The sequence below is a fragment of the Pipistrellus hanaki genome (assembly GCF_964339955.1).
Source record: "Pipistrellus hanaki genome assembly, chromosome: 1".
Classification (NCBI taxonomy): domain Eukaryota; kingdom Metazoa; phylum Chordata; class Mammalia; order Chiroptera; family Vespertilionidae; genus Pipistrellus; species Pipistrellus hanaki.
This window is the reverse complement of record NC_140503.1, coordinates 189716014-190292729: the sequence shown is the minus strand read 5'-3', so window position 1 is coordinate 190292729 and position 576716 is coordinate 189716014. Positions and strand designations below refer to the sequence as shown.

At 42.1% G+C, this 576716-nt stretch overlaps 4 protein-coding genes and 1 long non-coding RNA gene across 9 annotated transcripts; 3 read left to right on the top strand and 2 right to left on the bottom strand.

The window, feature by feature from the left end:
* Positions 1-159124: 159124 nt before the first annotated feature.
* Positions 159125-171067, bottom strand: LOC311631389. Its single transcript, XR_014796567.1, has 3 exons — positions 170926-171067; positions 165920-166019; positions 159125-159857 (listed from the first exon to the last, which is right to left on the bottom strand). It is a non-coding gene; the product is annotated as an uncharacterized lncRNA (long non-coding RNA).
* Positions 169806-303959, top strand: NWD2 (NACHT and WD repeat domain containing 2). Of its 2 annotated transcripts, XM_084900295.1 has the most exons (7): positions 169806-170495; positions 220151-220239; positions 235442-235558; positions 286575-286778; positions 290040-290184; positions 295023-295612; positions 297753-303959. In XM_084900295.1, the coding sequence occupies exons 1-7, from the start codon at positions 170345-170347 to the stop codon at positions 301689-301691; spliced, it is 5235 nt and encodes a 1744-aa protein (XP_084756421.1). In that variant the 5' UTR covers positions 169806-170344; the 3' UTR covers positions 301692-303959. The 2 variants fall into 2 exon arrangements, with proteins under 2 accessions (XP_084756421.1, XP_084756422.1); XM_084900296.1 differs by lacking the exon at positions 169806-170495 and having other exon boundaries at positions 220216-220239; positions 235442-235544.
* Positions 303960-306548: 2589 nt separating this feature from the next.
* On the top strand, positions 306549-375768 carry PGCKA1 (PDCD10 and GCKIII kinases associated 1). 4 transcript variants are annotated; one of them, XM_084901162.1, is made up of 4 exons: positions 306549-306646; positions 363110-363159; positions 372231-372298; positions 373590-375768. In XM_084901162.1, exons 3-4 carry the CDS (start codon positions 372267-372269, stop codon positions 374524-374526), a joined length of 969 nt encoding a protein of 322 aa, XP_084757288.1. In that variant the 5' UTR covers positions 306549-306646; positions 363110-363159; positions 372231-372266; the 3' UTR covers positions 374527-375768. The 4 variants fall into 4 exon arrangements, with proteins under 4 accessions (XP_084757288.1, XP_084757290.1, XP_084757291.1 ...); XM_084901164.1 differs by lacking the exon at positions 306549-306646 and adding an exon at positions 306838-306891; XM_084901165.1 differs by lacking the exon at positions 306549-306646 and adding an exon at positions 338415-338494.
* An 8933-nt stretch (positions 375769-384701) lies between these two features.
* On the bottom strand, positions 384702-446249 carry RELL1 (RELT like 1). The gene is made up of 7 exons (XM_084901232.1): positions 446023-446249; positions 414231-414452; positions 412212-412283; positions 407072-407129; positions 403390-403626; positions 400456-400594; positions 384702-386680 (listed from the first exon to the last, which is right to left on the bottom strand). Exons 1-6 carry the CDS (start codon positions 446108-446110, stop codon positions 400459-400461), a joined length of 813 nt encoding a protein of 270 aa, XP_084757358.1. The 5' UTR covers positions 446111-446249; the 3' UTR covers positions 384702-386680; positions 400456-400458.
* Positions 446250-528718: 82469 nt separating this feature from the next.
* PGM2 (phosphoglucomutase 2) lies at positions 528719-561051 on the top strand. The gene is made up of 14 exons (XM_084900917.1): positions 528719-528868; positions 534276-534443; positions 538354-538460; positions 542563-542647; positions 545101-545184; positions 545312-545505; positions 547465-547654; positions 548362-548459; positions 549854-550034; positions 550127-550220; positions 551449-551578; positions 552486-552675; positions 554158-554291; positions 559000-561051. The coding sequence occupies exons 1-14, from the start codon at positions 528779-528781 to the stop codon at positions 559100-559102; spliced, it is 1848 nt and encodes a 615-aa protein (XP_084757043.1). The 5' UTR covers positions 528719-528778; the 3' UTR covers positions 559103-561051.
* The last annotated feature ends 15665 nt before the right edge of the window (positions 561052-576716 follow it).

Sequence of the window (576716 nt, the reverse complement as noted above, 5' to 3'; positions counted from 1 at the left end):
GCTCTCTGTTCTAATCTCCCTGTTTCACTCCCTCCTTTCACTCCTGCCTGCTGAGTGCATCAGCCAAAACCTGTGTCAAATTCTCGTCCCAAAGACTGCTTCTCTAGAAACCTCAACCAAGATATTGGCCTAGTACATAAGTTGCTGAGCGGGAGTGGAGAAGAATGCATTTTAACCGGCCAATTCTTCCTCAACGTGACCTTGAAGAGCTGAAAGATTCTCATTGCTCTCTTCATAAGGACCCCTGGTTTACAACAAACCACCTTCAGATGAAGCAGGGAGACCAATCAGAGCTGGCCTTCCACAGGGAGGTATGGGAGGGTTAGGTTACAAAGCAGTGGCGACTGATAGAAAATAAAGGTTATGCTTGGCAGCCTTCCCCCTCCCCCTTTGTATTTTCAATGGTTCTTTCTTCCCCACAGATAACTGCAGCGCTGTCTCCCGCTCTGGCTCTCCTTTATTGTAACAGATTCAATCTTTAGTTTCCATGAAATATTGATGTGCTCTCCGAGAAGGGCGGCCCAGACATCCACACTCTCTCTCTGAATTATGTGCAGGCCACTGTGGAGCTGCAGCGCTCCTGGGATGACCTCCCGTGTGCCTCCTGGAGGAGGGCGGCTAATGTGCCTTCCAATTTCATGGCGCTCTTACTTTTATTGACATTTATCCTGGGAGCCGGAGAAAGTTACATGATCTCACCAATGACAGAGTCACCCCCTGAGATTGTGCAGGACATAAATATTCATTAGAACTAAGCCCTGTGTCTTCCTGAAGTTTTGACGAGGTAAGGTCAGGAAGAATTCATGTTGGAAATGCGTTCATCTGCACCAAATAATGAACCCGTTTGTCATAATGATTAACTTGGTGACAGCAATTAGAAAGGAGAGACATGTTTTGCTTTCTTTTGATCAAACTTTTGTTTGCTTACAGTTGGTTTATCCTACCAATCAGCCGCAGAACTCATTTGTATGATAATTACCAGGAATAGAGTTTTCAGTAGACGGAACTTGATACTTTCTCATAATTTATCATCCCTTAAGCTTTCTGCAAAACCACTACTTATCATTTGAAAATCCCCATCATTTCAAAAATGGTGAGGGGGAGGAGACATGATTCCTTTATTGGAAAATAATGGAAAAGCAATCACTTCCAAAAATAGAAAGGAATCATTTTCATAGACTTTAAGTAATATCTCATGAGGGGAAAATGTGATGCCAAAATGCCCTGTTGAGAGAATTCCAATAGCCTTACAACATCCGATCAATAAGTGAATGTTGAAACTATGTCCTTTTTACAAAAGAAATGTTTTTCTACTTGAGTCATTTATACATTTCTGTTGTAATATTTCTAAACAGGTTTTAAATCTAAAGGTTTTTAAGTTTCTTAAATACCTCTAGCTACAGGTTTCAATAGCACTTTCTTACTCACTGTCGCTCAGAAGCAAACATGCATCTGACAATAGTGAATACTATGTCATGCCTTAAAAAAATCATAGAGTTTTGCTATTAAGTCCATATGTATTCATAACAGAACCTTTCTGATCATCTAAAATATAGATTAAAGCTTTTTTGAGGCAAATTTAACCCTATTTAAAGGGGAAAATATGCCTTTGGGAGAAGTAAACATGTTGAATTGATTCTTAAGAGACTATGATTTCCAAGCTTAGAACATATAGAGTCAAGTCTTACAGCTACAATGTACAGAATCAAATGGAGATTGTAGAGAGAACTAGGAAGATACCTTAATGACAGATATTTATTATCTATATAATAATTTCAGATTTTTCTCTTTCCCCATCTTATAGCATCTAAATTTTGCCATCCCTCAAGGAACTTCTAGCAGACATTCTAGTAACTATTCCCTGTGAAATGTATGACTAAATTTCTGGAAAAGAATGGACAAGTCTGACTTCAAGTTCTGTTCACCCCAAATTGTATCCATTAACTGTTGTTCACACTCTGTCACATCTACTGGAATATGGAAACGTTGGTTTTTAATATCATAGAAATCAGTTCCTTTTTCTGCATTGTACAGTATACAAGGTGCTTGTGACATATATTGGTATGGATATTAATTTACCTGTTAGTCATATAATGTTCATGACACTGTAAAAGCTGTTTGATTTTGTCCCCATTTAATTTAATGAACCTGTAAGATATTCTTAGATCATGTAGAATTTGCAAGTGCACCAGGGAATTTTGCCCTTTCTTCCAAATCGTTAGTGGTCTGCCCATCTACTCTGCATCATCTTATCAATATCAATATTGATATATATATATAGAAATGTATCAATAATGATATATATATTGGCAGAGGACCAATTTTAAAATATAAGCATTTTATGCACAACATTTTTGTAATTATTTGCATTCTACACATTACTATGACACTAGAGTGAGTGTCAGTAACAGCAATGTTTGCTAGCAAGTAGAGCACTGTGGTTGTTCAAATATTGATTATGTAATCCTTTATTAAATCATAGTTTTTCTTCGTTTTCAAAATGAGTGATTATTCCATCAGTAGAAATGTCTGTCATTACAAATTAGCCAGCATTATAAGGCTTTTTTCCCCTAAAATAGAGTTCACATGACACAGGAAACTGCCCCGTAGTAACCTTTGTGATCTAATCTTCCCAGGGTATGGCACTGAACTCTCATGAGTTAAGATGTCCTATTTTCTAGCTGTTTTATACATATAATAACAGTGAATAGCATCCATTTCTAAATATATTGAGATGAAGTGTGAGTGATAAATTTTGCAATTATGTTTTAGAGTATGTTAAATAAATTTTGCTTCTCAGAAAATTATTCATATATATAAATATAGTAAACCACATATTAAGTGATTCTATGAGGGAAAAGGTTTAAGATCAAGAATTCATATTAAAACAGAACGAATATAACCTGGCCAGTGTGGCTCAGTGGTTGAGCTTTGACCCATGCACCAAGAGGTCACTCGTTCGATTCCCAGTCATGCACGTGCCTAAGTTGCAGACTCATTCCCCAGTAGGAGGCATACAGGAGGCAGCCCATGTATTCTTTCCTCTCATGGATGTTTCTGTCTCTCCCTTCTCCCTCTCCCTACCTCCTTCTCTAAATATCAATAAAAACATATTTTTAAAAAAGAAAGTAGATAATATATATGAGATTTGGACCCTGGAAAAATTATGACATAGCTGAGAACTCTCCTTGAAGCCCATCTTCCTCCTTCTATCCATGTCAGCTTCAGGATCCCGCTCCTCTCTCATTTGGAGGTATCATGGTGCTCCCCAGTTCAGTCTCAATAATGCTAAGTGATCCCACCAGACTAACCTACTCTAAAGTTGCAGGTTGAAAGAGAAGACACCTACTCCAGATTACAACTTCTCAAATGTGCCCCAAAGATGCTAGCATATTGATGGCTAGAAAACAATATCCAATTTCTTATCATTTTTCTATTCAATAAAATGTCACTATAGTCTACAAAATAATCTCTAACTTGAAAAATATCCATTTTTTCCTACTGGATTCAGTATGCCTATTTTCATCTTGAATGGGAAAAATAAGGCCCATAAAAATGTTTATATTTTTAAATTAGCTCTCATTCAAATATAGATAGATAAACATACAGAAGATACAAAAGCATGTAGGTATGGATATATATATATATATATATGTGTGTGTGTGTGTGTGTGTGTGTGTGTGTGTGTGTGTGTGTAGGTACAGGTATAATTATATGTAGAGGGATAGGCATAGGAATAGGTCACTATTACCCTATAGGGGCTTAATCAATCACAAGCAACAACAGCAGCCTATAATTATTGGAATCGAGAGTCTAGGTCAGTGGTTGGCAAACTCATTAGTCAACAGAGCGGCCAACCACAACTCAAAAGCTTCATGTGGCTCGCGAGTGGCAGTTTGCCGACCACTCCCCTATACCATTTTATATAAGGACTCCTCTTCTCTTTTCCCAAAACAAAACTCTCCTTTTCAGGGATATCTGCTCTCAGCTAGCAGTACTAGAAAAAAAAAAAAACTGTCAAGAGGAGTTCATTTTAAAAGCAGTTTAAGAGGGGGGAAAATGGATATTTTAACTAATGGAATTTGAAACAGCATGACAAAATAAAGTCAATATTTAGATTACTAGGCAGTGGAAAGCCAGTATTTGGGTAATGGGGCCAGTATCTTGCTGTTCAAATCAAGCTTCATAGTAATATAAGCATGAGCATTGGACTATTACAGAGATGTTCAATCAAGTGCCAGAATTCTATCATTCTTAGCTGTCTGCTTGTTACAGGTAAGGCCAGCTCTTAAAATTCTCAAAGATTGAAAAGGACAGGGCATTAACATTCACACATTAGGGAGAAAACAGTTTTCTTACATGTTTTAAAATATCAAGTCACCCACCCACTTTAGACAGGAGATATCATTTGCAAAACATGTGGTTGGAATTGAAATGTTCATTTTCTACCCCTTTGTGAAAATGCAGATGGATTAGCATTCATGGTCACCGAGTTTGGTTACCATAGATACAGTTTCAGTTGTGCCAACCAGGGACAGCTTGTGTATTTTATTACTTTGTTTAAAATATCAAACATTTTAAAAATATCTCAGCACCACACAATATCACATATGAACATGATGGTAATATTTCATCTACTTTAAACATTTTAAGGCCCCTGTGGCATTTAAATAAAAATGTGTACCTAGATTGTGATGCTGAAAACCTATTCATCTAACTCAGCCTATTGACCTCCTGGGAACTCCTTAAGAAGCCAGAATGAAATGAATTTGTGATTTCATTAGAGAAAAGTTAACCAGCTAACCAGATGTTTCATTTACTATAATTCTAAAGAGCCTTAGGAGAGATAGGAAGAACAAATGTTTTTGCCTGAACTCTTAAAAAAGAAAACATACTATTTTATTGTATTTAGTTTTACAATGGGGAACTATAGCTAGGAAGAAGAAACTCACCAATCAGATAAAGGTGGAAATTATGATATTCTTCCTTAGTAGACTAATAAATCTGAGAGACCAAGTTTTTATATCATTATCTTTTTCACAAGACAGGGGTTTGAATCTACTAAGTACTTAATATATAATTGCAATTTTAATGGCGTATATAAGTTGTTGATATTTTATTAAAATCTACCACTAAGTGACTCTTAAATAATGAATCCTGAACTCTATTGAATATGCATGCTATTTGGGGGATGTGCTGAGAGATCCCCAGTGGCATAAAAAATTATATGTATATAGGTCATAACCTGAAAATTCAGTATGTAAGGATAAGCTTATTTAATAATTCAATCCAGTATACTTTGTGTACATTAGGTAATAAAACAGTAAAAAAAAATCTCTTATGGATCTCATATTCTAGCAAGAGGACACAACCAATAAATAGCAGAAATAATAAATGATGATGAAGTGTTTAAGAAAGTTATAAATGCTATGAAACAAAAGAAAAAGCAAAACAAAATAAGAGGATTTAAAATTTTGAATGGCGGGGGTGTGGATCATTGTGAAACTGCAATATTAAAAGGTATGGTCAAGGTAAGTCTCATCCAGGTGAATTCTGAGCGAATATCTGATTAGGGGCATTGGCCAAGCAGATGGCTAAGAGCAGATTCCAGGCAGAGGCAACATCCAGAACAAAGGCCCTGAGGTGACAGTGAGTCTGATGTGCTCAAGGAAGAGCAAAGGGGTGAATGTGGCTCTCCGAGGTAGTGGCAGCAGGAAGAGTTTTTGAAAATATGTCAGAGAGGAAGATATTATGGGAGCAGGCTAGATCATATGGAGCCTGATGGGTGATTATATGAACTCTAGCTTTAACTGAGTACAATGAAGAGCCATTGCACAAAATTCTGAGCAGAGAAACAATCTGCTCAGACATAGGTTTTGAATGGATCACTCTGCTGCTGCATAGAAGACAGAAGGCAGACAAGGATGAATGCAGGCTGACCAATTAGGACACTGTTGCAATAATCCAGTGTCAACAACGGTGGATCAGATCAGGATGGTAATGGTGGAGAGGTGCTTAAAAGTGGCCAAATTCTGAATATAGTTTGAATGTAGGATAAAAGGCCCTTTCTATGGATTTGATATGAGGTACATTATGAAAAGAGAGACCAAGAATAGCTCCAAAGTTTTGGCCTGGGCAATTCCAAGGATGGAATTTCCCACACTTAGCATGAGGAAGATTAGAGGAGGAAGACCAAGAATTCTGGTTTGGACATTAAGTCTATCTAGGATGGTTACAGGTTGGGCATTGGGATATATATGAGCCTGGAGTTCGTGTGAAAGGTCTAGGTTGGATATCTAAATTGGGGAGTAATCAGCATATAGATGATATGAAAAGTCACCAAACTGGATGTAACCAAGAGTTAGTGCATGGATCATGAACTAAGCCTTGGGCACTCTAGTACGAAGAGGCCTGTTTGAAAAGGAGGTGGAACAAAGCACTTGGGAAGGAGCAACCAGAGATCCAGAAGAGAAGTGAAAGTTCTTAGAATCCAAGTAAAGAAGGCACAGCAAAGAGTGATCAACTTGATCAAAGCCTATGGTAGGTCAAGTGAAATGAGGATGCAAAACTGGCTATTGGATTTAGTGATACAGGCTTATGTGTATATTAAAATGCTCATCGGACAATGCTAACTATTTTCTGTACATTGCCATTTTGCTGTATATGTAAAATTTTTCTCCACTCAAGATTTCTGTCCTTGACCTTAGTAGTGTCTCTCTTTCTTCTTTATAACTGTGCTTTTCTTTAGAGTATGGGTGAATGTTGGCTTTCTCTTAAACCTTTCAATGTCTTATATTTGTTTTATATGCTTTCTCTGCACATGCTTTTTAATGTCCATAATTTTTTTTTATTTTAATTTCTCTTCACATTATAATATAGAACTTCTTTTGAATTCACCAATTACTTTTTTATTTCTTAGTTTATCTTGATTTTTTGTTTGTTTCAGAATACTTGACATACATGCTTTATTTTTACATACTTTATTTTAGCTGCTAAATTTTACTGGTTCTCTAAATGTTATACATTTTATGATCATAGGCACTGGATTATAACTATTATTGACAACAGAAATCTATTTCTCCCTAATAGTTTGCCTGTTAGTGTGACAACAGCTATTTTCTTCCTATTTCATTCATTTACCGTATTTTCCGGCGTATAAAACGACTTTTGAAACGAAAAAAAGCCTGCTCAGATTGGCCAGAGTCAGAGAGGCGGTCTATTAAAAAAAGAACTGGTGTTGCCTCGGAAGTGGGATGTTGTTTTATACAGCGAATATAGGCCTGAACCTATGTTTTAACTGTAAAATTAGGGGGTCATCTTATACGCTGGAAAATACGGTAGTCTATCTGAGAAAATAGGGTGATCCCTACCAAAGTTTTGTTTGGAAAAGATCAATAACCTCCACATTACATGCATTCCCTGATCCTTTTATTTTTATTGAAAATTGTATTCTTTTTTTTTTTTTTCATTTCTTTTATCCCTGGGTGTTACTGTGTTTTTATTTACCAGCTCTGACTTTCATTCTGACTGACCTTTGTAATTTCTTATTTATTTGGTTTTGTGTCATCCTGTTATTGTAGGTGCCTTTACACATATTGGAATTGCAATCTAATTTAGTCAGTGTTCTCAAGCCAATAAATGTCATGGCCCACTGTGAAAGTGAAAGTGATATAAAATGACTCTGCGTTAGCAATTGCAATAGGTTTCAGGATAGAGGTTATCTGTGAATTGACAGTTAGGAATATTAAAAATAGAATTAACAGGGGGAAATTTATCAGCTAGCTGACAATAAAAGTGTGGGAAAGCTAATACAAAAATCCTTTTACTATGCAAGCCCAAGGCACTATTTATCCAAATCATATCTTATAGAGTTCTCAAATCTTTCCCATTTGAATAGGTCAATATGCATGAAACACACACATACTCACTTAAACAGCCTGACACAGTAATGAAGTGCAGCAGCATAAAGGAATGGTCATCTTGCTCTTATCCTTTCACACTGGCTATGTTTATATATACAAGTATTTTGACTTTTGATAGACCATTTATTTCAACAGATTGAATTATCAAGTTACACAAGGTAGTCAGATTGGTTTGAAAAAAAATCTTGAATGTCATTGAACACCTCACTGAACAAATTATTTTCAAATGGTTTTCATATACAACCTATGTGGAATATTTTATGGTAATATTTGCTGTGTTCTAAAATATTAATAAAGGGGAAAACCTCTTGGAAATTATTAATGCTCCAGAGAGCCTAGAGCCTTCTAAGGATTTAAAACATCTTAAGTGGCTCTTCTCCTTTAAAGGAAACAAAATAAAATATTAAATTTTATCTGAATAATTACTCTGATAAGCTCAAAAGTATTCTAACTATGGTAAAAACTTAGAGAAATAAAAGCCACCTATTTATATGTGTGTTATTTTCAGTTATTATCACATTCTTGAAGAATATTCTGAAGGCCCAAAATGATGCTCAATCTCACAAAATGACAAATTATATATGAAATTATTCCAAGTATTTTCATAGAATGTTCTAATTTCTTCAGGGTGTATAGAATTGTTTCTGGAGTAAGAGGGTAGCAAAGTACAGTGGGCATTAAATTGGGTCCTGAGACATAAATTCTATCCATAGTTGGTACAACTGGCTGATTATTTTTTGCTCCTCCACTATCATTTACCCATCTCTTAATAGCCACTCCCTGAATTCCCTGTTGGGAAGGACTCCTGTCACTGAAGTTTATAATAAACTAGAAGCCCAGTGCACAAAAAAAATGCATGTACTGGGAGGTCCCCTCAGCCCAGCCTGCTCTCTCTCACAATTGGGGAGCCCTCAGGGGATGTTCTACTGATGGCTTAGGCACAGTCTGACCTCCCCCTGCAGGGGGCAACCAGGCCTATCATGGGAAGGTATTGCCCCATCCCCCTGCTGCTGCTGCCACTGCTGGCTGCCAGGGCTAATGGCCCTCCTAGAACCCTCACAGTTACCATGGCTGACAGCCCTCCCTGATCCTCATAGCCACTGCAGCTTTGTCTGGAAGGACATTCGGAAGACATCTGGTCTATCCAGTCTTATTAGCATATTTCCCTTTTATTAGTATAGATAGCATTCTTCATGTTGCAAATGAATAAATACCCAAATTTACTTTCCCCCTCATTCCATCATATTCTTGCAAGTTTAGAAAAGGGGATGCCCCATATGATGTACTTTGAGTTATAAGACTTACTACATTGGAATTTGTGTCTACAGTCTGGAAAGTAATGAGGGATTACCTTTGTGTACTTTGTTCATTGTTTCTTGTGCATACATTTCCCTTCAGTTTTGTCAGAAAGCATGGCTTGGTCAGACATGGTGTATTTCTGAATGCAAAGTTATAACACCATTTTAATGCCAAAACAAACATTTTATCCTGTTTTCTAAAAACTGCAGGTAAGGCTGACTTCTAACTTTTGGATGTGATATATACAGTCTTAGATTCCCCTCCCCCTCCTCTAAAAATAGATTAGAAATATTTTTGAGAATTCAGTTCTGAAATGAGAATATCATATTTGTGTTACACTCCCTCTGAAGAGATTGAATATATCCACAAAGCACTGCCATGGTACTGAAATGTCTGAATGTATTTGTAGAAATTAGCTTCGACATTGAAACTTGTTCTTTACAGCCAGAAAATTCATATTTAGAACATTCTGGGCAGATGGAAAATCCTAGCAAGTGTTTACTCTTTACAGAGAGCAGAGAGCATGTTTTAGAAATGGGAACCATTTCAAAATAATTTAAAACTAAATGCCCATCACTAGAGTTTCAACTTTAGTTTCTAGGTAATTAATAAGCTTTTACATTTTACCAAGGTTGTTTTTTCTTTGTTTTAATTTTGTGGTGTTTCACCCTCTATTTACCGACCTATATAAGAAGGCGAATTGTTTAAATCAATACTGTGATTTATATTTTTGTGATAAGATCTGTCATTGAAGGCTAGTGCAGCAACTTTTGATTTGGGGATAAAATTCATTAATTAAATGAGAATGAACTTCAGTTAACAGTAGAAAGGAGAAATATCTCTGAATGTTGAAGAAACTCATTTACAAAAACTTTACTTTTTTAAGGTATTTATATTCCCTATAACATGGCAGATGAGTTTACTATTTAAAAAATAAAACTAAGCTGCCCTAGCAGGTTTGGCTCAAGGGATAGAGCATAGGCCTGCAGACCGAAAGGTCCCAGGTTTGATTCTGGTCAAGGGCACCTACCTTGGTTGTAGGATCCTCCTTAGCCTTGGCCCTGGTCTGGTCATGTGCAGGGGGCAAACAATGTGTGTCTCTCACATCGATGTTTTCCTCTTTCCCTCTCTCTTCCACTCTCTCTAGAAATCAATGGAAAAATATCCTCAGGTGAGGAACAAATAAATAAATAAATAAACAAACAAACAAACTAACTAACTAACTAACTTTAATTGGGAAAAAAAAAACAGCACAGACTTATATACAGCCTTGAAGGAGTAATTAACTCTCTATGAATCTTTCTAGGAGTGATGTATTGGAATTTGTTTCCACTATGGTATGAATCAAATGACTTCCATTGCAAACCCATTTTTGTGATCTAGGAATATTGGGAGTGTTTTTCTGACACTAAAAATACTTTTGCTAATACTTAAGCAAAATCTTAGAGTAAGTCCTCCAGTCTCGTGCAAACTGAAAATTTTAAAGTTACTGAAGCCCACTGTGAAATGATGGTTACCAGGTTGATACTATCTGAAAAGTTGGTTCTTCTATTATTAGGAGAAAGGCTAATATGTTTTGAGCTATAAAAACTCTCTAAACTATTTTGAATATATCTAATAGCCATCAAGTTTCCTTAAGGAACTTTTTAAGTATAGATATCAAATTCTTCTCTGAATTAAAGTAGATTGTCTGAAAATGCTACATTATTGCTAGTATGGTATTGCCTTTTTGTATAACGATGTTGTCCTAAATTAAGGTGCTTTATAAAGAACTGGCATGTGAAATCATTTTACTTACTCTGGGTATATTATTGAGGACACTTCTGATTTAATTAAATAGTTTTGTATTTTTTAAAAATATATTTTATTGATTTTTTACAGAGAGGAAGGAAGAGGGATAGAGAGGTAGAAACACCAATGAGAGAGAAACATTGATCAGCCCCCTCCTGCACACTCCCCAATGGGGATGTGCCCACAGCCAAGGTACATGTCCTTGACCGGAATCAAACCCAGAACCCTTCAGTCCACAGGCCTATGCTCTATTCACTGAGCCAAACCAGTTAGGGATATTTTTGTGTTTTTGATGTCTGTCAAAACTCACCCATCAAGTGATACCAATAAAACACCCAAAATCACATCAAGTATGGCGCACTTTTGTAAAGATACAGAGTACACAGTTGTTTTAGTTAGCCTGCTACAGCAAGGGAGAAGGTACCCAGGGGACCATTAGGAGCATCTTAAGTAAAGTGAGGTGAAGAGGGGTTTCTTATGGTGTTTGGGCACATGCCGGACAATTCTGAACACAGGTTAGAAAAATGGGTCAGATGTTATCTGGAGGCAATTCAATAATGGGTATCCTAATGATTTTTCCCCAGAAAGGGGATAATTAAAATGAGGATTGTAATGTTCTTGTAAGGAAGCAGAGATCACTCAAAAAAGGGGGGGGGGGGAGCATGCATCATGTTATGGTTGCAGTACAGCCTTGTCTGTGCTTGGTTAGAGAGGTTCCACTGGCCTGATCTGGACCCACTGCAAGGGCGCTTGGTTTTGGTGCTTGATTTTGACTGTCACTGGCTGAAGCAGGGCACATTTTTATTTCCTGGAATCTATGAAAATAATTTTATTTTTTTTTTTTTTTTTTTTAGTTCTTACTACCAGAGATAATTGTGTTTCTTCCTGACCACTGGTTTATTTTCATTGAATGAGTGCTGGAAATTGTATTAGGGGCAATGGCTCAGTCTTCTCAGTAATTGCCAGAAAGCTCAGTGATTGATTTTTAACCCCAATAGGTCAAGTTCATGACACAGCACATGTATTTACACCAAAGTAACCACTGGCTTCATCTTATTTTCTTACTCTTCTTCTCTTTTTTCTTTTTTCTTTTTAGGTCTGAACATGTATATTTTTATTGTTTTTGAATTTATCTTTATGGTTGAAAGTATTACAGATGTCCTTCTCCAACCCCCCCCATTCACTCCCTCTACCCTACGCCTTTCTGTTTCCCAGGCCTTCCCCATCCTATTGTCTGTCCCTGGATTATGCATATATGCATATAAATTCATTGATTAATATCTTCCTGCTCCCCCACTCTCTCCTACTCTTCTTTCCTACATATAAGTAAATGTAAGCCAGAAAATTGGGTAAATTTTCTGGCTTACATTTACTTACATGCATTGAAAATTTACTTACATGCATTGAAAATTCTATCAAATATTATTTAATCTGGAGGCAGGGAGTAAATAAAAATAATTATTAACTCATCAGTAGCAGGAAGGAGACAGGAAGCTGTTCTGGATGTAGATGGGGTCAGTGAAGAATGCTCTAAAACATGAGCCTATATCCAAGTTCGACCTGGTTCTAGTCTAGATTTGATTATGAACTGGACTTTTGACCTGCAGTGCTATTGGACTTTGTCAAGCATTATTTTTCTCAACGTTGAATTAGAGATTATTATGCCAATACAATTAAGATAAAATGAGAAAAGTTATCTGAAAAACTTATAGTAAATTTACACAATCCTATATAATAAAAGGCTAATATGCAAATCAACCGAACAGCGGAAAGACCAGCCACTATGATGGACACTGACTACCAGGGGGCAGAAGCTCAACTGAGGAGCCACCCCCTGGTGGTCAGTGCGCTCCCCCAGGAGGAGCACCACTCAGCCAGAAGCCAGGCTCATGGCTGGCAAGTGCAGTGGTGGTAGCAGGAGCCTCTCCCACCTCCTCCACAGTGCTAAGGAGCAGCGAGCCAAGTGGTAAGGAGCAGCAAGCAGGCAGGTGGTAAGGAGTGAGAGGGATGTCAGACTGCTGGCTTAGGCCTGCTCCCAGGGTATTATATGCTTGTAAGTTCATTGATTAATATTTGGCAGTCGGACATCCCCCAAGGGTTCCAGACTCTTAGAGGGTGCAGGCCAGACTGAGGGAGCCCTCTACAAGTGCACAAATTGTGTGTACTGGGCCTCTAGAAATATATGAATATGTTGTTAATGTTGTGCCAAATGTTTTGTGCAAAGAAGGAATTTTGTTTAAACAACTTTGTAGCCACTTGTTTTAAATATTTTCATTATTTACAACTTTAAAACCAATTTGATTATAATATACAAAAATAGAAAGAGAATGGGTTTCCAATTTTTCTAAAGATAGTATAATAATATCCAGTTCTTAAGACAAATGAACGGCAATTGAGTTTTATTATGGCTTTGAAAATAATAAAAATGAAAAAAAAGAGGAATAAAAAATATACTTTTTCTTAAAGGTAACTATAATAAAATATTTTATACTTCATTTTAGAAATCAAGAGTCACAATTATAGATCAATTATGAAAAACATCACATCCTCATAAATTCTAATTTAATGAGCCCTGATTCAGATTCCAAATCATCCAATTATGTGGTAATTTACTCATTCTCTTTTAAAGAGTTTACAGTATTCTATCCATTTTTTGACCTTTGGACATATGGAGAGCACTTTCCTTGATAAAAAGTAATACTGCTAGATTGTGTGTGAGCTCCTCATGAGAAAGTAACAGATAAACTGTCACAGAACATTATGGGCAATGTAGCACAGCAGTATCTATAAACTAATGACACATACTTTTAGCATATACATCTGGATTATGCATTAAGGTATAAGAAAGAGTCACTAAAGACATTGTGCTCATCTCTATACTGCCATCATTGATCAAAATTTGCATGCAGTTCATCTTTGGTAAATGCCTTCTGAAGCAATTTAGAAACAAAATATGATAATCATTTTTATATCAAACTCTCATCTCCATATCAGCCACACATAGCATTCTTTCCCATGGTCACACACCTCATTCAATTAAACTGGTTCTGAATGGGCCCTGGCTAGGTGGCTCACTTATTTAGAGAATCGTCCCAATATCCCAATCCACCAGGGTTACAGGGTTTGGTCTCTAGTTAGCACACAGACAAGAATAGCCAATGAATGCATAAATAGTGGAACAACACAGCCAATATTTCTCTCTCTCTCTCTCTCTCTCTCTCTCTCTCTCTCTCTCTCTCTCTTTTTCTCTCTCTTTCTGTTTCTCAAAATCAATAAAAATAAGTAAATAAATAAAATGGATCTGAATGAATGAATGCCCTTTGATTGTTTTCAAATACCAAATCTCCCTTTAAGATATTAAGATTTTCCACCATTAAAGACATGCAGGATGAGGCTCTGAAATGCTATGGTTGATTTCTACACATTTCATCCTACAGCAGAGCTCTTAGGAAAGGGTTGGCTATCCCGCATGAGGCATTACTCACCAGGATACAAACATCCTCTGATTGGTAGTCAGTCACCTTGCTTCAGAGTCGCAGTTTGAATATAACATGTTCCGTTTATGCTTACAATGAATGCAAAGCATTTGCAATGACACCAGATAGTTTTTGTTCTTTGGCTCAAGAATTCAACCCACTTTGTGTTATTAAAGAATATTAGAATGTTCAGTTTGCTGAAGCCTAGTATTACAAAAACTAATATTCAACAGAAGCAACGTGAACTGAAATGGTAGAAAGTTGTTTCCAATCTCTTGCTCCGTTAAGCCAAGATTCTGCAGGCTTACCTAGAGCAGTGTTTCCCAACCTTCTCTCATGATGAGAATCACCTGGTGGAGTTGTTAAAACACAGATTCCTGAATCCCAACTAAGAAGTGCTAAACTAGAATTTTTGAGAACATATAGGTAAAATTGCATACCTAACTTAGTGCTCTGTATATAACATCTGTGTTAGAGCACTAGTTAAGTATACAATTTTACCTATATGTTCCCAAAAATTCTAGTTTAGCACTTCTTAGTTGGGATTCAGGAATCTGTGTTTTAACAACTCCACCAGGTGATTCTCATCATGAGAGAAGGTTGGGAAACACTGACCTAGAGGATTTCACGTCTTCCCAGTTAATCACCTTAGAAGGTAATTCACACTAGCGTTTAGATCTGAGTTCATCTTTCTGTCCAGCCACTTCAGCTTCTGTGAACATGGTGAAACTAAGGAGAAGGGAAGGTTGTTTCACCAACCTAGCCTACAAAGTCGAGGTCATTTAGATAGTATGATGAAATGTTAGATAGTTTGGATTCTGGGTATGGCCTAGCTAGTTGTAAAGCCCAGAATGAAACACGCATCCCAGGCAAGATGAATTCCAGAAATCGCTCTTTTTGGCTCATTTTTCAATAGGTATTATCATTGTGATGGGAAGAAGTATTGGAAGGAGACTCTAGAAGATAATAAAATGATGTGCCTTCTGAAATCTTGGTGAGATTTTTCCTGTCTGAGTAAGGCCTTGAGAGGGACCTTGCCAGATTCTCATGGCCTTGTGAGGCCAGGTGGTTACAAACTTTCAAAGTGTCTGTGAGCCACACCAGCATCCAACCTCCTCTCAGAAATGCTGGTTTCTACAGGGCCATGGCGACTAAGTTGATGGGCCCTGGTGTCCTGGTGCTGCTGATGCATTTTAAGACCAAGGCCATTTTGAGCATGTGCCTGTAAGCGTGTGCACATATGGTTGAAATTGCTGTTTTCATTCTGTCTCCTAGAGCATGTTGAATGAACATAAAAGCAACTCTTCAAATGAGCTCAGAGTATTAACTAGGCTTATCAGAACATAATTGGAAAAAAGGATGTATCTACATGTATCTATAATTATATCTATAACTATATATATATCTATAATTATATCTATAAATATATATATATCTTTAGCTATATCTATAGCTAATATATCTATAGCTAACATATTATCTATCTATATAGATATATTGGTAGCTATATGTAATATATCTGTATCTATATCTATACCTACATGAAAATGAATCCTGCCATCAACCAAAGTGCACTTAGAAGAGCATTCTTCATAGTTGGGCTTTCAGATGAGAACTCAGCCCAGCCAACAAATTAATTACAGCCTGGTAATACTCAAAGAAGAGGTTCCAGCTAACCTGTTCCTGGGCTCTTGACCCAAGAAGCCATAAAATAACAATTGTGTGTTGCTCTCAGCTGATATGCTTATGGTCACTTATTATGCAGTAGTAGAAAGCTAATACATTATTTTTTAATTTCTTTCCTTAAAGATCAGTTATGCAGCTTATTGCTTAATATTTGTTCCATAAGTTTTTATTTTTATTTATTTATTTTTTTTTTTTTTTTTTTTTTTTTTTTCATTTTTTTTTAATTTATTTATTTATTTATTTATTTATTTTTTACATATTTTCTTGATTTTTTTTTTATTGCCCCCCTCCCTCCCTCCCACACATCCCCTCCCTCCCCATAGTTTTATGTCCATTGGTTGTACTTATATGCATTTATACAAGTCCTTCGGTTGATCTATTATCTCCCCCTGATATCCCTACCCTCCCCACTGTAATTTGACAGTCTGCCTGTTGCTTTACTTTCTCTATATCTGTCTCTTGGTTCATCAGTTTATAAAGATCTTTATCATCCACCGATGTGTGAGGTCATGTGGTGTTTCTCTTTCGTTGATTGGCTTATTTCACTCAGCATGATGCTCTCCAATTCCATCCAGGTTGCTGCAAATGATGAGAATTCCTTCTTCTTTATGGCAGCATAGTATTCCATTGTGTAGATGTACCATAGTTTTTGGATCCAATCATCTGCTGACGGGCACCTAGGCTGTTTCCAAATTCTGGCTATTGTAGATTGTGCTGCTATGAACATAGGGGTGCATATATCCTTTCTGATTGGTGTTTCTAGTTTCTTGGGATATATTCCTAGAAGTGGGATTACTGGGTCAAATGGGAGTTCCATTTTCAGTTTTTTGAGGAAACTCCACACTGTTCTCCACAGTGGTTGCACCAGTCTGCATTCCCACCAGCAGTGCACGAGAGTTCCTTTTTCTCCGCAACCTCGCCAACACTTGTCGTTTGTTGATTTGTTGATGTTGGCCATTCTGACAGGTGTGAGATGGTACCGCATTGTTGTTTTGATTTGCACCTCTCGGATACTTAGTGACTTTGAGCATGTTTTCATGTGCCTTTTGGCCTTCCTTCTGTCTTCTTTTGAAAATATTCTGTTTAGGTCCATTGCCCATTTTTTAATTGGATCATTCATCTTCCTTTTATTTAGTTGTATAAGCTGTCTGTAAATGTTGGAGATTAAACCTTTATCAGTGGTAATATTTGCAAATATGATCTCCCACACCGTGGGCTTTCTTGTTGTTTTATTGATGGTTTCTTTTGCTGTAAAAAAGCTTTTTATTTTGAAGTAGTCCCATTTGTTTATTTTCTCTTTAGCTTCCATTGCCCTAGGGGCAGTATCAGTGAAGAAGTTATTTTGGCATACGTCTGAGATTTTGCTACCTGTGGATGCTTCTAGTATTTTTATGGTTTCCCGTCTGATGTTTAAGTCCTGTATCCATTTTGAGTTTATCCTTGTGAATGGTGTAAGTTGGTGATCTAGTTTCATTCTTTTGCATGTGTCTTTCCAATTTTCCCAACACCATTTATTGAAGAGACTGTCTTGACTCCATTGTATATTCGTGCCTCCTTTGTCAAATATTAATTGAGCATAGTGATTTGGGTTGATATCTGGGTTCTCAATTCTATTCCATTGATCTATTTGTCTGTTCTTGTGCCAGTACCAGGCTGTTTTGAGAACAGTGGCTTTGTAGTATAGTTTGAAGTCTGGTATTGAGATCCCTCCTACTTTACTCTTCTTTCTCAGAATCGCTGTGGCTATTCGGGGTCTTTTATTGTTCCAAATGAACTTTTGGAGAGTTCTTTCTAGGTCAGTGAAATATGTCGTTGGTATTTTAATGGGGAGTGCATTGAACCTATAGATTGCTTTAGGAAGTATGGACATTTTGATGATGTTGATCCTACCAATCCATGAACATGGTATGTTCTTCCATCTCCTTACATCTTCCTCTATCTCTTTTTTCAGTGTCGTGTAGTTTTCCGCAAATAGGTCCTTTATTTCTTTAGTTAAATTTATTCCTAGGTATCTTAATTTTTTTGGTGCGATGGTGAATGGAATTGCTTTTTTAGCCTCTGTTTCTGTAGTTTCACTATTGGTGTATAGAAATGCCATGGATTTCTTGGCATTAATTTTATATCCTGCTACGTTGCCAAATTCATTTATTAAGTCAATTAGTTTTTTAATGGAGTCTTTTGGGTTTTTTATGTACAATATCATGTCATCTGCAAATAAGGATAACTTTACTTCTTCTTTTCCAATTTGGATGCCTTTTATTTCCTCCTCTTGTCTAATTGCAATGGCTAGTACTTCCAGAACTATGTCAAACAGGAGTGGCGAGAGTGGGCATCCCTGTCTTGTTCCTGTTCTTAGAGGGAATGGTTTTAGTTTTTGCCCATTGAGTATAATGTTGGCTGTGGGTTTATCATATATAGCTTTTATTATGTTGAGGTATGATCCTTGTACTCCCACTTTTTTAAGAGTTTTTAACAGGAAAGGGTGTTGGATTTTGTCAAATGCTTTTTCTGCGTCAATTGATATGACTATATGATTTTTATCTTTCAATTTGTTTATGTGATGTATCACGTTTATTGATTTGCGGATATTGTACCATCCTTGCATTCCTGGAATAAATCCTACTTGGTCATGGTGTATGATCTTTGTGATGTTCTTCTGGAGTCGATTTGCTAGAATTTTGTTGAGGATTTTGGCATCTATGTTCATGAGGGATATTGGCCTGTAATTTTCTTTCATTGAGTTGTCTTTATCTGGTTTTGGTATTAGGGTGATGTTGGCTTCATAGAAGGAGTTCGGAAGTGTTCCTTCCTCTTGGATTTTTTGGAATAGTCTGAGGAGGATAGGTTTTAGTTCTTCCTTGAATGTTTGGTAAAACTCTCCTGTGAAGCCATCTGGCCCTGGGCTTTTGTTTGCTGGAAGCTTTTTGATGACGGTTTCAATTTCTTCCCACGTCACTGGTCTATTGAGATTTTTAGATTCTTCCTGATTGAGTTTTGGCAGTTTGTATTTTTCTAGGAATATGTCCATTTCCTCCAGGTTGTTTAGTTTGTTGGAATAGAGTTGTTCGTAGTATTTTGTAACAATCTGTTGTATTTCGGTGTGGTCTGTTGTTATTTCACCTCTTTCATTTCTGATTTTGTTTATTTGGGTCCTCTCTCTTTGTTTCTTGGTTAGCCTGGCTAGAGGTCCATCAATCTTGTTTATCCTTTCGAAGAACCAGCTCTTGGTTTTGTTGATCTTATGTATTGTTTCTTTGGTCTCTATGTCATTTATCTGTGCTCTGATTTTTGTTATTTCCTTCCTTCTGCTTACACTGGGCTTTTCTTGTTGCTCTTTTTCTAACTCTTTGAGTTGTAGAGTTAGTTCATCTGTTACCATTTTTTCTAGTTTTTTGCAATAGGCTTGTAAGGATATGAACTTCCCTCTCAAAACTGCTTTTGCTGTGTCCCATAGATTTTGGATTGTTGTGTTTTCATTGTCATTTGTTGCCAGGATGTTTTTAATTTCTTCCTTGATTTCTCTGGTAACCCAGTCCTTGTTTAATAGCATGTTGTTTAGTCTCCATGTATTTGATTTCTTTGGATTATTTTTATTGTAATTAATTTCCAGTTTTATGCCACTATGGTCTGAGAAGATGCTTGATATGATTTCTATCTTCTTGAATTTGAATAGACTCTGCCTATGTCCCAAAATGTGGTCTATCTTTGAGAATGTCCCATGTGCACTTGAGAAGAATGTATATTCTGTGGCTTTGGGGTGGAATGTTCTAAAGATGTCAATTAATTCCATCTGGTCTAGTGAGTCGTTTAGGATTGATATTTCTTTGCTGCTTTTTTGTTTAGATGATTTGTCGAAGGGTGACAGTGGGGTATTAAAATCTCCTACTATGATTGTATTGCTATTAATCTCTCCCTTAATGTCCTCCAGCAGTTTTTTTATGTATTTGGGTGCTCCTGTATTGGGTGCATATATATTTACCAGGGTTATTTCTTCTTGTTGGATTGTACCCTTTAGTATTATGAAGTGACCTTCATTATCTCTTGTTATGTCCTTCACTCTGAGATCTAATTTGTCAGATATAAGTATTGCTACCCCAGCTTTTCTTTCCTTTCCATTTGCCTGGAAAACTTTTTTCCATCCCTTCACCCTCAGTCTGTGTGCATCTTTTTTTCTGAGGTGGGTTTCTTGTAGGCAACAGATGTAAGGGTCTTGTTTTCTTATCCAATCTGACACCCTATGTCTTTTGATTGGAGCATTTAATCCATTTACATTTAAGGTTATTATTGATAGGTACTCATTTGATGGCATTTTTATTCTATACCCATGTTCCTTCTTCAATTCCTATTTCTTTATTTTTACAGTAGACCCTTTAGCATTTCTTGCATTGCTGGTTTGGTGGAGATAAATTCCTTCAGTCTTTTTTTGTCTGTGAAGCTCCTGATTTCCCCTTCAATTTTGATTGATAGTCTTGCTGGGTACAGTATTCTTGGATTCAAACCCTTCCTTTGCATGACTTTGTATATTTCATCCCATTCCCTTCTGGCCTGATATGTTTCTGTTGAGAAATCAGTTGCTAGTCTGATGGGGGTTCCTTTGTAAGTAACTTTCTGTCTCTCTCTGGCTGCTTTTAAGATTCTTACTTTGTCGTTGTTGTTTGCCACTTTAATTATAATGTGCCTTGGCGTCTGTCTTCTGGGATTCATTTTGCTTGGGACTCTGCGAGCATCTTGGATTTGTGTGGGTTTTTTCTTCTCTATCTCAGGAAAGTTTTCTGTCATTATTTCTTGAAATACTTTTTCCACGTCTACCTCAGTTTCCTTTCCTTCTGGAACCCCTATTATTCGAATATTATTTTGTTTTGTAATGTCCCAAAGCTCCCGTAGGCTCTCCTCCTGCTTTTTAATCTTTTTTTCTAGAAGCTGCTCTAATTGGGTATTTTTTTCCATCTTGTCTTCTAGCTCACTGATGCGGTCTTCCGCTTCATCTAGTCTACTCTTGATGCTTTCTATTGAGTTCTTCATGGTAGCGATGTCATTTTTCATTTCTTCTTGGTTCTTCCTCAATTCCTGATGGTTCTTCCTCATTTCTTCTTGGTTATTGTCAAATTTCTCTTCCATTCTTTTTAGCCAACCAATAATCATTATTCTGAACTCTTGCTCTGGTAGGCTGCTTGCCTCTGGCTCGTTTACTTCCTTTTCTGGTGATGCCTGCTTTTCTTTCATTTGTGGGGTGTTTCTTTGTCTTCCCATGGTATCTCTTTTCAGGATGTCTGGTTATGTGGTGTTCTTTCTCTTGCGTTAATTTATAGGTGCAAAATACAACACTACCATGTACAACACGAGAGGCACTTAACAGGAATGTATTTACAATATTAATAACCTCTAATAAAGGTAACCCCTAGCGATAGGCAAATTAGGGTATAGGAGAGAAGGAAGGAAGGAAGGTAAAAATAAAATAAAGAAAAATTAAAAAAAAAAAAAAAGTCAAAGAAGAAATAAAGTAATGACAAAATGAAGTTAGAAAACAGGGAGAAAAAGAAGAGAGAGAGAGAAAGAGAGAGAGAGAGAGAGAGAGAGAGAGAGAGAGAGAGAGAGAGAGAAGAAGCAAACTAAAAAAATGGGAAACAAACTATATATATGTGGAGAAAATTGCCATAGATCAACCACTGAGCCCAGCCAATGCCGGTAACAATACTTGGAGATTAATACAAACTACAATACAATATCCACTATTATTAAGTAAGGTTATGATATACAGAAGTCAAAGAAACAAACAAAAACAGAGGATTTAAAAAAAATTACAAAGCAACAATAACAACACTGGAATAAGCATAACAATTTCACTGAAAAGCACCAATATTCACAATAATCAACCTTCACTCAAACAATGAGAAAAGGATAGAAAGTAGAACCGTTTTTTTTTTTTTGTGTTTTTTTTAACTAGTTAATATAGTGCAGAGAGTGATATTTATACACTTGTATCAGGGGTTGGAACTTAGATCTATGAGTATAGTGAGAGCTTTAGCAGGGGGTATACAGAAAGAATAGAGGAAAAACTAAAGCCGGAAAGGGATAGGATAAACTGGAGACTAAAAGGTTAAAGTTTAGTAAGAGAGTGATGGGGTAAAGGTCGAATTGAGATAGGGTTGAATGATGCTATAGTAGAGATTAAAATAGAATGAAGGTTACTCCCAATGTAAAATAAAGACGAAGTAAAATGGTACTGGGGAGGAAAAGAAAAAGAAAAAAAAATTGCAAAATAGCAGTAGTAATAGTGAAGATAGAGATTGAAAAATGTAATAATTGAAAAGGTAAAATCAAGTAAGGAAAAAAGAAAAAAAATCGTTTCTGAAGTAAAAGATGTAAAAAATGAAAATTAAATAAAAAATGTAAAAAATGAAAATAAAATAAAGAATAGTATAATTAGCATAAAATTGTCCAGTAGAGTTCAATCACTTCCTCTGTTATTGTATTTGGTATGCCTGGTTCTTGGATCAGAGAGTCTTGCAGTTCCCAGCTTTCCACTGCACCTCAGTTTTGTAAGGTAGTCCTTAATTTTAGGCAGGCTATATCTTAGTTATTTGTGTCCATTTATTTATTTTTGATTAATTAAAAGAAAAAGAAAAAGAAAAAAGAAAAAAAAAAAAAAAAAAAAAAGGCAGTTTGTAGTTCAGCCCTTAGGTGTCAGTGTTACTGGTTTGACCTCCCAGACTTTGGTTGCTCTGGCCCTCTTTCTCTCTGGGGGCGGGCCCTCGCAGCTCTCCCGGGCTACAATATAGGCGGGGCCACGGCCGCTCTGGGGGCGGGGCCTCGCGGCGCTCCGGGCCGCGGTGCTCTGGGCCGCTCTGGGGCCGGGGCCTCACAGCGCTCCTGGTGGCGCGCTCAGGGCCGCTCTGGGGGCGGGGCCTCGCGGCGCTCCGGGCCGCGGTGCTCTGGGCCGCACTGGGGCCGGGGCCTCGCAGCGCTCCTGGTGGCGCGCTCAGGGCCGCTCTGGGGGCGGGGCCTCGCTGGAGCAATGGCGCTATCGCAGCCTGAACTCTCAGCCTAGCCACGCAAACTCTGACCTTTCTGTGGGTGGTTGAAGAGCTTCCTTGAATCCACCCGCTTGCTCCGATCGGGGCGCCACAGGTGCTCGATGGACTCCTCGGCTGTGGGTTTTCCAGGCCTCAGAGAAGCTGCTCCCTTCCTGGTAGGGTGGCGCCGCCTTTGCGCTGAGCCCGGAGCTCCGGGAGAAGTCGGGAGTGCTGGCCGCTTGGTCAGGAAAAATTGTCCAGCGGACACTTCCTTACCTTCCTAGAGTGATCCGCTGCCCCTTAGCTGCTAATCAACATTCCCTGAGCGACTCAGATGTTGCTTCTATCTGTTTTGGGACCGGGGTCAGAACAAGTCCGTCTGTTCGGTCGCCATCTTCAAGCTGGTTTGGCTCAGTGGATAGAGCATCAGCCTGCAGACTGAAGAGTCCTGGTTCAATTCTGATCAAGCTGTTCCATAAGTTTTTAGAAAGCCTGACATAGAGAGTTTGGAACTGAACTCTCTGACCAATTATGCATTTATATTAATAAAACCAAAAAGTAATTTATAATCTTATTAAATATCTGAGGGTAAGGAAAAATCATTAAGAAATCAAAACACCATCCTTCTCCCTGGTACCCATATTGAAACTCAGCTAGTTGCACTTTGACTGGGTGCGGTATCATTGAAACTTGAAATGCCATAGCCACACTGGAACATCCATTGGTCCTCATTAGAAAACACAGAGTATTAAATCCTGCAGTCTTCAAAAGCCATGACCTATGCATTCCTACATTAAAAGCTTTTAAAGGTTAATTAAAAGCTGTGAGTAATAAAAATTTATAAGCTTTTGCTTATAATTTTTTAATGGTATTATTTCTGACCTTTTGATTGGGATCCCATGGTGTGCCATCCAGACCCCAACTGCTCACCATTCCCATCAGTTTAAAGAGGAAACTCAACAGACCAAAATGTCCTTAGCTCTTTTAAGACAGATTTTCTCAAGGTCTGCTCTGTGAGCACAACTTCCTCAAGCTGTTAGTAGGCTTCCCGTTGTCAACGAGATGTCCTCTTTTTGGAGTGTCACAACCTACATTAGCATTTTATAAACTCCTAAAAGTTTCACAGCTAAGAAAATAATTAACTTTTTAAAACACAGCATCATTTATACTTATTTACCATCAGACGCCTTTCTATTCTTCAAACATATTTCAATTTGAATAACTTCTTCTGGAGAAAAAGGATGTAAGAAAAATAACCATTGAATCCTTCTTCAAAGCAATATTTCTAGTACCCTTGGTAGTTAAAATTTGAAGCATCAGATCTATTACATAACAAAATAATGCTATCACATAAAACTAAATGTGAAATAATTTTATTATAAAACATTGTCAGATATTAAATAGTGATATGTAACACTGACTGGTCCAGACATAAATGTGGGCATGTTAATGTTGTTACGTGTAGTTTCTTGTGTCTCAACTTTAGACTAAGAAAGAATGAGATCAGCATTAGCAAAAAAGCAGTAAAAAACATACCAATATATTCACATTGTCAATTTAGATATTTTACTAGAATACTGGTTAATGATATCCCCTTGAATGTTTAATAGAGTTAAATTGCCTTCTGTCTTCAAATTTTATCTGCATTAATTAACACTGATACTGCAGGAGTATGTTCCCACACACTAACCCAGCTACAGGGACCTCTTTGCAGCTTCATAAATATATTAACTATCTCCCACCTCAGCACTGACTATTTCTTTCAACTGAACTTTCCTTTCTTCAGATGTCTAAATGTATTGCTCTTTCATTTTACCCAGATATTTGTCCACATGTCACTTTCAGAAAGCTCTTTCCTGGCTACTGTCTACAAAAGAGCATATCACACAAGCCTTTCTTATAATATACTCATTAATATTCCCTTCTGTATGTTTCTTAATAACACAGTACTTTATATAGTTTATATCTGTTTAACTTACCTTAGAGGCTCTTTATTCAACTATTGGGTCGGCAACTAAGTAATTGCGGGTTTCACACACATATGGCTTCAGTTGAATTTTTAGGCTTGCAGACGCAGTACAAATGTAAAACACATTTTGTATTTGATAGTTGGCTATTCAGCTGTTAATCAGTAAAAAAAGTTTTTTGATCTGTTTTGTAGTTTTTGTTTGGCGTTCGTTGAAAAATGGAAAATCAAAAGGAACATTTTCGTCATATTTTGCTTTTTTATTTCCGCAAGGGAAAAACGCATCACAAGCTCATAAAAAGTTATGTGCTGTTTATGGTGACGAAGCCTTAAAAGAACGGCAGTGTCAAAATTGGTTTGCCAAATTTCGTTCTGGTGATTTTTCACTCAAAGATGAAAGACGCTCTGGTCGTCCAGTTGAAGTTGATGACGCCCTAATCAAAGCAATAATCAATTCGGACTGTCACAGTACAACACGTGAGATTGCAGAGAAGCTTCATGTATCACATACATGCATTGAAAATCACTTAAAACAACTTGGCTATGTTCAAAAACTCGATACATGGGTTCCTCACGAACTGAAAGAATCACAGTTAACGCAACGCATTAGCAGCTGCGATTTGCTAAAGAAACGTAATGAAAATGATCCATTTTTAAAACGACTGATAACTGGCGATGAAAAATGGGTTGTTTACAACAATATCAAGCGGAAAAGATCGTGGAGCAGGCCAGGTGAACCAACTCAAACAACATCAAAAGCTGAAATTCATCAAAAGAAGGTTTTGTTATCAGTTTGGTGGGATTACAAAGGAATTGTCTACTTTGAACTCTTACCACCCAACCGAACGATCAATTCTGATGTCTACATTGAACAACTAACGAAATTAAACAATGCAGTTGAAGAAAAGCAGCCCGAATTGACAAATCGAAAAGGTGTTGTATTCCATCATGACAATGCAAGGCCACACACATCTTTGGTCACTCGGCAAAAATTAATGGAGCTTGGTTGGGATGTTTTGCCACATCCACCATATAGTCCTGACCTTGCACCATCTGATTACTTTTTGTTTCGATCTTTACAAAACTCCTTGAATGGTAAAAATTTCAATAATGATGATGATGTCAAATCGTACCTGATTCAGTTTTTTGCTAATAAAAACCAGAAGTTTTTTGAACGTGGGATTATGATGCTGCCTGAAAGATGGCAAAAGGTCATTGATCAAAATGGGCAATACATTACAGAATAAAGTTATTTAGTTCCATGAAAAAATTGTCTTTGATTTTTTTAAAATCCGCAATTACTTAGTTGCCGACCCAATAGAATATGGTCTCTCTTACATCACACTTTGTTCTGTTTTATTCACTGTTAAAAACTCAATGTCTAGAATAGTATATAATCCTCAGAAGACACAAAGTAAATAGTACATCTGCAAGTAGTTGTCTAAGGTAAGTTTAACATATGAGGATCAATGCCTTTCATTTTACTAAAAGAGACTACCCCAAAACCGTGTATAATTATCACAATAGATGCAGAAAAACGTTTGACATCCATCCCCAATGAAAACTCTGAGAAAACTAAAGATATAAGTGAAATTTCTCAACCTGACATTTGTATCTACAAGAAATATCTTGCTAATATGCTAATGGTAAAAAGACTGGATGCTTTCTCCTAAGGTTGGGAGCCAGACAAGGATATCCATAGCCAACATCTATTCAATATTCTGGTTAGTACACTAACACCAGAAAAATTAATAAGAGGCATATAAATTGGAAAAAGCAAATAATACAGGCTTTATTTACATGGCAGCATTGTCTATATAAAGCATTAAATGAAATCTATTAAAATGCTATAGAACTAATATGTGAAGTTGGCAAGGTTACCAGTGTAAAAATTCTAATACACATAATCAACTGTATTTCTATAAACTAGCAATGAACAATTGGAAACTCTAGGGATGATGGGTACAGTCATTATTTTCATCATGGTGATGGTTCCTCTGGTATATAACATATTCCAAAGCTTACAAAATTGTACTCTTTAAATATTTACAGTTTTTTATAAATCTTTTATATTTCCACAAAGTTATTGAAAGAAAATGAGAGAGCAAATTCATACAGACAGGAAAAGAATAAAATTTCTTTTTGCTTGCTTCTATTAAGTTGACTTCATTCAATGAGCTGGTTCTATTTCCTCAAGGTTTAGTGTGGGATGGAATGAGAATATATATAAAGTGATTAGCACATGCCTCCTGCCTCTTACTTTCTTGGCCATTTCATAAACATGTATCTTTGCTTTAAATGATTCCTAGCCTGAAATAGTTTATTGTTAGGACTTCTTAACCTTAACTATCTTCTCTTTGAAAAAAACTTATTTATGAAATTGTCTGACTTATTAATAATAATCTCAAAAGAGAATTGCCTAGTGATGTCAATCATGGTTCTCATTTCTAGGCGACTAGTTACTGTATCTTGATTTCAAGATACAGAGGTAGATGTTTCCAACACTCAGTTTATCTTAATCACTTAACCATAAATAAAGTCTAGTTACAGTGCTATTGCTTCCAACATATATTTCACAACTGATTAAACTCCAACCGTGCTTCCTGTAATGATCTTTAAGTGCTAATGAGCAATGATACTCAAACCAGTAGCATATTAGGATCCTCACTTTCAACAGCTTTCTAAACATATGCACCTAGATATGTTCTAAAATTGGAGATGTTTAAAGAACAGTGATTATATTCCCCTTCCAAAATTTTGTTCTCCTCTGACTTCCTTACTTTTAAGTGATTAATTGCAAAACCAGAACATACACCTGGTGTAGTGTGATGAAAAGGAGGAATGACTAAATCATGTTCAGGGCATGAGAGAAAAGTGCAATGGAGCTGTCTGAACTGTGTCTTGCAGGAAGAGGAATTATTGTCTAGGTAGACAGGTAGTTGCATCCAGAACCAAAAAAAAAAAAAAAAAAAACAACTACATGAACCCGTGCCTGAAATACAAGTAGTGGCATGGTTCCTTGGAACTACAAGGAATTCAGTACAACTGTTACATGGCTTAGGGTCTGTATGCAGGAGGACAGCACAGAGTCATGGGGAGGGCAGGCGGTATATTTTTGTCATCTACTTAAATAATTGTGTAGATATAGTAGGGTATATATGTTTGTCTGCAATTTACTATAAATCTTTACTCTTGGGTGAAGTGCTGGAGAATTCCAGGTTAGAGCAGTAATTCAGTTTGCTAACATTTGAAAGTACTACTCCTAATAATGCAGGAAACAGATTCTGAGGCTGTGAGATTGCATGCAGGAGATTGTGGGGTGTTCTCAGGACCCACAGCTGAGAGAGGCGATAAAAGCACCCCTGTGATGCACCTGAAACAAGAGGCCTTAGTCTACCCTATGAGGAGCTCAGGATCTGGGACCTTGCTCTAGAGTTATGTTAACAGGGGCAAGCAGGCTGGGCCAGGTATTTGTGCTGCCAGCATTGAGCAATCATTGGAATCCGCTCAGGACAGGTTTGGTCTTCTGTTATATGGCATTGTATTGCAGCTTGATTTCTCCAAGAGGCAGAGGCTGATACCTCGTTAGGAGTGCTCAAAATTTATGAGGGAGTATTGCCTGTGGGAGAAAAGAGAACAGGGGGAGCCCACCATGCAGAGCTGACTTGGTCTCTGCCAACCCAGCCAAGAATATCAGGGCAAAGATTATTTATTACAAGAGCCATGATGGTTGGAAATAGCCCTTAGACCACCACCTTGTTCAGTCATTGTCCCAGAGCCACCATTACTACCCTGTTTCCCTGAAAATAAGACACTGTCTTATATTAATTTTTTCTCCAAAAATGCGCTAGGTCTTATTTTCGGAGGATGTCTTATTTTCGGGGAAACACGATAGTAAAGAGTCTAACTGCTGGATGCTGGCCGACATTTAATCCTTGTGGGTCTTAATCCAGCATTTAGAAGGGTTCAGGAATCTGGAGAAGGCTGTGCATAGATTAAGAGTCCAAAGACAAAAGATAGTTTTGAAAGGCATTGGGGGTTAGAGGAACTTTAGTTAAAGGAGCTAAATTCTCCTTGTCACAGGACCCCATGCTTTTTATTAACACAATTTGTCCTAAGGCAAGGTGAAGATACACACTTCAAAGGGTAGGGTTTCTTTCAGAAGCATTGTCAGATTGGGGAATAGCCTAAGGCTGTTCAGGTGCTTGATCAGTAGGAGGCAATAACATATAGACTGTGCTGCCCTGAGCTGTCTGGCAGCAAACAAATCATCCTATTCAGGTTTGGGGGAATGCCTTTAGCCATTCCAGACAGGCAATAACATATGTGACTCAGCCCTTGTTGAGTTCCCAAATTCCATCAACCTTTTGATGAAACTCTTACGATTATGACATGCTGGAACTGGCTTCCGGCATATAACCTTGGTCCAAAAGCTGATGCAAGTGCAAACTGAAAGAGCCAACAGTGGGAGGCTATCCACAAATCACACTCCTTGCAGCCAGACAAAAAAATGCTTTCTTGAAGAAAGATCTGAACTGCATGTCTCCTGTGTGCTACATCTTCCTACCACATCCGCCCCATTATCTTCTACCATCCATGGTTTGGTTATGAAGACTCATCCTTCTGTAGGTCCAGTGCATGAGGACATATGTCATCTCTAGGTCCAGTGCATAAGGATATATGAAAACATTCATCATTTGCTAACCATTCTTTGATGTTTCTTCTAGGGCTGGGATTCTATTATTTTACTTAGGTTGCCCTGAGATACTACTAATGCATATGCCAAATGAACATATGATATAAAAATCACCATTTTTGATCCCCAAATACTGCACACACTGGTATCTCTGTGGTCATTTGAGCTTCTGACTAGAACCAACTTTCATGTTTCCAATTCTTGCTGATGGAGAGCAACTATTGTCGCTATGTTAATGTTGAATTTTAAAATGTATACAGTTGCCCCTTGAGCAATGCCAAGTTTAGGGGTGCCAAGCCCCATAGTTAAAAATCTGTGCATAACTTATGAATCCCAAAATAATAACTACAGTCAGCCCGTAGGCCCTTTGCATCTGGGTATTCAACCAACTAAAGATTGAGAACGGTGTTTTTCATCCAAGGTTGCAAATCAGCAGTTGGGAATGCAAAAATAGTTTTCCACCTTCAGTTGGTTGAATCTTTGGAAACTGGAAACAAAGCTACAGAAAGCCTGGTGTATTTATTGAAAACAATTGGCATGTAAGCAGACTCGTGCTGTTTAAACTCGTGTTGTTTAAGGATCAACTATATTTGTTTTAAAATATTGTTAAGTATGTTTTAGGTTTTAAATAACATTTTATCTTTTCCATTATGATAAAAAGCAATATTACAAGGAAATCAGTCTCAGAATTTTCTCTTTTACAGTTAATTTCCATTGAAAAGAAAGAAGACTGTATCACTGAGGAGAAAAGGAAGCCCAGTATGGATTCTGCACTTTGTTATGGGTTACTCAGTGAGACCCAGGCATGACAGAGACACACCAAAGTCTGCATTTCTGCTCTTAAGAACCCACTTCCAGGATGAATACTGGCTGTGGACACCAATCGCCATAATTTAAGGTAAGCTGTTGGAATAGCAGTACAGATAAGATGTCATGGGAATGGAGGAAAGGAAGGATTCAACTGGACAGGGGGAGTGCTGGAGTATTGCAGGATAGAGCAATAATTCAGAAGTATGGGTAGAAAGACCATTTGTATCAGAAGCAGCAGATAAGAAGAATGACACCATCTAGCAACCTGCTTGCAAGGACAAAGGGTCATTAAACAGGCAAGGAGCATGGTTTATTGCAGAAAGCCATGTGTAGTATAGTTTACCTTTCTTCAATATCTATTTGTCAGCCTCCTGGTGTCTGAAAATCATTTACAAGATAAGACTCCATAGCAGAGTAGGGATATCAGACGTGTTCATGGTTGTCAGATCTCTGATGTTTTCTGATATTAGTATTAATGAATCACGCTTAATCTAAGATAATTGCTGCAAATAATGTTTTGGATCAATACATGTATTAAACTCCAGAGAAAAGTTAAAGGCCCAAGAGCCAAATTTGGGAATGTGAGATCAGGGCAACTTAGACAATACACTCTAATTAGGAGGCATCCAGTCAAGCCTCTGGTGGCAAGGACAGCTCTGAACTCTACCAGCTTCCTGAAATTAGCTCAGTTATCATAATCTCAAGAAAGACATAAAATAACCCAATTCCACTAGTGGTTATTGGAAGAGAATTTTTCCCAAGTTTGAGGAGGTGTTGGATGTTGTTGATTCACTGTCTCTAAATACCTTAAAGCACTCAGAGGCTCCAATATCCAGATTCAATCTCCAGGTGTGGGATGCAAAAGGAAGTAAGTTACTCCTAGGTGCTACTTGGCACATGTCAAAAATAAGTCACTTCTTGAATCTCTGAATTTCCAAGCATTTCATACATTACACGGTCATAAAACTGTGTTCTTATTGCACATGAGAAACTATTAAAATGCTAGAAAATTATGTTTGTATAATTCCAACTCCAAAATGAACTATATTTACTGTTAAAAATCAAAAAACAGAAATAGTAATCAATAATTGGGTTTTCTTTCTGGTAGTCCTAAAGAGCATGAAAATAATATTTTTGATCAGTTGTTTTACTAAAATTTGTAACTGTTGGAAGCAAATTCTGAATTTATGTAGAAATAAGTTGAAGGGAAAGATGTAACTGTTGTGCTGGAAGATGATTTAAGCCTTTGGATTACAGAAGGTTTAAGATGATGCCCTTGTGGTTATGCAGTGTTTTAACTCAAGGGCCATGGTGAACATCAATTTTCCCTTATGAAACAAATCGCCAGCCAACCAAAACCTCCATTACTTCTATATTTCCCAAAGGACTCTTCCATTCCCAAATTGACTAGATGGATTGCAGCCTCCTAAAGGTCCTATAGATGTATGGCAGTCTCATACAAAAGCAATAGATCTTTGGATGGTGACTCAGCCCAATACATCACTGAGAGGGAGAAGTGAAAGAGACATTGGAAACTATCCATCCCAGTGTCAAATGGGAAAAGCAGTTCTTTGTCAATTGTGAGAGTAGTAAAGTTTCAAGAACTAAGTGATAAAGACGATCAGGTTTTAGAAAGTGCGAATTTCATATTGTTGAAAATCTAGTTAAAAACTTAATATTTTCTGCTTTTAATCACTTTTTTGTATGTTCATCTGTTTGCCTTACTGAGTTGAATGAATTAACTAGCATTTAAAGTCATGCTCTTTAATTCATTTAATGTTATGTTTTTATAAGAAAGTCACCAACTAGCAGTAACTAATATATAACAAAATTGACTCAAATTTATAATAAATATAAGTAATATTTGCCCGGCTGGCATGGCTCAGTAGTTGAGCATCGACCAATGGACCAGGAGGTCATGGTTTGATGCATGGTCAGGGCACATGCCCAGGTTGCAGGCTCAGTCCCTAGTGGGGGGTGTGCAAAAGGCAACCAATCAATGGTTCTTTCTCATCATAGATGTTCCTATCTCTCCCTCTCCCCTCCTCTCTGAAATCAATTTAAAATTTTAATTTAAGTAACATATAAGCAAAAATGTACACCTATATGGCAATATCATGTTAATCTTTGTCTCCTCAGTGCCTGGTATCATGCTCCAAATATTTGATCAAAACACATGACCACTCTAAGAGCTCACACAAAACTAAAGTGATCAGATCCTAGAATGTGACTACCTAGAATGTGTATTAGAGCACGGTTTAAATATTATTGTCCCATACACTGTTATAACCTATCCGGTAACTATCTCCCCACTTATTACTAAAACTGAGGTTTTGACTGGGGAAGCAATCAAAGTTGGGACAGCAAATAGTCCAGATGGAAATCTTACTTCTCTAACCAAAGAGATGTAAATTCAAGTCCATAAGGAGAGCATCCCTCTAAATACAAAGGCAGACTCTTTGCCTTGCATTCTGCTCCTTTTTCCTACGTGGACTATGGGTGCAATACCTGGTGATGGGGCAACCATGTTATAATCATGAGGGTGAGAGCTTCATGCTTAAGGTGGTGCAGTGAGAAGTTAGGAAGAGGATAAACCCTTGATAATACTGCAGAGCTACTGCTGCAGCCATTGATTACTTCTAGAAGCTCTTTGGGTAAAATAGACTCATTTGTTTAAGCTATTGTTTTTGTTTGCTTGATGTCAAATGTATTCCCTCTTTGTGTGAGCTTTTAACAATGCTTTCAAACTAACAAGTTATAGAAAAACATAACTTTTTATCTTTATTCTATTGAAATGTCACCTCAGTGCCAGAATATTGAATTGGAGTGAATGAATGGTTAATAATGGTAAACTTGCACTAAGTTTCCTCTAACAAGGGCCAGAAGAAAGAATTGCTTAAATGTTATGTGTATCTTGAACCAGATTTCCAATTTTACCAGAACTAACTCATTACTTGTTGGTTAGTAAGATTCAGTTTATTAAAAATATATATATACCACAGGCTCTTTATTGCAAATAATATGTCAACTTAAAAGTCACCACCTCTGCCCTAGCCAGTTTGGCTCAGTGGATACAGTGTCAGCCTGCTGACTGAAAGGTCCCAGGTTTGATTCCAGCCACACACCCCAGTTGCGGGCTTGATCCCCAGTGTGGGCATGCAGCGCGCAGCCAATCAATGATTCTCTCTCTTCACTGATGTTTCTATATCTTTCTTTCTCTCCTTTCCTATCTGAAATCAATGAAAATATATATTTTTTAAAAATTCACCACCTCAAAGGGTCCTTTATTCATACTAAGAGCCAACCCAGTCATTCTCAATCAGGTCTTATTTTCAATCTCAATATATCCCTTATAACTCTCTGATATTTTTCTGATTTATGTTTGTATTTATTTACTTTTAATATTCTCCACCTTACACTAGGAAAAGAGCAGAAAATGTGCCTGATGTAGTCATAAATATATGTAAGAAACAAGTAGACATATTTGATGAGTATTTTATTGGCTGACTGAATGGATGAATCAGTAGGTACTGTGAGAGAAACAAGGAATTGTTAGATATAATCACTGAACTGCAGGAATTTCATATGTAAAGAAGGAGATGAGAGACTCACTTGGAAATAGAAAAATGTGGAAACTGACCAAGTAATCAAGTGGCAAGGACAAAGGTACCGTCAGAGCTCAGTGAAAACAAGCAATGACTTGGACTGCTTAGTAGCTCTGTGACCAAGCCTTCCACCTGGAGAGAAGTGACAGTGACAGCCTGAGATGAAAGCTGGAGCAAGGCATGTTGGAGCACAATGTTTATAAGAGTTTACCTGGGAAAAAAGGGTGTGGGGTCTCTTTTTGAACGTTGTGTTGTGGTCAGAAAAAAAATGCAAGATTTAGTTCGAATATAGGTTTTAGGATTGGCTGTGTTAAATTTGCTGACACCTAGCATCACTGATCCTCAAGTTTCTTATTTGGAAAAAAAAATGGATCTGAGGATGCCTGTGTCAGCAAATTACAATAAGAATTAAAGAGAACCTTATGAAAGCAGTTTGTGAAGCCTGAATGGTTACAAAAATGGCTAACGGTTCTGGAGTTCTTATTATGTGTCAGACACTGGAATAATCATTCACACAGATGACTCCTTTTAACCCTCAAAACAACCAGGAGGAAAAAGGAAGAGGCTTTAGGCCAGGTTTTAACACCAAACAGAGAGAGCCTGGAGGGGGGCTTGGTATAGGGAAAGGAGAGTAGCTTTCACTAAAACATGCCTTCTTTCACCAACTGTCCTAACAACCACATTACCTTGGCTTATTTCACTCCTGAACTAGGATGATGACACCAAAATGTGTAGTCACCTGGTGAGACATGTTCACCTCCCCTTCTCACCAGTCACCTCCAACTGTGCTTTAACAAAGACTCCATATTCAAGACCTTAGAGCAGTGGTCGGCAAACCTCAGCTCACGAGCCACATGCGACTCTTTGGCCCCTTGAGTGTGGCTCTTCCACAAAACACCACGGCCTGGGCAAGTCTATTTTGAAGAAGTGGTGTTAGAAGAAGTTTAAGTTTTTTTTAAAAAATGGCTCTCAAAAGAAATCTCCATCATTGTACTATTGATATTTGGCTCTGTTGACTAATGAGTTTGCCAACCACTGCCTTAGAGGTATTCCCTAGTGTCTTTGATGCGGGAAGCGAGCCGCTTAGAATTCACTTTATATGTCCAGTTGTTCACATAAAAGGTAGATTTCTTCAACTGCTATCACATGGAACTGCCATCACATGAATTTCTTCAACTACTATTACCCCTAAGGAAATTACACGGTTGCCAAACACGTTCCAGAGACTTGGGGAACTCTTGCACAGAAAGAATGTATGCCCTGAATTAGAAAATGCTCAATCGAACTGCAAGCATTCCAATCAGGATGCACCAATGCAGCGTGGTACAGGGAGTAAGAGCACAGGCTCCAGGGCTCACGTGCCTTCTTATTGCCTCACTCTGCCACATATACTACGTTTTATGTGAATTTGGAGTGTCTGTTCACTGCACAGAGCCATTCTTATCATGTGTGAAATGGGAAACATAAACGTGTTACTCGAGTGGTGCTGTGACAATAAAATAAGATGACATATATGAATCAAAGCATAGTATGCTGCTCAGGGAAAGAATTGGGAATGCCAGTTTTTATTATTAACTTGTTAAGCCTTTTAATTTTAAATGTTCTTACTTGATATTGAGAAATTACAACCTTTATTATACACCACTAGTGACAAAAAAAGTAAGATCATGATATAACCTGAACACTAGAAAATATCTAAAACATGTGACCTCTTTTGGTAGCTTTCCTTTCAGCCTGAGTTATCCTTCAGTCCAAAACGAAATTACAAAAATGCTAAACGCTAGAATGAGTTTCTTTAAAAATTAGTTTTCTGTGAACGATGTGGTATTTCTCATGCTTTGCTATCAAATCCCAAACAGAGATATTACTTGTGATTTCCTTATTCAGAAAATCCTAGCAAAAATCTCCTATTTAATAATAAATAGTATTCAGTACATCTGAATAGTTCCAATCAGCATGGAATCATTAAGCTTTGATGTTCTCTTATTCTTTATGTAGATTTTGTTTCCCTTCTCAATAGGGCTTTTTAAAAAATCATCTGAGGATTCATTTCCTCATTTTTTGAATCAATATATGCTAAAGGGGTTTTTTTTACTAGAAAATTTGCATAGCATATTATACTTCTAATTTGCAATTCTCAGTGCCTGTGGGAAAATATAAAGGAAATTTTAATTTAATTGTTCTAAGGAAATAACATTCATGCTTATTACTGATGCTTTCCTATGGGTAATTTTAAAAGTAGAATTGGTACCTTAGTTAAGCTCCAATGTTTATTTACTCTCCCTTAAAGAGACAGATGACTCCTAATTGAAAAGTAAAATTGCAACCTAGTTACTCATTCAAACATTTGATAGGCTCTGCAGTGTTAGTTTTGAAACTTTGTCCTAGCATTGAAAAAGTGAATTTTATATCTCATCCTAATTGCAATCATACCTGTGTTACTATATTTTTAGTAACTCATACCTATTTCCTCAACTAGACTGTGAATGCTTTGGGCATGGACCATTTAATTAATCTTTGGCACATCCACCTCTGCCGTAACATAACAGATCTCTACATACACTAGAGCAGGTGAATTAACTTCCGGGTGTGTGATTTATACCCTACAAAGCCATTTAGAAGAAAATGTTCTGTTTAATCAAATTGTTCTCCACAAGTGTATTTCTGCAAACAGTCAGGAGCTGTGGGGATGGACTGTGGTCTGCATAGTGTTGTGTTTCCAATTGGGCATCACACTCGGCAGAAATTCCTGTTGCAGCACTTAGGCAGATATCTGAGCAAGTCATCTAGTCCCTCACCTGCGACATGGTAGCCACCTGTTTGCTGGAATTTCTTTCCATTGAATTCCTAGGTTTAGCTGCTTTTAGTCTCCTATATTTTGCTGGGATTCAAACACAGGCATTATTTCAGCCCCTATTCATTTACCAAGTACTTACTTGTATAAAGCACCTACACTAATAAAAGAGAAAGATGCAAATTGACTGTACCTTCACGAAGCCCACCAGCCAATCAGGAGTGAGTATGCAAATTAACCCTAAAAGATGGCAGGTTGATTTGCATACACAGGTGCTAAGTGGCAGGCATCCCACACCTCCCCAGCCACTCCAGGCCTCTTGGCAGTGTGGAAAGGCAGAAAGGCAGTTCCAGGTCAGAGCAAAAAGGCGGCTCCAGGCTGGAATGAAGGTGGTGCTGGCAGCCAGGGGAAGGAAGGCCTATTCTTCCATGAATCTTTGTGCATGAGGCCTCTAGTAGTATTATAACCTATGAAAATTCAAAGCAAATCAAAAGTTTATTTTATACCAAAAGAGTTTACAAACTAAGATTTAAATACACATATAAATAATCACAATAAAAATAAAAACTGTGTTGAAACTGGTTTGGCTCAATGGATAGAGTGTCGGCCTGCAAACTCAAGGGTCCCAGGTCGATTCCAGTCAAGGGCATGTACCTTGGTTGTGGACACATCCCCAGTAGGGGGTGTGCAAGAGGCAGCTGATCGATGATTCTCATCAATGTTTGTAACTCTCTATCCCTCTCCCTTCCTCTCTGTAAAATATCAATAGAATATATTTTTTAAAATAATAATAATAAATAAAAACTGCAATTAGGATAACACAGTAGTGAAAGGAATAGAGAAGGAAGAATATAAAAGAATAGAGGGGGATGGGTTATAGAGGGGAAGTGAGAAAAGGCCAGAGTAGAAGTTGCATGAGAAGGGAAGAAGGATCTCGCCATGTGAAACAACTGTAGTGTAAAGACATAAGCCTTCTTGTAGAGAAAATGGTAACTAAGTTGTGAATAAAAAGTTAAAGAACTCTTAAGACCAAAGAGGAACTAAAACCAAGTTTGTCTACTTCAAAAAAAATAATAAAACTAAGAAAACCTATTGGATATAGCCAGGTCACTCTCAAAATAAAATCCACAGCAATATATGTTGCATTATTGAATAGCAATAAAAATTGGAAAAATAACCTTAGCAGTCACCTCAAGAACACTGAAATATATATGTTACATATTCACCAAATATATGAGAGTGAAAGTTAATATAAGTAAAATATAATGAATAAAAAAATAAAATTGAAAAATAAAGCCAAGAGTGTTTTTTTTTATTATTAGAATAGAATAGATACATATTTAAAAGTTTAGGATATACTTAGACTGAAAATAAAGGAATGTGAAAATATATTATTGTATGGAGCAGTTATAAGGTTAAGCCTCTGACTGACCTGCTGGCAAAGTCGCAAACAAGTCCCAGCTTAGAAGGCACAGTCCTCTAAGCATTAAGCTTGATCTTGTGGCTGCTCCCTAGATCTTTCTTGGGTAGCTAATGGGCTGTGGGAGGGGCAGCAAGTGTAAGAACATTGTAAATTACCTTGTTTTTCCCTGACTATAAATAAAGCCTCAGCTTTGCAGTCTGGATCTGTTCTGTGGCCTCAGCCAGGCACAGAAGATTCATCTCAACCCAGCTTATTCTTTATCTATATTCTTCATCTTTCAGCAGCCCTCCCTCAGGCTCACCTTGGTTGTGCTGTCATGGCACATATTACATGCAAATAGAAACCAAACGATTATAGAGGCAGCTATTATTATGTCGTGAAATAATAGACTTTAAGCTAAAAACTGGAACAGAAGACAAAGGAGGTCATTATATAATGATAAAGGGGTCTGTTCATCCAGAGAATGCAACGGTTGTAAATATTTATGCACTAAACATTGGAACAACTAAGTTTATAAAGCAAATACTAACAGGTCTGAAAGGAGAAATAGCAGTACACTAATAATATGGGACTTCAATGCCCCACTTTTAATAATGGATTATCCAGATAGAAAATCAGCAAGGAAATACTAGACTTACACTAGAGCCCAGGTGGATCTAACAGAGATATGTAAAACACCCCATGGAACAGCAGCAGAATATATATTCTCAAGTGAACATGAATCATTCTACAAGATAGGTCATACATAAGGCCACAAGATAAGTCTTAATACATTTTAAAAGGTTAAAATCATATCAAGCATCTTTTCTGACCACAGTGATATGAAACTAGAAATCAATAAGAAGAAGAAAATTGGAAAATTCACAAAATAGGTGGAGATTAAACAACCTGCTTCCAAACAAGCAATAAGTCAAAGAAAAAAGAAGTAATAAAATAGTTAAGACAAATGAAAGTGGAAACACAAAATATAAAACCATGTGATGCAGGGGGAAAAAACAGCTCTAAGAAAGAAGTTTATAGAAATAAATGCTTATGCTATAATTCTTTTTTTAATATATTTTATTAATATTTTACAGAGAGGAAGGGAGAGTGATAGAAAGCTAGAAACACTTGCATTTCACGTTTTCCATTGGCTGAGAAATGTCTTTGGTAGTCATGAGCCCAACCAAAGATCAGGGGTTTTATTACTATGAAAGAATGGATATATGAGGTTATGTAGTAGTCTACACTAATAGCAGAAAAGAATTATCAAAAGCATGTTAACTTACATTATCTCTGGAAGATATTATTAGCTTCTTGATTCCCTCAGGCATGGTAAAATCTGTTAATATAGATTCTCAAGGCTTTTTTTGACCAAGGGTTATATAATTTATACTGTAATCCAAATTTCTCAATTCCTTTCATTTTAGACATCTCTCTGACTACCGTAACAACTCACATTATCATGAATGAGAAGATGTGTACACCTGCAAATTTAAAGTTTGTGCCTAATTCAGCAATCTTTGTTCTCATATGTTCTATCCAATAGTGATACCTTCTTATTGGTGACTGGTAGAAGCCACATGGGCAGACCATAGCATTTCCCAGATGTACTCTGGTGCTAATTACAACATTCATATCCATAGTCTTCTCACCATATTTCTGCATCAATAAACCAAGGTAACAAATTGTGGAGAGTTTAATTATCTGTGATCTGCCCAAGTCCTGCAAATTTTAATTATTTATTACTAATGTTCTGAGGGGGAGGGGGGAAGAATGTAGTTTTTCTCCACTCATATATAAAGAAAATGTAATATATTTGAAAGGTATTTTTATTTTAAAATATTTATACATTTTATTGATTTTTTTACAGAGAGGAAGGGAGAGGGATAGAAAGTTAGAAACATTCATCAGAGAGAAACATCTATCAGCTGCCTCCTGCACACCCCCTACTGGGGATGTGCCCACAACCAATGTACATGCCCTTGACCAGAATCAAACCCGGGACCCTTCAGTCCTCAGGCTAATCCTCTATCCACTGAGCCAAACCAGTCAGGGCATATATTTGAAAGGTTTTAAGAGCTGTCCAAAAACTCTCATGGAAGAAAAACACAGGCCAAACCACAGTAAGCGCATATTTCTGCCTCTTGAGTTCCAATTCCACTTGTCCCCATAGTCAGCCCATCTCAAAAAATATTTTCTCCTCATTGAGCTTCTGAAAGATTGAATATCATTTTCAAAGTTGTATATCTAACAAACAGCAAGTTAGAATTGCTAATGTGTGTCCTCTTAATTAAAAAACACACCATTTTTCCACTACCAGGAGACCTTTTTTTTTTTTTTTCTGTTTTCTTTTGTGTACAGAATTTGAGGACATTATCATTGATCGCAATGATACTTTTGTTTAAGAGGTATTAATTAAATTCCATCTTATTTATATTTAAGTAACTTGGATGCCAGAGTATTAGCTAAAAAATTTTGCTTTTAAGTGTTACTATTGTTGCTGGCTCATTTTTTAATGTCACTTTATAGCATAATATTTTAAAATGAAGAATAAATAATTTAAAAACTGGAATGGATGTGATGTGGCATGCATATGTCTCCATCCATAACGGTTCTGAATGCCAAAAAAAAAGGGGGGGGGTGCAGGATTAGGGCACTGAATTATTCTGTCTAGCTGACTGTGGGTCCCTGAGTGACTCATAATCTTTTAGGTCATTGCACTTAGCAATGCTAGCTGAGAAGGATTAGTTCATTTTAATCCTCCCTGATGTAGTCTTGTTTTTCTTCCTGTTCTTGCAGCTTGACTATATTTTTCAGTCTTTAGTACTTTCCTTTGCCTTTGATTAATTTCAACAGATCATATATTCACAGATCTGTGAATCTTCCCAGGGTCTCTAAATCTCTTAGTATTGTTTATTTTAAAATGTTATCTTGACAGGACGACAGTTTCTTTGCTTATTTTTCCCTTCAATTGTGTTTACTTCTATGCTAATCTACTGAAGTATATTTTGATCATATTTTCCAATATAAAGTTGAAGGAGAAAGAAAAAAGAAGTCATATCAGACCTTTTATTAATCTTGACAGTTACATAGTCAAACAACAAAGCTTCTGTACAGCACAGGAAACCATCAACAAAGTACAAAAAAGACCACCTATGAGATAGGAGAAAATATTTGCAAATTATGTACCTAATAAGGGATTAATGTCCAAATTATACAAAGAACTCACACAACTCAATAGCAAAAAGATAATCTGATTAAAAAATGGGCAGAGGAACTAAATAGACATTTTTCTAAAGAAGACAGCCAACAGGGACATGAAAGAAAGCTCAACAACACTATCAGGGAAATGCAAAAGGAGATATCACTCCACATCTGTTAGAAGGGGTATCATCAACAAAACAAGAGATAGCAAGTGTTAGCTAGCATCAAGGAGACCCTTTTTCACAATTTGTGGGAATGAAAATTGCTGCAGCCACTCTGAAAAACACTAGGGAGATTCTTCAAGACTTAAACATATACAACACCATATGATCCAGCAATCTCACTTTTAGATATACATCCAAAAGAAATGAAAACAAAGAGATATCTGCACTCCCACGTTTATTGCAACATTATTCACAATAGCTAAGATGTGAGAACAATCTAAGTGGTCCTCAATAGATAAGTGGATAAAGATATGGAATAGATCATAGGTAGATAGGTAGGTAGATAGATAGATAGATAGATAGATAGATAGATAGAAAGATAGATAGATGATAGATAGATGCTACATGATAGATAGGTAGATAGATAGATACATAGATAGATACATAGATACATAGATAATACATAGATGATAGATGATAGATGATGATAGATAGACTCACCATATAATGAAATATTATTCAGACATGAGAAAGAAGGACATTCTGCCATTTGCAGCAAAATGGATAAACCCTGAAGACATTATCCTAAATGAAATAAGCCAGAGAAAGACAAATACTTCATGGTATTAAGTAAATATGTCGAATCTTAAAATAAAAAGTTGAACTCACAGAAACAGATAGTAGAAAAGTATTTGCCAGGAGCTGGAGAGAGGTATTAAAAAAAAAAACAAAAAAAAAAAAACCTTTTAGGAATACTTGACTCTTGCCTTTTAAAGGAAGTGAAGTTATAGAAGCACTAGAAATGTGAGCAAAGCAGTTTTAGACTATAGAGTAAATTTTTCTGAGGTGTTTAAAATGCCCACACACAAAAGCCTGGAGAAGACACCTCCTCTGGGTTACTTACAAAAGTGTGTACATGTGTTCAGCCCAGTAGGTACTGTGGTGAGCAGCTTTCTGTGTTTGCAAAAATAGATTTAACATTTAGATATTGTTAAAGAGAATCAGAGTTGAACAGTAAAAACAGATTAGGAGAGACTATACCTCAGTATAGAATTGGGCTCAATTCCAAATACAACAAGGAAGAGTAGGGATTTATAGCCAATAGAGTGAGGGATCAGTGGATGGAAACTTACTAAGAGGAGAGATGTTAGGGTGGGGGGATTCTTATTAAACTAACCTAACAGGATTCTTGCTGCAGGCAGGCCAGAGTGACCAGGTTAACTGGTGTTGTTGTGTTTAAATAACTTCAGAGCGCAAGGGGTAGTTCTCACAGCAAAAATGACAGCATGCTTGGGAATCATTTAAAAAAATGCTCTATTGTTTTGAATTCAGCTAAACTCATGATTTTCCATTTTGCAATAGACTTTTAGTATCGCCACTGAATTGTAACCTACATAAAATTTATAAATACCTTGCACCATATACTACACATCTACCAGTTTACAGAAATGGTTCTTCATTCTTTGCTTAACTATTGTCTAAAATGCACCTACATGAGAATCACCTGAGAGACTTATTAAGCAGTCATATTGTTGGGCTTTATCAAGCAACTGATAGTGGTACTCAAGAATATGCATTTTAATAAGAATTCAGGCCTATTCTTATACACACTGAAGTGTGAGAACTATTCAACTATGCAGTAAATACTGGTTAGATTTTTAGATAAGACTTGGAGACTAAAAATTTTTTATACATATGGTTTTCTTTAGATGCTCTATACATCCAGTCTCATTTAGTTATCAAAACAGAACAATGAGACAACTATTTCCCATAGATTACAATGCTAAGATGAAATCAGAGAGATCTAAATCATACACTCAAATCCACACATCTGGGGAGTATCCAAGCTGAAAGGAAATCTAACTGACACTATAGCCCATGACCATCCTAACTCTACCACGCTACCTCCTTCCCCCTGCTCTTATTTCTTGAAATTCTTCATGAGAACCTTTCATCCACAAAAGCTTTTTCTAAAATGTTAACAATACTAATTTAGATTGGAAATGCTATAGTATATACAGCTGAGTTGATCCCTGACCTCAGGAAAATGTCAGATGTTTCCCAGATGATCATTTCTGTATAAAAGGTGGTTAATGCTGTACATCTTCAACCTGCCTCTCTAACTGTGACTAAGAAATCCCCCCAAATCTCAACCATCTGAGCCAGCTGACCACCTTGCTTTAAAATTCTGACAGTTGGACTAAAAGGCATTAAGGTAAAGGATATCTAATTTCCTTGACATCTATGAAGAAAGTGTGCTGACTTGACTCTTATAATGTGTTAAGTAAAGTAACCATTCTAACGATAATAAGTCTTTTATTATGAATCTAACTTTTCTGGCATTGAACCAAGCACAAAGGACTCTTGAGAAACCTCATTGTCCAGATGGCCTGGGAGACATGAAATAGTTACAGTGCAATGCATTACATATGCATATCTATGAAGAGGTATGTGCAAAGGGATGAGCTCTGTCTGGGAAGGTGGTGAATGAACACTGCACAGAGAAAAGGCGTTTGTGCTAAGAGATCACCCAGCAGAGAAACAAAGGCCATTCCAAGAAGAATAGCATTATTCAGACAGAGGCCCAAAGCTGTATAGTGCTTGTCCTTTAATTCTGCCTCCATCTTCTTCACCCAGCCCATCAGAGACCCAGAGAAGAGACTTTGTCTGCTGTCTTTTTAAGGATTAAATGCAAAGTCATAATTTTTACTTAGTGTATTAAATAGTATCACAAGTTATTCGGATTTTAAAGAAGCTATTCCTGTGGTCAACCCTAAATCCATATACTGCCTCCACAGTCTATAATCACACTAGAAAACTTTGAATTAGAATCTGAGAAGGATTTCTATTGGGACAATGGGGAAATATTTGATAAATAGTTGAAATCTCTTTCTAGAAATATTTTGAGAAAAATTATAAAGTGTTGTTGCTGAAACAGGAGCATGAAAGCATATGGTCTCTTGAGTGTTTATTAATTCATAAAGGAAGCTATGCACTTCACATCAAACTGCCTTCATTAAAAGGAGCATTAGGGTGAGGGTGCAAGCATGTTGGGGTTGTCTAAGGTCAGCCTTGAACATTGTGGCAGCATGCTTTGGTAACAAGGGGTATTTGCCAGTTTTCTCTGAATTAACACATTTCTATTTGTTGTGGATAGTCCTATTCTTTCAGCTGCAACTGTAATTGCCTCCTTTTTTAAAGAGTGTTTTTTGAAATAAATACTGGTGTTACTATTTAAATTATAAAAAATGTCTCAGTGTTAGCACTTCTACACATTGATCTGTAACTATATCTCAAAGCATAATAGCTTTCTTCATAACCTATAAATACTTAAACTATTATTTCATAAAACTATGACAAATGATTTCAAGTAAGTGAGACCAGAGAATAGAAAAATATATTCTCAAGAGAAAATAATTCATTAAGATAATCCACTCACTCTTATTTTGGAGATAATATTGTTATAGTATATTAAAAATTCAGAAACACTAAATTTCAGTCTTAAAAAAGCCTGTCCATCTATAAAATCTCTGACTGTCAACATTCACATTATAGTTCCCATAGTACAAATTTTAATATAAACTTAATGCTATGAAGGGAAGAATGAGGTATTTAGACCCATAATTAGGAAAGCTAGGAGTCAAAGAAACAGTCTTAAACAACTTAAAATCTAATTTGCAAAGATATAATGAGACTGACTGTAACAGTAATAATGTGTATCCCTTAATTTACTTTCTTCCTCATGACATACTAAAAGATGTTGGGCATCCATATAGCAAATTCATCCAAAGTTCTACCCTCACTATTTCTCACCACAGTTTGCTTCCACTTAATTCCATTTTATTAACACACTAGTGGCCTGGTGCATGAAATTCATGAATGGGGGTGGGGGGTTGTCCCACAGCCCAGCCTGCACCCTGGGACCTCTCAGGGGATGTCCGACTGCCAGTTTAGATCCTAAACTCTCTGCTGACTCTGTCTGCTGACCTGCTCACCCCCAACTGCCTCCCTTGCTGGCCTGATAGCCCCCAACTTCCCTCTGCCAGCCTGCTTGCCAGGTGGAAGCTCAGAGGATGGGCTGAGACCTACCTCTGTGCCCACCACAGCTTCATGGTTCATAGTTCATTTCAAAGTGCACAAATCTGTGCCCTGGGCCCCTGGTTAATATATTAAAGTCAATGGCTATCTTATGTTCCAAGAATAATTAAATGAAAACATAATGGAAAAAAATATCTTAACAATTTAACATAAAATATCCCCAAATATGATTAACAAAAATATGTATAATTATTTAAGAAAACAATGCAACTATTCTGAAGTATATCAAATAAAACTTTAATCTATGGTGTCCAGACAAGAGTAATTTTTCAATGAATATTCATTCCCTCCCTGTTGAGGAATTTAATTTCAGGGATGATAAAGTGAGTGGAAACACAGTTTGCCACCTCAAAGTATGCCTTTTGGGATATTCATTATTTTAAGATGGTTATTTTCAACAAAATGAAAGATTCAGGAAACACTTTGACACTTTCCCTAACTGCCTAAATGCATGTAGATAGAGAACCTGCTCCAGAAAGGGAGATATCTCATAGATAACTAGAGTACAACATAAACTAGTGTAGGATAGACAGGGAAGAGCCTATTAAGACTTTTTGTTCAAAGTTATCTGTGTCCCATTGGTAAAAATGGCCTAGCAAACATTTGGACCAAAAATCTGCTTTTTCATCTCTATATTAATTGCCTTCCTCACCTCTGACATCCCAAACCATAGCACCCACCTAACCCCTTCCTCCCCCCACCCTCCCCACTTTTTATCTCAAGATATAAGCTTTAACTGCCAGATCTGTCCTCAGGTCCCATATTCTTAAGGAACCCCAAAATATACATGTATAATAAATGTGTTTACTTTATCCTAGAAATCTGCCCATGTTAATTTGATTATTAGTCCACTCAAAAGAACTTGGAAAGGTAGAAGAAAAATTATTTTCCCTCTCCATAAGGGTATAATGATGACAGTACTACAATCCCCTGCAGTCTTTTCCCCAAAGCAGGTAGGACAGATAGCATCAACTGAGAAGCTGGAAAGTACCAGAAACTTTATTTGTAGGGAAATGTCAATGAATGAAAATTTAATGTGGAAATCAATTAAAAGGCCATTATTGGACATTTCTTACTAAAGAAGATCAAAGGAAATCTAGAGACCAACAACCTCAAATTGACTAGAGCCAATGATTAGATGAGAGATGCATCAAGCTCTAGCTTTCAACAAATTGCTCAGCCCATGTTTAAGGACAGGTGAGGAGTTTACTTTTCTGAAAATGTAAAGTTCAGGGGGACAACCCAAGCAAATAGAAAAGAATAGTGTTCTTTAGACTTGCAGAGGAAAGGCATGCACCTGCTCAGGGAGTATTGGATTCATTATTAATTGTTTTCAAAGGTTTACATCTGGCTTAATGATATGATCTTGATATTACTATGGTAACAGGATGCATTTGCTATGTAGCTGCACAAGGTAATTATTGGTTGGTTGAATCTAAAGCCTCAGAGAAAAATGTTTATCATATACTAACTTGATCATAAATATTCACCTTGGAAAAGTTGTAATAATAGGGCTTTGGGTTTTCAGAGTTTTAGATTGGAAAGAAAATGATTGGCTTCCCACAGAGTGATGGGACATTTGACTGATTTATAGATCAATCACATTTTTACACTTCAGTAAAATTTTGTTTTGCTCATCCTTTGTGACAGCACTTGGTATTCCTCTTCCAGTATACATATTTTTACTGATTTTTAGCTTTGGTCATGGCCAATGGGGAAAAAAACACACACACCATTTCCCAGCATCCCTTGAGTTAGGTGTGGTCATATGACTAAGTTCTAGTTGATGTCTTTAAATAAATGCCATGTGTTTAACTGGTTGTGCCCTCCTTTTTTTCCTTCCCTCATTCTTGCTAGCTGGAAAATTTCTTTCACACACATGACAGAGAAATGAACTGATTTTGAGTGTTTACTGTCCCTCAAGCTAACGTAGTACCAACTAAAACAAAATTAAAAATTATAAATAATAATAATAATAATGTCACCTTCATGTTAGGAAGAGAAATTACATAGAAGCAAATTATTTTTAAATCTTGTTAAAAGTATTTGGGGGGAGGGGGATTCTACATTTCTCCTTTTTTTGGTTTATTATCTAAATTGCTTAAATTTATTATTCATTGCTGATATGGCTCAGTCAATACTTATAATAACATAATGAGAAGCCTCATGTTGAAAATTACTGCAGTGCACACTTGCAGCCTTTTTTTTTTTAAAGAATCTTCAATTCTGGCACAGGATAAGAACAACAAATGGGCTAGATGAAGCTCATGATATGCTAAGCACAATTAATAAATAAGGGAGTAGCTCATAAAACAGGAAAAATTCATGCATTCAGTAGACAGTATATTGTCAAAGAAGTTAGTAACCCCGTAAACATACAAGTCTGTGACTTACTATATCTATATAGTTAAGTGAAAACATGAGTGTTCAATTTTGATAGAGAGGACTGAAAGGAACAAAAGATACTTAGTATTCAAAATCAGTGAAGAAATGTCTTGAAAGGGTTATCTGGATGCTATTTAACCCTCCAGTTATTCTCCGTTTGCTATAATTAAACTTCATAGTCCAGTTGTACTGACTTTTTTTAATTTCTAGAGAGAAAATAATAAAAGCTTCAAATATAGACAAGAGTAGGCATCCTGAGATCGTTGCCATGACCCTTGTCACAGGTCCAGATCTCTCTTCACTTGGCTGAGCATTCCTTTTGGAAAGTCTCCCTCTTCCCTTTGCATGCAAGCCTCAGTGCTGTGGTTGGCTTATATTTTGGCACTGCCTGATAGTATCCTGGGAAGTGTGTGCCAATTCTATTGGCTTGCTTAAAGATCTTACCAGTGAATTTTATAAAAGCAGTCAAGTTTTCCATGGGTGCATCTGTGCCCTCACTTACCATGGCTCCTTGCTACAAACTTCAGACTTCCAGAACATTGATGTCTGATGAACATGCTGATCCTTGAGTTGCAGGAAGCATTGTAGGACTAATAGGCTGCCTGTAATGAATGTAGCTGTCACCATCAACAGAACAATGAAATATTGTAGGTCTAGATGCACTGCGTTAGAGCAAATAACAAAGTGAATTAACTCTTCCGAAGAAAATAAAAACCATGGCCTGATATTTCATTCTCCCATCATGCCACCAATTGAAATGATAAATAATTTAAAAACAAATTTATCAGTAGCTTGGGAGAAGAGATTAATATCCTAAACATTAATGAGTTAAAATGAAAAGTTAGCCATTTTAATGATCCATAAATAGAAACAAAAAAAGAGATTTCTAAATAGGTCCAACACAGAGTTGTGAAAATGTTCATTTTAAAAACATGTATGGTTGTTTTTATCCTTAGGGGAAAAATCTATTGGCTAGCTGACCTATACTTATTATTTTTTTATTTCAAAATTCAATCATGTGTATAGGAAAGGGCTGCCACTGCCATACCTCCAGTTTTTATGAATAGCTCTGTTTTCCCTGTTTCTGGTCTTTCTTTTCTCCAAACTGTTTTCTAACCTGCCACCAGATAACTTTACTTTCTCAATTTTATTGAAGTACTAGAGGCCAGGTGCATGAAAATTCATGCACTGAAGGAGGGTCCCTCAGCCAGGCCTGCCCCCTCTCAGTCCAAGAATCCTCAGGGGCGGGAGGTGACCCAGCGATCAGGAGAAGGAAACACCCCATCACACCTCTGCTGCTGCCATTGCCCACAATGCAAGCCTCAGCCAGACCTGGTTACCTGAGCCTTGGGTGTCAGCTGGGCAGCCGCCATCCAAGGCTTGCCTGTGCCATAGGCCGGCTCGAGGGAACTGGGGGAATCCAGAGGCAGGCATGCGGAGTGGCTGGGTCCACCTGAGGGCAGACCCGGCCTTAATGTGCGCCTGCCACCCAAATGTGGCTGAGGAGACTGGGTGCCAACATCTTTGAGTGTGGGGCAGTCAATTAGCATATTCCATCCTTATTGGCTGTGGGTGCCACCATATTTGAGAATGGGGCAGTCAATTTGCATATTCTCTCATTGGCTGTAAGCACTGCCGTCTTTGCGATTGCATGAGGGTCAATTAGCATACTCCCTCTTTATTAGATAGAATAATTGCAAAATAAAAATTGTATATATTTAAGATATGCAAATTATTATTTTGATATTCAGACACATTGTGAATTACCACAATTATGCTAATTAACATATTCATCACCACCAGATAATTTTTTTTTAATTAACAATGTGATTGCATCTGTCAATCCTCTGATTTAAACTCTTCTGGGACACCCTACAGGATAAAACCCAACGTCCTTTGCATGGCACATCATCCCTTATTGCCCCTCTCTTGCCCGCGTTCTCCAGGCTCCACTCCCATGGTGCCCTGCGCTGTCAGCAGCTGGGTCACTAGCTGGTGAGGACTCCTAACCAACATGGTCCTTTCTGCTTGCACACCCTCCCTCTTAAAAGTGCTTTTGCCCAGCACTCCCCAGACAACAGCCTCACTCTCTGTCCAGACTTGCAGCTACGAGACCTCTAGTGCTCTTGCTCCTCCTTCTTCCTTATCCCAGTTTTTCCAGCATTCCCTCCACAGTCACCACCGAAAAATAAAAAGCACTCTAAACATATCATTACATCAGATGTTTTCTCCTTCCTTAAGGACTGAGCTTGTCTGAAAAATAAATAAATAAGGTAAAGTAATAACACACATCTCACACACACAGTTCCTCAATTTTCATTCCTTTGCTGCTTGTGTGGATGATAGAGTAGGCGATATCTGCCTAGTAAATCAGCAAAGACTGAAATATACACATACATATACATATATATACATACACACAAAAAAAATATGTATATACACTGATTATTTATATATTGTTACAGAGGTAAATATTGTCAAATGATGGGAAATAAAGAGCCAGAGAATGAATTTATAGGAACAGGCAACTTTCTCATTCATTCATTTGGTAAGCATTGTTCTAGCAGTAAACAAAAGGCAGACAGAATTTACGTTTTAGAGGAAGATAAACAGAACACACAAATAAATACAGGAAGCTGGTGCTAAATACCAAGCAGGTACATACAGCAGGGTAAAGTGACAGAGAGGGGCATGGCTATTTCAAGTCTATTCCTCAGGAGGCTTCCCGGATGGTAAGTAGCCTTTGACGAAATCTGGAAGTTGCCTCTGACTTCTGGAGGATAAACCTGGTGTATTTTTGTTTTGTTTTGTTTCAGTATAGCATTTCCATGTGTATATTTATGAAGTTATAGTGCAACTATTTTCATATATATATATGATATATGGAAATGGAGGTACAAAAATGTTAAGTGTATAGTGCAATTCTTTTCGACATTTTGATACAGTTTGCCATTTCACTCCAAAAATGTCACACAAAACACTGAAGCCCATTCATAGAGACCGGAAACACAAAAGGGAAATGATAAGGAAGGAGGTGGGGCTTTAAAGAAAGGCGTGCTAATACCTGTTCCAGCCAACCTAGGCTGCAGAGACTTTTCCCAATGTAACCAAGTTGGCTCAATAGACCAGGCAAAGAAGAGAACTGGAGGCTCCATGGCTCTCCAGGTGGGAAGTAAACGAAGTCGAACCAATTTCTTAGGCTTTCCCTTAGTAAAGTTTTCCCTAACCCAATGGACCTGCAGTCTTAGAGAAATTCATACATGGGTTGTGTGTGGGCTTTTTTGCATGAAACAACACAATAAATAATATTCAAACATCTTTTTTCTTTTGATCTTAACTATTTTTTATTTCTTTATTGATTAAGTATTACATATGTGTCCCTATTCCCCCATTACTTCCCACCTCCCATTCATGCACCCACCTCCACCCCCTGTTGTCTGTGTCCATTGGTCAGGCTTATATGCATGCATATAAGACCTTTGGTTGATCTTTCCCCTTATCCCCACTGTCCCCTACTTTCCCTGAGGTTTGATGGTCTGATTGATGTTTCTCTGTCTCTGGATCTATTTTTGTTCATCAGTTTATGTTATTCATTATATTCTACAAATGAGAGATCAAGTGATATTTATCTTTCTCTGGCTTATTTCACTTAGCATAATCCTCTCCATCTCCATCCATGTTGTCTTAATCAATCCTCTATAAAGGCTAAGGGCATAATAGTTGGGTGCAACTGGGTAATAGCCCCGCCATGGCTTGCTTTATGAAATTTCTGGTTTTCTCATTATATACATATGTATTTAGGGAAAATGTGACATATTTTAAACTTTCCACTTGGAAATAATTTTGAACATGCAGGAAAGTTACAAAAATAGCACAAAGAACACTTCTATTTTATACAGATTCACTCTTTGTTAATATTTGCCCCATTTGCTTTATCTTTATTATCTGTTACCCATCTAGAGTTTTTCTGAACCACTTGAGTATAAGTTATATAAATATGAAACTTTACCCCTCCATGTTTCAGTATATATTTTCTAAGAACCAGGATATTCTCTTACATAATTATTATATAGTTTTTAAGTTTTAGTGAATTACTTAACCGTGCTTCAATTTTATCAATAGATGAAACGGAGACCTAGGTAGCATTTTTTTCCTTCAGGTTATACCTTAGGGACACAGATTGAACTCAATTTCTCTGAAACAAAAGGCAAGAGGGTTTGCTTTTTTCATCCTCACAGCAGAATATGTGGGTCAATTTTAGAGAGAGGGTAAAAGAGAGGGGGCGGGGGAGGGAGGGAGAAACATTGACCCATTGTTCCCTCTATCCAAACACTTGCTCACGGGCTGGCTGATTCTTATATGTGCCCTGACTGGAGATCAAACCCTCAACCTTGGCATATTGGGACCACACACTAACCAACTGAGCTACCCAGTGAGGGCTCTTACTCTGCCTAACCCATCAGTTAAACTGTATAATAAGTATGTATGTATGTATTGGATAAAACAGTACATATAGGGTTTGGTCCAATCGGGAGTTCTGGGTATCTACTGGGGGTCATGGAATGACTCTGTAAATATACAGACTGCTATATCTGCATTTTAATGTGATCCAAAATGCATCCAAGGGAGATGACTTATGTACCTGTTTCTTTAACAGCACCACAGAACCATATTTAAAAAACAAACAAACAAACAAAAAACCTTGTGTTTTTTTTTTTCTTTATTAAGGTTTTACATATGTGTCATTATCCCCCCAACCTGTGTTTTTTGGGATGTTTAAAACAGGTGGCTGTTTTCGGAAGGATTCAGTTACCATTTCCAAACAACGGGAGTGCCCGCAGCATTACTGAGCAGGGCCTTAATCATACCCTCTCTAGTGAAGCCCTCAGGATTATGGGAAGCATAAGAGCAGGGCCTGCTGAGATTTTAAATGCAGCCTCAGCTACTGCTGTGTTCTGAAATCTACAAGCATTGAGCTAACAGCATTTGCATTAATTACCATTAAAGTAAAACTTTAGCCCAACTAGACTTCTCCAGTAAGCCTGTGATTTAAAAAAAAAAAAAAATCACAAAATGCTTTCTTTGGAACATGCCTGGATTCTGCCCTAGGGTGATGGCAATACATCATTTTAGGGAGGCTTATGGCACATGTTCCTTCTTGAAAATTAGTTGGAGAAATTAATTGTCCCTGCAATTATTTTAAATAGAATTAAAATGAAAAAAAAATACCCACTAATTAGTATCAGCTACATAAGTCAGTGATTGGTGAGAAAACCTTTAAATGCGGCATTACTGAGAAAATTAAAGTTTTACTCAAAGACTGTGGGGATCACAATAAAAATAATTTGCAATGCTGATTAAGGGCTTTACTATGTTCCAGACACTCTTCTAAGTGGTATTTCGGCATCATTTAATTTAATCCTAATAATGGCCCCATGAAGGAAGTAATTATTATCCTTATTTTACAGATAATAGGAGCAGACTTCAAAAGTGTGTCTGTGTTGGGGAGGGGAGGGAAGTCCTGATATCAGAGTTAGCACTGATGTAATACTTTAAAAGGGTGATTCCCATCCTCCAGGGCACATTAACAGTATAACAATGTCTGGAGACATTTGTATTTGCCCCAGGAGGGGCAGAGGGCATGTGTGCTACAGGCACCTAGAGGGCAGAGGCTGGGCAAGCTGTTAACCATCCTTCAATGATACTCAGAACAACTCCTACAACAAAGAATCACCCAAGCCAAAACGTCAGAAGTGCCAGGGTTGAGAATATCTCTAATGAAAAGCCCACAACTAATGTCCATAGCAAACTAGCTTGGTGTGTTGGACATCCTCAAGGATTTTTCAGGCCTAATGAGTTAGTGAGGACCTCTCCCATCAAATAAAATCTAAGGAGCTGTAAAATCTCTGATTATTAGTGGCAGGGTAGGGTGGATATGAACACACAAGTAGCATTTTCTTTTTCTTTTGAGGGGAGTGATTGCTTTTGAGATGGATCTTTTCATGTAAACTAAAGCAGTAAACTTAACTCATCCTATATAATAAAAGCCTAATATGCAAATCAACTGAATAGCAGAACGACTGGTGGGACGACTGGCTGCTATGATACACACTGACCACCAGGGGGCAGATGCTCAATGCAGTAGCTGCCACCAGCCCGCAGGCCCCAGGCTAGCCAAGAGGGAGGTTGCTGGTAGAGGCATTGGGTCTGTGGGCCAGTACCCCAACCCCCTCACCCCCTGATTGCCCCATCAGTCACCTTCCACAGAGAGAGGAGATCAGCAACAATGGGGGGCAGGGCCAGCAAGCGGACAGCACCAGGCTGGCCAAGGTGGGTGCCAGCAACAGCCCCCATTAACCCTGCTGGTCACCCAACAAATTGACCCTGACTGCCATCCAGGCCTAGGTACCAGACCTGTGCACCCATTTTGTGCATCAGGCCTCTAGTTAGAAATAAACCTTTTGGGTTTAATATTTTATGGAAAAACTATATATGTGTATATATACTTCATTTCCTGAGAATGTCTTGTGCACTGGAGACAAAATACTATACTGTCAATTTCAAGCTCTTTGCAGTAATAAGAACCTGAAAGAAACATTGGGGGGGGGGGGGAGAGAAGGCTGAATATCTCTGTAATATTAAATATCTTTATTTTAGTTGAGTGTTTCATCAAAACTGCTTGCCAGAACGATTGATTATAAAGGTGTTTTCTTCCACAAGGAATCACTGAGTCATCCCTGCCAGATGTTCTATTTCAATTATAATTGTTTTCTTCAAAGATATTTTTATTTCAGAGCAAGATACATTGAAATGTTAATTTCTGTGAAATTGAGATGATTTAGGTAACATACCTTTAATGTTATACTCATTAAGAGCTAAGATTCTATATAATTGCATTTCAGATGATGTCCCTGAATTAAAGTTAAATTTGGATAGAATTAAGCAACTCAAATATGACAAAAATCTTAAAATGTTATTTAAAAATCAACATAATTTTATATTTCCTTGCTTGATTTTTTAAACACATGATTTAAAATATACTCCAACTGGAAAAAGGAATAAAGGTGAATTAAAAGCCTATCAGAAATTAAATTTAAACTTTCTTTCTGAGGACCAACTTTGGTAAAATATGAAAGGAATATTTAATATTTCTTTAAATTAATAGACTACATGAATACTTCTTTCTCTAGTCATATGTCAAGTCAATAAACATAAATTGCATACATTTAATATATATTTTAAGTGTTTGAGTGACCTTTTTTTAACCAACATATTTGAGGTCTTTGAAACAGATGACAATAAAATGAAATTTTTTTTTGCCGAAACCGGTTTGGCTCAGTGGATAGACATTGGCCTGTGGACTGAAAGGTCCTGGGTTCGATTCCGGTCAAGGGCATGTATGTTGGTTGCAGGCGCATCCCCAATAGAAGGTGTGCAAGAGGCAGCTGATCAATAATTTTCTCTCATCAATGTTCCTAACTCTCTATTCCTCTCTCTTCCTCTCTGTAAAAAAAAATCAATAAAATATAAATTAAAAAAATGAAATTTTTCTAATACTTCTGATAATTATATCATTTTGCAAGGAATCCAGATATTTTTAAATAAATCTTTCTAGTTGTTAACAATAATTTCCTATACAATGTAAAATGCTGCCTGTAAAATATTTTCCAAATTTAAAATTTTTATAAATAAGCAGTTAATGCACATTTTCATTTGTCAAGAGAAACAAAAGCAATTTTAGGACAAAGAGGGTTTAAAAATTTACTTAGTGACTTCAATTCCTTTTAGAGCTAGGAACAATGATGTCAGAGAGTGCGACTTTCAAAGTAACATAGAGGAGACTAGAATTGGATGCTGGTTCCTAATTCCATTCAACCTCTTCCACTACTTAGGCCACTATTCCCAAGAAATACAAACTAGATTCATCACCATGAAATACCTACAATGCCAAGTATGGTAAAATGTACTGAATTGATTGTTATGCCATCAACAGATGCCAAGGAGTTTATAATGTCACTAGAGGCCTGGTGCACGAAATTTGTGCACTGAGGCGGGGGGGGGGGGGGTGTCCCTCAGCCCAACCTGCATCCTCTCCAATTAGGGACCCTTTGGGGGGATGTCCAGCTGCCTGTGGGATCGGGCTTAAACAGGCAGTCAGACATCCCTTTCACAAACCAGGACTGCTGGCTCCCAAGTGCTCACCTGCCTGCCTTATTGCCCCTAACCATTTCTGCCTGCCAGCCTGATTACCCCCTAACCACTCCTCTGCCAGCCTGATTGACACCTAACTGCTCCCCTGCCAGCCCAATTGTCCCCAACTGCTCTCCCCTGACAGCCTGGTCACCCCCAAATGCCCTCCCGTGCATATTCTCTCTTTATTAGATGGGGTTTTTTCTTTAACATATTGGACAGCCCTAACTGGTTTGGCTCAGTGGATGGAGTGTCAGCCTGTAAATTCAAGGGTCCCGGGTTCAATTCTGGTTAAGGGCATGTACCTTAGTTGGGGGCACATCCCCAGCGGGGAGTATGCAGGAGGTAGCTGATGAATGTTTTTCTCTCATAGATGTTTCTATGTTTCTAGCTCTCTATCCCTTTCCCTTCCTCTCTGCAAAAAATCAATAATATTGATATATATATATATATATATATATATATATATATATATATATATATATATTTTTTTTTTTTTTTTTTTTTTTAAAGAAACATTTAAGATTCCTCCATATGTGCCTGGCTGGTGTAACTCAGTGGTTGAGACCCCAGGCTGCCGCTGGGATGGGATCACTCCATGGGGGTGCGTGTCCCTCCCAGTCTGAGACTCCAGGCTAGCTGCCACCTAGGTGCTGCCATCTTATGGCTATGGGCACTGCCATTTTTGTCATGGAGTGATGGTTAATTTGCATATTACTCTTTTATTAGATAGAATTGAAAAAGTAACAAATAGAATAAATGGTGAATGGTAAGTAATGTAAGGCACAAAAAATAGTAGAGAAAGAGTTTTTCTAGTTGGGAAGAACAGCAGCATCTTTAAGGAGAATGGTTTTGTTGCGTCAGCTCTTCAAGTTGAGAGTGAGGTTGTAGGAGAAAGGGTAGAAGGACTTTCTGATGGACTCTAAAGGACTTCCCATGTAAACATACCGAAGTAGGAAATTATAGACATAGTTGGGGGATGGAGGGGAGAGTGAAAAGACTAATTTTTTCCAGGAAAGTGATTTGCATTCAGGATGCAGGGATAAAGTTAAGAAAGATGGTTGCAGATTAATGGCTCTGGTGCACTACAATTAGTACATAGTTGCTGCTAGAAGCTAATGATGAACAGAATTCACAAAAATGTCTCCATAAATGTGATCCTCTCTAAGGCTGCTCTGGAACTAGAGCATAAGCAAACAATATGTAATATGAAAGAAATTTTGGTTTGTATATTTCTAGCTTTTTTTTAGTCAGATATTGTGGTATCCAGGTAACAAGATGAAACTTATGAATCTACTAAAATTGGTCTACGTGAACTTTAAAAGTGAAGGTATTTAGTTTCTGATGATTCTTGATATTAATTTTGCAATATTCTTGGCATTTGTAAGTAACTTTTGGAAAATCAAACTGGAAAACTACAGAAGTAATAAATTAAAGTTATAGTTCAAGTAACTTTAAGTTGTTAAATATTTGAGGTTTAGCAGTAAAGCATTTTGTGATAGAAAAGTAATAATTAAATGTCCAAGAAAATAAGTACTTAAAATTGAATTTTATCCAATTCCAATTTGATAAAGAAAATATATTTGCTATTATTCCGCCTTTTATTAACCCTATATAATAAAGAGCTGATATGCTAATTAGACCAGATGGCAGAATGACCTTCCAGAATGACCAGTGGGCACGGCCGTGAGGCAGCCAAGACTGCAAGAGCATGGGCTGAAGCAGCCAGAGCCACAAGGGCCGAGGCAGTTGGGACTGCAGAGGCCTTCTCTTACATGAATTTCATGCCTATACTATTTTTACAGGAATCCAGGGTTTCTATTACTGTGCAGTTTTGATGCCACCTTACAAAAAGTTTAGGATTCTTTATCCTATTAAAACCATATTCTTTTGTCACAATGCTGGCAAAGGGGATTGTCTACATTGGTACACACTTTTTTCTATTATAGTTCAGCTTTATTGAAATATAAAGCCTAGTCTTCTTCAATCACCATGTATTTGAACCTCCTTACTCTCTACATCCTTCCCATCACACTTCCCCCTCTGGTAACCACCATTTTATTGTATGTATCTATGAAGCTAGTTTTTTGTTTGTTTGTTTGTTTTGTTTTGTTTATTCATTTGTTGATTTGTTTGTTTCAGATCCCACATATTAGTGAAATTCAGTTCTTTCCCTTTTTCATTTGACTTATTTTACTAAAGATTAAGAATAGAACTGTATTATGGTACTCTCAAAATCCATCCAGGTGGTTGCAAATGGCAATATTTCATTTTTATGGCTGAGTAGTATTCCATTGTATAGCTGTCCAACACCTTCTTTCTTTATCCAATCGTTCGAAAAGGAAAGACCCTTAGGTTATTTTCATGTTTTAGCTATTGTGAATGATGCTGCAATGAACATAGGGATATATTTATCTTTACAAATAAGCTTTGTTCAAATTTTCCAGGTAGATATCCATAAGAGGGACTTCTAGGCCATATGACAGTTCTATTCTTAATCTTTTGAGGAACCTCCATAGTGTTTTCCATAGTAGCTATCCTAATTTACATCCCTACCAGCAGTATGTGAAGGCTCCCTTTGCTCTGCATCCTTTCCAACACTTATTATTTCTTGTCTTATTGATAACTGCCACTCTAACAGGTGGAGGTAACATCTCATTGTGCTTTTGATTTGCATTACCCTTAAAATAATTATGTTGAGCATCTTTTCATATTATCTGTAAGTGTTCAGGTCCTCTGCTCACTTTTAATTGCATTTTCTGTTTTGTTGTTGTTGTTGAGTTGTATGAGTGCTTAGATTTCTGAGTCAATCCAGGAGGCCAAAGGGTTTAAGCATGAAAATAAAATGAAGATTTTCAAGTTTGGAGGCAATATTTCAATTTGAATCCATGGTTTCCTATGATAATGTAAAGCATATAGTTCCAAAATTAATGAGCTAATGTTTGTTTAGCTTAGAATAAAACATGATCCTTAGAGGGTTACATGTACCTATCCGGTACTTGATAGAGAAGGAAACTGATGCATAGAAAAATCGAGCAACTTGCCAAATGGTGTAGCTAGAAAAAAATGTAGGCAGTCTGAATATGCAGCACATTTTCTTAACCACTATTTTATGTTGCTTTTTGGGGCGTTGTGGGAGAAAAGAACAAGGGAAAATTCTAGCTCAAAGGAAAAAGTGGGAAGAGGGCAGGGAGAATTATTAGATTAATGAACCTTCATGTTAAAGCAAGGCCAAAAGAAACTTAAACAGCAAAGATAGAAATTGATTACAAGTCAGGACATGAATGTGATTTGTGTCATTCCCCCTGAACATAATCAGGGCTCCTTGGAGAGTAACTGACTCTATTTGGATCAGAAAAATCTCAGAGTTAGTATATATTTTGTCATTGCAAAACAGCAACAATAATCAAGTAAAAAACCAAGAATACTTCCAAAACTGTGTATGACTAAGCTAAAGAAGCTTGATCCAGTGGGCTTCCATTGCTACACTGTCCCAACCAGCACACAGCAGTGGTAAGTACCATGAGAAAAGCAAAACTCAGGTGGAGAAGCAGCCATTAATTCATAACGATGCTCAAAATGAACAAACTATATAAAACATGCCAGGAAAAAAAAACATCCTATACAAGTTAGAGTTATTTTATGAGTAGAAAATTACCTATAACAAGTATATGCCAGTGATGGCTGCGGCAATGACCACATGACCTTTCCATCAATGTCCAAGTATGAACTATAGTGAAATGATTTTGTGGCCTCGCTCTCAATATTTAATATAAAAAATATCCCCAATAAAAAGGCATTAAATCAGAGTTAGGAGATTAGATTTATGGAAATAGGCTTTCTGTCAGAACACAACCTTGATTTGTATGGAAAACAAGGACCAGAAAGGTTTTGGATATGTGTCCATATAGGTGGTTTAAGGTGCAGATTTTTTTCTAAGTTCTCTCTGAATGGTGATGTGTGTCATAATAACAAATGACCTTGGTAGCAAGAAACAAATAGCTCATATCCCAGAATCCTTCCTTACTCCTACAGTATCACAGGCACCATGTGTTCCAGCAAAGACTTTGCCAATCAAGGGATGCTGTGCTGTGTATCTCTTCTCTGAGTGGTTTGCCCACTTCCAATATTTTTTTATTTTGCATCTTTGGTTAATTAAATAACCAATATAATTAAATACTACAATGAATGTGTTATTAATATCTTCTTTCCAATTTTCAGGATTATCTGAACTAATATGATGCCTGATACACCTTAGTTCCTTAGACCTGGTAGACTTTTTACATTGGTCATATTTCTTAACCTTCTGTACCTCCATTTCTTAATTTGATAGATCCATAATTATATCCTGAGTATATATTTATAATAATACCAAATTTATCAGATTATTGAAGATGATGCCTGGCATATAGTAAGGTCTTAAAAAAAATGTTATCTGTTACCACTGTTACTATTGTTGTTATTGATTGTGTCCCAAATAAGTGTTATCAGTCACATAACTGTAATGATGGTGCTTTCTTCTATGGTTTTTCCTAAGCATCAAGTACCCCTTTATCATCTATATCAGGTTATGTGACACAAAGCTATCCTCTAGTTAATGAGGTTGTTTTTGTTTGTTTGTTTTTGTTTTTGTTTTTGCTATTTTTTTTTTCAATAAATGTAGGGCTGGCTGAACAATATGAGACATATTTAGGGAGTAATATTTTTCTCTTTCATTATTTCTGAAATATAGGCAGTTTCTAACTTAGAAGCCATTTGTGTTTTATGAAACTAGTAGACGTAGTTCTTTTGAATTTATAACATATCTTCCTCTAGCATCAAGGCAATCAATGAGAGACTCTCAACTCAGTATATTAGGGGAAAACAAAGAGGGTCAACATCATATGTCTCGAGCCCCTTAAGAACATACCATAAAGGCCATTGAGATGAATCTTGTAGGAAGGAGAGTGGATCCCTGTCCATGGCAATAGAAAATCCTTGTCACTTAGGGTGCTGGAGTTTCTCCCACCTCGGAAAACTGGTTCTGCCTTTCAATCTCTCTCAGCAATTCTCAGCCTCGTGGAGGAAAAATCAGTGATGGGAGAAAAGAACATAACAGAGATGACATTTTAAAATAAAATTAAAGAGATGACATTTGGGCAAAGATTACAGGGAAGATGTAACTACTGAAAGATGACAAGAGAAAGAAAAAAGTAAATTATTTTGAAATCATGTTTAAGTAAGAATGAGCCAGAACTTTGCTTTCTGGCTTGGGACATAAGGAAAGGAAAGAGAATACATTCTGGTTCTTATTTGTTCATCCTTTTGATATACATTTGGAGCACCTCTCACTCAAGAGAGCCTCCACAGACACCAGGCCAGCCCAAATTAATGTAACTTATTTAATTCATCATTTACATATACTGTAAGCCCTGAAAACTCTTTCCCTCTCCCTCTCCCTCTCCCTCTCCCTCTCCCTCCCCCTTTCTCTCTCCCTCTCCCTCTCCCTCTCCCTCTCCCTCTCCCTCTCCCTCTCCCTCTCCCTCTCCCTCTCCCTCCCTCTCTCTCTCTCTCTCTCTCTCTCTCTCTCCCCCAAGTTCTGAGTCAATGAGTGAGGAAGAGCCACCTTGTAGGTCACCATCACTAACACTTTGCAGATTAAAGAGACCAGACAGGAAGCGAAGCACCTGTGCACACATGCTGAAGGGAACCAGGAGAGCAGGTGTTTGGAAATTAGGAAACAGCACCTTTAGCTACTCTAATAAACTCCAACATTGACTATGACTCTGTAGGACATACATTTATTTGCACGCATTTAAATTTCACATAGGTTTCCCTAATCTGCCAGTAGTTCTCCAGTCAGTGAGCCAGGGATTGGGGCTGTGTGCTTCCTGTATCCCTAATATCTCTTCAAATCCTGATTTTCAAGGTCGCCATGTGTGTCTGCCTCAATCTTGAAAGAGAAATAACATGACATATCAATCACCCATGAAGGATTTTGACATTTAGACCTGGAAATAGAACATATCACTTCCATTCACATTCCTGGAAATACAGTCATAGGGCCACATCTTGCTGCAATGCCTAGAAGAAGAGCAAGTAGATTTGGCCAATTGTTAGCTACAGACCTCATGGGAAAATTAAAAAATATATATATCATACATTTATGTATACATATACATATGTATGTATTTTTTAAATATATTTTTATTGATTTCAGATAGAAAGGGAGAGGGAGAGAGAGATAAAAACATCAGTGAGAGGGAATCATTGATTGGCTGCCTCCTGCACACCCAACCCACCATTGGGTATTGAGCCTACAACCCAGGCATGTCCCCTGACTGGGAATTGAACCATGACCTCCTGTGTCAAAGGTCAACATTCAGCCACTGAGCAACACTAGCTGGACTGTATGTATTTTTAATTCTCACAATTAATTCTAACAATCCATACTGAAAAAGCCAATCTTAAAATTCATCATGGATATCACTTGCACTAGAAATCACACTCATCAATAACTAAACAGCCCTATTCGAGATTGTTTATTCAGGCATGTTCTGTACACTAATTCTGTAGTATGTCAGTGTACTAAAGTATAAAAGGACTGTATTCTAAAATACACCATCTTATTCATTTTTGCTAGAACTTGGCAGGCATTAGCAGGGGCCCCGTTAGAGACGGTTCACACGTGTTTTTAGCCAACCCTGAGGCAATTGTAGGGGCTAACTGGAGCAGAATTCTGGGTACTCGGAAATGCAACGTGAATTTCTATTTTAATTAATGATCAAAGTAAATTTCATTAAGAGAATGTACAAAAGACAAGAGCACCTGTCGTAATAATAAAAGGTTTTTCCCATGTTTGTGCAGGATGTGCCACTCAACAGTCCTGTCAGCAGATTTTAATTTTGTGTTTGTTTCTACTCTTCAATCGTTTTATCAGGTTGTTGTATGCATACAATACCAAGTATGCATACACCCTTACTAGGAAGTATAAGTAGTTTTTGATCCACTGTTATTACAACCTGCCTTGTGAAGTGACTTTAGAAACACTCTATCATCCCATCATCCCGTTTCACAGCTCTGGTGTCCTTAATACATTTCTGGTTGAGGGAAACCTGCAGAATCAGAAAACTACCTGACAGCCAGCCTGGCCTTGGCAGAAAGCTCAGTAGGGTAAGAAAGTTGTCACTGAAAGTGACCCCTCCCCAGCTAGGAAACATTCCGATTTAAAGATTGAAGGCAGCCAAAACCGGTTTGGCTCAGTGGTAGAGCGTCAGTCTGTGTACTGAAGGGTCCCAGGTTCGATTCCGATCAAGGACATGTACATTGGTTGCGGGCACATCCCCGGTAGGGGGTGTGCAGGAGGTAGCTGGTTGATGTTTCTCTCTCATCTACGTTTCTAGCTCTCTCTCTCCCTTCCTCTCTGTAAAAAATCAATAAAATATATTTTTTTTAAATTAAAAAAAAAAAAGATTGAAGGCTGCTCACCAACCCAAATCACATATCACGTGAATGTGTTAATGACCTATCAACAAATTCTTTCAAATGCCACCTCAAATCTCCTCCAGGGAAAGAAAGAAGTTGGGGTACTCCTTCTTAATTGGCACATTCATTAGGTGTCTCTTCGTGGAAAGCATTCAGCTGGCTTCTGTAAGGCAAAGATCAGCAAGCCTTGGCCCCTTCCTTACACTAACCATCTGTTGAGAATCACAAGAAAGTGGAATCAGGGATAAAGACAACATTCAAGTGGGAATGTGGAGGAGGTTTGTGCCTTCTCTTATGGTAGAAAAAATATAGGTAAGGGTTTGAGCAAAGAATGAGTATGGATGTACTTACATACACTGTGCCAGGATTCTAGAATTAGTTTCATCAATATTTGCTTAAAAGCAGGGAGTTCAATTAAAATATATACCAACTAGTACAATTCGGGCACCAAGTGATAAATAGTTCAGGTTCGGAGTCTAAGCCACTGATCTGGCTTTACCAATGAGTTCCAGCAGGGGGCGCCCTGATAAAGAGGTAAATTGAATACACAGTGTGGCAAGAGAAGGTAGTAGAACAGAGACTACAGGAGGCTACATAGGCAAACTAGTGGATAAGAAAACATAAAAAACTTGAAGATAATTTTTGTCTTTGTTTTGCAAGACTAACCCTGTTGTTGAATCAGGAGATGGGGCCTCATAAAATAAAGCCACTCACAGCAATTGAGATTGCCATGCTGTGATTTCTCATGATATTAGGGGTGTTTTTAAAACCCTGGGGTTTGAATTGTAACTGAATTATTGAAAATGTTGAGAAAATGGTTGCAATGACTTATTTTAAAAGAATACAAAATCGGAACAAAGAGGAAATGCTGAGTTATGCATGTGGAAACATTTTCACATGGAATGTGAGGTGTCCCATTTCTTGGTCATTCAGTTGTTCTGCGCAAAAGAAACAGTGATTACAGGCAGCCCCTTACACCCCCCCCACACACACACCCCTTCTGCTGCATGCACACACAGCAACTTTCCTCAAATGTTTTAACTCCTCAACTTCTCTCCGGTCTCTCTAGTTGTCTCTGTTGTTTTCCATGATGTATATCACTATACAAAATTGTATACTCTGTTATTTTTTCTCCCTCGTTAGAATATCAGCTTTACAAGACCAGGGCTTTTTTTAATTATTGGTTATTATTCATTGCTGCATAATTCTTCCCTCCATACCTACAGCAGTGTTTGACACATAGCAAACACTCAATACTAGTGTATTTACAAATAATCAGTAAAGAGTTCTTATGCTTTAATAGTAGACACTTTATATATGTTACTTTATTTACCTTATTCTAGCATGAAGGTGCTTACAAGTTTGGGAGTTGAAATAGGGTAATATAAACAATAATAACCTAAATTCTGACACTCCCTACCCCAAATCCGATATTTTCACATCCCATTTACACACAATTTCATACTAATCCTAATATATATAAAAGCCCAGGGTTGTAACAACCAATCACCACTGAAGGCTGACCAACCCGAAAGTCCTTCAGTCAGCACTGGGTTACCGGGGCGACCCAGCACTGACTGCCCTGTAGCAGCCTGGTGACCCAGCACTGACTGCCCAGAGGTGTGAGAACCAGAGAGAGAGGCAGGGTCTAATCCACAGCCTCAGAGGTAGCTGGTGATCAGTACTTGCCTCTCTCTTTCTCTCCCTCTTTCTTTCTGATCTTCACCAGCAGCCACCTTTCTTTCTCTCCCAGCCTCCATGGGGCTGCTGTTCAGCCCCTTCTCTCTGATCAGCCCAGAAATAGGCCCAGAAATGCTGACTGGCATAGGAACCAACCAACCAGAACCAAATGTGGGTGCTGTGAAAAACCAATGACTGTCTAGGAGGTAGGGTTTGTGATGATGTTGGTTGGCATAGGAACTGACCGATCAGGATCAAATCTGGGTGCTGTGGGGAGTCAATGGCCACCTAGGAGGCAGAGCTTTTGACACTGACTGGCATAGAAACTGACCAATCAGAAACAAATTGGCCAGCAGAGGAAAGCATTGGGGACAAGATCAGGCCTGCAAGGGAGGGAAGTTGGAGGTGAGATTAGGCTGGCAGGGGAGGACAGTTGGAGGCAACCAGCAGGGGAGGGCATTTAGGGGTGATCAGGCTAGCAGGCATAGGCAGTTAGGGGCAAGCAGGCAGGCACACAGGTGAGCAGTTAGGAGCCAGTGGTCCCAGATTGTGAGAGGGATCCCCAGTTGGAGAGCTTCAGGCTGAGCTGAGGGAATCCCCTCTCTGTGCACAAATTTTGTGCACCAGGCCTCTAGTCTCAAATCATTCTGAGGCAAAATTCTCTGTTTTTTTTATTGCTCACACCCCTTTTCCATCTAAAATCCACTTTCTTCTAAGCCAGTGATTTTCAACCTTTTCATCTCAGGGCACACATAAATTAATTGCTAAAATTGCATGGCACACCAAAAAAAAAAAATGATGTTTTTTTGCTGATCTGACAAAAAAAAAAATTGGTGTAATTTTTATTCATTCACACACGGCAAGCTTTTGTTGCACTGGCTGCTGTCATTTTTTATTTGACAATCTAAGAGAAAAGAAGTCAGTGCTCCTGACTAAATAGTTAAGGATTGCATGTTTTAAAAAAGTCTTGCAACGCTCCGGTTGAAAATCACTGCTCTAAGCCCTGGGGGGATGCTTCCAGCTGCCACAGCAGATTCTTTACCAGGAAAACACCTTCTTAGAGCTGCCTCCATTTCTCTGGAGCCAACAGTCTTCTAGGTGCCAGAGTGGTCCTGAGGCCCACGCCGGAGCAGGGGAATGCCTGCCTCTCAAATCCTGCCCCACTGCAGCCTCAGCTCTATTAACTTTGGGTCCCAGTTTCTGTCCTCAGCAACCAAGATCAAGCTATAGGACTGGGAGGGTGACTAAGAGTTTGACACCCTCTCCATTTCACTCATCCAACTCATCTTTCCCTCTTCCTGCTTATTAGGCATCCCTGGAATTTTATTTTCTCTACTTTTGGCAAAGCCAAGTCTCTTTTACAGGAGTCAGTAACTCACCATTTCCACAAATATCATATTCTGTTTCTCACTTTAAATTCTTTCCAAATACCTTAGTACCCTACAATGACACTGTCAGATAAACAATATTATTCCCAATTTAAAATGAAAGTTTGGTGCCCTAGCCAATTTGGATCAGTGGATAGAGAATCGGCCTGTGGACTAAAGGGTCCCAGGTTCGCTTCTGGCCAAGGGCACATGCCTGGGTTGCGGGCTTGATCCAAATAGGAGATATGCAGGAGGGAGCCGAACAATGATTCTTTCTCATCATTGATGTTTATATCTCTCTATCCCTCACCCTTCCTCTTTGCAATCAATAAAAATATCTATTTTTTAAAAAAGAATAAAACTTGTCAATTATTGCTTGAGGTAATAAAACTAGGAAGTGCTGAAAGATCAAAGTGAAATGCAATCTCAGAATTTAACCTCAAGCCTGTGCACTGAATGGCTAAACTCGAGCTGATTAAAATAAACATACTAACCAGCATAACTCTTTCAGGAGACATCTAATAGGGAAAGAAGAAAGCCAGCTGCTCTTATAGGGCCAAAGAGAGAGGCCAAGAAACCAAAGGATCGGGGTTAAGTTGTAATCATTTCACTCGGACAAAGCACACTCTGGGTTTAGCTTCTAGCCTAGCCTCTCATCTGTCTCTTAAGCTATTAGCAAAGCCAGGGGACAAACCCACACCTGCATGCTTCTGAAGGACCTGCCACCTCAACCGTCATGTAGCCCTCTTCCTGTTTAAAACACCTGGCCCCATTGTCAGGCTAATTAAAAGCTGTTACATCCCATTATGTGAAGGATCCTCTAAGAATAAAGCCCAATGGGTCCTACATTGTTGTTAATTCATTTCTATAAACTGTGTAATCTCCTCCTTTGGACATCTAGAACTGAGTAGTAAGTAATTAGTGAACAAGGGGACGAAAGTAACATTTGTGAAGCTGCTAATCTAATCAGGAGAAATAGTTGGCCATCCCAACCCAGAGAGGCAATCATTCTGGGTCCATTGAAAGGGGAAGAGGGCTTGAAGGTATTGAAACCAAAATGTAGGGTGTATGAGGAGTTTATGGTCATGAAAAACCAAAGAATGGATTCCTGACAAAATCAATTAGCAGAATCAAAGTTGATTGAAAGAAGCCAGGCCTGGAAAAGCTAGGGTTCCAGGAGCAAGCCCGTGTCCAGAGCTTCCTTTCTATGTTACAGTCATGTGTTAAAGTCTATTAATCCACCCCTGACTGGTTTGGCTCAGTGGATAGAGCGTCAGCCAGCAGACTGAAAGATCTCTGGTTCGATTCTGGTCAAGGGCATGTACCTTGGTTGGGGCACATCCCCAGTAGGGGGTGTGCAAGAGGCAGCTGATGGATGATTCTCTCACATTGATGTTTCTAACTCTCTATCTCTCTCTTCCTGTCTGTAAAAAAAAAAAAAAAAAAAAAAAAAAAAAGAAAATTATATATATATTATTTTTAAAAAGTCTATTAGTCCATGTGTAGGCCATAAGCCACATGGATGCATGGATGCGCTCCCCACCACAGGGACATCTGAAACCCATTGCCTCCCAGGAGCTAGAGAGGGTGAGAGAAAGCACATGAGAGGACTCACGGACTTTTTAATCTAGGGAGTAGATACAGCCTAGCTAGCTCCAGATTGCTCTTTTCAAAGAATTCTGCCTTAGCAACTCCTTGGAATTAGTTTATATGCCTATTGCCTTGCGGTTGGTTATCGGCAAGCTGCTTGTCTTAGCAACAATCCATCCATTTTTAATTCTTTATTGTTTAAAGTATTACATATGTCTCCTTCCCCTCCTCCCCCCATTGATCTCTCCCTGGTCGTTCTGAAAGGATTAGCTAGCTAACTTAATTAAGAAGGTTTAGGTTAGGAAGAAAAAGGGATCTATAGAAAGAAATACATAATGGAGACTTGAAGATGCCAGGGTGTTTACCTTACTTGTACAGAGAGTAGAGAAATGAAATAGGCAATTAGAAATATACCTGGCCCATGCAATGGAAGACAGCCATAAACCAAAAGGCATCTTGGGCCTGAGCCATTAAAGTGACAGGCCAAAAGTAGCCCTGACCTGAGTAGCTGGGAGGGCCATAGATAAGGCTTTCTCTGCCAACCCAAATGGGAGAAGAATAAGATTAACCAAAACTCACTCCAAACAACAAGATAAGGGGGAGAGAAGGTGGAAGACACCATGTGGGCTTTGAGCTTTGAAAATTAACTCCGTGTAACAGAATGACCAATAAGAAGGGGTCAGGTTCAAAGAGCTGCAGCCTATTTAATGCCTCAAGACAAAGAAGCAGTGGTCACCCTTCACAGGGGCCCCTCTGTCCATCCAGGAGGGACAGAGTCTTAGGCTAAAAATTTAAAATTAGGTTTCATAGATAGTCTCTGCTTGCAATAAAGTTTCTGTACTTTACACCTATCACATTTGTCCATGGCTGCATTCTTCAAATCCATCAGGACAAGAACCCGGGAAAGAAATCACCTTTGCTTTCCAGTTCAATTTTCACATTTCAGTTCTCAGTGCTGCCTGCCCCCCCTCCCAGAACATGCCATCACCCCTCTATTGTTTTGTGTCCATGGGTTATGCTTATATGTGTGCATACAATTCCTTTGGTTGATCTCCATACACACACACACACACACATACACACACACACTGCCTTCCCTCTGAGGTTGGATGGTCTGTTTGATGCTTCTATGTCTCTGGATCTATTTTAGTTCATTAGTTTATGTTGTTCATTATATTCCCCAAATGAGTGAGATCATGTGATAGTTATCTTTCTCCGACTGGCTTATTTCACTTAGCATAATGGTCTCCAGGTCCATCCATTATATTTTATTGTTTGAAGTATTACAAATAGTAGTACATATGTCTCCTTTTTTTCCCCCTTGACATCCCCCCGGACCTCCCCTACCCCCCAGTACATGCCCTCACCTGCCCTGCCCCCCCCACCCCAGTGTCTTGTATCCATTGGTTATGGTTATATGCATGCATACAAGTCTACGGTTGATCTCTTACAGCCCCTACCCCCAACCTCCCCTGCCTTCCCACTATAGTTTGACAGTCTGTTCAATGCTTCTTTGCCTCTGTGTATATTTTCCCCCATTTCTCTTCTTTAAAAAATCTTCCCTCTGCAGACTAGAAATAAACATATATTTTAAAGTTTATCTCTCTTACGTACCCTCTTTTACACATGCCGTTGAGTTGCCTTAGCAATTCTGCCTAGCTGGGTTCCCAGGTTTAACTTCCTCCCTCCCACTGCCATGTTCCTGATTCCTGACTGGCTAGCATCCTTCTGTCTCCTCAGTAGTACATCTATTTATACAATGGACATCTCTATCAAGTTAGAGTCCTAGCACAGTCCTTCCAACAGTTACAAATGTTTTAAATTAATTTAGAAACAAGCTTTAATCATCTCATCCTTCTTTCTGCCAGTAAAAGATAGTCTCTGGGTTATATTTCTTTTTGTTTTATGACTTTAGTGTCTCAAATTATGGGCAGTTTAACAGTTTCCTTAGAAGTTATATTAGAGAAGGGGGGGTGGGGGAGGGAGAACAAAGTAATTAAGCTTAACTCCAGCCCAGTTCTTCATAAGTCTCCTAAAATACTTTGCAAATGCTATATTTCAGGCAAATTTAGAAAGCTACTTGTACCACTACATATTAAAAGAGTGTCAAGGGAAAATGCAAATTTGTATGCCTGAGGCGAAGGCTGTGCCAGAATGCATGGAGGCTACAGAGAAATGTTAAAGCCTTAACAGATTCTAGATTGGGCATATTAGCATAGAGCTTCTCTAGTGCCTGAAGAGAGGAGAGGAAGGAATTAGGACTGGGACCTTTTTGTGGCTGACTCTCCATGAACCTTCCTCTTACCTCTTGTAATACCTTCACTGTGCTCTGATTGGCTCCCATTGGTTCCACCTCTTTTCTCTTCCTCCCTTGCTTTTGGCCCCCCTCTCTCAAGCCACAAAATGTTACAAGAGCAACTAGCAAGGGAAGATGGTAAAGAAATTCAAGTCCCATTCCTGCCTCAGACCCTGAGCAGAGTTCAGGACTGCCGAGCTACTTCAATGAGGATGAGCCTTAAAAATTGGTGCAGACAGAAATAAGAATCACTGTATGGTATATACACTGAGTGGCCAGATTATTATGATCTCTGAACACATAATAATCTGGCCACTCAGTGTGTATCCTATATATAATAAAAGGCTAATATGCAAATTGTCCCCTCGACCAGGAGTTTGACCAGCAGGCAGGCCAGCCAATGCCCATGTCCTCTCCAAAGCCAGGCTGGCCAAACCCCACCCATGCATGAATTCATGTACTGGGTCATATATATATATATATATATATATATATATATATATATATATATATATATATATAGAGAGAGAGAGAGAGAGAGAGAGAGAGAGAGAGAGAGAGAGAGAGAGTTTCCAGGTGAAAATTCTAGGGTCCCGTCTGCAAATTTATCTTCATTGATAGCAGAGAGTACATTACATATGTATAGTAGGACCTCATTCAGAAGTCTCTTGCTGATAACTTTATTGTTTATTTCTTCTTTTCCCAACTTCTTCAAAGGCATTCACAGCAAAAAGATGCTGAGCCAGTCCTTCCTTTTCCACTGGGTGAAGGTGCTAAGAACCTCCAGTTTCCTAATGCTCATGTTGTCCCCAGTGGCTTATGTCAGTACAACAGCCTTGGAGCTGCCATCTTTTTAGTTCCTTACACCACGTACTAGTACTATACAGAAAGTCTCACCAAATACAAGGCTGAACAAATGCCACATTTACACACCTCGTTTAAATCTCCTATGGATAAAGCATCTCCACACTGTTAATAATAAATCACTTGATTTGTTAGCTTACACCTCATAGAAGTAAAGACCTAAGTACCAAGAAGGACATGAGAATACATGCCTCCTTCTTGGAACTGGTCAAGTCCCACTTTCTAGGTGAGGCTTTGCTACTTAATAGTCATATTTCTTTGAAGAAGTTTTCCCCTCACTTTTTTTCTTCTGTAAAATAGAAATACTAGTAATAATAAGAGTATTTTCAAAGGCCAGAATTTTTCTTGGGACTGTGATGAAGTTCTCATGAAATGATGTCTATGAAGCACTGGTCCCAGTGTCCAGTGTAGAGTGAGAACTCAATCAATGACACTGATGAAGAGAGCCTAAGAGTCCTGCCCAAGACCCTACCACGAATACTTGGGTGGGCAGAGGGAGGGGAGGGGCTGAGTAGAATGATTTCTTGTCTCCTGGTGAGGTGCAAACCCATTTGCTATCCTGGCCCGCAGATGGTAAAAGTACATACAGATGAGGGAAAAAGGTAAAACCAGAGGAAAGAACCCTGACCCCCTCAATTGTCTCCTCCCCACCTCTGGAAGAATAAGTATAGTGCTTGAAACTACTGCTCTGACACAGGTAGAAAGCTCTTTATTTAAAAGTTAACAGAAGGGAGAAGATCTTTCAGAATTGTGCTTATTAGCCAAAATAAAAATAGCCCAGCCATGCCAAGCTAATTTTGGATTTCTTTCCCTATCCTGCCTCTCTCTCTTGTTTATCCAGGCCCTAGCCATCCTTTAGCTCCACTTTCAAAATTCCACTGGGAATTAAAACTTCTACTTGAGAACTGAATTTTGGCATTGCTTAAAAAGACAATCAACCAGTTTGATAGAGTGTCGGCCTACAGACTGAAGGGTCGTGGGATTGATTCCAGTCAAGGGCACATACCTTGGCTGTAGGCTTGATCCCTGGCCCTGGTTAGAGCATGCAGAAGGCAACCAATCAATGCTCCAATGTATCTCACATTGATGTTTCTCTCTCTGCCTCTTCCCTCTCTTCCACTCTCTCTAAAAATCAATGAAAAAATATCCTAGAGTGAGGATTAACAACAACAACAAAAAAGACAATCAGAGCTATTGTGACACCTTTAGACACAGGAGGGAAGGACAGCCCTGGAAGTAGCCAGCTGGGAAGGGTTCTGGGATCAGCTCTAACTCGGGGCTTCCTGTTCAGCCCTTAGCATGGTGCCTTCCTTAGTTCCTTTGCTTAAGGTTCTTTATACTATTATCACTCATAGTTCACAGAGACTTGCCCCTTATCCTATATAATAAAAGCCTAATATGCAAATTGTCCCCTCCACCATGAGTTCGACCAGGAGTTGGACCAGGTGGGGCGGGGCCAGCTGCCAATCGCCTGTGGTCTCTCTTCCCAGCCAACTCCACTACCCATCCAGCCCCCCATACCCAATCAGAGTGGGCCAGAAAGACCCCACCCATGCATGAATTTATGCACCGGGCCTCTGGTAACTAAATAATGGCAACAGGAAGAAAGTGGCTGCTGCCACCGATGAGGCCCTTCTGTGCAAATCTGGAGAAAGCACCTGCTGAAGTCAGTGCAGCCCCACAGCAGAGCCCATGGTTTAGAACAATGTGAATTTCAGCTCCCACATACACTGTCTGGGGGGGAAAAAAAAAAAAAAAAACAAGAAAAAACAAAACAAAACAAAACAGTATTGTCCTCATATTAATCCCAGTGCTCAGTAAGTATTTATTTATGATGCAGGTAGGCTGTGATTGTAATAAGAATCTCAGTTAAGACAAAACCGGTTTGGCTCAGCGGTAGAGCGTCGGTCTGCGGACTGAAAGGTCCCAGGTTCGATTCCGGTCAAGGGCATGTACATTGGTTGCGGGCACATCCCCACTAGGGAGTGTGCAAGAGGCAGCTGGTCGATGTTTCTCTCTCATCAACATTTCTAGCTCTCTATCTCTCTCCCTTCCTCTCTGTAAAAAATCAATAAAATACATTTAAAAAAAATAAAGAATCTCAGTCAAGTTTTCAGTGGGGTGGGGAAGGAACAATTTTATAACTACAATTACAAATTCTGTGTTTACAATAACATAGTAGAGTGTGGAGAACATAATAACAGGTTCATTTTCCCTGAGCACTTTCAAATGTGTTTGTTAAGAGCCTTTCATGTACCATCACATTCAATATTAACAACAATCTGAGGTACATTTCCATTTTGCAAGTGTAAATCTTTGTGACACTAAATATTACAGATGTTGCTCCTCCCCTCCTTTACCCCATCAACTCCAGGCCTTCACTGCACTATTGTCTGTGTCCATGGGCTATCCACATAGTCATATAAGTTCTTTGGTTAATCTTTATTTTTAAGAGAATAACACATTGGTTAGAAACAATACCAAAAAGTCACTTGGCTAATTAAAGCATATGAAACCAAACAACTGTCTTGGGAATTGATCTTCTTGGTTTGCATGCTAAAAAGAAGTACTTTTCATGTTTCCTTCAACTGAGATAAAGTTAGTGAAAAATCTGGCTAAGGGAGGATGAGCAGAAGTTGACATATTTGAATAGTTTTGCTGCATATGTCACATCTTTAAAAAGTGGTAGGGAGGCTGGAGTCTTCTGGGAATTACAGGCAAGCAGAAAACAAAACAAGAGTGCAGGATTAGGGGTTAGAGACAGAGGCCACATCCCTGACTCTGAACCTTCTATAGCCAGAAGATCTCCAACAGCTAACTTCTGTTTCTCTATTTCTTCTTCTAAAATGAGTGTTTTACTTGGTGGATTATGTTATCTTTCTCAAGTCCTAAATTGTGTGTTTCTGTGTAATATTTCCTCTTCTAGGCTGAATATAGGCCTTTTCTCTTTGAATATTATTAATAAGGTAGCTGTGAATTCCAGAGCTTGGTCAAATTTGTCCTAATGGGTTCACTGGTTGCTTCTCTCTCCAGTTTCATTCCATTCCTTCCAGCTGTGGTTCCTTCTGTCATTAAGAAAATGCAACTAGAACTTCTGCTATGAGCCTTTTATTATATCTAAAGGCAGAGAGCTAGTCAAAACTATATATAGCACAAATATAAAACAATAAAAAATCCAGGACACTGGTCATACAGATACCTGCCTAAAGCTAGAGGCAAACTTGCAGTTTAGATGAGTTTAATAAACATTTGTGTTCTTTGATGTATGTGTACTTGTACATACATACATTTATTAAAGTTGGTTGCATTCATTTCAAAATACACTTATTGTATAAATTGAATTATCTTTAGTTTCAGTTGCTTAAAGAGATGAATAAATGAATAATATTCACTAACACTGAACAGAAAGGTATTTATTTAAAAAGCAGATAGATGAAACACAAAGAAGCAAGTATGAAAAATTAGAAAAATTGGAAATAAAAAAATTATAATTGAAAAAAAATTTAATACTTATTAGGTAGAATGAACTCTAAACTGAAAACAAACAAAAAATGAATTCATGAATTGGAAGGTGTTGGTAATAATTGCACCCATAATGTATTGGAAGATGAACCAGTGAAAAATATTAGGAGACAGGGAGAATAAGCAGGCAGTTCTAATATAAATCTAATGTCAAATCTAGATGAGAATGAGGGAAGCAGAAAAAACATAGTATTTTAAAAGATAACAGCAAGGTATTTCATAGTTAAGGAAAGATATGAGTCCTCAAATCAACAGTACAGTATGATTATAGAGCAGGGGGAAAAATAAAAGAAATATAAATAATCTATACCTAGATCTATTTTACTGATCTATCTTACTGATGCTACAGGACATCAAGGAAATGGGATAGAGGGGAGGAAGTCAGAAATCTTAAAGTTTACCAGAGGGAAAAGAGAAATTAACTATAAAAAGTGACAATCAGATTGATAGCAGACTTTTCATCAATAACAATAGATGCCAGAAGGCAAAGAAGAAATACCTTCAACATGTTGAAGAAGAAATAACTCTTGACCTTGAATTTTATATCCAACCTAATATTATTCAATAGCAAGAACAAAATAAGGACATATTTAGACTTACAAAGAGAATTTACCTACCAAGCACTTTTATCAAAGGAATTAATAAAGGAGGAATTATGTTAAGAAGAAAACTGACTCAGAATGAGGAATAAAATTAAACCAGGGAACATTGTAGTCAGTAAAATAGGCCAGTGGGTTTAATTTTTAAATCGTACTTTTTGTGTTAAAAAGAGAACAAGTAAAATTCTAGAAAACAATACATTAGCAGATGGTGAATGAGCAATTAAGTATGCTGGGTCATTGACAAAAATAAAAAATTATGATTTAGTATACATTTTTTTAAAAAAAAGGAGGTTATCACAAAATAATAGAAATACAATCTATAACTTCCAAACCATAAAAAGGAAGAGAAAGAAACATGAAATTATTTACCATACAATAGAAAACATAAAGGGGATTTTTAAAAGTAAAAAAGAGAAAGGTTGATAAATGAAATATTTACATTAAGATGGTTAAAAAAAAAAGCCATAGACATATTTTTCTCTTAAAGTCAATAGCCTGTCTTTAATATCAGATATGCTACATAAAACTCTAATCAGAAACCCATCTTGCTTTATTTTAAGGGGGGGAAAAATGAAAGTAGTGTAGTTCAAGTAAAAAATTCTCAACTAATTTATATTTTTTTCTAAAATAAACCTAAGACACAGTAAAATGTCTCTTTGTGTAAGTAGCAAGTTATGATAGGCTCTGAAATTGTTAAAACATTACTTACTAATTATTAATTAATATGATTATTAGCAGACAATTCCTTTATAACCAGTGATATAGTCTTCCTTGGAACCAGGAACTCTGAGTCATGATTCCCCTTTGTTGATGTTGTTGCGCTTATCAAAGTGTTGACAAGAGGTCTGGACAGTGTGCTAAGTGGTTAGAGTGCTGGCTGCACACTGGTCACAGGTTTGATTCCTGGTCAAAGGCACTTTGACCCAACTCAGGGTGCATGTGGGGGCAACCAGTTAATGTGTCTCACACTGATGTTTTTCTCTCTACTTCCCTCCCTCCCATCTACTCTCTAGAAAAAAAAAAAATCAATAGAAAAAATATCCTCACATGAGGATTAACAACAATAAAAAAGTCCACAAGTGATTCTGAAGTTCTACTTATTGAATTTAAAATATAACATATGACTATACTCATACATCAACTTGTTAAAAATTTAGGTATTGGATTAAATGTAAATATAAATTTTTCATATGTAAACATCATCCAGAAAACATAGCATTGAGAAATATGAATGTTTTAGGAAGGCATTGGTAGAAAATTTTTCTGGAAAAACATCAACAGAAAAAGTGTTCTGTGGAATAGAATTAAAATAAATTATAATAATTAAACATAGCAATTAAAAGACAGAATATGAAACTGTATATATAAATAAGATAATGTCTAAGTTAATATTGCAGAAAAAATTATTCACCTGAATCAAGCACAAAGATGGTAGAAAATAACAAGATGAGAAGTTTTATGTATTAGATGGACTACTGCTATGAGTGACAGAGAAGCCAAACCAGTCGTGAATAACCAAGTTTGAACTCTGTCTCTCTTAATGGAGCCTGGAGACCAGTTTCTATGTCTGCCAAAGCAGCTTCTCTCGGTGGAATCTCAGTGGCCCAGGATCCTCCCTCTTCACAAGTTTATATTCCCTAGACTGGGGCCCTTGCTCTTAAGGTCCCTGATGGTAGAAAGTACCCTGTTTCCCCGAAAATAAGACAGTGTCTTATATTAATTTTTGCTCCCAAAGATGCGCTAGGTCTTATTTTCAGGGGATATCTTATTTTTCCATGAAGAAGAATACGGTACACATTTATTATTAAATGAAAATAAAGGAAATTTATTACCTGTATACGGTACGGTAGTATGGTAGTTGTCAACACAAACCAGACAAACTGTGAATCCTACAGTATCAAGAATTTACTCATTTATTCAATGACAATCATGTCATCATCTTCTGGAACATCATCATAACAATCCAATTCCTGAATTTCCTGGTGAATTTTTTGTGACTTGATTTCTTTCAGAATCAGTGGACCAAATCTCTCATGTTTAGCCTGGCGGGGGGGGGGGGGGGGGGGGCAGCTTATTTTTGGGGGGTGCCTTATATTTCACTCAGAAGGAAACCTGTAAGTAGGTCTATTTTCGGAGGATGTCTTATTTTCGGGGAAACACGGTACATTCTAGGTGACAAGATTAAGGAAGGGATGAAGAGATAAAAGAAATATTCCATCCATTTTAAAGAATGCTTCTCATGTGCCGAAACCGGTTTGGCTCAGTGGTAGAGCGTAGGTCTGAGGACTGAAAGATCCCAGGTTCGATTCCGGTCAAGGGCATGTACGTTGATTGCGGGCACATCCCCAGTAGGGGGTGTGCAAGAGGCAGCTGGTCGGTGTTTCTAGCTCTCTATCTCTCTCCCTTCCTCTCTGTAAAAAATCAATAAAAATATATTTAAAAAAAAAAAAAAAGAATGCTTCTCATGTTTTACACATATGAATTCACTTAATCCTCCCAAGTAGCCCTCCTAATTAGAAACTACAGCTTTTATCATGGTTCACAAGAGGCAACAGAGGCCCAGAGAGAGGAAGCAAGTTGCCCAAGTTATATTATATGACTGTAGGCAGAACTGGAAGCTAGGGTGTCTGACTCCAAATCTTGTGTTCTTAAACACTAGGCAATATTTATAAGTAGCTTAACTTCTCTGGACCTGTATTCCCCCATCTATATATATAAAAGCCTAAGTGACCATCGCTAAAGAACAGATGACCGAATGGGCTGCATGGGGTGACCAAATGACTGAGGAGGGGGGTCAGTGAGGGGCAACTAAATGACGGAGCAGCAGGCTGCCTGGGGCAAACAGGCACACAGGGGAAGCAGTTGGGGGCTAACAGGCCAGTAGGGGTTGGGGGAGCAGTCAGGGGCAACCAGGCTGGCAGGGGGGAGCAATGAGGGGTGACCAGGAAGCTAGGAGACTAGTGGGGGTGATTAGGCTGGCGGGGGGGGGGGGAGGAGGGGCGCGGGGAGGTTGATCAGGCCAGTAGGGGGCAGTTAGGAGCGATCAGGCAGGCAGTTAGGAGCCAGTGGTCCTGGATTGTGAGAGGATGCCCAACTGCCGATTTAAGCCCTATACCCAGAATCAGGCCAAAATGGGCAGTCAGACATCCCCCAAAGTTTCCCAGATTGTAGAGGGTGAAATATGGGCTGAAGGGACTGCCCCCACCCCCTTGCACAAATTTCATGCACCAGGCATCTAGTCTAGAAAATAAAAAGATGGTCTAAATCGGTGGTCAAAAAAAATGATGTCAATTGGGCAAAATAAGGTCTACAAAATAGTTTTGTTTGTACACATTATATTTTTAAATTTTTTATTAAAATGCCCTTAGATAGTGTATACACCACCCAGTTGTCCAAGATCCTACAACCTCCTTTTGTTTTCTCTAATATTAGTTTTTCACATCATTATCCTTCTGATGCTAGAAGACATTGAAGTTGGGGTCCCCTAGGTAAGATACTTTCCCTTTCTAGCTCTACGATGCTATCATCAAGGAAGGAAGTACTTTTCTCAGGGATGTTTACCAAAACTATCCATAGAGTGCGCTTGATTCAGGCATACATCACTAAAATAGCTCACAGAATAACCAGAAACCTCATTAAAATGAAATAGAATGAACAAGGCATAAGCAGTTTGAGTATCCTTTATTAAATTTATATATACTAAATATACCTGCAAACTCTACTCTAGAGGTTAACACAACATGGTTCTAATTATTAGTTTTCAATCCACCCTCATTACAGTATAGAACTGGTTGGCAAATAGTCCATTCAGATGTGTTTTGTGTGGGTTTGTTTTGCTGTTGTTGTTGTTGTTTTTTAATTTTTATTGACTTTATTTTTTAAAGCAGTTTTAGATTCACAGCCACACACACATAGCATTCCTCATTACCAACAGCTTCCACCAGAGTGGTTCATTTGATGAACCTACAATTGATGAACCTACAATGACACATCATAATCACCTGAAGTCCAATGGTTCACTCTTGTCCCCGTTGTTTTATAGTCACTTCCTGCTTCATTGCCTTGATCTCATGTTTCTGACCTAAGCTAACTGAATCTGCTTCCTTTCGTCCAGTTGGTTGCTTGTTTCAGGAGCAATATGCTAATTGAGATTCTCAGTATCTGTATCTGCAATTGCTTAGGGTTGAGTAGGACTACAAGGTCATGGCTCATGTGTTCACTGTTTTGACACTGGCTGTTTCTTTCCCTAATGGCTATTGCACCTCATTTCACAAGCTATTTGGGTACAGACACAGAGAAAAAAGATGGGCAAGTTTACATAGCTTGTAGCTTAGCTGTAAACTGAAGGAAAAAAAATGACAACAGGGAAAGAGAAAATTGTGAATGCATCCTTTTAGTAACAAGTATTAAGTCTATGTTGGCAAAGAAAGAAAAAAAGAAGGCTGATAGGCAGGAATAAATTGGGAAGCAAATTCTGGAACGGCTAGATTACATGTTACTTCTAAAAAATATTCCTTTTTTTTTCTGTGTGTTGTGAATTAGGACATTGGTGAAAGCATTGGAAGGTAATCTCCCACAAGGAGAAGTTATTTGAATTGACGGTACATTTTCTTTCAGTAGAAATGTTGCTATTAATGCATAAATCAATAAAATGCTAGGAATGATGGAAATCACATTGGAAATAAAATAATTAGGATATTTTAGATAGGCTAAAAATTGAATTATGATGAGGAGGCAAGTTGTCCCTTCTTATTAAGTGCCTCTATGTTTTTGGAGACAGAACTGTAATGCTAGAATTTTATCCAGGGCGTGGAAGATAGCAGCTGAAAAGAAAATAAATGAATATTTTCTCACCTTTAATCAACCTCAAAGACAATCATATAGTAATGGATCATTCCATTTACTTAGCATGCTCCAAACAGCGGAAGACCAGCTGATTTCCTTGAATGTTTGCATATCTAGAAATGTTTGGTTTGTTACGGGAAAAAAATAGCATACCATCCAATATTTCTTTCTCCTAAGGAAATGTGGCTTCTAAGTTGTCATGTGATACAAAAAAGGGGGGAAATAAACAGATAAGGAAGTTTAATATGTCCTAAAACTTTTAATGATAAAAAAAAAAACTAAGTATAAGGGGCATGTGTAGTCAAAGCATGTACATCTGAGTAATCATTAAAAATATGAATATGTCCCACTCCTCCTGATTTCTTCCTAAGGCTCTTTGTTGGACCACCTTGCCCTTCCTCATTCACACTAGATTGACATCCCTCTTGCCACCGGGTAAGTTATAACAACTGAACAAATCACATGGGAGTCAACTCCATGATGTATGAATAATCTGAAGTCTTAAAACTTACAGCAGAGGCACTAGTTTGAAAGAAAATATGTTTTGAGAATCAAAGCAATGCCCTGAAGGATTTGAGACATAAAGTTAATGCCATAAAAAATACATTTGGGAGAACAGATGAAAACCAGGATGACCTCACCCCTGAGTAAAGATTCTATAAATTGGCAGAGGAGGAGTTGTTGCCAAGGCAAAGAAGGGAGACCATCAGTGTGTCCCTGATGAGTCTGCTGTGTCTCACCCCCTCACCTGAGGTTCAGAGCAATTGAGTTTCTCAAAAGTTTATGTAAAGTAGTAGTGCCCCAGTGCCCTGATTTGTGCACATTGAAAGGAAATTAATTAGAAGGCGGCTGGTGACGACACACCCTGGAGCCAACCTCCCATGGTTCCTCTCCTGCCAGACGCACCTGGGGCTGCACCATGGCTCAAAGGGCATCTACAGAGTGAGCTGGTTCCTTCAATAGATGGGGTCCCTCAGCCTGGCCTGCAGGTATCAGGCCGAAACTAGCTCTCTGATATCCCCTAAGAGGTCCCGGATTGCAAGAGGGCAGTTCTCAGGTGACACACCCCAGAATCGGGCTCCCTCCTCTGTTTCTGGGGTGCATCACCCAAGAACCACAGCTGCCAAGTCACTGAAGCTCAGCAGCTCCTGCATTGAGTGTCTGCCCCTTGGTGATTAGTGCACATCATAGCTACCGGTCGGATGGTCTGACGGTCGCTTAGCCATATATATATATCCATAATTTCAATTACATATTATATGCACTAAAAGTGTTGGATTTTTAAAATCCTAGTTTTTATAAGGGTAGAGATTTGAAAAAATGAGAGTATGGAACCTGTGCCTTGCCTTGCAGGGAAAAAAAAATGCTCCCCATGACTGAGGAACAATCTATTGAAAATGGCTACAAAATGCAATCAGGCAAACACACCAAATGCAACCTCGTAGAGTTCTGCTTCCTGATGTGGCACAGGAACTTTACAAAATATAATGAGAGCATTTCTCAGGGAGCTGAGAGCCATGGCCCCTGGAGGCCCTGCTGGTGGAGATGGGGAGAACACTGAAGCAATCTACATGGACCAGCAAGTGAAGGATGGAGGCTGCACCCTCAGCATGGATGCTTGAGAACCAGATGTTCCTGAATTCCTCCAGGCCACATCTCATCCCCATACCCGGGCACTAGGTCAGATCCTCAGGAATGAGGCAAACTATTGACATTGCAGTAAGTAAAGTTAATGATTAACTGAGAAAACCAGGAATTGATCATCAAATCCAAGAACCAGAGTTAATAGACATGAGATACAAATTAAAATCTTCCTTAGTAAACATGAAGTAGATTTTTGTTGTCTATTCCAGTTTGTGCTTGAGAAGTCAGCAACAGCTTTGAGTGCATGCAAAATCCAGATCAGTAACAGAGACACATGATGGGGTGAATATTTATTTCTGTGAAAGAATTATTTACTTTATAAAGCAACACACCAGAAAGCATTTTTTTAAAACTCCAACACTCAGTGCATATAATGTATCATTGAAATTATAGAAACGTAATGTACATAAACCTCAGAGGAAATCATCAATTGTCCAAAACAAGCCTTTTTGAGACCTGCCATTCTTTGTATTACGAACAAAACTCAAGTACCCGCATTCTTGCGGAGCGGAGGTTACTGGTGCCTTTCCGTTAGGATACAATCAGAAGTAGCTCACCTTAACATGAAGGCCCAATGGACAGACCCGAGGGTTATGGGAAAGTGGGAGCAACCTGCTGAGATGTGATGGCGGTCCTCAGCCTTCCACTGCTGGCATCTGAAAAGAAGATCAGTTGGAGTGTGGAAGTGACCAGTTGTTGGATGAAGACGTAAGAACCACATTTAATGCAATGTTCGTTCCCTGACAGCGAAATACAAGTTTCTATGTGACCACATCGGAGAGGCACTCCACCCGATGTTAGATAGTCAGAGGAGTCTTCTCTGGAGAAACAGCACTGAAACAGAGACTTAAAGAATGTACAGAAATTAGCTAGAGAAATGAGATCATAGCAGAGAGTGCTCCAGGCAGATGGAACTGTGCAGAGGCAACAGTAGAATTCACCTGTATTTGTTGAATATGCTAGGCCCTTTGCTTTACACACGATTTCATTTCATCCTCACAAACACCCCAATGGGGTGCAGAGTATTATTAATTCTATTTCCCCACATAGCGAAACTGAGGAGTGGTGAGCTTGCCCAAGAGGATATAGCTGGTAAGGAGTTGAGCATAGACTTGAATAGTCCAGCTCTCGAATTCCCATGCTCAACCACCGTTCTGCACTGCTTCTTACTGAGACCCAAGCAATACACCCAATGGCTTACTCCAAGATCTGAAGTAAGTTCCATGTGTTAAGAGCTGAGGATAAGAAGGTCAGGGAATTAGATTCAACAATGGCAGGAAATGAAGCAGAAGTTAGTATTGATGACCAGATCATAATTATATATACACCCAGTATTTAAGATCTCATCAGTCTTTGCTGAGGATTTGGAAGCTGTGGGATTCAGTGGAATGGGCCTAGGCTTTGGTGTCATGCAGACATGAGTTCCAATCCTCCTGCTTCTGTTTAGAAGTTAAGCAGTTTAACTTAAGCAATTTCTTTAAACTCCTTGTATATTTTCTCCTATGCTACCATCTGTGTCTTGGAGATTATAATAGTGACATTGAAGAGTTGTTGTGAGGATTGCATGCTGCAAAGTACACGAGTATCTGGCTTATAGTTAGTAGGAACTCAAATGTTCAGTATCTTCCTTTGTTTCCGCTATTGAAAAAAGCAGAGCAGATGATCTCTGCATGGTTCAGCCAGTCCAGAGGAAGAACTTGAACAAAAGTGAAAATTGACCCACAAATTTTAAAATACTGCCCTTGATTTAGAATTTAAACTCAAATTTTATTGAACCAAAATGTAAACGCCAAGGATAGTGTGTCCAGAGGAAGGCCACTAGAGTAGGAATCAGGAATTGGAGAGCTCCACCACAAGAAAGCGTGATGCCCCTTTCTCTGAGCTTCAACTTACCCATCTGAAACAAGAGCAGATTGTACCTGATGACCTGTGTCTATACTCAGAGCTTGAAGCTAAGCTCACTCAATGTCTTGAACATCTGAGCAGAAAGATGACTAGAAAATCAAATCGTTCTCTAAATAAAGCCAGAATTTTCAGGTAAAAAAAAAAAAAGGTAAAAATGATTCTTAAAACAAAAAAGAGATATATAACATAGCTTTCTTGGGCGATGCAAAGAAGGTATGCAGGAAGATAGATGATACGATGCATGGGCTTTGAAGCAAGTTAGACATGCATCCTACTCTATCTATTGTTTGCTATAAATCATCATCTCTTTAAATTGCTATCTTCATCTATAAAATTAAAATTATAACATTTTCTTATAGAGTCATGTCCAAATTAAAGGGCACTTACAACTTCCAGTGTAGTCTTCATCCACAAAGAGAAAAATAAAATTTCTATTGATCACATTCCTCCGAGAAAAGTTAAGCACCTCTTCCTTTTTTGCTCCCATCACTTAGGGTCCACATGGTGCATCATCAGAGCATTTATTTACCCCGCTGCCTTCTATGTGAGTGATGTCCTCTACTTTGAGCTCCTGAAGACAGAGACTGTCATATTCACATTTCTGTCTAACTAGAGCCTAGAATAGTGCCCAGCATATGGCAGTATTTCAATGAATGTCCATTGTTCAAACTAATATTACCTAATAATAGACAAGCATGTAAATTGACCATACCTCCGCTACTCCCACAGCCAATCAGAGTGAGTATGCAAATTAGAAGGTCAAAAATGGCAGCCACTCAGCCACTCCAGACATGAAGTGACCAGGTGGGGCAGGAAGCCTGCTATGAGAGGGAAGGGAGTGAAGGGATCTACAGGAATGGAATGGAGTGCTGCAGAGAAGAAAAGACTATAGACTCCAGCAGGAGTCTGCAGCAAAGTAGTGAAGACAAAGATGGCAGACTCTGGCTGGAGCGAAAGTCTGGGTCTCAGGTGCTGAGGAAAACCAGTGCTGCAAGCCAAGGGAAGGAAGGCCTATTGCACAAATCTCTTCATGCAATGGGCCTCTAGTAAAGAAATAAAATGAAAACAATGAAATTGTATTTTTCACCTAGTAGCTTGGTAAAGATTTTATAAAAGATTTACACTTAGTGCAGTCAAGTGCACATGAACTGAAGCAACCTTCTTTGAAATCAATTTAGTAATATGTTTCAAGATGCTTAAAACCTTGGGACCTTTAGATCTGCTAATTCCATTTTAAGGTCTTCATTCAATGGAGAGGATAGACTGTTTGCCAGGTGAAAAGGCAATGCATGAGAGGAAAGGGACTGTACAAAAAAACACCAAAACATTAAAGGTGACCTTAATTTTCCATTTTAAGCTTCTCTATATTTTCCAAAATGTATTTATTGATCATGTAAAATTATATAGCAAGATTATATAGTACTTTTATTGTTATGTGGGATATTTTTACAAGTTTAAATATGTAATCCTAGATATAATAAAAAGATATTAATGTTCCTTAAATACAAAGCTTCATTTATTAGCCCCAAGATCCAATGTAACATCTTGCATGTTGTACATACCCTATAAATTCATATACATATCATGATTCTACGTAAGTATCAACCTGGTCCTTAATTAATCTTTCTTCACTCTCTAAATTTAGAAGTGTCACTTACATATTTTTTCTGGTCATTTAATTTCCAGAGATATGCAAGTGTCAGCAGATTTATTTTTCTCCAAAATAGAGTAATGCTCCAGTTAACTGCTGTCCAGATAGTTTTTATTAAAAAGTAGCACACTTCCCCCTGTGAGATTTCAACATCACATGCCAGGAGGGACTGAAAAGTTAACTAGGTTACAAGGATCTGTTGGAGTGTCTGCTCATTGCTGTGTTGTTGTTGAAGTAAACACAAATGAAGTTATTTTTTTTGTTGTTTCTTTATATTTTATTGATTTTTTACAGAGAGGAAGAGAGATAAGAGTTAGAAACATCGATGGGAGAGAAACATCAATCAGCTGCCTCCTGCACACCCTTTACTGGGGATGTGCCCGCAGCCAAGGTAGATGCCCTTGACCATCCACTGGGACCTTTCAGTCCGCAGGCTAATGCTCTATCCACTGAGCCAAACCGGTTTCGGCACAAATGAAGTTCTTAAGTGAAAAATAAATCATTATTGTGGCTTTTTAGGAAGAAAAAAATACACTAAAATTCTTTTCTTTGTTAAAATGGCCAGGGTTTACTTGGCCAGATTTATTTTTGCTTGGAGACTATTTCAGCCTTTCAACAGAATTAGCCACCATTCCATCTTTTTAAATAGACATTTTCCCTGTCACCTCATGGCCTCTTCATGAAGTTTGTTACATCAAGTATCCAACTTCTTGTATTTTCATGAGATTTCCGCTATATTCTTACTTCCCTCAGGCCCCAACACGATAAGTCTCTCCTCCCATAATGAAAACATTTCCTTCTCTATTATTCCTTTGAGCTGTGGATTCTGCTTATCTCATTGCCTGAAGTAGCAATGCCTTAAAAAAAAAAAAAGTAATTTATACTCTGCTGAGTACATTTAACAATATTTACCACCCGCTTCCTCCAACTTCTGAACTCCTGCTATGGGAGTGAAAATATTTATTTTTTGAAAGTCACCAGTCAACTCTGATTACCCACGCAATGGCTCTTTTCCATTCTTCAGCTCCCTTCACTTTTCTTTGTTTGCTTTCTATCTCATGGGAGTTTAGCTCTTTTCACAGATGTTTGGAAAAGTAGAATGTCAGTGACCAAGGAGTTGAAACATCACCCTTGTCCCCAAAAGGCTATGTCAGTAGCAAGCAAAAATTTAAAAGAGTATATAGTTTTATAAAATGTTTACACAAGTGAAGCACAGGTACACTTTCACTGTGATGTGAAAAATAAAACATGTGTACATGAAAGTGTTTTTATACTCTGCCCTCTACACCAACCCATCCCACTCCTCCTCATTTAGTTAAATAGCCTGGTGGGTATTCTTCCAATGCTTTTTCTATGTATCAATATTAATACATCGGTACAAACATAAATGATACATACATAGGTTTTTATAACACACGAGCTCATTTTTTTCTCCTTAAATCTGTGTATTGCTTTAAAACTAAACGGAAGTGCCACTAAGAGTAGGAAGAAGAATAGCATGAAAAGTGGGGAGACACAAAGATGGACAGATGGCTTGCCTTTGTGCTTAAAATATCTCATGAACACACAGGCATAGTTAATGTTCATGCCACACAAAGCTTCTTAAATTTAGCAGAGGATGATTAAGTGCAGAATTTTGGGTTTCTTTTTTAATAGTCTTTTCGTTGCTGTTGAAAATGAAACCACGCACGGGGAGCTTAATTTCAAAGGCATCCGTTAAACTCAATTCCAGTTTTTATGAGACACTTGAAGAAGAGAACTTATATCTATATGTCTTTATTTGGATAGAAGGCTTTGCTTTTTAAAAGGTACGTAGTTGAAAGTAGTTACAGTCAAGGAATAGAAAGAGAGCATCATAATTTTAGTACTCGTTTTTTTCCTCCATATTCTGGCTATGTTGCCCAAGGTGACTAGGTTTCACAATCCACACAAAAGCTATAAATGTCTTTACTTGTGTTAAGTCTTACCTAGCTCTGTGGTAACATGCCTTATACAAAGTAGTAAAAGCTTTGAACAAGATGGCATCTGAGAATAAGGAGATTTACTAATCGTCTAGAAAAATGAAACATCCTTTGAAATGAATTTCAGAAGATGAAGGAAGATTTGTACTACACAGAGGATTTCAGGTGCTCAGGTTAAAAAGAAACTCATGTTGAAAAGACTTTAGGGGATTTTTCTCTGAACTAAATAATTAGAGATTGATATCTTGTCAAGCACTCTGTTAAGAAAAAAAGGGAAAGGGTATAGAAATGTTACAGAAGACCAGAGAAAAACCAAGCAAGGCTTAGAGAAAGGGAGTTACATTTTATTATTAAATTCTACGCAGGTCCAGAGAAAAATACGTCTTTCAAATTCTGGGCCCCCCAACATGGAGGAAACGTTTTCTATTTATACTTTTTCTAGCTCTTTGTCTCCCAAATTTGGAGTGAGACTTCTGGGCCTTCTGAGTAAGAAGGCCTATGTGCTGGGAAGGGACCATGAGACCATATTTCAAGGTCTGGCCTGGCGCCCGCACTGACAATTCTGTGATTATGGCCTCTCTGGAATGGTAGTAGTTTTATTTCCCTTATTATTTAAACAAGCAAGCATTTACAGAAGCCAAAATAGCAGGGTTAAAATTTCAAACAGCAGTTTTTATATAAGATGGGTGCTTCAGAAGGACAGATACTAGAAAGGGCAAGGGGGTTTAAAATAAGAATAAGCAATATTCTATTATTACTGAGGTAATAGTTACCAAAGAGCCAGAGTGTATTATTAATCATGTTGCATTGAAAGACATGAACAGATGATGTGAAGATGACCATTAGCTATTACTTGCAGAGATTAGAAAAGAGAGATTTAGATGCAACATTTTATTAAGAAGGACACAAAATGAAAAATACTTTAGAATTTAGGGACCATTAAAAATAATTCATTAATACATGTTTAATGAAGGACTGAGGAAATTGGAAACTTTTGCTAAGGGCTTGAAGACTTATGACGGCCTAACTCTCAGATGTATTCAGTAAAGATAGCATTGATTGATATTTTTCTCTCATTTTTTCCTATAAACATGGCTAGAAAGACTTATAATTAGTAACCTTAAGATTGGTAATTCTCATTTTAATCATTAAAGTTGATCAGTGTATGTACTAAGAGCATTTTAAAAATATGTCAAATAATTGATTTTAGTTTTAATGATGTGTTGCTTGCAAGGCTTTGCAAGGCAAGTGCTGAGAGGCTATTTATTTCTTCCCAGGAAGGCCCTACCTGCTACCTGCCATCTATAATAATAAAAGCATAATATGCTAATTAGACCGGACATCCGTCTGTATGGCCTTCCGGATGTCTTATTTTTCTATGAAGAAGAATATGGTACACATTTATTGTTAAATGAAAATAAAGGAAATTTATTACCTGTATATGGTACGGTAGTATGGTAGTTGTCAACACAAACCAGACAAACTGTGAATCCTACAGTATCAAGAATTTACTCATTTATTCAATGACAATCATGTCATCATCTTCTGGAACATCATCATAACAATCCAATTCCTGAATTTCCTGGTGAATTTCTTATGACTCGATTTCTTTCAGAATCAGTGGACCAAATCTCTCATGTTTAGCTTCGGGGGGCCTTATTTTCAGGGGGGATGCCTTATATTTCACTCAGAAGGAAACCTGTAAGTAGATCTTATTTTCAGAGGATGTCTTATTTTCGGGGAAACTCGGTATATAAAAATATTTTGTGCTATATTTCTTTATCCTTAATGGGTTATTTTGTTGTCATGTAATTTATTGCTCATCAGCAAAGCAAAAACTTCTTCATTTACATTGCTTAATCACATATTAGTTATATGCTAATAGTTTTTATTCAATATTGGAATTGTATTTTAAATTTTTAATTTCCTGGTACAATATGTATCAGTACCTCTCAAATTTATCACTCACCTGGAAATCATGTTAAAAATGCAGATTTTGATTCAGTACATCTGGGGTGGGACCTGGCATATGGTATTTCTTTACTTTTTTAACATTTACTTTTTTTTTCTAAATATGTTTTATTGATTTTTTACAGAGAGGAAGGGAGAGTGATAGAGTAGAAACATTGATGAGAAAGAAACATCGATCAGCCACCTCCTGCACAACCCCTACTGGGGATATGCCTGCAACCAAGGTACATGCCCTTGCCCGGAATTGAACCCGGAACCCTTCAGTCCGCAGGACAATGCTCTATCCACTGAGCCAAACCAGTTAAGGCTTAACGTTTACTTTTTTTCAGCTTCATAATTCACATATAATACTGTGTAATTGAGAGGCATACAATGTGATTACTTGATACACATCTATATTGTGAAGTGAATACCACGATAGGGTTAGTCAGTGCCTCCATCATCTCACATAATTAACATGTATGCCTGTTGAAAACATTTAAGATTTACTCTCTCAGCAACTTTCAAGTATATAATAATACAGCATTTTCAGTTGTAGTCACCATGCTGTGCATCAGATACCCAGAACTTCATCTTCGCACTAGAAGTTTGTACCCTTGACCAACATCCTTCCATTTCTCCACCCCATAGCCCCAGGCAATCATCATTCTACTCTCTGCTTCTTCTATGAGTTTATCATTTTAGGTTACACATATGTTAGATCCCATAGTGTTTTCCTTTCTCTGTCTGACTTGTTTCACTTAGCATAATGCCTCCAAGGACCATCCATGTTGTCACAAATGGCAGGATTTCTTTTCTGTAAAAGCTGAATAACATTCCATTATTATATGTATCCATTAGTAGACACTTAGGTTAAGTCCATGTCTTGGTTATTGTGAATAATGCAGCAATGAATATGTGGTACAGATATTTCTTCAAAATAGTGATTGAATTTATATTCCCAGAAGTTGAATTACTAGAGCATATGGTAATTGAATTTTTTTTAAAGAACCTCCATACAGTTTTTCATTTCCTTGATGATTTGTGATATCAAACATCTTTTTTATGTACCTGATGTCTATTTGCATGTCTTCTTTGGGAAAATGTCCATTCAGGTCCTCTGCCCATTTTTATTTATTTGTTTATTTATTTATTTAAAGGTATTTGTATTTATTTCAAAGAGGAAGGGAGAGGGGAGACAGAGAAACATCCATGATGAGAATCATTGATCAGCTGCCTCCTGCATACCAGCTACTGGAGACCGAGCCCACAACCCAGGCATTTGCCTTGACCAGAATCAAACCCAGGACTCCTCAGTCCACAGGCCGATGCTCTGTCCACTGAGCCAAACCAGCAAGGGCCTCTGCCCATTTTTAAATCAGATTGTTTATGGAGTGTTGCTATTGTTTTTTGCTCTGATTGCTAACTTGCAAATATTTCTAATAAGCCCCAGGTGACAGCTGCACATTTAGGTGACAGACCAAATTTGAGCACCAAAAATCTCCAAAATAATATAGGCACAAATGCAATGAGCTGTGAGTTGAAAGATTTAAGATGTAGCCTTTGTTTTCTCATTTTAAAACCTATAAGGTTATTACAAATAGCTCCCTGTGCAGGAACCAAAACCTAACATTGTCACTGGTAATAAAATGTAAAAAGAGCTAGTCAGGCTTGATGGCTCTGAATGGTAAGAGCTATTAACTCATAGTCTAGTTGAGATAGTGGTAGTTGAGGCAACTTTAATTTGTTAATCATATGTAAATGTAAGTTGATTTTCTGTTGTTGGAACTTCCCGCCTAAGAGATGTCTTTGTTTCAGAATCTCAATAAAAGTAATGGTAAAAGGCCAGAGCAGGGGTTAGTCTTCCCACTAGAGGTGGACTTCCTGCCTGGCTCCCATTCTCCCAAATTAACTCTTTTCCAGTTTCTCTCTTCATTTTAGTGTGCGGCCTTCTCCAGAAACCGGACCCTGAGTGGGCCCTGAACCACGCGGGTCGTGTTAAGGGATCCCACATCCCTGGGCTTTTGCTTCCTCTCCTAAGATGAAAATGTTAAAATTTATTGTTCAATAAATATATGCACACAGCGGATAGTTAATGAGTTATTGAGTGACTGACATTGGAAAATACCAAAGAATCCATGTCTTAGGATTTTTTAGGACCTATAATTCTAAATGGAAAGAAAGGGAATTTTTTTATTAGATAACTGGCAGTAGAGCTTCCAGGTTTATATTCAATCTTCATTTCCATATAATGGTCAATATGACAAACACATGTATAGGATCCTGTCATTTCCAATAAAGAATTGAGTCTATAATTGAGTTTTGTTCACAGTTGAGTGCTCTGGAGTTCATACTGAAAAGACAAGTTGAAATAATAGGTGAGTGATGAAACACATTTCTGACCAAATGACTATAAAAATATACACTGTGATTGTCAGTTAAAGTGGCTTCTTACAAGCAGCCTACTCTAGAATGGTGTCCACATTTCCTTTCTCTATCCCTTGCAGTGCCTCTGCAGGAAAGTAAACATATCATTTTAATATAAAATAGACATCTCAGTTCAAAAGTGGTAGTACATAGGTGACTTTTTAAGCCAAGAGGCATTGTATTAGGCTGACAGACAACATTATTTCACCAAGATATATACAAAATTCATCAAAATTCAGCCATGAAATTTCAGCTAAGGAGTATTCCTTCAGAGCATAAAAGATTTTGATAGTCTCCGTATAAGAGACTTTTTAAAGTCAGTAATTCAGTGTATTTCACATAATATTGCAGTAATTGATGGATGTGGTTTTTCTGTCCAAGGTAGACTATCAAATGTTCAGTTGAATTGTTGATAGATTGATTTGACACAGCCTTAAGGACGTGCCTGAAAAACCGAAATTATAAGATCAACATTTTCCAGGGTTTTCTGTATTTTTGTTGTTCTTTTGGTGGTGGTGGTGAGTGGTGGTCATGGTGGTTTTTCTGTCCCTTGATCAACTAAACCTATTTTGGCTTTGAGTTGCTAATAAATATTCTACTAATGCCCACTACAACAATTCAAAAAGACAATAGAGCTTCATAAAAAACAATTTGGTTGATTTTTCCCTATGTTAGGAAATGTGATCAAATGTATTTTCATCTTGTGAAACCTCAGGTGGTTTTTGATTTTGAAGTTTATGTGCAGGTTTTTTATGAACCTGAGTATTTTATGCTATCAGCAACATTTCCGTGAACAAAAGGAAAACCTGATGGTTTAAGATCAGTATATCATTTTAAGTTTAACACAAATTCTAGCACAGCCCTAACTAGTTTGGCTCAGTGGATAGAGCATCAGCCTGTGGACTCAAGGGTCCCAGGTTCGATTTCGGTCAAGGACATGTACTTTGGTTGCAGGTACATCCCCAGTAGGGGGTGTGCAGGAGGCAGCTGATGGATATTTTTCTCATATTGGTGTTTCTAACTCTCTATGCCTCTCCCTTCCTTTCTGTAAAAAAGCAATAAAATACCTTTTTTTAATTCTAGAACAAAGTTCTATTCAATTTGAAAAATAGATGAACAGTCTAGGAAAATTACCCATATGGTATAGATGAGCCTGTGTCCATTAAGCTTCAAGTGCCATGATTCCTAAGGAATTCCCACAGAAACCATTATTTTAACTGGTGGTTTTGGAAATTGAGAAAGAAAATGCATTTTCTAGATATTAGTAGCAATCCAGAAAAAGATTCTTTTTGTTTTGTTTCTTTCTTTTGTTGTCTTTTGGTTTGAAGAAGAGAGAGAGAAGGGAAAGAGAGAGAGAGAGAGAGATGGATGGATTCATTGCACTTATTTAAGCACTCATTGGTTGCTGTTTATATGTGCACTGACAAGTGATTGAACCCACAACTTTGGTGTAATTGGGATGATGCTCTAACCAGCTGAATTACCCTGTCCAGACAATGGCACAGTTATCTTTGATATTTTCAAGAATCCTATTATTTTTGCTCTATGTTGCCTCTCTCCCTCTCCCTCTCCCACTCCCTCTCCCTCTCTCTATCTCTCTGTCTCTCTCTCTCTCTCTCTCTCTCTCTCTCTCTCTATATATATATATATATATATATATATATATATATATATTATATATATATATTTTATATATATATATATATTATATATATATATATATATATATATATATATATATATATATATATGTAGAGGCCCAGTGCACAAAATTCGTGCACAGGGGGAGAGAGTCCCCTTAACCCAGCCTGAACCTTCTCCAAGCTGGGACCCCTGGGGGGATGTTCGACTGCTGGTTTCAACCTGATCCCACCGACAGTCAGACATCCTCTCACAATCTGGGACTGCTGGCTCCTAACTGCTAACCTGCCTGCCTGTCTGATCGTCCCTAACTGCCCCCTCTTGGAGCCTGATTATCCCTAACTGCCTCTACCTGCCTGTCTGCTCACCCCTAACTGCCTTTCCCCCACTGGCCTGGTCGCCCCCATCTGCCCCCCCCCCCTGCTATCCTGGTTGCCCCTCGTTGCCCCCACTGCCAGCCTGATCATCCTATACAGCCTGCTGTTCAATCATTTGATCATCCCTGCCGGCCTGGTCACCCACTCCGTAGCCCTCTGGTCAGTCGTTTGGTCATCCCTCACTAACCCTCCTGCCAGCTGGCCACCCCAGGCAACCTTCTGTTCAGTTGTTACTGTGAGGGCATCATGACCAATTTGCATATTACCCTTTTATTAGTATAGATTGATTTCAGAGAGGAAGAGAGAGGGAGAGAGAGAAAATCAATGACGAGAATCATTGATCAGCTGCCTCCTGCACACCCCCTACTGGGGATAGAACCTGCAACCTGGGCATGTACCCTGAACCAGGAATCTAACATGGGTCCCTTCAGTCCACAGGCTGACGCTCTATCCACTGAGCCAAACCTGCTATGGCTATGTTGCCTCTTTTTAAATCACAATTTTGAAAGGGGACTGCTGAGTTGAAAGGGGAAAAAAGATGTAGGAATGAAGTTTTGATTTTAGTTCTATATGGAAACCTCCCTTATGTATCGCAGTATATACCATATATAGATTAATAATTTAACTTAGAATAAATAGGATGATTGTTATTGAAGTATAAGGATAAGTAGTGAATATTACCATATTGCCCAATCCATGAAAACCCAATCCTTTAAAATATTAAAAGTAACTATATATTAGGTAAAAGCAGTTTTATGTTTTTTTCTCTAGCCTTTTATTATTTGTGTTGTTATTGTCTGAAGATTTGAAGTAGATTGCTGAATCTTTTGTAAATTTCTTAATCAAGGTAATCCCATGTGGAATTTTTGTCACTTTATCATTATCTTGTCTGAGAAGTAAATAAAAGGCAAATAATGTGTGAGGCATTTAGCATGATACCTGGCACTTGGCATCCATTTAGCATTTGCAAAATTATGTATAGCATGCTCTATAATTTCTACATTCAATATTGCACTAAATCAGAGACATTTTGCATGTAAAATAAAATGTCTATAATCACCAACATAGAAAAGTAGGTTTTCAGGCCAAACTTCATCATGATTATGAAATATTTAGATTTTTTTTTTAAAACACTGATGAAGAAACTCAATCTTTCCCCCTTTTAACAGATATGAGTGATTTTCAAGACAGCTCTAGTGGTAAGAATTGGGGACTTACTCCTTCAACTTACGTGTGCTGAAATGTTCTGTTTCCCAGCTTTATAATTAGAGATTATTTCACAGTAGTTTTCAGCACAGATAAAATTTAGCTCACTTAAGATATGACAGCCATCATCTCTTATTTTCATTAAACATGCACTAGACCGGGTAGTTATAGAAATAAGATGGGAATTAGCATACGAATGTTTAAAGATGATTGCAGAAGCTCTTCCTTAGAAAATTATGGGTTTCCCTTGGCTTAGCTTTCCTAAAATAAATCAGCATTGCTCCAAGTGGCAGCTTCTACTGCCTGGTATTATCACACTTGAGCTTTCATCCATGTCCACACAAAAAAAGTCTTGATTTCAGTAGTTTCAAAATATAAGCTGTTTCTCACTTTCGAGATGTGTGGACAGTTGGCTGAGTGTGTTACCAAAGCTCACATTCCCTTGCATCATTTGCCTACTTTTCCCTCTCTGAAAGCATCTCTGCTTACATGTATATGCCCCCCATACAGGCTCTTCAATGTCTGATAATTTCCTATGCCTGGTAGCAAGCCTTTAGAGTAAAATTTATTTTTAAAAATGTAGCAAACTGTTTTTACTTCTGTTTAAAAATAAATAATATGTTATCTATGTAAATCCATCAAACAAATCAAGCTATTTCTTTCACTGATGTGTCGGGAGCCGAAAAAGAATTAGTGACTACATCTTAAAAGACACCTCCATCTTAGACACTGAGTTTCTGACTTACCAGAACTCATGTGACAAGCTGCGGTGTGGCAGTTAACTAGAAACAATCTAAATGCCTAGCACCATATCTGGCCATTCAGCAAGGCACACCTGTTGTGATAACTTGCCCAGCCCCGGAGAATCTCTGCTGTAACCTCCCCCGCAGACATGTCCTGCTGATACACAACCCTCCCCGCCCTGGAATGTCTCCGCGGGGCAACTTCCCCCTACAACCTGTATACGTATATTGCGGCTGCAACAAATAAAATTTGAGGCTTGATCAGAACCCTGTCTTGCCTCCATTTCTCTGCATTTCCTGTCCTCCCTCATTCCCTTCCAGGTGTCTCCTCGCTCCCACGTTGCTGTCCCGCTGGCCGGGGCACTGATGAGCATTTCCTGTAGGTTCCACTTACCACAAGGAAGGCTCAGACCATGTTGGCTGGCTGCCACATTCAGTGGTAGTCCTGTCGGCGTTTGAAGTTTAAGAGTTCTTGGCTTTGATTCCTTGGAACCAAACACTGATGCTCTGTAGATGACACGAGGTGCTTAGGATAGGAAAATTCTCCTAGGTCTTGCTCTCTCATGATAACTGATTTGTTTCTATGTCTTCATTGCTGTGATATTGAAGGCTACTCCAAGGATATTTGTATCTGGCATGTCTCTGATGGAATGATTCTTAAAGAGATGTTAAGGCAAAAATTATTCTACATTTTATCTGAGTGTCACAACTCCTTCTATTGGCTTCTGGAAAACTAAAGGGGTAGCCATAGAAATAAGGGCACACAGCTCACTCTTCTTTCCCACTAATTTCAGTATATGAAGCCAGGGAATAGCTCACTGGTGTATCTTTAGCAATAGAAAGATAGTTGGGAGGTAAAATTAATAGGGTTTTGTGTTCAGCCATAAGGGGGAAAAAATAGACTGGCTCTTGGGTTTTTGGCTTGAACAAATAATTGGTGGTTGGTGATACCATGAATTGGTTTGGGGAGCAATGTCAGAAGTGTAGGTTTTACACAGATTGATGAGAAAGATGAATGCCATGTTGAACATCTTGCTCTTGAGATGCTTGCAAGACACTCAATGGAATTTTCTAAGCAGCTCTGGGGCTTACGAGAAAGCAAAGGGTGAAGTTAAACTTTCAAGAGTTGTTATGAGAAACGAATTAGACAAAGCACATGAAGAGCTTAATACTGTACCTGGAACATTGCAATCATTCCATAAGTGCATTATTATTGATAGTATTGTCATGTAGATGTCTGTGTATCATGAACAACGGGAGGGGAGAGTTTCTAGAAGAGCTAGTGGTCAGCCATATCAAATGCTTCTCTGAGTTAAAGTAGATTGAGAATCAACTTTCTTCAAATGAATTTGAATATGGGAAGGTCATTGGTGATCTTGGGAAAAATTGGTGGAGTAAAGCAGTGAGGAGAAATTGGAGTGGGTTGGGGATAGAGAATAGAAATGTAATGTTCAACAACTCTTTTGCAAAGCTTGGTTGCAAATCGGAAGAGCAAGGAACTATAGCTTGAGCAATGTATGTATGCTTTATTATTATCATTATTGTTTAAGATAGGAGATAACTGCTATGTTTAAATGTTAATTCAATAGTTAAATATCAGTCAAGGAAGGGTGAACTTGCAGGATAAACAGTAATTAAGAATTAGGGCAAGATCTCCCAGAGGGGAGAAAGAAAAAAATGATAAACAAATAAGATAGCTGACATAGCCCACATAAGAGCTCACTGATTCATTTAGTCATTTCCTTTCTGTAAGTGGAGACAGATGCAGGGGTCCTCAAACTTTTTAAAGTGGGAGCCAGATCATGGTCCCTCAGAGAGCTGGAGGGCCGGACTATATGAACTACTAATTCTTACTGTAACACCTCGGCTGCGCTCACTGCCCAAAAAACCTGGCGGGCCGCATCAGACTCCTCTGCGGGCCGCATGTGGCCCGCGGGCCGTAGTTTGAAGACCCCTGGTAGAGTATAGTTTCTAGGCATTTAGAAGTGAGGCATTGCCAAAGGGAGTCCATGCTTGTTTTCTGTTTGTCGTATTCATATATGAAGGGACATTACAAGTCTCTTTTTAGGACTCCCTTCTCAGATATGGTTTGTGTTTTTTGTTTGTTTGTTTGTTTCTTGTGGGTTTTTTTTTTTTTTATATGATCTCACTCATTTATGGAATATAATTAACAATATAAACTGATGAACAAAAATAGATCCAGAGACATAGAAGCATGGAACAGACTGTACAACCTGTGAGGGAAAGCGGGAGTGGCAGGGGGGAGAGGGGGAGGAAGAGGTGCTGAGCAAAACCAATGGACACAGGCAGTAGTGGGGGGAGGGCTTATGCTTGGGGAAGGGGGTGACGGGAGAGAGGTCAATGGCAGGGGGGGAGAGACTCATGATACTTTAAACAATAAAGAATTTTTTAAAAATAAGGTTTATTTTAATTCACTTTATGAGCTGGGGGAATAATATGTGTTCTAAATCTATATCTTGCCTGGGGCTATGAAAAAGAGAAGTAACGGCTCCTGTTCATAATTGCTAATACATTCCCAAATTTATTTGCACATTAGGAGGGGCAGAACTTTGAAACATTTCTTAATGTAGTAAAGGGCTTTATGAAGTGTGTGAGAGGGAGTAAGGGGAGAGAAGGGTGAAATCATAGGCAAATAGCTTCACATTGCCTTGTTACCAGGAGGTTAGTAATGGCGGAGGGAGCTGGAGTAGAGGGAAGAGAGTAAGGCAAGGATGCCACTGACCAATTGCATGGTGTTGAGCAATCTAGCTAATGTTCACTTTCATATAGGTTACCCTGAGGATTAAATTAGATAATGAGTGTTCAGAAATATTACTATTATTACAGTCGAGTATTTACCTTTGCTAAATCTGTGATATGAAAGGGCTCTTTATTTTTGTAGTCACAAATGCACCTAACCTTAATTATCTTAATTACCTAAAATTAATTCAAACTCATGGCAATTGGCTTTAATATCTAAAATAACTGAGCAGTAAAGCGTTCTCCCTTTTGTTCCATAGGGCATTGTCCCCTAAAACCATCTGTCTAAACCCTAAAGACAGGAGAAAAATTATGCAGAAAGGGATAGAAACTTCCTTTGCTTGTCTGTTTGGAGGCCTTTTGTCTCCTATCCTGGTGTTCTGACCTCTCATTTATTATCTCTTTCAAGAAGAAAGCATGGAGAGGAAAACACCAAAGTGTTCTCAGTAGAAATATTTGACAAGAAGGGAACCATAGCTTGGTTGTCAATGCCATATATTGAATAGCCACTATCTTTTGGTCATCACCTTGGTATTAAATGCTTTTGATAAAGACACGTGGACAAGAAAAAAGTCAGGAGCAATAATGACATAATTGATGTGGTCTGTGTTTGGAAGAGCATGAGCAGAGCAAATGCCATCACCCTGCTTTCTTCAGAACCAAAAACTAATGAGTCAGATTCACCTCCTTGATTCCAACATGCCTGGGCTGAAGGTTAATCATATTAACTCCTGTGAGTCAGCATACCATTATTCTCCCATATCATTTTAAAAATGTCAACCATTTCAATACTTGTAGACCCATGTAATAATATTCAAATTTTTCCTCAATCGTAAGAATCCTGCCAATTTGATATGTCTTTTTCGGTGAACTCTTTTTCTACCCAAAACATATTAGGCTGTTGAGAGCTAGGAAGTATTGCTTTTGCCAGTCAGGGGTTTTAAGTTGAGAAGCATGGACCATTGCAAAAGAAAAGAGGAAAGCCAGATTATGACTACAAAGAAAATAATACCAGAATTGTGAATGAGTGTTTACGGGGACATAGTGTTTACGCCTACTCACATCAGTCTAAAATAAAGTGAGACCTCAGGTCTTTTACCCCATTTTCCTTCCAAACTAGCCTTTTAACCTAAAAAAAATCAGGCATCAATGTTGTCAGTTTATCTCTAAATGGCAAACATAAAAGCCACTGGGTGTTGTATCTGAACTCGCATTTAAATCTGTCATAATACTGAATTTCTATAATGATTACCTAAACTAGTACTTCTCAGACTGCAATAGGTATATAAATTCCCTGAGGACCTTATTAAAATGCAGATTCTGATTCAGTGGGTTTGGAATGATGCCCAAGATTCTATATTTCTAACAATTCTATAGCCTTTGGTCAAGGTGCACACGTTGCATTAATAGGTTCAAAGTAAAATTGTTTCTTAGGATTCATCTCATTGCTTAACTATGTCAAAATTTTGTGATTCAGGTTCCAATCTTCAATTTCAGTCCATCAGACTCATAATAAAAGTAAGTTTTTTCACAGTATATTGATGATTAGCTAATGTCTAATTAAACATGAATATTATTCAGAGCTAGTCAGTTACCCAAGTCTTAATTATTAAAGGTTTTTTGTGTGTGTGTGTGTGTTTTAAATATATTTTATTGATTTTTCTTACAGAGAGGAAGGGAGAGAGATAGGTTTTCTGGGATAGGTCATTATGATGAATGCAGAATTTTATATTTAATTGGTTCCTATTCTTCTCAGATGCCAATTTTAACTTGTTACATAAGTGACATAAAGGAAATCTGAAAGTAATGAAAAATATGACCTGTAACCAAGAAGGAGTAAATAGGTAAGCCAGAGCAAAGCACATAACGATCTAAAACACCATTTTTTAGGTGAAATATTTGGTACCAATGCCATTAATAGTAGATAAATAGCAAAGGCCTTGTTCAAAATATCTAGAATATAGTAGAAAGACTAGCATAAAATTCTCTAAAACAGTCTTTTGTCAGGAAAGACCAGTCAGAGAGAAAAAACATTACCATAGTAGAAAGAGGTTTTTACCAAGAGAAATATATTTCCCTAAGCCTCTTTCCCTGTAGAACATTGCAGCCACCCACACTCTCGATTGTCTTTTTGTCATTCTGCCACACTTGATAAGTCCTAACCTTAGAAAATCCCGATAGTTTTGTCTTCTCAGTGCCTACATTTAAGTGGCTGAGGTTCTCTGGAGCAAATCATATCACCAGGTTGATTGACAGCACTTTCAATTTGTAATTCCCAGTCTCAGCTGAGCTCTTGACATCCCTTATGATCTTATCACAGTATTACAATCAGCGCTTTCTGATCAGTATCTGCAATAACTCTTCTTGCCTTTTGCTCTCTTTAGATAACTGACCCTCCTATGTCCCCGTAAACATCAGTGGAAGGCTTTAGCTAAATATCGGTTGTATTTAGGATTGTTGGCTCTGAGAGCAGACTGTCTAGATTTGTATTCAGATTCCAGAAATTTATCTAAATGCAACTTATGAACAGTTCTATGCCTCAGTTCTTTTTTTTAATTTCTTTATTGATTAAGGTATTACATATGTGTCTTTATCCCCCCATTATCCCCACTCATGCCCTCACCCCCATGTTGTCTGTGTCCATTGGTTAGGCTTATATGCCTCAGTTCTTTATTGGCAAATACAGAATAATCGTTTCTGCCTCTTCAGGTTATTGTAAGTCATAAAAAGTACACATAAATCTTTTAAAACAGTATCTGCTGTCAATAAACCATCAATAAAAAATTTACTAATTATTCTAATTATGTTTTCTCACACACATACACAATAGAAGCCACTGTATAGAGAGCGCCGAATCCTAACCACTAGACCACCAGGGACGCTAAAGCCACTGTATAGAAATTCCCAACACCATATCAACAAATTTATCTACACATAACATTTACCATAAAGCACATCATCCTATGGCATTAAGTAAACATTGTTGTACAACCATGACCACCTCCATCTCCCGCAATTAAAACAAGAACTCCACTCTGGATCCTTGTAGTCAAGTCACCCTGGCCTTTATAGAGTTCCTTTATGTGCCAGACTTGTTCCTTTCTCAAACCCTTCAGGCATGCTTTTCAATTCTGTTGAAAGTGCTCTTTCCACCCATTTTAGTGGCTAAGTCCTATTCATTATTGAAGATATAGCTCAAACATTAGTTCTTTTTCTAAAAATGGATACCACACGAGGTTGCAGCTCCACGTTCTTGTTATACCCCCTACTTCTGTATTTAGAGGCAATAAATACAGAAGAAGGGGGTATAGACTGCCTGAGTTTGAATCTGGGCTCTGGGTAATTTTGGGAAGTTACTGTATTCCTCTGCATCTCATTTCTATCTGTAAAATGGGGATAATAGACCTGCCTCTAGGTCTTTGAGAATTAAGTATTTAGAACATGACCTGGAACTTGGTGTTACGAAAGGATCAGTAATTACTACCCTCGTTTTCTAGTACTTGTGGATTTTGTGGAAGTTTTATTAAATGTCTGTCTGCCCCCATGTAGTTTCTCTTGGTTAAACACTGAATTTTCAGAGCTTAGACTGGTGCCTGTCACATCACATCATTGCTAAATTAATATTGATTGAAAAATTGAATGATGCCCTCAGGTTTCTTCTTAAATATTACCAGCTCAGATAATTTTTGTTGTGAAGATCAAATTAAAGAATTCATGGGTATTCTCTTTCTAAGCTTCAAATCCCAATGTACACCAAGATACTGTTATTGCAACTATCAGGCATAAACAAATGAAAATAAAGTGCATTTGAAATGAAGAAGAAGCACATATTAAATTGCCACAATACCTAAAACATATTTGTGTATCCCCAAATGAATTCCTTGACATGCTAGTTTATGAAATAGTCAAAAGAAAAAACAGGAACTTTTTATTTAGATTAATAAATTTGGGAAATGCTTCAAATAATTCTTTCCACATTTGTACTTTCACAATATACATTACCTAATGGACCATTGGAAAATAAAATTATCTAACTTATTTTTAACCCAGAAATTTACCAGCTTATATTTTCTGTCCATAGAACTTACTTTTTTTTTTGCATTAATTAGCCATAGAAACTAAGCTTTATAAAATTTAGCTGAGTAAACTCTGGGATAAAAGTGATATGGTTTCATCAAGAGCAGGATCACTGTAAATGTAAGTGATCTAAGAATGCTTCTGGAACAAGTTGAAAAGTGAGCCAGAAAATCAAGAGAATAGAATTTGGACACACAAAGAAAAAGGAAAAAAGCATTCCACAGATAGATAACAAAATGTTAGCCACAGAAATGGGATTAATTTAGTAAATAAATGTGGCCAAACTATATCTTAATATCAAATCTCATGGTCTTGTCAACTTTTTAAGCTCTTCAGCAAGAACTATAGAATTATTTTTTTAGGTCTCATGGAGAAGATGAGAATTGAACTAGGTAGAGGAGGTTTGGATAAGTGGTAGGGAGAAGAGAAGAAAAAATTTAAAGCGTTCTGAGAGGGAGAGGAGAAACAGGCAGGCAGATTGGCATTCATGGAAAGCCTCCACTCAGTGCTTTCCTATGTATTTTATCATTCAGTTCCTCAACAGCAATCTTCTAAAGTGGTTATTACTAACTCTCTTTTATAAATAAGTAACTTGCAGCTCAGAGAGTTTATGTAATGTGCCCAATAGCAGCCAGCAGAGTTTCAATCATAGTCTAAATGACATAGTCTTTCTATTACACCACCCTGCCTCCTAAGTTCCACTAGACATTGAAATTATACACACTCTTCTGTCTTTGCTTGCCACAACTATCATTGCTTCACACACCCATACCGCCCCCTTCCATGTCATATCTCCACACAGACATACAGAAAATGTGCGCATTTTCTTAGTATAATTGTGCTGTCCTATATGGTATCCATAGCCTTATATGGCTCTTAAGCACTTGAAATGTGGCTCGTCCAAGTTGGTATGTGCTGGGAATATAACATACACTTCAGATTTCTAAAACTTAGAACAAAAAGAATGTAGAGTACCTCATTAATAATTTTATATTAATTATACATATAAAAGATAATATTTTGAATATATCAGGTCAAATATACCATTGTTAAAGTTAATTTCTCCTGCTTTTTTTTTCTTCCTTTTTCAAGTACTTACTAGAATTTTTTAAATTACCTATGCAGGTTATAGTTATGGCTCATTATTTCTATTGTGCAGTTTTGGTATATAATAAAGACAATGTTTGGTCCTTTTGTACAATAGAATGTGCTAGAAATTCCCCAAATGTCTCCTACCACTGGGATTAATCCTTTAAAATGCAAACCTTCTTAAATGTCTGACACATTAAGTCATTATCTTTTATTAGTGAATTTATTAGAAATTAGCACAATTATCTGGAATGGGGCTGAGGCAGGGGAAAGGTTTTTCTTTCTTTTAAAAAAATATATTTATTGAATTCAGAGAGGAAGGGAGAAGGAGAGACAGACAGAAATATCAATGGTGAGAGAGAATCATTTATTGGCTGCCTCTTGCACACTCCTTACTGGGGATTAGGCCCGCAACCCGGGCATGTGGCCTTGACTGGAATCGAACCCTGGACTCTCAGTTCACAGTGCTCTATTCACTGAGGCAAACCAGTTAGGGTAGTTTTCGTTTCAAAAGAATCAAGTTCATGTAGAGAAGAGAGGGAGTAAATGAATGGGTATTGGGTCTGGTGCTATAGAAAGGTGTCTTGGTTAGCAAGTTGCCAGAAAATGAGGAGCCCAAGGACATTAGAAAGAAATCACAAAAAGAATAACTGCCACCCCGACCGTGTGTCCAGGATGGGCCCTAAATATCCATTTTGGTGACTTTTTTTTTCCAAGGACCAAATTTTGTTCTATGAAAGTTATGATATTAATCTCAAAGACAGATATAACTTCATTCTCTGATCCCATAACTCTGAGGAAAGCTGCATCTCTGCAGTCCGACCAGGGCTTCTAGCAGCCCTCAGACTCATCAAACACCATTGTTCTCTGTGGGTGTTTGAGTTATAGGTCAGCAGCAATGGTCACACCTTTGAAAAATAATTGCCAAGGCTCCGTGAAGCTGTTGGCTCAGTGTCTCACGGCCTGGAAAAGGAAGAATAATTGCAAACAGTAGGCTCTCACATCAGTTATTTTGAAGAAAATGGTCACTGTTGCTGGTTTAGAGACTTCTCATTCTATCAGTTTTCAAATAGCTGTTTCATTAGACCTATACGTTTATCCCTGCTGTCCAGGCATTTTCTTGGGACATTCTGAGTGAAGTGGAGAAACTCAGTGTGTGCTTTAATTGCAATGTTAAAACATGTAGCCAGTAGTAAAGAAAATGGCACTATTTTAGTTCCTTTTGTTTTATGTAATTTAGCACTTCTCCTCTCTACTTCTCAAATAAGGGGCATTTAAAAGACAAAATGTGATCTAAAAATGGGGGCCTGGAGTCTTATCTTTGGAAATATTGTGTTTACAGAAATGACAATATGCTTTGCATGTTGTAAAAATGAAATGAATTTAACTCATTTAAGTGATAGAAACTGGTGGAATAAGGGTCTCAACCATACATTAACTGTGTCACTTTGGGTCCATTACTTTATGAAATTTGTTTCTCTTCTATAAAATTATAACTAAATCTCTCTCCTCAGGTTATGGTGGAGGGGAAAAAACTGATAGACTACAAGTCATAACCCCTACACCACCTGGAAGAGAATAGGCGATAACCTTCTTGGTGTTCTCACTCAGTTTTTAAAGTAAAGGGCATGACCTCCTTCACCCAAATATCTTGATTCCTGAATGGAATGTCCTAAAACAATTCAAAGTCTTGTTGTTGAATTCCCAAATCCATTGTTCCAGCCTCAGAGCATCCTTCTCTGGGAGTCCTGTTGGAGCACCCAATGCCTGTACCCCAAAGGCACTCCTTTTGGCCTCTCTTGCTTGCAAAATAAGAAAAAGGCAGCCGAAACCGGTTTGGCTCAGTGGTAGAGCATCGGTCTGCGGACTGAAAGGTCCCAAGTTCGATTCTGGTCAAGGGCATGTACCTTGGTTGCAGGCACATCCCCAGTAGGGGGTGTGCAAGAGGCAGCTGATTGATGATTCTCTCTCATCAATGTTTCTAACTCTCTATCCCTCTCCCTTCCTCTCTGTAAAAAATCAATAAAATATATTAAATTAAAAAAAAGAAAAAGGCAATGTCAGCTTTACTCTTTCAGCATTTGCAATCCCATCTCTATCTAGTAGCCCTTCTTTAAGAAAGAGGTCTTGCCGAAACCGGTTTGGCTCAGTGGTAGAGCGTCGGTCTGCGGACTGAAAGGTCCCGGGTTCGATTCCGGTCAAGGGCATGTACATTGGTTGCGGGCACATCCCCATTAGGGGGTGTGCAAGAGGCAGCTGGTCGATGTTTCTCTAGGTCTTCATTTTGCACTGGTATCATTCACTAAAGAGCCTTTAAGAAAGATTCTCCAAAATGTGTGTGTGTGTGTGTGTGTGTGTGTGTGTGTGTGTGTGTGTGTGGTGGGGGGTGGGGGGCTGGGCGGGGGCGGAGAGGGGAAGCCTGTATTACTGACCTTTCCAGGAACAGTTACAGTTTAATTTCTTTCCCCAACCCCCACCTCCATAGTCACAAAGACAAAAAGTTTCTAGTAGAGAGAATGATTCTTTTTTTTTCTCTAAATAACTAACTTCTCATAAATATAATAATAGTTAGCATTAATTGAACTTTTACTATGTGCCAGAAACATATTAAATATTGCATGAATTGCTTAATTTAATCCTCATGTGACTGAGAGGTACATGTCATTATCATCATGCTCATTTTATAGAAACATAAACTGAGGCTAAGAGAGATTGAGTAACTTGCTCATTTGATGCAGCTAGTAGTGATAGAGCGAGGGATTCAGACTCAGAATTTTGATCTCTGCACATAGGCAGAACTTAAACTATCTGTGCCAGCAACATCTGAAGTACCTCATAAAGATTAAAATTCATCAGGCCTATAGAACTGGAATTTCTACGAGTCCATGAACCATTTATTTTAATCACGTACCCAGAGTGATTCTTATAAATACTGAAGTTTGAGAAACGTTCAACTCCCTCTACCATACCAAAAGATACTAAATTGATTAAATTAACTATGCTAGCCCTCTAAGGGGGAAATTATCTAAGGTAGGAATATTATCTTTTTCATCTTTGAATGTGATTGCTTAAGCAGCAAAATTGTCAATCTGATGAGGTGAAACCTAGCACTACTCACCTCAGTGCTATATAAAGGGAGTCATTTAATTATCTGGGCCTCAGTTTTGTTATTTGTGAAATGGGAATAATAATTCTCAGGAAAGAGCTTTATGGAAAAAAAAAATAGGAAAAATTGCATCTGATATTTTATGTGGAACTGATCTATTCTGATTCCTAATGCTTAAGAGATGTTTAATAAATGGTGATGGCACCCTAGCCAGTTTGGTTCAGTGGATAGAGAGTCAGGTGGTGAACTGAAGGGTCAAGGGATCACTTCTGGTCAAGGACACATGCTTGTTTCAGGCTTGTTGCATGATTGATTCCAGATCTCTTGCCTCAGGTAGGAGAGTGTGTGGGAAGCAACCAATCTATGTGTCTTTCTCACATCGATGTGTCTCTCTCACATTCATGTTTCTTTCTCTCTCTGTGTCTCTCCCCTCCTTTCTACTCTCACTAAAAACCAATGGAAAAATATATTTGGGTGAGGATTAACAAAACTAAAGAAAAAAAAATGGTGATGGCAATTTTACTAGATAGTCCAGCACCCTGGGCTATTCATTCTATTATCTGCCCAAGTTCCAGATGGTGGACAAAGATCCTTGGTTTTTTAATAGTCAGGTGTGGGCTCAAGACCGTACTCTGTCAATCACTAGCTGTAAGACTTAAGGCATATAACCTAAACTCTCTAACTTTTACCTTCTCATTCATAACACAGGGATAAATATCTACTTCTTATAGTTCTTTTAAGAATTCAAAGAGAATATAGTCAATAATCTATATATATATATATAAAAGCCTAAGTGAATAGCTGACAGGCTGGTAGCTCTGATACACAATGATCACCAGAGGGCAGACACTCAATGCACAGGCATGGAAAAATGGAACAGACTGATGAATCTGAGAGGGAAGTGGGGAGTGGGAAGGGCGGGAAGAGATTAGCCAAAGATCTTGTATGCATACTAGAGGCCCGGTGCATGGATTTGTGCATTGATGAGGTACCTCAGTCTGGCCTGCAGGGATCAAGCCAAAACCAGTTCTCCACATCCCCCAAGAGGTCCCAGATTGCAAGAGGATGCAGGCCAGGCCAAGAGACACCACCAGCCTTCAGTATTGTAATAACCATGTATGGTGCCAGGTGGGTACTAGAATTATTGGGGGAATTGCTTTGTATGTTATATAAATATACACCTAAACTAATATAATGTTGAATGTCAACTGTAATTGAAAAATAAATATAAATAAAACAACTGCTTTAAAGCACACAGTATAGTGTAATTCAAGAAAATTAAAGTAAAGTACACAGAGTTTCTCCTCTCATTTTAAAGCAATCTCAGAAAGCAGTTTTTATCATTTTTGAACTGTGTGTTTTATTGAATTCTAATTCTTTTCAAGTCCGTAATATATCGTAATTTAGTAATTTCTTGACCAGAACTCAAACATTATCCAAATATTATATATGGAGCATTTTCTCTACACTTATTTCTAGTCCTTCCTTATTAGTCCAAAGGTAATTTGGCCAGAATATTTTCCCTTGGAGAACTTATAGCTGAAGCTGTATCTTTTCCAGGCAAGATATTGGCAGCCAAAAGAGGTGAGGTGACAGAAAATTTAGGTCAACTGCAAAGAAGATTAAGTAGTTGGAAAATGACATGAGGGTAGGGATGATTTAAAAAAATATATAGGAATTGTTTCTTCTAGAGATAAGGAGGACAATTCAGTGGTGATCATCAAGCACTCCAATGTTTATGCTACAAGATACATGCTAAAGTCACCCTCTGCTTCCACGGAGAACAAAGGGCTCTGGGCCTAATCATAGCATGAGGGATTTAGAATAAATATTGAAAGGTGATAGTGAGAACAGAGCAGGCAGGTTCCTCTGAATTATTTTCCATTATCTCTTATAAATCTTCCCAAATCATAATTGAAATGTCAGGCTTTGGCCACATGTAATTTCTAAGCTTCATTCATTCACTCAACATGCAATGAGGGAGAGCTATTTCTGCACCAAGCGTAGTGTGCTCTCTGGAGATACAAGACCCAAATGGACATGGTCCCTATACTTGTGGCATTATAGTCCAACTGAAGTGTATGTTGTGAACAAGACTTTAGAAAGGAACTTTTCAATATCATTTGGGAACTTTGGAACTTTCTACATCACCCTACTTGGTAAAGACAGTTCTGAATTCCATAGTATGTCATTCAAGTCCATTCAAAGATCTTACCCTCCTTTCCTAGACTTATCCCTCAATATCTCCATAACATGCCACAACTACACACAGTTTATCTTGTACCTTAGGGTCTGGCCTAAGCTGTTTCTTCTGTTGGCATGCTCTGCTCCCTACATCACTGAGACACAGGGAACACATAGGATCCTCCTATCACCTAATGGACACATGTAAATTCTGTATGTCAGTATCATTTATAGATTGTGAGCCCTTAGAAAGTAGGAATCATGGAACATCATAGTGCTCTAGTGGTTAACAAAGGGTGTGTTTCGTATTACAAGATCAATGTGCGGAAGATCAAGATAGGAAGAGAGAGAGATGAAGAGGGAAGGAGGGAGAGGGGGCAGAAAGGAAAAAGGGAGTCTCAAATGATAGGACAATATTTCTAAATCTTAACTGGATTTCTTTCCCAAAGGCCTCTTCCACCCCTTGCACAACCCACCCACCTCTGCCCTCAACTTGTAACCCAGTATAGAAATTAAAACAAAAATAAAATTGGCTTGAGTCAGAAAAACTCAGATACACACCTATAGATCAAGTGTTTATACTAGCAAATTCAGGTAAATGACCCTGGCTGAGAAAAAAGGAAAAGGTGTAGCTCTCAGATCAGAGAGGACTACACAGAAAAACCTTAAGACTAGTAGGACTAGGGTTTAGAAAGGGAGGTGAGGCAGGACCTTTCTCTGAGTGTACCTGGGAGCTACAGCCAAACTGACTTAGTTCTAAATCGTTGGGCTTCCTCACATTTAAGGAGAACCAATTGTCCAGAGTCAGTCTCCTGCCCAGAGTGCATTTGTTTGGAGATAACTGGTCAGGGTAGTGAAGATGCTGCCCTGGCCTCGGCCCACCTAAAGCATCCTGGACTTTTGCAATCCAAAATCTTGCATGAGAGACATTGTAGTGTCAACCCCGACCGTTAGCTTTTCTTCTGGTAATGCTGTGTCTGACTTATGCTTTTATTGTGAGGCATCTCCTTCAAAAAGGCATTCACTTCCAAGATGAATGTCTTGAATAAACACAAGACCAGCCACAAGACAAGGTAAAGGCCCAGGTGCCGCCCCTCTACCCCGACCCCCATTCTTGGTTTTAGAGATCTTTATTGATTTCCATAACTGATCAGGCCTGATTGAAATTCCCACTCTTGTGTTTTAAATTTATCATTAAAGATGAGCCCACAAAACACTGGGCCCCAACCCTTGACCCCAGTAAAAGCAAAACCCTAGGCCTGCACTGTACCTGTGACCTTGTTATGTGACCCCAGGTAAGTCATGTAAGCATCTTGAAGTCTTAATAAGAACCATAAGGGCTGGTCCAGTCACAATATTGGTTCTCAACAGGCTGAGATCAGCACAAAACAGGCATGGACCCCTGTGGCCTGAGAGTGGTGTGAAATAATCCAAAACTGTCCATCTTGAGTTGAATTCAAAATACTTCATTTTTAAAATATATTTTTTAATTGATTTTTCACAGAGAGGAAGAGAGAGGGATAGAGAGTTAGAAACATTGATGAGAGAGAAACATCGACCAGCTGCCTCTTGCACACCCCTACTGGGGATGTGCCCGCAACCAAGGTACATACCCTTGACTGGAATCAAACCTGGGACCCTTCAGATGGTAGGCTGACACTCTATCCACTGAGCCAGTGTGACCTCATCTTAACTTGCATCTTAATTACATCTCCAAAGACCCTATTTTCAAAAGTCATATCCACAAGTACTAGGGTTTAGAAATTGAGCATGTCATTTTGGAGGACATAATTTAATCCACAACAGAAGCCTAAATCCTGTTTATCACAGCCTACAGTGAAGTGGCAGATTAGATGCTGCTATGTGATAATTTACTCCAACTCAACTAGTGGGAAAATCCCCATCCAAAAAAATGACTCAACTGCATTAGAATTTCCCAATGTTCTGCAGAGTACTGTTTCTAAAGATGTAATTAGCTGTGCTGTGACTCAAGGGTTATGTTTCTACTAGGATGCCAAATAGAGATGCAAAGCCAAATTGATGAGTTATACTATGTTTAATGTTAGATATCATTTATTAAATATCATATATAAATATCATATATTATATGACAAGTTTATATACAAGAGATTTTCTCTTATGTAATTATGGGAACTGTTAAGAAATATCTGTAAAGTTGTCATCTTGTCTGTTGTTGAAGTTCGAAGTCCACAGACCATGTCATCAGGAAGGAGAGATGGATGGACAGTGGAGAGAATAAGGATTAGCTAAAATCCCTTAGCACAGCTGAAGCCCATGTTAGTTCTTACTGCCTCTGACCTTGATAACCTGGGCATCTTCTAGGAGAAGCTAGTGCCCTTCACCTTGGAGCTAAACGTACACCCAGCCCAAGAGTTGGAAAAGCTGAAGGAGGGTTCATGTCAATGAGCCAGCAGAATGTGTGAGATCTCAACAATGTGTGAGAGCTTACAAAATGACTGCTGGTTAATGCCTTCCTTCAAGTCTTTCACAAGAATGTCTGTGTGACCTACTTAACAAAACCACACAGAGAAGGGAATTCTGGGATATGTAGTTTGGCCTAGCCAAGTTAACACATTACAAAGCCACTGTAAGTTCCTTAGCCAGCAAGTTAAAAACCATGACCTGTTATATTTCTGTCTCTGAGAGACTCATAAGCACATTAGTATATTAAAGGCTCAGCAGCATCTAAAATAAACTGTTGAACATTTATCTAGGAGATCACACACTTAGAATCGCTGATTTTAGAGATTATGATTAACTTATTATGGAAACTCAGTGACTGTTTTTGGGTGTGATGTCTGTTTTTTTGGTATAGTTCCGTGATTAAATCCCAGAAGCACTCTGTAATGAAATGCTGTGTGTCTTTAGAATGTCAGTGTAAAAGCTGGGTACTAAGTGAAAAAAAGTTTCTTCAATTTACTCTATTTGAAATGTCGCTCTGTTTATTTTTATTAAAAGCCTAACAATGAGTAAAGGTTATTTGATTTCATATATGAAAGTGAGTGTAGTTAAAACTCCTACATAATATACACACACCCACATCTTCTGACACACTCATTGTATTAAACATTTTAAAACTACATTGTAAAAATAGCTACCATTTGAGGCAGTATAATACCAATTAAGAGTTTGGACTCTGGAAGCAGACTACCTGAATTTAAAACTGTCTGAGTATATTTGGGCTGTTATAACGGCATAACATAGATTGTGTGACTCCTAAACAACAGAAATTTGTTTCTCACACTTCTAGAGAGTGGGAAGCCCAAGATCAAGGCACCAGCGGGCTTGCTATCTGGTGAGAGTACTCTTCCTCTTTCATAGACCACTGTCTTCTCACTGTGCCATCACACGGTGGAAGGGATGAGGGAACTCTCTGGGGTCTCTTTTATAAGCACTAATCCTATTTACAAGGGCTCCACCCTCATGACTTAATCCCCACTCAAGAATCTCAGTCTATAGCATAAACTTTGAAACCAGACTGTTAAACTTGAAAGTCAGTTCTGCCATTTATTAGCTGTGTGACATTGGATAAGTTAACTGCTCTGAACCTGTTTTCTCATATGTAAAATGGGATACTAATCATTCCCCCTTCATAATTTATAATGATTATTAAAGGATTTAATATTTGTGAAATGTTTTAAACTGCTTGGCATATTGCAAAGAGGTGTGTGTGTGTGTGTGTGTGTGTGTGTGTGCACGCGTGCACTCATCCATCCAGCTCCTCACAGCAACCCTTGCAGAGCCTGTGCTATTTATTATCCCAATTTTATAGATGGGAAAACTAAGTCACAAAGAGGTGAAGCATTCTCTCAGGTCACACAGTTTGAGGCAGAGTCAGGACAAATCCCCAGAGGCCTTTGACCAAAACAGCATCTCATTTCCCAGCTGTTCTGTCACATTCTGAACTTTCTTCCCCGAAGTCTCAAAAGACAAGATAAAATTGATTAGGTCCCGAAATGGAATTAGTCCCTCTCCCCAGGGGTGCCACAGTTGTTGCTGTCACTCATTCTTGACCTAAACTAGATAGGAACACAGAGCTTAGAATGAGAGGCTCCATGGGTTCTTTTGTCCTGAGCTTACACAGTCCCTAGAAAGTTCTTTAAATAATTTCAATTAAGGGCTCAGAAACATTTTTAAAAATAACCTTGCACATATAATTAGAAACTGGCATGTGGAGAATTAAATATAAGAGGTAAAATTATCTATTATTATCAGGGACTACTGTAAGGGAGGTGTGTTGAAGAAAGTACCTCTGACTCTCAAAACCCCTTCCAAGGGGTCTGGCATGACTTGTTGATGACAAAGCTCACGTGAGCTCAAGGGCAGAGACTCTGAGCCAAGAGACCCTCCTCTTCAAGCAGGTCAGAGATGGAGAGAGACCAGGCTGGGAAGGTCTGTGTTCTTATGATTCTATTATGACTATTACAATCACTTACATCAGGAAATTACTTTAAAAGCAGAGATGAAATAACCCCTTTCACTTAAAAACCAGGCATCTATGTACATACATCTGAGAAGCAGATTAAACAAAAAGATTTTCACACACGTCTACTACAGGTCAAATAATTTGCAGGACGCCTCAGGCCACCAGATCACTGTTTCACTGCAGGAGGTGAAATGGTAAAGAGGAGAAAAGAGGTTTTGCTTCCACTTCTCCAGGAGGCTTTCCTGATTCCAGCTGACCTCTCACACTGCTGGGCTCACGGCCAGTATGGTTCATGCTGCATGTTTTGAGTTTGTGGTTGTTCTACTCATTAACCGAGTGACCTAAGTCAGATACCTATGTTTTTCCATCCTCTTCCCTCAGTGTCAAAATGAGAAGATGAATACCAACCTCACAGGGTTACAAAGAGAACTTTCCTCTGGCAAAGGCACTTAGAGCAGTGCTTGGCATAGGATAAGAGCCCAGGAAGTGGTTCTCGGGCTCCCTGCATCCTTGCCTCCTGAGTCTCATACAATGGAACTCGACATGCCCATTGTAAGACCCACAAGGACTTGGAAATATGTATTTTGAGATTTCAAGTGTAAAATTATCACAATGTGGATCAAATCACAGCTATTCAAAGTCAGCCTGAAGATAGAAAATAACTCTCAAGGCAGAATAAGTCCCGATTTAGGGTACTAATTTTCTAAAAGAATAAATGCCATAAGCATTCTTGGAAAGTAAGTTGGTGGCTTCATTCAAACTCATTTAGATTCAAGTGACAGAAGCCCAACTCAGATAATAAGAATGGCAATTTATCAGTTCGGGTAGCTGGAAAATGAAAGCAATCTTATTTCAGGTACTTAAAAAATCAAGTGCTCAAACAATGTCATCAGAAATGTTTCTCTGTTTTGGCTTCACTCTAAGGCAAGCTTTCATCAGTTCACATGGCCTTGGCTAACAAAATTATTATCTAAGTATTTACAGTGTTCAATCCACTGACCTGGAATCCCTTATAATATTTCCAAGGAGCCCACTTTACAATAAAGCAAGCAATGCTGGCAAACAATAACGAGATGCACTGGTCCTGGTACCTACCATGATGACTAGCAGCAGCTGCTCTGATAAGCAGTAATATAGCCATTTGAAGGCACTGCTGGGGCATTGGCTTGGGATGATACCTTGCACGGATGGAAGGCCACCTGATAAACACTGCATTACACCTTATATGCACTAAATGGATGACCATTATGGGTGCCAGTGCTAGCTCTCTTGTCAGTAGAGTATATGCATTTGGGAACCATGTGTAGAAATAGAAACGGCCTCTCTCACAATCACTCCCAAAGACCCATTTCAGCAATGTGTGCTTCCTGTCCCACAATGCTAACCTCTGTGCATTTGAACGATCTAGTTCCCCAATAGTGCTTGTGCTTCCTCCCTTTCCCATACTTTCATGCTCTATGGGGTCTATGGATGCTGCTATCTAGAAGGGAATGCTCCTACCAGAGGATAAGCAAGGGCCCTTGTTAAACATTAAGCTACCGCTTCCGCCAAATCACTTCAAGTTGTTCATGCCAAATGACCAGAAGTCAAGTAAAGGAGGAGGCAAGGGTTAGGAGGAGGTTGTGCCATACGGGTGGCAGGGAAGAATACATTGAGCACCCAGGTGGCCACAAGGATGTCTCTTGGGTTTCTTCTGCCCTGTCCTGATGGCAAATGGACTAGGAAAACAGCCTTTGGTCCAAGATGGGCATGGAAATAAGGGATGAAGATCTGGGCTGCCTACCAGGTATGCCACCTAGACTAGGAGAGGTACAAACTGAGGGTGATGGGACTCTAGAATGTGTCCCCTCCAGAAGAGGGAGATGAAGAGTATCTGTTCTGGCCTGGAGACAGCTGCAGTGGTAACAGCTGTAGTTTATCTCACTAACCTTCCTCTTGTATGTTTCCCATGGGTCCCCATTCCCCACCAGAATCCTGGAGGCACTGATCCTAGATGGCATGAACTTCCTGTGTGAAACAAGCGAATCCAGGTCTACCTGGATGAGCTGTGGTGGGTACTGTGGTGAGCTCCCCAGCTCCCCAGGACTGAACGTGCTCAGAGCTGCTGGGATAATTGTCTGCTCATTTCTCTCCACTGAATTACTTTCTGGGGTTATCCCTCAGCAGAGAGAGCTATCTTGCCCAAAATTACCTCTACTTGACTCAAAAGTGGAAAAGACCTGATTTCCTTGCCTCGTTCAGGACACTCTGAGCGGCCATCTCAGCACCAGAGGTCCCTCCCCATGGGCCTCTGTTGGCAGCCACGTATTTGACTTCTTCCTCTGTCCAGTTGTGCCTTTTTCATTCGCTTATAGGTGATGTTCCTGAGATCATGCCCTGAAACAGCTCCTGCCTCTTGGGGTCTGTTTTCTTATGCTCTTGACCTGAGACAATAGCTAACATCTATGGAATGCTTAGTACCTGCTAAATACTCTGTGCATGTTAACTCATTCAGTGCTTACCAAAAAATAACTATTACCTCCATTTCACAGATGAGAACCTTTAGGTTTAGAAAGGGTTAAATGACTTACGTGAAGCGTAATGTGATGATTTGAAAATTAGTTTTGGAACAAATATGTATATCAGGTTGATTTCATATGGAAATTTGAGATTCCACTGAGGTTTTCATTATCTGCAAGTGTGTCTTATGATCTGTGATGTAGTAAATTGGTTTTTATTTTTGTAAGCATTACCATTTATTTATCAATTAAGTGCCAAGCATTTTGCATGCATAAATGTATAAAATTTTCTTTATCTTTGTTGTTGAGAGTATTACAGATGTCCCCCTTTTAATTTCCCTTTGTCTCCCCCCACACACCCCTCCTAGGCCTTCTCCCCACTATTGTCTGTGTCCTGGGGCTGTACATATAAGTTCTCTGGTCAATCTCTCCCCAGCCAGACATGTAATAAATTGTAATTGCTAAAGCTCCATTTATATCACACATGCTCTGGGTGTCTGGTGACAGTGCCTGGGAAACTATCCAGCGGCCACATCTCCATGGGGCCTTATTGTACCCTTATGAATTTCAAGAATCAATTGTTCTTATTGTGACCAAATTCCAGTATACAAGCCTTGTAACAGGTGAAATAAACAAGGAAAAGAAAGATGTTAATATCTATTGAATATGATCTTTGCCCTATATTGGTGTTCTTCAAACTTCTTTTAAACCCAACCTATAGTATGAAATACATTTTTCATAGTGGCTGGTATATACATGTGTATGTAAGTATGTATTAGAAACTGAAGCAAAAAATGTTTACTACCAAATAAATACCCCTCATTATTGTGACACATTCTGATATTTTCTATTCTATTTGCATATTTTTAACGTGGTCACTACCCACTATATTAATTTCATACTAAATGATCATGGAGAACTGTTTGAAAAACACTGCCCAAGGTTAAGAATCTTCAAGTGCATTTACTAACTTAGTACTTGTAACAACTTTGCAAAGAACTTACTATTTTTATCATACCATATTTTTTTCCTAATGAGGTACATTTGATCAATTATACTAAGATCCTACAACTCATAAATAATTGAGCTGTAACTTAAACAGATTAAACTCAATTGTTTTATACATTTTTTTCAATGTCTTGGTCAGCATGCAAGATGCTTTAAAAGAAGAAAACAAGAGGAAAAAATGAAAAAAATATATAGGTGTTCTATCTCCCCCCCCCCACCTTTATACCAGCTTTGCCATCAGTTCTAGGAAAGAGGTCAGAGCTAAAAAATTGCTCCACAGTCAGTGGAGGTTCCAGTAACTGACAGCAAATGGTAACCACCTTGCCATCCTTGTGAGTATTTGTGGAATTGAATACACAGCTTAAGAAAACTGATCTTCTTATCTAGCTAATGTGTTTTCTAATCTCTGTGCAGCAAGACAGAGGTAAAGATGGTGTTGCTTCTCATCATTCTAGTTCTAAGCACCATTTCTTTTGCTTCTTCAAAAGTAAAAGAACTGTCAAGTCAATCAATACTGCTATTGACTTTTTTCTAGAAATAAAATAAAGTGAGAACATTTGCCCTGATGGAACATAGGCACTTTATTCACTCTGGAGACTTATGGATAAATTCAAGTAAATTGTGATGTATTCTCTGAGCAAACACCAGTATTAGTTTTTATTAGCATTTATGGGAAAGATAAATTTGAGGAACAAAATTCCTTAATCAGTCTCCAACTTCTTTAACAACACAGTTCATATAACCAACACACTGATGTAAGATGAACAGAACATCTTTCTCTCCAAGCAATGTGTTTAGTTTTCTACTATTCCTCAAATGGATATTTCACAATGAAAATGTATACCATGGCAACAAACAAGAGCTATCATTTATGTTTGTTTTTTTTCCCATGTAGAGTGGTGGGGCAGAAACCAATTTACAAGACAAAGAAAGAAAACTTAGAAAAATTTTTACAAAATAATGTTTGGATTTAATGCCACTCCAATTAAGTCCCAACAAAAATCATGTAAAACTGACAGTTTTATTAAATCAATTAGGAAAGCGAAAGGCAAGAATAGCCAAGTCATTTCTAAAGAATGACACATATCTGCGTATTGGGGAAGGGAAGACAGTTGCCCTGGAAGGGTAGTTCTCGAACATTGATTGCATTCAATCACCTGAAAGCTAATAAAGAACATGGAGGCCTAGTTGTGTGGAAGTAAGACCCACAACTCTGCATTTTTACTAAGATCCCTGTTGGAGAGTGGGGATTTTTGAGCATGCTTCCAGAGAGGCTGTGGACTATGCCCCAGAGTTGTCAACACTGACACCAGGCCAGGCCTTGAGATAGGGTCTCATGGCCCCTTCCCAGCATGTAGGCCTTCTATAATAGATCACTGTCAGCTTTCTGAAGAACAGGATGACCCTGTGAACAACATGGTTGTCAATAGCATGACTCTGACGTTGCTTGAGAAAAACTGTTTTGTCTTGGGTTACTTGTTCTGCAAAAACAGGATGTGGTTAAAAGCAGTCCGACTCAAAGGGTCGCTGCATGGAGAAAGGCAGAGCAGTCTTCCGGCTAGTCGCTCGCCCAGATGGCTAGTCCAGAAGGCTCTTTGCATCCTGCCGCTGCTTCAGTAGAGGCAGAGAGACCAGGCTTGAGCTTGAATAAAGGCTCTTTGCTTTTGCATCAGACTCGGCTCCCTGGTGGTCCTTGGGGATCTTGAAATCTGGACATAACAATCCCAGGTGATTTTGATATCCATCAAAGTTTGAAAATTATGTAGTGGAGTTCTGCCAAAGGCAGATGGAGAGGTGATTGCTTCCTGAATAGTCAGAATCTCCCTAGAATTTACAGTTTAGCTTCTTGTCCCTTTGTCCAACCCCCCTTCTCAAGAATGTGGAAGAAAGGACAGGAAATGCAGTAGCCATTGTGCAACTGTGAGGCCACAAGCCTGAGAAATTAAAGTCACATTTATGGATGTCAGAATAGAAATATGAAAAAAGATAGGCTTCCTGATACTATGCTGGAGTGACCCTGCGTGGCCTCCCTCCCAATCACACAAGACAAATAAACTGCCATCTGTTTAAGCTGTTGCTATGACAGGCTGTGACAGAAGAATGCCCTGTGTCCTGTAAAACACAGCGGAAGGGGCAAAGAGAAGTTTTCACAAGACACGCTGGCATTTGAAATTTGGTTTCAGCTGTGTGGAAGGAAAGAGGAGGCAGTAGAGTCTAGGGGTTAAAGGGAACTGGGGTCAGAATGCTTGAGTTCATGAGTTTCTGCCATGGACCTACATTTGTCTAACCCTCTTATATCTCAGTTTCTTCTTCTATTGAGAAGAGGTAACTATTGTATCTACAGTGTAGCATAGTTATAAATATAAAACAGTTATCACTGGTGATGCTTTTAAAACAATACTGGGCCCATCATAATTGGCAGGTGCATGTGGGAGTATGGAGACTGGGCTGCTGTGCTAACAGCTCCACTCCCAAAGGCTGTTGTACATTGTGGGTAGCTGGCTGCCTGTTAACCAGATTTTTCTAGAAGGGTCTGTATTTTCACTTAATCCACTTAGATTTAAGAAGGACTGGTGAAAGAAAAAAATTTTCTTTAGGATTTGATTAAGCAATATGCAGGTTGACAATTTTTGCAGCTATCAGATATGGGCCATAAATGGATGCCTGAGTAGAGCTGGTTTTCATTTTGGTGATTATTGATCATCCACGTGCACCTTTCCTCTCTGTCTCCTCCGTTCCCTTATCAGGCAGTTCCTGTTCCATGGCTCTCTGTTCAGTTAATTCCTCTATTTGACCAAAAGTGTTTCTAACTAATTCTAAAGCTGACTTCCTGCTGAGATCCTGTGAGTTTGTTTTAAAATGTACCCAGGTATTTGTTTTATTCAGGGATGGTGAGGTCAGTGGGTCAGGAGGTCATTGTCATTGAAAGGAGGTTCTAATTTACAATGCCCAAGTGGAGGGGGCATGCCACAGGACTCACATGGGGAAGCATCAGGGCCAGTAAGGATGCAGAGGGAGTGAGGGGAAGGCATGGGCAAAAGCCTTTATTGTGTTTTTTTATGAGAAGGAATAGGTGAGGCAGGTAAGAAGATCAGGTTTGGCTAGTGTAAATCATTACTGTGAACTCTGAGCTATTGAGACAGTCCCTAGCAGTCTAGCATTCTGCCCTGAAATGGTCAGTGCAGGAAAATACTGCCTCCTGGATATAGAAGCCAGGTAGAGGAGGTGGTTTGGAGTATGGGCTCAGGATTGGTTTGTTTGCATATCAAAGGTGTGCTCATGTCACACATTATTGCTAGAAATTTGCTCATCCTGAGAAGTGCAGAGCCTTCCTGATCAACAAGCCCCTCAAGATATCAAGGTTTCATAAAATACAGAAAATAAAAACATGGTTAATACAGGCTTAGGCTTCAGTTTGTTTGATTTGCAGTATTTCAATCATGTGTGTTTTAAATTTTTGTCTGCATCATATAAACATCCAATTGCAATAATCTTACAAATAAATATGTTACACATGGTTAAAAACATTTTTTAAAAACAAAATTACTGTAATGTTCAGATTGTTTTGCTTAGACTGGGGATCTTTATTTTCTTAGTCAGTGAAGTCTTTGGATAAACAGATACTTTCCAGTTAAATAAGGTTAATTGTAGTACCTATGTAGTTACAACAATTATTCTAATATATATATATATAATTATTTTATATCATACACATACTGATCACCTTACCATCTTGCTCCAAATAACTCCATCTTTTAAAAACAATATTGTATTTTAATAGGGGGAAAGGGTATAGCAAATCCTAACAGACAAGTATTTTGTTTTGTTTGTCAGTAAAACGCCATCATTTTTTAACTGCCCTTTAATCTTCACTTTCTCCAGATATGTAAGTACCCAGAAAATATGAAACATGCCTACCCTATGTCCTAGTATATAATTCAAGGCTGACATATAGTAGGAGCTCAATAAGTACTTCATGAAAGAATGAATATTAATTTAAATAATGCATTAATTAATATAATATAAATTAATGTAAATATGAACATTAACATAGTCTTTGAGGGAGAAAAATCTCTAGAATTCTGTGAAATCAAGTCGCTAAAGTTTACATCTCTATTTCTTGCACTTACAGGAAAATATGTCAAGCAGTCACATTAAAGAATTTGGTACTACACGAATCACTGTTCATAAGATTTACCCAAAACTCCCAGACTTCCAGATCACATCCAGCCAAAACTCTCAACTCACCAACACATATTAATTTGGCCTTGGTTTCTATAACTCGATAGTTTGTAAAGCTCTGTTAGGACCCTTGCACACTATTAGTAGAACTGCAAATTGGTGCATCCACTAGGAAAAACAGTGTGAAGATTTCTCAAAAAATTAAAAATAGAATTGCTATATGACCCAGTGGTTTCACTTCTGGGTATTTATCTAAAAAAATGAAAGCACTAATTTGAAAAGATATATGCACCTTACTGTTCATTGCACCATTAATTACAATAGCCATGGCATAGAAGCAGCCTAGGTGTCCATCAATAGATGAAAGGATAAAGAAGATGTGGTACATATATGTGATGGAATATTACACAGCAATAAAAAAAGAATGCAATCTTGGCATTTCTGACAACATGGATGGACCTAGATGGTATTATACGAAGTAAGTTAGACAAACAAAACAAATACCATTTGGTTTCACTTAACTGTGAAATCTTAAAAACATGATAATAACACAAAGGAACAAACAGAACAAAAACAGACTCATAGAAAAAGAGACCAAGGTATGATTGCCAGAGGGGATGAAGGGAATGGGTGAAGGAGGTGAAGGGAAATATAGTCAATAACATTGTGATAAGTTTGCACTGTGACATGAGTACTAGATTTAGTGGGATAATAACATTGTGGTATATAAAAATGTTGAATCACTATATAGTGCACCTGAAACTATTATAACATTGTATACCAACTATATGACCTCATTTAATCTTTACAACCATCTTCTCTCAGAGTGGGAATTGGGCTCTTCATTAGGCTACTGCACTCAGAAATCTCAAAAATGTAAGAAGCTGCTCAAATTATCCTGTCTTTCTACACTTTATGTTTAAATAAATAAATAAATAAAATACTTCTACTCTAAAGGTTAAATACAAACTGTCAGTAAGCACCAAGCATAATTAAAGTACAGATTGCCTGGTTGAACGAGATCGGTTAGAATTAATAAAATTGCTGACCTTGATTCTTTGAAGTCTTTGGAATAAGAATTTAGCCATTTTGTGCCCTTATTCCCTGTGTGTTTCTCACCTTAGGGAATCCCTATGGCCCCATGCCCTCAGCTCTTCTTTACCTTCCATAACTCTTAAAAGCAACCTAATAAAATCACTCACTGGCTCTCCACAGTAAAAGCCTTCTTTTGTAGCATTTGCCAGTTTCTGTGACGTAAACACTCCCTCCACTGCCAATTTCAAGGATGGATGTCCTTAACAGTGGGATGACAAAGTTCCTGAGAAACTAGCCATCAGTGACTAAGTCAATGGCGAAGAGATTTATTACCCCCTGAAAGCCATTTGCATTTACGAAGGCAATGCTACTCCCTAAAGTATGGTCCCACTGGGAGCATCACATCACCTGGAAAATGATTGGAAATGCAAATTACTGCACTTCTCTCTGAACTTAAATCAGAAACTCAAGAATCTCTATTTTAACAAGCCTCCGGGTCATTGTTATGCACATTAAAGTTAGAGAATCACTGAACTACTTGATAGTGCAATACCTAATATATAATTGTTGTCTATATGAGTTTGTTAGGTCTGTCATAACAAAGCACCATACACAGGGCGGGGCTTTAATAAACTACAGAATTTCATTTCCTTGCAGTTTTGGAGAAGTCCATAACCAAGGTACCAACAGCGTTGGTTTCATTGGGATCTCTTTTCTTGGCTTAACATCCTTGTAGATGGCTCCTTTCCCCCTTTATCTTTTTATCATCTTTTCTCTGTGTGTGTCGGGATGCTAATCTCTCCTTATAAAGACAATAGTCATCTTGAATTATATAGCCTGTGCCAATGATCTCATTTAACTTTAGTTACTGCTCACTTTCATACTTACTGGAGCAGGACTTCAACATATGAATCATGGGGTAAACAGTTCCGTCCATAAGAGTGTCCAATGAATATCTGCTTCATAAATGAGTAAAAATAAGGTAGAAGGAAGAAACAGAATCAATTCGTTGAAAGACAGAGACCACAATGCTAACCTAACTACTCCTGAATGTGGGCTTCATCTGTTGAGTTAATAGACAAAAAATGGTAATTCTAATCAAAAGTGCTCAGTAGTATGTGAAAATTTTTATACCAGGGTGAGATTTTAGTTGTTATTAATTCATCTGTTTATCATTCTTATGAAGTCCAGAGTTAAATATACCACTTGGAGATTCTTTTTTAAAAAAAATATATTTTTATTGATTTTTTACAGAGAAGAAGAGAGAGGGATAGATTTAGAAACATCGATGAGAGAGAATCATAGATCAGCTGCCTCTTGCACACTCCCTGCTGGGGATGTGCCCGCAACCAAGGTACATGCCCTTGACCGGAATCGAACCTGGGACCTTTCAGTCCACAGACCGACACTCTATCCACTGAGCCAACCGGGTTTTGGCCACTTGGAGATTCTTGCATGGAGCAGATTTAATTGATAGTTAAGATAATCATTTTGGTGCCCAAATTCGGCAGACCAAGTAAGCCAGCTCTATGACAGAACAGGGCTAAAAAGAGCCTCTTTCTGTTTGGTATCTTTCCTCTTACAGTGTCAAACATCAGGAGCTGTTTTGCAAGATCCAGATATACCCGAAACAGATACAAAAAGTAAAAGTGGGAAGATAAAACATTATTGCTTTTTAACGTAATGAAGTCTACTATTTAGGGTCATTACTTAATAATTAAACTCTGATTTTGGAATGTTTATTAATTCTATTTTATCAAAATCATTGAAATGTGTCCAGCAGGGTGTTTTGGGTACATTATCCTAAAAGAAACAATACTGTAAACATATACTTAGCATTGCATTAGCAATCTCACGTTCTTTATTTAATTTGTGAATGTATCTTGACTCCTTGAACATATATAATTATTCTAAGTCTTCATGACACTAATATCTTGAATTTTGTCATATTTTGTAATGAAGGAGGGGAAATGTAAAATAATCATTTATTTTTAAAAGTTAAGGTAAAATTACCAAATATCACTCTATGACCCCAAATTTTGACCCCCAGATGGCTTCAAAGAAAGAAAACAACATTATCATTAGCAAATTTCTCAGGCAAAAGCTTTGACATCTTGCCTTTGATTAAATCTAATGCATCACCTGCTTTTTGTAACTAGATCTGACAGATCTGGCATATCAGCCCCCAACTAGTCAAATACTGCTTGCAGTGCAACGCGCCTTTCTGAATTTAGGAAACCAATTTTCTCAAACAAGAAGAATACAGTGTCTTCTGATTCTCCCTAGGAATTCCTTGAAAAAGAACCACGGCATCTCAGTAGTAAAAGAGACATTAATGTTCACATCCCACTTCATTGGGAGTCCCTCTACAGGATCCCTAACAGGTTGTCGCCAGTCTGTGCTTGCATACTTCCTAGGACAAGGCATTTGCTGCCTTGAGTCAGCTTCCATTGGAGCTCATTCTGCACTGCAGGGCAGCACTAAGTTGCTGACTCTCTCACAAATTCTAAATCAAATACTTGGACTCCACTATCAGAACATTATATGTCTTCCCTTCTGAGTTAAGATTTTTAAAAATCCCTAAATATTCCTCAGATGACTTTTAACGCCTCTTTACCCTCAATGCAGATACAAAATTAAAATTAAAAATAATCCTTGCCTTGACCCTATGTCTTCTCATGCTATTATCTCTGTTCTCTTCTTCCATAACATCAAGTTTCTGGAAAAGAATATTGTACATTTAATTCAACTTCCTCACTTTTCATTAATTTTAAAGGCAATTGAGCTTCCAGACCTATAATAACACTGAAACCATTAACTTCAGTCCTACTACTCTACAATTCTAAAGCATCTGAACACTCCTGATTGTTCATTTCTTTTTAAAATTCCCCTCTCTCTTGTTTTGTTTTGGTGTGTGTGTGTGTGTTTTTTTTATACAATTCTTTATTTAATTTCACCTAACTCTAGTTACTCCATTAAAGTTCTTTTGGACTGATCTTGCTTGCTCACTCCTTTATACTTACCCAAGTTTATCTCTGTTTTCTTCTTATTTTTAAGAAGAAAAAAAAAAGGGGGGGGGGCGCCTTCAGGATATCTGTAAACCCAATAAAATTTTGTCCAAAATTTTTATCTGTGTGTGTGAATATTCTGAGAACTGAATATTTACTGAATACTCAGAGGCTCCTTGAAATGAAGCTCTACATTGTTCTTTGCACAAGTACACCCATATCTATGATATCACTTGCCTCCAGTACCCATCCCTAATCAGCTTCACTGATATTTCTCAAGTGCCACACAGCACAAAAGCAAATCAGAATGTTGCCACCACCACTAAATTTGTACTTTACCTCCTGTTTTTATGAATTCCAACACTATTCCATCCAGTTCTCCCAAGTATAAACCAAGACTAATCCAGAACCCCATCCCCCACTCTCCAAATGCAATTGATGGTAAAGTCCTCTCAATTAGATTCCTTTAACATCTTCAGAATTCATCTCCTGTCATGCCTACACAACTGCTTTAGTTCAGGGTGCCATCATTTCCCAAGTCAATTAATCTAACAGATTTCTAGCTTGTCTTCCTGTCTCCAAATTTACTTCTCTCCAATCCATTCTCTATACTTCTGATAAGTATTTTATGCCAAAACCTAAATCTGACCTAGACATTTAGCTATTTAAATTTCTTCTATAGTTTCTAATTGTCTTTAGGGTAAAATCCATGTCTTAACATGGTGTACAATGCCTTTCATTGCTTCTGCATGAGTGTCCATGTCATCTTTTTCCATTGTCATCTTCCTATGCTTTTCATTCTTCTTTTATTTGACTAACTTTTACATGTCCTTAAAAAATCAACTTAATTGTCACATCATCCATTCCTCTATTTATCATCCACCAAATGTGCTTATTAGGAGCAATCTGTTTGCTAGACATCAGGTAGTTGCTGAAGGCGTATGAATAAGATAGTCATAATATCTGTCCTCCTTCTGTCTATAAAATAAAAGACTAACATGCAAATCAACCTAATGGTGAACAACCAGTCGCTATGGTGCACACTGATTACTAGGAGGCAGACGCTCAATGCAGAAGCTGCCCCCTGGTGGTGAGTGTGCTCCCACAGGGGAAGTGCTGCTCAGCCAGAAGCCCTGAGCTGGACTCACAGCTGGCAAGTGAATCAACAGTGATAGGAGCCTCTCCTGCCTCTGTAGCAGAGCTAAGGATGTCTGACTGCTGGCTTAGGCTTGCATCCCCTGAGGGCTCCCAGTCTGAGAGAGGGCACAGGCCAGACTGAGGGACCCCAACCATATACACATTGGGGTGATCAGGCCAGCAGGGGAGGCAATTAGGGGCAACCAGGCAAGCAAGCAGGGGAGCAGTTAGGGGCATTAGGCAACTACCTGATGTCTAGCAATTAGGGACAATCATGCAGGCAGGGGAGCAGTTAGGGGCATTAGGCAGGCAAGCAAGTGAGTGGTTAGGAGCCAGTGGTCCTGGATTGTGAGAGGAATGTCCAACTGCCATTTAGGCCTGATCCCACAGGGACAGTTGGACATCCCCTGAGGGGTCCTGGATTGGAGAGGGTGCAGGCTGGGCTGAGGGAACCCCGCCCCCTTGTGCACGAATTTCATGCACCAGGCCTCTAGTATATACTAATAAAATTAAATCAAGTGCATACTTAATTATTTTATTAAAACTACAATAAGTGATTTCAGAATTAAATATAAGCTACTAGTATTCTGAGCTAGAATATGGTATCAGGGGAAACTTTCCAGTGGAAATCACATGTAATCTGTGACCTGAAAGATTTATGAATGTCTGTGGGTGAAGGAGGAGAAGGATTACAGGTGAAAAGAACAGTATGTGCACCTTGCAGAGATTGTGAAGCAAGAATATTCATGTTATATTGGAGGAAATGAAAGAGGAGGTTGATCTTAGCATCATATATGGTGATTGAAAACTACTATAGGATTGTGAAGGTATGTAAACTGGTATGTTAAATGGTTGGTAAGAAATATTATATCCAGTCAATTAGAAAATAGTACTCTCGTGCCTTGTTTATATGTCATAATTGGGTTAGCGTTTTTGACTTTGAGTTTGGCCTTTGGACTGGCACTGCCCTTGTGTGTGTGTGTGTGTGTGTGTGTGTGTGTGTGTGTGTGTGTGTTAGAACACAACATGAGATATACCCTTTTAAAACATTTTAGACTGTAAAAAGAGGAAATGTTAACTCTAATTATAATGGTGTACAGCAGAACTCTAGAATATATTCATGTATAATGTGCCAATTGAATAAGAATATCATAATTTAATTATTATAAATCCCCTACCAATTTTTACTTAAATGTCTGTAAAGATGTCATGAACCAACATGTGCATATGCCTTTGTTCATCTTTCCTATGATGTCTTTTTAATAATTTTTAGAAAAACATTCATTTTAAAGGGATATTAGGATCAGTCTTATATCTTACATGTTTGATACCTCCCATTATTACACATATATGCTAAAAATATCTTATTTTCTCAAGGCTCAATTTGAGTTTCTCTCCTTTCACAAAGCTTTCTCTGACTATGACTCACAATTTTCCTTCCTTAAACTAAGCAGTGTAACTGGGTTATAAACTTCTGTTTATTGTTCTGTTTCTCACATATTTTTTAATATATTTTATTGATTTTTTTACAGAGAGGAAGGGAGAGGGATAGAGAGCTAGAAACACTAATGAGAGAGAAACATCAACCAGCTGCTTCCTGCACATCCCCTACTGGGGATGTGCCCACAATCAATGTACATGCACTTGACCGGAATCGAACTTGGGACCTTTCAGTCCGCAGACTGAAGCTCTATCTACTGAGCCAAACCGCTTTCGGCTATTTCTCATATATTAACAGGTTTCATTGTGCAGCTATTATGTAAACCTCTGCAAATTACAAACATACTTTCTTTGATATGACCCAAACCCAGTAAGGATATTAGGCAAAATTAGGCCCAGTTACAAAGGAAACAAAATTAGTCTAAAACCATCTTCACAAACTGGTACCATTTGCTGCCCTTTTACCTGACTTATTATGCATTCCCTGACAAGGAGAAGGTAAAGACATTTTAAAACCTCCAAGACAAAAGGTTATTTTAAAGGTTAACCAAGCAATAACAGGCCAAAGAGCATTTTCTACAAGTTTATTCTTAGCTCTTTGGGAGAGATCTGTACACACACCCACCATGGATGTAAAGAGAACCAGGTGGCTCCTGCAATCCTGTAGGGGCCATGGCGATGGTTGGCCAGATTGGCTGCCAGGTAAATAAATATGCTCATTGCAGACTGTGGGCGTGTGAAGAGAGTGCCCCGACACTGTCAGAGGCGTGCATTTAATTCAGTTAGCCTTTCTCTGACTATAGTTAAGTTTCTTCTATATACAATGTTATACAGGATGTAGGCACACAGGTTCCCAAATCTTACTAAAGTTTAAGATGCTAGGAGTCATACTCCCAATTTTGACGTGGTGTTGCGATTAATTTACACATGCAGTTAAAATATATGTCTTGACTTTCAAACATAATTTTTCTTTAAAAAAAATCTTGCTTAAAGTAATGCCACGATGCAGGAGAAATCTATAAAATTCAAATATTATGTTGAAATGAGATTATTCAATGTTTTAAGCGTTTTATGCATAAGGCCTTAATTTTTATTTAAAATGCAGGAATTTCAAGTATATAATTTTGTTTGGACCTATCTTCCAAATTAAGAAGAATGTGAAATGCCTTTATTTTTGCCTGCAGTATAGTTTAAATAAGGTTTGTGGGCTTTTCAATGGAACAAGTACCCTAGCTGATTGCTTCTACCATCCAGGAAATGGTGTATTTAAAGTCTGTGGAGACAACTGCTGATAAGCAAAGCTGTTTCCTTGGAAACGTCCAAGCAGCATCTGACAGCTTGCTGAACATCTGAAATTCACAGCAATTGATCTTGGTAGCCTCTACCCAGACAAGCTGGCTTATGAGGAGGGAGTGGTAAGCCGGGGTGAAGAGCCAAATCTGAACATAAATTGGATAGTAAATTTCTCACTGACAGTTTTCTGCAAAAACTTTATTGGGGCTCATTTTATTATCTTGGAATATATTCAGCGACTGATACATTATATTAAAAATTGGAAAATTTTAACTTGGAAAATGATGTTTTCTGGTTTATCCTTTTAAAATATGAATTGTTGTAATGCCTGTTGAGGACCTAGTCTCCCACAAATGGGAAGCCAGTCAGAGTGCAATCCCGGCAGACCTTGGGCATCATTGAAATGGACATTTACCACTGTCACTTCTCCACCCTAGAATAGAAACTGAGGAATTGTTGAGACAGAAAAAGAATCATAACTAACCCCCAAGCAAGTATTATGTATCAACATAGTTCCCCTTTAAATAAATTTTTAAAAAGTGCACACTAAAACATGTCTATCATATGCTCTCATCTACCTGAACTTTATCAAGCACTGCCCATTTGTGTCACCGGCTTTGCAAAGCATGTGAGGAAGGCAGCTTTCAACCCTGAGTAAATTTGGGCATGGCAATACAGAGACTATAAGACTGAGTGATGATTTTTTCCTATGTTCTAGCTGAATGGTCCTCAGTATATGTTCCCTGGACTAGCAGCATCAACAGCACCTTATGCAAGTTTCCAGGCCCCAATGAAGACCTACTAAATCAGAAACTCCAAGGTAGTGTTCAGTCATTTGTGTTCTAACAGGCCCTCCAAGGAATTCTGTTGTAGATTCAATTTTGAGAACATCTGCTCTAACATGTAGATTGTGGGGTGGTTACATACACCTGAATATTGTTCTCCCAGGTAGCTAGGAGGACTAACCTACCTACAGATTGTTGGACATGTTGATGACCTATATTAAATGTTACAAAGGCATCAGCACTTTCTTGGCAGAGTATTGAAAAGAGATCTGGAGGCTCAGAGCAGTGAGCAAACAAAGGCACATTATTATGTGAGACCAGAGAAACTACAAGCTGCATGATCCTGAGGAAGTGAGAAAAGCAATGACTTCACTGAGTCAATAAAGGAATGCATTAATGAGAGCAACTCTGGCATTGTTGAGAATCTCAGTAATGTCTGTCTTCTGTAGCCAAGGTCGATGGTAGGATGTGTTGCTATGAAACTGGGCTCCCTACCGTCAAAGGGGCAATGTGGGTGATGTTTTCTAGAACATCAGAGGGCAGATTCCACACTTACTCATCAGAGGCAAGATGGATATAATTACTACAACAGGCGGAAGCTAGAATGGCAACATGGGGCTAATAGACCTTTGGGTTCCTAAGGGCAAGATAAGTTGAGCAGTCAAGAAGGACATAGCATAACTTATACAAACAAAACTGGTTAAGAGCTGATGAGCTGCTGCTGCTGCATGGAAAAAACATGGTCCCTCTTTTACTTTCTGGACCTGTTTTTAGTTCCAAAGATTATTGATTGAAGAGGGATCTGAGCCCCCCTTAAAGTAAGACTGTGTAGGTATTTATGATTAGTATTCCCAAAATCTTTCCTCAAAATTATATATAGTCACTTATTAGATGAACCAAACTAAGGAAAGAAAACTAGCTATGTTTTCAAAACTAGCTTTTGAGGATTGCTATGTACCTGATCTAAGTGATAACACCAAGGGAAGTAAAATGTCACCATGACTCATCTGTTTAAAGAAAAGGACATGCAGAGGCAGGATATGAATAAAGTCTCAGCCCATGTCCATATCATAATAGATCCAGTAGTTCCAAGGATTCATCTTGTTGTCATAGCCCTAGTCACTGAAGGTATAACTGGGTTGGATACTTGTAGCTGCAATACAACTTTCCAGGTAGATCCCTGGCCTGCAGAGTAATATTATTTATCATGATAACAATAGCCAAACCCTTTGCCAAGATAGTAAACCAGAAGCAGTACCCAATGCTGGGTGGATTATCACAGGTTAGTACCACTCTCAAAAATATAAGGATATGCTTGGTAGCCTCTGCATAAACCCAGAAATCATGGCAGATGATTGGGGACCACCATGTGGTAGCCCTTATTGCAGCTATGGTACCAGATGTGATATCTTCACTAGAACAAGCCAACCAGGTCTTTGGCACTGGTATATGCCAATGGGTGAGGTATATGTATTATTTTCAATACCATCATGAAGAGGGTCAAACAAAGTTCTCATCAGCACAGGTCTGATCAGCAGTTAATTCATTCTCTTGCCTCAAATGTGTTCCTCCATTACTGCCAAAGTATAGTCTGAAGAGAACCCCATCATTTCAGTTCTGGAGAAAACATCACATTGGTTTTGAATAATGCACCAAATTATTTTTATTGACTAAAATGTAATCAAAATATAGTACTTGGGCCATAGGATCTTTGACCAACAGCAAGAAAAAACACAACAACAACAAAACACCCTGATTAAACAGATATAAATGGGTGAGGATATTCCAAAGGGGCAGTTGTGATTAACCTTCCCTGAATGAGGATTCTCTCTGTAGTGAACTTAGATGAGACCATTTGAACTATGACTTTTCCACTGGAAACTTCAGGAGCCATCATGGCTTCTCTGTGTACTCTTTCCCCCTCTGCCACAACAACTGGTATTGTTCCAAATAGAGGCTGGTCCACCAGGCTGGGTCCCAGAGTGAAGGTGAGGTGGAGCAGTCATGATGGACATTGGCCATGATGGACATTGTTGTCGAAAGCCAGAGATTTTTGGTACCATTTATTATACTATGTAACCTAACATCTCATGGCCAAACTAATATCCTTTTGTAATTATGTTTTCAAAGACCAATAGGAAGGAAATGAGATGCCTATGGAAAACCTTCCCAACTGTAGTCATCATATAGTATCGGTTATGAGAAAGCCAAAGACTTACCTATATTTCAACTAACGAGGTGATCAATATAAAATCATAACATGACTTGAAAGTCTGCTGACATGATGGATGCTGCTGCAAAGTCATCTCACACTAAAAGAAGCAGCACTCCAGGAATCTGCAAAGAGTAGAGGTATTATCTGTTCTCCCAAATACATGGTTTGAAAGAAGTTGCTCTATCTGGCTGGCAACTAACAGATGCCAATACTTGAAAAGTCTTTCCATTTAGTAAGAAACTGGTGAAAACCTATAACTCTGGTGAAAACATCCCTTAAAACTATATAATTCTGTTTTCCCTGATTATATATTTCCAAACTATTATCTTTGTTTCCAGTTACATATTAGAGAGAGAATACATTAATGAGCCAACAAGAACATTCTGACCACTTGGCATCCTTATAAACAGTGTGTTGAACTCTGTATCTGACAGTTTGCTTATCTCCTTTTCAGTTAGTTCTTTTTCTGGAGTTTTGTTCTATTCTTCCATTTCAGAAGTGTTTCTTTGTCCCCTCATTTTGGCAGCTTCCCTGTGTTTGTGCCTATATATTAGGTAGAGCTGCTATTTCTCCCAGGCTTGGAAGAGTGGCCTATTGTAGCAGGTGTCCTGTAGGATCAGTACAGTGACAAAGCCTCCCTGAGCACCCAAGCGGGGCACTCCAGTTGTGCAAACACTCCTGCTGTCAGTGTCGGACATGGAGTACTCACACTTCAGATCTCTCTGACTTCTGCCACATCTCTCGTGTCTCCTTTTCTGCTTTCCTCTTGTGTGTTCCTCTTCTGTTGTTAAGCGCTCATGTAAGCATGAGCATTCTTAATTCCATCTGCAACGTCCCCTCCCAGCAGTACCTAGATTGCTGTTTGATGGGATAACCAGGGCATGAGAATCTTGAAGAGTGCGTGTCTAGAATTCTGCCTCCTGCTGTTACTCTCCAGAAACATTGAACCAGAGAGACTCAGGAGTCTGAAACCAAGCACAGTGAAGGACAGGAAGAAGCAAGGGGCTAAAAACAGGGGGATAGGGAAGATCTTTTCCTGAATGTCCCAAATACTTTCCTCCACTCAGCTTCCAGAACGATGGAAGCAAAGCAGTGACACCCCAGGCAAAAGACTGCAGAATTTCTCCCTAGAGAAAAAAACAGACATAATAGCAGAGACCTGCACCTCTACATTTCTAGACACATCCTTTCGAGTCTTGGTTCAGATACTCACCAGCTGGCAAATGCCAATTTATCATTTAAACCTCAGCACAAATGTCACTTTTTCTGTGAAGCTTTCACCAACATTTTACACGAAATTAATGGCATCTTTCCTTTTCTTCTGGCATGCTTTATTCATACCAGCATTTAGAAGGCACAGTACACTAACTTTCACAGTACACTAGCTGCCTCTGTCGAGGGATTTGACTGCTGATGGACAACCCTATCCCAAAGAATGAACACAAAGGATTAGGATTCTGGGCTAATTATGGCACAAGCTAAGATCTTACAACAAAGAGAAAATACATGCATTCAGTTAGAGAGTTCATTTCTTTCCCATGCAATGGCCTGGGAATTGTAGACAAGAACTAAAAGAGGAACTCCACCATTGTCAGCATGCCTCCTCCATCTCTGCTTCCAAGGAACCAATCCACTGTCATTGTCATGTCTGCATCCAGCAAGGAAGAGTGAGGTGAAATGGACAAGCATGCCTCTTCGTTGACAGGGCATTCGGTAGAAGTTGCACAGATCACATCTGTCACATTTCATTGTCCAGAGCTGAGCCAGATGGCCCTATCTAATCACGAGAGCCTCAAGAATTTACTCATTACCTGGTCAGCAATGCTCCCAGTAAAGTCTGAGAGTTCCATTACTAAAGAAAAAGAGGGAGAAATGGATTGTGGACTTAAGTTATCAATTGGTGCCTCAAACATGAGACATCATTTTTTTTAACCTACATATTAGGCATGAAGCTATAAGGTTTCATAGGGAAACTGTTGCATTGTTGGTTACAGTAAGGTTTCTGGTTACTCATATGTTAGTCGTTTATGGACTCCTTTATTGTTGTTGCTGCTGCAGTTTATTCTATGACATCTGGCATATATATTATCACAGTTTCTCAAATCACACAAAAATCCTGCTATTTTATGGGACTCTGGGTCAACTTGTGTATATTCCTTTTTTATATAGACAGGGAAGTAAATGAAGTCAACCTTATTTTTCTTATTTTCACTCCTGCTTCTTCCTACAAATAAGCCCTTTTCCAAAAACACAGGTACCACATCCCTTTATAAAATTGTATGCATAGCTCTAGAATCATTTACACATTCTACCTTAAATCGTTTAGCTGACTCATAACTTCTACAACATGACTTCATTTAGGAATATGATGCACTAAACCTGAGCAGGAAAGTATTGCAATCAAAGTATGCATTCAGTTTGCTAAGCATCAGTTATATTTTTCTTTTTAAAATTATTTTTATTGAGTTTAGAGAGAGATGAAGGGAGAAGGAGAGAGAGAGGGGAGCATTGATGAGAGCGCCGAATCCTAACCACTAGACCACCAGGGAACCTAGAGAGGGGAGCATTGATGTGAGAAACATTGATTGGCTTCGTTCTGCACACACACCCTGACAGGGATAGAACCTACAACTTGGATATGTGCCTTGATCAGGGAAGTGAACCAATGACATTTCCATGCATGGAACAATGCCCAACCAACTGAGCTACACTGCCTATTTATATTTTTCAAACATTGCTCTCTTGGGCATAATAGTAAAATCTATCAAGCTTTCCATCTGGCCTCAGATTAATAAACACTTGCTTTCAGCACTGAGCAAGACAGCAGTGACGCTAGGGTTAAGCAACCATAATGAGAAACAATTATGAACTGTAAGTGTTTGGCTTGAAGCAATAATATATTATGAGAGAAAGATACCTTCATTTTTCCTACTGGGGTTTTTTCTTTCTGGACCACTGAGTATGAATTACTTCTACCTGTCCCTCGGTGAATATTTGAACATGATTGAGAGCTGCCTTGGTGAGCCTGCTTACATTAAGAGCATTCTCCAGTGCAGAATTAAATTTGAACTAATAGTCTGTCATGATTCTCTGGATGATCAGAAACTGAGGGCCTGCATGTCAAAGATGGCAAGCTGGTTGCCTAGTACTACCACAATGCTTTCTATGCCATATGTGAAAGCAACTCCCATTCCAGCCCACCCCTTCACTTCAAGGATTGGTGGTCAGCAAATGCTTGTGCTATAAGACAACAGTTATTAATACAAGACTTTTTCCAGGGGTCTCCTTGTGCAGTCTACTAAGGAAGATTTGTCCTTGACCATCTCACTCTATTTGTGTCTTCCTTGTGAGAGGGGGAGCTTTCTGGGGGCAGAAAAAGGATTCAGAGGAAAAGGACAAGCATGCATTGACTTGGGCTAGAAGTCACAGAGGGCATTTTGAAGACTAAAACATGGGAATGGCTACAACATATGAAGGCAGTGAAAGGCACAAGAAATTGGAGATGCTTAGAATCGAGTGGAGATTCCAAAAATCATGATGCATAGGAAATAGAGCAATACATATAAAAGACTTAAATTGCTTTTGTTGACTGAAAATTTGTTGGCTGAAATTGCACTAGCATTGAGTAGAACAGGTGCTAACTTTAAGTTTACATACCTATTTTCCCTAAGCGCCCTATATTACAAGAAGAAAGAAAAGGATAAATATTGACATAGTAATTTTTCAATATTGTCAACTCCTGATCTCAGCATTTATTACTATTTATTTATTTAATATATTTTATTGATTTTTTTTTACAGAGAGGAAGGGAGATGGATAGAGAGTTAGAAACATCAATGAGAGAGAAATATCCATCAACTGCCTTCTGCACACCCCCTACTGGGGATGTACCCACAACCAAGGTACATGCCCTTGTCCGGAATGGAACCTGGGACCCTTGTGTCCACAGGCTGATGCTCTATCTACTGAGCCAAACCAGTTAGTACCATTTATTACTTTTAAAAATCCCATTTTAGGTAACTAGGAGAACAGAGTCTCCATTGGTTATATCATATTCAGTGGTGGCATCCATGTTCAACAGGAGTGGCCAAGTAGCATGCCAAGAGTCAGGACCAGGAAAGAGCTGGAGATTCTCCATGCTGATGCGTTAAATAAACAGACCCCCAGGGCTGTTTCACCTTCCTCATACAATCTACTGAAACCCTCTGATATTTATGCATTCTCTTAACTGCCCCAGCTTCGTTCCTTTGCTGTCTCATATCTGATCTCTGCACTCTTTTGAGAAGTCCAAGGGCTCTTGCAGCGTCATTAATATGGAGACAGTACAGCAAAGCCAGGGAGAAGGAGCAGAATTCATAAGCTAGCAGAGCTGGGTTCACATTGTGACTTGACCATTACTTCCTCCCATTGACTTGAAATTGAGAAACTGCAATTTTCTTGTGGATAAAGTGGGGAGAATGATAGAAACTGTCACATATGGTTATTCTGAAGATTAAAAGATAAAATTTAAAGTACTTATAACACCCAACTCATAATATATCCTAAATAAATGCTAGCCATTTTTATTATCATTAGCACATCATCATGTGGTTGCTCTATATTTATTCACTGTCATTATTGTTGGTGTTGTCTTTCTAAGTCACCTTCTAACTCTTCTTACCCTCTGTACCCTGCCTTCTTCAAGGTCATGTCCTGAACGGAATCTGCCTGCCTATATATGTGCTGGCACATTTTGGTGTGGTCAGCACCTATCTCAACCAACATTTGAGGCAGGCCTTTAAGGCAGTATTCCTGATGGTATGTGTTCTGCCCAGCCAACAGTTTCTCACCTGCATCTCCTGGTCTATGTCTGGTCTGAATTCACAGCTCTTCCTTAATACCATTGAGTCGAGCCTCCAATAGAGCAAGTTCAGATTTTAACAGAAACATTCTGTTCCTGCTTTTTAACACTGTATTTGGACTCCCAAATAAAAACTATTGAAATGTTAACTTTTATTACATTGTTTTCTAAGGACTTCTGAGAAGGAAGGAACTGAATTTTTCTCTTAAGTCTGAAATATTTCAATGAAATATAATTTTTAAGTAACTTTTAGAGAACAATTTGAAAAGAATCATCTCTATCCTGGGAAATCTAAATGGCTTTAACCACAATTGCTTCCCCTCTACGGAGAACAAAGATACCCCAAGGAAAAGAGAAAATAAGAATGCAAATACGTCTCAAATTCTTACCATTGTCTATCCTCCCAAAAATTTTATGCAATAAGTAGTACCATCTCCATTGCACAGACAGGAAACTGAGGTTGAAGAAGTGGAGGTGAGAACTAGGAATTGTCAAGGTTGGAATTGAAGCCCAGGAGCCTTCAAATATCCTACCTAGCAGCAGACCCAACCCTGTGATAACTGTTTCCCCCCACACTCTCCCTCACTCCCTTGTGAATATCACATTCACTGAATGTCTCAGTAATCCAGTAGCTACATATAGAAAATCACATGTTATTAGCTAATACTTCCACATTGAGCCATTTATCTACCCCCTGGTGTTCCAACAACTTGTGCACTGAGTCCACATGAAAACCTGGTGTTCTGAGTCATGGTTCAAATCAATTCTATTTACCAAACTCCCAGAGACTTTTCTAAATCACTTTACTGGAGTTGCAATGATGAGAAAACAAGTTACACAGAAGGACCTGCTGAGAGGGCAGCTGGAGAGTATCCTGAGCAATTACAGATCAGCAGCATTTTTTCCTATTTTATCTTTAGAATCACAGCAGAGTATAAGTTTAGAAGAAAATCAGCAGTGGGTGAATGAGAATGTGTCCAAGTTCCACTGTGTCAGGTAAGTCACCTATCTCACATCTGCTTTCATACCAATCTCTAGCAAATTCCATTCGGAACCAATATCACGTAGGACAGATAAGAGGGTGGTATTATTTACTCTATGGATCTGGAAGGTTTTGCTTCTAGCACACTTATTTTATCAAACTCTTTTAACATCTTTGCCTGGCCATGTTTTCAATAACATCATTCCCTTAGTTTTCAAGTGATAAAGATCTCTCATGTATGGTAGACATTAGTGCTACTCATCCAGGCTCCTCTTTCCAGGTACATAAAGATATTGTTTTTCTCTACCCTCTTGAGGTTAATCCTGGCCAGGTGATTTGGTTTGTCCAATGCAATGTGTACAGACATGAAGTGTGTCTCTTTCAGCCACAATACTTAACTGTATTTGATGGACTCTCCAACTCTGCGCTTTCGCTAGCTGCAGAGATCAGGACACATATAATGACATGGAATTGCCATCACTCATCCTGGAATTATGAGCTAACACATAGATATCAGCTTCTTAGAGAGTCGCCTAAAAATTACAGCAGATGTACAGTGAGCAAAAAACATCTCTTTTAATGGTGTAGCCATAGAGATGTCCAGGTTGTTCATTGACATAAAAGCATAAAAACAGCCTGTCCTAATGCAAGACATTGTATCAGTTCTGTTTGTCTTTGGCTAAAATGAGCAGAAAGCTCCACTCTGTTGGCTTAAACAAGTTAGAAGATTATTTGGTTCACATTATAAGAAGATCCAAGGAAGACAGTCAGGATGGTAGGACAGCTCAGAGGTATCTCCATGACCAGTACCCTTCCATCTTCCTACTCTGCATCTCTGGTTGTGGCATTAGTCATGGTATCCCATGGCTCCTGCTCTGACAAGCATCATGCCCAGGATCCAAGCAGGAAGGAGAGGCAAGGCTTAGGCTTTTCTTTGGGAAGGGAAGCCCTCCTCAGAGGTGTTTGCCTTTGTCTCATTGGCTAAAGAAGTATGGCCAACACATGCTGCAGGGGATCTGGGAAGATGTTTCAGCTTCCTAGTCTCTAAAGTAGAGGAAGAAAAGGGAAGGGAGGCTCGGCGAGAGCCAATCCACCATTTCTGTTACTCTGTGATTATGAAGACTGTTGGGTCTTTTCAAGTAGTATTTAAATGCAGGTTGTTTTTAAAGAGCCAATAGCTCACAAAATCAAAATTCAGACACTGTAGCATTAAGAGAGATATTTTATGTAGTAATAAAGTTTATGTTACAGCAAGATATAAACATATCTTGTATTTTTGTATGGCTCACTATGTATCATCCATTATCCCAGGTTCAGGGACAGTATCACAGAATCACAGATATCCCTGTATGCTAGACTAGAATATCTGGAGAAGGTAGGGGAGAATTCTACAAAATATAAAGACTTTATGAATTTTCTAGTTACATGCAATTAAATCATGAATTGATAGAAACAGGCCTTTATCTCATGCCAACTATATACATTTTATTTATTTGCACCACGTATGATAGTCTTAGCTTCATACCCTTTACGTGAGTGAAAATTCTGATTAAGACAAGTGTCTTGCAAGCTCCACGAAAACATAACCCATGTTCTCTTTGCCTTTACACATTACTGTAACCAATGTAAGACATGTGCCAGCTGCATCATAAAAACTGATTGGCTGGTTGGTCATATTGAGTTCGTAAATGAGAATAGAAGTTGTAAAGTTTAAGATAAATAGCAGAATCTCATTTATTCCAATGATTTGCATTATTGCAAAATCCTATAGGAATTATTTATGAACAAAGAAAATACAGTTGTTTCCTTGGTATCTGTGAGGGATTGGTTTCAGGACCCCTGCAGATACCCAAATCTCTGGGTGCTCAAGTCCCTTACATAAAATGATGTAGATTTGCATATAACCGATGCATACATCATCCTGTATACTTCAAATCACCTAGAGTACTTACAATACTTAGTGCAATGTAAATGCTATATAAATAATTGTTATATCATATTGTTTACAGAATGATGACAAGAAAAAATCTGTACAGAAACAATCATCATAGGCCTAACTACATGTCAGCAACAACATAACATTTTTTTTCAAATATTTTTCCATCTGCAGTTATTTGAATCTTCGGAAGCAGAACTGACCAACAGACAGATGCAGAGGGCTTATGTAACAACTTCAACAACAAAACTTATTAGGTGCCAGGCAGGCATTGTTCTAAGTGATCTGCATACATTTATACTAACTAACTCATTTAATCTTCCCAGCACTTCCGACGAAGTATGTATGGGTAAGATTAATCAACCAGTCGAATGTCTGAGAACAAGGGAGTTTTATTTCCCAAAAGGAAATTAGGGCTCTGAGTAATAGATGCTTGGGTGGAAGCCAACAAGGGCCCGCCACATTCACAGAATGAGCAACATTCCTGAGACTGAGCCCCCATCTTCTGCCTCAGACTAATGAGCACATCCTGCAATGCACTTCCCGGAGCAAAAACATATAGGGTGAGTCACTAATGCATTAGCATTCTCTCTCATTCATACACTATTTCATTTGACTAATGTTTGTTAAACAAACATTATTTTTCCTTTTTTACATATATCAGGAAATTATGCCCTCAAGGTGTTTCTCACATGAGTCAGAGAGGATTTTACAAGAAATTCCCCAGTTTACTGAAAACCTCATCTTTTCTCCCTGCAGTTTCTTTGAAGTGGCTCTACTTCAAGCTCAGAGGGACATGATGTTTACAAAAGTGGGATGGATCTTTGTCAATGATATTAGGGAAAGACCACCGCAACTAGACAGTTGTTATCACTTCATACGTTAGGCTGCAATCAGCTTAGAGGATAAGAACCTCTTAAATTCTACCTGAAAATGAAGCAGCTTCGCAGACTTCCTCCCTTAGCATTTCCTTAGGGAGCAGCCCTTCCTGAGAATTCCTCTGAGATATTGCGATTTACTATACCCGAATAGGTGGGAGCAGGAAGGAGGGATGCTGCAAGTTCTGTACATGAGCATGAAGATGTGGTTCTATGCCCTCTTTCTCCTGTTCTTTGCACACCTTTTAAAATTCTATGTCCAGCCCTGGCCATTTTTGCACAGTGGTTAGAGTGTTGGGTTCGATTTCGGTCAAGGGCATGCACCACAGCTGTAGGTTTGATCTCCTGCCCAGGTCAGGGCACGTGCAGGAGGCAACCAATCAATGCGTCTCTCTCACATCCATGTTTCTCTCTCTCTCTCTCTTACTGTCTCTCTCCTTCCCTTCCATTCTCTCTAAAAATCAGTGGGAAAAAATATCCTCGGGTGAGGATTAATAAATAACAAAAAGCACTTTCAACAGCAATGGTTTCTGCCAGAAGAAAAAAATATTCTATTTTCAGGTAAAGAAAAGTGCAGTGGGACAAGAATAGAGGGGGAATGAAAGGGTGAAAAAAGTGATAACAGCCTATTAAATAAGACTCACTTCTTTCTTTTATTTTTAAACCCTGTTCTTCCAACAGTTATTCATCACATACTTTACATGTAGCAGTTCGATTCTGCACAAGTGAACAAAATATACATACAAATTTCTCCCACCTGTAAAACCAAAGTTCTAATGGATTTTATCCTATCTAATAAAGAGGTAATATGCAAATTGACCATCACTCCAACACACAAGATGGCCTCCCCCAGGTGGTCAAAGATGGCCTCCCTCATGAGGACACAAGGTAGCCACCACAAGATGGCCAGCAGTGGAGGGCAGTTGTGGGCAATCAGGCCAGCAGGGCAGTTGGAAGGGACCAGGCCTGAAAGGGAGGGCAATTGGGGGTAATCAGGCCTATAGGAGAGGGCTATTAGGGGTGTATAGGCTGGCAGACGAGGGCAGTTGGGGGCACCAGACCTGCAGTGGAAGACAGTTGGGGGGACCAGGCCTGCAAGGAAGGGCAGTTGGAGGGGACCACCCCTGTAAAGGAGGGTAGTTGGGAGGGGACCAGGCCTGCAGAGGAGGACAGTTGGGCTATGACCAGGCCAGCAGGGGAGGGCAGTTGGGGGGACCAGGCCTGCAGGGAAGGGCAGTTAGGGGTGACCAGGCTGGCAGGGGAGGGCAGTTAGAGGCAACCAGGCTGGCAAAGGTGGCCAGTTAGGGGTGGCCAGGCCAACAGAGGAAGGACAGTTAGGGGCAATCAGGCCAGTAGGGGAGAGAAGTTAGGGGCAATTGGGCTGGCAGGGGAGGGAAGTTGGGTGGACCAGGCTGGCAGAGGAGGGCAGTTAGGGGTAACCAGGCTGGCAAAGGAGGGCAGTTAGGGATTATCAGGCCAGTAATGGAGGGCAGTTAGGAATGACCAGGCCAGCAAGGGAGGGCAGTTGGGGGTGACCAGGCCTACAGGGAAGGGCAGTTAGGGATGACCAGGTCAGCAGGGGAGGGCAGTTAGGGGCAATCAGGCTGGCAGGGGGGCAGTTAGGCATTGATCAGGCTGGCAGGGGAGTGGTTAGGGGGTGATTACACTGGCAGGCAGAAGCGGTTCAGGGCAATCAGGCAAGCAGGCACGCAGGCAAGTGGTTGTGAGCCAGCAGTCCTAGATTGTGAGAGAGATGTTCAACTGTCCGTTTAGGCCTGATCCTGGGCAGTCAGACATCCCTCAAGGGGCCCCAAATTGGAGAGGGTGCAGGGTGGGCTGAGGGACACACACACACACATACCCATGCATGAATAACATGCACCAGGCCTCTAGTATTCTAATATTTGAGGAACACTGGCTGAGGTAAAGACAATTGAAAGGCTTTATTAAGGCTTTTGTAAATTCAAAACTCAAATTATCAACAATGAGTCTTCTCTATCCACACACCAACCATCACCAGTAGCATAATGATAGTCTAAGAGAAGGGAAACAGTGCATCACAGAAGATGATGCAAAAGTGTGCCTTCGAGGTCAGAAATTTCAAATTTTTGTGAAGAAAAAATTGGGAAAGAGTAGGCTTTTTAATAAATAAATAAATAAATAAATAAATATAAATAAATAAATAAATATCTATGCCAACTCAAGAATTAGGTTAAAAAAAAAAAATAGTCCAAAGTCAGCGAGTCATACATACTTTAAGTGTTTTGGGAGAGAAAAAGACTGGGTCAGAGACCCTAATGGAAACACATCCATTACCCAATAAAGGAAAACCGAATACTGAATTATATTATGTAAAAACAACAATGATGAATTAGATTTCAGGGAAGTTCTGGCTCATTGTTAATGCTCCCTAACAGCCTCTGTTTAGACCTAGAGAGCTGATCAATTGTCCAGACCCTGTCAGAATTTTATTCTTATTTTGAACAGATGCCTCATTCTACATGGTAATTTATTTAGCATTATCACTGAAGGAATTAACCAAATAACTCATGGAATTTGTAATGAGCTCAGGAGCTCTCACCTGTAACACCCACAAACAAGTCATCAGTTTGGGATTCAGGTTTGCTAATGATCAGATGTTATTAATCACAAAGAATACATTTCCCAGATTTTAGAACCAGAGAATAAAATGCCCTTTAATTCCCATGAAACCAAAGGGTAAAGTCTACTGTGCTTCATTAAATACAGGCTCAGAGTAACAGCAGCAATTCAGGAGAGCAATGTCTCACAGTCATAATGTTCACCAAATCACCATCATTGGCATCATCATCGTGAGTCACCTTTTAAAAGAGCCATTACTGCCGAAACCGGTTTGGCTCAGTGGATAGAGCATTGGCCTGTGGACTGAAAGGTCCCAGGTTTGATCCCGGTCAACGGCATGTACCTTGGCTGCTGGTCGATGTTTCTCTCTCATCAATGTTTCTAGCTCTCTATCCCTCTCCCTTCCTCTCTATAAAAAAAAATCAATAAAATATATATTTTAAAATAAAAATACCTTCCCAATCTCCAAATGGGTAGAGGAAATTTAGTCTCCAGCGTCCTTGATCTCTGCAGTTCTTAGCATCTTCTGGACTGTTGCTTGGATATTGAGTCTGCTCTCCTTCTTCCTCCAGTTTTTAGACCTGCTGGAGGACTTCTCCAAGCTCCTGAATCTCATTGTCAAATACTCTATCCAACTTTTAAAAGAAGCAGTTTGGGGACTACAGTGCATGTTCCTAAAAACAAGGACGAGCATCTCAAAGAAAAGTCCTTTCTAATAGACTTTTATAGAAGAGTTATCTTTACTGTTGAAGTATTGCAGATGTTCACTTTTCCCCCCATTGACCCATCTCCCACTCCCTCCCCAGGCCTTTATTTATAGATTTTAGAGAAAGAGAGAAAGAGAGAGAGGGAGAGACAGAGAGAAACATCACCCATTGCTCCACTTATCCTTGCATCCATTGGTCCATACCTATATGTGCCCTGACTGAGCATTGAACCCACAACCTTGGCACATCAGGACGATGCTCCTACCAACTGAGCTACCAGCTCTAATTGGCATTTTTGTCTGCCACCTTAGTTCACCCAGTTTTCTGTTTGGGTCTGGACCCTACTAGAAACAACTGCTGCCCATGAATTATTCTGAGGATGACCTCTGCCTTTGAGGGCATCCATTTAATCCAATTTGTCTCCCAAGCATTAAACATGCTTCTTTTAATTGGGTTTAATTGAATTTAATTAAGAAGACTTTGTTGAAAAACTTTGCTTCAGCGACAAAATTAGTTTAAAGGTGTGAAGTTTTTCTTTCCTTCAGAAGGTATTTTTTAACTAAATTGACACTCAGCCACCTACACTGTGTCTATAGTAATCCCTTATTAACCAGGGTATCTTCAATCCAAAAAACAAAGCACATAAATCATCAGCAAAAAAAAAAAATTAAAAATTATCATATTATATATGAAGCCATATTTTTCATGGTTCCCTGGCCTCAGTAATTTGAAATTATTGCTAAGTGATTCAGTGCTTCTTCTTCTAAACTTACTTGCTCGGGGGGAAAAAAACGGCAGTGTATGCTGTAGCTCAGGATATTATATCAACATTTGAGAAAAGGGAAATTATGGATTTGGCACTTTCTCCTCCTATTTTGGGAATCCATATGTAGAGCTATGGAATATTAATATAACATTCCTATATTCCACTAGACTTTTGCTTTCCATTGATTGCTCTATACCAAAGAGACTAGAGCAATTTGCAGAAAGGTAGTGTCAATAAAATAAGAGGAAAATGTCATAAAATAATTGAATGAAAATAGCTGCATTATGTAATGGATCAATATGAATTATAAAACCAAAATAAATCTGAGCATTTGGACAAGAAGATAAAAACATTTAAAAGATGAGCACATAATTTTTCACCCTAAAACCATTATATAACTCAGTTCTTAAAAGTGTAAGGGGAAAAATGCAAGAAGTAAGTGTTATTGAAATTATCCTGTCTTTCAAGATGTGATGATACACAAAGAGGGAGGAAATGGGCCTTTGGAAATCTGTTTATCGTCACCTGCATTAAAAACCATTTTTAAAATTTTTTATTGATTTCAGAGAGAAAGAGAGAGGAAGAGATTGATGGAAATATCGATAGTGAGTGAGAATCATTGATTGGCTGCCTCCTGCATGTCAGGAGATCAAGCCTACAACCCAGGCATGTGCCCTTGACCAGAATCGAACCCAGAACCCTTCAATTCCCCAGTCTTATGCTATATCCACTGAGCCAAAACAGCTAGGGCTCAAAACCATTTTAAAGAAACTGCCAAGGATGCTCAATCTGAAGGGCCCTCGCTATCCTAAGGTCAGAAAAGCAGAAGAGTGTCTTTTCAAGATTCCAGTTGAGTGGGTGGTGGTAGACTATGGAGCTGGGTTGAAAAGAACTGAGGCTAAGTCTGGACTCCCTGGGAAAGTCTGCTAGAATCAATTAGTGGTATCTGCCATAGATATTTAGTGTGATAGAAATGATGCAAAATATGTGCCCATCTTAAAGGTGAAGGCATGTTTGTGTGACATGTGTGGAATGTGTGAACATTCCTATGCATGTTTCATAGTTTACATCAATATGCTTCAAGTGGCTTGTGATGAATGCAGATATTAAACTTTGCAAGATAGCACCAAGTTGCCTTTCAGAATGCTTGTACTAGTTTGCACTTCTACTCTCAATATGGACCCTCCACCATGGAGAAATGTTTCTAACATCCCTTGGCTATATGTGCTGGAGATAGATTTGTATACAAGCATATTGCCTCCAGAACCTTCTCTGTTTACAAATGTATTGACCACAGACCAATATATGTTTACTTCATAAGACCTAAGGAAAAGAAACTTGCTAAAGAGGTGTTGAGTAGAATTTAAGATACAATAGAAATCCAAGTAAAGTTCTAATGGCAATAGAACAATTTTGACCAAAATTGAGGTTTATATCTAACGCTTATGACAGAAAGAACAAGAATTCTGGATTTGAGAACTAAATATCCAGTTCGTGGTGAATGAATCCAGCCTTAGAGAATGAATTATATACTTTGTACATTAACTACCAGTGTCCACCTTAAAGATCATTTGCCTTGAATAAAGGGAACTTGGCATGCTTAAGAACTTTGCAGGTAAAATGAAGTTACATAGTCCTCAGAAGATAGAGGTGAAGCATGTTATCAGAAGCCTGTTCTGGAAGGATACTTCTGACCCATTGCCTAGGTGGAGAATTGCCCTACATTTCAGGATATAGTGATTGGTTTGGTTGTAGTGATGAGCCCCATCATTTTAGATTTATTAGATAGGGTTTTCATTTGGTCTACAATACGTAAGTGAGGTGAGAACACCTAAAAATGTTGTAACCTGAAATATACTAATAATAGACAAAATTGGAAAGTTTATAGGCTAATTGCCTCTCATTTATACCTTACACTTATAAATATCAACTTATATGTATTTAAGCTGAATTAGGAGTTTAATATCTCTTGACATCAAAATAAAAATAAAAGCAAACTTTCTCTAAGCCATAAAATATGTATGACATTTTCTAAATTGCTTCTTTTGTGTTGGTTTGATTTTTTAAAATATTGTAACATAGGCTATAAAACACACTGACAGCAGTCAAAGGGCAGTGGGAGGAGGACTGGATGAAAGAAGGTGAAGGGATTAGCCAAAGAACATATATGCATAACCCATAGTCACAGACAACGGTATGGTTGTGATTTCGGGGGAAGAAGGGGGAAGGACAGAGGGGAGGAAATGAGGACATCTGGAATAGTGTAAGCAATAAAAATAAAAACATAAAGGACTAGAACTAGGCCTAAGGTATATTCACTTCTCAAATTACTTGATTCTTGAATCTTAAAGTGAGTTCCAAGTTTTGAAAGGAAATTGCCAGACTTGTTCTTAATCTCAATCTTAGAGCAACTTGTCAAAAATCTGTTATCTCACTGAATTTATTTCATCTCAATTTTTTTTTATCTTTAGAGCAGTTCAACTTTACATTAGAATTTGATTTTTATGAAATGTGCTGGAATTCTTAACTTCTTTATAGCTTTAAAATTTTAGAGTACAAAAATAACAGAATTTTCTTAATACTGTCTCCTGAAAAGGTAACGTCAGGCTGAGTGCTACTATTTAAAGATAACGTTTCAAAGAAAGCATTCCTAATTCTGCTGATCTTTATGGTATCATGCTCCCTTGATGTTCAGCCAATAACATTTTGTTTGGTCCAGAGTGGCATTTGCTTTCCTTTAAATGACATCATTTGGTTTCTTCTCTTCGTAAGCTGGCATCAGTATCTCCACAACTCCAGTCTTCTTAGTGTGTGTGTGTGTGTGTGTGTGTGTGTGTGTGTGTGTGTGTGAGAGAGAGAGAGAGAGTGTGTGTGTGAGAGAGTGTGTGTGTGTGTGTGTGTGTGTGTGTGTGAGTGTGTGTGTGTGTGTGTGTGTGTGTGTGTGTGTGTGTGAGTGTGTGTGTGTGGAAGGGTATGAGTTACTGTTGAAGACAGGGTCCTTATCCACGTTTGTAAGTAGCTAACAAGATGCAAAACATGGGGCAGGGAGCATGCAGGCTTTTGGAAAGCAGGGCCTTTATCTCAGCCTGTGCCTTGCCCACCCCTCATCAGTATCATAACTCTGCCTCTTCCTCTCATCCTGTTTTGCACAAATTAATCTGACCCCTCTTCTTGGAGTCTGCAGGGCAATTTGATTTTGGTTTCATACAGTTGCCTAAATAAAGTTCATTCACATGCTTTAATTAGTGAAGTGCTTTTCTCTCACATACCCCTTGACCACCGCCCCACTTCCACCAGCCACACAATATCTTACCTGCTACAAAGAAGAAGAAAAGATGTAAAAAAGAAAATCACAAGTAAATCCAAAGTGTAGAGCTATTCGATAGTTTTGATTCTGATTCCAGTGGTGCTCTACTCAGGAGCCGATGATAAATGAGATAGGGTGCCCAAGTGGCATGTGGTCATTTATCACTCATTAGTTAAGACCTCTATCACAACTGTTATCACGAAAGGTTTCAGATGATGAGAGTGTCTGTCCAGCCTCCCTCTCTAACCTCAAAGGAAGCCCTATGCTATGATTCTGGCTTGTGTACCAATTAATAAAATAAACCACACTTTGATCCTTTCAACTGGGCAGATGGCCCAGGAATAAAGATTCTCTGACCTGTTGTAACTAATATCACCACCCTTACCTCTTCCCTTCAATTATTCAGGCTTCCTCCAGGCCTAGACTGGATTCCTGCTGACAGTAAAGTAAAACGCACTCATTAATCATATCCCTGTAATCATATTGTACTCTCGGGTGGGGGAGAGAGGGATGCTCCAAAAATAGAATGTCTCCTATTTATATCTATCTATCTATCTATCTATCTATCTATCTATCTACCTACCTATCTATCTATGATAGACCTGAGAAAACTCTGTAATGAACATGTTATCTTGTCATGGAAGATTCCTTCTTCAATTATCTTGAGAATAAGCCTATAGCATTGGTGATGTGTGTCTGTATATTATAGACATACAATACTGAAGATCTAAGTAGATATTAAATTAAAATAAGTGCTTTCTAAAAATTACTATGCAATCATAAACTCTCAGTTATGCTAATAATTTCCACGTCATGGAACACTGAATTTTCTAAGCAATAAATGTTTGGTACACGAAGGCAGACATTTGTTTTTATCACTTATATATGTGAAAATGACCCACTCATGACTGTGTATATGCACATGGAAACAGTTTTATCTTCCTACATGAGTTTGCAAGACTGTCATGCTGGGTCACAGCATTCAAGGGTTTCTGGAAGATTGTCTTTGCTCACAAATCCAACATAATGATATCATCAAGTCTAGCATACTTTATGCAATGTTTAAATATATATTTTTATTGATTTCAGAGAGTTAGGGAGAAGGAGAGAGAGATAGAAACATTAATTATGAGAGAGAGAATCATTGATCAGCTGCCTCCTGCATGCCCAACAGTGAGAATCAAGCCTGCAACCCGGGCATGTGCCCTGACCGATAATCAAACCGCGACCTCCTGATTCATGGGTTGATGATACTCAACTACTGAGCCATGCTGACGAGGCAAGTCTAAAATCACTGGTAATGAATATCAAGTCCCTTGTCTTTATTTTACAAATGAAGAGGTTGAATCAGAAATTTATTATTCTAGAGCTTCCTGACTCTTGCTCCCATGTAGATTATTCCCAAACCCTTTGTATAAGTTACCTAATGAGAGGTCTCATGGAGCAAAGACAGGAGATAGCCAGTGCTCTCTGATCATTCTTTCAAACCCTGCTGCACTGTGCTTTGAGTTTAATGAAGGAGCAGTGTCCCATTTTTCAGCTGAGAGAGCAAAATTAGAGAAGCTGACTTAATTAGAGGCAGACTAGTTAGAGTCTAGCAGAGTAGGGATTGCTCCCTGATATCTAACATCTAAAAGCAAGTAATATTATTATTTTCAAGGGCCTGATATTTAGCTCCATTTCATTTCTTTTATTCAGAAAGAAAAAAAAAACATTTCTTTTTTTTGGTGTACCTGTAAAACTGACTGTTTGTCTTCATACAGCTGTCAGAGAAGGGCTGAAAGAGCATTGGAGAGGCATGACACTGCACACGCTCTTGGAATACTCTCCCAGATGTCTGTTTACAGTCTCCCTGAAGGTTTCTGAGAGTCGCTCTGGATTGCATAGTGGAAGGATTGTCCTAGAACTAGTCCAATTATCAGTATAACCAATCCATCCATCTCTTTTCTATAAAATAACAGAGTAAAAGCAAACCACAAATATGGTTTTCAACATAATTGGCCTGTGGATGGAAAGTGTCAGCTAATCGATCTAGTTGATATATGCATAGTGAGAATGGCTTAAGGGAGGCCAGCCCTCCCACTGTGTCACACAGTAAAGTCACATGGGAAAGACTAGGCAATCGCTATTTAAAAGGCACCATTATTCTGTAAATTGTTTTATTCATTTTGTCCTTCTTCCATCCACCCTTTCTTTCATCTTTTATCTTTTATGACTTTTCCTGCACAGAGCATTCTCTCTCACAAAGCAGAGAAATCAAAACCTATTCTGTCAATTAGCCAATCATGTTACCTAAATTAATAACTTCCCATTGATGAGATGAACCACAGATTGACAAACCTGAGAATATAGGATACATGAATCTGGGTTTGCCCCAAGTAAGAATAAGCTGAGTTGTCTTGGGTAAGTCACTTGACCTCTCTGAGACAATTCTGTTACCTCTAAAACTGACATCATCAGCCAGAGTAATTGCAAAATACAAGAGAGACTATCCGTGACAGTGCTTTAGTAAATTAAGTTCCATGTAAATATTATTTTTTTAAATATATTTTATTGATTTTTTTACAGAGAGGGAGAGGGATAGAGAGTTAGAAACATCGATGAGAGAGAAACACTGATCAGCTGCCTCCTGGTATTATTTTTAACACCATCAGATTTTAATTAGTTTCTAACCTTGTTTTACTTGACAAGATAAAATCAAGACTATTGTATAGATTGCACTCTAAGATTTATATATTCAAATTTTTACAACAATATAACTTAAGATAGGAAATTCTGGCCAAAGCCATTAGATATGATTTTATCCTTTGATACCTAAAACTTGTTAATAAAATAAATCACTATCACCTATAACTTAATTCACATCTTTGCTGATTGGCTTGAAAGAGATCTGCTATTACTATGGAAAGGAGTTCTGCCAGCAGAACTGAATATTGAGGGGGAAATGGGCCCAAGTGTAAATGGTATTTATAAAGTTTATCTGCCATCAAAACCTATCTAAACTTTAACTAGAATTTATGGCACAATAGGTTACACCATCTCATTAGCGCTCCAAGTGGGACTGGGTATTCTTATCTGTGTGTGTCTTATCTGATTGATTCTGAATTGTGTTCTACTTCCTGCTGTCCTATCTCTCTGAGCTAAAAGTCTTTGGCCCAGGGTTGTCACCACAAATTTTTGACATTTGTCAAAATCATTAGAGTGTCTTTGCTATGTAGAGATATCCTCAAGAGTTTCTCCAGAATTCAGGTTCAACAAGTTTCCAATATTTTAACAAAAAAGAGTTTGGTCAACAATAAAGGTAAATAATAAATAAATAATAAATAAATAAATAAATAAATAAATAATAAATAAATAAATAAATAAATAAATATGCAAGCTTGGAATAGTAGCATATCATCAAAAGTAAATGGCAACAGGCAGTTCTAAGAGAAGGAGAGGAGCAAAGTCAGGTTAGAATTCAGAAGTGATAGCAGCATTTGAAAAAGTGTGGTAAGGGAAGTGGTGAAGGTCAAAATGAAATGAAAATGAAATTTATAAAGAGGAAAACATTGTTCATGTTCAATAAAGCTCCTAATACATTTTAAATAACTTTCAATGTCTCCTCTTTCCTCTCACTATAGAGTTCAAACCCCTGCGCAAAGCATGATTCATTTGACAGTAGTTATGGAATAGTTACTCTGGGCCAGGAGGTGAAGAGACCACAGCAAACACTCCAGGGTTTTGTTCCTCATACCTTATTTATATCTTGCCCAACATAAAAGCTTCATACTAGCTTTTGGCATTTCTGGGATAACAGAAAGCCAGGCTTGGAGCCTTTATGGCCAAATAAAGTTCCACAACTGTCCACTAATCTTTCTGCTTCCTTACATTTGCTCATCCAAGAATGGCCTTCTCCTTCCTTTGAAACCTTTCTGTTCTTTCAAGGCTTAGGTGGAAGTCATTACCTCCATGAACCCTTAGCTAATCCATGAGGCCAACTTTCAAAGCATTATACCTCTGTCTTAGTCCATTAGGATGGCAAGAAAAATACCATAGACTTGGTGGCTTATTATAAGTAATAGAAATTTATCTCTCACAATTTTGAAGACTGAGAAAGAAGTCCAGGGTCATGGTATTGACAAATTTAGTACCTGGTGAGAACCCACTTCCATATTTTGCTATCTTCTCCCTGTGTCCTCACAATGTGGAGGGACAAGGAAACTCTCTGCAGCCTTTCTTATAAGGGCATTAATCCTGTCCACAAGGGCCCCATCCTTCCAAAGACCTCATCTCCTTAAACTGTCAACATGTGAATTTGGAGTAGATACAAACCTTCAACCTACAGCAACCTCTATGATCAGTTACTTGATAAAGTACAAACTAATTCATTGAGTAGCATGTCATAAATGGAGGTAAAGTACACTTTGGATACATGCTCACAAAGAATCCAACACCAAGCTATTCACATGCATCTAAGCACCTTCTCTCCCAGCCATGATCCCTCTATGGAGAGGTTACACCCCTAAAGTCTGCCCATTGTGGCAACTGAGTCAGCAAGGTGGCACCCACAGCACTGCTGACAATTAAGATAGAGGAGAAGGAAAGACAAAATTATGAAACTTTGGTTGTGTTCACAATCTATTATGAAGCCAGACATGTAAAATAATATCTCACTGATAAATGGTGTCAATTTCTGAAAAGCCTTACAAATTGACACAGTGTATACTACTTTTTTAAATATTTTATTGATTTTTTTTTTTTTACAGAGAGGAAGGGAGAAGGATAGAGAGTTAGAAAAATTGATCATCTGCCTCTTGCACACCCCCTACTGGGGATGTGCCCACAACCAAGGTTCATGCCCTTGACCGGAACCTGGGACCCCTCAGTCCAAGGCCGATGCTCTATCCACTGAGCCAAACTGGTTTCGGCTATACGACTTCTTTAAAAATGGCATCAAGAGAAAGCCTTTGCTCCGTGGTGATTGGCCAAATGCATCAGTTGACTTTTTCCTTTTGTGGCCAAGGGGTCACATCCTGAGGCTTTAACTAATCATCCGCTTGAACTTAGACCCCAAAGAGAAGGCCTCCCTTGAAAAAAGCTATAACTTGCATTTGAGACTTGGATTTATCAGGCCTTTTCAGTTTTCTCTTGAGAGAAATCTATTTAGAAATAATTAATAATTAAAATTAATTTTTAAAAGGCATATTCTTAAAGCTCATTGGAAGTCTCATTTTCCCCCTATTATTTCCCTACATTTATAATAAGTAACTACCTCGGACCCAGGGAATTGGGAGCTGATGGCATATTCTAAGTTATTATTACTCACTAGGATTCCTCACAAGGGTAGTTGGTAAGGGTTTTTTCACTCATTTCTTTCCAATTTCCAATTGTAGTGGGAAAAATGCCTACAAATATTGGTGATGAGTCACAAGTGACACATTCTCTGGTAACATCAGTAGGAAGCTAAGTACCGAGTGAACACTACCATTTGCAAAGTAATTTCTGTGAAAGATCCCCAAACCATGGTTACATGTTTTCACTCTGCTCTCTATTTTGGTGAGAAATTGCTTTCAGCACCAGGCAGGGCTGTCTGCTTAATTTGTAGCCCATGGACAAATTTCACTTTGCCTCTTCTTACAAGAAATACCTTAGGCACGTTAAGCAGCTCTCAGGTTCTATTTTATAACGGGGAGGGGGACATTCGGCAGAACTTCCAGGCACGTGGGGGCAGGAGAGGGTCTTCTGAAGCCACAGCCTTTATAACCTGGATGAGGAGTCTCTCTCCTCAGATTTCTTCAGCTCAGTAATTGCATTCCAAAGAACACAGAGGTATCAGTCATGGTTCATAAGGAGTCAACAAAACAGAACCAATTGATTTAAGCAGAAAACGAATGTATTACAGACACTGAATAGCTTTTGGTATCTCTAGGAGAACAGAAAACCAGGCTTGGAGCCTTGATGGACAAATAAAATGTTCACTTTACTGAGAAGCAGGGCCCTAACAGACACTCGGCACATATGGCACCAGCAACACTGAGCCCTGGGCACACCTTCAGAAGTTCCCTTCTGCTGCTTCTGGAAGCCACCTCCTCACAATGGGTTCTTCTCAGCACCTGTGTCTCCCCAGGATGCCTCCCAAATCTGTGACTAACATGTCAAACTCTGGTTAGCAGCACATAGGTCATATTGCTTATACCATATCTGCAAAAGGCTGGAAAAATTAGTTTCTGATATTTTTCAAAGGGATATACAGAGTCTTAAAGTAGATAACTCTCCAAAGCAGGCATGCTCAAAAGTGCCAGAGTGCTAAAAGAAAATGACAAATGTCTACTCTCTTGGTTTCTTGGCAGAGCTAGAATCAGCCAACATTCTAGGTCAGGAAGAACATAAGAGCTAGGAGGGAATGGTGTGTGTCCACTCCTCTATTTCCACTGACCCCATGCCACTTGTTTTTGGTTTGTTCACTGAGTGCCTTTGAGCAAGTTATTTAACATGTCTAGTCTATGCCATTCACCCTACTGGAGTCCCTAATTGCATTCTTGCCCTCTAACTGAGCTTTTTCCAACGTAAGTCTGATGACATTCTTTCCAGGCTTATGACTCACCAATGCCTGCCAAAACGCCTTACCATCTCCTGCAAGACCCTATAGGAATTGATCTCTGCCTGGATTCCCTTCAAGGCATCTTGGACCATCCTTCCCTCCATAAATTGTTCCTCAGCCCCACTGACCTCCCAACACAGGCAAGCTGGTTGAAATGCAGGGCTCCTACACTTGTGGTTTTCTCTACCTGAAATGTTCTCCCCCTAAATTGCTGCATGGGTGGACCCTTTTCATCATTCAGTGGCTTAGATGCCACTTCCTGAAAGACAACTTCCTGACCACCCTGTCTAAATTGAACAACCCCACCACCACCACCACCACCACCACCACCAAACTCTTCATACAATAGCCTCTTTTTAAAATCATAGTTCTTATCAATACCTAGATTATCTTATTGAACTATTTATCAACTGTTTCTTTTCTGTTTGCTCTACTAAAAAGTAAGGTTCATGCTCATCTCAGTATCCCCAGTGCCAACAGTTGTGCGTAGATAATTAACAAGCCTTATACTGTGTCAAATTTCTGAGCTTCTGGCTCCACTCCTTCCACTCTCTGCCTAACTCAAGGCTTCCCTTTGCCCCACTTCCTTGTACTCTAACTGGGTTTCCTGTCATGTGTTTGAGCAGATGGGTCCTCCCACTTCCCCTGAAGCAGACGGTATCCTCCATGGCAAGTGTAAGCAGAGTATTAGTAGACTGGGAGTTGATCAGTGTGTACAGAGAGGGCTGTGGAGTTTGGAAGAAATTTTGGAAGAAAAATCGGGGTTGTCAGGCCAGCCAGAAGTGAAGTGGGCAAAGTTATGACGAAGGTGGCTACAGAGAGCAGATTGATAACAAAAGTTGGTAGACTTGCTGTCTGGCCAGGGCTTAACCTCAGCTATCATTCCTTCCTGGATGAGTACAACAGAGAGAATCAGACAGTGCCAGGCATATAAACCATGTGTCTCATCAAAGTTCTTTTTCTTAGAGACACAGTCAGCAGGATTCACTATAACATCCATATGCTTGTTAATGCTTTGTTAATACAGAGTCTCAAAAGCAGGGTTAATCCAAATGGAAGAGCTGTGCACTGGGACCTGAATGACTGCAGTGATGTCTGAGTTATCTGCGCTTCCTCAGCTATAGCTTCAAAAGAAGGATGGCATTTTTTTTCCCCTTCAAGGAAAGTCCTATTCTAATTGTTTCCTCTTAACAGTTAGCTACCCTGGCTCTTCTCCAGATACACCTGCAAATAATCATGTCCTCCAAAAGAAGACAGGCATCCACTGAGAATCCCCACCTCAGAGACCTTGACCTAAATGTTGTGATGAGTTGGGAAATAGTTTTCAGTCTTAACTACTTTCCTCTTAATTATCTGAAGTATCTAGATAATCACTTCATCTCATTCTGCTAATGGAGAAATAGCCATCATGCTGTACTCTGTGGTTTGTATTAGTTATGACCCAGCTCAACCCCACACAGAGATTCAATTCTACTCTCTAATCAAAGGACTTGCCAGGACTTAGGACTATTGAATGGCAGGAAATGAATGAGGGGGAAAAGAAAGTGTCAAACCTTATTTCTTCCATTCTGCTCTTCGTCCTCCCAACTAAAGTTTTTACCCTAGTCCCCCCAAACCATCTTTTGTTAGGTAAGTTTCTGCCTCCTCTCCCTTCCTCCAGGGGCCATGATATCTAATCACTCCTTGTGCCTAGAACTGTGCACAGATAATTAACAAGCCTTTACATGGTGCCAAATATCTGAGCTTGAAAGGAAAGGCCCTTCAGGCAACCTTCTTTTCTGATACGTAGGTAGAGGACTGGTTTAAATCGTTGTTTCTGCTTTTCTGTGAGGTGGTGGAGGGAGAAAGTCCCTTTTGGATCAAGTGAAAGAGAAAAGGGAGAGATAAATGTCCATGAACAACCACATGATGGCTTGGAGATATAACATTGAAAATGGTTGAAATAACAGAAACCACTTGAAGTACGTAGATAGATAAGGGAGACTTCATTGTAGAGAAAGGGTTTCCCATGGGGCTGTGAGGCTGGGATGCAAGCAGAGCACAAGGGTAGCTGTGACATAGGGATCCAAGCTCTTGTCTGCACCTGTTTTCTACCTCTTGTCTCTTGCCTGAGTGCCGTTGCATTGCTTTTCCTTTCTCTCCCTCTCACTGTCCTCTCTGTCTTTCCAGCTATTTCTGTCCTTCTGGTGTTTACTCTAGTTTTTGCCATCATCTGACATTCGGTCTAAATAAGCTTCCTTGCATCTCAGTGCGTGTGGAAGAAGCATGACCACTGATGCCTCCTGGATTTAGCTGTTACAGACCCAGCCTCCCAAATTTCCAGGAAAAAGACTTTGGGAAGTCCACTCTTGAACTAACCAATAGAGGACATAGTGAGTGGGCATTATATCGACATGGCAGCCAGAGCTAGTGCTAGAACTATATGAAAGGAAGGCTCAGAGCAGGGCTGAAAGATAAGGGACACATATAATGCATATCTACGGCTTCATTTAGTTATGCCAAAAGGGACTTTCTCCCTCCACATACCATCATTAAGGTATGCCAAATTGTCTTCTTAGTTAATGAGTAGTATACCAGTTGGCTAGTGGATTTCATCTCTCTTGGGAACAAAAAAAAAAAAGAACACCAGACACTTATAAATATTTGCAAATTTATCTATTCATATAATAGCAATCTTCCAGAAATCTGTATCAGCTACATATAACTCAAAAGGGGATCCTGCTCTTGACATATCAATTGTGAGACATTTCTTGGTGCTCTGTGTGGTTGCCAGCAAGATTAAGTGCTTTAGTCTACATTTGTAACAGATGGAGAGCTTTCTCCACTCACAATAATTCTCATTTCATTGAGCCAGATGGGATTAAGGGAATTAGAAAATAACAATACATAAAATAAACATTAATGTTGCTCCTTCTCTTCTTTCAGGATTACAATTTTAATGTCATTTTTCTTCTCTCTGTCTGTCTTTCTTCAATGTACTAATTCAAAAGTCTATATTCTGTGGTGACATTTATAGTATGCACTTCACAGTACAAAGAAGGTAGCACGCTCTCAGGAAAGTTTTGCTGAAATGAACTGTGTTTATCAAATAGGTGCAGAATGTCACATGACTGACTTTACCATCTCTCCTCTAATGGAACAAGCAAAAGGGAAGAGATAAATGTTTAAGTAGACATCAATATACTTGGGAAGTCCCTTATGGGCATTTCTGGAGTATTATTAACTGTTGTCTTTGCAACTCTAGGCTGTGAAGGTTGTTTTTTTTCTCCTTCTTTTTTTCCCCAGAATTAGCAGCAGGTGGGTTCCCTTAGGAAAGTACTAAAAATATTCCGCTCCACATATGGTTTTCCAGTGCTGTGCAGGTATGTGTGCCTTTGCCAGATGCAACAGCCTATCTGCTGTTTTGAATATATTCCAAGATCATTTGCCAGGTATTGGCAATTCATTCTAGAAGTGTTCCTTTAAGCTCCTCCACTGTGCTAAGTGCTGTGTAGTTCTAATAAATAGAAAGCTAAGATGAATGGTTATGCTAAGAAAATGACTTTATTTTTACTTCTAGTGGACATTCTACATATTTCCAAAAACAGTAACTATTTAGTTTTCAAAAATTGAAATCTTCTCCCATATCACCTATTTTTTCTCATTTTTAAAATAGCTTAAGCTAAGAATTACATGTGCTAGTTGTAAGTGATTTGATATTTTGTTTGTTTATTCTGTGTGTTTTATTCCCCATAACTTTTAAATTGATATTCTTATTGTTCCCTTCTATGGTAGAGAAAAGTAAACATTTTTTACAGAATTTTTTTAATGAAAGTAAAGCTTTGACAGTTTATGTATTTAACACATTTTTATTGATTTCAGAGAGGAAGGAGAGGGAGAAAGAGATAGAAACATCAATGATGAGAGAGAATCACTGATCAGTTGCTCCACACTGGATTGAGCCCGCAACCCAGGCATGTGCCCTATCTGGGAATTGAACAGGGACCTCCAGGTTCATTGGTCAATGCTCAACCATTGAGCCATGCTGGCCAGACTTAACAGAATTTTTTAATTAAGATTTTTAAAATAAGGAATGCTTTCTAAGAATATGTTAACTCTTCTCTCCATGTTTAGAGCTGTCTACAAACCAGCAAATGAAGTGTAGCCACCCTCAGGTTAACTTGATCACTGTAACAACCAAAACTGAAAATGAACACCTAAGTGGCTTTCTTGAGGGAAAAGCTCCTTTTCCTCAGAGATTAATGAAGGTATATGTCTAACAGGAATATGACAGGAGTGGAGATTTTTATATCTGGCAGCTAACACAACAGTCAACTCTTGCTTGAAAGTCCATGTGGAATGAAAGAATGGGCAATGCCTTGAAAGCACTCCCAGCACTCGTTTAACAACCTCTCCATAATGTAAAAATGACTGCAGTGTGTGTATAATTGTGTTGCCTAATGAATTTCCAGAAAGAAGGGGACCTTCAGTAAAACATTCCCGTGAAAACTCTGAATTCAGCAGAATGCAGGGTTTTCCTCCAGAATGGCCATTACGGCTTTGACATATTCAGCAACTCCATACCCAGGAAGTACCATTTTGCTCTCTGATAGGTTTAGCACAAAGCACAGATAGCATCTTTTATCACAGGTCTTTGGGTGTCCTCCGGCTGCATTGTACAATCGTGGTTTGCGGAGTGAGACTCAGAAAGGTTAAGTGATTCCGGGTGCTATTCTTCTCTGCCCTCATTAGGTCTGCCGGGCTCTGCCCGGGACCTGCCTGGGAAGAAAACAAACCGTGACACAGATAGCGCCGTCCATCTGCGTCAGGGCAGCCGTTCGCAGTGATCCATCTGCACGGATACACGGGACGCAGGCTGGGAGCACCAATTACTGTGCCGCTGCCACCTTGACTCACCTCCATCTCCTCTTTGCTGAACTCCCGCCGTACCCATCCTCCAGTCACACCTCGGGCTCTCAATCGTTCACCTGTCTGCGCTGTTGCTTCATCATTTCATGTTCATTTATGCAGCTGGCACACAGTTATGAAGCCTATCCTGTGAAGAAAGCACTATTCTAAGTTGATGTGTGTATGTGTGTGTGTGTGTGTGGGGGGGGGGGGGGTAATGTGTGTTTCTCTTTTTTCAAACCTTACTCATGTAAATACTTCCATCTTATTCAAAAAGAAAGACAGTTTAAGGAAACTTGGTTTTCTTGCAGTGAGGAGTCACTGTTTTCAGGAATGAAAACCTAGGAAAGAAAAAAGGACTAGTGTGGTGTTTGTTAGGACCCTCCGCAAATATTCTAGTCCTTCTTTTCTCTTACCTATATGGTTGAGTTGAAATTCCTCACCCTCTCTGAAGTTAGAGGTGATCATGTGACATATTTTGGCCAATGAAGCATGAGTTCAAGTGATCTGTAGAACTTCCAGGTGGAAGTTTTAAGGGCAAAGAGGCAATCCGCCACATTCTTTCTGTCTTACCTTATGGATCATAGATGTATGTGGTGAAGTATAGCTGCTAACAGCGGGGGTGTGAGAGGGAACACTACTAGCCAAGCCCCTCCCCCAACCTCCAGTGAATGTGCAGCATGAGTGAGCAATACACTTTGGCTGTATGAAACCACTGTAATTTTTAACAGCTTCATTGAGAGGTCATGAGCATATCACAAGATTCTCCTGTTTAAAGTGTGCAGTTCAATGTTTTTTCATATGTAAACTTGTGTAACCATCACCATCATCTAATTTTAGCACTTACATCAGAATCATTTAGATTTCATGCACAAGAAATCTTATACCCATTAGCAGTGGCTCCCCATTTCCCCCTCATTCCTTCAGCCCTAGGCAACCACTAATCTACTTCTGTCACTATAAATTTACATATCCTGGGCATTTCACATAAATTGACATATACAATATGAGTTATTTTGTGATTCCCCACCCTCACCCCCCAGCCCCCACTGAATGTAATATTTTGAGGGTTTGTCCATGTTGTAGCATCTCTCAGTGATGCATTCCTTTTTATTGCTGCATATGTTTTACATATCTACCACATTTTGTTTACCCATTCATCATGTGGTGAACATTTGTATTGTTTCTGCTTTTTGGCATTTATGAATAATTAAAGGCCTGATGCACGAAATTCATGCAAGGGTAGGCCTTCCCTCCACCGGCTGCCAGCATTGGCTTCGCTCAGGCACCAGGTCCCGGGCTTCCCTCACAGCTCCAGCTTTGTCCAGGTCATCCAGTCTATTGAGCATATTATGCTTTTATTATTATAGATGCTGTTATAAACAGTTGTATACATATTTTCTGTGGATATATATTTTTTTGTTTCTTTTGGAATTTTTTCTAGAAATTGCTGGATGATATGGTAACTGTGTTTATCAACTTGTGGAACCGCCAAACCATTTTCCAAAGTACCATTCACATCAGCGATTTAAGAAGGTTGCAATTTCTTCACATTCCCATCAGTAATTGTCTGGCCTTTCTATTATACTCATTCAAGTGGGTGGGCAGTAGTGTCTTACCATGCAGCCCTTTTTTTCTAGAGTATCAACTAATGTCTTATCATGTGCAGTATGTACTTGTTTTATTGGGTTTGCTCATGTTTTAAATCTCTAAACTGATTGATGGTTATCTCATTAGACCTCCCCTCATACAGGCACCATCTTTTTGGAGTCCCGTATTGGATTGTACATCTCAAAAAAAGGGTTTGTCCTCAGGTCATGTAAGTGCTTAACAAATATTTAATGAATGAACAAATAAAATGGCTGCATATATGAATGGACAAGTTTAATAGCTCATTCTCACAATCACCATCCACATCATTTGCTGGCAATGTCACTCTGTAGCAGAAAGAGTATGGAGTGAGGCATGGAGACTTAGTCTCAGTTCATTGTTTATAAGCTCTGTGAGGATGGATATGTTACTTAAGCCTCGGACTGTTCATTTGCAAGATGAAGAATAATATCAGAGATTGTAGAAGAGGCCACATGAGACGGTGAAGGTAATGGATACACACAGAGTAAACACTCATTGAATATTCCCCTCCCTTCCCTTTAAGACAAGTGATGCAACCTGAGTTTCTTCCTGGTTTCCTTGTCTTGAGCTGGTACTCCTTCGCCTGGAGTATATCATACCTAGCATCTAGAGATGGAGTATATAAAATTTGAAACTCATATTCTGGAGCCAGATTGCCTGCATTAAAGTCTAGACCCTACCACCTTCTGTGTGATCTAGGAAAGTACCTTGACATTACCTTGCCTCCTCATCTGGAAAATGGGAATAATAATAGTGACTTCTTTTTTAGAAATGCCAGCTTGGAATTAAATACGATAATGTCTATAAAGCTAATAGGAGACTACCTGGCCCAATGAAAGGCTTCAAAATGTTTATTTTATTATTGTTGTCATTGATAGTATTACTATTCTTATTACTGATACTATTGTTATCACTGTCACTTCAGGCACTTAAGTAAGAGACCCTCCGATGTTCTACCTGAATCTCATTCTACTCCATGTTTACTACTGGATGTCATGAGTGCCAACGGCCCCTTTCTCTAAACTCTATGATGAGTTGTTTGCTGCTGAATGTTGTCCCCAAATACTTGCAAAGTGCAATACTCTCAAGTTAGTCTGTCTCTACTTCAGGATCTATTAATTCCTTGTCTGCCCCATTTTGAAATAGATGGAGTCCTGTTATTCCAAAATTAAGTGGCCCCTAGATCACTGTGTGTGTGTGTGTGTGTGTGTGTGTGTGTGTATGCAAATACGTATCACCTCTGCTGTCAAATGTTTTCTGACTCTTGCTGTGACAGTCATTTCTCATTTCCACAGAGCCCCCCTTTCTCTCCGGATTCGTTGTCTAATCTGCTGTGGTTTTTCCAAACAGGAAAAACCAGCTTGTTGGAATTGTGTATACAGTAAATGTGAAGAGACCCTGACAGAAAGCCCCTGGGGGGTCTCCCATGAGTCAAAAAGGGAGTGTCAGTGTGTGAACATTGTAACACATAGTAAAACACAAGTAAACCCAGTAAGACAAGTACATACTGTACCTGATGACATTAGGTGACACTTTAGACAAATAAGCTGCATGGAAGCAGAGGGTCACAATGACCATCAATATAAGAGCCAGGGTTTGATGAGTTCCCTTAAAAAGTCAGTACGCTATAATAGAATCTTAGAAGATTCTTTTTAGATCGCACCCTTATTCTTGGTTGTGATCTAGGAGAGGTGAGTTTTGCCAAGCATCTGAGGCTGAGAGGTAGAATGTCATCATCCTAATTGTATTACAAGGAATGCAAAAGCATCCAATTCATTTCTTGTCCAGAGCATTAAATGTTCTGGGCAATAAATGAACCGAAGTATACTATACATGTGCTACAGGGAGGTCTGAAAGGGTTTTTTGTTGACACTCTTATCTCTGATCCTCCTTGCAGTGTTCAGAAAATTCTTCACAGCCTAAGTCTAGCTATAGATAGTCCCTCTCCCTGGATCCCTGACCCCTGAAGCCACAGTGAAGAACAGGGCAATACTAACAGCCATATCTACTGCTCAGTGGCAGTGGTGCCCATGGCAATATCCGGCGAATGGCCCTGTGGTGACAGGGTGGCACTGCGTGCTCAGGCTTCGGCAGCAGGTCTAGGCTCTCCTAGACATCTCTTCTGGTGACGGTTTAGCTATGGACCGATGAGCTGACCTCTTCTTTTCCCCTCCCATTGTCCAAGACTGGTTCTCTATTCCTGCCTACAGTACTGTTAACACCTAAGAATTTCCCAGGTAATTGCTTTTATGCTTAGTTCTTGTCTTCAGCCAAGAACTCTATATAGGACAGATGGGTATTTATTTTTTTTAATCTAAATCATATACAAAGCAAGCATTTGATATCAAAAGATAGTTTAGCCATATATTAGATACGTTCTGTACATTTTATTGTCATATCCTTATTAACACAATTATTCCAAGAAGGTGGCAAAACTTTGACCACTTTCTATTTAGTTTTACTCCCAGAGAATCTTATAACTAGCAATTAGTGTTTAAATCATCTATAAAAATCACTTGTTTTCCCTGTTTTCTTCTAGGAGTTTTATGGTTTCAGGACTAATATTTAAGTCTTTAATCCATTTTGAGTTAATTTTTGTGTATGGTATAAATTAAAAAACAGATTTTATTCTTTTTCATATAGGTATCTAGTTTTCCTAACAACATTTATTGAAGAATCTATATTTCCCCTATTTTGTATTCTTTGCACTGTTGTTGAAGAGTTGTTGAGCATATATTTGTGGGCTTATTTCTAGACTCTCTATTCTGTTCCATTGGCCTATGTGTCTGTTTTTAATGTCTACCACATTTTTGATTATTGTAGCTTTGTAATATAATTTGACATTAGGAAGTGTGATACCTCCAGCTTTGGCCTTCTTAATCAAGATTTGGGGTATTTCTGGATCTATCTGAATTTTAGGGTTGTCTTTTCTATTAGTCTTGGCAATAACTTTTTTGCATATGACACCAAATGCACAACCAACTAAAGCAAAAATAAACAACTGAGATTACATTAAGCAAAAAATTCTTCACAGCAAAGGAAGCCACAAACCTACAGAATAAGAAATAAAAACATTTGTAAACCTATGTCTGATAAGGGTTAATATTCAAAATATATAAGAAACTCATGTAACTTGATAGTAATAATAATAACCCAATTAAAAGGTGGCAAAGGATTTGAATAAATATTTCTCCAAATATGACATACAAACTACCAACAAATAAATGAAAAGATGGTCAACATGACTGAACATCAGGGAAATGAAATCAAAATCATAGTGATATATTACCTCAGGCATATTAGGAAGGTTACTATTTAAAAAAAAATTTTTTTAAAAAAACATGTTGTCAAGGATGTGGAGAAAAGGAAGTCCTTATATACTGTTGACAGACCCTATGTCGTTAGAATCAGAATGTGTTAATGTATGAAAGTGCTTTGTAAAAAGCAATTTTGCAATGAAGTATCAGATAATGGAACAAGAGAGGAGAGGATATTTAATGGTGTTGTGTTTATTTTAACATCATGATGGAGAAACAAAGTTGGCAATCATAAAACAAGACATTTAATTTAGAAATATAAAATAATCTACAAATTTTTATAGAAAAGCGACCTTACTTTCTCCTAATTTGTGTGGTATGCACAGTGCTCTCGTAACCATGTGAATGATTAGGTTGTAAGAGGCAGACAGATTTAAAAAATATATCAAACAGCCTTGTAAGGGGGTGGATATAAAGTTAGCATTTCTGAGTCATGGAAGCATCAGATAGCAATTTCAGAAAGGTGTAACTTTATTTAAAACTGAGCTACTGTGAATTCTATCATACTGCAGACACCTCTGACTCAACAGTCTCTGCTGGCATATTGCTATGCTGACAAATTCTCACATAAACTGAAAATTTCCATTTTGTAAACAAGTATGTGGGTTCCCGACAGCCTAGCTTCTATCCTGAGATGGAACTTTGGAAAGTGGACTCCTTACTTGATTGACCCTGTGTAATCCACTTCTCACATTAGCAAAGCAGATTCAAATATTTATCACTCTAATCGAAGAGTCAGGGTGAACAACAATGTAATATTAAATCTGGTACTCTTCTTCAAGTTTGAGAAACACAAAACACATCCTTGGCCTCCTTGGCTAGATTTCCTGAGATAGTTAGAGTAGTAAGGTGTGTTAATTTGGTCATCTTTATGATCCCGGGGGCTCTATTTCCACTTCCATCCACAGTAGGACAAATATGGTCCACTGGTCCAGAAGCAGCTGAGCCAGGCTATCCGATGTACACAAAGGTGAGTGTACCTGCAGGTAAATGCAGAGTGGGTGATGGATCTTCCTTCTTCTGAGGCCGAGTCAGTCACAGGGGCTTGGGTCATACACTTTATGAGCGTCACCCCATCATCTAAGAAGAATGAATTGGACATGTGATACAACTCTCAGATGGATGAAAAGGTACAAACTATTGCAGGAAAGGGACTAGGTGAGATACCATGTGCATATCATGGACTTTGGATCAGGCAACCAGCACATACATCACAAACAATAATGAGAAGTGTTGGATCCACACACCCGATATAATAGGAATAAATGATGCACCCATTAAAGGCCTAATACAGTAGCTAGCTTACAGATGCTCACTATGTCAATATTACTATTTGTTTGTTTTCCTTCCTCTTATTTTTAAAAATTACTTTGGAAGGGGTTTTACTTATAAATCAGGAGGAGTTGGATTCCATGATCACAATGTTTCTTCTAGCTCCATGAGTAGTATGAACCTAGCAGTGAGCTTATCTTTGAACAGCCCTGCTTTTGCAAGAGCTGGTGGCAATGTTTTATAAACATAGGAGACCTCTCTGTGATCCTCTGGCCTGCTAGTTGGGGTGAGGGAGAGAATGGAGAAGGGAATATCTGTTTTTGTCACATTTAAGATCTGTAGCCCATTTCCCATGTACTTTTATTCTCCTACTAAAGGCCTGGTGCACAGATCTGTGCATCAGTGGGTCCAGCCACCGACCCTGATGGGGTCCAATTTGGGGCTGGGCTGATGTGGGGGCAGGGAACGCGGGAGGTTGGCCAGCCAACCCTGTCCCCAATCGGGATTTTTGCGGGGGAAGGGGGGGAGACTAATCAGGGGGCCAGGCTGGCCAGGGAGAGGGGTCACAGGAGGTTTGGGAAGCTGATTGGGGCCCCCATTGGGCCAATTGGCCGCTACAGTGCGTGTCATAGCAACCTATCATTCTAGTCATTCTGATTGTTCTGCCATTCCAGTTGCTTGGCTTTTATATATACAGATTTCTAGATGTTTTTACAAAGATTTCTTATTGATATTGAGAGAGAGAGAGAGAGAGAGAGAGAGAGAGAGAGAGAGAGAGAGAGAGAAGAGAGGGAGAGAAACATTGATGTGAGAGTGGAACCTTGATGGGCTGCCTCCTGCATACCCCCTACCGGGGATTAAGTCTGAAACCCAGGTATGTGCCCTGACCAGGAATTGAACCAGCAACCTTTTGGTGCCCAACCAACTGAGCCACACCAGCTATGGATATTTCTACAATAGATGCTTTAAATTGCTCAACCAACTTCAGTGATGAAATGGGTCTGCCTGTGGTCTTATGAGGAAAGAACAGGACCCAAAGAAAACAAGGATTTGGCAGTCTTTATCATCCAACCAACTTCTAAAAGTGGGAAGAGTCTAGTCCTGCGTGATCCTGTGGACACAGACCTTCCTTCCTATTGGGAAAGCAGAAGTGGTAACCAGACTTCCACACCTGAACATCTATTTTCCAGGGTATTAAAGAGTCAGCCAAGGCCAGACCTAGGCAACATTAGAATATAGAGGTGCTGTGTTGCAAAGAGTATTTGGACGGGCCGCAATATCTGGATCCTGGCTCTATCATTCACTGGTTCTATGACCTTGCACAAGTCATTTCTCTTTTTTGAACCTTGGTTTTCTCATGGGACATAAAATGGGAGTCCTAATAACACATTCAATATTTACCTAAGAGGAGAAAATGTAAAGTGTTTAAACAGATATAAAAGCAAAGCTCTAAGTCTGGGCCTGCCTCCCACATTTGTGCCTGCTCCTTCCCTTCCCTTCTCAATTTCTTCACTCCCTCCGATAGCCAACAGTTCCTCGGGGTGGGAAATAAATCCAGTTAATTCATAACAAAGTGTTACCTCCAAGGGTGACTCCTCCCTATGTTATCTGCATGCTAATGAATGAATCTCTGGCTTTAGAATATCAGATGTTAGCAAGGGACATGGAAGGAAAGAGGTAGGAGAATGTATATATGTGTAAAGGGGGTGGGTGGGTGGGTGATCAGGTATCCTCAGGTAGAAACCTCCCTGATAAACCAAAGACAGGAGCCTGCTCTACCTGAAGCGAAACCGGCTGTGCAGGGAGCCTTTTAAAGTACGGTTAACATAAAATTCTCTCTCTGCATCCTTGGTCTGCAATGACACTGGCAGATGCTAAACTTCGGCCTGTCTAGAACAGTTAATTAGGTTATAGAGGCTGCCAAAAAACCCCAAAGTCATCCTCAGGAAGTGCAACCTTTTGAGATCTGAAGCAAAGGTCAGGAGACATACATACTAAAGTGAATTTTAAGAGAGAAACCACCAACTACATAGCGGGTCCTATCAGACTCTCATAAACAACATTGAGATCAAGCAGAAAGTGGTCCTGGCTCTTTTCCCAGTAATAGGTACAGTATATTCATAAAAGATGATACTGTAATAGAGACTGTATATGCCTAACCTGTTCCTGAGCTCTCAGCCCAAGCCTCCTGGGACCTCGGGAGGTCTTTTGGAGACCTCCTTCCTGCCGGAGAAGTTCCCGCCTGACAGTAATGAGGCTGTGCAGGAGAAGGAGATAATTTGCTAAATGGAATCAGTTGAACACAAGCCTGGGCGGGACCAGGCTTCTTCATTGCTTGCAGCACAGTGTTACAAAGTAAGCATTGCTGTCTGGCCCCGGTGCTCAGCGGCGGCTTAAAAACCCAGAGACGCAATTCTTCCAAAAAGATTACTCCAGAAAGTGTGTGTTGGGGATGGGGCGGGGCAGCAAAACCAGCAGCAGTGCCTAGGCCTTCACTGCCACCAGCAGGGCCCGGGGGAAATGCAGGCCTGCAGAAGCGCCAGGTGGGAGGATCAAACTCACAGCTCCCTTCACCCTGCGCCCACCCACCCCTTCCCCAATCCCAATGATTTGGAAAAGCTGCTCTTCCTCTCTCTACAAGTTGAGCTCCTGCCCTAAAGCTCAAAAGAAAGGGTTTGGAGAACAAACTCCAATTAAGAAACCAAACATTCCTTCTTCCCTTCCCCCCGTTGTCCTTCCTGTCCTGGGATTTGCAGTGTTTCCATGGAGTGCGGCCCAGAGACGGCAATGTTACAGCTGGGTCTACTTACATCTTATTTCACCCGGGACGTGCACCAGACCCTCCAGCTGTCCACCTTAGGGTAGCGTCAGGTAGAACCAACTCACCCTAAGCATGAATTTGAAACATCGGCCTAAAGCCAACTTGATCTCTCGCACCCCGTCTCAGTCCGTGACCACCTGCATTCTGCAGGGCCTTTGGGCTGGACGGCGCAGGGCGCCCCGCATCTTCCAGGCCGAGGCCAGGAACACTGGGAGGGCGGAATGGCCCAGAAGTGCGCCCGGGTGGGCGCAGGAAGGACCCCCCTGGAGCCTCAGAGGCCTCCGGAGGGCTCCCCGCAGAGATCCGCTTTTGGAGAGGTTCCAGGACCACGCGGCGGCGAGCACGTGAGCCGCGCAGCTTCCCCTATAAAAACCGGGGCTCCGCGGCGCGTCCGGAGCGGGAGGAGCTGAAGGTCCGGACCCTCTGCGCCCCCAGCTAACCGGCGGCGGTGCCACTCCCTTCGGGACGCCCGCCCGAAGCGGCTCTGCCCTGTGATGCTTCCCACCCCGGGGTCCGGACTAGGCGCCAGTGTGCAACTTTGAGGCCGTGTTCCCGGCACTGGGGCAAAGACGCGCAGACGCCGCCGGCACGCGTGCATTCCCGAAAACCCTCAGGGCGCCCGTGACCTTTAGGGGAGCGGGCAGAGCAGCAGGAGTCTCGGGCTAATGTCTTTCCTGCCTTCCGCCAAGGAGGCAGCCGCGAGCGCCCGGGATCATCATCCCCGGTGAAGCCCAGGGAGCCCCTGGATGGCTCTTGGGTAGCCCGAGGCCCCGGCCCCGCGGTCCTACAGGGAGGCAGCTCCCGACAAAGTCCCGGACACCTTTCCCAGATAAAGTTTGCTCCTCCGCTCCCATCGGCCGCTCGGTCCCGCCCCTGCACGGCCCCCTCCTCCCTCCGGCGGCGGCGGGCGCGGGCGGGGAGATGGCCGCGGACCCGGCGGCGGGCGCGGGCGCTTCCCGGCGCAAAGGGGCGCCGCGCTCGTAGCCGCGGGCGCGCTGCCCTCCGGCTCCCGCTCCTCCCGCTCCTGGCGCTGCCGCACCGGACTCCGGCCGCGGGCGCAGGCGGCTCCCGGGGAGACAGTAGGAGGCGGCGGCGACCGAGGCCCGAGCTCAGGTCCGTCCGGATGGCCACGCCGCGCCGGCCGGCGGGGTGCGCCGGGGAGCTCGCCCGCGGCGCCTCGGGCTCGGAGCGGCTCTGAGCCGTGCTGCCTGCGGAGATCGGGATCGATCGACCTCGCCGTCCCGCGGATCGGATAGCGGGCAGGACCCCGAGGAGCAGCAGGCGGCGGCGGCGACTGTCCCTCCGAAGGGCGATGTGGCCGGCCGGCGCGGGCACCAAGCTGCCCTGCCCCCGCGACTCGGCGCTCCGGCGGGCGGCGTTCTCCGGGAACCTCACCGCCCTGCCTTCCCACCTCGTGCCCGCCGGCCGCAGCGTCCGGGTCTTCATCAGCGCCAACCCCGAAGGTGAGTCAGTCCGTCCCTCCTTGCTCGGATCTGCCTGTCCCTCTGTTCTTCTGTCCTTCCGCGCGGCGGGATCATCAGCGAACCGGGTGCGCCGTGCGCCCCCCGCGCTCCCTTCCTCCAGCGGGAAGCCTTGGCTGCTCTGAGCGCTTGGGAATTACCCACCTCGCTCATCCCCTCTGCCTGCCGACTCCCCCTAGAACACTCATTTTATCCCGCCTCACGCCTCTGGGCCAGCTAAGTAACGTCCCGGGCATTGCGAAGGCTTCCGGGAGCTCCAAACCTGCCACTGCCACCCTTTTCCCGGCCTTTTAGCGGGTTCTTCTCCCAGGTTGTTGCAGGTGTAAGGAATAGCTCTCCTCGCCAGGCTCCCGAATAGGGCACCCTCCCTTGCTGTTGCTCAGGCCGAGGTGAAGTGTTCCCCAAGACTCACCTCTTGGGGGGTGCGATGGCACCCTTTCTGCCTAGGAGACCCCTGTGAACGGAAGGCCCGCGCAAAGGTTGGGAAGATCTTGGGGTCCTAGGATCCGCCGGGGGCTGGTTTCCAGGCAGAGCGCTCAGGGTGAGCCCGGCTCTGGTTGGGCGCTGGGCTTGAGGTCCCCGGTCCAGCGCCTGGCCTCTCAGTGGTGTCACTGCTTTTAAGGCTGGGTACCTTGGTCAGCGCTAAGTGCAAACTTGTTGATTTATTACTTTCACAAATCACAGCGGCCGAGTGCTGGGTGGTGAGTCCCCTGTTCATCACAGCTTTTTTACTTCTCATCCTGGATATTAACTTTCTTTCTCAGTAAGTTAAGAAAAAGTAGGATGCATTGGACGTGAGCTGGATAACACTGCAGGATGTGCCTTTTTCCAGAACAATAAATGTTCAGCCAGGAGATGAGTTTTTAGGAGCCTGGAATAAACTCCTTTCGAGATACGAAGGGAACGTTTTCTGCACTCTATAACAAGTCCGGAGCCTGACAAAAAAAAAAAAAAAGTAGAAGGAAAAAAGAAAGTTGACAAACATCATTGGATAGAGAATAATTTGAAAACTCGAGGCTCTGATTGCTTGTTAAAAGCATACAGAGAGGACCAAGAAAAAAAAGAAAAGAAAGAAAGAAAGGGAGAAAAAAAAAAACTTCATTAAAAAAAATCATGTTAAAAAAAATAAAACCACTGGCAGAAACTAATTCTAATTAGTTTTAGAAGTACTTGTACTTGTTAGAGTGGAACTGACTGGCCTTTCATCAGTTTACAACTTAATTTCACAGACTTTAATAAGCAAGGAAGGTTTTAGAAAGCTTCAGTACACTCAAAATCCTTTTTCATCAAATATGTCTCCAGGATTTCACCTTAATCTTGATAAAGAAACCATGGAGATAGGCAGCCAGCCTGTTGAAGGATTAAGAAATTCTGCAACTTAAGTTTCCATTGTTGTTTTCAAAAATATTGCTAAAACATTGTCAGTGTTTGAGAGAATTGTGTTAGAAAATGATTAGTCTTAAAATTTTCAATGCTCCTGAGCATGGAAAAAAAATCTCAAAGTATTTACATCTGCTGATGTAAAACTAGATAAATTATTGTTTTTGTTTAAATAAGTTGCTTCTAAACCACAGTGAAATTGTTACTAGCACCCATAGTTAATTTTTTCATTACATTTGTAATTTCTAGGATAAAAACCGATAATGAATTTAAATGGAGGCAGCTAAATGTTCAATTAATTTTCAAGATGAATTTCATTTTTCTTAAGCCTGTCCGAGTAATTCTTCAAATTCTCTAGTTTCTTGAAATAAACCTTTAGCATCTATTAATCTCAGGAAAGCAAACCGGAGAGAGTTGTTCATGCCTCCTGGTCACTGTTTGAACTGAGCAACTTGCACATTGATCTTAAAAGATCAGCAGTGTGACCCTAGCTGGTTTGGCTCAGTGGATAGAGTGTTGGCTTGGGGACTGCAAGGTCCCAGGTTCGATTCTGGTCCAGGGCACATGCTCTGGTTGCACGCTTGATCCCCAATAGGGGCATGCAGGATGCAGCCAATTAATGAATCTCTCTCATCACTGATATTTCTCTCTCTCCTTCTCTAAAATCAATAAAAATATATCGTTTTAGAAAAAGATCAGAAATCTTATCTGAAGAGTTTCAATAGGAGCAGGACCTAAGCTTGTATCGGGTATCGGGGGAGCCGAAGGTATGTTGAACAGAGAAGACAGATGAGTATTTTTTACAAGCTTGATGTGAAGGCTTGCACTCTTGGTAAAGGCTCTCTCAGAGGCAGCATTTTACTGTGAGACCTTTATGGATACAATTCAGGAAGCCAGTGGTGTGTGTTGGTACAATCCAATATTAGATTCTTGGCCAATACTCAAGAACCTTTCCACTGTCAAATTAAGACAAAGAACACTACCTCATGCTCTCCTTTACAAGTGGAAATCCAATTTATGCTCTAAATAAAAGCTGCTTTTTGTGGAACTCATAGCAGAACTTTTAAGAATCCTGCCAGGGTCTCTCTCACTTAGATGATTGTTTTAAACGGCATTGCTTCACAAGGCTGTGTGGAATTTCCCATCAGTAATAAAGATATTTTTAGAATGTAAAACTTACTTTCCCATATATTGGCTCATTCAGTATTTTAGTTTTGATTTCCATCCTCAAATCCGGTGAGGATGGTGGCCCATAGAGTGTTGTCCCTATTTTACAGATGAGAAAACTGAGGCTACACCAGGTTAAGCTACTTACCAGAAATCATAATAGCAAAATGAAATAAGGTAGAGCCTACAGGGGACTCAAAACATCTCTCTTAGTACTATTTGGCCCAAGGCTAGGTTTATGCCAAATTCCTATGAGATAGCGTACCTCCATATAGATAAGAATATAAGCTAAATATTGTGGATCAGTGCTGTCCTTATTCTTTTTTTCTTAAATATATCTTACTGATATTTTTTACAGAGAGGAAGGGAGAGGGGTAGAGAGTTAGAAACATCAATGAGAGAGAAACATAGATCAGCTGCCTCCTCCACACCTCCTACTGGGGATGTGTCCAAAATCAAGGTACATGCCCTTGGCCAGAATCGAACCTGGGACCTTTCAGTCCGAAAGCCAATGCTCTATTTACTGAGCCAAACCAATTAGGGCACTGTCCTTACTCTTAAAGTCTGACATCCAAGAGAACCTAAATAGTAGGAAGGGAACTTTGTCTGTCCTGACCCAGCCTTCAGGAAAATTTCAGAATGTTCTGAACACTAGAGGACGTGGTTCTGTCTAAAAGGTCTGATCTGCATCAGACCAATCCCTACCAATGAAAGAACCAGTGTGGGAGAGGCAGTAGCATTGTCCCAGTTCATGGATCTTCCACTGTGAGTCGCTTGAATTGTCCATGAACACGCAGAGGAGAGGAGCCTACACAATGCTCTTCCTACTACTGGAATTCGAGGAGGCCTGATAAGCAATATTCCTCTTCCCTGCCTCCATTTTTGACCAATTTAGAATAAGGTAATGTTTTAGCTCAAGATTCAACAATAGACACTTATTTCTCAGCTCAAGCCCAAGGTCAAGGTGCTGGCAGATTCCGTTCCTGATCAGGGCCCCCTTCCAGGTTCTTAGCTGGTCATCTTCTCATTGTGTCCTCAGGTGGCAGAGAAAAAGAAAGGAGTTTGGGTCTTTCTTCCTTATTCCATTTCTTTGGAGGATACTAATCGCTTAATGGGTGCCCCACCCTCATGACCTCACCTAAACCTAATTACCTTCCAAAGGCCTCACCTCAAAATATCAAGCTGAAACCGGTTTGGCTCAGTGGATAGAGCATTGGCCTGCGGACTGAAGGGTCCCGGGTTCGATTCCAATCAAGGGCACCTACCTTGGTTGCAGGCACATCCCCAGGTGGGGGTGTGCAGGAGGCAGCTGATCCATGATTCTCTCTTATCCATGTTTCTAACTCTCTGACCCTCTCTCTTCCTCTCTGTAAAAAAATCAATAAAATATATTTTAAAAAATATATATCAAAGCATTTGGGATTAGGGCTTCAATATATGACTTTGGACCATATGAACATTCAGTCTGTAGCTGGTAAAGTCTAAATCAGAAGGAAGACCAAAATATTGCCTTTATTACTGATTAAAAACAGATCCTTTGTACCAGATGTGATTTTGGAATTCCAAATATTTGAGATCAGGGGTAATGGTGCGTACACTGCTTATTATATGGGTCTGGAGTAATACCCCATAGTCAAGTAGAAAAGGTCTCTAAGGAAACATGTACCCTCTCTCAGTGCTGTACAATAGAATGTTCAGCAGTGGCCGAAACTGGTTTGGCTCAGTGGATAGAGTGTCGGCCTGCAGACTGAAAGGTCCCAGGTTCAATTCCGGTCAAGGGTATGTACCTTGGTTGCAGGCATATCCCCAGTGGGGGATTTGCAAGAGGCAACTGATAGATGATTCTCTCTAATGGATGTTTCTGACTCTCTATCCCTCTCTCTTCCTCTCTGTGAAAAATGAATATAGTATATTAAAAAAAAAATGTTCAGCAGTGTTGGAAGGGCCTTCATCTGTGTTGTCCTATATGGTAGCACTGGTTACAAAAGGCTTTTGAAGTTTTGAAATGTGGTTAGTATGACTAAGAATCTGAATGTTTAGTATTTCATTGAAATCTATTTACATTTTCCTAGACCCGTGTGATTACTGGCTGTTGTGCGGGACACAAAGCTCTAAGGGGCACAATAAAGCCTAAGTAGCTTATGTCAGTTAAGGCCAGTTTTGTTACCAAGGACTCAGGTCACTTCCGCTTTGGCTGCCAGATGAATTGGGGGAAATTTTTTGTTCTCAACACTGGGAATTTTGGAATTAAGAGTAAGGACAGTAGACCTTTATCGGGGGGTGTGGCTTTTACCTAGACGAGTGGGTTTCCAGAATTGCAAAAACAGCCTCCCAGTCAGTACTAGCAATGGGCAGGGCACAGACCTGCCCTCCACCCCATCAGTGGACAGAGTTGACCCCTTTAACATTTAAGACGTGGAGGAGCAGAAAAGAATGATAGGTTAACTTATAAGAGAGAACAAAAGGACTGGGCTCTTTGTGCTCAGATTTTCCTTCCCAATGCAACCATCAGATTAAGACCCTTGTCCCCCAAAGAGTAAGGGATGGCTGCCCAGGGCCCACTATACTCATGGATCTTCCTCTGTGAGTCAACAGACACCTGGGGAGGAGGAGAAGACTCTAGCACCCATTTCTGTGCTTTCCCCTGTGCAGACTTATGCATCATTGAGGGTTTGTGGACTTTGTCCACAATGACAGTGATCAGATGCTCAGTCAGTTCCCAAGTACATTTTTTGTTATACATGTCTTTGCATCTTCCCGGAAAATCTACCCCGTGTCTTTGGAGTCCCCATGGAAAAGCTTGTTCTCCATTTTTGCAGAAGCCACAGTGAAGAGAGAAATGTTTTCCCTACCGTGGCTGCAACCTGTGGCCATTTGCTCTAACAAATACTCCCAGACAAGAGGCAGAAAGGTGTGCTGAAAAAACTCATATGAAACCTATGTGTGTTCTTCACCATGGTTTTTAATATATATATATATGTGTGTGTGTGCGTGTATATATGTGTGTATATATATATATATATATATATATATATATATATATATATATAGTTACTGATTTCAGAGAAGAAAGGAGAGGGGGAGAGAGAAATATCAAATGATGAGAGAGAATTGTTATTGGACTGCCTCCTGCTGGGGATGGGGCTGGCTACCTGGGCATGTGCCCTGACCTGGAATCAAATCATGACCTCCATTGAGCTACACTGGCCAGGCTTCACCATGGTTCTTCTGACTTTTTCAGCAACATTATTTCCAACTATCCCTATTTTATTTTGTTCTTTCATTTTTTTAAGTAATTAGGGGGAAAAAATGCAGTTGAGCACAGCAAAAAAATGTTTCATGCCCCAGGAACATCTTTAAAAGGTAAGATTCCTGAAGGAGAATACCCTGAGCTATTTTACAATAAATGCAAATAGGATATATATATAATAAATGAGTTCTAAAATTATAGAGGCTATATTTTCAAATCCTTCAGCAACTATTTTTCAGGCAGGAAGAGAATATTGGCTACAAATACAGACTTGAGAGCCAGACTGTCTGGGTTTCACTCTTAGTCCACCATTTAGAACTGTGATTTCTTGAGCAAGTTGCCTAACTCTTCAGTTCTCAGTTTTCTCAAGTATAAAAGAGGACAGTAACAGCACCTGCCTTGTAGGGGTATTCACTAGATTAAATAAGTTAATAGATATAGAAACATTATATAAGCACTTACTATTGTTCTTTTTATCATTTTTTATTATTAGTTTGTATTGTGATGCAGACAGTGTGCAGGTGTGAGTTTGAAAAGATGAATAAGGCATTTCCAGCCCTCCAAGAATGCTGTCTATGGAGGCTATCAGTTAGAACTCAGTAGAAAAGCAGAATCACTCCAGTTAAATCAGGGAACTGGGTGCTCTGAACAATCATTGTAAGGGTCTGAGGAATGAAGGGGCATCACTAGGCACTTACGTGGATTGCCAAAGCCGTCACCCAGAGGGCAGGGAACTGCAAAAGCCACAGCTGGTATCACAGTTGATACTGGGTAACTGGCCAGCTTCTACAAACAGCACATCTGCTAGAACCAACTATTCCGCCTACAGCTGGTGGCCAAGGAGTTTCCTCGCCTGCTTTGCCTCCAGATCTCATGCAGCTACATCCCTCTGGCAGAACCAGAAGTGCATTGGGATCCTGATTAAAAGTAAGCCCGGAAACTGAAGGCTTCTGGCCTCTATGTCACAAGGAGAGAATGGATGGAAGTGGTAATGGGTACTCAAAACCAAGACATAGTATCTAGCCAGGGGAAGCAGAGGCATTCACTCATTCACTTGTTCAACCAGTAAAGATGCATGAAGCACCTACTCCAAGTGGAGTGCTGTTCTGGTGCTTAGAAAACAGGCAGGGCTTAGCTCTCATGGGACTGACATAAGTGAGGTAACATGTGATGAGCTCTGTGCTAAAATTTGAGCAGAGCGTTAAAGAGACACCGAGGAGTTAGAGGGGTTGGGCGGATGCTTGGAGGGAATGAAGAGAGAGCCAGGGTGTAGAAACTCCCACACCATCATCAAATATGAGGCAAAGCAAGGATGGCTGAAGACTCTGCAGGCAGTAGAGAGAGATCGTTCAACAAAGAGCTTTTACCCCATTGGACAAGAATGGAGCTGTGTTTTGCGGTGATATTATCCTTTGTCTTTGAAGGTGCTCATTTAGAATGACATTTAAAAGAAAGTATGACTAGGACCATATAGGCATGCTATATACAAATGGATCATGACTCTACGGTTTAATAAATCATCAACAAATCTTTTGAAATTCTTGTCACACTGCGGCAATGACACAATTTGCCATTTTAAAGGGCTGATGTCTGCAGGTTTGAATTGTATTTCTGTGTCAATGGTCTTTTGCTGGCTTAGTGACTTAAAGATGTATCACTTCTCACAACTGAGAGCCTGGGAGGGAATTGGGGCTGGGCTTGGCCTGCAGAGGAAGGGAGAGACTCCCATTCCACAGGCACTGGAAGTCACTCGGCTTCATCTGGCTGGCGCTGGTGGTGGAAGGAGGTCTCACCCCTCCTTGGTGCTCCTCCATGTGGGATCGCTCTCCCCAGTTTTTCTCTCATCATTCAGGATTCTAGCCCAGGTTCATTATGTGGGGGTGGCTTCCCAGAAAAGGGAAATGGCAGCTGCTGCAGGCCTGGGCTTGGAGGTCCGCAATGTCACTGTCACTGCATTGTCTGTGCAGGGCCTATGGTGAGCTTAGATCCCTGGAGGAGAAGCAGCCCATCTCTGGAGGAGAGGGGAGGCATGTATGCTCAGGGAAGAGCAGGGATAAGTGGTGACCCACTTAGAAAGCCACGAACCCCAGTTATGGTGTGTGTGGTTTCTTGACCTTTGTCATAACTAAAGTAAATGGTATAATGCATGGCAAGTGAGTCAGCCAGAATCCCGGCACAGTGCTAACCCAGCATTAATCCTCACAGCCGTCTGTGAAAAGGTAAGCTGTTGAGGGTGGACCCTGACTTCGTAAATGGCACCCTTCCACAACCTCCTAAGTTCTAAACTGAGAAAAAGTCCCAGGGAGCTTGCAGATAGGAGATCAGAATACCCTGTTTTCACTGACCAAGGTAACAATGGAGAATGCCTTTGTGCTTCCTCATACTAAACACCAGAATTAGACATTCTTCTACCCACACACGGGGGCTGGGGAGGAGGGGGAGGGGGCGACTCCAGACCTTCTGCCCCCTGAAACATGGAGCCTGGAGGGAAGAGCTAACCCACCCGCTCTGTGGACAGGACAGTCCCCAGAGGAACGAGAGAACAGGCGAGTTGAGCTTGTGGGTTGATTTTTCCAACGTTTTCCAATCAAGTAAGTCCACCCCTTATGCCCCCGACCCCAGATTTAGAAATGGCAGGTGAGGAGGTAAAGGGGAATCCAGGAGTCTGATGCTAGAGGAAGGAAGGCTTCTCCCCAGCATGGATAGCTTGAGAGTTTTAACATTTGTGCACCGTGGACTCCTTTGAGTCCTTAGGATCCTTTAAATTAGCTATCCAGTTTGACATAACCCAAATTATAGCACAACCAAGCATATTAACACATTGCAGACAAATCATGAGAATTTGCCAGCTTTGTTTAGTTCCACTTCATACTGCACAGTGTTTTACAATGTATCATATTTTAAAAAGATATTAGCTTATAAGAACATGTAATAAATATCCAAAATGCAATGGATATTTGACTTTCAAGCATGCCTTTAACATTTATGTAAAACTTTTTTTTTTTGTACTTGTTCCATAGAAACCTCTGGCCACTGGGCAAAGCTAGCAATAAAACTACTGGTCTGCAATGAGTTAACACAGTTATAAGGTAGTACGACCTACCTTATATATAAAAGCAAGACCTGTACTAAGTATCAGCATTAGAATACTTTTATAGGGGAAGTGCTCACACAGCCTTGGGAAAAGTCATTTCATCTCTCTACAAATAATGAGTTGTTCTAAACCATTGAGTTTTGGAGTAGAGTGATATGCAGCCATAGACAACTAAAAACATCAAGTGCGAACTCACGAACACCTTTTAAAATGGGAAATGATGCAGGACCTACAGAGTAACAGGGATTTATCTACAAAGTAATTGGGAAGTTCTTTTCAGCTCAAAAATTCCTTTAGGTTTTGCTCTTAATGGTCATAGGATTTAAATAAATGTAAAACTTGTAATGGGTGTCTCAAAAGTATAAAGTAAGTGCTGAGTTAGGTACCATCAACCTAGAAGAATGGTGTTTACTTCCTTAAAGATAGACACCTTGGTATTGTTTCTTCAAGCTTTAATTTTCATCATCTTTTTGGTTGAAATCAAACAAGATTCATTTGGCAAATTAAAGTATGTTGGCTGATGCATAATTAGAAAAAGATGTTGTGTGATAGAAAGTTAATAAAAGGAAAAAATACAGCAGCTTTGGATACAGTTCAAACAGAATAATAACCACTTCTAATGAAATACTTCCTTGAAATCTCATTTTCAATCCAAAATATATCAAAGACTTTGACATGGGTACGCTCAAAGCAGAGAGCAAAGCCCGGATGTCAGGTGTCTTATTCCAAGAGTGATTACGGCATCTAACTCGGAAATGAAACCACAGAATTGAAAGGGTATCCTTCATAATGCTTAATCCGATCCATTATGTGTCATGTCATTCAGAGAGATTCTTGCCACTGAATATATTTCCTGCAGCTTTTATTCTAAGCATACGCTGCAATGTTTTTTAGATACCCACTGTGTACAACTAAACTCCTAACTGGTTGGTGTGGAGAGTTAATAAAGGAAGTAAGAGATACATACCGCTGTCTTAGGTCTTTAGACTCATCCATCCACAACTACTAAAAATACAAGCACTGTGCTTGTGAGAGGGACGCTTACATGCAAAGGCCAATTAGAATAATTGGAATCAAACTGTCCAGCCTGACTCCCAGTCAGGCATGAACTGGTCAAATTCAGTCGAAAGGCCTAAGACCAAGATGCACCAAATCTGGAAATAGACCTGTCTACTCAAATAGCTGGTGGGGAGCTGGTCAGGCGGTGGGTGATGAGAACCAGTCCAGGTCCAAAAGAGGAACACTGTTTTTTGAAGAGAGAGCATGTGGTACCAGAGAATCTGATATCAAAGATTACTCAGCAAATGAGAAAAGCATATGCTGAAATGTAACTTCCTTGATTATCAGAAGAATAACTCGGGAATTTGCTCAGCTAATAATTGGAGGAGGTTGGGTGGGTGCAAAGCATGATGGAAAATGAGAATGTGGGCACAAGATCCCCATCCTGAGATGAGGAATATGGGGATGGAGGCAGAAAACAGGAAGCATCTGGTAAAATCAAGGCAGAATCCCAGCGCCTAGTCATAAGGTGGAACTGAGACAAGATACAAAGCTGTGGTCAGGACTAGAACTCAAGGCCAGGGCCAGAACTGCTGCCTGAGTAACTTATCCCTGAGTCTCAGAGGCTTGGGTAGAAGTCATATGAGACATTTTCATCTGAGGTCACTTTTGGGTCCAGGGACTGGGAGCAGCCAGCATAACACATGAAGTGTGGCTTCAGGTATCAGAGAATAGATGCAAGGGCTGGGCAGCAGGAAGGGTTATTTAATAAAAATAAGGTAATAGGGTCCGGCTTGTGTGGTTGAGCGTCGACCTGTGAACCAGGAGATCACAATTAAATTCCCAATCATGGCACATACTGGGGTTGCGGGCTCCATCCCCAGTAGGAGGCGGCTGATCAATGATTCTCTCTCATCATTGATGGTTTGTTGTTGTTTTTGTGTGTGTGTGTGTGTGTGTGTGTGTTTTTAAATATATTTTATTTATTTTTTACAGAGAGGAAGGGAGAGAGATAGAGAGCTAGAAACATCGATGAGAGAAATCATCGACCAGCTGCTTCTTGGGGATGTGCCTGCAACCAATGTACATGCCCTTACCGGAATCAAACCTGGGACCCCTCAGTCCGCAGACCGACGCTCTACCACTGAGCCAAACCGGCTTCGGCTCATCATTGATGTTTTTAATCTCTCCCTCTCCCGCCTTCTCTGAAATCAATAAAAATATATTTTTAAAAATAAGGAATTCAGAACAGTATTTGAGAGATCAGAAAGATTTGATTATCCTAACAGAAGATGAGGTGTTCCAAAGAGAGAGGGAATTGTATCTATCCCAGAAGGCTCATTCCTTGATCAGTAGTGGCTGATTAAAATGTTTTACAGCCACAAGTGCTTGGGAGTCAAATCCAGGCTTGAGAGAGAGAGACAGACAGGGAAAGATAGAGAGAGGGGGGAGAGGGGGAGAGAGGAGGATTGATTAGGGATATCTGCTAGTGAGGACTGGTGTCTGCCTTAGTTTATGCCGAGCATTTGCTGCTGGGACCAGTGCAGGGAGGGGGTGAATGGGGCAATGTCAGCAACAGAGAGCAAGGAGGCATGAGTTAGGTGTTGTTTGGCCAAGACAGAGAGGACAAGCCAGAGTGAAGGGAAAATCTTGCCCGAGAAATAGCAAATGAGAAGTTTTCTTGACCAAATAACAGAACTGGTAGAATCATCATTTTCAAAAGGAGGAAGATGAGTTGAAACTATCGCACAGACTGAGGATCTACTTGGGTGTGGCAGAACCTGCACACTAGTTGGCTGCTAAGCAAAGAGGAGCTCCAGCAGATCACACTCAGTTGACAGTGTTTTAGAAAATTTTCTAATTAAAATGGAGTTTCACAAACTACTGAGGTCACTGTTGGATAAAACATGGTAAAGTTAATCAAAGAGATCAAATATTCAAAAGAAGAAGAAACTGCTGAGAACACTGAAAAGAAAACGTTCCCCTTTAAGCCAAAGGTCTCTATTCAGAAGCTCAAGTCAACTAATAGAAAAGGAATTGCAACAACCGTGGGGGAGAATTTGTAGGAAAAATGAGGAAAGACCCAGATCTTCCCACCTCCGAGAAGCTAGTGTTTGGAGGTATTTATCTGTGAAGTCATGGGGATAGAGCACTCATAAAAATAGGAATTTCGCAATTTAATGAAATCACTGCTGAACTGGAATTCTTAATTTGAGGGAACAATATAGGTGTTCCCATAGATGTTGGTGCTGAGGGTGAAGGGCAGAAAGATGGGAAAAGAAGGGAGGAGACAGGTCTCTTGACTGACACAGCGCAAGGCCCAGAGATCGATGGATCATAAGTTGAGTCTACAAAGCATTAATCATTTGTTGGCTGATTCTACCCTGCAGATCTGAGAGAGGAGTGGAATGAGAGAGAAGGCCCTGGAATCTAGGAGCTGGGAAACTAATAGTGTTTGATTCTTAACTTTGGAGGGTGGTGCTACTTAAAAACATGTAGATGTATTCATGGAAAAGGGTCTATTGGGAGCACGGGCCTCAGGGGCTGGGTCTCCTCAGCCATCCCTCCACCCCCTTGGGGAACCTTTGGCTTCTGGGTGAGGCCCTACCCGCCTGGGAGTAAAAGAGTTGAGCAGCCCCTCAGGAGCAGTTTGGGTGTATGACTGGGGGTGGGATTGGGAGATGGCAGGGCAGGACCATGGGGATGGGTTTTGTGAACTAGAGTTGGTCCTGGCAGGAGCGGGACCTGCAGGAGCACCTGTGAAGGCCAGGCCCGGAGGAAGACTGCCCCCACCCCAGTTCCCCCTGTTCACTTTTGTTTCTTTTTTCATTGATTTTGAGAGAGACAGAGAGAGAGAGAGAGAGAGAGAGAGAGAGAGAGAGAGAGAGAGAGGGAGGGAGGAAGGGAGAGAGAGAACATAGATTTGTTGTTTCATTTTTAAAAAATATATATTTTATTGATTTTTTAAAAAATATATTTTATTGATTTTTTACAGAGAGGAAAGGAGAGAGATAGAGAGCTAGAAACGTCAATGAGAGAGAAACATCGACCAGCTGCCTCTTGTACAACCCCCACCGGGGATGCGCCCGCAACCAAGGTACATGCCCTTGACCGGAATCGAACCCGTGACCTTTCAGTCCACAGGCTGACTCTCTACCACTGAGCCAAACCGGTTTCGGCTATTTTATTGATTTTTTTTACAGAGAAGAAGGGAAAGGGATAGAGAATTAGAAACATCGATGAGAGAGAAACGACCAGCTGCCTCCTGCACAACCCCCACTGGGGATGTGCCTGCAACCAGGGTACATGCCCCTGACTGGAATCGAACCCGGGACTTTTTAATCCAGGGGAGGGGCTGCGGGGAGAGGATGGTGTGTTCCTCCCGGGGCAGCGGGGCCTGAGGGATGCTGTTAGAAGAGATTTCCGCCCTGAAACTAGAGGAACAGCAGTGCGGTTTTAAATTTCCATGTGTTTCTCACACACACACACAAAAAAACACACACCGAGAAATCAGATACTGCTAGCATTATTATGGTCTAGCTGCGTGATGGCTCTGGGAATGGGTTGGGAAGCCTGTCACTCCCTGTCACACTTCTGTGGCAGGTTTCATTGTGTGCTCCATTTCAATCACGCAGTCAAGCTTGGGTAACCACTGGAGGGATTGGAGCCTTTTCACGAGAGAGCTTCCTCCTTGTTCTCTAATATCAACCAGACATGCCAACACCGTTAGGCTCAGTGGATAGAGCATCGGCTTGTGGATTGAAAGGTCCCAAGTTCGATTCTGGTCAAGGGCATGTACCTTGGTTGTAGGCACATCTCTAGTAGGGGGTGTGCAAGAGGCAGCTGATCGATGATTCTCTCTCATTGATGTTTCTAACTCTCTATCCCTCTCTCTTCCTCTCTGTAAAAAAGCAACAAAATATTTTTTTTAAAGAGTTTAAAAAAAAACAGACGTGGTGCCCTCCGACATCATGAGGTGCTGTAGGGGCTTGAGGTGGCCTGAACCCACCTGGCTTCCCCGTCTGGGTGAGGCAGCAGCTCTGTGACCTTGGACATTCTCCCCGGGACTCTCCTTCTCACCTGTCCAATGAGGTGGATGAAAAGCTAGACTTTGGGGGCCTCTTCTAGCTGCAGTGTGACATTATTTCATTTCTTTGAAACTCCCAGCAGTTCCATTTTGTGTCATTTCCTTCAAAGGAGAGGAGTGTTGTGTCTGGGTCTTTGGTCTGACTCCGTGAACGTGGCTACACCATCGTCTGAAAATATATCCCCTGGATCAGCTCTGACATTCATCATGATGATGATGGAAAAGCACCTTTGCACCTGCATCGTACTTTTTGAATGAGTAGCAGAGCACAGCGAATCTAGGATTCTGTTGACTATTTGAATGAGTAACAGAGCACAGCGAATTTAGTGGGAAACATCAGGACTCGGAAACTCTTCCCAAGTGTTCAGTACTGGAGTCAGAATGGGATTAGGTTTACAAACGAGGCTTCCAGGGTGATAAAATCCATCACTGGGCCTCTGGGGAAGGTGGTTGCTGTGAACCGCTGGGTAGAGGGATGGATCTCTCCCCTGAGTTGTGTGCTGCACTCCCATCATGTGTGCACATACAACACGTGCTACACACCAGAGCTGGTAAGTCATAGAGTTGGAAGGTTCAGAATCTGGAGTTGGAAACGTGGGTTTGAGACCTTGCTCAGTGCCATTATCTGACTCGGTGACCGTAAGCAAGTTACTTAAGTTTCCTCATCCTAGATTTGCTTCTCCCTATATTGACTATCTCATAGGATTCTTAGGAGACTTAGAGGCGACGAAGCTTGTGAAATGTGCATCATGCGCCTGGCACATAATAAGCTCTCATTAAGTAGAACGAGGGCCCTGACTGGTGTGGCTCCATGGTAGAGTATAGGCCCGGGCACAGAAGGGTCCCAGGTTCAATTTCCAGTCAAGGGCACGTACCTGGGTTGCAGGTTCACGTGGGAGGCAGCCGGTGTGCCTCGGTGAGATGAATAATACTTTCTGAGCATCCCTGAAACAAAATAGCAGTTGAAGAGAGCACTGGGGTTACAGCGATGGCTGTTAAGGTGGATGGGCACCCGATGCCGTGTGCAGATGGTGTTTCACCAAGTTGTACATTTGAAAGCCACCTGGTTTTGTGAACCACTGTCACCCCCAATTAATTCAGTATAAATACAAACAAAATTGATACCCCTAAGAAATTGAAGGGAGGGGGGGTAAAAAGAATGGAATTCTCGAATGGAGCAATCCCATTCATTTCAGGTTGAACTAAGTAAACTATTTCAAACCAAGGGAGAGTTTAGACCAAGACTCCTTCAGTCTGTCTATCAGCTCCCAATAATAACAGGTAACTGTCAGCTTAATTTAGTGCCTGGCTGAATTCATATGGGATAAGTGACTTTTTTTTTTCTTTTTTAAATCAGGCCCTTCCTGTATAATGGGAAGTCGTGGGGAATTTGAGTGGCTTGCTGATGGCTAAATAGCTGACGTGAACCTCACATGTCCCTTGCTTGACTTGCGGTGGACATGTGATTTGGGTGGTCCCTCCCCCTTTAGGTAAAATGATGTTTCTTTATCCTCTCTCATCCTAGACTTGTTTTGCTTACCATTTTTACTTTTTGTAACCAGCTGACCTTTTTCCTAAATAGGTCACTTTGTTACACAGCCAGTCAACTCAATATTCTGTGGAGCTTTGCCCAAGGAGGTTAAATGTATTTATATCTGGATGTGTCCATGTGTCAAACAGATATTTCGATATGTATTCAGAGCTGTTGAAGTTGTAGCACGCCATGACATTCCCTGCTCCATACAATAAAGTAAAAAACAAATGCCCTTAACATATAACCAGACATTTTCAAAGGCTCAAGAGATGTAAAAATGAAGCTTTATTCCATTAGAAATAAAATCAGAAGCAAAAATAAATATAGGATCTATAGTCCCTTTTTATTAATGCAGTTAGATTCCATGTATACATGTTAATATTTAAATTCTCACTTGCATTCTATAAAACACTGATTATATGTTAATGTGTATAGTATATTTTTAATATTTTAGGCATTGAATACTATTTTTGAATCAAAATAATATCTGCAAGCTAACAAAGATATATAATCCAGAGTATCTGTTTTGGACATAACTTTTCTGCTGTAACAGTTATACTATCAAAATATGTTGGAGCGTGTTTTTTTGTAGAATTTGTAAGATAAAATGAACCACAAAATATATCATCCAGCCATTAGAGGCTTGCATTGACATAAATTTCAACATGAAAACCAGACCAAAACAAACTATCACATTTCAAGCCCAAGAATAACCTATCCATGACTTGATTGTAAATTTTTCTACCCTCCATACAAGTAGAGAGGCAAAAGGAAAAGAAGAAATATTTTGTGATGGTCATGAAAATGCTGAGTAATTCTTTTTAAGGAAAGGTAAGACCTTTTTGTATATTAAGATGTAAAGTGATACACTTCTCATAGAGTGACTTGAAGTGAATTATACACACGAATGAGATTAAATTGACCCTCCTCTGCACAGTCTCTGTGTATAGACACACAGAAGTAAGAGATATGGAATTTACACCTGGGAGCTTACATACAGCTACTGACACTGACATCTAAAGAGTTAGAAAGCATCTAGCAAACATAAAACATTGGTATTTATTTCCTATTGTTTCTATAACAAGTCACCACACTTAGTGACTTGTATTAACACAGATTTATTATCTTATAGTCCCATAGATCAGAAGACTGGATTCAGTTTCACCGGCCTGCATTCTGTCTGGAGACACAAGGGGAGAATCTGTTTCCTTGCTTTTTCCAGCTTTTAGAGTTGGCCGGCATGTCTTGGCTCGTGGCCCCGTCTTTCATTTTTAGAGCCAATAAGAAGCGCCTTCCACATTTCCCTCTAGGACCTCTGCTTCCATGTCATATCCCCTCTCTGAGTCTGCTTCCAGTCACACTGCTTTCAGTCACTCTAACCCTTCTGCCTTCCTCTTCTGAGAACCCCTGTCATTATAGTGGGCCCTCCCAGATCATCCAGAATAATCTCCCCATCTCAATATCTTTAATTTAGCTTCACAGTCAAGTCCCATTTGCCATGTTAGGTCACATTCACAGGTTCCCATGGACTAGGATGTGTACATCTTTGGGACTCACTAATCGGGCTACCACAACATTGGAGGTTTTAGGAAGAAAATGTCTTTGCAGCCTCAATTTTAAGATTCTTATAATAACGCCACAGTTTTCTAAGTTTCATATTCCACCAAACCTCTAAGTGCATCCTTTGGCCAAAGTCCTGTCCTTTCCCTAATCTCTGCCTTTGTGAATGCACTGGCATCCTGTTCCCTTTTCGGAATCCTAGCCATCCTTCAAGGCCACTCTTCAAATGCTCTGCTCTCCTTTCAGTATTTTTAATGTTCCCAAAGGAGCCAGGACCCTTTTTTTGCAGGTGACAGAAACCCAGTTCAAACTCCCCTAAGCAAGAACTGGAGACTTGATTAACTCAAGTAATTGATGTGTAAGGGAAATGCACAGGTGGATCTGGCCTAGAAACGGGATCAGTGTCTTAGTCAGTGCAAGCTGCTATAACAAAATATCATGGACTAGATGGTTCAAACAACAAACATTTAATTCTCAACCTTTCAGAGTCTCAGAAGTCCAAGATCAAAGTGTCAGGAGGTTTGGTTCCTAGAGAGAGCCTGCTTCTTGGATTAGAGATGGACCCTTCCTTGCTGTATTCCCACATGGCAAAGAGAGAGAGGGCTTCGGTCACTCTTTCTCTTCCTAGAAGGACACTAATTCCATCATGGGATCACCTCCCAAAGACCCCTCTTCCAAATACCATTACGCTGTGGATTAGGTTTTAACATGGATTTGGGGCAGGGGAGGAAAAATGGGATGCAAATATTCAGTCTCTCGGGGACTTAAACACCATCAGGACTGTCTGCTTGCTTTTGCTTCTCTCTGTATGTCTACCAGATTCTCTCAGACCATCTTTTCTAACTTTGGCAAAAGTAAATATGGCCACAGATTACTTCACACTTATAATTCTATGGCTTTAACTAGATTTGGGGGGGCGGGGGGGGGGATTTCTGAGAGAAGGACTCCGATTGGCTTGGGTTAGGTCACCTGCCCAACCCTTAGCCAGATCACTATGGCCAGATGGTCCTGTATTGAAGCTGGAGGGCAGAAATGGGGAAAATAATTTTTTAGCACATGAAAGAAAGGGGAAGGGTTTGGATAGAATAAATAATACTTGCTGTAGCAACCAATCTGGTGTGACTTCTTCTCAAACCCCATTATATTTTATTTCTTTTCAACTTAATGTATCGCATTGTTAATCACAACATCTTTATTTTTATCTTCTTGTTCTTCTTTCATGGCATTGGTCACATATGCCTTGGACTGTTGTACTAACATACTGAATCCTTAAAGCTTGCTTGTGTCTTTCTCATTTTCACCCCACCCCTCCCACCTGGCACCTAGAAGTGTGCAATGCTGATAGTAAATGTGTTAGATTGGGTTGAAAATAAAACACTGTAGAGCAAGTGAGATCTCAAGGCAGCTTAAGGTTAATTAAAATAAGGACTAAATTTTCAGAGAAATCAAGTGTACTTTAGAGCTTGATAATTTGAGAAAATGTCATAGCTTGAGCTGGGACTTAAAAGATGAGTAGAATTTAGATAGAAAAAGGAAGACAGATTAGCAAAGAGTATGAGTTGTTCCAGAATGCATGCGGCCACCCAGGAAATTTGTAGAAACAGATAACTCAATTCTACACAGAATTGCCTCCTGGTTCTCAGACCTCCTCCTATAGCTCTGTTGCTCTAATTCATAAGTATTTCATGTTCACACTAATTAGAAATTGTCAGTGCAGAATAGCTGTTTCTCCGTATCGTGCAATGATTCATTTAACTAGTCATTCATTTCGTTAGTTATTGGGGCTTGCTATGATTATTGAAGCATAGTGAGAACTGTCACTCATGCTAAGGGACCTACTAATGCCTATGGCGGGAGGAAAAGAGCTGTGGGGAGAGAGTGCAGGGGAGGAATTGGAGGAAAGCAGTGCTGTCTCTGATGGCGTCAATTCCACTGAGTCTACAACTTTAAGAGTTCATAGGAACCTGTCAGTCGGGACAAAAAAAGTATCTTTAACCTCTAATGCAGACAGCAGAGGGCCCTGTATATTCTTTGCAATGCCCCTTCTCTTGGAAATGCAGTGCCCGTGAGGATGAGGCTGTGGCCTTTGAACCGAAGACTTCACCCAAGGATGCATCTAGCCACAATCTATAGATCTGCAGAAGTTAAAGGCTATAAATTAGGAGTCATAAAAATCTTGAGATCAGGGTTTGGTTTAAAAAACAAACACATTAAGACCAAGAGGTAGTTCCAGGTCTGGAACTACCTCTTGGTCTTAATGTGTTTGTTTTTTAAACCAAAAATCTGAGGCCCTATCATATGCCAGGAATTCATATTGATTGGTATTACCACATAATTAAAAAAACAATTGATAAAGTTAAAACAATAAGAAATAGGCTCTGCCCACAAGAACCTCGTGTCATCAGAGGGAGAGAAACACAGAAATAGAAAACAATTGCATGCATTGAGAATTTTAAAAGCCGTTTGACCCATGTTAGGAGACCACTGTGTGGATAACTCTGATCCTGATTCCTCAAACACTGTCTACTTACTCTTCTTAATCTGCTTCTACCCCTACCTGCTCCCAGGGCCTGTCTTATTTCCTACAGGAGTCCTCTATATAAAGAAATAACTTTGTATTTTTAAAAAACCATTTCCATATACTCCTTCTCAACCAGGAACATCTGGCGAACTATCTCTCACCACCTGTGGAGTGAAGTCTGCACTCAAGAGCCTGATTTGCCAAAACTTCCATAATTGGGCATCATCCTACCAGATTTCTTCCTGTACCCTACCCTCACATATTCACACGTTCAGTTTTAAGGTCTGCCTCCTGCGGGAAGCTGTCCTGAGTGAACTCCTAGGGGAATTAATGCTTAATTAATGATTTGTAATCGGAGACCTTTCACGTTAGTGCTTCCATTGTCTAATGTCCATGCCTTGCTTCCTAAATTCATTGTTAACTAATAAATAACTGTTCTACTCCTCTCTTGATTCTGAGCACCTTGGAAGGGTGCTTGGCCAGCAAGGCACTGGTAAATATGCAGTATCACAATACGTACATAGCTTGGATGTTGCAATTACAAATGTAGATTGACATATGGTACTTCTATTCAGTAAGATCACTCATTGGTATGAGTAATATCCTGTAATTTCTAAGATCTTTTAAAAAAAAAAAAAAGGGCTGCTTGGTAACGTTAAGGACAAACAGACTATTGGCCTGAGAAAGTCGGTTTTTAAGGAAATTATTCCAAGAGCCATGTGCATGATGGGTTGTTGAAGTGAGGGAGACTGGAAGCGGGTAGACAAGGTGTATGCAGTAATCAAGCTTCAGAGACAAGTGAGTGTCTGTGCTGTGATTCTCCCAAACACCTAGCTTTACTCATCAGCATCCACCGTTCTTTAAATGTTGTTCATTTGACAAATAGAAATGAATCATCAGGCCCTATTTCCATTCATAGGTGAAAGAAGAGTCCCTTTTTAGCCAAGTAAGGTCAGTGAGAGTGAATTCCTGATTTGTCAAAGCGCAGTGACTTTTAAGCCCAGTCTTTGAAGAATTCCTTTGCCATTAAGAGTCTTATTTTATTAGTATTATGTAGATGTGTGTATTGGTGTTTTTATTAGAAATCAAATATAATGGCTTGTACCTTTGGCTAGAGGAAAGAACACATAATGGAATTGCAATCACAAATAAGATTCTTTAAGTCAACAATTTTATTATCCCTCACATATTTCATAGAAAAGAGAATGTGGCAAACGGGTCAGGGTGGGATGGAAAATCAGATGGCAGTTTGGACATGTTGCTCTACGTACATCTGGGAGAAGGGTCTCCTCCGAGGTTCTGCCCAGCAGCTGCACTTGTCGGTTGCTACTTTGCAGATGCAGCCCTGGGAGGCGGCAGGAGCAATGCTTCTTGCAGGAGGTGCATTTGCTGTCTGTGCATTTGCAGGAGGCAGCGCAGGTGCAGGGTCCACCAGCTGGGCAGGAGCATTTGGGATCCATTTTGACCAGATGTGAGGCAAGAGGTCTAAAGCTGGTCAGGCTGGCCCAGCCGGTGTGGCTCAGTTGGCTGAGCATTAACCTATGCACCAAGAGGCTGCTGGTTCCATTCCAGTCAGGGCACATGCCTGGGTTGCAGGCTCCATCCCCAAGAGAGGATGTGCAGGAGGCAGCCAACCGATGTTTCTCATTAAAGTTCCTCTCTCCCTTCCTCTCTTTCTAAAAAAAATAAAAATAAAAATCAATAAAAACATTTAAAGCTGGCCAGGCTGGACCCACTGTTGTGGCACCACTAGACTCCATTGTGCACCACACGGGCTGCACCTGATCACACGGAGAGACTTGTGTGCCTGTTATGTAGCACATGGTATCTGGCCTCCAGGCCCAAACTTCCCTAATTCTCAACTGGAAATGGAGATGCCAGACCGGCCGGCGTAGCTCAGTGGTTGAGTATTGATCTATGAACCAGGAGATCACATACTCAGGGCATATACTCAGGCTTCGGCTAGATCCCCAAAGGGGTGGGGTGGGGGGAAAAGGCAGCCAGTCAATGATTCTCATCATTGATGTTTCTATCTCTCTCTCCCTCTCCCTTCCTTTCTGAAATTGATTTAAAAAATATATATTTTAAAAAGATGAAAATGGAGATTCCAGTCCTGATTTGGTTTGATTGCAGACATCCAGATTCTTGTCTCTATTCATGCTACTCTCAAAAATTGTTATATTATTAATTAGGAAGGGTGTGTGCCATGCAAAACTGATGTCTAGAATGTTAAAAAGTAGAAGGTTAGTCCACAATTTTATTCCTACTAATTCTTTTGTGAGCAATGAGATGCATAGATTCACAGTGCACATTGGATGAGTTTTGACATTATACCAACCCAATGAAGCTATGCACACTTCCATTAACCCACTCCTGTGTTCCCCACCCAACTGTCCATCTCCACCCTGCATAAGTACTCTTCTTCTGATTTCCATCACCAGTTTCATCTTTGAACTTCATTCCAAAGGAACCATACAATAAGTACTCTTTCATCTCGGTTCTGCCATTTAGCAGAAGGCTTTGGAGATTCTCCAGTAATTATCTTGTAAATTCCTTAGCATTTTCTAGATACTCAATCATGTCATCTGGAAATAAAAGTTATATTTCTTTTTGTTTAGGTTTTTATATATTTTATGTCTATTTCTTGCCATATTGCACTAGCTTATTGTACTCCAGGATTAGTGCTTGAACACAAGTGATAAGAGTAAATATTTTTTCCCTGTTTCCAGTCTTAAGGAGAAAGTGTTCAATGTTTCACTGTAAAGTATGATGTTAGCCTTTGTTTTCTTTTGCAAGGAACCAGTTTCTAATTTTCTGAGGGCTTTTGTTATGAATGGGTTTGAATTTTATCAAAGGCCTTTTTGCATCCTTTGAAGTGATCACATAGGTTTTTTTTTTCTTTTTAAGTATGTTATTCTGGCAAATTACATTGTTTTCAAATATTGAACCAGTATTTCCTTCCTGGGATAAACCTAACTTGGTCATAATGCATTGCCATTCTGTATAGGAAGTCCCCCCAAAATGTGTGCATACCCTTAGAATAATTATAAAGCCAGTGTTTACCATTTCATTTTTATAATTGAGCTATCAGCTGTTAAAGTGTATATGCATTTTTTGGGGGGGGACACCCTGTATATTGATGAAGTTGAGTTGCTCAGGTTTTTTTATGTTTTCATTGATTACTTTTGGAGAGAGAATGGAAGAGGAAGGGAGGGAATGAGAGAGAGAGAGAGAGAGAGAGAGAGAGAGAGAGAGAGAACAAAAGAGAGAGCGATAAATATTGATTCATTGCCATACACACACACACACACACACACACACACACACATATATATATATATATATATATATATATATATATATATATATATATATATACCTTGACCACTGGGGAACCAATTTAGGTATGTGCTCTGATTGGGAATCAAACCAGGGATCTTTTAGTGCATTGGAGGATGCTCAACCAACTGAGCCACACTGGCCAGGGTGAGTTGCTCATATTTTAAAGACCTTCATTCTGTCTGTGCTCATGAAGGGTATTGATCTGTGGTTTTCTTTTCTTGCCTGCTTTGAGTATCAGTACTGCTGGTCTCACGAATTGAGTTGAGAATTGTTACCACCACCTCCATTTCTAAAATAGTTTGTGCAAGATCAATATTATTTCTTCATTAAATGATCGAAAGGATATACCAATGTACATGGCCAGTGTTTTCTTTGAGGGGACATTTCATAATTCAGTTTTTAAAATAGATACAGATTTTCTGTTTTATCTTGCATCAATTCTGATAGATTGAGGTTTTCAATGAAGTTAATGAATTTATTAGTATAAAGCTGTGTGTATTGTTTCTGTTATTTTATCGATAACTGTAGGATAACCTCCTACTCCTGATTTTGATAATTTGTATTTCCTATCCTTTTTTTAATAACTCTAGTATTAATCATTTTAATGTTATTAATCTCATTAGGCAGACATCTTTTGAATTGGTTAATTTTCTGTTTGCTTTCCATTTCATTGCATTCTGCTCTTACTTCCTGTACTGTACTTATTTTGGGTTTAATTTACCCTTTTTCAATCATCTTACAGAAAAACTTAAATTACTGATTTTAAGCCACTCTTCTTTTCTAATATAAGCATTTAAGGCAAAGCATGATCTGTCCTGGGGAATGTTCCATCTAAGCTTGAGGAGTACGCATAGTATGCAAACATTGGGTGAAGTGTTCCATAAATGTCTGGTTGAGTTGGTTGCTAGTGTTTTATATCTTTAATACTGTTCTGCCCTATGGTTCTATCAATTATTGAAATCTCCAACTAATATTGTGTGTTTTCCTTCTGTCAGTTCTTGCTCTGTTGTTAGGAACATATATTTATTATTGCTAAGTCCTCCCAGTGTACTGACCCTTTTATTTAAAATATCTCACTTTTTATCTAATAACTAGAGGCCCAGTGCACGAACTTGTGCACTTGTGGGGTCCCTCAGCCTGACCTGTTCCCTCTTGCAATCCGGAATCACTCAGGGGGCATTAGACTGCCCGTTTCAAGGATCAGGCCAAAACTGGCAGTCCAATGCCCCCTAGGGATGTAGTAGTGCAGGAAGCAGCAGGTGGCTGGGGAGGAGCCTGAGCTGGGGCTAGGTGCCACTCCTGCTCATCCCAGCCTCACTGTGCTTGCCACTGCTCAGTAGTGCTGTCTGGGAGGCGGAAGAGGCTCCTGTCTCTGTAGCTGTGCTTGCTTCACTGCAGCTGCTCTTCTACCCTGTTTCCCCGAAAATAAGACAGTATCTTATATTAATTTTTTTCTCCCAAAGTTGCACTAGGTCTTATTTTCAGGGGATGTCTTATCTTTCCATGCACTAGGTCTTATTTTCGGAGGATTTCTTATTTTCCGGGAAACACGGTACTGAGCTATGAGAGTGCACTGACCACCAGGGGGCAGATGCTCAATGCAGTAGCATCATAGCGACTAGTAGACTGGTTGTTCTGTCATTCGGTTGCTTAGGCTTTTAGATAGATAGATGATAGATGATAGATAGATAGATAGATAGATAGATAGCTTGCTTCTGTCATGGAGTCTCTTTTTCCTGATGTTACTCTAGCTCTCTCATTGTTGTTTGCATTCATATCTGTTTCTACACTTTCACTTTCAGCTTAGTTATATCCTTGAATCTACCGTGTATCTCTTGTATGTAGCATGTATGTGGTCTTGCTTTGCTCAATCAAGACTGGTAACTGCTGCCTTTTGATTAGAGTTTTTAGACCATTCACAAAAAATGTAATAACATGATTGGATTTAATATAGTTCATCTTTCCCATATTGCTATTTGTTTTCTGTGTGCCTCCTGTCTTTTTGGTTCCTGTTTCTCCTTGACTGCCTTCTTTTGTCTTAAGTAAATATTTTAATTCCCCTATTGATTTTTAAACTATATTGTAAAAATTATTTTCTTAGTGATTCTAGGGATCATAACATGCCTCTTTTATTTTTTTATTTTTTTACAATCTCCTTCAGATTAACACTAATTTAATTCTAGTAAAACGTACAGAATGCCTTCCCATTGGTATTAATATTGTCATGTATAGTAACATCTATTTAAGTAATAAGCTCAATAAAATAGTCTTATGAGTATTGCTTTATATAAGTTATGTCTTTCAAAGAATTTAGATGGGAAATGAGAATAAAAAATATGCTGGTAGAGTACTTCGTATTAACACATATCTAAAGTTCTGCATTTTACTCAGTGGATTCGAGTCACTATCTAACATAAGTTCCTTTCAGCGTAAAGGACTGTCTTTAGTATTTCTTACGAGGCAGGTCTACTAGCAACAGATTCTCTTGGTCTTTATGAATTTTGCTCTCATTTTTTTTGAAGGAAAACTTTTATGGATATAGAACTTTTGGTTAACAGGGTTTTAAATTTTTTTCAGCATTTTGATTTTGTCATTTCCCTGCCTTCTAACCTTTATTGTTTCTGATGGGAGGTCAGCCAAGAATTGTATTGAACCTCTGCTGTATGGGGTGAGTTGTAGTCAGGATTTTCTGTCCTTGGTTTTCCGTAAGTTTACTATGATTTGTCCAGGTATGACTCTCTTTATATGCATCTTTATATGCATCTGGAGTATCGTGGCTGCATAAATTAAAACTCTTCTTCCAATTTGGAAGTTTTGTCCATTATTTCTTTAAGATTTTTCTGACCTTGCCTTATTCTCTCCTGGGACTGTTCCATATGTTAGCATGCTTGATGTGTCCCATGTTCTCTAAAGCTCTTCTTTTTTGCCAGTCCTTCAGATTGGGTTATTTCTATTGGACCAGCTTCAACTTCACTGATTCTTTTTTTCCACATTTCAAATCTTATATTGCACTTTCTAGTGAATTTTTATTTGTTATTGTACTTTCAACTCCATAATTCTTTTTTATAATATCTCCTTTTTGATGATGCATTCATTGTGGTCATACTTTTCTATAATTTATTAAAAATATTTTCCTTTACTTCTTTGAACACAATCGTAACATGCACGAGGAATGGTCACCATCCACCATTCCAAATCAAATGAGCCCCTTTACCTGCAGCAGAGAAAATGCCAACCACGTGGCCTGACCTGGCCCTGGTTTTCCCTTTCCTGATGGAACCTCCATGTCATAGTAAGTGTCATTTTTCTTCAAATATGCAAGTAGAAATTGAAGAAATATGGTTATATCCGTTGGGGGGGAAAGCACTAAAATGAATCCTGATGGCCTTTGTAAGGTTTTGATCATCCCGCCATTCCCTGAACCTTCATGAGAGCCAGCACTCCCTTCCGAGGCCGTTGATCAGTGTAGTACAGCTTCCTCAGCGCCCCCTGCACCCCAGAACAGATCTTCTGACTCTTACTGTCAGCTCTGTCAAAACATGAGGACGAGGCTATTTTGTATAACACCAAAAAGGAAGAGAGAATGCAGAAGAAATGAAAATAAGATGGAGAAATTGTATATCAAACCATACTTTTAAATCGGGAAGATGTAGAATTCACTACTAGACATTTCTGGGTTTTAGATCTGTTTGTGTCAAGGAACTTTATTATCCATCTGCTTTCCTTTTGAGTGCCAGTCCCTTTCGAAGCCAAACTAAACAGAAACTTTTGTGGAAAATCCTCCTTCCCGGATGGAGGCGTTGATTTACAAACAACAAAAAGAGACGTGTGACACCTGCAGGAGTTGTCAATAAGATGACACCTGCAGGAGAAAATGCTAACACAGTAATTTGCTATTCATTTTCATACTTCATAGTGAAACCTCCAGACATAAAATGTAGAAACAGAAGTTCACTATAAACAAATATCAGTTTCTTATTCCCAAAAGTGTTTTGACGTTGCTTTAACATCTGAACTTGGTTGCAAGAAACACACAGTGAAAAATAGAACCATCTATATTTATCTGCATTATCTCAAGAATAATTTTATTTTATATTATATTTCCTAGTAATGGCATGCTTGTACATGTATTTAAAACTCCTATTCACTTAGTTCCTGAAAAAAATCAGGTAAGAGCAGTTTCATTTGAAAAATTTACTGCTTTACCTTTAGATTGTATCATCACCTATGACTAAATTTAAACATGGACATTAGAATATAATCAAACAAAATGATGCCTCTAAAAAGTACCAAACAGCCGAAACTGGTTTGGCTCAGTGGATAGAGCGTTGGCCTGCGGACTGAAGGGTCCCGGGTTGATTCCAGTCAAGGGCATGTACATTGGTTGCAGGCACATGTGCAGGAAGCAGCTGGTCGATGTTTCTCTCTCATCGATGTTTCTAGCTCTCTATCTCTCTCCTTTCCTCTCTGTAAAATATCAATAAAATATATTTAATATATATATATATATATATATATATATATATATATATATATATATATATTTTTTTTTTTTTATTGATTTTTTAGAGAGGAAGGGAGAGAGATAGAGAGCTAGAAACATCGATGAAAGAGAAACATCGACCAGCTGCCTCTTGCACACCCCCTACTGGGGATGTGCCGCAACCAATGTACATGCCCTTGACTGGAATCGAACCTGGGACCTCTCAGTCCGCAGACCGACGCTCTACCACTGAGCCAAACCGGTTTCGGCCAATAAAATATATTTTTTAAAGTACCAAACAAAACCAAAAATAAAAACAAGAAATAGAAAATTATAAGTTATGGCGGAGGTCTTTTCTCTTAAAATACCAGTAAGTCCTTGAAGGAGAAGAATGAATACAGGAGCCTTTATCATTTCAGAATGCATGAAGAGATCTATAGGAGTCATTGGGGAGCCCCGAGGGGGAAGCATTTGGGTCCCATTAGACAAAAGAGAGGAAAAGAAGTTGCTGACTGGCTGCCTGGCCAGAGGAGACGTGACAATTGTTTTATGGTCCCACTTTTAATATCTGGAGTTCTGTACCAGTCAGAGATCCAGCGGGAAACATGGTACTTTCCAACTAGGTTATTTCTACAGGGTTTAAAAAAGGGACTTTCAACAAAGCTGGGAGGAAAGTGGAGAGAAATTACAAGGGATAGTGCAGCACCCTGGTGCCTGTAATATTAGAGGTACAAAGAACCCAGAATAAAGCACATTGACAGTCAGATGGCAAAGGCCCCTTAAGGGGTCCTACAGGCCGTGGTGGAATACAGACCCTAACTTCTCTTTCCTTTCACTCTCTGGCCTCATGCTGTGGATCCCAGTGTCCACACATCACAGGAAGCTAGAGGATGGGGGTGGGGTTCGGGCTTTGACATGCCTGTTTTCTACAGATCAGCCTCCTGCTAGGGGAGAAACCAGGTGGAGAAGGGTGGGGGAAGGAAGCATTTGGAGGGGCAAATGGGAGGAAGTTGACCCATTTGCTTGCTCTTAAGGATGCTACTCTTATGGAACCCACAGGTCAGTGGAAAGATTTGGGCAAACACAACTACAGCAAAGTTAAATACGAACACCAATGGGAAAAGCATGCACGGCGATTACAGGACTCTGAGCCAACATTTTTAATGACGGATTTCCCTCCCATCTCATGGGGCAGCCTGTGGCCCCCTCTCTTTTGGATCACACCAAGTATTTCTGGGATCAACAGAATTCTATGTGTTTGTTTTTTTTAAAGACATTTTGTTAAAAGTGGTCTAGACAAAAGGGGCTGTTCACCTGCATGCATCAAAGCCCAGTCAAATGAAAACAGGAAAAACAGGGGTTTGCAGCAAAGTGATGGTTTATTCGTTGATGGAATGGCTCCGAGCCTGGAGGCACTGGTGAGCTAAAGCATAAAGACCTGGCTCCCCAGTGTCTTCCAGGGGATGAGTTACATAGAGGGGAGAAGCCATTCATCATGATGGTTAATGGAGTTGGGGTCGTGGGCTGTACTGATGGGTAGGGGTCAGGGCAGGCAGTTGTGGATCATTGTATCAGGTCCTGACATTAACCATGGTGTTGTGCTGTCTGGTTTCTTAAGGCTGTTGTCTATAGGGTCTTTCACTTTCAGGGACCTGGGGCTGAAATGCAACTGAAGTCAAGATGTTATCTTTAGCTGGACCAAAACTGTCTCAATGGGCAACTAATCTGGGCTTTGTTCTGAAGAAAGATTAAACGTTGCTCAGCAATTTCCAATCATTTACAAGCAATGGGAAAGATTTTAAAGGAAGGAAAATGGGTACCACATCAACTGAACAAAAGACAAATGGAAAACCAAAAAGTCATCAGTAAAATGTTACTTCAATGGCACAAAAGGAAGTCTTTTTTGCATTGAATTGTGACTGCCAATGAAAAATGGATTTAGCCAAAACCGGTTTGGCTCAGTGGATAGAGCTTCGGTCTGCGGACTGAAAGGTCTGCGGACTGAAAGGTCCAGGGTTCGATTCAGATCAAGAGCATGTACCTTGGTTGCAGGCACATTCCCAGTAGGGGGTGTGCAAGAGGCAGCTGATTGATGTTTCTCTCTCATCGATGTTTCTAACTATCCCTCTCTCTTCCTCTCTGTAAAAAAAAAATTAATAAAAATATTTTTTAAAGAAAAGAAAAGTGGATTTATTTTAAGAATCCCAAATGCACAAAATCATGGGTTGGTCCAGGTCAGCTATCAACATCAACTGCAAGGCCAAATCACTTTGGAAAGAAGACAATGCTCTGTGTTTGGTGGGATCAGGAAGGTGTGGTATATTATGAGCTTCTAAAACAAGGTGAAATCAGTTAATGCTGATTGCTACCGACAACAAATAATCAATTTGAAACATGCTTTGATGGTAAAACGACCAGAATGTTCCAGGAGACAGGGCAAAGTAATTTTGCTTCATGATAATGCACTATCTCACACTTCAAAACCAGTTAAGGACATGTCAAAAGTTCTTTTCTGGGAAGTATTAACCCACCCGCCATATTCACCAGACCTTGCTCCTTCAGATTACCTTTTGTTCTGATTGATGGCACACGCACTTTCTGAGCAGCACTTCAAGCATATGAAGAAGTGGAAAATTGGGTCTCTGAATGGTTTGTCTCAAAACAAGAAAAGTTCTATTGGGATGGTATCCACAAATTACCTGAAAGATGGGGGAAATGTGTAGCTAGCGATGGACATTACTTTGAATAAAGCACTTTTGATGTTTCTCTTGAAATTATTATGTTTTCTTTTATTACAAAATCCACATTATTAACTGGTACAGCTAGTAAGTACGACATAGGGAATATAATCAGTAATATTAATGACCATGTATGGTGCCATTAATATTTACTTAAATATCGGGACATTGGCCTGCAGACTGAAGGGTCCCGAGTTCAATTCCGGTCAAGAGCACATGCCCGGGTTGCGGGCTTGATCCCCAGTGTTGGGCATGCAGGAGGCAGCTGATCAGTTATTCTCTCTCATTAATGATGTTTCATATCTCCCTCATACTTCCTCTCTGAAATCAATAGAAATATATTTTAACCCTTTGCACTCCGAACCATTCTGGACATTGGCTACCAGCTACTCAACACTACTTTGCGGCGGAAATGTGTGTTGAAATAACTCAATTCTCCGTAATCGCTAATAAACTGCAATGTCCCCTGAGAGGGGACATCCGAGTGATATGCTAGAATTCCGATGTCCCCTGAGAGGGGACAGCGGAGTACAAAGGGTTAAAAAAGAAAATAAAACAAAAATAGGTGTTTTCTATTAAAGCGGACAAACAAATAAAAATTCTGACAGCTTGTACATTGCTGGAGAGTTGGCTCTGATGTCCCTGTCATTGTCCTTTGTGATCTGTGCCAACTTGTCAGTGGCATGTGATTGGGCTGCTATGACACATCATTTCAACCATACACATAAAATATACACACAAAACACACACACACACACACACACACACACACACACACACCAAAAAGTAGTCGGACTCAGCATAGCTTTGTAAACCTTTATGATTACCTAGGGAGAAATAGAAAGATCTGGCTTTTCCATGCAAAACACTGTCTTCGGTGTTTCTCTTCAGGACACTGAGTAAAATGTTGCTTCTCTCTGGCAATATGTAGATAGCTATGCACACACTGTTAGTGTGCAGTAATATAAGTTAATAGTCTCGCAACTTAAAATCGCCAGCATATTTCTTGTAGAAGCCATAGTTCTTTCAATAGAAGGCTGTTAAAGATACAGAGAAGGAAACCAAAACATCCCTTATGATCTTAAGCATAAGGTGTGTAATTAACTCTAAGATTGAAAAATATCTATATGGCTAGTAAACTGTGATTATATTTCAGCCCTATTTCTGAGGTAGGGAAAAAAATGCAGAATGACACTGGGTTTTCTCCCCTGAGCCTGCTTTATTCCCTGGCCCTGAAGTGATTAATGTAGGTGCATGTTATGACTTTGTCTACTCAGATTCTGTTTCTTGCCTGGTGGATGCAGTTTGTGGCTGTAGAAATACTAAACTCTCACTCTGTGAAGCAGTAAGTGAGACGCATTGACCTTCCAGTCATTCTGAATCCTTGTGAGGTTCATGTAGTTGGAGTTGTAGAAATATTCAGGGGCAGTTCCTCCTGAGCGCACAGAGGCACCATTTACTGGATTTCTATTTGTAATATGCTGAACCTGTTTGCATAGTATGTCTCTACTAGAGGATTCATGCACCGGTGGGGCCCCGTTGCCTGGCCTGCAGGGATCAAACCAAAACTGGCAGTTCAACATCCCCTGAGGGGTACCCAACTGCGAGAGGGCACTCTACAAAGTTGCTGTCACTTGGCAGTCCCTGTGTTGAGCATCTGCTCCTGGGTGGTCAGTGTGTGTCATAGCTACTGCTCAGCCAGTCGACCAGTCACTTAGGCTTTTGTATATATAGATTAGAGGCCCGGTGCACAAAATTCATGTAGGAGGAGGGGGGTATCTCTCAGTCCAGCCTGCACCCTCTCCAATCTGGGACACCGTGAGGGATGTCTGACCTCTGGATTGGGCCTAAATGGATGGTTGGTCATCCCTCTCACAATCCAGGACGGTTGGCTCCCAACCGCTCACTTGCCTGCCTGATCATCCCCTAACCACTCCTCTTCCAGCCTGATAGATGCCTAACTGCTCTGCTGCTGTCTTGATTGCCCCTAACTGCCCACCCCTGCAGGCCTGGTCACCCCAAAGAGCCCTCCCCTGCTGGCGCAGTAACCCCTAAATGTAAGGTAACCAGATCAGCCCACTTTTGGTGGGATAGTCCCGATTTTCAACAATATTTCCCATGTCCCGTGGTGTTTTTTTTTTAAAAAAAAAAAAAGTCCCAATTTTTGGAAAGATTCTTTCTTTCCAAAAATAGGGACTTTTTTAAAATGCCACGGGACGCGGGAAAAATTGTTGAAAATCAGGACTGTACCACCAAAAGCGGGATGATCTGGTCACCTTACCTAAATGCCCTCCTTTGCCAGCCTGGTTTCCCCAACTGCCCTCCTCTGCTGGCCCAGTCACCCTTAACTGCCCTCCCCTGCAGGTCTGATCACTCACAACTGCCCTTCCTTGCAGGCCTGGTCCCTCCCATCTCCCCCCCTATAGTCCTGGACCCTCCCAACTGCCCTCCTTTGTTGGCCCAGTCACCCCTAACTGCCCTCCCCTGCAGGCCTAGTCCCCACAACTTCCCTCTCCTGCAGGCCAGGTGCCCCCCAACTGCCCTCCCCTGCAGGCCTGCTCTCCCAATTGCCCTCCCCTGCAGGCTTGATCCCTCCCAACTGCCCTCCTCTGCCGGCCTGGTCACCCCTAACTGCCCTCTCCTGCTGGCCTGATTGCCCACAACTGCTCTCCCCTGCCAGCCATCTTGTGGCAGTCATCTTGTGTCCACATGGGGGCAGCCATCTTTGACCACATGGAAAAAGCCATCTTGTGTCTTGGAGTGATGGTCAATTTGCATATTACTCTTTTATTAGATAGGATTTTAGGTTTTGAGGCATTATCTTCTCCTTCCCTGAGTTCTGCTTATATAGCCTTTGCTGAATATTGTGGGTATAATTATACCACGAGTAATTACTTAACTTCTTAATGCTCTCACTTTCATAATTCTAAAACTTGTGTCAACATTCCTTCTTTTAGGGTTGTTGTAAGAAATAAATTAACAGATATCAGTAATGTCATTATAATAGGTACCATTTAATTAATACCCAGGAATTTTCATGATTACTAAGTTATTTACATAATAATACAGATTATGATGATGCCACTATTATTATCCCTATTTTACTGATGAGGAAACTGAAGCTCAGAGAGATTTGGTAACTTGCCCAAGGTCACGCAGCTACTGTGTGGGGAAGGCAGAACTTTTATCCTCTTCTGCCTGACTGAAGCTCCAAGCTACTGGCTGTGTGGCAGTCACTGCAGAATCATTTACTGAACTTGCCTCAGAGGCAGTCTTCTGTGATCAATGAAAAGCCTTCCCCCACCCAAAATGTACAAATTAGAATGCATATCAGGGATATTTTCATATGCAGCAATCTGTTTTATCCAAGTCTGGAGGCATCTCAGGCTCAATACTTATGGCTTTAGGAGAAATTCTCTATGAAGACGAAGCCCATTTTTTTTGACAGCCAAAATAATTTCTAAAAGATAGTACTTACGTTCTCTTTAATGTGTGTGCTTAATTTTTAACTCAGTCTGCTTATATATGCCATTAAGAGTTCTTAGTGACACTGGACAATTTCAGTTCTATCTTACAGTAACTGTAGGTGAGGTTCACATCTCTCTGGCCAACACCAGTGAGACCTTGATAGCCCTTGTGGCTGACTGTCCCCAGAACAAGGCTGCACATTTGTGTCTTTGTAACTACCCTCCTCGAGTACCTTAAGTGCCTAGAAATGGTGGGGGGTATAGACAGAAATGCTAGGTAGGAGCCTGTTTGCCTTCGGGGATGACACTCAATAATCCATTCGTCAGGGAAGTGCCTCTCTCACCAACTCCACAGTGAGACATTTATTTCCATGTCTAAAAGGGGGGATTGATTGTTCTTTTAATCTGGTAACTGCATATGACCTTGGATACCACATAATTTAACACTCCTTCCTTCACACAGCACCCCACCCACCCACCCACACACACACACAGAGACACTGATTTTACCAGTGAGTACCAGAAGCCCAGTCAAGCTACCGTAAGTACTGGAACTCGATTTTAGTCCATGTGTCTCCCTTTCCAGCCAACTGTACAGCAGATTATGTAACTTTGAAGGAAATAGACTATTTTGTGGGGTTGTTTTTTAATGATCTCTGATACATGTTCTTTGTGATTCAATAACATTTGGTTATTTTTCCAAAGCTCTGGAATTCTTAGGGGGGGAAAAACACATTATTGTTTACCAAAACAAATTTGTAAATAATTATCTTAAAAGTTTCCTTCTATATGGTGAAGTAAGATTTCACTGGCTGATCTCTAAGACCTTCTGATAATGCACAATATAATAATATATTTATAGTAGTATAGATAAGAAAATAAGGCCATACTGATTTACAATGTTTATAAGTACCCAAGAATCAAATGAAAAGGATAATTAGGCATTGTCTTTACAAGTTCATTTTTATTATACTGACATTGTTGACATGAAAAATGATGTTTTCTAACATTTAATTTTCCTTGAGAAAGCATATATGTTTTGGTTTCATTTGAACCGAATAATAGTTACCAAATTATCTTTAGTTAATTTATTTTTACTTTATTTGGGATTCTAATATATATCCAGGTATTTTCTCTTCACATTATTCTCTTGAAAGTTTTATGTAGAAATTTACAGTAAGCTGCTTTTTCCTCATAAAAAAATTTTATTTGCAGAAAATCCTGCCCTCTTTAACGCTCAGAATATAGGGTATTCTGTTTAAAAGTATCAACTATTTGTGCCATCCAAATGATAGAATTTGGGAAGGGTAAAGGAGGGGAATGGGGAGATAAATAAGGAGGGAAAGAGACTTGACTTGGGATGGTGAACACACAATACAGTATACAGATGATTGTCTTGTACCCCTGAAACCTATATAATTTTAGTACCCAATATCAACCCAATAAAATAAATGAAAATATAAGTTAAAGAGATTGCTTTAGCATCAAACCTGTGCTAAAAAGAATGTCACTCTGATTTTTTGAAGACTCCTCATATGCGTACCTATGAGGATCATGAAGCATCTTGATGTTGGGATCATGGCATCAGCTGGCCTTCAGCATGTGTGTGGCGGCAAATCATCTAAAGGTATCGCCAGTAGAAATCTACAGAGAACAATGTTCCTGTATTTAGTTGGCTGAACAAAAAAGATATAGCATCACCGAGTATCACTTAATGCACAACTGTTATTTCCGAATAAAAATTTTATTGCCATCTGTAAAAAAAAACTTTAACTCTCTAATATGATTGGATACATTAATCATTTTTATGTACTGTTGTGTTTTATCTAGCATCAGCCTTAGCAACTCTTTAGTCCTCAGCACTTTTATTAACAGTAATAATAGTGATCATGAAATCCCCAAGATATCCTGGTGTGGAAGTATCCAAATTACACTTGGGCTCATTGGAAAAGCACATTTAACAGGAACTCTTTTCTTGCCATGTTCCATAACTTTGAACCGGCCTTTCCATCCTGGGATGGGAAAGTACCTTCAGAAGAAACTAAGGAAGATATTAGTCAAATCGAAGTATGCACGTGCAGAGACAATTGCATGGGGTCCAGAGGGTGAAGGATTAAGAGTCAGTGTTTGGGGCTGTGGAAGGAATGTGGACTCTGGAATGTGTAGTGCAGGATTAGTCATGCATTGACAGTGAAATTTGTATGCACTTCAGCGAGTTACTCAGCAACTTTGAGCTTCCTCGTGTGTGGAATAGAGACCATGATGCTGTGCACGTGGTTCCTGTGAGGTTTAGTGGGACAGTGTCACGTGCCTGGAGCATCACTGAGCAGGGCCCTGTGAATGGTACTTGCGTATGAATCTCGACTGCTTGCATTCTCACCGAGCTTAACTTAGTTTCATGACACTGAAAGAAAGAAAAAAACAGTATTAAGAAGAGAGGGTATCTTTCTGATGTGAATTGTTTTATGTGGATCCTTGATGTCCACAGGAGTAAAGCCAGTGCAAGAAAATTAATTTCACACATTAGCCTTCTGCAAACGCCGCCTCCTGTTCCCGGATCACTTTAGCCAGTATCACTTAACCCCGAGGTGAAAATGAATATAGCAAGAGGGAGAAACCATTGTTAAATTTATTACAGTAGCCAAGCTATCAAATTAAACATGTTATTTATCGTGTTCCTAATTGTCAGCCTAATTTATGTATTAATGTTTCAAGATAGCATGTGTAGAGGCTTAATCAGCCACTCATTATTACTGCGGAGGTTTAGTGGTTATGTTCTGGCATGGAAGTCAGACATCACAATCTCTTCTGCCTCCTCGGGCACAGCCCATATGCACAGCCAGCAGGGTTTGTGGAAAAATAGCAATTGCTGTGAGCCGCCCATTTTCATTTATTACTCAGTGCTAAACAATAGGACTAAATTAGTGTTTGGTTTTCACGGGATTAGCTGCTGCCTGCTGTTAGGAACATAAAGAAACAGGCATGGACACATGGGGTGAATCATATGTGTTAGCAATGGAGATATATAATATTGTGCTGAATTATCAGTAATTGGTTGCTTTGTATTGTATTTTTGTTCATTCCACATATACTTTACATCGGTATTTTAGCTTTGCCTTATTTTCCTTTTAATTCCTGAGGTGTCCAATGGCTTTTCGTAACATATTTCTTAAACTTAGAACTCAAGCTGTTGCCCAAATATTGATGGATTTTGGGACACATACCTTCAGCATGGTTGCAATATTCCAACTTTACTACCCCAGATAATCAAGCATTGGGCAACACACATTAGAAAATCCCACATAACCCCTGTATGTTTTCATCATTAGCAAGCAGTTCTCATTTGTAATTTGCACATACCACATATTAGCACAGAAGCACCATTTTTTAAAATATGTATTTTATTGATTTTTTTACAGAGAGGAAGGCAGAGGGATAGAGAGTTGGAAACATTGATGAGAGAGAATCACTGATCAGCTGCCTCTTGCTCACCACCCCCCACTGGGGATATGCCCGCAACCAAGGTACATGCCCTTGACCGGAATCGAACCTGGGACCTTTCAGTCCCCAGGCCGACGCTCTATCCACTGAGCCAAACCAGTTTCGGCAGAAGCACCATTTTTTAAAGCAATTTACTAATCAGTGATTTAAATCAACGTGTTAATTTATGTCAGAAATTACAATACTAGTGAGTATTGTTTCCTGAATAAATAGGGTCATTTCATTTTTCTCCCAGTACGTTGCTTTATAGGAAGGAATACTTCCTGAATCAATTAGGAAAAACATTTTTACCTAGGAGGTATATTATTATTTTGATAGTTGCATTTGCCTTTCATTTTTCCCCTCCCAACTAAGTGCATTACAGAGAACCCCATATAGTCTGTGGTTAAATGATGTCACTGGGACTTTCATTTATGTGTCAACATTTTTTTTCTATAATTTAATTATGACATTTTTAATTCTGAAAAAATTTTTAAACGTGCAGAAAACGCACCACCCGTATATAACAAATATTTTGCCATACAGGCTTCAGATTTCTTCTTGAAAAAAGAAGTAAGTAATTTACGTGGTTGAAATCCTACCTCCTTCGCTCGAGGGAGCAGGGCGGGAGTTTGTAAGTGGTGTGGTTATGTCTGGTTTTACTAATAAAAGGCTGTAGAATATAGGTGTTGTGTATATTGGATATGATATAGTCTGCCTGGAGCAGACTGTAACATAAGTTAAGAAAAGCAAAGACCATAATTTTTTCTAGTTTTGCAGGGCAAGCTAATGGACCACTATGAAGTAAAAGTGGTCTCCGGTGAAGGGACTAGTGGATTGCCAGCACGTTCCAGTTCACAGCGCCCTTATGCATTTTATTTTATTTTATTTTTATTTTTTAGTACCTGGTAATCATTCATTTATGATGTTCAGAAAATACCTCCTGAGCCTCTCCTATGTGACAGGCAATGGGGATACAGCCCTGAACCAGATAAGATGGTTCCTGCCCCCGGGAGCTTCAGCCGAGTTGAAGGCCACCCTTCGTAATTATAACTGTGCCGAGGATCACAAATCCCAATGAAGTGTTACAGGACTGTATAGTGGGAGGCTAGAACTTAGGCCTTAGGGGAGGATGTAGGTAGTCAGAGAAGGCTTCCTGGAAGAAATAGCTAAAGGGTAGGTGGGAGTGAGCTAAGGGGAAGAGGGCATGCAGGAGTTAGATTGCAGCCACGTGGAAACAGAGCGAGAAAATGCCTGGCATGTTGGAACACTGGAAATATAAAGAGCAAGGAGGAAAGTGACAAAAAGTGAGGCTAGAGGAAGAGCTGGGGTCAACCCCGTAGATTCTTATCATGGGAAGGTAAGAGTATTTGATGTGAAGAGCCACCATCATTTTCACTCTTCACACGCCAGATAAATTACCGATTTATTGGATTAGCTCTATGAGTGTAATCTACAATAGAACTGGCTGTGCTACTGTTTCAGAAAGAAACAAGGCTAAGAGCAGGATTTAAAGGGTCCCACAGTGAAGGAATGATAGGAGAATATTGGGATTTAATCAGACTTGTTCAAATATGCAGCTTTGTCTCATCTGGGGCCCTGAGAGCAAACCTAAAAGCAATCACGGGGCTTCTTTGAAGTAAGCCAGTCAGAGAAAGATAACTATCACATGATCTCACTCATTTGTGGAACATAATGAACAACATAAACTGATGAACAAAAACAGATCCAGAGACAGAGAAGTATCGACCAGACTGTCAAACCTCAGAGGGAAGGCAGGGGAGAGTGGGGGTAAAGGGGAGAAATCAACCAAAGGACTTGTATGCATGCATAAAAGCCTAACCAATGGACACAGACACCAAGGGGGTGAGGGCATGAGTCGGGGGAGAGGCCGAGTTGGGGGCAGATTTTGGGAGGATGAGGACACATATGTAATACCTTAATCAATAAAGGGGAAAAAAGACCATACCCGAAAAAGAAAGGAAGGAAGGAAGGAAGGAAGGAAGGAAGGAAGGAAGGAAGGAAGGAAGGAAGGGAGGGAGGGAGGGAGGGAGGGAGGGAGGGAGGGAGGGAGGAAGGAAGGGAGGAAGGAAGGGAGGAAGGAAGGGAGGGAAATGAAAAGAAAGGAAGAAAGAAAACAAAGGCTTGAATTTAGCCTTCTCCCTCTGAGGCCCCAAGCAGCCCAGGGCATACTGCAGTGATAACTACACTTACTAGCAGTTAGTTAGTAGTTAGTTCAGTAGTAGTTAAGTAACTAAAGGTGGCCAGATTCTTACCTTCCTATCACTTTGACTTTCTTGCATTATTTAGTAACTTGTAATAAAATTAAGTTGCTGTAACAAAAATAATCTAAGGATTGCTGTGAGACAAAAAAAAAAACACAAACAAATAAAAAAAAAACCCTAACATTATGTTTATCTCAAATAAAATTATATAGGGGGAAAATCTCCAGTGATTCAGCTGCTGTATTGAATTGCATGCCATTGCTGATAAAATCTCCATTACCTTTTTGTAAATTTAATTTTAATTACATCAGTCTAGTGGGCTCCATGCAGATATTTACTTTTAGTATAATGGATTTTTAAGGTAAAATGTTCCATGAAAGCATTGAGCATTGAATATTTCATTTGAAAGCAAATGCTGAAAGTATTTTTGTAACGTTCAGTATCGATACTTTGGAAAAAAGAAACGTGAAAACATCCTGTAATGGATTAAAAGGAAACATATACAACTTTTAGCTCTGAGTAGTATTTAGAAGTTCACACTAATAATAATAATATATTATTCATAAATGCATTAGCGTGAGAGGATAACCTTATTAAAACTTTTGTTTTGCTGTTGTCTTCTGTGTAAACTGTATTAATGTTCTTCTTACGGTGTGATGTCACTAAGATAATCGTCCCCATTAGTGATGAGACCAGATAAACACATCCATAAATCTCCAACAATCAAGGTATTCAAACTCTTTTCAAAACATTAAAATTAAGACCACTGGACTAGGTTATTCATCTGAACAGGATCACACAGCTTTCGTTTGTTTTTAATGTCACTATCAGATCTAACAATCCTTGAATATTTCAAAGGGAATACATTTTAACGTACTTTAGTACATTTGATGACTTCTCCTGTTAGCCCCAGCAATGAGGTTCAATCCCTTAGGACAGTGGTCGGCAAACTCATTAGTCAACAGAGCCAAATATTACGTGATAGTACAACAATCGAAATTTCTTTTGAGAGCCAAATTTTTTAAACTTAAACTTCTTCTAACGCCACTTCTCCAAAATAAACTCACCCAGGCTGTGGTATTTTGTGGAAGAGCCACACTCAAGGCACCAAAGAGCCGCATGTGGCTCGAGAGCCGCAGTTTGCCGACCATAGCCTTAGAAGATCGAAGTAGAGGACTGGGGCCAGCGAGTCTTACCTGGCTCACCTCCTATCCCAAACTCCCATCTGAGCAGGTATCAAGACACTGAGGTACCCTGACATACATGGAGTTCCAAACTGAATTCTACTCACTTTCAAGTCATTGCTTCCCTGAAATCTTTGCCCAACTTGGGACTCAGAATTAGCCTTGCGTCTAGAATGTGCTGCATTCAGTTCAATGTGGGATTGTTTTCTGTGTCCAGTAGGGACCTAAGTTTTAACTCTGTCTAAAATACAAGTTCCTTTGGGTTGGAGGCCGTGCTGTGTTTCCTTTGATGTCCTGACACCCCTGAGTGTTGGGACCAGTGGAGGACTGGCTCATTGATGAAATACCCCACAGCGCAGGCCAGCCAGGGGCAGGTGGCCCTGTCAGTGAACGGACAGCGGCCCTGCGACTGACCTGAAAGATCTTTTTCTTTCTGTTCACTGAAACGTGGGCTGGATTGCTTTTGTTCTGTATGTTCCTCTGTATGGATTCTGGTCTTTCCCATTTGATTATGAGAGAGAATTGCTGTTACAACCCCAACTCCCAGTACACAGAGGAACCTCAAAAGACTATCACTGTCAGACTGATTATAATATAACCCCACAGGTTATGCTACGTCAAACTGTAACACTCGAGGTGCCACAGATATATAATGCACTTTTTAAGCCTTTCTCATTTTGCTCATGCTGCTACGGCTTCTACAAGGTATTTCTTCCTTTCTGTCTGACAAAAATCATGGCTATCTTTCAAGTCCTAAGCTAATTGTCATCTCCTAAGTTCAACTCTCCCCGACTATCGCACAAAAGCAAGAATCCCTCTCTGTGTGCTTCAGTAGAATCCTTCGTATACCTCTGTTCCAGAACCATTAGGGATGCCATGCTTACCTGACTGCTGTTTGGCCCCAATATATTTGAGCGCTGAGGGCTAGGCTGCATGCGCCTGTGTGTCTTTTATTTTGAAAGAAACACTAGCAGTCAGTAAATTTTAATGTGGCAACAAGCCCTTGTTGAGAACGGTATGTGTGTGAAATCATACTACTGGAGTGTGAAATTCAGATTATATATTAGTTGAATGAGTAGATCTGAGGTGCCATGTTTAGCTCTAAGTTTTTTTTAAAATAGACTTCAACACGAAAGGAAGAGAATAATTAGAGATGAATTATGCTAATTTGAAGAATTTTTTTTCTTCTGAAAATAGCAAAGTGTGCTGGGACTTTTATAGGGAATGTACTGGATCTATACATCCATTTGGAGAATCTCAAACCTGTAATTGGTGAGGATTTCCAGTTAGCCATCTGGAGTCTTCCAGTCCATGAGGACGAAATGTCTCTCCCTTTTGATCTTATTTCTTTCTGTAAAGTTTTATAGTGTGTAATTTAGATCTTGCACTTCTTTTGTTAATTTTTTTTAGTGTTTTATTATATTAATGCTATTGTAAATATAATTGTTTTTTATTTAATTTTGGGGTTGTTTTATTATGAAATACTGATTTTGTATAATATATTCAATGACCTTGCTGAACTATGTGGGAACCATACCAGAGTATGCCAGATGCTCAAGGCCAGTTGGAATATTGAGGCCTTGTTTTTAGTACGCCAGATGTCCAAGCCCACTGTGAGCATGGAAATCTTAATCAGGGTGTCCCAAGGACTGTACACAGGTGCAAGGCCACAGTAATCTCACGGTACTCTGCAAAAGCGTGCCCTTCCATCATCTAACATAGTGAGGTCACTATTTTGGAAAGAAGCCTCTTTTGTCTGAGTAGTATTAAGGTACGTTATTCACCAATAAGGTGAGTAACGTTGGTGAGTCAAGGTTCATTTTCTATGCTTCTTCATCCTGTTCCCTTCCCCCTTAATATTTTCCTCAACACACTAAATGTTTTCTCTTTGAATGCACCAGCACTTAAGACTTATAAAAACTATTTTGTTCTATTGTTCTGTTTCAAAAATAAATAAATAAAAATACGTTATGGAGGCTACTGAAGTTAGAGAACTCAGATGGGCTACTATGAGAGGCGGTGGGTCTAGAGGCAGTGGACAGCTGCTCAGATAATGGCTGTGGGGACAGGGACTACTGCTTTGTGGGAAAGATGATTTGTTACCTAGCTGGTGTGAGGCTACCTGCTGTATAGGACTTTGCTTTGAAGGACTGTTTTGTCTAGTGGCTCCCTGTTTACACTGGCTGCATGGCCACTGGCTCTTACGATAAAGACTCTCTTGTATATCCACAACTGCTCATATTGTCTGTACCTTCTGAGTCTCAACAACTTATTGATTCTTGGTTGTTTTTCCCCCCTCTGGGTTCCTCAAGATTTTCTGAATATAAGATCTTGTCATCAGCAAATAAAAATTGTTTTCTTTTTCCCTTTCCAATGAATAGAAGTGACAAGAAAGTGTTTGATCATAGGTAGGGAACCTTCATGTCAGACCATGAAGTATGGTGCTAACTGTAGGGTTTGTCTAGATGCCCTTTATCAGGGTGAGGAAGTTCCTTTCCGTTCCCTATGGCTAAGTTTCTGTCTTGAATGGGTTTAGATTTTACCAATTTTTTTTTTCTTCTGCACCATGGAATGATTGTCTGGTCATGGCCTCTTACTAATGTGGCATATTGCATTAATTTTTCTCATATGTTAAACCTCTCATTCTTGTAATTAATCCCACTTGGCCTTGGTGTGTATGTTGCTGGACTCAGTTTGGAAGTACTTTATTAGGGATTTTTGCATCTATGTTCATGAAGAAACAAATGCGAAGTTTAGTCATGTTTAAATCTGCCCCAGCTTTGACGTTCCACTAGGCCTTCTCGTGTTTTCACTGCCCATGGACACAGAGGCTCAAAGCCAGCCAGGAATATGCGGATAGTTTTTTAGTCTTCTCTTATATTTGTGGGTAGCCTTCCCATCAGCCAGGAATTTGCGGAGGACTTATCAAGGCCCTTGATGGCTGTTTATTTCCTTGATGTCCTTATTAAATATGGATGAAGCCACAGACTGGCTGAGTCACTAGACTTCCCATTTGCCTCCTCTGAGACCACTACCACTACTAATAACAGCGATGGGCATGGAGATTTCCCAAGCTCAGCTCCAAATCTGACAAGTCCTCTCTGGCAATGAAGTCATTGATGTTCACAGCTTGACCTTTTCTAAGATGAGAGTGGGTAATGTAGTTAATGAGGGATGGGCGAAGCCCAGGCAAGAATACCATAGACTCAACTGTTCTTACCCAAAATTCAGTTGTTTTTCATGAATAATTACTTTCTGATTATCTGCTTTATGCATTTGGTCAGTTTACATTGCATTTAAATGCTTATTTTGACAATTTTGTTCCATTTTATTATTGCTTATTGGGAAGAGGATCTGCAAGTTCCGTCATATATTTTCTATAACACCACCCAGATTCACACAGACTATTAATGTTAAAATAATCAACTAATCTTTGAAAATGACAGTGGATTTTGATTTATGTTAGCTTGAAGGAGACAAATTAATTCTTTGGTTGGACTTAATTAATGTTTTCATTAGAATAGCATCTGTTTGCTCAATCCTTTATTGAGCTCTATCAATGTTCTGGAATCTGCTCTAATTTCTGTAAAGATGTGTATGAGAAAGGCCCTGTCTTCCATGAATTCAAGGTCTAATGGTGGAAACAAAAGAAAAATAAATAATTATAATATAGTACGTGCAGTACATAATGTTACGTAGAGGTGAGCAGGGTGCTATGGGGTCACCTAGAGATGGCATGTCTGTCTCTGACTTGTAAGAATTCACAGTGTGCTGCCTTTGATTGGGACTTGGAATGATGGGAGTTTAAGCAGAGAGAATGCAATAGATAGGGAGTTCTGAACATGGAAAGTAGTAGGCGTCGACACATACTTAGTTCAGGCTTAACTTGTATTTGAAAAATACTCTGGAGGGACTTGGTGAAGAGCAGAAGATGGAACTTAGCTAGAACACACATTCACACCTGCTGAACACCTATCCTTGGGGCCACCAGATGCCAACATCCATCTTCAATGAGTAAATTAGTTCATGTTCTGTCATGATGAGGAGGGACAGATAATGAAATGAAGGAGGAGTCTTTTTTAGGTTCTCCGGGTTTAGAGACGGTAAGGGCAAAAATAGAGTGGCCAAATTCAAAAGATGTTTATGATTAAATTGACGGAGTTGGTGATACTGAAATAAGGACAGGTGACTGTGGGTGGTTGGGCACAGAGGACTTAGAGGGAGAAGAGACAGCCTCTGGGAAGCTGCCAAAAAAGAAATCAACCCAGACAACAACAACAAAAGCCAGATAAGTGTCCAGATGCGTGACTGGCTAAGGGTTCCAGGTAAAGAGGGAGAACCCAGCAAGAGCAAATGTGTAGAACCCCGGAGACCAAGCTGCAGCAGCAGCTGTAAGCAGAGGGTGTGTGGTGGATCCTAAATAAATTTTCTGAGCTGCCACAAAGGAAAAGACTTAGTCTGTTGTCCATGGCCTTAACTTTGCATGAGGGAGGGACAGTCAGAGGTTCCAAACCAACAAGATCACTTGGGCACCCTTATTTTTTTTTAAATATATTTATTTTATTGATTTTGTACAGAGAGGAAGGGAGAGAGAGAGTTAGAAACATCGAAGAGAGAGAGTCATCGATCAGCTGCCTCTTGCACACCCCTTATTGGGGATATGCCCGCAACCAAGGTACATGCCCTTGACCGGAATTGAACCTGGGACCCTTCAGTCCCCAAGCTGACGCTCTATTCATTGAGCCAAACCGGTCTCGGCTGGGCACCCTTATTTTTAATACAAATTTGGAATTAGCCCAGACACTTCTTGAAGTAGGATGATGATATTAACATTTCTCCCCCAAGGAATGCTCTACCTATGGGTAGCGCAGATACTGACAGAGACCTTCATTAACTCTGAAATCATTGAGGAATTATTTAGAAAGCAACTCCTGAAGAACCTAACCGTGCTGCCAAAGTGCTAATGTGCCTTTTCTCAAAGCATGAAGGAGCTAGGCAGATACAAATGGATGCATGACTCTGTATAAAGAGTAAATGATGACATATCTTGTCTCCGATCCTTTCTTTTTAAAGAGGTTCCTTTTCGTCGGTGACATTTTGTGACTTAATTTTTCCTGTTCCTGACATTCTAGTGTTTTTCAATTGCCAACATCCGGATTTGCTATCGGTATGAATCAGGCTTTTTTAGGTAATGAAGCCAGCTTATCTGTCACCCATCATAATTAATCCATTCTATCTTAAGTACTGTTCCATTTCCAGAGCCAATCATTATCTAATAAAAATATAAGGGACACTCTGAGTCATTGTTGTAACATTATTAGTAACAGAAATGCCTTTCAAATACATGAACAGGTTCCCTTCACATCCTTAGATAGGGTCACCGTAACTTGGTAAAGTGTATTCCTATTCTTCCAGAAACACGAAAAAGAAGCCAATATTGCAATTTATTTACTTACCTCGTGAAACCAACTTTCTAAATCCCATGGCTTTATTTCACAGCATTTCACTTAGTCTTGATTCTGTATTTATTCAGAATCAAGGAAACCTTTCTCCTTCTGGAGGTAATTACAGGGAAGCATCGCCTGTCAGGTCATTTTTGTCACTGTGCCTGTGTGGGCTTTCTCATTCACTCATTCTTTAATTGAGAAGGACTTTAATCACTGGGGATGCAGCAGTGAATGAGAAAAAAGAAGGTCCTGACTCCCTTTGAGCTCCCGTTGCAGTGGGAGATACAGATAGTAAGCAAACAAATACCAACAGTCGTGATGAGTAATGTACAAAGCATGTAAAGAGGGTGATATGAGAGAGAGTGGTGCTGTAGAGAAGGTGGCATTTAAGTGGACAGTTGAATGACAGGTGATGTCATTATGTGGTCACAGAACCAAGAACTAAGTGTTCCAGGAGGAAGTCGCAGTTAGAGCAAAGGCCACAAGTGACAGAATCTGGAGCCAAAGCTGCGCCAGTCGGGAGTGACATGAGCTGGGAATGTGGTGAGAGATGAGCTCAGTGAGAGTGAGAACTGTCAACGTAGGGAGTGTGGATTTCATTTCCATGAAGAGCTGCTGGCAGGACATAAGCAAGATAGCAATGTGGTCTGATTACATTTTTAAAAGATCAGTCTGGTTGCTCTATGGATAAGGCCTGAAGGAGCAAGAATGGAAATAGGGAGGGAGAGTCCGGATGAGAGAAGAGTTTGGCCTTGCACCAGAGGTGCAGAGAAGTAGACTCATTCTGGATTTGCTTAGAGGAGAAAGACAGCTTATTGATGAGTTGGCTGATGATGGATATATTATAAAAAGGGATACATCCATTCAGTGGCAGGTTTTATTTGTTTCATAAGGACTTCAGCATCCCCTAACCATTCTATGAAGTTACCACATTAATCATTTTCAAAGACTAATTCTTTGCACAGTTGTATATTTTCCATGGTTAGAGCAAACTATGACATGACTCTTTAGATTCCAATCCATTTTCTCTTAGTGGTCAGCTGACCTTAGGTAAGTATCTTAACTATTCTATTTTTCTGTTTCCTCTTATGAAAAATAAGGAAGAACAATTTTACCTGTATCAGGGGTGTTGTCAGAAGTGACTAAGAAAATGCATGTAGAAATGCGTAGCACACAACTAGACTCTAAGCACTCAGTAAATGTCAGTAACTATAAACTATTTCTGTCTTACCTCCACATTAAGCACATTCAGGTCTCAGTATCTAGTGGTAAAGTTACTATAAAAAAATTAAGAAGCAAATAATGTCTATTCCTTATTTTATATTCTTGCATGTGTTATTTTGATACCTTTCAAAAAAATGTCAACAATAATTCCTGCTTAATTATATTCCCAACTTCCACATCTGATTGTGTTTATTTTTATAGTGATCCTTTTGTTGTTGTTGTTATTTTGGGTTTAAACATCTGTAGCCTTTTAGAGAGAATGTTTGAATACTGTCAGCTTTCATCACTTAAAATGGGGTGAGGAAGGATGGCGTTTGATCCCAAGATTTTATAAATTATGTAAAGTCATAATAGCTTGCCCTAACCGGTTTGGCTCAGTGGATAGAGCGTTGGCCTGCGGACTGAAGGGTCCCAGGTTTGATTCCGGTCAAGGGCATATATCTTGATTGTCAGCACATCCCCAGTGGGAGGTGTGCAGGAGGCACTGATGGATGTTTCTCTCTCATTGATGTTTCTGACTCTCTATCCTTCTCCCTTCCTCTCTGTAAAAAATAAATAAAATATATTTTTTAAATAATGATAAAATAAAATAAAATCATAAAAGCTTAAGGCCCTGTCTTGGTAGCTTAGTCCTGTCTTGGTAGCTTAGTTAGTGCGAAATTTTCATATGCCAAGGTTATGGGTTCAATCCCGTCAGGGCACATACAAGAAGCAGCCAATGAATACAAAAATAATGGAAACAACCAATTAATGTTTCTTTCTCTCTCTCTCCCACCCTGTCTCTCTACCTTTCCTTTCTCTCTTTCTAAAACCAATAACATTTTTTTAAACTTTAATATACTGCCTCCACCAGTGCCATCACAGCGTGTGGGCAATGCTTAAATGTCCAGTCAGTCCTCAGTTTGGGCCACCTGCTTTCCTTTGAACTTAGGCCCATGCAGGAACTGCTATTGGAAAGACCCCTTCACTGGGATCAGAGGATAACCTGCAAGACTTTGTATTGAATCTTTGGTTTCGGTGTAAACACTGGATCCTGACACCCTGTCAGGCTGCAGCTGCTTTGCAGATGCTGGAGATTGGTTACTTACATCTCAAAACAGGCTTCAGAACAGCGGGGAAAGTCGAGCAGGTTAACACAGCATCTGGCCAAATTTGCATGGACAGTTCTGCTTGAGAATAATAAGGAAATTCTTTTAAATTGGTTCCTCAGCTATAAAGGTGGTAGACAAATGTTTCCTTGTTATGGCTGGGATTGAGGTAAATTGAGAAAATGGTACTTTTCATGAGATACCACATTAACCTCATTTTGCAAAGCTCCGCATCTCATCTTGCACTGAAGGTTGTTGGGCGAGGAGCCGCTTCTCTGCTGTAAGAATCTTAGTGTCGTCTTTGCTGCAAAACATCTTCCAGCGCTGGCTGTGGAATCTGTTCTGTGCCAAATATTCACCATGAAGGGCATACACAGCACATATTGCTTCTGGTTCCGGTTCTCTGTTCCTTCTTTCATTTTTGATGACATGGAAAATAAAAAAATATTTTATTTCCAAGCTGTGACATAATGTGGCACCTGTAAAACAATCCCTTTTCTGATATAATTGAAGTCCCTCAATCCAAGGTGGGAGACATTACTCGGTTTAATGCTGGCTGATTGACTGTACAGTTTGTGGAATCTGCTAGTTTGAGGCATTGGCTCCCACAATTTGTCTTTCCTAATTATAGTGCTAATTGCATAGATGCTGTCCTGATTTTTTTAAAAGTCGTAGTATATCTAAATATGATAGGAAATGGTGATAGAGTCTAGATTTTCTATAAGTCAGAAACTAGATTAATCTGTGTGTGTGTGTGTGTGTGTGTGTGTGTGTATGTATGTTTTGAAAGTTATACTTATTGGGGCTAGAACACCTGATAGCCCTGTCATTTTTCCTTCTACCTTGTCCAAAGACAGTGGGGTATGGCTATTTAAGAGCTCCATGTGAGGGTCTACATGGGCATAAAGAATCATCTGTGTCCCTGGCTGGTGTGGAGCGTCATCCCATGCACTGAAAGGTCATTGGTTCCATTCCCATATGGAAGGCAGCCCGTTGATGTTTCACTCTCACCTCGATGTTTCTCTCTCCCCCTCTCGCTTTCCTCCCTCTCACCCATGTCCTTGGGTGAAGAATTAAAAAAAAAATAAGATCAACTGTGAATTCTCAGCTCTGCAGCACACACAGAAGTGAGCAGTGGGGCTCCCATCTGTCTGATGGGTTTCTTGTGGGTACCTGCTCCCCCTGCTCGGTGAAGAGCAAGTCCCCTCTCTGCCCCCATTAAAATACCCCATTGTTTCACAATGCAGCACCCCAGCTTGATCATACTATTGTTAATGTTTATTTGTAAGCTTTCTTTTCCCCAGAAATATTTATATGTGGACATAATTCACTTTCTATGTGTGTGTTTTTGTTTTTTTCTACTACAGACACGGGAGCAGAAAGACAGGCACTAAGAGAAAATGTGTATCCTAAATTGAGAGAATTCTGCAGAGAAAATTATGGATTAGAATTTCAGGTAACTCTGATGTTATTTTCATTCTTAATTATGTCAGCTAATTAACTGCTGTTTGTATTTGTTTCTTGTCACAATGTGGGTGCTATTTAAGACTAATTTTAAGCCCTGAAGAAATTCCTCTAAGTGTGGGTAAAAAGAAACACTGGAAAATCTAGATAAATTTTTTTGTCATTTTCCATGTTCTGCACTGTTATGCTGTTTCTTGGACCCTGCCTGTGATTGACTTGTCTTTCTCTTCTAACCACGTTTATATGCTTTTTTGATAATTTTCACTATTCTGAAAAAGGTGAAGCTTGTTGAGCACATGCCTTTAAGCTCTGGTCTCTAAAAATGTGCTTGGCATCTGAAAAATTGGGATCAACTTTCTCACAGGTATTTCCTTTCAGCAGTCTAGCCAGTCCCTGCCTTCTGTCTTGCCTTCAGCATTTCAGGAATTTGCCATTTACAAAAAAAAAAAAAAAAAAAAAAAAAAAAAAAAAAAAAAAAAGTTTATGAAAACACAAGAGACAGTAAGTGCGCATATCATTGCTAACATTATGAAAACCCTAGCATCTGTGGACATCATTGATGTGACCGCCTAATAGAAAAGCACTTGAAAACTCGGATCTCTTGGACATCCAAAAATTGAAAAAAGAAATGACTCCTGCAACAGATTAACATTTAGGCAGACTGTTTTGCAACCTCATTTACAATGGAAATCTTCATTCCCCTTGCTAGGTCTTAACTATGTATTTACATTGTTAAGTGAGGAATGTGTACTAGAGGTTTGTGGGGCACCATTGTTAGTGGAAGGAAATTTCACCCTTCATTTGTTTCCTCCTGATCATGTATATTGTATCTTGTTAGACCTCATGATGCCTTCTGTTATGTTGCATAAAGTAATATCTCAGATTACTTCAATCTCAATACATACGAGTAATTAGTCAGCCATAGGGCTCTGACATATTAGTACATATTGAGTAGTTATCATTTTCTTGATAACTTGTGAACCTCAATTAGATTTCTTGTTGTAAGTTTAGCATTACTTTCTTTGGGGAATCTGGTTCTGCTGATAATACTATCGCAACTCTAACAAAAATGGCGATCTGTCAAGATTCCCAAAGACAGCCGTGGAGGCTGTTACTATCAAGGAAAAAATGTGTGCAAGTATATTAATCCCATCATTGAGGGAGTTTGGGTTTGTGTCATTTTTGCCAATAGAGGGAGGAAGTCTTTGAGCTACAGAACACCTTCCATAAAACATGGTATTGATTAGGACTAGTGGAGGAGAAAAACAGAGAAATACATTTTCTAAATCACAGGCAGGCACCGGAAAAGACAGAGAATGCCAAAGGAAAAACTGTAGCAAGAAGATTCATGGAGTAAATGGATGGCAAAGATCATTCGAGGCAGATGCAATGAATCAGTTGATGAGATGCTGGACAGCAGTGCAAACAGTGGTGAGCAGAGCAGACTCGGAACTGAGCCCCAACTGTCTACACTGAGTGACTTAACCTGCCAGTCCTTCAGTTCAGTATCTAAAATGGGGATGGTGACAACTTGTGGGTCTCAGGTTGTGTTTAGATTAAAATATGCAAGGTTGCATTGGCTTTCCAGCTTCTAAGCTTAACAGGAGCCCAAATAATATAATAACTGAACCTCCTAAGAATACACATCTTGGTATGGTCTTTTCTGGTAGATTATTGATCTCTATGATGATATGTTTTCTAGAGAGATGGTTCTCTTTCCAATTGCAACAAAATATGGTGCCAGAAGCTTCATGGGAAAGAAAACAAACCAATTTACCCACACAGAAGTCTAGAATCCATCCTTGGCTGTGCAGTGAACCCAGGAGAAATTAATTTCCTTGAGTTACTCAACCATCCCAGTCTATGTCATGCCCCTTGCCACCTACAGTGTTTTTCAATTTGGTTCTTCCCCTGTATCACCTCCCAAGTCTATTTACTCCTAATACTCTTCATATCTGATCTTAAGTCATGCCCTCTCCTCTTGCCTGCTGCCCTGCAGATACGTGTCCTCCATCTGGCTCCTTGAACACTTGAAGCCCATTCCCACTTAAGGATTTTGCCCTTGATGTTCGTTCTCTATGGAATGGCTCATCTGCTCATCTGCTCATTTTCCTGTTGTCCTTCATGTCTCCACTAAAATATCACTGCCTTAATGACTCAATCTAAAGTAACCACTTAGGCATGCTTTTCTGTCATCCTATTTTAGTTCTTTGTGTTGCATGTGTCAATGTTGGATTTTTTTTCTTGTTTGCTCATGCATTTACTAATTTGTTGTCTTTCTCCCTGTAGAGTGTAAGTTCCACAGAACAGGGACTTGTCTGCCTTTGTGGCGGTCATTTTCCTGGTCCTAGAATAGTTTCTCTCACAGAGGAAAACTCCATACGAATGTGTTGAATGAATGAATGAATGAATGCATGAGCATGTGAATGAAGGAAGTCTCAGCCCAATATTACTTGCTTGTGGGAGACTTCTCTGGTCTCCTGTCTCTCCCAGAATATGCCTTATACCTTTCTCTTTGCTCCCCTAAAATCCTATGTATAACTCCCAACCATTCATCCAGTTCATTCAAGACATATTTGTTGACCCTTGACCACATGGCAGTCAACATTGCAAGTGTTGGAAATACAAGAGCAAACCAATATTTTTAGAAGAGGTGAACAACAAATAAATTTCAGTGCTAATAGATGCTTTTTTTCCAGTAAATGTTTCTAATAAAGTAAAGCAGTTATAAGGGGGTAAGGCATGCCAGAGAAGGACTCAGTAATAATAATACCTTTGAGAAGAGATCTGCAAAAAGTGATAGAGCAAGTCATGGAGACATTAGAGAAGAAGGTGCTGGGTGTGGGCAACAGGGCCTAAGGGATGAGCATATTTAGAATATTCCAGGAACAGTAAAGAAGCCAAGCAAAGTGGAGTAAGAGAAATTATTGTAGGAAGTGGCATCAAAGTCAGATCATATGGGACTTTATGGGCCAAAATTAAAGGACTTAGAATTTTACTGAGTAAGAAAGAGTGACATTATATGACTTATGAGTAAGAGTCACACAAGTTCTGTGAGGTGCTAGAATGGGGTGGGGAAGAATGGTAGTAGAAAGGTGATTCGGTTAAGAAATGGTCATGATATGGACTAGAGCAGTGGTCAGCAAATTCATTAGTCAGCAGAGCCAAATATCAACAGTATAACGATTGAAATTTCTTTTGACAGCCAAGATTTTTAAACTTAAACTTCTTCAAAATAGACTCTTCTAGGCCGTGGTATTTTGTGGAAGAGCCACACTCAAGGGACCAAAGAGCTGCATGTGGCTTGTGAGCCGCAGTTTGCCTACCATGGGACTAGAGCAGGGAAGACAATCAGACACCTGGTTAAGGAAACTTTTTCATCATCTGTCTGTAGGATCAGAAAGTTATCATGGGTTGATGTGTCTTATTCATCTTCTCCCAATGATTAATCAAGTATCTGGCACATAGTAGGCTATTTGGTTAAATCTTTAATAAACTAAATTGATAGGATATGGAATTACACATACTTTTATCTATCTGTCTATGTGGCAGTCTGTTTTCTAGTATGTCCTTTTTACTTTTCAACTAAGATGATTAATGAAAATGCTTCAGACCTTCAATTCTGTGTGTAATAAATATGTAGGCTGACTGCTCAGAGATGGAAACAACTGAATGGAAAGAATAGCAGCCCCACTCAGAGCAGAGAACACACACGGCTTCAGAAAAAAGCAAGACGTTTAAATGATAGGTTATTTCACTTACCAATGTTCAGTAAGTGCCCTTACCTTTGTCAACATGTTTCTTAGAAGTTTGCCTTCTCTTTCCATGTCACTAGGCTCTGTCTTTACTCAGGCTTCCTTCTCTTAGCAGCTGAATGACAGTGGCAACCTCTTCCTACCTTACCTTACCTTGGGGTGTTTGTGTGTTCTGGTCCAGATTGTTCACAGATGCTCAGATGATCTTCCTTAAACAATACTGACCAGATTTCAATCATTGTAAGAAGCATGCTTTTTCCCCCATTTTGACATTTCAGAAATCAGGATTCGTCTTACAAATTGTTTTTGTGTCATATGTGATGATGTAATTGGCAGTGCATCTTTTTTAGTGGAATGTACATTATTGGAGCATCCTACAACTGATATTTTAGATTCCATAAATTGCTACACATTATTTCATTATTAGGTCTAGAGGAAACAGCATACATTTTTCTGTTAGACAAGGATTCAGAATCTGGGTCCACAAATTACGAGTCCTGTGACGCTGGGCAGAGAGCTTGATCTCAGACACATTTTTAGAATTTAAAGAAAATTTATTAAAAGAGGTTTACTTTGACAATAATCCATTTTACAGTTGACCTCTCTGTAAAATGAGTAGAACAGTGTTTATTTCCCAGGATTGTTATGAGAATTCAATGCAACAACACAAAGTGTCTGGCACATGGAAGGCACTCCACCAGAGGCTGGGTGGAGACTTGGGCAGGAAACCCATACTCCTTTTAGACTAAACAAATAGTTGCATTCTCTATGCACATCAGAGTTCTAGGTTAAGTTAAATTATGTGAGTCTTATACTAGCTTGACCTTGCTAATATTTACTAAATTGAACAATTAGTCTCACTCTGAAGGTTCTTCATGAGCTGTTTCCACCTACCTTTTCTCCATCGCTTCTTTCTTCTCCCACCACATCCTTCCTGGTTTAAAAGGAGCCCCGTCTCCTCCTGTGCACACATTTTTCCTCCCAACTGCCTGTCTACTGAGGAATCTCAAAATGCATTTGCCTCCTGCGTGGCCAAAACACACCGTTGGCTTTATAATTGACAGGACATGTTGTGATGCCCTTGGTCTTTTCTCCATGTTGTCAACTAATCTGCCCTTTTCCATTTCCTAGTAATCAAATGTCCGCTTCTTTCTCAGGCGAAAGGCATATCCTCTCATTGAACCACACATCATTTCCCTCAGACCAGCTCTGCAATTTGTCTAGCTCACTGCGTTTCGGTACTGTCTATCACAACTCGAGAAGGTTTTGCCAAGTTAATATTATGTGAAAATGTAACAACATCTTTCTCTCATCCATGAGTCAGTTTATAAAAAGGGGGAAGGAAGAGGAAAGAGATGGAAGAAGGGAAGGAAAATATTATGTCATAATTGACCTTCAATTGCTCCATTTTAATTGAAAATAATCAGCTCACTGCTTTTGCATCATGGAATGGCTCTTCTGGAATTCTCATGCCTGACCTCCCAAGATAGCATTGTTGTTGTTCTGTTCCTTGGTGTGTATAGACACTCTTCTGCCTAATATGTTTCTAAGTAGAGAGCAGTGGCATTGTGGGAAGATTTACTGGAGGAGCTGTACTTTGCTGAATGTTTAATTCTGCTCAGTTGTGGCTGATTACCCCAACACTGGAAACCACCCAATAAGATGAATCGTTTAATAAACAGAATCCCATTTACAGGTGACATTTAAGTGTCCCTATTGGGTACAGTCATCATGAAGCTTTTGTCAAATTCTGAACACAGGGTAGCTATTTCTTTCCATTCTCATTTTTTTTTTATTTCTTACAGGAAAGAGAGGAGAGCTTTTAACAAGTATTTGCAAAGTAAAAAGAAAATTCATTAAAAGAGGTTTACTTTGTCAATAATCCTAATATATAAAATGCCAGGGGCCATCATGACCTAAACAACCAGATGGATGACCAAACAGCAGGCTGTATGGGGTGACCAGGCTGGCAGGGGAGTTAGTGAGGGATGATCAAATGATTGAACAGCAGGCTATATGGGCCAGCCAGTCCAGCGGGGCGGGGGGGGGGGGGGGAATTTGGGGGCAACCAGACTGGCAGGGGGGGGCAGTTATGGGCAGTCAGGCAGGCAGACAGGTGAGCAGTTAGGAGTCTGAAATCCCAGATTGGAGAGGGTGCAGGCTGGGCTGAGGGGACCTCCCCCATGCACCAATTTTATGTACTTGGCTGCTAGTCTTCTATATATATATAAAAGGCTAATATACAAAGTGTCCCCTTGGGAGTTAAACTGGGAGACAGGGTATTGAATCACTTGCTGTGATGTGTGCAGCACAGAATGAGGGAAGGCCCTGGCTGGCAGCTGGAAGGCCCCGATCAGCCCTGATCGCCAGCCAGGCCTAGGAACCCTACCCATGCATGAATATCGTGCACTGGGCCTCTAGCTTTTTATAAGCCATTGAAAAGTAACTGAAACTCTTTTCTTCTACCTGATCGTTGTTTCCATCCAGCTCCCAGAATTATGATGCTGTGACCTCATCTCCCAATGGGCAGGCCATGTCACATTTGTGGTGGTGTTCTGTCTAGAAGTCCCTCTTACCCTGTCTGAAGATCAGTCTCCTTCAGGCTTGTGTCTTTCTTCCTCACTAATGTCTGTCCTAGTTCCCCAGCAGCAGATTAAGGTGCTTGGTCCAAGGAACTTTATTCATTTATTCACAGACTTTCTTGATCCTCTGATCTGCACCAGGAAGAGTTGTGGGGGTGTGGTGGTTACCAGAGTCTTTAAAATAGGCATGGTTCCTGCCCTCATGGAGTTCGCAGTCTCACTGAGAAGACGGTCATAAACAACAGTGAGCAGGGAAGCACAGAGCCACTGCTGGGTTTCACTCAGTCACTATCCTTTGTCGGAGGCCAGATATCCTACCTAGCTGGAACCTGGCTGAGCTTCCTTTGTGCAGTGAGTTCTCCAGCTTATCATACTCCACACAGGCGCCCTGTGGATTCTGGCTTATGGCTCCTTCTGTGCCTCCAGCAACTCCTGGTCCCTTCTCTCTGCCTCCGTGTTCATTAAGCCTTTCTAGGCAGGGAGCCTGCCTTAGCTGATGGTCAGATTTTCCTGACCATCAATAATTGTTAAAACTGCCCAGAGGCTAACTCACCCAAGACAGAGAGGCATCAGGTCTGAGCCGTTTGCTGCCTTCATGAGACTCTGAATGAAGCATCATCCCACCTCATGCTTTGGGACCTTCTTTCCTTCTAGTGATTATATATGTCTATTGGGGCCAGGCAGTCCTTCCTGGGCTCTATAAAGGACCTGTTTTTCCCAGAAATGTGTGTCTTAGTTATGATCCCATATACCCCATGACCTACAGGTGGCCTAAAGTCAGTATTTGCAGTAGTTGTAGTACAACCGTGGATATGGGTGAGTAGACCTGAAGTGGGAGTGTGTGTTTTCTTATATACCATTAATCTGGGGGAAGGCATCCTAACTAGAGTGAGAATTACCATTTCTATAAAGCATAACTCACTAGAGGCAAACAGTATCTGACAAACCTAGTCTGAGGTTTTAGACTCTTCGTTGCTCACCTAATTCTGTAAGATGAACATTCTAGTCATGGGACACAACTGCCTAAGCCAATTCAAATGAGTGCTGACTTCACCTCTGTATTGACCTTGAAGGTCACGTCCATAGCACAAGAATGTTTCTGTCCAAATCTTTCTGAACCTGCTCTGTGTTGTTCTGAATATTTTTAGTAGTGGCAGATACAGTCCCTTTAAGAATAGATTGGATTTTTTAAGAGTGAAAGGTCTTTTCAGAGCCATGTCTTATAGATTTAAAGGCCATTAAAGCAGGAGCAATAACATTTGTAATAAAAACAAACTCCAATGATAAAGTGACAGGAGTTGTTTTTGTTTTGTTTGTTTTTTCTCAATATCAAATGTGATGATTCTTACAGAGAATATGCCCTTGGCAGTGGCAGGATCATTGGAATGAGTGTGTAGCTTTCCATTGTAATAACTTTGAGGAACAACCTTCATTTCAGGATTATCCTTGTTCAGAAACTAAATCAGGGCTATTGTCTCTATATTTACATTTTTGTTCTCTTCAGTAATGTCATAGGGCATGAGAAGATATTTTGGAAAACATTTAAATTGAAAAGCTCTTTGAAGAAATAGTGTGAAGCCATATGAATTCAAATCTGGGTTTTGTTTTCTTTCTCAGTAAAGCATGAGGTTATGATTTGTTCCGTATAGTTTGCTCTATTGTTTGTTCAGTAATCTTCATATTTAAATTATTATGTATGATTTCAAGCAGTTAAAATTTGTTAGGGCTTGTATCTGCTGCATTTTTGTTTGCAGACCAATTCAGCACATTATCATAAGCATGATAAATTACCTTCCCTAAGAATAGTTTAAAACAAGTGAGATGGTTTTAAGTAAAAAGAGATAAAATCAAATTACTTTCCTGAGCTTTTCTACTTAATGATGAAATAAGTAAAGGCACATAAAATGTGCTGTCAACAAGTTAGTATTCTAATAAATAGTAAATTAGATTCCAGTGTCTGCAGTGCCTGGACATTAAGCTAAAAGCTAAAACTTAATTTTTTAAGTATATAATAAATCTTGTCTTGTTGAGCACTTTGGGTTCCAGCCACTTTGTGCCTGTTATTGATCATGTGAATACATGGAGTATCGTTTGCCCAAATGGTGTTTCGTGTTGCATAAGTCAGATGTCTCATTTATTTATTTCTTCTACTATCTTCACGGTTGCTTGATTTTTATCTTTTTTCATCATGGTCTGCCCATAAAGATATTTGAGAGAGAGAAAAAAAACACACCTTAAGGGAGCAAAGCTGGGAGGAGAATATTTAAACAGAACTCCTGAGATGAGGAAATGAGTTATGAAGGCTTGGAAGAAGACAGGGCTGACCAAACTCTAGGGGAATAACTGGTGCAAAAACTATTACTAAAAGACTCACATTCACAGCAAATAGTGTGGCATTCAAGCTCCTATTTTAAAATATAAGTGAAAGCCTTGTTTCAACTTTTGCCCTGGTCATTTGTTCTACACATATTGGTCATTAGATCTCACCATCCAGCTCTTAATAGACCAAGTGCTTGACTTAAACTTACACTATTTATGCACTCAGTTCTACTATGAATAGAGGATGTAAGGCCTGTTCAAAATCACAATACAAATTAGAAGTACAAAGTGACCCACGTCAATTTTAGAATGTTTTCTTCACTCCTAAAGGAAATCTGTGCCCTTTCACTGTGCCTCCCTAATTGCCCAATTCCCCTTCCTCCCAGTTCTGGGCAACCACTAATCTACTTTTCGTCTGTATAGATTTTCCTGTTTTAGACATTTTATATAAATGGAATCATTTCTATAAATGGTCTTTTATGACTGGCTTCTTGCACTTAGCATAATGTTTTCAAGGCTCCTCCTTGCTTTGTGGCCTTGGGCCAGTATTTCATTACTTTTTATTGCCAGTATATGTATGAATATACCGTTTTATGTCTCCATTGATAACTTGATAGACATTTATATTCCACTTTTTGATTATTATAAGTAATGCTGCTATAAATATTCAAGTTCAAGTTTTTATGTGTACATATGTTTTCATTTCAGTTGGGTATATACCTAGGAGGATTGCTGGATCATGTGGTAATTTTGATTAACCATCTAAGGAACTGCCAAGACTGTTTTTCCAAAGTGGCTGCATCATTGTATAGTCCCACCATCAATGTATGAAAGTTCCAATTGCTCCATATCCTCATCAGCACTTACACTGAGTGGCCAGATTATTATGATCTCTGAATACATAATAATCTGGCCACTCAGTGTATATCCTATATAATAAAAGGCTAATATGCAAATTTTCCTCTCGACCAGGAGTTCAACCAGCAGGCAGGCCGGCCAATCCCCCATATCCCCTCCCTGTGACTCCCTGGCCAGACCCCCAACCCATGCATGAGTAGCCAGATTATTATGCATTCAGAGATCATAATAATCTGGCCACTCAGTGTATGTCCATCCTAAGGGATATAAAGTGTTATCTTTTTGAAGTTTTAATTTGCACTTCCCTGGTGAGTAATTATATTGAACATTTTTTAATATGTTTATTGGCAATCTGTATATACTCTGTGAAGAAATGTCCACTCATATTTTTTGTCCAATCCTTTTATTGAGTTGTAGGTGTTCCTTATATATTCTAGATACAAGTCCGCTATCAAATATATAATTTGCAAATGTTTTCTTCCACTCTGAGAGTGCTCTTTTGCTTTCTTTATGAGTCCTTTGAAGCACAAGAATTTTTTAATTTTGAAGAAATTCGATTTATCTTTTTTGTTTTGATCACTTGTATTTTGCTCTCATGTCTAGGAAACCACTGTCAAATCCAAAGTCACAAAGAGATACCCTATATTTTTAAAAAACTAGAGTTTTATAGTTTTAACTCTTTATAGCTATGATCTGTTTTGAGTTATATTTTGTATATGGAGTGAGGTAGGGGTCAAAACTATTCTTTCCCATGTGAATATCTGGTTGCCCCAGTACCATTTGTTGAAAAAAACTATTCCTCCTTGAATTGTTTTGGCACCTTTGTTGAAATAAGTTGGCCCTAAGTGTAATGATTTATTTCTGAATTCTCAATTTTATTCTATTAGATATCCTAATGCTAATACTACCCTGTCTTAATTATTGTAGCTTTATAGTAAGTTTGAAATCTGGAAGTTCGAGTCCTTCGACTTTATTATTCTTTTACAAAAGATTATTTTGGCTATTCTGGGTCTCTTGAATTTCCATATGAATTTTGGGATCAGCTTGTCAATTTCTATAAATGTCAGCTAAGAGTTTCATAATGATTGCCCTTCGTCTGTAGATAAATTTTGTCAACTTAACACATTGTCTCCCAATTCATTCACAAGACATGTTTTTTAGTTTATTCAGATCTTCTTTGTGTTTTATAATTTTTAGATTATAAATTTTACATTTCCTAAACTAATTTTTTTGTTCTTTCTGATGTGCTTTTAAATGGAATTTAAATTTTTTAATTTCACCTTTGATTGCTCATTGCTATTGTATAGAAGTACAACTGGTTTTTGTATATTGATCTTATATTCTGTAACCTTGTTCAACTCACTAGTTTCAACATATATTTAGTGGTTTCCTTAGGATTTTCCATATGCAGTTGACCTTTGAACTACATGAGTTTGAACTATGTGGGTACTATTACACTTGGATTTTTTTTCAATAAATACTGTAAATGCATTTTTTCTTCCCTATGATTTTCTTAACATTTTGTTTTCTTTAGCTTCATTGTAAGGGTACAGTATAGAAAACACATACAAAATGTGTTAATCAGTAGTTTGTTATCAGTAAGGCTTCTGGTCAACAGTAGGCTATTAGTAGTTAATTTTGGGGGGACTCAAAAGTTATATTCAGATTTTTTACTGCATAAGGGGTCAGCACCTCTAACTTCCATGTTTTTCAAGGGTTAACCACAAAATCATGTCATCTTTGAATAAAGATAGATCTACTTCTTCATTTCCTATCTGGATGTATTTTATTTCTTTTTTCTACCTAATTGCCCTAGCTGGAACCTTAAGTACAGTATTGAATAAAAAGCACTGAGAATAGACATCCTTCTCACATTCCTAATCTTAGGGAGAAAGCTTTGTCTTAAACGTTATATTAGGTGTAGTTTTTTCATGCATGCCTTTTATTTAGGCTTATGAAGTTAATTTCTATTCCGAATTTTGAATGTTTTTATCATCAAGGGGTGTTGGATTTTATCAGATGTTTCTGTCTATTGAGATTGCTCATATGGCTTTTGTCCATTATTCTATTAATATATAGTGTAGTGTATTAGTTGATTTTCTGATGGTAAATCAACCTTGCATTGCTGGGTTCAATTTCACGTAGCTGTGTTGTATAATCCTTTATATATGTTGCTGAATAGGTTTTCTGGTATTTTTGTTGAGGATATTTGTTTTATATTCATAAGTGATATAGCTCTATAGTTTCCTGGTTTACTTATCTGACCTTGGTATCATAGAATACATTGGAAAGTGTTCTCTTCTAATTTTGGGGATGCTGTGAAGAATTGGTATTAATTTTTTTTTTATAAGTTTGGCAAATTTTTGTAGCACATCTACATGGAACTAAGCTTTATTTCTTGTGCAGTTTTTAAAAATTACTATTTAATCTCATTAAAAATGTCTTCACATTTTCTATTTTGTCCAGAGTCAATTTATGTAACTGTGTCTCTCTAGAAATTTGCCAGTTTTATACATTGGCATACAGTTGTTCATAGTATTATTTAATTTTTTTTCCTGCGAACTCAATAGTAATGGCCTTTCACTGCTGATGTTAGTAATTTTTGAGTCTCCTGGCTCTTGTTTTTTTGTTAGTTTCTGTTTTGTTTTTGGTCAACCCAGCTAAAGTTTTGTCTATTTTGTTGATCTCAAAGAACCAACTTTTGGTTTCATTGATTTTCTCAATTGTTTCATTTGGTTTCATTGATTTTCTCAATTGTTTCATTAATTTTCATTTTACTCCATTATTTCTTTCCTTCTGCTTGCTTTCTGCTATCTTAAGGTAAAAAGTTAGATTAATGATTTGAGATCTTTTTTAATATAGGTGTTTACAGCTATACATTTCCTTTTAAATGCTGCTTTAACTGAAACCCATGTGATTTATTCTTTGATTTATATGTTATTTAAAATTGTGTTAATTTCTATATATTTGTGAATTTTCCAAATTTCTTTCTATTATTGATTTCTAACATCACTGAATTATATTCAGAGAACATTTCTTTATATAATTTAAATCTGTTGAAGTTTATAGGGCCTTGTTTTATGATTTATTTTGTGTTCTATCCTGGAGAATGTCTTGTGTGTACTTAAGAACAATGTATATTCTGTTGTTATTGTTGTTGGGTACATTGTTCTATGGAAATGTTAGGTTATAGTATTATTCCACTCTTCTAGTTTTGTTGATCTTCTTCCTAGTTGTTATTGCCATTATTGAATGTGAGATATTCAAGTTTCCAGCCATGATAGTTGAAATGTCTGTTTCTCCCATCATTTATGTCAGTTTGTGCGTCATGTATATTAATGCTTTATTGTATTTAGTAGCAAATACATTTATAATTTTTATACCTTCTGATGGATTGACCCTTTTATCATAAAATGGCCCTCTTTATTGCTATCTCTTTTGTTTGATATTAGTATAGGCATGCGGTTTCTATGGTTGCTGTGTGTGGTGTGTCCTTTTCTACCCTTTTACTTTCAGCCTATTGGAAGCCAAATGTGTCTCCTTTAGATTACATATAGGGGGGTCTTGTTTTTACATGGTCTGCCATAGACATGATGATTTAATCCAATCATGCTTAATTGTATTATTGGTATAGTTGGTTGGATTTACATTTGCCATTTGACTTTTTTTTCTATGTTTCATGTCTTTTGTGTTCCTCCTTTACTTCTTTGCTTTGTACTAAGTGAATATTTTATGGTGTAACATTTTAATTCCTTTTATTATTTTTTCACTTTTTTAAATCCTTTTCTTTGTAGTTATTTTACATCTTATCAGAATCTACTTGTAATTTATGCTAAGTTAATTCCAGTGAGCTATAGAAAGATTAATTCTATGTAACTCTATTCCCTTTTGTACTATTATTACATATGTGACATCTATATATGTTACAAACCCACTGACATACTGTTATAATTATTACTTTATATAATTTTTTCATTAAAAGAAGGTGAGAGAAGAACAGGTGTGTGTGTGTGTGTGTGTGTGTGTGTGTGTGTGTGTGTATATATCTTTTGTTCTATTAATCTTCATATTTACATATTTCCAAATTCATAAATACATTTTTGTTTCTCTTTATTTGTTCTAAATCAGACTTTTCCTCAGATATATTCAAACAGTGTCAGCCAAAAGGATGGAGACCATGCTCTATATGTAGTTGTTAGCTCATGCATGGCACAACTAAGAGTTACCATTTGCATTGCAGTCAGCGTGTGTTTACTTTGGTAGTTTATTGGCAGATGGGAGATGGCCGAAGTATCTTGTTCTAATTATTTCAGTATATGAATCTCAGTAATTTACAGTTCAGTCCAATTAAACTTTATATGATGGTAAAGTATTCCATATCTCTGCCTTCCAGCATGGTAGTCAATAGCCACATGTTACTATTGAGCATTTGAAGAGCTGAATTTTTAATTAATTTATATTGAATTTTAAATAGCCACTGCTAAAGGCTCTCATATTGGACAGTGATGGTATAATTTCAGATGTACCCTTCCTTAATATTGTGATTAAATCTTCTAAGATAGATTAAAGGGAAGAACCCAAAGTCAGCTGATAGTTTCATAAATTGTGAAATTCATGGATTGGGCTGAGGGAATATTTTTTAAAGAAGCTGTTAAATCTCTAAAACCAAAAATGCAGGTAGATAAAAACACCTGTGTGGGGCCATGGCTGGGAAGCACACAAAATCCCCAGCCTCTCCTTGGAGTGCTTCCATCTCATTGAATGCCACACGAACAAACAGTAAGGAGGGGAGGGTCTTTTCCTGCTGTGTGAAATAAGGGAAGGAAAAGAAGAACTCTTCAAAGCTACGACTGGAAACATTTACCTTATGCAGATAGCAGTTGAGTAAAGGGAGTGAAACCCATACTGCTCTCCGTAGTGAATTTTTCAAAGCGTGTACTTGCAAAAGTTCTTACAGACTCTCAGAATCTTCCCTGTAGCCTTTGAAGTGAGGAGATAGAAGCTCCTATTATCCTCCCTTCTTAGTAAGCCATACCTTTCATTGCTTCCCAACACATGGTTTTCAGGTATGTATTGATGAAAGCAAGGTTGCTCATAGATAGGACAGATGTAAACAAAATGTTTGTCCCCGTGTGATCAACCATAATAATAACAGGTTCTTTTTTTAAAAAGGAAGTAAGAAAAGAAAACAAAGAAATGTAGATGTTTAACTTCAGGTCAGTGTGTATATATATATATATATATATATATATATATATATATATATATATGGATGCCCATTGTGGTTTTCCCTTCTCACATTAAAAGACATTCAGTAGCGTACTTTGTTACTTAATTGTCTCAGATAATGTATAACCATATACCAGCTGCTTTCAAACATTTTTTGAAGTCCTGTTCCCATTTCAATATGATGAAAGCCTTCACTGACATATAACATTTCATCTTCTCGGGGCCCATGTCAACAGTGTAATCAGAACATAAGAAATGGTCATGTTCACCCCAAACCCATCATGGGATTAAAAAAATGGATCTGAAAAATCATTTTCCTTCTCTCAGGGGAAAAAATGCTGCAAGAAGAAAAGTTAAAAGTGTTAGCTTAACACTGTGCATGAGAATAAAGCCCGCAGGTAAATAAGGTTCCCCCAGGTGAATTAATGCTGCCTCCTCTGTTGGTCCCCAGGTCATAGATCTGTACTGGGGCGTGGACGAAGACGAGTGGGACAGCCCCGAGCTCCAGAAGGCCCGCATGAAGCTGCTGGAGGATTGTTTGAAAACTTCTGCAGGTCCATGTTTTGTTGTGGGTATAAAAAAACTAATGCTTTATATGAAATTGTGGATGAATGTGAGAATTCTTTCTGATTTGTGATTCTTAAGGGGCTTTTAAAAAGGGTGGGGATACTTGCTTTTCTGTTTCTATTTAAAATTTTCAAGCTGTCTTCTTGACCTCAGTGTTTGAGAAGGAAACCCTCAACTTTCCATAAGAGGGACTGCACATTAACGGTGAATAATCTGAACTGGGAATGGGAGGGATGACTTGGGCTTGACAAAAGGTTCCTCCATGCCGGTGATCAGCAATAGGGATTACTGTATCAGTCCTACAATAATAATCCTGGATATTCTTACGTTGTATTTAATCATGGCATCTCTATGTCTCAACATTAGAATGCCTGGCATTTTTTAAGCACATTTGTTGAAATGTACAAGTAAACCAAATAGGCTACGTCAGATCTGCCAACAGGAGATGATGCTCTGTTTAAAAAAAGATTGATTATGCAGAGATTTCCAGCCAGACATTCATTATAAGCTACAGATTCGAGTGGAACATTATTATTAATTCATCATCATTTTTTGAACAATACTTACTCCTCTGTGTAAACACAGGGTAGTAAGATCAGAAGGTCAGTCTCTGGCAGGTAACTGTGCAGAAACTGTCTAAAGCACTTTATCTTGAATCCAAACAAATCCTACCAGTTGACGGGAAAGTTGCCCCTTGCAACACAGGAAGCTTTGATTCTGACGGTTGAGGGGCAAAATTACTATTGAAGTCTATGAAGGAAATACCAAGTCTTGCAATTAAAAGCTTGTCTCAGTGTATCAACACAAGTGCTCCTAATATTTATTTGCATATCCCTGTATTCAACTCCACAGAGGATCAAGATGACAGGGATGACACTAGAAACCTGACCAGTTGATTAAGTCCTTGCCAGAGATAATAAAGTACATGAACGCTCTTAACAATATTTTTAGTATCAGTAAATGAATAACTTATTTATTTTTCACCAACTACCTACTAAATGCTACTCTGCACCAGGGGCTGCTCTCAGTGCTGGGGGCATGGTAGGTTGACCCATATGCTGTAGTAATTTTGTGGGCCAGTTTCACATGATTTAACCTTAGAACCAAACTTAGAAGATAAAACACTCTACCCTCACAGAGCTTGCTTTCTTATAGGGGGGTTAAGGGGAGAGAGCAAGCACATATCGGGTCTAGTAATAATTAATGTCGTTTTTAAACATTCATTTAAAATCTTGCTTGGCGTTGACTTGTATTGACATAACCTTCAAACACGTGGTATCTACAGAACGTGTGAAGTGCAATTAACAAGTTTTGCTTGAAAAAGTTTGTGTTTGGTTTGGTTTTTGTTGCAAAACTAGGGCTAAGAAGATGGCGGATGAAGAGCATATTTGGCACTGCATGCTTTACGAGTTCCAATTAGGAAGAAAAGCAAGTGAGGCTGCAAAAAACATCTGAAGTGCTCTTGGTCAAGATGCAGTTAGCGCCAGAAAATGCCAGCGTTGGTTTGAGAAATTTCGCGAGGGAAATTTTTCGTTAGATGACAAGAGTAGTCGAGGCCGTGTGTCCAATTTTGATCACGAAGCTCGTCAAGCTCTTTTTGGTGCAAAATTCTCAAATTACCCAACAAGAGCTTGCGACAACTTTAAATTGTTCACAAAAAACAATTTCCAATCAATTGCGTGCACTTGGCAAAGTCCAAAAGTTTGGAAAATGGGTTCCTCATGAGTTGACCGACAACAACCGTAATCAAAGAGTCACAATTTGCAGTTCGCTCCTCTCTCATCAAAACCGTTTGCCGTTTTTAGAGCAAATTGTTATCGGAGATGAAGAATGGGTGCTGTATGTTAATTTGAAAAGGCGGCCTCAATGGTTGGACAAAAATGAGGCTCCGCAGCCCACGCCAAAACCTGACTTGCATGTGAAAAAAGTGATGTTGTGTGTTTGGTGGAATTTTAAAGGAATTCTTCATTATGAACTTTTACCATCTAACCAAACCATTACAAGTGCAGTGTATAGTGCCCAATTGGAAAGGTTAGCCCAAGCTTTAAGAGAAAAAGAACCCGCGCTGATTAATCGGAAGGGCGTAATTCTTCACCACGATAACGCACGACCGCATACTGCAAGAATCACTGCTGAAAAACTGCGCCAGTTGGAATGGGAAGTTCTCCCTCAACCTGCATATTCTCCTGATATTGCCCCTTCCGATTACCATTTGTTTCGTTCTTTGCAAAACTTTCTTCTTGGAAAAAAATTTAATAATGAAGAATGCCTCAAAAATGCATTGACCGAATTTTTTGCATCAAAATCACAAGAATTTTACAACAGAGGGATTAAAATGCTTCCTGAGCATTGGGCACAAGTAGTAGAAAACAACAGCAACTATATTGTTGATTAAATTTTGTTGTATTGTTTAAATAAATTCGATTTTAAAAAGTATTAGAAAACGACATTAATTATTACTAGACCTAATATCAAAGGAGTAAGTAAAAGAAACAAGTCAGATGGTGAGAAGTGCTATGGAGAGAAATACAGAAAGGATGGAAGAGCGGGAACAGCAGTGAGGCGACAGGTTTCCCGTAGAGTAGTTGGGAAAGGCCTCCCTCAGAAGGTGACTTTGGAAGGGAGACAGAAAGAGAGTTGGGAAAGAAGCCAGTGGATGTTCAGACAGAGCCTTCAGGGAGAGGAGTTGGGAATATGATTGGCATGTTCAGGGACCAGAAAGCAGGACAGTTAAGTGTGCAGACCATATCATGGGTGTTATCTCAAAGTTGGCTATAAATACATTATTTTTACTTTGAATGATATGAGAAGCACCAGTGTTTTAAGCTGAATACTAAAGTGATCTGACATATTTGAAGACCTCCAGTGGCTCCTGAGTGTATGGCAGAAGACAGAGCAGGGAGACTCGTTAGAAAGCTGATGTAATAAGCCAAGCAGGACACACACATGGTTTAGAACAGGCTGGAAAATGGACATCTGAAAACAGCACCAGGTGGTCTGAACAGAACACAAAAGGTCCTGAAAGCCATGTTCGCAAGCTGAAGAGCTAGGAGTGGCAGAGGAATGAAGACTTTTCCATGGCCTTGAGAAGGTAGAACAAGGACCAGTGGATGGAAATACAAGGAGACAGATGTCATCTCCAAGTGAAGAAATCAGGATGTCACACTTTCAGAGGACGTCACACTATCTCAGGTTTTAGGGTCACGTATCTCTGGGTCCTGACGAATATGTCATAGCTGTGTGATTTAAATGAGTTTCTTTACAAACTACCCTAGTTTCCTTACCTGTGAAACAGAGATGATGATAATAGTTATGTACCTTCCCAGGTCATTCATTCTGAGGCAGAAATGAAATTACAGGGCACTTACAGTGTCTCACGTAGAGTAACCCATAATAAGTGTTGGTTCTTATTTGTTATGAAATCACCTGCCTTAAATTGTAATGAGTGTGTCACCAATGAAGTTGTCATTACAGTAGAGACTGCAATCCACTCTGGCAGGGAGTGGTGCTATGGAGGAGATGCAAACGTTGGAAGGCAAGTTGGAACAGACTTCATCATGCTTAGAAAGCCTGCTTTGGGAGGTAACAAGCGCTGTGGGTATGTCCTGGGGGATCTCATTTGCTATGATCTCCCTAGCGCTACCCTGAAATTCAGGAATGAGAGAGACATTCTCCCCCTTTGATCACCCTTTAGTGTGTTATACCCAAACTAACCATGGCCATTAATTCCAACAGTTTGCTGGCAGGGGGGTGAATAATTTGAAGACTTTGTAAGTTTCTGCACCTTCTGAAAGCAAAGGTTAACTGATAGAACATCAGTAACAACTTCATTGAGCAAAAAGAAATCATTTATCCCTCCTTCTGCTCCCTGTTACATGATGAAACTCATGGCAACCATAAAGAACCCCTGTGGCTAGAACTAGGATTATTCACCCCAGTGATTCTAAACCACCCAAGGCTAATCTCACTGCTTATAGTGGAAAGTACCGCTCTGATGGCCTTTCTCGTCGTAACTATGGTAACAATGGGCATATATGTGCCACTTTTGAGCTCCAGCTTCCTTGCCCAGTGCTCTCTTGTGATACTTCTAGAAGTCATAATGACCCCTGTGGGCGGCAAAACGTGGCTTATTACTTCACTTGATGGTAGTGTTATTGGCAGGAAAACTCACTCTTGCTGGATGAATAAATGTTTTTATATCTTTAGAGGCTTCACAGATATTAGCTCTTATGTTAGATACAAATAAATTCAGGACCAAACAAAGCTTTCATTTTAAAGTACCCAGGGAATTGGGATCCAGAGAGAACTTGGACTTAAGTCTTTCATATGCTTGGCTTTTTTTAACTTTCCTCCCCACAAGTTGTGCTTTGGGCTGTGGCCCAAGGTCCTAGAGACGTGCCAGCTGTGCCTGCTGATCCTGGCCAGGGGGTTGAACTTGTGCTTTTTGGTCACAAGGATGAGAGGGTGATGGAGTAAGGTGCCCACACATGTGTCCAGGTTTCACTCTCTGAGAATTAACTCATGAGACATTTTATGCTGAGAACACATCATATCTACTAGGGAAGAACAGAACTTGTAGAGGAACAAACATAGTGGAAAAGACCCAGAAATTCTATTTTACAACCTGAGTTAAAGCCCTGGTCCTGATAGGTTAGGTCACTGGCCTCACCATGCATTACTGACCACACTCATGAAATGGGGAAATAATAACAGGTAAACTAAAAGTAAAAGTATATGTTGAGCAAATATCAAGGGTTTGTTGTGGGGTCTATGTGAGAGTTCTTTGTAAACTATAAAGGGCTACACAATCATTAGTTTCTAAATCACTAGAGGCCCGGTGCATGAAATTCATGCATGGGTATGGTCCCTGGGCCTTGCTAGCAATCAGGGCAGATCTGCAGGACAACCGGCAGGGCAATTGGGAGGCTCCCACTGGCACCCACCTTGTCTGGCCTGGGGCCTGCGCACTGGGGGCAGCTCCTGCATTGAGCGTCTGTCTCCTGGTGGTCAGTGCTCATCATAGCAACCAGTCAGTCTGCCATTCAGTCAATTTGCATGTTAGGCTTTTATTATATAGGGTGGTTTAAATTATTTCAAATAAAAACAAAATATATTCGTACTAGACATTTATGTGATACTGGAAATTTTTTCCCTTTGGATACTTGATAGGCTAAATGTAGAAAGTATTAAGAGATGATTCAGACAGTCAAAAATTAAAGTAATATTTCCCCTTTTATTCCCATTGACCCCTTTCAACAATAAAGATTTAATTGGGGAAAAAATTGTACTATACAGTTTTATAAAATGCTTTTTAAAGTTAAAAATTGAAGTCAAAATAAAGGGTTTCTAAGTTCATTCTTAACAAACATTATAAAGTGTAGAGTATTAATTGGCTAGATATGAATTTGCTGGAATTCAATTAGTAAGACCTCTTCCCAAGGAGGGATTTTTGACCAGGATGTGGACTCACACCTGAGTCCAAAGTCACACCCCACTTCTCCTCTTAGGTGCAGAGAATTGCCTCAGCTTCACAGAGTGGGAATTCCAGCAGAATCTTCTCCACCAACCAGTTCCACCCACTTAGTCCATTAAAAAAAAAAAAGAGCTGAAACAAATATTTTTACATATAAAATTATATCTCTTCTAGTTGAAATCAACAGTCATCAAAGTTCTAAAATAGGTTCCAATTAGGTTCCCAGAATAAATTGGTTCCAAAAATAAATTACTTATCACCAAAAGAAGTTAAAATGGGCAAACATTGAAACTATTGTTGAAAAGAGAACTATTTATCACTGACAAAAGCCAAGAGAGAGCCATGTAGCTTAAAGGTGGCTAATATTTAAAGTGTTTTCACAATAAGTTTTTATGAATGCAGAAGCTACTTCCACAGTTCAAGCCATTGTTTCACAGTTCACATAATTCAGCATATTTTTGTGTGGTAAAGAGAATTATGGAGACAAATTGAACTGGAGAACAATTAAATTTTAAAATTTAATTTGTAAGAAAAATGTTCACTTGACTATAGTCCTAAGAACATCTGCTTCTGAGTGAAACTGCAACAACTTAAAAAAATAAATTATAAATATCCTATTTTTAAAGAAATAAAGAGCTGTAGAGACAAAAATAATTAGACAAATTTAATCTTCAGAGATGAGAGTTCTTTCTTGGTGAGCTGGCTTTATAGGTAGAGGAGCCCCAAAAGAATCAACAGTTTTCTCTGTTAGATATTTGCTGACCATTGGCAACACAGGATGGTAGAAATCTGAGATAGAAAATCAGAATAAAGTCTTCAATAATCTCTTGATATTCAGTAGAAGTCAAAGTTCACTGGAACCTAACATGAATATTCAACAAGTATTACCATTGAAACAGTTTTATTCAAAGTAAACTGAATCCAACTAAAACTACAACCAGTTGTATGGATTTCAAATACTGAAGGAATTATCCCTTTGCTCTGTCAGTCAGCATTGGAAAAGGAACTCTTAAAATAACATCTCCTTGAAATACAATGCCCGGAATACAATGACAATCACAAGACATGCAAAAAATCAAAAAATATGATTAGAGGAACCAAGATGGTGGCATGGGTAAACATCTGTACTCACCAGCTCCTACAACCACATCAACATTACAACTAAAATACAGAACAGTCATCATCCAGAACCCCCGGGAAGCTGGCTGAAGGAAAGTCCTACAACTAGAGAAATTAGGAAGAAAGCACACTGAGACCGGGATGGGTGCAGAGGCGCCGAAGGCTGTGCTGCTTTTTTTAATCAGGAGGGAGATCATCTTTGCAGAGAACATCCAGCCTGTCTTTGCTCAGACTAAAATCAGCTGGGTCAGGAACCCCAAACCTATCAAAGGCCCAAGACCTGGCACCAGCACCTTCTCTGTCTAGCTTCATAGCTGGGCCTCATCTGGGCACTTCCAAACCCAATACAAAGAGGAGGAATCTGCAGATCTCCCTGTAGCTTCTGCTGGGTGGCCCCAGGCAGTGGCTGACTTGGCACCTCCCTGAAGACACAAGAGCCAGTGTACGCAGTTGTCAATGTCAGACCATACCAGATTACAACTCTACATATCCATAAGTGACACACTCAAGGGGTACTCAGTGAGCACCAAAGCCCCACTGAAGCAAGTCCTGCTCCATAGGGGTGTCTCCTGCACAGTAGCTCTCCCACTGTAGTCACAACTGGTCCTCACAGCCAATTTTCCTGGAGTGACACAAATAGCAATCATGTCTCAACCAAAACAAGACTGTGCTCACAGCCCACAAAGGGGTGTACCTAGAGCTCCCAGCTCAGGTTACCAGGGAGGTTAAGCCACTAGGTTCTATGGGACACCTGGTACACAAGGCCACTCTACCAACTCAAGACATGGCAGCTCTTCCTAATATATTTAAACAAACACACGAAAGCAGCCAAAATGTGGAGACAAAAAAACATGTCAGAAATGAAAGAAATGGAAAAAAGCAAACTACTGGATATAGAGTTCAAAACCAAGGTTATAAGGTTACTCAAGAATCTTGTTACCCAAGAATCTGGTTTCTCCAAGATTAGACTTTCAAGGATCTTAGTGAGAATGCCAAAAAAAAAAAAAAAAAAAAAAAAAAAAAAAAAAAAAAAAAAAAAAGGAAAAGGACCAGTCAGAAATTAAGCATACACTGCCTGAAATAAAGAATAATATACTGGGATTCAACAGTAGAGTATTTCAAGAATCAAAATCAACAATTTGAAATATAAGGAAGTAAAAAAAACACCTAACCAAAAGAGCAAAAATAAATAAGAAGCCAAAAATTAGAAGATAGTATAAAAAGCCTCTGGAAAACTTAAAGCATACCAACATTTACATTATGGAGTGTGAGAAGAGAGAGAGCAAGATATTGAAACCTACTTAAAGAAATGACAGAAACTTCCCCTAGCTGGTGAAAGAAATAGACTCACAAGTCCAGGAACAACAGAGAACCCCAAACAAGATGAACCCAAAGAGGACCACACCAAGACACGTCATAATTAAAATGCTAAGAGCTAAAGACAAAGAGAGAATCATAAAAGCAGCAAGAGAAAAGCAGTTACCTACCTACAAGGAAATGCCCATACGACTGTCAGGTCTACTATATTTTGGTATAGTAGATCTGGACCTTATACTGTCTCCATGTGGGTCTGGAAATGTACATTTTATAGTGTTGTTCAATAAAATAACCAGCAAATCAATGTTGTGTCTACCATGCATAAGACTATGCTAAGTTCTCTGAGTAATACCCAAGTTCTATGTGCTGTGGGTACAAAAGTAAGTAATCATCTATCTCTTAAGCACCTACCTAAACACAGAGAGATGTGTATGCAGTTAAATAGGATTCAACTTGACCAATGCAATAATATGGTGTTGTGCAAGTGCTATGGGAGCCAAATGGAGACAGTGACTCTCCATTTTATTCTGCCTTCCTCCACTCTTCTGAACAGACCTCCAGAGGATGTGATGTTTGCACTGAAATTAGAAGAACTAAGAGCTTTCTCTCTGTAGATCTAGAGCAGGGGATGTGATGGTGTCATGATTGTCCCAAGACCAGCAGTTCTTGAATTAGTTAGAAAGCAGGGCATTGAGAAACATGAGACCAGAAATGTCCTTTGAGGCCCATTTCAGAAGTTAGGAGAATACTGTGGAGATTTGTAACTCTGGAGGTAGCATTGTGAAGAGGCCAGAGATGAGACACCTAACTAGGAGCCTACCTAATGTCATGATCCAGGCAAAAGATAACCCAGAGGGATGAAAGGTGAAATGCAGAGGTGGGTATGGATTAGAGCACATATGTCAAACACAAGGCCCGCGGGCCAAATCCAGCCCGCCAGGCCTTGCAATGTGGCCCGCACCGCACTGTCATCACTGCACTCCGCTGTCAGTTTATGACATTGTCAGTTTATGACTGTTCAGTAAACCATTCGGCCTGCGATTTAGGCTGGATTTTAGATTTTGGCCCCTTCTCTGATTGAGTTCGACACCCCTAGATTAGAGTCAGTTGAGAAATAGAACTTCCCAGCTGGTGTGGCTCAGTGATTTGAGTATTGACCTATGAACCTGGAGGTCACGGTTCAATTCCTGGTCAGGGCACATGCCTGGGTTTTAAGGTTGGTCCCAGTAGGGAGCATGCAGGAGGCAGCCAATCAATTTCCTCTCTGCCTCTCCCTTCCTCTATATGAAATCAATGAAAACATATTTTTTTTAAAAGAAAGAGAATTGATGTTGACTATTAAAATGTGAGGGCAAGGTTCTGGCCGGATGGCTCAGTTGGTTGAAGCATTGTCCCATACACCAAAAGGCTGTGGTTTTATGCCCAGTCAGGGCACATACTTGGGTTATGGGTTTGATCACCAGTAGGGGCATGTACGAGAGGCAAATGATTGATGTTTCTCTCACATCGATGTTTCTGTCCTCTCTCTCACCCTTCCTCTCTTCCTAAAAATCAATAAAAACATATTCTCAAGTGAGGATTTAAAAAAAAAAAGTGGGGGTGGCTCTCTCTCTTATGAAGACACAGTGAGAAGTTAACAGTCTGCAACCAGAACCTCCATGCTAGCACTCTGATCTCATACATCCAGCCTTCAGTACTGTGAGGCATAAATTTCTGATGTTCAAATTAAATTTAATTAAAAATTTTAAAAGTGGGGGGAATAGGATGATTCAAAGGTGATTATGTGAAAACCAGAGTCTGACCTTTTCCATCCATCCCATATTCACACAAAAACACCTATTGTAGAGTAACCCATAATCCAGGTTTACAAAACATAATTATTTGCTCAAAATAAAATCTGTATTAACCCACAAGCATGTGTACTATTCTTCATTGCTCGCAATCCCTGCTTTTTCTTTCTCATTTTTTTCTACCCAGTAGTATGGGAGGAGAGTGAAACCAAGAGTGAATAAGAGGCAAGTTGGATTGCAAAATCAGTGTGGGCCATTACAATGCTATGAACACTTCCCCTACCAGTTTTCACTTTCAAGAAGAAAAGAAATCAGGGACAGATCGATTCTGTAAATGTCTGTCATGGGCAAATGCAAATTCAGTGCTGGGAGTGGAGGTCAAAACAGGTGTTCTCCCAGCTTGGCAATATGCTCAGACATGGCACCATTTTGGCAAACGTCTCTGTCTCACAGCTCCTTCTGTATTCTCAGCTGTGCATTGCAGCCCCAGGAGGACCAGGAGGCCCTTCTCTTCTTCCTGCTCCTTCTCTGCCTTCCTTAGCATCTGAGATGCTGGAGGATGTGCAGACCAAGTTGTGGGGTTACCTTTGCTCCTGACCCCTTTCTCACTTTGCTGTTAAGTTGCAAAACCATCTCCCCAGCCCTTCTGCAGATATGAACTAAATCGTTTAGACAGAGCAATTTTAAGTTTTCAGCATTTCTAATTATTTAAACACTAGAGGCTCAGTGCATGAAATTTGTGCACTGGTAGGGTCCCTAGCAGCTGTCAACTACTGGCTGGGTTCTTCCTCCCTTCCCCTGACTGCCTGCTGCAGCTGGCCAGGGCCTCCCTCCTTGCCCCCAGCTGCCTGCCAGGTTCTCCCCCACCCCCACCCCTCAGTGGCCATTGCTGGCCGAACTCCCAGAAGACCTTCCCGACAAGGGGACAATTTGCATACTACACTTTTATTATACAGGATGGTATCTCTGATTATAGAAGAGGTAATAGTTTTTACTATTTAGTTTTAACTTGGGGAAAGGAAATGTGCTTTTTTTTTACTTAGTTCAGTATTTATACATTGTCTATTATACAAGAACACAATTGTTAATAATGGGTGCTTTGGTTTTTTTAAGCCTATCAAGATAAGCGTTTCTAGACTAGAATCAAATGCTCATATACCACCAGCAATATTACACACAAAAATGTATCTCTTTATGAAAATGCATTAATGATGGTGCTTTCCCTTAACTATAAAATTATTTTCTTGACCAAAAATGGGTTCAGGCTAATGGATTTTTACCTGGCGTTGCAAGAGGCAGCTGATTAAGCACTCAGAAGAGGCTTTAAACTGTGTCCCTGTGAAAATGGATATTAACTGGTCTCCAACTTGAATCAGTAAGAAATATAGAGGTGACCCTGATTAACCAACAGCAGGAGAGCAATTGCATCTTAATTACTTACAGCAGTCTCGGTGAAGTACTGGACTCAACCTTCTCCAAAATGTAGCAGATGAGTTAAGCATAAGAAGTCCTGAAGAGCCATTAAATCCATCTCTAACCTCATTTCTTGAATACAGGAAGAATAGTGATACTAAAGCTTAATTATAAAATGTTCAGCTTAGTCTTAGTTTTTACTAGTTTTGTAATTATGTTATGTGGTATGGACAAACCTACAGATTAGTTTTTTAGTCTACCTGTGGGACCCTGCACAGGGTAAACTGAGGTTCTTGCTACCCCTCCCCCATGGACTATCACATTTACCTTTACTTTCCTATTAATCATAATCACTGTGTTTTCTAATTTCCTCTTAAAAGGTGGCCAAAATAGACTTTCAAGTCGTTTCTTTAATGAAGTTTAGATGAGAAACTGTTCCTATTAATTTTTAGTGATGATGTGATAATTATTTTCGCTACTCTTCTTGTTAAATTGAGAAGAGTTGATCAACACACAAATGGACAGAGATCAGGACCAAAGAGCAAGCCAGACATCCTGTATATTCACCAATATCTCATTTGGGGCTGGGGGATGGAGAGGGGCATGCTTTTGAAAAACATTTTACAGATTTAAAAAATGAATAAGAAGAAAATAATGTATCTAAAAATGATTTGCTACTTGGCATCTCAGTAGCATACATAATATTCTTTTGAGGTTAAAAATCATATATGATGAGAACAGACTAATGTGGGGGGAAACCTAAATGGTAGTTGGTGACGCACAAGAAAAACCAAGAATAGTGAAAACACGGAAAACATCATCATTGATGCAGGAAATAAACATGGTTTTGAGATACAGGGCAGCCAATGGAATCCTACCCTAGAATTACAGGTATTTCCAGAAAAACACTAGGGTCAGAAGCAATAATCAGAAACATAATTGGAGGGGGAAATTCTGGACAAATGATTTTCACTAACAAAAACAAAATAGGGAAAAGACATAAAAGGCAAAGTTAGGAATAAAAAGGTGATTTAGCCACAGATACAGAAATAACACCAGCAACAACACTAACACTCAGCACTGACTAGGTACCATGCGTCTAAGTTACATATACAAATTGTAAACAGTTATATCACAAGTAAGTTTTGCAAATGAAAAGGGGACAGTATGTAAAACTTGAGAAAGTTTCAAGACTGAAGGATATAATTTTCTGAGAAGTGTTTAATACCAAAATAGATTGAAGAGGATTCAGATAAACGGATAGTTGTAAAAGAACCCGAAGGTTCACCAAAGCATAACTTAGAAAAGTAAGCTTCCTCTTAGTTTCAAAAAATAGGCAAAGTGGTATTATCTGTGTCTTCTAGACTTTCATGCTGAATAAATCATTCCATTGTGAAGGCAGACAAAGCCATATTATAAAAACCATTTTATTCACTTTCCAGGCTAGCCTAATCCTCACCCCAAACCTGAGAGAGCACAAAAATCAGTGCTCCTTGATTTTAATACAGATTCAGAATTCATTTTTATTTTAAATCACCAAACCAAATTCAAAAGTCGGTTTAAAAAGTATCCGCCATACTTACTTATCCCAGAAATGTAAAAAGGATTTATTATTAGACATAAGTTAATAACATAAGTTAATAAAAATATATTAATCTCAATTGATGCCAAAAAAAAGTCATTTAAGACCCATTTCTAACCAGTGATGAATTCTGTAAATTTAGCAATAGAGTCTTAATTTGTAGTTTAAGAATGTCTACCAACATGTTAGAAACCAACTTGGTGATTATTATAAGCATGCCTATTATAAAATTAAAGTTTATTGACAGGAATTTTGAAATTACAGATTATAAAGAAATAAATATAAAAATATTTATAATCATTTCACTGAGAGATATTCACCATTAATAGTTTACTATTATTTTACACATGTGCCAGACCCTATGCTAAGCACTTCTCTGCATGGTCTCATCATTGATGTTTCTCTCCCTCTCCCTTCTTCTCTGAAATCAATAAATATATATATTTTTTTAAATAAATATAATTGCTGTTGACTATTAAAATGTGAGGGTAAGGCTTTGGCCAGGTGGCTCAGGTGTTACTGTTGTAATTCCCATTTTCCTGATGAGACTGATGCAGAGAAAGACAAATGGTTCCATAGGTGAGATATAAACTCAGGGGACTGCTCTAGAATTCACTCCCTTAAACCACTGTGTTCCACTCCCTCTTCAGAGAACTTTTTTTCCAGTATTTAATCATGAGATTTCCAATGATACATGTTTTAAAATGATTTTAGTGATATTCTAGCATATGGATGAGCTATATGTGTCTCAACATTGCCTACTTTTAAATATGTAGATCATTTCTCATAAATTATTATAACTATTAATGCATTTAAATTTTTCATATAAATTCCAACCGCTCTGGACCTTTCAACTTTTAAGAAATAGATCATTAAAAAAAGAAAGAAATAGAACATCACTGTACTGGATACATTGTTGTCACACAAGACTGACTTGAAAAGTCATCCAGTTATTCCTATAGATCTAGGCCAGTGGTCGGCAAACTCATTAGTCAACAGAGCCAAATATCAACAGTACAACGATTGAAATTGCTTTTGAGAGCCAAATTTTTTAAACTTAAACTTCTTCTAACGCCACTTCCTTAAAATAGACTCGCCCAGGCCGTGGTATTTTGTGGAAGAGTCACTCTCAAGGGGCCAAAGAGCTGCATGTGGCTCGAGAGTAGCAGTTTGTCAACCACGGATTTAGGCTAATCCTGATCCCACACACCTTAATCTCACTAAACTTGAATCTCATTTTAAAGTGGCAATGTTGATGATAATACTGACTGCTTTATTTTCAATAGTAAATATTATAAGATGATATATGCAAAGTGTTTCGAATACAAAAAAGTGTCTAGCCTCCAAATAGTAACTATTTTTAAATATTGCTCCATGCTTTCATGGCACTTACTTGGACTCTATTTAGACTTGTTTTAAAGTTTGGTATGTACCTATCATTCTCCCACAGTAGATTATGAGTCCCCAGGAGGAATTTCTATCTTTGTCCTCTGTCTGCAGTACCCAGCAGAAAGCCTGATGTGAATTAGGAATACACAGCTCCTGTCCTGGGCTGAATGTGAGTTACTTCCAAAGGCCACTCTGTGATTAAATGTCACAATTCCATCAAGCTAACCTCTTCTAAAGCATTGTATCATTTTCCTATTGCAGAATTTTTAAAAATAGAAATCATCAAAATTAAGTTCTCATAGGCAACTTTTGGCGTTTTTACTATTTGCTTGACACTTTTTTAAATATATATATATATATATATATATATATATATATATATATATATATATATATATATATTATTGATTTCTTATAGAGAGGAAGAGAGAGGGATAGAGAGTTAGAAACATCATCGATCAGCTGCCTCTTGCACACCCCCTACTGGGGATGAGCCCACAACCAAGGTACATGCCCTTAACCGGAATCGAACCCGGGACCTTTCAGTCCCAAGGCCGACGCTCTATCCACTGAGCCAAACCAGTTTCGGCCACTTTCTTTAGGATAAACTGAATCCCAGGCCAGTGCCATATAGACCAAACTCTGGAGGAAATGCAAGAGCAGGGACCACCCCAATGACTGTGATTTGATTAATAAAGCAGGGACCATAGTGGGGACTTCAGCAAGTGCAGAAGTTCTGGCCCTCTTCCTTTCCTTTCCATTCAAAGAGAAATGTTTTCAAAATACCTCTCAATGTTTGATACAGTAAAACAAAAACAAAAAATGAAGACCTCAAAAGTCAACATCCAGTTATTCCTATAGATCTATGATTTCTTAAATGATTTTTAATGTCAGACCAAAGTTATTACAAAAAATCAGGGGAGAAAATATTTCTAGGATAAAATAAAGCCTATTTTAAGTTAGAGCATCTTTTTATAATAAAAATATATTCTTGTACACCTGATTTTGATTAAAATGATTGAGAAGATAAATTGTGTACGGCTCTTCATGACCCAAATCCACCCCAAACTCACCCTCTAAACATATGTGTACCAAATCTTTGTTAATAATCATTTTACAAAGTATGAACAACAGTGACTTTGGTTTGGAGGACTTTAAGTGTTCTGTTATTATGCTCTGATGTCTGAACTGAAATAAAGGACACATACACCAGTTACCTTTTTGAGGCAGGTTTAAGTTCAATTTTATTATCTAATCTTTCTCAAGGAGAAGAATGAAACACAGGCCAAATAATAACAATAAGCCTCTTGGTTAAAGAAAGTAGGCAGTGTGACAGGGTGCCATTGAGTTCATTTAGCTGTCATTCATGTTAGGTGACAGACCACAATTTCAAGGAAGTTAGGAGGGAACTTCATTTTCCCTTACAGCCAGGCTGAAACCAGACCAGACTCTAGACTAATTTTGCCAGGATCTTAGGACAATGCCTTAGCCTGTTATGCAATTACCTTTCTGCTGGCTCTTGTGTTTTGCCTTATTTCCCTGAATATGTTTTTGTCCTTTGTTTTTTTTTTAGTCTGAGTGACCTTTGAGTCACATGGACTTATAATGGGGTGACTGTTGTAAAAATGTTTTCTTTCAATACACCCCTCTGAGTTCTCTCCGAATGCAATTTTATAAATCGGTTTTTTAAAAAAAGAAACCTGCTTCCACTGTGATGCTGTGCTCAACAACTGTTTTCTTTTAACATTGAGACATTTCAAGAATTGGACATTCCACTGAAATTCGCAAGGACGTATTTGTTGCTTTAAAGCTGAGGGGTTGGACATTTGCTTTTATGGTTTTTCCATTAGAAACTCTTAAAACTAATGGAATCGTTTGATTTAATTTGTGTGGAGACTATAAAGCTGGAAATAATTCCCATTCACATTTTATAACTCAACTTTCAGCCTAGTTGTATTAAAGGAACGCTGAAGTTTGGCAAATGCTTGCTGACTAGGCTCCTTGCTGTTCCCATTCTGCCCGCAAACACTCTTGTACTCCCCCAGTCTGGGTAATGCAGTGGACATCCTTCTCACAATCCAGGACTGCTGGCTCCTAACCATTTGCCTGCCTGCCTAATTGCCCCTAACCACTTCTGCCTACCAGCCTGATTGCCCCCTAACCACTCCCCTGCCGGCCTGATTGATGCCCAGCCTCCCCCCTGTCAGCCTGGTTGCCGCCCATGGCCCTCCCCTGCTGGCCTGCTGGAACAACCACATGACAGGGACCATGAACTTGCCCAATGTTTGCTGTGGTTAGGCCCCGAAAAAGACAGCAGGTTCTGGCTTGTTTTGCAGGATCTTCACTGGAGGAATTGCGATGGACAGAGCTAATAGAGTCGATCAGACCTAAGCATACCCTGTGGAGCAATGTTTCCACATTTTCCACCATTTAGTCCTCAAACAGCATGATGAAGACGGAACTGTCACCTCCACTTCATTGAGCAAACCAAGGCACAGAGAGGTTGCCCGGCTTGCCCAGCGTCACACCGTAAGAGCCAGTATCACAAGCCCTGATGTTCTAGCTTGGGGTATAGTCACCCTTTGCTGTGCTTTTGTGTCTCACAAAATACATCTGGTGATACGCTGTGTCACTTAATCCTTTTAGTAGCCCCAGGAGATATTAAGGTTTTATTATTCTCGGTGTTCACAGATTAAGCAGACATTGAGGCAGGAAACAGAAGTGACCAGGCCTCTAATAATTGTAGAAGTTGTCTCAACCCCAGGCCTCCTGACTGCAAGCCTCCTCTTCCTCCTTTTCCTCCTCCTTCTCTCTCTCACCCCTCTCTTTGTCTCTCACAGAAGTTTTTGTTTTTGTTTTGCCATGGGACATTTTGATTCAATGAAAAACTTAAACTGTCTCTTTATAATATAAACTAGAGACCCAGTGCATGATATTCATGCACAGTGGGAGTTGTACCTCAGCCCAGCTTACACCCTTCCAATCTGGGATCTCTCAGGGGGTGTCTGACTGCTGGGGGAGGTGGGGGGATGTCCTAAACCAGCAGTCAGGTATCTCTCTCACAATCCAGGACTGCTGACTCCTAACCACTTGCCTGCCTGCCTAATTGCCCCTAACCACTTCTGCCTGCCAGCCTGATTGATGCCCAGCCTCTCCCTTCTCAACCTGGTTGCCCTCAACTGCCCTCCCCTGCTGGCCTGTTAGCCTCCAACTGCCCTCCCATGCCAGCCATCTTGTGATGTGAGGGCATCGCAGGAGAGGGCAGGGGCACCTAGGCTTTTATTTGGTATATAGATAATGGCAAAAACTGCCTTCATTGAAGCAAGGTGGACACGGCTCTTAGCATTTCCATTTCACCACAGACGCCCATTAAATGGCTCCATGGAACACAAGCGGGACTCCATTACCTTAACCCACAGTATCTTTCAAAAAGATAAAGAATGATCTTATTTCACCTGGAAGAACTGAGTGGTTTAATGGAAATTAGTGCTAGAGGCCAGAAATTAGTGGAAACAGGAATAGCACAGAAGAAAAAGCAAGGTTTTTGTATAGGTTTTTGCATAGGTCTGGGTTTGAACTTGGCTCTGCCATTTGTGAGTTTCAGCCTGTCGTTTTTCTGAGAAATAGGAATAAGAATTGATGCATTTCATCAAGTGCTTCTGGTGAGCCTAGTATTAAGCATTCTGTCACTTAACCTTTACAGCAAACCAATGAGATATAGGCATTATCATCCCCAATGTATAGATGGGAAAACATGAGTCTCAGAAAGGTAAGCTAATTTCCCCAAGGTGGCTAGGCTAGAACGTTGTAGAGTTTGCATTCAAAACCATATCTGTTTGACTATAAAGTCTTGCCCCTAACCTACATATAATGGGAGATATTACCTGAGGCAGATGGTAGGCAGATTTTATTTTAAAGAAACAGCCCATTACTAAAGAGTATGGACTTCGAATTCTCATGTCAGGGTTCAGATATCTGCTCTACTATTTACATAATGTATGACCTTGGACAAATTTCTCAATCTTTCTAAGCTGTAATTACCTTATTTATAAAACTGAAATAATGTTAGCAACTACTACACAGTTTTGTGATAATCAAGGAGTTACTGGTTACTAAACACAGGGACTTACCATAATGTGCATTAAATACAGCAGATCCTTACAAATAACATGGTTGGTTTTTTGGTTTTTTTTCCCCAATGTCATTTTGTTAGAATGTTGTGGGAATTTATCTCTTGTTTATATCAATTAGCCTATGGTAAATTTGGTTTCATATATTATACATTATATGTTTTGCCACAATTCCAAGAACCTATCAATAACATAAAATGAGGAGATATCATAAATGCTAGCTATAGTTATTATTAGGAACCGTATGCAAGGAACCATGGGCAGAAGGCTAAAAAAAAAAAACCCAGACTTTTATAAGTAGCCAATGTTATCTGATTTTGGTTTCACCAAAACTTTTATGAAGTGGTCGCTATGTTATTTCCACTTTATAAATGATATTCTGGATTTTTAAAACTCTTCGCTATTCTAATCTCATTCTGACAAGCTAAGTTAAGATAGATTTCCCCATCTTGAGGGAGCTCAAGTGGTAGGGGTTTAGCAGATTAGGAAAATGCCCTTCTATTTCCTGCTTAAATTCAGAACCTGTTACGAGGTGGCTGCAGGAATCGGGTAGATGGAAATTAAAATGTCACAATTTTATGATAGAGCTTGCTAGAGAATATGGCTTGGGTTTAATGCCAAGCAACATGGTTAAATCTCTCATGAGATAGAATGACCCACCCACTGACCAACCTAACACTCCAGCTCTCACCCGCACCTCCACCCTGGGAAGCCTGTCCTATGAGGAGCTAAGTGAGGACATTCTGCTGGCGGACAGATCCTGGGAAGACAGAACAGCTGACTCAGTTTCCCTTTTTTCTCCACATCCCCAATCAGATAACGGACTCCTCCTCCCTGGGAGTGTGAGTGAAGGAGGAGAAAGGCCAGGGTTGTTACTTTGCTGGAACGCCTCCCAATAGAAACGCCGAGCAGGGTGTGCGAATCCCATGTAACATTCCCTGATTTGTGTCTTTTCAACTTCATGGAGTTCCACCAATAAGATTCTGGGTCATCCAGGTGTGTGACTGTCCCCATCAATGAGGAAGTTTACATCTGTCAGGGCAGGACCCACCCCAACTTCATGAGGCCCCTCCCCCACACTCACTATTGCTTCGATGTGTTTTCTTCCTAGACCATAACTAGGCAGCTTTCATTTTATCCCCGGAAAGTTCAAAAGCAGGTCAGGAATATAGAATCATGAAATTAATACCAAGGCTACTCTGAGCCTAAATCCAAAATTCAGTCTGTATTCTAATTTCCTATAACAAATTATATGCAGCCACATTGGACAACCGAGCCCTAAAGAGGTTCTGTAATGAGATTAAGAGAATGTATCGCTGATCTAATAGTGAAATGCTAATATAAATCAGTTCTATATTTGAATATAAATCTCATTCCCTCATTAATTACACAGATTAACATCCAAAAATTTAAAGATTAACATCCCAAAAATCTAAAATTCCCAGCAGTTAATTCAAATTGCAAAATATTGAAAATTCTCTTGCGTTTTAACACAATTGGTCGTCAATATCTTAGTGTGTTTAGTTTCCTTCAGAGTCACTCTTGATACCTGGGACAAGCATAGGCCGTCCTCCTCTGGATGGGTGTTACTACGTCAGCATCTCAGAAATGAACTATTATTCTGAGTTTCCAGAGATGACAAAACTCAGCTCTCATGTCACAGTGCTGGCCACACATACATGACACTTAGAAAACAATCCAACCTGAGGCCCCAGAGAAGTTAGCCTGGGCACTCTTATGCTCCCCACATGCATGCTTTGTGTTTGCCAAAAAAAAAAAAACATAGCAGAAACTCAGTAGAAGTTAATAAAAGAGAATCCACAGGAGAAGTGCTGGACGCCAACTGGTCTGTGTGCACATTATATCTAGAGAGAAGTGTCCTCCCCAGTGTGGTAAACAGAGTGCCAAAATTAATCCCTTGATGGGAACTTCTTCCAAGTGAATCTGGGTTCACAGGTCAGAGTTACTAGACTTACTTCATTCTTGTCCTGCTGGTTCCCATGCAGTATGTCAGCTTGACTCTGTCTTCCAGCTCTAATGTTAAATTTCTCCAGCAAGTACCTCAGGGCTTGGGAAGCAAATGCATGCCTCCTGCCATAGCTCTGTCGCCTGAAAACTCACCTAGGAATGCTTTGATGTTTCCCCCAATCTATTCGTATCCAATGGGCCCACCTGTGTGATTCATTTCTATACTGATTCAGTCATCAGATTGTGGGTTCCTGAGGCTCTCCCTGTGGGCTCTGCAATTTTGATGGTGTTTGCAAAATATTCTGGATTCCAGCACCTTCTATGTTAATAATTCCAGGTGATTTTCTGAACTCTTGCCTTCAATCCTCTGTTGGTTTTGTTGGACTCAAGCCACTCTTCCTGATCAAATGTCAACTTAAAGGTCTCTTCTTTTTTAGGAACACAGACTTAGGTACAGCTTTTATTTTATGTCTATTTCTTCGGGCCTTCAAAGATTGCCTATCTATTTAACCTGCCTTCTAAGATGTCTGCCTCTCCCTCAAGGAAATCTTCCCTCAGATTTGAATCAGTTTGCCTTCTTTATTCTGTTTTCAATCTTCCACTGCTCCCGATATGATTGTCCAACTAAAGCATGCTTTTCAAAGCACTTGAGCTCTCCCTTCATTCCCTGATTCCTAGTAACAGGCCTTTGGGTTGCAATAATTTTATTACATTGTTCTCCACTTCTATTTATTTATTCTGAGAATGCTCCTTTTCACAAGGGACTCTTGAGAGCCTTTGGCAAGCACATGATTACAAGAGGTAAGCCATATTAACTCCCTCTCTGGCCATGAACAGCACTAATAATTTGAAGGTGGACTCTACCAGTGTTCTGCAGTGCACTTGGCACTCAGCTCCGTCTGCTCTTGCAATTCCTAGCCAATAGGCACAGCTGAGAAACAGCGGCAAAAGTCATTAAGCTCCTGAATATCTAAAACTGTGGTCGGCAAACTGCTGCTCTTTGGCCCCTTGAGTGTGGCTCTTCCACAAAATACCATGGCCTAGGCGAGTCTATTTTGAAGAAGTGGCATTAGAAGAAGTTTAAGTTTTAAAAATTTGGCTCTCAAAAGAAATTTCAATCATTGTTCTGTTGATATTTGGCTCTGTTGTCCAATGAGTTTGCTGACCCACTGGTCTAAGAGACCTACAACCAAACAAACCCTTTTTCCATCTTGGCCTCCATCATGACTGCTTTCCAAAGCTGGCAATGACCATCCTGCCTGCATATAAATAATAAAAATAATAAAATGTCCTGCATACTAAAAAAGGAAAGAAAGAAATATATTATTTTTTTCTACAATATCTGGCTGCTGAACCCCTAAATGTTAGTGTGCCTCAGGGCTTGGTGCTAGGTGCTTACTTGGCTCTCCCTGCAAATGTGCTCTCCAGGAAGGGGCTCATACATGCACTGGACTCTGTGTATCTGCAGGCTGATGGCTCCCAAATGTACAATACCAGCTCTGCCCTGCTCTGGGCTCCAGGCTCCCCATCTCCACCAGAGAGCTTGCAGACTTTATATATCCAGAGAGGAGTTTTTATTCACTTTCATCCTTCAACCCTGCTCTCTCCTTTTTTTTTTTTTTTTTTTTTTTTTTTTTTTTTTTTTTTACAGTTCAGTAAATGCACCACCATTAATGACATCATTCAAGAAAAAAAAAAATAGGACATGTGCCTAGATCAGCACTTTCCAGTAGAAATATAATGTGACCCACATATGCCATTTTACATTTCTTAGTAGTCACATATAAAATATTAAAATTAAAAGCAGATGGAACTTATATGGCATCCTATATAATAAAGATGTAATATGCAAACGGTCGTTACATTGTGAAGCGTAATGACCAAATGAGTAATGACCTGATCACGTATCAGCAGGAGGATGTGGCAGCAAGCTACAAGCAGGCAGTAGAAAGCTACAGGAGGGGGCAGGGCAGCAAGCTATGAGGGGTCAAAGGGAGCTACAGGAAGGCCGGGCAGCCAGCAGGCAGAGAGTTACTGGAGGGCGGCAGTGAGCTACTGGCAAGCTACTGGCACACGGGTCCATGTGTAAGGCTACTAGTTTATTCATAATATATTATAAATTAACCCAACACATCAAAAACATTAGCATTTCTACATCGATGTAAAAATTAACATATTTTACTTTTTGTGCTTACGTCTTTGGAATCCAGAATGTGTTTGACATTCACAATGCATATTGCATCTCATTTCTTACTGGCCACGTTTCAGGTGCTCTGTAGGTGCATGTGGCTAATGGCCGCCATATTGGACAGTCCAGTCTCAGATCTAAACTTCATCTCTTATTCCTCTAATTAGATCCCTCAGCATGTCCTGGTGTCTGTATCTTGAAATATATGTAAGTTACCAGCTTGTCTGTACATCCATAACTTTGGCATCTTTCACCTTCTAAAGCCATCTCCTCCTACTACACAACAAACAGCTCCTCTCGTCCCTCCCGTGTGGTCTCCACCTAGTAGCCAAAGTAACCGTTTTTAAAATGTTCTTGTAACAAATATTTTTTAAATGGGCGTGTGCCCGGCTCTATTTTCCATGTGAGAGGCAGCAGTAATATAATGGCTAAGAGCAACTTATCGAGGTGCAAACCCAGCCTCTGCTTACTAACGGAATGACCATGGACCAGTTGCTGAACTACTCTGCCTTGATTTTCCCATCTGTGAAATGGGGAACAATAATAGTATCTACCTTACAGAGTTGCTGTGATGATCCACTTAGTTAATAAATGTAAAGTGCTTGGTGCATAGGAAGTATATTTTTAAGTCACTCTGCAGGGTTGAATTGTGGGTGACTGCTGTTAATGATTCTGAATTTTTTTTATTGTGACAAAATACATACAACATAAGATTTGCCCTTTTAACCATTGTAGGAGTCCGTGACATTAATTATATTCACAGCGTGCTACAACCACCCCCACTGGCTATTCCCAGAACTTTTTCCTCTCCCCAAACAGAAACTTTGTACACGTTAAATATTAGCTCCCTGTTCCCCCTCCTCCAGCTCCTGGTATGGATTACTGACTTTTCAACTTTTATTATGGAATCCACACCTCGTGGAGGACAGACAGAGAGTGCATCAATATTTAACTTACTGTCTGCTACTGCTAATGCTAAATGCTCTGCTGGAGGAGGGGGGCTGTGTGAGGGGAGGGAGGCGGGGATGCTATTACCGCTGATCAAGACAGACCTCTCCAGGAAAAGACTTTTTCCCAAAAAAGGGACACGAATTGAAGGAGTTGGCCACGCAGAATCCCTCCTAACTCCCTCTGCTGTTGAGAACCCTTCAGTGGGAATCCCTTGCACTTTGAATAAAACCAAAAGTCGTTCCTCCACCCATCTGCCACTCCCTGCCTGCTATTCATTCCCCTTTTCTTTCAATGTGTGCCCAGGAAGCCCAGATTCAGAAAGAAATCCATTCCGGTGGGCTCCAATTTTGTGCAGGTGTCCTCTGTGTGAATGTGACGACCCTGAAATCCCTGACATTTTGTCATGGCTAGAAGCAAAAGCCCAACACATGGAAACTTAATTCTGCTTCTGTCTCTTTGTGACTCAATTTCAAACTTGTCTCTCCCCTCGACTGGCTCCGCAGGGACGGGGCTGCTGTGGGTCTAGTGCTGATCAGGTTACTTAATCCTGCAGCTCTTCCTTCCTGCAGCTGGAAAAGGGATAAAACACCCACCTCATCAGGTGGTGGGGACACACTCCACACAGGGTCACATCTTTCATCAGCATTTGCCACTATCAGCACAGCCATCATCTTCCAACAGCCACCTGCCTTTCCTTGTAAAATCAGTTTTTGCCTGGACATAAATGAATCGCAAGTCATAACGCATGATTGTTTTCACTTTGCGGAATTTTAGAATCTAGTTGCACTTCCCATTCTTTAAATGTGAGGGTTCCATCTAGTGGCCAATGCAGGGCCTGTGGGGAGGGCAGTGTTTTTCAATCTGTGGGTGACTTTATTTATTTATTTATTTTTTTTTTTTTACTTTATAGAATAAAACAGTAGAAAACATCAGAGTGCATAAAAACTCTTCCATAAAGCTTAACAAATATGTTCCACAGAATAATTTTATTGAAATGTTACAATGGACTCATGTAACAGGATGCTCAGCAGCACTCCCAGGCTCCATCCACTATTACCAGCACCTACCCTTGTGACAATCAAAAATGCCGCCGGGCATGGGGGCAGATCCCAGCCCCCTCCCTGAGAACATAGATGTAGGTGATGTAAGGATGTTGGGGAGCACAGTTAGTTCATGTAGGGTCTGGTGATTAGCGGTGGACAGGGAGTAGCCGCCTGAGCTGTGCGGTCTCGCTTGGTAGGTACTACTGAGCGGAGCCCTTGCTGATCGCTCCTGCAGACTTCTGCGCTCTAGAAACACCTCTGAGAGTGAAACCTAGTCAGCGGTCGACAATTTATTCACCTTAACACTGTCTTCACCAGCCTGGATTGCCTGACCCTCCTGGAGACTCCGTAAAGCTATACGAATGGGCCTCCCTTGTGGAGAATTTCTAAGCACCGAGGAATTCTCTCCTTCACACTGAGATGTCTGTGAATGTGTGGGCACTTCAGAATTCCCCCGACCCCAATACCGAGCTAACATAAAAATCGGTCTGCTGCACTGGAGTAAACAGCAGGCCGCCTTTCAGCCCCCCTTGGCTTGCCCTGGGTCCGACCCACCGGCCACAGGAAGTGGGAGCAGCGGGCAGTGAGGCCAAGCCCTGAATGTTAGGCCTTTTTCTTAGAAAACAAAGAATCCACTTTGGGCTGGCAGGAAACATCCGGAAAAAACTCTGACCTGGATTATAATGAAACAAAAGATGGGATTCAGAGGAAACTTTCTTTGGTGCCATGAATAAATCATCATTTTGTTGGGCTTTTAATCGTATCTTTTCTCTGCCAGAACCATCTACATTACCTAATTTACAAGAGGAGCCATTGACCCTTGGAGCAAATTTTTGGAAAAGATTCTCCAGGAACTTTAGTTTTGATTTTGTTTGGAGTTTTTTTGTTGTTTTTTTGTTTTGTTTTCAATCAAGACCCTTTATTATTTCCGGGGCTCTGCATTGTCATGAGATGAAATGTCTGAATAGGATAATGAGTGGGGAAATCATTATTAACCAATGTAATTTGGAAAGTTAGTCCAGGCATGTTTACTTAATGCAAAATGGATGCAAAGACTACCACAGACACCTTCACAGACCCCACATCTCTGTGGGGAACTATGTAATGTCACCTGTCATCGGAAAATCTGAGTTCTGCATAGCAGCTAGCACTGTGCTGACTTGAATTGGGGTTACTGACTGCCTCAGTCCCTTCTGCCTTCACAGCTCCTGATACCGCCTGGACTTGATCCGTTCCTGCCCCTTCTGTGGTTTTCCTCTTAGCCAACATCTCTCCCAGGACATTGCTGTCCTTAAGGCTCAAAGCCATGAGCCACCTGAATTGGTCTCTTCTCTTAGTCGCCAGGGTAGGGGGACTAGCCTTCTTTACTTTGGTAAAAAAATGGGAAAAGAATGGTCCTCCAACGGCAAAGGGTAGCTCTCCAAGCATGAGTGTCACTCCTCTCAGACACCTTCTAAGGAAGAAGGAAAACGGGGTGGGGGAAGGGGAGCCTTTGATATGACTATGGAAGTGAAGCCTAAGATTGCCCATCCCTTACCAAAGCCCTACTAAACCCTGAGGTAAATGTAAAATCTCACCTCCTTGTTATGTTTGCCGCCTGCTTTCCTTCTGAAAGCTGAAGTGGCCAGCATGTTCCTATGTATTTGTCTATGTTATTTTCACCTGGTTAAACAAGAAGTCTCGATGGGATAGGGAGGAGAAGCCAAGGCTTTGCAGGGGAGACAGTAAAATTGGTTAACACCAGAATGGCTGGGCATAAATAACAGTTATTGACTCAGACAAGCTGGATACAATCCACCCATTGCTTTGTATAGTGTATACCGCAGCAGGTGACAGGGTGACCCTCAGAGATAGGTACTGTTGATAATACTCATAAGTTAGGGGAAGAACTGCCCACATTGAATTGCAGTAGAAGAGGGGCTACCACATAAGCCATCGCACAGTATTCTGTGTCTCTTGCAGTCCTCACTACTTCCTTTTTCCATGTCACTTCCCTGAAAGCTGCTCTAACATTAGAGGAACAGGAAGATGATCAGCTCATGTTTGCAGTCAGGATATATCCTGTCTGTCCTTGATTGGCACATTAGTTGGAACACTGTACAAATGGCCCACGTTCCTCTTTTGGAAGCCTCCGCTTTCATTCTTCACCCAGACCTCACCCTCCTCCTAGTCCTCAGTGGACGGAGCCATAGTGCCGGCATAAATCTGGGCCACAAAGCATTCCCAAGTGGATGCTAAATCAGGCAGTGTTGACAATGCTAAACTCGGATGGGCCTAGTCTTTTTAAATTTGCATGACCCACGTACCAAGAGGGCTGACCTCATTTGAGGACACCTAAGGAAAGAGAATGTGTTTTCTTGCATCACTGCCTTCAAACACGCTCTGCTGATTTTTTCCCCCGCCCTCAAAGCTCTCTCAGCCAGACGCTTGTGAGACTCTCTTTCAAGTATTACTACAACAGCCAGCTGAGTCTACCTCCGTGTCCGCTTCACAGCCACTGTGAAGGCCTGCCTCTCCTCGGCTCAGGTTCTCACGTCTGGAATAGAGCAGGTGCCTGGCCAGTTCCTGTGCCATTCACTCCTCCTCACTCTTCCTTCAGCCCACACCCAGCCTTGGATGCTGCTTCTGGATTCTTTGGATCATTCAAAGGAACAAAAGCTAAGAGAAACCTCTCCAGCCCTGTCTGCCGTCTTGCATCTCCCAAATGCTGGCTTTCGTGGAGCTCATTGTGAGATCCTCCCATGGGATCTCACCCTGACATAGGTGATCTGATCTGAGGGTCGCCTTGGGACTTCCAGCCGATTCCTGTCCCTGCCATCTACCTCATCTTTTCCTACTGTAGGGGGTTGGGGGGGGTGGGGGGGAGGGTGTCCCTCAGTCTTGGCATGCAGCAATCTTGAATGAAGTCTTGTCAAGATGTCTGGAGCCTGGCTACTGTCATGACTCCAATTAGTCCGTGGGAAATGCACACATCCTCACCCCTTACCATGCCAGCTTCTGGCGGCGCCGCCTGCTCTCTGCTTGCTCTGCCTCAGGCAGCTCCCACCACCGGGTTACTGCCTGCAGACTTCTTTAGGAGGAAAGCAAGAACCAGTCTCCATATGTGCAAATCCTCCCAAGCTCCTCCCCAGGTTTCTTAAGAAACCTCTATGTGCCGAAACCGGTTTGGCTCAGTGGATAGAGCGTCGGCCTGCAGACTGAAAGGTCCCAGGTTCGATTCCGGTCAAGGGCATGTACCTTGGTTGGGGGCACATCCCCATTGTGGGGTGCGGGTGGGGGTGCAAGAGGCAGCTGATCGATGATTCTCTCTCATCGATGTTTCTAACTCTCTATCCCTCTCTCTTCCTCTCTGTAAAAAATCAATAAAATATATTTGAAAGAAAGAAAGAAAGAAAGAAAGAAAGAAAGAAAGAAAGAAAGAAAGAAAGAAAGAAAGAAAGAAACCTCTATGTGTTCTCTGGAGAGGACTCTGGGCTTCTCTAGCTCAGCACTTCTCGGTTGGGGTAAACTGTGGCCTCCCCATCTCTACAGGTAGCATTTTCCTTCCTTCACAGGGACAGGGATGGGAGGAGCAGCAGCACTCACTGTGGGGAGAGGAAAAAGCAAACGGATCGAATGCAAATAGTATATAATTGTCTGGCATGTGATTTTATACATACGCTATCCATCTGATTGTGATATTCGTTTCCCAGTTGTTTTCCCCAAAATAGGGAGTTAAATCTACCGTGCTTGACTCCAGATTTCCTCTTCTGACCCTCAGACCCCGTCTCCCCTTGTGTGCCGTATTGTTCTTGCCATAAAGCAGCCCATGCCAGAGTGAGGGTGATCTCAGAACCCTTATTTAAGGTTCCCCAACATTCTTAGGTTCCGCTTCCCCCTTGCTTCAAGTCCACGGTCAGCACAGAGTATTTTTGTTAGATGTAGTTCAAGGAAATGGCATTTCTTCGGTGCCCTGGGCCAAATGCTTGCCCGTAGCAACCTGTTGCCCTGGGAACCGTGTCTCCCTCCCTCTGCATCTCTCTGTCGCTCTCTGTCCACTGCCTCCGGGCTCTGCACCGGCCACACTCTGGCCGTAGAAGGTTCTCATTGTGCGCTCTCCTTTGGTAGAAGCGCATCTTTCAAGTTAAATGCAAATTAAAACCAGAGTCCTCATTGCCCCAAAATGTGAGCCTGTGATTAAAACCGTGCCATTTCACTCCGCGATGGAGCTTCATAATCTCATCACCACCATTTCTAACAGAAATCGGTAATAGTTACTAAATGTTTAATGTGGCCCAGGCACCGTTTAAGGCATTTTGTTCCAGGCCCTAATTAGTCCTCACAAGATGCTTTGGAGGTTGATACTGTGAGGCCATACTGTAGATGAGAGGCCTGCAGTCCACAGAGGTCGAGAACACATCTGGAATCACGCAGCCAATGTGGCCGAGACAAGGTGCAGATTCCAGCAGTCCAGCCACAAAGCCCACGCTCTTCACTAAAATGATGCAGCCTCAAAAGCACACCCTGCCCGAGGGCCAGCCTTATCTCCATAGAGACTTCTATGTACTTTACAAACATTCATTTGTGACTGAATAGGATTAGATATTTTTAATTCATTATATGTAACCATATCTACACCAAATATGTTTTGACAGGAATTTTTCTATTATAAGAAACAGTAAGTTTTTGGTTTTTGCTTTTGTTTCTATTTGTTTGTTTTATAACATTGAACAAGACAAAAAACAATTACTGGCTAAGGAATAAAGGGTTAGGGAGAGACAAATCTGTCAGGGCAGGATTTTGAGGGAAGCTGCAGACTTGAACAGCAAACTTGCTCAGGATTCCTGGCTGCTATGACCACAAGTGGAACATGGTCAATACCACATCTTTTTTTTTATTTGTTTATATATATATATATATATATATATATATATATATATATATATATATATATTTTATTATTATTATTATTCACAGTATTACAGATGTCTCCCATTCTCCCTGCCTCCCCTCCACCCCTCTCCCACCTGTTACCTGTCTTGGCCCACATCTTTTATCATGTGATAAAACAGAAACAGGGCAGTTCATGGAAAAGGGTACAAATTTTAAAGGAACTGTAAAAGAAACTTATCATGTGTGTGTGTATGTGTGTGTGTGTGTGTGTGTGTGTGTATCTTCACATATGAAGGTCAATGAAAAGTTCTTGTATTTGTAATTGTCCCACCCAAACCTCTCAAGAAAAATTCAGATCCAAAGTTTCTCTCATAGGCAGGGCCAACATGTGGTTAAATGGGTGGCTCAGCGGCAGGACTCACTGTTTAAGCCTCTCAGCCATCATCCGGCTTGGAATACACACAGTAAGAAACCTGGACACAGGCAACATGAACGCCTTATGCTAGATTCTACTTTTTAAAATTCCAAATATCTTGCCCTAGTTTGGCTTGGCTCAGAGGATAGAGTGGCAGCCTGTGGACTGAAGGGTCCCAAGTTTAATTCCGGCTAAGGGCACAGGCCTGGGTTGAGGGCTCGATCCCCAGTGGGGCATGTGCAGGAGGCAGCCAATTAATAATTCTCATCATGGATGTTTCTATCTCTCTCTCCTCCCTTCCTCTCTGAAATCAATAAATATATTAAAATAATAATAATAAAATTCCAAATTTTTTAAAATATGTTTTTATTTATTTCAGAGAGAGGAAGGGAGAAGGAGAGAAAGATAGAATCAGTCATGAAAGGGAATAATTGATCTGCTGCCTCCTTTATGACCCACACATGTGCCCTGACCGGAACTGAATTGTGACCTCCTGGTTTGTGGGTCAATGCTCAACTACTGAGCCATGCCAGCCATCCATAAAATTCCAAATATCTCAATTAACATAAGCATTTTTAAAACAACTTCTGTTTTACTTGTTTCAAATGCACTTAATTTTATGAGCAACACATTTTAAAGTTAGTACTTTGGATTTCCCTTTAGATGACTCATTTGAAGAATCCATCATTCACTTTGGTGGCCAAATTTTCCCTTCTACCTCCCTTACAGTAAATCTCTTTGCCACTTAAAACCACTGTCTCCAGTTCTGCCTGTTGTTGTGAAGTGAATTTCTGATGCAGTCCTTCAGGATGCCAACATGGTTTGCCTCTTTGGTCTCTGGAATTAACTTAATTTCTTTAGCCTTTTGGTAAAATCCAGTCTCCCCGCTTTTACTCAGAATTGTACCTTTATGGCTGCTCTTTGGGTGTGGTCCCCAGACCTTTAGCAACTTATCACCGGGGAGCTGCTTGTATAGATAGTCATTCCCCTTTAACCACTGCCGGTGGGTGCCTGAAACCACGGGTAGTACAAACCCCTGAACTAGTACATACTGTTTTTCCTGTGTGAACATACTGATGTTGAGGTTTAGTTTATAGTTAGGCACAGTAAAAGATCAGCAATAATAACTAATAAAATAAAACAATGTACTGTAATCAAAGCTATGTAAACGTGACCTCTCCCACAATGACTTACTGTACTGTACTCACCTTTTCACTTAAAGAAAGTACTTTGCAGCTTCTTTTTGGTGTATCCAAACTGCCAGTATGGCTCCTCTTGCACCCTGGAGCCATTTTTAAATAAAATAAGGGTGACTTGAACACAGCACTGTGACACCAGGACAGTCCATCCGCTGACCCCGGGGGCTACTAAGTGGCTAACAGGTGGGCAGGGTACAACATGGATGCACTGGACAAAGGGGTGATTCATGCCCTGGGGGCCCGGACCAGGATGGCGAGAGACTTCATCAGGCTACTTAGAACGGCACTCAATTTAAAACTCATGAATTACTTCTGGAATTTTCCACTTAATATTTTTGGACCACCGTTGACTGTGGTAAGTGAAACTGCAGAAAGCAAAACCTAAGGATAAGCCGAGTGAGGCACTGTGCAGATTCTCTGGCCTCAGCCCAGACCTCTAGAATCCAAAACTCTGGGGAGGGGCCCAGCAGGGTATTGGAACAAGCCCTCCAGGGGATTCTGATGTCTGTTCAGAGTGGGGCGTTCCTTTCTCAAGCTTGCAGGCCCTTTTCTCTCTTCCATGTTTTCAAAATCACTGAATGGCAGGTAACGGGAGCTAAGCCACATGGTCGATTCTGCATCCCCAACCATCTCAAAACTTCAACTACCTTGGAAATTGACTGAATCTAAACAGATACTTCTGGGCAAACAGCTTCTTTTAAAATCCCTTATCATTAGTCTGCCTTCCTACCCACTCCAATATTCCTGGGTTAGTCTCCAAATGTGTCCTCTCTGGCCTGTCTGTCTTACATAATGAAGCACAAAGCTAACGGCTCTGTTTCCCCCAGCCATCCTTCCAGTGGGGAAAACAAAAAGGAATTACCTTCCCAGATTGTGTTTTGGGGCATCCGGCTTGCTGTTCAGCACAGATTTTTCCACTTGCCTGTGGCCATTAAGCAAACTGCAGTGGGAGGAATTGCCCGGCCTTCATGAGAAAATCGGAGTGAAGGCATGTATTTCCCCCTCATCTGAGACAGCTCCCAGCCACCATCAGTTCACCCGGAAGGGCCATTTTAAGAATAAATAGTCCTGATTCTTGCCAGGGCTTATGAAGACAACCGAAAACTCTCAGACACTCCAACTCTATGACTAATGGCCTTGTGTACTTGCTCTTGACAGCGGCTGACAAATGGGCATTTTATGAAAGCCGTGATGGAGTGTTTTGCTTTTACTGCGACCATTTGTGCATCATAAACAAAATGCAAAAGTGCCCTCGTTTTAATCTCAATCAATCTGCGGTGCTTGAAATGAGGTTTGGAAAAAGCCTGATAGCCTTTCCCTAAAGAACAATGGTCAGACTTCTTTTGTTGTGGTTCCTCCAGTTAAATTATGCTTAAAAGTGGACTTAACCAGGATTTATTTGGCACAAAGGAGCATTATGGCTTAGTGCTCGTGCTATCATTAATTGACGATGTATAGTCATTTTGTACAAGGCACTGATGTTAGCCAAGAACAAGTGAGAATGATGCTCACTTTAAATATATATATTTAATTATATATATATATATATATATATATATATATATATATATATATACACACACACATACACACACACAGTATATTACTCATTAAATTAGAGACCGTGTCCTGTGGCACTCCTTTTCATATATCCAATCACAAAATCTGTTCTCTTTTCTCCTTGACATGAAATCTTATCTCCCCCTTTATTACAAAACAAAGGACGTTCACCATGAGCCTCTGACTTTCTACACTCATCTCCCCCTCACAACCCTGACTGCCCACACTGGTCTCTACCTCACAGTATCTCCTCACCTCCCTTTGGTCCAATTTGCCAAGTGTCTTGGCAAAAACAAACAACAACAACAACAACAACAAAAACACGCTGCTCTTTAAAGATACCATCTTGGCCTCAGTTGCCCAGGACCTTCTCTGCCAATTACCTCTTATGTGTCTACAGCTCGTCTCTGTCTCCTAGTATCTCTACACCCTTTACAAACTCGGAGTCTCTCTGTGTGTCACTCTCATTTCATTACTTTGTACAACACTGAGGTTCAGACCCTCATCTTCTCTCTCCTGGCCTTTTAACTAGTCCCACTAATGGCAACTTCTTTCTTCTCAGCATTTTATACCAGAATTGCCTTGTTAAAAGACATCAATGTTTATGTTACTAGTCTCCTCTGAAACTCAGGAATAGCCAAGAGAATTAGAAAAAAAATTTGTGATGAGTATTAAGGTTCACACTCCACCTGGAGGGCCCCAGCTTTCCTGTCCAGGATGACCTCATTGACCTCTGTAGCTCATACTAGTAAGTCCGCCTGCTGTTCTTTGAGTATCAGTGCCCACCTCAGACCTAGGAACATTGGCTCTTGCCATTACTCCATCCACAGTGTCTCTTTGCTGCCTGTTGACATTCTTGTCCTTAAGTGTGTTTCCAGTTCAGATCCATGTTACCATCTCTGAGAATCCATGTCCTATGTTTATTGCTATACTGGCTTCCATTGTAGGTGTTTGTGCCTGAGATCAGGAGAAAATGTCAAACCCCCCTTTTTATCTCTTTTTGTGTTTCTGTGTGTTTGGGGTTTTTTTTTTGTTTGTTTTTCTGTTTGTTTGTTTGGGGGGGTTGTTGTTGTTTTTTTACTTTTTTTCCCAGTGACAAATAGTGACTTACTAAAATGGGATGTTTAGGCACTGAATTGTGTTCTATTAACCAAATGGATAATCACAGAGGAATTACAGGGAAGAAAAGAATGTTCATTTTTATCTGAAATTTTCTTCTGCTGCAATATTACTTAAATGCAATGTACTTCATTCATATCTAGAATGTGTGTCTATTGGTCAATTAAATTCTCCTCTGACGAAATAATTGTTGAACAAACTCAAAAAGAGTCTGGAGAACTGAACCATAAGAGATTTATTCAATGGTTTTGCAGTTTTCACACTTGGAACACAGCTAAGCAAAAACCCTGATGTTTTTCAAAGAAGAAAGGAAAATTAAAGTACATTCTTAAGATTATCAGTCCTGCATTCTTGGCCCTAGGATTGGTCAGAAGAGATATCACTCATATGTCAGGCAAACGGGATGATGGATACCAGGAGATCTGATGGCCTGGGTGATGGGGGTCAGGTAGCCTGGAGACAGGAGTTTTTTAAGGGATAATTAGAGGGTGGCCTGGAAGTCCAGATGTATATCTGGGCTTTGATGCAGCACTGGAAAGTTCACGAAAGCTCCCAGGCTGATTAGAACAAGAATGGAGTCTCTCCTCAGACCTCAACCTTCATAATGTTCATCTTAGCAGCTTGGTTAAAATGACTCCATCTCATATGTTCCCTCTCTTCACTCTTTCCTCACCATTTGGAAGCTTGTGTGAAGCAGAAAAAGAAGGCTAGAGTTAGAAATTCTAAGTTCCAGTCCTGGCTCTTCTTCACTAAATCAGCCCCAGGGGTTCAGGCATGTCATTTAATCTTTGGGGAAGACTCCATTTCTTCATCTATAAAAGAGGGGATGGCACTACATTTCTCCTAAGGTTCTACCAATTCTAGAATTTTATCATTTTAACTATCACCATTATCTTGTTACACAAAACATTCTCGTGGTTAAGTTTGAAAAACATAGCATAGGCAGCGATACTTTGAATGCTGAGGATTTCTTGACGGGAAAGGGGTCTCAATACAAGTCGTGAACCTTTGAAGGAGGGGATTAGGCTGTTCACTGCTTCCTGATATTTCCATGAAATGACCAAGAGCAAAATCTACTGAAAGAAAAGACTCTAGGAAGATTTCTGAGCCCACAGCACACCACTCCCATGAGCTGCTAGGTAATCATCCGTTAATATGTGTTTACTAAACCTTTTATTATGTGCCAGGCACAATTCTAAGCACGAGAATATAATGGTGGGAAGACACATAAGGAACTGTGTTCTTGAAGTTTATAGTAAAGGAGAAAACAGATAATGAACAAGAAAATACATGAGTTTTTAAAAGGTAATTTTAGCACAATAACACAAATCAGAAACACGTAAGGCACAATAAGAATCAATAAGGCAAAGTGTTGTGATAGGTACCTGAATGGCTAATGTGGTTCAAGTGGACAGAGACGGTGTAGCTAAGGAGGTGACATCTGAGCTGAGACTACAATCAGTCACATAGCAAATCTGGGGCCCCAAGTAAGCTATCCAACTTTCAGTGGGCCTATTCCAGGGAGAAACAAAGTCCTAGAAGTCGGGTCCATTTTCCCCAATGGAGATGACTTCTCTATAGCTGAGGCAACTTCAGACCCACCTCACAGTTCATATCCTATCTAGTACAAAGCTAAAATGCACTCTCTCCTCATTTGTTCAGTTCAAGAATGGGTTCACACTGTGCAACTCTCCTACGGGCATGCCAAGGTATTTGTCATGTCCATGGCATAAGAGATAGGCTTCAGGTCATGAGTAATTTGTGGTGCTCTGCCCCTTTTAGTCCCATTCAGAAATATATAACGGAATAAAAATTAGTAAGAAAGTCAGTAACCTTAGTAATATTTCATTATAAATTATGGTTAACTAGAGGTCCGATGCACAAAATTTGTGCAAGGTGCTAGGCCCCTGCCACCACCATGGCTGGGGAGCCTCTGTGTGGTGGCCTGGGGCCTCTGCCACCCCTATTTCCACTGCTTCATCTGGACATCCAGAAGGATTTCCAGTCTAATTAGCATATTACACTTTTATTACTATAGATTCTTTTCAGGAACATCTTACATCTCAGCTGATCTAGTCATAGTAATCAGAGGCCTGTGGAAATTAGGTCCACATTCCTGGGGCAGTCCTATTTAAGCCACCCATTCCTTAAATACCATTAAGACTGAGAGTTTTTATTTCTAACAAGACTATGTGGCATGTGTGTGGAGTGTGTGCAGTGGGGTGTGTGTGGGTGGGAGGGGAGGTAGCGTGGGGAGTAAGCGTGTGTGTGTATGGGGGTGTGTGTGTGTATGTGTGTGTGTGGAATGTGTGGAGTGGAGTGTGTGCAGTGGGGTGTGTGTGGGTGGGAGGGGAGGTAGCGTGGGGGGTATGCGTTGTGTGTGTGTGTGTGTGTGTGTGCGTGCGTAGAGTGTGTGGAGTGGAGTGTGTGCAGTGGGGTGTGTGTGAGTGGGAGGGGAGGTAGCCTGGGGGGTATGCGTTGTGTGTGTGTGTGTGTGTGTGTGTGTGTGTGTGTGTGTGTGGTGTATGTCTGAATGAGACCACAATATAAAATCGGTTTCATATTGTAGGATGCTGCCAAAAAGTTTGAGAAACACCGATCTCCTAGATTAATGAGTCAGGTCTGAGGGACACATTGTATGTCAGAGTACCCCACGACCCTAAAGATGTCCACAGCAGAGTACTTTGTGCATTCCTACCTACATTCCTACCTACATCTCGGAATATTTAAGAGCTTTTATCAGGCAGGCAGGAATCCGTGATGCTGTCAATGCAGAGTCCAGGGGAACGAGGCATTTAAACGCAGACTAATGAACAGTCTTGGAGGAGCAGCCTCTTTGCCTGCACACAGGCATGCTGGTGGACAATAATTGATTCAAAACTAGAACCCAGACTCAAGCTGTTAAATTGTAATTTCTTTACTAATTAAATGAGTGGTTTCTAAGCAAATGCACATCATGCAAATCAGGGCTTTGTAATTATGGTTAAGAGTTATCCAAAAATTCTCTAAATCTACTTTCTAATTTCTCTAAATCTATTAACAGTCACATTAATCCATGCTGCTTTTAACACTGTGAGTGTGCCATGGAAATTATCATGGTCCCAAATAAGCAGCCACAGAAACAAAGAGAATAATAGGCCTAGACAACAGCCATCAGTGGTCGGTGAGACCATTCAGTAAAGCGGGCATCGGGCAGATGCCACCATGGCCCTGGTCCATCTCAGCATTATTCACATCGAGGCCCACAGATCACACAGCATCATGACTGATGGAGCAGGAAAACACAGCATCATCTGTGAACTATTCTTTTTTTAATATATTTTATTGATTTTTTACAGAGAGAGGGATAGAAAGTTAGAATCATCGATGAGAGAGAAACATCGATCAGCTGCCTCTTGCACACCCTCCTCTGGGATGTGCCCGAAACCAAGATACATGCCCTTGACCAGAATCGAACCCAGGACCCTTCAGTCCACAGGCTGACGCTCTATCCACTGAGTCAAACCGGTTTTGGCATCTGTGAACTATTCTTGCAAAACACACACACACACACACACACACACACACACACACCTAAACCTGAATATGACAAGACTATGTAAATCTAATCGCCAGTCTATAGGACATATAGAGGCAACAGGAGGTGGCAGTCAGCCAGATATGCGCAGTAGGTAGTCAATAGCCATGTCTCCAGGCCGGAGCCTCCAGGGCCACTCTCCCGGAGTTTCTGCTCCAGCAGGACTGGGTGGGTCAGAGAAGAGAATGTGCATTTCTCACATGTTCCCAGGACATGCGGAAGCTACTGGCCCAGGGCCCACACACTGAAAACCATATTCCTCCCCTTCCCGTGAAGAGCAAACAGTGCTGGATAAACGAGTTGTTACTTTATAATAGGAACAAGCACCCAAGTGCCTGTGAGCCCAGAATTCAAACAAGTTAGCAGCTGAGAGGCCCGGTAGAGGACCCTCCAAAAGGTGGTCCCGGGGAAAGCCCACAGAAGTTTCTGACCTCCAGGAAAAGCAAGCCGAGACATGAGTTGGGTCCCGAGGGAATAAGCCAGCGTGGAAGAGAGGGGTGCATCTGAGGACAGCCTGTGTCCTATGATTGGGGGGTGGGAATGGCTCCAAGCAAAGGGAGAGGTGGACAGTGAAGACCATGGGGCCTCCGTAGAGCAGCAGCCGGGGCTTCTGCAGGGAGCGGAGAAGGCAGCACCAGTACCTGGGAGGCGGGGGGAGGTGGGGGGGGGGGCTGCAAAGTGGTAACAGAGAGGGACAACCTGCTGTGTAAACACCTGGCTTTGACATCAGTCGCCAGTAACCTTGGCATAAATGTCTTCAGGCATCAGCTCACATCATTGTCTACAGTGGGTGCTGGTGGCAGCAACTGCACTTTTGAGGCCCCAACAACCCGGCATCTGCCTTTGGCCGCTGCTTCTGGGCTCAGTGCTGTAGACAAGGAAGGCTTGACAAAGGCGAAATGGCAGAGCAGCAGCCAGACCCCGGAGCATGCCTGGAATCCCCCTCCCGCCCCCCAGAACTCTTCTGGAGGAACCCATGGGACTCTGAACTCCACAGAAGGAAGGTACAAAGCCAGAGAGATCCTATTCCGAGACAATGACTCTGATCCTGCTTTAACACCATCTGCTAGTGCTAGGAAACATGGATGACAAACTGCCACGTTCTCAATATTTTCCATCAGGAAAAGGGGAGTGATATTCAAATGTACATCCCTTTCCATTAAAACCATTTATATGGGACGACTTCAAGCGAAAAGCTTCTGCACAGCAAAAGGAACTATCAAGATGAAAAGAAAAACTACTGAAGGGGAAAGCATAGTCACCAATGACACATCCCATAAGGGGTTAATTTCCAAAATATATAAAGAACATAATTAAAACCACTTCAATGCATTTTTTAAAATATATCTTATTGATTTTTTACAGAGAGGAAGGGAGAGAGAGAGAGAGAGAGAGAGAGAGAGAGAGAGAGAGAGAGAGTTAGAAACATTGATGAGAGAGAAACATCCATCACTGCCTCCTGCACACCCCCTACTGGGGATGTGCCCGCAACCAAGGTGCATGCCCTTGACCAGAATCAAACCCGGGACCCTTGAGTCCGCAGGCGGAAGCTCTATCCACTGAGCCAAACCGGTTAGGGCATAAAATGCATTTTTAAAATACTGGGTCAACTCACTGCCATCTAAAGAGACAGAATATTAGGCAAGATACCGGAAGGACTCATAAGTGGAATTGCACTGACAGATTAGGCAGAGGCTGAAGGGGGCCTCCAGGAGCCCAGGCCTCATTAGTGGGTCCCCATGTGTAATGCTGCTGTCCTCATTGAAACAGTAACCCTTAGTGAGCCCGCTTCCCTTCTGTCCAGTTCTCAGGCCCACAGGGCACATGCCAGGCCTGTCTGCTCCGTCCCCCTTTCAAAAGAAGAAGCTTTTCTTGGAATTGTGGACGGGCATTGCATGGGCAATTCAGCTTTTTGTGTAAGGCTTTCCAAGCAGCGCTGAAAGGCCACTGCAGGACCCGCGCATGCGCACAGGCAGTCCTGAAAGACCCTTGCGCCAGGCTGACCCCAGCTGACCCCGCGCAGGCAGCAGGATGCCAAGTGGGAGCCTGCTGTGGGCCAGGCCTTGTGTGGTTACTCAAGCCTGGACAAGGACCCGGCCAGCTGGACGGGGGCTGCAAGAACCAGCTCTGCAGGCACTACAGAGGGAATGCATGGTTTATGGAGTATTGAGTTAGAAATCAGATCCGAGTGTGGGACTTTTTATATATTCAATATAAATCGATGCCATTTCCACTGACATGATGCCCTCAATATTTGCTAGCTTAGTGATGGGATATTTTGTAGGATATTATTTATAAAAGCAATAAAATAAATTGGAAGAATCTAAATGGTGAAGAAAATGTGAAATAGTATAGCTATGCAAAGGAATAAACTATATCTAAATTTATCAGTGGAGTCATCACAAAATTATAAGAATGAGAAAAAGTGTGGAATGTGTCCCATATATAATTTGTGTAAATTTTAAAATAAAATACCCATATATGTATATAAGTATATATAAAATATAAAAATAAGCTGAAAGGTATATAACAGATTTATAACATGTGCATTTGGGGAAGGAAGCAGCCTGAATTTTCAGGTCAAAGGGGAATTCAGCATAATCTGCTGTGTTATATTCCTTTCATTTGAAACCTGTAAGTTGAGTCCTAGCCATTGGTTAGAACATTGGCCCTTGAACTGAAGGGTCCTCGGTTGGCAACCAATCTACATGTCTCTCTCACATCGATGTTTCTTTCTCTCTATTTCTCCCTCTCCCTTCCACTCTCTCTAAAAAAATCAATGGAAAAACATCCTTGAGTGAGGATTAACCAAAAAATAAAAACTGTAAGTTGAAAACAAATGGAATCTGTAAGACGAAAGGCAAAAAAGACCTGTGCTTAAGAACAGTACTCTTGTCAATAAAATCTATTTCCATTGGGTGGAGACTGACATTCCTGATACCGCTGTACTGGAATGGAACAATCAAGGAAATGAATGACAGATGGTGGAGTCCAGGTTTCTCAGAGCTGGAGTTGAAATGTACTGATCAGCTGGAGGAGGGAGGCTAGAATGATCCACAGGGTAATGGATTAGAATTGGAGACACTCGGAGTTTATAGAGAACTCGTGTTTAACTTAGTAGAGATTACGTGTATAAGAATAATAATGAGCACAGATGGTTACTTATAGGAATACTTACAGAGATGTGTATATACATAGGTTAGTATTCACACATATAATTCTTTGCTCCATCAGCCAAGAAGGCCGAAAAGAAATGACACTGGAGTATCAACAAGCACATCTAGCACCCACACCCTGGTCTCAAATACCATTCTCCAGTGAAAGGAACAAGGCTCCTTGGAGAAATGATTCTGGAGTTGGAGCAGCAAACACACAAGCAGAACCTGAGCATCTTGTAGTGGCAGACAGTAAATAGTTCTTTAAAAAAAAAAAAATGCCACAATCATGTGGTGTGTCAAAGAAACCTAGGAGCCAAATACAAGAGCTTCCAGTGACCAAAGTTGAAATAATTTGAGCAACAAAATAAACTAGCATTAGATCATAACCCCAAATATAAATATTCATGAGTTGCTTCCAGTCTAAATGATTGAAAAAAAATTAACAAATGAGGGAAGAAGAGACAAATCTCTTGTGCAAAATAATTCCAAATTATGTAGATTCTTCACCGGGAAGGAGGGGAATCCCTTAAGTGTGGGCTGCACAAAGCAACTTCCTTCTAATGAGCACAGTATGGAAATGGGAAGGAGGAGGGGCAGTCACTCTACAGTGGAGAAACACAGCCAACATTGCCCCAGCCGGGTGATCAAGGTCAATATCAACACTAGGTTATGTTGACAGTAAGTACCTTGACATGATAAAAATGCACTTTATCTCTATGATCTCCCTCTCCAAACCCATTAGCTCCAGTCCGATAATGACAAAAATACCAGGCCAATTCCAATAGGGGATTTCCTACAAAAGGCAAGACCACTACTCCTCAAAATGGTCAACGTCATCAAAAACAAAGAAAACCTGAGAAACTGTCAGAGCTAAGAGGTGCCTAAGGAGAAATGACAACTAATTGTAATATGAGGTCCTGGATGGCGTCCTAGAACCAAAGGACATTAAGGACAAACTGGCAAACTGAATCAACTACAGGCTGTGGCTCCTAAAGATGTACCGTAAGGGCTCAGGAATTGTAATAAATGGTCCAAACCAAGGTAAGATGTTAAAAAAAAAAAAAAAAAAATAGAGAAAACTGATGGTACTAATGGGAACTTCTGATTCTATCTGCTCAATTTTTCTGTAAGCCTGAAATTGTTCTAAAAAATAATCTACTAATTGTTTTTAAAAATCACTTTGAAAGTATGACCAAATGTTGAGTTGTCAGGCTGGGATTTAGATCACTGTTGATGGTTTTATGATTGGTATGTCCTCTATTTTTTTAGTTTCTCAGAATTAGAAAAAATAGAAATTTGAACAGAATTCGTTCCCACACATTATGTGAGTTAGTAACTATGTCAGACCATTTTACTCAGCTTTCTTATTTATATTCACACCAGTAAAAATCTCTTATAGAATAAGGCAAGGTTTTAAGCTAGAAATTGCCAAGCATCTGTGTATAAAAATCTTCAGGCAAAAAGTAGGGTGGATTTCAAGTGGAATTTTATACCTCCTGCCAAATTACATTCTCAGCAAGGTTACACCCATTTTTATTGGTGCTCTGTGTCTGAGGATGCCCATTTCCTTGCTACCTAAGCACATTAGGCATTATTATTTTCTTCTATGAGTTTGATAAGCAAAGGAATCTTATCACTTGCGTTTTCATTTGCAGTTCTATGATTGTTAATAGAGTTGAATATTAGTATTTTTCATGCTCACTGGCATTTGTTTTTCTACTTCTCTGTGTTACCTATTCCTGTCCTTTGTCCATTTTCCCCTGCTTTATATGAGTTCTTTATAAATCTTTTCAATATTATCATTCTCTAATTCTGGACTCCTATGACACCATCCACTCTCCCTCCTCCTGCTTCTGTGCCCACATAAAGGTTAGTGCCCTCAGCCCTCTCTCTTTCTACTCTGTGATTCTCCCTTAAGCTATCTAACCCATACAGAGTCAGGCATACCCTGGAGATATTGCCAGTTCCAGAACACCACAGTAAAGCAAGGATGGTAATAAAGTGAATCGTAAATAGTTTTGCTGGTAGAGGGTCTTGCCTTCAGTCTGTAAAAAACGCAACACCTATGAAGCGCAATAAAGCGAGTGATGCCCCTATCTGAAGGCCCCCCTAGAATGGAAGCTCAAAAGGAACAAAGACCCTGACTGTCTTGTTAGAGTCACCCTGCCCTGGGTTGCCTGGGAATGAAGGGTTTCGGGGACTTCCAGTGCTCAAACTGGGACAGCCCTGGGCAAACCAAAATGGTTGGTCAGCCTACAAGGTAGGTGCTCAGTAAATAGTTGCTGAGTGAATGCATGGTGGCTTCCGGCACTGCTATTCCAGCGAGATGGCTCTTTTGGCATACAGTTCTCTATTTCTAAAGGCTTTGTGGAGACCACCATGTGGAAAGTAGACATCTCACTTCTAACATGTCCAGAACTCTCTCCCCACTCCTTCCCTGTCACACACACACACACCACACACACACACACACACACACACACCATACACACACACCGCTCTTTTGTATTCACTTTCTGAGTAAATCATTTTTCTCTAGCATTTTAGAATTCCAATAATCCTGACACATTTCCCAGTTTTGTCAGGTAACTGGTGGGGTTGTACTCTGTGCTTTGAAACTGTTGCAGATTACCTGCAAACCTCGGATGGTTCCATTCCCTGTGGTCTGTTACCCAGGCCTTTCACCCTATGGTAGCTTCCTTAGTTCTGATCTTTCTTAAGCAGAATATTTGCGCTCAGTATTTTGAAGCTAATGAAACTTCCTTATAGATACAAGCATCTAACAAGCAGTGAAAAAAGCAGAATTGTTATTGATAGAAGTTTAAGTTCAGCAGTGAGTTTCATAACCATGAACATCTGCTTTAAGAAAAGGTAGCATTATAATTTGATTGTGAGAAAGTGGAGACTCTCAAACTAGATTGAAGCATGAATTTAAGTTATTCTGCTGTATAAACAAAATTGGTAAATCTTGCCATCTATGATTTTACCCCCCATAACGCATTTTATGATGAATTTCCAAAGACAGCAATTGACAAAACCTACTTCATTTTGTTCTCTTTGTGCTTGTATTAGTCAGTTCCAGCTGCCACAACAACATATTATATAATGTGTGACTTAAACAATAGGAATGTATCTACTCACAGTTCTGGGGTGTGGAAGTCTGAGACCAGGGTACCCGCGTGGTCAGGTGCCAGTCAGGACTCGGTTCCTGGCTTGAAAGTAGCTGCCTTCTCACTATGTCTTCACTTGGCAAAGAGAGGCCTTGTGTTTCTCGTGTTTTTTCTTAAAAGAGCACCTGCTCTAGGCAGCCAAGGCTCCACCCTTATAACCTCATTTAGCCTTAATTGCCCCCTTTAAGGATCTGTCTCCAGTGCAGTCCCATGGAGGACTTAGGATTCAACATACAAATTCTGGGACTATTCAGTCCATACCAATGCTGCTCTTCTTTTTTAGAAGAGTTGAGTTTAACTTGATTTTCACAAACATGGTTATTAACACACTGTTAATACAAATGCCTTCATTTTTGAAGACTTGTTTCCCGTGTGGGCCATCAGCTGCCCTAAAGTAGCCTGTGTTCTCTGCTAAGGTTAACTCCGTACATCTGTGGCTGTGGTTGCACCTAGCCAAAAGTTAGCCAAACACAATTCTTGTAAGCCTTTTTTCCACACATTTTATCACCTTCTTACCACTTGCAAGCACCTATTTCTACATCTTTTACCTCCTTTCTCTCTTCTGTTTCTCATTTTTCAATCAAGAAGTATTCCATCCCCTTTCCCATCTATCCAGCAGTATTTCTCAGCTTTTATTTCTGTTATGTGTGTGCATGGTTGAATATACTGAATGTGTCTGTTTCTCTATAAATTATGTTTCAGTGAAGGGCTGGTGCCTTATATCTAGTTATGTGTCTTATATTTCCCAGAGCGCTTTCACCTAGAGCCGTAGTCAGCAAACTGTGGCTCTTGAGCCACATGTGGTTCTTTGGCCCCTTGAGTGTGGCTCTTCCACAAAATACCGCAGCCTGGGCAAGTCTATTTTGAAGAAGTGGTGTTAGAATAAGTTTAAAAAACTTGGCTCTCAAAAGAAATTTCAATCATTGTACTGTTGATATTAGGCTCTGTTGACTAATGAGTTTGCCGACCACTGACCTACAGTAACTATTTAATTCTCACAATAAGTCAGAGTAGATATGTGGTCAGCTGAATATACAGGGCTAAAGCAGTATCTCTTTTTACATTGTGAGAGCTGAGATTCAGAGGTGAAGCCATTTGCCACATTACTCCTAATATCTTGCTTTTTCCCAACCTAAAGTAGGCTTTCTTTATTAGTTGAGTAATTGTGTGCATGAATGTATCTTTGTCTACGTATGCTATTTTAGAATCTCATTTTTGCAGTATGTGAAACAAAGGCTCACTATGAACAAATTGTGGGAAATGGGTATTTTTTGCCCATAGACAAATGCCAATAAATATCTAATTGTTATATACTGTAAACTCCACCATGGATAGCTGGATGACTGAATGCACTGAAATGAAAATACTAAACTTTAGATGCTAAACATGTCTGCCAACATCCATTCTGGGCAACCCTGCATGCAAGAGTGTATCTTTAATGATTTAGAGATTAACAGTTTTCTAAAGATATTATCCTTAAGTCTGTTGGTGCCGAAGACATGACCTTTCTTAAATATCTTATTCAGATTATCCGTTTTGTGGACATTATCTAGTTCTAACAGATAATGTTTTAGTCACTTGTCGTTATTTCCAAATTTATTTCCATATCACCCCTGTAATGGCCACAATTCTTCAGAGAAATAGAACCTATAAGATATACATATATACATATATATACTCATATATATGTACATATACATGTATGATTAAGATCATATATAATATATACACATATATGGTTGAGATTATATATGTGTATATATAAAACATGTTTATATAGAAAGGATATATATTCTATATAAAGGATATATTATATAAATATATATATAGTATATATACACGCAAAGAATATGTACATATAAATTTTTATTATATAAAGAATTGGCTCATCCTAGCTGATTTGGCTCAGTGAACAGAGGATCAGCCTGAAGATTAAAGGTCCTGCGTTTGATTTTGGTAAAGGGTGCATGCCTGGGTTGCAGGCTCGATCTCTCATAGGGGATCTCTGAAATCAATAAAAATATATTTTTAAAAATATTGGCTCATCTGATTATGGAGGCTGAGAAGTCCCATGATCTTCCCTCTGCATCTGGAAACCCAGGAAAGTGAGTAGTGTAGCCCTAGCCTGAGTCCAAAGGCCGGAGACCCCGCAGTGCCGATGGTGGATGTCCCCATCTGAGTGCAGAAGACAGTGTCCCAGCTCATGCAGAGAACCAGGCAGTGAGAGGGAATGCTCCCTTCCTCCACGCTTTGTTCCATTTGGGCCCTCGACGGATTGCATGACAGCTCGCCTTGGAGAAGGCAGTCTGCTTTACTCAGGCTGCTGGTTCTGGCTGCTAATCTCATCCAGAAACACCTTCCAGACTTACCCAGACCGTGCTTAGCCAAATATCTGAGCATTCTGTGGGCCCATCAGGTTGACACATACATTTAATCACTACGTCCCCTTTCCTCCATTTACTCTTGCATCTTGCAACACTGGAATAAATTTTGAGTAACTGAGTTGCAGTCCACTTCTAAATGACCTTCTATTGTGTTTGTATTTAAAAATTGAAGAGTTGGTTGTGAAGGTGATTTGTGACTTTGGAAAACATTAAGAACATTAAGTGTGGGCGGCAGGTGCAGCCGACCCTTTGGTCTGGTTGTTTGGCATTACTCCACAGTGGAGCTCTGCCTGTGCAGACTGGTTCTGAGCCCCAGGAATACATCACAACCATCTTTGCCCTCCACCTAGCCATAGTCAGATGACTAGAATGCCACCACCCACAGCCACCGCACTGGATATGCTGTCGTCTTTGTGAGCAGTGTGCCTGTTGGTGTCCCCACAGGTGTGCAGTGCTGGCTGCAAGGTCATGCATGGGAGCCCTGCCAGGGCACCAGCTGGAAGAGCCAGCACAAGCAAATAAGTCATCTGAAGTTCCTGTCAGAAGGGAGCGTGGCACGTGACTTGAACAAGTAGAGAGAAAGAGGTTATCGTATTGAACAGCCTATATTCAAGTGCCGTGTCTTCTTAGAGAGCTTGTCTTGGGCAAGCCAGTTGATGCCTGTGAGCCTGGACATCCACTCCTGCAACTCGCCCTACTTCACAGGATGATGAACATTAGATGAGATTATAGATGAGGGAAATAGTTTACAAATAAATGGGTTTTATTTTAATAATAAAGGGGAAGCTAATGGAAGGGGAGGAATGGTCCCACCTGCCTTACGTGGTGACTGGGTAAGGAGTAATAAGGCATTTACTAAAGAGCATGCTATTCAACTTGTTATGGCACCAGTGGGGGTGGGGACTTCTCCTTTCCCTTCCAGCCGCCCCCGTGAGTAATGGCTCATAAACAGCAGCCCAGGGTGCACTTGCCCACCTCTCTGCAAAGAATGGCATCCCTAACCCCCCAAAAGACTCCACCCTCACCTCTTTCCTGACATCTCACCACAGAGCAAAGGCAAGGACATACTGAGGTCACGAGGTCAATGGAGAACACTTCAACACCTCTGTTCTGTTTGCTACAATGAAAACTGTGCACCATCACCCTCAGACCCCAAAGACTCTTAAATGGCAAGCTCAGGGGGAACGAACTGCACATAAAGACCAGAGTGGGGGCGGGAGAATCACTGTCTACCCAGTGGAAAAGACAAATCAATTGAAGGCTTAGGAAATGTTCCCTCTAAGTGTTTGAAAGCAGTAGTTAGATATGTTATATCAGCCTAGAAAGAAGAAAGATAGACACAAAAAGCAGAGTGTCCTTTTACATTTAAGTCCCCAGTTATAATGAACTCAATAGTTCATAAAACACTTCTTTTTTTTTTAAGATGAAGTTCATATAACACAAAATTAACCATTTTAAAGGCAAGAATCCAGTGGCATTTAGTACATTGTTGAACAACTGCCAACTCTATCTGGTTCCACAGTATCTGGAAGTATTCCTTAGGCTAGAATTTTACATGCAGAAACTACAGCATAGAAGCATAGTATGCTAATTAGACCAGATATCCTTCCAAATGGCCTTCTGGACGAAGCCGGGGCTGTGAGGGAAGCCCAGGTCCTGGGTGCCTGCTGGTGGCTGGAGGGAAGCCCGGATCCCAGGTGCCAGAGGGAAGCTGGTGCCAGCAGCCAGGGGAAGGAAGACCTACTCTTGCATGAATTTTCTGCATCGGGCCTCTAGTTTAAAAATATTAGAAAATTTTCTTAGACTTTTCATCAAATTTGGACTTAACTCCCAGATTGTATGTGAGCACTCAATTGGATTATTGCTTTCTACTTATCTTCAGTGTTTAAGAATGGGCCAATGGACTTATCTTCGGAGTTTAAGGATGGGCCAATTTAAATATGTTTTTGCACTTGACCAGGTGGGTGGGAGAGGTGATTATGGATTTCTACAGACCAGTGAAACCCTGTGTGTTTATGTATATATGTGTTGGTAGAGTGTTTAAACAATCCAATAAAAAGTTGAATGTTATTCCAGACTTAGGCATTTCTCCCACACAGGGTCGCACAGGCAGAATGATCAAGGGCGTAACTAATAAACATCCACCTAAATGCAAAATCAAATATAGCCTCTCAAATCTCCACCAAATTTCTTCTACAAATTGACAAAGTTGGCTTAAGCAAAAAATGAGCTTCTTAAACATTGAGGTCAGAAGGACGTGGAAAATCTGATTCCCTTTTGCTGGTGGGAGTGAATGTTCTACTGCCGTTGTGAACAGAGAGGGAGGCCTCTGGCTCATCGTTTCTGTGCCTGCTGTGGGGTCATCCATGCGCACGCCCCATGGCTACAGAGCTAAGGAATAGGCTGATTAGGAAACCAAGCCCAGATTGCATCTTGCCGCCTCCACTCTTACTTCTAGCCTCTTAGACTTGGTCCTTCATCTCTACCCCTGTTCTGAGCTGGACTTTGCAAATGACTCGGACTGACTCTCTAAATCTCCTCTCCCTGGCTGGGCCAACATAGGCATGTTTCGTGTGTTACCTTAGAGCCATAGCCACACAGAACCCAGGAAAGTCTTCCTGAACACTATGGCAGCAATCTGATCTTTTGCCATTTCTCTTTTTTGCTAATTCTCAAATAGTAAGATAAGTCTGAGGCAGGATCCTGTCTCAGGTGCTTGAGAAGTAACTGCTTCATGATTTATGAGCATTCCACCTACAGGAGGAATCGATAGAGAGAAGGAAAAGGAGAGAACAATCCAATAAGTAACTTTAGGCCCACAGCACATTATTACTTTTCTGGAGTTTCTTTATACAGAGTAGGCGCTCAATATATATCTGTGATTTGAACTGGATGAGGGTATTTTTTCTTCTCTGGTCATCTCTAAGGAACATTGGCCCTGCTATATGACCAAATAATTATAGCATTCAGTGCCTGCTGTTCAACTCAAATAAACAATTATTTTTAAATAGCCTTCGATTTTTGCAGTAATTTGCAGTGTTCCTGTCCTGCCCTTTCAGCGCTTGCTGACCATTATTCATGTGACCTCATATGGCCCATCTGGTGCAGGGGTTCCCAAATTCTAGATTCATATATAACCTTATTTTTAAATGCAGATTCCTAGGTTCCCTACCCACAGTGCCCTTTAGGTCTAAAAAGAGATCTGGTAAACTATATTTTAACAAGCCCTCTGGGTAATCCAGGTGCAGGTAATCCGTCAAACATATTTTGGAAAATAATCCATAGTTGACCCTGCCCTCGCCTCTGAGACCAGCCTTAGTTAGGGCAAAGAGAAGATGAAGAACCAACCATCTGTAAATTGCTAGTGCAGTAATGCCACTCCTACCTTGGGGCATGATCTTGTTTGATTAGTCAGTTTTGTGTTCTTTCCACTTCATGCCCAGGATCCAGCCTTGGATGTCAATAGCTGAGTCCATGATCTTCCTGGAGGTGGAGAACTGTCCATTACTAAGTCCCCTATTTAATGTTATGCCTGCCCACCAGGTCCTCCAGCCATGGCCAAGCTCCACCTGCATGGTTTTTGGATTCCTCCTGTGGCTACTGTTTACAGTCTTCCTTTCCCCTACTGTGCCCATGTGGCTTTGCTGGATGCTTTATCCCAGCACTAATGCCTCACTCCTGGTGACAGTCAGCCCTGGCTGCGGATGCTGACTCTATTTATCCAGAATTAGCCCAGGGTAATAGGATAATCACTAGGCTGGCTACCCTTAAAGGATCATGCTCACTTGGTCTGGATCAAATGCAGATTAAAATAAAAATGTCTTTCCTTGGCCTTCGGGCTGATACACTGAGTTGGAGTTAGAACACCCCTATCTCAAAAGAGCCCTCTCTGAGCCCTCCTTGACCGTATGAAATAACAGAGACCAATGTAGAGTTCCTCCATTCAAGTTCCTTGCAAAAGGAGACATTGGAATCATTTAATACTTACTGTTTTGTAATTTACCTTTGCACTCGGAGTATATTATAAACACCCTTCTATGTTCTAAACTCTATGTTCATAGAGTTCTAGAATGAAATTGATACATCCTTTGAATAAAGATATCATAAAATATGGCAATGCCCCCCTTTACTGGACACTTAGGTTGTTATACCAGCTCTTTACTGAAAAAACAGGCTCAGCAGACATATTCTGTTAAATCTTTAGTACCTTCTTCATTATTTCCTAAAGGCTAATTCCCAGGAAAAAAAAAATGCCAACTCAAAAGTTTTATATATTTTTTAAGGCTTTTAATACATATTGCCAGAATAACTTCCAAAGAAGTGTCGGATCAATTTTCACACCCATCAGCACCATGTGGGTATTTTCCCACACCCTCGCATAAAACTGAGCATGTTTTCTGTTGCCAATTTAATAGTAAGAAAATGATATCTTGCTCATATTTTGAATTGTTTTCAGTTACCAGTGAGGCTGATAGTAGCATCACATGCAATGATGTTATACTTCTTTCATTTATAGCTGGGTACATCTGGGGCTTAAAAATCATACAACTGCCTGGCTGGCATGGCTCAGTGGTTGAGCATCCACCTAGGAACCAGGATGTCATGGTTGGATTCCTGGTCAGGGCACATGCCCAGATTGTGAGTTTAATCACCAGTAGAAAGCGTGCAGGAGGCAGCCGATCAATGATTCTCTCATCATTGATGTTTCTATCTCTCCTTCTCCCTTCCTCTTTGAAATCGATACTTTTTTAAATCGTCCTATTAACTTTTGAAAAGCACTTATTTTGTTTGAGAGCTTATATGTTTTCAATATTTCCGGATCCAGATGTCATTTTTCTATATCATAAACAAACCAAAAAAATCTTAAGAATGGAACAACTTTTGTTGTATTATATAAACTTTGGGAAAATAAATTTGCTACAAAGTTCTGCAGTTTGAATGTCTAAAATGATATGCAATCTCATTTCTCAGTATGTGAAGAATTTATTATAATTACAATGTAGTTCATCTAATTTTACTTATTAAATAATTCCTGGGGAGGGGGTGCAGGGGAAATAGCCATTGCCATTAAACAAGAAAACTGGTGGCACAATGTTCATTGTAACCTATTTGTCATATTTATTGAGTGACTTCATGATATGAATACTAACACGAACTTTCTTGATGACACACTAACCTGAACTTTCTTGTTGATACACAGGGACTGTTAGGGGAAAAATATGGGAACATCCGGATCCCCGGAGAAGTGGAGGCCTCCGAGTTTGAGATGATTTTGGACGCTGCCATAGAGGCGAAGCTGGAGACCAAGTTACTGGAAGAGTGGTACTGTCGAGATGAGAACTCGGTGCCAGCAGCTTATTACCTCAGACCCAAGTCAGAAATGCTGAAAGGCAATAAAAATGCAGTAAGTTGCCCTTGCTTTAAACTGCTTGTGTTGTCCAGGAGTGGTGGACTCAATGTCATTCTGTGTTGAGCCCTAAATTTCCTTTTAACAACAAAATCCAAAGCTAAGAAACCTTCTAATTTTTTTTTTATCATCATGTAAGGATAGTTATTGATTAGAGAGAGAGAGAGAGAGAGAGAGAGAGAGAGAGAGAGAGAGATGAGACACATCGATCTGTTGCTTCCTGTTTGCTCCCCAACCAGGAGTCAAACCCACAACCTAGGAGTGTGACCTGACTGGGAATCAAACCTGCAACCTTTCAGTGAACTGGATGACACCCCAATCAACTGAGCCACCCGGCCAGGGCAGAAACCTTCCCATTTTTGACTCGCTTTTCTCTTTAGCAGCTCAGTCTTTCCTTCTGGGGTCACTTCCTTCTTCCTGAAGTATAGCTTTTGGAAGTTCCACTAATAAAGATCAACTAAGAGATACATTTTCTCACTGTTTGTTTCTCTGAAAATATTCTTATTTTTCCCATTTTGCTATATGTGTATTTATTCTGATTAATATGTGTCATGCTTCTTATGTTTGTAAATTCATGTATTCTATCGTTTGTGGAAAGTTCTCAGCCATCATTTCATCAAATAATCTTTCCTCTATTTCCTCTTTTCTTTCCTTTTTGTTCTTTTATTAGATGGACATTAGACCATCTCAGTCTGTCTTCCATGTCTCTTAATCCTCTTTCACATTATCAATTTTCTTACCTCTCTGCTTCTTTCCAGAAGATTATTTTAGATCTTTCTTCCAGTTCGTGTATTTTTTTCTTCAGCTATATTCACTCTGTCCATACAGTGAGTTTTCAAGTTCAACAGTTGTACTTTTAATTTTGTGAAAGGATGTTTTTGGGTTTTTATTTATTTATTTATTTATTTATTTATTTTGTTTGTTTGTTTGATTGCTGGGATGGTATTTTTAAATGTATTTTTATAGCCGAAGCCGGTTTGGCTCAGTGGTAGAGCGTCGGTCTGCGGACTGAAAGGTCCCAGGTTCGATTCCGGTCAGGGGCATGTATGTTGGTTGCGGGCACATCCCCAGTAGGGGGTGTGCAAGAGGCAGCTGGTCGATGTTTCTCTCTCATCGACGTTTCTAGCTCTCTATCTCTCTCCCTTCCTCTCTATAAAAAATCAATAAAATATATTTTTAAAAAAAAATAAAAATAAATGTATTTTTATAGTTTCCTATTTTTTAATTCAATATTTTCCTTTAACGTTTTATATAAATTTACTTTATGTTCTTAAATCTTAAGCATCTTGAAAAAGGATTGATTCACACATGAGTGTGATGGAAACATCGCTGTCCCCTCTCCAACTTGATTCCTCCTAATTGTATCCAAGATGTTTCTCCTAAAACTGAATGAAGGAGGGGGAAAAAATGGGTGGGTCTCTGCACTGCAGGAGAGACTGGTAAGAAGGCACAGATTCCATCCCTCTTCCAAAGAAGACAGGCTGGAACATTTACATTTAGCCCCAGGCAGCTCTAAGAGGAGGAGAGCACTGAGTTGGCGACAGTTACTTCATTTTGGGACCTTGCATATTTATTGTTCTGGTATTTAACATAAAGCATTTTCTCCATGCAATATGAAATAAGGTCAGAATCCTTGATTTTATTTCTTCTCCCTCACATGCATTTTTCAAAGTAATTATCTGCAAGCATATTTCAGAGAAATACTAGGGTAAACCCAAACGATTTCCCACTTAAATGAGCCCAGAGTAAAGGTAGTAGCTAGTCAATGTAGCTGTCTAAACACATGATCCCTTGGGAAACCAGGTCCCCATGGTGATTTGGGAGCAGTTGCTCACGTGGTGCTGTTTCGCAGGTTTTAGTTATTCCTTCTTCATTCGATTCTATGATCCTCTGGGGATCATAGAATTTAAAATTATTCTCTAAACTACACATGCTATTTCTGCATAAATGGTTGTTCAATATGATTATCAGTGTGAATTTAGTTTTCTACAAAAATAGTATTAAGTCATCTACTTAAAATGATTTTATCACATAAGTTGTGTAACACTCATCTTAAAATATCTAACATGCCATTCACCCTAATTTTAGGTTTATTATAGTTCATAATTATTGTCAATTGATTGTAGACATAAAACTTTTTGTTGTTGTTAACCTTCACTCAAGGATGTTTTTCCATTGATTTTTAGAGAGAGTGGAAGGAAGAGGGAGAGACAGAGAAATATTGATGTTACAGAGATACATCAATTGGTTGCCTACCACACACACCACAGGGACATGGAGATGGAGCCTGCAACCGAAGTATGTGCCTTTGACCAGAATTGGACCTGGGGTCCTTCAGTTTGTGGGCTAACACTCCAACCACTGCCCAAAACCGGCTAGAGCAACATAAAACATTTTTAAATACTTTGCAGGAGCAGGCAGGAAAAAGAAATTAGTTAATGGCTTTGAAAGGATGAGTGGGAACACACAGAATGTTGTTGTGTATTGAGCTACCTCTCTGGAGCCAGGGAAGGTCTGCAATGATCCACTAAAAGTCCTCTAAACTGTTACACAAAATAGAGAGAAAGTGTGGTTGGAGGAAGCATCAAAGGTGAGATTATTTTAGGTGAGCCATACACTTTGAACTTCAAAACAGGAGTGACAGCTTATTCTTTCACTGCAAAATCTGATTTTACTAGTATTGAGCCCGAACATGGATTCTCCATACAGTGCCTATAATATTTACCTTTACTTTCCATTTTGGGAAAATATTCCAGGTTTTGTGAAAATTCCATTCAAATACACTCTTTGGACAAAAATATTTAATGAATGAATATATGAATGTTACTTTCTTGGTAGGCAATCCTCCTGTTTTATTTCCTAGAAGATCAGAAAAACAAATGAAGAAGAAACAATGAAATTATAACATATGAGCACTTCCCTTTAACTTTCCTTCCTCTTTAGAGAATATTAAAGATATGATTTTGTTATGACATTTGTATCAAAAATCAAGAAGGAACGACATGGTATAATACGAAAGCCCAGCAAATACATCCTGTTTGGATTCACACCCCTGTGTAACTTGGGCAAGTTCACATACAACATGGAAGCAATTTCTAACTTTTGGAGTTAGTGGGAGTATCAAGTGAGATACTGCCTGTTAATTTCCTATCATAGTATTGGCACACAGAAACCTTCAAATAATAATAGTCCTTTTGCTCTTAAATACCGTGTTTCTTTGATGGTTTGAAGACGTATCTCACTTTCATATTTCCATAGATGCAGCCTTCTGCCCATGCGGAGAATGAGAAGACCTGGCAAGAGATATCAGATGAGATCAAAAAGATATTTAAGGCCTCTGTGAAACTGTTGCACGAGCAGGGGAAAATGAAGCACAGCCAAGCTAAGAGGTACCTGTTCTCAGGTAATTTTTGTAGGTCCTCAGTGCACTAAGGAACAGATAGATAATAGACACATTCACTGATTCCCTTTCATGGTTCGGCAAATTAAATTTTACTCACTACCTGGCAACGTTTAATATTCCTAAATGTCTCCATCTCCTGGAGAGACAAATGTTCTTTTGTTTTTTAACTCATCGATAAGCCTTTACTTCACTTGAGGACTTCTCCAGAAAATGTACTTTTTGAAAGAAGTCAGAGCACGCTGGATATAATAGACCAGACCCAGCCAGTTAAACTGTTCATTCATTCATTCATTCATTTATTCACTTGCCCATCCAGTAAGCATTCGTTGAGTGTATACTATATTCCAGGCACCAGGGATACAATCATGAATAGAAGGCAAGGTCTCTGCTCTCCCAGAACTTATTTTTTTAGTGTGTGTGTGTATGGGGGGGGAGGGGGGGAAGAGAATAGGCAAGTAATCGAATAAATGAACGAGATCATTTCAGAAAGGATAAGTGATGTGTATAGAACATAATAGTAATAGGCTAATAGGGCCTGGTGTAGGAGGAGTGGGTCCAGATGTAGATGGAGTGGGAAATAAGGAAATGATGTTTAAGCTGAATGACAGAAGGAATCAGAGCCAACATTGTAGCATTTATTTTGAAAGTCGATAATAAAGAATTACTGAAGAAGCCGAAGCCGGTTTGGCTCAGTGGTAGAGCGTCGGTCCTGGGTTCGATTCCGGTCAAGGGCATGTACATTGGTTGCGGGCACATCCCCGGTAGGGGGTGTGCAAGAGGCAACTGGTCGATATTTCGCTCTCATCGACGTTTCTAGCTCTCTATCTCTCTCTCCCTTCCTATCTGTAAAAAAATCAATAAAATATTTATTTTTAATTACTGAAGAAAAAGCAACCGTAGTTGCATTTTCAGATAGGTTTAGAGAATGATAGCAAAGCATTTGTGAAACCCTAAACAGCACTTGATACTATTCTCCCTGGATACATGGATTCCAGCTCAGAGAAATTATAAATAATTCTGACCAAGTCATTCTCTGCAAGCTGTCAAAAAATTTAAATCTTCCTGAAAACACTAAAATTGGCAGGAATGAGTGGTGTCTTCCGAATACACAGATGATGGACAAACATCCCTGTTCCTTTGGGATCTTGTTGATCCATATTTGAGGCTCTGGATCTTCATCTTTATCAAAGGAAAAGCCGCCCTGTTTTAAAAGCGTGTTGTGTTAGGAAGAATAATGCCCACAGCAAAAGCTCTCCTGTTCTTGGCAAGAAGCATCAGTTTGGGGAAGGCATTCTCTCTTCAGAATCATGCAGCTCAGGGGTTCGGATATTTCATCGCCAAACACTTCCTTCTCATTTTCTCCACACTATAGAACTCTGTTCACAAAGACGTTTAGGAAGATAAGTAATTTCATACTATGTAGTACGAACTACTACAAGTCGTCTGTTTTCTGCTTGGGGTTACATTGCTTACAGATATACACTCTCAGAACAGTTTTATTTATTTATTGTACATTTCAAACTCATTTTAAGACAATGAAAATTGCTGGAGAAGGACCCACTCTTTGAAATGGATGTACAGATAACCCTTGAACAATGTGTGGGTTAGGGGTGCCAACCCCCCTGTGCAGTTCAAATATCCACACATAATCTGACACCCCCAAATTTAAATACTGATAGCCTACTGTTGACTGGAAGCTTTACCAATAAAATGAACACTCAATTAACACATATTTTGTATATGTATTATATACTGTATTCTCACACAAAAATTAATCTAGAGAAAAAAATACTAATAAAATCATAGGGATAAGAAAATACATTTACAGTACTGTACATATTTACTGAAAAAATTCCATATATAAGTGGTTCTGCATAGCTCAAACCCATGTTGTTCAAGGGTCAACTGTAGTATCTATCTATATATAAAAACCTAAGTGACCATTACAACCGAACAACCAGAACAACAGGTCAACCAGTCACTATGACGCACACTGACCATCAGGGGACATACACTCAATGCAGGAGCTGTCCCCTGGTGGTCAGTGCGCTCCCACAGCCAACCTCCCACTGCTGGCCAACCTCCATGGCCCCTGGCCAACCTCCGAGCCCCTGCCCCTGCCAGCTCCAATCACCCTGATCAGAACCTCCCACAAACCTTTCCCCCTATCCCCTGCTGGCTGGTCAACCTCCAACCTCCCGGGGCCCCTACTCCCCCCCCCCCCCCCGCCCCCGATGGCTGGCCCCGATGGCCCCAATTGGGACTGGGCAAGATACCCCGATCTGCCCCAATCACTGACCAGGCCAAGGGACCCCACCCATGCAAAAATTCATGCACTGGGGCTCTAGTATTTTATATTTTCAAAAATCTTGAAACTATGAATACTAACTAGAATCTGGAAAGCTTTACATTTTTACATAACAGGAGAGAAAAAGAATAAAGACTTCAAAATGGTACTCTACAGTCAAAACTGAGGGGAGAGTACAGAGATTAATGCCTCATGAATGCTAGTTACCAGGGCTGGGACTATCCTCCTAATGTGTCCTGTATCAGGTGCTGTGACTGGTTCAATTTTCGGATATTAAGAAAAATGCAAGGAGAGAAAACAAATACTGCATAGTAAAGAAAGGGGACGTTTATAATATTTATAGACAAGTAAATATCAGAAATTACTCATAAAATCCCCTAAAATCATGATGATGCACTTTGCTTCTAAAAATAACTCTGGAATTGACTTCATCTTTGATGGCTCTTTTATTCAGGTTTATACTGAGTGGTCAGATTATTATAATCTCTGAATGCATAATAATCTGGCCACTCAGTGTATTTATTAGGTTTAGACCATCAACCAGGCACTCTTATGTACAGTCTGTCTTTTTCCCTCTGAGCCAAGCTTTACCAACTTGCTTTGTCTGTATATCTTTCTATGCTGCATTTATTATCAACACTCCTGACTTCTCGTATTTGTATTTTCAAGATTTCTGAAAATATACAATATACTACAGTTGACTCTGGAATATACTCTTATCCATAGAGTGATACCCGTCAGTTAGGTTACAGTTGACTTGTTCTCAGGAGTCAGAGGAAGCAGGGCATGTCCTGGTTATCATTCATTATGTGTAGAGATTACGGTTTGGCCACTTGTCTCTCTTCATGAGAACGCAGCACCCAGGCAATCCAGCGTGGCCCCTGGCATTTTACACAGATGCCTGGAAAGGATGTGGGCCTGCTCTCTGCAGGAGCTCCGAAAGTCAAGATTTCTTGAATCTTTCCTAATCTGCATTATCAGGAGTCCCTGCTCTTCCATAAAAAGAAGACTAGACTGGCCTCCTTAATCAGTTGTCTGAATAAAACCCTTAGTAAAACATGCTGATGCAAATGACACAGCTCACTCAACACTGGCTATAAATATATCTTCTTACAAATACATCTTCTTAAGTCAAAAATTTTGGTCAATCACTATCATCCCTGAAGAAATAATATTAGGGAATCCCAGTGAAAGGCATCATTTTAAAATAAAATCTCCACATTCCTTAATATAAAAAAAGACTATTTTTTATATTATAAAAATTTGTAATTAATCTTTTTGGATGTCACTGTATAGAATACAAGTATGTTTTAGGTTTCGCTTGATGTTGGAGCTGTGGACAGCACATGGCAATGTTTTCCTCTTATGACCAGCCCTGTGTATTCCGAGCACCACCCGCTCACCCCATGCTCCCAGCAGACTCCTCCTCAGTACTTAGCTCCAAGTGGATTAGGGTCACCCTCCTCCCTACCCCCGATCGTTTTCTGTCACTGCACCATGTTATTCTCCTTCCTTGGACTGAAACCATCATAATACATCTATTAGAGTGCTCTGTGGTTTGTGTCTGCCATCCTCCCCTGGACTGAGAGCTCCATACAGGTTTTTTCTCTCACCATTGTCTATTTTCTCTCCATTGCATCCTGAGCAGCCAGCAGCATGCCTGGCACATAGTAGGTGCTCTAGAAAACCAACTGGATGAAGGATACCAAAGGGGGAGGGAGAGGAGAAAGAAGGAAGTGAAGGCAGACGGGCGGTTTAAAAAGACTGCATGCCTTAAAATTCACTTTTATTTTATTCATTTTTATTTTTCTTCCCTAAAATAATGCACAAGTGACGTTTTTCTTATGATGGATCTAATTTTAAATGTTCCTGTGGAGGCTGGAGTGATTTATAATGTATATTTACATTTATGTAAGCATGTGTTCTATAAGCCTTAGCTTAGAAATAAAGTTACATACTAAGTCATTTTTCTATATCTGACCGGATAGATATAATGTGGTTTAACCTGATAGACATGGATAATTCAGATTGATCAATAATCAGAACAGGATTGTAGTTTAAACATGTTTTTTTTATATTGATATTTAACCATAATTGTTTGGGATACAATGCACCTCAAACAAAACGGTGAAGCTGCATGTGAAGGGGAGGCTGACCAGGAAGCAGGAAACTGGATCATCATTTGGCCTCTTCCTCATTCTTTCCTGGTCCCAATGGGTCCCTGTTCACTCTTAGACCCCTGAGGTCTGAAAGAAAAGCTAAGTAAGGAATAACCTAAATATAAACTTGGTACGCTTTCTTTCTTATGTTTATGTTCAACCTCTCCTTGCTACTGGGCAGAGAAAGAAAGAATTGTTTTTAAAACCCTTTGTTCTGGGTTCCAGGCTGTGTAGGAAACACAAATAGGAAATGAAGGAGTGAAGAAATGATTCTATAGAATAATCTACCTCTAGGACTGGAAAGTGAAGAGCTGGGTTGACAGTCTCTTTCTTCTTTGTTTCTGCAATAAGCTGATTTTGTTTGCTTTCAGCTATAGAGGATGAGTTTGACTTCGCTCTAGGCAAGCAGACTCCCGCCTTCCTGAAGAAGTGCGTCTGCTACATTAGGAAAATTGCTAACATTGAGCGATTTGTGAAGATCCCAGAGATGGGGAAATACATGGATATCACTGGGACAGACCCGAGGATCATCCGGGACCCAGAGGCCCAGGAGAAGCTGATCAAACTCAGGGATGAATTTATTCCTACGATTGTTGCGTCCTCTAATCTCAGAGTATACACGTCAGTTACCCATTGTGACATGAAACTCGGCTACTCCCAGGAAATAGAAAACCACTACATAGAAGGCCTCGGCAAACAATTTTACGAGGACATGATCGACATAATTCAGGCGACGGTGCAGCAGAACTTTGACACGGAGACTGATACACTCTACGACGAAATCCTCCAGCATTCCTCGCTCTGTAAAACGTATGCCTCTTTCTACGAGTACAAGTGCGAATCCCTAACCAGAGTCCATAAATACATCCTCCCGAGCAAAACCGGGCACATCAACCCGCTTGTTGTATATGGGGGACCATGCACGGGGAAGACGCTCCTGCTAGCCGAGGTGGCGAAGAAGGTAAAAGCCTATTCTTTTACGTGCATGTTCATAAAAAAATCTTACTTTTGGGAAACGTTAAATTGACCATATTCATTTCCATCTGCTGTGTTTCCTATCTGTGTTTCCTATCTGGGTTATAATTAACCTTTTTGGATGGCATGTCAGTGTTTCCCTTTAGCTGGTCTAACAGGTGAATTGGAAGAGGAAGACTCATGGGTGCGATTACAGGGCAGCCTGATATTTTCCCCCCCGCTGTTCAGGCTCACGCTGTGGGGCTAGCCTCCACTGGAGCGGAAACTAGCGTGCACCTCACAGCTCTCCTCACCCCTCAGCAGAGACACACCCTCCAGCTGCTTCTGGACATAAAATCAGTCCCCATTCCGCAACGAGTATTTCCAGTCTAAGATGATAATTAAATTTTCAGTCTACATTTCTCTCCCCAGCTGAGGCTTACCATAAGCAAAGTATCGACAGTGGTAGGCAGGGGTGTGGCCATCTTTTCTTTCTTTTAAAAAAAAAATATATATATATATTTATATTGATTTTCAAAGAAGGGGGGGTGGGGAGAGGAAGAAGAAGAAAGAGGGAGAGAGAGAAACAGATTGGGCCCAAGACACGTGCTTATGCTCTGACCGGGAATTGAACCCACAAACTTTCGGTGCACAGGATGATGCCCAACCAATGGAACCACACCAGCCAGGGCTCCTTTCTTTCTCCACACAGCACTTCTTCCCCTCCTTCCCTAATACCAGACCCAACCACCTTTATGACCCCTACAGGGTTGCGACGGAAGGGATGTAGGAAAGGTAAGGTGGCCAGAAAGTTCTGGCATGACCACTGCTGCTCTGAACTGGGCTCTGCACCCTCTGGTCTTGGCAGGTGTTGAGAGCTGCTTCCTGCCTCTTCTGAGGCCTTCTCGTGACTTCCTGGAGGCCCTGCCCTCCCACGACCGTTGTCCTGGCTAAGCATCTCTCAGAGAAATGTTTTCCTAGCTTGTCACTTCCTTGGCTCCTAGATAGTCAACAACACACTTATATAGAGTATCTTTCTACAAAGATCCTCTCCATAGCCCAGCAAACGAGAGAGAGAGAGAGAGAGAGAGAGAGAGAGAGAGAGAGAGAGAGAGAGAGAGAAGAGAATGACTAGAATGAAAGTCAAATTAACTTCTCCAACTTTATCTGGGATAACCATTTAAATTCAAGCAAGTCATTTCTCCAGCCTGGACCTCAGTTGAGAATGATGAGTTCCTGTTTATAAAGTAAACTATTATAAAGCATAAATATAGCAAAACCCTTTTCACCAGATTTTCATGATAAATAATAATCATGATGACCCTATAGCATCACAACATAGTAAAATGTCTCTAAAGCATAAAAAATTATATTCAGTGTCATTTTAGTACCATTTTTAAAATATATTTTATTGATTTTTTTTTTTTTTTTACAAAGAGGAAGGTAGAGGGATAAAAAGTTAGAAACATCGATGAGAGAGAGACATCAGTCAGCTGCCTCCTGCACACCCCCCACTGGAGATGTGCCTGCAAACAAGGTACATGCTCTTGATTGGAATGGAATCTGAGACCCTTGAATCTGCAGGCCAATGCTCTATCCACTGAGCCAAACCGGTTAGGGCAGTACTATTTTTTATTGCATTTTAATTAACTGGAAATTTGTTCAGCCATATATAATATTATGTGATCTAATTAATGAGAAGATTTTATTTGATATAGCATAAACTATTGTGTAAGCTACTCGTTAAACACTTTACTAGGTATCTACTATGCGCCAACAACTTTGCCCAGAAATGAGATTCACATTTTTAAATGTCATGACCATACTAGATATTCAGATTTACTGTTTATGAACCACATTGTAACTTTTAGACTACAAGCTGAATGTTGCCTTTGGTTGAAATATTACTACTCACTATTTTATTACCTTCAGATGAGTGATCCTGAGAGACTCACCTATAGATTTTAGGGCGTGAGCTTTGTGACAACTCTTTGGCCTTCTCAGAAGGTTCTCCCATTTCCTGGTCCTAGGTGACTTTCTGCATGGCCCGGGGTTCCCAGAAGTCTGACCGCTCGCGAGAAGAGATGTTGCAGTACATGAGCACGTGACTATGTATTACCATGCTAAACGCCACCTTTATGTTTTAGGCTTATGGCTGGCTACAGGAACACGCAGGACCAGAATCAGACCCAGTAACAGTCGTGCGATTCCTAGGAAGCACAGACATGAGTACTGACCTCAGAACGCTCCTCCTGAGTGTTTGCGAACAGCTGGCAGTAAACTACCGGTGTCTGGTTCAAAACTACCCTAAGAAGATTCATGACCTCCGTGACTTATTCATAAACCTCTTGAATGAGTCTTCCCAGCAGAGGCCTCTGGTAATAATATTCGACGCCCTAGAGCAGCTCTCAGAGAGCGACGAGGCCAGGAAGCTGTGGTGGCTCCCTGCTCACCTTCCCCGCTTCGTGCGGGTGGTCCTCTCCACACTGCCCAACAAACACGGGATCCTGCAGAAACTAAGGTGCCTTATCCACGAGGAAAACAACTACATCGAGTTGATTCCTCGGGACAGGAAGATGTGCAGCCAGGTCCTCAAGCACCAGCTGCTGCGAGTCAAAAGGAAGGTCACCTCGGGCCAGCAGATTTACGTGAACAACGCGTTCTCCAAGTGCACGCTGCCCATGTTCGTGAACCTGACCTTCCGGGAGGTGAGGCACTGGAGGTCTCACAAAGATGTTGACGAATCCTCCCTCTGCGTCACCGTTCACGAGAGCATAGAGCAGCTCTTCTGGTCCTTGGAGAGGAAGTGTGGTCAGAAGCTGGTCTCCAGGGCTCTTGGTTACATCACCATGGCCAAGATGGGCCTGAGTGAGATGGAACTGGAGGATGTGCTGGCCCTGGACAACAGCGTCATGAACGAGCTCAATGAGCACACCAGGCCCAGCAACCCCCTGAGGGTCCCTTACCTGTACATTGCGAGGCTCAAGGAGGGTCTCAGTGGATACCTAATAGAAAGGCACGTGAAGAACGTCACGCTCCTGGTGTGGGCCAACAGGCACCTGCAGCTCATAGCCCAGAAGCTGTACCTGAAGGAAGACAATCACCTGCGTGAAATGCACACCATCCTGGCGGACTATTTCCTGGGGGTGTGGTCGGGGGGCAGGAGGAAAGCCTTTTGCCTCGAAGACCCCTACTTGAACGGCTGCCTGGACTTGGAGAGCAGAAGCCTGCTGGAGGAAGAAAAGCACTTCATGGAGCAGGCTTCGTTCGACAGGCAGGCCCCGGAGCAGCCCTGGGTTTTCCAGTGCAACCCCCTGGAGCCCGACATCTTCTTCGTCAACCACCGGAAGATGTCCGAGCTCCTGTACCACCTGACCAGGTGCGGGAAGACCGACGACCTGCTGTACGGCATCATCATGAACTTCAGCTGGCTGTACACCATGATCAAAATCGGCCAGTTCGACAAAGTGCTCGCGGACATCGAGCTGGCTTACAACTACTCGCAGGAGAAGGAGATGAAGTTCCTGGCCAACACCCTCCGCAGCCTCCGGAGCAAGGTCATCGCCTTCCCCGGCTCCCTTTCGGCAGAGCTCCAGCAACGGCTGCTGCCGGTCCTCAGCTCCCTGCCCAAGCTGAGACACCTCCTCCTGGAATGTGACAAGGACGGGCCCAAATACTGCTCCATCGTGCCGCTCCACTCCTCCATGGACGTGACCTACAGCCCCGAGCGTCTCCCCTTGGCGGCCAGTCACCTGCACGTCACCGAGATCCTGCCTACTTGCAACCCCAGGACTGTCCTCACGGCTCTGGAGAGCGGCTCCATCAGCACCTGGGATGTGGAGACGCGCCAGCTTCTCAGGCAAATCACCACGGCCCAGTCCGTCATCCTGGGCATGAAACTCAGCGGCGACGAGAAGTACCTGGTGGTGGCCACGACCAACAACACCTTGTTGATTTATGACAACGTCAATTCCTGCCTCCTGTCCGAAGTGGAGATCAAGGGGACCAAGCATGGCAGCGGCTCCACCTACATCAACGGGTTCACGCTGTCCGTCAACCACGCCCTGGCTTGGCTGGAGGCCAGCAAAGACGTCACAGTCATCGACCTGCTATACGGGTGGCCCCTCTACCAGTTCCACTGCTGGTACGAAGTGACGTGTGTCCGGTGCTCCCTGGACGGGACGTACGCGTTCTGCGGGCAGTACCTCAACACCACCACCATCTTTCACTTGGGGAGCGGAGAGAAGCTATGCACCGTGACGTCCGAGTTTTCGGGCGGCTTCGTGAAGTTCCTCCTCATCTTGGACACGGCTCAGGAGATGGTTATGGTGGACAGCGAGGGGAGCCTTTCCGTCTGGAACACCGAGGACATCTCCAGCCCCCAGCTGACCGACGACTTCGACTGCCGCCGGGAAGACAGCGAGGTGGTCAGCCTCGAGCTGTCGGAGGACCAGAGCGCGGTCCTGATCTGCAAAGCCCTCGGCATCGAGCTCCTGGACACGGGCCTGTGGAAGGTGGCGGAGAAGTTCCGGGCGAAGCACAACGAGCGCTTCGTGTCGGCCGTGCTGTCCAAGAACGGGGACTGCATCATCGCCACCATGGAGAACACCCCAGCCGTGTTCTTCTGGCGGAGGGACACGGGCCAGTGCATGGCGAGCCTCCAGGAGGTCTCGGGCACCATCGTGAAGCTGGTGAAGTCCAGCCACCACAACATGCTGCTCTCCCTGTCCGCCAGCGGCGTGCTGTCCATCTGGGACGTGGACATCATCACGGCCATGTCCAACATCGACAAGACCGGGAAGCCCATCCAGAGCCTGATGCTGCCCGCCAGAGGGGAGATCATCTACTCCCTGGACGGCTCGGACTGCGTGCACAAGTGGAACTTCAGCAGCGGGTTCATCGAGGCGGCGTTCAAGCACGAGGGCGTGGTGGAGCACTGCGTGCTGACGTCCTCGGGGGATGTGATGGTGACCTCGGACGACAAGAGCAGCCAGTACGTGTGGCACACGGGCAGCGGGGAGAACCTCTTCCGGATCAGCGGGCAGCGGATATCGCAGCTGCTCATCACGCACAACGACCAGTTCGTGGTGTCCCTGTGCGAGGAGAACGCGTCCCGGGTGTGGCGGCTGGCCACGGGCCACCGGGTCTGCAACATCCTCACGCCGCTGCAGGACGCCTTCATCACGCCCGCCAACACCTTCGTGGTGGGCATGACCCAGAGCAAGGTGCTGGCCGTCAGCCTGTGGACGGGGAGCATCACCAAGAAGTTCTGCTGCGAGGACGGCACCACCGTCGTGAGCGTCAAGCCGATCCCCGACTGCCCCGACCTCATCGTGTTCGTCACGTCGGCCGAGACGGTGAACCTGTGGAGCCTGACGGACGAGGTCATCTGCCGCCGCGTGCAGCTCCCCGGCGGCTTCCTGAAAACCCTGGAGGACTTCGAGGTCTCCCCCAACGGCAAGCTGGGCATCCTCTCCCGGGGAGACGAGAACATCAACGTGCTGGACCTGCACAGCGGCAAGCTGCGGGTGGTGCACGCCTCCGGCGTCATCTGGCGGCAGCGGCTGTCCCGGGACGGCCGCTACCTGGTGTACATCTGCTGCCGGGGAGGGGAGGACGAGGACGAGAACGGCGCCGTGTCCAGCCTGATCGTCATGAGGCTGGCCGACGGCAAGAACATCGGCGCCTGCTCCCTGTACAAAGCGCCCACCTTCCTGGCCCTGTCCCAGCGGCACCTGCACATCGTGGTGGGCTTCGACGACGGGAGCATAGGGATCTACACGGTGGTGGACCGCGTGGACGCCGCCCTCAAGATCAAGATCGCCACGTCCAACAGCAGGCAGATATTCAGCAACGCGGCCACCCAGACCTCCAGGGCCAAGTGCAGCAGCTACTGCTTCAAGGCGTCGGTGGACTGCCTGTGGAGGGAGTCCACGGAGGTGTTTGCGAGGGACAGCCCCATCACGGTGAGCGAGCCCGCCGCCGAGCCCAACGAGGCCACGCCCTCCAAGAAACACAATTCTTGCTACGACCGGGTGTGCGCTGCCCTGGAGCCCAGGTGCCACAGCTACGGCCCTGACAACTGATGGAAAGGATTTCCCTGCTCCTCAGAGACACACAGAAGGGCACAAAAGAGCGGTGGGCGGAGCATCTCCTGTATCCCAAGTGATCAACGACTCATTTTCTTAACAGACAAGAAAGAGGCCGGAGTCCCAGTGTGACTGATTCCCACGATCCTGAAAGGTACAGAAATGGAAAATCGGTTTTTGGGGTTTGTTCTTTCTGTCAAGTTTACCCAGGCTTGGAAGTCCTGAGACTTTCCTAGAGCATCTGTACACACCGTATTTCAATGACGACATCCCGTGGGGAGAGAAAGGTGGTTTTTAAAACGATGGGGAAAGAAGCAACGTAACTCACACCATGGGTCCAGCTGAGAGAGGCTGGAGATCAGTCGGACTGGCACCAGTTGTATAGAAATCGGATGACATCGCAAAACACACAGGGCTGTTTGACTTCAGGCAATTTGTGCGGCCATCGGTACACACAGCCTTAATCTCTCCTTGCATTTTACAATCCTGACAACTGTGTAAACCCAGCCTGCAGAAGGAAGGCCCAACAGTGCCAAATTGTGGATCAAAAATGCCCAAACGGACTCCCAGTTTCCCAAGAGAAAGGATGTGCAAGGTGAGGCCACGGACTGGACTGGGACGAGAGCTACCTGCCAGGGTCATAGGGCTATCGAACCCGCAGAGTCGGCCTTCGTGAAAATACAGTGGCGACAACTGTATGCCAAGGTTTCTGTATCACGGGACATACCGTGTTTGAAGCTATTTCCTGGGCTGCAAAAGAACATATTCACTAAGAAACCACAATCTTTCATGTCTTTTTGCAATGCCTACGTGTGCTGGGTGCAGAGATTTTCAGGAAGGGCATTACAGATTTGGTCCAAACACCTATTCGTTCCTATCATCGTACTAACAGAAGTCTGTGCTGTTCCGTCAGTTGTATGGAAGCATACGTTATTTCCTAAATCCCTGCAGTACATCTCAACAGAAGGAACGCTTTCTCGACACGCCATCTATGAAACACTGAGGACATCTGCCTTACTCTTCCTCCTCCTCTTTCCTTGGAAAACCCAGAGAGGTGACCGAATACTCTGGGACAAAAGGAAGATGCCTGTCTTTGTGCTAAACTATCCCATACATCTTCGGGGTGTCCCAAGGCTCTTTATTAACCCTGTTTGTAATCGCTTTCTTACTTCTCTACACTCTGTGTTTGCTTCTTTATCTGTCTCCCTTTCCTCTCGAGGACTCTTCAGAGACTTTTCTAGATGTATTCACTCTCTCTTTAAAAAAAAAAAAAAAAAAAAAAAAAACAACTACGTCACCTATTTAAAAGAAAACATTACATCCCAAAAGGGGAAAGTGATTTTCTTCACGTGGCATGTCCGTGGATAACTTTCCAAAGGGGGTCAGGGGAGGTGGCTTGGTTTTGTTTGAAAGGGACAGCTGTGACTTGAGTAGACAGAATAACAAGCAAGGATCTGACTCGCCTTTGGTCCCCGCACTGCCATATGAACTCATCACATGTCCGTAGACAGATCTTTCACCTCCCTGCTGGACTGTTTTTGTAAAGTGTAAAATAAAGATCATGGTAGCATCGGCGATAGCCCTCACAGAGATGTAGGGGAGTAATGTAAGAAAAAAATATAGTGACACCTCGATTGTTGGAAAGAGATGTTATTCAGAGAGGAAGACACAATCCACAGTGGAAGACTTTTGTCAGGAAGCCCCTCCTGGTCTAGCTACCAGCCAGGGAGGTGGTACCCAGAGAAGGCCCCGCCCAGCTGCAGATCACCTGGAATTTATGGTAGGAGGCCATGCTTTTTTATAGCACTTCAGAGGCAACACACCTTATTCCTGTCGTTCTCCGTTGGACTCCATGCCACGCATTTCTAAGAATTAAATGCCTAGATGGATTATCTGTAGTGTGTGAATGTTCCATGTAACAGCCAATAGAGTTTAACAAGTGACTTGAATGATTTTTTTTTTCCTAACTTGTTTGCACACTGATAGCTCATATTGAATGTTTTTATGTAAACTTTGTATTGTTGGGAAGAATTACCCAATCAGAGATTTATATTTTCATAAATGTTACATTTAGTTAAATTTTGTTACAGAGTTGTTACACTAGAAAATTATTGCAGTCTTCAAACAATATACAGTCTTGTGTATGTACTGTTTGTATGAATAAAAGATAAACTATGTAAATTTGTGTGGCATTTGTTTTTCTCCCAACTTGGGCAGATGTCGTTAGAGAGTGTTCATAATAATAATAATTATTCATGCTTACTATATACCAGACACTATTTTTGGAAATAATCACCTGGTTATTTCCTAGTTATCACCACCTAAGCCCTCCATTGCTGCCCTGTTTTAAAAAACTGTGTGTGTGTGTGTGTGTTTGTGTTTCTCAGATCTAATGTATCGTAATGTAAATATCTGTGTTTTCCGATGGTCTTAGGCGACCCTGTTAGTGGTTCTCATGAGGAATCATGAAAAAAAAAAATTAGTCGTATACTTTCTATCTCAGATCATTGCAATAGTCTCTGTATTGGTCTCATCCATCTCTAATCCACCTGACACGGACTGCCTGAGTCATTCTAAAATACCATGCCGATCAGTCCATTCTCCTAAATGATTCCTTTTTGACTACTGAATAAAGTCTGAAATCCCAACATAGCATTTGAATTCATCCAAAATAATCGACTGTTTTTGCTCCTACAGCTTCCTTCACCTGAAATGTCCTTCTGACATTCTGACAGCTCAGTCCTAGTTATTGATCAAGCCTCGGCTCTCTGTCTTCATCTCTTGGCCATTCCTTTTGATTCCTAGAGTTCAATGCTCCTCTATGGTGTATTTTCTGCACTTGGCTTTCACTTTTATTAATAACTTTATATCACAGTCTGTCTTTTAAAAATATTTTTAATTGACTTTTAGAGAGATAAAGGGAGAGGAAGAGAGAAACACTGATGTGAGAGCAACATGGACTGACTTCCTCCTGTACACCCCCTACCAGCGATTGAACCCACAAATGTCTCATATAGTGCCTTTTTGTTACAATGTAAGCCAATACCACACTTAAAATGTTTGTCCTTTTTTTAGAACTATATTGACAAATCTATTCAAATTAGCTTCCCTATCTTCCATGACTCATCAGTTATCAATAGAAACAGTTTATGTGCCGATGAAAACGCAAACACATGTAAAAAACTAAGTGAATTACGGTGTTTTCAGTTCCACATGCTTCAAGAAACCATAGGTTTCTCTTCTGTATTTTGCACAGGGACCCCTCAGGTCCATGTGATCCTCAGGAAGAACAGATCCCACTTTATATAGACACATCAGAGGGTGGGCTCTCAGTGTATCAACCTGACAAATTATGTAGCTCTGGTATGTGAGGTTAACAAAACACCACCCCCTCTGCCATGCCAGAATCCCAGCCTTTGCTACATGGAAGTAACTAAACCAGCCCCTTGAGCAGATTAAGAGCCGTGATCTGAAAACTGGACTATACATCACCCCCCATATCCCTCATTGTTTCTGAATCTATGTACCTGGGGGTGGGACCCAAGAATTTGCATTTTGACTAAATTCCCCCTTTGTGCTAGTCTTGGAACCACACTTTAAAACCTAAAATAAATACCAAAGTCTTTATGGCCAGAATAACCTAACTGGTAAATGTACCGATATCCTGTGGACATTACTAAAACATCAGCTAGAAGTTGGGCATGAGGTTCCTTTATTGTGACAGAGGGTTTTTACCTGAAAATTATGTAAAACAGAATATAACTTCCCTCATATATCTGTCCCTTTAGACAGCATGCAGCTACTACAGGACTGGGAGGATTCAGAAAATGAGTTTTACTCCATAAAGGCCATTGCCATGTAAATGGCGCTTGAAGTCACTGACGTGGAAACATTGAGAACTAGGGGCAGGGGGTACAGTCTTCTCCGCTGGCTTCTCCAGCATCCTGTTGCTTCCCAGGATGAGTTGCAGGGGAGAGAGAAAGAGGGTGAGCTAGGTGGCGCAGTTGCTCAAAACATGTTACTTTAGGAGCGCAGGTGGAAAGAATGTCCCCTACGTAAGTGATAATATTTTAGGGTAAAACAATCAATTCTTCACCCGCCTTAGGTGCGCGGATTACAAGCACAGGCGGGAAGCTCAGCAGGTGGGACGAAGCATTTGCAGCCGGGGTTCCCGCCCCAGGACAAGAGAGAGAAGGTAGGGGCGGAGAGCGTGATTCCCTGGAGCTCCCACTGTCTGTGGTCTAGACACCGCGAGCGCCTGCAGCTTCCCCGGGAATTAGCAAACTATCCATGTCCCCGAGGCAGGCGACCGTGCAGAACGGCGGAGGTTACTGAAAAACACGGGGGTGAGGGGTATAGATTAGGGTGACCAGGCGGGACGGTCCCGATTTTCAACAATTTGTCCCCCGTCCCGCAGCGTTTTAAAAAAAAGTCCCGTTTTTAAAAAATCTGGTCACCTTAGTATAGATCTACTGGGGCCAAGGGGTGCATGCATTTGTCTCCCCACTTCCGTCCCGGACCCTGGGAAGCTCCCCTCTCCCGACAGCAGGACAGAACAAGTTCCCAGCTGGGGCAGGGGGCTGGCGTGCACCCCGGCGCGGGTGCTCGGAGGCGGAGCGCCAGCACTCCGTGCTTCGGTGCGTCCGGGAGGCGGGCGCCGGCTGCGGGGCGGGAGGGGGTCGGAGTTGGACACCGGGGCCCGCGCGCGCCCGGGGTGCAGCCAGGGCACCTCGGAGGGAGCCCCGCGGCACGGGGCGCGCAGGTAAAGGGTTACGCGGGCCGGGGAGGGAGGCTCGCTCCGGGCGGCCACGTGATGCTCCGGCCCAATGACCGCGCCGGGGCGGCCGGGGCGGCCGCTGCGGGCGCCGCGGAGCCGCCGGTGTCTTCCCCCGCGGCCGCCGGAGGCGCGCGGAGCCATGGGCGCCGGGACCCCGCCGCCGCCGCCGCCGCAGGTAGGACCGTCCCCGCCCGCGGGGAGGACAGGGCTCCCAGCTGCGGAGCGGGGCTGGGTGGCATCCTGTCCCCGTCCCCTCCTGAGGCTTATTTCTTTATTTCCTTTCGCCCTAGGGGAGGCGATCCTCAGTTTGATTGCTCGGGACAAGTCTCGCCATCCCGCAGGGGCACGGAAAGAGGCAGAATCCAGGATCGGGGGCGGGTGGGGGACTTGGACCAAGTCCCCCCTAAAAGAGCAAGACAGGTTGGTCCAGTTTGGCACCGCATTTGGTGTAGGAAACACTTTTGTTGTTAATGAATCCCCAATTAATGAACTTAGAGCAGTGCCTGGGAACTTGGACTGGGAAAACGGCAAGGGGTTTTCCTTTATTTCCAAGTCCCCCCTCCCCCATTTTTAAGCATCTGAGTTTTGTTTGTGGTTTTTTGTTTGTTTGTTTGTTTGTTTTGTGTTTTTGTTTTTCACAAAACGGAAATGGGACGTGACGGCCGCTGTGTCTCTGAAGTGTCTTGGGGTCCCAGGAGTGGCCCCTCGGGGTGCGGGCGCCCTGGGTGGCGGAGGGAGGGCTGCCGGGGAACAGGGTGCAGAGGGAGGCGGGAGCACGTGCTGAATGAGGGTGCCGCCTGCAGAGGGTTAACCGGCCACCCGGTGTTTGCTGACTCTGTGATGGTCAGGCCAGCCCCTCCTGGCCGGTGCCTTGGTCTCGCTGACCTTGGCAGCCCCGGGGCGGGGGAGGGGAGGTGTGCACACACCGTACCCCTGGAGGATTTTTCCAGTGATGTAAGACAGAAATCAGCGGTTGGGGTTTCTTTCCCCAGCGCTGTCAGGAAACTCCCTTTCAGTAACCTGGCACGTTTTATCGGGCATTGCTGGGTAGATGTTTGCCCGGCGGATGGAGAGGAAGCCCGTGTTCACGGGGTGGTTCAGAATCCTTAGGGATAGGTTTTCTTTCTTCCTGTCACTGTGAAAGGGAGTCACTGAGGTCGCTTCTCACCAGGACTTAGGGATGTCCTCATGGTTGGAGCCAAGCTGTTGGGGGATTGGAGGGAGAGAAAGGAATAGCTGGGGGCTGGGGGGGGGCGGGAAGGGGGCGGGGAGAGAGCAAAGATGAGAACCATTTGAGAGTTGAATGAGAAAGAAACGGAAATTGGCAGCTGCTTTGAAAGACAATAGAGTGTCTATTTGCCACGTATTCCCACGTTTATTAGTAAAGCTCCAGCTTGTACTGTTTTAAGGAGCAGACTGAAAAACACCAGTGCCTACAGAGCCCCTTAGCAGTCCCGGGGCACATCACTGACACAGTGCTTTGAAGCACTAAAGGTGGACTTCTGGGGTGGTTTGCATTTGTCTGAAGAGTGTGGAGTCAGTGACAGGAAGCTGCCTTGATCACAGAGGAGGAATGGAGCAGGCACGGATGAAGGAAGGCAGGGTTCGTTGTATTTCTCTTTGTCCACTCTCTCTGTCCATCCTGAGCCTGCTCTTTCCTCCACAACTCTGTGATGGTGCCTAGCTCATGGCACCCGACCCCAGGGCCTGGTCCCCTTCTAGGTGGTTCTAGAGATTTAAAGACAAAGATATGGAAAGACAAATGCGGGGAATCTTAGCTATGTACTAAGAGATATTTGCATATATGGACTTTTAAAACAGAAAACTTGGATACCAATGAAATATGTTTATTATCCTAAAAAAAAATGAGAGGCTTCCCCTGCCTTCTCACCTGGTGCCTCTCTGGGCTGGAAACAGTCCCTGGCTGAGCTCCGGCCGGAGTCCCCGCCCCCAGGCAGAGCAGGTGCTGCCTCCTGGCTCTCGGAACTGCCCAGCCCTGGGTGCCCCAGAGCCCATTGACTGGGCTTCCTTCCTGGAATGGACTCGGTTTCCGAGAAATGGACTGCCAGCTCCCCAGCCGCTGGTTTCTCCCACCTGGAATGCTTCAAACGTTCCCCTAATTCAGGGGTCTTCAAACTACGGCCCGCGGGCCACATGCGGCCCGCAGAGGAGTCTGATCCGGCCCGCCAGGTTTTTTGGGCAGTGAGCGAGCGCAGCCCAGGTGTTACAGTAGGAATTAGTAGTTCATATAGTCTGGCCCTCCAGCTCTCTGAGGGACGGTGATCTGGCCCCCACTTTAAAAAGTTTGAGGACCCCTGCTAATTTCACAATTTCCCCAGTTTCCCTGAGTCTTGGGCACTTTGGGGGAGTCTTGGTTACATAGTACCTCGATCCTAACTTTTTTCTTTCTCCTTCTTCTTCTTTTTTTTTTTTTTTTGGTCTTTAAATGATGTGGTTGCAGATAAAATTTCTAGATATCTAGCTCTGGCCAGTGATGCTCAGTGGATAGGAGGTTGGCCCTCAGAGTGAAAAGTCTCAGGTTTAAGTCCCGGTCAAGGGCACGTACCTGGTTCGCAGGTTCCATCCCCGGTGCATGCGGGAGGCAACCAGTCAATGTATCTCTCTCACTTTGATGTTTCTCTCTCTCCCCTCACCCCACCTCCCACTTTCTCTAAAAATCAATGGAAAAAATATCCTCAGATAAGGATTAACAAAAAAAAAAAAATGTTTGTTTCTAAATATCTATAAAAGAGAAGTTGGTAGCGGAGGGCAGATGTAAGCCTTCACCCATCTGCAGGTCCGATGGGGCACCCACATGTACCCTTTATTTGGTCTATGCTACTTAAGAAAACGAAATGAAATATTTTCTCTACTTACACCCTGAACATGTCATAGTGCCACAGAGATTGGATCTTCAGAAGGACTATATGTCATCAATATCACCGTATCCTAAGGCACACTTACAACACACCCATCAGATGCACGTGTCCTGAAGCAGATGCTTAAAAGAACTCTGAATACTGACTCGGTCATTAACATCTTAGTAAAAACACTCCTCAGCTCCACAGGACAAAAAGCATATCATGTCCCAAATGTCACCCCTAGCAGTGAACGCTGGGCTGTTCAGAGTCCAGGTGGCTCTAACATTAAATGAAACCCGGATCTGGCCTTGGAGACAGCACAGGTGTAGCCCCAGAGACACCGGACCCGGGAGGGGTGCTGGGGGCACAGTCCTTGCCTTCAGAGAAGCCACGGAGGATGTGAAACAGAGCAGATTGGACTTAGAAAGCCTCTAGCTGCAATGAGAAGAATGGAATGGGGAAGATACAAGCACAGCAGTTTCTGTAAAAACCCACATGAGAGGGGGGAGAGAAGTGAATTGATTTCAAAAAATAATTAGTGAGCCCAGCCAGCATGGCTCAATGGTTGAGCGTTGACCCATGAACCAGGAGGTCACGGTTCGATTCCCCATCAGGGCACACGCCCGGGCTACAGGCTGGATCCCTGGTAGGGGGTGTGCAGGAGGCAGCCGATCAATGACTCTCTCTCATAATTGATGTTTTTATCTCTCCTCCTCCCGTCCTCAATGAAAACATATTCTTAAAAAATATTATTAGAAGGCCAAAAGTACTTAGGATATTAACTCAGAGAAAATGCTAGGTGGCTCATGTCTATGAAGTTACACATCATATCAGAATACATTTGTTCCAGGTAGCTAACCATAAGCCATGTTTTATTGCAATGCTGTCCTTAATTACTCAAGTCACTGCAGGGCCCACATACTTTGTTTCTATCCCAGAAAACAATTTCTGATAAAGAATGAGCCAACCTAGTGCTTCTTTGTATAGGCTTAAAATATACACCTGAAGGCAAAGTTAAGATAAACTGTTGCCCCCATATTTTATATGTGTTCTCTCATTTAGCTTAACTCCTTCTATGAATAAAAATACCTGACTGCAGATAGTGTAACAGAGGTGGAAATGGGCAGTAGAATAGTCTTTTTTTGTTTTTAAAGTTGGTCACCACATGGCCTGCCGTAGGTGTCAGTGTGGACTAGCGGTAGGTGAGAGTCACTGAATGCCTGAGAGAGAGGAAAACTCACCTTGGTTATTGACTCATTACCACTTGGGTAGCTTTTTAATATAACAGGTACTTGAATATAATTGTAATTCACTTGTTTGTTGGTCCTAGAGTTGATCTCCATCCACACAAGTTTTTAAATTTCTTCTCATTGTGGTGTTAGATCTCCCACCCATTTGATACTTAAGTACATACCTTGGGTCATTTATGTGTGATACAGGCAGATTGATTCGTGTTTGATGGCTGTGAAACAGCATCCCTCTTGCCCCGGCCGGTCACTCAGTGGCTAGGTGTTGGCCCACAAAGGGCCGAAGGGTTGCAGGTTCGATTCCCAGTCAATGGGAACATACCTCAGTTACAAGTACAGTCCCTGGCTCAATCGGGGATCATGTGGAGGCAACCAGTGTCTGTCTCTTTTTCACATCAAGGTTTTCTCTCTCCTCTTTCTCCTCCTCTTCCTCATCCTCCCTTCCCTCCCCCACCCCCCTCTCTCTCTCGATCAATGGAAAAATAAAAACCCTACAGTATCCCTCTTATTTTGGTGATCAGACTGCATGCCTTCAGTCCTCCAGAATATTTACCACAATCTAGAAATGAATAAAAGCATTTTTGCTGCCCCTGCAAATAGTGAAGAACCACAAACTTAATTCTCACTGCAACTTATTATTTTTTGATTCCCGAAGAGCTTGGCTTTCTGGGTTTCTGGTCCATAGCAAGGAGGCCCACCTTGTAGGTTCAGGATATGGCTTTTACAATAAATAGGAAATGTAGCCACAACCAAATGCTAACGGCGAAGACAATACAATGAAGGTTGTCTGTGATTAAATCCTAAGTCCACCAGAAAAGAAAATTTGGGCGCGGAACTATCAGTTAGCAAGGAAAGAAGTATTGCATTTTGGGAAAATGCACCTTCAATCGTTTTTAGAGCTAGAAAAAAAGGGGCTCCAAAAGTTTAAATGACATGTCCCAGGTCCCAAGGCTGTCCACTGGAAAAGCTACTGGGACCAAAATCTAAGACTCCCAGTTCCCAGTTCAGTCATCTACCTACTACTGACCGAGAAGTACACATTTTAGTGGTATGGAAAATTCATTTTCTTTTTTTTCCCCCATTTTTTTAAATTAAGGTATTATATGTGTACATATCTTACCAATGCCCGCCCCCACTCCCATACATGCCCCGACACCCCACCTGCCCCCCCCCCCCCGAGTTTTGTGTCCATTGGTTATGCTTATATGCCTGCATACAAGTCCTTCGGTCATTTTCTATTACATACCTTTTTCTTAAAATGTCATAGCTGCCTTTTATGAAGAAATTACATAATTCATTATCATTTGTTTATTGCTGTGGTCGGCAAACTGCAGCTTGTGAACCATGTGCGGCTCTTTGGCCCCTTGAGTGTGGCTCTTCCACAAAATACCACGGCCTGGGCGAGTCTATTTTAAAGAAGTGGCGTTATAAGAACTTTAAGTTTAAAATTTTGACTCAAAAGAAATTTCAATCGTTGTACTGTTGATATTTGGCTCCGTTGACTAATGAGTTTGCCGACTTCATTGCCATGCAACAAACCACTCTAAACTGTAATAGCTTAAAACAGCCACCATTTATTTTGTTCATGACTTTGTGGATCTGCCGTCTGGGCTGGGGAATCTGCTGTCTTTTCCAGACTCCCTTATGCATGTGGGGTCACCCAGATGGCTCTGCCTCTGAGGACTGGCTGGCCACGGCTGAGTCAGCTGGGGAGCACCTGGGCCTCATGCCCCCGTCAGTGGGCAGGCCCAGCGTAGTTAGTTGAAGACAGACTGTCAAATCAGGGATCATGAAGGTCTAGTCTGAATCAGACACAAGTTGCTCCTCTTCCAATCCATTTTAAAAAACCAAGTCAAGAGAACTGTGCGGATTCAGGAGGGCTGGAGAATTGTGGCCATTTTTGCCATCTCCCACCTTGGCAGAGATCTTTATATAACTTACCTAACTTAGTCCTTACATCAGCGCTAGAGGTTCAGGCAGAATTCCTTCCATACAGGTGAAGAAACTGAAACACACGTTAGTCTGAGTGAGTTGGGGATGCAGCTGGTGAGTGATGGAACTGCATGGTGGTCCCCTGGGAACTGGTTAGAAATGCAGTCATGGACCACCCTCAGTCAGACCTGTTGAGCCAGAATCTGCATGTTAGCACGATCCCAGATGATTCTGAGAGCACTGCACTGAAGGGAGCCTGGGAAAACCATCGTTGGAGAAGAACGTTCCAGGCCGGGAGAAGCAAGAGCATGCCCTGAGGCTGGAGCCCGAAGGCACGGGAAGGAATTCCTGGACTGAAGGAGATCACATTTCTGCAGTAGAGAGAGGCTGATAGGATCTCGGATCCTGAGGATGAGTCTACTTTTTAGGAAGCTGAACCGGGCAGCCGAGGAGGGCTGCGAGGGGAACGTGATGAGGTGGTGCTGTCATCTAGGCACGCCATGAGGACGGCTCAGACTAAGGGACAGGTGGTGAAAAATAAGAGAGCAGTGGTCTGACCTGGGAGGCATTTCCAAGCACATCCCACTGGACTTGGTGCCAGACTGGGTCCTAAGGAGAGGAAGAGAGGAAGCAGAGATGTTTGCCCAGTTCTGAATGGTTCCCCAGCCTTTGGGTTGGGATGCTATCTTTGCATACATTTCTTCGCTACTGAAAAAGAAAATACTTTTTTGGTGAAATGGTGGTTTTGCCGAGAGCTCTAAATTTGTATGCCCATGTAAATGTCCCATACCCAGTGAGAGAATTTGGGAGGCAGGCAATTAGTTACAGTGAAACAGTTCTGTGTAGAGTTCTTCTGTTTATTAGACCCTCCCAGCTGCGCTGTGGGCATCTGTGTGAGTAGGATTGCTATGCCTCGTTCACAGGTAAGGACACTGAGAGTTAGCGATGTCGCTCAGTCAGGACTCGAACCCAGGTCTGCTGGCTCCAAGCCCAGTGTTCTGTCTGTGCCCTGTATATTTGGCCTTTGGAGGAAATTTTCAATCTGATCAGTTTGGGGTCTTATTTTGTCTTTTCATATGCACTCTGCCAACTCAGAAACATGCTTGAAAATGTATATGGCTGAAAGTTGATGATTTTGAAGTGACTATTTCATAGAAATTTGAAAATGCCTCATAAAAACGGATTTCTGTCCTCACCTGGTTTTCCACTTTTTAAAATTTCCATACATTGATCCCAGTGGCAACAAATGGCACTTTATATTTCAAACGATGTGAGCTAATTTGCAGCCTTTTCCTTTGATTCTTTGAGTGATAAAGAGATTGTGATTGTTTCCAAATGTGTTTTTAAGCCTGTTCTTAAGCAACTCAGCTGAGGCTATATGTATGTATGTGTGTGTATATATATATATATATATATATATATATATATATATATATATATATACACATATACACACACACACACACACACACACACACACACACACATATATATATATATATATCTTACCATCAATTACAGAATCATGACCCCCCCCCCAAAGGGGTTGAAACATCCGGTTTTATGGAAACCGAGGACTAGAGAAAGGGGGTTCAAGAGCACCCCACAAGCTGGAAGCCAAACTGGAGCGGGACCCCTTGTTTCTAACCCTGAGCCCTGTACGTGGGACTGAGTGCGTTCACTGCTGCAGTCCTTGCCGGAGGGAATCATAAACCAGAAATAACCGGCAAGACAGTGAAGATGTAGTTTACAGAGTACAACTTATCTGCATTCTCCTTTAAACTTGACGTGGCAGGTTTTATGGTTCTCTTTGGGATTTGGTTTTGGTGAGGGAGGCCAGGTGTTCTAGAAGTGGAGGTCATAAAAGCTCCAGAAATACACCGCAACCCAGGCCGAGGCCCAGCCTCAGAAGCCCGCACCCTCCCACCCCCGCAGCGCCCCGCGGTGAGAGCAGTTCCTCTCTGTTACCCATGCGGCACTTTCTGAAGCTGAAGCACAGCTCACTGTGGCCCTGGGGAGGTGAGCCAAGGAAGGGAGAGAAGTCATGGCCCACGGGTGGGGGGAAAGCTGCAGGCCTGTGTTTTTAATGCTCTGCCTGAATTCAAAGGTTTAATGGGGCAAAGGAGTGGGACTCCTGTGTCACAGCAGTAATAAAGCCGAAGTAACTTCAGAGGAAGTAAAACCTCTAAAATCACAATCCTTGAGAGACAGTTGTCCTTTAAGGCCCAATTAGATAAACAAAAGGCAAAACAAGCCAGCCAATAAAAACTCAAGAATCTGCCGACCTCGCACTTCACAGGGCCCCTAATGGCAGGTGTGACGGGGTGCGGCTCACACACAGGCCTGTAAGTCAGAAGCCACCCCAGTCACCTTCAGACACAGGGGACAGCATCCTGTGCACCTGTGGTCCCATTAACTCTCTGCTCCCTGGTGGCTGCAGGTGGTTCCTGGGACAGGAACCTTGGGGAGGGGGGGGGGTGCCCCTTCTTCCCTCACTAACCACATGGCCACTGTGCTCCTGAGTGAGTCACGGTGCAGCCGCTCTCCCGAGCCTGGAATGAGGCTGGTCTCTGATCGCTGTGAGTCCTGACTCCGCCATGTGCTGGGGGACCTCGGGAGGACTAGCACCTAACCCCCTGTGTTTCCGTTCCCTTCTCTGTACACGGGGGAGCTACCTGCCTCCCCTAGCACGTGTCTGCACTTAGTAAACGTTTAGCAAATCGCCGTCTCGGCCTCTGTGGCCTTCGTGTTGCCGAGTGTACAAAGACGGGTTTGGACCAGGTGGTTGGAAACGCTTACTGCGCCTCATGCTTGTAAAGAAAATGTAGGAACAGCTCCGAGTTTGCACCAGTGGCCAGCAGGGCGGTGCCAGGGAGTTCGTTTTGAGGAAACAAAGTAAAAGCGCCGTCGTCTGAGGAAGCAGGACTTCTTGGCGTGCGGAAGCGATCATTCGGGATGTGGCCAGACGAAAGGAAGCCATAAAATAGGGAGAAACGAGTGGTGAGGGAGGTGACGTTTTCCTCGTCCTCATTTCCATGAAGGATTTTCAGAACAAGTGGCATTAATAAGTGGTATTTAAAAGAGAGGGCCATCGCCTTGCCTGTGGTCCTTTATATATTCTTCATCCTTTTCTTTGTACGTTTAGTTGGGTTTAATATATATATATATATGTTAGGAAGTCATTTTCACTGTGGAGAGCCCACACCACTTAGTGACATAAAAGGAGTTTGTGTGTGTGTGTGTGTTCCTGTTAATGCTGAAAAGGCTAAAATCTAAACGATCTTCTGTTGAACAGATGAGGCTATCCCAGGAGTTAGGGATCCAAAGGTGAGCAACATGGATCTGGACACAGTCTTTTAGGTATTGAGGCATCAGCCATCCTATATAATAAAGAGGTAATATGCAAATGGACCCTCACTCTGTCGCGCCATCACCAGATGACTGCACCCACAGAAAAGGCAGGGTTCCCATGATGAGCTGTAACAAACGACCAGTAGGGTCCTGAGGCTGTATGGCGCCAGACTGGGGTGGGGGACCTGAGGCTGCACACACACCCCCGCCCCGCCCAGTGGAGCTTGATGGGGGACCTCAGGCCACGCCCCATGCCCCCACCCTGGAGCCAGGCAGGGGGACTTGAGGCTGCGCCCCCCACCCCCGAACCAGCAGGGCTTGACAGGGGACCTAAGGCTGTGCCCCCTGCCCAGCACCAAGCTGGAGGACCTGAGGCTACGCCCTCCACCCAGTGGGGCTTGACGAGGGTGGGGCCGGCCAGGTCTGGATCTCGCCCAATGAGTGTGAGGATGCCTGCATCTGCATCTCATATTATTTTAAGGTGCACATGGGTAGGCAGGGACTTGACTCGGTACGCCCCAGACTCTTGACAGGAGGAAGATTTTCATATATATTTTACTAATTTTCTTTCATCTCTGACACTTCTATTATAGAGAAAGGGCAAATAGCAATATTAAAATATTTCATCTATTATAATTAATTCCCTTTAATGTGCATGGACTTTGTGCACCGGGCCACTAGTATGGACATATCACTGCTGAAAGGAGTCCTGGGCCCTGTGAGGGCAGAGTGGGAGCTGGGACCTGGTCTGCGAGGCAGGAAGGGAGGGACGGATGAGAAGGAGCCACAGAGGTTGGAGTGTGGATAGCATGGTCACACCTCGCATTGGCAGTGTCTCTGGTAATGCAAGGGAGACAAGATGGTAGGTGGAAGCGAGATTAGACAGGGCTTTGTTGGCCACCATGCTGTAATCTGACCTCAACCAGTCTGGCCCTTCTTATTTATCTAGAGGCGTGTGTTTTTTGGGGGTGGGGGGTGGGGGTGGATGTTGAAACCTCCAATATTTAGCCATGGGTGAGGGTAAAGGTCTCCTTCCTCACAGCCTCACCCTTGGTCCAAAAGCAAACATCAGGCTCAGCGCAGCCCCACATGCCAACCTTGCTCAGTGAGCAGGAACGAAGACAGCCATGCACCCTGTTGTGTAAGCTTGGTGACGCGCCTCTTTCTGTTTTAGTTTCTCCAACTCTATAGTTCAGGGGTCTTCAAACTACGGCCCGCGGGCCACATGCAGCCCCCAGGGGAGTCTGATCCTGCACGCCAGGTTTTTTGGGCAGTGAGCGCAGCCAAGGTGTTACAGTAGGAATTAGTAGTTCATATAGTCCGGCCCTCCAGCTCTCTGAGGGACCGTGATCTGGCCCCCACTTTAAAAAGTTTGAAGACCCCTGCTATAGTTCATGGATAGTTCATTCGTTAGATGCAGTGTGCCAACTCTTCAGAGGCAGGGCACAGCAAGAAACATCTGTGCTCCCGCTGGACACGGCGTGTTTTAGCCACAATCATTAGGAACTGTTGTGACCACTGGTTCCTGAATTGCTACCATCTACAAGATGATACAGGAGTGGGATTGCATGCCCTCCACCGTTTCTAGCCCATCCACACATACAGAACTCACTTCAAGGGAAAGTAACTTCTAATATCCATTTGCTAATTAATAAAGTCATTTGCGTTGGTGAAAGATAAAAGAAACTAACATAACTGTAAATACCACCTCTGGACTGTAGCCCTCTGATAATAAAATTCTTACGAATCATCTCTGAAGTGTATATTCCTGATTAGGGCAACTAATTTAATCTCCGTCTGTCCTAGGGTACAGATTAAAATCACACCCTTAAACCTCAGGCTCTCTGTGCTGACATATCTCAAAGTGAATTACAGATAATACAGTCATTATAAGGCAATAGTCTTTATCTAAAGAACAGTGAGAAGCTATTGAAGGCTCTAAACTGGAAAGTAACAGGACTTGCATCTCTGGCTGCAGTTTGGAAACCGAAGGCTAGACTTGGGGGGAGGTGAGGAGGAAACCAATTAAGAAGAAGCTGTTGTATGGATGGTACTGACTTTCCACTTGAATGAAATGGAGGTGATCAGATGGAGAGAAGTAGATTGGTTCCTGAGATACTAAGTGAAGGGACTGGGACTTGGTGATGGTTTGGAAGTGGGAAATGAGGGAGGAGGTGTCCACACTGAGTTTAGGACAGGAGACACAAGGAATTTTGTTGCAGTGTTTATGATCAAAAAGAAAATATTCATATGCTGTCAACATACAGTATAGTTAAATGAGGTATGATTTGTGGCTATAATGCAATTCTCTGCCCTGATGAAAGAAAACAAGATGTCTATGGGATGAATTGATGGAAGAATGTCAAGGATGTAATCTTAAAATTTTAAAACATTTGTGGAAGAAGCATGCACTTAGTGCTCCATTTTATTACAAGTAATAATGATTTCAGTTACTACTTAACCTAGCCATTGTAAAGATTAGACTTAGTACTTACAAGTGAATTATCTGGAACAAAGAATTCCTATCAGTGCTTATCTGTGAGGCAGAGATTATCAGGGGCATTTTCAGTATCCATTTGACACGTCTGCACTCTGGATTTATTTTGCAACTGAGAAATCTGACTTTGAAGAACATGAGCAAACGACACTCACTACTTTCATCATGAAAACTCCTGATCGTTCTATCCCACAGTGATTTCTCCCTCTTCCGAACAAACAGGCCACATTCATTCCAGAATGTTAGGTCAGAAGGGGTCAGTCATGCCTGGCTAGATAGCTCAGTTGGTTAGAGTGTCGTCTCAATGTGCCAAGGTTGCAGGTTCAATCCCTGTTCGGGGCACATACAAGAAGCAACCAATGTGCTGAAACCGGTTTGGCTCAGTGGTAGAGCGTCGGTCTGTGGACTGAAAGGTCCCAGGTTCGATTCCGGTCAAGGGCATGTACATTGGTTGCGGGCACATTCCCGGTAGGGGGTGTGCAAGAGGCAGCTGGTCGATGTTTCTCTCCCATCGATGTTTCTAACTCTCTCTCCCTCTCCCTTCCTCTCTGTAAAAAAATCAATAAAATATATTAAAAAAAAAAAAAGAAGCAACCAATGAATGCAAAAATAAGTGGGACAACAAATCAATGTTCTCTCTCTCTCTCTCTCTCTCTCTCTCTCTCTCTCTCTCTCTCTCTCTCCAATCAATAAAGAAAAAAAATTTAAAGGTGGTCAGTTCAACATCTCCATTTCACATCCAAGGAAACTGAGGCCCAGAGAAGTTAATGTCTTGGCCAAAGTCACATGACCCTAAATTAATAGCAGGGCCAAGATGAGGATCCAGGGACATGCTAATTCTTAATCTAGGACCCTTCCTACTACAAGAAGATAAGTCTTCCCAAACACCCACTGTACCTATGAATAACATGGCTTTTATTGGACTGTGACGTGAATAAATCTTTCTCCTTCAATAAATTAGGTGCTCAGACTGAGACAGGCAGTGTCCAGTATCGTGTTCAACACACTGTAAGCACACATAAAAGGGATCAGCAGGCTTAATCTGAACTTCAGGTCCCAGAGGCTGAACCCACATTCAGGGAAGAGGACTCCCACCCTTGGGTGGCCCTCGCACAGCTTCCTCCCCCTCGCCCATCCCCACATACAGAAACACACACACTGATAAGGGTAAGTTAGAGGCACTCAGCTGCCTTGCCTAACTGGTTATGCTGGGGAAATTGGTTAAGGGAGGGTCAGTGAGGACCCTTTTCACCAGAGCAATATGCCAATCTCCTCAACTTCCTAAAGGAAATGGCTTGCTGTTCCAGGATTCTTTTCATTGGTTGATGATCTCAGTGACTTCACCCAGCTGTCTTCAGAAAGCTCACTTCCTAAGACTCTCAAAGGCCCCTTTCCCAGGGTTGTTTCAGGGACTGATCCTTAGCTTTCAGAATCGCAGCCACCCCTGGCCTGCATGTGGGCCCCAAGCAGCATTTCAGCTTGTCCATCCACACGTGGCCGTGGCCCAGCGAGCCGGGCGCTTCTGCATCAGAATCAGGGACCGAAATAAGGATAGAGAACTGCTGTCTGCCTTAGAGCAGGCATGACGCAGGGAGTTCCACGCCAGGTCCTGGATAGGATGTGTGTTTGGCTTTTCTGTGCATGGTGCCTGATGTGACTCCTTCTCCCCGGAGGCGAATCGGGATGCCATTGTCTGTACTGCACTGCACCTGACATCTGGTGTTTACCACCTAAATGGGCCTTGGTCTTTTTGAAACTGTTCTGCTCCTATTTTGCAAATTTGGTGAGTTGTTTCCAGTGTTTTATTAATGTATTTCAACAGCGTTTTCCATATCTTAAACATTTCCATTTTTTAAATTACCATCTGTTTTATTTTTTAGAATCTACACATGCGCACACACACATACACTCACATGCATGTTTTTATAAAGTTTAGTTTTAAGCTCTTTCAAACCAGTTTCTCTTTCTCCTATTGTTAATCGTGTGTGTGTGTGTGTGTACGATGCTTTAAATATTTACATTCTCTGCATAATGCATTTATACATTTTATCTTAAACATTGGGAAAAACAGAAGTAATTAAGAATCACAACTGTGGTCTGCTTTGAAATTGTAAGAAAGCGAGTATGTTGATGTGATGCAAAGAAAAACATATATTTAAAGTACTATTTTCCCTTCGGGCAGCAATATGTCTATGCCTTTCAGGAAGCTCACATTTTGCTTTCCTCAAGTGCAAAAAGCTTAGCTTCTGGAACCCTAGCCTCCCAAGGAGGCTGAGCGTGTGGTAAGGGGAAAAGGTAGGCCTTTGTGTCGGGGGAATACCTGGTGGACTTCCTTTCCAAATGGAACAGGAAGGAATGGGAGAGATCTTAGAGGGGAAAACCCCTAGATAAGAGAATGGGTGAGTCCTGGAAGAGCTGATATGATATCCAACCTGGAAAGGGTTATATTTCTCACTGTGCTATTTAGCTATGGCCAGCCAGGCTGAGCAGTAACCTGTCTGACTCATCGTCATCTTGGTCTCCTCTGAAAGCTCAAGGCTTGATGTTCCCATAACTTGCCCAAATTAATGTTTTTAAGGGTCTAATCGGTGTAATTGAGGGCTAGAGAAGGTGGATTCAGTGGTGTCTCCTAATATCCATAATTAACAAACATTTGACTATCTTCTATCCGTTTTTCACTTGATAAAGTAAATAAATGTAAGAAAAAATGAATTACCTCACAATCAAAAGAGCAGAAATGTTTTCCCTGCTAGAGCTTTTCAGTTGGGACCATCGAAGGAATATTTATTTCTGTTGAAAGTATAGAGGGAAACCGAAGCAGAAACGGATTCTGTGTCTTTAAGTTTGAAGATATTTTACAATTGCTCTTGAAGTTTCTATTTTCATTTGTTTGCTTTGGGTGGGACATGGAAAAATATTTGCCTACCGTATGTTACTGATCTGCATGCATGTGTTCATGAATTTCCTTCCCTGCGAAAGGCGGTAGGCAGTTCATTGGTGAGGTCTGTTCTTCCTAAATGTTTGCATAGGCATGGATTTCTGTACTAAAAATTAGTTTATTTAGCGTCTGAGATCAGATCTAAGAGATGTGTCTGAGATATTCAAAAGGATAAAACTTGAAGAATTAAACATTGGGGGGTTTTCTAGTTACATATGATTACTAAAGGTACCCTAGTTATAGCATCGTTTTTACCTTATAAATCAGCTTATCACAAAGTACTTATGAAGTCTTATTGTTTGGGAAATCTTAATTTGCTTGTTTAAATAGCTTTTTTAATATTTTGCTAATACCTTTAAATTATATTAAGTGGCTTGGTGGCAAGGTTTGTTTGTGGTTTTTTCCCTTAGAGGAATTAAAATTCCAGTAGTACAGAAATTCTTATTCACTCAACAAATATGCATTGAACACTTCCCATTTGGCTGACCTATAGAGTGAGTATAAGTCACCTCCTGGAGCCACGTGGTGGGCATTTTTTCGCAAATGCAAAACTTTCATTTGCAAATGAAAGCCTTGAATTCTATTCTTCCACACCATGGACTTGGAATATACCTTCATTTATCATATTTATTGAGCTAGGCATCAAGCTGTGTGTCTGACCATGATGCAGAGCCCGTGAACAAAAAAGCCCCTGTTCTCATGTGGCTTGTAGTCTCTACCAGAAAAGGAACATTTAATAATCACATAAATAAAAATAGGATTTCACATTGTGGTGGTGCCACAAGGGAAAGGTAAAGGGGGTGTGTAACAGCCTTCATGGGAACTGATTTAGGGAAGGGGAGGGAGGGCAGGGAAGGCTTTTCAGAGAAACTGACTGCTCAACGCAGGAGAATGAGAGAGAGTTAGCCAGGGAGAGAGGTAGAAGGGATTGGGGTGGTTGTGTGTGTGTGCATGCATGTGTGTGCATGCGTGTGTGTGTGTGTTTGAGGGGTATAGTGTGTGTGTGTGTGTGTGTGTGTGTGTGAGAGAGAGAGAGAGAGAGAGAGAGAGAGAGAGAGAGAGAGATGTGGATGTGTGTGTGTGTGTGTGTGTGTGTGTGTGTTTGAGGGGTATGGTGTGTATGGATGTATGTGTATGGATGTGTGTGGATGTAGGTGTGTGTGTGTGTTTGAGGGGTATGGTGTGTATGGATGTGTGTGGATGTAGGTGTGTGTGTGTGTGTGTGTGTGTGTGAGTGTGAGTGTGTGTGAGTGTTTGAGGGGTATGGTGTGTATGGATGTGTGTGGATGTAGGTGTGTGTGTGTGTGTGTGTGTGTGTGTGTGTGTGTGAGTGTGTGAGTGAGTGTTTGAGGGGTATGGTGTGTATGGATGTGTGTGGATGTAGGGGTGTATGTGTGTGTGTGTGTGTTTTAAGGGGGTAGCGAGCATGGTTCTGAAGGCCAGGAAACCCAGTTTCTGGCTTAAGAGATGCCAATGACTGCTCTTGAGCATGTCTTCACCCCTGTCCCATTTTCATTAACTGCATTGAATAGAAACCTCTAGGAGTTCTTCTCTGCTCTGTGATTCTTATGAACTGTGACCCCACCAAGCTGTGATGGCTCCCTTTGGGCCGTCTCTGAAGCGTCCCAGCCAGCTTCTGTGTGTTCCCAGAGACCATGTGCTAAGTTCCTGCCTGGCTGACTCTGGTCAGGCCAGATTCAGGCAGTTCCTTAGGCTGAGTTACCTCAACTTCCTGCTCCGCCCATATCCACATAGTTATCTGCCCCTCTATCAACCCTTTCCTCATTCCCTCCATTCTCAGAGGATAAGGTGTTCCTTTTCCTCTTCAAGGTCAACACAAGGACTCCTTTCAGCCCCTATTCTCTGGCTCATTGCTTCACCAATTAATCCCCTGTCCTGACTTTGAATTCTTAGCAATCTTCTTCCCTCCAAAAGGAGTAAACTCTCCTCAGCAAACACACTGAAAAAAAAAATTTTATTACCTAAAATACAGAACAAATATCTCTTTCTTTGAGCCTCATTTCTGCGCGCTCTCTCGCTCGCTCTCTCTCTCTCTCTCTCTCTCTCTCTCTCTCTCTCCCTCTCTCTCTCTCTCTCCCTCTCTCTCTCCCCCCACTTCTTTCTCTTTCCCCTTCTTCCCATTCACTGTTTTCCTTATTAAAATATTAAGGTAAATTTAAAAGTCTTGAGAATTCTTGAGTCATTGATACCTTTAAATGAAATTGCCAATTTCTCACTTCCTGTTGACTCCTAATATGTAAGTTTTCTACCCACATCATGACATGAAAATGTCACTGATGACATTTGAATCTTATCTTAAATGTATGACCATTAAATCTAATGGTCGTATTTCATCCTCTTACCTTACAAATTTCTCTGCTACATTTCAAACTACTGACGCTGCTGAAGCCTTCCTTTTTGAAATTCTCTTTCCTGGGGCTTCTGTTATTTCTCACTCCAGCCCCTAAGGATCTGCCACCTCGCATCAGGTCTGAGGCAGGAGGAGACGGAATCCAATCTGAGGCAGGAGGAAGCTGAATCCAATCGCAGGTCCTCCGGAGTTAGGGTTCTGTCACGGGGAAGGGTGAACAAAGAATTCAGAGCGAGGATTAAAAGGTGTGGATTCATTGATTCGGGTCATTTGGCCAGGCGGCCTCTGTGGGTGGTGGAGAATCAGAGAGGACTTGAGAATTAGGTAACTAGTAATTTGAATCTTGGGGAACAGAGGTGAGAAGAGGGAACCCTTTGTCAAGTTTGGATTCCATGTTCAAGCAGATTTCTTACAAGATAGTGTTTTAACCCTAGAAGGCTTAGAATGAAGTATAAATACAGTGCACTAAATAAAATCCAAAGTATTTCTATCCAAAGAGTTGGAAATATCTGTGTTTAATAATTTAGTATGCACAATATTCAGTTTTTAAGAAAATCTGTTCATTGACGTGATTGAGCCTGTAAGTCCACTTTAAAATATGCCATTAGGTGATTGATTTAGATCTTGGATCTTTAAGTTGAAACTTTTGAAATATTTTATACTGAATTAAAACATTTAAGAGGCTGAAACTGGTTTGGCTCAGTGGATAGAGCGTCGGTCTGCGGGCTGGAAGGTCCCGGGTCGATTCCAGTCAAGGGCATGTGCATTGGTTGCGGGCACATCCTCGGTAGGGGGCGTGCAGGAGGCAACTGGTCGATGTTTCTCTCTCATCAATGTTTCTAACTCTCTATCCCTCTCCCTTCCTCTCTGTAAAAAATTAATAAAATATGTTTTTAAAAAATTTTAAGAGAACTGAAGATTCACCTTATTTGTGAGTTTGATTTATTAGTTTTATAAAATGACAAATACTGGGAAAGGGTTTGTTTATTAGTCAGAAAACTGAAATATTTAAAGAGAAGATCAAATATATTACATTTTTGTACGTGTTTAAAATGTGTTTTACTTTAATTAACCAAGTTGAAAAATCACTCTTAAAAGGATTGACAAAGTTTAGAGAATTTTAAATTGAATATAAGATGTATAGTTAATCCCAACTCAAAACTACATTCTTGGACTGTAGTTTAATTTATTGAGTAAATTAAATATCAATCAAAAGCCAAAATAGCTGCATATAATACCTTTTGGGGCCCTGGGGATACCGAGAAACCCCTGTCACCACCTTTGCTCCCAAACATTGGCTCCTCCTTCACCCTCAATTTATCCCATTCCTCTGGCCCCGTGACCCCCTGGCCTGCGTCTGGCAGTGTCATACTGTGTGCATGCTCACATGATACTGCATACATGCCTCCAGCCCTGCTCTCCTGACACAGCTGCAGATCCTGTGAAAATCCCCTTGCATCTCCCCTGCAGCCTCTACACATAACCCATCTGGAACCAGATTCATCACGGCCCCACCCCACACCCTGCCTCCCAGATTTCCTCTCCCTCCTGTTACTGACATCATCTAGATTTCCTTGCCCTCGGGGGCCAGGACTGTGGCGTAGGCATCTTTTGACTCCTCAGTGCCCACTACCTGACAACAGAAGGCACTGAAAATCTCAATCAGCGAGTACAAAGGCTGATAAAATAGGAGATGGCAGGAATACATGTTTTTGGATGAGCTGAAGGGAAAGGCCCATACATATCATGTTGGTATTGGATAAAACCTCTTTGTCAGGAGAGCAGACATTTTCTGAGCACCTACTATGCGCCTGACATTCAACGTGATTTATATACATTGTTAAAGGAGTGGGGTCGGAGAGGTTCAGCCAGCTCTCCGAGGTGCCAGAGCTAGTGCCAGAACTGGGACTCGGTCAAGGTTGTGCGGGTCTGGAGTCTGCCCTCTTGATCCCCACTGCAGCTCAGAGTAGCTGCCTTCACAGTGGGCTTCGTTTCCTCCAACTGGTTTTACATCGTGGCATTCCTGATGTGACTGTGGAAACGGAGTGATACTTAGGAACTCAGAAATAGTTGATGAATGAATGGCCCTGGCCGGTGTGTTCAGTGGTTAGAGTGTCGGCCCACTCACCAAAGGATCTCCGTCGGAGTCCCCAGTCTCGGGCACGTAGCTGGGCGACCGGTTCCGTCCCTTGCACCTTTTAAGGACCTATGTGAGAGGCAATCAGTGGATGTGTCTCTCTCATTTATGTTTCTCTCTTCTCCTCCTCCCAACCTCCCTTCCACTCTCTATAAATAAATAAATAAATAAATAAATAAATAAATATCCACCGGTGAGGATGAAAAAGCAAAATTAATTGATAAACATTTGGCAGATTTCCCCCCACACACACACCCATTTCCTTATAAAAGAACTCACTCCACCTTTTAGATCAGAATACCAAGGCTTAATGATTTCAAAGGTCGGTGCCGTCACTTACTAAAGATGCATCAGCACAGTCCCCCTGCTGGACCCACAACTCAGCCTCCCAGTGCACTGCCGGGTCCAGAGGGGTGCGATCCAGGCAGACTGGGGGCTTAGAGCAAGGGCAGTCACAGAAGCGCCTCTTCATAAAATTGAGAAATCTTCCTCCTTGCATTTCCTCCTCCCGGCTCCCTGATACACTTCACAGAAACAATGCTCCTTTTTTTCACTGAGCACTTCAACCCTGGGACAGAATTTTAAGAGTGGTAAAACTGGAAGTGCTATCTTATCCACGTCCACCCTACCCCTAGCCCCACCCCTTCCTCAGCCACCCCTCACCCCGTGGAGGATAAAACCTTTAAACAAGTACAGATTGAGAAGAGATCCTTTTCTCAAACTGCTGTACAATGCACAGTCTATATTGGAGTCTATATTACTCATTTCCAAATTAACTCCATCCGGCCACCAAAAGAGAATGCTGCTTTTCTTTAAGATTTTTAAAGTTGGGGGAACTTGTATGTAGTTTATCTTCAGGAAATGATAGATAAAAAATATAACAACAACAAAAGTAAAAATATAAAAACACCTTTGGGTGGCGAGCACCCAATGCAATAGATAGATGATGTATTACAGAATTGTACACTTGAAGCTTATATAATGCCACTAACCAATGTCATGCCAAGAAATTTAATTAAAAAATAAACATACCCTAATAACGGAAGGATCTGCAGCTATGTCAGGAGAGCAGGGCTGGAGGTAAATATCTAAAAATATACTTAGTCCGCCTTTAGCAATGCTTATTAATTGCTTAGAACAGTGGTCGGCAAACTCATTAGTCAACAGTACAACGATTGAAATTTCTTTGGAGAGCCAAATTTTTTGAACTTAAACTTCTTCTAACGCCACTTCTTCAAAATAGACTCGCCCAGGCCGTGGTATTTTGTGGAAGAGCCACACTCAAGGGGCCAAAAAGAGCCGTAGTTTTCCGACCACGAGCTTAGAAGCTCAGTTTCCTTGATGGAGTCCCGTATGCCAGGCTGAAAATTGGGAAGAGCCTGGATAGAGATCCAATGCACAGAGCCACAGAATTTCTAGAAAGGACCTTTTAACTAATAGTGTTTAATTTCCAGAATTGCTTGTGGTTGTGGCCAAAAACGCAAAATGGTTTTTATTGCAAAGTAATGTTCCCTCAACTACAAGGAGTGAAAGAAAGGCTCCGTTTTATATAAAGTGGAAAATAATCACAACACCCACAGGACCTCTCTGGCCGCGCTCAGAGAATGCAGCAATTCAGGAGAAACTACCCTCCTTCTCTCGGGTGCACGGACCAGAAGGCAAAGGTAAACAGCACATGTTTCAACGCTACTTATCACCACACCCTTAGGACAGTGAATGCTCTCACTTTCCAGGTGGGGTGATAAAGACAATAATTCACCCAACGTGGCGTTGGGACGGCTTTGTCCCCTGTGTGTGCGCCTTTAAATTGCTCTGTGGCCACAGAAATCACTTCCCTGTTCTTGAATCTCTCAGCAGGCACCGTGTTATCTGTTGATATAACCCAAAGGCACGTCCCTTCAACATCTTACTCAGCGTTACGAGATGCTTTCATTTTCAGAAGGTGCAGTTACTTCCTTACCTACGTTGACCCTGGTGCATGTATGTGTGCACACAGCAGCCACTGATCAGGTGAACGCTGTGGCTTCGAATCTCAGCTCCAGAGCCTCCTAACCTCTGTGAACCTGCATTGCTTTGAAACATCGGAGTAATCATTGTGCTGGCACATAGGTGGGATGATTGTTGCTGCCAGAGAAGCTAGATATCAAATCGGTGCATGCGTGTGAAGGAAGTGTGGATGTTTGCCTGTAGGACTTCTGTAAGCAGAGAATTCTTAAAGACTTACCACTTCCTGACAGCCGCCCGCGAGAAGGGCTGTAATTAAAAAGGTGTGTAATAACAAGTGGTGGCAAGGATGTGGACAAGTTGGAACCTTGTACCCTGCTGCTAGGAATGTAAAATGGTGCATCCACTTTGGCAAGTAGTCTGGAATTTTCTTAAAAGGCTAAACATAGAATTTTCTGTGCTACTCAGCAATTCCCCTCGAAGAAAATTTCTACTCCAAGGAAAGTGAAAACATGTTCACACAGAAACTTGTTACACGAATATTCATCTGAAAACAGCTCCAATATCCGTTGACAGGTGGCTGTGATACAGACTGTTGTATGGCCATAGGAAGGAATGGCATGTGGTACAACATGGATGAACCTTGGAAATAGCATTGCTAAGTGAAAGAAGCCAGGTAGTAAGGGCCACATATCATAGGATTCCATTTTATATGAAAGGCCCAGAATAGGCAAATGCAAAGACAGAAAGCGGATTGGTGATTGGGTAGAGCTGAGGACGATGGGGAATCGGGAATTTGTGGCTGAAGGGTACAGGATTTCTTGTGGGGATGGTGCATGTGTGTTCTGAAATTGATCGTGGCGATGGTTGCACAACTCTGTGAATATATTAAACATCATTGACTTATACACTTTAAATGGGTGAATGGTAAGATATGTGAATTATTCTATACATATAATATGCAAATAGCCCAAAAGGTAGAACAACCAAACAACCGGTCGCTATGATGTGTGCTAACCACAAGGGGACGCACGCGGAACATGGCGGGCATTAGCCACGGTGGGATGGTGGAGCAGGTGAGCGGGGGCACCAGACCAAGGCGAGGCACCCGTCACTGTCATCAGGACGAGCTTCTGGTGGTTACTAAAAATTATCTGTTCCCACACAAAACAGTCCCACCCGGCACTTGCACCTGCTCCTGGCACCGGCCCTGATCGCTTGGCACCATCAGCAGGTGCAAGTGGCAGCTGCCACCCCCTATCGTCCCTAAGGGCTTCTCCACCTCCCTCTGTTCCTGTGGCGCGATCAGGGCTGGCAGCCTCTTTCTCCAACTGCCAGCAATGGCCATGCTTGCACCTGCTGCTGGTGGCGGCCCCAGTCACTCCATGCTGTCAACATGCAGAAGCAGTAGTGGGCAGGGATGCAGAGGATGGGCTGAGATCTGCCCCTGGGCCCACCGCAGCCTCATGGCCCACAGTTCCTTTTCAGGGTGCACGAATTCATGCACTGGACCCCTGGTACCTCAATAAAACTATTTTTTTTTTTTTTAAAGTGACAGATTTCTGAGAAATGTCCATAACCTTTCAAGTGTAAAAGTTTTTAGACAAGAGGTCAGTAGACAGAGACATCTATTTATTACCCGTCACAGATGTGCCCGCAAATCCCTGGGCTTTGACTTGCCAGTAGCCTTTGAGGTTCTTCCCCGCCGATAGCTGCCATTTCTCCTGCACAGAAACAAGAAGCTTCAACTCCAGACTCTCATAGTTTCATTGCTTTTTTTTTCCTGATTGCCAAATAAATATACCCACATTGAGGAAAAACTCAGAGAAGTATGAGTTCGAAGCATAAACTAAAGAACACGAGGAATCCTGTAACTCTGAGAGCATTGTCCCTTCCTGACTCCTTTCCAGGTGGGAAAATCTGAGCTGGAACATGTTGGTTTTTTAAGAACTTAAAGTGAAAGAGTTTACTAGCGAAGCAGCGAGGTAGAGTCTGGAACTTAGGTTTTCGAGAGCCAAGTTCTCACGCCAAGGACATAGGCGAGCTGCATGTTAGCAGAGCTGCCTCTAAAATGATCACCGGGACCTGAAGACCTACCTCATCCTCGTAAAGGCGGATTTCCAGTCTGGGATCGGTTAGATAGTGCCCAAAGGCAGGCACAGTTTGTATTAGTTTAAAACCCCCCACATTGCCTGGCCGGTGTGGTTCAGTGGTTGAGCATCGACCTATGAATCAGGAGGTCCCAGTTCGATTCCCCGTCATCAGGCACATGCCCAGATTGTGTGCGATCCCCAGTGGGAGTCATGCAGGAGGCAACCGATCAATGATTCTCTTTCCCTCCCCCTTCCTCTCTGAAATCAATAAAAATATATTTCAAAAAAAAAAAAAAAACACCCACTAGCTTCTTGCTGCCATTAATGATCTTCCTAACCCCACCATTTACACGATATTTATCTTCCCATAATTTTAACATTTGTATTGGGGTGTGATCGGATTCATTATTCACCTGGTTCCAATTTCTCTCAGCTTGGATGCAGAGCCCTGGAAATGGTCCTGGGAACCACACTCTCCCAGGGCAGGTCTCAGTGTGGGGCTGACTTACTGCGTCAGTTGAATATAGTAGCCTATTCTTTGTTAGGGGGAAAAATGGATTAATTGTTTGGCTCTAGTCCACCAAAGTAAGGCTGGCTCTTAAAGGAACAATTCTCCAGCTTCGGATTGTCCTTCCCGGTAAAGATCTAAAGTCATTATAAATATCGCTCCGATAAGGGGTCCAGACCTCTTACATTAATCTTTGTTTACAATAGGAATGCTTATTTATAATTCATTTTATAAAATTGTTTTCCTGAATTGGTCTCTTCGTACAAGGAAATGAGTTGATAACAAGACGTGCTACTTTCTACAGGGAATCCATTTCTGTGAAGAAACATAACTTGAAACAATCTCATCCTCTGAACTCTCTCAGCTTTCTGTTCCCCCTCAGTCAATCCTTATCTATTTTTTAAAATATATTTTTTATTGACTTCAGTGAGGGAGAGAGAGGGATAGAGAGACAGAAGCATTGATGAAAGAGAAACATCATCAATTGATTAACGCTCAACCACTGAGCCACACCGGCCGTGCTATCTATTCTTTTTTTATTGCTGCTTATTCTGTCATGTAAAAATGTGATTTTCCCCAAATGGCTACAAATTTTTAAGTATGTCCCATAAACACCGTTTTACCTCCCACAGCACCTTATTTAATTAAAATCGAACCCTAGATAGTTTGGGATTAATTATTTGCCAGGAAGCATGGCTAGTCGTCCTGAAGTACCAGCATTTGTGATCTAATTACGTGGCCTTGTATCTTTCTGAAGGCACGACCAGAATTACTGTCCACAGACGGCGGGGCCACCATCACACAGCACCAGGCTGTGTGGTTCAGGCAGCAGAGGTGTCTGCTCCCACAGTTCCAGAGGCTAGAAGTGCGAGACCCCGGTGTCAGCAGGATTGGTTTCTCCTGCGGCCTCTCTCCATGGCCTACTCGTGGCCGCCCTCTTACTGAGCCTTCCCGAGGTCACCCCTCCATCTGAGTGTCACCGGTGTGTCCTCGTCACCTCTCTGACAGGCACACCAGTTCCATTGGATTAGCCCCTCCACCCCCAAGGGCCTCATTTTGCCTAATCCCCTCTTTAAAGGTCCTCTCTCCAAACCCAGCCCCCTCCTGAGGCGCTGAGGGTTACAGCTTCAGTGGGTGCATTTCAGAGGGACACCGTTCAGCCCAGAACAACCTCAGAAGCATCACCTCTCTCCCACAGCGGGTGCCACCATTGAGCATCCACAGCCTCTACCATGCCCAAGGCCCAGTGGTCCTTTGTCCTGAAGAATCATCCCGAAACGTCTCCATCGTCAGCGCACTCCATGGCAAAGTCCGAGTGCACGCTGTGGGAAGATTTGTGTCGCTTACTCAGCTGTTCTATTAGTAACCCCATAACATACCAGCAAGGGATAAGGAGAGTGCAGCAAACAGTCTTCCTCTAATCCAGTGGTTGGCAAACTCATTAGTCAACAGAGCCAAATATCAACAGTACGACGATTGAAATTTCTTTTGAGAGCCAAATTTTTTAAACTTAGACTTCTTCTAACGCCACTTCTTCAAAATAGACTCACCCAGGCCATGGTATTTTGTGGAAGAGCCACACTCAAGGGGCCAAAGAGCCGCAGTTTGCTGACCACGGCTCTCATCAACCCCTACCCAGATATCAAAGATGGAGATGCCGGTGGAGGGGAGACCATGCATCGGGGCCTTCCTCCTACTCAGGCGAGGCAAGAACAGCATTTCACCCGGAAGCCGAGGAGCACCTGCTCACTGGGCGTCTCCACGCTGCCTGCCAGCATCCCTGGTCCTGCCCCCATGTAGCCAGGACTTCTATGGGGAGGGGCGTGGTGGGCAAACCGCGGGTGCGATAGCTGGGAACTAACGTTTAAATCCTCATTTCAGTCTCTGCTCAGCATGCACTCGTGCAGCTTTTCTGTTTCTTATCCTGGGAAAACAGCTACGATGATCTTCTGTGTTCTCCAGCAAAAGCCCCTGCAGCCTTCCTCGTGTTTCTAGTTTCAGCCAAGCTTTTAAATGTCACCACATCATCTTTATTGGAATTTTAGGTCTCAAGTGAATCACAAACCCATAAAACCTGCCTGCTGATTTGCTGATGACATGCAATGTATGTGAAGGAGGGAGAGCCAGGCTTTCTTTTTTTTTTTTTTCTTTCTTTTTTTTTTTTTTTTTGTCTTAATCCTATTAAGTCTCAAAGTCAGGCTGCTGCTCTTTGGAACCTGGGTACCATCGATTAAGTGACTCCCCAATGTGTGTGGAGACCATGTGTCTGGGTTTCTCTTCACATCAGGTGAGACCAGCCCTTCTCCTCGAAGCAACAGAGCACCTGAGCCCAGGGGTCTGTTTGGTTTGCACATCAGTCCGCCACTTCCCAAGAAGGGACTGTTTGACCTGGCTTTACCAAAAAAGCACTCTTCTCTCCCAAATACCAGCAGGGGGAAGAAATAGAAAGAACTGAACAGACCTCCCTGAACTTATTCTGTCACCAGAAAGGGCCCGGGCCTGGTGTGGGTCTGCCTTGGGCTAGCCGGTGGCGTATGGGTTCTTGTCTTTGTGCAGGAAAGGTTTCACCATACCAATCCAGGTGATTCTGACAGTATCTTTACTAACGTTGGGAAGAAAAGGAAGGGCTTAGGATAGAAGCAGCAGGCAGTGAGCCAGGGTGGAGCTGCTGTTCGCTGTCTGAGAAGTCAGAGAAATGGAGTCCTGGACACAGGTTCCGGAGGTTAGCCTGGGACGAGCTGCCGCCGCCCGTTGCTCCTCTGGTTGCAAGTCTCATGGGGACCCTTAGAGTTCAGGAGAGAAGAGTAAAGATGCACTCACTCCTGAGTGGGAACAAGGGCGTGGATGTGCTCCAAAGGGTTCTTACCTGTTTTCTAGCAGCAGGGATTTCAGGGGAGGTCTTTGGGAAGGATCTCAATGGACTGTGCATCAGCTTTATGGGGAACTTGGCAAAATGAGATTTATTCCCCTGACTTCATCTGCCCTTGGGTGTGGTTGGCACAAACGGCACTACCTGTTATCTAGCTTCCTGAGAAGGGTGGTGTGAGCTATTACTCTGTGCTTGGGGAGAAGTGTAAACCAATTACTCTCAAGTGTCCTTGGTGAGGGGCAGTGGGATGTTGAGATTTATTAGATGGCTATAAACTGCTTGGCCGTTTAACTGTCTTGTCTCAGTTTCTCTACACCGCTTGTCCTGGCTTACTAGCCTGTCTCAGTTCAATATGGGGTAACTATAACCAAATCATGCTGATACATTTCCCTGGACATAGCCAGGAATGTCAGGCGCTGTTTCATGAATTAGGTTCGGATTATGGCCTGTATTCATACCATTCACTCCAGAATAAAGTGCATCTGAGACCCTTCATCTTTGTTCGGGGCTGGCCTGCCTTTTCTTTTTCCCAGGAGATATTTACCTAGCTCAATGGTCGGCAAACTCATTAGTCAACAGAGCCAAGTATCAACAGTGCAACGATTGAAATTTCTTTTGAGAGCCAAATTTTTTAAGCTTAAACTTCTTCTAACGCCACTTCTTCAACATAGACTCGCCCAGGCCATGGTATTTTGTGGAAGAGCCACACTCAAGAGGCCAAAGAGCCGCATGTGGCTCTCGAGCCACAGTTTGCTGACCAAGCTCATGTGTCCTTCCTAGCTCAGCCACAGCTGCCCCAGTGCTCCCGAGATCTCCTTCCTCCAAATCCAGCTTCTGCCACACCAGCGCCTTGGCAATTTTGTCCGTCGAAGGTGCAGTTCCGAGCCTCTGACTCCTGGTTTTAGGTGAAGACAGTTTACCTGCTCTCTCGTCACCTGTGTGGCCCTGCAGGTGTCAGGAGTGGAGGCCCAGGCAGCCCGGTAATTACATGTTTGTTTACTAGTTTCACACAAAACCAGTCCAATCCCAGGCACGCCACCGAGCAGCCTTGAGTGGAATGGATTCCCTAAAGCTTCACTGAAACCACTTATTTGTTGACACTCGAGGACATTCAGTCATTCTTCCAAGCAAAGAAGCACTTAGACCAAACAAGGAAAAGGCCAGCCTTTCAAAGCCTGACCTTTGTGAAAGGTTTATTGAGAAAGGAAAGCCACAAGAGCGCAGGAGGTGCCAAATCCAGGCAGCCTCTGTCACACCCCTTTGCCAGGTGACGCTATCATATGGCAGTGGGTGTGAGCTCAAGGAAAAAGAGAACAGGAACCAGGTTTCTCCCTCTATAGAAACTGAATTAAAGTTACCTTTCTTTAAGGCTTAGCGTATGTATCTTCTTTCTCAATACATTTTCCTTTCCCCAAGTCAGCTGACAACCCCTATACATACAGCACCCACACGCTGTCCCATACCTTCCTAACCCATCTAAATAATGCATCCTGCTAAAAATACCCAGCATCGCCGACATTGTCTTCCTCATGGGCATCTGTTTGTTCCCGCTCCTGGCTGGAAGTTCTGAAGATGGGACTTGGCTTAGAGCGTTTTGTTCAACAATAAAGACAGCAGTGAATTTCTCTCTGTGGAGATAACGTGCAAAGAAATTAGTGCAGCTCCTGGGACAGCCCCAGTGATCCAAAAGTGGTGGCCGTGATAGTAATAATCGACAGTCATTACTGGAATGGAGGTGATATGTGCCCAGATGGTGGTGATGTTTTCAGCTTGATATGGAGAGATGCTAGTGACCTCGATAAAGAATAAATATGGTGCCATCTCAGGTGCGATTCCTTCTAGACCCAGCGTGGTTCTTCTCCAGTTGGGTTTTATTATTAGCTTCATCCAAATCCATGGGAAATGGGACAATTCTGCTCTTGTTTCCTGGCCAGAAGCCACTTTGTCCTGCAGGTCTTGTGAAATGGCCTGCACCTTTTTGAAATCCAGGAGCCCTCGGGGGATCCTTAGCGCTGCTGTGAGCCTGGCTTCTGGCTAAGAGGCGCTCCCCCTGTGGGAGCGCACTCACCATCAGGAGGCAGCTCCTGCATTGAGCGTCTGCCCCTGGTGGTCAGTGCACATCATAGTGACGGGTCCTTCTGCTGTTTGGTCGATTTGCATATTAGCCTTTTATTATATAAGTTCCTGCTTTTTTATCATTTGGTCTCACCCCGCTTTCTTTCCCCCCCCACCTTAAGTGTTATTTTTCCTTTTTCCAATTTATGGATAGATCATATTTTATTAAAATATATTTCTGTTTTTGAGCACTAAAATTTATAGTGATCTACATTATTACAAATGAAAACAACTAAGTTGAACACCCTTTTAAAAAATTATTTGTTTATACCCCTCTGATTCTCTTATAACATTTTTTGGTAAGACTTCAAGAATGGGAATTTTTGGAGCAAAAGTTATTGATATTTTAAAGGCTTTTTAATACTGGTTGTTATAAAAACAAAGTCAACTTATTAAGCAAAAGTGTTATCCAATTGTTTGCATTTATTTCTATATCCAAGTAATTTTTCACGTTCATTTGTTGTATTTATTCTTTTGTTATTTGGTTGATCATGTCATTTGTTAGTTTTTATTTGTGTCTTTAATAAATATCAGAATGAATTATGAGCCCTGTTAGAATTAAGGAGAGTGATCCTTTATCATCTATGTCACAAATATTGTTCCATTTAATCTTTCTATTTTTTGTTGTTTGTGTTTTCTAAAGTAAAAAAGAAAAAATGTTTACTTCCTATGTATTCTATTAATCTTTTACTTTGTGTTTCTTCCAGAATGATAGTTTCTTTCAGACTAAATTAGATAAATATTCACTTGCATTTCCCTCTAGATATTTTTTGTTCTCATTTAATCTAATTCAGGATCTAATTTTTTCCTAATAACCTGTTGTCTTAGCACCATTTATAAAATAATCATAAAAGTTCACATATTCTACATGTAGAAAAGCCTAAAGATTACACAAGAACAGTTAGAACTAAATAATGAATTCAGTAAAGTTGCAAGATACAAAGTAAACATACAAAAATTAGTTGAATGTCTATATGCTAACAAGAAACTAGCCAGAAATGGAATTAAGAAAATAATGTCACCCTCGCTGGTTTGGCTCAGTGGTTGGAGCATTGGCCTACTGACTGAAGGGTCCTGGGTTCAATTCCAGTCAAAGGGATGTACCTCAGTTGCAGGTTCCATCCCAGGCCCCGGGCTAGTCAAGGCACATGCAGGAGGCAACTAATCAATGTAACTCTTTCACACTGATGTTTCTCTATCTCTATCTCTCTGCCTTTCTTCCACTCTCTCTAAAAAATCAATGGAGAAAATATCCTCGGTGAGGATTAACAAAAGAAAACCAAACAATAAAAAACAATGTCATTTGTAGTAGCATCAAAAATTATAAAGTAGCCTGGTTGGTGTGACTCAGTGGTTAAGCATTGACCTATGAATCAGGAGGTCATGGTTTAATTCCTGGTCAGAGCACAAGCCCACTGGGTTTAGGGCTCGATCTGCAATAAGGGGTGTGGGGGAGGTAGCCTTCATCATCTAATGATTGATGATTCTCTCTCTTTATTTTAAATATATTTTCATTGATTCAGAGAGGAAGGAAGAGAGAAACATCAATGATGAAAGAGAATCATTGATTGGCTGCCTCCTGCACGCCCCCTACTGGGGTTTGAGACTGCAACCAGGCATATGCCCTTGACCAGAATCAACTGGGACCCTTTGGTTTTCAGGCCAGAACTTCATCCATTAAGCCAAACCAGCTAGGGCTGATGACTCTCTCTTATCATTAATGTTTCTATCTCTCTCTCCCTTTTCCTTCCTCTCTGACATCAACAAAAATATGTATTTTTTTTAAATGATAAAATACTGAGAAATAAACTTAACTGAGGATGTGAAAGACCTATACACTAAAAACCATAAAACACTGATGAAAGAAAAAAAGACAGAAATAAATGAAACTATATTATGTGTTCATGAATTGGAAGGCAAATTTGTTAAAATGTCTCTGTTACCCATGCGACCTACAGATTCATTGCAATACCTGTCAAAATCGCAATGGCATTTTTTATAAAAAAAAATAAAAATCCTAAAATTCATATGGAACCATAGAAGACAGAATTATGAGTGACTATAAGGTATGGTTATAGAACTTTTGACTATGAGAAGCATATCCAATGTACTTTCCCATTTTTAATTTAACAGACATTTATTGAACACTTTCTCTGTGCCAGATACTGTTGAGAACCTGGGATAACAAAATAAATGAAAGAGCGTCTCTAAATCAGTTGTTGGACTCCTTGATTTGGCACTAACAGTGTTTGCTAAAATACATCTGGAGTGCCAAATTCCAAAGGAGAGTGTCAGTGTCAGATCCGAAATGGTAGTGCAAATGACTGTAACCTGAGATTTTACTGAATAGGATTACTATGGCCAAAGAGCAATAAGTTCCTTGACTTTTTGAGATTGACTTGACCCAATTTGTCATGGGAAAATCTCTCCTCTTAAAGCTTCTATTATTCTGAAGGCCAGGTTACATATCAGAGAAAGAGAGAGAAGGGAAGAAGAAAAGGAGAAGGAGGAGAGGGAGAGAAGGAAGGAGGGAGAGAGAGAAAGAGAGAGGAAGGAGGAAGAGAAGGAGAGAGAGGTCTGAATCCAAAGCCCCTGCAAATCAGTTATGTGCTTTGCATCTGTTTTTAAAGATGGCATATCAAGACATCATTTTCAGTGTCTGACACTGTATTATCCTCACTTTATGGAGAAAGAATTCAGGGCATTTGTGCTTTACCTGTCGTCACAAAGCTGGGAAGTAATGGGAGGTTTGAACTGGACAATCTTAATTTTCCCCTTTAATTCAAAGCACCATGCCTGCCCTCCCCATTATAGTGTTGGCATTGTTAAAGGACTATCTATGTTCTTCCTTGGCATGTGCTAAAGAGGGCACAAGTGGCTTGCTGCGCTACCAAGATTAACATTGACTTTAGTACAAATCTCTACCAGAGTTGTTTCCTTCCTTTCCTCCCCCCCACCAAGTCCTCAAGCCAGCTTAACCCGCTGGGATGGCTAAATATTAACTTTAAGGTCAGCATAGCCGTGCGTCACAGGCCATAGTCTAAACATCAGGGAACTTTAGTCTGCTCCTGTGCCTCCTCTCACATGGCCGGAGGAAGACAGAAATGCAGCCGCCCGTGTTTCTCTGCAAATCCGTAGACGGTTGTGCCGCCTTCTCTCGGTAGGATCAGACTGTGTCTTTGTAGAGCTGTGGATAATGCATATTAATTTCTAGTGATCAAAATCATCAGGGGAGTCCCGTTGTTGATTATCAGGCCTCCGTGTGTCTGTGTTCACAAGCCCAGACTCGGACAAAGAAATACAAACAATAAACACGTCTGTAGAGCTAGGTTAGGGGACCTTAGAAATCATTTAGTCCTAACCTCTCAATGTATAGAAAAGGATAGTGAGCAGCCAAAATATGACTTAATCCCGTAGATGTTATTTTGAAACCCGGTCACATGTTAGCTCTCCACACACGATTACTCTTTCAAGTATTTTATAATTTTTCTTGAATGTTCTATAGTAGGGTGCTCACTCTACAAGGTTTCTTAAGATAAAGAACAGGTTTCAGCTCCCCAGCTTCTCATTTCCTCTTGCACAAAAAAAAATGCGTTCAAGTCTTTGCCTGATCTTGACCTCCATGGACCTGAATGGCGAGAAGGCATTGCCACCTCCTGCGTTTGTCGTTTGGGGCACTCATTGGACACTGGCTTTCCCCTGTGGGAGATGAGTCTTAGCTCTTTGTTTTCTTCATTCACACCTCCCACCGTCACTTCCCATGCACACACTGTATCTCAGTTTTTATTAGAAATACATGCAAAGTTTACATTATCAGGACTATATATGCTATTCAGAAAGGGGACTTATATTAAACTATTTGTTTCATACCAGCATCACTTACTCCTGGAGTTAATAGTTTTCTTTTTACTTGCCTATTTTTATCTGTTTGTTTTTCTTGTGTGTGTGTGTGCATATTTTATGTACTAACCGTTCTTTCAGTATTTAAATATTTGCCAGTTGTCTAAATGGTCTCTCACCATGTTCCATGATTCTGCCAGTTTCCAATCAGGTGTTCTGTCCGTCGTATCCACGTCATGCTTTCGCAGAACTCTTTCTCACAAACCCCTGGCCTGCTCCCTGGCCTCGTCGCCCTCCCTGCCTGGACACTGGCGTCTCCTGCCATCACCTCCTGGGACAGCTCCTCACTTCCCTCCCATTTCCTAGACCTCATGTCTCCCTTTGCCTTGTTTTTATTCCCTAATTTTCATGGACCTCATCCTCCAGGGACTTTTTAAGAAAAAGCTCATGAAAGAAAACAGTGTGTGTGTGTGTGTGTGTGTGTGTGTGTGTGTGTGTGTGTGTGTGTGTGTTTGCCTAAAACTGTCTGTATCCCATCTCCCCACCTGATTGTTAGAATGATGATACAGAGTGCTCTGTCAGAATTCATTTTCACTCAACATTTTTTGTTCTTTGTTCTTTCTCCAGAACTTTGGAGACATTGCTTCAGTGTCTCCTTATCTGCAGTATGATTGTTGAAAAGTATTCCATTATTCCAGTTTCCCGTTCTTTTATGTCTAACTTTATTTCTTCTCTGGCAGTTGGCTAAAGATATGTTATCTTAGTGTTGTGAAATTTCACAGTGAGGTGCCTCAGTGTGGGACTTTTAAAATCCACTGTGCTGGGCACTCAGTGGGCCGGCCCTTTAAATCTAGAAAATCTACCCTCCCTCCAGTTTGGGGGAATTTTCTCGAATTACTTTGTTAATGATTTCTTCTCCTGCAGGTGTTTTGTTTTCTAGATTTCCTTGGAATTCCTGGATTATTTATCTGCATTTTTTTTTTTTTTTTGCCATTATCTGTCTTCTTTTTCTCTTCGTTCCAATGTCTTCAATTTTAGTGTTGATGCTTTCAGCTGAGATTTGTATTTATGCTGTCATGTTTTTAATTTCTAAGAGGTCTTCTCTGTTCTCTGAACACCCTTTTTCCTAGCAGCACCGTTTTCTTGATTCAAGATACCTTGTATTTCTCTTATCTCTATATGTTTTTAGTAATACTTTTGGAAATTTTCTTTTTCCTTCATAATTATGGATCTCTCCTGATTGTCTGGTTTTTCTCTGTTCTGTGGTAGCATTGATGCTCTGCTCACATGCAAGTGTGGGGACTAAAAAGTGAAATTCTGAACGCACGCCTGTGGGAGGGGACACTGGTGACATCTGCTGCAATGACCTGGCTGAGCCAGTTGTTAGGGAACTTTAATGTCAGGCTCTTGCAGGCCTTCCTCATGGGGTGGTCAGGTCCCCTAGGAAAACTCCCCCCGACTCTTGCCAGGAGGGTAAGGGCCCAGCGGCCAGTATCTGGGAGATGAGGGTGAGGAGTAGGAAAGAGGAATCTCGTATATTGTGTCCATATTACTTAACCTCCTATCTCTCTATAGCACTCCACGCTCAGCATCGCGTGGCGTGTCCCCTAATTCATAGATGTCTGGGCTTGCTCTCACCACAGGATTACCTTCAGGCTGCTGCTGAGGTGGGAGGTGCAGTCACACAGGTGCTGACAGGAAGGGAAAGGAGAGGGGAGTCACCTGCTTCTTAAACACCGTTCACCCCCTTCTCCCATCCCTCTGCCCGAGGCATCTGCTGCTGGGAGCCTTCTGAGGACCCTGCATGTCAAAGCTGGTGCTCATCTGTTCACCTCCAGCTTCTTGTTCAGCTTCCTTGGGTCCACTGAGTGAGGGGCCACCATCCCCCACCTCCTAGCTTCCACACTGCTGTTGTTGTCATTTCTCCCACTTCTCTTATTGAAAAGATATAGATGTATGTATATGTACATGTATATGGATATATGTGTGTGTATATATACACTGAGTGGCCAGAATATTATCATCTCTGAACACATAATAATCTGGCCATTCAGTGTATACATGCAGTATATATATTAGAGGCCCGGTGCTTGAATTCGTGCATGGGTGGGGTCTGGCCAGCCTGGCTGGGGGAGGGGACATGGGCGGTTGGCCTGCCTGCTGGTCAAACTCCTGGTCAAGGAGTCAATTTGCGTATTAACCTTTTATTATATAGGATATACACTGAGTGGCCAGATTATTATGCATTCAGAGATCATAATAATGTGGCTACTCAATGTATATAAAACTATATTAGTTTTAATAAGATTCAGGAGCAAGTCAAAACTTTTTTAACTGATAGAAGAAAGACAAACAGAGAGAGAGAGAAATAGAGAAACATTGATTTGTTGTTCCACTTATTCATGCATTCATTGGTTGATTCTTATATATGCCCTGACCAGGGATCAAAGGACCTTTGATCATGGGACTTTTACTGGTACTTCACAACTGAACTACCAGCCAGGGCAGGAGCAAGCCAAATGAGGTGACACGGAGAAAGACCAAAGCCATAATTGCCCATAGAGAGTCCTCGGAGTGTGAGTGGGCACAGGGATTCCAGAAGAAGGTGAGGAAGGACTGTGATACCAGAAAGGAAAAGGGAAGGGAAAGGATCCCAGCCTCTGATGATTCTCAGCATCCAGATTTAAGATGGGGTAACAGAGGCGCCAACTTTACATTCCAACATCTGTTCAGTCCCAAGAAATTAAAATGGAAAATAGAGGAAAAGAAGTTATACTTTTCAATTCTGCTAACATTTGTACATTTCCTCTGGGTTAGGAAAAGTATAACAACAGGACAGGAGTCAGGGGAGGGAACTAGTAATGAATGAGCAGCTATAGCTGGGCTATGCGTGGAGTTGTTTTTAATTTTTACACTAAGCCTAGGAGGTAAGTGTTGTTATCCTCATTTCATGGGACTATTTGAACCTAGAGGATTTATGGTCGGCCACATAATCAGTGGGTAAGGGCCTTAACTTTAAAATGGGTCTTTCCAGCATCTAAAAAACCCAACTAAATGGGATCAAGGGTCAATAAAGGTAGCCGCAGGAAAGCTTGAGGTGGGTGAGAATTAGCCCCTCTCAGCATCATCCCTGCCAGGACACAAGGAAAGCAAATCTCAGACCAACTATTCCACACATATACTTTTTCTTTTAATTATTTTTAAATTTTATTGGCATTAGTCAACATGAACATACAGGTTTCATGTGTGGATAACTAATTTACAAAATCTGACAACATTTTATATATAGGTTTCTGTTACTCTTTTATTTACTTGTGTGTTTTTTAAGCTTTACTTGAGTACATCTTTAAAACTGATTTTGAAAGAGAGACGATGGGAGAGAGAAAGAAACATTGATATGAGAGAGAAACATGGACTAGTTGCCTCTCAGACCCTCCCCTAATCAGAGATTAAACCTGTAACCTTTTGATGTACAAGACAAGGCTCCAACTAACGGAGCCACCTGACCAGGCCAGCTTTGACTTCTTAATTGGGTGATGAAAATTCTTGAAGAGAATGAGTCATATATTTTTTTTAATTTTTCCACAATGACTAGCACAATGCTAGATACATATACTAGTAGATACACATCCTAGTAGATGCACAATAAATACTTCTTGATTAATAAAATTTGTAGCAATATCTTACAAAATATTTGGATCTGAGGGCTCTGTATTTTGCTTTGAACTTCTAAAGTGCCTCAACGGACTTGTGACATTACAGAACCGCCTAGCTCACTTGAAATGATTCAGTGCAGTTTGCCATGAGTGTGAAAATGGTATACATTCTGTATAGTTGGGGGTTTCTTCGGTGTGTGTGTGTGTGTGTGTGTGTGTGTGAATTCACAGCCTTGCTCCCTACTTGTATTATATTACACTTTGTCAAGTGTAAAGTATGAACCATAGTATACCAATACCCATGATGATATTTGGCTTCATTTCAGAATTTTTAAAATTGAGTCTTCCCATTTCCACCGATTTTAATTATGTCGAGCATCAGCTTTAGGAAGTAACCTGTGGGCTCTTACTCCGAGCAGTGCTTGAATCAATCCTAAGGGTTGAAAAAGCACTGCGGTAGGGAACCCTGCGGAGCTTTGACCAAAGGGATTTCCTGTCTTCATTCATGTCTTCAGCTAGGAAAGGTGAACCGCTCCTTCTACTCAGTATGTAATCGTTGTACCTGGGCAGCGGTTAGGGCTGAGTGTTTGGTTTTGTTAAGCAATAGCCCTCAGCCACACAGCCAGCCTGCAGCCACACCCCAGCCAGGAGGGCCCGGCTCGGCTTTCGGTTTGGTTTTTAACCATTGCACACCTGTGTCATGTTCGGGGAAACGCTAGGATTTCAGTCTTGGAATACAAGCTTTTGGAGCACCTCTTTGGGGAAAAACAAAAGGAGAAAGACCAACAGAACAGCTCCAATGTAGGTTTGATGACTGATGACGTCACAAGCCTGGAGAGGTAAGAAAATGCTTTCAGGAAAAAAATACGAACAAAAAACTTAATTCCTCCTGCCACTGCCCAGAGCGAGGAAGAAGGCCTGTGGATTCACCTCAGCGTTTTCCTAGGCAGGAAATTTACTCTCGATAGCCAGGAAAGGGAGGGATTGCGACTGAATCAGAAAGACTGATGATACTAGAAATTTACTTTGCATTCTTTTCTAATTCACATAGAACTACATAGCAACGTGTATTCAAATTTAAAAGCACTATAGTGTAAGGAACTCAAGCCTGGTGTACATTATTATTTAAAGTCCCCCAGGAGAGAAAAACTTCTTTTTTTCAGCGTAAGTTTGCACATAGGCATGCATATACACACACACACACACACACACGCTCAATTTATCGTTACTCTTAACACTTCAATTTAGGTAATCTGGTTCACAAGTTGTCGTTTGAGATTTTAATTCTGACAACTGGTCATATTTGGTTGATCATATATTTTTTCAATTTAGAACATTTCCTGCCCAGGAATCTAGCTTGAGTTTTTATGACACATGATGAATTGCAACTAGAGCTCAAATCTCAAAATTTGAATGATGATAAATTTAACATATTTTCATATGTTTCTAGGCTAACTTCTGTGGTTTCCCCAGAAACATATCAAATTGTCTTCCATAATGTGCTATATGAATATATTTATGATAATCTAGGTATTTTAGAAGACAGCCGTTAATTATTTTAATATTTCTAGCTTTAAGACTCATATGTATTTCTTCCCTTGTATTTTCTCCCCAACCATACGATTATAGATTATTTTTATTGTCTTTATTGGGGTGACATTTGGTTGTTAAAAATTACATAGGTTTCGCCAAAACTGGTTTGGCTCAATGGATAGAGCGTCGGCTTGGGGACTGAAAGGACCCAGGTTCAATTCCAGTCAAGGGCATGTACCTTGGTTGGGGGCATTTCCCCAGTGGGGTGTGTGCAGGAGGCAGCTGATCGATGACTCTCTCTCATCAATGTTTCTAACTCTGTATCTCTCTCCCTTCCTCTCTGTAAAAAAATCAATAAAATATATTTTTTTAAAAATTACATAGGTTTCAAATATACAATTCTACCAGGCATCATCCCGTATATTGTGTGTTTATCAAGTGCTGTAATTATAACTTAAAGCTAGGCTGACTCCTGGTGGCTCTATCATACCTTCTGTGCTTGAAGCGTTTAATATTTGCTGAAATTGCCCATGGCCTGACAATGAATCCTTGGTGTTCCTGATATCCAGAATAAATGATAAGGTTTGTAAATGTACATAAAATAAAAGGACAAGCGAGGTCTTAGAATCTCTGACTTCCTTGCTATTTGATCTGGTTAATAACTAACACAAGAGGGCTGCTGTTGCTTTTATTTTTAGAAGAAAATACTATCTCCTCCAGGGAGGAAAAACAGATCAATTCGGCCTGTTTACCCGATCGTTGAGCAGACAGGAGAAGCCAGCCTCCGCTGGGTGTTTGGTCCGTGCTCCCCTGCCCTCGCTAACCTTGAGCTGATTTGAAAGGAGGGGAGAATGCAGTGGGCTACATGCAGCAGCTACCAGCTCTGGACACATTCCACGGGCTGGATTCTTTAGTTCATTTGAGACAGTCAGCCTGTGATATAGGCATGATTACCCCTATTCCACATTCTAAAAAAATAAGCCTTTTTGTGTTTGTGTTGTTTTGCATTGTGGTTTTTTATTTTTTTTATTAATGTATCCTTTTATTTTTTTTAATATGTTTTTATTGATTTGAGAGAGAGAGGAAAGAAGAGGGATAGAGAGATAGAAACATCGATGAGAAACATTCATCGGCTGCCTCTTACACGCACCCTACTGCTGATCTAGCTGGCAACCAGGGCGTGTGCCATGACTGGGAATCGAACCACTGAGCCACACCCGCCACGTCTAATGTGTCCTTTAACAACAAAAAAGGGGGTGGTGGTGGAGAAATGATCTTACAGAGGCCTAGAATTTCAAAAGGTTATAAAGATTTAGGGCAGCATATAATTGAAAGTATCAAAAACGCTAAAAGATTTTGTCATCTTGACAAGATGCTCCCCAAATGGCTTGTTGTCTGCGTCGATTTCACAATGAGTTTTGGCAAATGAGTTTTCCTAAATTCCAGCTCATGGTTCTGACATAAAATATTGACTGTTGGAAGTTACCTTTTGGGTGTGTGCTAAAACACTCCAGTTACAAATTTACATTATTCATTCATCCACTTATCCTGAGAAAAAAATGAAAACAGTGATCCTTGGGAGGCAGGTAACAATCTTTCATAGACCCAAGAAATCCGATTGTGACTGGGCTTGCTCCCAAACCCGCTCTTTAGTCAGTTGAGTTTGAAAATTGTTTCTCTGGCCCCACTGGCGTGGCTCAGTGGTTGAGTGTCAACTGTGAACCGGGAGATCACAGTTCAGTTCCTGGTCTGGGCATATGCTCGGGTTGTAGGCTCGATCCTCAGTGCAGGGTGTGCAGGAGGCAGCCAATCAATGATTCTCTCTCATCCTTAATGTTACTATCTCTCCCTCTCCCTTCCTCTCTGAAGTCAATAAAAATATATTTTAAAAAGAAAAAGGAGCCGAGAACGGTTAGGCTCAATGGATAGAGCGTCAGCTTGGGGACTGAAGGGTCCCAGGTTCGATTCCGGTCAAGGGCATGTACCTTGGTTGCGGGCATATCCCCAGTAGGGGGTGCGCAAGAGGCAGCTGATCGATGACTCTCTCTCATTGATGTTTCTAATTCTCTATCTCTCTCCCTTCCTCTCTGTACAAAATCAATTTAAAAAAATTAAAAAAAAATATTTAAAAAGAAAAAGGAAATCGCGTCTCTGTTGCAGTTCATCTGACTGACCCATAATGTATCCACAAAAGGAATCTTGTACAGCGATTCTGCCATCATGTTAATGATAAGCACTTAGTTATTCCACGCCTGCTGTATTTGAGGAATTATTCCAGGAGCGTGGCTGCATTTTCTCTAATCCTTACAGTAGCCCTAAGGAAAGTACTGTCCCCGTTCCATGGGTGAGGCGATGAGTCCTGCCTCAAAGTCACATGACTATGCTGAAGTCATTTTTCTCTCTCACTGAGTGTTAATGCTCCACTGGGAACTCGATGCCAGACATCCCAGCCCTTGAGACTGATTAACTCATAGCAGGAGAAGCTGGCTTAGGGTCACTGTTATTGGAGGTTAGTGGTGTGTGGCTGAGGGGAAATTGTCTGGGAAACAAATTTATCCTTCAGGCTCAGAACCCTGAAACCTTGTGCTAGAGCCTGAACTGGCTGGGGAACTTCAGAAATTTTGTGAGGTGGTATTAAAAAGTTAAATTCTGTGAAAATATAGGCAAATAAATTATATTAGCAATGAAGTTAATAAATACTCGAAACTCATCATTTACTAATTAGTTTGGTTTCCTGTGTTTTTTACATCTATGGTACCTGTGTGGTAGAAACATTGTATAATGGTGTGCAACTGTACACCTCTTTTTTTTTCTAAATATATTTTTATTGACTTTAGAGAGGAAAAAAGAGGGAGAGAGAGAGAGAAACATCAATGTTGAGAGATAAGCATTGATCAGCCTCCTGTATACCCTTTAATGGGGATCAAGCCTGAGACCCAGAAATGTGCCCTGACCTGGAATTAAACCATGACCTCCTGGTTCATAGGTTGCCACTCAACACTGAGCCACACCAGCTGGCTATACACCTCTTTTTAACTTTGTGTTTATTGACTAAATGTTACTCACTTGAAATCAGCCACGGCAGGAGTATTTATTCCAAGGAAATTGACTATAAATCAGGTTGAACTTAATGTTTTGTCACTTGACTATGCTTAAGAATGTGATAAAGGAAACATTAATGCAAATTAAACATAAAAGTTGCCTGTCTTTAGCTGTTACATGAGAATAACACACAAAAAATTCCTGAGGAAATCTTTCTTCCATTAAAAAAAATGTTAAATTTTTTTTAAATTTATATTTAAAAAAGTATCTGTTTCAGCAAAGAATGTGCTCCTGCCATTAACAAACAAGTGAAATTCCAACTTTGGTGCTCATTGTTCCACTTCCATCCAACTAGTTAATGTAAATGAGCTATCAACTGGCATTCATGTCAGAACTACACTTGTTTTGTCCGTTGCAGCCATAGGTTGACTATGAACAGAGGAGTCCAGAAACACTCAAAGCATCCAGTGAAAACTAATTTGTCCAAATGAAAAGAAAGCATTGTCTAATCTTTATTTGTGAACCGTATTACACATCCCTTATTTATAATAATAAACATTTTTGTTTCGGTAGAACCAGTTGGTAAACACTTGTTACCACACCACTGCCTGTGAGGTTTGGTCTGCAAACTTTTCACGGGCCAGAACCGCAGAGTCAAATTCATGCCTTCTCCAAAACATTGGCACCCTTTAATATAGTTGAAATCAGAGCATAGTTATTTATCCCATAATTAAAAAAAGAAGAAGAAAAGAAAGAAAGAAAAGAAAAGAAAAAGAAAAAGAAAGAAGAGCTAAAAAGCATGTCAGCCAAAACCGGTTTGGCTCAGTGGTAGAGCGTCGGTCTGCGGACTGAAAGGTCCCGGGTTCAATTCCGGTCAAGGGCATGTACCTTGGTTGCGGGCACATCCCCAGTGGGGGTGTGCAAGAGGCAGCTGGTCGATGTTTCTCTCTCATCGACATTTCTAGCTCTCTATCTCTTTCCCTTCCTCTCTGTAAAAAATCAATAAAATATATTAATAAATAAATAAATAAATAAATAATAAAAAGCATGTCAACTTCTGGTGTTGAATTTTCTGCATTTGTCCGCCAGCAAGATTGAATACTGCCAGGAAGTCTTCAAACTACCCAGAAGCAGGTTACAGATAAGTTTCTCCTGAAATGCTATGCATTCTGTTGCTATATGTTCATGTACCTTTTTTGCTAAAGAAGATTATAGGCTCCATTTCCAGTTATCTCTGGCTTAAGCAGTAGGATCTCCCTGCCCTCCTCCCCAAAATAGTAAGTTAATACATTTTATGTGTTAATATGTCAAGGTAAGAAAACATTAAGGATTGACAATTTGGGAATTCAAACCCGTCTTGTATTTACTTAGTTGAGTGAATTAAACGTAGAGTAAGAGCATATCAATTTCTGCTTTTGTTTTACTTCTAACCTGTACCACTCTCTAGAAACACTGTGATCCGTGGATTGTCACGCATGTTTTGATATGCTTAGTTACTCACTTTACGTTCCACACTGTGGAAGGCGGGACTGTTTTGTTGATTTTAGCTTAAGAATTAGCAAACTTTCTGTGACCAAATTTTGTACTTTCTCTGAGCAAACTTTAATACACAAAATATTGAGAACTGCCCTTCTTTCCATCATGTTCCAATGGTTATTTAATATTTATTAATGGGGGGGGGGGGCAGGTGTGGTGTGAATGAGTGAATGAATGAAAGAAAAACAGCTAGAGACCTTTCCGATATTTTCTGGAAAAGCGCTGATGTAGAATTAGGGATGGCTGAGTGGAAGGGATGAAAATAACAACTAAGCAAGTTATTTTTGACTCAGGTTTGAACAGTCATCTGATGGAGACAGATCATATCTGCAGAGTTCTTGGCTCCCTCAGGAAAGCAGACAGATTGCCAAGGGATGGTGGGAAGCACAATACGCATGTTCCTGGTGATGAGGCAGAACTTTTTTTTTTTCCTGGTTTGATATTAAGCGTGTGTCAGGTTCTCTACTTTCTTGAGATGTCTGTTTTTACCTAGTTTTTCAGAAATGATCTGAAAGGAAACCCTGATGAAGATTTTGGTCTCTTTGGATTTTGTTGTTGCTTAGAGGGGAGCGATGTGGGTTAGAACACGGTAGGTCCTTGGGTTACGCCGGAGACCTGTTCCCACGGTGTGTGTGACGTAACGCGGTTTTCGGAACCCACCTCCATGAGCACCTGTGTCCCTCACATGGAGCACGTACACAGCAGTAATGATGTGAAACAGTAAGAAAAATTTAAAAGAACAATAACAACTCCTGACCTTTACTTGTGGTCAATAAATAATAAAAAACAAAGCACATATGTACAGACGTCAAAATGATGGAACCTTTTTTTAAAAGAAATAAATGGGAGATGGCAATGTAACCACGAAATGACATCGGTCGAGTCCTACGTAACCTGAGGACTGTCTGTAATGTCTTGTTAGGGCCTTCATGCACCACAAACGCTCTGTCTTCATTCATAGCAGTTTAATAGCCGTTTATTTGTTTCTTCTCTCTCTCTCTCTCTCTCTCTCTCTCTCTCTCTCTCTCTCTCTCTCTCTCTCTCTCTCTCTCTCTCTCTCTCTCTCTCTTGTTCTCCTTTCTCTCCTAAACTGATAAATTAACCAGGGTGTCAAAACACCTTACAAACCTCACTATAGACTGAGAATAATTTAGCCAGGTTACAATGTAGTTGAGGTGCTCCAGTACTTCCTGTTAATGTATGTGGTCTCAGTCACATGTGGTCTCAGTCACTCGTGGTCTCAGTCCCTCGTGGCTGGGACCTTGCCTGCCTGCATGACAAAGGGCAGGCCCAGAGCTGGAGGACTGGTGGCATCAAGACAGAGCTGCGGTGACTGATTACTTACATGCCTATACAAAGTATGGAATCCATGAGATATCAGCTCTGAGGGTCCTTAAGATATACCTACATAAAGAATCACAAGTAATGGAGTCTCTGCAAAGGGCATGTGAGAGCAGACCCCATCAAGAATTTCCCTCAAACTAACTGCACAGAAGTCCGTCCCTAATGTTTCCTTCTGCGTGATACTTGTGAACATGCAACCGCAGTGTGAGATCGAGGTCTCTCAGAGGATGACAGGGGTTGTATTACCTTTTTGTGTGTTTTTCCTGAGGCTCTCAGTATGTTAAAGTACTAAAATAATGACACAACAGAGCTATCAAAATGGAAGAATATTTTAAATGCTTCCACGTGCACATTGCAATGTTGCACCTGAGCATGAAGGTGACAGAATGTTCCTGTTTTTGAGATGAAGTGTTGGTTCACAGGAAACGTGAGTGATTTATTAGGGCGGGGGGGGGGGGGGGGGGATGGGGCTGAAGTTCAAAGCTCTGTGTGGTGAACGGTGCCTTTTCTCAATCCTGTCAGTATAACTCTGGAGATGGTTGTCAAGAATCTACATTTGAGGCCCTCAGTGAAGGAGAAGCCCGGGCTAAGTGACCTCCTGTCGCCCATGTTCTCAAATTCCCTGCCTGCCCCAGCGGAGAGTGACATAAAGCCTGTCACGTGGAAGACTTCATGGTGTACACAGAGAAAGCTTGAACTCCAAATCCTTGTTCCCCCTTTTACTCGTTGTATATAGCCTCACCTGAGGTAGTTAGGTTTGCCATTCATGAAATGGAGCTGATCGTGCTTATTTCACACAGTTGGGGGACGTTAGGAAATAGTGAGTGTAAAGTATCATCCTATAGTGGATATTCAAGTGTCATATACCATCACCACCAACACAGACACACACGCTCACGCTCACGCTCACACACACTCACACTCACACTCACACTCACACTCAAGCATCAGAGCTAGAGATCCAAGTTCTGGTTTTGAAAATCTGTTGAGTGTAACTAACTCCACTGCCGACCTGGGCCCAGTTCACCTCCATGAGGTTCCCTGTGCAACCTCTACCCCCCACCCCACCCCACCGCACCCCCACTCGCCCTTGGGAATGAAGATAGTTTGCACACCTGAGCGGAATCTCTCAGGTTGCACACGTGAGAACACCTGACAGAATGGGGACTTCCTAAAAGGACGGGCAATACCCAAAGGGCAATGGAGCACCTACCGTCTACCTGACCGGATGGTGGTCAGCCGTGGTTCCTGGGCCCTGCCGCCGAGAGAGACCGCCTGGCTGAGAGCTGGCCGCACTAGGAGTTGAGCCTTTGAGTGCGATTCCTTGTGGTCCCGAGTGCCGGGTCTCTAACTGCGGGAAGGAGGGCTTCTGTGGGACCGGCTTTCCTGGCTCTCTTCCCTGGAGTTGTGAGATGGGACAGCGGTGATGCTCTGTGGATCCCGCATTTCCTGGTTTATGATGAAGGAACAGCCTCCTGGCTGCTCTCTTACTGCGGGCCTCGCAGGTCACCTGTTCTTCATGTGAAAAGGGAAATCATCACACACATTACAGTCACGTGATGTTTACCGTCAGCAGCATAGACTTTGAACTTGGAAGGTGCAAGGAAGGTGACTGTACTAAACATAGGAAGCTATGGGGGTGGGGGGTGTTCCTGGCAGAGGGTCACCCCGGGAATAATTTATCGTCGCTTAAGCCAGTCATTGCGGACGCTTTGTATTGTCATGGGAAAGGCTGAAGACGTACTGTTAGGCCCGTGGTAGGCAAACTGCGACTCGCGAGCCACATGCGGCTCTTTGGCCCCTTGAATGTGGCTCTTCCACAAAATACCACGGCCTGGGCAAGTCTATTTTGAAGAAGTGGCGTTAGAAGAAGTTTAAGTTTAAAAAATGTGGCTCTGAAAAGAAATTTCAATCGTTGTACTGTTGATCCGTGGCTCTGTTGACTAATGAGTTTGCCGACCTCTGTGTCAGGCGAAGAGAGGCAGGATGTGAAGTTGTGCCTATAGTGTGTGGAACTGGTGAGTGGATGGACACGCTGAAACAAATCCTGGGAAAAACTTGAACCCCTCACACGAGGTCAGGTTGCTATGGTTAGGGCTGACCTTTCTCCCCTTCCCCCACACTTCATGTGCTTATATGTTTATGTGCATATGTGTGTGTGATTACATGTGTTTTTTACATGTATATTCTATATACCATAAATATATGCACACAAATACACATGTTATCTTTAACGAGAAAAGGTTTCACGCTAAACATTGGGAAAACTGGAGATATTTGTGAGCAGGGCAGATGCAGGAGAGAGAGAGGTTTTATATTTTAAAAGAAGACTGGAGACTTAGGCATCCACCAAGGACTACACGTTCAAGTCCATCCGAAGACAAGTGGATGTTACCCTCCGTCCTGCAGATTCCTGTGCTTTACTGCGGGAACAAGGGTCTTTCTTTTTCTCTGCAGGCGATGCTAGATATAAATCACGGCTTTGTTTTCCTCGGTTTAAGTGACATTCCTCTTTGATCATGCCTTCACATGAGGAAAAGATATTTCCTCGTGTGAAGCAGTGGCGAGCTTCTCACAACCTCGGACAACAAAGCGGCCCCTGTGCGAGCCGCAGGAATTCCTCCTGGGGCGCGGGGAGGCCCCCAGCTGAACCGTATCCAGGGAAGATGTTGGAGGCTTGCAGAGCTGGTTGGGAGAAAGGAGCCCAGCTGGGGACCTTTTCTTTCTATTCAGAGCCTGGCCCTCCCTGCCTGGGGCGGGAGGGCGGGAGGGGACCCATAAAAGAAAACCCCGAAAACAAGCCCGAATACATTTACAAATTACAAGGGAAAGTTAATGCTTGCGAGCAGGTTTGGTGCCAAGTCAGGCTTATCATATTTAGAACTTAACTCCTTGGAAGGAAAGTGTGTTTTTCTTCCCAGGGAAGTTAAAGATGGGGACAGAGATGGGACTGGCCACTGTGTGGAAAACACACCCAGCAAAGCCCTGTCTGAGGACAAGCCAGGGCTTGGGGGAGGGCTTCAAGTCCCCTGGGCTGCTACTCCTTCCCCACCAGGGCAATTTGATAATGAGTTATTAACAGTGAATTTTTTTGCATTTCTTATTGTGACATGTGCCACCAGTTATGATTATGAACTAGGAACTTCATCACGTGGGGCTGGGGGCTCGTTGCTTGGCATGCACGGCCCCTCCCCCTGTAACCCAGCCCATCCCCGTGGTTTACGTCCCACCCTGCCTTCTTCCCACCACCCACAAACCCTCCCCTCCATGGCCTTCCCCGCATCCTCTGACTCCCCCTTAGACACTGGGAGGATGTCTAGAACGACATCCCATACCTGCTGGTGGGTCTGGCATGCCTTGGCCCTCCAGTAAATGCCATGGTCCCTCCCCCTTCATCCTTTTCCCTTCTTTGCACAGAAATTCCCCTTCCTGTGATAGATCCTTACGCTCCTGGTCCCTGTGAGCTCCTTTAAGAAAACAGAGGTGTGATGAGAAGGAATGAGAGGCGTGGAGAGTCAGCTCTCACCATTGAGGGGCCCCTCTTCACCAGCCTATTTCTTTTCTCTTTTTAAATTTTTTTCTTTATTTCAGAGAGAGGGAGAGAAAGAAACATCACTGATGAGAGGGAATCATATATCTGCTGCCTCCTGCAGACTCCCCACTGGGAATCCAGCCTGCAACAGGACAAGTGCCCTGACCGGAATCCAACTGTGACTTCCTGGTTCATAGGTCAACACTCAACTTGAGCCACACTGCTGGGCAACCAGCCACACTATTTCTTTCTTTCTTTTTAATATATTTTCTAATTGATTTTTTTACAGAGAGGAAGGGAGAGGGATAGAGAGTTAGAAACATCGATCAGCTGCCTCCTGAACACCTCCTACTGGGGATGTGCCCACAACCAAGGTACATGCCCTTGACTGGAATCGAACCATGGGCATGTAGGGACCCTTTAGTTCACAGGCTGATGCTCTATCCACTGAGCTAAACCAGTCAGGGCCAGCCACACTATGTCTTGAAAGTTGGAGATGAAGAACAGTGCTTCTGCCAGCTGCTTTTCCTGATCCATGCATTATTTGTACACCTCATATCTAAAAAATACTAAGGCCCAGAGAGGTTGAGAGATTTGCTCATGGCCACACAGCCAGTAAGTAGTGGGGCTAACATTCAAACTCAGGTACTTCTGAGTTCTCCAGGACTTACCCTCCCCCCCTCCCCCCTTTTCCACTATGCAAAGCTGCTTTCCCAGACTCCCAGACTCCTGGTCACCAGCAGAATTTTCCCCAACCTCTGTGGGTGGCCACACAGCCTCAGGAGATGTGAGAAATCCCCTTCCTAGCTCCAGATGGCCCACTTGAAAACTAAATTTCTAGCAGAGTGAAAATTCTATTCCTTGCCGGGACCAGTTTGGCTCAGTGGATAGAGCATCGGCCTGTGGACTGAAAGGTCCCGGGTTCGATTCCGGTCAAGGGCATGTAACTTGGTTGCGGGCACATTCTCAGTGGGGGGGTATACAAGAGGCAGCTGGTCGATGTTTCTCTCTCATCGACTTTTCTAACTCTCTGTCCCTCTCAATTCCTCTCTGTGTAAAATCAATAAAATATATTTTTTTTTTAAAAAAAGGAAAGAAAAAAGAAAATTCCATTCCCTGTGCAGATAACTTAGCTAGTTAAATAGCAAGCTCTGTAAGTCTCTGTTTACTAATAGATCCATGGAATGTGACCCCCTCGGGTCTTTACTATACTTGAATATCCTGCAAAAAAAAACTATATCCCCTTTCAGGACCTCGACTGGGGGGCTGGGTGGAAAAGGGGAAGGGATTACGAAGCATAAATTGGCAGTCACAGAACAGTCATGGGGATGTAAAGTGCAGCCTAGGAACATAATCAATAATATTGTAAGAACTATGTACTGTGCCAGGGGGTACTTGAAATATTGGGGAGACACTTTGTAAAATATATGATTGCTGTACACCTGAAAGTAGCACACAATGATATTGAATGTAAACTGTAATTGAAAAATAAAAATTAAATTTTTTTTTTCAAAGAACCTCTAGACCAGCACCATCCAATAGAATTTTTGTATAAGGAAAATATACATAGGGGGCAATTTGGTTTTTAAGGGGGGGCAATTTGATAATGAGTTATTAACAGTGAATTTTTTTTTTTTGCATTACTTATTGTTCTAGGGACCTCACATGCAATATATAAACATGCATTGTGACATACTTATGCATTTCAGTTCTCTATTAAACGTTTTAAGACTATTTGTTATTTTTTCATATCACTTCATGTTATTTTTTAACAATTTCTTAGTGATTTCTTCCTCAGCACTCAACTGTCCTTTTGTTCTTTAATGTTTCTCTTTCATGGATGTCATGTTCATTGGAAGCTTGTTTAGACCAAGTTCATGGCCTTTAGGGCTTCCTCCACATGAATAGGAGTTCACTTTTTGAATAATAAGCATTTTATATGTCACAGGGGAAATCAGGATTTTAGAGATGCTAGGTGGGGCATGGCCAAAAAAAAAAAAAAAAAGATTGGGAACCACCGGTCTACACTGTCCACTATGGTAACCACATGTGGCTTTGGGGCATTTGAAATACAGCTGGCTGGTGTGTCCAAGGAGCTGAACTTTTACCGTATTTACTTTTAAGTAATTTAAATTAAAAGAGCCACATGTGGTTCATTGGCTGGTAGTTCACATATTGGACTGCACAGCCTTAAAGGACTCTGGAAGGTGGATTGCAGGTGCCCACATTTTTATAATATTTTGCCTATGTACTCACTTATATCCCTGGATCATAATTGTTTGTTTTATGTTTTGGCTACCTCACTGGGTTGTAAACTTTGTGTCTTACTCATCCCGCTATGATCATTTATGAGCACCTGGCCCGGCCCTCAGAGCTGCAAGTTGAATAATTAATGTAGGTTAAAGGGATGTGAGTTGGCATTTTCACCAGCATTATTGTCCTGGCTTTCTATCATCTAGTTTACCCTTCCTGGGGCATTGCTGTTATGACTGGCTTGATTCCCAAATCTTCAAATGAAGCTCCGACTGATCACTTTCCTCAAAGGAAATCACTTTTCTAGCTGATTATGTTGGTTATTTGCCTCTAAATATTAATTCTTTAAGTCAGCAATTTCCAACCTTTTTCATCTCATGGCACACATAAACTAATTACTAAAATTCTGTGACACACCAAAAAAAAAATGTATTTTTTGCTGATCTGACCTCCCCCTCTCCCCCCAAAAACATATAATTTTTATTCATCCACACCAGAAGGCTATTGTGTTGGCTGTTGTCATTTTTAATTTGGCAACCTAAGGGAAGCGAGGTCAGTACCCTCTATTAAATAGTCAACTATTGCATGTCGCAAAAGTTCTTGCAGCGCACTGGTTGAGAATTGTTGCTCTGAATGAATGGTGGTGCAGGGGGTAGAAAACTGCCCAGTACCTTCTTACCTTCCCCAACTGAACGAGCTGCCCTCACCCTGTGCACACGGCTGGCATTCTGAGAGCTCTGTCAGCATCATCCTGGGGACACTTTGGTCTCTCTCCTGTGTTTAATGCTCAATTTCCTATTTCTTGCCCTCTCCTCCTGAATTCTCTCTTCATTTGCTTGTTACATTGTCCAATAGCCTCCTTCCCAGGAGGGAAGATATATGGATAGATGTTTTATATATCTAAAATTATATTTAACCTGCCATTTCACTTAATTGGTAGTTTGACCAGGTTTAGATTGAGGTGTGTGTGTGTGTGTGTGTGTGTGTGTGTGTGTGTGTGTGTGTGTTGTGTTTAATAAGTTTGAAACCATACTGATCTCCAGTTCTGTGTTCTTATATGATCTGGGTTTTGGGGAGTTTTTTTTGTTTTGGTTTTATTTGGTTTTTTTCTGGAAGCCTGTACAATCTTTACTTTTCTCTGGAAATAACAAATGGCCCTTTTCCCCATCTTTTCAGTGTTCTATATACTTAACAACTGAAATATCACAATGTTGTATCACCACTTGAATCTATTTTTATCCACTTTGTTGGTCAGTTGGTAAGTGCTTTCATCTAGAAACTCGTGTCCTTCAGTTATGAGGATGTTTCTTATAATATTTTGTTGACAAAGTTTTCCCCACCCTTTGTTTGTTCTCTCTTTAGAGACCTCCAATTATATGGATATTGGACCTCCTGGATGGTCCTCTAATGTTTTCATCTTTTCTAGGTCTTTATTTCTTTTGCTACTTTATGTGAGATTTCTTCACCTCTTGCTTCTGGATTCTGTATTTAAAAGTTCGTTTTTGCTGTTTTATTTTAATTTCCAAGAGCTTTTTTGTTGCTGTTCTCTGTTTTTTGTTTTGTTTTTGTAAGAGAACGTTTATTTGATAAATGATAGAGTATAAAAAGTAATTCCTAAAAGAAATGGGCTTAGGAAACAAGTTATCGAGATACAGGAAAGGCCTGTAGAGCTTGGGAGTGAGGAGGCTAATGGTAACGTGCCTGGGAGGGAGAGCACACTGGTTCCTCTGTCCTAAGGGTTTTAAGGGTGGAGATTTTAGGGGAGGCCCCAGGGAGAAGCTCTCAATAGACTATTCAACAGGTGTTTTTTTTCTTTGTGGATGCAAGTGACATGATGAAAATTATTATTGTCAATTGTTTCGGTTTCTTCTCCCTCCTCTTTGTTTCCAGGGGTTTTCTTGTTGATTGGTTGGTTGGTTTCAATCTCTGTCTCTCCTGTGAGAGACTTTCCTCAGATGTCTGAAGAAGGTGAGAGGGCGGCTGCCAGCAATCTCAGAGTGAAGGGGCAGGAAGCAGGTGAGGGTCTCAGCATTTCATATTTACACACTTAACTACTTGGTTTGGAGTTCAGTACCCCTGCCCTTCGTTGTGTGTTCCCTAATGTGTTCTGGGTCCTGAAATCCGAGTATAGAAAAGGATTTAGGAACCAACTGCTTTTTTTTTTCTTTCTTTTTTTAATATATTTTTATTGATTTCAGAGAGAAAGGGAGATGAAGAGAGAAATAGAAAAATCAATGATGTGAGAGAACCCTTGATCGGCTGCCTCCTGCATGGGGATCGAGCCTGTGCCCTTGACCAGAATCAAACCTGAGACCTTCAGTCCACAGTCTGATGTTCTATCCACTGAACCAAACCAGTTAAGATCCAACTGCTTCTTAAACACCTTCTAAACTGTCCTGGTTTTAGACCTTCCCTCTTCATTCCTACATTCATAGTGCCTTTAAAGGTTCTACAGTCTATATTCAGCTAGTCCTTGGTTATCTACATTACTGATTTACTAGGTCAGTTACATCACATTCATGGGCCTTTTATATTTATATATATATATATATATATATATATATATATATATATATATATATATATATATATATTGTTTATTGATTTCAGAGAGGAAGGGAGAGGGAGAGAGAGATAGAAACATCAATGATGAGAATCATTGATTGGCTGCTTCCTGCACCCCCCTACTGGGGATCGAGCCTGAAACCTGGGCATGTGCCTTTGACCAGAATCAAACCCCAGGGCCCTTCAGACCACAAGCCAACACTCTATCCACTGTGTAAAACTGGCGAGGGCACATTCATGGACTTTCTGTTTTATCTCCTCTTTTGCTCTCTGTATAAGTTTATGCCCACTTTTTCTTTTAATGGAAGGTGGCTGGATATATTTGTTCTCTCTACCATTCTACTCCCCATCCATCACGTCAATTCAGTAAGCTAAATGCTGAATTCAGGATCTCTCAAATCCTGCACGTGGTTCTCCTTCCAGCTCTCCTGTTGATGAAACCACCATTCTTCCTGTCTGTCTGCCTCCAAAAATAAGAATATTTTAATATTCCTTCTTTTGTAACACAGATCCCTGCTTTCATGGATTTCTGGCATTTTTCCTCTTACAATTCAGTACATAGCAAAAATCCTACTTTGTATTCCTTTTTGAAGAAACAAAGATAATGAGATGCAATCATTGGAATCAAGGAACTTTCAGTGTAGTGTAAGGGGAGGGGGGTAGAAATTACTAAGAGATGATGAGGACTATGATAATGATAATGTTGATGATGAAGATAACAAAAAAAATCTTAGCTAACCTTGTAGAAATTATAGTTTGTGCCAACCACTGTGCTAGATCCTCTACTGTTCTTTCACTTAATCCTAACTACTCTTTGATAAAGGTACTTTTAATTGTCATTTTACACATAAGGAAACGGGTTCTGAGGCAACCAAATTTTTTCAGGGCCTTGTATATAATACATTCATAAATCAATGTGCTAAGAGAAACCAGGGACAGTAGAAAGTAATGTTTAACTTGAAAATCAATGAAAGCTTGAAAAAGTAGATTTCCAAATTTGTTTTTTCCTCTGGATTCTCTTAGATGGGACCACACACAGGATCTTTCATCTCTTCACTTAGTTCAAAGTGTTAACCTTAGCCAGTCTCTCTGTACCTCACCCTTTTCGTGTTCCCTGATGACTACTAGCAGGTGAGGCTTTCAAATATATTGCCATCATGCTGTCATTCACTGCTCAACAACCTACTCTCTTTACCAATCATGTCATGTTTGGTCTTCTAGCCTGTTTTCAAGAGCCTCAGTAAGCTGGTCATGTATGCCAAATCCATCCCCCATATCCGCAACATGGGTCCCCCCCATTGTCTTTTTACACAAGTTGTATTCTTTGCTACCCTTTTGCTTTTTAAATTTTATTTTTAAATTTATTTTTTATTGAATTTTAGAGAAAGGGGGAGGGAAAAAGAGAAAGCGAGGGAGAGATACATCAATGCGAGAGAAAATATCGATTGGTTGGCCTCCTGTATGCCGCTGAACTGAGGATGGAACCCAAAATCTGAGTATGTGCCCTGACAGGGAATCAAATCAGTGACCTTTTAGTGCACAGGATGGTGCTCAACCAACTGAGCCACACCAGCCAGAGCACTACCCTTTTGCTTTTACTAAAACTTTCCTCTTTGCCTAACTAATTTCTCATGGCCCCATTTCTCCATAAAAATTGGTGGGACAGTCCCAATTTTTTAACAATTTGTCCTGCGTCCCGAGGCATTTTAAAAAATCCTGGTTTTTGGCCAAAACTGGTTTGGCTCAGTGGTAGAACGTCGGCCTGCAGACTGAAAGGTCCCAGGTTCGATTCCGGTCAAGGGCATGTACCTTGGTTGCGGGCGCATCCCCGGTGGGGGTGTGTGCAAGAGGCAGCTGGTCGATGTTTCTCTCTCATCGACGTTTCTAGCTCTCTATCTCTCTCCCTTCCTCTCTGTAAAAAATCAATAAAATATATATATTTTTAAAAATCCCGGTTTTTGGAAAGAATGCAGGACAAGCTAGGGAACGGCGGGAGAACAGGAAGGGAATATACAGATTTCGGCAGCCATGTGGCTATTTAACCAGGATATGAATTTTATATTGTTTTTGTTAATTTTATAATGTTAAACTTTAATTATTAATAACAAATAATTATTGAGAACTGATTATCGAGAACTGCTTATCAAAGTATGCATTGTTGATCAGTTGTTAGAATTGTGGAATACGCACTGTCCTTACCAGGAACTAATGCTGCGACTGAACGCGTTTTTTTCTACAATTAATAAAGTGTGGACATCAGAAAAAGCACAATTAAGTGTTGAGACTTTGAAAGCCATTTTATGTGTGAAATATAATTTAACAAATTCTTGTGAAAAATTTCATGATCTTTTAAACAATGACAGCAATCTACTAAAAAAAATTCACTCAAATGAGAAATAGGCCAAAGAATAAAATAATACTATACATAATTTATTTATTTATTATATTTGTAAATTGTACTTATGTTGAAATTTTAAAAAATATATTACAATACTATTTTTGCATTCTATGAAAATTTTTGTTGCTCCATATAGACCAAATTTTTAATCAAGAACTCCACCCCCACCCCCAGTCAATGGTGTCCCGCTTTACCAATGTTAAAATCTGGTCACCTTACCATAAACTCTTTCTTGGCAGCCCAATCCCACTGGGCTTTCTTTTTCTCCCATGCTCCCGTGATGCTTAGCACTGATCAGCTGTACCAGTCATTGGGTCCTCAACACGTACAACCCAATGTAATGTTAATGCTAGCTTGTCCAACAAATTAGTCATGCACCTAAGGCACCGGAAAAGCAAGTGTGCCAAGAATAGTTTCTTTTAAAAGAATTTATTATTTCAAAAAATCATCCTAGGAAAAAAACAGGATTTCTTTGAAGTGTCTTTTTTTTATAGTTGTTTTTATTTTGATATCATGATCTTTACTATGCTTAGAGCTTGTAAAATTCTTACTCTGTCTCTGGATAGTGTTCATTTTCATCTTAGAAGGTTCTTGGGTAAATGGACCATATCTTACACATCTCTTGAGTATAATTGTACTCAAGGTAGAGACCCTCAATGAACATAGGATGTTTTTAACATCCTATGTCAACTTTTTTTAAAAGACATGCAATGTAATTCAGTGTGTGAAGAAATACAACATCTAGTTAAATAATGAAGCCAGGGCCCTTTCTTCCTCAGAGTTTATAGTCTAATGGAGGGAATGTTATATAAATGAGTTACTATCATACAAGGCATACAACGAGCAGACCCATCCAAGAGGTTGAAGGTCCTATAGAAAGTAAAAGAATAGAGTAGTTACCTTTATTTGGATTTTTTAAAATCTTCATGGAGGAAGTGGTGTGTGAAATAAGTTTTGAAGGATGAGTAGAATTTTGCAAAATATTGATGGGCATGGAGGCAAGCCAATGGGGGGAAAGCACATGTGCAAAGGCATAGAAACAGAACAATATGGGCATGTTTAGAAAATAGTGAAAAATCCAGATTGGCTGGAAATAGGTGTGGCTTAAGGAGTTTCAAAGATAACGCTAGAAAGCCAGAGGTGAAAGAAAGAGATGCTTAGCTGAGTTCACTAAAGACTGGTAGGCAATGCTTCTTAAGGCTCCTTAACAGGGGAATGGCTTGTAGGATAAGAATTTTTTTTTTAATTGAGTCTATAGATAGTGAATTATTCTAATAATTGATAAATTGGTAAAAGTTTACACATTTGTTTTACTTTCAAATTCTAGACATCATTTTCATTATAAGCAAAGCTATTTTCTAAACTATGTATTTTAACAAAATATTTTACATGTGTTCATTAAAACTTTATTGATGTGTCTCCAAGAAGCAAATATTGTATGTCTTCTTTTCTTTTCTTTTTTTTTTTTTATATTTTATTGATTTTTTACAGAGAGGAAGAGAGGGATAGATAGTTAGAAACATCGATGAGAAAGAAACATCGATCAGCTGCCTCTTGCACACCCCCTACCAGGAATGTGCCCACAACCGAAGCACATGCCCTTGCCCGGAATCGAACCTGGGACCCTTCAGTCTGCAGGCCGACGCTCTATCCACTGAGCCAAATGCCTTGAATTTCTTTCTGCTCAATTGAAACCTTACCCATCAGAGAAGAGACGTGTTGTCAAGTAATGTTTGTCAACAGTAATCAAGAGCAATAGCTTTGGGTTATTGAACAATTCCAGCATGGGCTAAATAGCTCACATGCTGTGCCATTTAAATCACGCTGCAATCTTATTTCATAGAAGAAATACTGGAGTTTGGGTAAATTGTTCATTGAAGGGTGAGTGTCAGGAGCTGGCGTGGTGACTTTAGAGCTTGTCTGCCTGGCTGACTGCTCCAGATCAGGATCTCCATCCCCCCTATCATGGCCTGGCCCCTCTGAGGAAACCCTCGCCTCTGTCACTTTGTTGATGCAATTGGCTGTTTCATGGAGGCACCTTGCAGTCCTCAATTTTCAACTTTTTTGTTGTTATAGGAAAAGAAGTTAAATTTCTAGAGAAACCTGATGGACAATCTTCACAACAGGTAAGCTGTTTTCTTGTTTTAATGCTGTGTGGGGAAAAGTCTATTCTTTCTACTACCCATTAAATTTTCCATTACTCGGTCTTTCACTACAGTTTTTAGTACCTAAAACATTAAAACCAGCAGGCAGAGTAAACCCCAAAGTCTGTATCTTTCTGGCCCATTCAGGTTTGAGTAGAACTCAGTTTCCTTTTTATTTCTGTTGTTTGGGGCTACAGTTCTCAGACCCGTGAGATCCAACTAGATCTTCACCCTGAAAGATTTTCAGTTATTCTGTCTCCCCAGGCAACGTGGGGTTTCCCCAATAAAGACCATCCCTCCCAAATAGTGACTCTTAAAGTGTGTTCCCAGGACTAACATCATCAGCCTCGCTTGGAACTTGTTAGAAATGCAGATTCTCGGGCCCCTTCCCAGGTCTGCTCAGTCAGAAGTCTAGGGGTAAGGATATTCTGGTGCACTCAAGGTTAGAAGCCAGGCCCTAGGATTGCAGACCTTCCCTTCTTTTATTTCTGAACTCTGGGTCTTTACCCCAAATCCCTTACCATTTCCATCTTCAGCCCGACATGGGGATGGGATCTGTTGTCCAGCTTACTCCTGTGGAACCAGCCTGTTCTCCCTCCTGGGGTCATGAAAGTAGCGTGTGCATTGACCTTGTTTGTCCCTGCAAATTCTAGCTAGTCAAACTGCCTCCTTGATGTAAAACCTTATCTACCTTTATCTTGCCTCATTAGAGGGTACATTTAAGAGAGAGGGTGTAAGAGGTGGCATTCCCACCTCCTTGCGATCCTGAGCTGGCACTGCATTCTACCTGGGGTGCTCCTTGGACCCCATCTGCACCATTATCTGCTCACCTTCGCCCACAAGCCTCTTCCAATCTTCCCAAGGTTACTCAGGCACTCCCCACCTTATGTCACATATGGTATAGCATTTCAATACAACACATTATGAGGCATGTCTTTGTGTATCTGTCTCCTTTTCTGGACTGTACACTCCTTCCAGATCCCTGGAATCAAGTCCAGTGCTTGGCACACCACATAGATGCTCAGAACATGTTTGTTGCATGGATGGATGACGGGCCTTTAACAGACAGGGAGGTCTTCTGCCTTTTTGTGTCCTAGTAACTGGTAGGGAGTCTAGTCTCCAGTAGGAACTTTACTCAGTCTTCTCAAATGCAAAATCTATTTTTACTTGAATTAAAAAAAACTTTGGGATCCCAATTCTGCACACCGGGAGTCCTCTACAGATACGGGACAGTCTGTGTTTTCTTGTCCTCTATTTTACCCTTCCAGCCCCGAGTCCACATTTATAAAGAAGGTGATTGGGTGATGCTGTGGGGTCCAGAGGGAGGAGCTGGGCCTTCGCACACCCCATATGCTCCTTCCTCTCCCAGCCTCTCCCGCAGAATTATTGTCCACACATACAGGTGGGAGAGAGAAACCCAGATCCCCCATTTGGGGGTTGATGAGCAGTCATTGCATCAAAAGAAGCCTAAATAGAATTGCAGGAGCCCACAGTGGTCTGGCCAGATGACTGGATAACCCTCATGGCCAGCTTACAGGGGACACTAATTGTCTCAAATATTTACCACATCACTCCCTCCTTAGCTTTGCTACATGGCAGAACACCTACACTATGTGTGTCCCAATTCTCGTGTTTCTGAGACCTTCCCCATATCAAGTCCCTCTCTTGAAATTACCATAGGTCAAGCATGTCAAACTCACAATAGATATTTTTGCAGCCCAGCCAATATAACAGTATGAGCAGTTATTTACAATTATGAAAGGAAATAAGTCCCGTGTCAGGTCCAGAATGACTGACATTCACCTTGGGTCAGTTTTGAAAGTAATCACTGCGAACAAGATTTCCCCCAATGTAGGAAAGATAGTAGCAGAGAAGAGATGCCAAGCGTCAGGAAGAAAACTTAATTTTATCATTGTTCTTGATCTTTATATATATGTGTGTGTGTATATATATATATATATATATATATATATATATATACACTATACTTTTCTAAATTAACCTACATTTCTAGGGAAATCAGAGATTTTGTTTTTTGGGGGGGTTTTTTTTTGTGTGTGTAGCCCACATAACTTTACACCTTGTTTATTTGGCCCCATGTTAGCCTTTGAGTTTGACATGCTTGCTGCCATAAATTAAATATTGTAACCACTATATACTGCCATCTGGTGGTGAATAGATAAAACCACACCTATCTGCTTTTTATTGCATAATCTACTGGACTCAGAAAACAGAACCTACCAAGACAGGTTATAGTAATACAATAGGAAATATTACATAATAGACGTAATTACATATTATATAATCAGAAAATGTTGACAATTAGTAGCAACAGTGCTAATAATAACCACACTGAACCACTTTGTAACTTTGATATCTATTTACTTAACTATAAAATTCTGGTTTCCACCTAACAGTATTAAGTTAAAGTGAACGAATACATGAAAGTTCTTAAAACAGTACTTGATGCAAAGACAATACTCAGATTTTAACTACTTACTATAGTTATTAATAAGCCCTGGCAGTGTGCCCGACATTTACAGTAAATGCCTTACATACTTTCCTCTCATTTAATGTTCCAAGTGATCCTGACAAACAGGAACTGTTATCAGTCTCGTTTTGCAGATTAGACAACTGATGCTCTCAGAGGCTAAGAAATTTGCCCAGGGCTCACCAACCTGATAAGGGGAGGAGGCAGAATTGGAACCCACAACTCTAAATTGTTCATTTAGCCACTCTGCTGACCTGCCTGTGTGGTGTGATGGATCTCCCACCCTACACATCTACCTCCACCCAACAGGGTGCCCTGATCTGGGTCCTCATCCCTCCCAGGGACCTCGCCGTGACACCCACTCTCTCCCCATCTCGGGGCTCCAGGGTCTGGGACACAGTTCCAGAGGAGATGGGCCAGGGAAAGGGAGGTGGAGGGGAGCTTTCTGCTGTCAGTCAGGATCGTGGGTCGGGTGAGTGTGGACTTGGGACCCAACACACCTCACTGGCAGCGCATGGGGTGTTGGCACACTGTGGAGCGGGGTTCCTACCTGCGAAGGGTCACGTTGGTGCCTGCCGGCAGTGGCGTTGTCAGGACTCAATGAGGTAACTGTGCTCCAGGCTGAGTTCCCTTCTTCCCGGGTCACTGTGGAGATCATTAGGTTCGATGCGGAAGAAAGCCTGGTGCCTGGTGCTGTGGACTCACTCCTCCTGCAGATAAAGAAAAGGGATCCAGAGATCCCCCAGCTTCCCCACGTCTCCGGGGCTGGTGACAGAGCTGGTGCCAGGACCCGCATGTCCTACACCCGGCTCAGACTTCAGGGGGTGTTTTCACCCAATGACCACATTACACATCCCCTTAGAGCACAGACTCCACCAGATGGTTAGGACTGTCATCCTGACAGCTGTTTTCCCCAACGTGTTCCACAAAACACAGGCTGTGTTGGTTGTTAATTGTATTTTATGGAACAAGAAAAGTTCTGGGCTCAAATAATTTGGGGAAGTACTAGGCTAGGCAGAGTGAAATCGTTCCTTTTTGAAACTATGAATGTGTTCATCTTTTTTTAAAATATATTTTATTGATTTTTTTTTTTTACAGAGAGGAAGGGAGAGGGATAGAGAGCTAGAAATATCAATGAGAGAGAAACATCGACCAGCTGCCTCCTGCACACCTCCCACTGGGGATGTGCCTGCAACCACTGTATGTGCCCTTGACCAGAATGAATCTGGGACCTTTCAGTCCGTAGGCCGACGTTCTATCCACTGAGCCAAACTGGTTTTGGCTGAATGTGTTCATCTTTATTCTCTCCTGTGCCCAAACCTGCTTGACCAAGGAACCCTTTCTTTAGGGGAGACCCACAAACACATCCCTGCACACAGATGGCCCATCAGAGCCAGTTCTAGGGGATGCCAACACCTGTATTGTAGACATCGGCTGCCACGAGTGCAAATATGGACCCTTTGAAGGTGATAAGGGCTCCACAGAGTCTGCAGGTTTCTCACAATCAATGAAGCTCAGGTTCTTTAGTAGAAAGGGAAGCACAGCAGGAAAATGTGGCGGGAGAGTTTGCAAAGCCTGCCGGGAAAGGAGGAACTGGCTCTGCTGAGGAGACAGATAGTCAAGAATGCATCTTCCTTTGCCAACCGGAGATTCAGCATGATCTGTGGAGGGGGCAGGCAGTCTTTCCTCTCCTTTATGAGCACCTGGTAGTTACTTTCATTCATTCCCCTCTGAGTCTGAGAGCTCAGTCCCCAGAATCGGCTCCCTAAATATTTGCCGACTTCACCTGCTGACCAGGTTACGTGCGATCCCAGCTATTTTCTATAAACACTGGCGAGTTGGGTTTTCAGCACGGAGCTGTACTTTCCACGTTTGGTTTTACTCTGTCTCTCTTCCAAGCACTTCGGCTCTGACAAACTAACCACTTCCCAGCAGCTGCCCTGAGAGCTCGCTGAACGGGACCCCTGAAGCGGAACATCCTTGACCTTGGGGTCACACACGGGAGGTTTGGCTGTTTGGCGGAGGGGGGGGGGGGGAGGCCAGGGTTCCTCCCATCTCTCTCAGCTCTTGCACTCGGCTTTTCCTTTTGGGCCACCATTCAGTACAGTGTGAGATTTGATCACAGGAAGGGTAGACTCTACAGGAATAATAACTTACAATATCCCATATGGCTCACTCACTCATTGGCACATGGCACTTGCCAGTCACTGCTTTGTTTCAATACCAAGATGAGGTGCTCCTTAGTATGAGCTGGCCTTGGGGCTGGGTGAGGCATTGCCTGCGAGGAGCCTGTGCTTAGTAGACAGCTGGCAAAACCCCAGCACTGGACGCTGATTCCCTCTTTACACGGGGCAGCCAGAAGGCAGGAGCTGTGCCTTCGAGGTGCAGGCCTGAGACTGCCTGTTAAATACTTAGGATGACAGCTACATTCAGAAAGGTCTATGGGATTTCGGTAAGCCTAACTACTGTCTTAGTTCTGTTTCTGAACTTTGTTTTATATAAAATTTTACGATAAAATCATTAAAATTAAAAAATAAAAGAATCTCCACATAACCTGTAACCAGAGTCCCCAAATGTTGGCATTTTCCACATTGAATATATTCTCTTTTCTGCACACACACACACACACATTTGTTTTTCTGAATTATTTTAACAAGTTACAGATCCCATGCTCTTTACATGGGAAATACTTTATTTTACTGTGTATTTCCTAAGAACAGGGCCATTGTCTTATATAGCCCCCAGTACAATCATCCAAATCAGGAAGGGAGCATTGATTTAATACTGTTAGCTAGTCTATACAGGCAGTCCTTTCCCGCTGGGGGAGCCTTTTCCTATATTCCCTTCACTTCCTGGTGACTTTCCAGTCGATTTCTGTCTGCCTAGCAGACTGGTGGCTCTCCCCTCTTGTCCCTTCTTCCCACCTCCACCCGCTCAGCCTTAGGGAACGGGGTTTCCCAGCAAGGAGACTTGCTAGGAACCGATGGGCCCTTGTCATGTCCATCTTCAAACGCCGGTCTGTGGAACGTCCACACCAAACCCAGGACAGAGTCAGCCCCCAGCGCGGACTCCGGAGCGGGCAGGTGCCAGCGCCGCTGGCCACGCCCCCTCATGGTGTTTGCTTTCCCCTGTGTAAACGGGAAAGATCTGCCCTTTGCTTCTCTGTTGCTTTTTCCTGCTCCAAAGAGAAAGCACATTTCCACGCTGCTCAGTCACAAAGGGCACCGGACAGCTGGCTTCTCACCCGAGAGCTAGCTGTCGCCAAAGCGGGACTGAGAAAGCAGACAGTCTGCCCACTCTTAGCTCAGACTTACTCCTTGGGAGTGTTTTTCCCATTTGCATCCACGGATCACGCAGGTAATGAATGGTGCTTCCTTTTTGCACCCAGCAATGGAGGACGCCTTCCTAAAAGCAAGGTATTGAAGTGGGGGTGACATGGAAAGAGAAATAACTTGTATTTGCAATTAGGAATCATCAAACAAGGACGAATCATTGGAGATAGGGGCAGGCCAGGCTCGGCTGTAAATACCTTAGTCCACCCCCCCCCCACCCCCCCTTTTCATCAGCCCTCACACAGCCTTGGAGGCCAGAGCTGGTCTCATTGAGCTTGGGAGAGGCCGGGAGCATGGCCCTCAGGCCGGGGACCAGGTCTGTAGGAAGCCCAGGTGGTGTGCCCTAGAGGGGCAGTGGGAGGAGAAGCCAGACTGGAAATTTGATCCCAAAAGGGGACAGTCATCAAAACATCCCTCACAATTTTTGGTTTTGAAGAAAAATATAGATCCTGTGGTTTTCGGGGGGGGGGGGGGGGGGGGTGTCTTAACAGCCACAGACGATGACGTGTGAATTCCGTAAGAGACAGGAGGTGCTGGCTGTTAAATCTCAGCAGGCATTGCATCACGTTGCTTATGTGGCCATGGCCACAGCCACCGCAGCAGAGGGTGCATCACCCAGCCTGACCAGGTGGACCCGAGTCAGTCTCCGGGTCGCTAGGAACACAGGGTGTCGCTCAAGACATGCCTGCCTTCCTGCCTTCCTCCCTCTCAGAAGGAAACCTCCCCCTGAGCAACTCCTGAACTCACCGTCCTAAAGCTGACCGCCCTGATAGTGTTCAGTGCTTGATATTTTACAGTTGCTTCAATCACGTTATTCTCACCCACCGTCTGCCCTCTCTCAAACACTTAAAAACTTTGGAGGGGGGGTGTTGGAGAAGGGGGGGACCTTTCCTGGCTGATTTTTTTTTTTTTTTTTTTAAACTAGAGACCAAGGTAAACAAAGGTAGTGCTAGCACGGATGGGCAGGATTTCAGAGCAGGGTGTGGACCGGAAGGGGGGAAGGGAGGACAGGAGGTGCATGTGGCACTTTTCATGCCATCTGTCCAGCTAATATACGAAACATTCGTAGGAAATGGGCATGCAGAGGGAGCAGAGGTCGGAAACAAAGCCTGGGGGTCATTTACCTGAGAGTGCCTTGAAGGAGGACAAGCTTGCACACACATATTCCCGGGCCAAGCCCCCAGTGGCGTCTCTGCCTGTCCATCCTCTGTTGCCCTGGGGGTTTGGTCTTTCCATCGGTGCCACGTTGGTAGAAATATACCATTTGGCTCGTGTGCCAGAAGCAAGCCTTCCTCGGTGCTGTTAATGCTATCGTGCGTCTGTGTACGTCATGGCTCCTACACTAATCTTCCTTAGGGACAAGGCCTCAATTTTTTTAAATTTTTATTTATTTATTTATTTTTTAAGCATGCTGTATCCACCAGAGCTGAATAATAAGCAGATGCTTAGTATGAATATTAACTTGTATAATCTCCCCCCCCCCCCCCCCCGCCCCCGGCAACACCATGCACTGGTATATTATTATCCCCATTTACTTAGTACCGAAAATAGCTGCGGCCCTGCCAAAACCGGTTTGGCTCAGTGGTAGAGCATCGGTCTGCGGACTGAAGGGTCCCGGGTTCGATTCCGGTCAAGGGCATGTACGTTGGCTGTGGGCAAATCCCTGGTAGGGGATGTGCAGGAGGCGGCTGGTCGATGTTTCTCTCTCATCAACATTGGCTCTCTATCTCTCTCCCTTCCTCTCTGTAAAAAATCAATAAAATATATTAAAAAAAAAAAAAAATAGCTGTGGCCCTGAGTCACACAGCCAGTCAGAGGCAGAGCTAGGCTCTGAACCAGGTGAGCCAGGCCGCTCTCCCCATCTCCCATCTGTGATCACATCCGCCAAGGTGTGTTTGATTGGTTGGTTTCGGTCCTAGGAGGCAGCACTCACAAGTTGCAGAGGTTAGGATGTGGCCGTTTTGGGGGGTGAGGCATCTTTAGCCTCCATAGGAGGTTATTTGTGGATTGGATTTATCAATGTCAACCTAGTCTAGTGGTCAGCGAACTGCGGCTCTCGAGCCACATGCGGCTCTTTGGCCCCTTGAGTGTGGCTCTTCCACAAAATACCACGGCCTGAGCGAGTCTATGTTGAAGAGGTGGCGTTAGAAGAAGTTTAAGTTTAAAAAATCTTGCTCTCAAAAGAAATGTCAATCGTTGTACTGTTGATATTTGGCTCTGTTGACTGATGAGTTTGCCGACCACTGACCTAGTCCCTTGTAGCCAACTGGCCGGTCTGTACTATTGAGAAAACGCCGGATGTTTTCTTTGCGGTGAAAGGCTTGTGAGGCAGCATCCTGGGAAATCCTTTCGTGACTAGAGGCAGTAACCCCATCAACAGCGAGGGATCTCTCTCTGTTTCCAGTGCCCGCATCCTGTGGACACAGAGGGACGGGGGCTATGGCTTGTCTTTGAGAAAGTCGCAAATATTCAAAATGGAGAATGACTCAAAGGAAAGACCAGAACAATGTCACCGGTTTCCCGTGCAGAGAAGGTTTTATTCAGGGGGCAGTTTGCAGGGGGGAAATGCCACGTTGGGAAAGGCGGGAGACGGGGCAGGTGAGAAATGGAAGAAGCACAGACCCTGCCTGCCACCAGGAAGCCCACTTGGACTGCAGGAGTGGAGGCCACGAATCATGGCCAGCATCCACCCTGCGATGGGAAGGGCAGAGCAGGCGCAGGTGTGTCTGGCTGAAGCTTGTGATGACGACACGGCTCTCAACTCCTAGGGTCTCTAACGTGGAACACGTGGGTCAGCTGCCTCGTCCTGAACTCCTTGAAGACTGGAGCAGCTCATCCCTGGCACTGACACCTCCCCTCCCTCTTACACCTCCTGCTGCCCCCTGGTTAGGCCCCCGTGTCCCCCAAAGAAGGCAGTGGAATAGGAAAAGCACAAGCCCTCCTTTCTGTCCCCACTGTTTTCAACCAGTGTTTCCTCATTTGCAAAATGCAAATGGCATACGAAACTCCCAGCGCTGGGGAAAGGGTCTGGCACACAGACAAGTATCAGTGAATGTCTGAGAGCTCGGAACCGGTGATTGCCGATACACCAAGGCATTCCGGGGCCTCCCTGGCCCACGTGTTATCTTCCTGCCAAAAACTGCGGCTCCACTAACTTGTGAGTAGCCAGGAAAGAAAAAGCAAGCCTCACTGATATTAAAATGTTACTCACTGTGTTTTCTCCCTTTTAGGTTTTCTTTCCCAGATGATAACGAAAAATAATCCAGATGGGGTGCAGGTGCTGCAAAATGATACACAGGTAACGTTGGGGGGAAATGCCTCATTCGAATGGAGAGGTCGGGGTTCCCGCTGAGGGAACCTCCCTCTTACAGACCCTGCGCTGATTCTGCGTTTATCTCGTTGGGGCGTGAGAGCATGGCCAAGACATTAAGGATTTGGAACTGCTCTGATGTCATGTAGGAGGACCTGTGGCCTAGATATTAAACCCCCGTTTTTGTTGCTGTTCCCTTCTCAGAGATGGCGGGAACTCCATCAGTCTCTGAGACTGAATTTGGTTTGGGCTGAATTTACATCTCTCCAAGGAGTAATGCAAAGCAAAGCTTCAGTTTGGGTGGGAGCCTGAACTGGCATGCTGACAATACATCGCCCTGGTCACATATGTGCTTTTATTTTATTTTATTTTTTAATATATTTTATTGACTTTTTACAGAGAGGAAGAAAGAGAGAGAGTTAGAAACATCGATGAGAGAGAATCATCAATCAGCTGCCTCTTGCACACCCCCCACTGGAGATGTGCCTGCAACCAAGGTGCATGCCCTTGACTGGAATCGAACCTGGGACCTTTCAGTCCACAGGCTGACGCTCTATCCACTGAGCCAAACCGGTTTTAGCACATATATGCTTTTAATTCTTTCCAGATTCTGTCCCAGAATGTGGGTAATAGGAACAGAATTCTCTATAAAATAAAGGCGGGAGGGAATTAACTAATGATTTTGCTTCCTTAAACTAATTTATGTGTTATTATAGTTCTATTCCATATCTATCTACATGTACATATTATTTTCCATTTGTAAGTATATACACAACACATACATGTGTAAATGTTACTCCACCGTAATCATAATATGATGTTACACTTTACAAACAATATTTATTAGAAGTATCTTTCATGCTAGTCCAGACTTCCTATTTATCCTTTTGATGACTGTATAATATCCCATCGAGGGGACGGTCCATCCATACTTAACCAGATAGTTCCCTGATTCTGCACATTTCTTTTCTTTCTACTTACTTTTTTTTTTTTTTTTTTGCTTGTTTTCAAATTCCATGAACTTTGTTCTGTACCTTCTTCCCATCTTCTTTTGAATCTTTTCAAGATCTATTTCCAGTGACAGAACATTTTATGCCAACTCTATCTATTTGATTTAGGCGCACATACAACCTTACCTACATTAACTAAACACAGACATCCACAGGAAGAGAAGCAGCAGAGCCTGTCGCAGAAATTACTAATCATGGAAGTTGGTGATTCATAAAGTGGTGAACAAATAAAAGATAATCTGACTGGTCTTCATTGTTCTCGCCCCCAGCTATCTCTTCGACCCAGTTCAAGTGCCCTCCCCGGGCTACGTCAACGAAGTGAGCAGCTGCAAGCTGGACGAGGAGGACACCTTGAAACTGAAAGGCAAACAGAGCGGCGAGGTCCCGGTGCACAGAAATGACCTCCAGCGGGAGGGCTTGAGGAGGACGGGGAGCAGAGGCAGGAGGGCTGGGCCGCAGGAGCCCTGCTGGCCTCCCCAGGGGCCGCCCCCTCCGGGGGACACGGGAGGCGGCCCCTGTGCGGACAAGACTGGTGGTGCCATCAATGGCATCGGGCCCGCCGGGGACCCTGGGCCCGCCCAGGATGGCACGGGCTCCTGGGCCAGCACCGCCAACAGCGTGCCCCCAGCTCACCCCTTCCCGGAAAGAGGGGGCGCCGGGGAGACGGACCCTTCGCTGGGTGATACCCGGGTCGTCTGGGATGGAGTCTCCAGAGTTACTCCCGAGGCTGAGTGTCCCACCGGGGACGTGCCGGACCCTGTCCCCCGGATACCGGCCCCGGACTACCCTCCACACCAGGGCCCGGCTGGAGACCACGTGGATCACGGGGGGAAAGAGGAGGTTCTCCAGGGCCACCCCGAGGAGGAGGAGCAGGAGGAGCGCCCGGAGGAAGCGCGCCCAGGCGCGGGGGAGCAGGGGCCGGACCTGCCCCTCGCCTTCCCGGGGAAGAGGAGCTGGGGTTCGGGGAAGAGGAGCTGGGGTTCGGTAAACGGGGCCGTGGCCGCAGAGGCCCTGAGCGTCCACCTGGAAGAAGGGGACCCCACTCCGGTGGCCGATGGGAGGAGCGGGCGGGAGGACGCCCACAGCAGCGCCCCCGGAGGCGGGGAGGCGGAGGAGGAGGAGGAGGAGGAGGACGCGGAGGTGGCCGAGGCCCTGGCGGCTCTGGCCGCGGCCACTGCCGGGGAGGATGTGGACGACGCGGATTAGGGGAGCGGGTTTGCAATGGAGCTGGTGTCACCAGGGGCGTCTTCGGGGGGTGATGGCTCCGCAGAGCCGAGCTGGATCTGCAGCCCTGCCTGCTGTTTACGGCCAGCCTCGTGCTGATGGTGCAGCGCCTGCCGGTGCACCGCTACGTCCACACTGAGCGCGCCCCTGTGCGGACGGCCCATCACTCAGGACACTGGGACAGAAAGCAGAGCGGGCCGAAACTGGTTTGGCTCAGTGAATAGAGTGTCGGCCTGTGGACTCAAGGGTCCAGGGTTCAATTCCGGTCAAGGGCATGTACCTTGGTTGCGGGCACATCCCCAGAAGGGGGTGTGCAAGAGGCAGCTGATGGATGATTCTCCCTCATTGATGTTTCTAGCTCTCTAGCCCTCTCTCTTCCTCCCTGTAAAAAATCAATAAAATATATATTTAAAAAAGAAAAAAGCAGAGCGGGCCATGGTGCCGCTGTCTGGAAATTACCCACAATCCTTCCCCCCCCCCCCCCCCCCCCCAGTCCCCACAACATCTGGTACAGCTGTCCCTGAGCACCCTCTCAGTCCCAGCACTTCAGCCCAGAGTCTGTGGGACTGTCCCGTTGTTTTTGTTGTTGTGAATCATCACCAAGTGATATATTTTTCCATTGATTTTTAAAGAGAGTGAAAGGGGAAGGGAAAGAGCAAAAGGGAGAGAAACATCCGTGTGAGACATATCCATTGGTTGGTGGCCTCCTGCAGGCCCCCCGCAGGCCAGAATCCAACCTGCATCCCAGGTACATGCCCTTGACAGGGAATAGAACCTGTGAACCTTTCATGCCGCCTGCCAGAGCCACCCAGCCGGGGCTGGACTGGCAATTCTTTTCTCTTGCGTTCGAGAGCCAAACGTTGGCCACAACCTGGAAGAGGGAACTACCCCCACTTAAAGTGCCTACTGTGTGGCCAGAGCATGGCTGCATTCAGGGACAAGCACCCAGGGAACTCGTGACTAACCGCTTGTTTGACAGGAGGTAAGCTCAGCGGCATTGAGGGAGGAACTGAACAGTGGTTAGTCGTTGGCTGTGACATTAAGGCACCTTGACCTTAACTTTTTTTATATTACTTTTTAATCTCCTTTGGGATTGGGGAGGCTGTTTGAAACTTCTTATGTCATGTTTGGGTCTGAAGTGTATGAGATTTGGAACAGTGAAGAGATATTATAGAGTATTTTATGCCATTTAATGCCTGATTCTGATTAAAATATAACAACCTATGTGGTTGCCTGTATTAATTCAATGGCGCTTCTAATATCCCCAGGTGGAGTGTCAGTGACCTTTGATGGTGGTTGTTTGTGCGTTTGTTTTTTTATTTAAAGAGCCAGGCTTCTAAATCACACTTGTGGAGGAGACCAGGGTACTTTGCTGAGTACCGATTCTTGACAACATGACTACCTGTGCCTTAAGGATAAATGAGTCCTCTTGGGGTTTTCACCTTCTAATTTACAAAAACAAGGACAGCCACTCTGACAAGGCTCGATGGGGAATTTATAGGATGGTCAAGACTATCTAGAAAAATATAAACATGGAAGATGCTTTAGTTTGGTATTAACAGGTTCTGAAATCTGACTGACCTTGGTTTGATTTCTGACTTTGCCATGTGACCTCGGGCAAGTAATTTATCTCTTCTATTTGCCTCTCTGTTAAGTGAGAATAGTATGTATCTGTAAAGATACAAGTTAAGCAATGCTTAGCACAATGCCTGTGCTAAGGGCACTCAGTAAAATAAGTCTTCTTAGTTAAAAACCTCCTTTAAACAAATTTTTACACCCTCACAACTGAAAATGTTAATTCTGTGAAGTATATACAATGTCAACATGCATTTTGGTCGTTATTGAACATAAAACATGATTTCTGAGCCTTCTAGCATCTTCAAGGATGGTACCCTAAGAAATAAAGACATCCATTACCCTGTGTTTGTATGGTGACAAGCCACCTCTACACACAAGGTTAGTCAGAACCTCTTAAAGGTAAACTGTTGGCATCGTTAATGCATGTGTTTGCTTTTGTGTTTAGTACACCAAACGCTTAATATTTCAGAGAGTTTCCTTCAACAGTTTCCCACGTGCATCTGCTGGGACGAGGTCCAGCTGCATGTAAGAAATGGCTTCTAAAGATAGAGCTTTGTTTACCTCTTATGTCACAAGTCTGGGGGTAGCATTTAGGGCTGGTAGGGTATTCCACAGTATCAGTGACTCATGCTCCTTCTATTGTCTTGGCTTCCTTCTCAAGATCACTGTGTGGTCCGTAATGGCTGCTGGTTGCTTTCCATGTAGGAAAAAAGAATAAGGACAGCCATTCTGACATGGTTCACCCCCTCTCTATTAGGGATCCCCTAGAAGGATAATCCAGCCTTCCTACTTATTCCTCATTGGTCAATATCAGTCATGTGGCCACACCTAGCTGCAAGAAAGGCTAAGAAAACGTAGCTTGTGTGCATGGCTTTCCCTAAGAAATTCCGGCTTCAGTCACTCAGGGGGGAAATGACATTGAGTTTTGAGGTGGTCAGCCTTCAGTCTTGGCACATCAGGTCTCCGAAGCACAGGAGCCTGGGATAGAGCTAGTTATCAAGGGGTTAACATTGTATTAGCACTTAGTATAATGCAGACGAAGGAGGACTGGGCAGCTACAGCTATCTCACTTCCCCCCTGACATCTCTATCAGAAGGCAAAAGGAAGGAAATTCAGATTGGGGGTGGGGGTGGGGGGAAATGAGGGGCCTTAGTACAGACAGCCTCTTCCCCTTGAACAGAAACCCACTTCTGCATATATATCTGATTTTCCATTTTAGGACTGTTGTCAATATTTCGCCACGACTAACAACACTGCTAAGTGTTAAGTATTCTTTTTCTGCAAAATAATTGCTTGAAAAGGTTAACGGATGACCAAGAGTTTCAAGTGTTTTGGTGGTGTTTTTTTTAAGCAATCTGGCCCCTTTGGTCTTTGCCCCGGTATCTAGACTCCACCAGAGATGTCAGAGCAAGTCAAGACCTTTAGGCTGGAAAAGCACTGCAGACTTAGCTTTATCCGCCGGGTGGTCTGCTGCTGCCTGCGCGTCCTGCTCTGTGCCGTGTCTTCCTTCTGGAGCCGGTGCCATGACTGATCAGAAAGTATGCCCACAGGCGTGAGCCTGTCCAACACGCTCGGGACCACGTGAAAGTTCAGACTCGCTCTGGATGTCAGGCCCCGGCCAAGGTGAGGAGTGGACACCACACAACAGTTCGTGATCTCCACAAACCACACCAAGTGGGTAGTTACCATGCTAACGCTTGATTTTTTTAAAAAAAATAATTCTCTATTGTTGAAAGTATTATATTATGTACGTCCCCTTTTGCACCCCTTTGACCCGCTCCAGCCTGCCCCCACTCCCTGCCCCACGTCTTCAGCACCCTCTTGTCCATGTCCATGGGTTATGCATATCAGTCAAAGACCTGTATGCACACATGCATAACTTAAAGGCTTGATTTTGAATGAAGATCAAACATACAGGTTTCTTGAGTGAGGAAGTGGTATTTCTCTTTGTTCTGGAGGAAGCTGGACTATTATAACAATAGGAAAGCAAATCCTTTCTCCAAGGCAGACAGACAGTGGCACATTGTTCTGTCTAACCAGATCCCCAGTATAAGGAAGGGAACTTGAGGCTTCTCGGAGTCACCCTTGTGTCTGGGCTGGTAGTGCTGGCCATTCATGTTTCCCTCTCTCCACCTCAGCCTGCCTCTGATCCGGGGCACCCTCATCTCGCCTTTTGAGTCTGATGTTTAGGAGGCTTCTGATTTTCTGCTTTTAAGCATTTTTTGGAATAGTTGATATAAAGCGAGGATAAAATATGACTAAGAGATGGGAAGGTAGACAAAGAATTTCACTCACCTCCCTTATCAAAACTACACAGTCCACACTAACAGATGTGGAGACAGTTGGTGGACAGGCTGATTGGAATATTTCTTTAGTCTGGATCTTGCTCCTTTATAAGCAAAACCATAACATTGTCTTATGACATTAGTTACCAACTTAAAAAAAATCCCACAAAAATAATTGCATTTCCAGAATGACAAATATTTTTCTCCTTTTTCATTCTTCAACTAGTCCTAAGGCTATGGAGAATGGTGTTAGTAAGCCTTGGTACTTAGATAAACAAGGAAGGTTTCATGAGTCAACCGTCTTATTAACATTCTCTGTCTTAAATGTCTTAAATGTTGAGGCTTAGAGAAAAAAAAAAGTGGCCCATTTATGAAGCCATATGATCAGAGGCTCTCAGATTTTCATGACATCAACCATGAGCCAGGAGGCAAACCAAGGACTGTTACAAAATAATAAATATAAGTTTGTAAGAGAAAGAAGTTATTACAAGAAAAGTATCGGCAAGGACAACATTTCAAAATAATACAATTAGCGATATAGAAATCTTACTCGGAAATAATTTCTGGGAGTCACCATGTTACAGTTTTTGGCTTTTAGGAGTGCAAATGTAGCTTAACCTTTTTTTCTTTTCTTTTCTTTTTTTTTTTTTTAAGCCAGCGTGGCTTTGTGACGCATGGAGTTCAATGTGCCATCTCACATAGGCCCGCCGTGACCCTGTGAGTTACGGTGTGATTACCCCACTTCTCAGGTGGGGCAATAGAGGCTCCAGAGCGAGCTCATTTACGGTCACACAGCCAGCCAGTGTCAGGACCTCCACTGAACCCAGCGTGAATAACAAGCTGGTCCTTGGAAGGAATACATCACACAGCCTCCCTGTGTGGAGGCAGCCACATCGTCCGTAGACGAGAAGAGCTGAATCAAAACGTGAAATGTCCAAGAAGAGAGAGCCTGTGTTCTCCGTTATTTCAGGGAACTGCAGCCATCGCCATAAAATGAATTCTGAGAGCTGACAGGTGAGGGAACCCGAAAACAAAACGATGGCGAGAGGGACAATTCCATTTTGGAAAAGTGAAGTTATTTCTGGTTCTGAGGAGGAATGTAATAAGGAATTTAACAGTTATAGTCCAGAACTTGTCTGTAAGCTCTCTGAGACTACTACTACTACCAATGATGATAGTTGAGTTTTTACAGTGATCATGGGACCATGGGTTTCTGACCTACAGAGCATGAGGTGGGCCCAGGGGCCATACATGTTCGCCGCGTGAACAGACAGTAGGACGTCGCTTGAGATTCCTTTCCTGGGTCTTGTCACCTGTAAAGCAGAAGTGATGGCTATGCCTCCCTCTGGGCTGTAAGGAGACACATGGATACAGAGTATAAAGCGATCAGTACATACCCAGCACAAGGTAATTAATGAATGTTGGGTGTCATTTTATTGCCCAGTAAAAACTATTTGACATCGGACCCCTTTTTATGAGTAGCAATCATCACTTTAAAACTGATTGTGTATTCAGTTCTAACATTTTTTTTATTGGTTGATTGATTTTTAAAGAGAGAGAGAGGGACATCAACGTTTCAAGCTCTCTATCTCCTTTCCTCTGTAAAAAATCAATAAATTATATTTGAGAGAGAGAGAGAGAGAAAGAGAGAGAGAGAGAGAGAGAGAGAGAGAGAGAGAGAGAAATCCACTTGTCATTCACGTATTGATGCATTCCTTGGTGGATTCTTGTATGTGCCCTGACTGGGGATTAAATCCACAACCCAGGTGTATTGGGACAACACTCTGACCAACTGAGCCATCCGGCCAGGGCCTGACACTTACTTTAATAACTAAATTTTTAGTGCTATGACTACCAAAGTTCTCTGAACCACTTCTAATAACATTAATTCCTAAAACTAGATAAGTGCTTTTCTGCCTACATTATTAGTCATCATCTCAAGACAAAAATCTTGGGGGCACTTCAAATTTAACACATTTGAAAATTCTCGTTATTTCTTTTCATTATTTTTATGACGTGACCATTTTAGGACACACAGTCATCCCAGTTTTAAGCCAGACTGTGTTGGAAATGAATTTTTTTTTTAAATATATCTTATTGATATTTTATAGAGAGAAAGAGAGAGGGATAGAGAGTTAGAAACATCGATGAGAGAGAATCATTGATCAGCTGCCTCTTGCACACCCCCTACTGGGGATGTGCCCGCAACCAAGGTACATGCCCTTGACCAGAATCTAACCTGAGACCCTTCAGTCCGCAGGCCAACACTCTATCCACTGAGCCAAACCGGTTTCGGCTGGAAATGAATATTTGAGCACTCTACTTCCTTTATCCTTCCTGGCCCCAGAGGAGCTTTTATAAAGCAAAATGCATTTCTAATGCGAGGCAGAACTTTGGACGTGGCTGGCTCATTTCAGAGGGGTGGTTTATTTGATGTTTGTGTATGTTAATCCACAATAAGATATTCACCCAGAATAAGCAAGCCCATACGTGTTGCCATTGGGTATCACCTTACAATTCCAAGAGCATTTTACCCAAGTTTCTGAGCTAGATTAATTTGCAGATAAAAAGTAATGAAGTTCCTTTAAACCCACTGAGATGGCTATACTAAGTCCACGTCTTATCGCGAGAGTGATAAGGATAAGATAAACGACAGCCAGAACAAACAGAAACCTGCCCCTTCCCTGGTCCATCCGGGTCCATTCCACATCCGGACAATGAGGTCATTCTCTCACTGAAGGTACGTGAGCAAGCGCCAGGGGAATCCCAGGCCCAGGAGATTCCAGTTCCCGCTCCTACCTGCTTCCTCCTACATTCGCTGGGGCCCATCTCCCGACCCCAGGTCCATCCTCAAACATTAAGCAATGTGAACGTGGCAGAAGCATCAAGCATGGGACTCAAGATGCCAAACTCCCCTTATTCTATCATTTCTTTTGCTAAAGAGGGTCTGACCTTGGCCGCTCTGAGGCAGCTCACTGACTGGGCGCTGGTGTCCCCAGCCCTGGGCTTAAGTACATCACTCGCCCAAGCTCATACTCGTCACAGCCTCTCTAAAAGGTACAGATCACCTTCACCCTATAGTTAGAAGATTAAGGTCCCAAGATTTTAGGGTCACGGGTGGCCAGCAGCATCTGGATGTCCAAAGCTGTGCACGTACAGGAGCTAGAATCACGAGCCCCATGGCAAACCAAGGAAAGACAGAGAGCAATGGAGGGAAAGACGGGGTTTGCATGAGCATTTCAGAGCAGAAGCCACACCACGGCCAGGCGCCTGGCTACATACAGGTCCAGGGCAGCCCTGAGCGACCTCAGCTGTAGGGCCGAGTGTCAGGCTGCACCGCCCAGGTGGCCCTGTGCTGCCTCTGAGTCACTGCATGAGTCATGGGTTTTTGTTGCAAGTGATAGAAACTCAACGCAAACCAGTTCAAGCAAAAGAGGAATGTCCCTGGAACACAGGACACTCCGAAGGGTCGAAGGGCCGCTGAGCCTGAGGCCTGAAAGCAAGACCGGCTCACTCCCTCTGCACGCTCCTCCTGTCTTCAGACCGGCTGCCAACCACATGGCAGGAACCGTGGTCTCCACCAGCCTCTGAGCCTGGAGCTCTGGCCACCGGAGAAAGAAAACACTTTTTCCAGCTGCAGTTGGCCAACATCTCAAACAGGGGCTCCACCGGGCAGGTCACCGGCGGGTCATGTGCCAGGTCACCGGCGGGTCATGTGCCCACGTTGGTCCCGTCGGCTGCCGTTGGGAAGAAAGGCATGTGGCTGGGTTCTGGAGGGAGGAAGTATTCTCTAAAGGACGCAGGCGGCATTTGCAGAAAGGAAAGGTGCCGGGCTGGTGGCCTGTCAGCTGCCCCTGCAAGCACTGCCTCTTCATCCTTTCTTTTTTACTTTTTTCAATTACAGTTTACAGCCAGTGTTATTTTGTATGAGTTTCAGGTGTACAGCATAGTGATTAGACCAGTGGTCGGCAAACTGCGGCTACAGAGCCACTTGCGGCTCTTTGGCCCCTTGAGTGTGGCTCTTCCACAAAATACCATGGCCTGGGCGAGTCTATTTTGAAGAAGTGGCGTGAGAAGAAGTTCAAGTTTAAAAAAATTTGGCTCTCACCAAAACCGATTTGGATCAGTGGATAGAGCATCGGTCTGCGGACTGAAAGGTCCCAGGTTCGATTCTAGTCAAGGGCATGTATATCGGTTGCGGGCACATCCCCGGATGGGGTGTGCAAGAGGCAGCTGATCGATGTTTCTAGCTCTCTGTCCCTCTCCCTTCCTCTCTGTAAGAAATCAATAAAATATATTTTTAAAAATATTTGGCTCTCAAAAGGAATTTCAATTGTTGTCCTGTTGATATTTGGCGATGTTGACTAACGTGTTAGACAACCAAATGCTTTACAAAGTGTTCCCGCTGATATTCCCGGAGCCCATCTGGCACCATCCACAGGGATGACAGTATTATTAACGATATTCCTATGCTGTGCTTTCCAAGATATCCTTTCACCCCTCAAAACATGGAGCCTCCCCTGCTCCGTGGTCCTTCCGTGAACCTCAGGGCTCAGCTTCAGAGCAAGAAGCTGTGAACCCAGCTCCACCCTCGGATAAAGCTGTGTGTGCGGGGCCACTGCCCAGGCCACTGGCTCCCGGTGGTGGGGCAGACGCACACAGACCTCCTCTGAGTGCCACACAGATCACCGCAGGCACCATCGCTGGGCATGCCTTTTTCTGATCCTTAAAAACCCTGGGAGGCAGGTCATCTTACAGATGAGGGAAGTCCGGCTCTGATAGGTAAAGTAATGTTCCCAATATCACACAGCAGTGAGTGACAGAGCCACTGTGCAAACACAAAAGCAAAGGCCGGGCTACTTCTTGAAAATCATACTGCTGCCCACAGCCACAGCACTTCTGGGCACGGGTTTCCTCCAAAACGGAGCTCAATCATTTCCACCGATGTCCCCAGGAACCCCTGCAGGGACATAACTCCCAGGAGAGAAACGGGTTTCTGATGAGAAAGCCCGAGACAAAAGGCCAGGGTCAGAAAATGGGTGAGGAAAAACTCAACCTTGAATTTTTATTTATTAAAAAAAAACAATGGATTTTTACTTCCATAAAAGTTAAGGATAGTCTTTCATTTTTAAAGATAGATTTTTATTTACTCAGCAAATAACCATGAGTACTTTCTGAGCTGCAGTTAAAGACATAGCAAATGGCCAAGAAGCCATGCGGTTCTTGAATTTGGCCAGCAGAGGGCGCGCCAACTACGCAAGGCTGACACCATCAGAATCCGGTGGAGTGGACAGCGACCCCAGCTGGGCCGCCACAGTGCAGGACACAAATAAGTCCCAGGTGTCTTTGCAACTGTTTGGAGCTACAAGGAGGGCACACCCAGGGGGATTTGAGAACAGTCCTGGAAAGATGAGGAATGATCAAAAGAAGCCTTGGGTGGAACCAACCTGCCCCACAGACAAAAGGGTGAAGAGTATCCAGGAATTGGCAATGACCTCGGGCGCAAAACACAGACAGACAGACCCCTTTGACCACAGCTGAGCCCTAGGCAACCAGAGCTGGATCCTGGGATCCCACTTCCTGGCCCTGACATTCCTGCCCTCAGTGGGAGGGAAGGGAGGGTTCCTCCGGGTTAGGGCTGTGTTAGGGCGGAGGAAGCCTACATATCACCTTGGACTTGAGAAGGAAGTGCAGGCGCATTCCCAGCCACCGGCAGTCCCCTGGCAAATTTACCTAGGACCTGCCGTGTCCTGTCGGGCGAGCTGCACTCAGGGCTCAGTGACCATCCCCTGCCTCCTGCTGCTGGAAGTGTCAAAAGGCTGAGAGTGAAACTTGTCACCCCAAGTGACCCCTTTTGATTCCTCCTCACCTGAGGACATTTTTTCCATTCCTTCTCAGAGAGTGGAAAGAAGGAAGAGAGAAGAAGAGAAGAGAGAGGGAGGAACATCTATACGAGACAGACACATCGATTGGTTGCTCCCAGCACATGCTCCATCTGGGGCCTGAGATCAAACCTGCATCCCAGGTACATGACCTTGACCGGGAATTGAACCCTCAGCCCTTCAGTGAGCAGGCCAATGTTTTAACCACTGCTCACCGGCCAGGGCGATCTCCAAATTTAGAAAATCATTATGGCAGGGGTGAGGAATGGTAATACCCTGGAGGGGTCAATCCAGTGAGGAAAGCCAGCCAAATGAGACATAAGAAATGAGGCAGTGTCATAGTAAGCTCCATAACTACACGACCCCATTGTACTCAAGGCACCAACCATCGGATCACTCCAAAACAGCACACTGGATTTAACATTTTTATTTTTAACTCTGCTTTGGTAGTACAAAAGTCGTAAAAGTACAAACCAGACAGTTAAAAATACACTTGACACTCAAAAGGGTGAAAATCTTCCTTTACAAATTTTTACATCGAGGTGGCAGCCCGCCCACTCGTTCCCTGGCCGTCCACCCGCCCTCCGTCCGTAGTGTTGTGCGTGGTCAGTCTGCGCGGCCCCGTCCCTTGAGGGCGGAGCGGAGCACAGGCCTGTAAACATCGGTCGCTTTGGGAACACGTACGAGTTCGTATGAGATCATAGAAACCAGTAAAAAGCTTATGTGTCGAAAATACCGAATGCTTAACTTTTGGCATATTCTGCAGACAGACAAAAACTGCTCAAGTATTAGAAAATATGGTAGAAATACAATCATCTTAAATATTCTTGAGTATTCTCTTGCCTGTTGTATTGCTATTACAAAAAGTGCTCCGACCTGAATAAAGTTAAAAAAATAATTAAAGCTTAAGAATATCTTACATATTTATCCCTCCCCATTCTGAGAGCGTATTCTTTAAACAAACAAAAAATGATGCTTTTTTTTCTCCTAAAGCTAAAACTATCAGTCTAGGCCGCACACATATCATTTACACTAATGCACATCCCCCAAATTCCTATATTGCTACTTGTTGGACCTCCGTGAAATTCGCTCCACTCTGGCTTCCTCTCATCCACTGTGTCGATGTATGTACGCACATATGCCTTTTAATTAGTTGTCAGTAAAGGCTCACATGGAATTGAGCCTACCATTCATTTAACAGGTTAGAAATTTTAGTCTGACGCCAGAAGCAGAATGGAATGAGCATATTTACAGTAAATACTTTAAATACACGGAAATCGCCTCTGGGGGGTCAAGTGCGAAATGTGCTTCTCCCTCTGACACAGAGCAGGCACCACGCGCTCTGGACGTGGGCCCTCCCCGCCTTTGGCCCAGACGCACCGCAAAGTTACTGCCATGGCCTCTGAGCTCCCCCAGGTGTCTCATAAACCCCACAGCAAAGACAAAAGCAGGATTTCCAAGCCCCAGGGGGAAAAAACCACCCGGACTCTCTGAAATAACGAGCATCAGCTACAAGATGGAAAACAGCAACACACTACATAAATCGGACCAGGGGAAGGCAGCCCCCTGTCTGGCATGAGAAGCAGAGATTTTTTCGTTTTATTTTGACTTGGGTTGTCAAAACAAGAATTTTTTTGTTTTTGCTTTTGTGACTTTAAACCACTTTCCCCTTTATTGAATAACCTAAATAAGAACTGTTTAGCTCAAGTTAAAATGAAAACAAACACACAACTTCCCAATATTTTGTAAGTGACCTTAGAGAGTGGCATGGCGAAGCAGGATCAACGCTGAATTCCCAGTCTCAGCATCCAGAGGCCGCCGTCCAGTCCCCATCCGACACCAGGGCCTCTTGGGGCTCCGCTTCTCGGGGCCAAACTAGGTTATCTTCGGGGACCTCTCACTCCCAGAGTCATCTTTATCTGCCGTAACAGTTAAACTGTAAGAGAATCTTCTTACAACCAGTAGTAAAATAGGAAGTAAGGGTTGGGGGAACAGAAGTACATGTGTGCACACACACAATGAGTGCACACACACACACTCACACACACACAGCATCAGCTCAGGCTGTACACGCATTCTTCCACGTACAGAGTGATCATCCTGGAAAAACCTGTGGTGTGCACACTACGGGGTGGTGGCTGGAGGCAGTTGGGGAGATAAAAAAATGAGCTCTTTTCTTCCCTGGAAATGTGATAATTTTCTCATGAGACTTGTTTCAAAGCCAACTGGATCCCGTCTTCAGCAGAGCAACACTATTCCCTTGTTGGCTTTCTTCCGTATGCCTGCCGACTCCACGATAGAAATCGTACAAAAGATAAGAAACATTCCTTGGGCACAACTCCGTATCGCATAAGTTTTCAGTCTCTTAGCGTTCTTCAAATAGAGTCATTCCTGGAAGAGAAATCGAGAAAGGTGAGGCTTTGTGGAAGGTAAGTGCAGTCTCACAGATGAACCTGCCTGAAGGTTAAACTCAGAGAGAAACCGTAACCACCCTCGTCCCTTCCCACGGCATTCCTCCCGACCACACGTTTCTCCCAGCGTTCCGTCTGAGAAAGGTGAGCACGCCATCCAAAGGGACCTCACTGTAAGGGTTTCTAAATGGAGAGAGAGCGGAACTTGAGAGCCACAGCGGACAAAGGGTATCCGTCTAGCCTAGTGTGGGTTCTAAGGCGAGCCTTCTCCCTGAGCCAGGTGCCGCTTCTGGGGCCCGGCTCCGTGACTCCTGGGCCACGTCTGTCACTGCATCGTGCTCAGCGCAGGGAGCCCTGGATGTCAGGCGAGGTGTCTTTGCCAGGCCTCCCCACAGTTACCTCGGAGTCCCTCCCGAGCACCCAGGCAGCTCGGCTGGGATGGTGGCGAGAAAGAACACAAAGATTAACCACTGACCGAGGTCTGCTCTGCACCTCGAGGGCTCTGTGTTGTAGTAAGTCCTTCTGACAACGGGTCCCTGTGCGTCTACATTTACATTACAAATGCAGTCCCTAGTAAACGGGTAAAACAGTTTTCCGTTCTCAATGTTTTTCTTACAAGTGTCTCATCTAACAGGCATTTGTGCACCTTTTACTTTCCTGTGTTGAAGACAGGATGACCCAGCACAGGACTAATTCTAGAGCCGCCTGTGTGCGTTGGAACACACACACCCTCAGGCCAACCTACACCAGGTTAAGGAACAAAACATTCTCTTGAGGCCAAAAGTATGTCTGTCTGCCTGATAAATATCAAACAAAAACAGAGATGAAACCAACTTATAAATGTATGGAGTGAGGACGAAAGGAGCCACCTGCTGACCTGACAAGCTCAGGGGAAGCCTGCGTGGCAGTCTTGCAATCTCAGAGACCTAAAGTAACCACAAAGGATGGTCTGAAAATTAAATATTTAACTACAGCCGAAACCGGTGTGGCTCAGTGGATAGAGCATCGGCCTGCGGACTGGAAGGTCCCAGGTTCGATTCCAGACAAGGGCATGTACACTGATTGTGGGCACATCCCCAGTAGGGGGTGTGCAAGAGGCAGCTGATCAATGATTCTCTCTCATCGATGTTTCTAACTCTCTATCCCTCTCTCTTCCTCTCTGTAAAAAAATCAATAAAATATATTTATTTTTAAAAAAAAAAATTTAACTACAAACAGGTTATAGTGGGCAATCATATCCTAGGCCAGTATTTTCCCTGAGAAAGATAAACTTAGATTTTTCCTGAGCCCATTTGCCTTTTTGCCTCTAAGATAACATATCTGTGAGATGTCTGGGTAACTTGTAACTTCCCTTTTCTGGAGCCCCTGGGGCACAACGTGAGGTGATGGGCTGGTGGGTGCCAGGACAGATGCCTCAAATTCCTTCATTATCATGTTAATTGTTCCTGCACACACTAAGTATGTGTCCATCATTTTACTTTTTATCCAGTCCCAGGGGTTTCCCACCGCTTTGCTTTGCTTTCTTCCATCTCCTTAATCCATTATCAATGAATTTCATGTAGCCCATCTATGTCCCTCCTTTGATTGCAATGTATAAATATAGATGTAACCTGCCAGACTCCGGAGCATTATCTCCATTCATTGAGGTTCTGCTTCCCGGCATATGTCCACAGTTTGGCTCAAATAAACTCACAAAAACTCTATAGGTTTCAATGTTTTTTTACGTTAACAGGAGAAAACCCAAAATGTTGATAGAGATGTCTTAAGTGTTACTTTATACATATTTTCTAATTCACCCTCCAAAATATAGTCTATTATTATCCATATTATCCTTTTCTGTTACTCTGTAATTAATAATAATCATAGTGGTTATGAGAGAAGGGGGAGAGGAAAAAGGAGGGAGGAAAGGGGAGAGAGAGAGAGAGAGAGAGAGAGAGAGAGAGAGAGAGAGAGGGAGAGAGAGAAAGAGAGAGAGAGAGAGAAAAAGACAAAGATACTGATTTTAAGCTAAATAGGTTGGATAAAAGACCCTTTATCCCCTTAGCTAAAAAGGAAATAGATAGGAGCTGAGTTATTAATTATAAATGAAATAAGTCATTCCCTGCCCTGCACTGCTGCAACCTAGCACAGCTACACTACAGATCTGAACCTTAAAACTGAACCCAGTCAAGTCTGGGCATACTTTCAATTGCTAGTTGATTAATGCGGAAGAGGCTAGCAAGGAAAAAAAAAGGTAGAATGGCCAGAGGTGGAAAATAGAAAAATGATCCTAAAAGAAAAAAAAGGGAGAGAATTTCCCCAGTAAAACTTCAAAAACTAGGCCATTGGCAGTCAACTATTTTTATGTCTCCTTTTATCATCTGCTCTCTTAGACCTAGACTTTTTTTGCATCAAGGAAAACAAGGTCAAGGGTGAGGGATGTGAGGCCTAGAATGTAATGTTTCATCACAGTAAGAGTTTTCATTCCAAAGTAGAACTTCCCATTCCTAGTTCTTGGCACAGATGTGACCAGCTTTAAGGGGCTGGGTGAGCAAGCCGGACCCCGTGAGTAGCTGTGGAGCTGGAGCAGTGGGGTCTGACACAGATGACAAATGTATGATGCTTAACACAGAGCCAAGCAGGCCGCACACGCCCAAGGGCGAGCTCTTTGGATCATGGCCATCATCACACTGCCTTCTGTGCCAGGTTAACATTGCACTGCGCACAGTGTCTCTGAGAGAAGACGGGAAAACTACGAATTGCTGCTCCACGTCCTCACTCCTCACACCAGGAATGAAGCCAAAAACGAGGGAGGGGCAGGTAACCGTTTTTAAAAGCGCTATGACAAGCCCCTCAGCGCTGAGCCCTCTCTGCAAACACACACGTATTATTAGGCAGCACATGACCAGCATAGCAGCTCTCACTGTCCAGCTAAACCTCCGTCTGACCAGGATGACCCCGGGGAGAGAAGACACTGCATGCTCCGTGGCTTATACAGTTCCAGCTGCAGCCTTACTCCAGGCTGTGTCACACCAGGTCCACATTGTTCGATTCCTCCTGCTTCACTCTACAGGTGTGAGTATATCCATACTAATTCACAAACACAGGCTTTCTTTCTTTCCCACAGCACACCCATGGTCAAAGGTGCCTTCCCCAGGGCCACAGGGCAGTCAGGAGCCACGGCCACATACTCGCAGGGAGGCCAGCAGCCATGTACAGGAGGGAGGATGATCGCTCCACCGCCATGCTACACATTTCCCATGATACACACTCTCCCATATTTCTTTCACAAGCCGATCTCTAGTTCTTTTGGTGATAACAGTCTCCTCTGAGCGAATGCTCAAGCTGGAAGCAATTCAGCACTACTGCCTTATATTGAAAAGACAATGCATAAACCCCAGGTGTGGCCATTTCCCCCACGAAGACTGCTGCGCAGAATTGTAGAACCTCAAAGAATGATCTGGCCCAGAAAGTGTGGCTCATGGTTGAGCGTCCACTTATGAACCAGGTCAGGGTTGATTCCAGTCAGGGCATATACATGCCCGGGCTGCAGGCTCAATCCCCAGTAGGGGGCATGCAGAGGCAGCCACTCGATGATTCTCTCACATCATTGATGTTTCTATCTTTCTCTCCCTCTCTCTCTCTCTCTCTCTCTCTCTCTCTCTCTCTGAAATCAATAAAAAAAAAATGTATATTTTTTTTATTTTCTTTAAAAAAAATTTAAAGACTGATCAGGAAAGAATAAAAAGGTCACTTTTTTCCTTTAAATTTGATTGCTTGCTACACAAGTCTAATTTTAAAGTTAAAGCCATGATTCCACCAAAGCCACAGAGCAATACGTTCCAGGACCCTCAGTGGGTGCCTGAACCCTAAATACATCTACTATGTTTTTCCCCCTATGTGCATCCCCATGCTAAAGTTCCACCTGGAAATTAGGCACAGAAAGAGGAGTGAGGTTTACCTGAACTCAGGCTCTGCGATACCGTGACAGTCCCTCTGGCAGGGAGGTGACTGCCGAGTGACTAACGGGCGGGGGCGGCATACGCTGGGCAGAGGGGTGATTCACGTCCGGGGCAGAACGGAGCAGGTTGGCACGAGATTTCATCATGCCAATGAGACAGACTCTGACTTTAAAAATAAAACTTCAGATAATGGGGAGGGAACGTCTGTATCTTTTTTATTAAGACATATATTTCCCCGATTAAAAAGGATTCTCTAGAAAAAAGGATCTGATCCCTTTAAAAAGGACAAACGTAAGTGCTAGAAACATAAGCACTGAGCCCTCGCAGGGCAGGTGAGAAGGACGGACGGGACCACCTGGTCAGTGAGCAGGGAGCTGGCCTCTCAGCTGCTCTCTGGGCTGAGCCCCGGGACTCAGGGGCCAACTGCACAGTAACTGCCGGAGTCAACAACGCTGCCTTTCTCCCAGGGGGAAACTGAGGCCCACGGGTTCATTCACAGCATGCCTGAGGCCACGCAACACTCATGATGCAGTCACCCCGCACTGGGCGGCCACACCGGCCACCAGGACACCCACGGCGCCCTGAGACCTGCGGGTGCCCTCACCTCTCCCCTCCCACCTCTGGGGCGACAGGAAGGAAACGAGGGACCCGAACCGCCAGCAGGGCCCTCCCTGGGAGTCACCGCGGCTCCACAGCGACAGGAAGATGCTGGAACACTGTACCCCGCCAGGCGCCCCGCTCAGAAGGGCACCCTTATGGCAGAGAAGAGATGCAAGCCTACAGAACCACTGAGCAGGCTGAGGAAGTTCCTAGAACACTTTTAAATAAAATAAATGGGGAGGTTATGTATAGAAACAGCTAAAATTGCAGCAGTAATAGTCACGCTCAAGTCCTAGAGCTACAGGTGTGTGATCTCTCACCGGTAACTGGTAACCTTCCAGATCAAACTCAGCGCCAGGCTCTGGCCAGCACTCCGGTTACGTGTGCCATCCGCATGTAAAGCACTAACCACATGACAGGGGATCTCCCAGCCGTCGGACTGTCACTTTGCCGGGCATGGGTCAACAGGAGACACCAGAAGACCCTTAGTGGGTGTCCACAGTCCTTTCAATCTTGCTCTGCTCCAAACTCTGTGGTAAATTTTATAAATGTATATTCATACCTGTGTAGTGTGACCGCCTGGTTCATAGGTTGTTGCTCAGCCACTGAACCACACCGGCCAGGCTCCACGTTTATTTAGAAAGCACAATGGATCCATGCCCACCTCAGCTAATCCGCACTCTCAGAGTGATCGGTAGCACATACTTTAGAACTGACTCAAACATTAAAAACTGCAGATGCTGCAGGTTGCAGAATCGGTTATAGCACAATGCTAATGTTAACGCTCATCTTCCCCAACAGAAAAGCCAATGGTGATCTCATTTCAGTTTGTATTTACTTCATTATTAATAAGGTTGGGCATTTTTCATGGTTAATGAACGTTGCATCTTCTGTGTATTTTAAGGTTTCTGCCCTTAATTGCAGCGTGTGTGTGTGTGTGTGTGTGTGTGTGTGTGTGTTTGAGAGAGAGAGAAAGAGAGAGAGAGAGAGAGAGAGAGAGAGAGAGACAGACTAGGGGAGGAGGGGGGACACACAGGAAAATTCCAACCCTCCAGTCACATGGTTCCATAGGGGCTTTACAAAGTGACCTCAGTAACACAACAAAAGACTGCTCTGGCCTCACCTCTTAGAAATGTCAAGGTTTTCCTTAGCTCTGAGCCGGAACTGGGTATGAAGATCAAACACATACTCTTATTATAAATCACATCACAGGCTGCCACATCACAGCCCCACCTCAGCAAGGAGTTTAACAATTAAAACTTGAGTTTTTTTAAGTATCAATAGTTAGCACCTTTTTATATACGTGAGTCAATCCAGGAAAAATTAAAATGTTTATAGGTATCTCTTTCCATCCTACCTGGAAACAGCTTTGTAAAGTAGCACAGGGATGCCCGGCCGTGCGGCCCTGTGTGTGGGAGTATCGTCCCGTGCGCTGAAAGGCCCCAGGTTCCATTCCTGTCAGGGCGCACAGCCAGGCTGCGGATTCTATCCCCGGCTGGGTGCATATGGGAGTTAACAGGCCAATGTTTCCCTCGCCCTCTCCCTTCCTCTCTAACATCAGTAAAAATGCATCTTTGGGAGAGGATTAAGAAGAAAAAAGGCAAGTAGCATAGGGATAAAACGTATATTCCTGCAAACTATAGTGCCTTCCTCACTGATAATGCCGATGAGATGCTGCCCTCTGGTAGCTTTGAGTCTCCAACGTTGGATTTGGAGCTCACCAGGAAGCCTGAAGGTTGCTCTTTACTGAGTCAGATCCTCACAGCAACTTAAATGTGTTCACATATTTAGCAAAAATGGGTTGCCCAAGTGACAGTAAGTGAACACTGATTTACCAGCCCTGTGACAGTCAGAGTCCGAGCACTTTATTCCAAAACGTAACTGACATGAAAAATGGCGCTGTATCTGGAAAAACAAGGATTCGCCTAGGAAATAACTAAATGCAGTTCTGTGGGATTAGTCTCAACACAACTATGACTCAATGCCCTTCATTCCCGGTCAAGGACACATACCTGGGTTGCAGGTTTGATCCCAGGCCCCAGTCAATCAATCGATGTGTCTCTCTCTACGTAGCTACAGCTAGAAAAACTTATTAATCTGAATAGTGCCAGGTCTTGCTACTGAGGAACGCAAACAAGTTAGATCTTGTGAGCTTGAGTTCCGCGGACCGGCCATCAGAGCCTCCATGTGAGCATCAAATGAATAGCCTACACCTCATAGGTTATGTCCAACCGGGCCTCTCTGAGTCACAGAAAAATTAAGAAATATTTTTTTTAAGAATTTTATACGGTTATTTGCTAAGTATAAGTAGGGCTTGATATAACGTAGTAGTAACATCTAGCATTTGCCTACTTAGCACTGAGTGCCAAGGCACGCACCCAGAAGATACTATCATCGTCCCACTTTTCAGATGGAGAAGCTGAGGCGCAAGAGGCTAAGTTATTGTCCGAGATTACACGGCTAAAATGTGACAGGCCGGGACTGGGGCGCAGAGAGCCTGTCCCCTGGAGGCACTGACTAGAGCAAGCATGTCAAACTGGAGAAAGCAGGTGCTGCTCTTTAGTTAAACTACTTAATGAGAGTAAAGATCAAAGCCTCAAGTTACAAATGAATAAAAATAAAGACCCTGTTTATAGCTATTAATTCTCTCTTCTTTCTCGTCCTGGGCAAAACCGTCCCCGAGAGCATTCCATCCTCTGCCTCCCTGTGCCCCTCAGGTCCGCTCCTCGGTCCCACAAAGTCTCCGTGAGTGTCCAGCTCTGCCGTTCCTACGGTGCAAAGGGCAGAGGCCACAGCCCCTCTTTCTTAAGTTCTGGTCAAATGGCAGGGCCCCCGAGGGAGACGAGAAAAGCTCCCTTTTCCCTCAGGGACCAGGGGGTCAATCTCTTGTCAACAACAGGGAGGGCCCGGCCTGCAGCGGCCGCTGTGGGGAGGTGTGTGTGGAGGGAAGATGGCTGGCGTTGGTGGCAATTCAAAACAAAACAAAGGCTCTGGTTCCCATGTTGTCTCAGTTCTGGGAATGCTGACAAATGTTTTAGTCTCTTCTGTACACAGAACAAGGCTGTGGAAGAATAACTTAGAATATCAGAGCGATGACAGAGAAGTATGTTTTTAGGTCCACCCAAAACTGCATTCAGTGTTCTGGAGCTATTCCCAACAACAAAGAGCAAACAGGGCACAGAGCTTCCCAAATGCATCCAGCATTCCCGCTTCATAACTGGAGCAATGCGGGAGAGCACACACTCAGCGGTCATCAGCCCCAGCCAAAGGGGAAGTGCATCCACACATACATGCTGTACTAGCATGTGCCTGTGCTCAGAGTAGCCCTGGAAGGTACCGAGGACGCCGGCATCTGCGGGCCCCTCCTGGGAGATGATGTGTGCTAAGGGAATGGGGTGGAGAATGGGTGAAGACTTACATTTTTTAAGACTTTCAATTACTGTGTGCATGTTCAACATCCAACACTTGGGAGGCAGTGAAGGGACTAGCCCATCGGGAAGGCCCAGTCCAGGCTCTGGAATGAATGATCAGCATGACCTTGAACAACATACATAACTTCCTAGGGCCTCCCTACTCTAAAACGAGGGAGCCAAGGAATAGGGAGAGAATTCTACTATTAACACCGAACAGAAACTCCATGAGAACACGGCCCCTGTCTGTCTGTCTCCCACAATGCGCATCCCTAAGGCCAGGCACAGTGCCTGGCACATAGTAGGGCCTCCATAAATACGTCTAATAGGTATAATTATGCCTGAATTGCCCTGAACTAGCAGTCGTAGCTCCTTTGAGATCTCATGTCTACGAGCTTAATCTACCTGTAAGAAGAGAGAACCGTGCACAAACTGGACCTGGTCCAGGCACAGCTTGAACAGCCAAACAACATCAGAAGGTCCCACAGGAGCCCAAAGGAGGCCCTGCCTGGTGACAGATGACACTGCCAAAATGGTCACTAACGTAATCAACTGGGCTAAGCGAGCAAGGAGCTCCCCACTTACTTCCCTGAACTTCAAAGTCCTTGAGCATGTTAGCTCCAAAGTATGGATTTCTCCCCCTCCAGGCCCTCTCACTGCCTGGCCTGGGATCTGGGAACAGTAAATCCCTCCGAGCACATTCCTCATGTGCAACGTGGGAAAAAGAGTATACACTTCAGAAATGTGCAATACAGAATGCTTACAATAGTATCATTTTTTTTCTATAAAGTCCATTTCAGCATATGCTTATATGTCTAAATGTTGTTTTTAAATCCTCACCCAAGGATATGTTTTTACTTTTATTATTTTAAGAAAGGAAGGAAGAAAAAGAGAGAGAGAGAGAGACATCAACTGGTTGCCTACTGTACTCGCCCTTACAGGGGTTTGAACAGGCAACGTAGGTATGTGCCCTGACGGAGAATCGAACCTGCGACGCTTTGGTGCCACGGGACAACACTCAACCATTGAGCCACCCAGCCAGGGCACGACCGTGTCACCGTTAAGAAGTGGAGACCAGTGATAACGAAGGCAAGGCAGTGGCGTCTGCAGCCTGAAAGTAATTCGATTTATGCAGCTTTGAAGAACAAAAGTGTATTCTTCTAAGAAGAAATCCAAATACATTTTCTGTGGAAAAAAGAAACCACAGTAACTGCGCTGCCAAAATAAACCAGGCAGGGGCAAGGCAGATCTCTGCTGCACAGGCCAAGGAGACCGGCGGAAAGAATCAACTGATTTTGTTTTTAAAAAAGAGAAGGCAAGAGAGAGAAATCCTGCCCCAGTCTTGATAACATTCTGTTTAGAATAATAAGTCTGGTTTCTAGAACCAGCCACCTATTTAAAAAAAAAAAAAAAGAAAAGAAAAAAAAGAAAAAGAAAGAAAGAAAGAAAAAAAAGCCTAACCAATGAATAGACATATTTTGAATATCTGAATCAATTCTACAGTAAACCAGGCACAACAGTAAAATGATTTGGCCAAAAATCCAAATGTAAACAAAAACATTTTTCAGGGAAAAGAAAAACTCTAAACACCGTATTAGACTGCACAAAAAACACGTAATACTCCTGCCCTGCTGTCGTAGTCATAGTTTAGGGCAAATCTTTCAATTCAGTCCAGAGCCAGAGATTCGGGCCCAGGATGTGGCCTCTTGGAAAATAAAGTCGTTAAATATGCCAAACACTCTGGGGATGAGAAATATAAAAACCAGCAAGAAAACTTTGAATGAACACATACGTTTTTCTAAAGGTCAGTGAATATTCCCCTCCCTCCTTGTTCAGAGTCCACTCTTGGCTGGGTCCTCAGACAAGGTCACTCACCGGGTCCCAGCCCCAGCAGACCCTCCCACGGGACCCGCTGCCCCGGACCCAGCGGAGCCGGGAAGGGCAGGCTCCAGGCCAGGCTGCCTGGGTTGGATTCTAAACTCCCCACATGCTTGCTGAGAACTCTGATTCCATGAATCATGAGCATTCACAGTATTCTCTCTACTTCTGAGTTTGTGTGAAAACTTCCGTAACGAAGTTTTAACTTTAATTTCAAAATGAATACCAGTTGAGGGCTAGCAGAGCGTATCGCATTCCCTTCTTGAATCGTTCCTGTGCTGATCTGGACGGTGCAGCACAGTATGACTATGGTCTGCTGAGAGCCAACCGCAGGCCAGACGCTCTCCTGGCACTTGCCTTACCAGGGGTCTTCAAACTACGGCCCGCGGGCCACATGCGGCCCACAGAGGAGTCTGATCCGGCCCGCCAGGTTTTTTGGGCAGTGAGCGCAGCCAAGGTGTTACAGTAGGAATTAGTAGTTCATATAGTCCGGCCCTCCAGCTCTCTGAGGGACCGTGATCTGGCCCCCACTTTAAAAAGTTTGAGGACCCCTGCATCAGTAAATGTACTGTCCTATTCACATCAAGGGCCGGGGGACAGGAAAGACAAATACAGGTTCCTAGTGCAGAAGTGAGGATGTGAGCATCTTTCTTCTGACCAGACTCAATGCTCTCTCACAAAATCCCGGTGGATGGTTATGTGCTTTGCAGGGAACGTCACATTGAAACCAGTAAAATGTGGCCAGGATGGCAGGTGCTTAGATCAAATTCCTATAGTCAGGAATAGTCCAATTCCTATAGCTGGACTAAGAACACCAGCTCAGCAATCCTAATCCTTTTAATCTCCCTAAAGCTCCAGGCCCTCTCTCTAGGCAGCGAGCCAGGGCACCCTGACCCGGCTCTCATCAGGCTGAGCCTCGCACTTCCTGCCTGAAGGTGAGCAGTGCCTTCTCCCGCATCGTCTGCTCCATCTCTCCACACGCTGTGATTTGCAGACGCGCTGAAACCAAGCTCACTTTACAGCTAAGCTGGCTGGGCCTTCCTCACCTAGACTTGCATGGCCAGAGGCTTCTCGTTGTGGCCAGATGGCCCCCACAACTACTCAGAATGCTTCTCTCATTCCCCGGAGTCACTTAGGATTCCAATCCCCACATCTTAGTACCAGCTACCGTCTGCTGTCGGTCCCATAAAACTGTTTGCAGCGATGGGCATGTTCTGTCTGCACTGCCCGATATGGCACACCCTATTTTTCCCCAAAATATGTTTTTATTGATTTGAGAGAGAGAAGAAGGTGGAAGGAGAGAGAGAAACATCGATGCGAGGGAGAAACTTTTAATTTCTAGCACCAGAAAGTCTATGCCTACAGAATTCAGGAGGGCATTCTCCCAGAGTATTCATTCGCAGGCCACGCCCAACCCCTCGGAGCTGGGAGATTATCAAAAGCTACTTCTTCCCCGAACTCAGGCACACCGACCAGAAGTGTAGGAACAAACACTGACCAGCAGCACTGACTGAGATTTCCATGCGCCAGGCCCTGGGCCTCAAGTTATTTCACAGAAATCTCACTGCCACTCTCGGAGCAGGTAACACCATCTCCCTTTTCCGGTGAAGAAAGTGAGGCGTGAAAAGCCAAAGAACCAGACCCTGGCAGGGTAGCCCAGCCGGTTAGAACGTCGCCCCAGTGTGCCAAGGTCGCGGGTTCGACACCCGCTCAGGACATATATACAAGAGACAACCAGTGACTCCATGAACAAGTGGAACAATAAATCGATGCCTCTCTTTCTCTTTCTTAAAATCAATCAATCAATAAACCATTCTTTAAAGCCAAAGCACCTTGCCCAGGTCCTGGTGCAGGTGAGTGGCAAACTGGGATTTGAGCCTGGCCACCTGACCGGGGGCTCAGGTCCCACCTTGCTATTTCCCGGGGCCTTCAGAGACCCCAGCAGTCCACCGCCCTCCCCTCCCTTTGCCTTCATGTCCAGGCTCGCATCAGAGCTCTGGGCCACGATCGCTCCGGAGTCCCTTTTACGTATAAGAAACATGAAAAGGATGAATGCTATTCAAGCCAGAATAGAAAGAAAGGGGTAAGATTAAAGCTAAACCAATATCAAATTATCATGGGCTTCTTTTTTTAAAAGTAATACTGTATCTTCCAAAATTAAAATTGCCAAACAAGAAGCTTTTACTTTTGCTTTGAAATATTTAGTGGAACTAGTAATATCCCTACTGGGAGTATTTTAGAATGATGGCACAATGAAGAAAACTGGGTTCCAATCCAGCTAATGGAAGAAGCTTGCTCTAGCCTTTTACAAATCATGGTTCACCCAGACATAATGACAAGGTTACATTTCATTTGGCCTGCATGGTTTTTCAAAAGAAATTTTAATATGCTGCTAATGTTTAAAAACCTGTGGTGATTTCACAATTAAAAAGCCTATACTTTTTTTTTTTTTTTTTTTGCATAAGATCTAGCAACATTAAGTGGCTTCTAGTAATGCAAACCGATAAATGGCTTATGTGATTTCTGGTTTGCCACAATCCCCACCACTCCACATTGCCTCTTTATCATGGAGGCCAAGCTCCAGGAGGCACCCACGTTTGTGGCCTCATTATAGGAAGCTCAGGCCACATGAGTAATCACATTCAGTTCTCTCTAGTCCGACCAATAGCAGGAAAGCATTCTCATTTCCCTGCCAAGTCATTCCTATTCTCCCGCACACCTCAGAGAGGCTCCCAGCACCCCATCCCCACCAAGCACCGCCCCACCCCCAATGCCACCAAAACTGCAATCACCTACAGGTGGACACACTCCCACCTCCCACGGGAGGACAGGGACAGGGAGGCATGGACGCTACATTGTGCAGAAGCTCCACCACCTCCTCACCCAGCTTCCCAAAGACGGCCCAGAGCCCAGCTCTACAGAGGCCCTCAGCCCCTCCATGGACCAACCACTCAGGGACGGCCCAGTCACCATGGAGCCTCCGGCATAAGAGACCGGTGATATCCCAACATTCTATCTAGAACCAGTCAGCAATGGCAACCCTGATGGGCCATCAGTGAGATGGTTGAGATGGGGGAAGATCTGTAAATAAATTGTCCTCCCTCATCTCCATGACTACCAAATGATCACTCTCCATCTCTACCTGTATGTTTTTGTATCAGTATAAATGAAAATATAGTGAAATTAGCAAATAAAATAATAAAGTTAATATTTTTCCCTTTCCCTCTTCAATTTTCAGAAAGCATATCACTGAGCCTAGCCATCCCCTAGGGAATTATGCTTCACCTTCTATAGAGAAGAGTATCTAAATAGTATTGGAATTCTGTAAGGAAAATTTGTCTCTTCTATTTACTTATTTATTATACTAGAAATTCATGCATGGGAGGGGGGGTTATCCCTCAGCCCAGCCTGCACCTTCTCCAATCTGGGACTCCTTGAGGGATGTCCAACTGCCCAGTGGGATCGGGCCTAACGGGGCAGTCAGATCCCTCTTACAATCCAGGACTGCTGGCTCCCAACCACTCGCCTGCCTGCCTGCCTGCCTGCCTGATTGCCCCTCACCGCTTCTGCCTAACAGCCTGAATACCACTTAACCATTCCCCTGCCAGGCTGATTGATGTCTAACTGCTCCCCTCCTGGCACAATTGCCCCTAACTGCCCTCCTCTGCCAGCCTGGTCATCCCTAACTGCCCTCCCTTGCTGACCTGGTCGCCAACTGCCCTCCCCTGCAGGCCTTGTCCCTCCCAACTGCCCTCCCCTGCTGGCCCAGTCACCCCTAACAGCCCTCCCTTGCCAGCCTGGTCGCCCCCAACTGCCCTCCCCTGCTGGCCATCTTGTGGTAGCCATCCTGTTAATTTGCATATTACTCTTTTATTAGATAGAATTATTTATATCAGTACAAACATACACACACAACTACAACTCACCTGCTACTCTGTGCCTCTCCGTTCTCTCTTCTGAGGGGTCACAGGCAACTCCCCATTGACACTCTCAGCCCCACTGACGGACATCAAACTTCTCCGCTCCTTGTGATTGGATTTGTGTTCCACCTTCGTAACTCTAAACCTGAGGGGCAAAGAGATATCGATATGTTTGCTCTTCCAGGAAACAAGAATGATGAATGAATCAAAAACCACCCACCTAGAGGATTCCAAATGAACTCAGTGGAAAGTTAGGACAGCAACAGAAGACACCTTAGTCAACAGTAAATCCCCCTGTCCCTGCCCAACTTCCCGGTTCATTTCACTCAGCACATCACAGACGATGCTGAAAATGCATTCTAAATCGTGGAAAATGCATTACAGATGCGGTACCCAAATATTACACAGCCTCTGAGTTGCTGCTTCTAACAATGACATGGGCTTTAACATCTGGCTGGAGAAAAACATAACTGGTTTGTAAATTAGACTAACATAATGACGTAACCAAAATGTTTACTCAGAAACTGCCTGAGTCAAAGATACACTTGTCAGAGGGTCAGCTCTCTCTCTCTCCACACACACACACACACACACACACACACACACACACAAAACCATGGAAGCCCCAACTATGTATTTTATCAGTATCGGAAGCAGGGTTTTTGTGCCTAGTTTTTTGTTTGTTTGTTTGTTTTGTGTGTGTGTGTGTGTTTTTAAAGCAAATTTGGATTAATTTTCGCTAAGGATTATGGGAAATTTTAAGAAAATTAAAGAAGATATTTTTCATTAAGATTAAGAGAGAAGTTAAAGAAATTTACTCAATTTGACTGTTTTTCCATTTCTAGTCTATCATCATGAAATCCCTAAGGTCTTTCTCATAATTTCTATTTCTGGCTTTAAGTTTCCTTAAAAGTATCTCAAATAAACTCTTCTTTGTCCAAAATGAGATCACCCACCATCAGGAGGAGGAGGCTGAGGCAGTGAGGACTGGGGTGGGGGGGTGGGGTAGGGGGTTGGTGTCACCAGAACTCTGTTCTGTCGCACTGTAACAGGCTAAGTAACCCACTGATGGTCCTAGCATTCTGCAGCCCAGAAGGAGAGTTGCACTGGGGGCATTTAATTGAACCGGAGTTAAAATTTCAGCCGATTTTCCTTTAAAGCAAACAACGTTCACTTTGTCCAAACAAGTTACAGGTCCTCGTCGCATCCCACAGTCATAAGTTCCCATGCCTCTGCCTCTTAGTAAGCAGCGCGGCCATGGACTGCACTGTTTTGCTGGAAGCGGCAGACAGCCTGGCGGTCTTCCCCTCGTTGCTGGTGCAACACATGATGAAATTCAATCTAATTAAACAAACAGGAATGACAGCCAACATTGCTTGAGTGCGTTGTAAGTGCCAAAAACTGGCCTAAACTTTTACATGAATCATCCTGTTTGGTCTCACAGCAACCCAATGAGGTGAGTGGTACTGTCACTCCCAATTACTAAGGGGGAAATGAGGCACAGAGAGAAGCGAGTTTTTAAGTGGGGGTGCCAAGACTCAATGTGTCCAGGCTCCTCTTCCCAGTCTGTCAGCAGGGAAAGGAGGATCCTGTATGCCCTAACGACAGCTCTGTTCGGTGCTGCAGAGTCTGCTCCAGCACGCACGCTCTTAACTGCTGTGGTGGCAGCAGCGGAGTTCCCGCATGAGACTCAAAACCAAAACTGCAGACACTGCGAAAATGCTCTACCCATAGTCATACTCATTCATTACTTGAACTGCAAGATCTCCGCATCACGTGAGTCACAGTAAATAGTTCTTTAGGGCCCGGGTGAGGTGAGCTCAAAGGAAACAGTCTCAGGAACGCACACGGAGCTGACGTGCGGCACCCGGCCTGGCCGTGAGGTGTGGCCCAGGAGCTGAGCTCTAGGCAGTGGGATGTGAGTGGAAGGACATGTGCCATCTCCCGGCCCATCTCACCAACACCTGTTAGGAGCGGTCCTCCGGCACTTCCTCCTTCTGCCGGCAAGCCTGGCAGAGCGCTGATGGAGAAGCGGGGGCTCTGGGTGACTGCTTGAAGAGCCACCCACTGACCTTTCCGTCTCCACATAGGAAATCCAAACTCCTATTTTGCAAGTAGTTCGGACTGGGCTTTTTCCCCCATCACCATTTATCGCCTCTCACCCTCTTCCCCCTCCACCCTGCAATCACCACACTGTTCTCCATGCCCACGGGTTTCTCTTTTTCATTATTGTAAGTGTGCGTTAAGTTTATGTGACACCTTGACCGGGGGAAACCGTTATTTCGGGTGTGTCTGGGAGGCAGTTTCGGATCAGATTAGCAGTGGCACCTGCAGTCTGAGGCAGGATCACCCTCCCCAGTGTGGGTGGCACCGACCGATCCCCGGAGGGCTTGAGTGCAACACGAAGGCAGCAGGAGGCTGTTTGCTTTCTGCTGGAGCTGGGCCAGGCGTCTCTCCTGCCCTGACATCAGCCTGCTGGTCCCCAGGCCTTCAGGCTGGGATCGGGCCTGACTCCATCGGCTCCCCTGGTCCTCGGGCCTTTGGACTGGACCGAACTACACCTCCAGCTTCCCTGGGTCTCCAGGTCCCAGCCAGCAGATCAAGGGACTTCTTGGCCTCTATAATCACATGAGCCAATTCCTATCATAAATCTCCACTTATTTCTATTTATAGCTATCTTATTGGTTTTGCTTCTCTGAAGAACCCTAATACAGCAAGTAATTAATTTTTTTTTACCTCAATTAATACAGCTGACACCTGATCTAGCAATAGCCGCCTCTTAGGATTCTTCTGCTGTTGGAAAAATATAGAACTCAGACCTGAAAACTCCTAAAAAGTCCAGAGAGGTGATTTGACCCAGGCTAAGGAGAACAGTTCAGTACGGACCCGCACAGCACAGCAACCACGCACACACACCCAGAGCGTCCACAGGAATCTCACCTGCCCACAGACAGAACGGTGACCTCCCCCTGGCGCTTCGGGCGGCCGTCTTTGGACTTGCTGGTCGGTTTTATGAAGTGCCATCTCTTGTGTCTACACCGATTACACACATCTCTCTCGACAGCGCCGCCCACTGTGTGCAGATGGTGACCGCAGACGTGCTTCCCTGGCGTGCCACCGGGGGACAAGGGCCCGGGGCTCACGGGCGGGCTCCCGGGGGTGCTGGGGGTCCCGGGGCTAAGATGGGAAGGAAAAAAAAAGGTAGAAATGGTTACGTAAAGGGAACACCAGCTAAGGCAATCTCTCCCCCTGCTATGTAAGAAGCAGGTTTGAATCAAAAGAAAATAATGCCTCTTCCTATTAAACAAATGAGCTTTGAGTACTAGTCTTAGGCAGCAAACTCCTCTTAGGACTACGCAATGACAGCTCGTTTAAAATAGCAATAACGTGATTTATCACTTCACGAACGGAATTAAACACTGCTTCCAACGATGATGCACTGTTTGTCTTTGAGGTATTAGATTTCATTCTAAACAGCTGATCTCCATTCTCATGTGATCACACTAATTTCTCACACAGAGCAAAGTGCCTGCCCAGATGTCTAAGCAAAGAGATGCATGCCCTGGAGGGCTGAGAAACTTAAATTCCAATCAAATTACCTAATGACTTACGATAGAATATTTGACCCGATTGACTACTGCATTAAAAAAAAATAAACTTATCCGTGGCTACTGTGTTTTAGTTGATGGAAGCATCATCCCATACACCGAAGGGTGGTGGGTTCAATTCCCAGTTGGGACATATAATAGGTTGTGGCTTCGGTCCCTGGTTGGGACACACAGGAGAGAGGCAATCAATTTTTCTCTCACATAGATGTTTCTTTCTCTCCCTCCCTTATCCTCTCTAAGAAAAAAAATAGAATCCTTGAGAGAAGAAGAAAGCTTTTAGGTTGAGATATCAAAGGTGATGCTCCAAAGAAATGCTGGAGTTGATAATAGCAATAAAAATAGCTAATATGGTAACCTAAGCATTTGATATATATTCATTTAACTCATCAGACCTTATGAAGTAGGTATCAATTTCTTCGTTAAAAAACTTTCAGGCTCAGGAAAGCTTAATAAATTACCAAAGATCACACAGCTATAAGTAATAGATCTGAGGTCCAAATCTAGGAAGTCTAATTCTAGAAACTATGATCTTAATCATCCCATAGTGCTTCAGAAGAAGGGAGATCACCCAAAATATTAAAAAGCAGAGGTAACGCTCCAGCTGGTTTGGCTCAGTGGGTAGAGCATAGGCCTGTAGACTGGAGGGTCCCGGTTTCGATTCCAGTCAAGGGCACATGCCTGGGTTGTGATCAATGATTCTCTCTCATCATTGATGTTTCTCTCTCTCCCCCTCTCCCTTCCTCTCTAAGATTAAAAAAAAAGCAGAAGTATGCAGGCTGGGGATTGGCTCCTCTCAAAAGGCACATGGCAGGGCTCTGGTCCACCAGAAAAGGAGGAATGAAACAGGCCAGGCCAGCCTGACAGGGAATCAGCCTCTGACCCGGGGTAAGTGGATGCAGGTGAGGCGATCCGTCCCCGCAGAGCCTGACACCTAAGGCTGCGTCAGAACCCCAGGCCACCGGGAAGTCTGCGCTGCACAGCCCAGCCTTTACGCTGGAACAGCCAGCGTGCACATTTAGAAGCGTGGCCCTGGGTTGAAAAAATACTCTCAAATGTCACAGACGACCAGTAGCTTCCTGGTGCTCTTCAGGGATGCTCGTTATGTGGTTAAAAAAAACACACAACCGAAACCGGTTTGGCTCAGTGGATAGAGCGTCGGTCTGTGGACTGAAAGGTCCCAGGTTCGATTCCGGTCAAGGGCATATACATTGGTTGCAGGCACATCCCCAGTGGGGGTGCAAGAGGTAGCTGGTTGATGTTTCCCTCTCGTCGACATTTCTAGCTCTCTATTCCTCTCCCTTTCTCTCTGTGGAAAATCAATTTTAAAAACAAAACAAAAAAACACACACACACAGCAGCAGCAGCTTTCTGGGGCAAAACAATGTTAAATTAACACCAAATAGTAGAAGGCTGAATTCAAAAGTTTAACAACATCCATTCAACCAACATTTATCAAGTACCCGCTGTGTAGAAAGCCCGTGTGATGCGCACAGATAACGGAGGCAAAGATCCCACGTGCTAACAGGGTCCTACCACCAGGCATCTGTGCTCAGAGCTGGAACTTGGGAGAAATCACAGCTCATGTCTCTGTGGACGACACCACCAGAGCTTCCTAAGCTGGCCTTCCTGGCACCCAGCTATCTCGCAAAAGTGCAAAGCTAACATGGCCAGTTTGACAAGCACGTATTAAATATTTAAAATATGCAGGATACGCCCTGGCCAGTGTGGCTCAGTTGGTTAGGTGTTTCCCCCGTGCACCAAAAGGTTGCTGGTAAGATTCCCCGTCAGGGCACAAGCCCGGGTTGTGGCTTCAATCCCCAGGTAGGGGGTGTGCAGAAGGCAGCCGATCAATGTTTCAATCTTCTCTCTCTCTCTCTCTCTCTCTCTCTCTCTCTCTCTCTCTCTCCCCCCCCCCCCACTTCCTCTCTCTCTAAAAATCAATTTTATATATATATATATGTAATATATATATATAATTGATTATATATATATTATATATATATATAGAGAGAGAGAGAGAGAGATATGCATATATATATGTAAATGCACATAAAATAAAATAAAAAATAAAATATGCTGGGTGCACAACTCACAGGGTAAATAAGGAGGAAAGTCTAAACAGTCCCAACTGGCCTCCTGGCCCTTCTCGCTACTGTCCGCAGCACGTTCTCTGGCCACCCCAGACTGGACCTTTCCAGCTGTGTCCCACATGTTCGTGCTCCAGGGCCTTTTCTCCTGGACTTTCTACACGCAGCCCCTGCCTCTTCCCTCTGCTTGCTGCATGCCTGACTCAGATGGCACTTCTCTGAACCTTCCCTGGCCTCCAGCAGGCCCCACGGCACCCTGGCACCCTGGGCCCTTACCTCTACAGCACCCACCACGGGGCTCACACATCTCCAGTCCCCACGAGACCCAGTCCTCTGGGGCAAAGAGCTGAGTGCCCAGCTCCAGCACAGTACCCAGCACACAGCCGGCACCCCATGAATGCTCCTTATTGGAGAATGACAGATTATACAGAAATTGTACAGAAATACAGTCCTGTGATTAATTCGGAAGGACTCGTGGAAGTCTCTCGGTGCCTGAGGTATTTCCTATTCCTTATAATAACCAAGTGAAGTGGGTGCAGTGGTCATCTCCATCTTACAGGAGCCGGAACTTGTCCTCGGAGTGGTCAGTAACTTCCCCAAGAAGATGCTCAGGAAGTTCTGGAGGTGAGACCCTACCCAGGCCCCCACCCCACCCAAGGCTGCCACTTCCCCCGCCACCATTCTCTCCCACAGCCGTTCGCCCTGGGGCCTCTGCCTCTGGGGGACACAGACAATGTGCCAGACATTCTGGAGGGAGGGGGGCACTGGCATCCAGGGAGCGGAGGCCAAGAATGCTGTCCAACACCCAAAACCACAGGGCCTTCCTCACAGCAAATAACTCTCTGGTCAGGGACAACAGGGCAAGGCTGGGAAACCTGCTTGGGCACACCCTGCAGAAAACGTCCCAGACCTGGACGGAGCACTCACCTCTCAGGGTCACAGATGGTGTTGTCTGCTACCATGGCCTTCAACACGTCAGCATTTGCTAAGGGGAATAAATGTGCAGAATTAGGACAGCAGGAGAAAGAGGGGAATCACAGAATTGTCACATCGGAAAAGCTGCTGGAATGGCACCTGACTGAGCTCATTCAGGTCACAGATGAGGCCCTGGGGCCCCGGAGAAGGGAGGGACTTTCCCAAAGGAGCCCCAGGACCGGGCACCACTGCCAATGGCTTCACCAGGCGGGAACTTAGGCTGAGTGATGGGGAATCGACACGGAGGAAGCAGCTCCAACAGAGAGCTGTCCCCACACATCACCCCAGTGTGACACGGAAGACACCGCCTCTCCTCTCACCGGAGGGAGCGCAGCATGCTCCCTGCATCCAGCTCTCCGCTGAGTGTGTAAGATCACGTATGTCTCAGGAGGCCTGTGTGCTAATACTTCTATGTGCCCAAATAATAAGCTCTCAACCCTGGGTGCCATGTCGTTCCAAGTGTATCCCACGTAAAACCCCACACGTAATAGAATTCCCAGGTGTGTCGTTTGGCTTGCCTCTGCATCCTTAACCACACAGGCCAGACGGCTTAAAACTTCATGTTGGTCACACATACAAGTTACCTAGCATGGACTAAGTTACATTACACTTCTAATGTTATTTTTTTCCATTGCTTTTCAGAGAATAGAAGGGAGGGAGGATGGGGGGAGGAGGGAGACAGAGAGAGAGAAAATATCATCCTCAGGTGAGAAGAAAGGAAGGAAGGACGGAAGGGAGGGAGCGAGAGTGGAAGGGAGGAAGGGAGGAAGGAGGGAAGAAAGAAAGAAGGAAGGAAGGGAGAGTGGAAAGAAGGAAGGAGGAAAGAAAGGTCATTTCCTCTCCCACCACTACTCTCCAGCTTTTTCCCTTACAATCAAGGCAAATTTCCCAAGTAAGAACTACTATTGCCATCAGCAAAATGAGAGTACTGGTATGTGCCAGTCCCTGGCCAAAAGCTTTACAGACCTCACCATGTTGGACTCTCCCGACAACCCTAACAATAGAAAGAACTGGCACCCATTTTACAAATACAGAGACTGAGGCCTAGAGCCTGTAACTGAATGGCCAGAGTCACACGGGCACAGCAACAGGCTCGGACACACATGGTCTACCTGACTCTGTTTCACCTGATGGTCTTCCTACTCGTCCAGGTCTCTACCCCAATGATTAATAGTTCAATAGTCAACAGGTTTGCATAACCACTACAGCAAGTTGCAGAGTCCTTCAAGAGTTTGTAAAGGAGTCCTTTGTGCCATAATATAAATTGCGGTAAGAACTTCACAAAGGGGCCCCTCTGCCTCCTGTGAGTGCCCAGGGGCGCTTGGAGAACAGTCACAGTACTCCTCATTGTTATTCCGTCAGACAGTGAAAGGCTTGCAAGAGGAGCTCAGCTATGGAGCGGCAGGTACTTTCCAAACTCCATAATGAAAAGCACCCCGATGACCTCGCAAACACTCCTCCATTCAGCCTCACTTGAAAGAAAACTTAAAGGTAACACGCCAGCTAATCCAAGACTTGAGATTAATAGGAAAATAATCAGTGCTCAGGTCAGCTGAGAAAGGCATCCTTCAAGAGATACTTATCTAGAGTAACCTGAATTGCAGCATTCAAGCCATGATATGTGTAAGCCATAAACAAGGCTGTCACCATGAGCACAGGGGAAATCCTACCGTTAGCCAAATTAAAAATGCAAAGCAGAAGACTCATCATACATCAGGATTGCAAATGGCTTAAAATATGGAAATATAGGCAAAGTAAACCTAAATAAATGTGGGAAATGGTACTGGATGAATTGCACTTAATTTACTCCCCCCCCCCTTTTTTTTTTTTTCCAATGTTAAAGGTTATGCTATGGTGTGCTTACAATGAAAAAGAATTATAAATGTAACACCAACAGAGAGGTGTAAACTGATAGGAAGTTCAGAACCTGTTAATGACAGAGACAAAGGAAAATAAAAATAAACTTGTTCTATAGAGATTTAAGTCTCAAAGGCAAACTGGAAAAAAGCCAGCTTATAAGTGGTAAGAGACCAGGTATGTAACCAGCCACCCAGCTGTGGTTTGGGCACAGGCTGGAAGCTGGAGGGGCCACAGCAGGAGAGGGATGTCCTGGGAGATCAGATGTCTCCTTGTGGCCAAGGAGGACCAGAATCCCCACCCATTCTCACAGGTAATGTCACTGGCCACATCACAGACAGACAGATGAAGGCAGTGACAAGGGAGGAGGGTAAAGAATCAGATAAATTGCTGAAACCAGTTTGGCTCAGTGGATAGAGCGTAAACCTGCGGACTGAAAGGTTCCGGGTTCAATTCCAGGGCATGTACCTTGGTTGCGGGCACATCCTCAGTAGGGGGTGTGCAAGAGGCAGTTGATCGATGATTCTCTCTCGTCGATGTTTCTAATTCTCTATCCCTCTCTCTTCCTCTCTGTAAAAAAATCAACAAAATAAAAAAATAAAAAAATAAAAAAGAATCAGATAGAGTCTGGCCAGTGTGGCTCAATGGTTGAGTGTTGACCCAAGAACCATGAGGTCGCCAGTTTGATTCCAAATCAGGGCACATGCCCGAGTTTCGGGCTTGATCCCCAGTAGTGGGTGTGCAGGAGGCAGCCAATTGATGATGTTCTATGTTTCCATCTCTCTATCCTCATCCCTTCTTCTCTCTCTCTTAAAAAAAAAAAAAAAAAAAAATCAATGAAGATATATTTTTTTAAAAAGAATCAGACGGAAATCAGAGGCTTGGGTATTATCTGACATACCTACTGGGAATTAGCAGAGCTGAAACAAAAAGGCTATTCTCCAAAAGGACAGGACATAATTAAAAACCAAAAGGACAGACCAATTTGCCCTTGCGTGTGGGAGGTAAGGAAATGACACAGGATGCCTGCCCCAGGGGCCCAGGTGCTCCTGGCTGCTGGACTCAAAAGAAGGGCCCCTGCAGGCACCGTCCTGCCACCCTGGCTATGGGCACGTGGGCAAATTCCTTACCCTCTGACTCTCAGCTACCTCATCTGCAAAATGGGCCTACCTCATCGGGTCGTTCTGAGAAGTCAATGCTTTCATGTTTCTAGAGTTTTACCAGCTACCCCTTTGAAAGAAGGAGGTTTACCACCGCTACGTAAACTACTTGCTGTTACTGCAACCACGAAGGAGGCAGCAACAGCGAGCAGTTAAGTATAGATTCTGAAGTCAGAAGCCAGAGTTCCAACCCCAGTTCTGCCATTTTCCAGCAAGTTAGTTAAGCACTAGGAGCCTCAGTCTCTCACCTGTAAAATGGCAAGAAAGTACCTGAATCACAGAGTTACTAGTCCCTGAAAAGCCCTGAGAACAGGCCTGGCATGCAGCCAACAATCAGGGCGCACTGTGAAGTCATATATAAGAACTTCAGCCCCTGGCAGAGTTTCCAATTGATTCAGCGCCTCGTCCGTCCTCACTAATTTAGGAGCTGCTTTCGCTCTCAGAAGCGCAGGCCCAGAGGCCTCCAAGCTCCCAAAGCCACAGGCACGGGAGCAATGAAGGGCTGTCCACACCCCACTGGGCACTTCTGTGATGCCGAGAACATATTTGTGTATTTCTTGTGCAAATTACAAACCACTTTTCTATGTGAAGGAAACATTGAGTGTCAAGAATAGCATCGCCAAATACTGTTCCCTGAAGGAAGATCTCTGGAAGACAGCTCAAAATCCAAGTGTTCTGGTCTTTTTTGTTCTTGTAAAAGCCATTCTACTAAGTCTGGTTATCTGGTTTTACAGAAACTGAAAGCTACATTGAGAGAGACCCAGGTAGAACTAGGCTGCTCACTCACGACGTGAACTCAACTACCTGGAGCCTTCACTTCTTCATCTAGAAAATGGGTAAGATGCTAACTTTAGAGATATTTTGAGGAATAAATGAAATCATACACATAAAGCACCAAGATCTATACCAAATGCATGAAGCACACTCTGTAAAGAACAATGAAAATTATGCTGAGTCCTACGGAATGGCTGTTTCTCTAAGTCAAAAGTGTTGACCAACAGCCTGGGCCAGGCAGCAGCTCCTGCTGGCAGAGAAGATGTGGAGGTGGAGGTCCCCGGGGAAAGGCTGGGGCCGAAGAGCAGGCATTCACTGGGCCAGACGGAGGCATTTCACTCCCGGACAAATGGCTCAGCGGCACCAGGGCACACCGTGTGAGTCAGCACTGAGAGGCAAAGACAGTGCCCACGGAGAACGTTTTCTTTTCAGTCCTCGTGGGAATCTAAAGTGTGGGGTCTGCAGCTATTGGGTACGTGGGCAAGGAGCTGCACAAACCTTCAAAGTCGCCGAGGGCGCGGAACCATCCCACAGTGATGACCCCAACGTATCTGATCCCGTTAAATTAACCCTCCATGAAAGAAGATGGTGGTTTAGAATACATTTCAGTAGAGAGAGGGAATGCTTAAATCCATAAAGGTTAAACATTTTAAAAGTTTGTACGTTTAAGAATGGATCACAGAACAGACCAACTGCATAGAGACAGAAAGCAGAGTAGTGGTGGCCAGCGGGTGGAAGCGGAAGGGGCTAAAGCTTGGGGGAGGAGGGTAACTGCTTAATGGGCACAGAGCTTCAGTCTGGGGTGAAGACGTTCTAGAACTAGAGAGTGGTGATGGTTGTACAACGCTGTGAATGTACCCAATGCCAATGGATTAGGCATGTTAACGTGGCTATGATGGTAAATTTCACATTGTGTGTATTTCACATAAAGCACAAGAAGGAGTAGATAATATTTGAGTGCTTATTATACTTCATACTTAATGTGCGGTATGTCACAACAGTGCTACCAGAAAAGTGTTGTTATTACAGAGGGGAACTGAGGTAACTGAGAGGTGAGGCCAGGATGAGAAGGTAAGCTGCCACCTCCAGGCCTGACTCCACAACCCTCAGGCCAACTGGCTCTTAGAAAGCTCACTTATTTGAACCGTTCATGGTTGGACAATGCCGGAAGCTGAGCTTAGGTAAAAGCTGCAGATAACGTCAGAAAATCGACAGGAGAGTCCACACAAATCCCCACTCTTCTGAGCAGGTTCTTAATAAAACATGGGAACACTGAATGGCTCCGGAGCACTAAAACATACCTTCATTCTTCATGATGTAGTGGACGATCCGCCCCACGGTGTCACTATTTTCATTCATACTGTCATTCAGCTCTGAAAGAGAAAGGGGAGGGGACGATGTTACCATTGGTCGCCTGCACCAAGTGGAGGAGCTGGAGGCCTCACTGAGCAGTCTTCGGAAGCTCAGCCGGTCACCCAGGTGCCGAGCGCCCAGGCTCCCTCCCTGCAGCCCGGCTGCCTGGTCCCATGGGACGTGAGGAGTGTCGCAGTTGTCCCTCAGTCTCAAGTCCAAACACCCACTCACTCTCCAAGGCGACCACTTCATGCGTTGATATCAGCCCACACCACTATTATCTCTCTCTCAAGATTTTGTTAAACCCTTAGGGGAAATGGAAAAAAGCTAATTGAAAGGAAAAAAATTATTCTTGGGTTATTTTAATTGCAGTGGAACTGTAGGGTTTTAATGTGTGTGGGGTTTGTTTTAATTGGGTAATGAAATATTCATCCATGTTCATAAGACTCTCCTTTCTTTTAAACACACTTCCAGATGATCTTGATTTTGGCCATGGTTATCTGCCCACAAAATCAGTTTACTCTGAGAGACTGTGTATGCGCTAGTCTTTGGCGGGGGAAAAAAAAAAAAAATCAAACCTTTACTCTGAAATTGGTCTGTATAATTTGTCTCAATAAACAAGAAGGAAGAGGAGGGTTGAAACACTCCGTGGCAGTTCAGAGCACAAACCTGGAGAAGTGCTTCCTCCATGTACAGGGGTCCTCAAACTTTTTAAAGTGGGGGCCAGATCACGGTCCCTCAGAGAGCTGGAGGGCCGGACTACATGAAATACTAATTCCTACTGTAACACCTTGGCTGCGCTCACTGCCCAAAAAACCTGGCGGGCCGGATCAGACTCCTCTGCGGGCCGCATGTGGCCCGCAGGCCGTAGTTTGAAGACCCCTGCTCCATGAAAATGCGTGTCTGCTTGGCCATGTGAATGCTGACTGCTAAGCCCACCTCAGAGCGTCTAGGGAGGAGAAGCGTGGGAGGCTCCGCTGTCTGTTGACAAACACCCAGCCTTGATTTGCTCATAAGCTTGCTCATGACTCATCCTGCAGCCTGTTCTTTCTCTGCCTCAAAGGTCAGTGGGGGTGGGAAAAACCAACAGGCCGGCAAGCTGGCAAGGAATGAGGAAGCTCCCCCACTCCACCCTTGGGCAGGCTTGAAGGGCGACCTACTTACTGCAAATGTCACCTTCTGCAAAAACGGCCCTTTGAGGAGCTGACAGGCATCTGGACAGTTACCTACCACTCCCCGGGACTCAACTTAGGAAGCGTCTCTAACGGACAGCCAGAAAGAACATCCACGGAGTAAACACCTCTTAGGTGTTTCTCAATACCATCCGGGAACTCCTTGAGAGGAAAGGTGAGTTGCCCTTGAGTTGCCCTAAAGTTAACTAAGGCACTGGTGTGCCATTCTTATCCTGCACTATACACACAATCATTAATTTAAACACATCACCTCCAATCTCATAGATTTAACACAGAGCTCGCCTAACCAAAGTAATACCCCCAAATGGTGAGATCTAATGAATTTGCCCATCATTTTAGTTAGAATCTAATTCAATAATAGTAGAGAGAGTTAATATTTAAGAGTGGCCATCTGTGTCACACATCATCTTTCACAATAATCCTATGAGGTAGAGTTTACTATACTCATATAAATGAAATAAAACTTTAATTAAATTTCAGTTCAATTATAAATAGCAGAGTTTCAAAGCAAATGTAACCTGCCCAAGACCACAAGGCAGGTAAGAGTCATTACCTGGTAAGTATTTAATAGATGAAAGCCAGGTTTAAAACGGTAGGTATTATTATGGTGACATCTACACTGACAATTACTACCCCACCTGCGGTTGGCATGCATCAGCTTGCCTGACAGGGATGGAGGGTGTGTGTGTGTGTGTGTGTGTGTGTGTGTGTGTGAGAGAGAGAGAGAGAGAGAGAGAGAGAGAGAGAGAGAGAGAGAGAATCCAGAGCACTCACCTATCTTTTCAGCCTTCTCCTCCTCATCTTGCTCGGCTTCTGTGGTACAACGGTAGCCTTTCTTCTTAAGCAGGTGGCAGATGAGGACGCCAAGCAGCCCCATGATGAAGAACACGGGGACAAGCACATACGCGATGTATTCGGGGTGCCCACTCCCGGCACTGTCAGTGGGCGACGGGGTCGTCTCTGCTTTGGAGTGCAGTGAGTGGCTGCCACCACTGTCTGCGGGAAGACACACGCAGGGCTGCGTTAGACGTCTGCAGGGAGCAAGGACAGCCCCACGACCTTGGGAAATGTTCACATTAAACCCCAGTCTGTGCCCAACGCCATGGGCCATGCAGCCTCTGGTGGGTCTGGCAGTCCAGGCACATAGGCGAGAGCCCCGGTTTGGGCTGACTCAGTGCCAGCCTGTCCCTGCCCCTCATAAACGGGGTCCCACCATGGATAACGTTTCTAAAGCTCTCCAAGCTGTCCTCTGCCTCTTCACCTGTAAGAGCACGGCGTGGGATAAAAGCCCAGGGAGTGAGGTGCCCAGCCCAGAGCACTCACATGCTCACTGGGTGGTGTTACTGGCTCAGACTCAGGAGACGCGGGTTCACGCGCAGGCCCACCTCTTAGCAGCTGTGTGACACTGACCGATGACAAAAGCGATGCCTCGGCCTCACTGTGAAACGGGCATACTGAGAGTCCCTACCACGCTCCTACACTTGTTATGAAGATGAAGTAAATTTAATGCGTGTGGGACATTTAGAACCGCTTCTGCAGCATAGGACATGCTCACCACATGCCACCATTCGAGGCACCTGTGCCATCTCGCTGGGCAAGCAGAACAAAGAACCTTGTCTCAAGGAGCTTCCTAGGATTTAGCCAACTGAAAGATGTACTAGTACAGTATGAAAAGGAAGTGAACCCAGGGTGGCATTAAGATGTTGGCCCGGGGGTGCAAGGATAAAATTTAAAGCATATGCATCTGTTTATTCGTTCACTGATCCGAATTAACATTTACGGATGCCCTTTCTGTGACAAGCTCCCTGCTGAGAGCCGGATATAGAACGTGATAAACCACGTGGCTTAGCCAGTGCCACCTCGGAGCTTGCAGGGCAGCATCGGAAACAGCCATCAAACAAGTCAACACACGGACGGATCATGGCAGATTCGGAGAAATGCCACGGAAGACGTGTCATTTTCAGAAGAAAAACATGACAGTGAGTACTTACTTTATGACTTCAACATTAGGGCAGCTGGGAAGGGAACATCTTTTGGAGAATAGGAGAAATATGCTTGTAGGTGTGTTAACGTATAACATGAGCTCACATTAGGGGCAGCCGGATGTCTGGGCAGGCCGGCAGGGTGCCAGTTAAGCTCCCACACAGAAAAGTAAGTAACCTAAGAAATGGCCAATTACAATAACAGAGGAAGAATGGACTATAGAGAAAACCAGCAAAGTACCAGTTCTCAGACACAAAATGCAAGAGCATTATCAAAGAAAGGGATTCAGGTAGGAGGGGGACTCAAGAAAAACATGAGCTTTGACAGAAACGAAGTCTCACCATTTGGAATTCCACTCAGAATATGAAGTGGAAATGTGAGGTTTTCTATATCAAAAAGATCTATACACGTTGCTTAAGAAACCCAGGAATTGGAAAGCTGGATGCATTTAATTTCAAACTCTCTCAAGAGTATATTGGAGAAAAAAGAACCTGTGTTGTAATGATTACACAGGGGACCGACACATCTCATCACTGCAGCAAACAGTCCCAAACAGGAGGCAAAGAACAAAGCCACCTCTCTTTTCACATGGAAATATCCATTATCTCTGAACTTGAACATGAAAATTACTAACTTAATAAACCAGCAATTTTCATGTCCGTTCTTCCTCTGTATATTTTTTTAACCTGTATTTTTCAACCTATTTTTGTTCTGATTTTTCTTCCAAGAATCAAAATAATTAATAAATAAATGTATGGGTGAACACACACACTAAACATAACGCAAATATGTCACCTAAATGAGGGTTTGGCCTTGAGCCTCAAGTTCAGAAAAAAAAACAAGAAACATTTCTTTAACTCCTTTTATAATTCTACACTAGTGACCTGGTGCATGAAATTCATGCACATTAAAAGGGGTTAATTAGAGGAAATAATTTAATATTGCTATTTGCCCTTTCTCAATAATAGAAGTGTCAGAGATGAAAGAAGATTAGTAAAATGTGTATGAAAACCTTCCTCCTGTCAGAGTCTGGGGCATGCCACAGGACCCAGAGGCAAGTCCCCGCCCACCCACATGCACCTCAAAAATCACCCAGACCTGGCTGGTTCCCACCCCACTGGGCTAGATCCAGACCCGGCCAGTCCCACCCCTGTCAAGTCCCACTGGGCAGGGGGTGTAGCCTCAGGTCCCACCTGTCAACCCCACTGGGTGGCAGTAAACCCTGAGGTTACCCGTCAAGCCCCACCAGGCAGGGGGGTGCAGTCTCAGGTCCCCTGTCAAGCCAAGCTGGGAATGGGCAGGGGCACGGCCTGAGTTCCCCCAACCCAGCACTGGGGGTGTATCTTGAGGTCCCTCGTCAAGCCCTGCTGGGCGGGGGGGGGGGGGGGGGGGGAGGCGGGCGCAGCCTCAGGTCCCCTGGCCTGGTGCTGGGGTGGGGGCTCGGCCTGAGGTCCCCTGTCAAGCCCCACAGGAACAGGGGAGGGTGTAGCCTCAGGTCCCTGCTGATTGCTTGTTAAGGCTTCTTATGAGAACTTGGCCTCAGCTGTGGGTGCAGCCATCTTTGTGACGGAGTGAACATCAATTAGCATATTCCCTCTTTATTAGATAGGATATGTTTTATTTATTGATTCCTTTTTACTAGTACATTCCATACACTGGGGATGGGTGAAGCAGGCAGCATGCTAAGACTGAGGGGGTGTTGCTCAGAATCATACTGTTTCAGTCTGAGGTGATACATTCTCTTTGGGGAGCAGTAGGAAACAGGGATGGAAGCAGAGGAGTTGAAAATTGGAGCCAAGCAGCGCCTTCTGAATGAGGTGGTTGGAAATGTGTCTTCATCATTAGCTTGACATCTAGCAAACCCTTGCAAATACTACATATTTACAGTATTGGTGACTTATGAACATGTATCAGTCACAATCTGATAATTATCTACCATGAAAAAACTGGAGAAGACATAAATCTAAATGAGTGAAACATGAATTACAGAGTGATGCAAGATAGGCACTAAGGTTACAAAGTCAAGACTGCCTGGAATAAATAACAGGTTGGCCACTTACTAGGCTTGTTAGTTGGGCAAGTTATTTAAGAAACTGCAGTCAGTATTATTACCTGAAAAATGGAGTCAAAATGAATGTACCTTTCTATGATGATTTCAAAACTTGGCCCCACCATACTCTGTGCTTTGGCTAACCAATAGAGTATGTTGGAAGTGATCCTTTGTCAGCTTCCAAGTCCTGTCTCTTGGGGCACTTGCTTTTGGAACCCAGCCACCATGCTGTTAGGAAACACAAGCTGCCCCGAGGAGAGAAACCATCTTAGAAGGAGATCCTGTAGCCCCAGTTGCTGCTCTGTGGAGCGAAGATGAGCTGTTTCTGACGAACTCTGCCCAAATTGTAGACTCCTAAGCAAAATAAATGGTTGCTATTGTCTTAAACCACCAAGCTTGGGGATAATTCGTTCTACAGCACTAGTAACTGGAGGACTTCCTCATGGAGCCATTATGAGGATTAAATATATTAATAGGTAAAGCATGTAAAAGTGTCTAAGAAAAGATAAAACACTATAGAAGTGTTTAGTCATTGTCTTGACAGAAACAACAGTATCCAATATGGTTACCACCAGCCACAAGTACCCAGTTTCCCCGAAAATAAGACAGTGTCTTATATTAATTTTTTCTCCCAAAGTTGCGCTAGGTCTTATTTTCAGGGGATGTCTTATCTTTCCATGCCCTAGGTCTTATTTTCGGAGGATGTCTTATTTTCGGGGAAACATGGTAGCCATTTAAACTTAAGTCAATTAAAATTAGATATAATTAAAAATTCAGTTCCTTGGTTGCCCTTACCACATTTCAAGTGTTCAATAGTCATCTATGGCTAATTGGCTAGTATATTGGATGGATCAAATAAAGAGAATATTTCCATCATTCCAAAAGTTACATTTGACAGCTCAATATAGACTACCAAGAATCACTAAAAAAGAAAATGTTGACTGGAGATTCTATTATGATCTACCTTAGCAATTCAATGAAGAGTAAATTTTAAATCCTAAGTAACTATTCACAGATAATGCCTAAATCATTTGTAAACATAGATAAGTTTAACTTTCCTTCAATTAACACTAATAATTTGCTTAAAGACACTGTCTACCTTTTTCCTTCACTTCCAGCTGAAGTGTATTTGAATTATGAATAAATTATTTGAGTCCAAATTAATAGCAAAGGTGTTACAGCATCTCTATATATAAAAGCCTAAGAGACCGGAATGCGGGAACAACCAGTCACTATGATATGCACTGACCACAAGAGGCCAGACGCTCAATGCAGGAGCTGACCCCTAGTGGGCAGTGCACCCCAACAGCCAACCTCCCTCGGTCCCTCCCCCGCAATCTGGCAGGCCCAAGCTGGCAGCTGGCAGCTGACAGGAAGGAAGGCTCTGATCGGTCCAGATTGCGGGCCAGGCCTAGGGACCCCACCCGTGCACATATTTCATGGGTTTATAGATATTTATAAAAGTCAAAAATTGGCAGCATCTGCATGTTTGACAATGGGATGGTAAGAAAACATTAAAGTCAATCACCTATCATTTAATGAAATGAAATGCGTCATTTAAAACTAATTATGGGAAAACACTTATGAGCCAATGTTGAATTTTATGTTAGATTCAAAAATCTTACATACAGTATGACCCAACTAGTAAAAAAAAATTCATAAAGGCATAAAACATACCCCAAAAAAAGATTCTGGGTAGGTGGATAATAGGATAATTTTAAATTTTATTTGTATACTTTTCTATAATTTTCCAAAATTTGTACATACATACTACTTTTGTACCAAGGTGGTCAATGCTTTTTAAAAAAGAGAGAGATAGAGAGCAGAGGTTGTCAGCCAGTTGGGGAGTCCCAGACCTCTTTGTAAACCTATTGGATGCCATAGTTCCTATTCCAAAATTTTGCCTCCAATTTTTGTGAGCTCTGAACCCTCGTTAATATACGAGCAAGTGGACGAAACCGGTTTGGCTCAGCGGTAGAGCGTCAGTCTGCGGACTGAAAGGTCCCAGGTTCGATTCCGGTCAAGGACATGTACATTGGTTGCGGGCACATCCCCGGTAGGGGGTGTGCAAGAGGCAGCTGGTCGATGTTTCTCTCTCATCGACGTTTCTAGCTCTCTATCCCTCTCCCTTCCTCTCTGTAAGAAAAATCAATAAAATATATATATATATATAAGCAAGTGGCATGACACAGATGATGCTCACATTTCTGCTTGAGCAACACGGTGGACATTGGTTTAATTCATTAAGATTAGAAAAATCTAGAAAAAAGTTCACTTGGTATTATGGGTTGAATTTTACCTCCCTCTCAATTCATAAGTTGAAGTCCTAACCCCAAGCATCTTGGAATGTGACCTCATTAGGAGATATCTTTACAAGGATAACTTAAAATGAGGTCATTACAGTGGACCTTAATTCCACATGACTGGAGAAATGTGTAGACAGACATTCACACGGGAAAAACACCGTGTGGATAAAAAAGGCAGAAATTGGGGTGATGCTTCTTCTACAAGCCAAAATAAGCCGAAGACTGCCAGCAGACCACCAGAAGCTGGGAGAGAGGCATGAGACAGACCCCTCCTTACAGCCCTCAGAAGGAAACAACTGTGCCAACCTTGATCTTGGATTTCTAGCCTCTAGAATGGAGACAATACATTTCTCTATTTTAAGCCACCCACTTTGTGGTACTTTGTTACAGCTCTAGCAAACTAATATACTTGGCATGCAGAGGGCACGGTCACGAGCTCAGTTTTGAGCATGTGGAGACAGAGGCAGATCGGGGACATTGAGATGGAAATATATATTGAGCAATTAGATCTACTCCATGAGGAAGCAGAGGAAGAGAAGCCAGGGTGCCACCCTGGGGCACAAAGGAAGGAGTTTCCAGAAGGAATGGGAAGTTGGCAAGGTCAAATGCTGCAAGAGAGAACTAAAATAAGAAGGAAATGTAAAATGGTGTAGCTGCTATGGAAAAGAAGTATGGAGGTTCCTCAAAAATTAAAAATAGAACTACCATATGATCTAACAGTCCCGTGTCTGGGTATTTATCCAAAAGAACTGAAATCAGGATCTTGAAGAGATATCTGTACTTCACTGCAGCATTATGCACAATAGCCACACTATGGAAACAACGTAAATGCCCATCGGTTAATAAATGGTTCAAGAAAATGGGGTGTACACCTACCATCGAATCCTGGTCATCCTTAAGAAAGAAAGAAGTCTGTCACAGGTGACAACAGGATGAACCTGGAGAATAGTATGCGGAGTGAAGTACACCAGTCACAGAACACACACTGCCCGATTCCACTTACACGAGATACTAAAATAGTTAAACTTTCAGAAGCAGAGGATAGAGCACTGGCTGCCAGGTACGGGGAGTGGGGAAGTGGGAAGTTTTTGCTCCTGTGGTATACAGTGTTAGTTATACAAGAGGAGTACATTCTAGAGACCTGCTGTCAGCACTGTCTACAGGTAACAGCACCGCGTGTACGCCTCACCGTCTGTGAAGAGGGTAAACCTCATGTTAATGTTCTCACCACAACGAAAAGAAAAAGAACCTAAGAAGTATCTGCATAGATAGAGAATGTAGAACTAAGACAAATGAGGCCACAAAGATGTTTCTAAGAACATGTGGGAAACCTTTAGTTTTGAACTTAGGAAGCAACTTATTGATAGAATTTTTTTTTTAAGTTTCTCCTTGCTGTGTTTTACTCCCTGTTTGTCATTTCTTTGAAATACACTTTAAAATCCTAACATAAGGAGGAGGATCCAAGATGGCTGCACAGGTAAACGTCTAACCGCAGCCGCACACAACAATTTCAATAAAATACAACTAAAATGTAAAATGGACATTGCCCAGAGCTACAGAAAGTTGACTGACTGAAAATTCTACAACAAGAAGGAAAGAGAAAACCAGAAGGAAAATCAGAGGAGCTGTAAAAGCCTAAGGTACGGAGACATGCTGGGCGCGCAAGGAGAGGACGGAGCCTGAGAGGAGGGGGAGGCTGAGTTCCTTGCTGGCGTTCCCTAGCAGGAAGGAAACAAAAGCTCCGGCTGTGCTGAACCCCAGTTCCGACTGCTCTGAACCCCAGTTCTAGGCCAAACCCTGGGGACCCAGGCTCAAACAGAGGGAGACGGGGCTGTGAGGAGGAATCCCAAGGGAGCAGCGAAAGGCAGAGCCCCCGGAGTCGCGCACATTGCGTGCAGAGGACGGTCTGTTGACTCTGATACTAGACTGCCCTAGCGGGAAGGAGACAAAAGCTCCAGTCCTGGAAGAACGCGATGAGGAGCGGGAGCTGCTGCCAGGCACCAGCAAGCTGGGCGCCAGCAAGGAGCCAGACGACAGGGCCCCTGGGGAGGAGGTGTCTGCTTAAGGTATATTTCAATTTTTTTCCCCAATAGTATTTCAACATTTACCTACTTTTCTGTTAAAATATTGAATACTCATTTGCTCTCATAGTCTCCTTTTCCCTTCAAAGCTTAAATGATCCCCAAACTTCAAAACAATGGGTTCCAATTAGAACAGTAAGAAGTAGAGTATGTTCTGAAAATGCCCAACACCAGACTCCAAAGCAGTTTATGAGATGAATTCCAAAACTTTACTCTTTGTCCGCCATCTCTGACCTCCCTCCAGAGGTCCCTTTAGCCACTCCAAAAAGAGGCCCCCACCTCATCTCCAGTACCTCTGCGTGTGATTCCCTTCCACAACATTACAAGGGGGGAAAAAGTCCAACAAAGACAGCATTTATCAAAACCCATGTGGTTTTCCTTGGCCCAGACCGGCGTATTTAGTTACCTACACTAGCTTTAGTGTGTTTTGAGGAGTCACCATGTTTTGCCAAGATCCTGTGGAGAAGGTCAGAAAAGAAGACGTGAAATAAAAAAGACTGAAGACTGCAAGGAACTGAGGAAAAAGTGTAAGGACTGGCTAAGAATCATCTCCCTCCTACCCTCAACCAAAAGCCGTTTTCTAGCTTGTTTCCAAGTAATATTTGTATTTACAACTGACTCCAATGGCACTGCAAGCATGTCAAACTCAAGGCCGGCAGGCCGCATGCCTTGTTTAAATAAATGAGTTTGACATGCTTGGCAGTGTAACGGGTGAAAAATGCTTAAGTCTCGCTGATTCTGTCTTCCCAGTAATTCTAGTCTGCATTTTCCCTGTGGCTTTCAGGCAAATGACTCCTGCTATCAATATGCTAACATTAGAGGAATTCTGCTTGAAGCTTGAGGTTTTGGAAATATAGCCAACCCCTTGCCAGAAGGTACCACTCCTGAGAAGGTGGGGGAGAATGTACAAAAAAAAATGATTGTTTATTACAGCGTTTTTCAACCGCTGTTCCGCGGCACACTAGTGTGCCGCGAGATGTTGCCTGGTGTGCCGTAGGTGCAGACAAGACAAGAATTTTATAATTTTTCACTATTTTGTTTACTTAATATTTCATAATAAAGTAATTATAAAATACTTTCTTTGTGTTTATTTGATTCCTATTCAAGAGAATTACTTTATATATAGTCAATATAGGCACAGAGTTAAATTTTTTAACATTTTCTAATGGTGGTGTGCCTCGTGATTTTTTTCATGAAACAAGTGTGCCTTTGCCCAAAAAAGGTTGAAAAACACTGGTTTATTAAACATTTTCAGGAGCCTCAAGACCAGACTCAGATCATCAGGGGTCAATGGGCCGGAAACAAAGAGATTTAGAAATTGTGCACCCTTCCTTGGAAACCACTGGTACCCACATGTCTGTGGTCCTCAATCACCTCTTGCCCCTCCCATTTTCCTTTCCCTTCACATAAAGGAAGCCTGACTTCTGCACTCCCAAAAGACAGATTCGAGGAACCTCGTAAATCCCCCATCTTCTCAACTGGGAGCCTTCTCAATCAATAAATCTTTTCTTAATTCAAATACTGATGTTTTAAATATTGATCTTTTGAACCATTGGGCACATGGACCAGTAACAAGAGGTGCTGGGATGAAATGGTGCAGAAATGGCATTCCTCAAAGCCAGTGGGCATCACTTGAGGGCTACTATAATAATGGGGAAGACGAAGGTACTAACCAGGGACTCCAGGTAAGAAGACCTTATGACTTCTCCCAAGCAGCTCTGTTCCAATCAAGGTCAAACGAGAATTTTGATGGTTCTGATAGCTATTCTTTCCCCTTTATCAGGAAAGGGGTTGCATTCCCAGAAGCTAGAGTTTCCCAGCAGAGTGACCCAGCAACTCTGTGATGGGAAAGGGGCTTGGTTAGTAAGTTGATAACCCACACCAACCTTGTTGGAAAAGAACTTAAACACACACACACACACACACACACACACACACACACACCTACGTTTTTTCTTTGTTAAACATTCAAATCACAGTACCCAAGAGCAATCTATTTTTGGTCTAGATTACTGACTAACATCATTAGATATGCATTTCTCTAAATGTATTTTTCCTTATCCAGTTTTGCCACCTGCTACCTCCATGAACAAGTTACTTTATCTCTCTGGGCCTTGATTTGGTTAGCTGAACAATTAATGAGCTAGTACTGATGTCCTCTGTGGTTCTCAAAATTCCAAAATTTCCCGCACAGCCCCATCCACAATTCACTCTGGGTTGATGCTACCGGAGAGAAAAACATAAGACCACCTCTGCCATGTCCACAAATCAAGATCCAAAACTATCTAAAAATAAACTCTCATTTCCTAATAAAACTGTAATAAAGTGAAATGCTCAGTCTCTCTGACCCCTTCTTGTGTGGGCTTGCGTTGTTCCCATGGCCTTCAGGCTAATGGTTCCCGCTATAAACATATTAATCATTAGAGAAATTCTGCTGAGGGCGGCAGAGTTTTATAAAACCAGCCCCTCCCATTTTCCCTTCCCTTGGCATAAAAGAAGCCTGAACTCTGTGCTTCCTTAAGGTCGGTTAGAGGAACCACTAAGGTGCCCGTCTTCTCCATTTGGCACCTTCTCTATCAATAAACCTTTCCCACTCCGGGCTCTGACATTTTCAGTTTTGGCATTTTCAAAGCATTAGGCATATATGGCTTTTGGACCGGTAACAAAACAAATCTGCCAAACCCATTGGTAGCAAAGCCTATCCTGATGTAATGTGAGACTATTTAGAACCTCTATTCCACTGAGTTTACTGCATAAATATTTAATATATTTGCTTAGATTCCCCAGGGTTTAGGCCATAGACCCAATGGTTTCAGATGGTCACAACTATGAGGTGGGTACTATTATTTTAGAGAACAGGAAACGGACGTTTAGGAGGGTAAATCATTTGCCCAAGGTCACAGCTGGTAAGAGCCTGGTGGAAACCTCAGGCAGATCATGTTTCAGGAGGTGCTCACAACCAGATCAACTAGCTCCTGCAAAACAACCTCCTTAATTAAGTTAACTGGTTAAACACAGTTTAAATCAATTAGCTACACTAACAAAAGAGGAGAAATCAATTAGCTACCCTAACAAAAGAAGAGAAAGCAAAGCAAATTCTACAAAACAAAATTATCCCCAGATTATTCCTATTTTTGGCTGCAGAGATAACCAAAGTCACAGAGCTTTTAAGATCATTCGCCTCGGCACCAGTTATTAAGACAGCATTTTCCCAGACAAATTCATAAAGCTAAAAATGTGTGGAGAGCACAAATGGGAAAACAATGGAAGTCAGTATTAAATAAGTACTAAATGTCGTCGTGAAGCAAAACTTCCAAACACCTCCCAGATAAGCAACTGCCACAGCCCCACCCTCCCCCACTCAGCAGCTGTGACAAGGCAGGGAGGGGTCATGCAGACGGGACCTGCCTGCTCAGAGTTTACCCACCCATGACACAAAACCCCTCCCAATGCGCACAGCCAGTTACCTTCATTTTGTCCAAGTCTTTGAAATGCTACCACAATCCAGGCCACAGAACTCTGATTCTGGGTAGAAAGACCACTTTGGAAACAGATGGGAGGCCTAGACAGCTTTCCCAGAAAAGCTCTTCTACATCAATAATGCCTGGCCATGAACTCATGACTGACACATGCATTTGGCTAAGACGCCCCTTGAAAAATGCAGCTGTCTGAGGTTTCTGCTAATATCTGTGTAAGCTCAGCTGCACCCTTGAGGATGCCAAAATGGAGAGCTCGGGGAAGCAGGAGCACCCCAGGATCTGGAGACAGGCGTTAAGAGTAAGGGATAGAGTAAGAAGCCAGAGGTTTCAAAATAATGCCTGTGCCCAATACAGTTCCTTCCTCTCCCCGGCCCCCCCCCACCCCCATCCCCTCCAACCATACCTTGTAGCTAAATGTGCATTCAAATAGCTTTTGTTAGAACTAATAAAACCAAATGCAATCAAGTAAACCTTGATTGGAGCCTGACTGAAATTTTTAAACAATTAAAAAAAAAATTTAAATAGCTACAAAGGATATTTTGAGGACAATTGAGGAAACTGAATTAGACAGTATTAAAGAGCTATTTATTTTCTTAGGGATAATAATGGTATTGAGGTTATGTACAGGAAGTCAATCCTACGAGATAGGTACACATTAGAAGGGGAAATGCTGCAACTTGATTTCAACTAGTTCAGCAGAAAAAGTAGGTAGGTAGACAGACAGACAAGTAGGGTGAGAACTCAAATATGGCAACATGTTGAATCTAAGTGGCTAGTATACAAGTACCCATTTTACTATTCTTTCAACTTTTCTGTAATAAATATTCATAAAGTATTATTTTATCATTCTTTTTAAATACCCTTTGTGGGAGCCTCGTAATCATTTTTAATGGGAAAATGCATTTTAATTTCCAACCCAAGTACTCAATAAGGCGTGTTTGAAGCACAAGCCATACTTAAGCTGTGGTTTCTCTCTCTGTGTTTCGTGGGAGTTGAGAAAAGAAGTAAATAGTGTGATCCGGGACAAAAAAGGGACTTCAGCTTAGGTTTCAAAAGAAAAACTGAATTTGGGTGGACAAAAAGGAAACAAACATTCTTGACAGGCAGGAAATTGGAGAACAACTGGAACCACTCCTGAACCCCAGAGAGCTACCGGAACAAAGGGCTGAGACGAGGGTGATGTCAGCATAAGGAAACAAAGCCACTTAAAAATAACGATGGAAACTACAAAAAGTCACCACTGCAGCATTTAAACCAGAGCCGGGGAAACAACGTGGCCTTCGGAGAAAGTTCCCAGCATTCTCTGCAACTGTCTCAGGTCGACCCTTTGAAATGATTGATTGATTGAATGATTGATTGATTATATTTTTTAATGATTTCAGAGAGGAAGAGAGAGATAGAAACATCAATGAGGAGAAAGGATAATGGATGGAATCATTTATGGGCTGCCAATCCAGCCCGAAAGCCAGGCATGTGCCCTGACTGGGAATCTCACTGTGACCTCCTGCTTCATAGGTTGACACTCAACCACTGAGCCACACCGGCCAGACTGAAGTGATTTCTTAAGACCTCGAAACTCCCTGACCAAACACAATTCCCCTAAGGGCACCAAAGGATTGCACAAAGACATCTACGTACTAACAGCCCCACAGCTGCTCCTTGGGAGGGGACTGATTCACTTTAGGATCCCCGTGTGGTAAGAAGCCAAGGATCTCAACTTCTGGGCTCTTCCTGAACCTCCCAGAGCACCTCAAACAATGGTTTCCATTTAGAAGACAGCAGAAGGCTCATCTGACCTGGCCTCACCCCAGACCAGAGCACGGTCAGCTCACCAGTATCTGCCTGGGACACAGGCCATGAAGCCACCAATCAGGCCTCTAAGGCAGAGAAGGCAGACCCCACACAGGAAGACCCATCACAAGGTCCTCAGAGAGGGGTGTCAGCCAGGGGCTGCAGGGACCAGGAGAGCTCAGGACCTCCCTGAATCCCCCCATCCACTTCTCCTGTCCTCCTACCCCTTCCCTTCCCTTCCCTTGCCTTTCCTCCTCCTCTTGTTATTTTTGTGTTGTCCATTTGGAGCATTTTTAAAAAATCTTTACTTACTGATGGCACTATGTATCCAGCAGAGGGCCTGGGTGGCTGGAGGACAGAGTGGAGAGAGACTTGATAGACCTTTCTGCATCTTGAAGAGTCTAAGTGATGGCCATTCAAGAAAAAAAAAAAAAAAAAATGGGATTTTTTAAAAAGTCATTTGGCCTGGTCGGTGTGGTTAAGGGTCAACCTAATTCCCAGTAAGAGCACACGCCAGGATTTCAGTAGAGGGCATGCAGGAGGCAGCTCATCAATGATTCTCTCTCATCATTGATGTTTCTATCACTTTTACTCACTCTCTGCCTTCCTCTCTGAAATCAGTAAAAATGTATTTTTAAAATAAAATAAAAAGTCATCTGTTTGAAGTGACCATAAAGCAAGAGAACGTCAGAAAGCTAATGCTCACTTCAGATTCTTTTCAAAAGGTGGTGTCTTATGAAGAATGAGTTGCTACATTAAAACAATTATAAGACAGCATTTACTGGGTATTTGCAGTGTATCAGGCACTGTTCTAGATGCTTCTTTACAATCTCATTTCATTTCTACAACATCGGTAAGGTAGGTTTTCTCACTACCTAATGTCAGACGTTGGGCGACATTTAATGCCGGTGGTCTTGATCGGGCATCTAGAAGGGTTCAGGAATCTGGAGAAGGGCTGTGTGTAGACTACATAAGAGTCAAGAGACTAAAGATAATTTTAAAAGACACTGGGGGTCAGAGGAGCCTGGCTGAAGAAAACCAAGTTCTCCTTGTCTCAGGACCCCTTGCTTTTTATTAACACAAATTGTCCTAAGGCAAGGTGGAGATATATATACACATCAAAGGGTAGGGTTTCATACAAAAGCATTATCAGAATGGGGAATTGCCTTCAGCTATTCAGGTGTTTGGCCAACAGGAGCCAATAACATGTAGATTAAAATGCCCTGAGCTGTCTGGCAGCAAGCAATCATCTTAATGCATCCTTTTCAGGTTTGGGGAAGTGCCGCTAGCCATTCCCAACAGGTGACGACACATGTGACTCGGCCCTTGTTAGTCCCCAAGTTCCATTAACCTTTCGATGAAACTCTTGCAGTTATAACATGCTGGAATTGGCTTCCAGCAATTACCCCCATCCAAAGATGAGGAAAATGATGCATACAAGGTTCAATAACAAGCCCCAATGTGCGAGGTGGGACAGGATCTAACCCAGGCAACCTGGCCCCAGGCCTCACACTCTCAGCCACAGTGTCTGTGAGAGCAGAGGCAGCCTTCAATTCTATCTAGTGAGTGACACGTGCCTCACAGTAAACAGGTGGGTTAAATCATCACCAACTAACCCCTGGGCTGGGATGGAGCCCAGGTCCACACCCACCCAGCCTAATATCTTTAAACCCAAGAAATCTGCTTCTCTTCATCTGCCTCAATCATACATATAACCCTATTATGTATGATAAACATTGTAATGTTCATGCATTTTTAATGTAAAAATCAAATGCATGAAAAATTATTAAAGTCAGCTAAAGCAAGATAAACTTTGTATTGACTTCATTTAAAAAAAAAAATTTCAGCAGCATAAAATTTCCCATTATTAACTTAACTGCATAAAGCAAAAGCTCACTCTAAAGACTAGCTCTATTTTACCCTTCCAAAACTTTATGAAGGTAAAGGAAGATATTTTTCTATCTATGAAAAAAGTATCCCATCCATATATGTGTTTGCACATTATTATTCACAAACTATTATACTTGGAAGCAATTCAAGACTTGCCACAAACATAATTTGTACTTAACATGTTAATTACGTGATATCTGAAAATCTTTCAGAAGAAAGAAAAAGGAAAGGAAGAGGAAGAAGGAAGAAAATCTTCAATCACACTCAGTAGCTAGAGACACCATCTAAATACATAAAAGCCTAATATGCTAATTGTCCCTCCAACTGTTTGACTGTTTGACCAGTCGCTATGACATGCTCTGACCACCACGGAGCAGATGCTCTGACTGGTAGGTTAGCTTGCTGCTGGGGTCTGACAGATCAGGACTGGGCAAGATGGGCCAAACATGTCCTGGAGCTCCTGCATGGCCCCTTCCCAGGCCCTACGATGCACTGGTGGGGTCCTTTAGCCTGGCCTACACCCTCACAATCCGGGACCCCTTGCGGGATGTTGGAAAGCCAGTTTCGACCCAATACCTGCAGGCCAGGCTGAGGGACCCCACCAGTGCACAAATCCGTGCACCGGGCCTCTAGTAAAAGATATAAAGTTCCCACCCAAATGCCATTGGTACTTTGACAGTCATTGTTTTGTCTGAAACCTCAAGTCCCAAGGAAGTAGTCAAGTGGGTGGATGAGATATTATTTTGCAAATAAATCAGTGGCCTAACACGACATCACTGAACAGAGAAACAAGCCAGGCGGAACCAAAACTCAGAGCCGCTGACATCTTCCCCACCCATCTCACTACAACACACATCACTCCGGCATTCTGTGGGCAACACTGATTCCGCAGGGAAATCCTCATTTATGTCAAACTCGCCTGCTTCCCCAGGTAGAAGTGTCTTTGTATCTCTAATCCCTATCACAGTTCCTGGAACACAGTGGGAGCATCTTAAACACCTGCTAATGGACCCTGCACAAGCAGACCCCAACCTTCTGAAGGGCCCCTGGTAACTGATCAGGTGCCCACCCTCACTGTAACTTAGTAAGCGGTTTTAAGGTACTATTTGGTGGGATAGAATGTCCAATGTACTTATACCCCCAAATGCAGACAGTTTTGAAAAACACAAATTCTTTTGAAAGCAGAACTGATACATCCCATAGCTTTACACCCTTGTTGGATAAAGCCCTTTCTGAAAGATCTAACTATACCAGGAAGCCCTGTGCTCATCCATTCAGCAAAGATTCATTAGAAGACCGCAAATAGCTGCACACTCCTAAGACCAGCTTTGGGGATTGGCCCTCTGATGGATTTTTGGGGAACACCGTCACAGTCCAAACCGCGGGAGTGCTGAAGGAGCCAAGCTGACACACCCTGGCCAAACGCTCTGCCCTCTTTCCACGGGGTCGTGATCCTTAACTGATCTCCTCATGCACATTCCTCGGGCGAGGCCAAGCAGGGAGTAGGTTAGGAATTATTTAAACTATGGGAGGAAGCTGAGCGGCAAGTGTCAAAGTAAAACCACCAAATGGGAAGAAAACAGGCCCAGATGGCCTGTTTCAGGCAGAGACAACAAGACCAGTTTAGGGGGTTCCCCTGGAGCATCACACAAAGAGAGAGAGAGAGAGAGAGAGAGAGAGAGAGAGAGAGAGAGAGAGAGAGAGAGAGAGAGAGAGCGCGAGCGCGAGCTGGCGCAGAGGACTCAGCCTCGGGGAGCTGGGTCCCTGGTTTCTGGGTCCAACCTGCCCCTGCAGGGCCAGACTGCAGCCAACTAATGTCCACAGGGCAGGAAGAAACACAGCCAACCACGTGGGACAACAACAGGGATGACAAGAGCTGGTGGGGGCTCAGCAAGGCCTTCGAAGAGGAAGATGGCCCGGCACTGGCCGGAAAGGGATTGCCCTGCTACACCCAAGGCCTCTGGGACATGGAACTACTCCACCACCAGCTGCTAATGGCAGCGAATGTGCACTGAGTGTTTATTTGTGTGCCTGGCGCTTTTTACTGGAGACATTAAAGAACAGAGTGTTGAAGCCAAGGCGGCTCCTCTGGGGGGCGGCCAGCATTGGAACCCAGGTCTGCTGCCATCAGGGCCCAAGCTCCGAGCGAAAGCTGCGGCCCAGGAAGCAAGGAGGCCAGAGCGGAAGCCAGCTTTCTCTTGGCTGCACTCTGTTCATTCAACTTGGTTGCTAGCTATGAGACCCCAGGCAAGTCAGTTAACTACCCTGGGCCTCAGTGTCCTCATCTCTAAAAGGAAGATAAGAGCGGAATTGTTCCTGAGTCTTAAGAGAGATGAACCTGGGTTTGCCAGAGTGCCTAGCCCGGTCAGTGCTCAATAAGAGTTAGCTGCCGTTGCCATGACGACTGCTATCAGTGCTAATAACTGTAAACAGGGCTATCCTCACCAAGCTTACGGCTCTGCTGATGCCCAAGCGACAGGCAGGGAAGGACGGGGAGCCACGTGAGCCAGACTGGAGGAGACAGTGGTAAATGTCGGGACAGAATTACTGCACAAGCCCAGAGGTGAGGGGGCAGCTGTCACACACGCAGCTCCCACACTCTGTCACCAGCCCCGCAGTTTCTTTTTCTTCCAGGAACAGGAAGTGGACACCGATTAAACAGAACACGGCAGAACTCCTAAACACAGGGTTTTCCCGTTAGTCACAGGTGCAGCCAGGCATGTGGCCTGCCTCCTGGGAATATGGGGGCAGAAAAACAAAGATTAGTAAACGTTCTGTCACGAGAAGTCCTCTGATGTGAAGTCTCCGCTAATGCTGTCAGAGAAAGAGCAAAGCAGAAGAGGGACTAGGACAGAAAATAGAGATCACTTCAGAAAAGGCGAGCGAAGCAAAGGAAAGATGAAACAGAATTAGGAAAACCCTGCACATAGAAAATTTGATTTTAAGGGGAAGAAATAAATGTGAAAGTGACAGCATTAAACTCAGTAAGAACTCTCAAAACACCAGTAGCAAGAAAAATACTATTAACAACCGTCACATGTTTGGAACACATTGTACAGTTAGTTACTATCCAAAGTACTTTACAGGTATAAACTCATTTAACCCTTACAATAACCCTATGGGGTAGGCATCATTATTTGCAGCCCCATTTTACAGATATGAAACTAAAGCACAGAGAGATGAGTAACCTGCATCAGGCCACACAGTTAGCAAGTGGCAGAGGTGAGATTTTAATCCAGGCAGCCAGGGTGCAAAGCTCATACTCTGTGCTCTATTATCCCTAACAGTTTTGATATTCACTAAAGTTCCATGAAATTGATTTACCCATAGCTCATCTCTAGTTGAGTTAGAGTCTTGAGTAGAAATTCAGTAAATAAATCTAGAATGACAGAATGGTTTATCCTAGTGAGTGAATTATTGGGAAAGGAAGGTGTATAGAAGTTATATTCTCTCCAAGTCAATTTATCTATTTTCTTTTTTGCATCAACTACAAATTTCAAAAAATAAAATAAAATCCTGCTACCATTTATAAAAAGCAAAATCAAAAGACCCTCCTAATTTACATTTTACACTGTTGAAATTGTTCATTTCTTCTCAGAAACCCTAAACTTCCCTTTGACTTACAACAACAGAAATAATTTGCACGAAAGAAACAGATTTGCCATATATAGTTAACTTTGTCCAAACGATCTATAATAGCTTGTTAATGAAAAATGTTAAAGTGAACAAACAAATATGAAACGGTAGTTTGATTTATTTTGTTGGAAAAGATGCCAAAATGTTCACACTAGTTATCTCTGAGTGGTAAGATTATAAATTACAGGTCAACCTAACACTAAAATTAATGCTGTAGAGTAAACCAGAATACCGGAAACACCTCAGTAAGAAAGACTACCTATAAGTGAAATCCATAAAATTTACATATAAGATATTCCCACTGACTAGAGACAGAGACAATGCTATGAAACCTTTGGTCTACAATCAAACTGTGGCCTCCTGGGTCATGGGTCCATGCTCAACCAATGAGCAACACCGGCCAGACCTGTCCATCATTCTTGTGCATCTAGGTTAATGTGCCTTTGAAATACCAGAAGTAATATCCCTCGAAGGGGGCATTAACCCTCAAAAGAGCACATAATCTTGTTAAACATCCTGTAATCCAATTCCCACATTGACGCGTGTCCCCTCCTTGATTTCAAAGGCAAAAAAGGAACTGCAAAACTGTTATTCCACAGGAGCATTTGAGATCTTGTTCCCTGGCATAGTCCTCAGTTTGGCTCAAATAAACTCATAAAAATTCTCTATGCTTCTTACACCGACATCCTCCTCGCCAGGAGAGAAAAGAACTTGAACAGCAATAGGCTAAGACGGAAATGCACAACAGCCTTCTAAAAACAAATGTTTAGCACAGAATTCAGGAATCAAGGTGATTTGTACAATCTCAGAGGGTTTACTCTAATGTAAGACAAATACACAAGTAGCTTGCTTTTACCACTAATGAACACTTCTTGGCCTTCACACCAAGATTATAACTATGCTTATTTCATGATTCCAGTTTCTCAACACTTCTTTAACTTTAAAAAACTATTTCTATCAACATACTATAGGTATTAAATGAAACCTAAATACTTATGCAGGTCATATTTGTATTACTTACAAAGGGTTATAATTATGTGTTTGATCCTTCAAACTCTGAAGTGTATTAAAAAAATAGATCTTATCTCCTCTCCTCTCTCTTCCTCCTCCTCCCCCAGGGGAAAAAAAAATAGGAACTGCCTTGCTGAAGTTATGCGGCTATGGCTCAAATAAACTCATAAAAATTCTGAGCTCTTTCCCTCACATCACAAAGCCTGAGGACCCCGACCTTCTACTGCCCCCACCCTCCACCCCACTCCATCCTCAGCCCCCAGGCTCCTACGGTGAAGTGCGTAGTTTCAGGAGCTTCCCAGCCTGGCCTCCGCCTCCGCTCTGCAGCCTGTACCAGGGCTGCGCTGACGTTCCCTTTCCTGCCTCCACACCTTTGCACAGGCTATTCCTTTCCCGACACTCCCTTCCAGGTCCGTTTAAAATGCCAAGTTTTAGCCAAAACCAGTTTGGCTCAGTGGATAGAGCGTCGGCCTGTGGACTGAAAGGTCCCAGGTTTGATTCCAGTCAAGGGCATGTGCCTTGGTTGCGGGCACATCCCCAGTAGGGAGTGTGCAGGAGGCAGCTGATCAATGTTTCTCTCTCATTGATGTTTCTAACTCTCTATCCCTCTTCCTTCCTCTGTAAAAAATCAATAAAATATATATATTTTTTTTAAATAAAATGCCAAGTTTCAGCCTAGTAAGGTTTTTCCATCCCTCTGATCAGAAGGAAAATGTCTCTTCGGTGACCCCGCGCAGCACCTTGTCTGTGGTTCTCGGGTTACACCAAACGCATTCTCCCTCATTCCACAATGTATTCATAGTTTATCTTCCCTTCTCAACCCAAGCTTGTACAGGACAGAAGCCAAGTTTGTTCTTCATTTTACATATTTACACAACACCCAACAGTGACTCAAATGAGGTCCTCATGTGAAAATGAATCACAGACACACTGTGTGTAAGAAATATCTATTAGTATTATCTGCAAAGACTATTAAGACATCACTTTGGCAATCATGCATGGGAAATGAGTTTTATCTTCCACATCCAGCTTCTTGGCCCTCTCACCTAGCTGTAAGCAATGTCCACAGCCTCTTTTTTTTTGCTATCAGTGGTGGCTTTGTGTTTTGCCTTTAATAGAGGGGGCGGAGGATGGAAGGAATTAAGGAAGGCGCAGAAGCATTCAGGCCACACAAAGCGTATAGCACAAACACGCAAAGAAAGCCCCAGGAATGCCTGTTCAATAGTCATCTGCCACTTCGCCAATGCCAGGAAATTCCGGCTGCTGTTTTTTAAAATGTGAATAATTCACATGATTGTGTTGGAGACTTCCAGCTATGAAGAGCTGTTCGAGCATTTGGAAATTGTTGTTCGAGTTATATTGTGAGACAGAAAGCCCAGTGAATTCTTCAAAGCTCCACCCCTGACAGGAGTCTCAGAAAATCACTTTCTGTTTGTGTATGAGCAGGAGGAAGAAAGGCTGGGCATGTTATGGATACTGAAAAGAATTTGTTTGTTTTCAACCTTATCTGTTACATAATATCAATATTTCATATACAAGTTCCTTTATAAGTCTTCACTTGGCTAACCTCACCTGGCCAGTCAAGAAGCCTTATTTGTGTCTTTTCCGGAAACTGAAATAGCTTTTCTCTTAATATCTACCTCATGCCAAAATTCTATAAAAATCATTCATAAACCTAATGACCTGTACATTGACTTACTTCCTTCAAATATTTATTCTAAGCGCAAATAAACAATTCTTGAAGAATTCCTTGGGTAACTGCCCATTTTTTACTAAAAACAAAAGCTACATTCAATTTATAAGATGCCTTGGTATTCTCGTTAAGTAGATGGACCTGCAATAAAAAAGTAAAACAAGTAGAGAAATAGAAAACCTTCCTTTTACCGGAGGAGCTGAGCACGGAGCACATGCAATTGCACATAACACACACAACAATTGTGAACATGAACATACATCTAGCTTTGGCTTCCCCTCATCTGTGACTTGAGGGAGACATTTCACTTCTCTTCGTCTTGGCTACTCGGGCTCGGTTTCCTCATCTCTACAACACAGAGAATACGGCAGTCTGTCCTTGTTGAGGTTGCAAGACATAAATCTGATCTGTGTTTGTCTTATCTTCTATGTGCCGCTGCCTCGAGGAGCTCTCGTGAGAGCAAGAACAATGGTAACAACTGCATATAATTTTCTATTAAATAACATGGAATGGATGCAACATGTATTCATGGATTCCAAGGAGATAACATCAGTGCATCCAAGTTTTCCTGGAAGTGTCACTCTTTCTTTCTTTCTTTTAAATATATTTTTATTTTAGAGAGGAGGGGAGAAGGAGAGATAGAAACATCAATGATGAGAGAGAACCACTGATCGGTTGCCTCCTGCACACCCCCTACTGGAGATCAAGCCCACAACCCAGGCATGTGTCCTTAGCCAGAATCAAACCCGGGAACCGTCAGTCCATAGGCCGATGCGCTATCCACTGAGCCAAACCGGCTAGGGCTGGATGTGTTACCCCAGATCTCAGTTTGCAGGATGAATGGAGGACAGGATATGGATAGCCCACACGGAGGGGTGGGATTCCAGGTTAAAAGAAACACAACCCACTATTTCTTCCACCTCTGATCACCCTTGATCCTTAGGCAGCATCACTTGGGAATGTGCTAGAAAAATTCTCCGGGCCCTTCCCAGACCTAATGGGGTGGAGCCCAGCCACCTGGGTTTTGACAGCCCTCTGGTACATTCGGATACACGCTCAAGTTTAGGAACCACTGCTATAGCTTTGCTTGCTCTCACCTCTTCTCTTCTGTGACTTCTAGTTACCTTCACCTGGCTTACCATTGACATTTTTACAAGTTTAAACTTCATTTCCTCCAAAAAGTCTTGCTCAGCCTTTATTGGATTCTCACCCCACCCCCAGTTACAGGTTAGATACTCTGGCTCTGGGCCATAGTTTCCTTATGGAGGTGCCAATGACACTTTATCATGATTGCCTGTTTAATTGTCTTCCCTGATAACCTGTTAAAACTCCATAAAAGCATAATCTGAGTCTATTTCATTCACATCCCCTCGCACACACACAAACACACACACACACACACACACACACACACACACAGTTAGGCAGTTTAATGACATTTGCTGAATTAATAAAGAAATCAGAAACTTAATCCATGAAACAAAGGTATAAAGGGAAGGTATAAAATATGAAATATGATATACAATTAATAGGTACATTTGAAATACTGGTTGTAGAAATGCAACTGAACTTAGTTTGTCTTTGAAAAGAGCTTCATGAATGAATTTGAAAACCTTTGTACTGACTCCAATCGTATCAACGTCACACCATGCTCACCTGATAAAAGCAGTACCTGCTTCCTTTTTATTGTCCTTTCTTTTTATCTCCATGGCCTCTAGTCTGGCTGACCACCAATTTGGGAAGCCAAGATTTGTGGGAAAGCCTAACTGTTTGCTTTATTATAAAGAAAAAGCCTTGACAGAGTCAGAATGTAGTAGGCAATCAGACAGACAAGAGCAGAGCAAGGACGATGGGCCAGGTACAGAAGGTCATCACGGCAGAAAGCTCCAGGTGCCCAGCAACGGGCAAAACTTCAAAATCAAGGCTCTCACCCCCAGGGTGACCTTTCCTCCCCTAGCATCTCTCTCTGGTCTGGCGGTGTGGACCCCCTGACCTTTCACATAGTGGTCATGCAGTTTGGACCCTCCCCTGACCTTTCCTCCCCTGACATGTTGCTAGTCATGAAGGTCAGACCCTTTAGAGGGAGTACAAACAAGGGAGCCAGAGAACAGCCCTTAAGCATTAAGCCACCAGGACAGTGAGGTGCTGGCCCACCTCAAATTGCTTCTAGGCCTCAATGGTGTTTCGGGGCCAGGCCTAGAAAAGCAGCAAAGCCAGACAAGCAATACCATGGCTGACTCAGGACCTGCTGCATTGACTCAGAACCCCCTGCCCTTACACTAACCAATCTATCAGTGGAGACCAGGACTCTGAAAAGACACACCTGGAAAACCGATGAATATTCTATTGAGATCCTCCCCTGGGACCTCCCCTGAAATCCCCACCCTTAAAAACCCTTGGGCTCCCTCTCAGAAGCACACCCATGCCTTTCCCCTCCCCAGCCTCCCCCATTCTCCTCCTGACGCCTTACCTTACCCTTCTTTCTCCTAAGCAACAAAGGCCCCTTCTTTCACCTCGGTAACTTGTTTCCTCAGCCCATTCTTCTACCACTCACTTCTTCCATCTCTGACCTTCTAAATAAACTTGATCTTATAGCTTGAGTCTCAGCTCTGAATTCTTTCCTAGCCAGTACTGAGGTTGCTAAACCAAGGCCCGGTCTGACCCCACCGGCCTAGCACCTGGTGCCATTCTCGCCACTGCCAGCAAAAACACCTGGATTCCAGCTCTGGCTTCCCTCCTTCCTCTCTTCCTTCCTTCCTTTCTTCCAGTCTTTAAATGTCTGCTCTGTTCTGGGTCCTGTGCTTGAATCTCAGTCTTGGACCGTGACCAAAACTCACACACACACAGGCCCTCCCTCACCAAACCTAATGTCTGCTCCTCTGCTGCTGGCGAACCACGGCCCTCACTGCCTTCCACAGGCCACTGAACCTCTCAGGCTCAGTTTCTCTATCTGCAAAGAGAGGAATTCATTACAAGATGGCCACCAAGTGCCCTCTGACCCTAAAATTACACAACTGAAAACAACACAATTCGTCTCAGAAGTTAGGCAGCCAAAGTTATTCTCCTCAGGGCCGCTCACCCCAGATCCAGAGCTGAGATGCCAAGCCCTGGAGTGAGAGGACCGAGGGCCAATGCAGACCCAGGAGCTTTGCCAAGAGCAGCATTGCTGGGCCACTTCAGTGACCGGCCGGCTAAGACACAAGGGAAGAGTCCTGGCTTTGCTAACTCAGCTTCCTGATCTACTAAACACTACTGGGTCATGAGAAAGGATGAAATAGCAGCATTACCCTGAGTGAAATACTAGTAAGTTTTTCAGAAAAAGCTAAGAACCATTATGATTTCACTCATATGTGGGATATAAAACTGAACCTTGTGAACACAAACAGCAGTGTGGTGGTTGCTGGAGGGAAGCAGGTTGGGAGAGAAGGGGGTCCGAACATAAGGTGACAGGAGATTTGACTTTGGGTGGTGGGCACACAGTACATTATACAGATTTTATAACACAGAAACGCATACCTGAATGTTGACCATGTCACCCCAATCAATTTAATAAGTAAAATCTCATCTAATAAAAGCATAATATGCAAATTTACCATCACTCCAACACACAAGATGGCCACCCCCACGTGGACACAAGACGGCTGCCACAAGATGACAGGCAAGGGAGGGCAGTTGTGGGTTATCAGGCCTGCAATGGAGGGCAGTTACAGGCAACCAGGCCCGCAGGGGAGGGCAGTTAGGGGTGACCAGGCTGACAGGGGAAGGCAGGTTGGCAGGGGAGTGGTTAGGGGGTGATCAGGCAGGAAGGCAGAAGCAGTTAGGGGCAATCAGGCAGGCAGGCAGGTGAGTGGTTGGGAGCCAGAGGTCCTGGATTGTGAGAGGGACATCGAACATCCCTTGAGGGGTCCCAGATTAGAGAGGGTGCAGGCTGGGCTGAGGGACACGCACCCTCCATGCATGAATTGCATGCACCAGGCCTCTAGTTTAAAAATAAGCAGCTTTAGGGAGATTATCAAGGTCCCTTCCAGCCCTAGAGCCACAGGATTCTGCTCATTCTAATTTGTGTTTTTTCCAGCACCACCAAGTAATTAGTTCTGACACTGTCTACAGGGAGACAGCACCAGACCCCCCAGGTAAAGGGCTCAGATCTACAGCACTGCTTAGACCTACATCAGGAGGCTGTACCACCCTAAGTCACTCATTAGCATAGGTTCAAAAGCTGGATAATAAGAAATCATGCCAATAATTACATCCAATCTTAGGGGGAAACTATCAAAATTTTATGGCTATACCTATTGATGGACTGGCTAGAAATAAACCAATTGGTGAATCTTCCAAAATTCTTCCCCCCAACATATGTCACATAAGGAAACAGTTTCCTTTTTTTTCTTTCTCTCTTTCCTTGCCTAATTTTAGTAGCTAAATGGCTCAGTCCTATGTTTCCCTGCATCCCAAGAAAATTCCCTGCCAGACCCACAGGTCCCTATTCCTCACCCTCCCCTGTAGCCCACTGCCCACCACCCTCAGCATCCAGGGCTCAAGAGCAAGAAGAGAGAGGGCACCTGAAAAGAAACCTCTGGGGCAGTTCAGAACTTTGTGCCCTCTGATAACTGGGCAGGTTAGAATTTAGTTAAGAACAAAATAATAATATACTTTTTGAGCACTTCATGCCAAACATGTTTTATCTCCCATCCAAGTACTCACCAGGCCCGACCCTGCTTAGCCTCTGAGATCAGACAAGATCAGGCGTGTTCAGGGTGATAGGACAGTAATCTATGCATGTTTTATCTCAAAACAATCCACAAGGCAACTCTGCCATACTTGTTCTATGCTACAGAGGAGAAAAATGGTTCAAAGACTTTCTCCCCTCTGCACCACAGGCAGTTTATTGGTGCTCATACCCCCGGGATGTACAAACCAAATGGAAGGGGAGCCAGGGAGAGCTCGGCTGTTTGGACCCTGGCATGAGCAACGACAAGAAGATGGGGCCTTGGGGTACCTCACAGGGGGAACGGAAAACCAGTTCCCCGAGTTCAGCTGGTTTGGCAAAAGGATCCTCAAGGTGAGATGACTGGGCACAGGAACTCAGTTTGCCTGAGTATCTGCCACCCTCTACCCACCCCTCCTTCCCCCAAAAGTCCCCTGGGTGGATTCTATTCATTTTCTCCCTCACAAAGAGAGGTATGTCAATGACTGGCAGGGGAGAAATTGGCCCAGGATAATGGGCACTCATCCCTAAAGCCACCTAGAATCAACAAAACTCCTGCTTTCCCCAGACATCTGTATCTTACTCGATTCCACAGCAGAATACTGAAATAATGCTTCTTTTCACGACATACCACTCCTCTGAGGAGTTATTTTCTCCATAGGACACTTTACTGTTTCGAGCAGTTTTACAGTTGGCTGCCCACAGACAAGAACAGATGAGTCACAAAGAGGAAACTGCAGGACCATGATCCCTTATCTGAAAACCTGGGGGTCAGATGTGCCTCGAAAGTCTGCCTGTGATTCCAAAAGAGTACGGTAATGCATTTAGCACACATTATGTAACACTCAGAAATCAAACTCACTAACATAACTGCAGCAAAACTTAGCAGTATTCACACTGAGTGGGATAAATATATACTATAGAATCTCACACTGGTTCAGATTAAGGTTTACCACCAACCGGGTATGCAAAAACCCTAAAAATAACCCTTTTGGTTTTCAAAGATTTTCAGATTTCAGAATTGTCCATACACATGCAAATGGCTCAAATACTAGAAAAAATAGTCAATATACTAGTAATCGAGAACATACAAATTCAAACAATCAAGGTACCAATTTTCACACTCCCCCCAAACTTTAAATCTTGTGGAGATTTCCCAAAATACCCAGAGCACTGTATTTTAGCAGAGGGAAAGTGGGAAAAGAAGACTTGCTCCCAGTCAGTGGCAGCAAACTCATGAATCTGAAGCGTCACTTTGGGCTTTTATATATTTCCAATGAACCCATCATTGCAAAAGCATCACCACTTAAAGAATGAAATCCTTACAGTATGGGTAGTATACATTTATTAGATAGTTTGATTGACATTGCAATATAAGTCCAACCTGATGGGCACTTTGTGGAAGAAATACAGAAAAAAAGATACACAGAATAAAAGGTATATGCCACTTTGCCATTTGCTAAGACCTTTCAGAGACAATGGCGCATTTGATACCTACTGGTGACCAATAAGGCAGATAAAGATAGGAGTTGGCACACGTCCATTTTACAGGTAAGAAAATGGAGACAGAGAGCCACACTGCGGAAAGCGGTAGGGGCTCTTCTTGACTTTTCACTTCAAGTCCAGGTCTCTGACTTAGAGCCTGATGCTCTTTCCACTGTATCCTGCCGTTACCCTTAGTGTTCTTTTATTATATAATTACCTTAGAAAAAAAGTAAATTTCTCACTTGAAAGAAAAACAAAATGATTTTGTAATATAATATGAACAGGCTTCAGAATAGAATAGATCTGACCAAGGTCAAAACCCAACATACATTTGAGTGACTTTTTCTTTTCTTTATAAAAATCTTTATTATTGAAAGTATTACAGATGTCCCCTTTTTCCCCCATTGACCCCCTCCACCTTTTCTCCAGGCCTTCAACACACTATTATCAGTGTCTGTGGGATATATATATATATTTTTTTTTTTTCCCCTCCCCCTTTGGTTAATCTCTTCACACCCTGACCCCTGACCTCTGAAATACCTCAGTCTGTTGCATGATTCAATTTCTCTGGGTCTATTTTGTTTTTTAGTTTATTCTGTTCATTAGATTCCACATATGTGAGATCATGTGATATTTGTCTTTCTCTAACTGGTTTATTTCACTTAGAATAATTGAGTGACTTTTTCTTTTCGTGTTTTTTTTTTTTTCTTTCTTTTTTTCTTTCTTTCTTTTCTTTTTTTTTTTTTTTACTTTTCAAGTACAGTTTGCATTCAATATTATTTTTAGTTTCAGGTGTACAGAATAGTGGTTAGACAGTCAAATACTTTATTAAGTGACTTTTTAAGCTAACTTGTCAGAGATGAAATTTCTTCGTCTATAAAAAAAACGAATATTTAAATTATTCTAGTACTTAAAGGATCAACCAATGAATGCATGAATAAGTGAAACAACAAACTTATGTTTCTCTCTCTGAAATCAATAAGTCTAAAAAAATATTCTAGTATTTAGTAACAATTAAATAACCTGAGTACACAGACAAGAACCTGTCATAAAACAGAATAAACATGCCATTCCTTCCTCTAAAGAGTGCCTACAGTGAATTAACCCCACTTTTAGTCTTTAGTAGCCACACCACACGCCTTATTCCACCTGCTTTCAGCAGCCTATCAAATCTTTACCCACTGCCAAAATGCCCTAAAATAATTAGAAACCACTCACATAATAGTTTTAACCAATGACAATTTAAATCACTGTTGTACTTTTTAAATAACTTCTCAATATATAATTAAACTTCAATATCCGAGCCAAACAATTTGAAGTAACAATGAAAATTTTTGCTTCTATCACCTAGAACAGTGGTCGGCAAACCTCAGCTCACAAGCCACATGTGGCTCTTTGGCCCTTTGAGTGTGGCTCTTCCACAAAATACCGCGGACTGGGCAAGTCTATTTTGAAGAAGTGGCATTAGAAGAAGTTTAAAGTTTAAAAAATTTGGCTCTCCAAAGAAATTTCCATCGTTGTCCTGTTGCTATTTGGCTCTGTTGACTAATGAGTCTGCCAATCACTGACTTAGAGCTTTGACCTCTCTCATTCAAATTCAATTACTCCCAAATAGATGATGGATTGATTGATCTGGGGGGCCAGGGTGAAAACAGGAGAGGAGAGGGAACAACAAGCACTTCTCAAATGTTTCATTTCCTCTTTAAATTAAATTTGGACTTGGAAAGCCCAAATTCCAAGGGGTGCTTTTTTCAAATATTCTGTCTACTGATGTGTATGTACATCTGGGTAGCTACCTGGCCAAAGGAGAAACAGAATTTAATAAAGTTTATCTTTAGCATCTCAATGAGGAGTGAGGAGGCTGGAGGGCAGCCCTCAGAGCCAGGGAGAGGGCACTTCTCATTCACCAGCCCCTGGACCTTCGCCGCTCTCTCCTTACCAGGAGGCTGTGCCCACTGCCAGAAGAGAAACAAACAAGCCCAAAGGCTGAGTAACCAGAGAACTGAAGAACATACATAAATAAGCCAAGGTGTGGAAAATCGTCCCTTCTGCTGCTTGGGGTGTTTCGTTTCAAACGCTGCTACTGAGAAGACAGGCATTTAATGAGATTCGCCTACGAGGCAGGAAGTGATAGACACTGCCACAACCCACCCAGAGGCTATTTGATCTTCCCTCTGCTTCCCACCTTCTGATAAGCCCATGCCTACAACTTTAAAATGTCCCAAACTCCCTGTCTTACCTTCTCAACAAGATTCCTGCTCTATTTTCTCTCTGGGGACCAGTGGGTATAGAGGAAAGAGAATGAATGAACTTTGGAAGTAGGCTGGCTAGGTGATCAAAGATAAAGATACACAGATAGAGAGGAACACTCACCTCCTAGGGATTCTGCTTCTCTGATTCAATGCTGACTGATACCTTAGCTATGTGACGCGGGCTCAACTGTCTAACTGCTCTGGGCCTCCGTTGCCTCCCTGGAAACTACAGCTTCCCAGGGTTATGAGCTATAAGTGCAAAAATGCACATAAAGTGCACAACTCGAAGCCTGGCACGTCACAGGCAATCAACATACTTCCCTTTTCTTTCTCCCGACTTCCCAACATGCCCAGCAAACACAACACTGTCTTACATGCCAACGGGTGGCCAGCTATTGACTCGTCAGGCCTCGGGGCATCCTGACAAACCTGTACTCGGTTCCCTTTCCTTTTTAGATACCTTACGCTTATGATGTGTTCTCTCTCATCAAAAAGGTGACTGTGCAAAATCAATGAGCTTTTCTCACGTTCCTGGGTGCAGACCAGAGATCCATGGACACACACACTTCCTCCAGGGGGGTGGATTTCTCGTGTGGATGGAGGATTACATGCATCATCAGGTGCTGAATTTTACTCCCAGTTTTAAACTCTTCAAATTCGGGAGCAGCTGGCTCTGTATTTCTCACGGCTGTCTACCACCTCGGGTCTCCTTTGAACCTGGTAACGCACCTACCTGTCTCAGCAGCGAAACGCAGGCTATACACCGAACTCTCCCAGCCCATCTATAATGCATGTCCCTAGCTGCACGTCCCCAGAAGGGAAGGATAGCGGAAGGAAATACACAGGTCTGCTCATAAAGACTCGGGAGACAGATTATCCACGCTGCTTCCTGCCTCACGTGTTCTGGTTTCTATGAAAAAGTCAAGGCCAGGGTGACAAGCCAGTTTAAAAGCTGTCACTGGAAGCTTCTCCGGGGTGAGGAGCAGCAGTGTGTGTTTTTATGGAGGAGACGGTCACAGTGGGCAGGCTTCCAGATGCTTATTTATGGGGACCTGGAGAGGAGCTGCTCCAGCTTAGAGCTCCTGACCTAAGGTTCCAGGGGGTGGTAACCCCAATTGGCCCAGAAGGTATTCACGTATGATTATTTTTTTAAAAACACTCAACGAGGTAGCAATTAAGAAGGACTTGTATGCATGCATAATAAGCATAACCAATGGACGCAAAACTCTGGGGTGGGAGGGCATGTACGGGACCGGGGGGGGGACTGGTAAGATATGTACACATATAATACCTTAATAAAAAAATGAAAGAAAATAAATAAATAAATAAATAAATAAAATTTTAAAAAAAGAAGGGGAATGGATGGTGGTGAGGACTCCCTGGTGCCTACAGTTGCATAAATACAAGAGTTTTGAGGCAAGGACAAGTTGCATATGCCTCTTAGGTTTCCATGAAACATTCCTGCTCTGAGCTCATCGTGGGCGACGACACTTTTATCATCTCCGCGGTGGCTTCCTGCCCTGACCGCAGAAGGTTCCTTTTGTGGTGACAGGGATCCTCTCGAGAGAAAGCAAACAAAAACTGTCAAGTCCACGAACGCGTCTTCCCTTTTTTTTTTCCCCCCCCCCCAAGCCTGATTTCTACAGGAACATGTGAGAAGATATCTGAAATCCCCAACCTGTTACCAGAATGCATGCAACCACTAAAAATAAATGAAAACTTGGAAAGTGAAGACATGGAAACTCGGCCCAAGGTTTTAAACTATAAAAGGACGGGAGGGGGGGGAAGGACGGCGGCGATAGCGCACCCGGTCGGTCGGTCTCCGGTGTCACGATCTTCCGCTCGCGGAGCCTTTGAGGACAAGCGGGGCTCCGGCGAGCCTGCCTGGAGGAGGCGCCCCCCGAGGAAGGCGAGGCCAGGCCGGGTCCCTGCACCGGGGACAACTCGGAGGTGGGGGCGCGGGGGAACAGGTCCTCAGAGGAGCCGGCGAGGGGAGTGAAGGCGGGAGCCCCGCCGGCGGGAAACGGAGGGATCGAACCCGCCCGGGCCGCCCGAACCGCCCGAAGTTCAGCGCCGGCACCGGGGGCCGAGCCCGGACTAGAGCGCGCGGGGCGCAGAGGGGGTTGAGATCTGGATCCCTCGCCTCCCCCCCAATCCTCCGTCCCCCTCGCCGCGAGCCCCAAACCCGGCGAGAAACTCACCCGGGGCCACCAGCGGCGAGCTCACGGTGCCCGCCACCAAGACCGCAGCGGCGAGGACGGCGAAATCCGGGAGTCCCCGCAGGGCCATCGCCGCGTCCCTTCGCCCTCTCCCCTGGGGCGCCGCGTCCCGGGACCAGGCGGACCGCGCAGGAAGCTCCGGAGCCGGCGGGCGGGCGCGCGCGGACTGGCAGAGCTTGGCCCCCGCGCGCGCGGTGGACCCCGCCCGGGCCCCGCCCCTCCGGCCCCACCCACCGGGGCTCCGCCCTGCGTCTCCGCGCCCAGCTACGTGGCCCCGCCCACGTACCCGCCCACCGCCGCTGGCCCCGCCTCCCGCTTGCTTGTTTTCTATGTGGTCACAGCTTCAGCGGCCCGATTCGGAAAGGCCCCGCCCCTGTGCCCCGCCCACAGCGTCCAAGGCCACGCCCTCTGGGTTCAGGTCACGCCCCCTCTCGCATCCCCCGCTTCCTTTCTGAGCCGGGTTTTACCGCAACTGCGAGGAGGATTGCGCGGGAGCCCAGGGCAGGGGCTGAGTCAGCTTACCCGCCCAGGCTCTGGTACCGGGGCGTGGGAAAAGGAAAACAGAGGGTCGGGAAGCTCTGGATGCAAACATGGCCAGCATGGGCGTGGGCACGATCTTTTTTTCTCTGGTGGCATCTCTATTCAGCTGGCATACCGACCCCTTGGTGCTGCTCTGGATGTCAAATTCCACTGTTTGAAAATTGAGAGAAGGCAAATCATTTAAATTTCTTCCTATCTCTGCTTTCATTTAAGCTACTCCTATTGCCCGGGGGGGGGGGGGGGGGGGAGGAGTTGGATCTGTACATGCCTCCAGGAATAAATCGCCTTTTTAAAAAATTGTGTGCTACACTACACCTTGCAAATACTTCCACAAAGTATTTCTTCCAGTGCTTAGTCAGTGATTATCTCCTCATATCCTTACTAGAGGCCTGGTGTACGAAATTCATGCAAGGGGGAAAGGGAAGCCCCTCAGCCCCGCCTGCAACCTCTTGTAATTGGGGACCCCTTGGGGAATGTCCAACTGCTGGTTTAAGCCCAATCCTAAAGGGATCCCTGTGGGATCAGGCCTAAACCGGCAGTTGGACATTCCTCTCACAATCTGGTACCTCTGGCTCCTAACCCCTCTGCCTGCCTGATCACCCCTAACACCCCTGCCTGCTGCCTGATCACCCTAACTGCCTCTGCCTCGGCCCTTGCTGCAGCAGATTCATCCAGAAAGATGTCCAGAATGACATCCAGAAGGATCGTTTGGCTATCCGGTCTAGTTAGCATATTATGCTTTTTTTTTATTATAATAAATCTATAGATAATAAATCTAATAAAGCTCTATGATAGTATCCCCATTTCACAGGCTGGGAGTAAACCCATGATGGCCAGGCCATGGGAACAAATTGGAATTAGCTCATCTTCATTATGTTTGCTTCCTGCTGGATTACTGATAGCATACACTAAGGGGTCAGAAGTGATTTTTCAAGTTGAATCGTCATCCCAAGCACTGATCTCAGATCCTGTCTCTGAGTAGTTACTTCTTATTTCACTTTAGAGACTTCTGAAGCAGGGTGGTCAGGCCTTGAAAAAATACTAAGAACATGAATAAGGGCTTGGAGTGGAGACTGGGGGTGTTTACAGAATGGAGCACTTCCTTGGCCTGAGGGACAGCCTTTAATATTCAAATGACTTCTTATCTTCTCTCTGAGTCCTCCATGCCATCTACTAGGCCCTTGCAAACATTTGCACTAATGTGGGAATTGCTGCTGACAAGAGGCTCTACCCCTGCAGATGGCTGGGCTGAGTGATGAAGCCTCTGCCCTTTGAAGTCAAAGGCAGGCACTGTATGTTCTGTGCACAGTTGTCCTCACATCCTGCAGCCTGGCTGGTGAAGCAGTTTTATAACCAACATAAAAACAGAATGGCTGCAGAGGAAAGAGGTCAGTGTAGGCTTCTCACCAAAAAAGGAGAGAGCCCCATGCTTAGAATTTACACTGTAAATTGTAAGTGGTAGCCAGAACCAGCCATATAACTTTGCAGAGCCCAGTGTAAAACCAAAACACAGGGCCTTTTGTTCAAACATGAAAAATTTCAAGACGGCAAAAGTGGAGCATAAATCAATCATGGAGCCCTTCTCAGTGTAGAGACCTGTGCAACTGCACCCAGAAAGCCAGCCCTGGCTTGGGAACTAATGATGCAAAATGCTTGGACCAAAAGATCTATTCCAAATGTAAAATATCGTTTTAAATCTTAATGATGTTTCACTCTTTCCTCAGAGACTGAACTTTCAATTAAAAAGGGAAGATCCTCCTGGCCAGTGGGGCTCAATGGTTGAGCATGGACCCATGAACCAGGAGGTCCAGGTTTAATTCCAGTCAGGGCACACGTCCAGATTGCTGCAGGTTCAATCCCCAGTAGGAGGCATGCAGGAGGCAGCCAACTGATGATTCTCTTTCATCATTGATGTTTCTATCTCTCTCTCCTTCTCACTTCTCTCTGAAATCAATTTTTTAAAAAAAATTTTTTTGAAGACAAAATCATTGTTAACAACATATTTGAATTGGATGTCTGCTGTGACTTTCCAAAAATAAAAATGCAATCCAGTATCTAAAACTGGAGGAAATCTCAGTAATCATCTACCAAGCCCCTAATTTTACAGATCAGGGATAGTTAAGTGGCTTGCCTGACATCTCATACCTAGTAAGAGCCAGGGCTGGAAACCAAGTTGCTGAAATTTCCCTTCTCAGACTTTTCCGTAACACTTGATGCTTGACACTCTATAGTTATCTTATACTGTCACACAACCCAAATACTTGCATTTGCACATCTTGCTAAAGGGAGGGAGAAAGGAACGACTGAGGAAGGAAAGGAAAGAAGGAAGGAAGGAAGGAAGGAAGAAGGAAGGAAGGAAGGAAGGAAAGAAGGAAGGAAAGAAGGAAGGATAAATAAATAGATTAATTAATTAATTAAGGAGCTGAAGCTTAAATTAAGTCTGTACTTGCAACTACAGACTTGTTTACACAATTAAAAAGCCCCACATATGCATATTTAAAAGCTTTTGCTTATTATTTAATAGAGGCCCGTGAACAAAATTTGTGCACTCAGGGCGTGTGTGTGTGTGTGTGTGTGTGTGTGTGTGTGTGTGTATCCTCAGTCCGGCCTGCGCCCTTTCACAGTCCAGGAGTCCTCGGGGGATGTCTGACTGATGGCTATAGGGAGAGGGCCTAAGCCGTCAGTCAGACATCCTAAGTGCTACCCTGGAGGCAGGAGAGGCTCCCGCCACCGCTGCTACACTCACCAGCCATGAGCCCAGCTTCTGGCTGAGTGGTGTTCCCCCTGTGGGAGTGCACTGACTATCAGGGGAAAGTTCCTATAATATATTGAGTGTCTGTCCTCTGGTGGTCAATGTGCATCATAGTGATGGGTCATTCTGCCGTTCAGTTGATTTGCATATTAGCCTTTTATTATATAGGATTTTAAACTAGAGGTCTGGTGCACAAAATTTGTGCATGGAGGGAAGGGGAGTCCCCTCAGCCCAGCCCGCATCCTTTCCAATCCAGGACCCCTGGGAGGATGTCCAACTGCCAGCTTCTGCCCAAGCCCAGGGATAGGGCCCAAATCATCAATCGGACATCTCTCTCACAATCCAGGACTGCTGGATCCCAACTGCCCCCCTCACCGCCGCCACCACCAGCCTGACTGCCCCCAACTGTCCCCCCTTCACTGACCCCTTCTGCCATCCTGGTCACCCCACACAACATGCTGGTCAGTAGTTTGGTTGTCCCTCGCTACCTCCCCCTGCCAGCCTGGTCACCCCATGCAGCCTGTTGTTACTGTGAGGGCATCATGACCAATTTGTATATTACCCTTTTGTTAGTATAGATTGGCCAACAATTCCTATTCCATGGAAGTTATTTTCTATATTATGAAGGAGTTCTCTTATTTCTTCTAAAGAAGTAAAAATTGACATCACAAGACTAAAGGATCTTTCCATTATTTCAGAAATAAGTTTAAAGGATAGTAGGTAGAAATCATTGCAACAATACTAGTAGCTGTCTTTTACTGACAGCGTGGATTTAGCCTGATCCTGTGGTGAGCACCTTTCCTGTGTTCCTTCATCACATCCTCACAAGTTCATAATTTGGGAAGTATTGATACAGATCCTCACTTCAAAGCTGTGGATGGAGACCAGGATTTGAGGGATTCAGGCACTTAACCTATGTCACACAGCTGCTCGCAGCACTGCCAAGACTCCAGTTCAGGATCAGTTTGCTACAGGCCTGCACTTCATCTACTTTTACTGTTCTGCCTCTAAAATGCAGAATACTGGACAGTCAGCCCTCCTTTTCCAATGTAAAGCCTTGTTCTGTCATTGCATGCTTAACCTAGCCTTTGTGAATTCTGTCAACAATTGCTTACACATTTTTTATCTCCAAGGAGAAAAATGTAGCTATGGGAATGGGTGATGAATAAGGTTCAGAACTTTGTTGATTTTTTTTTAAGGGGGTTATTTTCCAGTTCTCTCTAAGAATTTATTTAATTATTCCCCTTAGTAAAAACCTTTCCTGTTTTGTTCTGTGCTGCTAAGGTGGTAATTTTCATCACCATCGTTTAAATGTGTAAGACTCAGTCAGCTGCTATTTACTCTAATGTTGAAAAACACTTCCTCAGAAGGTCTCTGTAGAGTTTCTTTTTCCTGTGATTTAGATGTAGTCATCTTTATTTTTGAGAGGTTATACCCAGGAGAAAAGCTTGCAGTTCTTTAAGAAAATACATTTCCAGGAGAATAAAATGATAGTTTATAAAACCTCAGGTTATTTTGATCTGACATGTATGTACTGCGTTCTTAGTACTAGGCTGAGGGTAGGAGGTTGGAGAGGAGGGTCACTGCACATTCAATTGGAGACCCTACCCTTGCTTACAGAAGCTTTTTCAATCTTCCTGGGGAAAGAAAACAACAGCAGAATGAAATGGAACTGGTCAAAGGCACAGGGGTCATTGAATAAAACCTTGCCAATGGTACTCTCTGTGCCTTTCAGCAGCTTCTCTTCCATCTGTCTTCGTACCCACAAAATTCAGGGGGGGAAACTGGATGGTTTCTTAAAGTTCCCATCCAACCCTTAGAGTTCACACCATAGTGAGTAACCAAAGGATAAGGTTGATGGTGCCAAAGTCAGGCTAGACTGTAGGCTTCTTAACATTATTGGCATTGTTGGGTGGCTCTTCTGTGGATTGTAGGAAATTTAGCAACATCCTTGGCCTCTACCAACTAAATGCCGTGGCACTGCCCCTCCAGTTGTGACAACCAAAAATATCTCCAGACATTACCAAATGTCCCTGAGGGACAAAATTGATCCCAGTTGAGTACCGCTGCACTAAGGGAATGCCAAGACGATTATAAGGATTGTAACTGGAGGCTCTGAGCAAGGCTTCATGGAGAAGGTGAGATTTGAGCTGGGCCTAAAGAAAGTACAGGAATGAATGGAGAGGTGAGGGAGTGTATGAGCACAGAGTGAAAGAATTTGCACAGTGTTGACTATGCATGAGGGAAAGGAGAGAATGGGTCGGCAATGACTATGGGTCATAGATGAACATGATAGTTTTGGAGAACTGAGTATTTCACATCTTCATGAATTATCGTGAGTATAATAAAGGGTTCTATCACCAACATAGATTGTTTTAAGGATAGTTAGAAAAAAAGTGTACATTATTCAATTAGCCATTTTTCTTCACACATCAGGAAGCTATACATAGAGCAGTCCAAATTTTGCTGACATGTTCAGTAGACATCGAGAAATTTGATCCTTAGTTTAGTGATGGTGTCCATCACCTCGGCCTCATTTCCTGGACCACCACGTTGGGTTTTGTTTCATGAGCACATGTTCTTCTGAAAATTTTGCTTAAGGAACTCAGAGCATTTGCTGGTAGGGCCTCAAAGTCAGGTGTCTGCACATTGATACAGTGGTTCTCAGGGAAGAGCAGAAGAGAATCACAGTGTGGAACCTTGTGGTTCCGGCCCAATAAAACCCACAATGTACATTTAAGAGGACAAATTATGAAGTTCAACTTGTCTGTCCTAGACAAGCTTCCTTTGGATTTATAATTAACAGGAGCCTAAACACTAGCTCAATAAACAGTAGGTTTATTATAGGGGTAAAGCGCTCTCATGGATATGAAAAGGGGCAGGCCTCAGGTCCTCAAACAATTCAGAACTGGGAACAGTAAACAGTAAATATAGAAAGTGAGGTTTCCCTATCCATCTCTGTGGGCTGACACATTATTCCCACATTATTAGCAAGTACATGCTTCTTCTCTGTCTATCTCCATCTTTCTCTGTCTATCTCTGAGCCTGTTTCCCTGTCTCTCTGTCACTCTCTGTCTCTGTGTCTCCCTCTCCCCATCTCTCTCTCTCTCTCTCTCTCTCTCTCTCTCTCTCTCTCTCTCTCTCTCTCTCTCTCCCTCCCCCATCTTCTGTGTATTTATTGCTTATTTGTCTTGGCCAGGACTCTCCATGGCAGCTTCCCACCCAGGCCCTGCTTGGCATGACTGCCACAGATTGGCTGTGGGTAGGTTTTCTGTGTCTTGGAACATGGAGCTGCCCATCAGACAGGGTGGTTGGGCTGTTAGGTTCTGTGCGGGAAGGTATCATGGAAGCCCACAGAGTCAAGAGCTTCCTGCAGAAACAATGTCAAATGCTCAGAATAGTTCCGTAAAATAAGGACTGAAAAGCTACCCAGCAAATCAGGCAACATGGAGGCTATGGAGGACCCTTGTGAATGGACATTGCAGGGAGCGATAGAGGAGGAGGCCAGAGTGTAACAGGTAAAGAAATGAAAATGATCGTAGAGAGTTCTCTTCCCAGAAGCTCGCTGAGAGAGAGGCAAGAGTAGTAGACGGAACCTTCGTAGTCGAGAGAAGGCTTATATGGAATGGGATTGATGTTATAGGATAATTGGAAACAAAGATTGAAGAGGGAATAAAAAATATGCAGCAAAGTCTAGAGGAAACCTCTGATGGGATAAAAAGCATAGGAGGTGCTGGCTTTGCAGAAAAAGCAGACACCCCATGCTCTGAAATTGAAGGGCAAAGACAGAAGAAAGGCACAAATATTTGCAGGTGGGAAATAGAAAGTTGAGGACGTTCACATTAATGGAGGCAAAGCCATCCCCTGAAAGTGGAAGGGATAGGAATGACACGAGGATGTTGAAGAGACCATGGTCCTAGTCACCAATACAGGTGTCCGGGTGGTGTACTGCACAAGGAAGTCATTTATTCATTTTTCCTAGGAAGTGAAGGCAAGAGATTCCAACCTCTTAATTAAATCTTGGAAAAGCAGATGAGAGCCTCTACCTGCATAAAAACCCACACTGCACAGAAGGCCATGCACAGTCGGAAGCGTATACACGTGCACTCTCACTGCTGCTCATGCACACATATGCCTGTGTCCTATGTCCATCACACTCTGAGCATCCCTTGAGATTTCTTCTCTGACCCACACAAGCCTGATTCATGCTGGCCAGACTCCACCCCTGCTTCTCTTTCCCTAGGGATGGGGACAGAGGAAGCATACAATTTGCAGTGGGGCTCCAAAGTCAGGGGAGGGAGGGTTTATGGATCAAAAGAATTTGGGCACAAATATGTGTGCAGCCAGGGATGCTTCCCCTTGGGACTGTGGCAATCCTGTTTCCCTCACCCTCAGGGCAGAGGTCTCCAGATTGTGCAATAACATCAGAACAAACTAGCTGGAGGAAGGGGCACTTCTGCTGATTCTCGGAGATTCTGAGAGTGGCCACCAAAAGGAACTGGAGAGCTGCCCAGTGTGTACACTGCTGTGCATCATGAGGGTAAGCTGGAGTTGGAGCCATGAATTTTTGATGGGCCAATCTGCACGATGGAACGGTGCTCTTGAACTGTGCCAAGCAGCCCCGGGGTAGAAATGAAGAAGGCAGCTTTGGGGATGGATCCAGGTTTAGGGTGCTTACATCTCTATTTTCGGTAATCTTGAAGTGGAATTTAGCATTTCATTCAACTATGAATGTAGGCAACAGACCACCATGCCAACAACACCCATAAAAATCAAAGATAGTTTCAAATTAATTATAGTTATGCAGGTACTCAAAATATTATGTATGCCCATTATTATTTTGAAATTACTTTGAAACTTAAAATGACATGTTAAATGACAAGATTTTTACTGAAAATCTTGTCATTTAATGTGTGATGCTGCACACATGTCACAATTTTTAAAAAATATATTTTATTGCTTTTCTACAGAGAGGAAGGGAGAGGGACAGAGTTAAAAACATCGATGAAAGAGAAACATTGATCAGCAGCCTCCTGCACATCTCCCACTGGGGATGTCCCCGCAACCAACCAAGGTACATGCCCTTGACCGGAATCGAACCTGGGACCCTTCAGTCCACAGGTGGACACTCATTCCACTGAGCCAAACCGGTTAGGGCTCACAATTTTTTTAATATCTCAAGAAAAACTATTTTAAATATGATAATGTTACATGCAATGAACACCAATTATTCAAGAAAAATTATCTTACATACAATAATAGTATATGCAATTAATATTTCAAGAATAAAAGGATTTTAAGTATAATAAAATTACCAAAACTGTATTAATATGGTATGGTATCACCATATCACAATTTTTTTTAAAATTGGTTTTCCTTGTAACAGTATTCTGTTTTATGTATTTGAAAATATGACTCTGAGAAGAGCTTCGATAGAACGAGGCCAGGCTTCCAAGATGACAAAGAGCACATAGGCACATGCACACACACACACACACACACACACACACACACACACACGTGGAAGCACTGCGCCAGGGCCTGCCTCTGCATGACCACACTCACAGGAATGTTCCTATGCAAAGATTATCTATCTTTCCTGATGCTGCTTCTCTAGAAACAGCTGCCGTTATAACCAAGGCTTGGGGGATGTAGGCAAGCTTACCTAGCTAGTTATCTAGATACACGTTTCTGTACATTTCTTCTGTGAGGGTATTTCTTTCCTTGCCCATGGATGAAAAATAGAGCATGATTTTCCTGCTACCTTCAAGGTAATAAAAGCTACTTCAGACATGAATTAGAAGTCCAGTTGTCTGAAATATTACACACCCCTCCCTCGCCCCTGTTCCCGCCCCTGCAGACAGGATGCCTGCCCTGGAAAGGTGGTGTCATCAGTGAAGTGACACTGTGAGGAGGCACCCAGGGGCATGTCTAGTTTCCCCCTGCTGCTGGAAGAATGGCCCTCAAGGTCCTCAGCTCAGGGCTCTCTGGAAATTGTCCTCAGCAAAAGGGAGCTGGCTCCAGACCATTTTTATTGATTTTTAGAGAGAAAGGGAGAAGGAGCAAGAAAGAGAGAGAAACTTTGATGTGAGAGCAAAACATCAATCTGCTGTCCCTGAGGATAGAGCTGGCAACCCAGCATGTGCTATGACGAGGAATCGAACCGGCAACACTTTGGTGTACAGGATCATGCCCAACCAACTGAGGCAACCCAGCCAGTGCAGAAGGGGAAAGAGGCCAGCCAAACAATAACAGTAATCAGAGATATATGTGACTAATCAGAGAGAAGGAAGACACAGAGAAGTGCAATGTTGCTGGCTTTGAAGACAGGGGCACGAGGCCAGGAGCCAAAGAATGTGGGAGGCCTCTATGCACTAGAAAGGGCAATGGAGCCCTTTAGCTCCTGGAGCCCCCAGGAAGGAAAGGAGCCTTGTTCATGCTTCCATTTACCCCTGGGAGCCCCACTTCCTATTTCTACCATACAAAACTGTAAGGTACTAAATTTGTTCTAGGAAAGTTGCTAAATTTACTTGTCACAGCAGCAATAAGAAACTAATACAACTAGGTAACTCAACCTCTGCGATGGTTCTTGGAGGGTTAGTGAAGAGAGACAAGACTGAAAACTTCTTAAACCCAGCTCCATGGGTCTTACTCTGAAAAGAATGCCTGGGTGTGTCAGCATGGATTGAAAGCTATTGCCTTTGAAAATCAACATAGTGCTGGGGTCTAGACCACCAAGGGCTCACAGAGTCTTGGAAGAGGATCCACAACTTTCAAAGAGGCCAGTCATCATCAATACTGATGCAGGGACCAAAACAAAGATATAGATGCACTGACCAGACGCTCTTTTTCCCCCATTCCCTCTCTCAAGAAATTAGAAGATGATTCCCATATTGTGTCACCCAAATTATGAGAAAAACAGAATCAGGTTACAAATGCCGAAGCAGGTTTTATCTGTCGTTGCAGTCCTGGTATTGAGCACAGCGCCATAAACCCACCGTGCACCCAATAAAAATGTGTTGCCATAGCGTCTCAGACTTTCTTTGTGATGTGAATAAATGCAGCAGATCCGTGATAAGCCGTGTGACTTTAAACCTAAGCCAAGTTTCAGGAAACTCACAAAGGGATGAATAATGATGTTTTTCTCTGCTAACTCTTATCATAATTTCTGAGTTGGAAGCATAAAGAAAAAAAAAAATAGGTCTAATATTCCTAACACCTGCATTCCACTGATTAAAGCTTTATACTCAAAATTGCCATTTGCAAATGCAGTAGCGAAGGTACGGTCAATTTGCAGCTTGTTTTTTCATTCCTTCTCTTAGAGTTGGGGACTGTCAGTATGGATAATAAAGAACATTATAAACTGATGAACCAAAAGATAGATATAGAGACAGTAAAGCAACAAGCAGACTGTTAAATTACAACAGGGAGGGGAGGGAGATCTGGGGGAGATAATAGATCAACCGAAGGACTTGTATACATGCATATAAGTACAACCAATGGACATAAAACTCTGGGGAGGGAGGGTAAATATGGGAGGGAGAGGGGCAAAAAAATCAATAAAATATATTAAAATAATAATAATAAAATAAAGTAAAAATTTTAAAAAAATTAAAAAATAAAAAAAAATAAAAAAGAAGTGAGGAGCAATCTGGTCATGGCCATGAAGGAGCAAAATGCTGCCTGGAGAAGTCAGTTCCTTCTTAAGCAGTTGGCAGCTAAGGTGGAGGTGGTGATGGTAGGTGAGCGGGGGATTGTAATGTTGTTTAGTTGTGAAATATTGTGAAATGGAACCAACATCTCCACAATGAGATTAAAATGAGAACTTTAAATTATTCGACCATCCAATGACCTGAAGGTTACTTGGCAGGCTTGGCATTGATGGGAGAGGTCCTTTGTCTGGATGATGGCATACTCCCAGCAGGCAGACATGCAGCGCCAAGGTGAGATGACTTTTAGCATCAGGGCAGGAAATTGCACTCATTATGTTTTGGAGGAACACTGCAAAATGGGGTAAATGTGCTTTTAGGGTCCTCACAAATTGCTTGATTCACTCTCTTCACAAATTGCTTGATTCACTCTCTTCTAATCATTCCGCTGCCTGTCCTCAAGAATTGTCTCCAGCCTAAGATTATGCCTTTTCCCGTTCTTAACTCAAAAGCCAGTGCTACTGGTCAGAGCCAGATGAAAGGGGATTCAATAGCTGACTGTTGGTTCTCCCAATAAGTATTCTTATTTTCACTAGGAATTTAACCTTTAAACAACTCACCTCATTAATAATGTTTGCAACTGATTACATTTTTATATTCTTTAAGTAACTCCAAAATGTCCATGTACGTGGTAAGGCCATTGAAAAGGAAAGGTTGAACAAAATTATATAAAGTTTGATTTATAATAGCAAGCATTAAAGACTTATACTGTACATGTTCCATTTGTCTTTATAGAAATCATATACATGTGTTATGTATGTTATAAATATATCTAAAATGCGGAGTGCGTGAGATCCATCATAAAGCTGCTAAGATTTCAACAAGGCTGAATCATCTGTGAAGAGGCAGTTAAGAACTGCCTGAGCATTGAGAAAGGGCTTGCTAAAGCTGATTGTATCAAAATTACCTGTAAAAAAAAGGTAAGATGTAAATCTTGAAATCATCAAAATTAGGTAAAGAAAATGATTTTTTTAAGTGACTTGATTATTTTTAGTGCAATAAAGGCGAGCTTTTGGACTAAGTTGCTTTTTTATGCTATGAACTTTGAATTCTCTGTTTGAAACCATTTTCTTCTTCTGGTCTACAGATGGCCTGGCACATTGCTATTTGCTTTAATATCACCTTCTGCAGTGCTGCCAGCTCACAAACTTGTTATCTGAATCACACTTATTAGATCCCTGATGGGTAACAAGAATGAACTCAGCCTGAAGACAGATCCTAGACCTGGAGATTGCTATCAAAACGCTTTTAATGTCAGCAACCTTTCCATTACTCACTGAAACAAAAATAGGAATTCATCCATAGTTTGTTTTGTGCTTTAGATTTTATTTACTACCTGCTCCAAACCTTAAGCATATATATATTTGAATTTTTTTTTTTTACAGAGAGGAAGGGAGAGCGATAGACAGTTAGAAACATCAATGAGAGAGAAACATCGATCCGCAGCCTCCTGCACACCCGCCACTGGGGATGTGCCCACAATGAAGGTTCATGCCCTTGACCGGAATCAAAACTAGGACCTTTCAGTCCAAAGGCCAATGCTCTATTCACCAAGCCAAACTGGTTTCAGCAAATATTTGTACTTTTAAAAAATATTTTTTCCGTAACAACGTAATATTTCATGCTCATTGAAAACAAATATGGAAAAATATAAAAAACACCATTAGCTAAGGCCGAGAAATTACCATGTTCTCTACATTTGGGTATCATAATGTACTGAGAGGGTTTGTGTTTTTTAGCATATTCTCATGTCATTAAATAGTCTCTCAAAACATGATGTCAGTAACCATAAACCATAACCTCATACTGTGGACTTCTACATTAATTCCTATAATAATCTCATGAGAAATACTCTTGTTCATTAACCATTAGCTGTATCCCTCTGTTGTTAAAGATATGTTTCTAGAAGTAACTTTAAATATTCCTCAAGTTCTTCTCAAGACAGAAGTAAAGAAAACCCCATTTCATACAGGATGCTTCTTAATTCTTCTTACTCATTGTCTAAGGCAATGATATCCAGAAGAACTTCTGGTGATAACAAGAATATTCCATTTCTGTACTGTATAATATGTAGCCACTAGTCACAGGTGGTTATTGAACACTTGGAATGTGACTAGTATTATGAGGAACTGAATGTTAAATTATATTTTGTTTTAATTAACTTAAATTGAACCTTGATGGCTAGTGAGGACCATATCAGACAGTACAATTGGAAAAGATAAAACATATTTATTGTACCTGGAGTTTACCAAATAATACCTTTTAAATTTTGCTTCAAGTGCAAAATTCACATTCTCAGTAATCACTAGCATTTGAAAACCTAATTTTTAAGCTATGGCACCTCTCCCCTTATCTTATTTAATTTAATAATAGGCTGCAGTGGGTGGTCATTGACAAATAACAGGTAACAACCTAGTCAACCTGTGTCTTTAAAGAAGTTGAGGTAACTTTAATTGCCACAAAGCACCTAAAGACGCTTAAGAAATAATGTTTGACAAAGACCAATTATGTCATTCAGATTTTCAGAAGTAGCTTGAGATGCAATAAAACATGCCATGACTCAGAACACTAGAGAGATTTGAAAGACAAAGTACCCCAAGTACTGCTAAATATTCCATATCCTAGAAAAAAAAAATGGGCAGAAATCAGCTCAATTTTAGTTGTTAGTTTACATCTAAAAAGAAATTAAATACAATTTTTGGCTCTTGTTTATGTTTGGGAGAATTTTTACCAGGAAAGCACTGTCTCTGAAACATGCTCTTACTGAATTCACAGTTACTTCATTTCTGTCACCAACTCCTTCACTGTTGAGTCAGCCAGCACCAATGATGACCTCAGCAACATCTTATTTTTTCCCACTCTGAACACTCATCCTGCCTTCTAGTACCTTTGATTTAAAGATGACTTCTACTCATCCTCCAACTGTATGACGTTGGAAGTGAGTAACATTCATTGCACTCGTTACTAGTCAAGTCTATCTTCACCTCTACTCTAGAAACTCCTTGAGGGTGTTGTCTTCTTCATCACTTATCTGCAGTGCCTCTTATATATAATGTAGGTGCTCCATAAGTATTTGATGAATGCATTTAATCTTCACAAACACCACGTGAGAAACAAGCTTTCATCCCTACAATGGATGGGGAAAATGAGGTTCAGAAACAGCTAAGAAGTGAGAACAGTGAGATTTGAAGTCAGGTCTCTGACTCCAAGTCCACATTTGATTCCATGAGAGCTGCCCTCTCGTTTTTCTTCTCTAGGATGGCATTGGACATTCATCTCTCTTTTCTTTGCCTAAGAGATCCTCCAGCAATGAAAGCAATTCCAGTAAGAACAGGACTGCAATGAAAACAGCTTTGGCTACAGAAGAGATAAATGCAAAAACGGAGCTATCTCTAGAGCCAAATGCTCTTCTCATTCACAATGAATTACCATGCTCTCCAATCTGAAAAAATAAGACCAAAGACTGCAGCTTCCTTTCTTCGTAATAGTTTGTAATGTAACAGCTCCATTTAACCACCATAAAAAAATAATCCATGTAGACTGCTTGAAACTTTAGTAATTACCATTGACTTACTACTATCCCATGGATTCTGCTTTAGTTAACCCTGTGGTTGGCAAACTGTGGCTCACGAGCCACATGTGGCTCTTTGGCCCCTTGAGTGTGGCTCTTCCACAAGATAGCACAGCCTGGGCAAGTCTATTTTGAAGAAGTGGTATTAAAAGTTTAAGTTTAAAAATTTTGGTTCTCAAAAGAAATTTCAATAATTGCACTGTTGATATTTGGCTCTGTTGACTAATGAGTTTGCCAGCCACTGATTAACCCAATTACATAAGCTCTTTATATAACAACATATTCCACCCAATTAGAATGAGGATGGATTTTAGAGGTATTCCCTTTTCCTGCCATATCTTTTTCAGATGTAGGAAGTGAGATTCAGAGAAGTGAGAAGGCTTGCCTAAACCACACAGCATTGGGTTGAAAACAAGGCAATCATGCTTCTCTGCCCGGTGGTCTGTCCACTTTACCAATGACCTCCAGACACCAGGCTGCAAAGGGGTGCAGTCTATGACCTGGTCCCTACCAGTCCAGTGAAGTGAGAATGCTGTCAGGACAGCGAGCTCCACAGTATAATTATTAAAGTTTGTAATTTACTATTTGTTCACTTGTTTACTACCAGTCTCCTTCAATAAAATACTAGCTTTGCCTATCAGGAGCTGGCAGTCTTATAACAATTGTTCTGTTTGCACTTGGCAAACTTCTACCGAGCCTTCAAAATTTGGCTCAAGCATCAGCCCCAGAGAAGCCTTCACTGGGCTCAGCAGTCAGAGTAAGGGCTGCCTCCTTGCAGCATCTCCAGTAACTTCTATCTGATAAAGAATGAATCTTACATACCTTATTCTTTTTAATTCTAAGGACTTTTTCATAATATACATTTCGGGTTGCTAGGGCTGCTGCAACAAAGTACCAATAGAACTGGATTGGCTCACGGTCCTGGATGCCGGAAGCCTGAGATGAAGGAGTTGCAGGGCCATGTTCCCTCTAAAGCCTCTAGGGGAGGGCCCTTCCTAGCCTCTTCCAGCTTCTGGGAGCCCCAGACCTTCCTTGGTCTGTGGCAGCGTAACTCCAACCTCTGCTTCCGTCTTCACATGGCTGGATTCTCTGGGTGTCTGTTTCCCTTCTTCTGGGACACCAGCCCTATTGGATCAAGTTCTCACTCTACTCGAGTGTGACCTCATCTTAACTAATTACATCTGCAATGACTCTATTTCCAAACAACGTCACGTGCCGATGTAGCAGGGCTTGATCATAATTTTTTGAGGAAGACAATTCAATTATAAACAATATATGTATCCAAACATGTATGCTTCTGTTCCCAGTTCTAACCCAAAGTGAACCGAGCTGTGGAACCAACAGCCAGGTCAGGAAACAGAACCAAAGTTCTGTCACACTCCCCTCTGGTCACTTTCCCCCACCATTACCAGGGACTATTATCCTGCCTAACACAATGGATTCATTTTTTCTTTTAGTCCAAATTCATGTATATTCAATTTATCTTTTAACGTGTAAATTTTAGTCGTTTTTGCTATACCCAAAAAATTGTGTGCAACCATCACCATATCTAATTCCAGAGCAGCATCGCCTCGAAAAGAAACCCATACCCATTAGTGGTCATTTCTATCACCCCCAGTTATACCAGCCCCTGATAACCACTAGTCTACTCTCCGTCTCTCTTGATTTGCCTCTTCTGGATATTCAGTTCATAGCAATGCAATCATTTGTGTCTGACTGCTTTCATGTTGTATAATGTTTTCAAGGTTCACCCATGTTGTAGCATGTCACTGTTCTTCATTTGAATTTATGACTGTATGATATTACACTGTATGTATATGCCACTCATTGTTTATCCATTCTTCATTTGCTGAACACTTGGATTATTTCCACTTTTTTTTTTTTTTTTTAATAAATTTTTATTGTTCATATTATTACAAGTGTTCCTTTCCCCCCCCCTTCCCACCCCACCCTCTGCCCTTTCCCCACTCCCCATTGTCCTCATCCATAGGTGCACAGTTTATGTTCAGTCTCTTCCCACATTCCCCTCTCCCCTTTTCCCCAAGAATCATCAGTTCACTCCCCTTCCATACCTCTGATTCTATTATATTCAACAGTTAATATTGTTCATCAGATTTTTTTTTTAATTTCCTTGGTTTTTAGATTCACTTGTTGATAGTTACGTATTTGTTGTTCATAATTTTTATCTTTATTTACTTTCTCTTCTGAAAGAACCCCCTTCAGCAATTCATATAATTCTGGTTTGGTGGTGATGAACTCCTTTAGCTTTTTTTTATTAGTGAAGCTCTTTATCTGACCTTCGATTCTGAGTGATAGCTTTGCTGGGTAGAGTATTTTTGGCTGTAGGTTCTTGCTATTCATCACCTTGAATATTTCTTGCCATTCCCGTCTGGCCTGCATGGTTTCTGTTGAGAAATCAGCTGACAATCGTATAGGTGCTCCTTTATAGGTAACCACCTGCTTAGCTCTTGCTGCTTTTAATATTCTCTCTTTGTCCTTTGCTCTTGGAATCTTAATTATGATTTGTCTTGGTGTGGTCCTCTTTGGATTCCTCTTATTTGGAGTTCTGTGTGCTTCCTGGACTTGTAAGTCCAATTCTTTCCCCAGGTGGGGGAAGTTTTCTGTCACTATTTCTTTCAGTATGTTTTCGATATCTTGCTCTCTCTCATCTTCTGGGACCCCCATGATTCTGATGTTGGATCGTTTGAAGTTGTCCCAGAGGTTTCTTACATTATCTTCAATTTTCTGGATTCTCTTGCCTTCTAGCTTCTGCAGAGGAGTGTCTTCTGGCTCTTTATGTTCCAAATCTTTGACTTGATTCTTGCGATCTTCTATTCTGTTTTTAGGACTCTGTAGAATATTTTTTATTTCAGACAATGTATTCTTTATTTCTTGTTGATCCCTTAGCATTTCTTGTTGATCCCTTTTCATATCCTCATAGGTCTCATTTATTTTATCGGCCTTTTCTAGGAGTCTCTTGAAAAACCCTATAAGTGTGGTTTTGAACTCTATATCCAGTCGCTTTTTGTCCTCCATTTCTTTCCTTTGTGATCTATTTGGTTTAGGCATTTTCGCAGGCAGCTTTTCTGATGGGGCGGAGTTTCAGGGTGGAGCCTACAGCCTTGGCTTCCGTCAGCCCCGCCCGATGCGACTCCTGAGACTCAGGGTCCTTCAGTACTTGTTGCAAGCGCCTCTGAGAGAAAGGTGCCCTCGATTTTCGCCTGCTACCAAACAGTGTAAGCTCTCCCGCAATGGGCCCGAAACTGGGGTTCAGTTCAGTTGGAAGTGGAGTTGGAGGTGGCGTTCAGAGCAGTCTGGAGCCCGTCTCCTTCCCGCCAGGGCAGTCCTACGGCACAGCCGGCCGGCCCTTCCCTGCGCGCTGTGTGCGCGCCTCTGGGACCTCCTTTCGCTGCTTCCCCGAGTACCGCCTTATAGCCCAGCTCCCTCTGAATGAGCTTGGGTCCCCAGGGTCTGGCCTAGAACGGGGGTTCAGAGCAGTCGGGGGTCCAGCACAGTCGGAGTGTTTATCTCCTTCCCGCTAGGGAACGCCAGCCAGGCACTCGGCCTCCCTCCTCTCCGGCTCCGTCCTCTCCGCGCTCGCCGCGTGTCTCCGTACCTTGGGCTTTTACAGCTCCTCCGCGCTTCCTTCTGGTTTTCTCCTTGCTTCTCGTTGTAGAATTTCCAGTCAGTTGACTTTCCTGTAGTTCTGGGTAATGTCCATTTTATATTTTAGTTGTATTTTATTGAAATTGTTACGTGCGGCTGCGGCTAGGTGCCTACCCGAGCAGCCATCTTGGATTCTCCTATTTCCACTTTTGAACAATTATGAATAAGGCCGTTATGAACATTTTTGTAAGTTTTGTGTGGATATAGGTTTTCAATTCTCTGTGGTCTGTACTTATACATTTTTGCACCCTAATCATCCAGCACAGATATCAATTGGTAGATATCAGTTGATTGACTGAAAATTAAATGTAATCCTGGCCTCTGAAAAGGCTAGCCTCTCCTCCATCTGGGAATGATGGGAACATGTAGAGAACTGTAGCACTCCTGTGTCTGAATCACATTGTTTCTTACGTTCATCCTCCCTAATAATCCTACCTAATAGTCCTCCCTAATCACCTAATCACCGGCTTTTCCCCATCTGCGTCAGTGCAGGAAGCGACACTTCACTCATGTGCTCAGAGAGCGTCATCTGGAATCACAATGGAAGGCCACGTGCTTAACGGAACAGAATGAAACATTTGGGAAAGCGCTTTATAAGATAAAGGTGAATTACTTTCCAAAATTATTGACCCTTTTTATCACTAGTCTGTTAGGAGTTCCTTTGTTTATATTCTTCCAGTTTCTACCCTTCTTTTTGCTACTCTTCATTATTATAATCAATTAATTATTATTTTGTGGTTTGGGAGTATGTGCATGCTTTTGTATAGTTCCTTTAATACATCTTTTCATATTTCAAATCACTAGGATACTTCTTATTTTCTCTTTAATATTTTTAAAGTTATGCTGGTGACATTTTGGTGTATGAACCATCAGGAATGGATTTTTGCATCTGATATGAAAGGGAGATTCAACTTTCACTTTTTTTCATATGGGAAAACACCATATCCTGGCATCATTTATGGAATACATTCCCCTTTTCCCACTGATTGGACTTGCTATAGTGGTCACATCTCACTTTTCACCTTTGTTTAACTGTACAAGGGCTTTCTATTCTGTTCTTCTGATCTCTTGTCAATCCCTGTGCCAGCAATATTCTCTCAAAATTATTAATTAATTTTAATATCTATTTGAGCAAGTTTCCATAGTTTGTTCTTCTTTGGAAATATCTTGACTCTTCCTGGCAATTTGGTGGCTTTGGGTTTTGATGTTGTTTTGGCAATTCATTTCTTTATTTAAGTTTTAGGGTCAGGTTGATAAGGTTCATGAAAAACCTATTGCAATTTGGAGTTTCCAATAGATCAACTTTGGGAAAATCTAGACATATTATGTTTTCCTTGCTGTTAACATGGTATATCTCTACCATTATTTAGGCCTTCTTTTATGTTTTTCAATAAATTTTTATAATGTCTTTCTAAAGGTTTTGTCCAACTTTGTTAGATTTATTCACTGTTATCTTAATTTTTCTTCTCTTGGTTTCCAATAGACACAGACTCTGAGACAACTGGTTTAATTAGGAGCTTATTCCAGGAAACTCTGATGGGGAAATAGGGACATGAGACAGGAAGTCCATAAATGACGTGTTTCCAAGCAACTTTCTCCTGTGTTATTAGCACTCAGTCCCACTGGAGACTCTGGGAACAATGAAGAGCAAACCTGAGTCTCCTGCTGAGAGAGGAGGGAGTTGGGCTCCCTTATCTGCCATCTCCCATCGGCCACTGGTTGGGGCAATGTGTGTGGGGGAGTGGTAATGGGTGTTGGTGATGGAGATGGTTAATTCTCCAGCACCTCTGGAGACTCCAGAAAACCCTTAGGGCTTAGACAAGGAGCTGCAAGTTCTGACATTTGAACATGGTGAGAAGTAAGTGCTGGAAGGAAATAGGAGTGGAGCTACATATGCACTCACTACAACCAACATACTGTCTAGTCCTGACACTCATTCCAAGTTTTCCATGTTCAAAGGAACATTTCACCAGTTTGTGGTTGCAGTCTTGCCTTTGTTCCCCTTTAAACACCGTGGTGCCACATCACTGGCTGACCCCTTTAGAAGTTCATGGTCATGAAGGTACCAGCTTGCTTGCCTTGGAGTGGGAACACACTGCCTCACTTGTAATGTTGTGTGTTGACCTTCTCTCCGACTCCATGTTGCAGTGTCTTCTATGACAAGGTCTAAGGAGGATTGTTTTCCACCGATGAACTCTGTCTGACAGGCCTGCACCGTTACAGTTTTGCCCACAGTCATTTTACCATAGTTGCTCTTGGACTGGCCTCAAGAACCAAGTTACTACACCCATGCTGGTTTAGGGGAGAGAGAGGGCAGCTCTGGGATTGGGTAAGATTTGGAGTTGGCTCCTCCCTCTTTTGAGAAGTGATTGGTTCTCAGACCCACTGGGGCACTGCAAAGCTCCCATCGTCTCCTGCTATAGAACCGGAGGGGTTTTCCTGTTTAACTGCTTCAGGCTATCAGCCACAAGTAAGCTGTGTCTAGGTTGGTATTTTTTAATATCGGTGTTAACATTTAATTCTATGTTGTATAGAAAAGTGGTATAACATACGATTCTGAGAGCAGACTGTCATGGATTAAAATTCTGGGTTTCCACACCCACTTTCCATATCTGTAGGATACAGGAAATAATGCTATCTCATGGAGCTGTCATGGGCACTGAATGGATTAACCCTGTAAGGCACTTAGAAAACTGCCTGGCACAAAGCTAGCACTCAATGAATATGAGCCATTTTCCCGTGTGATTCTGATTAGAGCTTACATTTTCTTTTGATGTCAGGATTTTTTTTTTTTTTTACTGCTATTTAGCAACTAGAGAGTAAATGTAATAATTATATTATGCTGTCACTTTAAGTGAAGCCAGAAGTTAAAAGGAAGAGACAGCTTATTTATGGCCCTCGCTGGTTTGACTTGGTGGTGGTTAGAGCATCAGCAGGAGGACTGAAGTATCTTGGGTTCGAGTGTGGTCAAGGGCATGTACCTTGGTCGCAGGCTCAATCTCCTGACCCGTTTAGGGCCCCTGTGGGAGGCTACCGATCGATGTGTCTCTCTCATATTGCTGTTTCTCTCTCCTGTGTCTCCCCATCCCTCCCACTTTCTCTCTAAAAAAAAAAAAAAAAAAAAAAAAAAAAAGAAGGGAGTTACTGGCTTTCTCGCAGGCCATCACTAATTCAGGACTTCAGGACTGAAATGTTTCTGAATCGGCGAAGGATGATTATCTTGTAAAGCCTCATCCTACTTCTCCCCTCTCGCCTTTGCCAGTATGAACAGGAAAGCTGCCGAAGGAACTAGCACAGTCCTGAGCGGCCTCTTCCCTCTGCCAGTGAGTCACGTTCATGCCAGGAGATGAACCGCCGCGAAAAGTTGGCAGGCTTCCAGAGGCCTGGGAACACGCCTGCAATTAGAATACAGGTGTTTGTGTGTGAAGACATTACTAGGATGGCAAAGTTCCCCTAACACGTGCCCTGGCGCGTGAATGGCTTTGTCCTCCACGCTTGCGCCTAGGCAGGGATTTTCGGCTTCCAGTCTGAGTGAAGCAGCATTGTGGTCACTGCTCTGAGAGCGGACTTCTGTCCATTGGCTCCTCTGATACAACCATCTGGTGAAGCACAGGAAACAGGTAGTTGCATTCTCATCTCATACCTTACATACCTGTTCACTGGTAGGCTTGAGATTATACAGTTATTTATGTTCATTCTCAAAAATAGGACCCGCTTTTAGGGCCATTAGGACTTAGAACGATGCAGTTCACCTAAACCAAACCAAGCAACAATAATAACAGCAAAAATACAGGACAGGGCAAAAGCCCTGTGAGTGTGCACCTGCTTTCAGAATCTGCCTTCTCCTTTATGACTCCTTACAGGATCATCCAGGAACTTGAGAGCGTTCACCTTCCCAGGACAGTTTGTCCTCAAGGCGTGGAAGGGCCGTGCAGATAAGCAGGACAGGCTTCCAGAGGAAGTCAGCTCTGAGATGATCCCAAGATAACGGGCGGGGTCTGAATAGGTGTAGCAGGAATAGGGGTTCGCGCTAAGTGTTAGGGTGCAGAGATTACCAGGGTGAGAGACAAAAATCATGAACTTTGGACTCAGGCCTTGCGCAAGAGTTTAACTCTCTGTGCTTATGTCCTCTCGTGTAAAAACCGAGGCCCATAACATCACGAGCACCTGCCTATGTGACAGGGAAGAGGATTAAGTACAATCATGTGACTTTAAAATAGGCAAAACTTTCTTATCTACCACACACAAAGAGCTAGCATAAGAGAAAAGATTGACATGTTGGACTTCATTCAAATGAAGAACTAAAAAACTTTTATTAACTGCTAAGTTACCATTGACAGGTAAAAAAAGAATTAAAAAGCATGCCAGATTGCATTTTCCAGAAATGTCTGTGATATTTCCCCTCTCCTGTGCTCATTCAGAACCTTGCTACTGTCCCATCAAGGTTTGCACTCCATTGCCTAAACCAGTTTGGCTCAGTGGATAGAGTATCGGCCTGCGAACTAGAAGGTCCCAGGTTCGATTCCGGTCAAGGGCATGTACCTTGGTTGCAGGCACATCCCCAGTGGGGAGTGTGCAGGAGGCAGCTGATCGATGTTTCTCTTTCATCATCGATGTTTCTAACTTTCTATCCCTCTCTCTTCCTCTCTGTAAAAAATCAATAAAATATATATTTAAAAAAAAAAAAAAAAGGTTTGCACCCCAGGTATATGTCCCTCCCTCCCTTGAACCTGAGTGGCCGTTTGGGGCTATTTGACTAATACAATATGGCAGAAGCAATGCTAAGGGGCTTCCTAGGCTAGGTCATAAGAACCTGTACTGTTTCCCCCATTCTTGGGACATTCACCGTTGGAACTCCACCACCATATTGTGAGGAAAGAGAAGCCATATAGAGAAGCCCGTATAGATGGCAACCGAGACAAACAGTCCACATGACCTTGCCAGCCATGCAAGTGAGCCAGCTTGGCAGCAAAAGCTTCTGCCCACATTTGTGCTGCCCCAGCTCAGGCCGTATAGACAGAGAGAAGCCTTCCCTTTGAGCCTTGCGCAAACCACAAGAGCACATAATTAGAATGATAACTCACCGCCATGACGCTTCCATGACGCCTGATTAGTGGTTATGTTGCTGTCTGTGGATTTGCGGAGTTACTCTGGGGTAGATGGGCTCAGTAGGTCTCAGTGCCTCCAGGTGCCCAAGCTCCTTTCCCTGATGCTCCATTCTAAGATCGCACACTCTTTAAAAAGTATTCAAAATATTACAAAGGGGACCTCTGGTGCCTCTGGTGTATAGTAGCTCCTGGTGCCGGTGTCTGTAACTATATCATAAAATTGGTAGAACAGGAAGGACCATCCATTTACCCTACATCGATCTCACTCCTCTCTAGATTAATTATTAATGGGAAGCCCTCGGGAGCAAGGTCACACTGCTAGAACACAGTCAACAATGTTGGGGAAGTGCTGAGCTACTGAATTTACTGTACCTGCATCAGAAAAATACACATGATTTAATATTGAACTTGGAAAGTCTCCAAAACGCTTGATTCTGGGCACTTCTCAGTGTTATTAATAAGAATATTCTTACAATTTCTAAAAACATGTGTTATTTGAGGGTAAGAACAAAATCAGGTTCCCACTGAAATCTGTATGCACTGTGATCGTACCATACATTTCATTTTCTAGAAATGCTATGATCAAGTAAAAATATTATGGCCAAGTATTCAAATGAATAACTCCTAGTTGCCTTATTATATCATACATGGAAATTGAGCACATAGCTATTTTTTAAGTATTAAAATCATAGAAGCTTTAAAAATTTCAATATACCTTTTAGAGTCACTGATTTAATAATATATTATAACCTACAAGATACAATTGGGATCTTTGATTGCCCTATGCTAACCACAAATAAATCGGTGGGTTTTCCAACAAATAAATGTAATCATATATTAGGAGCCAGAAAAACATACTCTTTGCACTTGTGAAAAAAAGTTCCAACCATTTCCTTGTAAAAAGTCACACCTTATACTGCAAATGTATCAATATTTGTTAACTGGCTGTCTCTGAGTAATCATTTTTTAAAAGAATTTCTCTTTTAAAAAATATTGATTGATTTCATTTTTACTGATTGATTGCTTTAGGGGGAGAGGAAGGGGGAGAGAGAAACATCTATTTGCTGTTCCACTTATTTATGCATTCATTGGCTGACTCTTGTATGTGCCCTGACCAGAGATCAAACTCACAGCCTTGGTGTAGAGAGACAACACTCTAACCTACTGAGCTACCCAGCCAGAGCTGAGCAATCACCTTACCCTGAAGTGGCCATCTGGACACCATGTCTAGACATCTGCTTAGTCAACTAGAACTTGGGCTTCTTGGGATTGGTCCCAGCTTTCGTTCTCTCTGCTTAGCCCTGGATGAATCACTGCCAATCCCCAGAGCCACATTCTTCAGTCTATCAAGTCAGATGAAAACCTGCCAGCCTTTCCATTTTCTGTTCCACACAGCACTCAGTGCTGGGCAAAAATCTCATCGCCAAGGACTCTTATAAGGCCTAATAGATGATGTTGAAGCTCCTCAGGAGAAAGATGCTGTGTCAATAGATGTTAGGCATTTATTATGATGTAATTGAACCTTATAGACGTATTACAAATAAGACAACATATAACTGTCGAAATAAAGATTGAATGTTTAGCATAGCAGCACTTTTCTCATTGCAAAATTAATATATGTTGGATTTGGAAAAAAATATGAAGAAGATAACAAAAACTCATGCCCATAATATTTCACACGAAGATTGCTGAAAATATAACAAAAAATTAGGATTGATTGCCCCCACTTCCTCTATGAGAATAATACTCAAAATAATACACTGGTTGTCCAAAGAACATCTTTGTTAAATGAATTAATATAAGTATTCATAGTGTTTTTTTCTTTCTTATGTCTCCTAAGAAATGCATTATATAAAAATTACATCACCCCTTTCACTAAGCTTAATCAGACTCCTCCATTAACTCTCTGATCTTACTCCAGACTCTTTCTTCTGTGTCTTCCCAACCAGGTCTCTGGTTTCTTTTTTCTCTGCCTGTCACTCGACTATTCCCACTCCAGTATAAGCAGCTTCTAAAAATCCCCCAGCAATTCCGTTTTTGTCCTCAGCCTGCAGAGGTCACTCAGCAGAACAAATCCCCATACTTAATAGGACAGTAATCAAACCCTGCTCCTCGGTCGTGCCCCTTGGATGCATTAGCTCCCCTGTCGTGTTCCATTTAGGGAGATGTCCTAGAATGGCTTCATTCTGACTCAGTGTGTGGTTTCCAGAGAAATTCCAAAACAACTTCTAAAGTAAAAAATGAATGTGGGTGAAGCTCCTAAACCTAACCTCAAACAGAGACACCGTGTCCAAAAGCCTACAAAATTGGAGGAGGTTTTATGAAGCTCGATTTTAATTGCCAGGAATAAATTACAAAGTAAAAAAAGAAGGCTCTAAGTGCAGGTGCTTAACAAGCTCAAGAGCAAGATCAATGGGTGCCGAGAGAACACAAAAAGGCAAAGCTAAGGGAAAAGGTTCCCATGGAATTCTAGGCACATCACTGCCCATTATCTTCTGGTCATAGATGCTGGTTACAGAGGGGCTGGGTTGTCCTCAGATGTGGTGGTGGTTTATACAGACACGCCCAATTTCCTGATTCTCCTGACTAAACCATAAGTAGTCACCTGAAAAAGAGCCAGGCCTAGACAGGAGTGCCCATGTGACCAGGAGGCAGCAATGTCAAATGCCTGTGACCTTGTCCACATTCCCAGGGTCCTCTCCTTACACTGAGTTCAGTAAGCAGAGAGAGAAGTACCTTAACTCTTTGAAGCTATTGAATCTTTTAATAAACCACCACAGAAATGCCCTTTCACAGTTAACTAGCTAGCAGTATATGCCAGTGATGACTGCCAGAAAGAAGAAAAATAATAGAGTGAATGGCATTCTTCTTAAAGGACCATCATAGGTCCGTGAGTGTACGTAGGCAAAGTGACAACACTCTACTTTTAAAGCCTTCGGTGTCTTCAAGTTCTCTTTGTTTCAAGAAAAAATATACACAATCTTGCTTGGTGCTAACCTTCTAGTAAAGGTTATAGCAATATCTATTCACCTCATCCTTCTTTGACTTGCACACAAATCCCTAGCTCATCTGTGTTTCCTGGCCTCCGATCATTGTGGCCTCAGAAGAGAGCAGACGGCCTGGACTGAAGGCAGAGAAGAGGTCAGAGTTGTAGCCAAGAAGGCTTTTGGATCAGGAAACTTCTGATGGGAGGGACAGGGAGAGGTTGGAACAGACGTGCCCAAGCATCACTATGAGCCAAGGATAATTAGGGACCCAGATCGAAATCTTTAAATCCCAAGGTTTTACATTGCTCAAGTCAGGAAATTCTAATAATTTATTCAATTACACCTCCTCCTACTGCATTACTTATGTACTAAATGGCATATTTTTGGAGGTCTTATGGTATTGGTACATTCCTTTCTTCAAAGACTCATCAGAGATTTTTTTTTGATAGGAGAATCTGGAATTTGGGACCATATTTTGAAACTGTCACAGTAGCTTTTGCTAACAGCTCTGAACTGTCAGTGATGAGTTTGACTAACCTGAGGTCGCCATGCACTAAGGAAGCCCAAAGCACATGAGGAGGTCTTATGTAAACACCAGGGAACAATGCTAGCTGGATTCAGTTTATATATTACTTAATCTTTTCTACTCCCCAAAATTTGCAAGTCACCCTCCTGTACACTACATCATAGCACAAAAAAAAAGTGATGATGGAGCCCAGCCAGTGTGGCTCAATGGCTGAGCATCAACCTATGAACCAGGCGGTCACAGTTTGATTCCCAATCAGGGCACATGCCCAGGTTTCAGGCTCGATTCCCAGTATAGGGCATGCAGGAGACAGCTGATCAATGCTTCTCTCTCATCATTGATGTTTCTATTTCCTTCTCCCTTCCTCTCTGAAATTAATAAAAATATTTTTAAAGAATAATTTCTCTTGTTAAACACCTCTATGCAAATGGACAAACATTTTGAACAAACACATATATGCATATATTTAAAGTTTGTAATGGGAAAAATTAGCTGCATCTCTCTTGTTAATCTAGCTAATATAGGTTAGATTAGTGACAGCATTACTTACTAAGGATAAGTCTAAACTGCTTCTATATTTTGTCTTATTAACACTCACAGCGGACAAACCAGTGTCTGGGTATGTTGACAGAAATGGACTAGAACAGCCTTAGTACACTTAGTATACTGTATACTTAGTATACAGGATATTTATTAACTCTTATCCCAAATAATTCACCTTCAATCCTCCATTAACAGCCAGTTTTAATAACTTCTTCTGTCACCTTTAGCTAAATTTATATTGTCTCTGGGTAAGAGAAATAGATTCTAGATTCCAGAATTTCCTATATGTGAAAAATAAAATTCAAAAATTTCTATCAAATTCCTAAATTATCTGATGATACGTTTCTCAGATGTGAAATATCTAACTCACCACCTACTTCACTGATCATAAGTATTAAGAGAAATGTCATAACAATTTATAAAAACTCTCTTTTCCCAAGTTTCTAACTTGGATCTACACTTCCCCGTTATCTGAAGATCTAAAAATGCTGTATTTTGAGTATCTCATTCATCTTTGTAATACAGATATGCATTTTCTGCACATCCATAATCAGCCACCAAGACAACAGAACAATTAATTCATTTTCTTTGCAACCAACCACCAGAGTCACATTGAGTGAAAATCCTCACCTTGGCATTGCATGTAGATAGGATCTACAAACTCTTGGGGTTAATTCACCATCTCAGCTCAGGTCAACACAGATTCATTGTCCTCCTACTAAGTGCTAGGTGTTGCATTAGATACTGGGGACACAAAAGCAAAATGAACAAAATACAATGTCTCCTGTTAAGATGTAAAATCCTGGCTGTGTTGGAGAACAGAGGCCTCGTTCAGGCAGAATGCCAAGGTTCTGACTAACACGTGAGAGCCCTCGAAATGGGAGACGTTAGAGGTTTACTTGGTGGAGGGAGGGTTTTGCAGGGCTGGCAGTGCTTCTATCTGGCTGTTGCCCTGGTGACGGACTACAATACACTCTTATGATTTTCAACTGTGGCTTCACAATGGAGATCATTATTAACGTGCTGCCAACTTTTAAGCCTTGAAATTATACGTCCAACTTCAGAGGCAGATGTTAGAATTGGGTTTTTAAAACTTACTTTATAGAAGCTTTTCTGATAGCTGAATCCCCCAGTGCCAGAGAAAGCACACAGGAAGTCGCCGACAGATGGCAATAACAGAAGCTCTAGGGAGCACGTCATGGTATTCCATATGGCATACGGCATGGGGCTCATAAAACCCGTCCTAATGTCCAGAAATGAATTCACCAGCAGCCGCGGAGGAATTAAATCTTCTCTTGTGACCTTTATTGTGGCGCAGGATCCCCTTTCAAAACTGCACACCATGCAGCCAGAGTAAGTGTGGCAGAGGACGAGAGAAGAAACACAAAGGTAAACCAAATGAAATGCAAATCAAGCAATCAGCTACAGAACCAGAAAGCTTTCGTGGGCCTGCAGCATGAGCTCACAGTGCCAGCTACTGTTCAGAGGGGTGTTGAGATTTTTCCATGAACAGAGTTGGCTTCTAAACATGAGAGCAATCTTCTAACTTTGGAGTGAGCATACCACAGCCCTCCAGGTGAAATAGGGCCTATTTCTGTATAGCCTGCAAGTTAAAGGGGCTGGAGGAAAATCAAAGGAAGAATAATACATTATGATGCATGTAAATTGTATAACAAAGTTCTATTGCATCATACGATGAGCATGCAAAACGCCCAGTAGTTTTATGGGACCACAGCTACGCTCGTTTGCTTAGGGACTGGCTGTGGCTGCTCTGAGCTACAACAGAGTTGTGACAGAGACCGGCTGGCCTGCAAAGCCTGTAACGTTTACTGTCTGCCCTTTGCAGAAAAAGTCTGTGCACCTCTGTTGTAGCTCAGCACCAACAATTTCAAAATGAGAAACTGAGGCTGCTATGTAAGTGTTTTGCCACAAAAACAGCTTCTTTAGCACTAAGGACTATGTACTCAGAACAAGGATTGGTTGTCTTGGTCAGGGCTCCAGAGCCCACATGGTTACCGTAACACTTGCTTAATTGCCCTTCTCTCTCTCTCTCTCTCTCTCTCTCTCTCTCTCTCTCTCTCTCTCTCTCTCTCTCTCTCTTTTAAATCCTCACCTGAGAATGTTTTTCCATTGATTTTTAGAGAGTGGAAAAGAGAGGGAAAGACAGAGAGAAATATCCATGTGAGGAAAACACATGGATGGGTTGCCTCCCTGGGCCCGGGCCAGGGAGGAGCCTGCAACCGAGGTATGTGCCATTGGCCAGAATCGAACCCAGAACTCTTTGATCCTCCAGCTGGTGCGCTATCCACTGAGCCAAACCAGCCAGGGTTGTCCTCTTTTTTTATTAAACTCTGTCCAGGTAGGGGAAAGGTCTGCCACATTATGTCAGGGTACCCTGCTATCCTAAAGCTCATATATATTTGTTGAGTTAAATGATCTTCAACATCCTCTTTACTACTGCCAGTATTATCTTCCTAATATTAACATTGGCTTTCTCAGGATGATGTATGTTTTTGCATTAATAAGTAATAGTTTGACATAGTGCCAACTTAGAAATGCTAAAAGTGTCTTTCCCTCTTACTCATTCCCTAACCACCCAACTGGTCTTCCCAAAGACAAGTAATGTCATTGGTTCCTTGCGTCTCCTTCCAGATTCTACAGCATACAAATTTATTTTACCCAATGTCTGCATATTGTATATGCTATTTTAGGTCTTGTTTTTTTCATTTAGAGCACATTTTGGAGCTTCTATTATACCAAAGTATATGTGGCCATCAAGTCTAGAAACATAAGGAATATATTTTTTTAAATATAGCTTCTTCATAAAAAAAATGATAACAAAATAATGTTTTCAGATTTTATATGTGTTGGGATAAAAATCTGCATATGCTATATTAAATTGCCTCAGCGACTTGTCCTTTCCCTCCTGGTCAGTTCTTCTCCTGCACCTGGTTGCCCCTTCACTCAGGGTCCCGGATGGAACACCACCCTGCAAGCCATCAGTCACAGCTTCCTGTGTGCAGTTGAGGCCAGGTGACATAACCAGGAAGTGTGAACCTCCACCAATTGGAAAGCAGAGACAGGAGGGGCCATGCAGCTGACTTCCCCCTCCGTTTTCTCCTCTGTGGACTACTCTGAGATGCAATGTGTCTGCCTAGAGAAACACTATCTCTTTGCAATGTGTTGATCTCATCAGCATCATAACACATTGCATTGCATCGCCTCACACTGCCCTTGACTCACTTCTCTTTTGCCTCATCCTCGCCATCCTGGCTTGTACCTCCCAAGTAAATTATTAGCTTTCCTTCCTAGAGAACCTGGTCTAGGACACTATAAATCTGCCTCATTCTTTTTTAATATCCCCACCATTTTTCATTTATGTGCAAGGGTCCCACATCCCATGTGGTTCAGGGTTTAGGTTCAGGGTTTAGGTTCAGGCTCTGGAGGAGGCTGCATACAAATGAAAGAGACAAGACAAAAAATAATGATTTGAAAATTGGGCGCCAGGTGGGACCCTAAGAAAGGACTCTGCTTTGCTCTGGCTTTGCCATCCTTTTTATTCAGGTTTGGGATATACCCATAGCCCTTAGGCAGGCAATTCCAGTAATAGCTCTGTGGTAGCCTATCAGCAAGGATTTATATAAGACTAAAAGATGACAGTTGCTTCAGCTACCTTTGTCTCCACTAAACAGTGGGTGTATAGCTCCGACCTTTGCCAGAGCTCAAGGTCTCCAGCCTTCCAGGTTCCTTGTCCACACCTCTCTGCTAGTGAGGACAATGAGCGGTTTCCAACATTTATGTGCATACAAAATCTATGGAACCAATCTCTATTGGTGGACATTTAGGTCATCTCCAATCTTTCGCAGGCATTAATATGTAAGATGTTAATTGTTTTTTGATCTCTATGCTTTCATATCATCTCTTCTTGGCTGACATGAAATTGCTACATGATTAGTATTTTTTAAAAATATATTTTATTGAGTTTTTACAGAGACGAAGAGGGATAGAAAGCTAGAAACATCAATGAGAGAGAAACATCAATCAGCTGCCTCTTGCACACCCCCTACTGGGGGATGTGCCGCAACCATAATACATGCCCTTGAACCTGGAACCTTTCAGTCTGCAGTCCGACACTCTATCCACTGAGCCAAACTGGTTTTGGCCATGATTAATATTTTTATCAGAAAGGAAGAGAGAGAGAGAGAGAGAGAGAGAGAGAGAGAGAGAGAGAGAGAGAGAGAGAGAGAGAGAGGAAGGAAGGAAGGAAGGAAGGAAGGAAGGAAGGAAGGAAGGAAGGAAGGAAGGCAGGCACTTTTAGAAGTATTGGGTACTTGCATTCCCCTAGGAATTCATTTTCTGCCACACTTATCTTTAAATGCTATAAGCCATTCAACACTGAACTACTTGCAATTCCCAGAACTCTCTTAAACTCCCCTGCCTTTTCCCAGACTGCCCTCTGCCTGGAATGCCCTTCTGCGGGCTATCTGCCTGGCAAACTCTTATTTGTTCTTAAGCCAATGTCTTGTGCCAAAACCATATCCAATCCTCTTTCTCTAATCCCAGATAGGGACTTCTTTCTCCATGATCTACCTTTATTTTGAATATGACCATTGTAGCAGTCATCATGTGAATTCTAATCTTTTTTGTCCATTTCTGCTTCTCCACAGTTCTGTAAGTTCTCCGAGGACAATAATCACATTTTTACTTTTGTAACTCCAAGGCTGTAAATAGTCAACAATAGTTAACCAGAAAAAGCGACACCATATTTGCCCCTAAGGACATCAATAGCAATCCAGTTTAAGTAGATTGATATATATATATTTTGCCAAATATTTTGCCCCATGAATCTATTTTAAAAAACATGTTTTCTTAAAGCATGACTCGGTTGAGATAGATCTGAGTTAGATTTGCTGCTCACTAATTTGTTATCTTGTACAAGTCACTCCAATTCTCTGGGCTCCAATTTCCTCGATGATCAAGTGGCTGCAACTTACCCTGTGGGGTTGGTTGTAAGGATTACATGTGATAACACGTGTATTCACATTGTCTTTCCTGTACCTGGAATAGACAGGGAGGGTGATATACAAATGTTAATTCTCTTACCCTTCCCTTCATTCCACCACTCTCTCTTTGTAATCCTATCCTCGTGTAAAATTGTGTGATCTTCATGTCAAGAGTTTTGAGATCTATGACGACAACAACAAACACTTTATATAGAGCTCAGTATGTGTCATAAGTGTTATGTGTGCTTTGCATATGTTGACATAGCTACTGAAGTTGATTAGAGCCTTGCTTTGACAATGTGACCCTTCGGTGCTTTGAATTAACTCTCAAAGTGCTGGCATGCTAAACTATTTTTTATATTTCCTTGGGTTCAAGGGATGACATAGAAGTCTAGATAACTTCCATAAGCAATGCTTTTTTTTATCCAAAATAGAGAGTAAGCATATACTTTATCCAAAATAGAGGGTACCAGAAAAGTTGCAATCACACACATACAAGCACAATGTTTAAACAAAACCATTGAAGTGGAAGGTAGTTACTGGGGAAACTTTTTGTTTATCTCTAATTGCTTGGGGTGGGTGAGAGGGAGAAAGAAGAGCCTCAAATCCATTCAGTGCTTAGAACTTGTGGTTTTAACTACCATTTACCCTTGACAGGAATTTCTCAAGTGACATTTGAAGATAAAGAGCTGAGAGTGAGTCCCAGGTAAGGCCTTCAACCCCGAATCTGGAAGATTCCTTCAGAATACAGGAAAAATACATTTCTGATGTGGTTCCATCAGCCTCAGCCAGAACAGCTGTAGCAGGCATAGCTTGATCTCCTTTCTTGCAAAACAAAGGCCTATGTCGTTTCCTAACTCCTATTTCTCTTCTTCTTCCTCCTTTCAGCCGTATCATTGCATGCTTGTTGCAGGCACTGTGTTATCTAACAACCAGTCACGACACTGCTTGCCAGCTAACAAAACATCAGCTAGTGGAAATCTATTCATCTCAGGAAGGGAGAACTCTATTCCAGTCACAGCCAAATAATTGTGTTTGGTCTAACCACATTGCCCATTCCCCTTTGGTAGAGCTGGGTTAGAAGTGGCCACGTGAGCCTGTTGCGGCCAGAGAGATATAGAGGGAAGTTGGCATCTCAGATAAAACGACAGGACCTCAGAGGGATAAACTTTAGTGTACTGCCTCCACCTTCATTCTACCTTGGGAAGGCGATGTGAAACCAAACTAGCTCATGCTGCAGCACCATCTTGTGACCATGCGGTAAGGGAAACAAGAATGAGAAGCCAATAGCTGAGAATGTTCTCCTATTGGGCAGAGGAGCTTGATGCCATCATGAAGGCTCAGAACAAACCCTGGAGTAACCAGACTTCTTCTTAGATTAAATTAAATCCCCTTGCCCTAACTGGTTTGGCTCAGTGGAGAGAGTGTTGGCCCACGGATTGAAGGGTCCCAGGTTCGATTCTGGTTAAGGGCATATACCTTGGCTTGATTTCCTAGTAAGGGGCATGTTGGAGGCAGCTGATCTATGTTTCTCAATGATGTTTCTAACTCTCTATCCCTCTACATTTTTCTCTGTAAAATCAATAAAAATATTTTTTTAAATTAAATTAAATTAAATGTCCTTTGAGTTCACTGCTATAAACTGGTTCTGCTGCTAATTTTTATAAAAATATTTCTAACTGATGTGCTTGCCCTCACTATAGAGTTTTCTATGTTGTTATTTATAAAACATGAAAGATCGGGAATATTAGTTTTAAGATTTTAAGATTATCTTTTCTTTCTTCTTTTTCCCTGTTACATGGGTAAGAGGAAACTCTGATGACTTTATAAAAATCTTTAGAACTAATTTAATTCTTTTTGTTGTCACAAGTTCTAATCTTAATACTTATGCAAAACATTATTTCCCAAAATACAGCCAGAGCTATGGGAACATGGATTCTCTAAAAACTGAAGCATTTCCCTTTGGGGAGCTGCAAAACCTTGCATCTCGGTTCCTCTCTGTCCATGTGCTCAGTCTTCTGCAGACCATCTTCCTCTCATGGGCTCTGGCTCTTCCTCCCCTCCAACTCAGATGTTCATGTGACACTAAATTATTACAATGCCAATTCCAGTTCTCATTCTGCACTCCTTTTTTGCTCCAAGTGCAACAATAACTAATTACAATGAACTATGCCCCTTACCTCGATTTCTTAAGAAAAACTGTAATGAGGGGTTGATAAGGTCACGGGCCCACGCCTGATCACATCTGCTGTGGCTGTGCACAGGGACCATGTGGTACAAACTTGGGTGTCCATGCCTGGCCCTTTAACAGGGGCCTGCAATAGGTATCCTTTAGTTGGCATCATGTTAAAAAAAAAATTAATAGATTATCATGTATTTATAGGATATAAATTGACATAAACCTACAATTACATTTTGTATCCTGGTCAGAGGGACAGGCTATTGAGGGTGTGGTAGACAAAACAATAGCCTCCAAAAGACATCCACGTTTTAATGCCCAGAACCTGTGAATATGTTACATTACATGGCAAAGGGAAATGAAGATTCTAAGCAGCTATCTATATAATAAAAGCCTAAGTGACAGTTGCAGCAGAACAACCAGAACGACCAGTCGTTATGATGCGCACTGACCACCAGGGGGGAGACTCTCAAAGCAGGAGCTGCCTGCTAGTGGTCAGAGTGCTCCCACAGGGGGAGCACCGCTCAGCCAGAAGCCAGGCTCACAGCTGGCAAGCACAGTGGTGGTGGCAGAAGCCTCTCCTGCCTCTGGGACAGCTCTAAGGAGCAGTGAGCTGAGCAGCTAAGGAGCAGTGAGCAGGCAGGCAATAAGGAGCAAGGGGTCCTGGGCTGCAAGAGGTCACAGTCCAGGCTGAGGGACACTGCCCCCACCTCCAGTGCATGAATTTTGTGCACCAAGCCTCTAGTTTGCAATAAGATTATCTAGGGTTATCTGGATGGGCTCAGTGTAATCACAGGACCATTAAATGTGGAAGAGAGGGGTAGGATAGTCAGAATAATGCAATGTGAGAAGAATACTGGCCATTGCTGGCCTTGAGGAAGGAAAGGAACATGAGCCATGGAATGCAAGTGCCTCTAGAAGCCGGAAAGGGCAAGAACACAGGTGCTCTCTAGAGTCTCCAAAGAGGATTGCAGTGTGACCAACATCTTACCTTTAGCTCAGTGAGACCCTTTGGAACTTCTGGCTACCAGAACTGTAAGGTAATAAGCTTGTGCAGTTTTAAGCCACTAAGTTTGTGGTACAGTAGCCACAGAAGACTAACACAAGGGTTATGTTGGGTACTTACTTTTATGTGCTAGCTCATGTATTCTCCTTCAATCCAGACAACAAAACTGTGGCTGGCATTATTAGCCCTGTTCTCCTAATAAGGACATTTAGACTAAGAGATTGCACTGGCAGCTAGCAGAACTGCTTCATTCCCAAACAAACAAACCACAGCTGCCTCTTTGGGAGAGTCAGTGGTTCCAAACCTTTGCTGTAAAATGGAATCACCTGGCATCTTTAAAAATTCTGGTGTCTGGTTCCCATGCCAAGACATTCCCATTTAATTGGTACCGGTTGTAAGCTAGCCATTTGTTTTAAACTCTCCCCAGATGGTGCTAAAGTGCAGCAAAGGTTGACAAACACCATCCCAGAGGAAGGGTTATAGAGCGGGCGCTCAACTTCATTTCATTCAACCTTGGTGAAATACTGTAGAAACTTCATTGTTTGTGTCCACTGGCCTAGGGTCAACCTGCCTTCGTTCTATGTCATTTTGCTGCAGTTCAAAGAACCTGTCGCTGACATTTCGTGAGGACTTAACTGTAGCATCTTGATGTTAAATGATGACATTACAATTCCGTTTCCTCTTCAAAGTGCTTTTTTTTTAATGAGTCCCACCTGGGTTGCCCAAGAAACCCACTGGGGAAGCTTCTAGAATATACTGCTTGGTCTCTCCTCATCGTGTCTGATCCAAATGGTCTGGACAAGACTGACCAGGTGTAGTTAAGAGCTCCCCAGACGATGTGAATGTGTTATGAGGGTTGAACACACTGACGTGCTTGCTGGCTGGAAACCTGCCTGCATGGTGAATCATTCTGCAAACTCGGGTGCTGGTGGAGAAAAGGTTTTTCAGAGCTGAGCGGGCCCCTCCACCACCACCCAGTGGGATGTGCAGGGGTGGGTGTTTCCAGCTGTCCCTCCCAGGAAGTGTTTGCGGAACTTCTCGACCAGCATTGAGCAAGAACTCAATGGTTTTGAAGAACAGCCTGTACCCTAGGATTTATAAGGAATACAAAAAGGGGGGGGGGGGGGGAGTTTATGCAGGTACTTTAGAGATGGTGCTACAAAGCCAACACGAGTTGCTCTCAAGCAGGCAGAATGGATAAGGCTGTTGTCTTTAAGGACTAAACTCATGATCAGCAAACTGCGGCTCTTTGGCCCCTTGAGTGTGGCTCTTCCACAAAATACCACGGCCCGGGCGAGTCTATTTTGAAGAAGTGGCGTTAGACGAAGTTTAAGTTTTAAAAAATTTGGCAAGAGAAATGTCAACCGTTGTACTGTTGATATTTGGCTCTGTTGACTAATGAGTTTGCCGACCACTGGACTAAATCATTTGGTGAAAGATTGCTGCTGACAGGCCAGCTCCGGGTGCCACGTTAGCACCTCATGGTTCCTAATTGCAAAGGAGAAAAATAGCATTTTAATGGAAAGTTCTAGCAGTTAATATTATAACCTAGTTGTCACCTTCAGTGAGATGCAGTGTGAAGTCCACAGGATCATCTACCCAGTATTCATGCTAAACACTGTCACCTGGATCTTGTCACAGCTCCGAGCCTACCTTCCAGCTGCCAGGAAACACCTGGGCAAATAGAATGAGGTAAATGCCCCCACGAGACAGCAAGCAGGTGAATGCAGGCTGTTGGACATTCTATAAGACAGCTGGTTCTCTTCAAAGGGACAATTTTTTTAAGTGTGCTATTTTTTGCAATATATGTAGATACAGACATACAAACACACACTCATACAAAGCAAAATGTCAAAATGTTACCAGTTGTTGAATAAAGGTGGTGGGTACGCATTGTCCTCTTCTTTAAACAATTTGGGAATGTTTTCAGTGGCTTCATAACATTTGGGGAAATATCTCTATTTCCAATGTCTCCGTGCTAGACAATGCCTCTTCAAGATTTGGTGTCTAAACCAATGGACACAAAACTCTGGGAAGGGGGGTATGTATGGGGGGGGGGGGCAATGTTAAATTATGTACACAGATAATAAATGAATTTTAAAAAGTGGGGGGGAAGATTTGGTGTCTAGGAGTGTTAGAGGTGAACATCACTCCTGCCACGTTTTCTCTTTTGCTTTTGTAAGACCCCTGAGAGTGTTCACTGAGTACAGGCCACAGCCATGGGCAATTTCTTTCTCAATCTTGACCTTATGTTTCTGGAGTAAGTCTTTCCCAGGCTCCTCTGCAGAGCTGACTCACCTTCCAGACACCAGCTAGAGTTACCAGATTCCCTATGGCAAAGGCCTTGATGCCTTGCCTCTTAAAAGAAAAAACATAATAAGGTGTGAGCATAATGCCATGTGACTGACTTTTCAAAACCGGTATGCTGTCTTTTACGTATTTAAGAGCTCTCTTCAAAAGCAGACCTTGGCCAAAACCAGTTTGGCTCAGTGGATGGAGCGTCGGCCTGCGATCTGGAGGGTCCTGGGTTGATTCCAGTCAAGGGCATGTACCTTGGTTGTGGGCACATCCCCAGTAGGGGGTGTGCAGGAGGCAGCTGATCGTTGTTTCTAGCTCTCTATCCCTCTTCTTTCCCCTCTGTAAAAAAAAAAAAAAAACGCAAAACAGGTTTGCCTTTTAGGATCCCATCAGAGCCTACTTTGCATTCCCATCTGTCCCTTCAGGGTGGAATTAACTTGTGTGAATAGCTAAATATCCTTGAGAGTCACAAGTAGTAAATAAAGTAATTAAGCAAACGCAGGAATGCCCTTCTGGTCAAATGCAAGGCGTGATTGTGTGCAGTGATATTTATTTTCTGAAATAAACTGGCTCTAATAATACTCCTTTTTAAATTCAGTCCCAATATATTTTAGGTATGTTAGCATTATTTGAAAAGCATTGCAAGCTAAGCTTTCTGGATGGTCCATTGCTCCTGACTCTGAAATCACTAGCCAAGAAACCTTTCTGGGAAACCTCAGTTTGATAAGATTTTAAGATTATCTTTTCTTTTCTTTCTCCATTTTCCCTGTTACTTGGGTAAGAGGAAAGAAACTCTGATGACTTTGTAAAAATCTTCAGAACTAATTCAATTCTCTTTGTTGTCACAAGTTCTAGTCTTAGTACTTCTGCAAAACATTTCTTCCCAAAACACAGCCAAAGCAAACAAGTCCTTTTGATGCCCTCTCAGACAAGCAGACCTGGTCTCTGCCTGACAGAAGCATCATCAATGTTCTAAGACAACCGTAAAATGTAGGCAAGATGTACTCAAGGGGGTGGGAACAGCCCTAGCCTGTTTGGCTCAGTGGATAGAGCGTCAGCCTGTGGACTGAAGGGTCTTGGGTTCAGTTCCATCAAGGGCACATGCCTGGATGGCAGGCTCAATCCCCAAGCCCTGGTGGGGCACATGCGGGAGGCAACCAAGCAATGTGTCTCTCCCCTTCCCTTCCACTCTCTCTGAAAAACCAATGGAGAAAATAACCTCGGGTGAGGATTAACAACAACAACAAAAGAGTGTGGGAACAGCTAGCTGCTCTGAACATAGAAAACCAGACTTGGCTAAAGCCACCTGGGTGGTCACTGCCACCCAACAAGGACCCCCCTTTCCCCAGCTATGGGAGCCCTGAAGGTCTGTGATGCTGAGCACTCTTATGTCATACGGTCTCTCCCCAGCCCCAGGGGGAAGATAATGATTAATCTAAGATGACTATTATAGTTTGGGTGCTTTCCAGAGTAAGGAACAACAATTAGGGGAAGTGATCCCAGAAACTGCTTAGAAACACAGTTTAAGAGATTCAAGAAAATGTATGTAGAGACAAATCCCCACTCCCCGATCATAGCTGGCACCGATGATACATGTTCATCATTATTATCTTGATATTAACTCCTTCCTGGATTAACACAGAGGTCTGAAAAAACAAATAGGACCTGGGTGATATGTGTGCTAAAATTATGGTTGCTTGATGTGTAAACATCCAATGATGGGCTCATTTTCTTTTCTTTTTTTTTAATATTTATTTTTTAATTAAATTATTATATGTGTAAATATCTTACCATTGCCCTCCCCTTCCCATATATGTCCTTCCTCCCCAGAGTTTTGTGTCCATTGGTTGTACTTATACGCATGTATACAAGTCCTTTGGTTGATCTCTTATCTCCCCAGATCTCCCTCCCCTCCCCGCTGTAATTTGACCATCTGCTTATTGCTTTGCTGTCTCTTTATCTATCTTTTGGTTCATTTTCAACGTGTGCTGGAATATGCGGCACCGAGGCCAACCAGCATGTTTGAAACCCATAGCAGCGATGTTGGATTCTTGGCAACAATGAATCAGTGAGCCATGGAAGAGAGGAATTAATGACAGGATTGGACTTGCTCTGTAAGCAGTGGAACACCCTCCCCTTTTGGGTGAGGGGGAAGCATGGAAATTCTGCTCTGTGTGGGCCATCTCGGGAAACTTTAAAACATAACTATATCCCTAAAGAGTGGAGTTTGGTGGAGCGAAAGGAGTTTGGTGGAGCACTAAAATTCCACACCATAATGAATAACTGCTCCACCAAAATCTTTTCTCACGTTCTCAAATCATGTAATAAAATAAAGTTTCAGCTCCAACCTAGGGCTGCCAGTTAGACTACATTTCCCAGCATCCTTTGCAGCTTGGTATGGCTGTGTGATCATGTTCTCGTCAATGCAGGGTGAATACACATAATTCACCTATTTTTTTTTGGAAGAAATTGCTATCTTGGACTATTTATTTTCCCTTTCTGGAAGCTGAAACTTCTCTTAACTCAGCTTTGACCACACAGAAGTGGGATGATTTACTCTATTTGGAAAAAGCATACCCCTCCTAAAGTAAAACTCAGAAGTTTGGGATGTAGAAGAATAGACAATGTTAAAAAAACAAACAAACAAAACAAAAAACGACTAATCTCTCTCTCTCTCTCTCTCTCTCTCTCTCTCTCTCACACACACACACACACACACACACACACAGAGAGAGAGAGAGAGAGAGAGAGAGAGAGAGGTAATGCCACATTTACATTTATTTACTTCAACAAGACAGGCAGGGAGAGGGTTAGTAGGGGTGGGTGAAGGCATGCACAACTTCTTAGTCTGATCAGTCTTTCCCTGCCTCCTCTACTGCCGACCCCCAAGTGGTGCATCAGTGACCTTGTGACCTGGGCTAGCAAGATTTCTTTCTCTGTCTACACTACAGTATGAGGTCAGAAGCTCTTCCAAACTTCATGGCACAGTCTGTGAAACCCAGTTCGGCATTCTCCAAAGAGATGCTCGAGATGGATGCTCAATGTTCAGCGTGGGTCAGGCAGGCTGGGCTTTTATGTGAAAACCTTCCACTAGGACAGTGGTCGGCAAACTGTGGCTCACGAGCCACGTGCGGTTCATGAGCCGCAGTTTGCCGCTCTGTTGACTAATGAGTTTGCAGACCACTGACCTAGACTCTTGATTTTAATAATTACAAGCTGTTGTTCCTTGTGATTAAGCCCCTATCCAGTGGTCGGTTAACTCATTAGTCAACAGAGCAGCAAACCACGGCTCGCGAGTCGCAAGCCACGATTTGCCGACCACTACACTAGGAGATTGGAGGTTAGAGCCCAAGGAGTATTAGCTTCAATACTCACCAGTGCCCCGTAGGTTTTCTGTCCAATGAAACAACTAGTTTACATTGCTTGCTTTGGAGGCATAAACATGTTTTCCCTTGTTTTATAAACTCTTCCCCCAAAAAAGCCACATGCAATAACAAATTTTATATAAATATTATTATGACATCTCTTCATTTCAACATGTTTATAACTTGTCAAATGGGGTATAAGCACTGTCAAAACAGGTCCCCTTGCCAAAACCGGTTTGGCTCAGTGGATAGAGCGTCGGTCTGCGGACTCAAGGGTCCCAATTTCAATTCCGGTCAAGGGCATGTACCTTGGTTGCGGGCACATTCCCGGTGGGGGGTGTGCAGGAGGCAGCTGCTCGATGTTTCTCTCTCATCGATGTTTCTAGCTCTCTATCCCTCTCCCTTCTTCTCTGTAAAAAGTTAATAAAATATATATTTTTAAAAAACAAAACAAAAACAACAGGTTCCCTTTGGTAGAAAGGGTGAGTGAAGCAGCCTTTTAAATACTTATATACACAAACCACACACATGGCCGGGACAGAGTCTGGAGGACGGAGGAGCAACAAAGTCGCTGCAGCTGCAGCTGCGCTGTCCTGCCAACCTGGCCACCTGACTGTGACCATGACACTTCTTTAAGCCACTGCAATTCCTGTCTTTGTTATAGCTGCTTACCCTTTATCCTGGTGAGTACACCAAGTAAGACAGTAAGCAGACAATCAACATTTACTGAATTAATGAATGCATGCATGAGTGAAGTACAAAAGAGCACACATAGCCCTAGCCGGTTTGGCTCAGTGGATAGAGCTTCAGCCTGCAGACTGAAGGGTCCCAGGTTCGATTCCAGCCAAGGGCATGTGCCTGGGTTTTGGGCCTGATTCCCAGTAGGGGGCATCAAGAGGCAGTCGATCAATGATTCTCTCTCATCATTAATGTTTCTATCTCCTTTTCCCTTCCTCTCTGAAATCAATAAAAAATATATAAAAATAATAATAAATTAAAAATAAATTTTGAAAAAAGAGTACACGCATTTCCTCATACATCTAAAATAATGCAGCATTCTGGGTTATTCTGTTTTATTTCTTTCTGGGACAGCTCCAGCCCAAAGAAGGTCACACCAAGTCACACAGTGTCTGGACGGGAGTGCCCGCTGCAGAGCGGGAGACGGGCCCACCTCAGCATCATGCAGCTGCTGGGAGCGGCTGACACCCCGGGGCGGGTGCTCTGACCTCCAGGTGCTCTGGTGAAAGAACACAACGGCACCGCCAACCTCACCGCAGGCAGAAATGCGCATGGTCAGAGATTTCTGAGTGAAAAATGAAAGAACAGATGGCAAAATAAAGACTCTCTACAAATGTGAAGTCTATGCTTTCTCTGCATGCACATGACACTGTTTGTGTGCGCGATCAACATTTGTGCTACTTTTTATAGATAATGAGCTCATCTGCCAGCTCCATTTACAGCTAATAACAATCAACAATCACAATTATTGACGTTCTCTTCGCTGCCACCTCCTACCACATGAGCATGTATTGTCAACTCTAATACACAGAAAACTATTGCAGAGAGCTACCAAGGCAGGCCTCGGGATAAAGATAGTCTGTGTGTATATGTGTGTGTGTGTGTGTGTGTGTGTGTAAGCGCTTTGATTGAACCACTGCAAGAAAAATATCGAAGTGGTGAGTTTCCAGGAAGAATGTACTGTTAAGATGAAGCGGAACATGAAGCCGCAGCAGGTGGGATATACCAATGAGGACTGTTTGCAGGCTCTAGATTCCTTAGAGCCCAGACCATGTCTAAACATTACCCATTTCCTGTGCATGATAAAGTGCCTGGCTCCTGACTACTTAACAAGAGAAGGCACAGGCCACCGGAGTGGGAAGACAGTCGGAGAGCCGAGATTCTACTCATCTCCAAATCAGTGGCTGGTGGTCATTCTCAAGTATAAACTGCTATCTTCTTCAAACCACTACAGTGTTAGGTTTCTTACAGCTTAGCTTTTATTTTAACAAATACACTCAGCAAGACAGATTAAGGTCTTCATCAAATACGTGTGAAGCAGGCATGCAGGCACACTTGGTGCCTAGATGAATTCTCTGGTGTCATCGGGGCATCAGTGAGGGTGAAGTGTCAGAGAAGGTATTTCTAGAATGGCACAGGGAAGAGGTGGGGGTGAAAAGAGGCCCCAGGGCCTGGGATTAGAAGGAGAGAAAGAGAACTGAGGATCCTGTTTCTTCCCCGTAACTGGGTGTGCAGCTCTCGTAATAATAACACTATGTCTAGGAACCATTTTATTAGGTCTAGTAATTAATGTCGTTTTCTAATACTTTTTAAAATCGAATTTATTTAAACAATACAACAAAATTTAATCAATAATATAGTTGCCGTTGTTTTCTACTACTTGTGCCCAATGCTCAGGAAGCATTTTAATCCCTCTGTTGTAAAATTCTTGTGATTTTGATGCAAAAAATTCGGTCAATGCATTTTTGAGGCATTCTTCATTATTAAATTTTTTTCCAAGAAGAAAGTTTTGCAAAGAACAAAACAAATGGTAATCGGAAGGGGCAATATCAGGAGAGTATGCAGGTTGAGGGAGAACTTCCCATTCCAACTGGCGCAGTTTTTCAGCAGTGATTCTTGCAGTATGCGGTCGTGCGTTATCGTGGTGAAGAATTACGCCCTTCCGATTAATCAGCGCGGGTTCTTTTTCTCTTAAAGCTTGGGCTAACCTTTCCAATTGGGCACTATACACTGCACTTGTAATGGTTTGGTTTCAGGGGTCTTCAAACTACGGCCCGCGGGCCACATGCGGCCCGCAGAGGAATCTGATCTGGCCCGCCAGGTTTTTTGGGCAGTGAGCGCAGCCGAGGTGTTACAGTAGGAATTAGTAGTTCATATAGTCCGGCCCTCCAGCTCTCTGAGGGACCGTGATCTGGCCCCCACTTTAAAAAGTTTGAGGACCCCTGGACCGTTAGATGGTAAAAGTTCATAATGAAGAATTCCTTTAAAATTCCACCAAACACACAACATCACTTTTTTCACATGCAAGTCAGGTTTTGGCGTGGGCTGCGGAGCCTCATTTTTGTCCAACCATTGAGGCCGCCTTTTCAAAGTAACATACAGCACCCATTGTTCATCTCCGGTAACAATTTGCTCTAAAAACGGCAAACGGTTTTGACGAGAGAGGAGCGAACTGCAAATTGTGACTCTTTGATTACGGTTTTTGTCGGTCAACTCATGAGGAACCCATTTTCCAAACTTTTGGACTTTGCCAAGTGCACTCAATTGATTGGAAATTGTTTTTTGAGAACAATTTAAAGTTGTCGCAAGCTCTTGTTGGGTAATTTGAGGATTTTGCACCAAAAGAGCTTGAAGAGCTTCTTGATCAAAATTGGACACACGGCCTCGACCACTCTTGTCATCTAACGAAAAATTTCCCTCGCGAAATTTCTCAAACCAACGCTGGCATTTTCTGGCACTAACTGCATCTTGACCAAGAGCACAAAGATGTTTTTTGCAGCCTCACTTGCTTTTCTTCCTAATTGGAACTCGTAAAGCATGCAGTGCCAAATATGCTCTTCATCCGCCATCTTCTTAGCCCTAGTTTTGCAACAAAAAACAAACCAAACACAAACTTTTTCAAGCAAAACTTGTTAATTACACTTCACACGTTCTGTAGATACCACGTGTTTGAAGGTTATGTCAATACAAGTCAACGCCAAGCAAGATTTTAAACGAATGTTAAAACGACATTAATTATTACTAGACCCGATAACTTGTATGTGTGATAAATTATTGCATCTTGCCCTCGCTGCTTTGGCTCAGTGAATACAGCGTCAGCCTTCGGACTGAAGGGTCCCAGGTTTGATTCCAGTCAAGGGAACATGCCTGGATTGAGGACTCAGTCCCAATATGGGGCATGCAGGAGGCAGCTGATCAACAATTTTCTCTCATCATTGATGTTTCTATCTCTCTCTCCCTCTCCCTTCCTCTCTGAAATCAATAAAAACATATTTAAAAAAATAAATTATTACATATTTATGAGAACATTTGAAATGGGGATAGTTCTTTTTTCCCAATTTGTAGATAATGAACTCCAGTCACAGCGAGGGTAAGTCAGTTTCCTAAGGTCACACAGCAGTAAGTGGTGGACCTATGGCCCAAACCCAGATGCTATGGCCTCACCCATCCTGCCCTGGTGCCAAGGCCCAGGAGCAGGAGGGGATTGAAATGCAAGCATTTCTGCCCTGGCACGGAACATGCCTATGCACAGGAAGGGGTGCCTTTTTCTAATTGGCTCAGAGAGACTTCTGATGGCCAAGGTGGCATCTGTGTAGAGAGGACACTTTTTTCCTATCGTCCTATAGGTGAGGCACAGCCTGGGAGCCACCTGTGCACCGCCTGTCATTGTACAGCAGAAACGAACTACAGTCAGCAAGCTCAGCGCTGTGGGCGGACCACCCGCCAGCCCTCTGGGTGGGAAGAGCAGAACTTGGTGCCTCCTGCTACGCTGGATGTGGCAGGAACAGGGCGGCTCCTTGCGAATGGTTGTGGGCGCTCAGAGTAAAATCAGGGCCTCACCAAAGTTCAAAGTTCAAAGCTCCACCACAGAAGGTTTGTGCTGTATTATTAAGGAAGGAAGGAAGGAAGGAAAGAAGGAAGGAAGGAAAGAAGGAAGGAAGGAAGGAAGGAAGGAAGGAAGGAAGGAAGGAAGGAAGGGAAAGTTCTGTTTTACTTTTGAAAATAAGTAGCAAGAAATTAGAATTTTAATCTACCACCAGTGAAGTGCACTGTGGTTCTAGGCCACAGGCAGGTGTGGAGCCGGGGGCCACAGCTCAGTCACCTCCTACTGCATGGACTTGGTAAACGGCCTCTGTTCTCTGGATCTCACCCTGCTCACCTGTGACCTAACAAGAAATATATATTTAGCCTCTGCCCCTGGTTCCTGACACGGAGTTCCTAGCACCAGAGTGATGGGGGTCCTAGAAGCATCTTCTGTTCTAATATTAGGGATTTGACCCTGGCTCTTTTTAATATATATATATATATATATATATATATATATATATATATATATATATATATATATTAATTGATTTCAGGGGAAACAAAGGAGAGGAAAAAGAGATAGAAACATCAATGATGAGAGAGAAGCATTGACCAGCGGCCCCTTGTACTTCCCCTCCTGGGGATCAAGCCTGCAACCCAGGCATGTGCTCTGACCTGAAATTGAACTGTAACCTCCCTGGTTCAAAGGTCAACACTCAACCATTGAACCACACTGGCTGGGCTTGACCCTGGTTCTTGACACAGAGCTCCTCAATTCTTTGTAATTTCTTGAGTGATGGCTGTGATGGGGATATCTTACACAGAGCTCCTGGATCTCTTTAAATTTCCTTTCTTTTGTGTAACGAGGTGACTCTTGGTGGACTCAATAGCTTCAGGATGGTCATCAAAAGTACCAAGCCATGATTAAAAGCTTAGAATTTTCAGTTCTACCCACTAACCTCCAGGGAGGGGAGAGAGGCTGGAGATTGGGTTAATAAATCAATCATGCTCCTGGGATGGAGCTTCCATAAAAATCCATGGGATTCGGAAAGCTTCTGAGTTGGTAATCACATCTATGTGCTGGGAGGGTGGGACTCCCCAACTTCACAGGGACAGAAGCTCTTGTGCTCAGGATCCTTCCGGACCTCACCCTATATGCTTCCTCATCTGTTTGTTCATCTGTATCCTTTATTTTTATCTGCATGCATTGGCCACTGCTTCCCACAAATACCCTATTGCTTGTCTATGAATTCACTGAGCCAAGATTCAACCCACGTATGTCTAACCTCACAACCCACACTCTCAACTGAAACTCTCAACTGCTTCTTCACAACATACACTTAATATCTCATTTGATCCTTATGGGAAGCCTGTAAGGAGGGTATTTTTTTTAATTGTTCTTCATTTATAGATGAGGAGGTCAAACCTCATAGACTTTAAGTGATTTTACCGTGATTGCTCATTCAGTAAGAGCCGAAGCCAGCCTCAAACAGATGAACTGTTTCATTCCCCATGACCCATTCATGAGAAAGAATCGCTCCTCCCTCGAGCCCCATACCACTTTGTAAACACCACTGTCCCCACAACGCACTCCAGTTATGTGAGGATGTAATATGAGCCTTAAGCATGCCAACCCTTGTGGTTCAGTCTGGCTATGAGGTCATGATTATAGACACACAGGCAGCAAAGACATCCAAAAAGGAAACCTTTATTTTTTAACTTACCTCTCAAAAATAAAGGGGAGGGGGGGTCCAATTCAAAATATCCAGTTATGTTTGTGTATCCCCTCCTCCCTTCTCCCCAATTCTCACCCCATTGCTCCAGAGCCTCTCACTCATCACCACCTCCTATTCCCCCTTCCCAGCCTAATGAGTCATGCTTCTTTCACATCTTAACTCCTCTCTCTCTGAATTCCCCCCTCATTAGATCTACTTAGCCTGTCCTCCAAGTCTTTCACCTCTTCTTATCAGCTACTTTTTTATCCCTGCATCGCCATCTTTTGCTTCACCTCAGAGGTTGTCTCACACCTGAAGCCACTGGCGAGGAGCCCAAGAAAGCAGTGTCCTCCTCTAGAGCAGGGCAGGGGTGGGGTGGGGTGTGGAGGGACAGCCTGGAGGTATTTCCATTCATAATCGTACATCCTGTCATATCAGTAATGACAGCCAGCCATCCTGTGAGTGCCACTTTTGTTCCAGTCGCTCTTCTGGTCAAGTTATCAATGCTATTTCTAATTTTCCCAACAAAACTGAGAAGTAGGTATTTCATTTGAAGAAACCAATTCAGAGGTTATGTGGTTTACCCACGGTTCCACAGGACACCCCCAAAGCCATCTTCCTTTCTCCATCCCACCTCCTGCTTAACAAATCTTCTAACTAAACCATAAGTTCCTCAAGGTTGGCACCATATCTTTTTAAAAACTATTTTTATTGAGTTTTTTAGAGTGAGAGGAAGGGAGAGGAGATGGGGAGAGAGAGACACATCGATGCAAGAGCAAAGCCTCGATTGGCTGCCTCCTGCATGCCACCTACTGGGGATCCAAACCTGGGCAAGTACCCTGACCGAAAATCGAACCAGCAAACTTTGAGTGCACGGGAAAATGCTCAACCAGAGAGATGCAAATCAAAACAACAATGCAGTACCATCTCACACCTGTCAGAACGGCCAACATCAACAAATCAACAAACGACAAGTGTTGGCGAGGTTGTGGAGAAAAAGGAACCCTCGTGCACTGCTGGTGGGAATGCAGCCTGGTGCAACCACTGTGGAGGACAGTACGGAGTTTCCTCAAAAAACTGAAAATGGAACTCCCATTTGACCCAGTAATCCCACTCCTAGGAATATATCCCAAGAAACTAGAAACATCAATCAGAAAGGATATATGCACCCCTATGTTCATAGCAGCACAATCTACAATAGCTAGAATTTGGAAACAGCCTAGGTGCCCGTCAGCAGAGGATTGGATCAAAAAACTTTGGTACATCTACACAATGGAATACTATGCTGCCATAAAAAAGAAGGAATTCTCATCATTTGCAGCAACCTAGATAGAATTAGAGAACATCATGCTGAGTGAAATAAGCCAATCAATGAAAGAGAAACACCACATGACCTCACTCATTTATGGATATTAAAGAACATTATAAACTGATGAACCAAAAGACAGATATAAAGACAGTAAAGCAACAAGCAGACTGTAAAATTACAGTGGGGAGAAGAGGGAGATCTGGGGGAGATAATAGATCAACCGAAGGACTTGTATACATGCATATAAGTACAACCAATGGACACAAAACTCTGGGGAGGGAGGGTATGTATGGGGGGGGGGGCAATGTTAAAATATGTACACAGATAATAATTTAATTATATAGTATGTGTATGTATATATATATATATATATATATATATATATATATATATATATATATTAAAAAAAGAAAATACTCAACCAACTGAGCCACACCAGCTTGGGCACCATGTCTTACTTAAAACTTTATTCCCAAAGCCTAACACAGAGCTGGGCACAGAACAAGTATTTGAACAAAATGCAATGCTCTCATCACACCTTTAGTACAACTCTGAAAGAAGCCACCCGAACTCACAAAGGTATTCAGTTTCCTTGTCCTCCATTACTGCAGCCACGATGCTCACATCCATCTGGGGCCTGAATCCTCACACATAGGGTTGGGTGGGCTTCTGCATACATCAAGTCCAAATTTCTCATTTTATCCACGAGGAAACTGTACTCAGGGAGGCTGCTCATCTGGTTAATGACCTTACCCAGCGGCTTCTCCTTGCCCAAGGGGAGCTGCAAGTACAAGGCAGGAATTTGGCTCTGGCTTCCTTCAGGTGGTTTCTAGTTACCAGCCTGGACCGGTTCCTAGTGAGCTACGGCAAACAGGTTATCTTTTTACATGATTTTCCAGGAAGGTATATGCTCTAATCTCAGATTAGGTTAAACAAAAATTACCCTTCAATTCTGGGAAAGCCATTTGCTCATCTGGAAAAAAAATAAATAAAAATAAAAAAATAGAAAGAAAGAGAGAGGGAGAGAGAGAGAGAGAGAGAGAGAGAGAGAGAGAGAGAGAGAGAGAGAGAGAGCGCTGACCTGAGAATAAAGGAGATTTGGGTCCTAGTCCTGGTTCTGACAGTTGGCCAATTTCCCAAACATCGGACAGCCAACTGTGACCAAGAGTTCCCTGCTGGCTTTTCATAGACTGCATGGCATTCTAGGGGACTTCTCCTGACCCTGCTTTTCTGCTTTTCTCTCTCCTTTACTCATGGTCTGATGGCTCTCCTACCTTTCCCGGATCCCTCTCCAATTTATCTCAGGTGCTTCCCTTGATAAAACCATTGCACATTTAATTCTTGGCATCTGCTTCTTGGAGAACTCAAATTAACAAGGCTCTGGCCTACCTTTCCAAACACATTTCTTCATTATGCAAATTGGCCTTATTAGAGTCCCACAATCATACATCTACCTCCCCCCCACTTCTAAATGCAAGAATTCATTTTCATTTCACCAATACTTACAGATTGCCCACTGTGTACCACGGACCGTGCTGGGTGCTGGTGATAACAGTCATGGATAAGCCAGACACGGTCTCCTGGAGCCTAATGTCTGGAGCCATGTCCCTCTGTCTCTATCTCTCTTTACCAAAATCCTACTCATTCTTCAGCCTCAACCACCTCCTTCTCTCATCCTCTGGACCACTATCCGCCTGGCCTAATCACCCCAAATCCAGGTATCAGACAACCACAGACAGCCCCTGCTCCCCAGAGTCCCCTGAAATCCCCCAAACTCGCCAATTCCTAAGACGGCTTATTCCTCCTCACTTATTTGTTCCTGTAGAAACTACAGTCAAGACTCTGCTCACAGTTCCCCCACTCCCTCTGCCTGCTGACCCACCTTGGTGGCCCCACCCGGTGGCATGGCATGCCCCTCCCCTTGGGAACTGTGAGTAATGAACTCTTTTCAATGGCTATAGATTCCGGATGTGGTGGCCTTATACCTTGAATTTCCTACTAATACATTGTAGTTTAAAGTATTAGGAAGATTTCGATTGTTTTCCCCAGGTGAAAGCTGTACGGAAAAAAACTGAATAATGTTATTTCACATATGGTAAAAATACCTAATTGTTCTGGAACTCCAAATAGAGTAAAACCTGACTGCATTTTCCTGGTGGGTGGAAACATCCAGAATCTGCAGTGGTTTTCCACCAGAGTTAGAGGGGATCTGTGAGGGGGAGGAGAGAGACCTCCATGTTTGTTTGAATGGAGCTGTAGTCACTAGGGTGAGACTAGGATGTTGTAACTAAAAAGAACAGCAATTAACCAGGGAAGTAAAGACAATAGAAGTGGGCTGCTTTCCCATGGAATAGTGCGTGGTGAGGAGTCAAGGCTGTTAGAAGCTTTGTTCCAAACACTCATTCAGGGCCCTGCGGCCTTGGTCTCACCCATGTGGTCAAGGCTGGGCCTCCGCTGGGTAGAGGCATAGAGGGGACACACTGCAGGGGGCTCTTAGCCCATAACTCAGAGTGGCCCATTTGGTGTTCACTCTTATTCTATTGGTGTGGACTTAGTCACATGACCATACTTACTTGCCTTCAGGCTGGAAAATAAAGTGACTTAGCAGTCACATATCCAGCTAGCATTTAATTACAGGAAAGGAGAAATAACTGACTTGGGGGAAGAGTGGCTGACTCTGCCACAGAACCGTAGCCTGGAAAAGCTTGAGAAATACGGCCTTGAAGGCATCTTATGAGGTCTTGTTTATACTTAAAGGTCAGGAACACTTGAGCTCAGAGTGGTAAACTAATTAATTAGTCCAAGGTCACAGACCATTGAAAGTGGAACTGAAATTTGAAGTTAGGGTTACTGAATTTGAAAGCTTCTTTTCCTTCTTTTATTTTTAATTTTTTAAAATTGATTTTTAAAGAGTGTGATGAAGGAAGAAACAGAGAGGGAGGGAAAGAGAAATTTGTTGTTTCACTTATTTATGCATTCAATAGTTGCTTTTTGTATGTGCCCCAACCCAAAGATGCAAACTACGACCTTGGCACAGCGGGACAATATTCTAACCAACCAAGTTACCCAGCCAGGGCCTCTTTTCCCTCCCAGCTTTATTGAGGTATAATTGGCAAATAGAATTGCACTATTCATTTGTCAAAATATTTAAAGTGTACAACAAAATCGTTTGATATATGTATTTATTGTGAAAACCATGCATCCATTGAATTAACTAGCACACCCATCGCCTCATATATTTAGCGTTTTGTTTTCTTGGTGAGAACATATAAGTTCTACTCTATTACGAAATTCCAATTACACAATAAATTGTTATCACTGAACTCATCATGTTGTACATCCGATCCTCAGAACTTATTCATCTTATAACTGAAAGTCTGTATCCCTTTACCAACCTCTCCCTATTTTCCTTCGCCTCAGCCCCAGGCAACCACTTTCGTGCTGTTTCTATGAGTTTGACATGTGTTTTCTCCCTGCCCAACCCCTATGTAAGTGAGGCCATACTGTATTTGGCTTTCTGTTTGATTTATTTCACTTAGCATGTTATCCAGGTTCATCTATTTTGTCACGAATTACAGAATTTCCTTCTTTTTCATGTTTATTATTATTATAATTGATTTCAAAGAGAAAGGGAGAAAGAGAGAGGGAAAGAAACATCAATGATGAGAAAGAATCATTGATTGGCTGCCTCCTGCAAGCCCCCTACTGGGCATGTGCCCTGACCAGGAATCAAAGTGTGACCAGGAATCCCTGGTTCCTGGGATGATGTTCAACCACTAAACCACACTGGCTAGGCTTTTTTCTTAAACATTTAGTACACTTTATATATTTTTTCTTATTAATATTCTCCAGTTAAAAGTATTTCTTCTCTCTTTTTTGAACTTTTTATTCTCCCTTTTCTTTCTTAAGTCTATAATTTATAAATGTGTCTATCTGAATTGACTGTATTTCCAGCTCATGTATCCCTTATTTGATTTCCCTCATGTTTATGTCTTGCATGCAATCACCCTTATTTCATATCTAAATTACCATAATTCAAACATTGCTTTTCTGTTCGATTCACTGTTTATATTGTGTTTTTTCTTTCCTACCTCATCTTTTTTTCAACAACTCATCCCTGCAGAAATATCCTTTGTCTGAGTTAGCCTATCTAGATTTCAATCAATCATTGAAGTCCATGAAATAATAAAAATGGTATTTTAAGTTTCCAAAGTATGCTTGTGTATTCAATATCAAGTCATTTCATTAAATAAACTTGAGTTGTAGTACTCACTCTTCTTGAGTTCCACGTGCAATACAAAATGCCGTACAGTAAGGTCACCGGAATCACACAGCGGTTTCCTGGAAACAGAGTCTAAGTACCAACATCACTGTTCACAAGGGAGAAAGGTGGACGGGAAAGCATAGCAGCCGACTGATAAGCTGCAACTTCATCGCCTGGTTCTTACCATGTAGCCTTTCAATACACTTGGGCTTTAGTCTAGACCAGTGATTCCCAAAGTGGTCTATATCGACCCCCAGGGGTCTATGACAACCTGCAAGGGGTCTACGTCAGCGAAAAAAAAATTTGGGGGTCCATGAAATGAAAATGGGGGTCCACGATAGTGGATCTCAACATACACTGATAGTACCTATTTACTTACATCATATTATCTTATAATATAAAAACATATAAATTATTTATAAAAGTACCTATGAAGTAAAAAATTTATTATATATGTTTATAAAATTGTGTAAGTTGTAGGATAAAAACCTGCACATAATGATATACCAGTATCATCTTGTTACAAGCATACGCACAGTAAACATTCTTGCCAATTTTTGTCTCAAAGCTTCGCGAACTTGCACCGACTTGTTCAATTCGTCACTCTATAAATATGAATGTGAGAAAAATACGTTCATTCGTTTCCTGAATCTTGAATAGGAAAGTGCTGAGAAAACATTTAAAAAAATATAAACTGGTAGTTTATCATACAAATTATAGTGAATCAGTGTTATTTTGTTTGAGAATGACGGAGAAAAGTAGGTACATTATTTTTTATTAAATTTTATGTTACGTATATTTTATATAACAGATACAAAATTTTATTTTGAGTAGTTTTAATTTAAATTCAATAAATAAATGTATAAAACTTAACATGTGTTTTTATTTCAAGTTTTTAACACTAAACTTCACTACAATTAGAAATTTACAAAAAAATCAATATCAGGTAAGTAGGGGGTCTACCCAAAACCGAAAAACATGGCAAGGGGTCTACGGCACAAACAAGTTTGGGAACCTCTGGTCTAGACAATCCTATATAATAAAGAGCTAATATGCTAATTAGACTGAACAGCAGAACAACCGTCCGGACGACCTTCTGGGATGAAACCAGGGCTGCGAGGGCCAAGCACCTTGTATGAACTTCGTGCAGCGGGCCTCTATCGTTTACGTAAGTTACTTATATTAGATTAGTAAGGGGAAATCAATTAGATTTTGAGCTTAATTTTGACATTTAACTAAGAGAAAATTTTTTAATAAGAGAAATTTAAATTACTTTTCTGTTACAGGTAGATCTATGTAGACATGTCCTAAAACTTCAATGATGTACAATATGTAGTAAAAGAAAAAGAATGCTGTTCAATATCCTCAATGTAATAAATACCTTCTTATATCTTTTGTGTTCTACCCTGTTTCCCCGAAAATAAGACAGTGTCTTATATTATTTTTTTCTCCCAAAGTTGTGCTAGGTCTTATTTTCAGGGGATGTCTTATTTTTCCATGTGCTAGGTCTTATTTTCGGAGGATGTCTTATTTTCGGGGAAACACGGTAGTAGTCATAGGACATGTATTATGCTTTTTGCTTAAAACAATAGAGAAAACTAACAAAAGTAGCCTGGCCAGTGTGGCTCAGTTTTTGAGCATGGACCCATGCACCTGGAGGTCAATAGTTCGATTCCCAGTCAGGGCACATGCTCAGGGCTATGGGCTCGATCCCCAGTAGGGAGCATACAGGAAGCAGCTGACAAATGATTCTCTCTCATTATTGATGTTTCTATTTCTCTCTCTCTTTCCCCCTTCCTCTCTGAAATAAATTTAAAAAAATTTTTTTTTCAAAAGTAACAGTAATAAATAGATTACTGATACTTATCTAAGCATCAATTACCGTAGGAAGCACAATTAGGAGGAGCTCTGTGGCCATGGACTGTGAGAACTCCACCTGAACCACTGGAGTGGTACTGCTGTAACAAGTGGTCCCAGCATGTTAGTGTTTGATGCAAAAAGTTGATTTTCACTCAGGAAATAATCCATTGTGGATGTTCCTGGTCAGGCGGCCCTCCTGGGTGACTCTCTTCCAAACAATGACTTAGGACCCATGCTCCTTCACCCTTGTGTCTCCACCAACCCCTAAGGCATTTGCAACTTCCCAGAAAAGGAGAACCCTAAGCATGGATTGTGTGGGAGGCTAGTTATCAGACCGAATATATACAGTACACGAGGATGAGTCTGGAAAGTGTAGTCTGCCTCTATGCCCTGGAAAGGAAATAGAGTCAGGTGAGCACATAAAATCCCAGCTATAAGCTTATCAGCCTTACTCTCTTCCTCCCTTTCCGTGGCTGCACAATGGAGATAATAGCACCCGTCTCATCGAGCGGTGAGGATGAGCTTTGTTTGCTCCAATGGGATGTAAGAACATAAGGTGCAGAGTGTGTACGTGTGTATGCATGCATTTTACTCTCCTATTCACTTGCATGCTCCTGGGGGCAGCAGCCATGCCCTCTATCTCTTTGTGTAGGTCTATACTGGCTGGCACCAAGCACAGAAAGTGGTGAACCCTTATTACATATCCATTCCTCCCCCTCCTTCCCCTGAGTATATGCACACAGCATGCCAGCTCCTCTTTGCTCCCATAATGACACACACCATGCTGAGCTCAATGGTAAATGTGCATAGAGTGGTTGGCTGGACTGGAACTGATTGCTTCCTGCAGTTGTGTCCTTCAGAATGCTTCAGCCCAGGATGGAGGTTCACTGACCCATCCAGCAGGGTTTCAGCAATCTGGGCTGCCATCCTGTCTGCAGAGAGCAGTGTTGATGGGCTCTGCCAACACAGGAAAGCACAGGCTCACACTAGCAATTTTAAATCACTCTCTAGTGTCAGTGGCCAAAAGCGAGAACTATAGTGAAATACAATGCTTATAAAGAAAATTATGAGTGAATTCCATTTGAAATGTGTCTTGTCTAAGAAGGGTTAATGGGGGGAAAGAAGGACCTGTGTAATACTTTCAACAATAGATTTTTTTTTTAAGAGAGAGAACAAGAGCAACAAAAATTTGTCTTACATTAAAAGATATGTTAAGGTTCATGAGCCTGGATGAATACAATGATTCTAAAGAATGTCCTATCTGGTTTGGCTCAATGGATAGAGTGTCAGCCTGCGGACCAAAGGGTCCCAGGTTCGATTCCAGCCAATGGCACATGCCTGGGTTGCGGGCTCGATCCCCAGTATGGGACATGCAGGAGGCAGCCAGTCAATGATTCTCTCTCATCATTGTTGCTGCTATCTTTCTCTTCCTCTCCCTTCCTCTCTAAAATCAATAAAATATATTTTTTAAAAAGAAGAAGAATGAATGAATGAATTAGCTCTGGCCAGTGTGGTTCAGTTGGTTTAATATCACCCCATGCACCGAAGGATTGCTGGTTCGATTCCCGGTCAATGAGCATGCCCAGCATGCTCAGTCCTTGATGGAGTGTGTATAGGAGGCAGCTGATCAATGTTTGTCTCTCACATCAATGTTTCTCTCCCCCTTCTGTCTCTCTAAAATATAAATTTAAAAAGCATAATTAAAAAAAAAAAAAGTGAACTAAACAATTACCATTTCCAGAAAAGGAAAGGCGGCCCTGAGAAGACCTTCTGTTCCACATTCATTTGAAGTATATTTCCCAGAAGCTTAATGACAGATAAAAGCTTCGTAGAAATCTGGTTAGGGGATCCAGGTATGTGAGGAGGGTTATTTCAAACCATGGCAGAATCTGCGGTTCTTCATGACCTTCATTGGTAACCTCCTAAAGTATGTTATCTATATCATCTACTGGGCCCACAAGAACTCCTTTGTCCTTGGTGGACGCTTTTATGAAAACGGAGCAGCAAGCTCTAGCTCAGAGAAAAGATTTGCACTCTGCAAATGGGATTTCACTTACGAAGGGCAGACAATTCATCAGGTGGACGAAAACAAACAAAAAACAACAACCTTGCACTGAAGCTCATCATATATGTAGACACTAAAACAACGCTATAGCTTTGTGGTCTCTTCGAAGTGTCTGCCATCCCTCCCACAAGCGGATCGTCCAGTTTGCTTCTGTTTTCCTCTGAAAAAGAACAGTAGTAACATCAATCCCTCCCCCCATTTCGTATCTAGATGGATCTTAAGGCGATGAGCTTTTGCTCCTCCCGACAATACTGCTCCTGGGGAGAAAGAGCCAGGGAATAAAAAGGCAAAGGCAAAGAAGGATACAAAAATAAATGACCTGCTTTTTACTCCGTCCCCCTTCTCAGTGGACTCTGCAAACTTCCTGCAGAGGTCCTTTTGTGGCTGCTTCTAGACGTTCAAAGCTGTCTGAACTGAGCCACAGGTCAAGAGCAAAAAGGGGCGGGGCTGAAAACCACAGCAGTTTCCTTGGACAGAGCAGCCCTAGGTGGCCTATGGATCCTCATCATTTCCTGCTGGACAGACAGACTTCTCAGCCTCAAATAAAACTTAGTCCAATGAAGGTTTGTCTGGGAGGGTGCCCTGAATATATTCCCTATCCTTTTAAAAATATGGCCTGCAGTATCTGAGCCTGTGCACCAAGATGAAAGGGCTTTGCAAGCACAAAGCAAGAGCATCCCGGCTCTGCACCCGAAAGGTCTGGGAGATGGACTCTGAAAAAAAATGTGAGAACGCAAAACACATTTGCATGCTGGCTGAACGGCACAGAGTGGCTGCGCTGGCTGAGTTTCTACAAATGTGTAAAAAGACAGCAGTACTAATTTGTCCTGCGAAATTCTCAGCATGATACACCTAAACCAAATTCTCATAATGTACAAAGTACTTCTCTTAGGAATCCATTACTAAACATGGGAGGATTTGGAATCCTTACCTCTGTGACAGCAACCATCCCATGCGGTTAGCAAATACTAAGACGGTACACAACAAAGGAATCGCAGAACTGATAATCCACGGAGCAGAGGTGGCGTGGGAGTTTATAATCTGGCACTGCTGTAACCCAGGTTGGTAGTGGGTTGATGGTTTGTCCCCGAATTTGGTTGAATTGACTTGTCCCCAATCCTGTCATCCTATTGGAATTAACCATGGGAAGTGAAAGGTGGCAGACCTGTGGGGTCTGGAGCTGGCACAGGCTGGAGTCAGCGTCCAGGACCCCCGATGGCAGCTTTTGTAACAACTTCTGCCTCAAACTGCTGAGACTCTTGGGGGGAAATGTGAAAGGAATGTTGTTGATGAGCTTTTACCATTTTATTTTATTTTATTTTTTATTTTTTTAAAATATATTTTATTGATTTTACACAGAAAGGAATTGAGAGGGATAGAGAGCTAGAAATGTCGATGAGAGAAACATCGACCAGCTGCCTCTTGCACCCCTCCACTGGGGATGTGCCTGCAACTAAGGTACGTGCCCTTGACTGGAATCGAACCCGGGACCTTTCAGTCCGCAGGCCAACGCTCTATCCAGTGAGCCAAACCGGTTTCGGCCATTTGATTAATTTTAAAAAACTTTTCCTAATTGGAAAAGGACTATGGCTTCATTGTAGAAACTGTAGAGGAGAATAAAGTAAAAGTTTTCATACAATCCCATTATTAAAAAAAAATAAATATGATCAACTTCCTCATATGCATCACATCCACTTGAACCTTTCTAAAAATGTAAATATGGGGCCAGTAGGGCGATAATAAACAAACAAACAAACAAATAAATAAACTAAATGTGGCAAAGTAGCAAGTGATTTAAGTTTTCATTCTAAAGTTAGCACAAAGGGAAGGTGAAATGACTTGCAAACTCTCCCTGAGCTGTGCTCACATCCCGCCTGAGGTGCAGGCGTGAGGCTTTCTGTTCCCGGCCCCTGACCTGCCTCTTGTGCTTCTGAGCAGCGAGAGAGCTGCTTGGTTACAGTGAAAGAAGAAACAACAGCAATATCTCAAAATAGCCCAGCGAGGAGGTGGGGCTTTCCAAAGTAGTCCTGCCTGCTGGCAGTATCTACTCTGTTACGCTTTCATCTTAAGCAACTGTGACCTTGATACATATTAATAGATTGGCTTGAGAGATGCAAATCAAAACAACAATGCAGTACCATCTCACACCTCTCAGAATAGCCAACATCAACAAATCAACAAACAAGTGTTGGCAAGGTTGCGGAGAAAAAGAAACCCTCGTGCACTGCTGGTGGGAATGCAGACTGGTGCAACCACTGTGGAGGACAGTACGGAGTTTCCTCAAAAAACTGAAAATGGAACTCCCATTTGACCCAGTAATCCCACTCCTAGGAATATATCCCAAGAAACTAGAAACACCAATCAGAAAGGATATATGCACCCCTATGTTCATAGCAGCACAATCTACAATAGCTAGAATTTGGAAACAGCCTAGGTGCCTGTCAGCAGAGGATTGGATCAAAAAACTTTGGTACATCTACACAATGGAATACTATGCTGCCATAAAAAAGAAGGAATTCTCATCATTTGCAGCAACCTGGTTGGAATTGGAGAACATCATGCTAAGTGAAATAAGCCAATCAATGAAAGAAAAACACCACATGACCCCACTTATTTATGGGTAATAAAGAACATTATAAATGGATGAACCAAAAGATAGATATAGAGACAGTAAAGCAACAAGCAGACTGTCAAATTACAGCAGGTAGGGTAGGGAGATCTGGGGGAGATAAGAGATCAACCGAAGGACTTGTATACATGCACATAAGTACAACCAATGAACATAAAACTCTGGGGAGGGAGGGTATGTATGGGAGGGGGAGGCAATGTTAAAATATGTACACAGATAATAATTTAATTTTTTAAAAAATTAAAAAAATAATAAAATAAAGAAACTAAAAAAAAAAAGAAAGCAAAACAAAACTAAAAAAGTAAAAAACAAAACAAAACAAAAAATAGATTGGCTTGTTGTGTAGATTAAACACGAGAATGAAACAATGGACAGGAGATTACATGTTAAACTTGGTGCCTAAAGTACCCAAATGATGCAGTGTGTGTGTGTGTGTGTGTGTGTGTGTGTGTGTATGTGTGTGTGTGAAATAGACTCAGATCAAACATGCACTTTTGGAGCCTGTGTCTTCCATTTAGCCAGATATTTTTAGCATTTTCCCAAGAAAATCAAACATTCTGAAACACGTTTTCTCGTCGGAAACCGCCCATTGCCTTCACCTGCAGAGAGGTGTGGACAAGGAACCCGGAAGGCTGGTTAACCTTAGAAGCTCTGAAAGGCCAGAGCCAATCACTCACCATCTAATTAAGACAATGATAGCTGAAGCAACTTTCACCTGCCAATCTTATGTAAATCCTTGCTGATTGGCTATTATTGGAATTGCCTGCCTTTATGGGTGGATCCCAAAGTCTTAATAAAAGGGATAGCAAGGCCGGAGAGGGGTACACCTCCTAGAGGTGGGCTCCCACCTGGCCCCCAATATTCCCAAATTAATACTTTTCATTTGTGTGCGGCCTCCTTCAGAACCTGAACCTTGAACCTGAACCCTGAATCACTCGGGACGTGAAAGGGGTTCTCGAATTTTCTATTTATGGTTATTGCTCAGAGTTTGCTTTAAAATATTTCTGTTGTTGCTGAAACCGGTTTGGCTCAGTGGATAGAGTGTCAGCCTCTGGACTGAAGGGTCCCAGGTATGATTCCAGTCAAGAGCACATACCTTGGTTGCAGGCACATCCCCTGTGGGGTGCGTGCGTGCAGGAGGCAGCTGGTCAATGTTTTTCTCTCATCAATGTTTCTAACTATCTCTCTCCCTTCCTCTCTGGAAAAAAAAAAATCAATAAAATATATTTTTAAACTAAAATATTTCTGTTGCTTGTTACAGAGAAAGGTAACATATCTCTTCCAATTCTACAAATAATTGTCACTACAAATTATCGGTGTGGGCCTTCTTTGTACCTGGAATCAGAGGCTCTCCCCATTGCCACAGCCAGACTGTGGGCCTGAGGCCGAAGGACTTCTGTGTTTGAGGAGTGAGCTCTCAGGGGCAAAAGAGGGGACATTTCAACCCCAGGGTTAGGATGAGCACTTCTGCTGTTAATTTTTTATCAGCAGCCAAGACATTCTGTTTTCCAGCCATTTATTCATTCTGCTCTTTCTCCCTAAAAGCAATGTTGCAACTTATTCGGTAAGGGGCAGCAGCTTGACGCCCTCAAGCTGTAGGAGGCAGGTCCAGAAGAAACCAGGCGACGATGGACATTTCAGGAATGGCACGAAAGGTGTTAGCAGTGAAGTGAGAGGCCAGGGGGCTGTGTAAAAGTGGCAACTTTGAAGACCACAGAGAAGAATGATTAGTAGGAATTGATGACTAGCTAGAGGTGAACATCACCCAGATATCAACCATGAGATCAAATTGTTGTGGTTGCCCCGCCCCTCCAATCCACAGCCTGCGGAGGCCCAGAGCCTGGCCTCAATTTCTGCTCATTCTGGAGGCTGCAATGTCCTGGCCTCCCCTGCTCTCTGACCTCTGGCTTTCCCATGAACTGCTTGCACTCGGGCCAGATCCGTTCCCAACATGAAACGCATCACCCTCTTTCATTTCCCAAACTAGCTCACACAGCCCATCAACACGACGAGTTCTGGAGATGTAGCGGGTCGTGGAGGCCGGCTGACGTGGCACCGTGCTTTCTCCCTTACCTGCCTCTATTAACGAGGACATAAAAGCTAATTATTTCCTCCTGGAGTTCAGGGAGGCCACGTGACATAATTAGAAACTTGCTGGGAGTGTTTCTGGGAAGGATTTTACTTTGTTAAAAGAACATGGCCATCATTGGAAGCTTTTCCCTCTTCTTCCTGTCTTTTTTTTTTTTTTTTTTTTAATGTATTTTTATTGATTTCAGAGAGGAAAGGAAGGGGAGAGAGATAGAAACATCAATGATGAAAGAGAATCACTGATTGGCCACCTCTGCACTTACCCTCTGGGGACCAACCCCACAAACTTGGCATTTGCCCTGACCGGGAATCAAACCTTGACCTCCTGGTTCATAGATTGATGTTCAACCACTGAGCAACACCGGCCAGGCTTCCTGTCTTGAATTTGGTCTTACATATGAGCCCACAGCACCAACCGGAGACCATAATGTGGCAGGCATGAACACGAAGGTCAACAGAATAAGGACAATAAAGTAGAAATATGGAAAGTGCCTGGGTCCCTGATGATCACTGAGCAGTTAAATTCATGCCAACAGCTATGTAACTCGAGTTTTAAATAAAATCCCATCTATCGAAGCCACTAGGAGTCTGGTATTCTATTACTTGCCGCCTACTGTGTCCCTAATAAATAAATATTTTTGCTGTGATGTTTTGGGGGGCCCAGCGAAGATGAAAATTACACGACCTTTTGCCCTCTTTCTTATCCCTCATTCTATTTTTCTTCCCTTCTTCCCTTCACCTCGCCATCTCCCCCAAAGGAATTGTCCCTTTCTCTCACATAAAGCATTTGTAATCAGAAGGAGTTTTTTCACATAAATATAACTGAGAACAGCCCTGACCAGTTTGACTCAGTGGATAGAGCGTCCGCCTACAGACTGAAGGGAACCTGATTCGATTCCAGTCAAGGGCATGTACCTTGGTTGCTGGCACATCTGTAGGGGGGGGTGTGCAGGAGGCAGCTGATTGATGTTTCTCTGTCATCGATGTTTCTAACTCTCTATCCCTCTCCCTTCCTCTCTGTAAAAAATCAATAATATATTTAAATATATATACACACACATATATATATTTAAAATGTAACTGAGAACATTACTCCTCTCATTCCAAGTATTCAACAAATAGTTTTTTCCCCAATAAAGTCAGCGCTCTCCCCAAAAGGAATCCAGGTGCCAGATGTTCATATAAAAATATCCTCTTAAAAGGATAGCAGTGCTTACAGCCCTAAAGACCGAGAAGAGGACGGCATTGCCAGTATCCATGAGGTAATTCTGCATAGCGATAGGCATTGATCACAGCATGGACCCCATGTGACCACAGAGCACTGCCCGGCAAAGGCTGAGCTATTGGGCTTGCTCTGTCCAGATACAAAAGGTCCATCCTTGGAACTCAGTCAGCTGACACGCTCCCCACATCTTGCACACCCACTCTGAGATGACATTGTAAGTCCTGGGGAGGAGTCGTCTGTCTTCACCTGAGACCCTGCCCCGTTGGTTGATCAGCCGCTGAATGCTCACCAGATAACAACCTGAGAGTCTGCACCAGACTGACCTCAGACAGTTCCTGCCCTCAGCCAGCGGGGGTCAGCTGCCAAGAACACCCAAGACTTGGCTTGGAGACCTCAAGACATCTGGTGGCCTTTTCAGAAATATTATTTTGTGGTTTTCTATCAGACATGCTTGAGACTGCTAGGCATAAATGAGGTACTTCCTTGTACAAATGTTTTAAAATGTCTGGGCTAACCACACACTCTACCCTTATATAAGTGATCCTTTGTTAAATGTACTCAGAAGTTTAAAAACAAAAAAACAAACACACACACCAAAACCCTTATTGTCGAAACCAGTGGTTCTCAACAGGAGTGACTCCCCCACCCGCAGGGGACCTTTACCAATATCTGCGGACATCTTTGGTTGTCTCTGCTGGGCTTGGGAAAGGATGCTCTGATAGGTAGAGGACAGGAATGCTGCCAAGCATTCTGCCATGCACAGACAGCCCACCCACCAAAGGATGACCCTGCCCAAAATGGCAATAAGGCTGTGGATGAGCAACCCTAGTCAAGCTCAGGGACAAGTAAAAATTTAGAAAGAGAGAGAGTGCATACATTAAGTCTCCTTAGTCATGTTTCATTGATGTATTTTTCATTTGTTTGCTTTGTCATCTGTAGTCAGTGCCTCTGGATACATCCTTTGTATCCACCTTCCTAATATAATAAATATCTATAACAATAAAAGCCTAATACGCTAATTAGACGGATGCCCTTCCAGACGAAGCCAGGGCTGCGAGGGAAGCCGGGGTCCGGGTGCCAGAGGGAAGCCAGTGCTGCCAGCTGGGGGAAGGAAGGCCTCCTCTCGCACGAGTTTTGTGCATCGGGCCTCTAGTGTTTTTATAATTTAGTAACAGTAAATGGGTATTTATTTATTTTTTAAAATATATTTTATTGATTTTTTACAGAGAGGAAGGGAGAGAGATAGAGAGCCAGAAACATCGATGAGAGAGAAACCAGCTGCCTCTTGCACACCCCCCACCGGGAATGTGGCCGCAACCAAAGTATATGCCCTTGACAGGAATCGAACCTGGGACCTTTCAGTCCGCAGACCGATGCTCTACCACTGAGCCAAACCGGTTTCGGCAGTAAATGGGTATTTAGAATCACTTGCCAATACTGATTTTCTTGTCTACTTTTTTTCCCTATTGCTTTGTGTTTGTTTAGTCTTGAAACATAATAATTCCTTAATAGCCTTTCTAAAGTAGAATCATTTATGCAGTGTGGTTTGGTTTGTTTTTTTTTGTTTTCCCTTTCCCTCCATTACAGTCTGAGCATTTACCCGGGAAAGATTTCACACAATTAATTTGGCCACACAATTGTTTGGCCACAAGAGTTAGAGGACCCACATGATGCTGCCGCAGTTAAGCCATTTCCTGGGGGCTTACATTTTACCAGGTCCGTGCCCCACAGAGAAATCAAGTTCAAAGGGTCAGTAACGTGTCTCTGGCCTCCTGGCTCACTTCAGTTCCCTCACTGACCCTTGTTATTTCAAATTCTACCTGATCGGGTTTCCTTTTCCTTCTTAGGAGCTTCTCTAATTGTCTTCAGCCAGCTCTCTCCACACAAAAAATGTTTAATCAAAAACATTTTTGGGATGACTGTGACGTTTTCGTCTGGATAATTATCAAAAACGTTCATTTCTCTCCAACTTGAAAAGCTATTTTGGAGTAAGGTCCATGTCTCACTTTTTTATTTTTTTAAATTTATTTTTATTTTTTAAAATATATATTTAATGATTTTTTTACAGAGAGGAAGGGAGAGAGAGTTAGAAACATTGATGAGAGAGAAACATCCATCAGCTGTCTCCTGCACACCCCCTTCTGGGGATGGAGCCTGCAACCCTGACTAGAAATCGAACTGTGATTTCCCGGTTCGTAGGTCAATGCTCAACCACTGAGCCACAACATCTGGGCCACTTCTCATTTTTCATTAAATCCCTGGAGTACCGGTATAAGGCTTGAACAAAAAAGCCATTGAGAAAACCGTAAATTGATACATAAACTATAGGTCATAAATGCATATGTTTAAGACAATACGGGAGTACTATTTTATGACCTCAGACTCCTAACTTAGCTATCAGGAGCTGAAGAAAGAGCATCTTGCCTACCTGAGAAAATCTTTCCTATGGTAAGTGATGGGTAGGCTTGACCAAGGTTCACATGACTAAGTCATGACCAAAAGGAAACTTGATCGGTGACCTTCAGTGACATGTACAATGGTAGAAAATGTGAATGGGCTTAATGATTAGTGATGGTTGTTAAAAATTAAATCCTTAAAAAAATCTTTTCATATGAATGCTAAAGTTGCACACACCTGGAAGTAAGAGGTGCTAGCCTTCTGACCAAATTTCTGTTTCTAATATTTTCCTTCTCATGTTCTTCAGAGGAAATAGAGCAACTAAGCCATCCAGAAAAATAACTGGAAACACATTTTCCACATACCCATTGTCCACTTTTCTTTCCTATATGATCCTCAGACAAAGGACTTGTCCAAAACAAATTGATTTCAAATATATGAAAATCTCATTTGCATGAAGCTCCTAAGGACACTGTGTCTACTATTCATGCAGTGCATTTATGACTTCCTATGAAAGCTTCTCCTTTGCCAATAAACGCATATGCTTTTCACTGCCACTCTGGAGTCATGCTGATCCGTTACACTCTTCACCTCTAAAATAGTTTTCTGAACCCCAAATGAAGAAAACTTCCTATAGAATAGGACTCCACTAAGGAAGGAAGACCAGCAGACTGTCCTGAACATCCATCCTGCACAGGTCAGAGCTGCTGTCCTCCCCGGAGGTGATGGGTGCTGAAATGGGTTTTGTTTCTTTGATGTATCCTTTCTTTTTGCTGTGACCACTAAGAAGTTTTTTTTTAATCTATTGACTGACAAAACTTGAGCAATTGCAGTCAAATGAATAATATCTAACGCAGCCCAAGAGCAAGGGAAACGGTCAAGGAAACCTAAGATGAGGAGAGACAGGCGATTGAGCATTGGTGCTGATGCCTCAGCCTCTGTGAAGGGCTTCAGAAACTGCTCTCCAGGAGGAAGGCTGACCTCTGCAGGAGGGCACAGGACCACAGGTGAGGAGTGGCCTCAGGGGAGAAGAGCAATGGCCAGTGGTGATGAAGGGTGGACCTCAAGGACCTGGATGCCAGGGGCTCCTGAGGCACAGAGTGAACTGATGCAGTTAGAAGCCTGGTTTCCAGGAGGGGCTTCGTTATGTCCAGGGCAAATGCAGGACATGGGGACATTTTATATTTTCCTTCCAATTTAAATGCAGGTATCTTTGCTCTCCATGTTCATTTGTTCACCTAGATTCCATTGTGTCCTTTGCTGAGCATGGAGGATGTGAAGGCATAAGACAAAGATATGTAAGAAGTTCACCATCCCGCCGAAACCGGGTTGGCTCAGTGGATAGAGCATCGGCCTGCGGACTGAAAGGTCCCAGGTTCCATTCCTGTCAAGGGCATGTACATTGGTTGCGGGCACATCCCCGGTAGGGGGTGTGCAAGAGGCAGCTGGTCGATGTTTCTCTCTCACCGATGTTTCTAACTCTCTATCCCTCTCTCTTCCTCTCTGTAAAAAATCAATAAAATATATATTAAAAAAGAAGAAGAAGAAAAAGAAGAAGTTGTTCACCATCCCAAAGGAGCAGGGTACCATCCTTGGCTTCTCTAGATCCACGCTCTACCTTTCTCCAACCCGCCCAGTGCCCCTGGTCCTCTGATTTCAGACTGGGCCAGTCCATGAGGTACATCAGGAGATGAGGGACAGAGGAGAGAAGGGGATGTTTTCATTGCCCTGGCTCCCTCCCTGCCCTGCTCAGGTTTGATAAGAGGCCACATGCCTCTCACCCCGACCACAGCCACAACTCCCAAGGAGCAGCCTTCTCCCAGAACCACAGTGCACCAGACTCCAGCCACATCCCTGCCCATGGCTTCTTCCAGCCCAGGACCCAGAGCAACTTCCACTGCTGTCGCCAGGGGGCGCTTCATTACCCTCTCTTGGGTCTCCTTGACCTTCTATGTCAGCCTGCGGTTAAACTTGCTTTCATTTACTTCCAGTATGCGGATGCGGGGAGGCGAGCTGGGCCACAGGAAATGCCATCCAGCGTCAGAGGTGCAGGGGGCTCGCAGGAAGGAATCACCAGTCCTCACTGGGAGGCCAGGTGGGGCTGTGGTTCCATTTACCCTTTCAGTCGCACGTTAGAGTTTCCCTAGGAACTGGAACCAGCCACGTGATTTTCCTATAACTGTGGTGGAAAAAATCTAATGACAAAACCAGGAAGAAAGTACAATGACCGTGTGATTGGCTATTCACTGCGGTTCCATTATTTAAAAGTGGCATTCAACTTACAGTGCTGTGCCCTGAGGCTGTGTGAGAGACACACAAGAGAGGCTAATTTTAGGATCTAATCTGCTCCCCAGCTGACTAATAACAAAATGGCTACCAGTCATTGAATTCTTTTAAAATATATATATATTTTATTGATTTTTTTACAGAGATAGAGAGTTAGAAACATCGATGAGAGAGAAACATTGACCAGCTGCCTCCTGCACACACCCTACTGGGGATGTGCCTGCAACCAAGGTACATGCCCTTGACCGGAATCAAACCTGGGACCCTTCAGTCCGCAGACTGACACTCTATCCACTGAGCTAAACCAGTTTCGGCCTAGTTATTGAATTCTTACTAATTATGCATAATGTAGTTCAGTATCATATAATGATCACTAAGGAATTATATATATAGATATTATGTACAGTAGTTTTACACATCACTATAGGATTGTGCCATAATTATTCCCATTTTACAGCAGAGCACACTGAGGCTTAGAGAGACTCACTCAAAGTCAGACAGCTAGTGAGTGGCAGAATGGGAATTCTAAGCCCACCCACCTCCATTCTTAGCAACTATGGTCCCTAACAAAAACTTTCTCAGGTTACACATTAGTTAAGGTTGCATTAAATGTTATAACCAACTCCCAAATCTCATTGACTATCCCTCATAGAAGTTCATCCCTGGGTCATCTCCCATTCATCTCACATCCAACTGGCAGGGGGTTTGTGTGAAAAGGGTCTGCTCCATTCAGATGGTCGGGGCCCAGGCCAGTGGAGGCTCTCACCCTTTCCATCTCGACTTATGGAGTTGTCCTGAATGTTGAAGTCCAGTCAGCAGAAAGAGGAAGAGAGAGAAGGGAGATTCTTATGGATCAGGCCCGAAAATGCCGGCCACACATCCTGTCCATATTCCATTTGCCAGCAACCCATTGTATGGCTGGGAAATGGCATCTAGCTGAGAGCCTGAGAGGACAGAGAAAGGATGTGATGCATGGCTAGGCACACACTGCTTCTGATTGTTACCCCCCAGCACTCTTACTTAACATTTAAAAATGCATCAAAACCTTCCGTTTCAGTATCCCTCCTTTGTTCCCGATTTTTCAACTACCATCTTTCCCACTTTTCCCATAATCCCAGAACGAATGGTCAACCCTCAAAGTTTCTCTGAGTATCCTGTAAAATAAAAAGGTAATATGCAGCCAAAACCGGTTTGGCTCAGTGGATAGGGCGTCGACCAGGTTTGATTCTGGTCAAGGGCATGTACCTTAGTTGCGGGCACATCCCCAGTAGAGGGTATTCAAGAGGCAGCTGATTGATGATTCTCTCTCATTGATGTTTCTAACTCTCTATCCCTCTCTCTTTCTCTCTGTACCAAATAATAATAATAATAATAATAATAATAATAATAATTAATTAAATATATAATTTTTAAAATCCTCAGCATTTATTTTTTTTAAAAAAAGGTAATATGCAAATTGAACCTAAGGGTGGAACAACTGGGAACGACCAGTCCCTGTGACATGCACTGACCACCAGGGGGCAGATGTTCAATGCAGGGGCTGCCCCCAGGTGGTCAATGCGCTCCCAAAGAGGGAGGTCCATTCAGCCACAAGCAGGCTGACAGCTGCAAGTGCAGCAGCAGCGGTAGCAGGATCCTCTCCTGCCTTCTAGGCAGCACTAAGGATGTCCTACTACAGCTGGCCATAAACCGTCAGTTGGACATTCTCCCAAGAGCTCCTGGGCTGCCAGAGGGATGTCTGACTGCCAGCTTAGGCCTGATCCCCCATGGAGCAGGTGGACATCCCCCAAGGGGTCCCAAACTGCAAGAGGGTGCAGGCCAGGCTGAGAGATCCCCTCCCAGCACAAATTTTGTGCACCGGGCCTCTAGTAGTGAATAAGAGGGTTTCTCTGTGGTCTGTTTTCCTGTTCAGCGTCTGAACTCTCTTCCTAATTGGGAGCAGTCCCCCCGGTGAGTCCCCTGGGAGGCAGAGGCTCATGCCCAGCATGGAAGCTGAAGGGCCAAGTACTTCTCCCTTCTTCCCAGAAGTTGAGATTGGATACTTGACCAAGGCTTAGCCCATTGGATTCTCCTGCCTGAGGCCCAACACTTGGCCCGTAGGGACAAATAGATAACTTAGTGTGTAGCATTCAGGGCCGAAAAACCTAGATGAGGAGCCGTTAGGGGTGGTGGGAGGGAGTCCCGGTAGTAGTAGGGCCCCTTGGCAACAGTGGCGGCCACTCAGCAGGGTGTCCCGGTCATTCATTCCTGTGCTGGCTGCCTGATCTCCCTTGGTTCCCATCTGTTTCTTGAGCCCGATTCTCTAACCTTTTCTTTGAGCTCTGAGCTATTCATTATTTACCTAAGTTCATGGCTCCTCTCTATTCCTTTCAACCACATGACTGATAGATTCACTAATGCTTCAGCTCCCTTGTTCCTTTGTCACTCTTTTCACCTCTTCGCAGACTCTAACTTTCGTTTATTGACTCTATCCCTACTTTTTGCTTCCATCTTCTGACTTCGGATCAGTGCCAGGAAAAATAAATTTACTCTTTAGATTGGAATAAATGTATCCTCTGTATCCTCAGCCATAGTCCCTCTGAGACAGTGGACGGCAAACTCATTAGTCAACGGAGCCAAATATCAACAGTACAGCGATTGAAGTTTCTTTTGAGAGCCAAATTTTTTAAACTTAAACTATATAGGTAGGTACGTGGTTATTAACTTAATTAGTGTACTCTTAAGCTGGCCTTTGCTAAAAACTCAAGGGGCCAAAGAGCCGCAGTTTGCCGACCGCTGTTCTAAGAACATTTGGCTTCTTCTTCTTTTGTTTTTGTTTTTTTTATATATATATATATTATTGATTTTTTTTCAGAGAGGAAGAGAGAGGGATAGAGAGTCAGCAACATCGATGAGAGCGAAACATCAATCAGCTGCCTCCTGCACACTCCCCACCGGGGATGCGCATGCAAGCAAGGTACATGCCCTTGACCGGAATCGAACCTGGGACCTCTCAGCCCATAGGCCAATGATCCATCCACTGAGTCAAACCAGTTTCGGCAACACTTGGATTCTTATCCCAGCCCCCAACGCAGCTACTTCAATTCTTAGACCCAATTTTCCCCTCCTTCATCTCTTGCCCCTCCTCTTCCCCAAGTACTACTCTCAGCAAACAACTTAGTCATCCGCCTCCCAGAGGAAACAGAGTCCAGGAGACATAAACGCGACTGAATAAACAACCGTTGCATGACCGCTACAGCTGCAATCCACATGTAACTGCTACTTTGTGCTTCTCTCCTTCACCTGAGGATTATTTTTGTAAAAGCAGCTCCTGGTGTTTACACAGACCACAGAAACGTTTTCTGCCTGAAGAACATGTCACAGTGTATGTATATTATATGAATGTGTGTCCCCTGCTTTTTCTCTTTTTGCTGAAATAACCTCTCTTTCCCTTTCTCTTTATTTTTGTATTATAAATGGAGCCGCTATATTTGTGCTTCTAAACTGATGTTTTCTTTAGGTGTGGTATTTCCTTAGGGTGTGTTTCCAAAATAGAATGAGTGGGTGAAAGGGTGGGAGTCGTTTGTAAAGAGCTGCTACATATTGGAAACGTATTCTCCAGAGAGATGGACCCCTTCTGCAGAGAGAAAGCATGTCTTGTTTTCCTACGATGACCATGTAGACCTGGCTCCATCGAACATTATGATTTTTACTAATTTTTGCTGCCTTATTTTATATTCTTTCTCTTTCCATGAGGCAATGCACTATGCCTTATTCTGGGATCACCTCCAATGCCTGCCAAATGAATGGTACCTGTTGATTTTTATGTGGGTGTGCTTGCTATATTTGAACTAGAGGCCCAGTGCATGAAATTCACATGTAGGGGGAGGGTCCCCTCAGCCCAGCCTGCACCCTTGGGGGACGTCTAACTGCCAATTTAGACAATTGGACATCCTTCTCACAATCCGGGACCACTGGCTCCTAACTGTTCACTTGCCTGCTTGCCTGAATGCCCCTAACTGTGTCCCCTGCTGGCCTGGTCAACCCCCAATTCCTCCCCCACCCCCTGCTGGCCTGTTCACCCCTCACTACCCCCCTCTGCCAGCCTGGTTGCCCCTCACTGCCCCTCCTGCAGTCCTGGTTAGTCCACACAGCCTGCTGCTCAGTCATTGGTCACCCCTTACTAATCCCCCTGCTGGCCTAGTCACCTGTGCAGCCTGTTCAGTCATCCATTCGGTTGCGATGATCACTTAGGCTTTTATAGAGAGAGAGAGAGTAAAGGTTTATCACATGTAGTTGTCATATTTGTTTCCTCTATCCTTTTAGTTTCTTTCTATATATATTTTATTACATTGTATGTGTGCAAGTTTTAGTTTGATTCCCACATTTGATCATATGTACGGCAGCTTTTCTCATAGGCCAGTGGCCAGCAAACTGCAACTTGTGAGCCACATGCAGCTCATGCTGCTCTGTTGACTAATGAGTTTGCCAACCACTGGGATAGGGGCTTAATCACAAGGAACAACAACAGCCTGTAATTATTGGAATCGAGAGTCTTGGGCAGTAGTCAGCAAATTCATTAGTCAACAGAGCGGCAAACCATGGCTCACGAGCCTCATGTGGCTCGCGAGCCACAGTTTGCCGACCAATAGGCTATATTTCTCTTTTCTTTTTGTTTTGTTTTGTTAATCCTCACCTGAGGATATTTCTTCCATTGATTTTTAGAGACTGGAAGAGAAGGAAGGAGGGAGGGAAAGATAGAGAGAGAGAGTTCTTTGGTTGAGAGAGAAACATTGATGTGAGAGAGACACATAGACTGGTTGCCTCCCAAACTCGCCCCAACCTAGGCAAGAGATCAAACCTGCAGCCCAGGTTTGTGGTCTTGACTGAGAATCAAACCTGAGACCCTTTGGTGCACAGGCTGATGCTCTAACCAGGGAGCCACACTGGCCAGGGCACAGCCTATACTTTTCAAGCATCCAATATTTATCTCTCTCCACAGCTGGATTAAATTTGGCATTCCATTTTTCTAAGGACTTTTTTCCTTTAATAAATCAGCATTAAGTATTTAACTCTTTGACCCATCTTAAGTTTACTTCAATAAATAATATGAAACAGAGATCCAAGTTAATCCAAATCCATTTTTATCCCTGGTATTCTGTTTGCCTGACAGCTTTTATTAAGCAGTGATTTATCTCCCATTCCCAGCATCATCATTTTCTTTAACTCTTGACAATGATTCTCAATCCAATAGTTTCCATTGGGCAGTCAGAGAAATTAATTATTATAGGAGGCTTATGTAGATCATTTGAACCTGAAAACCCTCCAAGAACTGGTGATTTGGGGGCTTTCAAAAACCAACCGGTAAGCACATGGAAAGTTAGGACTAAAAGGGGGGATTTTTATATTATTTGATTCAACCCCTCCCTCCTAACACAAATAAGAAACTGAGGCACAGCCAAAACCAGTTTGGCTCAGTGGATAGAGCATCGGCCTGCGGACTGAAAGGTCTCAGGTTCGATTCCGGTCAAGGGCATGTACCTTGGTTGCGGGCACATCCCTGTGGGGAGTGTGCAGGAGGCAGCTGGTCGATGTTTCTCTCTCATCAATGTTTCCAGCTCTCCATCCCTCCCCCTTCCTCTCTGTAAAAAATCAATAAAATATTTTTTTTAAAAAAGAAACTGAGGCACTGATGAATTAAATATGGTTCAAGTCACCCTCCTAGGGTCTATGGGAAAATAGATAGAATTAAAGACATATAACTAGAAAATAGAAAGATGGGTTTCAGATTAAAAATGCATATAAGCATTAAAAATATGGCCAATAAAAACGTACAAGTAAATGATACATAAAAGATATAGCTAATAATATAAATATACAGCTGATAAAAATGTACAGCTGGTAATAACAGCAGCTACTGTTCACTGAAGATCTGTTGTGTCCCAGCTCTGTTAAGCCCCATGACAACCCTATAAGGTATGCGTTAGTATTCCCGTTCACATCCCTGGTAATTTGCTCACAGTCTGCCACCAAGTGGCAGGAGCTCCCGGCGCTCTCTCTGCGTGAGAGCTTTTACCCACTACACACACTGCCTCCCAGCCACCCACTACACAACACTGCATCTCAGCCACCCCATGGTAGAAGCCTGGGCAAGCCAACCGCCCCCTAAAGAACCTGTCTCACTAAAATGAAGCCACCCCACGAATTAAGTTCATTTGGAGCTTGTTAACGGAGTTCTCTCAATTCCTAGCATTGGGTGAGTTGGGACAAACCAAGGGCCCGCTCTAGGACTCGGTGTACGCAGTAGGTCAGGCAGACAGGATGATCTCTGCAATCACTTTCCATTTTAAAATCCTAGGACTGGACGTTCTGCTGGCCACTTTGTTCGTCCACACGTAATGAAAGCAGTACAAAATGTTCAAAGCAGGGCAACCCATATTTTTACTCGACTCACATGTTTTTCTATGAAACAATTTCAGGGCCAATAAAAACCTTTCATAGAAATTAACTTTATGCAATCCACAAAAGAAAAGCAAAATAATGAATTAACAAATAGTTTGCAAATTTTCCCAATTGACATACAATTTTAAGAAAAAGATTTTTTAAAAAAAAGATGATTTTTAATACAACGGTCTAAGATGATCTGAAAGAATGAATACGGTGTTTGACTCTTAAAGTTATAATAATAATCATCATAAATAAGTGCCAGTTGAGTGAGTTAACAATGGAATGGATTTTATTTAACTAAATTGGAATGGTTAGGTAAAAAAAAAAATAGATTTATTAATTTCAAGCTTCTAATGCACAACTTCGATCATCTTTTTAATAAATACTGTCTAAATGTAGTTTTTGTTTAGGTCCTTACCATAGACTATAGCATAAATATATATAGTAAATGGAACCATGTGTTAACTATTCTAACAATTCAGAGTAGTTCCCACAAGATCCAAGGTCTGAGTATTATTTTTCCTTTGAATGAAAATAGAATTCTTGAAAGAACATATATCTGATTGACAATGACAAAAAACGCACCTCTTGGCACTAACACAGGCTAAGGGGGGCATCCCATGATGTGCGTTTCTGTAGTTAAACCTTCCAAGAAAAAATTCTAAAGGAATTAGAAGTTAAAATTAGGAAGTGAGGATTTTTTAAAACTAACCAAACTAAGTCATTTTATTAAGTGAAAATAGAAGGGGCGGAAAAAAGAGATTCCCTAGAGATTTCTAAAAATAAAATACTTTGGGCTGGTTAAGAATAGACATAAAGCCAAAACCGGTTTTGCTCAGTGGATAGAATGTCTGCCTGCAGACTGAAAGGTCTCAGGTTCGATTCTGGTCAAGGGCATGTACATTGGTTGCGGGCACATCCCCGGTAGGGGGTGTGCAGGAGGCAGCTGGTCGATGTCTCTCTCTCATTGATGTTTCTAACTCTCTATCTCTCTCCCTTCCTCTCTGTAAAAAATCAATACTATATATATATATATATATATATATATATATATATATATATATATATATTTTTTTTTTTTTTTTTTTTTTTAAAGAATAGACATAAAAACCTCACGAAGTGCCTCTTAGTCATGTGATTCTATGAGTTTTGGGTGGTTTCAAGTCTACATTTCCTATTCAAAACCTTTACCCGCATTGGACATACTGCCTGAAGAGGGCACCTTACCTACAGAACCAAGACCCATTGGCGAAACGAATTTGTAAGCAAATCTGTGGAATAAACCGCTATGTCAACTTCAAACTGTCAGTGGTCAGGCTCTTCTTAAAATTAGGTTATAGCTTCAATATGCTATACATATGTATATGTAAAGTACATAGTATATATTACAAAGTGTGAGACGGAAAGGAACTCCTGGCTGCCCAGCATGAAAATTTAGAAAATGGAAAAACTCCAGTAACTAGGAAGCCCCTATATGCTTTTCCCAATATATCTTCATCTCTCCTCACCCCTAAGGGGACCATTTTCTTGAATTATGTATTTGTAATTTCCTTGCCTTTTTTCATAGCTTTATCGCCTATGAATTGTTTATTTCTGTCTCCCCCCCCCCTTTTTTTTTTTTTTTTACTTAAGCTAACTACCATACTGCATGAATTCTGCAACTTGCTTTTTCGGTCAATGTTAAGGGTTTGGGACCTATCTATACTTCTGCAAGTAGCTGCAGTTCATCCATTTTCAGTGCTATGCTGTGCTCCATCCTATGAATCTGTCACAACCTGTTGCTCATTGTGCTTCTGTGGTGAACTTTTTATTTAGTTGCTAGTACAAATAACACCACTGGAAACTTCTTGAGTGAGCATCTCACTACACATACAAACAGTAGTTCCTGCGGGCCAGTCTGCTGGCTGCTTTTGTATGGTTCACAAGCTAAGAATAATTTGTACATTTTAAATAGTTGAAAAAAGAAAAAGAAAGAAAACATTTTTTTTGTGGCAGGTGAAAGTATATAAATTCAAATGTTGGTGTCTACAAATAAAGCTTTATTGGATCATAAATGCATCCATTTGGTTCCTTGTGATCTATGGCTGCTTCCCAACTAGAGCAGCAGAGTTGAGTAGCTGTGACAGAGATCTCCTGGCCCACAAAACCCCAATATTTATTATCTGGCTTTTTGCAGGGGGGAAAAAATATATATATTTTTTTATATTTTTATAATATATATATACTGAGTGGCAAGATTATTATGCGTTCAGAGATCATAATAATCTTGTCACTCAGTGTATATTGGTAGATCCATCTTGAAAAACAAGCAAATAAAAAATGTACATACTCTATGCTTCAACACTTCCATCCTAGGTATGTAACCTGGAGCAGGGGTCTACAGATTTTTTTCCGCAAAGAGCCAGCTATTACTATTGTAATTAACCTAGTTATATTAATAACAGGAAACGAGCAAAGGGAAGGCCAAAAAATATAGGCATGTCCTTTGCACAGTTCGCCAGGAGGTGGCAGTTTAACACCCCAGGAAGCCACTGGTCCATTCCCGCCAGATTGCTAAGGAAGAGACTGAACAGCGGGTGTTGTGGGGAGAATAGACGCTTGCCGGGTCAAATCTGGGTGAAATAAGGAAGATACTTGTCAATCACTCCTGGTCATTTGCCAGAATAGGTGTGGCCACTGCAAGCACAGGAAGATTGGAGACGTTTAATCCCCTAGCCTAAACAAAGAAGTTTGCTCTCTTGGCTCTTGGCTCCTGGCTCTCTTGGTTTGCTCTTAACTTTCCGTTTGTGGGGCTCTCTCGCTCCTGCATCCACCTGTGTGGCTCAGAGACACACGGACTCCACACAATGGACTAACGGACTGCACCTAGCCTGATGCTGTCTCAGACCCAATTCCAACACGGAAAGGAAACTCTGATGCTGGCTTTGCCGTTTGCTCTACTGAAGCGCCAGCTGCACTTACTTCTTCCAGGATTGCATGAAGGGAAATGGGATTTGGGGAAGCCCAGGATGTCACTCTGTGCAAATAAAAACCACTCATCCTCTGTGTGAGTCTCGGAAAATCCTTTAACTTAAGAAGGTGTAAGGACCCCACCCCCAGCACCGAGTGAGGAAAGGGATACCTCGCTTCCACTGATGCCAAAGCCAGGCCAAGCCTTGCTGAGGACCAGAATCAGAACTGCAGCTTCTGAAAATGCAGAGTCCTAAGGCCCTCCCCATAATGCACCATGGGCTCACTGTAGTTCAGGTTCTCAGTGTGTGTGTGTGTGTGTGTGTGTGTGAATGAGAGCTTTTTTAAAGTCCCCGGGTAATTTTGGTATGGGAGTCACTGAACTAGGAGGCTAATAAGGGCTTCTTTCTGTAGAGTGGAAACCTCAAGCCAACACCTGGAATTTGTATATTCTTTATTCCTATGGTAATTCCTGAAGTTTCCTTCTTTCTAGTTAGGAAAGCTGGCCAGTCCTCCTTGAAGCCTGGCTTGGCATCCAGGACACCGCACTCGCAGGTTTTCCTCCAGTTCTGGTGCTGCCTGCTCTTGCGTCTCGAAAGAGGTGCTCAGGAGGTCAGTCCTTGAAAGGAGAGTTTACAGGTTAAGATTTTCTTTTTCTTGAGTTAAAGACAGTGGTACTTTAAGGGACTTAAGGTTAGTTTATCTACCTTAAATTGTGATTTGCGGGTTATCTTTCCAATATAATTTTATTGGGCCTGTTTCAGCAGCAACTATCGGTCTCCTTTCTAATGTTGTTCACTTTAAGGAGCACAAACTTTGGGCAAACAGGGGCCGCATGCTAACCTGGCAAGCTTAGGGAAGACCTGCGTGGTGGCCTTGCACACTCACAGACCTAAAAGAACCACAAAGGATGGCCTGAAATCAAAGCTTTTAAACTAAAAGCAGTTTACGGTGGGTAGTTAGGTCCTAGGCGAGATGCTTGTCTGGCTAAAGTCAATCTTTACCCTGACTGAGCCTTTCTATTGTCTTTTGCGTCTAGGATAACATATCTGTGGAGTGTCAGGGTAACTCCCCCTTTTCCAAGGCACCACCAATGTACGGGTGGAGACCATAAATCCTCTCACTGTTATCGTTATCCTGTTAATTGTTGACTATTAATTATCCTGTGCCCACCTGTGTGAAAGATGTATGTGTCCATCATTTTATTTTTCATCCATTCCCAGAGGTTTCCCCTGCTTTCTCCCACCTCCCTAATCTAGCACCAATGAATTTCATACAACCCACTTGCATCTCCTCTTTTCATTGTAATCCATATATAAAAAAAGCCTAAAATGCTAATTGTCCCTCCAACCATTTGATTAGTCGCTGTGATGCACACTGACCACCAGAGGACAAATGCTCCAACCAGTAGGTTAGCTTGCTACTGGGGTCCAGCCAATCGGGACTGGGCAAGACGAGCCACAGACACGCCCTGGAGCTCTCCCGAGGACCCTCTCTGGCCCAGATCATGCACAGGTGAGGGCCCTCAGTCTGGCGCTCTCTCGCAATCCAGGACCCCTCGGGGGGATGTTGGAGAGCCGGTTTTGGCCTGATCCTTGCAGGCCAGGCTGAGGGACCCCACCAGTGCATGAATCCATGCACTGGGCCTCTAGTGTATAAAATAAGGGGCAAAACTGCCATTCTCAGGAGCATTATCTTAATCCATTGAGATTTTGCTTCCCAACAATTGTTAACAGTTTTACCCAAAAAAACTCACAAAAATTCTCTGTAGGTTTGAATGTTTCTTACATTGACAAAACTAATTTCCATGTAATGCAGAGAAAATCAGAAATGACTGAGGTGGGGAAGTGGAATATCAAAGTAATTCTGATGACAAAGAAAAACACAATGTTACCAGGCAGCTTCATTTGGAGCACAGTTTAGCCAGTGGCTACCCACACAGAAACTCTGACTTTCCTGGGTTCTGACTTAAAATGCAAGGCTGAATATTCAGTTGCCAGAACAGTGGTGTTTCAGAAACATCAGGAGTTTTGTGGTGTTCAGAAAAAATAATCTTTCCCTTCCTATTGAGTCTCTTACTTTCAACATTTTTTTTTCAATTCCCATCTGAGGATATTTTTCCATTGAATTTAGGGAGAGTGAAAGAGAGAGAGAGAAACATCAATGTGAGAGGAACACATAGATTGGTTGCCTCCTGCGCGAGCCCTGACTAGGGCCTGGGCTGGGGAGGAGCCTGTAACCAAGGTACGCACTCTCGACCGGAATCGAGGACCCTTTGGTCCGATGCTCTATCTGCTGAGCTAAACCAGCTAGAGCAATTTTAATATTTAGTAGAGGCACATTAAAAATATATATACATATATATATATATATATATATATATATATATATATATATATATATATGGTCCTGGATAATCAAGAACATTATAAACTGATGAACAAAAAGATAGATACAGAGACAGTAAAGCAACAAACAGACTGTCAAATTATAGCGGGAAGGTTAGGGAGATGTGGGGGAAATAAGAGATCAACCGAAGGACTTGTATGTATGCATATAAGTGTAACCAATGGACGCAAAACTATGGTGGATGAGGGCATGGATGGGGGGGAGGGGAGTGGGCAATGGTAAGATATGTACACACATAATACCTTAATTTAAAAAAGGGGGGAAAAAGGATTGGAATGAGTGTAGTAATACTTTAGAGGGTTTTGAAGTTTTCGAACATAGATCTCTTAGAGAGTTTTATCCTCATACTTTCTGGTGATGTGGTCAGGTTATCTCTTCTTGTGACAGAGACAGAAACTAAGACACACAGCACTTCAATGACTGCACTCTCCTAAGTGTATTGGCTCATTAGTTCCTGGTCAATTACTGAAACACCTCAGGCAAAAGGACACAGTCATGCCAACTGGTCACCAACCATCTAATGAGAGTCAGTGACTCATTCCCTGAGATCTGGTTGTGACAGGTTGGGGAGAGAAGGGTGAGGGAAGGTATTCTAAAAACTGGGCACCGTGAAGAAGAAAGGGAGAAGTGGAAAGAGGACACTGGGGAAGGGAAACACAAACCAGCCTTGGCAAATTTTTAATGACCAGAAGGCCTAGTGGGAGTTCAAGTGCAAAGAACTATTAAAATGAGTCATGAGGCCAGGCCGGTATGTCTTACAGTTGGTTGAGTGTCGATCCATGAACCAGGAGTTCCCTGGTTCAATTTATGGTCAGGGCACAATGCTGGGGTTGCAAGCTCTATCCCCAGTGGGGGGCATGCAGGAGGCAGCTGATCAATGTTTCTTTCACTTCAATGTTTCTACCTCTCTATCCCCCGTCTTTCTTCGCTCTAAAAAAAAAAAAAATCAACAAAAACATATTTAAAAAATAAAATGAGTGATAAGAGAAAACTAGCCAATTATAGGAATGTGTTTAATAAACATAGCCAAACATAATAGATCTTTACTCTTTTTTTTTTTTTTTCCCACTGAGAAAGAGCATTAAGCTCCAGCTGATCTGCAGAAAGGTTTGCTGTTGGTGAACTTTGGGTTTATGGCCAGTAATGAGCATACTGATAAAGTTTATGGATACATTACGTCTTCTCTCATCAGTCTGAAAATGGGCCCTAGAGCAGAGGTTCCCAAATTTGTTTGTGCCGTAGACCCCTTGCCATGTTTTTCGGTTTTGGGTAGACCCCCTACTTACCTGATATTGATTTTTTTGTAAATTTCTAACTGTAGTGAAGTTTAGTGTTAAAAACTTGAAATAAAAACACATGTTAAGTTTTATACATTTGTTTATTGAATTTAAATTAAAACTACTCAAAATAAAATTTTGTATCTGTTATATAAAATATACATAACATAAAATTTAATAAAAAATAATGTACCTACTTTTCTCCGGCATTCTCAAACAAAATAACACTGATTCACTATAATTTGTATGATAAACTACCAGTTTATATTTTTTTAAATGTTTTCTCAGCACTTTCCTATTCAAGATTCAGGAAACGAATGAACGTATTTTTCTCACATTCATATTTATAGAGTGACGAATTGAACAAGTCGGTGCAAGTTCGCGAAGCTTTGAGACAAAAATTGGCAAGAATGTTTACTGCACGTATGCTTGTAACAAGATGATACTGGTATATCATTATGTGCAGGTTTTTATCCTACAACTTACACAATTTTATAAACATATATAATAAATTTTTTACTTCATAGGTACTTTTATAAATAATTTATATGTTTTTATATTATAAGATAATATGATGTAAGTAAATAGGTACTATCAGTGTATGTTGAGATCCACTATCGTGGACCCCCATTTTCATTTCATGGACCCCCCAATTTTTTTTTCGCTGACATAGACCCCTTGCAGGTTGTCATAGACCCCTGGGGGTCGATATAGACCACTTTGGGAATCACTGCCCTAGAGTATAGTGACCAGCAGTTCATTTTTCTTGGTCGGATTCAGAAACACTAGCTTGTTTGGGAGAAAAGGTTTGCATAAATGTTATACCTTTATACCTCATTGTACTGCGCTTAGCTTTATTGAGCTTCACAAATGATTCATATTTTACAAATCAAAGGCAAGTCCCACCCCCAGCAAGAAGATTATGACTCGCTTTATTGTGAGGCTCACTTTATTGCGGTGGTCTGGAGCCAGGCCTGCAATATCTCCAAAGCACACCTGTATTATTATGACATCCCATCTTCCTTTTTCCTTCATGGATGTAAGGGGACCGTGAAGAGAAAATTATAATGTAGGGAAAATACAAGAGATAGAGAAACATGCTAATGGCATCATGGAGATGCAATCAGCAAGATCCAGACCGTGGGAAAGCTGCAGGACTAATGACTTAGTGTCTTCGACAAACAATTCAGGAGGAAACTGAGGCAGAACCTAGAGATTAAAAGAATCTAAAACATTTATCAACCAATGGCAAAAGTATTTGGTTCCTGATTCAAGCAAATTGTAGAAAGAAGAAAAAGAGAGGCTTCCTAGGTATTTGAAAATCGAACACTACAAGAACATTTAATTATATTAAGGAATTGTTAACTTCAACTTTAAAATTAGCCTGGAATGCCTAGCTGCATGTGATCTGAAGTAGGGCTCACATTCCCTTTTGCTCTTTCCTGTATGGCTATCCGGTGGACCCTGCACCACTCATTGCGGGAAATAAGTCCCGTCCCCTTGCTCCGAAATCAATAAGCTGCACGCGTACAGTTTTGTTTTTAGGCTCTCCATTCTGTTCCATCGCCCATTTTGATGCTCCCATTTTCTTCTTTTACAATACTATTCTCTGTTAGTCTTGACCTTTAGAATATTTTCTCCTTACATTTTAGGGCCCTGAGTTTACCCATCCTTGGATTCCACACCTGGCCCGGTGCCTGGTGCATAGAAGGAACTCAGTGAAGAGTGTCTTATGGATGGGGGTGACCGAAGGACCTTTTCAGGGATGATGGACAGGACCCAGCACTCCCACCACCACCCCATCCTTCTACCACGCCACTGCCCCTAGAGGCGCGCGGGTGAACTGCAAGGGGCGTGCTCACGGTGCAGCGCGTCATTGTCCAGAGGCCCCTCTGGCTCCGCGGTGCCTGCCCCGCCTCCGCCTCCGCCCCGCTCCTCCCTCCCCGCTCCTCCCTCCCCGCCCCGTCCCCGCCTCCGCCTCGCCCCGCCCAGCGGAAGGGCGAGATCGCTGTCTGCTGAGCTCCGCGGTGACTGCGTGGGGATGGCGGCGCCCGCAGCTCCGGGAGGCGGTGACCCCCGCACGGACAGCCTGCTGGACCGGGAGACAGCCCGGTGGCTGCAGTGGGACCAGGTGAGGGCGCCGGGGGCTGGGACCCCGGGGGAGGTGTGGGGTCCTGCCTGCTCCCCGGGAGCGCCCGGGAGAGGGATGGGGTCCTGCCTGCCCCCCGGGCCAGTGCGATGCCTGCGCTCCCTCCCGGCCGCTCCTCCCGCGGGGAGACGGGCGGGCGCGGAGGACGCGGCGGCGGCCCGGCCTCCTCCGCTCGGGCCGGCGTGCTGCACGGGCGGAGTTTGTCCGGAAAGGGTGGCGGGGGCAAAACCAGCAGCCGCCGGGCCCGGGCTGCAGGATGTCAGGGAGAGAGCGGCGGCCCGAACCCGAACCCGGCCTCCCAGGGCTTGTCTGATTGAGGACTGCACGCGTCCCTACCCCCGCCCGCCCGCTCGTCCTCTGCTATGGGGGCTGGACCCCCCACCTCCCAGAATCGGTCCGTCCCGCGGGTTCCTTTGGCTCCTGGGAACTTCGCAGACCGGCCTTCCCATCCACCTCGCCCAGGTGCTTTGTTGCAAACCTGGGTCCGCCCCGTTGGGCCCGCCTGACTTCAGGCATCTTTCTTAGGTCGCTGATGGGAGGGAATCCCTTGGACACAGCTCTCCTAGTTCTGTTCCCTCTCTCAGATGCTGGAGCAGAGAGGGAAGCCAGCTTCAAGACATGCCCCCTCCCTCTCTCCTCTCTCACTGGAGTCTCCACTTCCGACTTGTTGCTTCCTGCCGGCTATTTGTGCTCTTGGGATGTGCAGCTGCTCACTTTGCTGACCTTGTTTCTCACGTTGTCACTCCTGTTTCCAATCCGAACTTGCATGTGATGCCAGGGGAGGGAAAACATTCAAACCTGTGAAGGATTTCTGTGAGTTTCTTTGAGCCAAACTGTTAACAATCGCCGGGAAGCAAAATCTCAACAGACTGAGATAATGCTCCGGAGAATGGCAGGCAGATTTGCCCCTTATTTTATACATTGCAATCGAAGGAGGAGTAAGTGGGTTGCATGAAATCCATTGGTGATAGACTAGGGGAGGTGGGAGATAGCAAAGCTGGGAAACCTGGGATTGGATAAAAAGAAAAATAATGGACATATACTTCTTTTACATAGGTGGATACAGGGTAGTTAACTGTCAATAATTCAGTAACAGTGAAGGGATTTGTGGTCTACGCAGAGCTGGGCCTGTGTTTGAGGCGTCCAAAAGGAAAATTACTTTGACATTTCAAGAATATGTTATAGTAGACACAAAAAAAGACAATAGACAGGCTTTATTAAGGTCAAGATTGACCTTTGTCAGGGAAGGAACCTGCCTAGGACATGAGTATCCACCATAAATGGCTTTTAGTTAAAAAGTTTTCATTTCAGACCATCCTCTGGTTAGTTTAGGTCTCTACGATTATAAGGCCTCCCCCGAGCTGTTGTGGTTTAGTATGTGGCCCCTTTTCGTCCACAGCGGCTTGGGTAGAGAGGCCTTCCCTGGCTCCTGAGGGCAAATTATGTCTCCCTAATATGCTCCCTACACAGACTGTTCTCCTTCACAGCTCTTACTGGGATTGGTCAAACAAACAAAAACAACTTATTTGTAGGTTTATTTGTTTAATGTCTGTCTCCAGGGCTGACTTCAAGGGCCTGCGATCTGATGGGGTTTGCACACTCATTAGTCAGGGCAATAGTCGGCAAACTCATCAGTCAACAGAGCCAAATATCAACAGTACAACGATTGAAATGTCTTTTTTTTTTAAAATATATTTTATTGATTTTGTTCAGAGAGGAAGGGAGAGAGATAGAGAGCTAGAAACATTGATGAGAGAGAGTCATCGATCAGCCGCCTCTTGCACACCCCCTACTGGGGATATGCCGGCAACCAAGGTACATGCCCTTGACCGGAATCGAACCCAGGACCTTTCAGTCCCCAAGCTGACGCTCTATCCATTGAGCCAAACCGGTCTCCGCTTGAAATGTCTTTTGAGAGCCGAAAACAGACTTCTACGCATGAGCCACGAAGTTTCAACCGCACAGTAGTGCACACCCACATGTGGTATTTTGTGGAAGAGCCACACTCAAGGGGCCAAAGAGCCGCAGTTTGCTGACTACTGATCTAGGCGGTCCCACCACTTGTTTAAACACTCTGCTGTCCTGTCTTGAAATTCTTAACAATTGTTGAATGAGGGGTCCCGTTTTTCATTTTGCACTGCACTCCAACGAGTCATATAGCAAGGCCTGCACAGTGCAGATGGCAGAGAAGATAAGGTTTCCCCCGCTCTCCGAACGTAGGGGTTTCCTGTGAAATCTTGGGTAAGCTCAATGGCCGAAACGCCAAAAAGCAATCACCATTAATGTACATGGAAAATATTTTCAGCATCTCAGACCCCAAAAATAATGTACCAAGTGATACCAAATAACACCTAAAGCTTGAAATACCCGGAACATATGGTAAAAGCAGGAACGACGTTGTAAATAGACACCACGCTCTGTACACTTGTCAATCCAGTCAAGCAGCAGACTTCCCGTTTTACCCACCGAGGAAAGGACCCCTCTGCGACCAGCAGCACTGACAGGAGCAGCGGCAGCCCTCAGGGTTCTCTGCCTGCAGAGAGTGTGAGTGGTGACGCAGGCAAGGTCAGCACACACACAGGGTCTTCATTTCATCCATCACGGTCAAAACGCTCAATTACGTACAGTTTTACGCTAAGCCTAACCCCACCTCTGAGCTCTTCGGCTTTTCTGATTCCTTAGGACACATCTCGCTGAGGGAGGCGCAGAATAAACCGGGATAAAAGCACAGGTGCTCGCAGACACAGCTCACAGCCCTGGCGGCCTGAGGCTGAGATGCTGAGTGTCGGGGAGGAGTTTGGTGCGGCCACTGTCGCTGCCTCTGTCACGGCTGCTACCAAACAAATGCTGACGGCTGCTTTCCCTTTTCACCTTTTTTCTTTTTAAAAATATATTTTATTGATTTTTTATAGAAAGGAAGAGAGAGGGATAGAGAGCTAGAAACATCGATGAGAGAGTAACACTGATTAGCTGCCTCTTGCACACCTCCCACTGGGGATGTGCCCGCAACCAAGGTACTTGCCCTGGACCGGAATCGAACCTGAGACTCTTCAGTCCACATGCCGACGCTCTATCCACTGAACCAAACCGGTTTCGGCAATAGCCAAACCGGTTTCGGCAGCAGGCTAATTTTTAAGTTGATAATTTGGTCTGGCCCATGAATGATGTTATAAATATCCACATGGCCCTTGGCAGGAAAAAGTTTCCCACCCCTGGTATAGAGAGAGAGAGTACCTCCCTGGGTACAAGTGAGGGGATGTCCTTTTCAGTTTTTAGTTTCTGCCCTTTCTGTTCTTTCCTCTTCCAGCTTCCTGTTTGGCTGGAGACAGGCAGCAAGGGGGAACTTCCTGCTGGCTAAAAGTCTGAGCCCCCAGGGCGGCAGGTCACCCTGCATTTTCACTCAGCCTTCACCACTTTTTCAGCTTTGGTCCCTCCCACTGCTGACTCTCAGCTCTGTTGTCCTCTTGACTTTTATTCTCTCGGCCTGATTTGGTTTCTCTCAGGCTATTGGTCTTTGATGGATACGAAAGGCCAATCTGGATTTTCCACATTGGTACTGAGAATCACCAGATATTGGGTGTGGCCTTGAAGTTCCTGTTTTCTCATTGGCTTGGCAAATATTGATTGTACCTCTTTTATGTTCCTCACCTGAGCCCTTCATGGAGGCATCTGCCAATCTGACTGGTCAGATTGTGCTTTGTGGTCAGTGGTTATTGCTTTTAGCCCAAAAGATGGGCTTTTACTGCATTCCTTGCGAATCTGGAATAGCCTGGAAATGTGGGCTTAATTCCAGAAGGCCAAGGGTTTACTGCAATAGCATTTCAAAGTTTAATTACGTGGCCACATCTTGCCTGCATGTTTGTCTGAGATGATGACCGTAAATAGGAATAAAGTACCTACTTCATTATTCTGGTGAATTCTTAATTTAAAATGTCTGATGCGGAATTAATGTGACTGCCACTTAACATTTTCTGCAACTGTTATACAAAGAAAACAGGGCCGCGTAAGATGAACTGGACTGATTCGTGTGAATGTCTTATTTGAAGCAGTGGATGTAATAGAAAAAGCACAAAATTCTTGCTTATCAGGCAGTTTAAGCAAGTCTGTTAATCTCTCAGGTGTCTCTATCTGTAAAATGGGGGTTTTGTTATTTGTCTGCTTCTTGAAGTCATTACAAGATTCAAATTTGACCAGGTATGTGAAATCTTTGTACAAGTGATTAACACTATAAAAATAAGGTTTTGACTTGAATTGTATAATCTTTCACTCTCTGGAAAAATTTGAAGACATTAGGGAAGAAAAGGGACATTTGATTACAACTAAGTGTCAGACAGAGAAAGATGTTTTACATTACTTTAATGAATTTGGTGTAAACCACCTCAAAACCATTTTGTAAAGAACATTCTAGACTGTTTGCCCAAGTGAATAGACTTGGTGAGTGGTGGTGTGACTAAGATTACATTCCGGTGTTTGACTCCAAAACCTATAAGTTCATTCCATTTTTCCCAAATTGCTTGCTGTGGTAGGAAAGAAAACAATACTTACATTATAAAAGGAAAGACTAAATACTCTATATTTCTATTCTAAAACTAAATATATATTGCTTATTAACCACAATATCACTCTAAATTTAAAAAAAACTGGCTTTGTATAACCAAAGCATTAAAATACTGGAAAACCTATATATAATATACTAGAGGCCCCGTGCACAAAATTTGTGCACAGGTAGGGTCCCTACCGGCTGCCAGCTGCCAGCTGGGGCCTTCCTTCATTCTGCACTGCCCCCTGATGGTCAGCACACATCATAGTGAGCGATTGAACTCCCAGTTGGTCGAACTTCCAAGGGGAGACTTTACAAATTAGGCTTTTGTATATATTGCCGGGGTGCTTCTCAGCATCTACAAGGGTTCAAGGAATCTGGAAAAGGGGCTGTGTATAAATTAAAGAAGAGACTAGATATGAAATAAAAATTTGGACTACATGGGGGAGCCAGATGGAGTTTAGCTTTAGTGACTAAGTTCTCCGAATCTCTGCACACAGGGCTTTTTATTCACACGTCTTGCCCTCTAGCAAAGCAGATATACATATCAAAGGTAAAGCTTTGTAAACAGTTAAGAGATTATTAGGTTAGGGCAACTGCCCTCAGCTGTCTGCAGCAGCCAATAATATTTGCAAATCTTCAGCCCTGTTGAAGCTGTCCATCAGCCTGATGAATTTCTCGAATTTATTATGCTAACTACTGGAATTTGCTTCCAGCAATACATATTTATATAGATAGATAGATTCCTCCCCCAGGGTAGAATTGTTGTGGTTTTTTTTTATTTTTATATTTCAGACTTTTTGTTGTTATTCCCCTGGCAATATCAGTGTATACCTTTGTGTTTTGCAGAATCCTTTAACTTTGGAGTCAGTGAAACAGCTAATTGCAGAAGGCAATAAAGAAGAGCTACAGAAATGTTTCGGGGCTCGCATGGAGTTCGGGACAGCCGGCCTCCGAGCCGCTATGGGAGCTGGAGTCGCTCGTATGAACAACTTGACCATCATCCAGACTACACAGGTACCACATTTTTATAATTTTAGTTATTCTTACTATACCCCCAGCGTCAAAAGGTAAACTGAGGCATAATAAACATTTTTAAGTCTATCTGAGCAAAAATCTATTCAAATTGGGTAGTATCCAACTACTGGAAATGGTTAGAAGCCTCCACTGACTTGAGCTAGGACACTAAGTGTATATCCTATATAATAAAAGGCTAATAGTATGTAAATTGTTCCCTTGACCAGGAGTTTGACCAGCAGGCAGGCTGGCCAACTGCCCATGTCCCCTGACCAGGCTGGCTGGACCCTGCCCCCATGCATGAATTCATGCACCGGGCCTCTAATATATATATGCTGTGGTCAGAGTGGCCAGATTATTATGCGTTCAGAGATCATAATAATCTGGCCACTCGGTGTAGAGTCTTCTCTCCTGCATTCATCTCTAGTTTCTAGGAATTATGCAATCAAGCCCCAGAAAAGTCTTAGGACCTATCTCATACCTCCTCTTCCCTAGAGGAATTGGTCTCTCCTGGGTCTAGATGCTGTGATAGCTAAGAAGCCCACAACACTAAGATGCGAGCATAGCCCTTAAAGGTCATCTCTTACAATCAGCTACCCTTTGGGATAACATCCCCATAGTCCCCACCACTCCAAAGTGGTCACCTAGCCTACACTGGAACACTTACTACAGGAGACAAGGATGTGAAGAGTTGAGACAACATTAGGAATGGTTTCCATTAGGGGACCAGGATTCCCAGTTCAGACACCACAAGCTTCCACTCCCAGCCTTGGTAGGTGACCGAACATGATGTTCTGGCTTTCCCTGTGGCCTCTGCACCCTGCCTGCTGCTCTCTGCTGTGGGCTCTCTTCATGGTGCCCTCAGATTCATCTGGTTGGATTTAAGAAGCATATACATGTGAGTCGGGAACACCCCAACGGGAAACAGGACAGAGACTGGAGGGAAATTTTTGTATTTTTTGCCTCATTAGTTGAGGTTGCAATTTCCTCTTAGGTTACTTAACTGAGCGGTGGGACATGAATGATGGGGAACTGACGGTCTTCTGAAATAGCCATTCTGTCTTTGGAGAATGGTTGTCATCAAAGGAGGGTTTCAATATTTTGAGTCAAAAACCTGTCTTTCGGTAGTTTTTTCATATTGGTCACCGTTGGACCTTTTGAAGCCAGACAAAGTTTATTTCTTGTGTCCTAGGGTAACATTTCAATTGGGAAACTTCCTTCATTCCACTTCGAAAATTCTCTTAGCCATGCTCTCAGGTTCTCAGTCTCTGCAGGTTCCAGAGTCACTGAGTGATTTGGAGATGTGAGGATTGTGGACCAAGGCTTTTTGCCTCCTTGAACTTTGGGATCACAGCAGTTGGCCAGAAGGGGGAGAGGGTGCTTTCCCTGTTGTAAGCTTTGGATTGTGAGCATCAGTGCTTTCTGGGGAACCCACAAAACCAACACACATGTGTCCTTCTCCCTTTGTATCACTTGGCCTCAGAATGTATGCCCAACGCAATGTTTTTGTCCGGGAAAAACTAAAGGCGTGCTAGATGGGCGATGCTCTGGCAACAAAGCCAGGAATATCCTCCTTCCCGAAAGTGACTTCCTTCGGCCAAAGTGAAATCAGTGATATGAACCATCATTATTACCCGATCAACCTTTGTTCTCAGATAAAACCTGTTTTATCCAATATTCTGAACCTGTTGAATTCAAAGGTCACTGTTTTGTGATCTTTCGTATCTCAGATTGAAGTGATGTTCTTGCACCCCCTGGGATACAGGAATTGTGTGTTTTATCATTTCTAGGCAAGTGTTCGAGCCTGCATACCTGCATACTTTTTATTTGTCTAATTGGCTATGTCATGTATTTGGACTGACATGGCCTCCTTAAGACCTCTGCCTAATTAAAAACAATATTTAGATTAGTCATTGGTCAAAATCTTATTAAATGTATTGAGTCCCTTTGACTTGCTGCTGGTACAGAGCAAGTAGAAATATCTGAAACACCCCCCCTGTCCTCAGGCACTTAGAGCTAACGTAAAAGAAGAAATGTAGGCTTTAAAGGAAAATATTAGGTCTAGTAATAATTAATGTCGTTTTCTAATACCTTTTTTTAAATCGAATTTATTTAAACAATACAACAAAATTTAATCAACAATATAGTTGCCGTTGTTTTCTACTACTTGTGCCCAACGCTCAGGAAGCATTTTAATCCCTCTGTTGTAAAATTCTTGTGATTTTGATGCAAAAAATTCGGTCAATGCATTTTTGAGGCATTCTTCATTATTAAATTTTTTTCCAAGAAGAAAGTTTTGCAAAGAACGAAACAAATGGTAATTGGAAGGGGCAATATCAGGAGAATATACAGGTTGAAGGAGAACTTCCCATTCCAACTGGCGCAGTTTTTTAGCAGTGGTTCTTGCAGTATGCAGTCGTGCGTTATCGTGGTGAAGAATTACGCCCTTCCGATTAATCAGCGCGGGTTCTTTTTCTCTTAAAGCTTGGGCTAACCTTTCCAATTGGGCACTATACACTGCACTTGTAATGGTTTGGTTAGATGGTAAAAGTTCATAATGAAGAATTCCTTTAAAATTCCACCAAACACACAACATCACTTTTTCGCATGCAAGTCAGGTTTTGGCGTGGGCTGCGGAGCCTCATTTTTGTCCAACCATTGAGGCCGCCTTTTCAAAGTAACATACAGCACCCATTCTTCATCTCCGGTAACAATTTGCTCTTAAAACGGCAAACGGTTTTGACGAGAGAGGAGCGAACTGCAAATTGTGACTCTTTGATTACGGTTGTTGTCGGTCAACTCATGAGGAACCCATTTTCCAAACTTTTGGACTTTGCCAAGTGCACGCAATTGATTGGAAATTGTTTTTTGTGAACAGTTTAAAGTTGTCGCAAGCTCTTGTTGGGTAATTTGAGGATTTTGCACCAAAAGAGCTTGAAGAGCTTCTTGATCAAAATTGGACACACGGCCTCGACCACTCTTGTCATCTAACGAAAAATTTCCCTCGTGAAATTTCTCAAACCAACGCTGGCATTTTCTGGCACTAACTGCATCTTGACCAAGAGCACTACAGATGTTTTTTGCAGCCTCACTTGCTTTTCTTCCTAATTGGAACTCGTAAAGCATGCAGTGCCGAATATGCTCTTCATCCGCCATCTTCTTAGCCCTAGTTTTGCAACAAAAACCAAACCAAACACAAACTTTTTCAAGCAAAACTTGTTAATTGCACTTCACACGTTCTGTAGATACCACGTGTTTGAAGGTTATGTCAATACAAGTCAACGCCAAGCAAGATTTTAAACGAATGTTTAAAAACGACATTAATTATTACTAGACCCGATAAAAATAAAAATAGTGCTTCTATCAGCTACACATAGTGCTTTCTTGGTTTTAGATTCTCAGCACTTGGAAAATTTTAACTTGTTTCACAAAAAAGGAAACAGGCACCAGGAGGTTAAGAAACTTGTCATTTGCTTGTAGGTGGCAGAGTGGAGTCCAAACGCATAGACACTGTGCTTTTAACCCAGCACTGAACCCCTCTAACCAAACCTGGGCAGCAAACCCAGGCTCTGCTACTCTTGTTCCTGGGCAAGTCGCTGAGCATCTCTTAGCCTTAGTTTTCCCACCTGAAAAATGGGACTTCTTGGCAAAGTTGATCTAGGGCTAGCGATGTTAGATATTAAGTGTCAGCAAGCATATAGATCAACCATAAATTAAGCTTTTGTTTTCCTTTTTTCAGTTTTTTTAATTGCTGAGGGGTTTCTTCCCTCTCTGCTACAATGCTGTCTTCTGGAAATAAAGAAAAATTGACCAATTTATCATACACATGATATGTTAAAACATATATATATTGTGTATATATACACACACATATACTCTTTTAATCCATGGCGTATTTTTTTTATTTTAGGGATTTTGCAGATACCTGGAAAAACAATTCAGTGACCTGAAGCAAAGAGGTGTCGTGATCAGCTTTGATGCCCGAGCTCACCCAGCAAGTGGAAGCAGCAGCAGAAGGTATTTAAAGATGATTATGCTGGAGGACTAAGAAGGCTGAGTCTGATGAAATAAGACTCTGTTGAAACAATCCTCCTAGAAAAAAAGGGTTGGAGAAAGCAGCCCTTATTGGAGAATATCACAGGGTTGACTGAACTACCCAACATTTTACAAACAAAATATTTGTGAACGTATTTCTTTGTAGTGACTCTGTGGTTTTATTTTTAATCATCATTTCAATAGCTTGCTTTTAAAAAAATTCTGTCAGCTATATTGCTTAACTGCAGAAATGATGGGTAAATTCTGTTTGCAACTTTTAAGAATTCTATTTTTTTGTTTGGGTTAAGAAAATGAAATTATTTTGACAATTTAGAATTTTTTTTTAAATATATATTTTATTGACTTTTTACAGAGAGGAAGAGAGGGATAGAGAGTTAGAAACATCGATGAGAGAGAATCATCAATCAGCTGCCTCCTGCACACCCCGTACTGGGGATGTGCCCGTCACCAAGGTACATGCCCTTGACCGGAATCGAACCTGGGACCTTTCAGTTCGCAGGCCGACACTCTATCCACTGAGCCACAACGGTTTTTGGCTACAATTTAGAATTTAATACCTGTCTGAAAGAATTTTTTTTTTTTTTTTTTTAAAGTGGCAACCTTATTTCTCCTCACTTCCTTATTATTATGTAATTTTTTCCTTCTACTACTCATAAGCTTCCTGATCTCCTTCCATTCTTGCATGCCCATTTCAAGCTTTATTCTTATAACATTCCCAGGCAATAGGAGTCTTTGTTATGTAGCTATAGGAAGATGATGATGACGATGGTGATGATAATGTGATGATGGTGGTAATAATGGTGGTGGTGATTATGATGATGATGACGATGATGATAGTAATGGTGATGACAATTGATGATGGTGGTAATAATGGTAGTGGTGATTATGATGATGGTAATGATGATGATGATGATGGTCATGGTCATGATGATGAGTGTGATGGTGGTGATGGTGATGGAGTAGTGATGATAGGACAGCCATCATTTGAGTGCTGAATTTGAGCTAGACACTTAAGTATTACTCATTTAATCCTCACAACAACCTTTACGGCATGTACTTTTATCTCTGCTCTAAGATCATAAAGTGAAAGAAGAAGCCACAATTTAAACATAAGAAGGCTGGCGCCAGGAGTTGGCAAACTTTTTCTCTAAAGGGCAAATAATAAACATCTTATACCTTGTGGGTCGTACACTCTCTTTCACAACCACAGATTCTGCCACGTATCACAAAAATAGCCATGGACGGCACATAACTGAATGGGCATGCCCATGTTCCAGTAAAAACCTATTTACAAAATGAGCTGTAGTTGCCAATCCCTGTTCTTCTTAACCATGCAGTGTGACTTTTTTTTTTTTTTATCTTAAATACTTCTCCTACTAAGATTTTTTTTTGAAATATATTTTATTGAATTTTTATAGAGAGGAAGGGAGAAGGATAGAGAGCTAGAAACATCGATGAGAGAGAATCATTGACCAGCTGCATCCTGCACGCTCCCTACTGGGGATGTGCCCGCAACCAATGTACATGCCCTTGACCGAAATCGAACCCGGAACCTTTCAGTTCGCAGGCCGACGCTCTATCCTCTGAGTCAAACCGGTTTCTGCCTAGTAAGAATTTTTTAACCACTTCAGAGTATAAGTATTAATATTTCTTGGATTGGAAGAACACACAGATACTTAATATTAATGAAATTCTCATGAACTCTACAATGCTGTTTGAGGTCAGAGTCCTAATCTTCGCCTTTCCAGAACTTGTAGCCTAAGAGAGAAGCATTAATGGGGACAAATGTGTGGCTGTGAGGAAGGGAACACGGTCAGGGCCAAGGACTAGATGACATCAGATTGAACTCAGGATGACCTAAGGCTTTTGATCTTCAATTGCAGGCTCAAAAAAGTGATTTTTTCCCCCCTCCCAACAAAGCAAGAGAGAAGTCGTAGCTCTCAGGGACAGATGCACATGGATTACATTTCCAAGAGAATGATGTTGTACAAACCAGAATAACAGTTTGTCACTTTCCAGTTCATGAACGTACCCTTAGAATTAGGTCACTCGCATGCTTTACTGGCCCCAGGGGCAGCTCACATCCCCCAGCCAGAGCAGGTACAGTATATGTGGCTAATTCTGCTCGTTTGGCTTCTCAGATTTCTTCATTTCAGGCTGACTATCCTGTTTCTGGTTGACACATTCTTTAGATGTGTTAACAGTGTCAACTAAAGTACAGGTATTTCTTGCTTTGGCCTTGGAGCCACATTATTTTCAAGAAGTAATTGATGTTATTAATTCTACTTAAGTTTATGGTTCAGGTTTCAGAGTGGGATGCGATGGGATTGGATGAGAAGGGCTAGAGCTCAGGGCTACAACAGGTAAGCATTTAGAGATTGTAGCCTCAATATTAAACATGGGAAAGGACTCAGGATCAGGCAATGGAATCTTCTTAACGAGTTGGGTACTATGGTAGTCACAGAATTTTACCTAAGGAAATGTTTATTCATTAATCTTTCAATTTTAAATGGTGGGTGGGGAACTGTTAAGCATATGCAGAGAACACATTGAATTTTTTTGTGCACATTTGTATCTTAGTTCATATGTCTATATATATAAAAGCCTAAGGAACCATCGCCACTGAATGGATGATGATGGGTGTTAGTGAGGGGCGACCAAATGACCAAACAGCAGGCTGCATGGGGCAACCAGACCTGCGGGAGACAGGCAGGTGAGCAGTTAGGAGTCAATGGTCCCGGATTGTGAAAGGGCCTAAACCGGCAGTCAGACATCCCCTTAGGGATTTCATATTGGAGAGGGTGCAGGCTGGGCTGAGGGGACAATAATCATTTATACAGGGTGGGGCAAAAGTAGGTTTACAGTGGTTTGTATGGAAAAAATATGCAATAATTAATAATGATACAAGAATAAACTCAGTTAAACATACAGTGGTGTGTGTTGAGTGTCTCTTTTGCCAACTTCAAGAAGGTGCCTTTAAAATCAGTCTGAATGTTTCGTGACTTCCTTGCCATTCATTCTAGGAAATACAGTTCAGATTTAATTCAGATTTTTATTAAACTTGGTTTTGATGAATTTTTCTATTTTTCTGACTTTCTCCTATGAAGAGACCTTCTTCTCCTGTCAAAATCATTCTGTATTACTCTTGATCTTAGGAATTGTCACTACAGAGGTCTCTTGTGCCCCAGCCAGCTCCCGGAATTTGGGAAGAGAATGAACGATCGGGTTCATTCTGTAATGTAGAATGTTGTTCACTGGAAGTAAATTGCTCATTTATTGAGGTAGCATATTTTACTCCAAGCATGAATTAAGACTCGATGCCCTATGTCCTGCCCTAAGCCAGTAGCTGTAGAAGTTAAGAAAAATGTCAGTGACATTTAAGTCTTGTAAGGCTGAATGAAGCTAAGGTGTCTATATGTCATATACATATATGTCACATACATATATATGACACACACACACATATGCCAATAAGATACCATGTAATTAAATGGTAGTCTGCATGGGCTACACTGGATTGTGATAGCTCTACGTTAGAGTTTCCCAGTCTCTGCACTATTGACATGTGACTTCACCCGGGGACAGATAAATCTGTTGTGGGGGACCGAATGAAGCTAAGATGCAGGGTGTGTATTGGCATCCCTTACGAATACCCACCAACTCCCAGTAGAACCTTATTCCTACCCCCCGTGACAATCAGAAGCGTCCTCAGACATTTCAGAATCCCCATGGGACAGAACCTCTCTTGGCCAAGAACCACCGAGGTAGACCAGGAGTCCAAAGACTCGGGTGTAGGCCTGGCTCAGCTGCTAAGTGTCTGTTGGCACCTGGGACAAGTTATCTGGCCTTTCTCAGCTCTCGTCCCATTTCTGTGAAACAGGTACACAAGTAAAAGGTTCCTCCAGCTCTAGTATTCTATGCCAGTGGAAATTTATTAAGGTTTTTCTTGCTCTGGCTGCTATGCTCAATCCAGAGAAGTGGCCAGGCCTTCATTTGCTTCTTCACTGCCACCTACCATCCTGACCACTCCGCTCTTTCTCCCCCCAACTCGCTGCGTTTCCAGGTTTGCCCGACTCGCTGCAACCACGTTTATCACTCAGGGGATTCCTGTGTACCTGTTCTCTGACATCACCCCGACCCCTTTTGTGGTAAGTAGCTAGTTCATTTTATAATTTCCTGTCACAGGGGTGGGGGAGTACATGGCTGGATTTTACAGGCTTTGGTGCTATTAGGACTCAGGTATTTGAATGACAGGAGAACGCCTGGCATTTATTGGGTATTCTTTCTTCTCTCCAGGAATGTTTCTTTCACATGCTAATAATATGTCTCCAATGTTCAACTTTTGATTTTTCAGAATAGATATATATTTTTAAAATATATTTTTATTGATTTTTTACAGAGAGGAAGAGAGAGGGACAGAAAGCTAGAAACATTGATGAGAGAGAATCATCAATCAGCTGCCTCCTGCACACACCCTACTGGGGATGTGCCCGCAATTAAGGTACATGCCCTTGACCGGAATCGAACTTGGGACCTTTCAGTCCACAGGCCGACGCTCTATCCACTGAGCCAAACCGGTTTTGACCAGAATTGATATTTTTAAGTGCAGTTTTCCTTTTGCTTATAATCAGAAGATATTTTAGCTTGTTAGCAAAATGTCTTGTGTGTGTGTGTGTGTGTGTGTGTGTGTGTAATTTGGCCTGTAGTTGTTTTTCCCAGCTATTACAGTAAGAAAACCTCTCATATCTAAAACTGAATTCACCTCCAGCCACACTTACCATGAATATTTTTGACAAGTTAATGCACCAGCTTTTTATGCAAATGTACATGCTAAATAATATTCATGGCCAGTAAAGAAAGCATGCTTGGCATGTTTTAGTAAGATTTTATTAAATACTTAATGTAGCAGAATCTAAAGAAAAGGACCACAGGGATTGTGGCAGCTGTTGTTTTTAAGTAGATAGAACTTTTATGAGTGGAGCCAGATGCTAAGAATATATTTTTTCAGAAATTAAGCCAGAAACATGATCTGAATACAGTTGCTTACATTAAGCAGAAATGAAAGTGGATGGATATAGAAGTAATGTCGGTCGGTTTGTGTTTACTGTCTCTAGCACACTGACAGGTAGAGGCAGCACCTTCGAGACTATAAATAACCCAGGGGTCACTCAATGTCACATTCAAATATAGTTCCGGTTTTATTGTTTGATGGAAAAATTGGAATGTTTTTGAGCATCCTTGTTTTCTGTAGTATGTGTTTATAGCAATGTTATCATTACTATTATTATTATTAGTCTTCACCCAAGGATATGTTTTTTCCATTGAGTTTTAGAGAGAATGGAAGGGAGGGAGAAAGTGGGGGAGATGGAGAGAGGGAGAGAGAAATATTGATGTGCGAGAAAAACATCGATATGAGAGAGACACATTGACTGGTTGCCTCCCACATGCTCCCTGACCAGAGTGGAGGTAACCTGCAACCCAGATACATGCCCTTGACCCAGGAACCAAAACTGTGACCCTTTGATCCTTGGGCCAGTGCTGTAACCATTGAGAAAACCAGCCAGGGCAATAACAATTTTTTTTTTTATATATCAGACATGAATTAAATGAGTGTCTCATGATCACTTCCCACTCCATGGAGTGGTTCTCCCTTTCCTTTGCTCCAGCACACATGGCGGATGTGAGATAACTCCTAAGGGGACAAATAGCCACTTAATGGGAGTTGGAGGGACATGCGGTTAGGTCTCAGGTTGCCTGTGTGTGGTCTGTCTCGTGTGTGGCCACAGAGGGGACATGTCCCTTTCCTCATTTTGAGAAGTAGTCTTATAAAGATAGGAGCCACGTAGAAATACAAGAGAGGAAGCTTTAATCTGGAGCGAAGATAAATGAGCAAGGTATAATGTTTCCCTTAAAAGCAAGTTGGGGGAAAGAAGAGACGAGAAAGCAGTGAGAGAAAATAAACTGGATCTATATGCTTCTGTCCCAAGAAGAAGGCTTAAAAGAATGTGAAATGGAAGACTAGACCATCTTATAGTTTGGAGAGTTTTCTAGCTCTACCGAGTAGAAAACAATGAGAAGAAGGCACCTAGGGAAATGTTCTCCTTATTAGGGCACATGTCCCAGAATTTTGAGCAGTGAGATAGTTCTAAGAGTAATAAGAGTATACTGTTGGGTGTGGCATGAAAATACTGAATGACAGGTTATAATATTTATATATTACTAGAGGCCCGGTGCACAAAATTTGTTCATGGTTAGGGTCCCTATAACTGGCCAGCGATCAGGGTCGATCTCTGGGGTGACCAGCTGGATGATCGGGTTGATCCCTACTGGCACCCACCTTAGCTGGCCTGGGGCCTGCTGTCTGGGGGCATCTCCTGCATTGAGCATCTGCCCCCTGGTGGTCAGTGCACATCATAGCGACCGATCTTTCAACTGGTCATTCTGCCCTTGGGTCAATTTGCATATTAGGCTTTTATTATGTAGGATGTTTATTAAAAGGGAGCAACTTGGTACAAACAAACAACATAGAATAGTCATTTTGCAAATACCGTACCTAATGTATGTGTGTGTTTAAAACTGCTCTTGTTTCCTGCCGTGACAGCCCTACACAGTGCTGCATTTGAAACTTTGTGCTGGGATCATGATAACCGCCTCCCACAATCCAAAGCAAGACAACGGTTATAAGGTACTTTTATTTTTCTGCCCACATGTGTGTCCTTCTCCACGAACCCTAGCCCTATAGTGTGGGAGCGTGGGGAGTGGATGCGTTTCCATTAACCGCATCCCATCTGGATGTGCTCCTGCGTCCTCAGGTCTACTGGGAGAACGGAGCTCAGATCACCCACCCGCACGACAAAGGGATCGCTCAGGCCATCGAGGAGAACCTGGAGCCGTGGCCTCAGGCTTGGGATGACTCCTTACTTAACGGCAGCCCGCTCCTTCACGACCCGAGTGCTTCCGTCTCTAAGGACTACTATGAAGACCTGAAGAAATACTGTTTTCACAGGTACAGGGGGTGCATGTGGGATCCCTTAACAAGAACCGCATGGTTCAGGGCCCACTCAAGAGTCCAGTTTCTGGAGAAGGCCGCACACTGAAATGAAGAAAGACTGGAAAAGAGTTAGTTTGGGAAAATGGGGGTCAGGCAGGAGTCCACCTCTAGGGGAGGACTACCCCATGCTCTGGCCTTTTACCATTCCTTTTATTGAGATTCTGAGACAAAGACATCCCTTAGGCAGAAAATTCCAACAAAAAATCAGCAAAAATTTACATATGATTAACAAATTAAAGTTGCTTCAACTCCCACTATCTCAACTAAACCATGAGTTAATAGCTCCAACCATTCAGAGCCATCAAGGTTGGCCAGCTCCCTTGACATTTTACTACCAGTGACAATGTTCCCCTTTCGGCAGTTGCGCATTCATCTCAGGTGAGTTCAGTTAGTGTAATTCAGCCTGGTTTCCTCACTTCACCTGATACATACACTGTAGCTGCGTCTGGCTGTGGATTGGGGATTGGTAACTTTCCTTAAAGAGGCAGATAGTGGATATTTTTGGTTTTGGGAGCCATACAGACTGTCACACCTGCCCAGCTCTGCTGTCGTGGGAAAGCAGCCGTAGATAGTAAGTAAGTGAATGAGCGCAACCCTCGCTGTGTTCCAAAAAATAAGTTTGTTTACAAAAGCAGCCCTAGCTGGTTTGGCTCAGTGGCAGGTGGGTGGACCATCGGCCACTGTTTGCTGACCTCTGCTGTCGATTCATACATGTGTGTGTGAGTGTATGTGGGATGTGTGTATACATAAAACTTGTTGGAAGGTGTTGAGTAGGAAACACTGCCTTTTTTTTCATCTTTCCAGAAGTTTTCTGTGCATATACAAGCATATATACATGCAATATATTTCAAAACCCGCAATAGGAATATACTGTGTGTGTTGTTTGTGTGATGCCTTTTCTCTCCAGTTAATTTGTCATGGATACCTTCTCTATCACCCCTGCTAGTCCTGACCCTTGTTTTTGTAGTGTCTGCTGTGCCCGTTGATTTCACCCAGTGCACAGACTCAGTAATGACCATGAAATAAGAAGCAGACAAGCTGAACTTCTGTAGTTCGCTGTGGGTCCACCACTCCTCATTATCCCCCTAGCAAGAAGTGAAATTTCTAGGTTGTGTCTGATATTGTAGTGATTGGACCACCTGGGAGTGGAGGCTCCTGCGTAGCCTGTGTACCTTTGGTTGCCTATGAAGAGGCAGCCTTGCCAGCTGGGCAAATGTCATCTGGAGTAGCCAGGCCATCTGACTTTTTCTCCCTAAAAAAAAAACTGGAAACCAAGATTTTGTTTGTGAAATCTCCTAATTGTTAAAAGTTGGGAATAAGTAAAACATTTCTTTGAGCCTTCCTTCTGTCCCTCTGAGGCAGCTTCCCAAAGACTGAGGGTTTCTGCCAGTCTGGAGTGGCTCAGTTGGTTGAACATCATCCTGTGCACCTAAAGGTTGCCAGTTCAATTCCCAGTCAGGGCACATCCCTAGGTTGTGGGTTCATTCCCTGGTCAGGGCATTTTTGGAAGGCACGGATTGATGGTTCTCTCTCACATCAATGTTCCCCTCACTCTCTCTTTCCCTCTCTCTCAACATGTCTCTGGTGAGGATTAAAACAAAACAAAACAAAAAAACTAAGGGTTTCCAGTTTAGGCCATTCCAAGGAGCTCTTAAGCAGTTACTAGAGTCCGTGTGTCCGTGTCTGTGTGTGTGTGGCTAAGCATACGCATTTCCATGTGTGTCCTTAGGTACATTTTTGGCGTCAGAATTGTATGTGCATTTACAAAGTTGATAATGGTTTATAAATTGCTCTCCAAAAATGTTAGTTGACATTCCTACCAGTGGGATATGAGCCACACATTCTTACCTCACTGAGTACTAATATTATCAAGTTTCTCCTATTTCCCATTTTCTGTGATGTGTCTTGTTCCAGGAGCGTGAACAGGGAGACCAAGCTGAAGTTTGTGCACACCTCCGTCCACGGTGTGGGTCACAGCTTCGTGCAGTCGGCGTTCCGGGCTTTTGACTTTGTTCCTCCCGAGGCTGTTCCCGAACAGAAGGATCCCGATCCTGAGTTCCCAACAGTGAAATACCCGAATCCCGAAGAGGGTAAAGGTGTCCTGGTAACCTCACATTTTTATTTATAAAATTTGCCTCTTCTGTTCAAAACTATGACTACCAAGTACAATATGGTTTTTTATGTGCTTTCATGGTATGGAACAAAAATAATTTCATCATTGGAAATATTTATATTTATTAATTGTCCATTTCTTAAAGGAACTTTCAAATTAGATAGGTTAGCATCAGGATATGAGAGCTGAAATCTAAATGTTTTAAATTCAATTTAATGAATTAAGTTTAAGTTACTGTGCTTTCTTAATGCCAAAAGGAAACAGTGGTAGAATGGAAGTTGAGCCCATCAATTTTATTCCTTAATTGTCATTTTTCTGATATGAGGAAGTACTGTTTAAATTATGGTTCCTTCAGCCTTTTAAAGGGTAGGGTGACGACGGGATTCAGAGAGCCAGTTTATTTTGGTTTGTTTGTGAGGTTGATCCCATGGGAAGCCGGGAGAAACCCACTCCAACTGCTCACCCACGGCCCTCTGTGGGTGAATTCCAGGGGCAGGCCTGGGGCGTGCTCTGGTTCTCCCGTTATCTGGCCTGGCTCAGGAAGTAATGCCTGACCAGCTCTAGAAATAAAATTCAGCCCAAGTTTGGCGAAAATTCTCTTTTGGTTCTTCAATAACTGAACGTGTTTGTTTTTATTTTAAAGACTGCAATATACTTGATTCTAGGTGGAAATACTCTTCCTTTCTGTTCTTTTCCAGAATTTATCTTTTGCTTTGGCTGACAAAATCAAGGCCAAAGTCATTTTAGCGAATGACCCGGATGCGGATAGACTTGCTGTGGCAGAAAAGCAAGACAGGTACAAACCCATAGCGATTGCCTACGTCATAGAAACGGTAAAGGGGGAGAGCTTGGGCCGGGAAACGCTCCTGGCGAGACTGGACCTGTTTGGCACTATTTCCCATTTACTTTGCAAATGATCATCTCCCTGGATTTCTGGCGCGTCTTCCAGCACCAAGCAGGGTGCTGACACAGCGGCCACACGGTTACTCTGCAAGCACAATGGAGAGTGAGCCCTCCCAGGTGAACCTGGAATTGAGATTACTCTGTTATCTTTTTATCATTGATTTCTTTATAATTAATGACTCAGTGCCTAATGAGGACAAAGGGCTTTGCTTGGTGCTGGCTCCACAGACCTTGATTCGCCAGCGGGTTTGGTAAGGTAGGGAGCTGACCTTCGAGGAAAAGTTAAACTCAAGTTGAGCAGACTAGAGAGGAACGCCTGGAGAGCGCTGACAGTGTAAGGCAAGCTGGGTGTAGAGTTTGCACACGGGGGTGGTAAGTTGGGGGGTGGGAGGCGATGGAAGACAGGCAGGGATCAAGCAGTTTCAGGGATCACGTGGCATATGTGATGTTTGGGGGTAGTGGGGTGCTGATAAAGGATTAGGGTTTTAGATTATGATGAAACAGTCAATTCTGTATCTGTTTTTAGAGAATTAAGCTAAGGTGATACGTGCTGAAACGTGCAATGTACTTCTAGCCGCGTGGACCACAGAAAGGAAGATAAATCCCACTCATGTTTTTTAATATATATTTTATTGATTTTTTACAGAGAAGAAGGGGGAGGGATAGAGAGTTAGAAATATTAGTGAGAGCGAAACATCAATCAGCTGTCTCCTGCAACACCTTCTACTGGGGATGTGCCCGCAATCAAGGTCCATGCCCTTGACCGGAATCGAACCTGGGACCCTTCAGTCCACAGGCCGACGCTCTATCCACTGAACCAAACTAGTTAGGGCCCCACACATGTTTTTTGGCATCCTCACCATTTTGGCACAGAGCTCAGTCTTAAGGAATGCTAAGCTGTTGCCCTCTCACAGTCCCATCATACAGACCAAAAGTTGAGACTTACACCCTATTATAGTTGGAGGATCTTGTCAGCATATTTCTGTTGGGTTGAAAAACAGCCTCTCCTGAAAACCAAGAAAATAGGAATGGTGTGTGTCATCACCGATTTACTTTTACACGCTCTTCAGAGATTGGGTGTTTGTCTGGGCACACTGGCCGAAACGCGATAGACACTCACGTGTTTGGGAAGCGGCAGTCACGTTTCTGGCCAGTTATTTAAACAACCATAACAGGGCGTCTTCCAGAAACGACCGTGCACCTTGTTGAGCTTCCTTGTCCCATCGCAGTGACTCCCAGCGTCTCTGGAGACCTCCCTCAGAAGTGCCCGGTTGTTTTCTCTTTCAGTGGTGAGTGGAGAGTGTTTTCTGGCAATGAATTGGGGGCCCTCTTGGGCTGGTGGCTCTTTACTTGTTGGAGAGAAAAGAACCAAGATCCCAGCGCCCTCAAGGACACCTACATGCTGTCCAGCACCGTCTCCTCCAAAATCCTGCGGGCCATTGCCTTGAAGGAGGGTTTTCACTTTGAGGTGAGGTGTTTTGGGGGGACGTGGTCTTTCGCCTCTCGTTTGCTCTGCTGAAGGTCTAAGACACATCCTTCTGTTTTGGATTATCTCTTTAGGAAACATTAACTGGCTTTAAATGGATGGGAAACCGAGCCAAGCAGCTGATAGACCAGGGGAAAAATGTCTTATTTGCATTTGAAGAAGCTATCGGTAAGAAGCCATGTGATGCTCATAGAATTTGTTGGTACCCAGGATGCAAATATGTGAGAAAATAAGTGGATGTGGATTGGGGTTCAGTAAATTAGTGTGAGTCAGGAACACACAGGTTGCTTTGCTTCTGTAGCATTCAAAGAGCGTTGAACTGTCCTACCCTTAAATGGGCAACCCAGGTTTCATTCAGCTAAAAAGAATATCTGGCAAATAACCAAGTCATTAATGTGAGAGAGTGAATCCTTTCCCCAGACGATTGAAAACAACGATACTACACGCATGGCTGCTGGCAGCGTAAGAATCCACATTTTGGGGGAGTGTGATGTTTCCTCAGCTGCGGAGTGGATACCCAGACCTAAGTGTTCTGTCCACAGGGAAGAAGGCCAAGTCGCGGTGCCTTCATCAAAGTCATTGTCACCTGAAAGGATGACCCCCAGCCCAGCCAGGATGACAGAAAAGCACTTGTCTGAAACTGCCATAGGAATGAGCAGGAAGGAGAGTGAACCACAGACGCCTGAAATGAGGGTGTTTGCACTGGGGATATTCGAGCTATTCGTTCAGAAAAAGCTCTGAGACATCATACTTATCCTATAGTATATATTCTTCTGATTCATCTGTATACTGCCTGCAGCACCATAACATTGAACCAACTGATCGAACGAAGTGGAATTGCTCAGCGTTGTTCTTTTTTTTGGTCGCAATTGGCAGTCTTGTCTTTCTACAGCTTTTCATTTAACAATATTTTTGCATTGGTTTATCAAGTATTTATTGCCCGTCAGTTACACAGTCATTCCGAAAGAAAGGGGCACTGACCTCTGCCTACAGCCGTTGCCAAGGATCTAGTTAAATAACCAAACAGAAGACACTGGGCCAGGAACCACGATAAATAATATATCTCACAAGAATTATGGGAATTCAGGGAAGACAGCATAAGCCTTGACTAGAACAACTGGAAACAGTTCTGTAGGAGCTGGACCTAGGAAACAAGCACCATTTGTCTAGGAGGAAGACTCTCCTTATAGGTTATTCAACAAATACTTCTTGAAGGCCTACTATGTGCTGAGCACTGGGCTAGATTCTTAATTGTAATACTGGCAAATGAGAAGCATCCATCTACTTATACTGTACACCCTCTTATGTGATAGGCAGGGTCCGTGTAGATACATGCACCACAGTGTTGTAAAGGAGCCCACCCCTAAGTGTCCATGTCTGACACATGTTTTTGCAGGATATATGTGCTGCCCTTTTGTTCTGGACAAGGATGGAGTCAGTGCCGCCGTCATAAGCGCAGAGTTGGCCAGCTTTCTTGCAACCAAAAATCTGTCTCTGTCTCAACAGCTAAAGGCCATCTATGTCGAGTAAGTTTCTATTTTTTTTTTTAAGATTTTTAAAAATATATATATTTTATTGATTTTTTTACAGAGAGGAAGGGAGAGAGATAGAGAGTCAGAAACATCGATGAGAGAGTCATCGATCAGCTGCCTCTTGCACACCCCCTACTGGGGATATGCCCGCAACCAAGGTACATGCCCTTGACCGGAATTGAACCCGGAACCTTTCAGTCCCCAAGTCGACTCTCTATCCATTGAGCCAAACCGGTCCTGGCAAGTTTCTATTGATTATTGAATTAAAGTCATGTAATTTGATTAGATTCATGTATACAATTTAATGATTCGATACATGTATATATTGGGACATGGTTGCCACAATAAGTCGTTAACATACATCACCACCTGTGGCAATATATTTTAAGTGTATTACGTTCTTACATATGAGATACTAATATTCTTTCCAAGGCTCTGACTTTAGTTATGAATTCTATTTCTTAAGAAAATGAAACGAGATTATCTTTTCCTTTGGATACTTACCATTTGTGATAGCACTAATCTTTATTAAATGAGAACATTACACAGAATGTGATTTTAAGTGTCTGATGTCAAAAAAGATTACATGTGTTCATGAAACGTCTATTTAGTCTTTATAGCAATTTCTCAACTCTTGCCTTTCTGGTGCTAAAGCAGCCAGACACAATACACAATATAATGGGCGAGGGATGGCTGGTCCAGTAAAACTGTACTTACAAATGAAGGCAAGGTAGCAGCTTGGCGATCCCTCGGGTAAATTGTCGCACCTCCTTTTCAATGCTAAATTATTGCTCTGAAGCTCATTAACTAATTGAGAATGTGCTGGTTGGTGCTCGTTCTGTGTACACTATACAGAATTATTTGTTCCTCATTTTGCATGTATTTGTATTTGTTTTCATAGGTATGGCTACCATATCACCAAAGCTTCATATTTTATCTGCCATGATCAAGGCACCATTAAGAAATTATTTGAAAACCTTAGAAACTATGATGGGAAGAATAATTATCCGAAAACTTGTGGCAGATTTGAGATTTCTGGTATCAGGGACCTTACCACTGGCTATGATGATGGCCAGCCTGACAAAAAAGCGGTAAGTCACATCCATGTTCACCAAACTCTTGTCTGTTGTTGATTTCAAAGAGGGAGAGGAAGGGAGAGATAGAAACATCAAGGATGAGAGTACTGAAAGGTCCTGGGTTTAATTCCAATCAAGGGCATGTACCTTGGTTGCAGGCACATCCCCAGTGGGAGGTGTGCAGGAAGCAGCTGATTGATGTTTCTCTTCTATCGATGTTTCTAACTCTATCCCTTTCTCTCTGTAAAAAAAATCAATAAAATATATTTTTTTAAAAACAGAATTATAGTGAAACATGGCAGATCCAACCGTATCTCCTCTCAGTTTTTACTTCTGGTCTTTACCGACAGGTTTCTAAATACTGTGCTTATATGGTGATGTTTTGAATTATCAGTGTTAGACTCAGAGATAAGGATTTAGTCCTTAGACTTCCAGCATTCACCATTTCCCTTCCTCCCTGTCCTCACAATACATTCATACCATAACTTCGGGTGCCATCAGATTCTGTGCTTGTATTAATATGGCAGAGGGTGAGGATCCGAGAGGGTCTGACAGCTACTTTCAAACACCACCTTGCCTTTCCCCTGCCTTTTGCAGTCCCTGGTGCCTCCGGTAGTGAGTGTGGCAGGGTTCTGCAGAACACCTTGCCTGGGTTCTCGTCTGTCGCCTGCCGTGCTCAGCTGTCACCCCGTGTTCCGAGGCTGGTCTGCTCCATCTGTTTTCTGACTTCCTGGATTGGCTGGCAACCCCATCAATTGCAGTTCCCTTTCTTCCTCTTTGCCCTTGTGTTTGTTTCATTTTTTTCATACTCCTGTCATTTGAGTGAGGCTTCCAGTTTTGCATACATCCTCCAGAAGCTTAATTTTTTATTTTTTTAAATATATTTTATTGATTTCTTTACAGAGAGGAAGGGAGAGAGATAGAGTGCTAGAAACGTCGATGAGAGAGAAGCATCGACCAGCTGCCTCTTGCATACCCCACACCAGGGATGTGCCTGCAACCAACGTACATGCCCCTGACCGGAATCGAACCTAGGACCTTTCAGTCCGCAGACCGACGCTCTACCACTGAGCTAAACCAGTTTCGGCGAAGCTTAATTTTTTTAAATCCATAGACATTTTTGCAAAGTTAAGTAAGATCTAGTGTTCTTTTTATTTTATTATTTTGTAATGCATCATTAATCCATTTAAACCAATTTCTTGTGGAATTATATATTTCAATTTTAGTAAAGCTTTAGTCATTTTCATGAATAGAACGGAAGAGGTAAAAAGCCTAGTATACAAAGTTTACTTAAATTTCACCCAATTCCTTATTATTATTATTATCTAGTGTGTCACGTATATGGAGTACATCTTCAGATTTTCTCCACAATCTTCTTCTTTCTGAACCAATATATCTGTTTGGCATTTATTTTCTTGCGTATCTAGAGGAAATTTATTTAGGCCCGAAGAGTTTCTGTTACCATATACATTCAGAACGTGTGTGATTCGTTCCTAGGTTCTCCCCACTAGTAAAAGCAGCCAGATGATCACCTTTACCTTTGCCAACGGCTGCGTGGCCACCATGCGGACCAGCGGGACGGAGCCCAAAATCAAGTACTACGCCGAGCTGTGTGCCCCGCCTGGAAACAGGTAAGCTGTGGATGGCAGCCGCTGAGGTTTTAGTCCCTAAACTTCGGAGTTGATTCTGTTCATAGGCTGAGTAAAACATTTCATCTTTCCATATGTCCTTTAACCGGGAAGCTTGTTCCAGAACCTATAGCAATTCCGTGATGTTAACGGCTGCTGGGAGCATCCAGGGACAGGAGTTCCCTTCATGCCTAATTCCATCTCTCCCTCTCCCCACTTCTCCTTGTCTGAGAAAAATGCCATTCCTCATTTCAGCAATAGTAATATTATTTCCTTTTTCTAGTACTTTTCATATGAGGTAAGCGCCCATGAGTGTTTCTCCTGTTCCGCATGTATCTGATACAATAAAGTGAAATCATTGCACATGCATTCAGCACATGCTTTGAGCACCTGTGTGGTTGCATCAGGCGACGCTGGGCCCCAGGATAAAGAGCCAACGTCAGAGAGAGTCCTTGCCACCGAAGGCCTGATGGCCTGGTAGCTTCAGGGTCATATCTTCACGAGTGTGGGAAAGGGTTTGCGTTGGTTACTTTCCAACTGTACCATTTTGAACTTGAACAACTGTGATGCATGTCATTAGCATGTGCAAGTGTGATACTGCTAACCTACTTAACCCACAGTTAACTAGCTCTTCTCTGTTTAGATTACAGTTGAGAATCAGGGGGGAAAATTTTAGGTGAAATCAACTCCGTCCAATAGAAATACAATGTGAGCCACATATGCAAATTTCATTGTTCCATTAGTGAATAGAAACAGGTGAAATTAATTTTAATAATATATTTTATTTAACCTAGTCTATTTAAATATTGTCATTACCATATGCAATCCATACTAAAGGTTATTGAAATATTTCATGTTTTTGTCACACAAAGTCTTCACAATCCATTTTAGTATCTTACAACTTGCCATGTATCTTAATTCAAATGCCAAATTATTTTTGGAAATACTCTATCTGTCTTTAGATTTCATAAAATTTACAGAAGAAAATGTAGAATTTGATACCCCAGTTGTTCCAAACGTACTTAAGTTTTCCAACAGCCAAATCAGGTGTCAATTTTTAAATTTGAATTTCAGTTATTTGGACTTAAATTTAAAAATCAGTTTCTTGGTTGTCTGAGGCATATTTCAAGTGCTTGACAGCCATGTGTGGCTGCTGGCTGCTGCAGTAGACGCCAGAAGTCTTGGTGGTTGTTAACAACATGTATTCCAAAGCTCTGCTCGTAGGAAGACTTTTCTGCGTTTGTGAATCAGATTTGCACCATGTGGAAGTAGGAGCAGAGGAACACTGCTGAGCATCTTAAATTGGCAAGTCAATAGCAGATTAGCCGAAACCGGTTTGGCTCAGTGGATAGAGCGTCAGCCTGCGGACTGAGGGGTCCCAGGTTCGATTCTGGTCAAGGGCATGTACCTTGGTTGCGGGCACATCCCCAGTGGGGGGTGTGCAGGAGGCAGCTGATAGATGTTTCTCTCTCATCGATTTTCTAACTGTCTATCCCTCTCTCTTTCTCTCTGTAAAAAATCAATAAAATAAAATTAAAATTAAAAAAAAAACTTAAAAAAATAGCAGATTAAAATATAGCAAATTAGGAGTGGGTGAGGAAATAATTGTTAGTGTTCGACGTCCCTTAGACAGGCAAAGTGAGTGCTGACAGTAAAGCAAGAAATACTGAAGCAAAACAGAGCTAGAAACATGGAAACAAGAACTCGGGGAGCTTAAGGGAAATAGCATTCTGCTCCCAGTGGGCCCTGCGTCTTCTGAGTGAGAGCTGCCGAGCAGCTGTCAGAGTCATGATTACAGTTCTTAACCATCGAGGTACTCAAATGGACCTATGAAGTCATGGGACTGGAATAGATTTGCTACAGATTCTCATTAAAACCTTCTGGTGCTTAAAGGGCAAAATCTCACCATGAAGCATCTTAAACATAAAGCAGCTCATTTTCTGAGCACGTTGCATTACCAGCGTTTTATGGGATATTGTGCAAGTATCAGTGTTTCCATGTGTGTTAAGTAACGAGCTGTTTGCTACTACATTGAGTATGATTTTTCCCTTGGCTTTTTTGTAATTCTCATTCTCACTTAGTGTTTGTATATTTCTGTATCTTATTCTTTTTTTTTTTTTTTTTTTTTTTGGCGGGGGGAAGGTAAGACATTAGGCCAATTTAAAGATGTTTTCTTTTTCTTTTTTTAATTAAATTATTATTTTTGTACATATACCAATGTAAAGATGTTTTCAATAGATGTTTGTCTTTTCCTTTTTGTTATCCTGTGAAAAATGTGCCTAATATTCCAGAAAACTTTTGCTTTAAAATAACAGTACTATTTAATGTTTAAGGGTCTGTGGTATTTACATTTTTTCACATGGCTTACTGAGTGGACTTAAATTCAAACACTGATGTATACATTACTGAAAACATTTAGAAAAATTGTGCTTTTATTATATTCATTGAAATGTTGCTTTCTTATATTAAATGGGACATTAATCACTAAGTCAGCTACAGCTACACTGTCGGGGCTGAAGCCAGGCACCAGCATACCTACTGTACAACAGCAGTAACACAGTGGTTAAGGTTTCCTTATTTTCTGATAACCTAAAATATTGTTAATATAGTCATATTATGAATTTAATTTATTCATAGAATTTCATGACCTACTAATTCCTTAGGATGTGAAATCCTTTACTGGCACAAGTCCTGCTTTTTATTTAAAAAAAAGTTTTTTTAATTAATACTTTTTTTAATTGATTTTTTACAGAGAGGAAGAGAGAGAGATAGAGAGTTAGAAACATCAATCAGCTGCCTCCTGCACACCTCCCAGCTGCCTCCTGCACACCTCCCGCAACCAAGGTACATGCCCTTGACCGGAATTGAACCTGGGACCCTTGAGTCCACAGGTCGATGCTCCATCCACTGAGCCAAACCAGCTAGGGCAGTCCTGCTTTTTAAAAAATATTTTGTTGAGGTAGATGTCTTTAGTTTTTATTTTGGAAAATTTGAAACCTACAGAAATGTTGAAACAATAATGTAGTGAATATTACATACCCTCGCTTAGACCAGGACTTGACAAGCTTTTCCTGTGAAGAGCTAGATAGTAAATATGTTAGGGTTTGCAGGTCCTGTGGTCTCTGTCATAGCTACTGGCTTTGCTGTCCTAACTAGAAAGCAGGCATAGACATGAAGGAATGGGCGTGGCGATGTTTCGGTGAAATTTACACAAACAGGCCATAAAGCCCTGGTTTGCCTACCTAGAATGAGCAAATGCTAACATTTTGTGACATTTGCTCTCTCTCGCCATACACTTTATGTTTTTGGTTGTTTGTTTTCCCCCTGAGCCATTTAAAAATGAGTCATAGACTTTAATATGCATTCCTAAGAACAAAGACTTTCTCTTACTATCTAAGGTTTAGATAATACTTATATCAGGGAGGGTTCTAACAGAAACGAGACCAGTAGGAGCTATAAAGACACATATCTCCCTGCAGACTACAGATATATGCCTGTATGTCCATATGTAGTACACTGTTGAGTTTTAAGTATATTGTTGAAAAAACACACACAGTAATTAGTTATGTGCCTTCCTGAGAATTGCTTTTTTCTTCAAAGCACACTTATGGGGAAGGAAAAAAAAGGCCTGTGTAGTTCATATGTACTTAAGAGGCATAATTACTTTTATGTGTTACCAACGGCGGTAAAAATAATTATAACGACAGCATACATTTATTGAGGTTTTGGGGCCAGGCTCTATGCTAATTGCTTTCTATAATTTATCTCAATCTACACAACAACTCTCTTGGGAAGGTACAGTCTTCATCCCAATTTTACAAATGAGGAAAGAATCTGGGCCTTCCAGAGGCTAAGCCTTCCCCGGGGCACACCCTAGCAACCGCAGAGCCAGAATTAACGCCTGTAACAGGATGGATTGTGCTAGTTGTACTCTTAGCTTTCATAATGTAAGAATGATCTTAAATTACAAGGATTGCCATCTCCATTAAAATATAGTTTGTAGCCCTGACCGGTTTGGCTCAGTGGATAGAGCATCGGCCTGCAGACTGAAGGGTCCCAGGTCCGATTCCACTCAAAGGCATGTACCTTGGTTGCGGGTACATCACCAGTAGGAGGTGTGCAGGAGGCAGCTGATCGATGTTTCTCTGTCATCGATGTTTCTCTCTATCTCTCTCCCTTCCTCTCTGTAAAAAATCAATAAAATATATTTTAAAAAAATTTTTTGAGGACTAGAAAGGGATGTTTTTTGTTTATGGTGGAGACTTTGGGAAAGCTTTTGGGGAAATATAATAATTGATATTGTCTCATGGGATTTGTTGTTGCTGTTGTTACCAGAGGCTCCCTGCAATTCCGATTTGTCTGATTTATTAGTAGCCCTCCTCTGAAGGTTCCATATCATGTGCTACTTGGTCACAGTGGAGAAAATTTAAATATGCTTTTAGCCCTGGCTGGTTTGGCTCAGTGGATGGAGCGTCACCTGTGGACTAAAGGGTCCCAAGTTAGATTCTGGTCAAGGGCACATGCCTAGGTTGTGGGATCGATCCCCAGTACAGGATGTGCAAGAGTCAGCTGATCAATGATTCTCTCTCATCATTGATGTTTCTCTCTCTCCCTTTCCCTTCCACTCTGAAGTCAATAAAAATATTTTTTTTAAATAAAATATGCTTTGTGAAAAATCCACTGATCTAGAATTTCCCCCCTTATTTTGCAGTGATCCTGAGCAGCTGAAGAAAGAACTAAATGAATTAGTCACCGCTATTGAAGAACATTTTTTCCAGCCACAAAAGTATAACCTGCAGGCAAAAGCAGAGTGAAATATCCCAGCCTTGGGCACAATTGCATTTACGTACATTAAGCTGAACTTGATTTCTTAATCATCATTCGTAAGGGCCAAGTGATTTAAACTGTCACTACAAGCATTTATATATTTTTTAATAGACCTACATTCCTCGTTGTCTTATGTTAGATCTTTAACGTAAATAAAGGAAAGTTAGGTAAACCTAACACACCAACATTCCTATTAAAAGGTTAAGACTCAACATTATGAGAATTTTAAAAAATGAAGATTTAAAAAATATAATGAATATGCTTCAATTACAGTAAACAACAAATATGTGTTTCCTCTATAATTCTTTTTATGAATAATTGAAATAACCAGGAGGCCCTTACAATTGGGTAATTCTGGGCTGTCACGTGTAAGATGCCCACGTTTTACACACGTAGGCAGACCTCGTCTTATTGTGCGTCACTTCATTGAGCTTCACAGGTGTTGTGTTTTTTAAAAACTGAAGGCAAAAGATTATGACTCACTTTGTTAAGATACACATTTTATTACCGGAGTCTGGAACCAAACTCAAAATATCTCCGAGGTACTCTAGTATATACAAGGGGTGGGCAAAAGTAAGTTTACAATTCTGTTCAAATGGAAAATAATACAATAATCAGTAAGTAATACAAGAACAAAATGTCTCGCATTTTCACAACTGTATACTTACTTTTGCCCACCGCTGGGTATTTCTATCAATTGTTTATAAAGTAAAATAAATGAACAGATCAAATATTGTGTTTATGTTTAGGAAAAATACAATTTACAGAAACCTGTGAAAAGGAGCAAAATATACCTTAAAAAGATAAGTTTTGTTTTGTTTTTTTATTTTTTACCTAAATCCTGTTAGTTCTAATAATATACCATTATACATTGTGTATGTGCTAGGGAAAAAAACAGCTTAACCATTTTAAAAAATATATATTTTATTGATTTTTTACAGAGAGGAAGGGAGAGAAATAGAGAGCTAGAAACGTCGATGAGAGAGAAACATCGACTAACTGCCTCTTGCACACCCCCTGCCGAGGATGTGCCCACAACCAAGGTACATGCCCTTGACCAGAATCGAACCCGGGACCTTTCAGTCCGCAGACCGACGCTCTATCACTGAGCGAAACAGGTTTCGGCAGCTTAACCATTTTTGTTCAATGCATTACCATTCATTTTATCTCTTTAAATCTTGAATCAAACAGTTGATTATTTGAAACTTGCAAATTACTTTATTGTACAACTTTTTACTCCAGCACAATTTAATTCTTGTTTCTTAGGCGGCAAGGATGATAAGTAACTATTCACCTGACTCTGATTTTTTTTTTCTTCCTTGTTCGTACATAATCAAAATCTAAAACTAGACTTTTTGTATAATAGATTTTCTTTTTCAGGTTCATTGTTTCAGCCTGTGCCTTCTGCCCTCCTCCTAACTGTTGGCCTTATAACCTTCCAGAACGATTCCCCTTCAGTGAGTCCTTCAGCGAGGACCACACCCGTTATTTCTTTAATATTTTATGTGATTTTTAAAGCAAGTCCATTATTATTCTTATTGTTAACCTACATGGTTATGAACAGTTTTAGAACAGAGAGAAATACAATACTGTTGACAATCAATTTTCTAAAGTAAAGGGAAAATATTCTTATATCTTAGTGATGCATAGCTTGTGCCCTACCAGAACTGTTAAATCCACAATATTCAATATAATCTATCAGCTACTTCATTGTAGAAGCTATATTTATTTTTGTGTTATAATGTTTTCAAGCCTCAGACTGTACACTGGAAAACGAGCAATGGTAGATCTGTGTCCTTGCCACGGTTTTCTGAACATGTAAACTATACCTCATCACAGGGTCTGTTTCTGAAAATACAGAAGCGACGGAGATCCAGTTCCGCTGTAATGGAGCTCCCAGTCTAATCGAAGGGCTAATAAAGAACTGTCAATCTCACAGATTCTGTAGGTGCGTTATTTGCAAAGCACGCAGAGGTCAGAAGCGTGTGGGGGAAGAGTCCTGCTCAGACGGCCTCTCAGAAGAGAGATCAATGAGCTGCTTCACCTTTGGAGGGTGAGCAGCAGCTGAAGGCGGAACAGAACGTCCTAGGCATGGAGCACAGCGTTACCGGAAGGGTAGAGGTGCTGGGGTGTGTGTGCATTTTGGGGGTGGGGGTGGTGGTGGTGGGAAAGCAGAACCCAGCTGTAAACCTCAGCACATACCCCCACTTCTCTGCCACTCACAGGAGCAGGCGATCAGTTGAACCTCTATTATTTCTCACCTGTATTTCCAAGAAATAGCACGCCGTGGGTGCTCGCTGAGCATTTCTTGACTTTTTGTTATGGGGTGGGTGCAGGGGAGAATAATTCGTGGTGCATAAAGCTTGCAGCATCAGACTGGGTTCTCGTCTTGGCATGCTGTGAATCGGCTCTGTGACCTTCGACTTCTCCATCTGCATCTCCAGTTTTGTTCATATGTTGAAACTTTTCTTTAGGGCAGTTCTAGGTTCACAGCAAAAAAAATATTTTTTTAAATATATTTTATTGATTTTTTACAGAGAGGAAGGGAGAGGGATAGAGAGTTAGAAACATCAATGAGAGAGAATCACTGATCAGCTGCCTCTTGCACATCCCCTACTGGGATGTGCCCGCCACCAAGGTACATGCCCTTGACCAGAATCGAACCTGGGGCCTTTCAGTCCACAGGCCGATGCTCTATCCACTGAGCCAAACCAATTTTGGCATCACAGCAAAATTGAGAGGAAGGTACAGAGATATCCCATAGAACTCCTGCCCCTACACTGCATAGCCTCCCCTTTTACCAGCGTTCCCAACCGGAGCGGTGCATCCATTACTATTGATGAACTACCTACATTGACACATCGTCACCTAAGCTGCAGAGATAATGAAAAGCTCATTGATTGCCAGGGCTTAGCAGGGAGAGATGAACGAATAAGCAGAGCAGAGAGGACTTTTTGGGCAGCAAAGCAAAATTCTCTATGATATTATAATAGTGCATGCATGTCCTTACACCTTTGTCCAAACCCATGGAATGCGCACCAAGAGTGAACCCTGATGTAAACTAGGGACTTTGGGTGATGATTCTGTCATTTTTAAAATGTAGAGATTTTACTGAATGTTCTCTGAGGTCATTCCATACAGCAGGTCTTTAAATTATGTGGAAATCCAACGGGGGTACTGTCAGCAGCAATAAATCACTGGCAATTCTCTTCGACAGAAGCTTAACTAGCCCTCTGAGATGGGGACAGACACTTTGTACCGAAGAGCAGCATTGTGCTCATATCCTGCCCTGCCTTGCAGCCTGAAGGGGGTGGGCGCTGCGAGTGGGGACCAGCAGAGCAGACCACGTGACCTGTAGATGCCTGAGGACATGTTTCGATAGAGGAGTCAGGCAGTGATTGGGAAGAGTGCTCTCCTGGCAGCCCCTGATGCATCCTAACAGCTACCCCTCCTTGGGGAAGACCTTCCAATTTGAGTGTGGAGCTGGCAACCCATATCCTCTTGGTGCCTAGAAAGAACCAATCCTAAGGGAAGTCCTGAGAGACTGACTGGGAGGGGGAAATGCAGGCCAGCGGTCTGTTGTGTTTTTCTTTGTGGTTTATGAAATAACAGCTGTTCCTCATTTCTTTAAGAAACACTGGCAGTGCCTCTCGTTTATCTCACTGATTTACCTCAAACATAATGCTGTTATGGGTAAGTGTTATTTCATGATATTGGTAACTCATGTGGTTTTAAAAATAAGTGTCTTATGTGACGATTCAAATGCATATGTCCTCCTTTGAATGGGTTTTGAAAAAAAAAAAAAAAAAAAAAAAAAAAAAACGGCATCTAACTCATAATTTCTGCATCCTAGAAGACCGAGTCGTCGGAGCTACTTGTGTGTTCCTTCATATGTTCACTGACCGAATCATGTTTGAACGTGGCTGTGAGCTAGGTAGGCATTTTCCTGGATGCTGATGTCAAACTCAGTCTAGCAAGGGAAGTACACCTGTGCACAGATTGTTGCAACAGAGTGTGCTGCCCGGAAGACGTGTATTCCAGCTGTGGGCCAGCAGTTCTGTGAAGCTCCCTGAGCCTTTTTTTCCAGGCGTCAAGTTCAAATTCCTAACATTTTTTGTTAAAACAATTTGACTCTGGGAGGCTATTTGCATATTATTTCCCTGCATCATCCCTTTGTTCCTTTCATCCTCTTATATAATAAAGATGTAACATGCAAATGGTCCTTATATCATGAAGTGTAATGACCAGATCACAGATCAGCAGGAGGGTGGGGCAGTGAGCTATAAGTGGGTGGTGGAGAGCTACAGGAGGGGGCAGGGCAGCAAGCTATGAGGGGGTGAGAGAGTGGGGGAAACTACAGAAGGGAAACTACAGAAACTCTCAGTGGGCAGAGAGCTGCTGGAGGGTGGCAGCGAGCTACTGGTGAACTACTGGTGCACGAATTTGTGCTCAGGGCTACTAGTCCTCTATAATAAAAGCCTAATATGCTAAGTGTCTGGTTGTCCAGTCGGCCGCTCAACCAAAGCGTAATATGCTAATGATATGCTAAGGCTGTTCACTGCTCACTATGATGTGCACTGACCACCAAGGGGCAGACAAGCAACTGGTTGATCAGTGGCTATGACGTGCACTGACCACCAGGAGGCAGGCGCTCTGACTGGTAGGTTAGCTTCCTGCTAGGGTCCACTGATCCGAACTGAGCAAGTTGGGCCCTGGAGCCCTTCCACAGCCGGTCCACAGCTTGCCAACCTCCTGAGTCCCTCCCCAGCCCCAATTGTGCACTGATTGTGCACCAGTGGGGCCCCTTAGTCTAGCTTGTGCTCTCTCGCAATCCAGGACCCTTTGAGGGATGTCAGAGCTGTTTTTGGCCCAATGGTGGAACAGCCGGTCACTATGATGTGCACTGACCACCCAGGGGCAGACACTCAATGCAGAAGCTGCCCCCTGGTGGTCAGTGCACTCCCACAGAGGGAACGCCGCTCAGTCAGAAGCTGGTCTGATGAGCACAGTGGTGGTGATGGGAGCCTCTCCGCTTCCACAGCAGTGCTAAGCCAGCAGTTGGATATCCCAAAGGATCCGGACGGCGAGAAGGTATAGGCCGGGCTCTGTGTGTGTGTGTGTGTGTGTGTGTGTGTGTGTGTATGTATGTGTGTGTGTGTGTATATATATATATATATATATATATATATATATATATATATATGTGTGTGTGTGTTTGTGTGTGTGTATGTGTATGTATGTATGTGTGTGTGTGTGTGTGTGTGTATATATATATATATATATATATATATATATATATATAAAATTGATTTTAGAGAATTATAAGTCCCTGACCAGGACTCAAACTGCCACCTCCTGGTACATAGGGTGACAACCACTGAGCCACATTGGCTGGGCCCTTTGTTCCATTCTTGTGTAGGGGGTCAGAAGAAGCTTCCCCCAAATGTGCCAGTTTGTTAAGTGAATGATTTTGAGTTGAATCGGAAAGACCCTCCAGGCTCACAGGAAACTTCTGTCCCCTTTACCCTCCACTACCTAGAAGAATATGAGTTGGGGGCCTTGTCCATGATTAGCAATCACCAGAAATGACCCTTTTGGACCTATCCAATGTCAGGACTAACTACTAATTACTGAATATCTGCTCTTATTATCCTGCAATGATCCTCTGGAGCCCCAGTGTTAGGCCTCAACCTTAGCTCAGAATGTCACGTGTACTTCATTTTCCCTGTCGCTGAACCTCTCTTGTAATGCAGTGTCTCTGACTCTGTCATGTACTGGTATGTGGGGTTCCCACCTGGACCTACGAAATTAAATTTTATTATTTTCGCTTGTTAATCTGTCTCACATAGATTTAATTATTAGACCAGCTGAAAGAATGTTGAAGGATAGAGGAAAGTTTTCTTTCTCTCCCACACTTGCTACAAGCCTTTCTATGTAAAATAAGTCAACCATTGAAAAGAAGATATTACAGTCCTATGCTGATGAGAGTCAAAGTTTAAAATAACTCTGTTGACGTAAACACACATACACACACACACACACACACACACACACACACACTGAAACCTGTAAAGAATTTTTGTGAGCTTATTTGAGCCAAACTGTCGACATATGCCTGAAGCAGAACCTCAACGAATTGAGATAATGCTCCGGAGAATGGCAGGTTACATTTGTATTTATACATTTCAATCAAAGGAGGGACATAGGTGGGTTACATGAAATTCATTGGTGATGGATTAAGGAGGTGGGATAAAGCAAAGCAGGGAGTGGTGGGGGAGAGACCCCTGGGACTGGATAAATAGTAAAATGATGGACACACACTTAGGTGGGTGCAGGAACAATTAACATGATAATGAAGGAGTTTGTGGTATCTGTCCTGGAGCCCAGCACATTTGGTTGTGCCCCAGGGGGTCCAGAAAAAGGGAAGCTACAAGTTACCCAGACATTTCAAGGGTATGTTATAGATGCAAAAGGACAGACAGACTCAGGGTAAAGGCTGACCTTGTCAGGGAAGATACTGGCCTAGGATGTAACTGCCCCACCATAACTGTTTTAGTTCAAGTTTAATTTCAGACCATCCTTTGTGGTTCCTTTAGGTCTCTGAGTTTGCAAGACCACCATGCAGGCATCCCCTGAGCTTGTCAGGTCAGCATGTGGCCCCTTTCGTTCACAACCCCTTCTTCTGCAGCCTTCGCCTTGTAAGCAAAGTGCAGTGACTCCTCAGATTAAGTGAAGAGAGGTGAGACCCTTAGTCATGAACGCATGGTCACCAGGATGGAGAGCAGTGTTGGGACATTGTTGCTTTTGACCTGGCTCCTTTGTCTCCATCCTTGAAAATAAAATGTGAGACAGCTGTCAGCCACCTCCCACTTGGGACCAGTGAAAACCACTTTGGTGTTTGGCTCAAACCTGGCGCAGAATGGAGTCCAACATGTGGACCAAAGAGCCAGCTCCAGGTCTAAAGAGTTTTTGAGAGCATTTCAAAATAGCATTGTGCAACGTCCCAAGAGACTTGGGGCTGCAGTTTACCGAGATGATGAGCCTGATTGTGCCTTACAATCCATTGTTCTGAACCAGTTCACCTTAACTGGAAAAAAAATTAAGAAAATCTCCAGGTGGCTAGAGTGCAAAGTAGCTCCATATCTGATAAATGATCCTGTCCTTTAACAAGACTAAAGTAATCTTTAGATGGAGGCTTGGGCTAATTATCTCCTTTGCTGGTTCAGCTGGCTTCTCATTGTCTATTGTTTTCTTTCCGAATCAGTCCATTCCCTGAGGTGTAGTCATGGATTCGCTGCCCTCTGAAAGCTCCTCTCTGCTCATGACCACGATTGTCCTAAGTGCAGGACTTCAGACTTCTCTCTCAAGTTCCAACCTATATTGACACCTGCCCACTTGCCCCTTCCTATTCAGAGGGCCTCAAATTGCATTTAGTGTGGCCCCAAATAGTTTTCCCCATTCAGCTCCCAGATGCCCTCCCTTCAATCTACTCTACACCTCCTCCTCAAAACACCAGACCAGAACCTTTGGTGATCTTAATGTTTGACATTCACCTGTCTTTTTCTTTTTAAACACATGGAGAACTTCAAAGGTATACAAAGAATATTATAATGGACCTCCAAGTACCCATTACCAGCTATAGGAAATTCATGCCCAATCTCACTACATCTAAATGCTTCTCACTCTCTTGCTATAGGACATTTCTGAAGCAAACCCGGACCTGTAATTACATCTGTAAATATTGTGGTATATCACATATACTCATCACTACTTAAAATCGTGGTAGTTATTAGACCTACCTTGTTATTTAGTGTGTTAATAACAAAGCACATATTAACCCCTTATCAGATATATTGTGTGTGAATGCTTTCTCCCATTGCAAAGGTTGCCTTTCATTTGAAGCTTTTTAATTTGATGTAGTGGTTTTTATATTTTAGACTAGAGGCCTGGTGCATGGATTCATGCACCAGTGGGATCCCTCAGCCTGTTCTGCGGGAATCTGGCCAAAACCAGTTCTCTGACAACCCCCAAGGGGACCCTGATTGTGAGAGGGTGCAGGCTAGGCCGAGGGACCCCACTGGTGCACAATCAGGGCTGGAGAGGGACTGTGGTAGGGCTTCAGGGTGTGTCTGGCCCATCTTGCATAGTCCAATCAGCCAGACCCCAGCAGCAAGCTAACCTACTGGTTGGAGCATCTGGTCCTCTGGTGATCAGTGTGTGTCATAGCGACTGGTTGAATGGTCAAATGATCAGACACTTAGCATATTAGGCTTTATTATATAGGATGATTGAAAAAAAAGAACACTACTTCATGCTATGTATAAATTTATGGAACTCAAATTTCAGTGTCCACATTTGTCTACATATTTATGGCTACTTTGTACTACAAGATAGGATTGAAAGTTTGATGGGCATTGAATGGCCAGCAAAGGTTACAATATTTAGTCAATGGGCCTTTATTAAAAGTTTATTGACACGGCGAAACCGGTTTGGCTCAGTGGATAGAGCATTGGCCTGTGGACTGAAGGGTTCCAGGTTTGATTCCAGTCAAGGGCATGTATCTTGGCTGCAGGTACATCCCTGGTGGGGGGTGTGCAGGAGGCATCTGATTGATGTTTCTCTCTCATCAATGTTTCTAGCTCTCTGTCCCTCTCCCTTCCTCTCTGTAAAAAGTCAATAAAATATTTATTTTTTTTTAAAGTTTGTTGACCCTGCATTAGAAGAGCATAAGGGTCCTGAGGACCAGGACAATGTCTCCTGTTTCTTTGATCACTTAAGTGTCTAGTTCAAGTCATAGGAAGAATCAATAAGTTTCTATTGGTTGAAAGACTGTACTAAGCCCTTCATTGTATATGCCTGCCAGCTTGGGAACCTTAGTAAATATTAGTTCCCCCTTAAGTTTTTCCCTAAGTTTCACTCAAGGACTCACATTCCTTTCCCTTGAATAATAGGAGAACTTCATCTTACATTTTTATATTTAGCAACAGAACAATGAGAAGAGGGGCGAATGTCTCCAGCTCAGCTTTACTGTTAAAGGAAATTACTAAGTATTGAGGCAAGCTCTCACCACAGTGCTGTTGCACAATATGCGTTATTGCACAATAGAAAGAGTGACAAAAGGAGACGAGACTAGAACACGTTTTTTTCACTATGTGCTGATCCAGGCAACCTTGATTCAGCTCAAAGGATGCTCCTCCAAGCTAAAGGGTCAGAAAGTCCCAGCCAAAGCTCAGTGCTACCGCAGAACACCTTGCCACAAAGAAGCTTATCCCAAAAGCCAAGGACATAAACCAACTCCCTATGTCTTCTTAAGAGACAACAGTAAATACATGTACAGTATCACCCTCAAAATCAGTAGTTTTTAAAAAATATATATTTTATTGATTTTTTACAGAGAGGAAGGGAGAGGAATAGAGAGCTAGAAACATCGATCAGCTGCCTCCTGCACACGTCCCACTGGGGATGTGCCCGCAACCAAGGTACATGGCTTGACCAGAATAGAACCCAGGACCCTTCAGTCTGCAGGCCGATGCTCTATCCACTGAGCCAAACTGGTTTCGGCAAAATCAGTAGTTTTAAAAGGCAGTAATGTGGTACAGAAGAAAAGAGTCAGGCTTGGAAGCAGCACCTAGGTCAAAATTCCAGTTTGTCCCCTTCTGCCTTAGGAAAAATCAAATTCTCTAAGCCTCAAATGCCCCATGTATATAATAAGGGAAAGGGGGAAATAACACCCCTGATGGCTACCAAGAGGACGAAGCAAGATGAGACGTGTCAATCATAAAGCTCTATGTACTTGCTGATAGTGTTCAAGGTGGTAAAAACATTTCGTGCTCTGCAAGTCGCCTTGTATAAGCTAGTTAGTACATTCATTTATTCATTCACATCAGAAATGGTGCTTACATAATGTTTGTATGCTTAAATGCATAGGAAGCAACAAAACCTTAAAAAAAATAAGTGAGTCAGAAAACAGGACTAAAGGCAGAGATGTCAGATTGAATAAAGTGAGGAGTAAAGCAATAACCAGTGCTTCCTACAAGTTGTGGTACCCAATGGGATATTACTCAGCCATTAAAAAGAATGAAATCTTGCCATTTGTGACAGCATGGATGGACCTAGAGGGTATTATACTAAGTGAGCGAAGTAATTTAGAGAAAGACAAATACCATACGATGTTACTTGTATGTGGAATCTAAAGACCAAAATAAATGAGCAAACAAAACAGAAACAGACTCATCGAGAGAAGGCTTGGAGGGCTGTGTGAAAAAGGTGAAGGGATTAAGAAGTACAAATTGGTAGTTATAAAATAGTCCCAAGGACGTAAAGTACAGCATAAGGGGAATTGGTCAATAATATTTAATAACTATTATGGTTTGGTGCCAGATGGGCACTTGAAATATCGGGGTGGGGGTTGGGAAATCACTTTGTGAAGTATATGGTAGTCTAACACTGCGCTTGTACACCTGAAACTAATACAAAATAATGTTGAATGTAAGCTATACTTGAAAACAAAACAAGACAGTGCTTCCTAGACTTGGGATTTTCTGAATCAGTAACATGTTCCCAAACACTGGGAACTGACAGAAGCATTCTAGCATGTTCTTTTGCCAGGTAAAGACATTAAAATATCAAAATAAAACATGCCAACAAGGGATCCTACTATTAACCTTCACCATCATTTTATTAAAAACAAAACAAAACACAACTTTCTTTTGTTAACACCTACAAAGTGGAAAAACATTATCTCAGAATACAGGGCAGTCAGTTTAGTTTTAAGAAATGACATGTAGCTGAAACGGGTTTGGCTCAGTGGATAGAGCATCGGCCTGCGACTGAAAGGTCCCAGGTTCAGTTCCGGTCAAGGGCATGTACCTTGGTTGCAGGCACATCCCCAGTGGGGGGTGTGCAAGAGGCAGCTGATCGATGTTTCTCTCTCATCAATGTTTCTAACTCTCTATCCCTCTCTCTTCCTCTCTGTAAAAAAAAAGAAATCAATAAAATATATATAAAAAAAGAAATGACATGTTATTACTCATATTTCGTCTTGGATGGATGAGAACCGGCATAAGCAGCATGGCTTAGGAAGGGCATTTGTGAATCAGTGATTAAATGACCTCGATATTTGCCAAGCAATAGGTCCCAACTCTGACCCTGGAGCCCATTCCTCAGCGCCAGGCTGGAGGTACAATCACTTCCTCACGGAAAGAAAAGTTATTCCTGGAAGAGCCCCGAGAGAACTTTTTCCTGGCTCTCCTTAAAAGGACCTCGTGTAAGGTGTTAAACAATACCCCAGACTGAATAGGGCGTTTTTATAAAACGCATTCTCCCAATAAGGGCAAATGGGATGTCAGAGTGCAACTCGATAAAATAAAGTTTTCTGGACCCAGTCCAAGCCAACGGCTCTTCTCTGGGGCTGATGTGATACAAGCCCTGATTTTAGGAAATCCAGAGTCTGGAGGGGCAATTGCACTGTGCATCTTGTAGGCAGTTTTCCAAAATGATGCTTTCCTCAACCAAGCTTTTGACAAACAGGGAGTGTTCCATGAGCTGACAATCCTTTTATGGTTTATCTGGAAATCAGACCCTGTGTTGATGGTTAAACAAAGGAGTCGCATACTTGAACACCCAGCTCATCTGTGGGAAGGACTGACGTATTTCTGAGGACAGTTGAGAAACCCGATGAGGTAACAAGGGGTAAATCGAGGGAAACCTAGAAAGCTTTTCATCTAAGGGAGGTGCCATGTAGATATTGCATGAACCCACAAATGTCATGCTGCAAGATGTTTTCATTCATTCATTCCATATATATCGAATGACCACTGTTTGCTAGGCCAGTGGTCGGCAAACCTCGACTCTTTGGCCCTTTGAGTGTGGCTCTTCCACACAACACCAAGGCCTGGGCAAGTCTCTTTTGAAGAAGAGGCATTAGAAGAAGTTTAAGTTTAAAAAATTTGGCTCTCAAAAGAAATTTCAATCATTGTACTGTTGATATTTGGCTCTGGTGACTAATGAGTTTGCTGACCACTGTGCTAGGCCTATTCTATGCAGGAGATACAGCAATGAACAAAACAGAAGATGACTACCCGTATTTTCCGGCGTATAAGACGACCCCCTAATTTTACAATTAAAACATAGGTTTGGGCCTATATTCGCTGTATAAGACTACCCCCCACTTCCGAGGCAACACCAGTTCTTTTTTTAATAGACCGCCTCTCTGACTCTGGCCAATCTGAGCAGGCATCTTTTTTTTTTTTTTTTAATATATTTTATTGATTTTTTACAGAGAGGAAGAGAGAGGGATAGAGAGTTAGAAACATCAATGAGAGAATCATTGATCAGCTGCCTCCTGCACACCCCCCACTGAGGATGCGCCTGCAACCAAGGCACATGCCCTTGACCAGAATCGAACCTGGGACCTTTCAGTCCGCAGGCCGACGCTCTATCCACTGAGCCAAACCGGTTTCAGCAGAAGATGACTATCTTTCCGCATGGAGGAGGGGAGAGAAACAGATGACAAATGATATACAAGGAACTAATATAATATATTAGAGGACGATAAATGCTACCAAGAAATAAAGCAGGAAAAAGGGATAAGGCCGAAACCGGTTTGGCTCATGGATAGAGCGTCGGCTTGGGGACTGAAGGGTCCCGGGTTCGATTCCGGTCAAGGCATGTACCTTGGTTGCGGGCATGTCCCCAGTAGGGGGTGTGCAAGAGGCAGCTGATCCATGACTCTCTCTCATCGATGTTTCTAACTCTGTATCTCTCTCCCTTCCTCTCTGTATAAAATCAATAAAATATATTTTTTAAAAAAAAGGGATAAGAATGTCTGTGTGTGTGAATGTGGTATGTGTGGTGTGTGTGAATGTGGTGTGTGTGGTGTGTGTGGTGTGCCTGCGCGCGCGTGCACGCGTGTGTGTGTGTGTGTGTGTGTGTGTGTGCGTGTGTGTGTGTGTGTGTGACTGGAACGCTGTTTTTCCTTTCCAAAAGCTTGACCAGAGGCCGCAGAGGGAGGGTGGTATTTAAACAAGGACCTAAAGAAAGTGAAGTAGGGGGCACGGGGGCTGCGTGAGGGAAGAGCATGCCTGGCGGAGGGAATGGGGAATGTGATGGTCCTGGGGCAGGCGTGTGCCCAGCAGGTTTGAGTAACAGCGAGGCCAGTGTGGTTGAGCAGCGAGAACCCCAAGGCAGCGGCATGGAGTACAGAGCAGTGGTATGGGGGTGGCGAAGGGGCGATCCCGCAGGGCGCTATAAGCTATTATGACGACTTTGACTTTTAATCTGGGAAACCAGGAGCCAGGGGAGGGCTCCAAGAGGAGCAGTGGCTTATCCCAGCAGTTTTTTGACACGTTCGCTTGGCTGTTATGTTCCATATATCTAGTCTGCAGGGTTGTGGGGTAAAAGCAGGGAGAGCAGTTAGGCAGCTGCTGCATTTTCTAGGAGAGTTTACACATCACATACCAGCAACACAGCAACGGCATTTGGGATAAAATAAAGAGGGGCATCTTACCACGTTGGAAACGTAGTCATCTTAGCAGCCTGGGTAACGGTCCCTGGGATCCGTAACTCTGACAATTACTAGGAAGAAATTCTCACAGACCCTAGACAACTTCAGATACAACACAGGGTGGTGTGCTAGGCTTTGCTCTTGATGCCTAAGCCCACAAAACCGGCTCAGACGGGAAGGAGGAAGCCCCAGGAGAGGCCGGACATTATCAGAGGGCTGCATGGGACCGTTGCTTGTGTGGGGCAATGATTTAACGAGCAGGAGAGGGAACCGAAAAGGGAAGTGGAACCAGCGCCGAGTTTTATCTGCTTTGTCCATAAAAGGAGATTAGACGCTTCCCCGGAGCTCACGCTGGGCTCGAGGATTCTCACACGGCATGGGTTTATGTGGTCTCATCGCTGTAAACACGCGTTCTCTCGAGCAGTAAAAGTTCTGTTTATTTAAACTGCCGAAATCCCAAAGCTACCTTGCTTATCTGCGCCTTTTCCTTGTTATTACTCCATAGCATTTCCTCATTCTTAGGCCTTTCAGAAAGCAATGTCAGGGGCCCCAGCCTCACAGGCAAGTCGCTGTCATGGACTCTCTGACCTTTTCTTTTTGAAAGAACTATTTTTATTTGTTTCAGAGAGGAAGGGAGAAAGAGAGGAACATCAACGATGAGAGAGAATCATGTATGGGCTGCCTCCTGCGTGCCCCATGCTGAGATTTGAGCCTGCAACCCGGCATGTGCCCTGGGCTGTTTAGATGCTAGCGGCTATGCCTTGGGTTGGTAAGATTGGCAAACCACCCAGCATTGATGCTACAGTGCTACCTGCCCCCATGCCCGAGGCAGGGGCTGCTCCTCCGCCTCCCACTCTTTCCCGCGGAGTTTGCACTTGCCTCTGGAACCTTCTCCTGACATCCCAGGTATCGCCATCATCCAGGTTCCAGAAAGTCACTGCCAAGCCCTGGGAGCAGGCACACCCACGGAGCCACCCTGGGTTCTGGCCAGTATCACCTCTGTCTATGCCGATTTTGGAAGTAGGCTCCCTAGACAAGAACTCTTATCTTATTATGTACCTGTGGAAGTTAGGTGAAAATGTATCATAGCAATAAAGCTTGGGTTTCTAACTATGATAAACATTTACTAACCAATAGACCTAATAATCTATACCAGTGTTTCCCAAACTTCTCCCATGATGAGAATCACCTGGTGGAGTTGTTAAAATACAGATTCCTGAATCCCAACTAAGACGTGCTAAACTAGAATTTTTGGGGAACATATATAATAGGTAACATTGTAAGCTTCCCAAAAATTCTAGTTTAGCACATCTTAGTTGGGATTCAGGAATCTGTATTTTAACAACTCCACCAGGTGATTCTCATCATGGGAGAAGTTTGGGAAACACTGACCTATACTAATAAAAGAGCAATATGCTAATTAGACTGGGAGACCTTCCAGAAGTCCTTCTGGACAAAGCCATGGTGGCAGAGGCAGAGGAGGGTAGGGGCAGTTGTGGGTGATCATGCCAGCAGGCAGGTGAGCAGTTAGGAGGCAGTTGTCCTGGATTACAAGAGGGATGTCAGACTGCCGGTTTAGGCCCAATCCCCGGCAGTCAGACATCTCCCGAGGAGTCCCACATTGGAGAGGGTGCAGGCTGGGCTGAGGGACAGCACTGCCCTCCACCCCCGGGCATGAATTTCGTACACCAGGTGATTAGTAATAAATAATTTTATTAAAGGTCTCTTTTTTCACATTAGCCAAAAACTTTTCATTCTAGATGCACCGATACTTCTTTTAATTTTTTAAAAAATATATCTTATTGATTTTTTTACAGAGAGGAAGGGAGAGAGATAGAGAGCTAGAAACGTCAATGAGAGAGAAACATCGACCAGTTGCCTCTTGCACACCCCCCACCGGGGATGTGCCCACAACCAATGTACATGCCCTCTACCAGAATCGAACCTGGGACCTTTCAGTCCGCAGACCGATGCTCCACCACTGAGCCAAACTGGCTTCGGCTACTTCTTTTAATTTTTAAAAAGTCAAGTGGCCTCTGCTTTCTTTCAGCCTCAGGGCTTCTCACTTGGTTGAATGACATCATGGGTCAGTTTTCCAGAGCTCTGCAGCCGTCTTCTAGTTGATGTTCATGATCCTGGCCTTTCGCAATGACCAGTTTGTTCTGCTGCAGTGACGAAGTTGGGAAAGCATCCACAGGGGAAGCCCCAGGAGAATGATCCGTGGCAGGGTTCAGGAGGAGAAGGCGGTGCAGAGGTTGTCCACACGAGGAAATGGTAGCAGCCAGGATGGGAAAGCCTCCTTACCTGGGGCTCCACTCCCTGAGCCAAGGGGTTAGGAACTGGTGTCAGCTGGATGCCCGTGTGCTCCTGGGTCACACTAGTCATCAGAACCAGGGTCCTGAAGCTGGGTCACAGTAGTTTTCGGCCCCCATTCCCTACTCACTTTCGTTATTGGAGACTTAAAGAACTACCCACAGAACGCCTTCGTGGGCCTCCAGCGAGCTCGGTGTCGCCCCAGCCTCTGGCATGGCCGTGTACCGTGTCCCAGCTCTGCTGGGAGTCACCCTCCTGCAGAACAAGGGGAAGGAGCTACTTCCTTCCTGCCGCAAAGGCGCCTGCCGGGGAGAGCTGGGTGGTTAGCGCTTCCTGTCCACTCTGCACTGGGACCACACGGTGTCCTCTCCCGGTTCAACACCCTTCACCCTGCCATCCGCCCCAAAGTCCCCTTTCCTCTTTCTTCCAGAGCTGCTGGAACTGAGTGCACATGAGGCTGGTGGGACTACTTCTACTCCAAACCACTGAGCTGCAACTTGCTAGTTTTCAGTGTGGAGGGCAAGAATGTCTTCCCCCTCCACTGCCTAGGTCTGCCTCTACCCCCACCCCTCCCACTTCCTTCTGTTAGAACCTGATTAGGCCCCAGCTGGCTGCCTGCCTGTACCCAAACTTTCCTGTCTCCTGGAACTGGGGAGCAGGGTGGCGTGGGAGTGAAGGAGTAAGTGAAGAAAAGAAAAAGGAAGGGAGTGGCAGAATGGTAAGTGGTTCTTGTCAAAATGTTCTGTTAGCAGAGGCCAGCCTTGGCCTGACCCCCCCTCCCAGAGGCAGGGCTAGCGGGCAGGGTTGTTAGATAATAGTTTCAAACACCATCTGCCAGGTCATGTATACAAGGCGGTTTAGGGGTGTCCATGAAATGGGTGACAGTGCGGCTGTCTGGACATCCTAGCACCGGAGGTAGGAGTGCTGAGCAGGCTGCTGCAGGGAGGGGATGGGAACTGTAGGCTGCCTTGGAGACAAAGATGGGAAATAATTATGATGTGACCCTCGTGACGATATGGCTTAACTGGTTTACCTGGTCTTGTAACCTAACAAAGAACAATTTCCATAACCCAATGAATGTTCCAATCATCGAAATGTCCATGTCTGTATATATTCCTCACCTCTTTTTAGGGAGGATTTGAGGCTAAGTACACGAATAACTGTGCTCAGTAACAAAGAATGAGCTAAGTGCTACAAGAGGGCTACCCAGTGGCCAGAGAGAAAGTGTGTTAGAAGGAGCTTTGGCCTTTACTGATCCTACCACCTACCAGCTCGTGGCCTCCAGGCGGCATTAACCTCTTAGTTTCCTCTCTAGCCAAGTGGACTTAATTCACTGCTGCTCTGCAGAGTTTGTGAGGCTTAGAGACAATAAATGTAAAGTACCTACCACAACGTCCCAAATAGATGGCCCTTCATGAACAACAGCTACTACTACTACTGGAGTTTTTATTTTATTTTAATATATTTTATTGCTATTTTACAGAGAGGAAGGGAGAGAGAGAGAGAGCTAGGAACATTGATGAGAGAGTAACATCGACCAGCTGCCTCTTGCACACCCCCTACCGGGGATGTGCCCCCAACCAAGGTACATGCCCTTGACCGGAATCGAACCTGGGACCTTTCAGTCCACAGAATGAGGCTCTACCACTGAGCCAAACCGGTTTTGGCACATTCTTTAAATTGTCAGCTGAGCCCCAGGCACTGGCAGAGTACCTTTGTCCAGGTGTCAGCAGAGACTGGTCTAGATATGTAAATAGAGATGCTAGAGCCTAGTTAAGTATGCA

Bases quoted from the DNA above. Each gene is read 5' to 3' on its own strand.
- NWD2 (XM_084900295.1), top strand. From the start codon at position 170,345: ATGTGGCCGGCCGGCGCGGGCACCAAGCTGCCCTGCCCCCGCGACTCG. The intron at 170,496-220,150 runs GTGAGTCAGTCC...TTTCTACTACAG, and splicing joins CATCAGCGCCAACCCCGAAG to ACACGGGAGCAGAAAGACAG. The intron at 295,613-297,752 runs GTAAAAGCCTAT...TTTATGTTTTAG, and splicing joins TAGCCGAGGTGGCGAAGAAG to GCTTATGGCTGGCTACAGGA.
- PGCKA1 (XM_084901162.1), top strand. From the start codon at position 372,267: ATGGGGTGCAGGTGCTGCAAAATGATACACAG. The intron at 372,299-373,589 runs GTAACGTTGGGG...TCTCGCCCCCAG, and splicing joins TGCTGCAAAATGATACACAG to CTATCTCTTCGACCCAGTTC.
- RELL1 (XM_084901232.1), bottom strand. From the start codon at position 446,110: ATGGCCCTGCGGGGACTCCCGGATTTCGCCGTCCTCGCCGCTGCGGTC. The intron at 403,627-407,071 runs GTGAGTGCTCCG...TTCCCATCTTAG, and splicing joins ACCATCTGTGACCCTGAGAG to CCCCGGGACCCCCAGCACCC. The intron at 400,595-403,389 runs GTGAGATTCCTG...TTTGCCCCTCAG, and splicing joins ACCGTTCTGTCTGTGGGCAG to GTTTAGAGTTACGAAGGTGG.
- PGM2 (XM_084900917.1), top strand. From the start codon at position 528,779: ATGGCGGCGCCCGCAGCTCCGGGAGGCGGTGACCCCCGCACGGACAGC. The intron at 545,185-545,311 runs GTACTTTTATTT...CTGCGTCCTCAG, and splicing joins AGCAAGACAACGGTTATAAG to GTCTACTGGGAGAACGGAGC. The intron at 552,676-554,157 runs GTAAGTCACATC...ATTCGTTCCTAG, and splicing joins GCCAGCCTGACAAAAAAGCG to GTTCTCCCCACTAGTAAAAG.